The sequence below is a fragment of the Acanthopagrus latus genome, chromosome 17 (assembly GCF_904848185.1).
Source record: "Acanthopagrus latus isolate v.2019 chromosome 17, fAcaLat1.1, whole genome shotgun sequence".
Classification (NCBI taxonomy): domain Eukaryota; kingdom Metazoa; phylum Chordata; class Actinopteri; order Spariformes; family Sparidae; genus Acanthopagrus; species Acanthopagrus latus.
Window position 1 is genome coordinate 15,331,288 of NC_051055.1, and position 479,769 is coordinate 15,811,056.

The 479,769-nt window shown below is 42.2% G+C and overlaps 29 protein-coding genes and 1 long non-coding RNA gene across 90 annotated transcripts; 17 read left to right on the forward strand and 13 right to left on the reverse strand.

The window, feature by feature from the left end:
* Positions 1-60,425: 60,425 nt before the first annotated feature.
* Positions 60,426-103,033, forward strand: nphs1 (NPHS1 adhesion molecule, nephrin). Of its 8 annotated transcripts, none has more exons than XM_037075357.1 (30): positions 60,426-60,547; positions 64,502-64,595; positions 69,809-70,003; positions 73,443-73,565; positions 79,839-79,961; positions 80,692-80,773; positions 82,673-82,776; positions 84,605-84,726; positions 84,915-85,086; positions 86,307-86,464; positions 87,471-87,612; positions 87,975-88,099; positions 88,182-88,350; positions 88,771-88,900; positions 89,070-89,242; positions 89,982-90,122; positions 90,692-90,832; positions 93,209-93,330; positions 93,895-94,054; positions 94,178-94,334; positions 94,712-94,863; positions 98,269-98,380; positions 98,791-98,972; positions 99,130-99,177; positions 99,500-99,622; positions 100,214-100,262; positions 100,576-100,708; positions 102,068-102,149; positions 102,401-102,546; positions 102,628-103,033. In XM_037075357.1, the coding sequence occupies exons 2-30, from the start codon at positions 64,532-64,534 to the stop codon at positions 102,718-102,720; spliced, it is 3,723 nt and encodes a 1,240-aa protein (XP_036931252.1). In that variant the 5' UTR covers positions 60,426-60,547; positions 64,502-64,531; the 3' UTR covers positions 102,721-103,033. The 8 variants fall into 8 exon arrangements, with proteins under 8 accessions (XP_036931252.1, XP_036931258.1, XP_036931256.1 ...); XM_037075363.1 differs by having other exon boundaries at positions 60,428-60,547; positions 102,631-103,033; XM_037075361.1 differs by lacking the exons at positions 60,426-60,547; positions 64,502-64,595 and adding an exon at positions 67,687-67,827.
* Positions 103,034-108,452: 5,419 nt separating this feature from the next.
* fxyd5 (FXYD domain containing ion transport regulator 5) lies at positions 108,453-115,569 on the forward strand. 2 transcript variants are annotated; one of them, XM_037075601.1, is made up of 10 exons: positions 108,453-108,668; positions 110,054-110,099; positions 112,054-112,119; positions 112,220-112,360; positions 112,453-112,503; positions 113,143-113,217; positions 113,635-113,667; positions 113,756-113,830; positions 114,731-114,776; positions 115,239-115,569. In XM_037075601.1, the coding sequence occupies exons 1-10, from the start codon at positions 108,618-108,620 to the stop codon at positions 115,264-115,266; spliced, it is 612 nt and encodes a 203-aa protein (XP_036931496.1). In that variant the 5' UTR covers positions 108,453-108,617; the 3' UTR covers positions 115,267-115,569. The 2 variants fall into 2 exon arrangements, with proteins under 2 accessions (XP_036931496.1, XP_036931497.1); XM_037075602.1 differs by having other exon boundaries at positions 108,463-108,668; positions 113,143-113,193.
* A 1,139-nt stretch (positions 115,570-116,708) lies between these two features.
* On the reverse strand, positions 116,709-131,189 carry si:dkey-262k9.2. Of its 8 annotated transcripts, XM_037075941.1 has the most exons (10): positions 129,315-129,455; positions 128,974-129,222; positions 127,140-127,197; positions 124,558-124,618; positions 124,031-124,066; positions 123,065-123,097; positions 120,662-120,736; positions 120,484-120,552; positions 120,250-120,292; positions 117,973-118,952 (listed from the first exon to the last, which is right to left on the reverse strand). In XM_037075941.1, the coding sequence occupies exons 4-10, from the start codon at positions 124,607-124,609 to the stop codon at positions 118,910-118,912; spliced, it is 351 nt and encodes a 116-aa protein (XP_036931836.1). In that variant the 5' UTR covers positions 124,610-124,618; positions 127,140-127,197; positions 128,974-129,222; positions 129,315-129,455; the 3' UTR covers positions 117,973-118,909. The 8 variants fall into 8 exon arrangements, with proteins under 8 accessions (XP_036931841.1, XP_036931837.1, XP_036931842.1 ...); XM_037075946.1 differs by lacking the exons at positions 128,974-129,222; positions 129,315-129,455 and adding an exon at positions 131,087-131,102 and having other exon boundaries at positions 116,709-118,952; XM_037075942.1 differs by lacking the exons at positions 128,974-129,222; positions 129,315-129,455 and adding an exon at positions 128,854-128,948 and having other exon boundaries at positions 116,709-118,952.
* On the forward strand, positions 129,588-169,291 carry LOC119005699 (IgGFc-binding protein). The gene is made up of 48 exons (XM_037073561.1): positions 129,588-129,726; positions 131,528-132,667; positions 132,761-133,089; positions 133,194-133,776; positions 134,729-135,324; positions 135,411-135,957; positions 136,052-136,602; positions 136,697-137,249; positions 137,458-137,654; positions 138,394-138,532; positions 139,078-139,385; positions 139,498-140,074; positions 140,692-141,275; positions 141,428-141,995; positions 142,416-142,981; positions 143,134-143,695; positions 143,811-144,010; positions 144,205-144,340; positions 144,460-144,779; positions 144,871-145,438; positions 145,534-146,126; positions 146,207-146,774; positions 147,428-147,978; positions 148,054-148,603; positions 148,678-148,877; positions 149,318-149,695; positions 149,779-150,050; positions 154,304-155,538; positions 155,617-155,969; positions 156,595-157,174; positions 157,921-158,519; positions 158,624-159,200; positions 159,336-159,601; positions 159,751-160,089; positions 160,228-160,801; positions 161,541-161,740; positions 161,947-162,088; positions 162,196-162,524; positions 162,612-163,191; positions 163,295-163,893; positions 164,289-164,856; positions 164,961-165,559; positions 165,661-166,228; positions 166,337-166,536; positions 167,148-167,528; positions 167,645-167,931; positions 168,818-168,868; positions 168,984-169,291. The coding sequence occupies exons 1-47, from the start codon at positions 129,684-129,686 to the stop codon at positions 168,825-168,827; spliced, it is 21,165 nt and encodes a 7,054-aa protein (XP_036929456.1). The 5' UTR covers positions 129,588-129,683; the 3' UTR covers positions 168,828-168,868; positions 168,984-169,291.
* Positions 169,292-171,207: 1,916 nt separating this feature from the next.
* LOC119006799 (FXYD domain-containing ion transport regulator 6-like) lies at positions 171,208-181,522 on the forward strand. Of its 8 annotated transcripts, none has more exons than XM_037075880.1 (10): positions 171,208-171,616; positions 174,099-174,155; positions 174,289-174,315; positions 176,549-176,572; positions 176,797-176,823; positions 178,229-178,303; positions 180,527-180,563; positions 181,029-181,063; positions 181,148-181,184; positions 181,270-181,522. In XM_037075880.1, the coding sequence occupies exons 1-9, from the start codon at positions 171,610-171,612 to the stop codon at positions 181,150-181,152; spliced, it is 294 nt and encodes a 97-aa protein (XP_036931775.1). In that variant the 5' UTR covers positions 171,208-171,609; the 3' UTR covers positions 181,153-181,184; positions 181,270-181,522. The 8 variants fall into 8 exon arrangements, with proteins under 8 accessions (XP_036931775.1, XP_036931777.1, XP_036931776.1 ...); XM_037075881.1 differs by having other exon boundaries at positions 171,224-171,616; positions 176,800-176,823; XM_037075876.1 differs by lacking the exon at positions 171,208-171,616 and adding an exon at positions 171,792-172,744.
* A 4,044-nt stretch (positions 181,523-185,566) lies between these two features.
* Positions 185,567-194,682, reverse strand: LOC119005334 (NF-kappa-B inhibitor delta). 3 transcript variants are annotated; one of them, XM_037072870.1, is made up of 12 exons: positions 194,520-194,682; positions 191,777-191,913; positions 191,636-191,666; positions 190,689-190,876; positions 190,415-190,599; positions 189,976-190,081; positions 189,735-189,881; positions 189,586-189,634; positions 188,204-188,361; positions 187,768-187,884; positions 187,454-187,618; positions 185,567-187,353 (listed from the first exon to the last, which is right to left on the reverse strand). In XM_037072870.1, exons 1-12 carry the CDS (start codon positions 194,533-194,535, stop codon positions 187,282-187,284), a joined length of 1,371 nt encoding a protein of 456 aa, XP_036928765.1. In that variant the 5' UTR covers positions 194,536-194,682; the 3' UTR covers positions 185,567-187,281. The 3 variants fall into 3 exon arrangements, with proteins under 3 accessions (XP_036928765.1, XP_036928766.1, XP_036928764.1); XM_037072871.1 differs by having other exon boundaries at positions 190,415-190,596; positions 191,636-191,669; XM_037072869.1 differs by having other exon boundaries at positions 191,636-191,669.
* Positions 194,683-201,388: 6,706 nt separating this feature from the next.
* hcst (hematopoietic cell signal transducer) lies at positions 201,389-204,916 on the forward strand. The gene is made up of 6 exons (XM_037072848.1): positions 201,389-201,803; positions 201,909-202,177; positions 202,678-202,756; positions 202,958-202,978; positions 203,209-203,343; positions 203,584-204,916. The coding sequence occupies exons 3-6, from the start codon at positions 202,711-202,713 to the stop codon at positions 203,625-203,627; spliced, it is 246 nt and encodes an 81-aa protein (XP_036928743.1). The 5' UTR covers positions 201,389-201,803; positions 201,909-202,177; positions 202,678-202,710; the 3' UTR covers positions 203,628-204,916.
* Positions 204,917-207,348: 2,432 nt separating this feature from the next.
* Positions 207,349-208,741, forward strand: LOC119006419 (transmembrane immune signaling adaptor TYROBP). The gene is made up of 5 exons (XM_037075124.1): positions 207,349-207,568; positions 207,678-207,698; positions 207,799-207,936; positions 208,048-208,121; positions 208,230-208,741. The coding sequence occupies exons 1-5, from the start codon at positions 207,532-207,534 to the stop codon at positions 208,284-208,286; spliced, it is 327 nt and encodes a 108-aa protein (XP_036931019.1). The 5' UTR covers positions 207,349-207,531; the 3' UTR covers positions 208,287-208,741.
* Positions 208,742-209,100: 359 nt separating this feature from the next.
* LOC119006418 lies at positions 209,101-213,131 on the reverse strand. 8 transcript variants are annotated; one of them, XM_037075116.1, is made up of 11 exons: positions 213,009-213,131; positions 211,453-211,585; positions 211,310-211,368; positions 211,156-211,188; positions 210,978-211,025; positions 210,670-210,717; positions 210,459-210,509; positions 209,890-210,282; positions 209,728-209,801; positions 209,552-209,623; positions 209,101-209,312 (listed from the first exon to the last, which is right to left on the reverse strand). In XM_037075116.1, the coding sequence occupies exons 2-11, from the start codon at positions 211,458-211,460 to the stop codon at positions 209,268-209,270; spliced, it is 831 nt and encodes a 276-aa protein (XP_036931011.1). In that variant the 5' UTR covers positions 211,461-211,585; positions 213,009-213,131; the 3' UTR covers positions 209,101-209,267. The 8 variants fall into 8 exon arrangements, with proteins under 8 accessions (XP_036931011.1, XP_036931012.1, XP_036931013.1 ...); XM_037075117.1 differs by having other exon boundaries at positions 211,453-211,557; positions 213,009-213,098; XM_037075118.1 differs by lacking the exons at positions 211,453-211,585; positions 213,009-213,131 and adding an exon at positions 212,809-212,964.
* Positions 212,252-218,773, forward strand: LOC119006417 (casein kinase II subunit alpha-like). The gene is made up of 15 exons (XM_037075115.1): positions 212,252-212,302; positions 213,033-213,124; positions 213,988-214,063; positions 214,258-214,386; positions 214,477-214,588; positions 214,669-214,770; positions 214,877-214,927; positions 215,025-215,084; positions 215,213-215,296; positions 215,394-215,504; positions 215,617-215,718; positions 216,525-216,625; positions 216,716-216,864; positions 217,012-217,101; positions 217,922-218,773. Exons 4-15 carry the CDS (start codon positions 214,286-214,288, stop codon positions 218,035-218,037), a joined length of 1,179 nt encoding a protein of 392 aa, XP_036931010.1. The 5' UTR covers positions 212,252-212,302; positions 213,033-213,124; positions 213,988-214,063; positions 214,258-214,285; the 3' UTR covers positions 218,038-218,773.
* Positions 218,774-220,396: 1,623 nt separating this feature from the next.
* On the forward strand, positions 220,397-225,949 carry LOC119005311 (serum paraoxonase/arylesterase 2-like). The gene is made up of 9 exons (XM_037072826.1): positions 220,397-220,561; positions 220,714-220,784; positions 220,883-220,938; positions 221,501-221,663; positions 223,329-223,455; positions 223,601-223,804; positions 223,889-223,970; positions 225,010-225,138; positions 225,256-225,949. Exons 1-9 carry the CDS (start codon positions 220,485-220,487, stop codon positions 225,415-225,417), a joined length of 1,071 nt encoding a protein of 356 aa, XP_036928721.1. The 5' UTR covers positions 220,397-220,484; the 3' UTR covers positions 225,418-225,949.
* A 713-nt stretch (positions 225,950-226,662) lies between these two features.
* On the forward strand, positions 226,663-231,726 carry LOC119006773 (serum paraoxonase/arylesterase 2-like). Its single transcript, XM_037075833.1, has 9 exons — positions 226,663-226,779; positions 227,035-227,102; positions 227,348-227,403; positions 227,557-227,722; positions 229,466-229,589; positions 229,682-229,882; positions 229,981-230,062; positions 231,256-231,384; positions 231,464-231,726. The coding sequence occupies exons 1-9, from the start codon at positions 226,697-226,699 to the stop codon at positions 231,623-231,625; spliced, it is 1,071 nt and encodes a 356-aa protein (XP_036931728.1). The 5' UTR covers positions 226,663-226,696; the 3' UTR covers positions 231,626-231,726.
* Positions 231,727-231,867: 141 nt separating this feature from the next.
* Positions 231,868-235,488, reverse strand: kcnk5b (potassium channel, subfamily K, member 5b). Its single transcript, XM_037075831.1, has 5 exons — positions 235,156-235,488; positions 234,385-234,496; positions 233,073-233,239; positions 232,782-232,950; positions 231,868-232,638 (listed from the first exon to the last, which is right to left on the reverse strand). The coding sequence occupies exons 1-5, from the start codon at positions 235,339-235,341 to the stop codon at positions 231,944-231,946; spliced, it is 1,329 nt and encodes a 442-aa protein (XP_036931726.1). The 5' UTR covers positions 235,342-235,488; the 3' UTR covers positions 231,868-231,943.
* A 7,269-nt stretch (positions 235,489-242,757) lies between these two features.
* Positions 242,758-252,744, forward strand: LOC119005700 (cilia- and flagella-associated protein 251-like). Its single transcript, XM_037073562.1, has 3 exons — positions 242,758-242,892; positions 251,216-252,129; positions 252,697-252,744. The coding sequence occupies exons 1-3, from the start codon at positions 242,865-242,867 to the stop codon at positions 252,742-252,744; spliced, it is 990 nt and encodes a 329-aa protein (XP_036929457.1). The 5' UTR covers positions 242,758-242,864.
* LOC119006009 (titin-like) lies at positions 252,294-275,412 on the forward strand. 12 transcript variants are annotated; one of them, XM_037074284.1, is made up of 33 exons: positions 252,294-252,537; positions 253,226-253,534; positions 253,623-253,727; positions 253,854-253,972; positions 254,232-254,450; positions 254,658-254,745; positions 255,092-255,244; positions 255,920-256,017; positions 256,396-256,568; positions 256,669-256,785; positions 257,522-257,773; positions 258,033-258,182; positions 258,283-259,161; positions 259,901-260,131; positions 260,253-260,477; positions 260,615-260,848; positions 260,932-261,195; positions 261,291-261,521; positions 261,616-261,849; positions 262,260-262,493; positions 262,663-262,842; positions 262,951-263,157; positions 263,319-263,504; positions 264,098-264,309; positions 264,586-264,654; positions 264,781-264,825; positions 265,486-265,548; positions 266,931-267,110; positions 271,275-271,664; positions 272,231-272,353; positions 272,571-272,681; positions 272,768-272,848; positions 273,674-275,412. In XM_037074284.1, the coding sequence occupies exons 2-33, from the start codon at positions 253,481-253,483 to the stop codon at positions 273,701-273,703; spliced, it is 5,937 nt and encodes a 1,978-aa protein (XP_036930179.1). In that variant the 5' UTR covers positions 252,294-252,537; positions 253,226-253,480; the 3' UTR covers positions 273,704-275,412. The 12 variants fall into 12 exon arrangements, with proteins under 12 accessions (XP_036930179.1, XP_036930186.1, XP_036930177.1 ...); XM_037074291.1 differs by lacking the exons at positions 252,294-252,537; positions 271,275-271,664 and having other exon boundaries at positions 253,328-253,534; XM_037074282.1 differs by lacking the exons at positions 252,294-252,537; positions 265,486-265,548 and having other exon boundaries at positions 253,328-253,534.
* Positions 275,413-275,634: 222 nt separating this feature from the next.
* LOC119006014 (casein kinase II subunit beta) lies at positions 275,635-279,335 on the reverse strand. Of its 2 annotated transcripts, none has more exons than XM_037074304.1 (7): positions 279,227-279,335; positions 278,753-278,828; positions 277,317-277,419; positions 277,115-277,230; positions 276,959-277,034; positions 276,662-276,851; positions 275,635-276,305 (listed from the first exon to the last, which is right to left on the reverse strand). In XM_037074304.1, exons 2-7 carry the CDS (start codon positions 278,822-278,824, stop codon positions 276,215-276,217), a joined length of 648 nt encoding a protein of 215 aa, XP_036930199.1. In that variant the 5' UTR covers positions 278,825-278,828; positions 279,227-279,335; the 3' UTR covers positions 275,635-276,214. The 2 variants fall into 2 exon arrangements, with proteins under 2 accessions (XP_036930199.1, XP_036930200.1); XM_037074305.1 differs by having other exon boundaries at positions 278,753-278,847; positions 279,227-279,263.
* A 110-nt stretch (positions 279,336-279,445) lies between these two features.
* On the reverse strand, positions 279,446-282,269 carry LOC119006015 (allograft inflammatory factor 1-like). 4 transcript variants are annotated; one of them, XM_037074307.1, is made up of 8 exons: positions 282,252-282,269; positions 281,862-281,924; positions 281,045-281,132; positions 280,891-280,952; positions 280,672-280,738; positions 280,533-280,574; positions 280,236-280,401; positions 279,446-279,891 (listed from the first exon to the last, which is right to left on the reverse strand). In XM_037074307.1, the coding sequence occupies exons 1-8, from the start codon at positions 282,252-282,254 to the stop codon at positions 279,804-279,806; spliced, it is 579 nt and encodes a 192-aa protein (XP_036930202.1). In that variant the 5' UTR covers positions 282,255-282,269; the 3' UTR covers positions 279,446-279,803. The 4 variants fall into 4 exon arrangements, with proteins under 4 accessions (XP_036930202.1, XP_036930201.1, XP_036930203.1 ...); XM_037074306.1 differs by lacking the exon at positions 282,252-282,269 and adding an exon at positions 282,083-282,145; XM_037074308.1 differs by lacking the exons at positions 281,862-281,924; positions 282,252-282,269 and adding an exon at positions 281,267-281,416.
* Positions 282,270-282,417: 148 nt separating this feature from the next.
* On the forward strand, positions 282,418-284,912 carry LOC119006013. Of its 2 annotated transcripts, XM_037074303.1 has the most exons (8): positions 282,418-282,795; positions 283,103-283,423; positions 283,502-283,777; positions 283,867-283,902; positions 283,995-284,174; positions 284,264-284,311; positions 284,423-284,485; positions 284,579-284,912. In XM_037074303.1, the coding sequence occupies exons 1-8, from the start codon at positions 282,729-282,731 to the stop codon at positions 284,587-284,589; spliced, it is 1,002 nt and encodes a 333-aa protein (XP_036930198.1). In that variant the 5' UTR covers positions 282,418-282,728; the 3' UTR covers positions 284,590-284,912. The 2 variants fall into 2 exon arrangements, with proteins under 2 accessions (XP_036930198.1, XP_036930197.1); XM_037074302.1 differs by having other exon boundaries at positions 284,423-284,912.
* A 5-nt stretch (positions 284,913-284,917) lies between these two features.
* On the reverse strand, positions 284,918-287,965 carry LOC119006012. The gene is made up of 8 exons (XM_037074300.1): positions 287,832-287,965; positions 287,040-287,321; positions 286,672-286,953; positions 286,317-286,592; positions 285,957-286,217; positions 285,750-285,854; positions 285,241-285,266; positions 284,918-285,125 (listed from the first exon to the last, which is right to left on the reverse strand). The coding sequence occupies exons 1-8, from the start codon at positions 287,902-287,904 to the stop codon at positions 285,018-285,020; spliced, it is 1,413 nt and encodes a 470-aa protein (XP_036930195.1). The 5' UTR covers positions 287,905-287,965; the 3' UTR covers positions 284,918-285,017.
* LOC119006010 (steroid 21-hydroxylase) lies at positions 287,672-292,241 on the reverse strand. 5 transcript variants are annotated; one of them, XM_037074298.1, is made up of 12 exons: positions 292,010-292,241; positions 291,690-291,878; positions 291,479-291,568; positions 291,233-291,387; positions 291,008-291,103; positions 290,684-290,794; positions 290,498-290,584; positions 289,982-290,065; positions 289,721-289,834; positions 289,459-289,625; positions 289,020-289,123; positions 287,672-288,918 (listed from the first exon to the last, which is right to left on the reverse strand). In XM_037074298.1, exons 1-12 carry the CDS (start codon positions 292,128-292,130, stop codon positions 288,665-288,667), a joined length of 1,572 nt encoding a protein of 523 aa, XP_036930193.1. In that variant the 5' UTR covers positions 292,131-292,241; the 3' UTR covers positions 287,672-288,664. The 5 variants fall into 5 exon arrangements, with proteins under 5 accessions (XP_036930193.1, XP_036930192.1, XP_036930190.1 ...); XM_037074297.1 differs by having other exon boundaries at positions 291,690-291,881; XM_037074295.1 differs by having other exon boundaries at positions 291,690-291,881; positions 291,998-292,241.
* Positions 292,242-292,460: 219 nt separating this feature from the next.
* On the reverse strand, positions 292,461-300,795 carry tnxba (tenascin XBa). Its single transcript, XM_037072985.1, has 15 exons — positions 300,657-300,795; positions 298,156-299,179; positions 297,930-298,061; positions 296,378-297,613; positions 296,138-296,260; positions 295,601-295,744; positions 295,381-295,500; positions 295,146-295,301; positions 294,933-295,045; positions 294,704-294,836; positions 294,463-294,614; positions 294,273-294,369; positions 294,016-294,177; positions 293,115-293,278; positions 292,461-293,017 (listed from the first exon to the last, which is right to left on the reverse strand). Exons 2-15 carry the CDS (start codon positions 299,045-299,047, stop codon positions 292,919-292,921), a joined length of 3,723 nt encoding a protein of 1,240 aa, XP_036928880.1. The 5' UTR covers positions 299,048-299,179; positions 300,657-300,795; the 3' UTR covers positions 292,461-292,918.
* Positions 300,796-305,463: 4,668 nt separating this feature from the next.
* On the reverse strand, positions 305,464-319,280 carry c4b (complement 4B (Chido blood group)). Of its 2 annotated transcripts, XM_037075255.1 has the most exons (41): positions 319,120-319,279; positions 318,628-318,808; positions 318,344-318,527; positions 318,150-318,220; positions 317,958-318,046; positions 317,794-317,876; positions 317,603-317,690; positions 316,805-316,925; positions 316,543-316,684; positions 315,953-316,065; positions 315,707-315,862; positions 315,459-315,626; positions 315,175-315,366; positions 314,694-314,837; positions 314,467-314,590; positions 313,745-313,816; positions 313,439-313,651; positions 313,215-313,329; positions 312,943-313,013; positions 312,708-312,847; positions 312,391-312,606; positions 311,969-312,020; positions 311,764-311,853; positions 311,473-311,679; positions 310,824-310,899; positions 310,480-310,672; positions 310,257-310,352; positions 309,912-310,074; positions 309,429-309,622; positions 309,160-309,318; positions 309,002-309,061; positions 308,839-308,929; positions 308,582-308,753; positions 308,399-308,489; positions 307,455-307,529; positions 307,265-307,367; positions 307,074-307,163; positions 306,698-306,790; positions 306,463-306,546; positions 306,210-306,342; positions 305,464-305,938 (listed from the first exon to the last, which is right to left on the reverse strand). In XM_037075255.1, the coding sequence occupies exons 1-41, from the start codon at positions 319,191-319,193 to the stop codon at positions 305,797-305,799; spliced, it is 5,121 nt and encodes a 1,706-aa protein (XP_036931150.1). In that variant the 5' UTR covers positions 319,194-319,279; the 3' UTR covers positions 305,464-305,796. The 2 variants fall into 2 exon arrangements, with proteins under 2 accessions (XP_036931150.1, XP_036931152.1); XM_037075257.1 differs by lacking the exons at positions 305,464-305,938; positions 306,210-306,342; positions 306,463-306,546; ... (2 more) ...; positions 307,265-307,367; positions 307,455-307,529 and adding an exon at positions 307,555-308,161 and having other exon boundaries at positions 308,332-308,489; positions 319,120-319,280.
* Positions 319,281-323,041: 3,761 nt separating this feature from the next.
* LOC119005416 (macrophage mannose receptor 1) lies at positions 323,042-327,277 on the reverse strand. The gene is made up of 5 exons (XM_037072994.1): positions 326,924-327,277; positions 326,346-326,705; positions 325,816-326,136; positions 325,229-325,720; positions 323,042-325,136 (listed from the first exon to the last, which is right to left on the reverse strand). Exons 1-5 carry the CDS (start codon positions 326,961-326,963, stop codon positions 324,775-324,777), a joined length of 1,575 nt encoding a protein of 524 aa, XP_036928889.1. The 5' UTR covers positions 326,964-327,277; the 3' UTR covers positions 323,042-324,774.
* Positions 327,278-329,156: 1,879 nt separating this feature from the next.
* rxrbb (retinoid x receptor, beta b) lies at positions 329,157-337,780 on the forward strand. Of its 4 annotated transcripts, none has more exons than XM_037075454.1 (12): positions 329,157-329,336; positions 330,638-330,831; positions 331,408-331,561; positions 331,788-331,967; positions 332,378-332,431; positions 334,077-334,237; positions 334,402-334,531; positions 335,288-335,414; positions 335,519-335,560; positions 335,648-335,739; positions 335,861-335,966; positions 336,088-337,780. In XM_037075454.1, exons 2-12 carry the CDS (start codon positions 330,691-330,693, stop codon positions 336,233-336,235), a joined length of 1,335 nt encoding a protein of 444 aa, XP_036931349.1. In that variant the 5' UTR covers positions 329,157-329,336; positions 330,638-330,690; the 3' UTR covers positions 336,236-337,780. The 4 variants fall into 4 exon arrangements, with proteins under 4 accessions (XP_036931349.1, XP_036931347.1, XP_036931350.1 ...); XM_037075452.1 differs by having other exon boundaries at positions 329,159-329,345; XM_037075453.1 differs by lacking the exon at positions 329,157-329,336 and adding an exon at positions 329,393-329,584.
* Positions 337,781-337,891: 111 nt separating this feature from the next.
* fhod3b (formin homology 2 domain containing 3b) lies at positions 337,892-432,372 on the reverse strand. 3 transcript variants are annotated; one of them, XM_037075444.1, is made up of 27 exons: positions 431,762-432,372; positions 424,578-424,684; positions 417,437-417,501; positions 375,420-375,487; positions 373,893-373,998; positions 359,554-359,648; positions 358,547-358,658; positions 357,293-357,387; positions 356,624-356,767; positions 356,244-356,491; positions 353,353-353,418; positions 352,046-352,156; positions 351,743-351,877; positions 351,306-351,356; positions 350,277-350,467; positions 349,006-349,539; positions 347,984-348,918; positions 346,967-347,125; positions 346,079-346,261; positions 344,929-345,048; positions 343,924-344,085; positions 343,401-343,591; positions 343,035-343,227; positions 342,174-342,197; positions 341,399-341,585; positions 340,623-340,784; positions 337,892-340,485 (listed from the first exon to the last, which is right to left on the reverse strand). In XM_037075444.1, the coding sequence occupies exons 1-27, from the start codon at positions 432,350-432,352 to the stop codon at positions 340,403-340,405; spliced, it is 5,118 nt and encodes a 1,705-aa protein (XP_036931339.1). In that variant the 5' UTR covers positions 432,353-432,372; the 3' UTR covers positions 337,892-340,402. The 3 variants fall into 3 exon arrangements, with proteins under 3 accessions (XP_036931339.1, XP_036931341.1, XP_036931340.1); XM_037075446.1 differs by lacking the exon at positions 353,353-353,418; XM_037075445.1 differs by lacking the exon at positions 342,174-342,197.
* A 1,100-nt stretch (positions 432,373-433,472) lies between these two features.
* Positions 433,473-438,554, forward strand: slc6a19b (solute carrier family 6 member 19b). Its single transcript, XM_037075447.1, has 12 exons — positions 433,473-433,763; positions 434,461-434,601; positions 434,681-434,818; positions 434,914-435,095; positions 435,179-435,289; positions 435,575-435,687; positions 435,775-435,903; positions 435,996-436,152; positions 436,250-436,454; positions 436,541-436,700; positions 437,058-437,220; positions 437,304-438,554. Exons 1-12 carry the CDS (start codon positions 433,565-433,567, stop codon positions 437,502-437,504), a joined length of 1,899 nt encoding a protein of 632 aa, XP_036931342.1. The 5' UTR covers positions 433,473-433,564; the 3' UTR covers positions 437,505-438,554.
* An 86-nt stretch (positions 438,555-438,640) lies between these two features.
* Positions 438,641-444,285, forward strand: LOC119006583 (sodium-dependent neutral amino acid transporter B(0)AT3-like). The gene is made up of 12 exons (XM_037075457.1): positions 438,641-439,043; positions 440,291-440,431; positions 440,608-440,745; positions 440,859-441,040; positions 442,008-442,118; positions 442,215-442,327; positions 442,429-442,557; positions 442,887-443,043; positions 443,139-443,343; positions 443,577-443,736; positions 443,819-443,981; positions 444,091-444,285. The coding sequence occupies exons 1-12, from the start codon at positions 438,734-438,736 to the stop codon at positions 444,268-444,270; spliced, it is 1,989 nt and encodes a 662-aa protein (XP_036931352.1). The 5' UTR covers positions 438,641-438,733; the 3' UTR covers positions 444,271-444,285.
* On the reverse strand, positions 441,015-447,563 carry LOC119006584. Its single transcript, XR_005070842.1, has 5 exons — positions 447,273-447,563; positions 443,817-443,940; positions 443,593-443,721; positions 443,133-443,325; positions 441,015-441,029 (listed from the first exon to the last, which is right to left on the reverse strand). It is a non-coding gene; the product is annotated as an uncharacterized LOC119006584 (long non-coding RNA).
* On the forward strand, positions 446,178-450,658 carry si:ch211-254p10.2 (solute carrier family 40 member 1). The gene is given in 8 exon segments (XM_037075456.1): positions 446,178-446,280; positions 446,370-446,437; positions 446,600-446,759; positions 447,078-447,193; positions 447,404-447,530; positions 447,722-448,008; positions 448,706-449,366; positions 449,992-450,658. Coding segments are annotated over 8 exon segments (1,782 nt in total). The 3' UTR covers positions 450,252-450,658.
* Positions 450,659-453,211: 2,553 nt separating this feature from the next.
* Positions 453,212-479,010, forward strand: LOC119006580 (rap guanine nucleotide exchange factor 5-like). Of its 4 annotated transcripts, none has more exons than XM_037075450.1 (19): positions 453,212-453,310; positions 457,449-457,574; positions 461,957-462,090; positions 462,764-462,864; positions 467,664-467,742; positions 468,169-468,313; positions 468,402-468,499; positions 470,894-470,924; positions 471,125-471,203; positions 472,851-473,000; positions 474,046-474,143; positions 474,291-474,413; positions 474,727-474,905; positions 475,125-475,215; positions 475,298-475,348; positions 475,652-475,739; positions 475,895-475,959; positions 476,053-476,107; positions 476,885-479,010. In XM_037075450.1, the coding sequence occupies exons 2-19, from the start codon at positions 457,458-457,460 to the stop codon at positions 477,001-477,003; spliced, it is 1,803 nt and encodes a 600-aa protein (XP_036931345.1). In that variant the 5' UTR covers positions 453,212-453,310; positions 457,449-457,457; the 3' UTR covers positions 477,004-479,010. The 4 variants fall into 4 exon arrangements, with proteins under 4 accessions (XP_036931345.1, XP_036931344.1, XP_036931346.1 ...); XM_037075449.1 differs by lacking the exon at positions 453,212-453,310 and adding an exon at positions 453,816-453,923; XM_037075451.1 differs by lacking the exon at positions 453,212-453,310 and adding an exon at positions 454,032-454,206.
* Positions 479,011-479,769: the final 759 nt, after the last annotated feature.

The following is a 479,769-nucleotide window of genomic DNA, read 5'->3' on the forward strand; positions in this document are numbered from 1 at the left end:
TGCTTTTTCTTTTTTTCCTTTTGTCTGGCTGGAAAGCGGATCCAACATTCCAAGTGGAGAAGAAATGTATTCATACTGACAAAAACCGTGTGTTTAGTTTGAATGAATATTAAACTGAAAAAAAAATCAACCTCATTACCCGCCACGGGGAAAAAAAAGAAGACATTTCTCTCTCAAAAGTAAGTAGAACATGAGCTCTGAGTTGAGGAATGTGAGTTTTGTTTTGTCTCTAAACCTTCCCGTGCGGTGGGAAAACTCTGCATGGTTTGCAATGAAAACACATATCGGCCACACATTGTAAAAAAACAAACATTTTATATAAGCTTATGAAATGGTCATGTTTTGTCATTCAAACACACACTAATCATCCCATCCCCAATAATTGAATCTGTATCATAATTAATAAGCTTCATCTTGGGATTTGAAATACAGCCGAGCGGATTGATGAATATTAACATCCTGCTCTCTGTAATGTAGTGGATGGCCGTGTTGCAGTGTTTGGGCTCCTCGAGGGGTCCAAGGTTTATGCTGCTATCCATATGAGAAACATTACACCAGCTTTTACTGTAATTGTGATATTGAATGTTGAGCTGATCTGTGTCAACCATAACTCTGAATGCCGCTACAAGCTCATAACTCATGAGGACATATACCTTTGCTAGGCAGTGGTATCCATCTGCCCGCCTCGCGAGCAATCCAAAACTGTCTCCTCCACCCCACCCCCCACCGTTCCAATAATATGACGTCAGTCCACTGCACCGGTTTGAAAATTTTGCAATTAAGCATTTTCTTTATGTGTGATTGACGAGCAGGAGGAGGGCCATTAAAGCTCAACATGGACCCGGGGCTCACTCTGCAGTCTATAGGACTATTTCCAGCCTCGTATCAAATCCATGTCCTCTGCCCCAATATCAGAATATGACTCTGGCCACCCATGGATTTTGTTTTTGTCTGTAATGAAAGTCTCTCTGGGGATGTGGTTGAGAGATTCTTTTCCTCAGGGGTCAAGGAGAGGTTGAGGCTTCTGGTTCAAGCTGCGCTCGGAAAAGGGTGTGGATTACAGGAATGTGACTGTTGAACCCAGTTTCTGCAGATACATACAGGAAAGATCCGCGGTCTGACATTACAGGAGCCGTGACTGCGGGGACTTGAAGGTATAGAGTCACATGGAGATAAAGTCATCACGGCAGAAAGGAGGCAAAGCCGTGCACTTTGTAGTAGCGATGATGTATACATATATATAGAGGTTGATAATTATCTACAACACCAATACCGTTATTAAAGAGCGAAAACATTCTGCTGTTAAAGATGGAGGGAAAATGTGTCAGATTAACAATAAACTTAATTGTCAAAAATTACATCAGTGCACTGAACTAAATACTCCCCTGGGAGTTTAAGAAGTATATGCTCTATAAAAACAATTAAAAATGTATATCAGCACATACCGATGCCGTCAAAAATATATCTTTAATGGCTTTATAGCCGATAAATAGGGCAGTTATTACAAAGTCAGTTTATTATTAATAAGTTAACTAGTGCTGCATCTACACACTCGGATACAGTAAATGGTAGTAGGCACCTTTAAAGCCTGCAAAGCAGATGACCATAGTTTGACTAGCCATGTTGTCATTTGTGAAAACCAAAGTCGGCTATTTTTTTTTTCACGGCAAGACGGATCATTTCCAGCCGCTTCAGTGGTGACTAAACCAAAACAGGTGGGCTGTTTGAAGCCAGACCATCATGTTTTTCTAACCCTAACCAAGCGATTAACCTACACCAAAGGAGACCATTAGGACAGCATAATTCAGGACAACATGAATCAGCAACACGAAAAAATGTTCAGTTTTAATGTATCTGAGGTTTTGAAGAAACACACTCAGTCGACATTTATTCTGCCGATGGCTGCACATGTGTAGAGCCACCAGTGTTGACTCGAGATGCAAACATGTCGCTGCCAGTGTGGACATTTGTTTTTCTTTCTTTGAAAAAAGAAAAACACAAACACTTCTTATTAGGGTTGTGAAATATGAAGTTATCCTTCCATCCGATTTCTCTGGAAATTACGAAAATATCAAATTATTGGTAATCTTTTTAAGTATCGGCCAGGAGAGGAAGGTAATTATCTGTTATCAGTATCAGCTGAAAAAAACCCTTATCGTGCATTCCTGTTCTGTAGCTCTGATGCATCTTTAGTAGTATAATCAAATTTTAAACTGACAGGGTTTGAGCCCCGACGAAGATGACGTTTTTCATCATCTAATAAATGCACCAGAGCTAAAAAAGCAACTCCTGTTTTTGCAAGCCAGCACTTCATCAACCTGGTGGTGCGTTTCACCCGCCTCTTCAATAACGTGATTACAACATCCCCCAAAAATTTAAGCTCAGATTGACTGGGTCCTTGGCCAGCCTAGTCGTGTCTTCGCTGATAAGTACAGCAGTAAGCTGTCTAAAATATTCATGCGCTGATGCAGAGTTGTTGTCCCTTGATGGGCCTCACCATGTGCAACATCTGTTCCTGATGTCATGCGCGTTCCTGTGTGCCAGAAATGCCCTGATGGCGTCCGTGGCATCTCTGCTGCACTAAGCCATGTCCAGACGCACAGCGCTTCCGCTCAGCTACGATAAATATCTGAGACAACCGTGGCAGTCCAGTCGCCTGGACAGAACTATTGAACACTTGTGCTAATCCATACACATAGATTAGACAGTGCAGTCTCACACTGAGATCAGCAATACTGCCACTCATTGATGAATGTGTCATCTGATTGTTGGCTCTATCATGATTGTTTTGTGAGTATAACACTGAATAACTCCTCGGTGCAGCAAACTCTAATGTGTTGTGATACAAAATACTACGTGCCAACCCACTTAACTGCCAACGCACTAATGCAGTCGGCTCAATAACAATTTGATGAATATAATTAGCCCATATTCCAGCATTGTACTCTAATTAATGCAGCAGTCAGAGTCTCCTCAAACCATTAAAAATGTAAGTTAAAGGTAAGCAGCCATATTGTTTTGACCCATCCACAGTTGACACTGACCTCACATGTCTATGATGAGGGGGACAGAGACGGCAGATAGTCAAGTTGAATCCTGTCCTGGGTGCCGTGTCCATACCAGATCACAACTTCAGTCACAGCTTCCTTCAACACTGGGCTCGCCTCGCTGTCTGCTGACAATCACGTGAATAGGCCACGACTGGCTGCTTGTTTTGTGCCATGATCCCTTGCTGCTCATGCTGCTGAAAAAAAATAAATAACCCAGCTCTGCACTGCTATAAATAATGGATGACTCGTCCACTGTCACTTTTCATAGCATGTCAAGCCACGGCCTGGCCATTATTAGGGTCTGTCCTCTTCCCCTTTCTGCCTCTGACTCCAGTTTTGTTATTGTTCTGGTCGACTTGCCTACACACCTCTTCAGTGGGTTGGCTGTCAGTCTTTCTCTGGGTTAGTGCAGTTGATCGTTGCCACAGAGAAGAAGGAGACGCTTTGGGGGCTTGAAACAAGATGGTTGATACGGCGAGTCGCCGCTGGAATGGCAACGGCAGGAAATCTGCCTTGACCTGGAACAGGTAGCTAAGCACTTTCAGCTAAGATGTCATCCGTCTGCTTGCGTTAGATAACCTGTGCTTAAAGTGCTGCCGGGGAAGTGGTTAGGGATTGACCTCATCATCTTGACACAGACTTGCTGTCGCCCTCAGACCCAGTGAAAAACTAACAGCATTGCTTTAAACATGAAAACAGGTCTACACCCCCGGCGCAAGAGACAAGACCGCTTACTTAAACAGACACACAATATGCCCCGGTCCACCCGACCAGCAGGAGAAATCGTGGATTATTTACATATGCAGCTGTGTTGAAGAAAAATGAATGAGGAACATCTGGCTGGAGACGGGATGTGAGAGAGAGATGTGACCGGCCCTTGTTACACAAACACATGGGTGTGCTGAGGAATCAGAGGAGGATGTTGTTTTAGGCGCGGACGCCGAGAGAGTAGGAACTGTTTTCACCCCCCTTATCGGTTTCAGCTCTCTGTTCAAAATGTGCCTCGGTGCCACCAGGCCAGGCCCGAGGCGAGTGTTGTCCACCAGCAGCTCTCGGCTCCCGCAGACTGAGCCAGTCTCTCCATCTGCAGAGTAATAGCATCAAATCAAGGCCCGCAGCAAACAAACTCTGACAGATACTCTCATTTGGGATTCACTTTGGGACAGCTGTGGTGCCATCCAAAAGGGGGGACGGAGAGGGGGAAGCCAGCAGTCAGTAATGTATGCAGAGTGTCTGCGCGTCCTGGATGACAGCAACACGAGCGCTTGTCACAGGAGACATCAGTTCTACTTAGTCACAGCGCTGCGGGGCAATCCATATGACTGCAGTGCTGTGCGAACTCTATTAATAGTTATCTACCTTTCAGGAGTTATTATGCTGAGTAGGGGATGACAGAGGAATATAATGGATGAAGTCCCAAATGAGGGAAGCAAACAGGGTCTGTGGAGCATCTTTTGTGCCACTTGGCCCGTTGCACCTCAAGAACCCTCCTCCAATCTTCTCCCTCGCCCTACTCGTGTTAGCCTGTGTGGCTGGGCAGCCCGGTGCCAGGCCCACGGTTTATGTGAGAGGCATAATAAGGATTAGTTATGGGGCAGGAAGGGGGGGGTAGAGGTGGGGTGCGGAGAGCAGGCAAACGAGATAGATGGCCAAGGGAGGAAAAAGGAGGGTGGGAAAGATAGCCGCAGACTTGTTTAAAAACCAAGGTCCTGAGTTGGCCACGGTTAATTTTTCATCACACTCACTAAATTAAAAATGTGAACGGTCGTCACTTATTTGTCAAATTGTCTTAGCTCAAAAGGCAGATGTCACATTGGGTTTGCAAAAGGTCAGGGCGGAGCCAACCGGAGGGGAGGAAGAGAGTGGATCAAAGACTGCTGATCCCACCGAAATGCGGCGCAAAACTACCCTGTTTAAGGGGCATTTACTCCAAATGGAGTTCCTGGACTGTTACACTAAGTGGAGATGACATGATTTCAAATGGAACATCTGGAAAGGCTTTGGTGCGCTTATTCAACATACCTTCACGGCCCGACATAAATATAGCAAATATCTAAACAAAATATACCACAGCGGACTTATATCCCCTACTTAAGTCTAAAAAGCCTGTAAGTTAATACCCATATGCTCTGAATCAATACCACATTCCTTTCAGTGTAAGCACAAATATGTATCTTACTTTTCCTGCGATTATCATAACCACTCACATTCGCTTTAATCATCTCATGGTGCTCCTCCATACGCATGAATATTTAGACATGCTGTAATGTAAAGTGAATCCATTAGATTTCTGGAGATTATTTTACTGACTCTCGCTGTCCGTCATCCCTCGACTCCCTGTCTTCTTGTTCTTTTGCCGCTCTTTCGGAAGGAAAAAAGCAGCGAGTCTGAAGGAAAAAAAAAAAAACATGCAAACACACAGCTCGAATAATCAACCTCCCCCGGCGATGCTTAGCGTGCCTCATTTCCAAGATTTCCAAGATTAGAAAAGAAGGAGAGGGGGAAAAAATGATAGACTGGTGTTGCTCCTACCTCTTCAAAATTGCAAATGTGTAGATCTATGGATGAGTGCTTAGCCCACAGCTGCCAGCCAAAGGAGAGGGAGACACAAAGGTCCCTTGTGTTCAGGGCTAAAGACTGGCCAAGAAAGAGAGCTAAAGATCTACTAGTGTACCTCAGCTGTCTCAAGGGTCAATAGATCCTTTCCATCCCGCTAAATGAGCCTACAGCCCCCGCTGTTCGCCCATAGACAGGTCAGAATTGCTAAAATCAATGTTATGAAAGACAACACCGTGTCAAAAGAAAATTCAATTCCCGTTTCATCTCTTTGAAAACGCCTATCATAACCTCAAGTGTTCGCCAACACATACCAGCTCATGTTTTGTTGTCTCGAATATGAACACAGGCAGGGCGAGGAGAGAACCAGATCCTCGCCATTGAAAACACCAGCCTTTGTTTTGTTTTAACACATCTGGAAAGCTGGTTCCTTTCGCCCCATTCCCTCATCTCTCCTCGGTCAGGCTCAGGACACGCATCTGTTACCGGGGACATCTTGGAAGATCTAGGCAGCCTCACAGACTGAGTTTGAGGATGAGGAAAAGGGTGTGTTGATTCAAAAAAGGAGGTGTGATTTCCCACACAGGCTTCCTGTTAGTCTCCTGACCTCACCTAGAGGAGGAGAGAACAAATTATGATTTTCAGTGGAGAGCGTGTTTAGGAAAACTCTAAAACACCCGTTTGTTTTTGTTCTTACAGAAATGACAAATATTGTTTTTGCAACACTGAAATCATTCAGTTTATTTTCTATCATGTAACACTGAATTATCGTTATGTGCATATACTAATCTGGTTGCAGGCTGCTCAAAATTTTTTTTGGGGAAAAAAAAGTAAAATGTAATAATATTGGTCATATTTCATTTGCATCCGCTCCTGGGCGCTGCGGATGATGAACTCATTTTCCTGCGAGACCTGATTTAAAGCAGTTAGTCTGTGTATTGTTTGGGTTACACTGCTCTCTTATCAGCTTTATTATTAGCCAGCCACTCGCTCTCTGCAGTTGCCTTCCTTCCAGTATTTCCTGATTGCATTTTTCATCCCTGTCTCGACTGCGTCCCCGCTTCTTGTGTGCTGTGTACTTTCCCTGGCAGTTCCTGTAAAAGGCCACGTCCTCGCTACGATCAGAACTGTTTTTAGAAAATAGGATCTGAGAGGAAGTTCATCATGCCCTTGCCGCGCTGAAGCAACAAGCGCCGTACGTCCGTCGAGACACGCCCCAATTACCTCTGAGACTTGATTATATTTCACGCCGGACATTGTAAGCCAAGGTTGTGCCCCGGTGTCTGTCAAAAGCACAGCCAGCAACACATGGCTTACATGACTCGTCGATCTGCGCTCCCAACCCGTTATACCTGTTAGAAAATGAAAGTGGTCAGCAGAATTGAGACTTATGTAAATATTAGTGTTATTATTTCATGGGCTTGGCACAGACTTTCATCCCAAGTGACTCACAAATTCTGGAACCCATTTGCAAAGCTGAGCTTTGCACCAGCGAAATGCAGGTAAAGTACATTGCTCAAGGGTACAACCGTTCCACATAATACGTGTTGTATTAAAACAGGTTGTGCTCAAATTAAGCGGACCCATGAATTGAAATCAGAAAGGGGCCCCTTTTGAGGGGAAAATAGATTAGTTTTGCTGATAGATGATCACTTGAAAGCTCTGTGATGTGAATAAGTAAATTTTGACCAGTTGCAGTAAAGCTGATTTATATCAGTTAAGATGCTGTCCTGAGGGCCGCTGCAGAGGGGTGGGGGATATGGCAATTTACCCAAGAATACATCAAAGCCCTCTAAAGTGGCTTAATGCTACAGATATGCTCTTTCATTGTTTACATTGTATAACCTCATTTGGTTTGCTGAGAGCAATTCTTAAACAGAGTTTTAGCTTTACATTCCTGAGACCATTAACGTCACGTCGGTCACATAAAATGTTGTATGCTTCTCCCGACGCAAGTCTGGTGCAGCACTGACCTTTTAATAAGCGTATAGTTAACAGAGATCCCTGTGGTACTATTCATTACTGTTGTAACACTAGCACAAGTACCTTTGCGGAAACTAGAAATTGTGGTTCCCCTCAACCAAAACCTGCTCATTATTGTCCATGTGAACAGCTTGTCTGATTCATTAAGTGTTTCCCGCACTATGTGCTCGGGAGACACACAGAAAGCAAAGAAAGCGGCCGCTGTAGGAGGGAGGGAGGGAGGGAGTGAGGATGATGGTAGGTTGTGGTTTGGCCGGAGCGTGCTCGAAGTGAAATATGATTGATTAGTGCATTCTTGGGCTGACATGCCCCCACTGCAGCTGAAATCTGTTAACTCAATGTGCACGGACTGGGCCGAATGAAGAGTCAAACCTGTTGTGACTGCCACATGGCAAATATTATGGTTGGCTGGCCAGGCCACAGCTCAAGTAGAATGGTATAAACAAACAGTCTACTGGGGGATTCAGGGCGTGTGTGACACCGCATGTCCATGTTTGGCAGAGTATGCATATATGTGTTTGTATTATGGATGCATGCGCGAAACGTTGGGCTGTATTTTTTCCTCGGTTGACGTGGAACATAATAAAACATGACAAAGGATGAGTGTCCTTTAACGTCTGTTTGCACGTTTCAAACAAACATGGCACCGTGCTAAACCCGGACCAGAGGCAGACACAGCTACGTCCCATGGATTACCGAAGGACGTGCACATGGGGAACGTAATGGTACGTGGGATGTATCGCATTCGGAGCCGCCAGCTCGAGTCGTCTTTGTCGGATCACTTTAACAAATAGGTTCTTTTCTCCCCTCTTCATTAATCCTGGATGGGTTAATGTGGATTTAACACAACTCCGGCAAAGGTCAGATTAAATCAATTCTTGGTAAAGCCAGAGCTTGGTCGTGGCGAGGCTGGGAAAATACAATAAGAAGCAGTGTGATGAGCGGGGTGTGAGCCTGTCTGTCAGCAGCCATTAACGGTCACATCAAAGCCTCAATGAAATCAGAGCCTTGCTGAGAGCTGTCATTATAGGGCTGTTTGAGAGTCTGCGGGGCCAGCTTCCAGATCTCCCTCGGTCCTACGCTGCCCTGTGGGGACCGGCGCCTCTTCGGCAGCAAATACATCGCCCAGCACTCACTCGACCGGGCCCGGTTTCACACCGCTTTCTGCCGCTAATTAGTGAACAGTGAGGTGAGGAAGGGAGAGGTTTTGAATTCACGATGGTATCAAAGAGGTTATTAAAATCGCTGCTCCACAGGTGCCTTTATCTCTATAATGAAACCGGCATTAACACGTTTCCTCTCCCCAGCAGGAGGCTGTAATGATTTCCCCGCACAAAAAGACAAGTAAAATATACCTTCGCAATAAAGGTGTTAGTCAAACTTTGCTTTATATATATATATATATATATATATATATATATATATATATATATATATCTATATATATATATATATACGTATACGTATACATATACATATATATATATATATATATATATATATATATATATATATATATATCTCGAAACAGATGATTTGCTGCTATTCACATCTTTCCAAAACCCCGGCTGAAAGGCCTTGAAATGTTAATTCATAAATACAGGCTTACATAATTCACCACAGGAGAGTCAGGTGTCACACAGCTTCTCATGCTGATTCCAGGAGAGTTCCTGTCCACACCGTACGGCCACACGCGCAGGAGGAAATATAGCCGTGCCCGGGCAGTCTGTCTAAACATCTGTGTCTGCGCCTTTATGGGTGGCCTGTGCAGCGAGGACGATCATTGTAATCTTGACCATAGTAGGGGAAATAGGAGCTCGCCAGGAGTTGTGTGGCTGTCACAGGAGTCCATGCTTGACAGACTCGCACTTGAAAAAGTCCCCATGCTCTGAGCGACTGTCCTCTCTCTCCTGTCTACCCCTTATCTGCTCCCCTCAGCCCCAGCCTCGCACACACACACACACACGCACGCACACGCACACACACACACACACACACATGCACGCACACACACACACACACTGCATTTCTTTGCCCATCACACAATAGTGTGCGGCAACAACTGTCTCCCTCGGCCACCTCTGTTCCCTGCCCACTCAGGGAGGATGACATGTGTTTGATGGCCAAAATCACTGCACTGTCTACCTTCTCTGTCTGCTCAGCGGCAGGCACACCACAGCCCGAGGGCGGCGGCGGCGGCGGTGGTGGGGGAGGAAGGGAGGGACGTGAGTGAGTGGCATGTTTGTACTGCTCAGCGCCTTCAGAAGAGATTTAATGTCGCTGATATGTTGTTTTGTTTGTTGCTTTGTGTGTCGCTCTTAATTAGCTGCGCGGACAGTAAGAATGTGCCCCATCAAAGCCACTGCAGCTAATCAGGAGAGCTGAGGAGCCCGAGATGAAGAGCAGAATGACGCTGACCTCAAAATGTCAGCTGGTGTTGCATTTCTTATTGTTTACTCTCACTACTCCACGCACTGGTGTGCATGATCACGCTAAAGGCTGCTTTGCGTATCTGAACTCTGCTTTTTGTCCATAGTTATCTCCGATAAGACTAAGTTGGGATTGGGAGGAAACTAAAAGGGCTAAAAACAAAACAAAACAAAACAAAACAAAAAAAAATCAGCCTTGTGGCTTTTTGTTGAAAGGATTGAAGCTCATTATGGGGAAACAGCCTGAACCTTGGCCACCCACGCCATTCATTTGGGGAGCCATGAGGCTCATTATCCTTTTGAAGAGAATACAGGTCAGGGCACCGCAACCTGCCCTCTGCAATCGCCACAGCAACAAGACCCGCAGAACTCAGAGGTGACGACTGACAGCACATTATGGTCTTTTGCTGTTACTCTATTTGCTAGTCAGCCAACAAGGAAGAGGAGATGAAGAGGAAGTGATGAGAGGAGGCGACAGCCGCCAGTCACTATGAACTTGGGTGATTGATGGCGGTAATGCAGTCTGTTTAGGGACATCCGCATCGCTGCTTCTGTTGTTCTTAAAGTTATGTCCTTGCAGGTCCTGACAGCTACATGGACAAGGGTAAGGAATTTAATTCACTGAAAGTTTGGGTTGATAAATGACAATCTGCTCAACTTTTACCAGACGATCAAATTTTAATTAATATTTATACCTCATCCATCTGCCTACATTAATACCTCTTTTTACACTGGGCAGACTACACTAACACCCACTGACATCTGGCTTTTGTTAGGGCTGGGTAATATATATGATATATATCGTTAATGTCATATGAGAATATGATATAATACTGTTTCCAGATTTTGGATATAACACGAGTGCTGTCTTTTCCTGGTTTTAAAGGCTGCAATACTGTAACATGATAAGTGTGTGTGTGTGTGTGTGCTTACCAGACTGTTCAACATGTTATAATACTTGACTTTACCCCCACCCAGTTTTTTTAGTTTTTTGTAAAGCTAACAATAGTCATCCTGATAATTTTGTTGCAGCATTGTTATGAAGAAGGGCCTATTTGGTCAAAAATGTTGTGATGTAGCTCAGCAGGTAGAGCAAGTCGACTAGTGATCAAGAGGTCACTAGTTCAAATCCCGGCTCTGGGCAAGGCTGAGCTGCATGTCGAAGTGTCTTTGAGCAAGATACTGAACCCCACATTGCTCATCAGTGAGGGCCCTGCGATGAGCTGGCAACTTGTCCAGGTAGTACCCTGCCCTCGCCCTGAGACAAGGCTGGGATTGGCTCCAGCAGCAACACCCCGTGAGGGATAAGTGGTTATGGACAATGACATGACATGACATGTTGTGATGTTTGATTTTGTTGCCCAGTCCCAAAAATAAAGTGCTTATGCGGAAATTTCAAACTACCAAGGTAAATGGTTTTCATCCATCTCTCACATTGTTCAGGTGGTGTTGAGTCTGAGAGAAAGACCGACATAAAGAAACACAGTCACTGGCTTCCATGTTGCTGTTCACTGGTTTCCGGTGACATCGAAGACAAGCTCGTCTACTGGCAAAGTGAAATGCCTATTTTTAATCTACCCAAGTTAATAAAACCTGCATATGGCTGCTAATTCAGGTGTGAAAATGTATAAGTAGTGATTATGTGGGCGAGCCTCAACCTGACAGCAGGCACACCTGAGCTGATAAAACAACCGGTCGTCTGAAAGGAGCACACAAAGGGAGCTGCTCTCATTGTTTGTTTGGTCGACAGCAGACATTTTTCCTGTTGATTGTGCCCTGGATGTGTTATTTATTTCAAATCCAGTGGAACAACAACAATGTGAAAGTTAAATCAATGTGAAAGAAAATAAAAAGCCGGGATAGCTCTTTGGTCCTTATATGTTAACTGGTATGCCAATACAGAGATTTCTTAACACCCCCACAAGAAGTGCTGCTGGAAATTCTCCCTATTTACATGATCCTTCCAATCAGACAGCCCATGCACTGGGTATGAATCAAAGAGCCTGAGCAGAGTAGCTTACAAGAGGCACATAAAGGACCCAAACCCAGACTCCTGACTACTTCAGGGTTTTTGCCTCTATGGAGCTCTACTTTGCGAGCATGTTTATGACTGTAATGGGTATGAGAGGTCTGCTAATGCTCCCGAGAGTCTCACCCACACACTGAAGAACTTAATATTATGGCCATACAGATGATGAAAAGAAATAATGTAATGGACGCGCTGCACAGTCTTTATAATCTACCTGCCAAAGCACATCCCAAGTCCGGCCCTTGCAATCATCCATCCCTCTCCTCCACCTCCACGTGAACCTCACATGCACGTGTCACCACGAGGAAAGCGGCCGCGCTCGCATGCTCGCTGCTCACCTCACGTCCACCATCTCCTCAGTGAACTGACAGCCGAATGTTGCCAACTTTGCCAATTACTCATGTTCAGTGCGCCCAACAGCACAAAGCTCTTAAATGGCCTTCTGGTCCTCGTGCTTTTTTTCTGATATGCTAATACGCAGCTCTCATGAACACCACTAGACAGCAAATTTGCTATCTTTTAATTTTTTTTTAAAAAAATTTTTCTTTCATACAATTAACATTGACGCTGCATTATATGTGCTTGAACGACTTCATTTGCAAAGAGTTACCCATCCGTGAATCTTACCGTATTCAACAAAACAGAGGAAAACACATGAAAAGATGAAAAATGAGCACCATATTTTCCCGTTACTCTGGCAACACAGCTTTTTTATATTTCACCTGTCTCGTGTCCTTGGGTTAAACAAATCAGTAGCAGAGTTCTGCCACGGGCACCAGCTGTTTTTATCTGCTTGTTGCTATTGGAAATGATGGCACTTAGACTCAAGGGCCCTTTCTTAGCCTTGATAGAGCTAGCTATCTAGTCTGAGCCTCTTGGCTCTTTTCTATACCCCTGCTAACAGTATGGCCACAATCTGCCCTTATCACTAACCCCACCATGGTCCCCTCTCTGAGTCTGGCTCAAGGGAAAAAAGGGGGAGGGAAATGGTGTTTTGGATCATGTTTATGATTCCCGCTCTTGCTGCCCTTTCCTGCTCCCACCCTCCTGCTCCCTGAGTCCCATGGCTGACTGATAATGGAACAAAGCTGCTGTCCACTCATCTGTGTGTGTGTCACATGTCCTGCTCGAAGCCCCCCTCAGTTATGGTGAATCATCTGCGACAGAGTAACTGGAGCACACGGTCACTCTGCCCGCTGGCTCTGCCTTGCCAGTGCCAGTGCTGAATCCATCGCCTGCCCAGGGAGAGTGAGGAGAGGGCAGGCAAGACTTTGCAGAGATCTCCCCTCCCTCTCCCCTCCAGCTCGCAGAGACCAAGCCTGCATGGGTGGCCCTGTCTGAGACGGTTTGCTCTTAATTGAGTTGCTCACTCAGCCACTGGCCCTGGGGGACACCTCTGTGTCACTTCCTATGATTAACCTAAATTTCATCCATCGTCCACGACTGCTGCCAGATCTGGCGAGGCCAAGAAGTATGTGTTGAGACATCCACAGTAAAAGAGCAAGGGGAGGAAGAGGGAAGGGGTGAGCACAGGGCCAAGGTAAGATTTGATGATGGTGGCAGAATAAATCCACCCATTAATGCGCACATCTATACATAAAACAGGGAAGTGGGGATGAGGATAATTAGGATACCTGGTAAAAGGTCCAACTTCCCTGCCTCAGCAAAAGCTATACTGCACTGATGTGGCACAGTCTGCATCGAGCTGGTCAAGTGGATTTAAAAATGGCCTCTCTTGTCATACCGAGTTCCATTAAACAGCATTGGTGCCGACCAATTTGGGCTTTTTAGCTCTGGCCTGGCTCCAGGGGATAGGATGGTAATGTATGGGGCTTTCTGTGAGTTTGTCTTAGGCTAGGTTGCTCATTTCCCCGAGTAAGAAGCAGGAGATCAAAGCCAGTGAGTGAAGAGCCATTCTGTCCGGTCCTACGCCGGGCCAATCAGACCTCTCATTTATTGGCACTCTAAGAAGCGGGATAAATCACGTCAACCAGCATCGACCAGAGCCTTAGTCATGAACAGTAGCTCACAACAACGCATGGATTTGCTGCTGTCTTTGATAAATGCAAACTTATTTAACAGCCTTGATGGGCGACCATCGGCGCGTAACCATTGTTTTCCCTTTTCTGGGTTTTCACAGCTTTTTTTCTTGTGCTCGCCCTCGCTTGTTTTCTTTCTCACTTGCTTCCTTTTTCATGCCCGTTTTGTTTTCCAAACACTTGTGTGCGTCGGCAGCCCTCTCTCTGCCAAGGCACTCATGGAGAAGTGATAGGCATGGGGAGTCTGTGGGCCAGCAACCATGAAATAAATATGGATGGTCATGAGTGAGATGAGCGAGGATCATCTGTTTTGCCATCTGCTTGTGCGAGAGCGTGGATGTAATGACTGTAGTCCTGCCTAGCCCAGTGAGCCCTCCGTTGTGGGGAAGGCGCCTGACAGAAACGCACTTACTGAGCCCACAAAACACACGCACACACACACACACACACACACACACACACACACACACACACACACACACACACACACACACACCATGCATGTACATGTACACATTCATTCATCCATGCACACACACACAATTGCGCAAAGACACACCACCACTTATACTGTACCAAGTCAGTTGTTCCGCCTAAAGGCTACAGTGCACAGCAGTGCCCGCACACATAGACACAACAGCACAGCAGTGGCTTCCCCGGCTAGGCTCCGTGTACAAAGCCCGGGCTGCGGTGTGTGTTCGACTGCCCTGCCTATTCCGCGAGCATCTGGCCCACCGTGGCCATTAGAAATGACAGGTTGACAATTGCCAGGCCGGATTGGTGTTGGTGATTGTTCAGCTGGCAGCGCCCTGCCATGTGACAGTCTGTTAGTGTCTGTGCGCGAGGAACAACATGGGAGTTGTGTTCGCAGCACTCTGGGCATCGAGGGGAATAAAAAGCTGCGCCGATCCATCGTCACCAGCAACTCCCCCACCAACCCTGCGCTCTGTCCCCGAAGCAGACAATCCTCTTTTTTCCTTGGATGGCTTCGTCGCTGAGGGCTGGTAATAGTATGAGTGTATGTTTATAGAGAAAAAAAAAAAAAAAAAACAGAAAGGGAAAAAAAAAACAGGCTGCTGAATTATACATATTCCTTATGGAGGGTGACACAGTAGGAGCTCTCAGAATCAATCTTGACGCTTGGATGGAATCATAGAGCGCAGAGAAAATGGCAAACATTGCTGTGGCTCAATGGCCTGATGCTCTCATAAATATGTTTTTATGGTCCTGAATGAGTTGGGGCACAGAGATGTTTGGCGCTCATAAAGGTGCGTGCGTGTGTTAGAGTGTACAGTATGATGCTGCATACCTCCGGTTATAAAACATCGTAATTCAATTAGCTTATACTATATGAGAATCAATAGCGGGTCAATCGTAGTTTAGCGCGTTACACGTCACAAGGCAGGAGTTGGGTGTAAGAAACGGGCTTGATTGCTGACATTGTCGTGTTTCTCAGTCTGTCTCGCGGTGGATTGCTGTAGCTTTATGCCGTATTGACCATTTCCACAACAAAGTTACAAATGCATCCAATCCAACACAACACTCTCAAATCAAATTCCGTCTCATTTACTGGATCCTCTGTGGAGAAATTGAGCATTCTGCTGCCTCTGATTTTTCATCCATCCTTTGGGTTAAGCGTTGTCTTGGGAACTCGGAGAAACCAGGCGGCTGGGGGTGGAGTGGGGTGAGGGAGACTGTTAAGAGGCTCTTGAACTATAGTCTACTGTCAGTGGAGAGTGCTGAATGAGAAAACTGTCCAAGAGGAGAAAAGAGAAGCAGAAGAAGCAACAGATTCATGGCTAGGATGATTTGTTTTGCTTGTCTACACCCCCTCGAGGCTGCCAGCCTCCACCATCAATGAAATACACTTGAGCAGAACTGAGCATCGCTCCATGCCATGTACAAAGTCATGGGACGGGAGAGTTAAAGCTGCTTAACCACCAGTCATGTAGCCTTTCTGCTCTCTGTGTTGTTTACAGTCTCTGTTTCCAAGTTCCCCGTTTCTTTTTGTCTGATTAGGAATTTAACAATGTTCTTTTTGGTAGAGAAAAAAAAAACAAAAAAACTGTGTAGAGAGAAACAACGATGCAGCCATCCCTATTCAGCTGTGATGTTTTTCTCCCTCATTCAGTTTGAAGCTTCACCAACTGGCGCAGTCTACTGCTTTTTTCATGTTGCCCTGGCATTTAAGCTACAGCGAAAGCACTCTTTGAAATCTGTGGCTCAAAAAAAAAAAAAAAAAAAAAAAAGTTATATCCGTCCTCAATGATGTGTGGCGGCCACAGAACACACCACTATGTTTTGAACCTGTGTAATTTGGTGATTAATGTTGACCCTGTCTGCCCTATTCCTTATTTATCTCCAGCTTTATTGAACCATAGGGAATCGCAACGACTGCAGAAACTCAGCCAGTGGTGCATGAGTGCGATGCAAAGAGAGTCCCACGCCTCTTCCTCGGTCGTTCTTTTATGCCCTTTAACTCTCTGATGATTCACCTGCCAATAATCAAAACGTGCCTCTCTTTCATGTCTCGCATGCACCAATAACGCTTAATAACAAGTCGCGGATTTAAATAGCGCAGGCCAAACCCTGGCACCGGCTCTATCCCTCGCTCTACATAGAGCTAGAAATAGCCAAGATCTGGTCCAAAACGTCACAGGGAAATTGGGATTAAGTTCAGCTTGATGTCGCCCGTCTCTCCGCTGCCCAGATTTCCACTCGCACTTTTTTTTTTTTTTTCCCAGCAGCAACTCTCACATCTTTGTGGGTCACATCACAGAATTCCTGTCATGAAGGGCGACGGGTTTTAACGTCAGGGACTGTGATATCTCCTCCCTGAACCCTTCCCCTCTCCCTCTTTCCTTCCACCGATAACAGCTAATCCTTGCCTCACATTAAACTGTGACCAAGATCAATTAAAACCCAGCCTCACCCCGATAGCAATCTCCCTCCACAGCAGCCAACGCTGGGAGAAGTTTGTGTGTGAGTACACATGTGAATGTGTGCGTGTGTGTGCGCGCGCGTGTGTGTGTTTGTGCAGTGGTAGAGAACTATAACAGAGAGCCATCTCCATCCTCTTCAGCGGGTTGCAGTCGGTTGCCAAGCCGCAGGGAGAGCCTGCCATTGATTTTCATCGCCTCTTAACAGAGATGAAAGACAATAAAAAACAATAACAGTGATGATCACAACACTGCTGCCCATGTATGCATATAATGATTATCCATATCTTAATTAGTATTCTTTCCTTTGTTGTAATTATTTTTACTTGGCGCTGGCCTTATCGTTGTTATGAATTCTGCAATGAAAATGAATAATAGTTTGGTGTGTACCTACGTGTGTTTGTGCGTGCTAATACGAAGCTCCTGAATGTGGGTTTGCACCCTACAGCACCATTGTTCCTCCTCCTCTCATTCCTCATTTTTTTGGATCAGTCTGATGGAGATCTCTCTCGCACAAAGAGGATTCTCCCCGCCTATCGTTTTTATTTAGAAAGTTGAGTGTAAGTGGGCAGTATTTTCTGATGCCGACGCTGTGCCAGTTTCATGGAGCGTAGTTGTTTCCAGAGCCACTGGCATCATAGTGAGACTGGTTGGCAGAAATGGAAGGCTTGGTCCTGGGGTGCCAAATGTGCTTTGGCATGTGAGATGGAGGGCCGGGTAGCGGGAAGTTGGGGACGCCATGAAGGTAGAGGATTGGGAGGGGATGGCAGCGCGAACGGCAGGACAGGGCGGGTACAGAGGCGGAGCGGAGTCTCAAGCGTGCAGAGTGGCTGCCAAGCCGACTGTCATGTTAGCCACTGGGATTGGCTGCTGTGGGCCTCAGGTTGTTTTGGTGTGTACATCAAAAGGACAGGCTGTGAACATGAAAACACAACTCATTTTTCCCCTCCATCTATCCCATCTCTCGCCTCTCCTACACCACTTTTTTTTTCTCTTCCTCTTAGGCTCTCTTTTTCGTCTGCTTCCCACGAGAGGCACATCCAAGGTGCTGCAGAATCTTTGAGCTCAGGAGGAGAGACAGCATGCCTGCAGGGTTGCCACGACAAAGTGCAGGAAAGACCCGGGAGAGGAGAGGAAAGGGATAGAAGTGCAGAGGAGAGGTGGCCGGCAGTCTGAGACACAAGCCTAACTATTGTGTTATCAGAGATGACAGGGGAAATGTGTCCGTCGTATTTTTCCACAGAGCAGATGACCCAGGAAAAGCTGAACACAAGCTTCTCACTGCATCACAAACCGCAAGAAAAGTACCATCTGCTGCCACTTTCACCCTCCTTGAATTGAGTCTGTGTTTCATCTTTTGCACTGCTGTCAGCACTGTTTCAATTACATCCCGCAGCTTATGTCTATAGTCGATTACACCAGCTTGGTGCTCATGTGTAAGGCTTGACTCTGTTTGTAGGCTATGCAGGGCTTTCTTCTTTTATTGTCTCGTCCAAAGACAATGGTGTTCTTGGCCTGCGAGCAATTTCCACCCCTGCGCTCCACAGCGCGAGAATTACGTTGTGAATGATCCAAATTCAGAACAAAGAGATCCAATTTTGATTCCTTAATGTTGTTGTTTGTGTTTTCTCCTCTTTTCTGTACCACACTTTTTATTTTTAGTTGGTGGGTTTTTTTTTCTCTTCTCCTAGATTGGCTCTGCTTAGTTGTGACCTAGTTTATTAAAAGGGGGGGGAGTTTGGCCAAGCCATGGGAATCAGGGGCAGATTAACTTTCTGTTAGTTCTCGCTTGCACAGCTCCATATGTCAGAGCTGCTGCTGTGCAAAAAAAAAAATAAAAAAAATGTCACTAGAAGAGCAAAATAACTTGTAGGGGTGAAATGCCCGCTCCGACTGAGAAGCTGCACCCCTAGCAGGGGCTACCTAAAGGCTGAAATCGTCCTCAGAGCAGAACAGCTATACAGAGCCATTTAGAGTTCGGCATACAATTCTAACTCTTGACAGAGCCACCACAACACCAGATGATGTGTTTATCAGGCAGTGTTGTGCTCCTCTGTCGAGTGAAGCAACCACGTCTGCAGCCCGTCACTCACTTATCGACGGAGAGCGACAAATGCAGCGAGGAGAAGCTGGAAGTGGCTTTTGCCAGATAACAAAATCGGAATTTGTCTAGCATTACCGCAAAAGAGGAAATTACTTAGCCTCTCTTCAACCTGCCGCATGTCGTCTAGCACCGGAAAACGTGTGCGGGGCTGGGAACACAAAGCATCACCTTGTGAGGGTCAATCGCAATTCTTTCTGTCTGCACACATCCCTGTAGCCCTGATGTGTACTGTAATTGCATTTCTGAGGAGGTGCACGCCACATAGTGTAGGTAGCCCAGCACCTTCGGCGCAGGAAACGTTCAGTCTTAGGCTCAGAAGTGAGTGAATGGCAGGAGGAAGTGGAAATGGGTTGCACTGCTTTATTAAATTTCCCTTGTGGAAGTCTTTCAGGAGTCTGCAGTAATCTCCAGTTTCCAATCGCAGCAACCATCAAAGTGTGTGCCAACAAACACAACATCACAAGTGGAAGACGATGCAAGTGATTCATTCACTGTTGGATCAGAAAATACACATTAGGAGTCTACAGCTCATCGTTGTTTTTGAGTGATGGGCTGAAAACATATTATGCCCGTCTTGAGTCATCTGTCATCTGCCCTATATCTCCATTGTTCATCTGTCCTTGTGTTTTTGCCCGATTTAATGTAAACACGTCCATGTTATTCGCAGCCTCGCTTGTAATTAAGCATATTCAGGAGTGATAACCTCATTGAATCTCAAAGCGTTTACGGGGTTATCCAACTGAAGTCGGCTTACAAAAGAAATCAGGGATCAGGAGTAAATGACAAGAGGATAAAGGGATAGGAGATAGGAGAGCGTTGGGGAAGGGCGTTCTGTTTCTTGTCTTACTTTACTGCAGTCGGTGGGCGGAGGCTAGTGATTACTGAGAGGGCAATGCGCTACAAAAGATCTTGAGGGTGTTGGTTTGAGTTCTTTCCTTCCTTTTTATCGCTGTAAACGCTGCCTTTCAATGACTGTATCACTTGCTCATATTTATTGGAGAGCAGCACTGCGGCATCTTGATCCGGGCCCGTCTACACGAAGAGGCAAATCCTTACAAACACACAACTGGACCCAGAGGCGGATCAGAGCCGACCCCCACAAGTGTGACAACTACAACTGCAAAAAGTTCTGTGCTTGCTAATATAAAGATATTATATCGCTGACATGATATGAGACTATGTATCATCTTTGATTTTGGATATCCTTAAAACCTAAAAATGCATAAATCGTGTTTTTCCCTGGTTTTAAAGGCTGCATTGCAGTAAAATGATGTCCTTTTCTGAACTTACCAGACTGTTCCACTCGTTCTAATACTTCCTTATCTTTGTCTTCATCCACATTAAATCCACATTACTGATGATTATCTATCAAAACCGTCATTGTGTTAATATTTTGTGCAAGAACAGTTCAGTCTCCCAGTCGTTGCATTAATTAAATGCTTTTGAGGAGATTTAAAAATATTGAGAGAGAAATATATTGTAAATTGAGATATAGCCTAAAATTATCACAATATCATTGTTGTAATTGTCATCACTGTTGTAATCCCATTACATTTGCTTGTAACGCAATAATGTTTTTTTTTTTTTAAATTAATATTCCTAAATTCATTCACATTACAGTTACGGATCAAATGATTATATCGTTACTTGCGTTAATTTCTTCAATTATCTGCACAATGGGCGGATGGAACAAACTCATCAACATGCCTTTTCATGCATGCTTGCACAACAATTGCCTGCCGCTCTGCTGATATCCATCAACACACAGCCGGCGCACATGGAGAGGCTCTTCAGCCGGGCCAGTCTTGTGTTGACACAGGGGAGGAGCAGGTGATTTGAGAGACTCGTGATCAAGAGGTATGACCACTGCTTTATTTCTAATCAACAAACACATCCAATAAGATGGACTGGTCAATTGTATCTACTGTAAAGCCATGGTTTGATGAACGAGCAGCTCAGGTGAGCTTGTTTGAGCGTGTTTGGCCCATAAATGCCGCTGGAGAGCGTAAATGAAAGGTATTGTTTGTTCTCAATGGGATAAGGCTAATATATGGCTAAATGTAAGGTTTACATTCTCTTACTAATATTTCTTTCAAGTATGACTGTATAATCTACTAGTATTAAGTAATTTTCCACTTTAATTAGTGAGTTTTTTCCTTGTTCCTTGGCCCCTAAGAATGCAAAAAATGGATCAATAATTAATTGTTTGCATTCTGGCAGTGTATTACTGTGTTGCAGCCCCAAAAACCACCAATTTCTATTTATTCAAATCTATGAAAACCTTTAAGAGTTTACTGATCTTTAGACTGAACCAACTAATTTCAAGAATTCTTGTCAAGTATAGCTTATTTTGCTGCATGGACAGATAATTACATCACCGTCAACACATTTTCCTCTTTCTTGTGTTACTTCTTTTGTGTTTCTGCTCCCCTTCGCAGTGACATTGGTTGAAATGAACTAGCGTTCGACCCCGGTGTCAACCTTTTCATACAGCTCGCCAATGCACTCTCAAGGCCACTCGGCTGATACCAAAGTGGTAATAGCAGGACAACAAGATGATGTACACAACAATTTATTCCCACACTCTCGCGCTAACGCTCATGTCAAACAGCCACAATAACAAGCCCAGGCAGCACAACAAAAGCAATCCATTGGATGTGTAAGAGAACGGACAACTAAACCCAACTTCCACTAATAAGTCGATGGCAGTGTGGCGTTAAATTCAAAGAAGATCCAAATCAGTCTTCCCGATTATGCAAACATGTCACATTTGCATGGTGACACAGGATGCATAAGTGGTCAGGTTGTGGATGGATAAGACACTCGGGATGGACAAAATGTTCCCGAGTCAAGCTGACCAAATGGAACCTTTTTTTTTTGAGCAAATGCTACAAATGTGATGTCGAGTGAGCGATTTAATGACAGCAGAAACAAATTGCACACTCACAGTCGGAACCCACGGAAAAGCACACAAGCACTAATCAAGACCAGCGAGTCCTGCAGGCAGATCACTCAACTATATTTGTGCCTCTCATTACCTGCCCCGCTTCATGCGAGGGCAGTTGGATGGAGCTGCTCGCTGCCTCTGCAGAGCATCTCCGCAGGGCCCCCTCACGGTGGTCCCCCCCCCCCACGTCCCCCCTCCCCACCGCCGAAAAACTACCCATGGCTACTTTTAAACTTGTATCGGATGATTAGACTTGGGTTGCATCCCAGAACACCGCTCAGCCCCAGCAGGGATTCAGCAGGGAGCATCGCAGCCAATGCATAATTTCTCAAGATGGGGGGACTCACACTGAGCCAGTGAGTCCCAATCCTGCAACGGCAGACATGTGAAAAGCTTATTGAAGAACTAAATAAGACAGTACTGAGCAGCTGAGAGAGCGAGAGAGAGAGAGAGAGAAAAAAAAAAAAAAAACAAGATTGCACCTCTGTGACACAGTCAGATGAAGTGGCCAGTTTAGTAAAAATTCCAAGTTAACGCTCATTACTGTATAAAAAGGAGCTGGATATTTCCTTTTTTCCCCCCATGAGATTAGAGCTCACCCTTCTACCTCCGTCTCCTGTTTCACCCGTTTTCAACATCCTCCAGTCTTTTCCTTCATCTCCCTCCTTCTCCATAAAGGGATGCGATCTGCAATTCTCTCCTCTCCAACTTATCCACAGCTTAATTAAAGGTTTTACGGCTTTCCCAAGTTTCATTTTGTATTCCTCTTCAGTTATCTTATCTAAATGCCATAATGGAAGGCAATTTTCCGAATCTGCCGAGGAAAAAAAAAAAAAAAAACTGCATTTCTGGAACAACAACAGCAACGGCATAATGTTATGAAGATATTTGTGGGCCTCTCTATCTGCCAAATGAGGAGATTTCAGTCTCTTTCATCCAGTTCTAATCAACGCTGAGCATGTGGGAAACTAATGGTGTTTTTCTGTTAGCAAAACAGCGCCCGCTTCACCTCTGAGTGGGACAGTATACAGGATTGAGCAGATTATAGACCGTGCTGTACATAACAACGGGTCAAACGTACAAAATGTGCATCTTTTATTTTTAATGGCTTATGAATATTTAACTGGCGGGGTCACACGGCAAAAAAAAAAAAAAAAAAAAAAAAAAATCCACAGTGGAAATCAATAATTTGTTTTTTTTAAATGGAAACCTGGGCAAAGCGTTTAGTCTCACCAAAATACTATGAATTACCCTGAGCTTAAACTCTTGAGCACTCTGCCAGGGAGAAAGAGCTGCGATTCCTAACAGCACGTTATGCACCTGTGCGTGTGTGTACGGCTGCATATGAGCAGTCTTGATCTTTTTTGCTGTGAACCCTTTCTTGTGCCCACTGTTGACTGTACTTTCTGGGGTGTTTGTGTGTCCAGTGTGCAAGTTGATTCCAGAGGGATTTATGTGTACAGCATGTGTTTCTGCGACTATAAAGGCATCTTTCATTCTGTCATGCTCATAAATTTAATTTCTAAGTCAAGAAACATGAAACAGGAATTAAAAAAGCAGACTTCTACAGTGGCTGGATGCGCGCCAGCGTACTTTCAGCCAATTTTTTTTTTTTTTTTTTTTCCTCCTCAGCTTTTTTTTTTCCTTTATCCAACAGTAAAACGTTTTAACTGGGGGTGATTGTGCAGACCTATCTGCCAAGGGTTTTAGGGAGAGCAATGGTGTTACCATGGTGCTCCCACCCCCCCCTCGCTGCTGTAAACAGGAGCCAGTGATTCCCCATTGGGATGATTTTGCATGCAGGTTGGAGAGAGAAAGCTGCTGGCCCCCCAAATGCATTCCATCACCATCACCCTCAGGGTCCACTGCTGGAGCGTTATTCCGACACATAGCGGAGAGCAGGGTCGGGGAGGTTTGGGGGCATAGTCCAGGATGGGGGTGTTACAAAGGGAGAAAGAAGGTTTTCAGAAGACTGTGCTCAGGTGGATGAGAGGAAGGAATGTAGATGGAGAGGATGGCGAGGAAGGGAGAACTGAGAGACCTGTCTGTGCATATGGAAATAGTAAGAGTAAAGAGAGAAAAAAAGGGTGGGATGGGATTAAATGCTTTGAAGGTATAGCTTTCTGAATTTACATACCAGCTAAATGTTACCCAGGATGATTGCTCTACTGTATCCTTGAGGGGGGAAAAAAAAACTCTTTTGCACAAGACTTCAAAAAAATCAGCCCAAGACAACTATAAGCAGCACAATCTGACATCAATAGTTTCTGCTGGAAAATGTTATCTGAACCGTCCTCGGCGGTCTCAGCGAGGCCCCATACGGAGCCCTGGGTTAGTGATAGGGGCCATACTGATGAGCAGTCCTGATGCAGTGCGAGTGTGAGGCAAGCTGCTGTAGCTCAGAAGCTGGTGTCTTATCTCCAGCTTGATTTTTTTTTTTTTTTTTTTTATTTACTTTTTGGAGTCCAATCCTTTTATCTGTGATCTAACCTGCAATGACGAGATAAAGCTGTGCTGACTTTTCCATAAATGCACTTATCAGAGCTGTACAAGCTCTCCAATGCCAATGAGATGGGCAGGATGATCACTTAGCATTCAGGATGCACGCCTTCACCTGCGCTGCCCACGGACACACAAGCGAGCACACGCACACACCTACAGTAACATGCGCGAAAAAGCACAGAGGCGCACACACAAACACACTTTCCACTTGTGTTGCGGTGTGTCTACAGGCTATTCACGGTAATAGCTTGGGCTTTCAGCCCTAAGTGTGTGTGTGTGTTTTTTTTTTTCTGTTCCAATCATACAATAGTGCCTGCTGAGCTGGCAAGTAAGAATATCAAACAGCAAATGAAATTCCTGTGAGCCGTCTGCACCTACACCAACTTGTAGCATGAATTTTTCATCATTTGGTGTGGTAATATTACCTCATTAGAGTACTCAGGCAGCCATTCAGTAAGCGTGGTCATTCTCCCTGCCAAGACGGGATCAGTGCTCGTATCAAAACAGCTCAATTCATTCACACCCCTCGCACACACAGATATGCGCGCATGCACGCTGATAGCATCTCGCTGTACATGCACTGACACGTAATGAGGTTGTGTGACACTGGAGATGGACATGGAGGAGTCATATCTTGGGTATACAGCGCTTTGTCTCATGCAATCAAATGTGTACAATGAATACATAATGCCCACACAAACATACTTTCTCTGCTCACACACGGGCTTTCCATCTATTCCTATCTTCTTGCCTGCTTCACCCCATCTCTAACACTCATCTTTATACTCCTACTGGGATCAAAAGGTATCAGACACAAAGCAAGCTGGGTGAGGGGTGTGTGTGTGTGTGTGTGTGTGTGTGTGGGGAGGGGGCTGACGAAGAATTACCAGCACAATTGCAATTTCTACACAAATATTCCAAGCAGGTCTTAGAAAGTCACTCAGATCTGGTGCATTCATTACTTCGCCGGCTTCCCAGCCTTCTGCTCACCTGCAGCCGACAGCTGCTAGCTCTTTCAGAGGGGTTGAGCCGGGTCTCCTGGCGGAGTCAGGAGAAAACACCATTTTCACCTGGCTGCTATTTATCTGTGGGATGAAAACATCACAGCATCAAGCAGGAGTTCGACACACGTGGAAAGGAAGGGCTAGTCGGTTATTTATTCATTTCTCCAGCTCGGAAAATATTTACATGTCTTTGCCGCTGTGTTTGCTGCAGGAGTGTGTTGATGTTTATGCCTCTCTGGTCATCATTCAGCCTTGGTTTTAAAAAAAAATGATTATTACTATTTCAACTGCAGGAGGCCAAAACGTGAATGGAGCAGGCAGAACACATGTTTCAGAAAATATGCTTGATAAGGGGGAAAAGAAAAAAAAAAAACGCACCCTGAAACTTGACTTGGAGGGCTTAATTAAATGATTGAAAACACCCCGGAGAAAGAACGACTGAGGTTAGTAAAAGATAAGAAATGGTCGTCTGACAGTGAGACTCGGTGGGGAATCATGGAGCAGCTGCATCTTTTTTTTTTTTTTTTTAGTGCTGAGCTAAAAAGAAGAGGATTTGGTGGCATGTCGGGGAAAAAAAAGCTTGCTCTAATGGACACTGGGTGAGACGGGCAGCGGGGATTAAGTGGCATCATAGATGTTTGTGTGTGTGTTTGTGTGTGTGTGTGTGTGTGTGTGTGTGTGTGTGTCTCTGTGTGTGTGTGTTGGGAGGATGCACATATCCACACGTGAAAACCAATTTCCAGACTATATTGAATAGCCGTGCTCTGTTCACCTTCAAACAGAGCCACAAAATTTACTTGATTAATTGATCAGCTGATTGGAAAATGATTCATTGACGAGTATTTTGAATCTCAATTTCGTTGTTCGAATTGTTTTATTAAGCAAAACTTCTCAAATGTTAGTGATTCCTGCTCGTCCTCGTCATTTCGGATGGTAAATGAGTCTGTGTTTTAGACTGTTAGTTGGACAAAAGAAGCAATTTGAAGATGTCACTTTTTCATAATTTTTCATAATTTCTTGACATTTTAATGACTCATCAATTAATCATGAAAATAGTCGGAGGATTTGTCCATAATGAAAATAATCATTAGTTGCAGCTCTTCCTTTAATTGCAGTAAATTAGGGGTGTAAGGATGGATGAATTCCAATGTCACGGTGCTTGTAATTGGTATATAACACATTTTATGGAGAAGTCAATTGAGAAATAGCTAGTGGATAAAAATAACCAAGCAGGGATGTCTGCTCTGTGCTACTCAAGCACAGTCAGCGACAAATCAAAGCACCTTATTGCAGTGAGGCACGGGGAATGTCATGTCACGACTATCCCAGACAGAATAACTGGGATTTATGACATAATCCTGATTATCAAATCTTAAATCTTCAAATGTCAACAAAACCTACATAAATCACTTGACCTAACGTTTCAACTGGAGGCGTTGAATACATTTCCACATATCTGAGTTAGAGTGTTCTGTGGGGGAATACCATGGACAAGCTGTGCCAGCAGCCATGGTGACAGTGTTGGGATTCACAGAAAATAATCCAGAGATCTACATAGGACTGGACGTTTCAAGTCATTCATGTGGGAATATATTGCAAGCTGCGACAATATATATTTTATTGTCCCATTACTAATGACATTAAATATATATCATATATATATATAAAAAAAACAATATTACCACCATAACAATTCTGAATGCCCCACTGATGTTAAAATGGCAGACTAATACCATCTAACAGTATACTTTACGGTCATTAGGGGAGGGTGAGCTAACCTCCTTCTTTGATTGTGATTGATCTTGAAGGGGGTCCACAATCTAATTTTCCAACAAATCATTGGAGATTTAATGTCCTCTTACTTCTGTTTCCAAAGCTCATATAACCTCATTGACTGCGCCATATGAACAAATCAATAGAGTGATGTGGCTGACGAGACGTCTTCTGCCGGTTGGACGGATTAATTCACGTGGCTCTTCCCTGGGTGACATCATGTAAATAATGCAGCGTGAGTTAGCGAGAAACGAATGTGGAGCGTGTGCCAAACAAGAAACATTTGAATGCAGCATTGTGTTTTTAAGGTTCAAATGAAGACACTCATAAGCTGTTTCAGGTCTAGATATAATATACAGGGGATTTCAACATTGAGGGGAAGATGGCAATTTAGATTGTGGATCATAATCACAATTCAAAAAGCCATTTTTCAATTTTTTTTTTGAGGGGGGGGGGCCAAGATAGCCCACCCCTTACACCAACTGTCTGTATCAGCAGTGCAATTTTTTTTTCCAGGGCAAACAAGTAAGGATTTGGCAAAGAAGTCTGCGCCAATCTGTTCCTGTGATATAACTATATATTTATATATATGTTTCAACAGGTCTTAATCCACATTACACAGATTTAACATGAGATACACAGGGATTTGAGAAGATCAGCATCTGCTCTGAGACAGAGAAGGAAAAAAAAAATCTTTCTCTTTCCCCTCTTTTTGTCATCCTGGCATCCAGTGTGCCTGTGTGCGTGTGTGTGTGTAGGGCTGAAAGGTTTTTTTTTTTTTTCTTTTTTACTTTCTCATAATCTCTTTTTTGCATGTTCATGTCAAATATATTGTGGTAACAAGTCCCACATCTTCTTGCTCTCATAAGCCCCAAATCCTTTATCACTGTTGTTGTCATGTATGCTTAGCGCACTGATGTTTTCTTGCCCAGCCCCCCCAGCCCACATAATGTTTGCTGCTGTAATCATCTTATTTACAGGTTATGGTCCCATAAAAACTGCCTCTGATGATCTCAGTCACGAGAATTCATCATGATGAGGCATGACGTTCGTGATGGAATCAGGAATCGCTCCCTGACTAACCCGTCTGTGGCAGAGCTCCACCGGCTGCCTCTGCGTCTGGTGGAGCTGGGCTGCTTTGTGCCGTCTCCCGGCTTCCCCGGACCTTCATCGCGCCCAGCCCTACAGCACGGCTTCTGTTTTGCCTCGTGCTAAGAACCAAATCTGGCACAAGGCCGCTTAACAACAAGAGGCTTCCGCGCTGTATCGCCTTACGTCAAGCAAGACAATTAGCCTGGAATCCGAGCATATAAAGATCCTGTAAGACTTGGCCCTTTTTATCTTCACCAAATCCGATTCAAACTGATGAGAGCATCTTCAATTACAATGGTCGTTCAGCTTTCTGAAAAGGCATTTTCTTTCCCCTCGCAGCAACCTTCTGAGAGTTCCATTTTGCAGAGATTTTAAGTTTGGAGTCTTGAAATGAAATCAGAGGAGGGAGAGAAAGAAAAACGACCGGCTGTATAATGAAGCCTTCCTGCAAATCCAGCGATGATTAATATCTGACGGAGAATAGCATTTGATACGGCGCTACATGCTTCGCGCCTATGAGGAGTGATAATTTCTTGCTGCCACAACATATGAAACATCACTGTCTCCCCACGGCCGGAGAACAAGATCTACAGTAAGTCACAAAAGGAAATAAGGGGATTTGTTTGAGAAAGGAATTGTGTTCAGCTGCAAACCACGGCTGCCCGCGTCTTGGCCTCCGTCAACCTTATTGCTTTGGTCCTGTTTCCCAGCCCCTCTCCCTGCTCCAATATGATAAGATTTACTGGCATGTCCAAATGGGTAATCTTGTTTATTCACTGTAGCTGTTTGGATCCCAACATCACCGGGAGAATTAAAGCCGCTGAATCTCAGCAGGAGGTCAAGCGGGGAAAAAAAAAAGAAAAAGAAAAAGGGAAATGTAGTTTTCTATCTCTATTCTGCCTCTGTACTGCTGTTCATTAGTGCTCTTAACAGCTGATATTGTTTTCACAGCAGCTTACCTTTATATACTCTCCTCTGTTGTTGATCTCACTTTGTATATATATATATATATATATATATATATATATATATATATATATATATATATATATATATATATATATATATATATATATATATGGCCTTAGCTCTCCCTCCTGTGTGTGTGGATTTTCACATATACGAGAAAGAGAAAAAAGTGCCGTACACTGGTTGTTGCTGGTCCGACGGCCACCTATCAGATGCAACTCTTACCTCATGAATCTGATCCGATATCTAACTGCCAAATTGGCACTAAATTACCTAATTGATCGGTTGGAGAAGCCCGGCAGTACTCGGGCCAGAGGGGCCAGCAGAGCCGACAGCCTGCAGGTTAAACAGTGAGGTGTAGTCTGTCATATGAGCATGCCCTCTCTCTCTGCAAGAGATCTTCAATTACAAGAGGCTTGTACTGCATTCGCATCCCTCCCATCAAGCTTTCACCTCTATTCAGTAAGCACAGGCCGTTGCCACTTGGTCTTATGACAGAGATCTGCAGACACTGAGAGCTGATCTCATGCTTTTTTCCTTCTTCTTCTTCTTCTTCTTCTTTTTTTATACCACAAATCCTATTTCCAGGTCTTTCTGTATTAAAGTCTGGGTTACTTTATGGACACTGTCCTGCCCTCACCCCGAGACCTTAGAAGGTAAAGATCGACCCACGTCTTAGTCCATCGCCAGCCAGAGTGTTGGGAAATAGGTTGAGCTTAATCTCTGATACAATTTCCCCATCCATCCATGAGAGCAGCATGAAAACAATCCCGGCTGAGCAGATGTAATCTCGGGATTCAGATAGCAGCAATATGTAGCGACCACAACGCTGGCATGAACACAGCGCCGACATGGCAGTGCACACGTCACACCCGCACAAACAGAGTGCGGCTTGTGTCCTCTTGGGGGCCGACAATCTCTCCATCAGTGAAGCGGTTGACTCCCCAAATCAATTCAGTGCCGAGGAAGAAACGAACCGCATGGACAAGACATCTTAGGTGACAGAGAGCCTTTATTTGCTCTCTTTCTCACTTTCACTTCCTAATAGATAAGACATCAAGATACCCACAGGGGGATTGTTTGTGGTGTGTGTGTGTGTGTGTGTGTGTGTGTGTGTGTGTGTGTGTGTGTGTGTGTGTGTGTGTGTCTGTGGGTGAATGGGTGGAGATGGAGGGGTGGGGGTGGGGAGCGAGATGCAGGTTGTATGCGATTGCATCAGCCTTAGTGCTGAATGTGGATTCCTGGATTTCACTCACGTATAGTGGGGCCATTGAAAGGAAACAGGTGGCAGAGTACGTCGGGGGTGAGGGAGGGAGGGAGGGAGAGATGGGGGGGGGGGGGGCTATTGTAATTAATGCTGCAGATGCTGCTTTCTGCAGCGCATCTGGGCAGTGCTCTCATTTACAGAAATCTCCTCCAAATTCTCTGCAAATCCCCCGCAGGCCTTCAGAATCCCTTTTAAATCTCCCTGCAACTTCTTCTTCAGTTTCCCCTTGTCTCTTGACCATCACCTCCTCCTTGCTCTTGAAACTGCTGCGTCTGATACAGCATCATTACCCTCTCCCCTCTCTTTTAGCTGTCTTCCTATATTTTTCTGCTGCCTTCAATTCCTCCCCTCTAACCTCCATTTCCTCCTCCTCCTCCTCCTCCTCCTCCCCCCTGCTCCTCAGCCCCTCCTGCACCCACACACCTTTGCATAGTACCGCGGACCAATGGCATGTGTTTGTGCGGTCACAGTGGTAGGAAGCCCAGTCTCCTCTGATTACAGTGTGCTCAGGATTAGAGGGAATATGCTCTAACATATTCAGTCTGGTATTATGCTGATATCCCCTGACACTGCTTCACAGGAACACCACAGCCGGGCCAGGACGCTGCCTCGCCGCAAACGACATGCAGAGCACCAGGTGGAATCAAAAACGGGCCAAATGGGACGACAGGGGGTTGAGTTCTGATGCAGAGGAAGGAAAAGGAATGCACCAAGTTTGTGCGGATTAAAGTGAAAGTGCTGGAAGCTTTTAAATAAAACATAGGGCAATTTAGAGGGCCAGAGAAATAATGGAAATGATATACTGTATGCAATATCATCTGCTCTTTTCCACTCCACTGTCATTTTGCAAAATTGCAACATGCGATACTTTCAGGAGAAAAAAAAAAAGTAGACACATTTTGATTTGCATTCGTTCACACATCAAGGGCACATTAAAATAAGGGCAAAGAATTCAACAATCTTCTGAATTTTCTCCCCTCTTATCTCCCTCAGCTCGGCAAGCGCTGTGCCAACGGAGCACTGTGTAAAAAAAAAGAAAAAAAAAAGGCATCTTTGCATAAAATAGCAAGCGAGCAAAATCTAAAACAGTTGGTGAGGAACTCTAAATAATCACGGTGCTTTTGGAGATGAATGCATTAGCATAACTTAGTCCCAGCGAAGTAATCACTCGTCTCAGGGTGAGAAGATCCCCTCCAGGCTCATCTCACTCCTGCTGCTTGTATCCCCCTGAGTTCAGCCTCGGCAGAATGACTGACCCCCTGAGACTGAGGGGTAGATAGGACACGTGGCGGAGAGGAACAAGTTCGAGACCCCCATTGGTTTATAGCAAAGCGCCTTCGGCGAGTGATAAGATCATACACAAAGAAAGATAAATGTGCTACAAAGCATCGTTTGGACCGTCTTTATCCCCACATCACTGTGGGAGTGACCACATGTGCTGAAGACAGAGAGTGCACAAATGAAGCTATGACCGAGTCAGCGTGCGATCGTCACAGGGAGTCGAAGTGTAGTAGCGAAGAGTAGCATCCAGATAAAACAGGAAGAAAATACTTCATATCTAAATCAAAGGCCTATCAGTTTATGAATTTTGCAACTTCTGAAAGATCTTACTTGTGGTATGACTGTGCATTTTAACAGTAGGGGGTTAATATGAATTGTTTTGATGTCCGCTGCTTTGTCTTCCATGTCAGGAAAATAAAAGCCTGTAAAAAGTTTTTTACAGGTAATTAAAGGTTGAGGCGCAGTGACACATAACGGTGGGGTTGCAGCGGTATGGGATTTTCATACGATATCCATCTTAGAAAATATCAAAGTGTCACGGTATCAAAATATGTCCTGACAGACTTGAAACATATTCATATAAACCTGATGAAACTTTTTAAAAAATAACACTATTGCAGAACTGCATGCAAGTAGAACTCTATACCTTGATTATGCAAATGTACATGGTGTGATTATCATCCGTTTTCATTCCATAGTACACAGTACATTGTAACAGGTGTATCTCCGCAACCTTAAAAGACACATCTGAAGTAAACCCATATTGAGGACAAATGCATAATTCTGCGGTAATGCAATGTTATGTTTGTTTAATCTAAAGCAAAAATGGTTTCTTTTCCATAAAAAGAAATGCTAATGCTAATCAGGGATGACACTAAACATACTGTTTGGTTAAAGTTATTATCATTATTTTGATGTACACATTTAAAGTGCATTCTGGCATAAATTGCATTGAAATTTCACATCTTCCTAGTCAAACGTTGCTCTATATAAAATGAGCATCCTTTACCAAAGCTCATAAGCATTGTAGTCATTTTAGCTAACATCCCTCCTCTCTACATACAGCAACATGTTATTCAGGTCTACACTGTGTTATTGGTGTATTTTAAAAATCTTTATATTGAAGTGATATCCAAGATAGTGATTTAAGCTGAGCTAGGCTCAGTAGTAAAAAATGTTGTCATTGGTGCTGTAGTTTTTAAGTAAGAAATTTCACATTTAGGGTTAGGGTTAGGGTTAACCCTAACCCTTTTGCAATGATTCCTGAAATGTGGTTATCTAACAGGCTATTTTACAATAAACTGCATTGTCTATAATGACATCAGTACACTGACACGATACATTTAACAGGAAATGCAATACAATTAACCAAAAAAATCTGACGTTCTAATATAGAGAAGTGTACTTTTACCCACTATGTTTGATTGATTCACATTCACAACCAAAGGTAACAATGCACACATCAAACGCATGACCCTGCAGAGCCTACAATATTCTGTTAGCAGCACAGCTCACAAATCACACACAGTCAACCTGTCAGTGAACGACCGATACATGCAAAAACTGAGGAAATTCCAAATTATTCAAATCAGTGTGTATACTGTGTGACTGTGTGACTGCATTCTGTCAGTGTGGATAGCAGCTCTCACAGCCTCGGAGCTCGGGCAAACAAGCCACAGTATGTAATATAACCTCCATAACCTCAACAAGACAGCGAGGGGTTACATGCACACAGGCAGCAGTGTAGACACATTTAACCAGCAGAGGGGAAAGCATCCAAGACATAAACAGACACAGACAGTCAAGACAGAGATTTGACTCACGTTATTTAACGTCTGAATCCATTATCCTTTCTTTCACGGGGGTGAAGCCTCCCGTGCCTGACCAACTGCACTCGCTGCTCGGGCGCTCATCCTCGTTTTGGGTTGTTTCTTCATCTATCAGCAGCTGCTAGCTACAACTACAACCGCACGTTAGCTGATGACATTAGCATTTCTGGAAAACGTGCCAACCTTATGCTTGTTGGGGTAACACTAAAGTGTGACTGGCTTTATAGTGTATTTCAGACGTTCAAGCATTTTCACTCAACCGCCAACTACACCGGTTCGCTTCTTTTCCCACTGCCACTGTCCGCCATTTTTCCTTTGGTTAAGCTTGCATGTTGGCAAGAACTAAGTTTTGCAACAAGAAATAAAACTCCTGTACTAACATCCTATCTGTGAGTAACCTTAGTGCAGATCACATAACAGAAGTTCCCATCCAGTGCTGTGCTCATGTGTATTGCGCTGTACTCTTGATATAACTCTTTTAAATGTAGGGTTAATTATGTGTGAAAGGAAAAGGTTAATTGCACTGGCGTTTAATTGTGACTACATATGATAAACTGTGCTGAACAAGACAAAAACCATTTGATGCTTTGCTATTTTTATAATGAGCACAAGCATAATTTTACCTTTAGTCCCTATGGAGCGGCAGATTAGGTATTCTAGTGACAGTGAACAATATATCTGATGTTGCCATTCATTTAAAAGCATAATATAGAAGAATTCTGTGACTAGACCTTTGTTATATATTAGTTATAGTTATATATTACATCTTTTGTTTTGTTTTGATACAAAGCCCCCGAACGGCAAGAGTAACAAATTGTACTGTAGGTTTAAATTCCACCACGTTGCCAGTACGACTGAACCCACACTGAATCGACATCCAATCAGCAGCTCTCAACTTTTCAGCCCGCTGTTTTGGTTTTCTCGTCACTGCATAGCCACGAAAAGTTTACTCAGGCAGATGGAAGGCCAGCTGCCAAGATGTATTTCTCATGAGACTGTAGACCGAACCAAAGTAAAATGCCAGGCCAGTATTCAGTCATGTGTTGCATTCAGTGGGTACAGTGGATATCAAGGATCATGGCCAAGAGTGTTTTCCAGTTTCCAGTGTCCTTCAGTCTTCTGGCTGTTAAAAATCACTATAAGCATTTTTTTTTTTTTATCTCCAAGAATGGATAAAGGGGACCTCCAATTCAAAATGTCTGGTATTTTGTGTGTTTTTTAATGTGACTGTTCTCACTTTGCAACAAAGCCAAAAGCGACCAAAAAAAAAATAAAAAAAACGCCAACACAGCTGCTCATGATAACCCACAGACCTTGTTATTGACAGTTTTGTCCGACTGCACGGAGATGAACAGTTGGTAGAAAGTAGTTCTCAAACTGTTCACGATAAGGGCTCCTGCATTATCATGGCCGTGGCGTTTTTATTTTTAAGAAATTATGCCGTCGAGCTTTTCAAATTTCCTTCATGCTTTGAGCACCACAGACTAAATGCCACTGAGCGCACTGTGCTGGGGCGATCTACGGGAAACACTCTGAGAAGAGGAAAGGTTTTGTTCTAACGCTGGTTGAACTGAGTCTCCATGCCTCCGTGCTCATGCGGGTAATGCTAACAAAGAGCATCCCCCATTGAAGTTGCCTTTATTTAGATTCCAGAGAATCAGAAGGAGGCTAAAAGTGAACATTTCCACTGGAGCCCCGGTCTCAGGGAATACAAAGCTCATTCACCACTGACAGAGGGGCCTTGTGTATTTCAGTGTCAGAGAGAAAAAGTGTGCATTAGCATATTCTTGCCGAAGTTCCCTAAGGTGGCACATATGGATGCAAAAATGCCGCCGCCGCCATCAGTGGCACGGCGAATGTTGCATGACATGCATTGTGAGCATTTCTTCTTCTGTCTCTGCCTCGTGTGGGTTGTATGCTAACTGGTCCATTAGGAAAGAAAGGAAACGCTACGTGTTTACTGTAACCGTGGCGGTGTGTTGCGCTCAAGCTTATCTTTCATACCCACATCACATCAGTCATTTCCCTCTTACCTCTGTTTCCTTGCTTGTAGTAGCCGATACGGCCGCCTGTTGTCTCCCTGAATCGGGAGGAGACTGTGTTTGAACGGCTGTTGATGAAGCGAAAAATGTGATTCTGACTTGCTGTGGTTTTTCAAGCAACACAGGCTTTTTTCAGCGCGGAGATCTTGACCTGTTGATGACGGCAGGGATAGCCACAGGAGCCCATAGCGACATGGCTGTGCAAGCACCCAAGCGTGCACGCATTCACAGGAGAATATATGCGTTATATAGGAATCTGCTCAATAGCTTTTCATCCTGGGTCATTAAATGTGAAACAAAAGCTGTTGAGCTGTGGTCACTTGACTCTCGTGCAAAATTCCCCAGTTCTGACTGCAGAACTTGTTGGCATTGCTGGTAGTTGGCCTCTCAGCCGGAAGATCACAGTTCTGTATGTATGTTTGTGTGTGCCCACGTCGGTGTGCCGCTTGTGTGTGTGCGCGCAAGTTTGGCAGTGGGCAAGATGAGGATGGAAATATGTGTTGGCTTACTGACACGCTGGCAAGGACTAATTGGGAGCAAATGAAAAAGGAGGCCAGGAATAGAAGTTGGGGATGAACGGACACTGAGAAGAAGATAAAAGGTTTTTTTCTATAAAGGCGCGGACGGCCAATTCTCCGCGCGCGTGTGTCAGCCCTCTGATGTTACAGGTGTTATCGTTTAATCCGTCCGCTTGCTGCAGCCGCCAGTTGCCGACGCGTCGCCCTGTTTCTCCTCTCGCTCTGTGTGTGTGTATGTGTGTGTACGCCTGTTTCTCTCCTCCTCTATCGTCTCTGTTTCCTCCAGCCTGAGTAAATGTCAGAGCAAGCTGCTGCTCTTCCCAGACCACGCCGTGGGAGACAGACCAACCTCATCGCCGTGGCAACCCTCTGTTCTGGCTCAAAGAAAGAGGCAAGGGCGGAGAAGAAAGGAACTTTTATGCCTCTGAACCCCCACCAGTTTCCTCATCCCGCCACCTCCCCCCCTCGTCCTTGTGCATTGTAGCCCGGCCCTGAACCATGTGGCCAAGCTCCCAGGCTTTACTGTGACTAGAGAGGAGGAAGAGAGGACGGCTGAAATTACTAAGGAGGTGACAAGGGATTTCTAAAAAGTCAGTAGAAGAAAATGAAAATAAGACGCCGTGGAAATATTAGCGGGAACTCTCTGGGACGTTGCTCTCTAATAGATATGCTGTGAACTCATTGAGCAAAAGAAACAAAAAACACGCTCTTCAATTCTGAGAGGAAAAATCCTGCCAAAGATGTTTTTTTTTTTCTTCATAAGAGGTAAAGAAAACTTCAGTAGAATTACCAGCAAGGCAAGGAAATGGCAATATTAGATTTCCCATAATACTTCCTTGGCTGGGAGCCATTATATTTGGTTTCAATTTATACCAGCAGGAGGCTGGCTGATACCTTTCTTCTCTGGTAATGGCTTTCTTCTCTGAGCTGACTTGTCACCTCTAACAAGAAGTGAACCTTCAGGGATTTCAGCGGTCATAAGGAGTAGTCGTAGGAGCCTGGCGAAAGACTGTCACTCATACCTGGCGTAAGACTACTTTTTTTCTGACAGCACAAGTGGTCGTGGCACTAAGTTGAGCTGGTAAAATGACAGCATTTAGTTATTACCTTCCCGGGGGGGAAGAGGTAGGAGACTGTTGGAGAGACAAAAAACTGAGAGAGGGAGAGGGCTGGAGGTACAGTGGTGGCGGTCAGAAGTGAGGAACCATCTGGTTGTAGGTGAGGGACCACATTTAACACTGGCAGAAGCCCAATATCTGTCTCTGGTGTATCCAGGTTTCTGCCTGTAAATTTGCCCATTTCCCCTTCTGTAAATCTGTCCATTTTGCCTTTCCATTTTTTCCTCTAAATCTGTTTGCACCCCTTTATTCATTTTTTTTTTTTTTATTCCTTGAGGTATCAACAGCCAAGCGCCCCCCCCAACACACACACACACACACACGCACACACCAACATACACACACACACACACACACACACACCATTTCCTTTAACTTGTTTGTCTGCTGCATCTTGTCTGCTCTAATAATGTAGATTTATTTCTCTGTGTGCCACCGTCTTATCAGTTCCTCTCTCTCTCTCTCTCTCTCTCTCTCTCTCTCTCTCTCTCTCATTTCCTAGCATTAGAAGCAGCAGGAAAGTCGTGCTCACCTCTGTCCTGTTGTGAGACCCATTTCATTTCACCCACGCCAACTTCATTGAAGGCTGTTAGAGGCTGTATGAGGAATTGTTCTCCTTCACCTCTGCCGTCCGCCACAGCTAGGATCATTCACATTGTGTCAGTGTGTGTGCTTATAATAATGTCACGGGTGCAGATCCGCAACTGTCACAATACGCGCTCACTGCACAGGCTTGGATGAATGCAAAGTATATGCATGTAAACGTGAATATTCATGTGTGTGATTTTGTGCAGAGAGGGGCAGCCCGGTCGGCAGAATAAGATGTTAGTGTTGTAGGTTCTGCAAACCACAGATTTGTTAAATCTGAACATTTCATACATAAATTATCAAGATTTCTAAGTTGTGTCATATCACAATGAGATCATATGTGTTTCAACATCCGCAAGTGTGGATGTTTTCAAAGGAGATGTTACTGGCAACAAAACAAGATATTTTACTGAGACGTGACTCGTGGCCACAGAGCCAGGTGAGCAAAAACATGATCTTTTCCTAAAAGTGGGTTATAGGTGCCTAAACCTAACCTAACTAGACCATGGGCCCAAATGTGAAGTTGCAACATAAAGGATGGTAAAGTTTCAAAGGGGCATTGTATAGAAATATTTGATGAAAATGTTAAAAAATGAACTTAAATTATCAGTAGAATGTTGTAGAGCTATCTACTAAAGTTAGCATGCTAACCAGTTAGCGCTCGTCCCGGTCCAACGGTATTTTGCTAGAGGTGTAAACACGAACACTGCCCTGGTCTCCAAACACTCCATCCAAGTGTCCTAGTGCATGCTTTCTGAGCATACTAGCTAACGGCAGCAGTTAGCAGGTGATCTAGTGATATGCTGCCTCTTATTTGGTTTGACTGTGATGTTTATGGCCAATTCTTACATATTGCACCTTTAATATATCTGTAGTTTGCAGACACATCAATTGCCAACATTTACTCTGGTGATTGGAGGATTGTTTTGCATATATATATATATATATATATATATATATATATATATATATATATATATATATATATATATATATATATATATATAATTTTTTATTTATTTATTTTTTTTTAAATCAGTGATTGCACATATGTGTTTACATATTCCCTTGTTAGAAATTGTGCATGCTCATGGATCAGGAGAAGGAACAAGCTTGCCATGGGAGCTGTGGCAGGTGTGTCTGACTGAACGCCTCTTCTGGGGTATCTTGATCACATGAATTTTTATTTTTTTTGAAGGTGAGTGTGCAGGCATGCTTTTTTTTTTTTTTGCGAGCGTGTGCGCCGTGTGTGTCTGCATGGACTGCGTGTGTGCATAATCGTGTTTTCTGCTCGGCTGGCTGTGCCGGTGTGCGCCCGTGTTCAGGTTGCACATGACCCTGGCTCTGCTGGGAGGTCCGTGTCTTTCATGTCCCCTGTTCAGTTCTCCCTCAAATCTGGGTCAAAGGATAAAAGAATAACCCCTATCTGCTGTGACACACACACACACACACACAGACACACACCGGTCTCTTTTTGAAAAATGACTTCCTGGAGATTTGAGTGGTAACAAGGTGGCACCGCGGAGGACGCTGAGGCGGACAACTTTTTAAAATTCACCTTATGTAGCAGCAGACGCGCTGTCCTAAATCTAGATGGTGTCACCTCTCTCTATTAGCAACAGTTACTCAGTGCACCAGTTACCCATCTCCCTTCCTCTGTCTCCCTCGGTTTGTTTCAGTACGTCTCAGGGTTGACCTTGCCTCGACAAGATGAGAATGCTGGGTTTGCAAGTTGGCAGCAAGTCGATTAGGAATGCGTTGTGGCTGAGTGTCTCCTGGCATCTCCCCGCCTGTCTCGCCCTTCCTCTCTCACAGCTTGTCTTGCTCTTCCTCGTGTAGACTTTCCTTCCCTCCCTCACTAAGCCTCTCCAACAATGGTGATGCTCTGGACCGGCTTGAACCCTCGGCGGAGGAAGAAGCCATGCTGGGGCATTTGTGTGTGTCAATGTGTGTTCAGGCATTCATCGCGGATGTGTGTGTGGCAGTTCGCGAAGATAGTCCTTGGCAAAGAACAGAGTGAGCATCCTCGGTCCCCTTGCGTTTCTGAGCAGTGGCTGTCATTGAGGTCTTTTCTTTCTCTTGTAAAAAAAAAAAAGAATAAATAAATAAATAAATAAAAAGACTGAGGGGAAGCAGGGAATTGTTCCTGCGCTGGGATGCCCAGCCCCTCTCATAACTTCAGCCCTGTGGGCCTCAGGCTTGGAGCGGGGCAATGTGTTCGGAGGATGTTAAGACCTACTGCCTGTCATAGATAAAGGCTGCAGACCTCCTACTAGCAGTGGGACACGACCATCTGGGAGGACCACTCGCAGTGCCTTATATCCGTGCAACCCCCTCCTGTGCACACCCACATTCACACATACGGGGCATCCTTAGAAGTTCATGCTGGGCAAGGGAGGACCCTGACAGATTGATGGAGAGGTCCCCGTGGCACACTTTTTTGTCTCTAGCAACTTCTTAAAAAATGATTCAACACAGGCCCTCCCTATCACTCCCAACAGTCCCAGTGCATTATTTCTCCCCTACCTCCATGTCTCCATCCTGCACAGCAAGAGCAGCACATTGTTCCTGGACCCTGTTGATGGAAAAGGAATGTCACTTATTTGTCATTGTGTGAACAGTCATCAGCGCCTGACAGGGGACAGTAATGACAGAGAGATGTTTTTTCTCAGTCAGCCAGCACATTACAGTGGACAGAAGGAAGTGTGGGCGACTGCATGCCTCTTACTGGTTGATCTGTGAATGCACATAAACACAGTAGTCCACAGTTGTCTTGTGGTCCATGTAAGCAACACCTCCACACGCATGTTGTTTTGTTGTGCAGATATTTTAATTTCCAGATGAAAACTCCCCAGTGCACACTATCAAAAAAAAAACATAATTGTGTATTGACAATTCTAAGGAGAAAATTCCTTTTTTTTCACAAGGACATACCTCTTGCATCTCCACAGTATTGCTCAAAACCACCCAAATTCAAATAAAATGCAATTATTAAATCTACATTTTCCAGTTATCAACCAGCTGCATAATAAACTTGACATTGATAAGCTCTTTGCTAACTTGCCCACCTTGAATATTGCAATGTCTGAAGAAGAAATACCTTTGTTCTCAGTTATTTATGTTTCTAATGCACAGTATACCATTTGCTGTACTGTACTGTACTGGACTGTACTGTGCTGTAGGGTTGATCCATTCTATTATTTTTACTTAACAAATAGCCTCCATTTTTACTTTCTACCTCCTGTCTTTGTGCTTCTGTGTACACCTGTGCTCCATTTATTCATCAGCCCTTGTATATTTAAGTCCGTGTTTTTCCTTTGCCTGCCTTTTGTTGTGTACAATTTGGAGTATTATTATTTATTATTGTTCTGGTTAAAACCACCTCTCTGTCTGTGTTTGAGTCCTTCAATCACAAACATGGTTTAGTTAATGACAGTATATACTTTTTAAAAACACCGGAATTGGACTGATATTCGGAATAGGCCAATGTGCATGTTCAGGGATTGGAATCGATATTGAGAAGGAGAAGAAGGTATTGAAACAACAACAAGGCTAGTTTAAACTTTGAGTGTGCAGGTGAAAGAGAATTTCCTAGATTCTTAAAAAAATGTCCAACAGAATCGTGTATATGTTCCGTTTAATTATTTAGGCCATTGTTGAACACGCAGACAAAGAAATGCATGGGTTTACTTAGTTGACTTTAACTTTCAGTGTGAATTTTTCCATGTGCTTGTTGTAAATCTGTCGACGGTGCCAAGTGTAGTGTCAGAGAGCAGCATATGCACTTTAAAGGCCTGAACGACAGTGCACAGGCTAGTGTAACAGGTGTGGGGGGGAGGCAGTGGACAGCAGTATAAATCTGTTCCCCATTTGGTTTCTCCTCTCCAGGTGCTGATCTCCTCCTATCTTTACCAGCAGAGCCACGAGAAGTGAGAACACGGAGCTATCCAGGGAAATTACCCTGTCGACAGACGGCACATTGAGACTTCGTTAGCACAACCAGCCAACCTAGTGCCTCTCCAGCCTGATCGAACGAGGCAACTCTCCATGACAGAGTAAACAAAGCAGAATCACGGGCATGATGAGGAAAAGAAGGGCTTTTTCACGTGATTCAATTGCTGCAAATCCCTCAACACCCGTGTGGTTTGGTGTATCCATGTGTACTAGCACATGTGAGTGTGCGTGGGTGTAAATGTCTGAGTGTGTTTCTCTTTGTTTTAATTATACATGTAGATGTTTATTCAGTGAGTGTGTGTGTGTGTGTGTGTGTGTGTGTGTGTGTGTTTAGAGAGCTATTTTACTGTATATGGAAATGTCCTGATGCACCTGTATACAGTGTGTCCACGTGGAAATATAGACCTATCATACAATATATATATCTGTGTTTGGGTGTTTGTGTTAATGCAAATGTTTGTGTGTGTTTGTATGTGTGTGCCCCGCTTTCTCTCTGTCTGTGTGTGTGTGTGTGTGTGTGTGTGTGTGTGTGTGTGCGCGTTTTTTTTTATTCGTTGTGCGCTTCAGGCAGCGAAGAATGTCTGTGTTGAGGAGAGAGAAGACGAAGCAGAGGAGAGGTAAGTCAGAGACTGCAAGTAAACAACCTGCAGTAGCTACAGCAAGTGTCAGTCTTCCTGCCTCTCTTCCACTGCTTCCGCGCCTACCTTCTTTACTTTTCACTCCTGCGCTTAAACAAACATACGCAGCGATTGTGCTGCCAAGTAACTGAAGAACTCGTTCTGCAAACTTCCGGGGCCGTGCATCCTGGCTCAGCTTTTTTGTGCCCAAATTGATAATTGAATCGACTATCGCCATGTAATCAATTAGGGTGTTCATCCCCGGCTCTGAATCAAACAGTTAATTGGCTTGTGCCACGGAGAGGCTGAGACGGAAAGCAGACTGGTGCAGGAGGGACTGTTGGATTACTACAGATGGGCTTTCAGACCTATTTGCATTGTGTCTGCCTTTAAGTCCTTGATTGCCTTTCTGGTTCAGAAATTGCCTGGGTGCGAGCAGCACGCGGGTTGGGATTGGACCTTGGTGACAAATTCTGCCTGTTTTAGTGAAGAGGGCAGGAATACATATAGACACACACAGCGGGCTATCTCTCTGCTTTGATCGCAATCTTTCAGACAGATGCATGCAGGTTTCTCTTCCATTAAACACCCTTTGTTACTTCTTACCCAATGTCCGGAAAAATTCTTTGCCACCTGCAGTCAGCGCTGCTTTGTCTGTGCACACAGAGAGCAAAGCATTTCCAGTCCAAACAACCTCGCAGTATTGATCCAGCCCAACACCTTATTCCATTTTGTCCTCTAAAACATGCCTTTTCACTCGGTTGACTTCTATTCAAAGCTATCCAGTGAGACCTGTGTCAATGGGGAAGCTTGACTTCATTCCATAGCTCAGGAAGCCCCCTGGGGGCTAAGCATAGGCTGCTAGACCATGACAGGCAGGGGGCTAATAGGCCGGATAGGATTGGATAAAAGAAATGGGGGGGTTGTAGCAAAAAAAGTTTTAAGACCAGGACAGAGCCATCTGCTTTTGTGGTGATGAGCATCAAAGCCTGAAGGAGCCCTGTTGGGTCTCTCTTTCAGATGGCCGTCCTACATATGGGCTTCATATTTCACCAGGACAGACAGTCAGCAAAGGCCCATTGGGCCACAGCCGAGGCCGCTATTCTGTCTCCCTGCGTGGTTTCCAGCCTTTGAGAAGAGCAGCAAGATTGCTTTTATTTCTCCCGAGAAATGTGGCTAATAAATGACCAGGCTTGACCCAGAGGATTTGGGCCTGCACCCCCACCTTACTCGGTGAAGGTACGGAAAGAAGAGGGGCTCTGTGGGTATGTTACTGTTGAGAAAAACGTTAGAGAAATGGGTCAGTGCATGGCTGCAACGACATGCTCCCAGGGTGATTAATTATTGAAGTGACTAATACTACATTTGCCTGGCAGCACCGGGGGCTTCAGTCCACATTGGTGGCACCATAACAATAATCAGCCCTGCTGAATCTTTTATATCTATCTGCCCCTGTTCACTTCTCCCTGTCTTTTCGACTTCCCCTTAATTTCCACTCTGTTTGTTATTTTGCCCTTACAGATTTCTGTTTTTCGCCTCTGTGTTTCCCACTTGATGAACACAAGCTCCATCTAATTATGCCTTTTCACTCATTCTCCATATCTCCGTCTCTCCCTTCCTCTGCCTTCCTCGGCCCCTTGCCTCTTGTTTCCCCTCAGCAGCATTGCCTCTATCTATAAATGTACTCCTTGATGAGAAATGCGAAGGCCAGACACATATAATATCAGTGCTGATGGGAGCCAGCCACTCTTGTCTAACTCTGCTTCTCCTTCGCCTTTTGCTAGACTTTGCCTGCCTCAAGGTAGCATATGGCATTCTCTCAGACTGCTGGACTCGTTGGCCTCCCACACAACAGTGTGCATCCATCTCTCCCTCACTCACAGCTCCTTTATGGGCTCTCCAACAGTTATTTTCTCCCATACCCCCTCTCCCCTGATACTGTGCAGAGCCCCATCCCTCCGCATTCTATTTCACACAGCCACACTTCAGTGACGTTCACTGCAGAGATGGCTCAGGTCTGGCAGTTGGTGAGAGGAGGGCGGTCGAGTCTGGAAGGCACAGTCATTAGTTAAATATTAGCCAGACTGTGCTCTATTCCCCCAACATCCAAGGGAGGGGTGCAAGAGTCATACCCTTCCAAAAACAATGGGCCATAAGGGGATGGCTTTGTGCCCTCATGCTCAGATGTATGTGAACACACTCACACTCACACACACACACACACACACACAAACATTCCTCTCATCCAGACTGGTACAGATGGTGCTCTCTTTGTTATATCTTGTACATAAGGTACAGTACACCCCCTGAGAGATGGGTTAACCTTACCGAGGTACAATCAGAAGGTGTAAGCAACAATGAAGGTGAGGTCACAAACAACAAAAGGCTCACAAGGCGCACAATTACACAGTTGTACAAAAAGAGAACATGATGTCTGGATGTGTGCGGTGCCTGCTGATGTAAAAATTCCAAGCCGAGAGTAAAATGTTCGCTCCCACGGTAAACTTGAAGAGGTGGTTACACACGGTGAGCATCGCGTAAGCACGTATTTACACACATTTTTTTTTTTGGTATTATAGCCAGGGGAAAGTGAAGCAGAATGCAATAACTGTCACTTCCTGCCGGTAACAGTCTGAAATGCTGATGAATGCATGCAGGTAGATGTTGTTTGCTCGGGTTTTTCTGGCATCAAGCTGCAGCGTTGTTACAGTACATACAGCTGGGCAGCTGTTTTATGTTTGCGATTTGATGTTTTCTGTGTAGGCCATAAGGAACGGCATCATCCTCGAAATGATCGCTCTGAATGGAAGAAGTTGTAAAGATGAAGAGGGCTTTTGTGTATAGTTTGTTTTTGCCTCCGGATGAAGACAAATACTTCGGTGATTATAATGAGAACACTGTGGATTACATATCGGCCAGAGTTGGAGGTCTGTCTAGGAGTCATGCTTTGTGTTTCACTGCGTGCGCGTCTCTCCAAGGCGTGGTGTGTGGGAGCCACAGGGCACATGCACAGGATTCATGCTGTTTGTGTGTTGAAGGGTGTGTGGAACTCGTGCTGAGAGACTCAGAGATCATCTCTGCTCTGCCCAGGAAGCCTCTGGTCAGACAACAGCTATCTCAGCACACTTGCACACTCCTCATTTCTTTCTGCGCTCCTCTTCCTACTATCTTATCCTCTCCTCGCTCAACTCTTCTCCATTGTTCTCGCTTCAAATGTGAAGACAATATTCTACATGATAGAAGCACCTTCATTATGTAACGTTAGTAAAGCACAATCTAACATGATAATAAAAATGATACCATTTTCGCAAAACTTTCCAGAAGTGAAAGTAACTGCTGTCTGCCGTGAGTTATAAAACCCCATTCCAATAGGATTAACATCTCAGCTGCTTCTTTATTTATATGCTGTAACCTCCATATAATGTCCTCCCAGTGGTGCTCCACTTTTCAGGTAACTAAAAGCAGACGGCGCTGAAATTGGAAACAGTCTAATTCATAACTCAGTTGTCCAAAGTCAAAGCTTTCTGTCTGACTGCACCTAAGTAGTCACCTCATGTTTCTTTGGGGTTTTTTTTTAATTGTCTCTGTGATGAGACAGAGGCGGTTGCCACCTGGATTTGATGGTTTTCAGAACCAAATTGAGCAGCACATACGCTTCTGAAGCCACCCTCCTCGTACTGAGTGGAACCTGTCACTGCATATGCTGACATGTTCTCATACCTTAAAGACATCAAACACATCTAGAGCAAGATATTGTGTTGTTGTGGGTTATGTACAGTATGTAGGATCCAGTTTGGCAGTTAGTTGTAGCTAATGCTAACACAAACGCTGCTAATTCTAATGCCATTAACACCAATGACGCTAACACTAGCCTATTTTAATGTTGCTAATGCTAGCTGCTAGCTAACGTTAGGACAGTACAGTATGCTGGCCACATCCTGTAGCGATCAGCCATTTTTGTGCATTTCTTTTCCACAAACTGGTGACCACGAAGACTCTTGATGCTGATACCACATGATACCAACGCTGTTACTCTATTGGCTGACAAACCTTGTTGGCGCTTCATCAGAATTCTTACACAGAGAAAAACATGATTGGTCAGTTTCAATGATGGTCCTGGGGCAATTATCATTAATTATGATGCTGCAGGAACAACACCAACACAGCAAAACCAAATAGCGCAAGTTGTCACATAAGTAAAAATAACTCACCTTTGACTCTTGCTTTCGCCTGTGACGCAAGCCGTGAAATCCTTAGTGAAGTCATGTGTTCATTTAACTCATGGCTCCATCTGCAGACTTTGTCACACTTAATCTACGTGGCTTTACTTCCTCCTTTCCTCCTGTCATAATTACTGCGACTACTAGAGGTCGCTGCCTAACAGAAAACGCGGTCATGGGTCGTGTTAAGTTGCTTGCAGAGATGACCGACACAGCCATTTTTGTGGTGAGAACGGGGTGGTGGATACACCCATATGTTTTCTGGCTCTGCTCTTTATCGTTCCCTGGAATCCCCAGCAGAGTCAACTGGGCAGGCACAGGTGTGAGCAATTAGTGGGATTCAGTAATGTACTCGCCTGCTTTCAGCTCTTCGCTCTCCTGAGTCCCAGACGGGGTCCATTGGGCAGGCAACAGTGCAATTAGTTCAATTTGGTAGCGTCGATTCATCCAGCAGCAGCCCCCAATGCACATTTTCACTACAATAAAACACAGCCCTATGAAATAGGCCTAATCCTCATTCTGGCACTGAAGTTCTGCATAGCGTTGAGTGATTCCACAGTGTCAGCCTAAATATGCTCTCAGAATGCAGCCATGAATTTTTGTTTGAAGACATTTTTAGTTGCTACTAATTAAAGTTAGAGTTCTCTGATACATTTCATCTGCAGAGTGCAAAACAACCTAATGTGGGAGGCCCAATTTCTTGTTCTTTATTACCGAAATCATGACTGATTAATTTACTATGAACAAATCAATGAGCTCACACCTACTCTATAGTCAGAAAAGCCGTCTGTGGCTGTGGGAGTTGGGATTTTTCATTTCAGGGAGACAACTGCTTTTCAAGTCGTCAATATATGCATTTAAAGAAACAGTATGACATTTTGGAAACTTATTTTCCCTCCCGCCAAGAGGCAGATTAGAAGATCGATACCACTTTCATGTCTGTCTGTTAAATATGAAGCACAGGATCTTAACAGGAAAGGGGAGGAAATGTGCAGTCTGTACAAATGTTACAAAAATCTGTATTTTCCAAAACTCACTAGATAACTCACTAACACATTACTGCTCAACACCTTGAGGAATGACATTCTGTGGTTTAAAAGGTCCAAAATGATTTCTTCCCAGGTGGGTTCCAGTTGTCTTGTGACATTGCAGTGATAACAAGACTTGTTTTTACACCCGAGTTTTTGTACAAATCAAACCACCAAGATGTCAAGTGTCAATTACTGAGCTTGTGCTTGAAGGTGGATTTTGTCCCCTTTGGACAGAGCCAAGCTGGCTGTCTGTTTGTCTTTGTGTCCATCGATCTAGCTGTAATAGCGCACACTGCTTAAGAGCAATGAATGGACTCGCATGGCTCGCTTATAGACTTCACTGCAAAACATTTAATTCTGTTTTTATATATATATTTCATTGTAGGAATCTAATATCCTTTGTAGCAGTTAATTTTGCAGCAGTATGAATCCCAGAGTTCCCACATTTTCGCATCAATACTCCATTATTACTCCGCCTCCATTATGACATGACGTATGTTGAAATATCTGGCGTGTCTGTTTGCGAGTCCTACAATAACCTAAGCCCGGCTGTGAAGATTTAAGCAAATAGCATTTGAGCCAAACAGACGGCACAGATACATAGCGCACTTACCCCATTCACAGTAATTGAGGTGCAATCCCTCCTCCATATGGCATATATTTGCCATGCGCACATGCACACCCAGTAGCACCTCCATACACTCATGTTCATAACCCTTTAATCAATTAGTCTTTGGATTGCACGGGAATGTCAGCTGGTAGCAGTCATGAACCCCCTTCAGTTCCCCTCTGTCACACACACACACACACACTGGCAGATCACACTAAATCACCAATCCTGCTCCCATCATCCTCAGACACCATGTCTCCTGGATAATATGTAAGAAATATTTATATTGCTGACAGAAACTGGGGGAAATAAGGATATTGTGCGGATTAAGCAGAGTAATGCACATCGTCGATATTGTTTGTTGGGACGGCATGTTCAAATCCTCACATTCTTTTGCCATGTTTGGTGTTTAAACATGCATATACCTTCTCTTCAGGTTACATCTGTCTGTAAATGGACCCTGACCGCCCACCCACCCAGCACCCCCTCCTCCTCGCCACCTTGGGAGATCAGGAATGCATAACCCGTAATGTTCTTACTGTTTGCAGTGTTTATGCAGCCGGCACACTCATTTAAATAACCGTGATTACTTTATTTCAGTACGTGTGCATATGTGTGTGTTTGCGTGTGTTTGCGTGTGTGTGTGTATTACTGGGGGCATGTGTTTGTGTGTGGGAGAGAGGAGACAGAGAAGGAGACAGGTTACTCTTCCTTGGCACTTATAAATTCTGTCGATTATGACAGCATGTGCAGCCTTGGTTATTTGTTATTGTAGAGTAAAGTGTATGTTTATTTTAATAAGGCTTATAATGAATGGCACTATTAGAGTGCTGGATTCAGGAATGTGCACAGGCGGAACAGCACTGATTGGCCATTGAGGTTTTCCAGCCTGTTTTCTTAAAGGAGGGGGGGGGGGGAGTGCTGCACTGGGGGAGTGGTGGACGGGTCTCAGGACTGATTCACATTATAATTAAAAAAGTCCAACCATCCATGTGCAGTTTGTTTCTTTATCTGCCCGGCGCTGGAAGGGAACCATTGCATGTCCGTGCTTGTTATTCTGACTTCATAGCACCGAGCTTCAGCAGTTCACAGCGGCGAAGCAAATAAGCAAAACAACAAAAACATTAATCAAAAGTTATTCAGTCTGGAAAACTGTTTATCTTTGGTCCATTTTCAGCCTCGACGGAATTCACACTCCTCCGTCTCAGACCTGTCATGATGTGCAGTCAGAAATGGGATATGAGGACTTTTAATGGAATTATATGTTATTTATCTCACTTGCACCTCCTACGGATATTCAGTGTACTTTTAACAGATCGGACTCAAACGTTGTTTGCAAACACTGGTGATGCAGCTTTAATCAGCTCGTTCTCCTTTTGTCTTTGCTGGTTTTTCTCACAGTTTTGCAATTAAGCAAGAATTTCTTTTGAAGTCGATTGCCCCCTTCTCTCTCATTGCTTTTGTCTGTAGTTATTCAAATGAGAGCACGGCGACCCGGCATACCACCCTGTACCATGCCCGCTGAGTTTATACCACTGCTATAGAGCATAAACAAAGACTGTTTAATTAGGTGCCTTGCACTTTATTAGTCCTTAACTCATACTTAACACGCATGCACACACACACATACGCGCACGCTAACACACACACACGCGCGCCAGCATCCCTCTCGAATACACACAGCACTGCCTGTGTTATAGTCTTAACTTATTGAATAATGAGGCTCCTGCTCGGCTCCAACAAAGAATAGTTAAACTGCAACGAGGTCCAACTTGTGTGTGTGCATGCACTCGTGTTTGTGTGTGTCTGTGTATCTTCTTGGATGCTGACAAGGGGGAAGAGCTTGTTAAGAAAAATGTTTTCTTGGCCAGGAAGGAGCAGCTTTTTGCTAACTGGCCTTTTTTGTCAGGATAACAAAGAGAAGCGGAAATATGCGACATTTAAAAATCTTAAACTGCTGAAACATATGCAGGCCCATGTGCTGATGTCTTTTGTCTTAACTGCTTGCTTTTCTCTAACTTAACTTCCTCCTTTGTCTCCCTTTGACAGCCTCAGCCCAGTGGACTCTTTAGGTCGGTCACCATGGAGACCCACCCTCAAGTGGCATGGGAGTGGTGCGGGTCAGGGGAGGTCAAGCCGAGGGACTGTTTTGGCAAACGGAGCACGCTTCATTAGGCCTTTTGGCTTGGGGTTCATTAAAACTGCAGGAGAGGACATTCCAGGAGACTCTATTAACCAAGCAGTCTTGTGATATGCTGTCAGGCCAACAGATTTCAAACATCTTGTGTTAAACCGCCATGCCCCGCCCCAACCGCCTCCCCCCACAGCACCCTCCCCTCAGACACAAAGGCGCAAGCACACACGCACACACAAAACATGCCTGCACACGCACAAAAACAAGTGTGGCCTTCACAAACACGTGCACGCTCCCACGACTCCCCACGTCTTGCGGTGCTGCTGCCACGCTCTACCCCTCACCCGGCCTTCACAATAGTCTCCATCTGTTGGCCCGTTCAACTTTCCCTGGCGGTCCTCTGGGGGTTGTGAGTCTGCAGGTGGAGGACATCGCAGTCACCCCGCCACTGCTCCTGTGACACCTCCAGACCAACATAGATACTCAGAAAGAGGGCAGGAAATTGTGTGCCACAATGTTTCGGGGGAGTAAACTTGAAAGGAGGAACGTTTTACGAGAGATGAAGTATTGCAGACGTAAGGGTGGATGAAGTTTGGATGATTAGGGCCAAAATGACAGAATGGGAGGAAAAGGAATGAAAAGAAAAGCATATGCTCTGCAACCCAGTAGCAGTCCATATATTTAATCTTATTGTGCAAGAGGACCACGGGCCAGATAATGCGGCCAAAACGACTGAGAGAATCCCATCAGATCGAGCCGCGTGATATAAGCAAATCAAAACACTTTGGTTAGATCAAAAATGCGAGCTCTGCCACTTCAGAGAGAGCCTGTCAGATCAGTGCTTTTTGCTGTCCGCTGCATAAGCAGGTATAACTGGATTATCCTTGTGTTTCGGTTGGCAAGCCTTATCATGTAGGCTCTACGGTTGGCCAGTTCAAACTGGGCAGATTACAGTTTGCAGAGAAGAGGTTTAGCCTCGTTTGGAGCTCTGATATGTTAATTAAAGTGGATTTTGTGAAAATGGGACGGGCAGCATGGCAACTCCACCTCAACAAAGCCATAAGCCCATCTGTTGGCAGAGGTGCATTTAGGCCTGATTGTGTGTTTTTTTTCATGTCTGTGTGCTCTTGTGCTTCTATCCCTGTGAGAACCAGTGTGAGCCTTCAGAATGAGGACGTATTTGTGAGGTGAGGTCATTTTGGCCTGCGATTGGTTTTTGCAAGGGGCCAGTTTGAAAGGGTGTAAGGATCCACACAATTCTCTGCTCTGTTGGAACTGTCATGATAGCTTTTTAAGACATATAACAAAAAGAGGGATGGAAATAGATGTGTTCTGTAAAAAGCATGTAATGTGTCTGATGTTACCAACACTCCCTGACTGTGTATCTGCACTGCATGGTGCTTTGGTCATCTTATGTTACGAATTGGCTCCGTGCAGCAGGTATGTGTTCAGGTCAATATGCACTGGCCTATTGAATTTTCTGCCTTGTCGCTGTGAGCCAGCACAGCTAAAATAAAAGTTGGTCAGTTTTTTTTTTTTTTTTTTTTTGACGACAAAGTCGATAAAATATGGGGCACACTTGCAGGCGCTCTTTCTCTTGCAGCTGCAGGGATTTGGAAGGACCATTTCTTACATAGTTGGTGATATGTGGTTTACTAGTGTTATTTAAAGGCTGTATTAAATCTTACTGATGTGGATTCAAAGTCAACATCCTTGTAATGAGGAGTAAGAGCCAGAACGCCATGTACAGTGGAGCTGTCTCAAACACTCTCTACCACTCATTTATTGTGTTGCAGAGAGTTGTACTAACGTTAGCATTACTAGCTAACCCTCGTCCACCCTACGCCCAGCAACACCGGGGTGGTTTTTGTTGCCACGTTTGGCTCCTTGCACCCAGACGCTGACCCCATAGGCTTTATTTTCAGTGGCGGCCAATTTTCCCCTGCTCAGAGTGGGAGGCTCAAAAGCTGGCATAGTGTTAAGCTACTGTGTTCCAGGTTGCAAGTCATAAACATGGGGCAAAATGACAAATTGTTATGATTTAACCAGTTACTGATTGATCAGCAACTACAAGACAGATGGATGGGGAAAATCTGTAGGGATATATTGATACCCATAAGTTAATGTTGGCATTATCCCCTCTTCCTATCTAACGTTGTGTTTGATTACGCCAAGTTCCAGGTTGCAGTAAATGTCCGAAATGTGCATTGAAATTTTAGAATTTAGATATTTCAGATGTTTTCGCCTTTCCTAGCATTCAAAGAGCAATGTTAGCATGGAAGTGGTTGAATGCTAACATTAGCTGTTGTCTAAGAAGCTAATGGTTATGTGGATTTTCGCTGAAATACGGCCCGACCTCCCCATGTGTTTTCTCTAGCCAGCATCTTTCCAGTTGAAATGATAACAATTTGTCAAATTCCTTACTTTTTTAGGTACCTGGCAACCTAGAACACGCAGTTTGACATTTGAGCTTCCCACCTTGAGCATGATGTCAGTGGGAAATGGCCACTATGTGAATATGGTCTATTGACTGATGTTCGACCCATTCTGGTGTTATGCTGCCCACTGTTTGTTTTGAGTGCAATTTCAACGAAGGGGGCATTCTTACATATTGCACCTTTAAAGAAATAAATCAAGTTCTTGCATTTTCCCACAGTCTGCTACCTACGCCTCACATTGCAAAAAAAAGTATTTCTTTACAAAAAACAAACATGGCCACTCTTTGCGATTAAAGCAGCAAATTTAGTCTCGATTCAGCCACCACAGCGATGCATTTAAAAAAAATTACCAGACCATCTGCTAGACTATGACTAACCTCCAGACGACAAATCTGAATTGTAGCTCTCATTTCAAGACATATTGTCCATTCAATACATTATGCGTGCTGAACCGAGAAGCCCCTCTTAGCAGAAGCTTTGCCGTGGGTGCCCTCACTCTGTAATCACAAAAAAACTGTAAACTGAATTTGAATCACCGAATCACTCCTTTGAAAACTGCACCTTTGGACCTTCAGTCATAAAGGGGAGGGAAAAAAAATCTTATCCTCCTGAGGTAAAAATGTGCCAAACCCTCGCCTCTGTGGTAATGCTAGTGCTGCGAGGGAGCTGTGGGGAGGTGGTATTACTGCTGACCTCGGCTCACTATAGTTAGAGCCACAGTGGTGAGAGTTATGGTTAATGGCTGGTGGAGGAATGAATCCAGTCAATGGGGGTTCTTTCACAGAAGATATAAAAGTAGAAATATGTGCACAGAGGCGCATACACATTTGTTTGTGTGTGCATGTGCAGTGTATGTGGGTGGACAGCGGAACATAAATAATAGAACACAAGGGTTTTGTTATTAAAGTGGCCTTTCATTGTTTAATAGCTTTTGTTAAAGGCTTGCTTTGGATCCATTCAATATTGTTTCTTTCCATGCCTTGTTTTTGCCCTCATTTTTAGCTCGCCCAGATTTAGCTCAGTTTCATCCTCTAATCCTTCTGTTTTGTTAGTGACACTGGGAGAACAGCCTGGGCTGTGTGGCTCAGCCCGCCTGTCAAAGCCTATAACATCTCTCGCCAGGATCAGGTTATTGCCTGAGCTCTGTGTATCTTTATATTGAATTGCTTGTGATAGGAGGCTCTGGTGTTGTGTGTGTGTGTGTTTGTCCGCGTGTGCCTCCATGCACATATGTTTGTGTGTGTGTTTACTGTGCATGGATGAGGTGCCTCTGAATAAGTGAATGGGACACACCAGAGTGGATACAACAATTGTCTTTTCTGACCTCAAATTTCAATATTGTCCCCTTATGCCTCCTCGCCCGCTCCTTCCCCAACCCGTTACTGTGTTCCCCGCTTTGCTCTCCATTCGTCCATCACCGCGGCGGGATGATAGATGGGGCGGTGGAGACTGCGAACGTTAAAGTTTGTGGGCCGTGGACGGACAGCTCGGCATGAATATCAGTGGCACGGAGTAAGCGCTGGGAATTGGATGAGCAAGAGCGAGGGAGGTGTCAGCACTTTCCCTCCCATGCATTTTCACTCCACCGGATTGAGTCTTATTATCTGACCCGGCTCCTCTTCCCTCCCTAACCTAATAATATTGTTTCAGCGATCCTGTCCGGCCCTCTGACCTCCTGAGTTCACGCAGGAATCTATTGGATGAAGAGTTCCCCTTTGCCAGAGATGCCTTGTTTTTTGTTTTGTTTTGTTTTTTTTTTAGCATTTGCTACTCCCTTGGCCCTGGTTTGATCACGTTGATCAATGGCAACTTAGTGATTTATTCAACTAGTCCTCATTCCTAAATGACTGAATTGGTTGATGATTGCTATTAACTCCCAAATCTGCACATATTACCACTGGACAGTACTAGTGATAGGCGAACTGGGCCCTAGTTGTCACTTGAATAACGTTGTGAAAGGTATGGTTAGGATTAGACACTAAAACCCTTTGGTAAGGTTTAAGTAAAGATCATAGTATGGGTCACAATGAGTACACTTACTTCAGTTACATTACGTACCTGACGTTAGTTAAAGGGGCTCTGTGGAACTTGGAATGCGGGAAGTTGCTGTCAGTTAGAAGATCAATCCCTCACAAAGAGATCCACAGTCCAGCACCATTAAACAACTCAAATGAAAAGTCTATAGGCTTGTATAGGCAATCGAGGGAGACAGGGAAGGGCACATCGGCCAATAAAAAAGTGATTAATAGATGTAAATTGCTCCAAATTGTGACATAGAGCACCTTTAACTACACTACACGATCTAAAATTAGTCAGCCTCGACTTTTGATTTCACACGGGACACCTGATGCGCCAAAACACTTTTGAAAACGGCAGGCACTTTCAAAAAAATACTTGGCAGGTGATTGAACCATCTGTCATGGGCTAACCTCGACCAGTCGGATCAACAATAGGGCAGCGCTAGGCAGCGAAGCCAGTTAGTCGAAAAGCAATAACACCTTTTTCCACCAAGAAAAGCTTTCATGGGCATGCCTTTCCCTTCTTTGGGTGAACTATACTCTCCAGCTCTGATATAACTGATGCTACAGCTGCTACGTCTCGAGGAGCTGCTATTCCTTTTTCCACGCAGCGCCTTCTCTCATTGGACGTCCATTATGTATAGCAAGCCTGTAGCTGCCAATGGTTCCTCATAGGGAGCTGATTGGTCAAACCACTGTATTGAAACCCGGCAGGATGGATTTGGGACCTCGAGTGTGTTAAAACCTTCCATCCATCCCAGCTTCCCCATAAGCAGACTTTGTTGCTCTTTGTACGGCATCACCTGACTTCCTCCTTAGCTCCCAAGGTTGCACTGAGCTACGACGCACAGATGATGAAAAAAAAGGGCACTTTTCATTCGAGGGCGGGCTGGTTTTATTTTTACAGTCTATCTAAACGTTACTGCAATTGAATTAGCATCATGCAGCCATCGTTTATATCCCTGTATCTAATGCTGTTTATTTGTCTGATTAAGATTTTTATCAAATATAGCCCCTCTCACACACGCTCAGTAAGCCCCCTCATGTTGTACTCCACCTAGACAAGGATCTGCACAGAACCTCATCAGCGAAATCTCATTTGATTGGCCGACAGTGTTTGTTTGTTATTAACAGCCGAATCAGAGTCGCAATATCAGTGAATTAACATGGTTATGTAGGAGCTTGTTAGGCGGCTGAGGTAAATGGGGGAGATTTGGGAAATAATCCCTCCCCAATCTGGGCACCACAGCTGGTTGTCTCAAGCCTCTCCATCCATCCCGACACACACGCACGTCGGAACACACGCGCGCGCACACACGGCCAGCTCTGAACTCCACGTCGCTGCCAAAATGCAAAGGGACACAGGGATGGGGATTGAGGGGGAACGGCAAAAGAGTGTGTCGGTGTGTTTAATTGGGTTTTTCCAAAATCCGTCTTAACCCCGATACATGTCCTTCCACATGCTCCGGCATCGCTTGGTCTACAGGTCACCTAAGGCACCGGCGACTCGAGAATCCCTTCTTGCAAACTTGCCAGCAGAAGCGGGACAAAGTTCGTGTCCCTATTCAGACTTCACCACAACAACAGACTTTTGAAGAAAGTGCCGCTGCAGGGGATTAAGCAACTATCTATGCTGTCAGACTTTTTGAAAGTCCTCTTATCTCTGTTTGTGACCGTTGTTTTAGTGATGCCTGTAATTGTCATTTCTGGTTTCTGGTGATGCATGCTCCCAGTCTGCGGCTGCCTGTTAAATCTCCTTCCCTCCGTGTTCAACTGGGAGCCAGATTGGCTGGAGCAAAAAAAAAAAAAAAAAAAAAAAAAAAAAAAACATGTTGACCTTGTCTACAGATTTAGAACACAGAAGCATCACTGATATGGCAGCTGTACTCTGGCAGGCAACAGAAGCCAGGGCTCCAATCAGATCATCAGGTCAGATGGCTGTAGTTAATGCCGAGGCTCAGGGTGTGGATGTAATACGCTCCGGCTCGATGCACAAAGACAATTTTCGCAGGCCTTTGTCAGAGCCCTCACGAGTCTTGAAGGGTTACTAAGGCCCCTTTTTTTTCATTAAATTAACCACTCCCTAAGAACTGTGGGTACTGAAGTTAAATCCTTCTCTTGGTGTGGATCGCATGTCAGGCGTTGAGCATCTCTGCCTCTCTGGACTGTAAGCTACTGGCTCCAAGCTGTCATATTCTCATTCTATAATTAAGCTTTTTTTTTTCCTTTTGTTTTGACAAGTGACGGAATCCGAGCTGCCACATTGCTCATGGCAATCCAAATGATTTAAATGCACAGTATGTAATTTCTGCTGCGAGGGGTCGCTCCATCCAAACAAAACACAAGTCGTAAGTAGTGTGGGACCATGGCAGTTGTAGTCTTTATTGTTAAAGGAGACCTATTATGCTTATGTTTGTTTCTTTTTTGTTTCCGTCATTGTGCTATATAGGTTCTTGTGCATGTTAAAGATCTTGAAAGTAAAAAAAAAGCTCAATGCTTGTGCCTCTCTCCCACAGAAAACGCTTCCCCTGAAGAAACACCTCGTCAGTAACATCAGGACATCGCACTTCATCACCATGTCACTCATTTGCACAATTTACACCAAATTCAAGGTAGATGTGTGGTTGACTAGAAGCTGAAAAAAACGACAGATGCGGTGAGCGCCGCTGGCTCGGGCAGGCGTGAGCTGAACAGGCAGATTGAGCATGTAAACCTATTCTCCTAATTGCCAAAAATAAAATGATGTACCTGAAAATAAGCATAATGCATCTTCTTTAAAGAACCACCATTGCTGATGAAAATGTATCTACATGGCTCAGGCAGAAATATTATTGTATGGGTTAATGTAATAAAGTTGTGTTCATGTCATGTTGAGTCACTTCTGGATCCTGGCTTCCCTCCTCACTCTGTGATGTATCATCGGATGCTTTCCCGTAACTTAGTGCGACCAAATGGAACACACCGTAAACTTCATCTGGAATGAAGACTGTTAAGAAAACATCTGGGATAATAAGTACACAACTCACAGGTCCAGACATTCTAAAGGGTGCAATATGTAAGAGCTGGTCACCTTTCAAATTCATACAGGAAACAACTATGGGGCAGAGTTACTACTAACTGCTGTGCAGCTAGCGGTCCACACTTTGAAGTGTTGGGGTTGCTAACTTCAGTGGATATCTCTGCAATACAATACACAGACATCACAATATCAAAACTGTTATTTCTACACATTCTGCTGATCATTTTAAATAATTTGGACTCTTTTTTTATGTTTTCAACAACAAAAAAAACACATATTGCAGAAAGGTTACATATTGTATCTTGAAAATAAGCCCACTACTCCTTGCACCTTCGGCACAAATACTGCACACCCCCACAGGCATGCACAGGAATTCAAACACGCACAAAAAAAAACATCCCAGGCAGTCTCACTCCTACTCCACATATCTGAATCAATCTCCTGGACGTGACCCTATCTTTCCCTCTTCCACATATTGTGTTGCTTTCCACCGGAGTGCTTATTGCTTTCTTTGATTAATCTTCCTCCTCGCTCTCCCTGCCACACTGGTCTGAGTCAGTAGACTTCCTGTTGGTTTTCAAAACACCTCTTCATGTCAGCCTTCCTTCCTCCCATCTCCCCCCTTTCCCCTGATCCTCCCTCGTCTTCTATTCATCACTCCGCAGCCCATTTTACAGTACCTCTCTGTCTCCTTCCTCCATCCGTTTCTCTCGCTCCATTACCTCACCCGTCCGTGTCCCCTTCATCTCACCCTCTGCCTGTCCAGCCTCCTGACATGAATTCTTTTTACCCTCTTACTGTATTTCCCCTCCTCTTCCCTGCATTTCTCCCACTTGCCATTCATCTTCAGGTCCTCTGTCCATCTCCCTCCCTCCCTCACCACCTCTCTGTCAGGCCCCAGCTCGCTCCCTCCTCTTCCTTCGTCTGGCAGTGGAGCGGCTCCACTCTTGCTGACAGTGCTATTTGTGTGAACTGAGTGCTGAGCTTCACAGCCCCCTCGCCTCCCATTGCCCCCCCCCCCCATCCCTCCCTCTCCCCTCTGCAACAGCCTCTCCTCCTCATCCTCCACCCTCCCTCCCTCCCTCCTCATGCCTCCCACCTACATACCCCTCCAGGCAGGGGAATTAACCTTCCAGCCCCGGGCTGCTGGGCTTAATGACTGTCTGTGGGGCTACACAACCCAGCTGCTAACATCTGGGCCACACACACACACACCCACACCCACACACACACACACACACACACATACACACACTGGACAGTAGCACTGTGCAGCAAGCACAACATCAGGTTATAGTCCTGTGCCATTATAGGAGTGTGCGTCATTATCGTTCATCCTTTATTGCCTGCCAAACAAATGTGGGAGTTTCTTCTACAGACACTGGCTTGTCTTTCATTACTGCATGGCTGACCCGTGGTGGAACAACAGACGCAGCAGCATAACTGCTTTTGAATTGAGCAAACAGCCTGTCCATATAGTCAACGCGGAGCCAGAGCACAAGTGCGGACCATCAGCAGATCAAATGAAAAATACATGCACGTGGAAAATAAACATGACCTTTAAGTTGTCTTGCTAGAGGAGCTTTCAGTATGTTCCACTGAGCAAATGGTGGTATTCTCCAGCCACCATTCAGTTGGAAGTATATAATTGACTAAAGGGAGACGTGTAGGGGAGGGTGAGGCAATATTTTGAAAAAAAAAAAGAAAAAAAAAAAGAAATCAAATATTCCTCCGTTGAAAGTGAATTCTTTGGCCTGTCTCTGTCTCCATCTCTGCAGCCGAGCACATCACCCCAGGAGTATTCAGTGTGGGAAATACAGTTGTGTGGATACTCCCGATGCCATTCATTATGTATGAGCGTAAATGTTACAAACTAGCAGCTGTGAAGACGTCCGTGTCGCGCCTGTATCTTTGAGGGGCTGCGCTGCTCCTTCCAACCCGGCACAGTGACATGCTAAATAATGGGATCCATGAATACTTCCCAGGAAGGAGGAAGGACGGCAGGGTAGAACGAAAACTACAGCCTTGTTCCTTTATCAGGCAACTTTATTAAGCTGTTTGAGGTAATTCAATCAATCCTGCTCAAACTGAAACAAGAGGTTCAACACTTGGACGCTGCTGTGTGGCTGTCAGACTATCAAAAACATTCTGGGATTCCTTTGAATTGCCATGGTGCTGTCATCGCTTTCTGGCGTTTATTTCCTGTTCAGGTGACCCCCTTGTCACCACCCATCACCGACGCTTTTCATATGCACACCTCCCTCCGTTCTTCAGTCTTCCGCCGCTTCCTCTCCCCCTCTCTTCATCTGTTTGCCTCTGTCTTAGACTAAGGAGTGAGAGAAGGGGGAGTCCCATTGGCATTCTTTAACATCTCCGCTGCTCACTTGTGTTCAGAGAGCCATCTGTAGATCAGGAAGACGCTCCCGAGCCTTGGCGTCACTCAACAGGTAAGCACAGCTCTCCTTCTCTCATGCAAATCCACACACCTATTCAAAGATTTGCGGTACCCCTCTCCCCACCCCCCCCTCTCTCTGTCTGCCTGCTTCACTCTCTTTCTCTCTGTGCACCCTAGGCAGGCAGATGCGCTTGAGTTGGTGGAGGTTGAAAGAAGGTTTTGCCTCTCTGTCTCTCAACTTTTTCCTGAGGAGAGCAGGTGTTTGAGTGTGTGTGTGTGTGTGTGTGTGTGTGTGTGTGTGTGTGTGTGTGTGTGTGTGTGTGTGTGTGTAGCGAAGTCAGAGTAATCCAGTAAAACTCGAAAACACTGCTAGCTGAAGGGGAAGCCGAGCACGCAAACACGCACCTCGGGTTCCTCCGAGTGCCTCGAATCTGCACCGGACATTGTCAAGCTGCCGAAACGCAAGAGCAGGTTGATGGTGAATGATTTAGCCTGTCTATCCTTGAAGCTGAGGTCTGGTCCCATCTCCCATCGTCCGGGGGTCTCAATCACACTGCTCAAAGAATGCCACGTTTTAATGCACAATCCATTGGATTTTCGGATGTGATTAGATTCTCGCTGATAATCTAATCTGCATCTGTTAGAAAACCCTCTTTATCAGCGCTTCAGTGTTAAGGCAGTAATGGCTTCACAACGCGGCTTCTCTAAGCTACAGTAATTAGACCCACAGGCAACTGGTGAGATCGGTGAGGAGTTAGGTCGGTATTAAGATGTAGGACCACGTCTGAACTGGGCGGCTGTGCGGAGGTTGAAACTTCATTTTCTGCACATTGACTGATTTCATGGGGTTTCACGTTAAATTGGCCCAGGATCGAGTGTATTGAGTCGTTTGATGATGTTATGAAAGACGCCATTAAAAAAAGAAAATCTACCTGTCGGGGTCACGCTGAATGGTTCAGCTACCTCTAATGCCCTTGCGGGGAGAGTGGCGGCCTTGTCTCTGAAAGCGAATCAAATTTCAAATCAAACGTCCCTAATTTGCATTTGTAAGAAGCTGGGGAGGAACAAGGGCGAAGAAAAGAGAGAAAAACCTGTGGCACCGAGTGCCGCTGTGAAATATGGGGGTTTTCTTATATTTGAGGACAAATTAAATTGCCATTCAGTCTGGCATTTATCTAATTTTACATTTCGAACGGCTGCTAAATGGCACATCACATTTATGCTGCAAATGCTGCGACATATCAGGTTCTTCATTCAAGGAAAAATAAACGTGTTTCAGCAACATTCTTGCGACTGTCTGTATTTTTTAAAGCATTTGGGGTTGTTGTTTGCTTAACTAATGGGAATGTGGGGAGGTCAGGCAGGTTGTGTATGCCTTCAGCGAGAGAATGAAAATGGTGACTCATGAGCCTTTCCGTACCGGGTGACCCCCCCCCCCCCCCCCTTTTTTTTTTTTTGCAGGGGATACCTGCTGTTTGAGCTCTAAATCCCCAAGGTACAAATTAAATGTGGTCTTTTTTTTTTTTTCATTGTACTAGACAAATGAAAGAAATCCAGCTCTTCTTCTTTCCAGTGGATGGATGACTGTAAATTCCAAAGCCTCTGAGACAAAAGTGTCATCATTATGCAGACTATAATGATTGTGGCTGTGTTTACCAACATGAAGCATTAATGGAGACAAAGAGAAGATGGGCACTTTTAACCTCAGAAAAAGATTTTCTATTCATTGAAGAGGGGAAGTAATTGCCCTTGTGTGTTCAAAGAGTATACTGGGGGCTCTGAAATACACAAATGTTTTGCGAGCGAAAAAAAAAAATAATTGAGTGTGAGTTAATTCTTATCAAAGCCTGTTGGAGTGCAACTAATCGACTGAGGGGAGATGCGTCAAAGAGCTGTTGCCTTCAATTCATTTTGTCTATTCAGATGAGAAAATATTTAGTTTTCAATTAAGTAAATCACTATTATTTGTTCCACTCCTGCAGCAGATAAATTGAAGTGATTACAAACTGACTTAAAATCCACAGAGGGCTCTTCCAGGTCAAAAAGAGTATTGGATGCAGTGGCTGCAGACCCACAGCACGGCCTGCTGATTAAATTCTAAACTGAAACCTTCACAGCAACAGAATGGCGAGACCCTCTGTTGCTCACACTTTTATACACACATGTACACATCAAAAAATGACCTGAGAAATACTAATACTGTATTAGCTGCATGACTTTGTTGATCTACCTTCCATAATGTGAAGCTCTCATTTACATCAGGAAACAAGCAAACATTTACAATACAATACTGCTAGGGTATGGTAAGGTGAGGCAACTAAAACACTCAAGGTTACAAGACATCCACATATTGTACAATGTCTGACACTGACTCAAGAGCTTCTGCCTTGACACTAATTGTAAACATAGGTTGCTGATAGCTTTTGTTATTACAATGTGCAATGCTGTCATTCGAGAGGGGCTGTCCTCTATTCACTCCAAGATCCATATTTCATATCCTGCTTTTTCATGAAGCAAATGGTTTCCATTCATTTAAAGCTGCAGTGTAAGACATTGTAAGAATTGGCCATTGAGTTCATACTCAAAACTAGAAGGGGCCAGCATCTCACCAGAGTCACCGCTAAATGACGGTTAACTATAGCTGTCATCTGCTAGTTGGCTGGGAGCAGCTGGGGAGTGTTGATGGTGACGGACCGGCTATAGCTGGTTAGAGCGCTATATTCTGTAGATGGCTTTCCAACAGTATGGGGAGGGCATAACATCAAAACTAGTACTTCTTTACATTCTGTTGAGCATTTTAGTTAAATTTTAAACGAAAATCTGTTACCTTCGAGCCAACGACTTCACACACTGCTGATTAAGCCCATCACCACTGGATAAATCTCTGTATTTCGTAGCAGGTGTAAAATGTTAGAACCAGCATGGCCAGCATATCACCTAACTGGTAAATGTAGTGGCCATTTGCTAGTTAGCTCAGTTAGCTGCACAGCGAGCGATCCTCAAAGTAAAGGTACATCTATAATATCAATGTTAGCAAGACATGTGGATTATATGGGAAAGTATTAATTATCAGGGCTTAAAGATGTCAGGTGTACAGATCAATTATAGTGCCAACTGTTATTAGATGATGGACCACATTAGATGGTAAATTAATAATTAGTAGGGGTTTGTTTTATGTCAACTGGTGCAGAGCTGAAGTGGGCAGTGATCCCAGAGAGAGATGGATAACAAGCAGATACCTGTGGTTCCATAAGCACAGCAGCCGCATTTGTGTAATCGCTCCCACTACCAGAGGGGGGTGACAAAAGCTCTGCAGTGCGGGTCTAAAAATCGATGTTTAAGTTTTGTCTTTTTGACCTTTTTTCGGGACACTCGGGAGCTCATACCTGCTCTGTTCATCACTTCCTTGGCTGATCCTGAATAACTGTGGTAGGAGAAGCAGAAAAGAGGCCATGCAGATGTCTTCATAACAACTTACCACAAATTCAAATGTACAGTCCCGAGGGCATTGTGCAGCCCTTGTGACTCATCAGGAGACTAAAACCAACCAAACCGCCCAAACACAGAAAGCTCTTCAACATTCACTGCCCATCTAAAACACAGATTATGCACGTGAGACTGATTTCATATGTATCACTCTGATTGTGATTTGACGGTTATAAATACTTGTAAGGTGCCTCGCAGCTGTTTGATTGATCAATCGATGGATTCATGTAAAACGTCTGCTGTACGCAAGAGCTTGTGACTTCAGCCGAAGCGAACAGTAAATCGTACCACAAACACAAGCTATACTATGTTGTCAGAAAGTCGAACCTTGAAAATAACCACGGAAATGTAAACATGAAAAGACTTGTTTTAATTTAGTAGCTTCGCTGCTGGACATAATAGAAAAATGCTTCCCAGAAGAACACACCTACTATATTCACCTTGTGGTTGTCACATAGTTTATGTTTGTGTTTATTTCATACAGTGTCTTTTTTTTTTTCTTTCTCCATCGTCATTCCAGGATTGTCGAAGGTCAGGTGTCAGTGGTGAAATGGACTTGTTGTCAGCATGGATTGCGTCTACTTCAGCTCTACCCTTTCTCTGTCTCATCTGGGGTAAGGGAATCAAATGTCACCACGGTGCTATCATTACAGTAACCGTGGCCTTTTCAAGTCCCATATGTGTTCAGGCCTTTCAGCAGCGGGGACCTTGACTTTACTAAAGCCTTAATTGAATAACGCCACACAGGTTTAGAGTGATGAATGCACAGTAAATGTTGAACAGTTAACCTGCTCAATCTCATACTATGAAAATCCTGTTTAAGACACTAGCTGTTCCCGCAGTATCAGGCTTAACTTGGCATCTGTTAACCTTTCTCCTTTCACTTTTTCCTTAGTAACATCTGAGCAAGTCACAGAACAGCTAGCAAATAGTCACCTGGAGAGAGCCATAACCTCACTTTCAATGGTCGTTGCAAAATAGAAACTGCATGTATAGAATCACCCATCGAAACTGATAGATACTGCTTAAAAAGTTTGGTGACTTTGGTCACCAGCTCGCTCACTTAGTAGAGCTGTCCTATGAAATACAGGTACATTAGCCACAAAAATCATTTGGGCGAATTTGCCCCAAAAAGGTTAAAACATTTTCCCCCACATGTTAGCCTATATTTCTGCTATGATTTCAGATCTTTTTCCAGAGTGGTGTGACCAACCACAACAGGTTTATATATGCAATGCGTAAGAATCAACCCCCTGTTAAATTCATACTCCCAGCTGCTGTACTAACTGTATTCTGTGTAAACATCCATGACTGTAAATACGGTTAGCTTGCTGGCTTTGTTAGCTGTGCAGCAAGCTAGACTGCAAAGGGAGTTTTGGTGTTTACACAGCTTTGATATAAAGATTGGGGGCAGTTATTTCTTCGCATTCTGTTGATCATTTTCAGGAAAGTTTGAGTGCTTTCAACTAAAATCCCAGTTTCCCAGTTAGGCTGTTATAAAGCAGATGATTTCGCTATATCTGGAATTATGGACTTTTCTATTCAAAATTCTTTAAGACGTTTGTCTCCTCTTTAATTGCCTCTCTGACAGGACCAACTACTAACATTATTATTGTTACCTGCCTCTTAGTCAATAGGATATCAGCAGATACATTTTTTTCACTCAACCAGCAGCATTTCACATACCATTCTCCCTATTAACAACCTCATACAATATAAAGGAACATTTTACTAACCAGTGTATTCATGGAAACAGGGACCTCAGTCGAAAGCTGCTCAAATCGTAGCATGACCATCAGGTTATTCGATGTGACTGTGTTGGCTTTTCTACCAGCAGTTGTTGTATTGCCTGGCTTAGCTCAAGGTAAATCTATCCAATATGAGCCGCCTGGTGGTGTGCATGTTTACCTTGACGGATTTAATACACTTGGTATGTTCTTTCCATTTTCACCCCTGACACCGAATAGTCTCTACAGAAATAAATAACGCCAACATAATTTCACTTCTCCGATCGGTATTATGTGCACAGCCTCACTAGTCTCCATGGTGATTACCACAATTACTTCCAGTTCATGGAGCTCATGAAACATAACCTTAAGTCAGTAGACAATATAGAGGACAACATGATGTTAATGACTTATACTGCTACCCTAATGACAGGAGGGGAAGATTCAGTTCTGAACAAACAACAGACAGATAAACACGTTTTTGATAATATTTGAATACGAGGTGCTTTCTGTGGTGTGAGATGGCAAAAATGAATGCAGAAATAAGGGCTGGGAAGTGTGCATGTATAATTGCAGACATCCACTCTTGAATAAGGAATGCAGATCAATATTTGATGGCAGACACTCTGACAGGTTACAGCAGGAAAGCACAGGTGTAATTAATAACATTAATTAATGATAGCTGCATTCTGTTTAGGCGTTTGCAGTTCCAGCGCATGCAGGGAATCTGCACGCTTGCGTCCTGGAATGGCTCGCCAAGGCACTGGACCGGAAGTGAGCAGTCATTCATGTTATTGCTTGTTTACATGTGTGAAACATTGGGTCAAAGTGTTTATCATTAAAATACGCCCGCTTCCCCCTCCCTTTACAACTGTATGGGTCAAATACTTGTAATGTGACAGGGGACACTTGCAGCAACAAAGTCACAGAGAATTATCACCTCCCTTGGCTTTACTTGCCCAAAAAAAGGCTAATTATAATAATACATTTCTTAAGATTAAACAAAAAGACATCAAAAAAACTCATATAACGCTTTATTTCAAATGGCTGTTTGGTTCAAAGACATCATCACTGGCAGCAGCAAAAAAGTCTATTGATGATGTATTAACTTCTTTTATTATGTTTGCGAGACAACCATTGAAATGTTTATCTGTGACATAAAATGTAAGCCAAATGTATCTGTAGCACAAACAGAAAGGAGTGATATAGTTAACTATACCAATTAAAAGGGTTACGTAACGTTCACATCTGAAAGGATGCTGTTGTCACCCTTTTTTTGGTAAAAAAAACAAAAAAACAAACAAACAAAAAAAACAACTTAATTGAATTTGTAAAAGCTAACGTTGATTCCAAACAGATGCCAGTGTCTTGACTTTTGGCTCACACAAGTAAAAATGCGAAGCTAACGTCATCAGCCTAGTTATCTCCAACATCAACAGCTAGCTATTTCTTCAAAGACGTCGGTGATGTTTTGTTGTCCATGGAAGGTTCAACTTCTTCACTGCAGGCTGCAGATGCAGATGACTACAGATGAGCTAATGTTAGCTGTGGCTGCTGCCAGGGACTTAGCTTCCAGGCTATCAAACACACTGGGCCTACACTCTTCAGCTTTTGGATACTGTACATTTTGGGACCAGGTGTTAAAGTGAAACTCTCCCCAAAAAGCAACTAAGGCTTTTGAATTTAAGTCAAACCTTCATATAAAAATATAATTACGACGAAAGAGGAACCTTTAAGATTTACCATAGTTTTGGTTTTGGGCAAGCTAATTTCCAATGGGGTGCAGGGGCAATTTTATGCTAGCATCAAAATCGCTATTTTTAAAACACTAAGAAGGCTCGACACAACATGAAACTTTGCTCGTATGATCAACAGAGTTTCTACACATGAACACGTACATTGAGAACATTGTTTGTGTACACAGAGTTTACTATAAAAGAAGGTTTCTGAAGGACTCATGGATGCTGTTGCACCTCAGGCATACCACCATCATGGCAGACATAAGGTGCCGATCAGGAGAGTAATGGACCGCTCCTCAAGCCTGCCTGTTAGATCGCACTCAGGGATCGACACTTTTTGTCTGCCATGACAATGGCGCATCGGAGATGCAGCTACTAATGTGAGCTGTCCAAAAACTTTATTTTTAGTAAACTCTGTGTACACACTGTTCTCAATGCTCGTCTTCATGCATAGAGACCCTGATGACACTACGTGCATGGTTTCATGTTGTGTTGAGCCTTCTTAGTGTTTTAAAAATAGTGATTTTGATGCTAGCGCAAAAGTGCCTGGAGCACTCCCATTGAAAATGAGTTTGCCCAGAAACGAAATTCCGGTAAATCTTAAAAGTGCCCCTTTCGTCGTAATTATGCTTTTACACGAGGGTTTGACATATATTCAATCACAAATAAAGCCTCAGTTGTTTTTTGGCGAGAGTTTCACTTTAAGATGTTAACCTTGTCATTTCGCTGAACAAATATTGCGTTGACCACACTGCAGCACCTTGTCGTTGTTAGTCCATCTGCAATGGCAAGTGTTGACCAGTGTTGTCTGCTTCAAATTCTGAAAAGTTTTGAAAAGTCCATGCTTGCGACCGCTTTCAACCTGCGGTTGCCCCCCGACTCACTGTGGCGTCACAGTGCGCTAGCTTGACTGTAGCAAATTAAAAAGCCACTGCCGCGCTAAACCAAACGCTGTCTGCACGTAGTCTAACGCTTTGGCTTAGTTTTCCACAAACCGTTATCTTAAATTTTTAACAAATTCGTGTCAAGTCAGCTGCTGTCCTGCTGTCAGACACCAGGTCTCTCCAGCCCTTTTCTCATTAAGTTGCTCTCTCACCCTGCAGCGCGCTAACGTACCAAAATGTGACACAGGTTGATTCAACGTGAGTCTGTCGTGCCGACATAATACGGTCAGTACCCTACCCGCTTGCTAATGTTAGCCAGCACTATCTACTGCTGAGCTATTTCATCCTGGGAGATTGTGTTGTTTTCCTCATTCAAAGGTTACGCACTCACTTCAGCACATGCAAAGCCGCGTCTTATCTCTACATTTCGGTATGGTATTTAGTATCTCTGTATATCTGAATAATACAGTGATGCTATATCTGCAGCCACTGTAGATCACTGTTGAGTATTCATTTATGTAAACTGTATGCTAATGTGCCTCTGTGTTTGGTTGTTTGTATGCATCCTGTGTAATGGCCAATCTTGCCCTTCATATTTGACGTGAGGTGACTGGTTCAGCCTTGATCTGAGAGCTCTGCCTCTCACTCATGTTGTCAGACGCAACAGAGCATGCACTTCACAAACAACTTGGTCATTGCTTCAATGAAGGTCAAGATTCAAACAGCCATGGCGGAATCGGGCTGGCTTCTCTGTGGGGCATTGTTTAAATGAGATTCACACCTTGAGATTAGGCATTAATTGGGGTACGCAGTTGCATCTGACTCGAACTTGAACTGAATTTATTCATAAACCTCCATGTTTGATAATCATATAATCCTAGCCCGGGTGTTAGTAGCCCGTGGGTGGTCTGAATTAAGGTTACCTTTCCTGACTCAAGTGCACTGCGCCACAGAATGTCACCCAAGAGCCGGGTTGAAGGATGGCCAACCCCACCTATGCCAAACAAGGGGGATTAAAGTGATAATCATTACTCTTCCCAGGAGGAATTAGCTGGTGGGACATCGACATTGAAGAAAAACCGCAGGTGAACGAGGTCCCTGATACCCCATGCTTTCCTCCTCCTCCCAATACCCTATCTGCATGGCCGAGGGGGGATTTAATTCGCAGTAATTACTTTATTGACTCATTTTCAGGGCCGTATCACTGCAGTTTCCCATCAATAAAACATATGCCAGGATGAATAATGTGGCCAGACACTGCAGGGCGCCTTCTCAGACAAAAGACCACAAGACTGCATCCCTGTGGTGTATGTTTATGTCATGCTCCCTGTGCTCCTTTTATTTCCTCCATCGCACTCCTCAGACCCACACAGCCCTTGTTCTTCTCCTCCCCTCTACATTAAATCCCATCACATCCCCTTCCTGGCTCCACCATTCCACTCTGAGTCCTCTCCTCCTTCTCCTTTTATGTCTCCAGGCACGCATGCCCAGCAGGCGTTCAGGACTGAGCCCAGGAACCTCACTGTGGGGATGGGAGCCACAGCTGTGTTGAGGTGTGAGGTGCTGCGGGCCTCGGGGACTGTGCAGTGGGTGAAAGATGGCCTCCTCCTGGGACCTGAGAGAAGCCTGCCAGGCTTTGAACGCTACAGCATGATTGGAAACCCCAAGAGAGGTAAACAGGGACACTCTGGGAATAAGGTCTCCAGCCTATTGGGCTCTGATGGACCTATTCGTGCTACATAGATGAACTTGTTTGATAAAAGCGTCGCTAAAAGACACCGTGATTTATTCTCACGCATCGCCTACGGTTGAATGAGGCTTTCAGTTTGACAGTTTGGCAGAAAATATATTAAAAAAAAAAAAAATCTGGTGGAAACGATCAACTCAACTCAACAGGAGATGCAGTTGAGCAGAGAGAGATTTTTTTTTTTTTTTTAAACTGCCTTCAAGGTAAGATGAACAACTATGATGTGGAAAGGATAAATTAAAAACTTTTCCTGTGAAATGCAGGTCATATTGTATTTAATTATGGAGTGCTGCTGTCAGTGGTGTTGGCTACTCTAAAAGTAAATGAGATTATGTTGTTGCTATAGCTTCGAAAGTGTCGTAATAAAGCAACACCGACATTACAAGAACCTTATGGCACAGTAGCTCTCGATGCAGGGAGCATCTGGGACCGGGGAGGTGATGTGATCGTTAACAGCCTCTCACTCGTCCCCCTCACTGTCACTCACATGTAAAGGCAGGAAAAAAAATAAATAAATGAAAGCAACAGAGTGTCAGCAAATCAGTGGAATGTGGCAGGGAATAAAGTGTGTTGCAGAATCTGCACCACAGTCTATAAAAAGTAATAGCCAATTAGAAGACAATCCCTTGTAAGAGAAGAGCATCTGTTCCTGATCAGCCCGCAACTCGACAAGCCGCACTTCACCGTTTCGCAGTGTGGGAGACCGCCAGCGACACATAAACACTGAGACATGCATAGATGCCCGCGCGCACATCGTCCATGCTAATAATGCAGAGAGTTTACATGAAAAGCAAAAGCGCAAATCACTGAAAAAGTTGTTTGTCAGTTGATTGGTTGTCAGCGAGCAAATTATGAGAAGTGTAACACAAGTTGAGGCATCTTTTTACACCAGCTACTACTAAATAAGAAAACCTACTTCCGAAACCTAAGGAAAACAAACACACACAAGCTGTCAAACACTCCAACATACACTCATGAATAAAATGGCCATCAGCGCAGGTACACTTTATCAGGAAAAGCAACTGCAGACTGATGTATGCAATCACTTTACGCTGCACGGAAAAAGCAAAATCATTTATGATGACACTTGACTGCACTTGATACACCACCAGTTCCCACTGATTGTCACCATCAGTGATGTTTATTGACGCTTAAGAAAGCCGGAAATCACACACCCACAGGAGAGCACCAGCATTGATTTCAGCATGCACTTGCAGCAGATGCAGCACCCTCAGTTTACCCCCCAAACCAGTGCGATAATGTAAATGTGTATGGACGTGAGCCCAGATCTGGGATTTCATGCGTTTGTGCGCAACAATGTGCATTGTAAAGACAAACACACAGCAGAGCAGATAAAACAGCTTGTTCAAGGCAGCAAAGCATTAAATGAGAATTTATTTTCAGTGATTGGTCCACAAGGTGCAATTTGATTGTAGCACATGGCATGCAGCCAGTCAATCAGGCAAAATTCAATTATGAATGAACACTCATGCTCACATGACATCACATACACAGCTTTATACAAGTTTTGCATCTTTTTTTTCCTAAATTGATAACTATTATCAGCATCAAACTTTTATACATTTGTGAACGAAAGTCACGCATGAATGTCAACTTGACCGCTTGCCGATGTTTCTTGTTTGTGGCATGTTGGCGACAGTAGAACGTCTTTGCAAATTAATGCTGTCTACAGGCTAAATGAAAGTTGTAGGCTATCAAGAAAAAGATGTGATAATAGACCCTTCAGCTGGTTAGCACCTGTCATAATGTATGGATGCTTTGGCTCTTGATTGAGAAACAGTTCAGCCTTCATTTTTATATCAAATCAGTTTGTACAAGGTGTAATAGATTGGCACTAGCAAACTGGATGATGTAAAAAACTGGAACTTTCTGGACTAAACTGGTGGAATGCTGTTATATGCTGTTATATAAAAATAAATGTTAGCTAAGTATGTCCCTTCAAAGCCACAGATAAGTTAATTCTGTATTTCTGTCTTGTCGCAGTGCCGTGCTTATTCTTTGCTAAGGTTTAGATACAAAGACCACATGGTGAGGGTCAGGAAAACATCAGGGTTTGGCTTAAAATACCTGTTTTTGTGGCACGTCTTGGAGCGAATTGGAGGCTTGGTAGTATCTGTGGTTTGCCGAAACTTTGACTGCTAAATTGGGCCAATTGGGCTGTTCTTCTTCCCCATCCCTTTGCTATGGGACTGGCCTTTTCCAATTACATAACAGTATGTGTTTCCAGCTTTAGGGCCTATACACAAATGCAGATTTGCAGAGGAGAGAACACACTATATATAATATGCGCTGCAGGCATAATGGCGATGCAGATATACTGTATCCCAAAAATTCTGAAGGCCCTAGCTGAAATAAATACAGGGTAATGGACAAATAAGCAAATCTCGTAGCAGCCATCCGACATCGCCCCTACCATAAATACACTCTTTCTGCAACTTGATTGCACTATTTGTGAGTAATTTCAGGAAAGAGGAATATGATTAATAACTTCAATGTCTCTCCCTCCCTGCACTCAATGATAACTTAGATGTGAAAATTGCTTCTGGTTGGTGTTAATTATCTTGCCAGCTTACTTGACACATGCATTTTTAGGCCTGGGCGGTTGTCAGACCAAGATACTATTTTGCACATGTTAGTAGGCTCCGAGCCAGAGAATCAGGAGCTGGAAAACCAACACTGAACATCATCTAATCCCCACAGGTTATGGCAATGCATCAAACAAATCAAGCCCTGTTGGCGTACCAGACTATCAGAAGGGAGACAGAGAGAGGAGGATTCTGCCTGGCATCAATTAATAGACAGTTTACTCAGTCAGCGTTGTGAATCCGAGATTGGATTTCATTTACCATACTGGAAATTCATTCTGAAACAAAATGCCTCTGCTATGAGTATAGACAACCGCTTGCATGTCAATGGAAATGCCTGCAGCAGGAGGTTCTCGGCGAGTGAGATGTTTCCATTTTACAGAAATACGAAAATAGTCTATTTATAATCAAATCAAACAGCCATACGTCAGCAGTGGAGAATATTACCGCGCTGAATTGAAATGCCAGGCTGTCATTGTACAAATTGCTTTTATTGTTAATTTTCCCATTTCCCAAGTTGGAAATTGCCTATAATTCAGACACTCTGAAATCAACACAGAAGTAACAGGGCCTGCAGGAGGTACTTATCGATATACACGCCACAACTCTGAACAGCGAGTGTTGTATTCAGCGGGGTGTGAACAAGTAAACTAAATGAATCCCTCCTCTTTCTAATTATATACATGTATTTAGTGAGCACATCCTTATCGCGACATAATGTGTCACAGACGTAATTAATCTCTGCTTCTCTATTCCAGGGCAGTATCATCTTCAGATTGCAAAAGCCCAACTGGAGGATGACGCCCCGTACGAGTGTCAGGCGGGTCGCTCTGAGGACAGCGAAGCAATCATTTCCAGCACAGCCTGGGTCAGCGTGCAAAGTGAGCTTTGTGTCTCATAAACGTGTATTTTTTTTTTTTTTTCTTTTGGGTCGGAGAGTAACAAAACAGTGTGGCACAGTGAGCATCCTCAGTACTCCAGTAACACACACAACCTCTTGACCGGTAATCAGCATATAAAGAGCTGTTAAATATTCATTTCTATTGATAAAGACTTTCAATTTGCTTAACATAAGGCAGTCGCACACTTGAGCACAGGGACTAAAATTGAAAGTGTCCTTGGCACTGTAGAGCTCAGCGGTTTCCTTCAAGCGCAAATCACATTTGAAGCATGCATGAACCATGAAGAAAGTCACAATTTTCCCAACTTTTTCGGACCGTATTTATTCCTTTAACAAGCACTGTGTCATCCCCCACCATGTTCCAGTAGGTCTGTGGCTCTAACCAGCAGCTGCACAATATAAAGCATCGGCAGAGCCTGGATTCCCCCGGCAGCCTCGGGGTGATCCATGTCTCTGCCTCGCACAGGAATAAATTATAACAGGAGTGATTGAAAAGTTCCTACTCAGACATGTGCTGGAAAAGATGTAATTGTGCGACTACATTGGACCACCTGTTGTTGCTCTATAACAACCGGTATCTCACTCTCCCTTGCCCTTCTTGCTTGTGGGAGCAAGCCCATATGTGGCAAGGAAAGGACTCTAAAAGAACCTTTCTTCTCCAGGCGCACTTCATTTACTTACATCCCCCTCCCCATTCTCGCCGCTGCACATTTTCTCCCTCTCTCCCTCGCTTTCAGGCTTTTCTCTTTGGTGACCATGGAGAGGGTTTTTTTTTTTTTTTTTTTTTTTTACGAGGGGAGGGAGTGTTGCCGGGGCAATTCTAGCCGCCTCACTCTCCTCTGGGAAGAAAGCAGGTTTTTCTGACATCAATGGGTCGGTGGGAGGGACGGCGGGTGGTGTGGGGTAGGAAGAGGCATAGACCGCAGACGTCTCCTTTGAATGGTTGCGTTCTGCTCTACACTGCAGCATACTCATGTCCTACAGCAGGCCTACACCTGCAGCCGCAGCAGGCTTGACTCCCACATTTATCACATCTGAGAAAGGCGATTGCGTGTGCGCCCACATGCACAAAGTCGACACAAATTGCTTTCGGCTTTGTCGAGAAAGGTCAAAATGTGTGGGAATTATGTTCGTGTTGCATCAGGCAGTTGCTGGTAGTCTTATTTACCATGACTGTAACCTACTGCTGCCCTGTGATCCTCACATCTGAATCCTCCCCGCGTGTCTCAGCTGGTGTTTTTGTCCGGCGTTTGGGGAACACTATCCAGCTGTTGACCGATTGAGATGGACATTTGCAGCTGTGCAGTTGCAAAGGGCAAAGAGTGCGGCGACTGACTTAAAAAGCACTCCGCAGCCTTGGTCCTAAAGGGTCATTTGTTCCACACCACCAACTCAACTGATTCAAAATACGTGACTAATCTGGGGCTTTATAATGAGCTGATGAATTCAATCTCCTGTTAGTGCTGAACTGGGACTGGAAACTGTGCATCCTTTTGAAGAGCACTGTCTCTGATGAGTTCCCCACGGACTTCTCCATCACTGAACTACAGCTCCCAAGGCCCCACACCCCTGGCCAGTCAGCCGTGGCCATATCCCATCAAGCCCTGCATCAAATCAAAACACTATAAACTCTTTACGAGGGAGATACAGTGGAAGGGGGGGAGAGATGGGAGGGATGTGAAAACAAAACAGCGATTGCTGGTCAAATAATTGGATTCTTGGGTCAGAGGGAGTGCTATCATGACTGGCTAATTCAAGATGGATCACCACAGGCAGTGAGTAGCGGAGATGGGGGGAAAAAATGTCAATAAGCCCCATCCACGGGCTTACAAAGAGATGTTTTCAAGACATTTCCATTGGTGCAACATAACTCCTGTGTGTTTTTGCCTTCCTGCGGAGCTTAGATAGGGGATTACTGCAATAGGCAGATCAAGTGGCAGTGAGTAATCCATGACAATAACAACCTCTACCCCCTCCCCTGAAACCCCCTCCTCTGCTAAAACTTACCCCGCACTGTGCCCGTCACATACCTGACACATCCTGTGTCTCGGTTTATACCATTAGCCTTAGCATTTAATCCTATTAATGAACAACTCTCTCCCCTCGCCGCGTTGCACGCCGGTACAGATGCCTCCTGCAAACGTTCAAAACAGTCATTTGATGTGTTCTGGTTTTAGACTGTGTTACTCATTCAGTTGCCATAGCTGGGTCTTAGAGAGATATGTGTGTGTGAGAGAGTGTGCCCATGTGTGTAAGCTTATTATCAGTGTTGGTTGGAGGTTAGAGGACATTTTGGGAACCAGGGCTATGGTGAGGTTTTTCTGCGGTAGCTAATGAGTTTAGCACTTGAAGAGTATATAATGAGCCTTCATTTTATGATTCCCTGTTATGAATAATGGAACAACTTATAAATGGGGGCACAAGCAACGTTGAACATGGTGACTTTATTCATCTTCGTTTGCGGGAAAGTTCTGACAGTTGCCCAAGATATAACCCCCATCAGAGGACGGTGTGTTGTACTGTACGCTGGTGTGCACATCACAGTGCCGGACTGGTGTTACAGTGTCAGGGTCTGTACAATTACCAAATGAGGCTCTGCTAAATGGTAAATGAGACACTAAAGGGACAACTGAGATGTTCTGTTTCTCTGCTGTACTTACATATTTACCTTCCAGTCAGTTCGGGCCTCGCATGTGTGTGAAATATTTTCCTGATAATGGAGACGCAGAAGTGGAGAGGGAGACGGAGCTGAAAAAGAGTGCTGTTTTAGAGGCTTTTCATTGCCAGAGATCACACACCTGAGACCCACAACGTGTGTGTGAATGTGTTTTCATGCACACGCGAGTATAAAAATACATCCACGTGCATGTGCGTGGATGTGGATTCAGCCAATCGTTGTCTTCCACAGATAAAAACCGATGAGTTGTGTCTGTCTGGTGTTGAGAAGTCTGATCTTCCACTCTCCATTATTTCCTTAATTCAGCATAATAAGCTTTTAAGAGACTGTTTTATCCTCTGGGCCTCCTCCAATGTTTGCCGGAGAATCAGTATCACATGTTACCACGCGCACGCACTGGCGCCTGTTTTTGAGAGCGAAGTGAGATGAATGTAGCCTCAGCCCGCGCTCGCTCGCCTGTGTCGCCGTGTTATTTTGTGCGTGCAAATCTGCATGCGCTGTAGACTCTGCAGAGTTCATCTTTGGGTGTTTGTGTGCAATGGGGAGAGCGAAGGGAGCGCGTGTGCGTCTGTATGTGAATGAGAGAGAAAGATAGGTGGAAAGAGCTGCTTATGCATATTGATGTGTGTCTGCTAATCTGCTTCTTATCTGCCTTATCCATCCATCCGTCTGTATTTGTCTAATGAATCGAATTTTGCGGCTCACTGTTCCTCGTCTGAGCGTCGGGAGCGAGTCTTTGCATGCCTATCTATTTTTATGTTCATATACAGGTATGTACCTTAATAAGAGAGATGGGGCTTGAAAGCAGAGAGACAGAGAAAGAGAGAGAGAGGGGAAATAAAAAAAAATAAAAGAAAATGCTGACAGCAGAGTAGACAAAGAAGGGGCACAAGGAGTTAATTAAGAGAACAGCTTGTTTGTCTGTCTGTGCTTTGCTCTGAGTGCATGTCTGGTAAATTGAATAGGATGTGTGTGTTTTGTTGTCGTCCGCATGTTCCTCCACATTTGTACAAATGTTCATCCTGACTGGGCTGATTGGGTCACGTGGTTTGCAGATGTGATGGATGACAAGCTGTAATTCCCAGTCCAAGCTGGAAGACACCTTCAGGCCCCCCCCCCCCCCACGCTTCTGCAGTTTAACTGCAGTGGTCAAGAAGGATAGTGTGGGGAAAAGAGGGGGGTGGGAGAGGGGCCCGGGCTGCTGGAAAGGGATGATGGAGTGGATGAGAGATAAGAGGAACAGGCCAGCATGTGCGAGCGAGGGGGGAAAAATTAGATACCTGCCTGCCTCATTTGCGAACATATCATTATTCTTATTTTAGGATTTGTTAGGCTGCCAGCCTCTCCTCGAGCACAACAAGTGGCGCGCCTATGTGAATCGTGTGGGCCTGAGTAGATTGAGAGTGCAGGGGCTGTCAATAGATGCATGGCCCAGTCATCTTCTCTGGGAAGGGGGGGGGGGGGATAAAAAACAAACAAATGCATCTCATTATTGCAGCGCGCGCCTCTGCAGTGCTCTGGGTAACCCATCACAGTCCACACAGATTCAATTGCTTCTTTTAAATCAGTTTGAAGCTGCAGCCACATCTCATCTGTCTCAATAGCAGACTGGAGCCAGTGGGCGACTCTGCACACAGCAACAGCTCCTCCTAGTGGCCAGGCGCAGATTGCAACGTGCCAAAGGAGATGGAGAGGAGCTGAATGGGCTGGCTGGCGAGGCTGCTTGAGGTCCACCGTTTTTTTGTTTTTTTTTATTACCCACACATTAACTGTGGGTTTATCTCAGATATTCAACAGCAGCCAACTACCTGCCCCCGCAGCCCGCCGCACACTCACTTTTCATTCTTGCCGTGTCTCTTTACGTCTCCTCCAGAGGCTTTCATGTCTCCCTCACACACACGTATCAATCCTGTACTAGCAGACTCCCCGTTCTGTTTCTGAACTCAGGCAGCCTTTTGCACTTGATCTTTGATGAAAGGAAAACAACCTTAAACATGGATTCTAATTCTATGGGCTCATCTACTCTCTTAAAGCTGGCACAATGAGCGTTCAGGTTTCTGTGGCGCGTGCATGACTGATAAACTGATAGTCTAGCCTAAGAACGGCTCACAGATCTGCAGCAATCTCTTTGATGATTAGTTGGTGACAGATTTACTCAATTTCCTGCCAAACAATTTTCGGTCCCTTGTGTTAAAAGCTGTTTTTTGTTTTTGTTTTTTTTTTCCTTTCCTGGAATTTCCTATTTATGGTCAGATAAAAGGATTGTAGAGTAGAACAGTGGAGAAGTGAAGCCTGCTTTGATCAGTCCAGAAAGCACATATTTAGCTTGGGGGTGATCTGAGAAGAGAAGTGTTTGGTGTTTGCTGTGATAGATTAGCGCTGGATCGGTTTCATCACTATTTCATCTCTTGATTCTCCTCGTGTAGACAATTTGTATTCTAACTCAACAGAACATCAAACCTTGCTGTAGTAAATCACTCAAAAGCTGACAGCGTGACTTTCCAGTCACTCCCAAATGTTACCAGCCCTTATTATCATATCATTGCATAAGCTAATATCCATCTGCGATAGCGCCTGCTTCCAATAACCCAAAATTGCTCTGATGGATATTACAGTTGGGAGATAAACAGCACTGGGTCACAGTGTATTACATGTAATCAGGGTTATGTAAGCAGATTACAAAAAGTAACTGTAATCAGACCAGAGAACATTTGGAAAAAATGCCTAATTAGATTGTAGTTAATATAATATAGTAGCATCTCACATCTTGAAGAATACACACAGTACACCTGTAGATTGTGCCGGTACTGTTTCTGAGTACTCTAACCAATAACTGCAGCTAACGTTAGCTGCTAGTTAGTTCAGTTAGCTGTGTAGCTAGTTTCCAGTTAAGAGGTAATCCCAAACTAGATGACTAGATTGCTCTTTATGGTAATTGAATGGATTATGCTCAGGGTTGGGAGGGTTAGTTTAGAAATGTATGCCAATACAGTTACTAATTACCTTTTAAAAAGTGCAGTAAGTAATCCAAGTACCACAAAGTGAATACTTTCCATTACTTCTGGATTAGCCCACACATATGCAAATGTAGAATAGAGAAAAGAAATATCAATAAGATGACTCTTGTTCTATACATTATATGTGTATTTGGTTTGACTCTAGACCAGAGTGATGTGGTGTGAGACGTCTGTCATGTGTATTCTGTTGCTCCCAGAGTCTGATTATGTTACTAACTACAAAAAGCTATGTCATTTGTATTAATTTCAAAACAAATCCTGGCTGTGGCCCCAGGAGCTAGAGCGGTCATCTTCCAGCCGCAAGGTCGCTGGTTTGATCCCCGGCCCCTGTAGTCTACACGTCGAAGGGTCTTTAGGCAAAATGCTTGTCCCCAGTTTGCTCCCAGTAGCTGTTCTATCATTGTGTGCTTGCATATGAATTGGTTATCCGATAAGCAGATGGCGAATGTGGCTAAAGCGCTGTGAGGGGATGCAAAGTCTAGAAAAGCACTATATAAATACAGCCCATCTACCATTTTACCATAAATGTGAACCCTGAGCTGTTGTTCCTCTCGTTCAGTCCCTCCTTCCAAGCCATACTTCGAGGTGGACATGGCAACACCTTGGGTGGCGGGGAAGAAATACACCGTCACCTGCGTCGCCCCTGATGCAAAGCCTGTGGCGGAAATCACACTTTTCAAAGGTGAGTCACCCGTTCAGCCGCACCGAGTGTGACAGAGATGGTCAGCCAGACGGGCGAGAACCGAGGGGCAGCAGCCTTTTCCGTTGTTTTATATTCTCGGATCTCCACAGGTCGCAAGCTGAATGCATAAACATAAGAGGCGCCGCAGATGGTAACACTCAAGTTCCGTAAAGACTTCTTCGAACAGCAGAGTTGAAAGGAGCAGACTCTGTGTGGGAGGAAATAGCCTGAGCATTTGAATTTCCAATTTCTTTACAATTACATGTACAGTGAGCGTATGACAAGTTCCCAGTTGTTTACACAGACAACTGCAGTTTTTTCTCATTTTCTCTTTTTGCTTGTTGTTCCCCCGTCACACCTATTATACTGTATATTGCTCAGACAGAGAGGGAGAGATTGTGCTGTCGGTTTCTCTCGGTGCAAGTTTGTCCACAGCATTGTACAGCGGGTCTGAGATACATGTTGCTACATGCTGTCTTTCTTGTTGAATTATACATCTCGGTTGTGTTCGGTACAATGTAATGTTGTTGTTTACATGTTGTTACACAGCACGGATTTGATTTAATTTCAAAGACAGGTTTAGACACACAGATGCTCCACCTCTAACATATTATCCCAGTATTTACCATTCCATAACGCCGATGTTTTACGTCTCACGTGAACAAGTTTACACACATTGCATTTCTCCCGTCTTGTGTGCCTTGCCCCCCCCCCCCATTGTGTCTTTCAGATGGAGTCGAGCTGACAGGTGCAGAGTCTTTCACCACGTCTGGCTCAAAGGATAAGCTCCTGAACACGCGTGCTGAAGTAACGTATGTGTTCGCCTGCCTGCCAGACTCATTCTCCTCACCAGCCTGCTCAATCTCCCCGAGCCTGTCTTTGTTTCTTGTTTCCCTTGTTTTCACCCCGCTTCTTATTTTCCCCCTTCTGTCTTAGCGAGTACAATGAATTTCTGCACACGGCGAACTGTTACTTGGCACTGTGCGATTGAATTAGCTTCTGTCAAATGCACAAAATTACATTCCCGGCAGCGAGACAGATCCGATCCTCGCCGGTTCGCCAGGTGCCTATACATTAAACAGGGCCATAGATTGCTTTAATCCTGCTTGTCTCCTCTGTGTCAGAGATAATAACCTCTTGTCATATCCCGAGATAACATTGGTACTGAGGAGCTGCAACGTTGTTCAGCTCTATTGCGGAACAGCCAAGGCCTTAAGCAATATTGATGCTCCTTCCTCATATTCACACTGAGCGCACGCAGCAGTGGGCCATGTGTGATTGTTACGCTTGACATTGTACTGTAATTTGATATCGAAGACGTACACTGAAAGAGCAAACTAGGCTCAGAATAAATGCACTGCAGTTTGGGGACAAGTGGCTCGTTCAATGTACATCACAGAGTGCATTTTGGAATTTTACTGTCACGTGGCTCGGGCAGGTGTCAAGAGTGACTAAGGGAATTTCCTTCCAGTCTACTACTTGAGGACAAATGTAAGGGCCTTGTACTTTACTTGAGTCATTTCATCTTTTGCTAGATTATACCTCGACCCCGCTACATTTCACAGAAATATATTGCACTTTTGACTCCGCTAGACTTATCTAAATTCTTTTACGTATAAATTGAGAAAATTAAGGGAGAAAATCGCAAGATAGGATGTTGACATGCCACACATGGTCTAAGATTAAAGCCGGGGATCGCAACCTTTTGGGGAAATATGAGTCTAGTTGCGGCTCCTCGTCACACTTCATATGTCTTTGAGTTATTAGTAATTGTAAACCTTTGGGCTTCCACTTTGAAGTCTTGAGTCTGGCAATGCAGCTGTCGCTGTCATAGGTTTTTGTACACAAAAGTGGCAATATTTGGACAAGAGGTTACAGATTGTGTATCACTGAGAATGTGAGGACACACCATAGTAGCAATATGTCAATCCAAAGGTTGCTGCACCCTAAAGCATACCCTGCTCTATTGTTGATTTTGCTCTAAATGGACCAAAACGATCATGCTGTGTGGAAGAAGCTTTGAAACAAGCAATTGAGACTATAAACTCATTAAGAAACAGTTCAATTAGACTTCTCTTTAGAAATCAGTGGAGTTGCACCCTGCTGGTCGTTAGAAGGACTGCAGGCACTTATTTTTGCACTGGCTTCAACAAATTGTATACAGTTACTGGTCTTTGGCACGTCTATGAAGGAACTCTCAACTCCTCAGGTAGTTTAAATATCTGTTCATTATCCAATATTTAACGAAACTCAAGCAAAAAAACACAATCTTTTACATTACTGAGGTAGGAGTAAAGGCACGATACGTAAGAATTGGCCACCTTGACTTCAGACTCCACTCAGATAGGGGCAGCACATCACCAGAGTAATGCCTAACTGCTGCTAACTGTATTAAATTTAAAGACCTGTAACTGAAGCTCCTGTTATCATGTTAGCCCAGTGAGCAGTGCAGTTAGCTGGACTACCTGGGGAGCGCTGGTGTTCACACGGCTGGCACAGGAGCTCTGGATCGCTGGGTGAAATAGGTTTCAGGACCCCAGCCAGCTGGTTAGCATGCTAACTACCTAAAATCCTTACATATTGCTGTTTCTACTGGTAGCCAGACATTGTCATGTTGTGACATTTTGAGCTTTAGCACTTTGTATGATTCTGTATAAACTGTCTTTTACCCCTCTCTTTTCCTCTTCTTTCCTTTGTGTTCCCTCTCAAAGGGTCACTGCTCTGAGCTCTGACAACGGGAGGCAGCTGGCATGTCACGCCAACAACCCCGCCCCTTTCCGGCCTGTGGAGACCACAGTGACCATGAGCGTGTACTGTGAGTGTCTCGACCTGTCTGTAAAGTGACAGTCAACACCCCATCTGTTTAACAAAAACACACTGGCACACAAACACACTCAGCCGCACAGGAACCCAACCTCGGGGAGGCCCAAGGGTATCCGGACTCGTGCACTCAGTCTGCGTTAGTGGTCCGAGGAGAAACATCGAACCTGAAGGCAAACTCACACCTACTTGAAGACAACATGAGTGTGACTGCCTCCAGTTCCCACAGCTTTCCCCTGGTGGACCGAGATTGATATGGCCAAAACAGGAGGCCCCGGCTGTTTTCTTACTGTGATAGTGTCCGCAGTGTAAATTCATTGCACCAACGCTGCAATTAATTCTGAATTAGTTTAGTTGCCATTTATTTTGTTCAGCGATCATAACCTTTTTTTTTTTTTTTTTAACACCCTAAGTCTCATTTCCCCAATGTTAACCAAAACACATAACCCAATTATTTTACCAACTGAGATGGATTACATCAGCGAGGCTTCGACTTCTGAATTTTTTAACAGTATTATAATAACTAATATGCCAAGCTAAGGCTACCGCCGCTAATAATGATGAATCCTGCAAAACTAACCCGGCAACTTTTGTGCTCATCAGCTCAAATTAAATTTAGACTCCGCTGAGGCAGGAGGGGAGGCACTTGCTGTTGCCTTCTTGCTTTCATGTTATTATGACAAACCGCGTGACATTATATAATAAAACGGTTACAGCGGCGCACAAAGGTGAGCTGACACACTTGCTTTTCCGTGCCAGTTTGCTTCGTCTATTTCCCCCCTTATTTGGCGAGGTAACAATGAAAGCTGCTGCCGCTGAATCCACAAACAGTCTGACACCGCAGCTACTGTTTACTACAGTAGGTTTAGTATTTTCTACTCTGTTGATCAGCTGAAGTAATTGATTGTTTAGGCCTGAGAGTCTACCCACCCGCTTCTCCGGGGCTAAATCATGCTGTTGATTAAAGTGGAGCGTGGCTTGCTGACACCTTCCGCAGCCTCCACTTTCAGCTGCCGTATTATCCACGGGCTGACTAGACACCTTAATGTTGCCTCTATCTATACTCCTCCACATTAGAGGGCCGCCGCCGCTGTTTTAACAATCACCAAATAACCGTGAGCACTCCTTCCTTTCCTCCTTCCACCCCCCCCTCCCCTCTCTCCCTGGCATTAAACAACACCGGGCTCTGCGCTAAGTGCTAATGTTGCAGAACTTGGGACCACCGCTGCAGTCTTGCTCAGCACGCCAGCCCATCAAAGCCAGCGCGGTGGCCATTTTCAGCCGGGCAGATTGTTAGCAAGGTAGCAATTTGTCACACCGGCCCAGGGTCTGCAGACGGCTCTCTGAAACTGATTGCTGCAATAACAAAGGCCCGTCCTCCCCTATTTACTGCGTATATTTTATTCAAGGAGGCTGTAATTTATTCATATTTCACGTTGCCTTATTACTGTTTGAACATCTGTTATTTTGCTTTATGGACTGGATCCAGCTCACTGCTCGCTTAATACTTAATGCTTTCATCAGATCTGGACCTCTTATCCCACAGTCATGTTCAATGTGCCCAATTTATTGGCCTTGTCGCTACAAATAGGCATGCTCCCCACTCAATTGCAGAGAACGTTCTCATTGCAGGCGCAGTCTCTTCTTTTTTTTTTTTATGTTGTCCCATTGATGATCACTCCATCCTGCTGTTCCCCCGAATGACTACATCCCATCTCCTCCCATCTCACCTTTTTCTCTTTAGGTTTCTGTCCTCCTCTTTGCTATTCCCATTTGTCAAGTCCATTTTTTTGGATTGTTTTCTGTCTCTCATTTCACGGCAGTCCCGCCTCAGCCTCCAGTTATTGTGGGTCTGGAGAGAGAGGAAGTCAGAGCAGGGAGAGTGCTCGTGTTGGAGTGCGTGTCTCATGGTGGAAACCCCCTAGCCACTCTCCACTGGACCAAGGTAAATCTTCGGCACCATCTGTTGAGGAGGCTTTGTCGCATGCTGTCACACCGACGAAGAGAGCTATTTCAGCTGAAGAACTTGCGGTGGAAGCGTCCCATTGTTAGTCGCTTCTGTGCTTCCCCATATGGGGGCCTTGCAACCCTCACAGACATGTTTCTTTTTCCATGTGTGCGTCTGCGTGTCAGAATGGCGAGATTCTGTCCATGATTTGGGAGGAGGACATCGTGGTGCAGAAGTCCAGCAGCGCCCTCCGCCTGAAGATCACCCCGGAGGACAACCAGGCAGTGCTGTGCTGCGAGTGCGTCAATCTGGTGACCCGATCCCCTCTGTCTGTGAGCCGCAAAATCACCGTGCTCTGTGAGTGAAAATAATGCGTCATGTCGTGCACGGCGCTGAAACACACACACACACACACATTTACACACACACAAAGCCCTGGCAGGACTCGGAGCGATGGATTATTAAGGATATGGACATGAGGCAGAGGAATATAATAAGAGTCTTACCTCCAAAAACCAATTCTTTTGCTGTCCCAGCATAAATTCTAATGCTAATATCATTAATGAAACTAATGGTTATTATGGCTGCGGCCCATATTTCCCACTGCCTCCAGATTAGTATCAGAGCGTGCTCTTTCATTGCCGCCACACTAATTCAGCTGAATTGCTTCAATGCGCAGTCCTGAGGCAGTGAAGCCCACACTTTGTGCGACAGTCGACGCCCATGGTTAATAGATTATACTTTTCTCTCTGAATATAAAATGTTTGTTTCAGCAACAATAAAACAAATACAGAATTAATATTCAGCAGCCCTGGTGCGTTGAGCCTAACAATAGCCTGATTTCCACTACAGAGCCAGACAATGTAAGTCAGAGCTTTAAATGCAGCGCGATTGATGCACCTATTTTATGTAAATATGCTCTGAATTAACAGGAATCTCTTGTTCATGCTATGTAAAGGGGGCTGAAGGTACTCCAGTGCTTTCCTCACCGAGGCCCTTGTGCCATGCCTCCCAGTCATCCATTCAGGGATTTTGAAAATGAGCCGCTGACTGCCTGACTACGCTCCAGGCACTGGCAGAGGCTGGAGGGCACAGAATACGTCTCACTGGTGTAGTATGAATATGCCTCTTTTACCTCGCGGCACCTGCGTAATTTCAACCGTCTTTGTGTGTGGCGCGCTCAAATGCATCCCATCCCGCCGCCTCATGTGGGATAACATTTACATACGTGACCCCATCCTTCCTTGTGTCTGCCTGCTCAGTCCCCAGCCTTTGTATTCCCCTGAAGGCTTCATGCAGCTGCATCACTTTGCCTGCAGCTATTGTACCCCGTCTCCCCCTGTGGTTAAAACGAAGCAGACTTTAGAAACCACACTGAAAACCTCCTGAGAAAACAAGTTGCCACTCAAAGTGATTTTCCCTCTCACCCCTGATACAGCTCAATGTTTCACATCCGAAAATAGCTGCGCTGCCACTGTGATCAGAATAGGTAGCTGTTGAATGTGCTACTCAAGGAGCAATGTTTTGGTTTTTTTATCTGACATGTCTTTGCTTGCGTGTGTGTGCGTGCACATCAGTTGAGCCCGCGGAGGTGAAGCTGGTGGGTGAGCTCGCGGCCGTCGAGGGGGAGGACTTGATTCTGAGCTGCTACGCCACCTCCAGTAATCCCCCCGTCCAGATCCGCTGGTGGCTGGGCTACAAGGAGCTCAACGCGTCCGCTGTCACCATGGAAGAGGTGAGACGAAGAGCCGAAACCTATCTACAGTATCTGAGCAGGAGAAGCAAGGGACGGCGCACACAATGAGTTATAATCGGGGTTCATGCTGGCCAGTAAAGAGGATGCTGGAAAAGGGCATGTTTTTGTTTCTCTCTCTTTTTTTTTTTTTTTTTTTTTGGTGAACACAGGGCAAAAAGCATAACAGAGTGCAAAAGCTTTGCCCTTCACTCAAGCTTGCCGTTACTGCACCAACAAAAAAAAACTTTTGAAAATGCCTCCCATTGAATTGAAAGAATCCCCAGTGCAAAATGTGACCCCGTGCGAACTCTCTCAGATGAAAGAAAAACAGTATGACCATGAGCAGAGTCTGAATAGGCCCCGCTGCAAGCCCTCGCAAATGAATCAGCAGCCGATTCCAAAAGGAGTATTCTGCAGCGCCTCTCCTCTTTTGTGTATGTTAATAAGATCAAAGTGAATAAAAGCTGACACAGAAGATGAGCGTTATTAAACAAGCTCTTTATTCATCTGGCAGCAGCATTTCCATTTGATCTTACACAAGGCACTCAGCGTGCCGTGTGTGAGCTTTAATGCATCTGAAACAGTGTGAGGTTAATGAAGACTGACGCTCCTGTCCAGTGTCTTTGTTAGTCTTTCTGACTGTGGCTTTTACAGTAATCACCGCAATAATGGCTCTAATAACCAGATGTGCTGCATAGGCATGGCCGCTATCAGGCAGGTGCAAAATGACGCTTCGCTCAATTTATAACAGCGTGCAAAGCAGAGAGAGTCAGATGAATATGCTTATTTATCACGGACCGTGCACAACATCAGTTATTACAGCGGCTAATTTGCCATCTGTATTCGCCAACACAAACCATTGTGGGTTGTTTTTCTCTCTGATTTTTTTTCTTTTCTTTTTTTCCCCAAAGACTCAGAGTGCCAGAGACCAATACTGTCTGTCTGTCCTGTCCCCCCCAACCCAGCCCCATCCCACTGAAATGCCACGTGTGCCTTCTGTCTGCAGGGAGACAATGGTGGGATGACAACCATGTCCAACATGACCCACAGGGTCTCCCGGGAGGAGGACGGGCTGGAACTCACCTGTGAGGCTTTCAACAAGGGCACACACTTCTCTAAGACGCAGGTCGAAAAAATCAGCATCTACTGTGAGTGAACTGTGAGATTTATTTTTTTTTACCAAACACATTTTCATCTTAGTTCTTGAGAGGTCAATGGGAGTCAGACTCTGAAAGACAAGAAATGCAAAAAAAAAAAAAGGCACGATCGCTCTTTACATCAAATCATCGACACAGAATGAGTGACTATTCACTCAGCTGGAGGACTTTCTTTCTGTGCAGATTTTCAATTTGAAGATATTCCTTGGCTCTGGTATTGGCTTCAGCTTCTTTTCAGAGTCTCTAGATAGAGCTTTGAAAACAGTTTGCTAAATGTGAATCAGCAAAAATCAGGTAAAATACCGGAAAAAGATCTCCCAAATTTCAAACTCTTGTTCATCCTTTTACAACAGACCCCCCTCAAAAGATATGGCTCGATGCTCCTCCTCAAGATGACCCCCTTCCCTCAGGGACCATGGTCCGCCTCATCTGCTTCTCCACTGGGGGGAATCCCACAGGGACTCTGACCTGGTTCAAGGTGAGTGTGTGCACTGTGTGAACGTGTGTGTTCAAGCTGTCTAGAGTGCTTCTCCCTGTAATGTCCTTCCTTCCCGTTTTAGAACGGAAGGGTCGTGCCCAGTGCTCTGAAGCAGACGTCCTTTGATCGGGGTGTGGCTCGCGAACTGGTCCTGGTCCTGACAGCGAGCGACAACCTGGCCACCTACCGCTGTGACGCCAAAAACGAGGCAAAGAAGACCATCTCTGCCCACACGAAGCTCACGGTTCACTGTGAGTTAGACTGGAGCTCTGACTTGTAAACACAGACAGCTGAAACAACAAATCATCGCTGTTGAGTCTCGTTTCTAAGATCGACAAATACCAGCACTTTGGGTTAATGGCTCAGGTCCGACACCAGAGATCCGGTTTGGTATTTGATTTTGGATGGTATTTGATGATCTGGGCATATGACCCCCACTCTCTCAGTGGCAACGGATAAGTGGCTTTAATTTGTTTATACGTAGCGGACCCTGCCACCATCTTTACCTTCAAACAGGGTTCTGGGGACCTTAATTTCCTCTGAGAACAGCTTGTTTATACAGTTATGGAAAAAAAAATACATCTCAGTTTAATAATATTGTAAACTTCATAACACACTTTGAACATTGTCTTATTTTTCTTTATCTTTTTGCTCACTCCATAATTCTCCAGTTCCAGCTGTAAGTGTCACGATCACAACCAAACAGAAGGAGCTACGTCGGGGCCAGACACTAACTCTGGAGTGTGAGTCTGGAAGCAGTAACCCCAAGGCTAGCATCTCCTGGAGCTTGGGCGTGCTCAGGTCAGTGGTTGGACAGGGTCAGATAACGTGACAGAAAAATGATGTGGCTAATTCAGAATCTGGATGAGAAGTGTGTTTGTCCTGTTACACTTGGCACCATGCATGATTGCCTTGTGAACTTCAACTCCCCTGTTGACTGTGGATGGGGGGTGGGTGGTGTCTGTCCCAGGTTCCAGGGAGCAGAGCAGCCACCCAAGACGGCTCAGTTTGGTGGCGTGTCGGTGCGGAGCTCTCTGACCCTGAACCTGACTTCACAGCATCACAACCAGAGGGTCATTTGCCAGGCCTTCAGCCCAGCGCTAGCAGAGGGCACCAACACATTTTTCAAACTAAATGTGTTTTGTAAGTAGAGGGGGCGAATCGTTTCTTGGTTTGTTTCCTTTTTGCTTCCTGGCGAGTGACCAAGAGATGTGGTTTGCATAAAATTTAAACGATGCATAATGATGATCCATGATGGCGCGGGTGTAAGCTGCTTTGCTGGGCTACTTTTTTTTTTTTGCACAGAAAATGTCAGCGAACACTATGTGTATGTGTGTGTTTTTTTTGTTTTGTTTTTTTTTTTCTTTTTTTGTTTGCTGGAAAAACCTTTGTTGTGATTTGTGGGTCTGTTGAGCTCTGCGGCAGCGTGTCCTAATTGTGCATTTGCTTTGCTGCATGGCCATGTTTGTCTTTGATGCCATTTCACCGGCAGCAGCCAGCCACTGCTTCAAAGCTTGGTGCTGTGTATGAGCATGAAGGAATGTCACTGTGTGTTTGCGCAGAGCTGCAGTTGGACAACAGTCCTGTCACTCGGCGTTTTAATGCCTGTCCCTCTCCCTCCTTCGGTGCCTTACTCCCCCGTCGTCTAAGTATGTGAAGTTGGTTGGATCTGGAATTATTGGTGGGATGTCGGCTTTCTACCGGTTTGACTCTCATTAGTGTCTCTTAATGCTTTCATGCTCAACGTGTTTTGCGGGTCTTTGTGCTCTTTTCTTGTCGTCATTTTGTGGGCATGAATTTGTATTCATGCTTCCGCTTGTGTGTTTTTTTGGGCTAACTCCAGCTTATTTCTTTTTTTCTTTTCTGTATTCGCGTGCGTCAGACCCACCAGAGTTCAGTCCGGAGCAGCCATCGGAGGTCCAGGTGCTGGAGGATGAAATGGCAACCATCCCGCTGCTGGTCTCAGCTAACCCGGAGGAGGTCTCCTGCATCTGGCTGCACCGCAGGGAGAAGGTGGTCAAAGGTGATCCCGGGCTGTGTGATGGCTCTATAAACCAGGTCCTAGTTGAGCTGAGCCAGCAAGTAAGCACTCAGCTCTGCCATTCAGGGCCTGAATAAAACATGGCAGGTTAGCCAGCATGGGACCCTGCCAAATGTGATTCTCATTATGGCTCTAATGTATGCAGCCTAAATGAGGATTGCTGTCTCACTGAATACAACACAACGTTTCTAAACCTGGCTTCTCCTCGTGGCCGGTGTCATCGGGGGCCCTGCTGCACCCACTCCCTTTTCTCTGTTAACTCTCTTAGCTCCATCATACACAGCCCCCGCCACAAAATGACTGCATCCCGAATGTGGAAACCCAGCTATTACTATGTTTTGATTGCTGTGGTACAGAAGGTGTCTCTCACACGGCCCATTGTTGGCTTGATGTGGGAATCCAGCCAGGCCAATCAATAATGCAGGATTAGATGTCACTTAGAGACCAGTGGCCAGAGGACATGTGGTTGATGAGCGTGTAATGAATACTTAATTTACCATTGGTTTGCGTGTGTGTGTGTGTATGTGTGTGTTTTTCATGCCTTTTTGAAGAGGGGGATCTGAGGTACCACTGGCCAGACGACAACTCACTGGAGATCAGGAATGTGACAAGGAAAGATGCCGGCGTTTACACAGTCAAGTGCACAAATGACGAGGGTGTCGACCAGACCTCCATCACGCTGGACGTTCAGTGTAAGAACACACACACATCACTGAGGGCCCCGTGTACCCTGCCCTCGCCCAGAGACAGCTGGGATTGGCTCCCGCACCACGCCAGTGTTTATAAAGCATAATAAACACTAATGTAACATACAACAATATTGTTAAATAAGAGTAATGTAGCTTATTTAACTGTTTTTTTAATGAATCTGCCAATAACACACGGATATCAATACTTAAATCACCCAATTACTACTTACAGTAACCTATTATGATGCATTCTAATAGTGATCAATAGTGATGTATTACAACTATGAGAATGATCCTTGAATAAATAGTAACCAACAAGCTATAGATGCATTAGACTGCATTATAAGTATGATGCATAGTGTAAAAACGGGCTTCATCCAATAAATAAAATGTAATATATAGTTTGATATACATATGTAATATATATGGAAGGAGCTGATTTATATGTGACAGTATATGCAAATATGATGTAATTTTACCTGATGAATATATGACAATACATAATCAATGTGGATTGTGTTATATATAACAGTATATAAAAAAACTACATTAATTTGGTATAATTGTATATACTGTATAGTGAATATATACTTTGATATATTCAATAATACATAGCAATGACATTAATAATATACATTTCAATGTATATGAGGATGACACTACTTTCAAACATAAACCTGTTTATTTATGGGTAAAGATATTGTTGTATCATTGTTAAGTTGACACAAGTAATGAAGAAAAACACCAAGAATGTTAATATACTTGATCTACATATATGGAAAATCTGTTTCTGTTGGATGTTTATAACTGTTTAAAAAGGGTTTAATTGAGGTACCACAGAACATCTACCAGAGGGGAAATGGACAAAACACAAAAAGGAGTGAAAGTAATAATAATGATGATAATGAGTTTTATTCATACAGCTGTTTTCATAAACACATTAGAAAAGTGCCTCAAATGGTTGAACCAGGATTTAAAACATTCAAGGACTGCAACGAGGTAGATAATAAGTGTAAATGAAATTGAGCAAATCACCCAACAATAACATGAAAACACCAACAACAATATTATTAAAACAGATCGGACAGGTTGGAAAATAAACCATTGTGCTAGCATTGATAAAAAGCTTCTTAAAGAAATATGAGAAGGGATTTCTGCAGCCTCACATCCTGAAAGGGAAGCAAAGGGAGAGAGAATATTGAAACTTTTTTTACATTTTTTTTTTTACCTTCCTGCAACCCATTGATAATTAATCAAAAGTAATTAAAAGTCTTTTTCAGGTTCTATCATGTCATATTTGCAAGTACACCTGAGGGCGGTGAGGGTCACGAATCAACCACATCATTTATCTCTGTTGTAGCATTCTTTTTCGTTACGATGTGGAGAGTGGGCAGGATTTTTTCCTTCACGATATGCAGTGGATTTGTATTTGTATGCCACAAAGAGCATATTTGGAGCTGTAAAGCATCAGAACCGTCAGTGAATCCACGCACCCTGACACGCCCCAGACAGCAGCATTGACTTTCAGCTCCTGTCCAGCAAACATGCCTCATTAATTAGGCCTCCATGCAAGGCCGTGCACCTCCACTGCTGCCCCGGGCCCAGCCTCAAGCTCTAGGCCCTCTGCCCCGATACTGATGATTTAATAATGGAAGTGTTGAAAATGTAGGTCTGCCCGTTTCGCCAAAGCCCATGGTACATGCCTAATGGATTCCGCCATCCTGATCTGACTGGGCCTGACAGTTGTAGATATTCATTATGTATGGGGGATTGTAGTAGCTTTTATGGGTGGCGGTGTAGCCCACTTAACAACGTCGGTCTTGGTTAGCAGGCCAACACGGGTGGATCCCACCAACCCAGAGGTCCGTGTCTCTCTAGTGTTTCCCTCCACTGTTCTTCAAGTGTGAACACAGGTTTAGACAAGTAGGCACTAATGGTCTTATTGTTGCGAGTACATGGCACTCATGGGAAGGATAAAAAGCTTGTGAAGTTGGAGGAGGAGGAGAAGAAGAAGAAGAACAAGAACAAGAAGAGCACCACAGAAGGGAGAAGACAGGGGAGGGGGGAAGCGGTCAGTCTGTCATAGTCCGTATGTCGCGGGGCGATGTGCTCTCGGCGGAGGGCCTTGTGGGTCACAGGGCTGTTTCTCGGCTTGGGCGCAGAAGCATCTGCGATCCTCCAACGTATAGAGAGGTTAATGGCGCCACATCTGAAACACAGAGAGCCAGTTAAGACGGGGTCATGAGCAACTTCAAAGAGTGTGAGAGTAATTATAGCGACGCGGCGTTGCTGTTAAATGGCTCGGCAAATGATTCGTCCCAGGTCGGCCTGTTAACCTCTGCACCTGCCTCAGCCTTGTCCCCGCTCTCTTCCTCCCAGATGCTCCCAGTGTCAAGGCAGAGAAAGACCCCGTGGTGGTGGAGCTGGGGGGAACTGCAGACCTGATATGTGTGGCGGATGCCAACCCCGTTACTGACGGCATGTTCTCCTGGAGCTTTCTGGTAAGAGAGGGGAACACAGCCATCCTCTGAATTACATTAGCCGTATCTGGCTTCCGTTCTATTATTTTGTCCTTTTGTACTGTTTATCACCGGCCTTTCTAAATGCACAGATGCACCATATTTCACCGGCTCTAACTATCCTTCCACCCCACCTCTTCCTACTCCACACTCAGCCCAAATCCAGAAAAATAGCTTTCATTACTGCTGCGTGACTAAAGGGCACATTCGTCAATGTGGCGTGGTCTCTGTATCTACTGATGCCTTCTCCGGTCTAACCCACCCCCCGGCAGTGCTGCGTGTCCCGCTTTCAACCTGCACAGCCCCTCCCTTTTTTTTTTTTTTTCTCTTTCCCCGTGGCTCTCCAACCCTTGGCATTATCTTTCTCTGTCCTCGGAGCTCGTTCCCCCGACGCCCTCCTCATCCCCACCTCGAGCCCTGATGGTTTCCCGCTCGACTCTCCGTACCTGTCTTGCGCTCCCTCCCCTCGCCCGGGAGGAGGGGAGTGTGTGTGTTGAGGGATCGGTGCTGTCTGCGGCTGATTCCCGCTCACTCTGTCTTCCACAGGGAGAAGGGGAGGTGGAGATGGGAGAGGTGACTCAGGAAGACGAATCTGGCCTCCTGACCATCCATGATGTGACTCGGGCTCATGCTGGCCTTTACCAGTGCACGGCCGATAATGGCATAGCGCCTGCCGCCGCCGTGGGCGTGCAGCTGGTGGTGCAGTGTGAGTTTAGTAGTATTTAGTTGACAAAACACACATCAAGGTTTATTAGTTGGATCACGCACGTGTCAGTTGCATCTGGTGTCTGTGTGATTAAACATTCCATGCTCACGTTGTCTTGCGTAGTCAAGCCGGAGCTTCGGAAAGGAGCCCAGTGGAGGAAGGTGGCGAGCAGAGGGGACGGCACCACCACAGCCGAGGTGGTGTGTCAGGCAGAAGGCATTCCTCGCGTCGACTTCTCTTGGGAGAAAAACGGTGTTCGCATGGACTTTGCAAACCCCAGGTCAGCGAGGAGGCATCCTTCTTTTTTCTCTCCACCATTAACTTCAGTGCTTCTGTCAGCATTTGGTTACATATTGATGAATCCTTACAATTAGATTCATTTTTACCCCAATATAATATATTCCTTAGCTAGTTCTTGCCATTTCACCACTAAATCCAGATTTAGTGCATTTCATACTCTGCCTTTCACTATGCAAATACCTGTTTAATGCTTCTTTGATGTGTGAAATTGGGTGACTTAGTGCAATCTGCAGGACATCACAATCCCTGCTGTCTGCCTGCTCAGGATTTATCTCCCTTTCTGTGTGTGTGCGGGTGTGTGTGTGTGTGTGTGTGTGTGTGTGTGTGTGTGTGTGTTTGTGTGCGTGCATGCTGCAGGTACGAGGAGCGGACCGTGAGGGAGGGCTCCTTCCACACCAGTACAGTCCGGGTAGTCAATGTGAGCGCAGCTCTGGACTACGCCGTGTTCAGCTGCACCGCTCGCAACTCACTCGGAGAAGACAAGCTAGACATCCAGCTCGTCAGCACAAGTACTGTATACATGTGTGGGTTTCTGTGTGCAGGGGGGTTTCTGTGTCCACCTGGGTTGAGGTTCTCTCCACAACATCCTCGGTCGATGCGAGAACCATGTGTCCAAAAGGTCAACTTTTCATGAGCCCTGTCTTAGGGTTGTAGCGATGCATTTTTCAGATAAACCAGTTGGTCTTTCAACAGCTCCGGTTGACTTCAGATGTAGGAGGGTTTTCTTGTTTCATAAAGGACCGTTCTTAAGTTTAGTTCCCTATTCACCAAATTCAGATGTATGTGGTTTGTCCTTGGGCTGCAACAATATGTAAAAAACATCTCAAGATTCTTTTCAAATTGTATCAAATGACTCTTTTGTGCGAAAGGTTCACAAATAGGGATGTTTTTAACGACTTATTTCCCTGACTTTAAGATTTAAGAAAACTAATTTATCAATCTCAAGTCAAGACAACAAGCAAACCTGAGGTGCACCGTGCGGTTATGTAAAGTCAATTCAGAAACTCAGAAAGGTCATATTTATATTATTCCAAAGGTGAAAATACCAAAAATATTCTTTTTTTTTCCAAAATGAATAAACAAGCACTTCTATAGGGGGGAAAAGGTCCCCAGAACACTGTTTGAAGCTTGAAATGTGTAAAAGAGTATGGAATAGTGTTGCCTTTAAGGTCACTTTGTTCATTCAGTTTATTCATACATTTAATTGTTTATTTAGTTTGTTTAGGCATGATAGTCTAATTAAGAATGTAGCCCTGTTAGTACACAGTGCACTTTCAATCGATCGATCAATTTCCCTCGTCTTGTCCTGTCAGCAAACCAAATATATGGTCATCTGGTCTATAATGAAAAGGTACTAGTTCAACCAAGAATTTTCAGTGTCTCTCTTCTTTTGCTATGTGCATTTGTTTACCAATGGAAGCGTTATTGATCGCGGGGTCCTCAGCTTTTAGTTTGACTGACGAGACATTACATTTCACTTTCAATTATGTCAATACGCAGTTGATTTATCTGTAGATTGATGAACAAATGAACAATACATTCAACAGAGTAGTATTTCTGGAGTAACGCTGAAGTAATAAAAAAGTAACGCTGAGCCATGAAGAATTAACATCCAACTCTGCATTTCCACAAAGCTTTAGTCGCTTTTGGCCGCACTTTGCACTTTCTTAGAGGGTTGCCTGGGGAGTATGTAGTTAAGTCTTATCATTCTCACCAAAAAACCCTCCAAAAATCTGCAGACTGCCAGCAGCTGTTTCCACCAAAGAAGCATCGTGTACATACCTGCGCACCATGAAATGTGAGCGAGCCTAGCGAAAGCAGTGGATTATGTAGACAGTCAAGCATCTAGCGATAAAAAGACCCAGATTTAGCTGACTAAACCAGAGCCACAAGAAGGAATGCATAATGGATATTTACTGGCTCTGGTAATCATTTGCGAAAGCAACAAGATAAACCTGTAGTATTATACGTATATACATGCGTTGTTATCAGCTCTTTTAGCGCCTCTCTGCCCCCTAGTGGTCTAAAATCACCCAATGCAGCTTTAAATGGCGAATGATCAAAGTCGGTGGTTAGGGCACACAACATGTAGGGATTATGCATATCACGTACTTGGCAGCAGCACACACGTTTTTTTCCTTTGGTTCTAATTTGGCAGCAACTCTAAAATAATTGTGTCTGCGCTGCTTTGTCCGAGGTTTATCAGCCTTTTCCAGCACCATTACAATAGTGTGGGAGGGCCGTTGAACATGCAGAATTGTGTAAACTGGAGAGAGTTGTTGCTCCTGAGTGTCAACCCTTTAAGGAACTCATTCCGTTGCTCTATCTCCACCTTATCGTTTAGCCCGTAGCACTACTTCACTTCTCCCTCAGATAATGCTGCAACGATACGCTTTGCTCTCCCGGCGTGCTTAGACCTCTCTGCCTTCGAGCTGCCGCTGCATCCTCGCACCGGCTGCCACTATCAGCCCAGTTGTGCTCTCAGCAAAGGCCCACAGCCATCATTGGACACATTTAATGTTTACTATAAAAACCATAAAATACAATCCAATATTGGCCCTGTTTTTTCCCCAGTCGCTTTTTTTTTTAGAGCTGTGAATATTCATAATTAATCTGACGCAGTGATAATAAATTTTATATGCTTCCTTATCATTTGAGAGCCCAAGAGGAAGAGGGAGTTTTTTTTCCTCCTCCTTAGCGCAGTGCTTTTTGGATCTGAAGGAGACGAGATCCAAATAAGGCTGACCCCTTCGCCCTGGAATCTTATGAGTGGAGCTGATAGTGGGAATTATTTACTCTGCAAACTGGGCCGCAGCCCGGAGGTAGAGACGAGCAGAGCATCCCCGTCTTATGTTGCTGCTCAACTATCTCTCTCCTCCTCCTCTCCTTGAGTATCTCTCCCGCTGCCCCCAAAACCACCCTTCTTTTTTCCATGCATGCTCAAAATGCAAAATAATCCACTTTCCCCTTCGCTACCCTGACTGAAGCTGCGCCTCGTGTCAGACCCAAGGCCCCGGTTAGCCTCCTTTGATCTCTGTCCACAGTATCGATAATAATCAAGAGGCTTCATCCTTCATTGCGTGACTTAAATTGGACAAATCAGCCACTTTGTTTTGAAAGGGATCTGCCGGAGCCCTGCCCGTGTTTCCTGGCCATTCGTACAACAAAGCACAACCTTAAGACAGAGCAGATGAGGGGTGATGCGCTGAAAGAAAGAAAATGCAAAGCTGCCGCTGTCATAAAGATGTTCTGTGTGGATACAGGTGGAATACACTTTGATTAGGACTAGATCAGCTGTTAAAAAAAACAAGGAAATCAGGAGGAAGATGGCTGAAAAGTTTGACTGCAGTGATCACCTTTCCCTCCTGACTTCATTTCATTCGCTTGTTTTCATTAGCCATGAATTCTTCATCATTTAATCTTCCTTACATTAAATAGTGTAGTGTTTAAAAAATATGTGATGAGTGAGGCAGCTAATAACAAACACCAACAAATCAACCATGTATCTCTGATATAAACAGGTATTTCTGGCCCCTGTGCTGTGCACGCCTGATGAGAATAATTGTGTTTACAAACACACAGTTGTGTGACTAATGGGAAATGTGAGGATACCTGAACTCATTCTATTTCTACACAGAAGAGCATCCGCTCTGCACTCACTTTTAGTAAACTCATTTTGTCTATTTATAACCGCTCCAAAGCAGCGAGGGAGGCCGGAGGGGAGGTGCGATCCTATAGGCCAGCAGGGCCTTGTGTGTTATTTCTGCAGATATAATCACTTGACTATCTCCATCTCTCAGCGCCTAAAGCCTTTTCAAATATCCACCTGTCGAGTGAAGGTGTTCTGCTCTTTGTCAGTACTCTCTCAAATTCGAGAGCATTTTTCCACATTCCTCCTTTTCTTTTGCCCTCAGATCATCCAGATCCTCCCACGTCGTTTCGGCAAGTCGACGCAACCCACGACTCGGTTACTCTGGAGTGGATCCCTGGCTTCAATGGCGGTTTGCGGCAGAGATTTCGTATCAGGTAAGATGTTGGTTTAAAGGCAGAATGGGTGGAATTTATCAGGTGTAGTATGCAAAGGCATTATTCACAGTTAGCTGCCTCTTGGATTGTGCTTCATATGATCTAAGTCCTGATGAAGGGGATGGATCCAGACATTTTTTGTCACTTACTTTACAATTGCAAGGCAGACCTTTTGCCTGGTATCTTTGAAATACCAGTATGTTGTTATTTAGTTAGTTGTTTTTTTCAGTATATGGCAACAATGGAAGAGACAGCAAACCTGCAACCAGCCCCAATGTCCAGCTGAGAGTAGTAGCGTAGTGTAACTTTCTTTCTCTTCATATTAACCAGGTATTCTTCCTTGATGTCTTTAAGAATGACCCCCTTTCATAATCAATGACCCGTACTTGACAGTAACCTTTGGCCAACAGATACCGTTGGGATCAGTTGGCCAGTTTCCTCTACATGGACGTCTTTCCTCCCAGAGCGACAACCTTCACTGTCACCGGCCTGCAGCCCACCACCACCTACAACTTCTCTGTCAATGCCCTCAACGCGATGGGAGAGAGTGATTATGCTGACAACAATGCAGTACTGACCATCACCACCAAGGGTCAGTTTGGAGTAAACCCTGCTTGACACTGAGGGGAACTCCAACACACAACCATCTGATGACCTGTGACAGATGTGTCATTTTATTTTGTTCACAGTTGCGTGCGAGTTTTGTGCGAGGCGTGCACGCTGTTGTAATTGTCTTTCTCCCTCTACAGAGACATCTGCACTAGAAGTCCCAACAGATGATGACTCAGATTCACAGAGTGAGTCTTTTATCACAACTCCCTGCAAAAGCTCTTCAGGGCAGCTGGAAATTGCTGTTTGCACAGCAGCTAGCTTCATTTGGCTAAATCATGTTAATGTATGCACCTCCAAGGCTGTTAATGTTTGCTCTACGAGAGTAGCGGTTGTCATGGCACCCAACCATACTTTTTCCCCTCTGCTGGTCTTTAATCAATAAAGACAATTGAGAGAGCGGCTGGGTCTGTCTCAGTCAGTTTTTATCTTTCCGCATTTCCATTTTACTTCCTCTTTAACTTTCATTGTTATGCATTGAGCTAATGTTTCTAATGTGCTGTGAACTAGTTACCAGTGGGCTGCCGGCCTACTTGACGGTCGTGTTCACGGTGGTGTTTGGAGTCGTGCTGCTGTTGAATTCACTGGGCTGCTACTTGGGAGTGCGGTGGAAGAAGAGGCGAGGCCCGACAGGTAAACCGTGATGTTCTTTTCATCGCGAAAAGTCTTTCCTTCCATCACTTCCTGTCATTACAGCGCCCCGATTCCTCAATAAAACTCAAAAAGAGACGACTGCGAAACCGTGATGCAACTGTCAGCTCAGCCTCTCGCTCTCCTCTCATCTCTCCGTCTCTTCCTTTTCTATCCGTCTATCCTGCCTCCTACTCTTCTGCTCATCCTCCAAGCCTCTACCTCTTGCCACATTCATCCATCCAGCTGTCACTTCTGCATCTCTCGTCCATATCTTTTATCTCATTTGCTAGCTTTATGCCCTTCTCCAATCTCTCCTTCTGTCTCTTTCTATTTGTTCTTCAGTCCAACTGTCAGGCTCTCCCCTCTCCATCTTTTATTTTTCATTCCTCACCTCGCTCTGCCCTCTGTTTTTTGGGTTTTTTTTTTTTTTAAACATAGATTTTCGCAGCTTTCGCGTCTTTCATTCACTCTCGCTCTCCGGCCCTGTTATTGCTCCGATCTATTTCGGCGCTTATGAGATGATGCTCCCCTCTTCAAGTTCTAATTTCCTAACACTAAGCCTCTTTCCTCCTGTTCCTGTTCCCCCTGCAGGGGGTAGAGGAGGCAGCGTGTTGGACGGAAAGAAGAATAAGGAGGAGCGGTGAGTTAAGGCCCTGCAGTCGAAGTAATAAAGAGACACACATCCAATCCTCTCTAAGCACATCTAAGACCTGATCCACTGGCTGACCCAGCTACTATAACAGCCACAAAGACAAAAAAAAACAAAAACATCCTCTGTCAATATCCATTTATATTATCATCATGACACTTGCACCACCATCCTGTACTGGGTGATACATGATGAAGAGGAAGCTGGCATGTGTGTTGAGTGTTTTGCAACTGCATTAGCGTAATGGGGATTAATAGTATTTGGGAAATGAATCACAAAAGTTAAAGTGATTTTCTCCTCGCAGGTCCAGTCAGTCAACCGCCAGCAACTCCAATAAGTATGAGAGCCGAGAAAAGATCAACGTGGCAGCCCAGCGAACCCTCCTCATCGACTCCGGATCCGAAACGGACAGCAATGTCTACGAGAGCTACGGGGCGGTAAGAGAGGAGAGGAGGAAGAAAAGGGAAGAGCGGGATGAGAAAGACAGAGAAAAAGAGGCAATTGAGAGGATATGCAGGGACGGAGAAGGCTGAGTGAACAGATGGGGGGAGGAAAGAGGTTAGGCGAGGGGGTGGTGAAGGAGAGGAAGTGGAGAATTCAGCCATAACAAGGAAAATGGATAGATAAACTAATGAAACCTTTAGCTGTGCATAGAGATGGAACACAGATCAATACCTCACAATTAGCATTCAAAATACGCATCGATCGCCGAGGAATTATCATTTTGTACTTTAGAGGGGCCGGTGAGGATCTGAACTGTAAAGAAAACTGTTGAGCGAGGTAGAAGAAAACAGTTAGTCGCGTGCTGTCAGAAGGGGGTATAATGAAGGCTCCCATCCCCACAGAGGCAGGCTCTATCGCTCCCCTAATTTAAAACAGCACATACCTGTAAGGGTTGGTTCAGCCAAATTACCAAAAATAATCTATTTTCTCATTTACCTGTCGTTGGATCAAGCCGCAAGCGCTGATAGTCACAGTTTTAATGCTGCATTCACACGGTAAAAGCAAGAGGAAAACAAACAAGTCCAACCGAAAGGGGAAAAAAAAAGGCAGGAGGGCAAAAACGAAACACGCAAGACAGTTTTGCCATGGTGATTTTTGTATTGTTTGTATTGCGGATGCATGGACGGCTCAACCCTGACAACACAACACCTCCAGCTAGGGCTCAATAGAGGTGATAATAAAATCATTAGGTGTCTGTGGGGTTTCTTTTCTTATAATGCATGTAGTTATAAAATGCATCTTCCTCTTAAAAATTAGCATTAATTCCCACTGAAACATTAGGTCAGTCATTCATTTCCAATAATGAATGTTTTGCGACTTGTTGTCCAGATCACCCGTTTTCTTTATCGTGTCATCCGGCTACCAGTTCTATCGAGGGGGACCAATACAGTGGAGATGGTCCTCACCGTAATGACAAACGCAATATCTCATTCTAAACAATGTCCTTATTGCTCTGGACTTCCCACAGACTTCACCGTCCACCATCTTCGTAAAAACGTCTTCCTCTGTCTTCTTCAGTGGTTCAAAAATAAAACAAGTCTATCACCCTCTGTACTTGTACTGGCAAGGAGGCAGAAATCCTTAAAATCTTGGAGATCGATGTATCAAGAAAGAACAAAAAAAAAACCCCTGCAAATCCGCACGGTTGAATTCTGCTAAAGGTCGGCAAGGGAATCGTTTGACCTTAATTTGCTGTAACCCCCTCTGCAAGTGTGTAAAAAGATGTGGAAAAGTATTTTACATGTCGGAGCAAAGGCGATCTGATGCTATCTCATCTGTTTCACTCATTCCAGGAACGTTCCCATCATTATTATTACCCAGCTGGTGACTACATGCCGCCTCTCCGTCCACACCCTGAGGAAATACGCAGGCTGGGTGAGACAAAAGAGTAAACAAGACAACAGCAAATACATCGGATCCAAATGATGCAGCCTGTGCCAATCAGGAACTACTAAATCTGTCCTTGTGCTAACCGGAAAACTGAGCGTTTCTCTGATTAATCTCTTAGTTGGCAGTTTTCCCAGTTTTTTTAGCATTTTAATTCCAAAGATTCTTAATGTATTTATCCACATTTGTGTTTTGTGCATTTCCACGTGCTCTGAAAGATGTCACTCGCCTCTCCGCAGACTCTCAGAGCCATCTGTATGAAGACGTAAGACACAGCGGCCTGTACCAGGACATCCTGGCTTCCTCTCTCACTTCCCGTCCGCCCTTGTTTGACCACAGATTGCCTCATCAGTGGAATGAGTGGAGATCACCGACTCACCCTCAGGTCCGTAAACAAACCCCAAACCCATGATGAGGGCCCCTGTTTGATACATTATTCACACTTCACATGCACTCTGTCTCTCAGCAGGGCGCCGAGAGAGCGAGGGAGTTCATGGATGTTCAACAGCCGCAGAGAGATTCCGATCTTCCCTTTGAACTACGAGGCGAATTAGTCTAGAAAGATCAGTTCAGAGCAAACAAATACACTATGACAAGGCTCGGGATGCAGTTGTATGGCAGATATTAGATAGAGAGTGTTTTCTTCCTATTTTTTTCTTTTTGGATGATGTCTAACAAGTCGCTTTGAAAAGAACTTGACAGTAGGATGGAGAATGCTTTCAAATGTCATATAATGCAAGTGTTTTGGAGTTTTGCTGTGTCTGTTGTCATCACTGAACAATTTCCTCTGAGGTCTGAGTTGAATTATGCTAAGGCACCGTATACTAAAGCTGAACAAAACCAATAAATGACCTTGGAAAAAAAAAAAAAGACTTCAGTCTCCACTGAGTGCTTTCATTTCTTATTTTATTCTATTTTACACTGGTTAGAAATGTCTGACAAGCTGAATGTCACTCCTTCCCTTATTATGATTTTGCATCTAGTGTGTGCTGCTGTGCCATTCTTTGTCCCATTTGGCTGTAATAGTTTCACAAAAAAACAAGACAGTCACTGAATGCGGAGGTGCTGAGTGCTGGATATTTCATCAGGCACTTGAAAACGCACCCTGATAGGTGAGCCACTTGGAAATGTGAAAGCTACGTTAGCATCTACGGACCGTTAGCAGACTTGTCTAGCTCAGCATTAGCTGTCTAAACAAAAGAAATTCGAAATGCAACCTCTGATGCTGGTGGTGATGGGGACATATTGGTTCATATGATTTTTTAAATTCTTTTAATCATTAATCATTTTTTATTGTATGTAATGTAATGAAGGGATCCTACGCGGTGAGAGTAGATAACTATTGCGATTTCATGGTGCAAGCCTCTTTTTTTTAAAAGCACATTTTTAACAAATTATGCTTTTAAAAGCTGACAAGGACAAAACTGGTATATCCATAATGTGGTGAGGACATGTGCCCTGCCTCCCCAGTACCCTGCTATGAGAGTCATCTGGAAATGTGAAAGTTAACATTAGCACCAATGGATGGTTAGCCACCGTGTTTAGTTTAATTAGTTTACTTTGGTTTGGTCACAGTTAAACTGGATTTGAGAGGCTAGCGCTACGTGTTAATTTACCTTAGATTATAAACTGGCATTAGCTGGCGACCCAGTGTTAATTAGACAGTATGGCTGAGTATGGCTGTACTCAGTTATTTAAAAACAGGTAACAGTTATTAGCGCATGGCTAATAATGTTAGCAATAAGTTCCTGTTCTGCTGAGGACTTCAGTAGTCAGTATGCACTGTACACTGCATTCAAATAGCCTGTTTACAGAGATCACATACCCAACAGCTAATCAATGCTGATACTATGCTGAATAAAGGAGTGATTATACAGTACATGTCTTGAAGTCCTGAGATATTTCTTTAAGCTGTTCTAAGCAGACCTGATGGCATGCAGCAGACGGTAGAGCGCCCAAAACAAACAGACTTGACTTGGACTTGCAAAAAAGACTTGTGATGATGGCGACAGACAGCTTCTAATCTGCAGAGTGCTTCAGCAGCAGCAGCAGCCACCCATTCACATTCTCCTCCCTCTGTGATGTCACTCGACCCCCCCTCCTCTCTTGACCTCGCATTGTTCTTTCACCTTTCGCCTCTTTCTTGGAGCCAAGTCACGGTCACTACCCAGATTCCCCCCCCAACCACCCCCTCCACTCCCTCATCCTCCAGCCAGCTTTGGCCTGCAGGTCGAAATGAATCAGTTGGACACAAAAAAGGTCTGACAACGCTGTGGTTGGCACTGGGGCAGAGGCAGCACTGACTCTCAGTGCCTTCCATGCAGACGACATCCCTTTTGACCCATCTGACGTCCACACGTTCCAACATGTATCCAGGTAGGGACCCGACAACAGTGGCCTGCTCCCCTCCTTGTCTGATACAAAGAGTTACAGGCCTCACCGTTTGTCCGTCTGGAATCTCTACAATGGGATGGGACTGAGCGGTATTTAGCATGGTTATGTCTTCAGGAGGTAAAGCCATATCTAGGGCCGGACTCTAATCCTGTTTTCTCTCGGATTGAAGTTGAGCTCACAGCATCAGTGAGAGAGGAAAAGCATGCAGGGCATTTGTCTCACTGAGGGTGGACAGTCACAGAGAGATAGGGACAGGGAGGGAGGGTTAGGCTAAGCTGCTAGTGGGGCCAGTGTTACCAAAAGCCCCTCTCTTTTTCTTTGGTTTTCACTATTGTTCAATTTGTAGTTCAGGAAAAAACAGATCACTGTGTCGCTGTGTACCTTCGCTCTAAAAATCTGTGTGATGATTACAGTCTTTATTTACAGAAACAAAAAATGATACAAATGGGACATATACTATAATGGTTTCTAACTATGGTAAAAAAAAAAAAAAAAATTAAAAAAATAAAAACTCTTTGTGATTGGTTTGCTTCCTCCACTCTTCAAGTGCTTAACCCTGCAATTTAACTGTGTGAAAAGTAGGAATTCACTTTCTGATAAAAAAAAGCATATTTTTAGAGGAGCTCTCAAAAGATCGTACTGACTCATTCTAATTTCCTCTGGCAGGTCATTCCACAGCCTCGAGGCCTTGACTGTCTGACCCATAGCCCTTGTTCGTGCACATTTTTTAAAGCAACAAAAGACGCATTTGGGTTGGTGTCCGACCCAAGCTGCCAGCCGAAAGTGTCTGCGTTTGATGATCTCGGGATCTTTTCTCCAGGAAGTTACATTTTTGTTGCTTGTCGTTAAAGGCATGCAGAACACCGGCAAAAAATAGATGCTGTCCTCCTGTATTATAGTAACAGGGCTTGTGAGCGCTTTGTATTTCTGTAACTTCATCTTTTTAATGTCTACTGTGCGGGGATCAGATACTTCCTCACAGTTTCCACAGCTCTTTTCAGGTTCCTGCTGCCTCGTAGTATGTGCCAACAGTAACGGTGACTGAGCTCCTCTTATTATATCCGTGCAGAGCCGTTATGCGTGTGAACCCTGTTCCTGCTCTCAGCTTCTGCTTTTCCCTCAAGGACGATTCGTCACATCAGTCTCATGAGCACACACATGCGCGCGCTTAACGCGGACAGCTCAGCGCAGACGACACATGCAGTCCAGTGAGACACACCAAAAAAAAAAAAAACAGCAACAACAACAAAAAACAGTCTAATCTTCATTCGCCTCAGTAGAAATGTTCCCTTCTTGATGAAGATGTTGTGGTAGCTGCTTAATGAGTTCCTCAGCTGGACCAAAGTCCTCTTTATTGTGCTGTTACTGAATAAATATGTGACTCGTTTTCAAAGCCCTAAATTATCTGCCCTGAAAATATTGACTCACTTAGGCTCCGTGAGGGGTGGTGTTTAAATAGTGGCGAGGCTGTTATTGCCCGCGCATTTGTCCAAAAGTACAGAATCCTGTGTCCTCAATGGGGGCCCTGACTGCCTGCAGATAAATCTCAATGTTTCACCGGGCTGCGTTCCCTCAATTAGGCTCGCTGTTCTCCATCACGAGCTGTCAAGGTATGTTTGTCTCATTACCGAACAATTGTTTAAGTTCCCGTCAAGCCGACTGCAGGGTTCACACCACAGCCCGCCTTTTGATGCATCATTTCGGCTCAGGCAGAAGTAATCTGCTAAACTGAAAGCTTGACAGCTCAATGCTGTACGTCAGCCTCCATTTTTTTTTTTTTTTTTTTTTCCCTCACTTGCCTCGTGAACATTTTGATGTGTTGTGTTCGGATGATTCTCAAGGGAGCTCCGAACATGCAGGCCGCATGAGTGCACAATTAAGTCAAAAGAGAAACAAATAAGAGGCTTTAATTACCTCAGCTCAGAGAGCGTTTTCACACGTTTTTTTTTTTTTCATCCCTCTCCTGAATGTTTTATGGGTTTTTTTTCGAAAAACAAATAAGAGATTGAATAATGCTCCTTTATCACTTTAACAGGTTGTGCTGCCAGTGGGGAGCTAATTCAAATTTAACTCAAATATCTGCAAAACCCTGTCATTGCTCTCATTTGCTCAGATTTTTCAATTTGAACTACATAGAAATCAAATCAAACGCAACCACAGGTTTTACAAATTAGAACATGATTTTGCTGGCAGTTATTATGACTCACTTTGCGGCTGCGTCTCCTGTTGTCAGTAATGAGTTTGTTGTTTTTCCGTCCATCGCGGATGAAAGAATACAACTCAATAAACACAACAGCAGTCCATGAAAGATGACTACAAAGTGAAAACGCGATTAATTGTTCATTTTGACGGGGGCTGATCTGAAAGCATATTGAAATAAGCGGAGCGCATGATCCTCGTCAATAATAGATGATTTTGATGACAGGCAATAGTGTGTGTGTGTGTGCCATGCCACGACCGCATGGAAAGAGTCAAAATGAGAGTACAGCACAGAAAAATTGTATAGAATAGAATAGTGTTTCAGAGAGAATGCATCATTAAAACACTCCACACTTACAGTCAGATAGATACAGATAGTACGTGACACCAACAGCGTTATACTTCTAGTTGACAAACCTTGTCAAAAGCTGGAGCCAGTCGTCAGAATTCTTACACAGACAGAAGCAAAACAGTTGTTTTGGGACCGGACAAATATATTTTAAGATTATTCATTCATAATTTTAACAGTGTTTTTAAGAAAAAGAGATACTTTAACTCTGCACCTTCCCACAAGCTCTGTGGATTAATTGATTATTATTATTTTATTTATTATATCCACCAATAGAGCCTCTTAAATACTAATCCCTGGACATTTAAAAGGGGAAATGTTATTAACAAACCCATGCATTTCATGATGTTTACAAGCAGACTGTGGTTGGTCACGTGTATTTTCAGAGTACATCTCATAATATGAAATCGACATCATTTTTTAAATTTAGAATCTGAAAACTTGAGAAGAGCAGAAGATTCTACCAAGGAAGGTCGCGATTCGAACTGAATGAGGAACAGCCATTACAAAAGTGTTCACAATATTTCAGTGAAACCATAAAAATGTGATGGAGGACAAGTCAATCCAGTCGCACTCAGGACAAAGCCTGTCCTCTGCTAGTGCGGATGAATTGCGGCCTTTGTCTGCCGTAACAGTCTAGGTTTGTGCGTCTCAGCTGGGTAATGCTGTTAGGTCAGAAAACACATGCTTCAATCCTGCAGCCTTGAAGCAGTTGTTGAAAAAGCTGAGAAAAAAAAAGAAAAAAACAAACAAACAAGGATTTAATATGTTGGGTATGTCAGTGCATAGCTGGGATCCAATGTGATAAACAACACCATGGTCATATGTCATCGAGGTAAGTACGGTTGCTTGGTAGCAAAACAGGGACTTTTTTCAAATGCACTCAAATAACCGAACTGCTTAGTCAGATGCTTACTGAGATGATTGGTATTTAAGTAAACACCATACAGTTTGTCAATGTTTTCAATGTCAGTGTGCTCAAAGGGAGGACATTTCTAAAAGGCTCTTCATTAATAAAAAAGGAAACCATATAATTATAAAAGCCTGAACCATGTTCTTTCTGAACGACTGCAAACACAGCAACAACTTCTCCAAAACAATGGCGCCGTTCATTTCTAGGTAGGGACACAGACACAAATGACAGATTGACCTGTTGAGAGAGAGACGACTGTATCAACATGTAGGGAAACAGCGAGCTACAGAGGATGACAGACGGGTAAACACAGTGAGAGACTGTTTACCGCGGGGGGAATACAGAAATAAAGTAGGGAGACAAGCCACCACGCTGAGAGACGGCTGAACTGCAGGCGGAGTGAGTGAGAGTGAAAAAACTGGAAGCCACAGAGCACGGAGGAGGAGGCCATGTCATGAGAGCAAGTGGGTGAAGCGAGAGGCTGAGGCAGTTCAGGCAATTGGATGAGGAAGTGGTGCTGGTGCGCACACATGGGTGTGGTTGGTTAGCAGTTAGCCCATCAGCCACTCAGAAGTGACATACAGAGGAAAAAGCATCGTGGATGGCGAGGCTGAATCCGTGGAGCCGGGCACCTGGCAGGATGGACGCGAAGGTAAGCATAATAGCCCGGATGGATGACTAAATATCAGAGAGCTTAGGGGTGGTTTTTTTTTGTTTTTTTTGTCGAAGCCGACTGTTGGGAGATTGATGGAGGATGACAGACAAACGGATGAACAGACAGACGGAGAGTGAGTGAGAGCGCTGGATGTGACAAACGGGCGGGCAGGTCAGGCTAGGGGAAGGGGAAAGACGCCTGTACAGCCCAGGGGAAACAGGCCTCATCTTGACATATGCTCTGGAGTGAAATGAAGATTGGCACGACCTGCTAATCTGAGCTGTCACAGCCCATGACGGCCACAGACGCTCACCTGTCACACTGTTCCAAGCCCGGAGGACGAGCTGCCACTGGGATAGGTCAAAGATCGAGATTCATTTTCTGCTGGGGGTGGATCCAGACTGAGCCACCGGCCTAGCTCTCCATCTGTCACTCTACCTGTCTCCGCACCTGCCTGGCAGTTGTTCTTTGTATTGCTATAAAATCACACAATATTGGACAGGTTTTTATGCCTACTTCTGTTTTTCTATAGTGTTTTTTTTGTTTGTTTTTGTTTTTGTTTCAAGCTAGGGGCAATATGTTGTGAGGGGGAGGAGAGAGCATGTTTTCCCACTGATTCAGAGGCTGTTTCTCACCAGTACAGGATTTCCATTATGTTAAAAAGACTTGTTTTGACACGTCGTCCAATGCCATATTTTTAATTGGTGACAGCAGCAAACCGGAAAAAATACGAAGTTTGATCAACAGCGCCATAAAAGTTGAACGCAGGCACGTGTGGGAGGGCTGCGCGCACAATGTGCGGCCTCGATCACTCATTTTTGACAAATGAAAAAAAAGAAAAGTGGTTCTGATGTGTGTATCTTATAAAGTTTGACATTCAAAGTAAGAGTCTGTTTTGTGTCACGCTGCGTACGGAGTGTGGGTGATGCTGTCTGTTTGCTTTAGCAGGAAGGGAGAAATGGCCATGTGGTATTAAACCTCAGTGAGTGCAACTTCCTGTCTGGTAGATTTGTACAAAATGTTCCTGAGCGAGTGCTGCAATGATCTCAGCATAGCCTCAGCTCATACTCATGCCCTGGTTGAACATTTGTAACACCATAATAACCATGGCTAAAGAGACACTGTATAAATTAACTGGCAGACATTTTGTCTGGATATCCGGTATCTGCTCCTATCCTCTGTAACCGATGCACCAGAGTGTTTCCATTTGTATGATCTGTCTTCGTTTATTGAGTCAGCTGTAATATGTGACAGGCTCTGGATTGGATCTTCTGGGTCGTTTCAATCCCAGGTTGTGTTTAAATCCAGTCTGTAGAAAGATACTAGTTTGGATGCAGATTATTATTTCACCTCTTCTCCCCATGAAATGTGTTTTCTTTCAGATCTGTTTGGTTTCCCTGACCTTTGTCCTGTCTGTCATGCTACAAGGTGAGTGCAAAACAGTCTAGCTGGTCATGAATCAGATCACTTAGAACTGAATTGATTTTTAAAGCTGATCTGCGCAGCCTTTGCTGATCAGCAGCTACTTTGGTCACAGATCACAATAACTGGAAAGTGGTATGCAAAAATGTAAGTGCCAACATGTAGCTTTAGACTGTAGTGGCACAGGAGGCTTAAGTCAGTAAGAGCAATGGTTAGGTTTAAGGCAGGTCTGTTATATATAGTCAGTATGTATATATATATATATATATATATATATATATATATATATATATATATATATATATATATATATATATATATATATATATATATATATATATGTGTGTGTGTGGATCTCAGTGGGCTTTATAATCTGTACTGTGAACAACGTCCTGATGTGTTTCAACATATGACCCATTACTTTCGAAAGTATTGTGTCACTTTTAGCTTGATCTTGGAAACTACCATCTTAAAGGGGTACATCCCTGATTTAGTGTAGCTCACCTCCATTAAAGGTGCAATGTGTAAAAAACAAAACAAAGTGTGAATAAACGTCAGACATCCACAGTGTATTGTGTGGCAGAGATGTCCACTAGAGTTAGCATGCTAACCAGCAAGCCCTGGCCTGCTCTGTCATGTAATACCATTTCATACCAACAACACTGGGATGTTTTTCTTACCGGGTTTGGTTCCTGGTATCTGGAGGGGGTCACCCATCTGCAACCTTAGTCAGGCTCCTCAAAGTGGGTGTTAACGGATGCCATTGTCCAGACAGCCCATTATTTGGCATGTTTGATGTATTCTTCCCTCACCTGTATTCTATACAGAAACAACCCTGATGAACTGACTCATCTTAACTCTACTCTGTGGGGTTCCTGGGCTGTCAGAACAGGGCCAGCTGGTTAACATGCTAACTTCAATACTCCACAAAATGTCTAAGCAACGCATGCACAATGCATGCGTTGCTTAGACAAACATGCCAAATTTTTCTTGTAAGTGGTACATTCAAAGGGCAAAGATATTTGATTTTTAGTCTTGAGTATGGTCTATAGACCCTACCGGCCTGGTAAATGCCCATATGATGGCAACATGAAGAACAGAAGACATGTACTAATGTCTTGACATTTGGTATGAGTAAACTGATCCTTATGTGTAGAAGAGGTGGAATTCCCCCTTATACTGAGGAATTTACATAAAGGCTTGTCAAAAATATGATACTATGATGTTCTTTTCTATGATAATGTAATGACTTGTTGGAATAGTGAGTATACACCACGAGAACATCAAGAGGACATTTTCTAACACCTCTCACTTAACAGCAACATATTTCAGGGAAGACCGAAGGTTCGACAGTCTAGATAAGGGATACACTCACAATGAACATCTAAGAACTCAAGCTATGAATATTTGATGCTAATACAGTCAAAATGAAGGTTTTCATCCACACTTAATATACCTGACATATCAGAACTTAGCGGCAGCAATAAATCGTTACATGATTAGTTAAGTCCCATCATACGGGTTCATTAAAGTGGCGGGGATCAGAGCATCAGCCCAAGAAAGTAGAGGTTTTGTAGAGCCCCGACACTAATTGGAAGGTGCCGAGTGAGTAAACAGACAACGGCCTCACTGTCCCGCAGTCGCACGCACAACAATCCAGCTCTGTTGTAGCCAGAGGTTTTTTTTTTTGTGAGAGCCACTTCTTTGTAGCTGTGCCGCACTGGCCCACTCACAGGACTATTACTGTGACATACTCTCCATGCATCTGCAGGCCTCTCTCCCCCTGCAAGGCCAGACACATTCTCGAAGTCGGGCCTCTGCCAGGAACACATCACAGCATTGTTTGAGAGAGTCGCTGGAATAAACAGCACTGTCCTTTGTTCCTCCTGTACAGTGTACTGAAGGGAGGCCTCGCTGTAAGCCCTCATCTGACTTTTGTGTTTTCTTCCCCCCCCCGCAGTGTCAAGGGCTCAGACTCCCACACTTGCAAACCCAGCAACAGGGCCCACTTCTGCAACTCCCACTGGTACGATACCCAGGGCTGTGCTTATTTAAGTTTTTACAATCACTGTACATGATGATAAATGTTAGATCTGTCTATCTCGGTTTGTGTCTTGATGCAACAGGAAGGACAGTTGCAGGCAGAGTCACCAGAGATGCTGACTCCTCCCCTGAAATTTCCCGCGTTGAGCTAACCACAGCCAAGCAGAACGGCACCGTCAAACCAGGCAGTGTCATCACCACACCATCAGCAGTGACTTCAGAAGGTAGTCTGGTGGCGTCCCTCAAAGCGTTAACTCTGACAGATATAATGTCAGTTTAGCCTGATGCATTTCTTTCTATGTTTATGCGCCCGTAGCTCCCAAAGAAGCAACAACAAAGATGGAGACAAAGCTCACACCTACAACAGGTAACACTCTTCACCGCTTCACCCCTCCCTCATGTGTTTAAACACCCCAGTTGGTGGAGCCATTGAGTTTGGATGGCAGACACACCGTGAGCACTCCACTACACTGTAACATCCAATCACACCACTGGCAGCAGGGGCTTACAGTCGACATTCTCATCAAGAATGCAGCGAGCTTTAAAACTAATAATGAGGTAATTAGAAAATGTTAAACTCCCTGTCCTTGTTGAGATATACAGAGGAGTATTCCTGCTGCCTTTTACAGCAGCGAGGGAAAGAGGGAGAGCCAGAATGAGTGAGAGCGACAGAGAGAGCTTTAAAAAGTGTCAGCCTGAATTTCCTCTGAGAGTCGTTCCGCTGAAATATTCAGAAATTCAATTAAAAATGGAGTTAAACATAGGAATGCACCTGGAATTTTACGAGACATTATTATGTATGGACTCGTATGGCACAGATAAGGAGTCAGTATGTCCCAGAAAAAAATATGCTCCCCTATATTGAATTATGCTTTTGCATTAAAAAAAACCTGTGTCTCATACATTTTAAACATGAATATTAAATACAGAGGGAAAGCGGGATCCAGAAAACATTTCTTTAAAAAGTCATGGAATCTAATGTTTTTTTACTTGTCTATTTCTTCAGCATCCACTGTGACATCCTCCCCATCCACAACTACGAAAACCGCCCAAGAAGGTACAGGTTCCAATTTTGCCCGGGGTAACAAAAAATTTTACTACTCCGTACTTACCTTAAATGCCACAGGCGATGCGGTTTTATTGTTATCTCATGGCAGACTGACAGTATCAAAATTCCCTGTCTTCCAAACAAAACCCACAGTGGATGGGCAGAATAGAGCGCCTCACTTCCTGCATTGCCAACAGATTAGTGCTTGATTGTACCTTATGCAAGAAGAGATAAGATATTTGTGTCCTCATGCTGTGCTGGCTTACCACAGATAGGGTTTTGATACACCATCAACAGCATGTCAGCGGGGCCAGTGGATCTGTTCTGCTATCTCTGACTGTTGTTCCCCAGTGATCCTCGCTCTTTTTTTCCTCCTGCTGAGGCTTCCTGTGTTCAGCAGTCAAACAAACTTAATTCAACACTTTTCTTCTCTACTTTTACTCCTTATAGATGTGGGAAGGGGAGACGACGCATTCACCTATGGTAAGAAGCTGCACTTGACCCGTGTTTGTTGTGTTGTTACCTGTCGTGGCTGTGGCGGAGCGTTTGATGTCGTGTTTCGTATGTTCAGATTACAAGTCCCTGCGCCAAGCCGGACTGTCCATTGCAGCAGTTCTTTTCATCCTGGGCATCATGGTCATCGGATGTAAGTATGACTCTGAAAGCTGCTTTGGTCCTGTGCAACCTCTGATCAAATGTGCAACATGTAAGAATTCAGTTCACACAAATTATTAACAAATGTGAAGAAACAACAGTGTGTTTGTACTGTGTTGCAGAGACATTTGCTGAAGTTAGCATGCTAACCAGTCAGCAGTATAAACACCAACACTCCCCTGGTGCTCTGAGCTCCCAGTCAAAACACGTCGGCTGATAGGACCACGGCTAACTGAGCTAACAGCCAGTGACTGTCGCCTTCCAGTGTGTTAGGGCATTTTATCTTTTCCTGGCAATGTTGATGAAACACACTGTTTTCCATTTATTTTTGATAAACAACCAGCTGTTGCCAATATGGAATAATGTCGTATGACTATAGTAGAATCCGGGAGTCATACGACATCTTCCAAGCTTGGATGTAGCGTGGCTTCTTTAAAAAAAATATAGGTCCGTGCGTGGTATGTCTGTGGTCGATGGTGGAGCGGCGGTGCTCTGAGCAGACCGGCGTTAGCGAGCAGATCAGAGGGAAAGTTCTGCAGCGATGTTTTTCGGGTGGCAGGAAATATACAATTATAGGCAACAGCTTGGCCATAAATAAACACTGCAGATACTCAACAGACGATAAGAACTTCTGTTTGAATGACAGCTATCACTCTCCCTGCTAATATTCACGTTGCTTGTCCGTGCTAATATCATTGCTATCGCTAATCCATGTCAGTTTATGTTGACCTGACTGGAAGGGGGTTTTAACAATTTCTCTGATGATATACGGTCCCCACTTTGTTTTTGTTTTTTTTGTTTGGGGTATGAATTAGACAGGTAGCCAATTCTTACATACTGCCACTTTACCTCCAACTGCCCTTCTCACTCCTTCGCCCATCTCTGTGTGTAGGTGGCAGAGTCTGCCGGCTGCCCAAGTGTCACAAGAAGTCATCTCGGTGAGTATTCACAGCCTTTTATCCCAATAATGCCAGCGCATGTTCATATTTTTTACTGTGCTCGAGAGGTGCATGATTAGCACAACCGCTGATTGATTTAAGGCAATGCAAGCTGACAGACAAAAGTGATGTAAATTAGGGGCTCATGTGCATGAAGGGTAGCCGTGCTTACATCATGCTGTTGGGAAACTGCAGCTGAACGAGTCAAGTAATTTACATCACAGGCTACTGGATGATAGATGGCAAACAATCACTCACTTCAGGCGTATAATAGCTGAACAGACTGCTGACTAAAACCTCTGTGATGACTAATAGATCAAAAAGATTATGATTAAGCTATTTGTTGGGTGAAACCATAACAGACCAACCTTTTTTTTATGTTTCTTATCTGGTTTGTTTATGTTTAATAAATATAATTGGTAGCGTTTGATTCTTTAAATGTTCTGCATGTTGGTTTTCCAGGTCATATCACGTAGTCCCGACATCATGAGAAGAGAGAACAGAGGGTGTACACTGATAAAACTACAGAGCTGCAAGAAACCAACCAGGAGTCGATCAAGGGAAAAACACTCGCCCATCACCTGGCAGTCTGTGTTTGTACATGTGGACTGACTGACTGTATGCTGCTTAGTAACAGTGTCAAAACAAGAATCATGCTGACAAGTGAAAATCATCGGCTTAATCTCTGTCAAATGTTGTTTCTATACTTGGAAAAACCCGCACTAAAAAAGTTAAACGATTATTTATCCTGGCAAATAATAAAGAGATGACTCATGTTTTAATCACACCTTCAGCCACGGAGTGTGTTTCTTTCTAATCACCTTTATATCTTATAACTGATTACACAGCCAGTGTCTCAAAGCCGGGATTATTATTAAAGTTTATGAAGAGTAACCTCATGATAGGTTATATTTAATAGGTTTTTAATATATCACACAACACCTGTGTCTGCCTTGGCCTAAAAAAGAAGCTGGGTCACTTCCTCTTCCTGATACGATGCACGCTGCATGCTCTTTACTCTTTCAATCTCAACAAAAACGTGATGTTTAGTGAGGGGTGTCTAAGCCTCTTAGTGGCTCTATGCGTGTAAATGAGTAAAGCCCTAGATTAAACAAGATCCACTGGCACTTTATCTTTGCATCCATATGGCGCCAAAATGATACAGACAACAGACTTGTAGAAAGCAAGCAAATTTTCCAAACAGATTTAATGCTCAAAATCAATAAAATCCAGAGTTCGGCATACCTACATAATATACAGGAGTATTCACTGTTCTAATTGGTATTAGAACAAAAAGAAGGCGACAGCAGCTGTGCAGGGGGATGCAGTTTGAGATATACACTCATCTACAGCAATTGTTTTCTTCTGCGATACAAGGTTGTGTTTTGTACTGAATTATTGTATGATGAAAAACTGTAAATGTCCTTGGCACAAATAATACATACAGTACAATACATACAAGTTCATATGAACACAAGTACTTTTCTGCAAAATGACTCTAAAATACAAATATATATCTATATAGATGAGTTTCTTTTGGCAAAAAAGTGATCCCACCCACCACATTTTGTTTCTACACACATTTTATAAAATAAACAGTGGAGAGAAGACATCACCCTTCAAACGCAACAATTATATAAAAAGACCATTTAGCTAAGTACAGTATTTTTTAATCAATCAAGAGACAACGCAAATGCATTGTTCACTATTTTTTATTTATATATATTTATATTTTATATATATATATATATATATATATATATATATATATATATATATATATATATATATATATATATATATATATATATATATATATATATATATATATATATATATATATATATATATATATATATATATATATAATATAAATAAAATTAAAAAAAAATGCGAGAGGTCAGCCAATAGCGCAATGCACTGCAACTTAAGGGCAACTCCACCAATTTTACACATTAAAGTGACTTTCCAAGTTTTGTTGAGTACTGTGTGGAAAATGTTGTTCTCTGGAGCCACAACTACTCTTTTTGCATAAGAAGTGGCATGCCGTAAGACGTTAACACAATTAAATGTGGACCTTTAACTTACTTAAAAAAATAGAACAGATAACCCACAAGCAAACTGAGCAAATCAATCAATTTGACAGCACATGTGCAGCATTTTAGGAAAGGAAATGCTGCAAAGTCAGAAAATACAACCAAGTATGGAGACATAAACTCATCCATTTCTGCTTGTGGTTGGGCTTGAAAAACAAATATAGAGAATGGACAGAAATACTGCCATTATATTATATAAAAAAAAATACTAAAAAAAAATACATACATCACGTTGAGGAGGAAACAAAGAGGCTACAATTTCTTACATTTACATCAGTAGTGTCACCACAGAGGAGGAATAACAGAGTTTGCTCACATACATGGAGCAGGCTGGACCCAAAAGACTACGTCTATTTGCTTTCTACATTTTGGAAAAAGCATTCAAAGAGAACTCTGTTGCCGATGTTACTGTGCTGTTGTTTGACTGTATAACAGAAATAGTGGATATGAGTAAATGTGAATATGTAACTACAAAGATGTAAAAAACTGAAATGTTTTGTGCTGCAATTGCTGTCCAATTGTCCTCCCATTGAAATGCTGACACATATTGAAGGCTTATTGGGCAACGCTACGCTTTGAGAAGTAACACACTTTACACACAGTGCAGTAAAACAAAAGGCAAAAGACAAACAATCACATCTGCCAATTTGTTTGTGTCAAGTATATCAGGATGCATCACCATTACAGCAAAGACCTGTAACCGCTGTACACCCTGATGAAGACGTGACTGCACAATTGTTTTTGCTCTCAAATCTGGCTGGATCAGAGCCAAGGCCAGCCCACAGTGCCAAGATTAGCTGCAAGATTTAGTGGAAGAGCACAGTGTTTAACCCCATCGAGTCTTTCCCAGTGTTGCCGACTCCACTACAAATGCTCCTCATGAGGCCACAGATGAAATACTGTCATGTCAAACAGGAGCTTGTCCCTTTTCCCCTTCAACCTTTTCCACAGAAAGTTCTCTTCTCCATATTAGAACAAATAAGGCAGTCAATGCCCTGGGTTCTTTGATAGAAAGCTTTCTTTCAGAGAGCATGATTGATTTCCATTTAAATGAAAACAGAGAAGCCATCATGCCCCGTATGAATGAAACAAAAGCATTGTTGGTATTTTCCCAATCATTCCCAACACTTTATTTGATTCAAGAGATTTTATCCCTCCCTCACACCCAGCTCCCCTCTGCCAGCGTGTGAGGCATTAATCTAACTCTCTACAGCATTCAGAGAGCTATTTACAATCTGCAAGACTGAAGTGAAAGCCTTTCAAAACGAAAAAGAGAGGGGGAAAAGAAAACATCATCACTCACGGCAGTCGATTAATTTGATGCCTTGCAAGAAGATGTTCAGACCAGCTATTTTGACACATTTCTTTTCCTTATTTTTTTTGCCAAGGTTGGGGGGGGGGGGGGTGTATCTTTTTATCTTCTTATTGCACTGCCTCCTGTCACTGCTAATGGGCCAGGAACAGAATATGTCAGACAAGTGAATAGGAGAATGAAGTGAGCACTGGGCTTGCTTAGTGTGGATTGGCGCGGTTTGTCTCGCTCATCGACCTTTTTCCACACAGCAACATCTGTTTCACGTGTACCAAATCAAACACAAATACAGATTTCATTGTATAGCTTCTGGGAATAATTTCTTGTTTCAGGTAGTAAAATTAAAAAAAAAAAGGGGGGGGGCACTCTGGCTGTGACTAAATTATCCCTTTTAACAAAATAAGCTTTAAGCCATATTCACTGGCTTTGATTTGGATTCCTCAAATAGAATCCAATTAGAAGGTTTGAATGTGTTCCAAGTGTCCCCGGCTAAATTGTGTGTATGTGGATTAGAAACGACTGGGACAAAGACAAAAGTATAAAACAGTAAAATCACTTATTGCATATGTATTGATAAAAGTTTGCGTAAGAGTGAGCAATGAACTGCATAGTGAGAAGCAAGCTGTTGTGCAAAGAACTGTCCTGAGTCAAAGAGTAGGAGGTGACATAGCCCGGTGCATTGCTCCTCTCATCTGTGTGTTTGAGGACTGCTACTCCACCTGGAACTACACCGCTTTCTGGTCCTGCTCTGTGGGCACTGAGTAGACCCTGACGAGAGAGAGACAGGCCACAGGAAGTGAATACAGGGAATTTGTGGGGGGGTGAAGGGTGAAACAGGGCAACAGCAAAAGTATGTCATCTTTAAGATATTTTTAGGTTAACAGAAAGACAGAAGGAACATCTCTGCATGTCGGAATTCAGGAAACGGCACGTCTGCCTCATGCTGCAGGGCTCTGACAGGTGCACGGTGACTGCATCACCTCAAAACACAGCTCATCCCCAGGTGGGACTTATAAACCTGGCAAGGCACTGTTGATCCAACAAGCCAGAGGTTGCTGTGTGATTAAGCCTCTTTTCAGCAGAGCGATCAGTCAGCACCAAACACTGCCAGAGCTGACTGCAGCCCCAAGAGGCAGCCAGTAATCCTGCGCAGGAATTTAACCCTTGCAGACAGTCTTGGGTGTCAACTCCACAACAAGACTTCTCCTGCTGCTTGGAGATCTCTTGAGACTCATTTGAACTCCATAACCTTTCTGACCATAAAAACTGCAGGTCATTTATTGCTGCACCCCAGAACAAAAGAAACCTGATTACTCTGCAGAAAGCTGTCCCGCAGCTAACTGCAGTTAAATACGCATGGAAGCAAGTATGGAAGGGAGACAAGAAGTGAAAAGAGAACCTCACTCTGTATAACTGGTTTAGGCTGTTCTGCTGTCAGATTGCTGTTGGCAGATTGTTGTCATGACGCCTGAATCATGTTTACAGTATTGTTTTATTTCTGAGTAGTTGACTCAGACCTCAGTTCATGTGGTAATCTTTGGAACAGGTTAGGTCCTGTCCCATTCAGTTATATAGACCCGGTGGCACTGTCTTAAGGCTATTGTTGGATGACTATGATGGAAAGGGTTAGAGGTAGGGAGTGTTCAGTGGTGGCCTCAGGCCGTGATACTAATTGCTGTACAAGTCCAGACAGGCTCAAATGGGTGGATGCGGGTTCTTTTTGCCAACTGTATGTTTTTCTCTGGTTTTGATGCTGACGAGTTGGATGAAGTCAGGGAAACTGGCAAGGCGGCAGAAAGGCTGTTACCCGCCAGACTGGTTCTGTCACCTGCAGGCTGACTTAGCATAAAGTGGAACATGCAACTCTCAGTAACACACTGATAAACTACATATCGAGGCTGTATAGATGAAAGATTGTGTGTTTGTCTTGTTGTGCGTGAAAATAAAGGACATAAAAAAACAAGACTTCAAATCTGGCTAGAACTGAACAAAAGGATATAAAGATATTGATTACAAATGTTTACAATCAAATATCAACTTCAACGGTGGAGGAATTTGACCTTACCCGTGCTGCGGTTTGTGCATGTGGCGTCTTACTAACATTATGGCTGCAGGAAAAAAAAAAGAGAAAACGGAAAAAGGTCAGAACATAGAAGAGAAAAGTTCACATTTTCTTAAGCAATAATAGCTTTACAAGGTACACGGGGACTACGGTGTTTCTGGCCTGAAAGCAATTTGTCAATTATGGGAATTAAATGGGCACTCACTACATTATGTCCAAACAAAGTACAGTACTTACTGACTATTGCTGCAACAGAAAGAGTCAGCGCGGTGGCGGCTACAATGATGACAATCATGGTGAATTGATCTAGAGAAGAAACATAAAACGATTGGCTCCAAGTGTATGAATGAAGCAGCAAAGCTAGCAAATGATGTCATGAATCCTGTATCATTTTTGACATTTGTTTTTCTCTCACCTGAGTCTTGGTCTTCACCTGTAGCTTTAGCTGTATCTGAGTCATTGGCTGGTCCGCTACGAGTCCTTGGCATCACTTTAAAATGGCAAAGAGAACAAGACAACTATTATTCTATATCCAGATGCACTATATTCATTATTCAACCCCCATATGACATCTGCACTGCAGTACTTCTACTGCATGCAAAAAAGTCTCATCAAGTTACTGAAATAGCACCACTACTGATGCCTAAACAAATCTTTGAGAGTTTGAAAAGAGGATCTGGAAAATACTACAAGTTATGAACTATGGTCATCTGTTGTGTTTCCGAGAGTTAGATGAAAAGATTGATACCACTCTCATGTCCAAATGGTAAATGAAAAGCTACAACCAGCAGTGTAGCTTAGCTAAAGTGTAAACACTAGGAACAGAGGGTGACAGCAACACACTGGTTCTGTCTAAAGGTAACAAATGTCACTGATCAACTCAGCTCAGATCAGATCAGCTCATTAATCAACACAGGCCCGTTTGTTTAATCCGTACAAAAAACAAAGTTAGGCAAACCAAGAACAGTCCACCACATAAAACACAACTTGTGCTTTCTCACTAAACAAAGATGCTAAACTAGCTGGATTCACAACATTGTTGGTGGATATAGTCTGAAAGCACCTAGTATACAAAACTAATTTCTGTTTTATCTGGTCAATTTCCTTAACACCCATATTTATTATTTGTATTTGAAATCTGTGTATAAAAATTTGCTGTTAATTTTGCACTCTCTCATGTAAATACGTCTATTCTATTCTATTTCTTCCCTTTTATTTATATTGTTTATTTATGCTATTGGTTTTTGTTCTGTAATATTCTGTCACTGCTGGGACAAACACATTTCCCCGTCTGTGGGACATTAAAAGATTTCTGGTTCTGATTCAATGGATGGCTTAATACTTAATTTATTGTAATTTAGTCTTAAAGAGCATTGATTCCCAAAGTGTGGGCGAAGTTAGGTGATGGTACTGAAGGTGGTTACGTTTGAAATGACTATAGAATATTCATGATTTAATGTTTTCATTTGAAAAAGTAATTCTGATAACACAATTGAGTTAAATTACTTGTTATTCAGTATTTATGAGATCCATTTTTATCTGGGGTTGTGTTAAAGTCTGTTTCCAATTGATGTGTTTGCCATCTACTGAAAGTAAAGAAACACAAGTCTAAGGGTAACATAATTTGGCCAGGGAACAGGTTTCAACACAACAACCATTGGAACGTATCTTGTAACTGCATGTGTTTACAAACTGATGTGTGTATAGTGGTTATTTATATTAATCATTAAAATTACACTGCATTATAGCCTTTGGCTCACATTCTCATAGAATTGTCTCATTTGTTTGAAGAACATTTTTCAATTTCAAATTAGGCTGATCATTATAAAGTCTGCAAATATTTGGGGTTTTCTTTGAAATTTTATGATATATTGGGGAAAAAGATCTCCATGGCCTCATCTCTTTAATGCCTTTGCATTTATTGGCTTTGTCTTACCTGCTCTCTAGCTTGCTAAATTGTTAGCCTTAGTTGCTTCTAACGCATCGTTGCATAGCAGTGGTGTCAAAGCAACCACTTGAATACCAAGCACATCATGTACACAACTCCAGTGTTATAAGCACATGCTCAAGTGTTCCATCTGAATGAAGCAATATTTAACCACAGCATGAGTGTAGTATCAATCTTCTCAGCAAGAAAGTCAACAAGAATATTTAGTGTTGGACTATTACTACTCTACTAACAAAAAACATTAAATTAAGTATTGTGTATGTATGAGTTTGTGTCTACAGAGGAGAGAGTGTTGAGGCTTCACAGCAATTGCAGCTCTTTGCAGAAACACTGCTCCTCCAAGAGTGGACTGGCTATAGCACTTCTCTAAACAGATCTGTAATTCTATCAAATGTCCATCAAAGCGAAGATGAGGAGTGACGGAATGAGAATGCCAATGTTGATTAGCTGGCCTGCAGGATGGTGGACAAGACGACGTGTTCATTGGCCTTTCGGCAGAATCTGCAGGGCCCCTCCAGGGAGCTAATTGATTCCATTCAGGGTTTAATGGTTGGAAGGAGGGAAAGCCAAGAGGGGCCAGAGCCCTTCACACATCTCTCTGGCCTGGAGAAACATACACACTATGCTGACTTACTGGCAATAATTACACAGGCCATAGCCTTCACATACTCTCCTCTGGACAGCTGCCATTACAGTGTTTGTGGGTGTGATGCATGGAAAAACTAAAAAAATCATACTGCCCACCAATCCACACGTCAAAAGGATCAAATAATAATAATAATAATAATAATAATAATAATAATAATAATAATAATAATAATAATAATAATAATAATAATAATAAATCACAGGAACAGATCTTTAACTCACATGCATCTGCATTTAAATCTTCATCGTCCAGCTCTGTGAAATAAGAAGACATCAGATGCTTGTGAGGGCATTTGTAATCACTTTCAAATAATAACAGAGTACTTCTACTGTACAGAAGTCAAAGTATTGACAATGCCTCTAATCCTTCAGTAACACAATTGAACTGAGTCAGTTTAGGACCAAATGTGTGGGAAAAAAGCTGAACAAAAATCAATTTTGTACACAGAAAAACAAAACAAACAATCTAAGATTGAAGGAAATAACGTTAACACCAAGCAAGAAACCAAAACCGTAAACATGTGACCAAAACTGTGGTTAGATAACAAAACTCTAAAATCAGGAAGGAAAACCATTAAGTAAGAACCAAGTAAGATTTAGTGTGACATGCTTACATGTCACACTAAAGCATTTAGCTCTGGTGTGCACTTGAGTAAAGCCCATTGAAATTCGGACAAATAATGAAGTAAGAAGAAATATAATACATATGACATTCAATAATATATTGCAACTCTTTCCTTTACATTCAGGAGTTAAGAACACCTACAAAAAGGTATGTTTTTTCCTTGTCTAGCAGACAAGATCGTATTGGGTTCTTTTTGACATGAAATCCTTCAGTTCATGTCAAACAAACATGTCTGGTGTGATCCTTGACGTCTGTTAATTACTTTATGTATGGCCTAAAGGACCCACTACTCTCACCTTAAGTCAAAACAAGGATGAAATATCGTCACTGACGACAGGACGAGAAACATGTGGGAACTAGAAAAAGAACAGGGTGTGACAATTCCTTTCCAATGTATTAACAAAAAACATTCTGTCGTTTTTGATTGTTGTGATCTCTGATTTACATACTTAATGATCAAAATTAAATCAATTTGTCTTTAAGTGACTTAATATGAAAACCAGTTACAGTATACTACAATTACAACTGTGCCCATCTATAAAATTTGATTTTTCTGTATTTACCTCCTTCAGCTGATCCTTCACTTTCTTCTGAAACAGCTGCAAAAAAAAAAAAAAGAAAGAAAGAAAGAAACAGGCACAGCATTAGAATACATTCACAGCACCCATGATACAGTTTTTGCAGGTTAGCCTGCTCCAGGGTGCTGTTAAATTCAGATACATGGACTGTACAGCACAAAGGTATTTGCTACAGTGAGTTTAATGTTATACTTGTATCACATAAAGTTGGTGAAGTCTGTTATATTCTGGCATCTTTTATACTGCAAAAGAACATCACTGCTGCTAATTTAACTGCCTTTGTCTTTAGTGTTGTTCTTCTGTATACAAAACACTGCGCTTCACAGCTGCAACTTTTTTTTTTTTTTGAGGTGGTTGTATAATTCAAAAGCATGTGCATACATTAATCTCCACAGATGGTGCGTATACGTAGGTAGGTAGGTAGGTAGGTGAGGAAAACATGCCGGTGCTGGGATGCACAGTGCCTGATTAGATGTTTATCACCTGAAAGCGTCACAGAGATGAGAACATACCAGTAGCGGCTGGCAGCAGCAGCAGCAGACACAGGAACAGCAATCGCATCATCTTCAAATGCTGCGGGGGGAAAAGAAAAGTTAAAAATATCTGCTATTAATATTCAGCCATTGATGTGTGTGAAATCTTGGTGTTTTGGTTTAGAAATGGGGTGTGATGGAAAGCAGCGATGCTGTCTATTATTGGGGCTTGGTTGGCACTTTTAGTTCCAAGATCACACACACTGCTAGTCAGTGGAAAACTCCAAATTCCAACCCAACAAGTCCTTGTGCCGTTTTAACTGGTTTTAAAAGCATGCATGCAGATCGAGATTGTAATCTGAGGTGGGTGGCAGTAAAAAGGTCATTGCGAGACAACCTTATTTCCCATAGTGCTCAGCGGAAAACTGTTCTGAGAGCTGGCAACAAGTGTCTATTCAACATTTTCCCATCCTTATGCAAAGGCCAGGTGCTATGCCAGGTGTTGAGCAACAAAACAAGTGCCAATGAGAAATGCAATCAAATATTTTTCTTTGTTTATTGTGTCCTGCTGGTAAATATTCATGTCATAAGAGCTTGATTTCACGTTAACTAAACTTTATCTTATCAGTGACACATTTACAATGGTTTGGATTTCTTTTTGGTGTGTGTTGTTCTTAAGTAGAAACCTCAACTTCCTTATGGCACAGCGCCTGAAACAAACCCTACCTCTGTTCCCCATCACCAACACGTAGATGTGAAACACAGATGTTGTAAGCCCGCCAAACAAAGCCCCAGCTGTATCCAACACAATATGAATGGGGATATTTTTAAATGGGAAAACTTTGCGAGAACTCTCTTCCGGTCTAGGTCCCGGACGAAGCCTCATTGGCCAGATTTAGCCATTGATGCTGGCTTTGGATCAGCAATTTTTGATACAGAGGGAACTCTCCCACTGACCTTTGTGCCAGTGTTACACTGTAGCTCCCTTTCATTGTTAGCCATGCCCATTGTGTCCTGGTTTCCTCCATAGTTAATGATGATGTGGAAAGAACTGAGGTGACCTGCATTGTTAAAGGGTAACTTCAGAATTTTAAACCTGGACCCTATTTTCCCATGTTTGCGCGGTGACAAGAATTGATTATGAACAAACATGAGTGAAATAACTGTGATTATGTACCATTATTGTAGATTAGGGTTCAACCAATACTGATAGCAATTATTAGAAATCAAGGAGACTGAAAACTGATATTTAGGACTGATTTTCCATGTTACTAGTTACTGTGCAGATTCTGGTTATTTTATTGTTCATAGGCTATTAATTGTGACATGTCACCAATCAGATATTGTAGTGGGTGGGACTTTGGTGCAGTACCCTCTGTGGTACTGATAATCGGTCTTAATTAAATGAATATTCAATTATTCTGCTCTATATTTATTTACCAAAACCCAGACATCACTACAGCCTCACTCAATACTGAACTAACTTCAAATACAGTTGCTACAATTATTCACTAAGATGAAAAAACATGGGGAAAAAGAGGTCAAGGTTTAAAAATAAGGGTTTTTACCTTTAAAGGTTGTGATAAAGAAACAAGACTCCGACCTCTTAACACCCACACACAGCAGTTACCAACTTACTGTATCCTACTCATTACTACAATTTAAGGAAGTGGTTCATGCTCTCTGTAATGTGTGAGTCAAATGACCACATTTGGTCAATGGAGGTTAAAAAAAGAAAGGAAGCGGACTGGAGATGGAAGACCAGCAAACATCAGTTCATTCGTTCACTGTCTGACAGATTTGTGAAAGACCCAGGCATTAAGGATCTGGCTAAAAATCTCTAATCTCATCTATAAATGTTGCCATGTTGGTTGATGTCTTGAAACCTTCATGTGAGACAAATGTCCACCCTGTAGGGCTGCAAAGGAACGAGCGCGGCCCAGTCCACAACAAGATTATCGTCATGCTAAATTAGCAGAACAGCATTAAGAACTATTTTGGTTGACTATATTGGAAAAAGATGTTAATCACACAACTGAGGCTGATTGCAGAGAGAGTGTAGTGTGGGCTGTTCTGGCCTCTTGAATAGCTGCAGTAAATCTCCAAACGCAAACAACCTAAGAAGCTGCAAATAAAATCCCCTTCTGTATCCAATTTGCTTTTCAGAGTCGCTTTGGGTGAAATAATAAGCTGATCCAATTTGGAAATATTTATCAACCCAGTCCACTGCCTCTGTATCAAAATGGCTCCTGACGCCTGTATTATTTTTCAAATTGGGTAATATATTCTTGTACATTTGAATGCCGATTGAATTTGCTCTTTAATACCAGACCCAATTTGCAACATATAATAACCACTGGCTTGCTCATAAAGTAGACATGCCAGAGCTGCCTTCTGGCTAGAGATGCAAAGATCATAGAGGATAAATGGGCAGAAATCTACAAATCATAAAAAAGCAGTGTAGTTCTGCAAGAAAAGCAAACATTGGGCTGTTGCTGGAGGGTGAATAGGTCTTGTTTGTGTTCCATTTTCCCCAATGTAGTTTTCCACTGACAGGATTAACCCTGAATCTCAGACCTGTCCAGCCAGGCCGGCACATAGAATACCTAAATCTGGTTTACCAGGTTTTAATTTTGAATGATGAACACTTTCAACTCCTCCCAACCCAGCCGGTGCAATCTATATCAACAAAAAACAGACACAAGCAGAAGGGTTACTTCATGTACATAAACAGAACAACACGCTAGAGACTCAGACTCCCTTTCTTATCTGCTCACACCGATAACAGCCCCTCTGCTTAACCACTGTGCATCACTGACACGACTTTGACACCAGCGATAGCAATCACTAAAGTGCAAAGATATGAGTTGCTCTGGCCGAGACAGTTTACAGGGAAACAAATGAAAAGAAAAAAATTGAGAGAAGATGGCAAATAAAAAAAATTCTTGATTATTGACGATGTGTCAAAGCTAAGAAACAGCCTTGCTCTAAGAAAGAAAAAGCCCTACAACAAGGAAGACCGAGCAAGAAAGGGAAAGAAGCACTCAGATCATTTGTTATACATTGCCATTCAATTTTGTTAAAAAAGTGGTCTTTTACACTGGTTCAGTGAGAAGAGAAAATATTCTTATTGAAATGTTTGCTCAGTTCTGCCATCTCTACAGGAGCTGTTTACCTAAGTCAGGTCGATGCAAATTCCTCTTTTTTCCCCCTTAACATAACATACCGTGCTGTGCCAGTGGACTGCAAAACAGCAAAACAAGGTAAACTATTGATGAAATAAAAATAAAGGTAAATCCAAAACTCCGCTGAGAGATCCACTGTTGATACACACTGTGCAGTCACACCCAATTTTGCTTTTTTTTTTTTTTTCCCCCCCAAATTGATGACACGTTGAGCATCAGGCCAACAGTTATAAATGGCCGAGGATATGAACGTGTGTCTTTATGACGACCATCATGGAGACATACATTCTGTATTTGCTTGCCCCTCTACTATAAACTATAAATCCTGCGTGCGCACGCACACACACACAAACACACACACACACAGACACACACACACACAGACACACACACACACACACACACACAACAGAACACATAAAAGCCAGACATGATTCTTGAATAAATGTTGGCAGATTCAACCTCAACCATGACAAAAACAGCAACAAACAGAGTTCAGGACATGCAGGACTCTGGGCACATACACCTCGGGTTCACTTTTTTTTTTTTTTTTTTTAATCAGATGGAGACAAAGCTGTTGTTCTTTGTTTTGTTAACAATACTATCACAAGACCTGTCCAAGCCACACTGGAACGCAGCCTCATCGCTCCCTTCTGAAGGGAACAAGCAGAGACATGGTGATGTAAAAAGGGTTCAACAGAGACCTGGTGCCCCATGCTTCACCTCTGACACTCCCTGAGCAAGCTGTGCGATTAACAACACTCAAAAACACCTTGTTAATTGTTTGCAGGCTGATATTCGGGTCAGAAAAGGCACGTTGTGAGCAGACTGAATGGAATGACACAGAGAGGAAGTGAGATAAGTGCTGCTGCTGCTTCTTTTCTTTTTTTTCTTCTTTTTTTTTTTCAAATGAACCCCCTCAACTTCTGTCACCTGGAAGTCTCCACTTTTAAATGGTTGAAATCAAATTATTGTCACATAAATTTAAAGTTTTGAGACAACGCATAAGAATGAACTTGTGAGAGAATGTATGAGGCAGCACAGTGGAAAAAATGTGTCCATTACCTGTGTTACCATCACACTACAAGTACTGACAGCGTTAAAAAATAAATAAATAAATTAAATAAATAAATAACGACATGTAACCTACCAACACAGTAGAAAGACAGCTCTGTAGCAAAGTGTGTATTCCGTTTGTGGGAGTTAAAGTTTTAAAACCATGTCCTCGTGTCTCTGCCTTCGTCTGTGGACTGAAAGTTGACGTACTCACCACAGCTCTAAGTCTCAGTTCAACATTCACAGGAGCCGACGCGCTAACAGGAAAAACTGCTGCCTGGCAACTTCTGGGCAAACTCGTATTCTCACGTACAAAGGGGGGGATTCACAGCCACCTCATTTTTGAAGTTGCGCTGCCCCTCGCCTCCTCCTCGCAGTCAGGTTTTTTTTAATTTTTTTTTTTTTTTTTTTGCTTCTTCGGGAAACACCCGCCCGAGTGCTTTCTCAAACTGTTTCCTGAAAGCTGCAAAGTGAAGATGCTGCAGTGAACTCGAGCTTAGCTCATCAGTAACAACTAGAATGTTAAGCAGCCGGGTGGAAAATTAGGTAACTCACCTCGATTTCCGGTTAAATGTAGGTGATTTTTCTTGTTTATTTTCTTTTTTTTTTTTTTTTTTTTTTTTTTTTTTAAGTTGCTCAATAAAAGGAAGTGCCATGAGCGCTCAGATCTGAAATCCCCGCTGATAACGTGATAATGCTCAACAGCTGGCAGGTGCAGCCTAATTAGTCGACTAGTGATGACGTTGCAGGTGCTGATTAAGGTCTCATAAAGCACAGGTGTTTATTTCTTTGGCAGCCTGTTGCCAGCTTGTGGCTTATTTTAGATACTTGGTATCTCCACAGGCATGCAAGCATTTTACAATATTGTCCTTTTGATACAAGTGTTCCATTCATGTAAAGTGTTTTTCTTGTCTCTGCGCCGAAATGCAGTTTGTGCTGCTGCTCCAGATGTTTCTCTTGGGATTCGGTGAGTGGCTGCATTGTGACAAGTACCCAGAAGTTACACTTTAGGGCTGACCGATACAGCTTTTGTTTTTTGTTTTTTTGGTTGTGTTTTTTTTTTTTCAGGGTCGATACAGATTTCTTGAACTGATATTTGGGAACTGATACTTGCAGTGCATAAATAGTTTTCATTTATTTGCATATATGAAAACATTTGTCTAGATATTTCGAATGACCAGTGATGGAGTGAACCTAAGTAACGCTGACTTAAGAACTGTGTTACAGTTTGCAGCATTTTCAAATGAGTTTATTTTATCGTCAATGTGACAAAATGCTGAATGTCGGCCCAGATTTTCGGCCCTGATCCCTAATCATCTTCATATATTACTCTGGTTAAAGTGAAGTCAATCTTACAAATTGTGGCACCTTGAGTAGAAGGCTTAAAGTAGGTGTATCTGATGCATATTGTACTTGAGTATCAAAAGTACAGATAAAAGTAAATTATATATACAGTAGGCCACATTAACATCTGCGTATACACTGTAAACCATGAGTCGACCAGGACACTGGAAAACCTAGCACTTCTATCTGATTGTCAGTGAAAAGAATAAATAAAGTGCATTACCTTGACTCTGATGCAGCTTGTAATCTATAAAGTAACTATAATTTAATAGTACTAGATTTTCTTTGAATGTAGTGAAGTAGCAACAAATGGAAATGGTCAAGTACAAGTACCTCCAGATGGTGCTTGATTTCATTACATGACTAATATGTGACATGGTGTCTGTTTTCGGGTGCCACGCTGCAGTTTAACAAGTTCCAAAGGTCATGTGCACAACATCACAATATAAACCAACTAGTTTCCCAGTTTCTGCACTCGGCTACATCCATTGTTACCTGTAATCACCCTTACGCTCAATATTTGCAGCAGTCTTGCACTGGGTTATTCCTCTTTCACCTGCAACACTCAAGTCTCAACAGTTCTGCTGTATACCCTGAGAAGTTGTATTTGTCTAGTTTTGAGTGATGAATGGGGTGTGGTTATGTCCCAGCCCGCGTAACAACAAAAGATACTAATCTGTGCACAGTTGGAGGGAATTATGGTCAGGTAATTGCTTTGTTGAGAAATCTTTAGCTGTCTTTTCTCTGCTCTGGGAGGTGAATAGACATCAATAAATCACACCACCCCAACTTTCATTTTGGCTTTTTCTTTTGCTATACATTAAAGAATATCAACCCTTTTGCTTTCTATTACCTTCTGTATTGACTCTCAACACGCAATATAAGCCTGTGCTAAAAATTAACCAGCATGAAGGAAATGATACAGTATTAAGTAACCACATACTAATTTAAAGGTTAAAGTATTGTCTGAAAGGTGAACTCACGTTTTTTTAAAAAAAGCTGTTGTTCAGAGTTGCCTCACCACACTGCTGGTATGTTGTTGCTCCAGCGTCAAGATCCTTGTTATCATGGAGCGAGGGTGCATGCTAACTCAGGTGTACTCACACAAGAACCAGGAACTATGCTCCTTATTGGCTGCTGAGCTTGCTGAAACCTGACACCACCACTCATATCTGTTACACAAGCAGCCTGCTGTGCACACTGTGAAACTTGCTCAATGTTCACAGTGAATAGATGTAATCGCCTCCTTGCCAGGGTGTTGTTTGCCGTCATAAAATCAACTGCTGTCAAAGTAGTCCATCTTTGTTTTGTAAATCATGTTATTGTTCGCCCCAGATGCACATTTCCTGTGGGAGAGAATTGAAATGTTTTTATATTGAATAATAAGTGTAACTCAATTTTTGTATTCTGTCTCTCCTCTGCAGGCCTGTCTGGGGCCAGGCCTGGGAGGAAGTTTCTGATGATGTTTCCCCCTTATAATGATCCAACAGCGAATGTTGGCCATCAAGTAACCATCACAGCTACTGGTGTTTGGACCTCAGTCACTGTGCAGGTTCTGGAAAGCAGCTTCATGAGACACATTTTCCTCGCTGCTAACGAGTCAAAGACGGTTCACCTGCCTGTGTCTGTGAGAATGACCAGCAGTAACTCCTCCTTCCTCCTCAGTGTGAGGTCTCTACTGCCTATTACGGCCCTTGCCTCAGTCTGTACCAGTATAGGTTGTGACCACAGCCTCCTTCATGATGTGTCCTCCTGGGGTACCCACTACTATCCTGTTACTCCTCACTTCCCTAACGAAAGTGTAGTCAGTCAGATGGTGATCACGAGTTCAGACCACAACACATCAGTGGATATCTTCCTCTCAGGTGACATGCTCTTTAAAGGCAATGTGTACCTCAGAGGTAGTTTCCTGAAGATGCATATTGGGGTGCTGCAGAGTGTTTACCTCCAAAGCAACTCCAGCCTCTCTGGCTCGGAGGTAACCTCCCTAGAAGCTGTCGGCGTCATGGTTGGTTTTACTTGCTCCAAACACACAACTGGGCACTGCTTGTATGGATTTGCTCAGCTGAAACCAGCCTCTGACTGGGGTTTTGATTACATTATCCCTCCCTTGGCAAACACAAGAATGAGTTCCAGTTTCCTATTGGCAATGACTGCTATTCAATCTGAAGTGGACATCACGACCAGCACCGGGCGAAGGAACGTGTCTCTTCTCGGTGGCATAATGAAGGTCATCCCACTTGAGACCTCAGATAAAATCCATATTACCAGTGACAGTCCTCTTCAGCTCGTTTATTTTGGACATGACAATGCACCCGGTCCTTCAGCACTAACAGTGCTGTTATCTGTTGATGATATCTGTCAGACTTTACCTATGCTTTATTCAGTTGATATGAGTGAGCAGCAGGATGACAGCAGTCAGACAGTGTCTGGTGTTGAATTCTCCCAGAACTTTACTCAGCTGCCTGATGATGCGGAGCCCAGCTCTCCTTACACAGACACAGATGTGGGATACTATCTGAGCACCATGAACAGACAAACAAATCCAGCAGTATGTGAGAAAGGTATGTACTGTGGCTTCCTGAATGACATTTTGACTGTTACATTTGTGTAACATTTACATTCAGATGAATAATTGACTTCCCTTTCGGTTTCAGCTTCTTGTGTAGACTTGCAGTGTGGTCACAAACAGAAATGTTCCATCAAAGATGGGAAACCACTCTGTTTTCTGAAAACTAAAATATGCTCTGCGTGGGGCGATTCTTATTACCGCACATTTGATGGAAGAGATTTTGTGCTACAGGGAAACTGTAACTACACTTTAGTTCAAACTACCTGTCCAGGCTTAAATGCATTGGTTCCACTGCAGATTAATATAGAAAGAGCATATTTGAACAGTGCCAGCATCTCCACCATCCACATGGTGCAGATAAGCATCCAGGGCTTCAATATCTCCATACTGAAAGGAGACAAAAATCATGTTAGGGTGAGTGTACTGAACTTACTTGCATTAAATATACTTTTTAATTTTCACTAACCCTTTTTTTTTTTTTTGTAGACTCATGTCTGTTCTTGCATTTAAACTTGTAGATTAATGGACAGAAGAGGAACCTGCCCCTTACCCTGGGAAACGGGTCTCTGAACCTTTATCCAAGTGGCTCCAGCGTTGTCTTAGACACCGACATCGGCCTGGCTCTGCAGTACGACTGGAAGCACCATCTCCAGGTTGAAGCTGGCCCAGAGCTGCATGGAGTCCTGTGCGGTTTGTGTGGAAATGCTAATCACAGCTCTTCAAATGGTGTAATTACATCTAATGGCGCTGATGAGACCCAGACTGTGGATTTTACCCTCCCATGGGTAGTGAACACTGACGTAAGCTCCTGTATTGAGGATTGTGCCGGTGATGGTGTCTCGTGCCCAGTGTGCACCCAAAGCCAACCTGGCATTAAAGGCAGCTCTTTCATGAATGGGTGCACTCTACTGCAGAGGAGTGTTGGACCTTTTGCTGATTGTCACTCATACATTGATCCTGAGCCATTTGTTCGTAGTTGTGAAAACAACCTATGTGTGAACGAAGCTGCATCTACTGTGTGCAAGATATTGACGGCCTATGCCACGATGTGCCAGAAGGTCGGGGCAAGACTGAAAAACTGGAGAACCATCGCAAAGTGCAGTGAGTTTTACATTTATCTAATTATTTTAATGGGAGACACTACGGGTGAATCGGGTACAATTTCATTCATTTTATTTCATTATGTTGACATATTAAAGTCAAAGGAAAACAGACGGGAACATAACTGCAAAGTTGGTATGTAATGTTAGTGAAGTGGAGAAGTGAAGGGGGGGAAATTCATTTTGAGAAAATGGCCTTTAAAGAGACCTATCATGCTTTTTTTTTTTTTTTCCTCCCCCCACCTTCTGCATTTTAATAAATGTTCCTGTGCATCATGAGAAAAATCTTTAAAGGTCAAAGTCTGCACCAACAGAAACTCGTCTCTACTACAGAAAACACTGCTCCTGAAACTCCCCTTCAGTAGTTCTTCTCTAGTTCTGTGTCTCTGTGACATCACATTACATGACTGTATCAGATATTTGCATAATTTATGCATAGCAGCTAGTTTGGCACATAAGATTTGATTTAGCATAGGTGCTGCATTGTTGTTGGCAGTGCTGGGTCAGGCGTGTGGGGAAATGGGGGGCTGTTTCTCAAAGAGCATTTCAGAAAGGGGGAATACAGTGCTGCAGCCCTTGACAGTATGAGGAAACTGATGGGTTGTGTGTGTGTGTGTGTGTGTGTGTGTTTGTTTTTTTTCTTAGCCCTAATCTAGTAGTAACCCAAAATAAGAGTATCAACCTGAAAATGAGCAAAATATGTCTCCTTTTTTAAAATACACATTTCACTCTGGGGGGGTGGACCCACAAACATCTGGCTGCAAGATTGAGGAAATAACTAGGTCTCACTTTTTGGCTAATTCCATCATTCGCTACTTTATTAAACTGTCTAATTTAGGATGTTAAGACTTTAGTCTAAAAGATGTGTTGATGTAAAATAATTCAATCTCATTGGCCAGCATTAAAAAAAGTTCATCTGTAGTGTGATGAAGATTTTGTTCCTCCTTTCACAGCTATGGCATGTCCAATGAACAGCCGCTATGAGATCTGTGGCTCTGCCTGCCCTGCCACCTGCGGTAATCCGGAGTCCCATCATAATTGCTCCCAGCCCTGTGTGGAATCATGCCAATGCAACAGAGGGTATCTGCTGAGTGATGGCAAGTGTGTCCCACATAGCAAGTGCGGTTGTCTCCACCAAGGTTCCTACTATCTCCCCAAGGAGAATTTCTGGGTCGACGAACAGTGCCAGAAAGAATGTGTCTGCCTGCCTAACTCCAAGGCGGTCATGTGTGGTCAGTCTCATTGCCAGGATGGTAAAGTGTGCAAGCTGCTGAATGGAGTCCTCGGCTGCCACTTGGATGGGCCTGGGCTGTGCATAGCCAAAGGAGATCCTCATTATACCACCTTTGATGGGCGTAACTTTGATGTCTATGGCAATTGTACCTACCTACTCACTTCTTACTGTCCCAGCTGGGGGGACCTAGAAGACTTCAGTGTGGAGGTTCAGAACCAGATAAGAGATGCTGCAAATGTTTCCTTCCGGCGTGTTAAAATTGTGGTTTCTGGTTATGCCATAGAGATTGCAAGTGATTGGAGTAACAAGGTTATGGTAGGTTCATTTATTTCCAGTAGTTAATCTAGAGATGCTAATGTGTGCTCAACTTCGATGTTGAATTCTCTCTCCTCTCGTTTCAGGTTAATGGCATGCTAATGCATCTGCCATCTGTGCTGAGCAGAGGCAAAGTGAAGCTCTACATGGCTGGACTCTCAAAGTGTGTAGAGACCGACTTTGGCCTTGTTGTGACGCACCGCTCTGATGTTCTGACTGTTCAAATGCCTCGGATCTTCTCTGGTCATCTCTGTGGCTTGTGCGGGAACTTCAATGCTAATCCAGAAGATGATTTGATAATCGACGATGAATCTGATCTCTCTCTGGCTGTTAGACACTGGCAAACCAGCAGTAAACAAGAATGTGTGGATGTGCCTTTGCACACGTCAGGTTGCCATCCCCAAGATATTGCTCTTTATCAGGGGGGGGATTTCTGTGGACGGCTACTGGATAGAGAGGGAGCGCTCCAGAGCTGCCACAAAACGGTTGATCCACAAGATTTCTATGACAACTGTGTTCATGACCTCTGTTACAGTAACCAGACGACCCTGTGTCTGGTTCTGTCCAGCTATGTCGCTGTATGTCAAGAAATGGGAGTTAAAGTGGATGAATGGAGAGCTTCTGACTTTTGTGGTAAGTAATCACAAAAAATGTCATTTGTTTTATGCTAAATGTGTACAGAATAGGAATATTTAAAAAATGTATTTATATTTTTTTTTCTCCGTAGAGCTCTCCTGTCCACAGAACAGTGAATACCACCTGTGCTCCAGCCACATGTCTGACTGTGTAGAAAAAACAAGTCCTCTGGCAGTGAAATGCAAAGAAGGCTGTTTCTGCAAACCTGGGTTTTTTCACAGTGATGGGGAGTGTGTACCAAACTCTGAGTGTGGCTGCATTTACAATGGTATTTACCATAAAATACATGAGAACTTCTACCCCGATGAGAATTGTCAACTGTTCTGTGCCTGTGTAGGCCACAACAGAGTAGAGTGTACAAACCACACATGTCCAGATGGAACAAAATGTGCCATCCAGGATGGTCAGAGGGCATGTCATGCACCACAACCTGCTAGATGCACAGTCATGGGTGGCAGACACTTCAGGAGCTATGACGGACACAACTTTGACCTTAATATGGGAAACTGCCGTTATGTTCTATCTCAGAGTTGTGACGAGGAAGAGACTGACCTCACTGTTATTATTCAGCAAGGACGACTGCATTTCAGAATCCATGGCGTGAACATGTCACTGGAGATGGAGCATTTGGGGAAAGTAAAGGTAAGGACTTGCACATTTACAAACACAGCAGCACAACATATTTACAACTGTTTAGTGTGCCTTGATTTTTACCTTAAGATTTGTATTTTCACAGATTGATGGTGTTTTATGGGGTCTTCCTGTCCAGCTGGATCACATAGCAATACTTAATTCTGGCTCGTTGACCCGTATGGTTGTTGTTGACACCGGGGTTGTTGTCACATATGGTGGGCCTCATCTGATCCAAATCGTGATCCCTGCCTCCCATAGAAAAGTGTGCGGCTTGTGTGCAAACATCAGTTCTGTTCGTACGTACGACCGCACAAATGGCAGTCTCCCAAATAACATTTCCATCTCTGCATCTTCCTGGTCACTTTCACCACCTGGAACGAACTGCTCTGAAGAATGCGATCACTGTTCAGCGTGCAACTCTACCATGGCAGCTGAATTTGCATCAGATAACCTCTGTGGCAGTCTGCCCAATCCTGCAGGATCCTTTAGTGGATGCCACTCCACTGTGGACCCAGAGCCTTTCTTTCAGAACTGTGTGAATGATTTGTGCATGTCTAATGGGAAAGAAGACTTGTTTTGCAGTAGTTTGACAGAGTACACTTTTGCATGTCAGGAGGCAGGAGCTGAAGTCAGACCATGGAGGGGTGAGCGGTGCTGTGAGTATCATAAATCCTGATTCTAACAGACATGTTTGCTTCATTAGTCTTTTGTGGTGTGCCATGTAAATCATACAGGTCTGCACACATGCCTCTATTGTACTCATAGAACTCTGGCAAGCTCTCTACAGTGAACTTGCCAGATTGATGTAAGGCTACTTGGACTCTGGTACAGCACATGAACCCTTTCTTTTTCTCCCTCCCACAGCGCTCTCATGCCCCGAAAATTCTCACTACAATATATGCGTCAGTGCGTGCCCGGAGTCCTGTGGTATTTTATCCGATATCCCCTGCCCGTGGGCGTGTTATGAAGGATGTCAGTGTGACTCTGGTTACATGCAGCGTGGAAATGGCTGTGTCAAAGCTGAGCAATGTGGCTGCTTCTACCATGGGCACTACTATGAGGTGAGCAGCTACATATTATTAAGTTTAACCGCTAGCAAGATATTACATTTTTTGCCAATATCCAACATTTTCCAGCAAATTTTGTCCAATAAATGCACTTTTTTATGTTTCACCTAATTGCATCAAGTCTTTCCTGAAGGGAAATGAACATTAAGCCTACACTTATTGTGATGGCAACCTGCTGATACAGACATTTACTGCTTTTCAAAATGTACACATGTACTGGACAGAATATAACTATTTAGTCAGCATTTTGTCAGTTTATCTGCCTTTTCATGACCACTAAAATGTTCCATCTGGTGCCAATATTTTAAGGCCTTTTGTTGTTCATCATTATCAACTAGCATATAAGGTTTCCTTGTATGATGCCATTTAATGTGAGATTTTTCTTAATCCACTGAAACTGTACATTTAGCATCTTATCTGCTCTGATAAATCACTCTGGTCTGGACTCCGATTAACCTGTTTGGTTCAATAAGGGTGTGTGCTGTTATGACGAATTAACATGTGATCCCACTGCAGGTTCAGTTATAAACATGTTGCCACAGTTGAGCTCTACAAGTGACATGCACTTAATTTAATGACTCATGAATGTCTTTGCCAAACATGCATATGCCTCACCTGTACATGTTGCATGAGTAACCACAAAATCCTAGGCCTTTTGTGTTTTTGCTGTTTGTTTGCTGGTCTGAGCAGTTAGGTGACGCACACAAACAGTGACTCACTGTTCTCTCTGTAGATCGGGGAGATATCGTGGGCTGAGGGATGCTCCGAGCGCTGTAACTGCTCTGCCACTGCCACCATGTGCTGTAAGCCAGCCTCTTGCCCCGAGGGAGAGGGCTGCACCCTTAACGATACCTGGGGCTGTACAAGGAAAAGTAAGCCCAGCTGGTTCTGCTGGGTTGGGTGACATTTCCTAACAGGCTAACTGTCGTCCATTCAGCCACACCATGCAACACTCACTAGTCAAATTTTGTCACTTTGTTTTTCTGTCTGGGCTGTTTTGCAACCTCACACATGCCACAAAGCTGGTTTGTTTTTTTTTTTTGTTTTTTTTTTCTCAGTCCTAAAATTCTGTGCAAGTCTTTCCCCTTTGAATAGTCCATTAAGTCTCCTGTTTGCCTCTGGGTTTGAGCGTGATTGTGCTGCTTGTCAGTCATCAGTAATAATGCACCACTTATGATTTTTCTTGTCCTTGTGGGGCCATACAATAATACACAAATAATTAAATGTGTATTAATGTTTGATGCCATCAAAACAGTGCGTCTTTGATTACTGAACACTTGCACTTAAAACCCCAAAGCAGCTGATTTGTTCATTAACTTTATTCATTAATTACTCACAGCAGTTTTTATTTTAAAGGCTGATCTCTATCTTTCTCTAAACTGCCATTAATCTGATACTTTTTTCCCTTATTTTACAGCTCCTAATGATTCTAGAATCTGTGAACTTGGAGAGACATGTGGTGTCCAGAGCCAACCTAGGCAAACCCAATGCTTGGTACTGGGAGGCGCCCATTTCTACACATTTGATGGGAAGGTGTTTGAATTTCAAGGAAACTGTACCTACACTCTGATCCAAATATTTAATGAGACCAGCGAGAATGTGAAATTTTGGGTTGGGGCACAGAAAGACAGAACCCCAAACAAGGCTTCCTCTCTTCAAGCTATTCATGTCAAAGTGGCTTATGACAGTATTAATATCTACAGAGGGGAAAAAGGCTATGTTTGGGTAAGCTTAAATTTGGAGGTGCCAATAGTCACATCAACATCTTAGCCAATCAATCAATGCCACTCAACCTTAACTGATTTATAAAGACAGACAAAATGTTCTCTCTCGACAGGTAAATGGCGAGAAAAGGTTTCTACCTGTGACTCTACAGTTTGGACTCGTGAAGATTCATCAGGCTGGCATGTTTGTCATTGTGGAGACAAGTCTAGGCATCCAAATCAAGTATGACAAATCTCATATTGCCACGATCAGTCTCCCTATTAACACAGAAGTCCAGGGTTTGTGTGGGAATAATAATGGCATCGAAGAAGATGACCTCAGGACCCCTCAGGGTGAGGCTGTCGATGCTACCACCTTTGGTTGGAGCTGGAGAGTTCCTGACCCAGAAGCTCTGTGCACTGCAGACTGTGGGGATGCATGCCCACACTGCTCCACTGAACAGCTACAGGAGAAAAACGTGGCCCATCTCTGGATCTCCCTGCATGAGTACATTTGGTTGCCACAAAATCCATTCTACTTGTGCCGTGAGGTTGTTAGCTACACTGAAATCTCCACAGCTGTGAGCATATTTGACCTGTGCTCCAGTAATGACACTCAGAAGACCATCTGCCTGATCTTGGAGGCCTACGCTGCCGCCTGCCAAAATGCCCAGATTCAGATCGGAGAGTGGAGGAACATCACCTCCTGCCGTAAGCCGATTTGGGCTATCAGTTGAATACTTTTATAAATTAAAATGTCTCTTACAAATTATTAATTGAGTGTACTGTTGCATTGCTTTACATTGTTTGGTGATTTCACACAACTACACTGAAACATTCATAAAACAATCTTAAATGTATTGGTGAAGTTACCCTTTTAAGAGTGTTTACAGGTCTTGGGGAGTATTACTGCATCTTAGAATCAGTCAATTGATCTTATATTGAACTACTACTCTAACACTGTTGGACTCATAACCGTTTCAGGACAAATCTGATACAGCAGAACCAGAGATATCAGCTTTATCTCATGAATTCTCCTACCTTCCAAAACCTTGTCTCTTTATTACCCCCAATGCAACTTAACCTCTGAGTGACTTCACTGGAGGCAGTTTATCAGATTACATGCAGCCTCCTCTGAAGCAACAAAAGGCTTTTATACAACTTTTTTCGAATATGCAGTAGTACCAATGACCTGTAAACACACTTTGATGTGTAAAATTGGTGGATTTACCCTTTTTAAAGGGCCCAAAAGCTGCTTCTATTAAGGCATGTGTATGGTCTTCCTCCATATTATTGATCATTCTCCTTCTCTCCCTCTCTTCTATAAGCCACGTCCTGCCCACCGAATAGTCATTATAAGTCCTGTGGCACAGCTTGCCCCGCCACCTGTCAGGACCCATTCGGTTCAAGGCCGTGCACACTGGCGTGTGTGGAGACTTGCCAGTGTGACCCAGGATTGATCCTGGATGGCGACACCTGTGTCCCCTCATCCCAGTGTGGCTGCACTCACAATGGTTACAGTTACCACAGCAACCAGACCTTCTGGGCTGATGAGGGATGCACCGAACGCTGCGCTTGTGACCCCAACACCCACCAGATGCAGTGCCATTCCGATTCTTGTGGACCAGATGAACACTGCGGTCTTCAGGATGGTGTCAGAAGCTGTGTGCCGCACCGCTGGCAGACATGCATGCACACGGGTCATCACGTAGTCACCTTTGACCAGCATGACTATGATTTGCATGGCACCTGTCAGTACCAGTTAATGGGCATGTGTGAACAGCGGCAAGGCCTCGATGGCATTGAGGTTTATATACAAACAGATGGACACCTGGAGTCAGCGCTTCATGTCCTGGTCAACGTGAGTGGTGTGCTTGTAAAGTTAAACAGCAAAAACACTGAGAATATAGAGGTTGGTATCCTATTGTCTTTCAATTTTGTAAAAAAAAAAAAAAAAAAAAAAAAAGTTATTAAATGATTAAACTCGATATCACAAAGAGTACCTTTCATAAACTGTGTTGCCCTTTGCTGAATTTTAAAATGCAATTTTGGCACCCCCTACAGGTGGAAGGTGTCAAGAGGAGCATGCCCTATCACTTTGGCCCTGCTGCACTGGCTTTCTCTCTGGGGCTGCACACTTACATCTACACAAACAGGGGATTTGAATTTAGTCTCAGTAGAGAGGGAATCGTTGCCATTAATCTCTCCAGTAAATATGCTAATGCTACTTGTGGCTTGTGTGGCAACTTCAACTCTGATCCTGCTGATGACCTCACAGCAAATGGCACACAGGAGCATCTGAGCCCTGAGCAGTTTGGAAACGCTTGGAGAAGTGGGCAGAACCCCTGGTGTGTGGAGGGCTGTCTAGGAGGAAGTTGTCCAAAATGTTCATCTGAGCGTCTGGCCCGATTCTCTGACCCGGAGGCTTGCGGGAAGATTCTGGAAGTTAATGGACCATTCAGACACTGTCATGGCAAAGTGGACCCCTCCAGCTTTTACAAGCGCTGCGTCAGTGACCTGTGTCTTCACGGAGGGCTCCAGCCTGCACTGTGTCACTCCCTGGCAGTGTATACGGCCGTCTGCCTTACCCACGAGGCTCTAGTTTATGCCTGGAGGAGCCCTGGATTCTGCTGTGAGTGTGCTCCCAGTGATTTGAATTAATATCCTTTTACGGTGTGTTACTATGCTGTTTGGAATTCAGCATCATTGCACACCAAATGAAATATGGCGAGTTTGCAGATGCCATTTCATGTTTTAGATTGTTTGCTGTTATTGATCACATAACATAAGGAAACGAGAGTGGAGAATACATTCTTTAAGTACCTACAGGCCTATACCTGATTTGTAAAGTGAATTGTGCATTCATTGCAAGTAAGAACATTCAGTGTATATTGGATACAGTGTGCTGTGACTCATTGGTATTGAGGCCACAACCTCTTAGGTGCCATCGGACCACTAGATGGTACTAATGCATCACTGGTCAACCCTAACCATTACAACATTTTGCTGTCTTCCCTCCCTAAGTGACTGATGTCTCTCTGTATCTCTACAGCCCTGTCATGTCCCTCCAGTACCAGTTACAACATGAGTTCTGCTTCTGTTCATCTCTGCCTCGGCTGGCAGAATAACACCCTAGAGGTGCCTCAAAACACCGGAGAGAACTGCCTCTGTGAAGCAGGTTTAGTTCACAGTGGCAGCCTCTGTGTCTCTCCAGAAAACTGTGGCTGCTTTCACCGTGGAGAATACCTCGGGGCAGGACAGGAGGTGTCTACATGCGAAAAAAGCTGTTTATGCAATGCTGGTGGGCACATGGCTTGCCGTAATGTCTCCTGTAGAGAGGATGAGGAGTGTAAGCTTATTAGAGGTGTTCAAGGTTGCCACCCCAAACCCAAAGTTGCACACTGCTCTGTTGATGGATCCCGCTACACCACGTTTGATGGACAGGCATTTGAATTTCACGGTTCATGTAACTACACCTTGGTGCAGATGTGCTCTCCAAAGAAACTGGAGCCTGTTTTCATAGCTGCACAGGGCAACCGTGCTGAGGGTCGACAGATCTACATGCAAGTCAATAAAATGCATTTAAAAATATCAGCAGCTATGCCTGGAAAAATTCAGGTAATTCATGTAATGATTTCACATCCCATCAACATGATTTATTGTTCATCTCTTAGCAATTGCTTTAGCTGTGAAGTAGTTTTCACAGCATACAAAAACTGTATTGTATAATCTTTTGTTTATTTTTATCTTTTGTGAATTATTTCACCCAGGTAAATGGAGTCTATGAGAACCTGCCATTCTCACAGAACAACATCACCGTTCATCAGAAAAATGGCTGGATCAATATCAAGACTTCACAGTCAGTTGAACTCAAATCAGACCTACAAAACCACATTTGGGTCATCATCCCTGACCTCTACCACCAGGCAACCTGTGGCCTATGCGGGAACTACAATGACAATCCTTCAGATGACCTGCAGCTGCCCAGTGGGACAGTCATCTCTGATCCTGACATCTTTGGGACATCATGGAAGTTGTCTGATACTGAATTGTCCTGCAATGACACATGTGGCAGTTCCTGTGAACTCTGCCGGTCCCCTCTGCCACAGTACACCGCTGAGCTGTACTGTGGCCTTCTCACCCATCCCACGGGACCATTTTCCTCTTGTCACCTTTTAGTGTCCCCACAGAAATACCACTCTGTCTGCATGAAAGACCTTTGTATTGCAGATGGACAGCACTGGGCCCTGTGTGATGTACTGTGGGCCTATGAGGCAGCATGTAAGCAGGCAGTAGGGATTGTTGACCACTGGAGTAACATCATAGGCTGTGGTAAGTCTAGCAGTTTAGTATATTATTTGAGTTAAATGTCATCACATTTTCAAATGATTAAATGCCGTAAATTATTATCCTCTTGATGACCGACTATATTGTATTTATTTTACAGTTTATCAGTGTCCTCAATTCAGCCACTACAGCCAGTGCGCCAATGCTTGCTCTTCACTGTGTCCTGAGATAAGCCAGATAGTGCAGTGCCCCAGGGACTGTGAGGATGGTTGCCAGTGTGATGCTAAACACCTTTATGATGGCCATGCCTGTGTAGCAGCAGAGCAGTGTGGCTGCGAACAGGACGGGAGGAGGTTTGAGGTCGGAATTGAACACTGTTTTGTGTGCAGCCTAATTAGGAAAGTGTTTATTAAGATATTGCAAACAGAAATTGTCTAATTCAATTTAAAGTGCAGGAAAATTAAGACGGACTTAACTACTTGAGTGAGCACATTTTGGTTCTGTTTAATTTTTTTTTTTTTTTTTTTATTGATTTCTTTTATGTTTATTTGCAGGTCTCTGAGAGCAGACTGCTGCAAAACTGTACCATTAACTGCACCTGTGGGCCTCCTCTCATCTGTGAGCAGCACTCATGTCCTGCACTGCACAGTTGTATAGTTTCAGATGGAATCATGGTTTGCCACAAGGATGGTGAGCAAAAAGAAGAATGTGTTGATTTCCTTGCTGGTGCATGCCTCATTTTTCATATTGTCAAACTATAATGACTGTCTTTGAAAATAATGTATTTTCCTTTAATTGCCAAAACCCAGATCCCTGTCAGGGAATATGTGATGAAACGGAGAAATGTTACCAGAGAGATGGTGTGCCTGTATGCGAAAGCCGTCAGGGTCTGTGTTGGGCCTGGGGAGGCAAGCATTACCACACATTCGATGGATTCAACTTTAACTTCAAGGGTACATGTACCTATCTAATGGCAGCCAGCAAAGGGGCAGCATGTGGTCTGACACCCTTTAGTCTCTCCATAAAGAATGGCTGCAACAAGAGCAGGGCTATAGCCTGCACAAAAGCAGTCACTTTGCAAGCTTATGGGTTCATCATCAGGCTCGGGAGTGAAAATGGCAGCATACTTGTGAGTAGTAGTTGTTGTTGTTGTTGTTGTTAAGAAAAGCAAAACCTGAGCATATTTGTCATTCAGAAACTGTCTCCCTTTTTGGTTTCAGGTTAATGGTCAAGTGGCTAATATTCCTGTTAATCTGTTGCGGGGTAAGATCAAGGTCTCTCACAAGGGAGGCAAAACTCTACTGAAAACTGAGTTTGGTTTACATGTAGTCTTTAATGGGAACTCTGCTGTTCTTGTCAAACTGGACCCACACTACAAGGGCAAAGTCTATGGGCTGTGTGGCAATTTCAATGGTGAACCTAAAGATGAGTATCCAGAAGCTATGCCTGGTTCTCCTCCCATTAACACAAGTGTGGAGTTCGCTCTGGCCTACCAGCTCTTTGATGGCGAGAACTGTTTCACTGAGGATAAACTGGAGGAAGCAAACTTGCCTGCAGATGATGTTTCTGGGGTGGCCTCCAGTCATAAGAAGCGGTGTGCAGTGTTCAGTGATCAGAGCGGTCCGACGGCACACTGTCATAATCGAGTCGACCCTGGTTCCTTCTATAGAAGTTGCTTAGTCGACCACATGCTTGATGGAAGCTCAAACAATGCTCTTCACCAAGCCATACATTCATATTCTGTAGTCTGTGAAGAATCTGATGTTACCCATGGTGAAGTGATGTTTGGTAAGTATGTTGCGGCGGGCAATATAATGCAGTTGAATTTTCTGCTGTCTATCGTGATAGAATCTTTATAATAACACTTCAGGAAATCATTTCAGATGCACACTGTCCACCAAACAGCCACTACAAGACCTGTGGCTCAGCCTGTCCTCCATCCTGTGAATTTAATTCCACCAACTGTTATAAGGCCTGTGTGCAGGGCTGCTTCTGTAACCCTGGATTCATCAGGAGTCCCACTGGCTGTGTGCGTCCACATCAGTGCGGCTGCAGAGACTCCAGAGGCAAATATCACAGCCTCAATGCCACTTTCTGGGAGCCAGAAGACTGTGGTCAGCTCTGTGGCTGTGGACCAGTTACTGGAGAGGTCCACTGCCGCCCAGCACGGTGCCCCAGAGGAATGGTCTGCAAGCAGCTGCATCACAGGAGGGTGTGTCAGCCTGAAAACCCCCTGAACTGTACCATCGTTACTGGGCTGCATTTTACCACCTTTGATGGTCATCATTTTGACTTTAGAGCCAGTTGTGCATATTCACTGGTTCAAACAAAGTCCAACCTAACTGGGCAAACACCATTTAGTGTCACTATCTCTGATGCAAGTTGCCGCAAAAGGCTATTTCATAGTCTTAACTTAACACTCTCAATCTATGGTTTGGAGGTGGCGGTGAGAAAAGACGACCCAGGAAAGGTCTTGGTGAGTATTTTAAATAGACAATCTTTAAATGAACCACTGTCTATGCATTTCTCACGTGTTCTGCTTCTTTTCATTTTCAGTTTGATGGACTGTATAAGCCCTTACCTTACTCCCACCAGACAGGCCATGTTAACGCCCACCGTACACCTTCATCACTCGTCATTCACACCGATGTGGGATTACAGCTAATCATCTACAACATCGGCACTCTAATGGTAATCCTCCCCAGCAGTTACGGCTCTTCTGTCTCTGGTCTCTGTGGGAACGCAAACTCTGACCCTGCTGATGACCAAATGATGCCCGATGGAGAGCTCGCCCAAAATAGACTAGAGTTTGCCCACAGCTGGAGGTCTCAAAGAGCTGAGGCCTGTAGGTCTAACTGTTCTTCCAGACTGAAGCGTTGTCCGGCTGAGGCACAGGAGCTTTTTGAAGGCAGTGATTTTTGTGGGGTGCTGCTAAATGAACTGGGGCCATTTGCAGACTGCGCCTCAGTGTTGAGTCCCAAGCATCACTTCCACAGCTGTGTAGCAGATTCCTGCTCTTCTAACGGACACTACTCAGCCCTCTGCAGTTCCATCGCATCTTATGCAGCTGCCTGCCAAGCTGCTGGGCTGCCTGTCAGGCAGTGGAGGAGTGACACTTTCTGTGGTGAGTATACTTCTGTCTGATTCTTTCCATTAAATTTGACTTACCTATGTACCTAGAACTGCCTTTATTATAAAAAGACATGGCTGATTATGGTGTTCAGCTTCACACTCAAAGCCAATTTGATACTGTCTGTCTGGTTCAGGGCTGTCTCACTGTGAAATGGGCAAATAACTGAGGGCTCACTTGCACACTTTAGGCTTCTGTGAGCTTTGTATTCATGGCAGCACTTGCGCCACCTTACTATGAGGGTAAATACCCACAAATGTCACCAATCCATAACTCTTTAACAATAACAATTGCATGCAAACCAAAAGTGAATAAAGTTTTTAATGTGTTAAATTGGTGGATCTGAATAGACAGCAATGCTACTTTGTCTATAAATGGAAGGTAAACTATATAATTACCTCCTTTTAAATGGCCTCAGAAGTTACTTGGTTCTCACAAGGTCTTGTTCAACCACATTTAACATTTCAAGCCTTTACAGTGTCTTTAACACCATGGTGGGGACATTTGGATGGGCTTTTTTGTGCAAATATCGTAGAAGAAAACTCTGATGGATGAAAGTCTATTGATGGCTTTAACTTGAATGTCATTCAGAATTGTCTTGTGATTCTGTTAAGTTGAAGTTGACTTATTTCCCCCCACACCTGCAGGTATGTCATGCCCAAAGAATAGCCACTATGAGCTGTGTGGCCCTCGATGTCCTGTTGTGTGCCTTGGACTGTCCTCTCCAGAAAACTGTAGCGGCGGCTGTGAGGAGGGCTGCCAGTGTGACCCTGGCTACGTCCTGAGCGATGGCCAGTGTGTGCTGGTTTCTGACTGTGGCTGCATGCATGAGGGACACTATCACCCTGCTGGCCACTTCTACCCTGAGAAAAGCTGCCAAAAGTGTAGCTGTGAAGGAGGAGAAGTGACCTGCAGCCAGGTAGAAAACTGTTCTCTCAAAGACAGCCTTCCCTTGAAGTATGGGGTTTGCCAAGTGTTTGCTGGCTATGGCTACATCACTTTTGATGGTACTGTTCTGCCTCACCACGGAGCTTGTACTTATGTAGTGTCAGCCCTCTCCTCTAAAGCTGGTCATGACTACACTCTGCTACTTAGCTTCACAGAGGAGAGAAAAGGCATTTTCAGAATCAGCAGACTGGTGTTCCGTTTGCTGTCATTTGAGGTGTCCGTGGACCCCGAAACTCTGTGGAAAATACAAGTAAGTTGTGTAATAACTTGTTAAACATGAGTTTCGTAAAATCTTTGCAGGCTTAACTTGTCTATGTGTTTTCAGGTAAACGGTGAAGAATACAGCGTACCTTTCGACAAGGGAGAACTGAAAGCATACCAAGTTGGAAACAGCCTGGTTATCGTCACACTATCTGGGGTGGGAATTGATTTTTCTTCGACCCAGTACCTCAGGTTAACTGTACCGCAGGTGTATGACAGCACAGCTTCAGGCATCTGTGGGAACTTCAATGGGGACAAGTATGATGACTTGAAGCTGAGAACTGGTAATCTTACCAAAAGCTTTGCGGAGCTCCTGCACAGCTGGGCCGAGGCTCCCGGACAGCTCTGCACTGACACTTGTGGGAGAGAGTGTGATGAGTGCAACCTGTCGGCACATGACAGCCTGGTCTGTGATATCGTGCTGATGAGTAGTACTGAATTCAACCGTTGCTGGAATAGTGATGTGGATCGCGATATTTACCATCGTATGTGCATCAGGGCAGTTTGTTCTGGGGCAGGGGACATGGCAGCATGTCTCGCACTGGAGGCATATTCTGCAGCCTGCCAGGCTAAGGGAATATCAGTCGGACCATGGAGAGAGAACACTCCTTGTGGTAAGTGAATAATTATGATCTTTTTAAATAAGACTAATGATCCACTCTTAACAATTTGCATTTACTGCCACCAGCTTTCCAGTGTCCTGAACGCAGCAGCCTGGAGGATTATGTTGACTCCAGCTCCAACTCGTGCCCCGCTCTGCTCCAGCCTGGTTACTCGGAAAGTGGCTTTTCAGAAGGCTGCCAGTGCCATTATGGGAATGTGTTTGATGGGGGCGAGTGTGTATCTTACAGTCAGTGTGGGTGTGTTCTTCATGGTCGATATATCAAGGTAAATATACACGTAAAATACAAACCGCGAAGGCGTACATTCTCTAGGGAATGTTTGATCTGTCATGGTGGAGATATCAAGAGTCTTGCAGAGAAAATGATTCCACCCGTTAAAGATACTTTTAAAAGTGCAAGTCTGATTTATTCACTAATCGTGTGTGCTGCTGAATAGTTTAAAGACAAATCATGTGTACAAAAATATTTAGTTAATGTGTAAGATAGCTGTCAAATACAGTATTTCCCATTTTTAAAATGTAGTGGAGTTGAAAGTCGCATAATAGCGACAGCCAAGTTCAAATAGCTCAAACTGAATTTTATTCTTAAAACAATTATAAAGTTGGCATTTTGCACGATTTGTAGCCCCCCACAGTTTGAGTGTAACACCACTGCGTATAAATACAAAATTACCTTTTTGTTTTTTCTCTCTTCTCCACTTCTCAGATGGATGGGCAACTGTACACTGATGACTGCACCCAGAGGTGCTGGTGCCACCCTCTGAGTGGGGTGATATGTGAAGAGGCAGGTTGCAGGCCGGGGCAGCAGTGTGCTCTCAGAAATGGTTTCTGGGGCTGTCATGACGGAGCTGAAGCTTGTGAGCTCTGGGGCAGCCTCCAAGTCTCCTCACTCGGTGGGCAGCAGCTGGTCTTGGAACCTCAGTTATCTTATAGTCTGATGTCACTCTGTGACGAGGCCAGTGTGCACTGGTTCAACGTGATCTCTTACCATGGACCGTGTGAGGGCAGCTCTTCCAGGCTTGTTACTGTGTTTCATATCCTCCTGCATGGATCATCATTTGTTATATGGGATGGCACAGTGAAGGTATGACTCCACTAAGGATTTTACAGAAATGTACCAAAGGTTGTCACAACTAACTCACTGCCCCACCACCCCCCTCTCCACAGATGAATGGAAAATTTGTGTCCCTCCCTCTCACTTTACCGTCATCGGTGTCCCTGACATCTGGAGTGAACCAGGATAAGTCAGAGGTCACCGTGATCCTGAGGAGAGATGCTGGGATGGAGTCAGAGCTGGAGATTGAAATTGGTGTTACCATGTTAACAGTCAAGGTCACTTCCTGGTACTCTGGGAAATTGTGTGGCCTTTGTGGAGACCTGAATGACCTCCACCCTCACAGTTCACTGAGGTCAGTGGTTCTCCCCGACTTCCTTGGCTGGTAAGTGATATTCTGTGCTTTGGCAAATGAGTTTATGTTTTACAAATTAATTTCAATAATGAACATATTCTCTTTTCACAGTGGCTTCACTGGATGATGACTGGTGGTTTTAATGTACTTGTAGTGTGTTGTTTTTAAATATAAAAACAATTCAAACAAATTTGTTTAGTGTGTCATTTAAACATGGATGGCATGACCTTGTGTTAGATTTTACATAATGCTGGAGGTGCTCTTATCAGGTGAGTCCATACACCTTTTTTAAATAAGGTCATCTCTGGATAGTGTTGATAAGGTCTTAAAGAAAAACAATGAGGGCACACCTTTATCTACATCCACAATGTGTGTACAGAAACTAAATGAGACTTAATGTTGCCCTGCCCAAGAGCTTATGACCCACTGATCTCCAAATAAATATTGAGTTTTTGTTATCATTTTAAGGAGATTCTAATGCAAACTTGAGGGCTAAGTTGTATTGACTTTCTGTCACACTGCGTGTGGTTACTCTTGGTTGACACCCAAAACCAACAGAAACCATCTGTTTAACCCAGCAGCTGCCATCTACAGAAATGTTGGTGTAATAACATTTCATTGATCTGTTCCATGGGATTATCCACCCATTTAGCAAGGGTGACATATTTGTACATCTGACACATTTTGTTTACAAGAAGGACCTTCTGTAAAGAGCGAAGTGTACTTTTTCGCAGTTCTTGTCATTTGTGCATTAAGTGGGGCTTACATGCTAACACTGATGCATAACGGGTGGTGTGACTTCTGTTTAAACAGTCTTCCTCTGTCTAGAAGGAGTATACAGTACATTAAAAATACAGTCTCAGCCAGATCCTGTGAGTCTCCTCCCAAGCTCTACATTCTTGACCAAATATAGTCATATCAGGTGGCGACGGCCACAATGCCAAAACTAGAGGGTTCAAAATTGTAGTCCTCAAACCAGCATGTGATGACACAGTGGGTTTACGCTAGTGGGCTCCCAGGGTTCTGTGTTGGGACCATTGTTTATTTTGAACATAAATAACAAGTGAGGTTTACAAAACATGGCCAAGGTCTGTAACCTACCGTTTCCTTTTTTAAAACATTAACATACTGTTGGAAACAATGAATCCTGGGCAATATTTTCGAGCAGCTTGTCGTTGCACTTAAGAATATTGCATTAAACTGTGAGTAGTGTTGCATTCTGGGTTTGATGTTTTGAATCGGGCCTGGAAAACACAGAACCGTACTGTATTTCTGGAGGAGACGCACTGAAAATGAACTCTGGAGGTTCTTTTCGAGGTTTATTCATCTGAATCCTGCACACCAGCAGCAAATATTACAGCAGACTTGAATAGATTTTAACTGTCTGGCAATGTTTGGTTACTACTATCATTTTTAAACAAGCTGTCACTCATCAGTAATGTAAATAAGCTAATGTTGATGTTACAGCACATCAAGGTAAATAAAGATGTATCATTTTTGCAGTGTGGGTAAAATCAATTCCTGAAGAGATGGCAAGTTGTAAAACAATTTGTATATTTTCTAATTATCTACTTTTCCATTGAATGTTTTTCTCTCTGCATTTTAGTTAACAAAATGTACTATGTGTTGTGTTGAAACAGAAAAAATATAATTGCAAACCATCTGCCAGTTTACTGTAAAATCATGAAAATAAAATGAAATCAATGAACTGGAATTTAGTGTAACAGCAATCTACTGTAAATGCAGTTTACATTGGGAGAACAGTAAAATAATGGCAATGCTGCTCCAAGTTCTTTACTGTTAACGCATGCCGTAAATATTCTACAGTGCAGCATTGATTAACTTTACATGAATGTTAAATATTTTGAAAGGTTATACAATAGGATTATTGAGGAAGTGGCATCATACATGTTGGGATTGGAGTTGGAGGTTCCTAGAAGCAATAAGTGTTTAGAGAACAAAGTATCTTGAGATCAGTTCAGCTGTGTTCAGAAAGTTTAATGTAGCGCACACCAACATGTAATGGGGAAGAAAAATGGACGAGGAAGAAGCACATGGAAACAAGGAGGTATAAAATGTCAGTCGGTTGCAAGACAGATGGGATGAGCTGGAAGATAAAATGAGCAGTGTCGAAGTGAGTCGAGGTCAGATAGAGAGTAGTTCAGGGTGTGGTGATGATGATTAAAGAAACATCTCTCAATAGTCTTTTTTTTTGTTTGATTTGATTAAATATTCATGTTTAACACAAACTTAATAAAGTATATAGTCTGTGCTGTGAGATATGAATATGATAAATATTCTATTTTTTCTTTTTTGTATTTCTCAAAACCCAGCTTGATTATGAAACTAGACTCTGCTTAAAGACTCTTGGGTAACTTTGAAGATAAGTTTTGATAGTGGTCTTATCACATTCTTGCCTTTCCCATTCTAAAGATTATTTTATTTGGTTACACCAGAATATACAATATAGTGTTGTACAGTAATCAAATTGACCTATATCTGTGGTGTTTCACATCAAGTGGCACTGGAATGTCTTCAGATAAAAGTACAAAACTGGGTCATGTTGCATCGACATGAATTAAAACTCTAATAATAGCAAGATTAATGTATTAATGACATTTTCTAAATGCGCCCTTTTTCAGTATTTGTGAGATTTTCCACACAATAAAAGGAGTTTCTGAAGAATACTTGTTTGGGGGTTCATTAATACATATTTTCTCTCAAATAAAAAATTAAGTAACAATACCGAATTTTCATCCTCTGTACCAGTACAAGTTGTTTTGGCATTCATGCAGGGATTCTCATCAGAGTCCGGGATGTGGATTTCACTGGGTGTGGTGTCTTTGAGGAAACCAATGAATGATCCATCACACACATTTGGTTGGTATTGGATTTCACACCTATGTCAACATACAGCAGGACCTGCAAGTCATTGCCAAGTTCTGCCTTAATTTGTTTTAGAGGAAGGGTATTGTTGTTTTAACGTGGCGCCCGCTGGGCTGTAGGATTTATGATTGGTTGTTTTTTCTGTTTAGTGGAGAATATAAAAGGATGGCACTGTAAAACATTCATCACACTTTAAGCTTGTGAGAAGGTAAGCACTTTTCATTCTGGGATTACGTATGTTAGCTGTCTGGTCAAATTAATGCATTTATATTAATTTCAAAAGTTGCTGGTACCAAAAAAACGATTTTTGTCTTTCAGCCATGGGGACCCTGTTACTGCTTTGTGCTGTGGGGGCTTTATTGAGCTGTAAGTGTATTTTGAATACTAGTAATTTTCATCTCAATGTGATACAACTGTGTTTTTGGTCTTTATATTTATTCTTTTTTATCACATTTTTAACCCGTGTTAAACTGAACAAATACATTTAGAAAAATCCTTTTCTTTAACACCTCATGCCCACAGTTAACAAACACTACTAAATGTAGATGTGCTCAATTAATCAATCACACAGCATTCCTCAAACCTTGGCTCAGAATTCCGCAGCAGGACTTGAAGCCAAGCAATCGCTCAATTTTTGAGCAATTTATCCAGGTTGTCAATCCCATCAGTAGAGAGGATTGTTGTGCGGCTGCAGCCCAGGTGCCGGTTTGAATGAGGCAGACTGTTAAACAGGTGAAGAATTTGAGAGTGCAGCACATAAAGGATAGCCATCTAAATTGAAATTTGCTTTTGTTGGGAATAGCATTTACCTTCAGCTGCTATTGAGTTGGAGCTATTATAGTGAATGGGTGAAACAGGAGTGTAATCTAAATCCCCCAGGCCCTGACTGAGCCCAGAAAATGTTCTTTTCACAGCAAAGGCACAGATATTGATAATATTTCCATTATGCAATTATATTGTCTGCGCAAGTGACTTATTGAGTGCTGCCGAGAAGCAGTCAAGTGACTATTCCTCAGACTAAATCTCTCACAATGGTTATCAAGGAAAAAAAGCAATCCATCCATTATAGACCAGCATTTATCCCTGCTTTTTAACTTTGAAATGAAGGTATTTTTCAGTCGCTCTCTCTTTGGTGTCATATTGTTTCTTTGTGCTGTGTATGCGATCCAAGACGTCTCAAGCCAAATTCTGTGTTACCAGTCTGTGAGTCTTTTGATTGCCTTGGCACAAACAGCCTAATTCATTTCCCAATGCTTTCCTTGACATGTTTTCTTCCTACACGAGATTTGTGAAGACAGTGTTGTACCTGACTACTTCATTTTAGAAGGCTTCTTTTAACATGCATTTTTCCTGTCTGTTTACTTGCCTCCTTCCCCCCGTCTGTCAGGTCCTTCTAGTGCTTTATGGGCAGGGAGGGAGTTCGCCCTGTCATTCATGCAGAACTATGTCCCGCACTACGACGGTCCTCACTTTCAGCTGTACATCACTGCTGTTCAGGCCAATGCTAAAGTGACGGTGCAAGTGCCTCCCTTGAAGTTCAAGCAAGAGAAGACTCTAAATGCTGGAGAGACGGTCACCATCAGTCTCCCCACGAGTGTCGAGATGTATGGAAGCCAGAGGTCTCCCAACACGGTGCGCATTGAAGCCTCAGCAGATGTGACTGTGACCTCTTTCAACAGCAAACGGTACACAGCAGACACCTCCGTAGTGTATCCCACCACTGAATGGGGCACAGAGTATTTCATCTTTACACCTCCTGGATCCCCGTATGGTACCTATAAAGAGTTCTCTGTGACGAATGGAAAAGAGAGCAACAAGGTGGAGATTTCCCCTCAAGCCAAAATCTGGTTCCAGCGCCGTAGCTATGACCGCGGCAGCCGATTGGTAATAGATCTCCAGCCATATGAGAGTGTCCAGCTCCAGAGCCCTTATGAAATTTCTGGCACCAGAGTTGCCTCCCAGCACCCTGTTGCTGTTGTCACCGGTCACACTTGCACCTGGCGCTTCTCCAAATGTAATCATGTATATGAGCAACTACTGCCCGTGAAGAGTTGGGGATCCAACTTCATCGTGCCTCCCTTGAGCTTCCAGACCAAATTCGACAGTGTCTACCTCCTGGCCTCGCAGCCCACCAAAGTCACTCTCAGTAATGGAGACCGTAAAGATGTCTTGAGTTTGAACAGGGGAAAGATTCTGGAGCTCCAATACCACAAAACTCAAACATTAACCATTCAGGCTGACCATGGAATCCAGGTCCTCATGTTCTTTAATGGTGTAGCACTGGGCGGGCATGATAAATACTATGACCCTTTCTTAACAACCATCCTGCCCACACAGCGTTTCTGCTCCTCCTACTCAATAGAGGCTCTGGATGGCTTCGATAACCAAGCCCTGATTGTAGCACAAACCGGTGCGACGGCAGAGCTGCGTTTAGATGGCGCAAACCTGCCCAGGGAGGTCCAGTGGAAAAAGGTCCAAGACACAGATTTCTCGTGGGCGCAGATGTCCTACAAGAAAACCCCTGGAAAAAATAGACACACCCTGTCCAGCTCCGGTTCCCCTTTCGCTCTCTATGCTGTGGGAGTCGGCGAGATGAATGGCTATGGTTCCCTAGGACAATGCATACAGCCAGGTGAGGTGCACATATGATATCTCTTTGAGACTAGACTAATGATGTGGGCATTAATGTATTCTCTTCATGGTTCTCCAGGAGGTGGCTCTTTGTCCTGCAGCAGTATCACCTGCAGTGCCACCGAGGTGTGTGAGATGAAGGGTGGGTATCCCTCCTGTGTCCCCAAACCGGTGAAAAGCAAATCTGGTACGTGCTGGGCCATGGGAGATCCCCACTACCGCACCTTTGACGGGAGACACTATGACTTCATGGGTACTTGCACATACGTCATCGCTAAAAACTGTGGGAAGGATGATCATCTCCCAGCCTTCGAGGTCCTCGCTCAGAATGAGAACAGGGGAAGCCTCAGGGTGTCCTATGTTGCCCTGGTCTCAGTGAAGGTCTATGGCGTCACCATTGTTGTAGCTCGGTCTGAGACAGGTCGCGTGAGGGTAAGCCTTCATATTTCTGTTAATAATAAGTACTTGAGTATTTCCATGCTCTGCTATTCTGGGGGCAAATATTGTACTTTCTACTTCACTACATTTTTTTTTGTTAACCATAGTTACTAGTTACTCAGCAGATTGCACACATAGGATGTTAAGCTGATTGGTGACATGCAAATAAATGTATAAACAACATTTAGCTTATCTTCTGAAACTTAAGTTTACTGATTTCCAGAAGGGTTAGGGAAGGGTTTTTTGATGTTTGAGTACATCTATTAACTAATATTATAACGCAATATATTTACTTTTACTCAAGTATAACATTGAGTTACTTTAATAATGCTGGTAAGATAACAAATATCCATATTTTAAAATCAACCTGACTTCATTTTATTATGGAAATTAATTTTGGTGGTGTGATACATTTAAATGTATATATTCAAATTTAGGATTTCAAGATATATATGGGGATAATTGATTATCATGATCTATAGGTTGCAACTAACGGTTATCTTATTGACATTAGAAGCATTGATTATTGCAATGGCTTAAGGAAAATGTGCTTGTGTCCTTCCCTAATTTAAAACCATAAAAAGATTAAATGAAATATTGTCTATTCTCTTTTGTCCAGGTTGACAATAATCTGTGGAGTTTGCCAATAACCTTGAAGAACAACAAACTGGTTATGTTCCAGAGCGGTCGTTCTGTGGTCATTGAGACTGATTTTGGTCTGACTGTCCAGTATGACTGGGAACACAAACTTGTGGTCAAACTGTCTGGCAGTTACGCTGGTAAGACTTGTGGTCTCTGTGGCAACTTCAATGGCAACCCCAAGGATGATTTCACTACACCCTCCGGCACCCAGGCAGGTGGAGCGGTGGCCTTCGGGAGCAGCTGGAAGGTGCCAGGGCTGGTGAAAGATGCCCTGTGCAGAGATAACTGTGTGGGTGGATGTGAGCGCTGTGAAAACAACTTGATGAAAAAATGGGAGGGTGTTGAGTTTTGCGGGCTCATCACACTCATAGAAAATGGGCCATTCAGCAAATGTCATGGCGTCATTGACCCACAACCATACCTGCAGAACTGTAAATATGATGTATGCATGGGAGGTGGCCTTCGACATTTCCTCTGCAGGGCACTGGAGACCTACACTGAGGCCTGCCAGGAAGCTGGGATCCAGGTCCAAGATTGGAGGAAGATGGCACAGTGCCGTAAGTAATGTTTAACTACTAAATTAGAATCATACTCATCAGCTATGTGTACAAATAAAACTGTTTTTACTTGTTTTTTCATTGCTTTCAGTGTACTGACACACAGAACAATTAATTGGAAGACAGAAGTAGACATACAGCTCAACTGAACAAATATTATAAAAATTACTATATATGCTTTTGTAAAAACAAGAAGCAGGTGCTCATACTATCTGTATAAATATGTATACAAAGCAACAATAATCAACAACATACAGTGTTCTGTATCCTGTAAAGAAATACAAATTCTGCAAACAACAGTGGTGGAATGTAACTTAATACATATACTCAACTGCTGTACTTTAATACAATTTTGAGCTGCTTTCATCCTATTTTTTTGTACTCTTCACTCCATAACATTTATTTAATGCTTTAGGTATGAGTTGCTTTGCAGAATTAGCTTAAAATGAAATAAAAATTGATTTATAGAAAAATGATTTTTGATTAAGCATCAGGATGTTCGGTTATTAAAATGAGCTCCACCTTAAACCAGCTGCAACATTTAAGTAATAAACACATAAAGGTCTCGGTCATTATACTCTAAAACAGAATGTTATTCAGGAATTGGACAATTAGCACGATTACTTGTAGTAAGTAATAGCACAGTGTGTATTTGAAATTGTAAATATAGTATATAATATCAATCTCAATTAATAGTCAAATGAATATACATTCTCACTCTGTTCTCATCTTTCATCTCCCTAAAGCTGCTAAATGTCCAGCCAACAGCCACTATGAACTCTGTGGAAATGCCTGTCCTGCCACTTGTTCTGACCCCAAAGCTCCTTCCAAATGCACTCGCCCCTGTGTGGAGACCTGCACCTGTAACGCCGGCTTTGTTTTGAGCGGAAGCGAGTGTGTGCCCGAAGCTCGGTGCGGTTGTACCTACGAGGGTCGATACGTCCCTGCTTGGGAGTCGTTCTGGGCCGACGAGAAGTGCAAGCGACGGTGTGAATGTGTTGGTGGAAGCAGACAAGTGCAGTGCAAGGATAAAAGCTGCGGGGCAGGGCAGGGGTGCAAGGTTGTTGACGGAAGAATAAAATGTGAAGCATACTCCCGCAGCACCTGCCAGGCCACGGGCGACCCGCATTACATGACCTTTGACAAGAGGAAGTTTGACTTCCAGGGCACATGTGTGTACCAACTGGTTGCACTCTGCTCCAAAAACCCGGAGTTGGTTCCGTTTGAAGTGCTAGTGCAGAATGATCGCAGGGGCAGCAGGGTGGTGTCATACACCAAGTTAGTGGAGATCAAGATCTACTCTCTCAGCATTGTTATTACAAGGACCCACAAGGGCTTGATTTTGGTAAGAACAACGCACATCATGTTCAGTATCTGAAAAGTTGAATTTTCCCTGTGACTTTAATATTCAATCTCTGTATATAAATACAATTGTGTGCTCTTCTCCAGGTGAACAATGAGCTGGTCAACCTGCCTGCTACCCTGGATGGAGGGAAGGCAGGAGAGGTATCTGTGTTTAAGAGTGGCTGGTTCGCGGTGGTCACCACAACCTTCGGCCTCAGAGTCTCCTTTAACTGGAAGTATGCTGTGTTTGTAACGCTGCCAAGCAACTACCAGGGGGCCGTTTGCGGCCTGTGTGGCAACTACAATGGCAATGCCAAGGATGACCTGATTCCAAAGAACGGAGACAAACCAGTCTCACCAGTAGATTTTGGTACCAGCTGGCGAGTGGCTGAAATCCCAGGCTGTGTGGAAGGCTGTAAAGGGGTGTGTCCTGATTGTGACATCACAGAGAAGGTTCGATACGAAAAGTCAGATTTCTGTGGTATGATGAAAGACCCCAAAGGGCCGTTCCGTGACTGCCACGCTAAGGTGGACCCAGCTAGCTTCTTTGATGACTGCGTGTATGATGTATGTCTATATAAGGGCAGAAAGGATGTGCTTTGTGAGGCTATTACATCATACACATCTGCCTGCCAGGAAGCAGGGGCCAAGGTGTACAGCTGGAGGACAAGTCAGTTCTGTGGTGAGAAATTGTATTACTTTCATAGAATAACTTGCATAAAAAGCTAAATGAGCATTATTTGCTCTAGTAGGCGATTTTGATTATGTACACAAAAAAAAAACATTCACATTGTCTTTTGGTGTCCCTTGTGTACAGCGAAGAAATGCGGAGTGCATAGCCACTATGAGATTTGTGAAACTGGTTGTCCTGCCACATGCAAGAGTCTATCCTCTTCTAAGAATTGCAATACTTTATGCGAGGAGTCCTGTGCCTGCGACGAGGGGTACATCCTCAGTGGAGATAGCTGTGTGCCCTTCTCTCAATGCGGCTGCCTCTACAAAGACCGCTACTACCGCATTGGCCAAGTGTTTTACCCCAATGGACAGTGCCAGGAAGAATGCAAGTGCACAAAAGACGGAGAGGTAATGGATGCTAAAGGAGATGATTTGAATGACTAATAATTTGATAATGATGAAATTTTAGTTTAGTTTTTTTTAAGATTTGATTTAGATTTAGATTTTTTGTTTAGATTGCTATAATACTTGTCTTGTTCTTTAACTGTCTCTCTCAGGTCGAGTGCAAGAAGTTCAAATGCGGCCCAAATGAGAAGTGTCAAATACAGGATGGCGTCCAAAAATGCCAGCCTGTTGGTAAGGGCATATGCCACGCCTCAGGTGACCCCCATTACCTCTCTTTTGATGGCCGAACATTTGATTTCCAGGGCACCTGCACCTATACACTCTCCAAGAGCTGCGGGCTGGAAGGCACCCACCTGGTGGCCTTTGCTGTTCAGGTGGAGAATGTGCAGTGGAATCAGATGAGGAGAAAAGTGGTGTCTGTTACCAAGCTGGTTGCCGTGGAGGTCTACGGCTTCACCCTCATCATGAGGAACAATATGCGTGGAGTCCTGGTGAGCAAGACTTTTGGTGCTAATTTGAAACAATACAGTAAAATATATTCAGTGCATCATGGTGGTCGATGGTGGAAATGGCTGACAGATGTAAAAACTAGCATGACAGATTCTAATCAGTAACTCTTACTCTTTTAGGTAAATGGAGTGTTTAACTACCTTCCTGTGAATCTCAATGATGGAGCAGTGCAGGTCTTTCAAGAAGGCATTCGTTATGTTATTGCAACAAATTTCGGCCTGATTGTCACTTATGACCTGGTCTATCATGTGACAGTCACAGTACCTGGTAATTACCGTGGTAAGGTCTGTGGCCTGTGTGGCAACTTCAACGGAGACCAAAAAGATGACTTCCAATTGCCCAGCCGTCAGCTCACCAAAAATGTGAATGCATTTGGAAAATCATGGAAGGTCACCATCCCCAATGTGGTGTGTGGAAATGGCTGCGAAGGGAATAACTGTCCTAACTGTGACCCAGCTCGCAAGGCTATCTTTTCAAGGTCCACTTACTGTGGTATTCTAACAGCACCCAAAGGTCCTTTTGCAGCCTGCCACAGTAAACTGAACCCACAGCCATACTTTGACGACTGCGTGTTTGATGTATGTGCTTCCAATGGTGATGGAAAGGTGCTGTGCAACAGCGTAGCAGCCTATGCCTTCAACTGTCACATGGCAGGAGTAGACGTCAAAAACTGGAGGACGCCTTCATTCTGTCGTAAGTGACTTACAGAAATTTACTGATTGTTTTTCCTTCAAATCAACATCTTACTCTCATCTGTCATATTGTATTGAAGATGCCATATCATGCTCAGTTTCAAATTCATAGTTTATTTTGGGCAACTACTTAACATGCTTTGATGTTCGAAAAATAAATAATTTTTCTCATACAGTCCATTACTGCAGCACCTCTATTCACCCTCTCACTTAATGCTCCACGTTTGTCTCTCAAGCAGCGCTGTAACATTCTCTTTAACATTTTAAATAGATGGGGACTTGTTTTAAAATGTAAAAACAAAAAAACAAACGCATAATAAAAAAAAAAAATCCAGCATAATCCAAGTCTTTTGAAATTGTTTTGAAAAGACATTTTTTTATGAGCTAGTGCACCCAAGTCAAACAAGGTGTACGCTTTTAGCTTAGCAGCAACATTGAAGATTTGCTTAAAATTATTTTGTGGACTATGAAGCTTCACCTGACTTTTCATCGGCAGGAGAGTGACCAGATAATGAATATTCACTTCTGGGTGAGCTGTTTATTTGTAGTCTAAATGTAGTCTGCTCTGATTAGTCAGTTCTCCCAGGCCTGAGCAGACACCACCCACTGTGTTTCTGTGTCAGCTTGGCCAGCCGGGGTGTGGTGGAGGACGGTGACTGTATAGTTGTGATATAACAATTCATTGAAAATAAGTACCAGGTTTGATACATGTTTTCCCTGTTTTGTCTAATTTATTTCAGCCATGAAATGCCCAGCCAACAGTCACTATGAGGTGTGTGCAGACGCCTGCTCTGCATCCTGCGAGGGCCTCACAGAGATCGTCAAGTGCTCCGAGGGCTGCACAGAGGGCTGTGAGTGTAACGCTGGCTTCTTGTTCAATGGTCAGACATGTGTTCCAGAGGCTCAGTGCGGCTGCTACGACAACGGAAGAACGTACAAGGTACTATTTAACACTTCTGTCAGTGCAAAGCCATACCATGCACAATAATGTACAAATGATAACTTATTAGTGTCACTTCAGCAAATACGCATAGCAGCATTAAGCTTTATTTTGATTAAATGGAATAAGAATGAAATAAGGTTTAACTTGCATGTTCACTGTGCATTATCTTGCCCCTTTATAATAAACCTGCCTGCTCTCCCCAGCCTGGTGAAGTTACGTATGATAAAGACTGTGACACAAAGTGCACCTGTAATCCAGTAAAAGGCCTTGTGTGTGAAAAGTATTCCTGCCCTAAAAGCACTAAATGCATGGTCAAGAAAGGAATCAGGGCATGCTACAACACAGGCAAGACACAAATATTGCATATTTGTTTTAACAAATATTAACAATTCTTACTCTTATTTATGGAATATTCTTCCTATTGATTTCCCTCCCTTGTTTATCTTGTGTAGATCCCTGCAAAGATGCCAACTGTCGGGTCAAGGAGAAGTGCCGTGTCGAGAAGGGTGAAGCTGTGTGCGTCCCTGAGTACACAGGCGTCTGCTGGGCCTGGGGTGATCCCCACTACCACACATTTGATGGTTATAACTATGACTTCCAGGGCACCTGCAAGTATGTTATCTCCAAGACCTGCGGGAATGTGGATGGACTAGTGCCGTTCTCAGTCACTGAGAGGAACGATAACCGTGGAAACACAGCGGTTTCTTACGTCAGGGAGGTAGATGTGTCTGTGTATGGGTACAGTATCATCATCCGCAAGAACCAAGTCGGTCGGGTCACGGTAAGAGTTTCTTGTCTGATGTGTTTGATTTGTAGTGCTTCAGTGAGTACATTATTTACATTGTTCTGACTGTTCTATTCCCTTAAGGTGGACGGGGAGCAGTTGAATCTTCCTGTGTCCCTGGGTGAGGGTGAGGTGTCAGTGGTTCAGCGTGGTCACTCTGCAGTGGTGGAGACAAGCTTTGGCCTGGTCATCTCCTACGATTGGAACTGGAACCTGGTCATCAGGCTGCCTAGTAGTTACTATGGCAGCGTCTGTGGTCTGTGCGGCAACTTCAACGGTAACAGTCGCGATGAGCTCCAGAATCCAGCCGGCAAAGCTGTCTCCTCAGTGATCGAATGGGGCAAGAGCTGGCAAACACCTGAGCAGGACAAGAACCATCCATGTTGGGACACGTGTACGAAAAACTGTCCAAACTGTGACGATAGCCAGTTGAAGCTCTATAAGACTGAGGCTTTCTGTGGCGCCCTCACAGCCAAGACCAAAGGCGTATTCCAGAAATGTCATGCAAAATTGGACCCTGAGGCCTTCATGAACAGCTGTGTGTATGATGTGTGTATGAATAAGGGAGACAAAAAGATGCTGTGCCAGGCTTTGGCCTCCTACAGTCAGCAATGTCGTGATGAGGGAGTAATAATCACGGGCTGGAGGAAGAAGTTTGGCTGCCGTGAGTATTTATGAGAAGCTCATTTGCTCATTTTGATCAAAGATTTCAATCAAATATTGATGTTCTTTTTTGGTTAATTCCTTTAAATCCAATTCCTATCCAGCGATGAATTGTCAGCGTCACAGCCACTATGAAGACTGTGCAAGCCCATGCCAGGCATCCTGCCCATTCCCAGAGGAGAAGCAGGCCTGTAAAGGTGCCTGTGTGGAGACCTGTGTGTGTGATAAGGGTTACATACTCAGCGCTGGTGTCTGCATCCCTGCTAAAACGTGTGGCTGCTCCTATGATGGCCGCTACTACAAGCCAGGCCAGCGCTTTTGGGCTGATGAGGCTTGTGGACGCCTATGTGAGTGTGATACGACCCTGGGCATGGTGACCTGCCGTGAGGCGTCCTGCTCTTCCAAGGAGAGGTGCACCGTGGTGGATGGAGAGCGTGCCTGCCGACCCATTAGTCACGCCACGTGCTCAGCCTCAGGTGACCCGCACTACCGGACTTTTGATGGCCGTAGGTTTGACTTCCAGGGCACGTGTGTGTATCAGCTGGTGGGAATTTGCTCTAAGCAGCCCGGGCTTGTGCCTTTCAAGGTGACTGTGCAGAACGACCACCGGGGAAGCAAGGCTGTGTCCTACACAAGGACTGTCAAGTTCTCCATATATGACATCACCCTCACCATCAGCAGAGAATACCCCTACAGGGTCCTGGTAAGTATGGATGCGGAAGTATGGATAATGTGAATCACACGGGTGATTGGATGAAAGATGCAATAAGTAATCTGGCACTTTTCCTGTGTATTTTTTGGGGATAACAGAAATGGGACACAGCCTGTAGTTACAGTATTAAAAATAAAAAACAAGACAAATACTCTGGGCCTCGTTCAAATGAGTAGATCATAATGCCTTCTGTCATTGTGCTAATTCTGACATCCCTCATGCTCTTCTGCATATATATTTAATTGCATATTCAAATTTTGATCCATGCAGACTTAATTAAACTAAGATTTAACTGCACATTAGAACGGATTAGCAAGGACGGCAGAATTATTAAATCTATAATCTCCTAAAAATATTCCTCCCTCCCCTCATTTTCTGCTCTTCAGCTCAATGGGCAGCTTGCTTCACTACCGCTGGATTACAATAATGAGCTGGTAGTGTCTCTCAGTGGCTGGACAGCTGTAGTGGAGACAGCTGCTGGTATCACCGTGACCTTTGACTGGCGGAGCACAGTGAGTGTTACTCTGCCCAGCAACTACCAGGACGCAGTCTGCGGCCTGTGTGGCAACTACAACGGAAAAGCTCAGGATGACCTGACCATGCGGAACGGCCAGACCGCCAGTGATGGAGCCAAGCTCGGCGAGAGCTGGCAGGTGGCCCTCGTACCAGGCTGTTCATCAGTCTGCCAGGGGGCATGGTGCCAGGCCTGTTCAGACTCCCAGAGGAAAGCGTACGCAGCCCAGAAGCACTGTGGTATTATCGCTGACAAGGCAGGGCCTTTCAGAGATTGTTTCAAGCATGTGGACCCTGCTCCTTACCTGGAGAACTGTGTGTATGATGCCTGTCATTACCATGGCCACCATGGATCAGTCTGTGATGCTGTGGGAGTCTATGCCTCAGCCTGTCAGAGCGCAGGAGTCACCATCTACTCCTGGAGAAGAGCTGACTTCTGTCGTGAGTTCGAGATTGTGTTTTGACTCGCTTTTGTTCTCTTCAAATATGATTTTGAATACATTTTCACCTTGTTTCTCTCTCCCTCTTCTCATCACTTCCCACAGCAATGGATTGTCCAGCTAACAGTCATTATACCCTGTGTGCTACGGGTTGCCCAGCCACCTGTGCCAGTTTAACCTCCCTTGCCACCTGCCACAGGGCGTGTACAGAAGGCTGTGAGTGTGACGAGGGCTATCTGCTGAGCGGGGATACCTGCACGCCTGTGAGAAACTGCGGCTGCTCCTACAATGGCCGCTACTACAGGAGAGGAGAGCGCTTCTACCCTGAAACCGAGTGTCAGGAGGAATGCGTCTGCGGAGAGAATGGCGCGGTGTCTTGCCAGAAGGCCAAGTGCCGTAAAGGAGAGACATGCAAGCTCGTAAATGGAGTGAAAGGCTGCCACCCTGAGGGGCAGGCCAAGTGTGTGGCTTCCGGTGACCCTCATTACACTTCCTTTGATGGACGGAGGTTTGATTTCCAGGGTACCTGTGTCTATGTATTGGCCAAAGTTTGTGATGATGACAAAGGCTATCTGACTCCATTCACTGTAACTCAGGGGAATGAGAAGTACGGAAACGGAAAAGTGGCTGTTACCAAGTCGGTTGCAGTGGAAGTCTATGGATATGTCATTTACATCCAGCAGAGAGTGCCGTGGAAAGTTATTGTGAGTTTAACAACATTCAAAGCAAATGTGAGGTTTCATTTGTGCATGTTTTATTATTTATTTCCTCACAATGATTCTGTTCTCCTTCCTCCTCTTTGTAGGTAGATGATGAACTGCTAAACCTTCCTCTCTCCATGGACAATGGCCGCCTGAGAGTCACCCAAGAAGGTCGCAATATCATGGTCCGGACAGACTTTGGACTGATAGTCCTATATGACACCGTCTATTATGTTGAGGTGATTGTGCCTTCAACATACCAGGGTAAAATGTGTGGTCTTTGCGGCGACTATGACAAGAAGAACAGCGATGACTTCAGACTTCCAAGTGGCAAAATAACAAAAAATGTCGACGACTTTGGGAAGGCGTGGGTGGTGGACTTGCCAGGGCACGTGTGTGGGGGCTGCGGAGGCCAGTGTCCGGCATGCGAGCCGGCCAAGGCTACCTTGTACGGAAAACCAGACTCCTGTGGCATCATGAGCGCACCAAATGGGCCATTCAAAGCCTGCCATAAAACAATTGACCCAGCAGCATATGTCTCTGATTGTGTGTTTGATGTTTGTGCGGCGGGAGGCAAGAAAGACACTCTGTGCGACAGTGTCCAGGCCTACGCTTTGGCGTGCCAGAACTCAGGAGTGAAGCTGGAGCCATGGAGGAGCAAATCCTTCTGCCGTGAGTTCCACATAACAGTATTTTAGCTAAGAGTGTTTAATTTATTTGTATTTTTTTAACGTTTCAGGTGCAGATAAAAAGTCTAGCAAATGTCTCCCTCTCTTTTAGCTGCTTCCTGTCCCCCAAACAGTCACTACGAGGTGTGTGCCAAAACCTGTGATGAAACATGCGCCAGCTTCAGTTACCCAAGTACATGTTCCGAAAGCTGTTTTGAAGGATGCCAATGTGATGCCGGCTTTGTTTCTGACGGCATCCAATGCGTGCGCTTGGAAAACTGTGGGTGTGTGCACGCTGGCAGATATCTAACGGTAAAACTGTACACAGATTTATTTATTTTTTTTACTTTGTTCTCATTCATTGTTACTGTGCTACAACTGAAAAGGGAATCATGAGACAATTGTTAGCATACGTAAAATGCATACAGATGTTAAAGATTCTATTAACTAACCTAAATAAGGAAATTATCTAAAATAAAAAATATTTTATTGTAATATTTTTTCCTATTACCTGTAGTGCTTTTTGCCATCGAAGATATCTGCTTTCTCTACGTCACAACTAGATAGCACTCAGCTAAGTGTCTTTTTCCAGAAATCATGACCCATTTACTCGAAATAATTCACAGACCTTATTATGAGCCATTTCTTCTTCTTCTTTCTGGTGACAGCACAGCATGATTTTCTAGGAAAGAGAGATTGCTGTTGAGTTTATTTAAATTTGTTTGCTTTGTTTAGTTTCTGGCACTTTGAGTGCCATCTAGTTTCATCATACTGGAGAAAGGACAGACATCTCGATGGCCAATATTACCAAAACTCCACAACTCACACCAAAACAATCTATTGCCCAACAGTAAAAAGAAATATATGCATTTTTGATTTTGGGGGTTACTGTAACAATTCACTTTTAAAATGTATGTTTCCAGGTGGGCCAGAAAATGGTGGACAAAGACTGCAAGTCTAAGTGTGAGTGCCAGGCCTCTGGGCTGGTGAAGTGTGAAAAGCTGTCCTGTGCCAGTGGAGAGGTTTGTAGTGTGAGAGACGGGGTCAGGGGCTGCCACGTCAAACAGGGCAAATGCAGTGTCAGCCACGTCGGCCACCTCACCTCCTTTGATGGCATGTCTGGAGCGATAGGGGCTAAAGGGGCATTTGAAGTGGCGTCTCTGTGTGACGAGGCGGCTAAGCTGTGGTTCCGTGTGGTTGTGGATGTCAGGATCTGCAGTAAAGGTGCATCTCCTGCTGTTGCAACCGTGTACGTGTACTTCAAGGAAACCAGCATCGCGGTGAACAGCCAACACGCAACCTGGGTGAGACAAGTTGGAAGCGAACTCTAACCATGAAAGTGATCGTCTTGATGAATTTCTTTTTTTAACTCAATTGATTTGTTTTTACTCTGTTCTCTCCCTGTCTTCACGTCCTCCAGGTGAATGGCAGGAAAATGTCTCTTCCCATCAAAGTGGCGAGTGACGTATCTGTCCAAATCTCTGAGAGGTCTGTGATCATCGAGAGGACGTCTGCTGTGCGGGTCACCTACTCAATTTCACAGGAGGTCACCGTCATTATTGACAGTAGCCTGTCTGGTAAAATGTGTGGTGCCTGTGGCAACTACAATAACAACTCCAAAGATGATATGAAGACTGCCGATGGGAAAATCACCACTGATGTGTCTGTGATTGTTGGCTCCTGGAGCGCCGGGGACTTTTCTAGGTGGTGAGTATTTGAAAGGCACAGTGCAACATTCCCCTCCGTGTAAATGCGACAGACGAAGAAACATATTTATTGCTGCGGTAATGATAATCTTCCTCACCACATGCTCTCATCACATTGTTCCCGAACTCCCGATGTTAACTTTAATTGTTTTAATAACATAACAACTTTGCCTCCTCACCCGAGCTTTTAACCTTCAATTCCAGTCAGAGTGGAAGTTTTAAGCTTGAACTCTCCCTCGCCCTTTATTATGCAAACTGCAAACTTAATTTGACCACTGAAATAATCAAGTACAGATCAGCGAGAGATGGGACGGTGTTACAACCATTCAACCGCTTATTCTCTTAACAGCAAGAACTAAACAAGGACTCCACAGAGCCCTTTTAAAGGAATGAGAGTGTGGTTTTTAATTGCATTTGGTCCAATTTAATTAAGAAATGCCAGAGAATCCCCTATGGTAATTACTGATTAAAAAGCAGGTGAGGCTGACAGGCATGGCCATCAAAAGCTACCAAGCTTGCAATCCAATCACTGCTTGTCATCCAAGGACACTTAAGACTCATCTGGGTGCAATATTAATTTGAGCCCTCATCTTTAGTTCTGTGTTCAGCCTTAAGTCAGTCCCTTTGAGAATTGAGTTTGTGAATCCCCCTTCCTCTCTTCATTCAACGTTGTTGTCTTTTCGCAGGCCTTTTTCTCATTGCCACACTCTAAAATAAACCCAAGAAAAATACCCCTAAGAATCAGAGCTGCTCCCACTGAGTGTTTGCATATGCCTTTTAAAAATACAATTTTCAGAAGTGTTGCTTGTAATCTCTGTTGTGCCTGAGCGAACATGACTTTACTTTGCTCCAGTGCCCTTTGACTGCAATTTTCCTTTCCATTTCAGTGGCCTGTAGAGATGTTGGTCCTGCGGCAACAGAAAGCATCTGGTGCAAAGGTAAAAACTGAAGTTGTTTCCTCTTAAAAAAAAACAACTATGAAATGACACTTCCTCATGAATTAAACAGCTATACAATGCTCTCACATCTGTGTTCTTTAACCCCATTAAACAGGATGAAGATGAATGTGAAGTTATTCTTGTTTACAGCCAGTCTTGCTCATCACACTTCAGTACTTCCTCTTGATTCATGTAATGGTTGAGGTTGTTTACAGGCAGTCTGCGCCTCTATTGTTTGCCTTGGAGTGATAGAAAAATGTGGCTCTGTCTTGACCAACATCTCCACCTAGTGGAGGAGGAAACTATAGCAACTGCAGCCTCAAGCAACTTTTTACACTGTATCTGTCCTATTATACTTGCCTTGTTTGTAAAAATGTGTGTTTTACAAAACTGCTCTTTGCTGTTCTGACTAATAAATACTTGTTCATCATATCTGTGTGACTGTTATTTGTACTTCCACAAGAATCTGTAGAGCACAGTCTAAAACACACTACAAGGAGTATTTTACTGGTTATGCAACAGTCTAAATGTAATACTGAAACCTCTATATGACCTATATAGGCAAACAAGCAGACAGTCAGCAGGAATATTGGCAATTTCTATTATATTCTTTCCTCATTCCTGTCACCGGGTCAGATTCTGATGTTAACTGGGCTCCATAAGTCATATAATTAAAACTATTTTTGCTGCTGGGGATTAATTGAAGAAGCTGCTCTAGTCTGGTGGTATGACACTAAAATAAAGTGTCATACCTGAAACTTTTGTTTCACCATCTTCATATTACAGTTATTTCATAGCTGAACAATAGATACACTGATAGATGCAAACAGATAACAGCTTTGTTAAGCCAGAAAAAGACAAAGTTACCCCCGTCCTCACATTTCCGTGTGATATTACTGTTGGCACTGCTGTCATAAACACAGTGTAAACTACCACTAGCAGCCTTGCTAATGTCCAAAGTAGAAAATAAATTGACCATATTCGCACAGCAGCCAATTGGCTCTAATATTAAGCTCAGGGTGGAAAGTTAAACTGTGGTACTGCTGTGTTCAGGATTAAGCTGTGTAAACATAAGATTCATACAGAATCTGACAAATCATTGACTGAAAATACAACAGAAAGTGAAAATCCGGAGAGGCATTGGGCCATTTTGCAAAGGTAAAACCACGCACTTAATGACTCATTAGCTTCTGTCATACAACAGCACTCAACCACGTGTTAACTTTACTGTATGATAGTGTAACACGACACAATAGGAAAGGCATAAATCAGTTCAGAAATATCAACACTTGTCTCGGACACTTTTTTAAAGTGTGGAACGTTAGCTAGTACCTCAAAATATAGCCCAGAGTTGTTGCTACTGTGCACAATGGCCAACATGTGAACAGGATCAAATGGTGGGCAGATTTTGTTTCTAGCTGATCCAGCGGAAAGAATGCTGGTTTAGAACCGTCTCAAGTCGCGGTGGTAAGCGGGGTATAGCTCTTCCTGTTTCAGTGGCCCAGTGACAGGCTGTATAATACAGTGAAAGCGAGTTTTATGGGGAACCATTCTACAAACTGACGTCATTTTTCTACAATCATCACGCTTTGCAACAGTATTTGCTTCAAAGGGAAGCAGCAGCCAATAAAAAGCCGAAATAAAACCCGAAATAAAACGTTAGCCTATTAACAGACTACACTGCGGTCGCAAACATTGCGGCTTAAACATCGCCACCACTCACAAAATGTGCACTCTAGACAGATTTGAGGTCTGCAGTGGGAACACTTCCACTTCTATCCACAGGGGCCACCAGAATCAACACTAAATGAAAGTTTCTTGTAGCTGCTTTAAAAAAGAAAATGTCTTAAGTCTCCTGCATTTAAGAAATCCTGTGTGCACTTCATCGGCACTACAGGTCCTTTGTGCAGTAGCAGTGAAATAACAAAATTCCACAAATGTCTACAGCTAACTAACAACAACAGTAGATGAGATAACACCCTGGATATCACAGTGTGAGACGTGTATTGAGACAAAACCTGCTGCCGTCGAAGCCAAGTCCGCTCAGCTCTTCTGTATTTTCCCCCCCCCAAGCGAAGAGGGAGCTCCTGGCAGTCTGGTGAGGAAGAGACCTCGGGGAAGACAGTTTTCATGTGGCTGAGAGAAAACTTGTCTCGCTGACAGACTGCAGTGGCCGTGAAAGTGCATCAGTGTTTATACTTTCACTTCACTGCACTCACTCTGTCAGTAAATCACAGCACAGCACAACAGGCCCCTCTGTCTGTCTGCCTGTGACTCTTATATATCTGGCTGTGTTGGGGAGATGAGCCTGATTTACAGGTCATTAAGGAAATCACGTTTTATTAGCAGCGCAGGCACCAAAACCAGATGGGAACAGTCTCCCCCCTGTGCTGCGGCTGCCTCTCTGTTGTTTACCTCTGAGCAGGGCAGCACAGGATCGTTTTTTGGGACTTGCACCCCGCCCCCCTCTCTCTCCCTCTCTCATTCCTGAGCAGAGACCAAGGAAGAACAGATCTTTACTTGCTACAGCCGAGTGCTGAAGAGTCTCCTGTGAATGCAACGTGTGTTCCTGAGTTTTTTTGGCTTCTTCATGAACAGAAACTTTAGCGTTACATATTTTCTCGGCTGAAGTGAGAAAGGAAAAGTAAGGGAACTTTCTTCAAAGTTGAAGTAAAGTTCGGCTCAGAGGCAGGGCAGAGACAAAAATCCTCACTCAGACTTAAGAGTGTAACAGGAGGCTGATGCACGGTAAGTCCATTTAAACGTCCGCATTTATTTTTTTTCTTTGTGAAGTGAATGCATGTGCGTAAATGACGTGTGCCCCAACGCTGAGGCCGGAAACCTGCACGTCGCGACTGCAAAAAGCCAAAACACGCACAGTTTGTGCGTATGCGCGCCGTTTTCCCGTGTCTTGTCGATGAACCAGCGCGTTCACAAGACTTCCTCCAACCGCCCCCCAAAAAACTTACAACGCCTCAGTGAACATGTTCGGCCTAATGACCTGCGAGAACTTTTTACGCACACGACTTTTTTGTCGCGTAATTTGCCTGATTGCGTTTTTTCATTTCCAGTGTCGTGCCAGATATGTTTGTTTCTTTGCGTTGTGTGTTTGTTGCGGTCATTTGAAGGAGGCTTTTTGCACCGTGGTGCTGATGTGTGAATGCGCTCTTGCGTGGGCTCACCTGTAAGGGTTCACGTAAGCCATCCTGGTTTTGTTGTAGATTACAAAGTGTTCATGTTACTCCCACTTTATTTATAATCCACTGTAATTAATTTGTGTGGCGTGTTGTTGTACGGGTGTCGTTTCTGCCCCCCCACCATTATATTCCTCTGCACCACTCAGACGGCTAACAAACAAGATTATTGGATTGGTTCTTGTCGGAATAACTCCCCATGTATTTGTTTGATTAAAGCTGATTGGCAGGCCTTTGTTGTTAATCCTGCTTGGGGGGGTTGAACTGTTCATTTCTCCCCACTGCAGCTCCCATATTCACACCCCTCGCTTTAGTCATGCATGAATCCCCAGCAGTACTCCAGGCCAAGGAGGGGAACCAACTAACGTAGGCTTTGATCCTTGCAATGCAAAACATTTTTTTGTTTTTAATTCAGTGGCTTAGATTTCCAGTGTGGAACTGTGCCTACCTGCATCACATTTTTGTTGTCACGTCTTTTTGGATTTTCATATTTTATATCACGCGGCCGTGAAGCCAGCAGCCCTTGCACCCATGCACCGTGCCCCCATTGGTCCTCCTGCAGCTCCCTTGAGCCCAATCACGAGTCTGGTAGTGGAACCTTAGCCTGTAAATATGTGTGTGTAAAGAGACCCTCAGAGAATGTCCCGGACTACATTTGAACGGGAAAAACAGCCCCAAGGAGGTTCGTGCTCCAAGACTAGACAACCCAGCAAAACAAATCCAAAACCCACTGACCAAATATCACATGCAACTCAACACCAGACTTGCCTTGCACCCCTCTACTGCCAAGCGCCTTTTACTGAGCCTGAAATAGACCCTCTTCACTTACCAAGAGTCAGGAGGCCATGTTATTAAAGACGCATATTTAGAGAGCGCAAGTGATCCATCTACCAAGTGTATAGTGAAGAAGGAGCTTTGTGTGGTGTGGTCTCGTTAAAGGGACACTCTGCTGAAGTTCAGTACGCTCATTACTAGCGTGTTGTGAAAACAGTACTTTATCCTCCGTGGCTCCTGAGGGAGCTTACTGAAGACTGAACAGTAATGAAACTCTTTATCCTGTTGCATTATTGGGTTTTAGTGTTTTTTGGAGCATGGCCTGCACACAGGGCTAAAAAAAAGAAAAAACAAAAAAAGGATATCTTGAGCCTCTGCCGCTTCGCTTTGGACTGTTCCTTTTGCCCATTTAATAATATCATATTGAATAAAGCCTGTTCTCCCATTCCTGAGCCACGACTGCTCTGGGAAACAACAACTCGCCCTTAGTAACCTGAGCTGGCTGTTTGGTGGGCTCTGACAGGTATTAGTGGATTTTTGAACACAGGCTTTTCGCTGTTCGCAAAGGCAGTTTCGCTCGTTATTCCAGTAGGGAGGTGAGAAACACGGATGCCGGTATCAGAAATGCATCTCATGCTGCCTAAAAAGCTGTATTGGGTATCTGTGATTATGCAAATCTATGCACCGACCCAACGTCACATGATTTACTGGCCCCAGAATAGATTTTTTTTTTTTTTACTTCACTTACCCAATATCTATAAACAGCAAGTGACTTGTGTAGGTTCAAACAACAAGTCTGCAAACGTTTCATTCATAATTGACTGTCAAGCTAGATGATGATGAAAGAAAGTTGCACGTCGTTGTACACAATGGTTGCATTCATTTCACATTGGTACAAGGTTAGTTCAGAGCTGTTGCATAAGAATAGCACTGTGTGTACGCAGGATAATTGAAAGCGCTCTAATCAGATCAAACAAGTTTGTTGGGAAGGAAACATGGTATCAGAACATCTCTGTATTTTACTTTGGTTATTTTGAGTGCGGAGGGAGTCAGTGAGTCTCGTTAAGTTAATCTGTAAATCACGTAAAAAGAGCCTCGACTTCCTGTCAGTGCAGGTCGTAAAACAGCAGTGACCCCAACATGTGAGGACAGAACCTTGCCTCTGCATCTTATCAAGACATTTATTACTTCTCTTTATTGTTATGTACTTTAGAAAATAAAATTTAAAAAAAGCCTCATTGCCGTCTGTTTCTTATCAACAGGTACAATGGATCTCGTGGTGTTGGTGGCGTTGAGCTCGTGGCTGGCTCCTGCACTCGGTGAGCATTATTCTTTCTTTGAAACCGACCTGTGCGCCTTCACTTGCTCCCCTCCCCTCCACTTTTTTTTTTTTCTGCTGCTTTGGTTGTGTTTTAAGTTCCCCCATGTTAAAACAAGCTGTCTGTACAACAGGATCAGCGTTTGGCAGGGAAGTGTTTGGTAAGTTTTCCCTGCATACGAGTGGCCACTGGCAGCGCATGGCCATCCGACGCCTGGCTTCCGTTGCTTACTTACGTGGTATGGCTGCTCGCCATGTGCTGGTCGAATGTGTCCAAAGGGCCTTTGTCTCGTTGTTGGCGTTAAAAGTGATATTGTTTCCAGTGTGGTTTCACTTTATGTATTTTCCATTTTAAATCATCTCATGGCCGTGTGTTGCCGTGACGAAAGGCCGTGTCGGAGTAGTGTAAATGTTTCTGTAGACCGCAGTTCAAGTGATCATTTATTCAGACCACTGCCAAGTTTTCCGGTGTTAATGCGGGGGCCCGGGCTCGGCTTGGTTTTGTCTGTGTGCCCTGCATGTCATCAGCCGGGCTTGATGTGAGGCTGATTTGCACTACACTGAGGGGGTTTGTTATCTCCTCTGACACTTGGGTCTGTCGGAGTCAGACCTTGTTTTCAAAGGCTTGTCAACCCCAATCTGGAGAAATGTGTTTTTCGGGACTAACATTAGTATTTACCGCCTGATAATGAGTTCAAAGTTAACTCGAGCACTGCGGTAAATGGGATTTAAATGTAAAAAAAAAAAAAAGCAATAGGGCTTTGGCTGCATCGTAGTCATTTGTAACAGTTAATGTCAGATTGTATTGGATCACGTACAGCGGCATGATTCTTTCAAATTTAGCATCTAGCCTGTCTCGATGAGCTGCTGGAGGAGTCAGACTTGCACTTTTTTCCACTTGATCGAACAGATTATCATCTATCCGTATTCAACATCAGACTTCAAATTGTATTCATAAGCACAACAAGCAGGGCTGACATTTCCAAACCCTCTCTTCACACTCTGTTGAATATTTTAATGAGAGCTGTAAGAAATAACACAATAACGATGTGGAATGTGGTCTGGCACGAGAAGAGAAGTATTCGTGAAAGCCTCCAGTGTGCTGCTCCGAGGTCACTCAGTCCTAACATGGCGTATAAACAATGCGTTTTCATCGCTAGACCAAGTGAAGTGAAGTTGTCTCACTAATTATTCTCATTATTTCTTAATCATTTCTTGATGTCACTGAACACAAGACAAATGTTGCAGTATTCAGCTTGGGTACAGAGTGCTTTCTAGCTCTAACATTTAAAAGACTGGAGAATGAACCCAGCAGACATGTTTTTCCACATGAGAGAGGCGACGTGATGGAGCAGATGGGGGCTGCGCTTTCCCACATCCCGAACAGCACACAAGATAACACAGGGAGAAAGCAATGAATGCACAGAAGTTAGGCAAAGGTGTGGAGAGTAGCACCATTCCTCTATCTGGAGAAAGTGACTATTCTGGAAAACGTGGTCTTAAAAGGAGACATATTAAGCTCATTTTCAGGTTCATCGTTTTATTTTGGGTTGGCAGTAGATTAGGCTTAGATGTTTTATTCTGCAAGAGCTTTTGCACTGTCCTCCCCCTTCTTTCTGAAGTGCTCTGTTTTAGATCCTCTCCATTTTGGGCTGCCCCTCCAAATATCGATCATCAATCAATTCTCCTGTGCCAAACAAGCCACTAGGCATAAATTATGCAAATACGTGATGTAATGATGTGGCGCATTGGTTTTCTGTGGGAGATTGAAGCTTCGCTTGGTGCTTTGACCTTTTAACTTCCAAGAGTTTGCACATGAATAAGAACCCATATAAAACACTTTAGGTACAGGTCTGTTTTGAGACATAGCAAGTTGTTCTTTATCCTACAGGTTGGGATCTTTTTTAAGATGTTTTTGCAGAACTTATTAACTGTGACTTTCTTAGCAGTAAAGATAATAGAACACTTTTACATCAGAGCTGCGACAATTAGATTAGTCTGTCATAAAAAATCACAAGTTATCAGTCAATGTCAAATATTTCTGGCTCCAGCTTCTGAAACATATGATTGTATTGCTCTTCTTTGTCAGTTATGAGAGTAAATGTAGAAGTTTGGGGTTTTGGACTGTTTGTTGGACAAAATAAGTGATTTGAAGATGTCACTTTGGGATTTTTCTTCTTCTTCATTTTATGGACTAAACAATTGTGAAATTAATTGGCAGATTAATTAATAATAATAAAAAAAAGTGTGGGTTTGATACTTTGATACTTACCTTTTTGGTCTCTCTCTCTCTTGAGTTTGCCAGTTCCACCATATTTTCCATTTGCTGACAAGCTCTTGCACCACCATGTGAATGCCTCATGAAGACTAACGACTTTGCTTCCCTTTTCACAGCTTCAGCGGCAGATAAGGACAAAGGTGGGTATTATTTGAGCAGAAGCTTAGAAAAGTCAAATTAAGATAAGCTGCACACTCGCTTTCAGCAGGCATGTAAATTGGCGCTGGCCTCAAACTGGCTAATGACTAGATGAATGACTGAGGCCTTAAAACTGCTGAATAGCTGTCACATCACGAGTACTCTCTGAAGTGTGTCAGTGTGTAAATCTGCTTCTCATTTATTTCCTCTCTCTGTTCTCTCCCAGCAGACTATGACAGCGCTTTTCAGTATGGTGAGTGTTGAGCAGATGAGCGTGGTCTTTCAAATGACACCGACACAGGAAACATCTGGGAGGTCGAGGCCAAGTTGGCATTTTCCACTTGTTTTTCCAGAAGCGACGGAAAAGTTTCACCTCGAAAGGCCAAGCTGCTGGATTAGTCTCACATATTTCTAATCCCATCCCCTGTGCTGTAGACCCGATTTTAAGTTTAGCCAAAGCAACAAAGTGCAAAGAAATACTCAAACGCTAATATTTTATGAATACCTGCCATCAATTCAGCACTCTTTATTTTTCACTTCATTCGGGCAGCGGGCCATTTTTGGTCACGTACCTTCCTAGTCTGTGGGAAGATTGCAGAAGCAGTGGCTCCCAACACGTGGGTCGGGATTCCTCAGGGGTTTCAAGATATTAACAGGGTTAAGAAAGAAAAATCTAAATTTCCTGTTTTGGGTACTGTCATCTCCTCGAGCCTCTAGAATCCTCAAACAACCTGATAGTGGAAATTTACTCATTAGTCAAAAGTTCTTTAAAGTGCTAAGTCAAAAAGGTTGAGAAATACTACACTGAAGAATTGATGAAGCCGTCTTTGATGAAGCAACTTTGAGACGGTATACCACATATAAAAAAACAAAACATTTTGTGTGTAGTGTTAGTGTGTATAGCCATCGTGTTAGCCAACAAACTTCATCAGTCTGAATTTTAAACTTGAGATATGTAACAGAGGGAGGATATGTTACAGTTTGACAATGAACTTCATTCTCTAAAATGGCATCAGTGCACTGAAACAGCAAATGTTGAAAAACATCCAGTCACGTTAACACTGCAAAAACTCAAAATCTTAGCAAGTATATATATCTGAATTTTAGTCAAACCAGCTCATCACACTTGATATAATACTGGGTCACCTGGAAAGTAGCATTCCATTAAGACAAATGGGACTTGTTTTTAGTTAATTCTCAAAACATTCCTGGATCCGTCCCTTTATCCCAATCATCACCAAAGGTGAATGGGGTCTGTTCTGGGCCATGGTCCATCCTCCCTCCAAGTTTCGTGAAACAGTAGTTTTCTTGTAATACAGGTGAAACGTACTGACTCACCCAGAGGCTTTTGCAACATTACAAGGTTCCTCCTGCAGACTTTGTATTCAGTTTCATTGGAACAGACAACATCAGAGTTCAAGCTCACCATAGTTTATGGGTGATTGCAGCTCACAGGAATTTGTGGTGTCCCAACATGGCCATTAGGGGTCTGCAGAGCTTTTCTGCAATGCCGCTCCTCAATTAAAATGTAGCTAAACGCCTCATAAAAGGCTTTTGAAATTGTGGTGTTTTGTAACTCAGAAACATTCACATCTGACTGTTCATCTCTGCAAGAACTACAACGTGTTGTCTTTGTTGTTGTTGTTGTTTCATTTCAGATTATGAATCTCTGAGAATTGGTGGCCTGGTCTTCGCAGTGGTACTGTTCCTCATGGGTATCGCCCTCATTGTCAGTAAGTGTTTGACTGCCTTAAACTACTGCCTGGTCGGTGTACCCACACTGTGATCCCTGTGTGTGTGAGTTAACCTCATACTTTGCTGGAGAACAAGTAGGCCACTGTCCCTTTCTCAGACGTCTGGAAAGGGAGGCACACAGACACTTCTTGCACAATCTCAGCGCTCAGCTCTCTCAGTATCAACGTATCACAGCTATTTGCCCTTTATACCTCACCCCTTTCCTCGCTCAGTGTCCTTCCAAGGTTCCTCCTCCTACCTGCCAGCACATGCTGTTACTGCTGGTGCTATCCCTGAAACAAAAACCAAGCAATAAATTATTCACGGGGACCCACACACTCTGCCACGCCATCTCTCTGCTTCTGTTCGTCAAGATTCCTCACTGCTCTCGATGAAGAAATGAGTGTGAGGCTTCGTTTCTGAAGGACGCACGGTATACAGATGGTTAATGGTTATTAAACTAAACACCAGTGGATAAATGTATTGAATTTATAAATGGTCTCTGAGAGGCACAATCTGATATCCAAATGTAAGCAGATCGCCACACTGACAAAGCTGAAAAGAATAGAGCTGCTGTCGCCACTAGATTGATTGAAGGATCATTAAAGGAGAACTCATTTGCTTTTTCAGTTTTTTTCCTTTCCTTCAGTATGTTGTGTGGGTTCTTGTGCATGTAAAATGTCTTCAAAGTTTGAAAAGCCCATAGTCTATGCCAATGGGATCTCCCCATTCCCACAGAAAACACTGCTCTTTAAGCGCCTTGTCAGCCATTCCGCCTGCAAATCACTGACTTCCTGACATCATATTACATAACTGCGTCACACATTTGCATCATCTTTCCCTATATTCACTGGAGAAACTAAGTAAAGTGGAAGCTGGAAAAACGACAGCTGACTGGAGACATGGTGAGCAGCGCTGGCTCAGGCATGTGTTAGCTGACCAATCAGAGCAGAGTGTGTTTATCTTAAAGAGACAGGAGCCAAAACAGAGCGTCTCCAACTACATTCCAGTAGAATCCCAAAATAAGATTATAAAAATGAAAATGAGCATTATATGTCCCCTTTGAATACATAGATTTAACAGTAAGATAAGAGTAACTCATGTTTTTTTGCTGTTTACACATTTGAATATTAAACATTTAACAAAATTCAATTCTCTGAATTTTGATTAACGTTTTTATTTCTAACTCATTTACTCTGAAGTTACATGTGTGATTAGACTTTAATGTGATGTGACCTTAAATGGTACATCAAGTGGAACATCTGTTTGACCAAGAAAAAGTTCTTGTTTCGATAACCGCTTGTGAAAAGTCAAATGCTCCCAGGGGCCAGAGGCGAGTCACAACGGAACAGAAACTTTCGGAAATGTTATTTTTAGGTGTTTTAAACATTTGGATTTTAAAAAAAAAAAAAAAAGAAAGAAAGAAAGAAAAACTAAACAGGACATTGTTGATCGCAACAGACACCTTTTGGCGCCTCCTAGTGTCAAAGTGAGCAAATAAAGGGTGAGTGTTGCCTTTCAAGATGCTCACAGCTTTATTATTAGTCTGGGGAGTATGTAGGTCATTGGCCCAGGTTTTTTGTTGAGCACACCAAATAGTCTAGCACGTATACTATAACCACTCAAGCTTGTCACGTAAAGAGCTGGTCTGTGGGACAGACAGGCTGCTATAAACAGCTATACTATAAGTTACATACTTTAGTTAAAGGTCCAATGCAGCCACGACTATTTGTAAAGACAACAACTAAACCATTCATCACGTTAAGACTGCATCATCTGTCGATAGTGTCTGGAGGCAAACTGAAGTGCATCTTAATCACATAACCCTTTTGTAGACTTGCACATAATATCAATGCTACTAGTTGGAAGTTATTCAACAGACTGGCTCCTGTATAGTTTGGCAGCAGGATTTTTGCCGTGATTTAGGTACATTGATGTATTCTTGAGCTCAGGCCAGTAAGCTGCAAGCTTATATGGCCTCCCAAGGCGTGTAGCCCAGATGGGCTCATTGGCACAAGCTCAAGAGTATTGCTGCACCTATCAAGGCCTGGAACAACCTCTTCCTCTATTCATACACTGGGTGGGGGAGGGTGCTTAGGGGTACACCGCTGACTGTGAAAGTTTAAGACTTTATTTTAAGATATATGAATACATATATGATTTTACATTTGCCCTTATAGACGTGCATAGTTATTTCTTCATGTCTTTTTCTCTCAAAATAGCCCGGAAGTGTTCCTGTTCGAAGAGTGACCAGTCAAGGTAAATTAAGTTAACAAACCAGATCATTATTTGTTAGAAAAAGAAAAAGTAAAGCACGTAAAGGTCCAGTGTGTAGGATTTAGTAACAGCTAGTGGCAAGGTTGATGATTTTAACCGGCTGAATACCCTTTCATCTTTACACTTGCAAAAGAAATGTGAGCCAGTATTGGGTTCGTCCACTCTGGGCTACTATAGAAAAGAGATGGTGCAATATGGCAGTCTCCATGGAAAACTGTAGATTTAAAAAAAGCCAAAATTGAAAATAAGTGACAAAACACGACAATTCATAGTGCTGGGTGAATATACACCAATGAAAGCATGATTTCTGCCAATAGATCCCCCCTAAACTATACACACTACACCTTTAAGTTTTCTGGAAATTAGATTTAAGCCCTAAAAACATTCAGTTGCACAAACCCCTTCATTCAAGCATTTTCATTATATTACTGTTAATTTTCCTTTTAGGACCAGGGGTCCTGATGTGGAATCTGTTCCACGGGGTGAGCATTTGTCTTTTCTTCTGCAATGATAACTAGGATTGTTTGTTTCTTCTGTGTAACAGTCATGTAAAACTCTTTCTACAGCTTAATAGAGACTGAGGCTAAGTGCAGTGGAGATCCGGTAAGAGTCACACCAACCTGTGAATCTTTCTTTTGTAAAACGAAGCTGTAAGAGATGAAACTTACCGCCCTCCTCTTCTTCACAGTGTTCCTGACTCTTGCCATTAGGTGGCAGCAAATACTTTTGATCACAGCTGAGGACTCTCTTTCCATGAACACATGATTTCCTTAGATTTCATAATGTAACTGTGCTCCTTTTTTCACTTTTTTTTAAAGAATGTTTTTATCATCGATGACTGTTACTAGATGATGGGCCGACTTTATATTGTGGTGATTAGCGTTTGTATTTTTGTGACTTTCAGACTGATGAAAAATAATAAAACACACGTTTGAACCAGATCTTTCTCATGCATCTTTCTTTTCTCTACCGTTGTAGTAATCCAATGAACCCCTCCACCCCCACCCCACCACCCCCACCCCTTATTCTGCTGCACTCCTGCTTGTGCTGACGCTGCAGTCAGTTCAGTTACACATGCAGTAGTAACTACCAGCAGCAGCGAGCATGTGAATGATTTATGTGCTGCATCGTGCACAGCTCTTGGAGAACGCTGTCTTTAAAGAAATATAGTTAATTTAACCTATCTCTGTGTTCACTGCTGGTCATTAGCAGGTTCTCTACCACAGTGAGTCTGGCAGCCCTCCGCTGATGGAAAAGCTGCATGTGTAGGCTGTATTTTCTCCCTGGAGTTGCAGGAGCGGGCTGACTGCACTGCACAAAAGACTGCATGCGGGACCAGAAAATGGTGCATTTTGAGTTTGCAGGCTCACTTTTGTATTTTTTTTTAGATAGAACGTGTTCAGCATAAAAAGTAATACACTCAAAGACCAAATCCTTCAATATATATTTGAAGATATCTTCTTGATAAACCCTCCAACTCTCACTTGCGCACCGACTTACATTGACTTATCTGCTTTGATCAGCTGTTTATACCAGTGTTGGTGACCCGCTATGCCCCTGTAGTCCACACCCTGGCAGCTCCTTTGTCGTTGCTCGGAGAGTACCCCACTGCTGTGAATGCAGTGTTTGGCTGTTGCCAGCAGAGGGTCCCTGCTGAGTTCACAGAGAGGCTTCTGAAGCAGTTCCTCCTCCTGTCCTGTTCAGCTGGATCCAACCTCAAACTGCAACCCAGCAACCTGCTAAGTAACTGGGAGACGGAGCACTTCTGCATCTCTGCAGTGCAGCCATGGCCACCACAGGTTTGATTGTTTGTTTGTTTTTTCTTCTTTTATAGGATAACTAGAGGTGTGACATATATTTGTAAGAACTCCCTACAGATTGTCTGAGTTAAGAAAATGTTTGGTGTGGTTCTTTTGTGTGTGATTAATCTTGAGTTAGTTATGTAGATACCCTGTCTTTGTGTCGGTAATTTGCCTGCTGCATTGTTGCTACATAGCCAATTTACTCCTGATGCATAAAAAGGAAGTTCTTTAGCAAACTCCCCAGTGGTGTTAACAAATAAACAGCATTAAAGATGGTTTTGCATTTTTTTATTTTTTTTATTTTTTTTTTCAATTTGACCGGTTTGTATGGCAGAGAGAAAACCGTAAGAAATACAAGCTGCCAGGTCAGCCACTTGGGAGTGAGGGTTCAGCACCATGCAAGCCGCATTATTGACTCTCCGATATCCTAACCATCAGCAAAGGCTGAAGCCTGAAACACACTTATTTCCAAAAGATATCACTTCAGGAATCTTGATTAAAAGTGCTGCATTAACAACTGCTGCCTTTTAATCTCTAAATCATCTTTCAAACACTTTATATGACCCAAGCTCTGTTTTCGATGATCCCCCTGTGTCTTGCTGCTGGCTCGTAACCCACTTTTTCACTGGTGCATCTTATTCTGCTGAGCAAAGATGCTGCATTGAGCTCCTCTCAGTGGTAAAAAAAAAAAAAAAAAAAAGTCCTGAGGAGTTGTGGAGCCAAGGATGCAGAGCTGAAGAGCTGCAAAACCTTGCCGTGCTGCACACAGTCTAAAGTCCATATTCATTCAGCATATTAACTGACCAGCCTCTCTCTTTGCAGAAAGTATGTTTCCAGACCGAAGTGACTTTGATTATGGTAAGACTTAACACCAGCTACCCATCACAAAAACCCAAAGCGCAATGTTTAACATATCAACTTTTTCACTACAGTATAAGTCGCTCTTCATCACTCAAGTGGGCTTGTCCCGTACGGTTCTGTCCTTTGTAGATTATGAGACACTGCGAACCACAGGGGTTATCCTCGCTGTTATAATGTTTGTCTCTGGCATTTTAATAGCCTTGAGTAAGTTCCTCGTACACAACATTTCAATACAGCGGCTTTATCACATTTACATAAGCACCTTTACCATGTTACTAATCTGTCATTCCTCATACAGGTAAAAAATTCACAAAATGTGTAAAATCCTCATCCAAGTAAGAGTTGCTGTGCAAGGCTTAGCAGTGGATGATCCGCCTGTGCATGCTGTATGACTTTGACTTGAAGGGGATACCCGACCAGTGTGGAAAAAAGAAAAAAAAATCTTTTCCAGTATTGTTCTTTGACTGAAAAACTGAGTTTCCCACATCTTTTTCCTCTCCCTGCCTTGGATGCCTCTTGTCTAAAACACCCCCCCACCCCACCCCCACCCCTTCCCTGTTCTGCATAAACAAACCCCAAAAAACACACTTCCAACACATTAAAGAGTTTACGCCGAACCCTTGTGTGACAAATCACACGTGGGCGGCGCTTTCATGTCCTCTTTATCTCGATGCTTGCTCTTGATTTTTAAAAATGTGTCACCCTCCTCATGTGTTGGTAGTGAGTGGGCAGTATGTATTCTCAGTCGATCGCATGCCGCTTGTATGGCAAGACACGAAGAAAGACGAGAGCTGCTGTTTGAACGGGACAAAAGGCTGCATTTTGGTCTGAAAACGTTTTAACTCAGAACCCTGTGGCTTCAACTGCTTTTGGATCCTGATAATGGATCCACTTGATCAAATCCAACTCCAAGTTGAAGTTGTGGCCACAGTTTTCAAGCCTTATTTCATAATTAGTTAAATGCGATGAATTAAAAATAATAATGATTATGATTTTCTCCCTTATTTCTGTTTGCAGTTCCAGCTCCTCTGGTACCCAAATTCCAAAGACAGAGGGTAAGTCGATCAGTCAGTTGATCCATGACGATAGTTTTTTTCTCCGCTGTTCTCCCTGATTTTCTCACTTTTTCTTCTGCAGTGCCTCCTCAAACTGTATAGAAAACAGCAGATATACTGGAAAAAGAGGAGGTCGTCACAGGAGCCAAGCCAGCGAAAACACACCATGGCCATTCCTCTCATGGCTGATGTACCTCTGCCAGCTGGATGATCAAGAAACTCACCCGGTTTCAATGAGTCTCCTATCGAATTCTGTAAAAAGTCTTTAGTGAGCAACATATCTATCTCTAGATTGCTCAGTATAGTAGAGTGTTGGGACTAAAAGCTTGTCTAAAACAAACAAAAAAAGAAAGAAAAATACTCCCAACCATGAGACATGATAAGGTTGTTCAATCAAATAAAATGCAACAACTGTTGTCTCTCTTCCACACATTTTACTCTAAATTAAGGGCATGATTAATATTTATAGAACAAAAAGCTCTCCAGTTGAAACAAAGAACAGCATGCATCGATCAGTTGTAACATTTTACCTTTATTTCTCTTGATTTCTGTTCATATTTAGCTAATTGAGACTTTAAAGAAAGAAATAGCATGACATCAAAATGAAGACACCAATAAATAGAACAGATACATGTAACAAAACAAAATATCTCAATGAAAATTGACGCACAATGTAAGGTATTTTATTTTGAAAATTATTTTAACAAATACAATATGGATGTGATGTGTATTAAAGCGTTGGTGTGGGGGTTTTATCCGCAGTCTTTTCTTTTGTTTTAATTGTCTTTAAGAAAAAACAAAGTAATTGTCTGTAAAACAATGAGACCACTGTTTCAAATAAAGGTCTTGTACACAACACAAATTCATCAGTGTTGTTAGTAACCCTGTAAAAGCCTGATTTAATAATGATGTGGCTTTAAAATGATCCTAAAGTGACGTACATGTAAAAATGAGAACATATTACCATCATGTTGTTCATGAAGACATTGATCTTTCCTTTGTGCCAGTGTCAGGAATTTAAAATGTCTAATGTATAAGGTGACACACACGTGAAAGGCTTACTTAGCACCCAGACCTCATTTCACCTGTGACTAAGGGTCACTGTCACGGCAGTAAATGTCGGCGAAAGTTGTGTATGTAAGAATAAAGAGTTAAAAGTGACTGACGTAGCTTTCTAGTGGGATGTTGTATTTTCCATCCGGGTAATATCTGAAGCCAGATCTAAGTGGGACTCTTCAAAAAATCTGATGGAACTTTTTAAACACAGTGTTGTTGTACTTTTATTCATGACTCATGACTAAAATGTACAGTTAGTCAGACGATTTGTCACCGCACTTACTCATGTAATGTCTCTGTGATAAGAACATTCGTCGTCGCAATCGGTTTCAAATACATAGCAGTTTTACACAGTAAAGTTTCCTTTTCTCAATAGAAAATACCTGATGATACACACAAAAGTATGATGCATACAGAAAGAAAGTTAAATTACAGGACTGATTATTCTCACTTTGAACACACACATTCTTAACATAAGCACACATGCTGACTGAAATCATAACCGTCACTCGGTGTATCAATATGATAACTTATCGTGTTGGGGGCTTTCAACGAGAGGGTCGGAGGGGTTTCAGGGACATTGTCCTGGAGGTGATACTTAACGATTTCATAGAAATCAACATTAACCCGGGAGCGTAGCCTCTGAGGAAAATGAATACGACTCCGCCTTCCACAGCACAGTCTATACACTGAAAACAAGAACTAGCCAGAAACAATTAGCCTAAAACACTGACTCTCAGTGAACTTAAAGGTGCAATATGAAAGAATTTTTTTGTTGAAAAACATTCAAAAATTACCAGAAATTATCGAGAGAATGTGAAAAACCAGCAGTTTTGACACAATGGTGTCTGCTAAAATAAACATGCGAACCAGCTAGTCACAGCCTGTACTGGTCTACAGCTCCTGTGCTAGTGATGTAAGCACAAACATTTCCCCAGTGCTCAGAGCTCCCAGTCTTGACCGCTAGCTGCACAGCTAACTGAGCTGACAAGCTAACGGTAGTTACAGTTAGCGGGAGTTAGCGGTTATTCTAGTGATATGCTGCCCACCCCATGAGTATGAAGGCAACAGGCCTCCTATTCTTAAATAATGCACCATTAAGTATACATTTCTATCACATAGGTTCAATGTGAAATGTTCCATTTAATGCCAAGTTTTTCTATCATGTTGAGTCAATGTGAATAAATGCAAATAACTAGATTATTTGACTGTGAGATTTGAGATTATGACAGGAGACAGAAAGAAGACTTTTCTGTACAATTCTTGAACACTAAACATTTTAAAATCACTTTTAGAAGTAGAAGAAGAAGTAGAAGTAGAAGAAAAAACACCCAACATTTATGTATAAGACTGCATTAATTTATATTAATTAGACTAAGTTATTTAATTTTTTCACATTGGCTCAACATTATAGAAAGAACTGAAATAAACGGGATGATACATATGTATGAAATTAAAGTAAAAGTCGATGTTGTAGGCAAACTATTTCTTGAGCGTTACTATAACACTTCACTCTGTGCGTAGAAGAATGTTTTTCATTTCTTTTCATTTTAAAATGCTAAATATATATATTTTTGGGCCAGAATAAATACTTAAATTGAAGTGTCTCTAACAGTCAGAATTTAAATAAAACAACAACAGGAGCAGTTTGTTAAAACGGCTCCATGGAGGAGTGAAATGTTTCACCCTCTGCATGGAAAAATAAATAAAGCACTATCTTTTTACAGACACTAAATCAGAGGTAATTTAAGGTTCATCATCCATAGTTCAATGCAAACTGTATAGAGAGATTAATATGATCAACGAGTTTGTTAATAAAATATAGGCCAGAGACTCCCAAAACAACATAACAATAAATCCCCTTGTCAACAGAGGCAACATGTTAAAGACTCATTCCCTCTAAATGGGGATTACAAGTGGTTCAAATCATTCCTGGTCCTGTAAGGACACGTTACGTCGACGGGAGGAAGCACTCCGTTTCTTCAGCATGAGCTTGAGCTGGAAATGAAAAGATAAATTAGGATGATTACCAATTACCCTTGACAACAACTGAGACGAGGCGTCTCTGGCTGGCTGTTAAAATGATGGGGCGGCTCACCTGCTCTCCCTGGAGGCCGCTCTGCAGCAGGTGAGCTGGCTGGTCGTTCTCCAGGTTGCGGATGCTGGGATCAGCTCCCCGGCTCAGCAGCAGCCGCAGGATTTCTGCCTGGTGGGGGTTACCATGGAGACCAGCTGCCATGTGTAAAGCTGTGTGGCCGTGAGCCTATAGAGAACAATTGCAGCATGACTCAGAGGGCTTACAGTCAGGTGTTTGTACAGTATGGCAGATGTTTGTACATTCACATAGTCACCCGAAAACACACAAGCATATTTAAGATCCAGTTCTGAGTGTCACGTCCGTGTGGGACTCACTTTCAAGTTGACAAAGTCTTTCATGTTTTGCAGGGGAATCCTGAGCAGATATCGCACCAGATCAACATTCCCCTCCTTGACAGCCAAGTGCAGCACGGTCTTGTTACTTTTGATTTCCTGGAATTGGAGGATTGGAAGTGATGGAAAGAACAGAATGAAACCACAAGACAAAACCACAAGTCAGACTGAAAAGTTTAGTGTCAAACACAAAAGAGCAACTAGGGAGGGGGAAACTAAGATGAACTGATGACATCATCATAGTTAGATAAACCACTTCCCCTATGAACTATAACTATGACTGAAATGTCAGCGTTTAGAACGCTAGACTTTGATGTTACTGTACCTGATTGCTGACCCACTGGTTACTGATCTGTTCATTTATTTGTGTTTTAACTGCTCATATGACATTCAGAAACTGGGGGAAACCGTCCTTTACCTGGCTGAGCAGGAACGCCCCGTAATTGAGAAGCGTCTGCACGCAGGAGAGCTTCTCCGCAGCCTTGTTCTGAAGATTAACATCAACCAGCCCACTGCTGGAGAGAGCCTTCATGGTTAAACTGTGAGAAATGGCCGCACAGTGGAGGGGAGTCATACCTGAGTTTAAGAAGGAGACACATGTCGCATTTTAATCAAAGGCATAGTGAGTCATTTCTGACACTTGGGGTGTCACAATCAAAAGAAAACAAAAAAAGGCGTGAGTTCCACAGGATCATGGGGGTCTTCACTGCTGAGCAACCAGCACTGCTGACGAAAATCTATTATGTTCACGGACGAGTTTTAAAGTTGCATCAACATTAAGTTAAGTCACATTTGCCAACTTCCGTCATCAGTCTTTCACTCGCTCCTTGAAGTTACAGTGACAGGCGACTGACTTAAACGTACTAGTATCTTGTGTAAAATCACGGATTTCTCTGAGTTTGAGTGAGCATCTGCGTCCTGGTTGTTGGTTCAACTAAAGCAAATCAGTGCATGAGGAGAGAAACGAGATCCCCTTCAGCCTTTCGTTGTAGAGTCATGATTTCAACCATCTAGCAGGGGTGGGAAAAAATATTGATACAGCAATATATCGTAATACTTCCTCATGAGATGTGATTATTGATAATATATCAGATATAATATTTTAATTAAGACAGGTGACACACTATAATGATGGCACACGTTAACATGGAAAAGATGCGGTCAGTGTGTATGATAAAGAGGCACTGAGACCTTCAGTTCTTGCACTTTTTGTACATTGTTTCATCTGAGTTGGAATCAAAGTCTGTGAAACTGCAGTGAATAAATACATAATTCCTGCACTTTGCCCTTTTTACCAGTATTTTGCATTCTTCAGTTGGACAGATATCATGATGTGTCGATAGATGATTGTCTTGCAAAGTATTGATCATTGCAGAATTTCTGTATCGTGATGTTATCGTGTTCGCAGTGAATCGTGAGTTACCCCTGGCATTTAGTGCATTTTTTTCCTAAATTTTAACCTACACATCTCTGCTAACGCCATGTGCAACTTAAATCAGACATATTCTAAATCAGAAGTTGCCATATGGTGAGAGCGGTGTGAAAAACATTACTTTGTCATATGAACGGTTCTGTCCCACTTTGAATGGTAGATACAGAGGCCATAGTTGGCTGTAGTCTTTGTAACTTTCTGTCCGACACACGGGCAACATGAGCCCCATGTCAGTTTTTGTGCGTCTGAGGCTGTAATGTTTTTGAACTGGTGGTGCTGAAAACGTGATCCAAATTCTAATACATGGCGAGCTTCCCTGTTTATTAGTTATTTACACTGTACTAACAACTGGTAAAACCTTAAATTACCTTCAAAATTGCGGGCCTCCAGGTTGACAGCTGGCCTAGACAGAATTGCCTGCAAAAAAAAAAAAAAAAACAATCTTAGGGTCTGTTCTGTATAACTTTTCTGACCTGCTGTGATAGTTGGGCTGTTTTGTGTTTGGGTAATTATTCACCTGCAGGACGACAGGTAAGCCATAGTGAGCAGCCAGGTGCAGAGCGGTTTGCCCTTTGACATCACAGGCGTTGATGTCCGCTCCTAATGACAACAGGTCTTGCACGATCTCTGGCTGGTTCGCTGTCACTGCCACCAGTAAAGCAGTCTGCACGAGCACACGTGATTTAAATTTAGAAATGATGACCCCGTGTTATGTTTGCGATGTAAAGAAGTAGAGAACTTTGCACACTTTGTCATACCTTTCCCTTGTGTTCTTTGGCATCCAGCCTGCCTATGTCCCGCAGCCTCTCTGCAGCAACAAAGGCACACTCCCTGAGCCCCTTGGCAACGTAGATGTGCAGGATGCTAGCAGAACAACAGCACATGATAAATTAGCTTCAAGCGAGGCTGGAAAATCGTTGTAATCCCCACAACCAACTTCTCACTATCCCTTTTCACAGTTGCATTTGCCTTTCCACTTTCTCTGAGTTTCTAATCACTCAGCATTAGCTGACTCACTGACATATTTGGGTTCACTACATCTTTTTTAAGGATTGTCAAACCGCACACAAGGCTCTCACTGTTAGCTTGGGACCAAAAACGAAACTCCTATTGAGGGAAATATCCTTAAACAACACAGTATAGTCAGGTTTTAGGCCAACCAGGAAAGGAAATGTGCCAACGTTTGACCCCACTCACGTGTCTCCATCTTCATCCTGCCTGGTGGCTCGGCTGTAGTCCATCCCGCTCAGCAGCATCCTGGCCTCTTCCAGCTTGGTGGCATCCATCGATGAACCAAAGCCCAGCTGTGTGGTCTGACTGGGACCCAGAAGAGACCATGAAGAAGCCATACTGGGATCTGCGACAGGCATAGGGCACTCCTGCTAAAAGGAATGCAGGGCGTGATTTAAGACTCAAAGGTATGATTGCGCACTTAAAGATGCAGCTTGTTAGTTGAGGGGTTTTAACTTACGTAAGTCTGAGGCATTGCGTCTCCAAAGACCTGCTGTGGCTGCGTGCCATATTCGGATGTCATGGGGAGGCTGTAGGCCGGCATGTAGCTGGATCCTGGATGGCTGTTGTAGTAACTGAGTGCAGACTCTGGTGCTGGAGGCCACTGTTCATAGCTCACTGCCATGTCTGAGTAGCTGCTTGATGCACCTAGAATGGAGAGGATGGACTGTTAAAGATTTGACCACCTGTTGAACATTGCTCCAGAAAATACAGGCGGTAGCATATCATCAACTGCTGCTAACGATGCTCTTTGCTAAGGCTATCTTTGGCTGTTGCTACTAGCTGCCGTTAGCTAGTAAGCTTAGTTAATAGGTGGTCCTAACCCTAACCCTGGCTGAACACAGGGGAAGTGTTGGTGTTTACACTGTGGTTAACAGCTCTCAGCAGCTTCATAGTGAAGACAGCCAGACACTACACTGGTCCTGAATACCCCTCAAGACTGGCTCAGGTCAGACCTGTAGTTAGCTACATTTGAGCTAAAGATAGAAACTTGAATTCAGAAGGTATACAGTTGTATTTTTTTGTTTAATGAGGAAAAATAGGTGTTATATAGTTCCTTTTCTGACATTTTGTGAGTCTATTATGTTTATTTATTAGGTTAAGAAACAGACAGACATTGTGAAAGGAAGCCATGTAGCTGCTAGCAGACATACAGACATAGGGACTGTCGCCTCTTGTTGTACAAAATGATATTATGATACAGGACAGCCCGCGGCTAGCTCGTTAGCACGCTAACTTCGGTAGAAATCTTTGCAACTTAATACATAGAAGTCTGTGACAATAATGTTATTTCTTCTAATTCAGTTTATAATGTTAGTTCCTTTCTTTATGAATGTTTTAAACTAAAATGATGGCCATATCTGTCACCTTGAAGCGTTGCGTGTGCGGTAGTTGTCCTAATCTTACCTGTACAGGTAAATTGTTCTGATGCAGACAACTGCTGGGAGAAAGGGGCAAAAAAATGGAGAAACCATAAACAATCATGTCTGTGTAAAAATATAGTATCATATTAAGTGAGGTGCTGAGTCAGTTGTTGCGCTGCCGTACTGTCACGGTAGTTGTAGGAACAGGACTGGTGCTGGCCGTAGTGCAGGAGGGGGGGACAGAGGACGTCTCACGCCTTCTCTTCTCCTCCAAGAGCTTCTTCACTGTGGGCAGAGTGCAACACGGCTTCTCTTTTGGCGCTGAAAAAGGAAAAGGAATGACGACTTGGTCATAAATTGTGTCCGCAACTGATGGATATTTAAGTTTGGATGTGAAACAGAAAAAACTTTTTTTCATTTAATCTATTTTCAATTGTTGATTCATTCTTTTGGCTATATATAATGTCAGAAAAAAGAGAAATCACAATTCCCCAGAGCCCAGAGGGATGTCCTCATATGTGTTGTTTCTGAGCAATCGTCAAAACCCCCTTAATAAAATCAGACCAAAGACGGAAGTTGTCATATTGGAGAAGCGGCGCCAAAACAAAGTTTGGTGGTTTTACCAAAAACGATTCATCAGAATTATTTGTTTCTTGTTGTCCTTTCAGATTCATTTCTGGGAATAACATGTAGGTGGGTTTATCTGTTAAGTGAGCTTTCTCTTTTTGTACATATGAATCACAAATTATGTCAAATAGAAAGTTGATGAAAATGTAGAGTATGAATAAGCTTGACTTTATTAAAGCTGTAAATTGTCAATAAACCATATACTACAAATGTGGGTTGACAAATGTGAGACTGTAGAAGAAAGATGGAAATCATGCTGCAAGCTTAGATTGTTGATTTTAAGTCATCCAGGTCTGAATAATAACATCAAAAAGTTACGACTTGGATGTTACTGCCTGCTCAGTTTCTCCATGGTGGCAACTTTCTGCTCACCTTTAGACATCAGTATCAAATCCATTATATAATGACTGTGGTTCCCCCCACACACACACTATCATTTCCATTAAACAGGTAAAGGCAATAAAAAAATAGGAAAGAACATTGCAAAACAGAATTCTGATGTTTCCAGCTAAAATGATGTGACAACCATACAGGTTGTTTCCTCAAAAAACTTCAGCCCCATGTGCAAGAGATAAAGTGAAATTTCCACCGTGTCTGTGGAACCGGGGCGCAAAGATAAACCTCCTCCATTAGGAACACAGATCGTGCGGCCATGCAAAAAAGCAGACAGATTCATCAGAAAATCTAAGCATGGGATTACCACTGCTCATTTTCTATGACATCTTCCTGTCTCGCTCCATTACGCTGAGCAGAAACGCAAACCGCGTCTTCCTGCCTTTGGTGTGTTAGGCACGTCACCACAACACGTGTGGCTGCCTTGTGCTCTCTGTTGCACCTACATGTCTGGGAGGCGCAGAAGAAGAAGAAGAAGAAGTAAAAGAGGAGTGACGTCTCTCTTGTCTTTTCTGTCTTTTTTGAGCCTATGAATGTTGACTGCTCGGGCTCACGCTCAGCTCTGTTCAACAGAGCAAATACAGGTTGCCAAAAAGAAAAAAGAAAGGGCTATTAATGCAAATCAGGCTGCGAGAGAGAAATGCGAGAGAGTTCATGGACCTGCCAGTTCAGACTTTTGTGGGGTAGCTGTAGCGTCGCTCAGCAATCTCACTTCCAGGTGAAAACCTGTCCTAAACAATGAGCTCCTGTGCCGCGCTGTGTGCCACAAGCCCCCACCGAATGGTAAAGATCACTTTATCAGAAAGAATGACATCAGTCTGTCAGTACATTTCAGTGACACCGAGTTTCATTTTCAAGTTCAGGAGGTGCTACTACAGGTTACTCAATGCAATGAGGTAATGCCACAACATGTACCTTCACAATCGATATTCAACAGTTGAAGTGACCAGATGAGAGGATTTGCGCGACACTTTGCCCCAGCAGCATCAGCTGAGAGAAACTAGAAGTGAGCTTGTCGAGAGTGAGGGGACGTCTTTGGACACACATATACACTTGAGGTTTACGCCAATCGCCCCCATCTCCTCGGGCTACTCTGTGCTACATTCAAATTGGAGTTGTGGAAACCCCTGGACATTGAGTCATGTGCGTGGGAGGTTGGGGATTCCGACGACCTTTCACTTTTGGCTGTGAGAGAGGGAGAAGCAGTGCAGAGCCAGTTTCCTCATTTTGAAGCTCAACAACACGACGTGATAAACTGTGAAATCATTCAGCCCTGTGTAAAAATAAGGCATGATCGAAAGAAAGCGCTGTCTTCACGTCACACGGCTTGCCTGTCTGGCGCCCGCAGAAAAGGGGAACTGAAAGACAACCGAACAGGGGTGGAGGTGCATCAGGGTTTCCCCAAGCGCCTTGACTCTTGGATTCGCCCGAATTCAAGTTTAATTCAGCGAAAAGTGAAAGAAAGCCTCACTTAACTGTAGCTGATAGGTATTTTATCTAAAATCACTCTTGAACTACGGGCTGGAAAACACAGTATAACTACGAAACACACATGGAGTTCACAGAGGCTCATTTCAGTCTGATTTATTATCTAAAATCCCAAATAAAGTTGCAACAAAACCTTTTCAAAAGTGTTTAAGATGGAGGGATTGGTATGTAATGAGTCATTCGAGTGTATGGAACCGCTACTTTTAACTCATGGATGACTGTTTAAAGAAATCACAGTGTGCTGTCAGTAACTAAAGTTAGGCTCAACCTAAAAACTTCAAGTTTAAGTTGTCATCGCCACTGTCCAAGCCCTTCCACATTTAGGCTGTGAGGCTGCACTCAGCGTGAAAATACAACACCCGAGCAGTGACGCATTGTACTCTGCCCCTCACAAACAAATCAAAAGCACAAATACTCACATTTATCAAAGTGCATGTCAGAAGCGGTGTTGCCTTGGAATCTTCAACAGGTCGTCCTCTTGGTCTCCACTCTGAACCTAAAAACGTGATAAGAAGTGATTTAAAGAGCAGTGTGAGAGCCGATCTGTGACGCGCTGGTTGCCTCAAGTGTGACTGGCTTGTTGTCTTATCGCTGCTGCTGCTTGTACACACAGAGCACGTTGTTCCCCATCACCGCCCACAGCTGTGGTCCCCGCCCTCCGGCAGCAGAGTGGGGAAGCCAGACATTCACCGTTATGTCAGACCGCCATAAATCATTAGAGTTGAGAAGAGTGCGAGAAAGTGGGATAAGCAGTTGTTGGGTGTGCGAACGGCAACTACTACAAGAACACAAAGGAACACAGGGACACAGTATAATGAAGGGAAATTGTTGATGAAGTATTTAATCCTATGATGAAAGTAGAAAAACTTTAATGTGAAAATAATCCAAATCCAATTCAAAGTGTTGCTTAAGAAAAAGCACAGTGTTATCAACAAAAAAGTACCTAGAGAATGGCTCGTAACTGCTCATTATTATGAGTGGTTCAAAGTTGAACTTGGCAAAAAACTCAACTACTGTACTGAAGTGCAATTTTGAGGAACAAAACTAACAGAGAGCCTGTAAAGTCAAGAGAAGAGTATCCTGTATCTTGCTGTGTACAGATTGTTATCCAGATTATTATAAGGTTCTGAAAAAAGACATTAACACCCTGAGAGGAGCCAAGTGCTTTTACTCTTGATACCTTAAGTATATTTTCCTGGTGATGCTTCTCTTGCTTTACTCAACTTGAATTCCAAACACATTTCTGTTACTTGTAATAGAGTATTTTCATACTGTGGTACTGTTTCTTTTACAGCTATTCCTATAGAATTGGATATTTCACTAACATATCAACTTGTAAGTGACATTTCAGTGTTGTTGTTTAATATTTAATGTTGCAGCTGGTACAGATGAAGTTACTCTAACTGATGTTAACTAATCAATCGTTTGGTACTTTAATCTACATCGATCAGTCATTTTGATCATGTTTATCTGAAGAATATTAATAAGTAAGAAAACAGCAGTTGTAAAATCAATGTTGTGATATTAAAAGTACACTATTTACCTCTAAAACCTCATGACTTAAATGTCATCATAGAAGTTTTCAGATAGAGTACATCAGAACTGTACGCCACTTGAATAAATGTACTTCACCACTCAATCAAAAAGGATTTCCCTTTAGTGCAACATTACAAACTTTAACTACATAAACTATAACCATCGTATTGACATTAAATAAACAAATCTCTTTCCTCAATATTGCTCTGTGTCTCAATCTCAAACAACATCATTCAACAACAGAATACTTAACGCAATGCTTAGATAAATTAAAGTGATATAGTAAAACTACATCTTTGGAAAGCTACATTTTTTGCCAACAAACTAATCACATGTCAAAAACATATAGTTTCCCCAATGTTAACATATTATCAATGAAATATTTCTGTTAGTCCACATATCAGTGTGTCACCCACGGTGGAAGGCACGTTCCGCTCTTGTGTTTCAAATTTTCACATTTGTCTGTGTTTGTTTGGCTCTCAGCTTTGTGTTGATAATTTGTGCCAGTATTTTCTTTTATAGTAACATGGTCTAGACGTGATCTGACAGGAATGTCTGTGTCACCTGAAAAAACACCAATATCAAAACATCATATTGGAACAAAGTGATGACTCTCTCTTAACCAAATGACTAAACTTTTTACTACCCAGTTGCACCACAAATACCAACTAAGGGCCAAGCAACATAACAGAACAAAGAGATGTAAAATGTGAACAAATATAACAGTATACAACAAAGCGAGAAATGATCTAAGTGACACAACAAGTGAGATCAATTTTGAAATAAAGGGCAGTCCAGACTAAAGGATTAAAAAGGTAGATAAGGAAAACTGGATAATCAAATGAAGAAATCAGATAAAATAGTATATGAAAGGTGAACTTGTGTGTTCTAAGGTTTAGCTTTCTATTTTGGTTATGAAAACCTTGTCAGTCTCTGTTTCAAAGGTGGAAACAAAGGCAGTTAAAGCTGATTTCCTAAGAAGAGACGAATGGCCCTGAGACCAGAGGGCTGTAAAGGAAACAGACTTAAAAAGCGTGCGTGATGATTCATGGGTTGGGTTTGTAACGTCTCAATCAACAACAAAATCTTAAGATCCTAACTCGTCTTCTGGTCATCTTATTCTTGATTATTATTCATATTATCATTGTAGTTTAAAAAAGATACAATATCCTCTTGTCACATGAAATGTCACATGTGAAAGTTGCTTCTCATGTTTTCACCTATGAATGAAACATTTCTACATGTGAAATTTTCACTTTCACACATGAGGCTCTTTTTTTCACGCGCAGATTAGAACCTCCTGATGTGACAAACGAAGCATGGAACATGAAACCAAATGAAATTTGCTTATTCGCATGTTGATTTTTTTTTTTTTTAACAAGTGAAAATAGAGTAATGAAAAAAATGATTATTTTTCACAACTGAACGGAAATCCACATTTTCTCATGTGAATTGCAAATGTTCTTATGCAATCGCCTTTTTATTTACATGCGGCTAAGAATTTCCACTTGTGGGAACAATAAAAAAACAGGAAGTAGGAACAAAAAAAGCAATAATAAAAGAATAGGATGGTGACATGTAGATAATACAGGGCAAATCTGCTTTAAGTTGAATGAATAATGTATATAATGGTGACTCTATCAGAGACTGTTACAAGGTTTGTGTTCACATCTGGAATTTTTTGCCCTCAGTTAGGTCTGCATTACATTTATTGAGATTGGACCTCCTTGTTGGCTGAAAGGCAGTTTCAGTCAAAACAAAAAAGTGGTCGTGGGGAAACAACAGGGACTTAATGAATAACAAAAGTGTGTGAAACGTGTAGGTTACATTGTTCAATTTCAGAAGCATCAGTCTGCAGTGACGTATGTCGTCAGTAAAAGTCTCACAGCTCCATCTGCTGTTTCATCCAGAGGCAGAGAAACCAGAACCCAGAACGCTGACATAAAATTGAAACTGATGACTAAACATTTAGATCAAGTCGATCACTTGAGAATTTTCGAGCTGACTCAAAATGCTTGTATTAAAATGTGTTTCACTAAAAAGCATCGGTCCATGAATGTGGTTGTGAGTGAGGGAAGTCGCAAGAGTTAAGAGTTATGCTGTTCATTCCTGCCCCATCAGACCTGATCCAGATGAATGGACCACTATCAGGGGTCACTATCGACGACACACTGATTATTTGAATCAGGTGTGGCTCATGTTATTGGCTAAATGTACGTTAAGTATAACAAGTAAAGGTTTTCAAAGACACTTTAAATAAGTAATATCCATCCATCCATCCATCTTCTTCCGCTTTATCCGGTACCGGGTCGCGGGGGCAGCTGTCTGAGAAGGGACACCCAGACTTCCCTCACCCCGGACACTTCCTCCAGCTCTTCTGGGAGGATCCCAAGGCGTTCCCAGGCCAGCTGGGCGACATAGTCGCTCCAGCATGTCCTGGGTCTTCCCCGGGGTCTCCTCCCAGCGGGACATGCCAGGAACACCTCCCGAGGAAGGCGTCCCGGGGGCATCCGAAACAGATGCCCCAGCCACCCCAACTGGCTCCTCTCGATGTGGAGGAGCAACGGCTCTACTCCGAGCTCCTCCCGGGTGACAGAGCTCCTCACCATATCTCTAAGGGAGCGCCCTGCCACCCTGCGGAGGAAACGCATTTCAGCCGCTTGTATCCGGGATCTTATTCTTTCGGTCATGACCCAAAGTTCATGACCATAGGTGAGGGTAGGAACGTAGATTGACCGGTAAATCGAGAGCTTCGCCTTTCGACTCAGCTCTCTCTTCACCACGTCAGACCGGTATAAAGACCGCATTACTGCAGCTGCCGCACCGATCCGCCTGTCAATCTCACGCTCCATCCTTCCCTCACTCGTGAACAAGACCCCAAGATACTTAAACTCCTCCACCTGAGGCAGTAGCTCTCCCCCAACCCGGAGGGGACAAGCCACCTTTTTCCGGTCAAGAACCATGGCCTCGGATTTGGAGGTGCTGATTCTCATCCCAGCCGCTTCACACTCGGCTGCAAACCGCCCCAGGACATGCTGGAGGTCCCGGCCCGAAGGAGCCAACAAGACCACATCATCCGCAAAAAGCAGAGATGAGATCCTGTGGCTCCCGAACCAGATCCCCTCCGGCCCGTGGCTGCGCCTAGAAATTCTGTCCATGAAAATAATGAACAGAACCGGTGACAAAGGGCAGCCCTGCCGGAGTCCAACAAGCACCGGGAACAGGTCCGACTTACTGCCGGCAATGCGAACCAAGCTCCTGCTCCGCTCGTACAGGGACCGTACGGCCCTTAACAGAGGGCCCCCGACCCCGTACTCTCGGAGCACCTCCCACAGAATGCCACGAGGGACACGGTCGAATGCCTTCTCCAAGTCCACAAAACACATGTGGACTGGTTGGGCAAACTCCCATGAACCCTCGAGCACCCTGCGGAGGGTATGGAGCTGGTCCAGTGTTCTGCGGCCCGGACGAAAACCGCATTGTTCCTCCTGGATCCGAGGTTCGACTATCGGCCGAATTCTCCTCTCCAGTACACTGGAATAGACTTTCCCAGGGAGGCTGAGGAGTGTGATCCCCCGATAGTTGGAACACACCCTCCGGACCCCCTTTTTAAATAGGGGGACCACCACCCTGGTCTGCCAGTCCAGAGGCACTGTCCCCGACTGCCATGCAATGTCGCAGAGACGTGTCAACCAAGACAGCCCTACAACATCCAGAGACTTGAGGTACTCAGGGCAGATCTCATCCACCCCCGGTGCTTTGCCACTGAGGAGCTTCCCAACTACCTCAGTGACTTCAGCTTGGGTGATGAATGAGTCAACCTCTGAGTCCTCAGCCCCTGCTTCCTCTATGGAAGACATGTCAGTGGGATTGAGGAGATCCTCGAAGTATTCCTTCCACCGCCCGACAATATCCCCAGGAATAAGTAATAATACAGTGAAATATATTTCAAGGCAATTTAATGGAAGTTGTTTTTAAATGTTAAGTACTTTATACCATGGGCTCCAGTGAACCTTTGGCGGCCACGTGAGGCTCAGTCACCTAAAAGAGATTACCTCAAATTAGGGACAGATGTTGCAGTCTTTAACTTTGAAAGTGTTTGAGGCTTTTGTTTTGTTTGTGTGTGTGTTTGTTTGAATTAAATGTTGTTGTTGTTGTTGTTGTTGTTGTTGTTGTTTTTATTTAATTCAAACAATTGGATTTGTCTATTTTGCTTGGTAAATACTCCCTGGAAAAGTGTGCAGCTGAAAGAGCTGTTTACAGATGAAGTCATTCAAATAAAGAAATAAAAGTGATTCATTTTTAACCAATTTAAAAAGTAACCAGAGCAGCAAGGTATGTCCAATGAATTGCTTTTAGAGTGAATGGAGTTTGAATTTTTTGCTATTTCAAATAGCCTCCCCACATTTGTCGTAATCTATTGTAATGTGTGAAAGTTTGGGTAAAAAGTTTTTATGGAGCTCTCTGATTCACTAATGGTACTTTTCTTCCAATCAGACAACACAGTTGAAATGTGTACTGTAGGTGCCATGCTAGAACTGGACAATGACAACCAGGGATACTAAAACTGCTGGAGCGGAGCGATTCAGTGTCATCAGCTGGGGAGACTGCAAAAAATGAAAATGGTGGGGAAAAAAACAAAACATCTAAATGCTACATCTCTGAAAGGCAGGGGCCTGGTTTGTTCCTTAACCGGCTGGTCAACAAGCTGGAGGCCGTCTTGGTCCAGTTAAGCTGGTCTCCTTTCCCAAAGTACAGCCAAATTTATGGACTTAGGGACAGCAGACATAGTTAGGAAATATATATTAATGAGTTGTGTTTATGACTTCTAAATTAATCAAAATCAAATGAAACAGAAATGAAATCCTCAAAATCCTACCTCTTTCTGATCATCTGATTATTTGACATTTTGTACAATTTAAAAAAGAAAAAAACAGAAGAAGCAACAAAGACACAAAAGAACATGAAATAATAAGGCACCTCAGTGTGGTGATCGGGATGTAAATAGGACAGAACTGCTGTATTGTTCATATATTTATGTACAGATGTTTGTGTTTCTACTCTGTATTGTATGTAAAGATTTGGACAATGTTTGAGATTCTGGGAACTCTTCATTGATCTATACGACTTGTTTGTATTACCTGGCTTATAATGGAAATCAGAAATTTGGTGAGCATTATTTTAGACAATACTGGGTGTTAATGCCTTTTTGTTAAAGGTGCACTGTGTAGTTTTTGTTTCATTTTTATGTCTGAACAAACTAAATAAACAAACTCTCATTGTTTTTATGACAGAATAAAGTGAATAAACAAATGGACCTTAAAAGGACAACACAGTTTCATATGGTTTTACTTACTTATGTGGCAGACCCTGCCACCTTTCTATCTTCGAACAGTGTCCTGTGGACCGTAATTTTCCTCTGAGAGCAGCTTGTTAATTCAGTCATGAAAATATAGTTTGTATTATTACCAAATCAACATTGACAATATTAGAATTCTAAGTTTGAATTTTTTTCCAAAATGACATAGTGCTGCTTTAAGGCAATTCCAGTCCAAACAAAAGAGCATTACTGAAAAAAAAAAAAGAAAAACAAAAGAGAGAGACAGGTATATAACAATGAACAGACGTGTGTGAAACCTGTAGGTCACATTTTCACTTTCAAAGGCATCAATCTTTTGTGATGCAGGCCGTCAATAGAAGTCTCACAGCTCCATCTGCTGTTAGAACAAGTCCAAATCAATCTAATTCAGAGGCAGAGGTGAAACTGACGACTAACCACACTACACCCATGATAACGTTCAAGCTTGCGAATTGAGAGGTTGACGGGGCTGGGCCGAAATCTGTCAAACTGATGGCGTGAATCCGTCGTTTGAGTGGAGTCAGGGGAGTCGACTGTGAGAGTGCGAACACTGGGGTGGCATCGAAACAGCCCACACGCTTCCCTCCATGCTGTCGACATGATCTCTGGCCAGATGATCTCTGAAGCAGTCAGCGTCTCATTAAACAGGCCCTGAGGATGATTCAGCGCATGTTCTCCAGTCAGCTGCAACTAGAAAATCTTCTGGCAGGAGTGATTCGGTTACCTCGTGTAGAAACAAACATTTTGTGTACCTAGATGTGCTGGTATTCTAAAGTGTAAAAGATGCAGCTGTCCTGGACTTTTCACTGTATGGTTCGGTGTAGCACTTGAATGCAGCATTTGTTCATCGTCTTGAGTTGTGTTTTCTATCTGTGATTGTGTTTTCTTTTTATTTATTTTTTTTACAAGACAGAGTGCAACGTTGAAGACAAACTTCTCAGGAACATGCAAGTGTTACTTTTCTTAGTAATCTGTGCCATCTGTCAGGTTAAACCATCAGTAATTAGTCCAATAACAGCTGCTGTTATTAAACTGCATTGAGCTTGCAGGCAGAGTTTCGGCCCAGCGGGGGAAGGAAGAAGAAGAACGCGTGACGTCAGCTCTCAAAAGTGAAAACTGATGGGAAACTAGGGTCACATCATCTTTTGGATTCTGGACAGCAGATCAGCCCGGGCGCAGCAGGTATGAGGATCCTGACTCACACCGACTTTCTCTTCCTCATCCCACTTTTTAACCATTTGTTTACCTTCTGTCAAGTCACAGCTAAATAGTTTTATATGCAGTTTTAGACTGAAGACGAACAAGCAGCATGTGTGGGAGGAAGGTTGTTTTCACGGCGATCACAGAGCTTGCCTCATAAAATCAAACAACGGAGCTTGATCTTGATCTAATTTGATGATTTGATCGAGATTCTTTGTCAAGTTGTTTGTGATTGTCTTCGTCTTTTCATCTAATACCAAAGCATTTGCAACATGTGTGACACAGTGTGATAAAATGAACTCAGTGCTGCAGATAAAAAAGGGTCAAACCTCCTGTTTCAAACAGTTTAGGTGATATACTTTGATGGTGGACTCAATAACAATGAATATTTGAAGGATATAGAATTAGAACACAGTGTGTGAGTGTTTATTGAATGCATCTACACAGTTTGTTTTCAAAGTCTGCCTCTTTTTGTCTTTCAGAAAAAGAACATAGCTGAAGTGACAAACTTGGCAATGGCACACAACAGTGTTTTTATCATTGTCCTGTTGTTTCTCTGCAGTAAGTTTGTGTTTGTTTGTTTTTACAGCTTTCCTCTCCTTCCTGTTCACAAAACTCATACATGAAGGTGGTCTTACACAGGAACATGAAACCACAAACGTTTTGCTAGACGGAAATTTAACTGACAAATGTGTTGCTGCTGCTGCTGCATGGCACGAGGTGCAAAAAATGCTAATGTTTGTCTTCTTTTCTCTCTGTAAGACCTGGCTGTGGCCCTCACAGGTATGTTCAACAAAACAAAGACACACACACACACACAACTTTGGACTTCAATTTTTACAAATTAAACATTAAATAGAATGTTAATTCATAGTAATTGAATAGATTTGGTTTAGAAAAATCACGATGCAGAGCTAGCCAACGACAACTGATGAATCATTTTTTTCCAGTCGCTCTAAACTCACATCCTCCATCCCACTCGTTTTTTCCGTTTGTCTGCTTGTGTCCTCCAGACAGCACCGTGTCGTGCTACAGGATCGAGCCGGGGACGATGGCAGGCATCGTCTGCGCAGATGTGCTGCTGACCCTCATCATTGTCATCGTCACCTACCGATGTGCCAGGGTTCGGCGTCAGAAGATAGACAATGGTGAGGCAAGGAAGCTGAAATGAGGCATTTTCAGAACAGCCCGTGGCTTTTCGTGTTGTTGTTGTTTGCTTATAACACACAGCTTATATATTTTTTAAAGCTTTTCTCTCTCTTGTTGACGTTTTTGTTTAAAATCATTCAAATATCACACCTATTCTATCACAATATTCTCCCTGCTTGATCACATTCTTTGTGCATTTGGTAATTTTCCTGTTTTCCTCTCTTCTCTTCTCTTCACAGCTAACAAAGTGTATATGAATGTCCGGGCCAACTGCAAGACCTAATCTAAAGACAGTTTGGTACATGTTGAAGTTATGTTAAATTTAAGTTTCCATTTTTTAATTTTATTTTCTTTTACTTTTTTTTTTTTTACATATATCACAATATGTTAACTCAAGCGTAGAAGTAAGAGTCACTGGCATATATAACATTTCTGCTGACTGGAGATACTCACTGATTTTTTTGTATTAGAGCACTTAAATTTTGACACAAATAGCAATTTTCCAGATCTCACCAAATACATCACAGAATTCATTTATCAGGGCAGTTACAAACAAGGAGCTGTACTGTTACAACCTGCAACCTGCAAGTGTCCTGATTTAGAAATGTAATGATAGCACTTTAGCATACATACACATAAAAAAAACAATGCATACACTAGTAACCAAATCCAGCTGAGGTACCTGTCAAATGATCTGGAAGTTCCTACCATGTGTCCTCAGTGTCACATTGTAGAGTGACAGAGAACTAACTGTCTCTTCCTGCCTCACCTCATCTGATGCAGATTGTAGCTGTATTGTATGTTTTCCACCCTCCCGCTTGGCTTGCCGAAAAAAGGAATACGATAGACATAATATGTTTAGCTGTCTTCATGCTGTTAGTCGGAACACTTTTTTTTAAAAATGTGTTACACCATCCCCAGCCATGTTTATCTAGCTGTAGCAGCTTATGCAGCATGGTGGTGGAGATCAGCATAGAAATGCCTGATATTTTACATTCAGATTTAAAGAGTTTCTCTTGTATTGCAATTAAGGAGGTGGTCCAAAAATGTACTGTCTCATTGGAAAATGTGTGTTTTGGTTGTAAAATCTGTGTATTAATCACACAGCTGTTGAATTTCACAATCCCGGCCAGGGAGGAGGTGGTCATATATGGAATCACATACTGGAATGACATACTCACAGGTCATCCATTCAATGTGACTGTGGCGCTGTTATGACCATTCCTCATCTCCACTGCAATAAGCACAGTCACAACTATTTATTCAAAGGGAATTGACTTTTACTTATTGTATTTGAAGCACTGGATTCACAACTGTTTAAAAGCAGAAGAACAATTTCTAAAAAGCCTTTTACAATTAGTCGCAAAGTGAGCTTGTGCTTTTCAGTAAATAAGAGGTGTGTCAGACTGGTCAAAAACTGTTAATCAAGTACAACAATTGCACTGTGACACCACCACACAGCGCCCTCTGCAGTCGGAAAATGTCTAAAAACAGTATTTTTTCTCAAGCCCTGAAGATTTTATGTAAGTGTCCTTTATTCATAATGAATAAAATAAATAAATTAGAAACTGACTCAGTAATTTTACTATGTGTGTTTCACTGTCAATGTACAAAGAGATTTGTTGATATAATAGATATTTTCAGCACATTAAATGAAATAAGTTGGTCAGTGGGTTTTTTTTTTTTTTTGTGTATTGGTGTGTGGCTGGCTGGTCGCTTTGCTTGCTTGCTGGTTAGCTTCAGGAGTTCTTCTTATCCATCTGATCATCCTGTACACAGAGACAACTGAGACCTGTGACGATCAAAGCAGACCTGATCAGACTCGGGGCAGTTTGTGTTGAGGTGACTGTGGTTAAAACGCTGTCTGCCATTTTAGTCAAACACACAACATGTTGACAAAGACAGCTCAGCGTCTCGGTGATATCTGTCTGATCTACCTACTCTATACGTGCTGGGTTATTTTATCACTAACCGGAGGTAGGCTGTCTATGCAGGGAACGCACTCTTGAATAGATAACACCTAGAGGATTTTGTTCGACGCCAGTGAGGAGATAAAAATTAAGATTTGTATCAAAACTGTCTCTTGTTGCTTGTTGCTAGGAGGGTGTGTACAAGGAATTTCCCCTCAAGTCTCCGTTTGCAAAAAAATTCAGTGTTTTCTTTTTGTCCTGTCAAAAAGCCAATCTAATCTGTTGAGCCTCTCAAGGTTGAGTTCTGGGACGCTTTCATTGTTTATCACTGTCTTTCACTGTTTTGTGGATGACACCAGCACTTTTGAATTTATCTTCCTGTGAAAACCCACAATCACATCGCACCTGTTTGTTTTTGTTTTTTTAATTATAGTAAACACATTTTACTCAGCTAAAGACTCTGTCCATATAATTGCTCCTTGGTTAATGTTCAACTAACTCCTCACAGATAAATTATCAAGCATCAATAAGAGATATGACTGGGTTGCCAGGTTGTGAAAAATTTGGACGGTGAGTTTATTTTCAGGTCATTTGAAACAGGTCGTGAGTTTCTCATCAAATAGTTAAAGGTAGGATATGTGATTCTGGGGAAAGATAATTGATTGTTTAGTTTCATTCCCAGGTCGTCAAACTCTTACACTTTGGGTTGGTATCCGGCCTGAAATTCTGACCCAAAGCATCAGTATTTCAATTATCTTTTGCCAGAATTTCCTTCTGCTACCTTTAAGTCATTAATAAAGTTTTTGTACAATATAACATCATGGTTTTAATCATAATCATTAATAAGTTGGTAAATAAGATGGATTTTGATCCAGTTCTTTCCTGAAAGGTCAAAGGTCAAGCGACCTACCAGAGGAAGAGTCCTGATGAACGAACAAGCTTAAAAATAAATTTGAATGGCGCTCAGTAGTGCACATACCTCTGCCAAAGTCCACCAGTGGCCTTTATCCACATCAAATCAGAATCTGGAATTCCTTTATTAGTCCCACAAACAGAGAAATTTGTGCGTCACAGCAGCCAAAAGACAGCTCAGTATCACAATAAACAATAAAAACAGTTAAAAATAAACAATATAATAAAAAGGTAAAAAGAAGAGCTAGAACAGAAAAAGAAATAGAATCGTATATATACACAACATGTGCAAACATAAACAGTGTAATTATAAACAAGCTGACTCGTAGTTACCATCCACCTCAATATGCTTTTTTTCATCAAGATCAGTGCATAATTCCCTGAGAGAAGTTGAAAAACACCCTATCTCACAATGTTAAAGAAAATTAGGAGAAATTTGCGGAGACACATCCTCCATCCAAGTTTCACAAATAGTCCTGCTACGGAAAGGATTTTTCAAAGTTGTTTCCATCTGATGCACACAGTATCAGAACATCACCATGCTTTTTTAACTGAGGCGTCTACATTAGCTTCTGTAGCAGCTTGTTTGAGAAGTGCTTTTAATAATGATGAACTTTATCCATGTGCCCCTGCGTTATTGATAAACCTTTTTATACTTTTTGTTGTTGTTGCCTGTGCATGTGTACGTCACGTGTGCACGCTGTATTTTTGTATACTCGCCATTAGAAATATTTTGTCATTAGTATTAAAACATGAAACAATGAGGAACGATGAAGGCGTGCTTTCATTTCGCTGACACAACAGCATCGTTACAGATAAACCTGTGGTTTTAATGATGGCTCTCACTCTAAAGCAGAGACTGTGGCCTCCCACCTACACTAAACCACAGGTCATGAGGAAGCTCTCTATTTGAAGATACAATCGCATGTATTTCAGCAGAAACTGCAGGTGTAAAAGGAGCTGACCTTATTACAGCTTCTCATGTTGGCTATCAACATACAAGCCAGAGGGCCTGAATCCCTTATGGTCACATGTGACTGGATTTTTGTTTATGACTAGCACACGCTCACATGAATGTGATGTTACGAGGAGCGGGGACAGAAACACCAGCTTCCTCTTCTCTCAGCGGACTCCCTCCTCTTCCTCTTAACGCTGTCACATGCTGACAGCCCCCACACAGCTGCCAGTATCGCCCTCGGACACTACTTCCTCTGTGAACCCTCCCATCGCAGACATCCAGCATTTTGTTTATGGGTGCGACAAAACAGCCATTTGAAAGAGAGCAGAAGGACAGGTGGCCCTCGACCTCTCCTTCTGAATTCCTCCTTTACCAACAAAAAAAAAAAAACCACACACATCAAGAAGATGTCTGACGCTCTCTGTATTGTGGGTTCGTTGTTTGGTGAGTGGCGTCTCCTGTGTGTGTTTTGACAGTGAGCAACTGTAGCTGTGATGGGGTTTTTTTTTGTTTTGTTTTTTGTCTGATGTTTTACAAACTCTTCGTCTTTCAGGGTCTGCAGAAGAACAGCAAGGTAAGTAACTCTCCTTAACATGTTGCTGCCTTGGGATGCTGGAATTGTGATGGTGTGTGGGTTTTGATTTTGTTGTCACAACCTCGCCTCTGTGTCACAGATTTTGGCTCCTGTTACGTAATAAACATTGGAACAGTAATAGGCATCATTGCCTCTGATATTGTCTTGACCATCTTCATCGCTATTTCTGTGTTCTGCTTTGCGACTCACCACAAGAGACGGAGGGACACTCATGATGGTGAGCACTGACTTTATGTGTACAGCTGCCTATTTGTGAGAGTGTTGTTGCTCATGTATCAGGTTGATGTTAACACTTTTTTAAATGTATTTATGTATCTATTTTCCACAGGTAGGCCTAGCAGAAATCTACCACCCTCAGTATCAAAGAAAATGGCAACAGAGGTCACAGAATCACCCTATCAGGTGAGCACAATCTAAGCCCTTAAAGACAAAAAATAAGGACATTTACCAGGTTGTATTAACAAATCATCTGTTTTTTGCTTGAATTGCCATTCGACTTTTTTTTTGTAGGAGTTACATGGAGTCCAGTCAGATGTGTACAGCGAGCTTCAGCACTTTAGGAAATGAAACAACAGAAAAATCGCAACAACATCTGTATTTTTTTTTTTTCTCAGGCTACACAAACTCTTCTACACACATCTTGTTAGGCCACTGGCTGCATTTTAGGTAACTACATACTGTACATGTATTCTGCATGTAACTGATTTATATTGTATTCACTGAGTACTGTGTTGTGCTGAACGTGATGTTCGCTGTGTTACATTCTTAGTTCTAAAATCATAAGCTGTCTTAAATATGTATTTATATGGAACTAATTGTAAATCATAGACCAAGGAAATGAAATGATGCATTCTTTACAGTCTCTCTCTTTTTGTATTTATATTTCAGGAGAGAATTAAGACAAATTATACAAATTTTCAATTTTTTTTTAGCTTTCAGTATACAGGGCCTTCAAATGTTGAGATAAAAGTAACACATTTCAGCCTTCAGATAGACCTCAAATAAATTCTTCTCGGAATCATTATCATTTGTGAGACCACAATCTTCTTACCAAATATTAAACTGTACTCTGTTTAAAGGTGCAATATGTAAGATTGTAACTGCTCTTCTTTCTGTTGAATATGAATAAAACATGTTTTTCAATGATTAAACAAGTAAATTAGGCTCGTCTTAGTTAAAGCTAAAGAGGAAAAACTTGATTTCAGATGCTGCACGGTGAATAACAAGGAGAAAACAGGCTAAGAATAATTCCTTGCCGACATTTTTGTGAGCTTATTTTGTCACTTATTAGAGTAAAAAAGCCAAAGGGGATTGTTGAATGTACTGAACTCGCCACTCTCACACATCGACCAGCTAAAAAAAAAAAACTACAACTGTCTGATCCAATATTGTTGAAACCTCTTTATTTCTTAAATGTTTTCATACGGTCACATAACAAAAACAAAAAAAAAAAAACAGAGAAAAAAAAATCCATATAAACGTCTAATTTTGGATGAAAAAGTCCCAGGAGCGACTGTATTTGGACGCAGCCTGTGTGCATCATATGACTCAACAGATGGCGGCCTCTGACTCATTATGAGGAAGGAATAGAATCTGAAAAAAAAAAGAAAAAAAAAAGATTGGAAAAAAAATAATTCTTATCAACATTACATTCATACCGGATGATTAATAAAGACGGATCTAGGAAACATCTCATCCTCTAATTAGATGAGGATGGAACGAAACAGAATTAAATCAACATCATGCGGTAAATATAACATGTCATGAGCTGCTGGTGGACAGATATATAAGCAGTAAAGCGTGCGTCTGATTCAAATGCAGAGGAAACAGACCTCTGTACGATCGTCAGGAGGCTCTGTTCTTGCTTGGAGCAGACGAGCTGCTGGGCCTGTGCTCTGCAGGTGCTGAAATTAGAAAGAGAAGCTACAAGTGAGGAAAGCCGTCGCTGTATTCATTTGTATACAATATCGTCACAGCATTAAGTAGTGTGGGGAGAAACAGTTCTTACCGACTGGATTTGTTTCAGAGCTGACAAATTCTCTGGTTTCTTTGGGAATATAAACATCAGTTTTTCAGCCCATGATCGCTCACAACATAATCCTTGGAACAATTTTGTTTTATGTCATCTTACCATCGTAGTCTATATCTCCGTTGTTGTACACTACAGGAGCTCTGTGGTTGTCATCCTCCACGCTGTCCTGATCCGCCAGTTCTTTGTTTCGGCCTGGAGCCAGCACACCCTTTAGTCCATCAGCTCTTCCTGGTGTTGCCTTTCTCTTGAGATTGGAGCTCAGACTGGCATTGTCAGTCACTTGATCTCTGCTTAAACGGACGAGTTGAGCATCCACCGTCACTCCCTCCTTGCCGTTCAGATCGGCCGGCTCTCTGCTCGCTTGGAGTTCCCCGGGTGGACCGTCATGCTCTCTGCTCCCCTGTTCCTGAACCAACCTGCTGCTCATGTTCATCGGTCCCACATTTCCGTTGTGTTCTACTGTTTTCCTCTGTGATGGGATCTTTACTTTCTCCACAGCTTGAGGAATCCTGATCTCGTGGCTGTCAGGGTCTTTGAATCAACGTTATTACAGCTTCTTCATCAATATACTGTCTGCACTTTTACTGACATTGGGATGTTATAGACTTCTGCTTTTGTCAGATATATCAGACCTAAAAATATATTCTTTTATCTGTATGAAATTAGATATTTTTTTCCACATTTGACATGAAATAAAGCTCACATACCTTTGAATCTGTTGGTGTCAAAGCTCTCTGTAGATTTCACGTCTGACACATCTGTAAGTGAGACAAAACACTACCGATGACAAGCACCATCAATGCAAAGCTGTTTGTATTCTAATGTGTTGCATGTGTACTATGACTATTTAGTAACAATGAAATAAGAGCTAGTGTGCATTTATTTCTTTTAATGGGGAAAAAAAAACCAGAAAAGTACCTTCAGACTCTGGCTCCTTCACAGGTTTACTCGGAGGCTTTTCGTATGCTGCAGATATGAGTAAATATATGGTGATAATCACTGGGGTGCTCATATATATTTGCTTGGTACAACCTGACGTGCAGGCTAAATGATAGAGAAACAAAATGTGCATCTGGTCTGTTTTTGTCTCTGGTCAGAATCTGATCTTTAACTTCCTGGGGAACAAAAACTACTCTGAGGATCCGGTCAGGTGAGCTGCCTTCCTGTTTCAAAACCAAACACATCTCAGGACATTCAGTGGTGACTGTAGATTTTGTGTTACAGACCTGTTACAGGCGCAGGTATGTTCTTTGCAGTTGTTGCACTCAGTGCATCTGTAACAACATAATGAAAAGGTCACGCGAATAAATTCACCGTGATTTAAATTTCAGATCGGTTTCAGATGGCTATTTTTGCATTAATAAAACATACAGTGACTTTTAAAAAGGACCCCGGTGAACTCACCACTTAGGAAGCTTAACACATGTTCTCTTCGGGCTTGAGACGATAGAAAGGAAGATAAACACTATCCACACTGCCATATTAAATACATCTTAAACATGCATCACAACAGTTGAGTAAAGTCAAAATAAAATTAGATTATTTCGTATAAATTTACCTCTGATTGGGGTGGTTACCACCACAGTTGCGAACAAAAGAGGCAGACAACACGCAAGGCTGAAGCAAATAAAACAACAACAGCAGTGTCAACGGCAGATGTTTGAAAAGACAATTACTATAAGACAAAACAGAAAGACTTACAGCTTCATCGCTGACTTTTGGTCCCCGGCCGTGTCCACTGTTCATCAGCAAAAGTGCTGTGATGCTTTCATGTGTATACTGCTGCTTTATATCCTGATTTTCCACCTTTAATAGCTCCAGTTAATTATAGATTCTGGATCAGATTGTTGTTGCAGTCAATGACTACCTCTGTGTGTTTAAGGGGGCATGACTAGCAACAACTAGGCTACAGGAAACATTTACAAGGGCCCATTCATCATATCAATTCAAGATGAAAACGGAAGCTCCCAACACTCAAACTCACATGAAGGGTGAGTCTTCCTCTCTGTTATCTATTGATTACAGGTGGTTGGCCACTTCTGGGAAAATGCCCCCTGGCTCGTCCCATCCTTTGAAATGATGCCACAGACCTTGTATTGTTTTCTGTAACTATTGTCCATTTACTGTGTCGCCCCTGTACTTTGTCGCAAACAAAGAGCTTTTAAAAAAACAGGCCCTACTGAGCACAATCTGGAAAAGTCTCTCTGTAGAGATACCCTGAAAAATGGAGGGCACAAGGTTGTGGGCAGTATTAAATCAGGGCCTGTTTTGGTCAAACATGCTGCTAGTGGAAACAAGCATGGACATTACGCTGAATTTACACCGACTGTGGCTCACAAATACTTTATGTAACTATCAAAAAATGACTGAATACAGACGCGGACTGACTGCAGATAAAAGTTTGTGCTTGTATCAGACCTGTTGGTGGCAGAGGGAGCTACAGTCCCCCCATGAAACAGAAAAAAGGAGAGCGCCCTCTGTGGGAGAGGCTATTCGCACTAAGCTCTTGATCCCAAGCATCGCCATATTGACGTCCCAACAACGCTGAGAGGTAATCGTGTTATTTAACCGCAAATCGTCGTAGGTTTGGGGCCACTGTTTAGTGTTTTATATGTGGGGGAAAGCTGGGAACAAGTCACACGGCCGCGGTGCCGTCCTGCTGTTCGATCACAGTGTTTGTAGGGTGTTTTTTCAAGGCGTTGTCAGTCAGTATGCCTCGCCAGCCTAGCCAGCAGGCTATTCACTCCCCTAGCCTGCTAGCTTAGCACTTTTTAGCTTTAGGAAATCTCTTTTTCGAAGCTAGTTGTTCGCCCTTTCACTAAAAACGACCGCCGGGATGTTTTCCCGGCTGTTTTGACGCGGGCTGTTCATTTCTCGCTGTGAAAATCTCACAATGTGGCCGAGAGCTAGTTGTGACTTTCCAACCGGCTTTTCCCTCTGCTGTTGACGAGCTAATGCTAACTAGCCAGCTGCCCGGTTCGCCTGGTGGCTAGCTGCTGTTAGCTTGACTGCACTTGTGCAGGCCTTGGGCCACAGAGGGTTTGTGCGTACACTCACCTTTTCATTAAAGTACTAAGCGGGCAAACCGGCTGTAACTAAACGAGTGGTCTGTACCGCAGAGCCCTTTTGTCGATTAGATGCTTCTCATAAACCCATTAATTTATCGTAGCCTCGTAGCTGAACTGGCTTGGCATACGTTAGCTCACATAGTTTGCTCGTGTTTGCTTAATTGACAGCATTGATTTTAATCAACCTACTTTCTGTCTTTTTTTTTCCAACAGGAGATACTGCCTTGGTGTAGCCCCCAGTGATGACTGTATTGAACCCTGTACCTCCTGATTAGACTGGTTGGATGCCCCCATTTAACCCTCAGGTTTGTATGTTTTACATGCCTCTACATTTAGACACATTCAACACCGATGATTTAATTTAGATTTGTGCTATCTCTCTGTGAAGCAACATGCTGCCATTTTAGTTTGTCGGATTTTTTTTCTTACATTCCTCTAGCGCAGTAAAAACATCTACACTCTCATGTGAGTTTCTCTCATTTAGATCAACAGTGAAATAAAAGTTAATCTGAAAACCTCTTAATCTTTGAACGTTTCTCAGTCCTACATATGGTGTTGAGTTTATACGGATGTTTGGACCACAGTAGCGATGGGATGATAAAAGAGTGCAAATTGTGATTAAAACAGAGATTGGTTAATGTGAATGTTCATTATTGAGATTATCTTGAGTGTCCTCACATGAGTGACTTAAAAAGACTGCCTGGCTCACTGGTACAGTCCTGTATTGATTTCCTGATTTATTTTGAATTGCCAAAGTTTGTCACCCCAGCTGAGGACATGCCTCGTACAGTGCATCCCCCCCACAAAACAAGTTAAATCCAAGTTTGTGAACAACAGGGAGATGAGGGTACCACTATTTATTTGTCCTTTATTAGTGGAGGGGGGACTTTATGATTCATGGGCACTTAATCAAGATTTTCAAAAATAGTTTTTCATAAAAAAATATCTGCAATCCTGTCTCTGACACAATAAAAACGTGTATTTTTACAAACAAAATATTACGTTTAAGTGATTGCTGTAGTTTTAAGGAAATTTTGATGAGTTTCAGGATGATATCATTAATCATAATTACGTTGGACAGGGTCATGGTGACATTAAATGATCACGTTGTCCCATGCCTAGACTGTAACAAACCACGTGTCTGTTTTATATCTCTGTGTCCATGTAGCTTTCTGACCATAAAGACATCTCAACTGCTCCTGTTCCGATTCATCGATCACATCATCCTGGAGGGAACCTCCCAGGTAATGTGCTGTAATTAGATAACGTCATATCACCAATTTCAGTTTTCTGTTATTCTTGAGTGCAGATAATTGTACATTAGTACACAGTTCTTGTGAATTGTTCTTGTTCTTGTGACTGTTTTCTCAGTTGTAATTTTTGCTGGCATTTAAAGTAATTCATCATTTTTTTTTTTCAAATGTTTGTTTTGTTGTAGGAGATTTAGAGAAGATCCTGTGTAGAATATGTCTGGCCCTGTCCCAAGCCGCTCTCGAGTTTACCCCGATGTAAACACACAGAGGCCTCGGGAATATTGGGACTACGAGTCCCATGTTGTTGAATGGGGGTAAGTGATTGCATCAGTTTCATTTGTCTCATTCGGCTTTGTTAATACTATGTCAGCATTGTTCAATGTGGTATTTTTCCTCGTTTTCAGGAACCAGGATGACTATCAGCTAGTCAGAAAACTAGGCAGAGGCAAATATAGTGAAGTGTTTGAAGCCATAAACATCACAAACAATGAAAAAGTGGTCGTCAAAATACTGAAGGTATGTGGATAATCAGTTGATTGTCCTGATTATTTGATTTGATTTGCAAATGTACTTCACAAGACCGCTTCTGTTCACAGCCTGTGAAGAAAAAGAAAATCAAGAGAGAAATAAAGATCCTGGAAAACCTGAGGGGTGGCCCAAATATCATCTCACTGTTAGATATCGTCAAGGATCCTGTGGTAATTATAATCCTCCTTTTCACATTGTAAAAATATAGCACTTAATTACGCGTAAGGTTTAATTCATAATCACACATTTGTTCTTGTTCTTGTTCTTTTGTTTTAGTCCCGAACCCCTGCTCTGGTCTTCGAACATGTGAACAACACAGACTTCAAGGTAAATATTGGCACTTTTGACTTGTAATTTTACATTTGTTAGCACTGAATTTTTTTTTTCCACACATAGTTCAACATCTATATTTATTTTCTTACAGCAATTGTATCAAACCCTATCTGACTTTGACATACGGTTCTACATGTACGAAATCTTAAAGGTAAGAAATTGCTCTTGACACAGTCTCTTTGTTACACTCCATTTTGTGGTCTGCACTGGTTGTTTATTTTCTAGAAACATATAAAGCCTTAAACCTAGTAACATATTTTTTTCCTTTTAACCTTATAGGCTCTGGATTATTGCCACAGTATGGGCATTATGCACAGAGATGTCAAGCCACACAACGTAATGATCGATCATGAACACAGAAAGGTATTGTCTCACATGCCAACAACTCTCCTCAGGCAACACTAACACATTACAATTTTTGAAAATAGACTCACTTTTTTTTTTTTTTTCCAACTTCCAGCTCCGCCTAATCGATTGGGGTTTGGCAGAATTCTACCACCCAAACCAGGAATACAACGTGAGAGTGGCATCCAGGTACTTCAAAGGACCTGAACTGCTGGTAGACTACCAGGTAAAGCTCCTGTACACCACTTGGTCAAAGTGATGCTTTGGATTTCTAATATTAAAGAAGAAAGAATTTGTTTGTACTGTTCAAGCCTTCTCACCCCCTCTGTGATTTGCAGATGTATGACTACAGCTTGGACATGTGGAGTTTGGGCTGCATGCTCGCCAGCATGATCTTCAGAAAGGAACCGTTCTTTCACGGTCATGACAACTATGATCAGGTAGGAAAAATCAGCTCTTTGTTGCATTATTTTGGTGTCTGTGGTCATAAAACTGTGGCTTTAAGCAAGCAGTGTGTGGTATTATATTTTTGTTCAACCTTGGGTAATGCATATTATTTACGTAGTCAAACCACTTTCTTCTTACACTGAATAGTTGGCCACATCACAGGAGACTTCCCCGTATTTTGCTTTCTTAATGTAAAACGAAAGGCGGTATAAGACAAATGTAGGTGTGTACCAACAGATACTGGTCATGGCACATTTTACCCCCTTGGACGGTGTTATTTGTGTTGTAGGTTTACCCTACCTACATTAAGGCATTAAACAGAACATTCCCACTTTCTTTCGAGACACTCCTGGCTTCATACTGTGCGAGATTGAGTTCTAAATATTTATTTCAGTAGTTTTATTCTCAACATAAAACTACTGAAATAAATATGTCTTGCCTGTTAATAGAAGAGAAGTTTGCTGTCATTAAAATGTCATCATTTAATCATAACATTTATGCTTCAGATGACTGTAGACGTCCAATGGTTCACTTAGGTGTGATGATTGAAAAAAAATCTTCCAAAACCGTATAGGTATTTTAGTGAAACATGCACATTGTTGTGGTTTAACAACATTTATTCATCTATTATTAAGTTACTACATTTACCTATTTTATTGGGAGTGTATACCCTCCGTACAAACCCACTACCTGCCTAACAAAAACACTATGGGCTGTAATAGAATCCAGACCCCTCAATACCTTTTCATAATTCAATGAATACAAGTTAAAGTTTTTGTCTTTTTTTTCTATCTTGCAGCTTGTGCGAATTGCAAAAGTACTGGGCACTGAGGACCTGTACGACTACATTGACAAGTACAACATTGAGTTGGATCCACGGTTCAATGACATTCTCGGACGGTAAAGCATTGTAGCTGTTTGAATGTTTGGACCTATAGGTTGGCTAATGAATACCTCACACTGACACCCAGTTCCCTGTTTGTTCTCCAGACACTCCCGCAAAAGGTGGGAGAGGTTTGTGCACAGCGAGAACCAGCACCTGGTCAGCACAGAGGCGCTAGACTTCCTGGACAAACTGCTGCGCTATGACCATCAAGCTCGCCTCACAGCCAGAGAGGCCATGGATCATCCCTACTTCTGTAAGTTTCTTTTTGTGCACATTGTGTTTATATCCCTGCTGGCTTCTCTAATTGTTTAAAATCCATGTTTTGTATACTAGGTACGGTAGTTTGATTGTGTTTAAATATATCTTTAGTTTTTTTGCTCAAACCCACTTTTGTTCACAGATCCCATCGTTAAAGATCAGGGAAGAGGGGCCACTCCTGGAGGGATGGCTGCCAGCTCCACACCAGTCAGCTCCTCAAGTATGATGGCCGGTAAGTAATCCTTAATTTAAAGGACCAGTTTACATTTGAAATGCTCCCCTCGTCATTCAAGAAAGTTAGATCTCTAATTTGTAGCCAAACAAAAGTTAGATTGTGAAAGGTTACATCTAAGGTTATAGTTACATCCATAAATCTGTGTTTCCATGAAAGGGACCAGAGTCTAAATTAGGTCCAGGGTCATTATTTTACTCTCCAAAAAGTCTCTACTCTAGTACTTTCCCAAATTTGGGGGGAAGAGCCTGCAGCACTGAACATTTCTGATTGGTTAAATACTTGCAGCATTTTACTTCAGCCATAATTTTTAACAATCTGCAGTCGCAATCTTTTCTTTGTTTTAAATTCCTTATACCATGACGCATCAACATGCAGTTACCGAAAAAAGCTCATGACAGATGGCCAACGTTCATCGTTGTATAGTCCCATGCAAAAAATAGTTAAAATGGTCATTGGCTTTTCATACATCAGTGAACCAATTTGCCTGATCTTCAGGGGTTTAGACCATGGTGGAAACACAAACCACAGCGGGCTGAAGCAAATTTGTTGTTGCTTAGAACATTACTTCCTGGGAGTAAAAGGTTAGGCTAGTTTCACTGAATAAAGCTGCCTAATCTTACTATTTTTGTGGGGCCTCAAATGAGACAAAACTTTCTTGGCAGCCATATTCACATGATCCTGTTACAACAAGGATCATCTGAAAATGAAACATATCTCACAATACGAATGTATCTTTGGTTGCCATTGAAGTTACAGCTCCAGTTTGAGATTGTGATGACGTATAAATATGACTAATGAGCCTCCACTTGTCTCCTAGGCATCACCTCAATGTCCTCCTCGCAGCCACTGGCTAACATTGCTGGATCACCCGTCATCTCTGCTCCCAACACTCTGGCCACACAAGTCCCTGCAGCCACCGGGGCTCAACCCTGAAGCCACTTCCTCACCTGTGTTTATGTGTGCTCATGGCCATGTCCTGCCTAGCTCTCCTAGCCAGGGCCATGGCTCCCCTTTTTATGTTGGAAAATAACAAAGAAGATTTAAAAAATTGCTTTTCACATTCAGTTATATCTTGACACCTGGACTTGACAGAAATGTATTGTTGCACCTGTCAGGCTTATTAGAATTAATTTGGGTGTGTTATTTGACAATGCCATTGTCTAGAAATTCTAATAAGATGTAGACATGAAGAGAATGGATAATAAAATTTATTTTGTATGTTCCAAATATACAGTCTTGCTTGAAACTGTTTGATGGGGATCCTGCTGTATTACACTGTGAACCTTTACACGACTTCACAAAACAGAGTCAGGAACCTGGTGTGCCCCACCTAACAGTGCTCGCTGGTTGCACACGACATGTAATGTGCAGGAGTTGTTGGTGTTTTGAAGTTGTTAGATGCTATAATTCTTTAATTGGACTTTTTGTAGATATTCTACAGTTACTGTCAGGTTGCATGCACCCAATGCTGAGTATCACAGGGTCAATAGTTTGCCAATCTTATGTTACTTTCACTTCTATATGTGTATGTATGTGTTCATGTTTGTTTTTTATGAAGTCTCTTACACATGATTTTGATTACATAGACAATTTTGTAACTTTTTTGTTTTATGTTGGGAGGAGTCATCACCTACAAAAACAACTTCAAAAATAAACAATTTAAACAGGGTTTTGAGGGCGCTACATGTTCTTGAGTATGCCGTCCGTTGACTGGTTGCATCGGCACTATGCGAGTGGATTCAAAGCAGGGCAGCGTAGTCCGTGTATCCCACAAGGCAGCCATCCTCTGGTAATTAATTTTAGCACCAAATAAGTTATGTAACAAAGAAGAATCCCCAGTTGTGTTTTAGCGCTTTGTACATAAATTCACTCTCTCATTCTGCTTCCAACAAAGTGAGTGTGCAGTGCTTATATCCTTAATCTCTCTGTCTCTACGTAGTCTTTTACTTTGCAGAGGCAAATGATGAAAGCTGAATGTGTAAAGCAGTGGACCACATTTAGAGCACAGCTGTCTGTCCTTGCCAAAAAAAAGGGGGGAGGGCGGGAGGGAGAGTACATGAACACCTCAGACCACATTAGACTCCAACTAGTTACAGTAAGGTGGAAGATAAGTCTACATGACTCATTCATGTTCCCCACTGATAGGAAAAAATGCAGACCAGGCAGCGACAAAACTAAACTGGCTGCCCCCGTGACACCTACACACTTACTTACATGAGTCCTGCTATTACACATGCTGTCAGACTTATAGTCAAAAGGTCATTTATAGTTCAACTCCAATTTCCATCCACAGTATCTGTTGGACACTTATTGCACTGCAGCTACATAGACTGAAGCTGTGATTAACCCTCACCACACTTCTAGGACTGATCCAACAGACTCAACTGGCTGCACAGCTTCTTATGCAAACTGCATCTTTAGAACAGCTTTAAAGAGGCCTTTTCCAATCGTGCTGTATTTAGGAGCTTCTTGTATGTGGGAAATTACACAATAAAAAATAAATAAATAAAAAGGAATGAGCTGAAAGTGAGTTCGGTAAGCCAACTGTTGACAATAAACATTAAATGTCCTGTATTTTATCCTGTGAATCAGGCAACAGGGCAAAGAGAGGAACTGCATCAATCAGGTCTCATGTCGTCGTGTATGCTACAAGATGTGAGTAATTTAAGATGGAAATGTTGCAATGCAAAAAATACAAGTTCATAAAAATTATAAACTGTACGTGTATCACACCGTTCAAATAAGGTCACAGAAACAGGTAGTTCACAAAAGAAAACCTACAATTTAAGATAGAAAATAACAGATCAATGTTATTAACAATACCATTAAATTAAGGAATAGCCATAAGGTAAAATTAAATAAGATAGGAGCATACCTCAGTTTGCCTGCATGAGATCCTCAAATTAACCCAAAAATGAAAATCCAGTCAGTATCAACTCAGGTTAGTCTACAGGACGTTTATGTAGCAAACACATAGGCTAACTGAAGTGGATGGGAACTTGTAAAACATCCATGAGATCACAGATTAAATTCAATGTCGATGTTATTCTCACGCTTGCCCTCTGAGAGAAGATTTCAGCGTCAAAAAGGGCGTAATATGTCTTTTCAGATCAAGTTGGGATCTCGAATTTCCGGAGATGTTGATTATGCTGGGTTTATGTTTACGTTTTAAAACAAGCCCCCATCTACTTGTTGAGGATCACACTGCAGCGCTGCGTTGCTGTGTTTTGGGTGAACTTCCCCTTTAAGCGCGGACTCGTTCTCACATTTCCGACCGTCTGGAACGCAGCATTACTCGCGCCTGCAGAGGCACGCCTCGGCTGCGGGACCGGTCGGTGATTTAAAAGCTGGCCGTGAAGTTTGCCCGTCCTGACTCCAAAATGGGAAAGTTGGTCTGCATCTCGATTGTGGTCGCTGCCTTAGCGGCTCTGTTCGGAGAGAGGGTCGTCAACCTGAGGTAAAGCACGAACCCGTCCATGTTCGGACAGTGGTTCTGTTGTTTTCGCTGCGTTCTTGAGTTTTTTTTTGGGTTTTTTTGTTTTTTTCTCTGCAAAGTTTGTGTCGTGGTCACCTGCCCTCATTTGACTCCTGTGATCCAAAACATTGCAGGAAACGGACCCTCGCTACAAGAGAGCTTGTCCAGAATCACCTCCCCAACTGTGTCGAGCTCAAAAATCTGGGTAAAGCAAAAAAAAATTAACGTCAGAGGAAACTTCTGCTAAAAAAAAAAAAAAAACACGATGTGAGCACTAACATGAAGCCGTACAACTGCTTTCAGATTATGGCTCAGAAGATATAACCATCCTTGGAAACGGGCTCGCCTTTATCAGCACTGTAAGTACTGAAGTCCAGGCTCCCTGTTTCATGTGTGACAAGTGAAGGCCTCAGCTAAAGTTGTTGGAAAAAGGAAAACCTCTTATTTTCTTTATCAGGGCTGCAACCAATGATTATTTTTCATGATTGATTGTTCAGAAAGTTATGTAATCAATATCCCTCCCAGTCTCTCAGGTCACATCTTTAAATGTCCTCTAACTTTACAATGAGTTTAAAAAAAAAAAAAGAACAGATGGAAATGTGAGAGGCTAAAAAGCTAATTTTAGGGGATGTTTTTGACAGAAAATGATTAATGGATTATCTAAATGGTCCATGGTTTTTTTTGCCATTGATCAATTTTGACTGACTGTGCACAAATGTAGTCAGCATAGCATCAAGTCAATGTTGGTCTAACCCCTCTGATGTCATGAAATCCTTCATGACCCCTATTAAAACTGCACATATTTGCCCAACATCTCCTTAACTGCATAAAAACAAAACTCAATGTTCTTCCAACTCAATGTGAGCTAATGCCTGATCGTTTCCTTCAGTGATGTAATGATATCATTTGTAATATGTAAAGGGTCTGAAGTATCCTGGACTCCCATCCCAAGATGTGACTGCAAAGCTCTTTGTGGTCGATATGAAAGATTCACGGAAGAAGCCGGTGGAGCTGCGCATGCCAAGAAACTTCGACCTGGAGTCCTTTAACCCTCACGGCATCAGCTTGTTCACTGATCCGCGTGGTAAAAAGAACTTTAACTCACATTCGTCACACACAAGTCTTGACAAGACCATACCCAAAAGGCAAAAATCCCTTTTTCCCCTGCGGCTTTCTACGGCTTTTTTAGTTTGACCTAGATTTTGTGGCATTTTGTATGTATCAGCAACTTTGCATGCTACGTTAACAGCACAATTGCATAATGACAAAATGTTCAGCTCGGCTGACTGTCACCAAAGACTGTTACTACTTAAGTCGTTGTTAATCAGAATCAGAAATCCTTTAATGTCCCGCAGAAGGGGAAATTTGTTTGTTGCAGCAGCGTCAGAGTGTTACAAGAACAGAGCAATAGCAAAATAGACAAATAGACAATACAAGTAAAAAGGAAAGAAAATAGAATTGACATATATATATATATATATATATATATATATATATATATATATATATATATATATATATATATATATATATATATATATATATATATATATATATATATATATATATATATATATATATATATATATATATATATATATATATATATATATATATATATATATATATATATACATATTTACATGATATAGTGCAAGAATGAACAGCAAATACTTATACAGATTTAAAGATAGATAGATAGATAGATAGATAGATAGATAGATATAGATACGGGTGTTGAAATGAGTTTATACAGTCTTATTGCACAGTTCAGAGTACAGGGTGAGGTCTTTATGTAGCAGTGCTGGGTGTCCTTCACACACTTCGGGTGTATCAGTCTGTTGCTGAAGGAGCTGCCCAGTGCTGTGACAGTGTCCTGCAGGGGGTGGGACTCCTGCACGAGCAGCGATGACAGCTTGTCCATCATCCTGCTCTCTCCCACCACCTGCACTGGGTCAAGAGGGCATCCCAGGATGGAGCCGGCCTTCTTGATAAGTTTATCAAGTGTCCTCCTGTCTGCTGCTGAGATGCTGTTGCTCCAGCAGACTACTCCATAGAAAATGGCTGAAGCCACCACAGAGTCATAGAAAGAGGCCAGGAGTGCCCCCTGCACTCCAAAGGACCTGAGCTTCCTCAGCAGATACAGTCTGCTTTGACCTTTCTTGTATGTAGCTGCAGTGTGATCAGTCCAGTCTAGTTTATTGTTCAGGTGAACTCCCAGGTACTTGTAAGATGTCACCATCTCAATGTCCGTTCCCAGGATGTTCAAATGTGTGCAGGGTTGTCTGTACCTGCAGAAATCCACCACCAGCTCTTTGGTCTTCCCGGCGCTGAGCTGGATGTGGTTCCGCTGGCACCAGTCCACAAAGTCCTGAATAAGTTCTCTGTAGGCTCTGTCGTCCCCGTCCCTGATGAGGCCGACGATAGCAGAGTCGTCAGAGAATCTGGGCTTGTGTGTGCGTGTAGCGAATGTGGACAAACCTGTTGTGATCACCTACTCTGATAATCTCAGTGGGTCCAATGTGAGCTCCACTGGAGCAGCAAAGCTTGTCATGGTACCTGGAGCGTGTCAGTATATTTCATATTATATTATAACACACACAATCAGTAGCTGCGTGTGGGGACTGGCGCTTTAGTTACTGTTTAATTACTGTGAAAGCCTTGCTAAACCTTTTTTTTTTCTGTGACACGCACCCTTTTGAGTGTGTCTGACAGTACTTTTTACAATGCTTTTGATGCTCCTCACCAGACGATGCAGTGTACCTCTTTGTTGTCAATCACCCGCAACAAAAAAGCCAAGTGGAGCTGTTCAAATTTGCCGAGGAGGACTTCTCCCTGTTGCATCTGAAAACCATCACGCATGAACTCCTCCACAGGTACGGTGTGGGGACATATTTAAACTGTACCTACCATGAACTATAGCACCATGCTGTGACATATTCGCACCAAAACACTTCTATATGGAGATTTGATAATGAGTGTCTATTTTTTTTTTTGTTTTTTTCTGATCAATGTCTCCAGTATGAACGATATTGTTGCAGTGGGAGCGGACGCCTTCTACGCAACCAACGATCACTACTTTTCCCATAGCCTCCTTAAATTTTTTGTGGAGACTTTTCTGGTGCAGCCGTGGTCTAACGTCGTGTACTACAGTCCTGAGGGAGTGAAAGTTGTCTCTGAGGGATATTACTTCCCAAATGGCATCAACCTCTCACCAGACAAAAAGTAAGGCTGGAGTGATGTGCAGGGTCAGTCGTGCTTCAGATTCTGTCTGAATGTCCTCATTTTTATGCTCTTTCTCATTCGCAGGCATGTATACGTGGTGGATCTGTTGGACCACAATGTGCATGTGCTGGAGCGGAAAGAAGACAATGGATTGGTCTCTGTGAAGGTAAATAAATAAAAACTTTCAGCTATATGAGCGTGCAGTCATTTCTCACAGCGCATTAAAAATCTTTTTTTTTTTTATCTAATGAATTTGTTTGTTTCATCAGCTTTAATAAGTAAACATTTTATACTGATATTATACTGTGTTAGGATATCAGTCAAGTGATCTGATATTGGCACGATAGCATGGCCGATGAATACAAAATAGAATGTCAGATAAATTGATTTCAGTTGCAGTTAACTTTACTGGATGCAACGCGTGGGAGCAATTAACTCTGACATCTGAGTCCTGTAAAAACAATAGCACCGTATCATCATATCCTGAAATTATTACCCAGCTCCCCACTGAGCAGAAACATCCAAAAGTCAGTTCAGCGTGTTTGATGACGCTGACTGATGTTCAGTTGATGGCCAGAATGAAGAACTTCTTGTACATTTATGATGGCCACCCTGTAACTTTTTCTGCATGGAATACAATTTTGCCGTCATAAAATCTTTCGTTGTTGAAAAGATGTCACAAATCCTGGCTTGCCACTCAGCATCTTTTCCACTCAATGTTGTGCCAGATGTTGAATTGACATATTTGGGTTAGGTTTTTGCTCTGTTGGTCTAGTTTCAGACCCACAAAACACTCAGTTTTAGTTGCCTTTTTGAGGATTTCTGGTTTGTCATACCCTTGTTAGTTGTTACAGGTTTTACATTAATATGCAATGATGACGGAACTTTGATTATATTAAATGCCGTTGGTAAAGGTTATTCCTATAAACTCAAATGTTGCATGTATTTTATTTCAAAATTTGTACTCATTAAGACAAATGAGATCATGCACTAATGGCAAATACTCTTCATGTCATGTGATTCAAGGGCTACAAAAGCAGAACACACTGCTATAAATCTGATTGTGCTAGAATTGATCGTGCCTTTCCTGTCTCTCCAGCTGTCATTGTGTCAAGAAAGCAGATTGGCAAAACACTTATTTTTTTAGGTAATCAAGACGAGATGAGTGTTGATGACTTCTAACCTTGTGTATGATACCTCCCCAGTCCGTGCCTGTGGGTTCGCTCTGTGACAATGTTGAAGTTGACCCTGAAACTGGCGACCTGTGGCTGGGCTGTCATCCTAATGCATGGAAAGCCTTCATGCAAGACCCCAACGACCCACCTGGTTCAGAGGTTTGCCTTTTTAGGTTTTTTTTTTTTTTGTAATGTTGTCAGACAAAAGCAAAACATTTTTTCTTTTGCTGCATCCACTGTTCAAATTATGCACCATCATGATTGTGTTACCTTCAGGTCATCCGCATCCAGAACATTCATTCTGATGAGCCAGCGGTGACTCAAGTGTACGCGGATGACGGCCAAGTGATCTCCGGCTCCTCCGTAGCAACTACTTACGAAGGGAAGTTGCTCATCGGCACGGTGTTCCACAAAGCCCTGTGCTGTGATTTGAAGTAGGCAGTGCCTCTTTGGCATACGGTTTAAATGAGAAGACTTGTAAACAAATACATCAGAACTTCAGTTGAAGAGAAGGAAATCAAGACTCACCTCTTTGCAAGGCTTTAAACCAGACGGTGCAGTGATGAATTTGGTTGGTGATGGAATGGATCTAACAGCTCTTAAGAAAAATGCTTTACCTTGTTGTAGTAGACAGGAGCTGGTGATAGACCCAACCGGTATAAGAATGCCTGAAGATCCGCCAGGAGGAGCTGGAGGAAGACAGGTGGAGGAGGTTTACTAGATTTTATAGCATGTTTGAAAATGGTGTCAAACATGGAAGTTATTGAGCTAAAGATACTTGAACTTCTATGAAAGAAGTAGTTTTGAAACAATATTTTATATTAAACATGTACAAAACATTAAAAAAAAAAGTGTGTGTGTGTGCGAGAAAGGAATAGTTTCACATGTTTACTTGCTACTGTTGATCTAAAGTTCTCACATCTTGTTTTATGTATTGAATTGTGAATAAAACAGTTTAAGAAAGGCATGATTCAGTTGTGGTTTGTCTTGTGATTCAGTAGAAGTTGTGCAGTGAGTCCACAGACGGGGAGACGACACAAAGTATTTGACTGTTGGCAGTTAAAGTGATGCTTTACAAATGAGTTTCAAAGTACAGGTAAAGTAGATTACACTGCATAGTATTCATTAGATCTGATAGTCAGCATTTTTAGGATGATATGATTTATTTGATCTGATTGTTAATAAATTAATTTAAAAATGCACTAATTTGGCTCCGATGCAGCCTGCAATCTGCAAAGTAACTAACAGATGAAATTATCAAATAAATGTAGTGGAGCAAAAGTACAGTATTAGCCTCTAAGAGGCAGTGAAGTGGAAGTATAGCTCAAAATGGTACTGGAGTACAGTACCCAAGTAAATGTACTTAGTCACTTCCATCACGGGATACCACTTCACAATAAGGGTCCATACTTACCTTTACAAATGCATAAGTCATGATGACTGAGAATGTATGCAGAGGTCCTGTTAATCACCAATAACAAGGTCACTGTGACTTTATGTTATTAGTTCACATTTAATAGATCATCCATTAAGGAACAGTGATTCAAAGTTACTTCATGCATTAATCGCATTGAATTAAAAAGAGTCATGCATTAGTTAAGTGTATGATTTGTTCCCTAATTGTAATGAGTTAGCGGTCCACACACTAGCTCCATCTCTGGCGCAGTTTTGTAAAAACACTCATGAAGTGTCCCAGTGCAACCTTTGACTTAGAAACATGGCTGCCATGAAGAAAGTGCTGGTTGCTGCTGCTGTCGCTGCCTTGGCAGCTTTCATTGGACACAGGTTTCTTAAACTGAAGTAAGTGTTTATTATCTTCAGAAGTAAAGGAAGGAACAACTTGTGGTGGTGTTGCAGAAGTTAAACTGTTTCTCGGTGTTGGCAGTTGTTTCTTACCACAGTTCAAAGATCTAGTACTGTATAGATTTGCAGGCAGGGACTTGCTGATCATGGTCTAAGCTCTGCTAATGGCATGGTTAAGAAATGTGTCACAGTAGACTGTTTGTGCATTTGTTTTCCTATGAAAGGCTTTTTTATATTTAATTTCCTCTGCAGGGCATTAAGTCTTGCGTCCAGAGAAGTGCCTGTGAAACACCTCAATTGTCAGTATTTAAAGAATATTGGTAAGTAGGCATTCTTGGATTTATTTTCGTGTCAGTGTCCTAAGTTTGTTGTTTACGTTGTCAAAATGTTGTGTAATCTTAACATGTGTCTGGACTATTTAAATGAGAAATGCGTTCACACATGAAGAGTCTGAAGTCCAGTGTACCGGCAGTAAGTCAAGTGTGTGTGGTGTAATATATTAGGGTGGTTAAGGATAAAGAACTGGAAAGTATAACTAATTGTATTACTTGTTTTTCTTCTCCAGACTGTGGAGCAGAGGATATCACAATACTAAGAGACGGACTGGCCTTTATAAGCACAGTATGTTATAAAATCTTAGGATAGCTGCATTAATCATAGCTACTCCGTCATTACACTATGCTGTATTAACTATTTAAAACGAGCAAGGAAGTGTTATTGTGATCTGATCTGCGCCAACTGATCTGTAACATGTCGTGTTTTTTTTCCACCCAGGGGTTGAAGTATCCTGGACTACATTCGTTCTGTGATGCACCAGGGAAAATCTACATTCTGGACCTCCTGCACCCGAGGCCAAATCCTGTGGAGCTGCAAATCAAGGGAGACCTGGACCTCAGCACCTTCAACCCTCATGGCATCAGTGTATACACTGATGAAGCAGGTGATGTACAAATCAAGTGCAGCATCACCGCTATAAAAAGACGAAAAGAAAGAAATGTCCTGTGGATAAAATGTTTACCCCTTAATGAGTTAGATCATTTTTCAAACTTTCTGTGTGAAAACCACAGGGCTAGACAAAATCTCAAGGCACACCTGGTGTTCAAAAGCTGTGCAAAATAGCCTGGCGCGTGTTACACTTCTTATCTAATGGCTCTGTACATATTTGTTTAATGTCAGATTGCCAGAGAACTATATCACTCATAAATTATTCAGCAGCTCAATTAAAGCAGCAATACACACCAGATGGGTCAACAAATGAAATAAAATTAGTTGAAGAGCTCCACACAACCCACCGTCACAGTGGCTGTCAATCAGGGACTCTAATGATTCCCACCACCCGACAACTGCATGAACAGCAAAATACTTGGGTTCCCTGTGAGGAGAATGAGTATAGAATTTGCCTCTGTATTAGGAAATGACGGCGTACCCAGCACTGATACAGTAAATTAAAAACAAATTCTTTAGGCCTACTTGTTGTATAGTTGTATGTAGCAATGATAATGTATGGCTGCACCAAAATCCCATGGCAAATCATGTAAGACAAGTCAATAAGATGAAGAGGAATCAATTATTGTAACATCGTTAACATAAAAAAGTCAGACACCAGTGAATTTACATGAGTTTAATCCCGTAAACACTGCCTATTATTGAAAATTGCTTATTCATAAAAAAGTATTTACATATATGTTATACAATATATTACATTAACATATTTTGTTTTTTCAATTCAGCTGCTACATGTCACGTGACAAGCAACATGTTGTATGACTGGTCTGCAGTGAAAATATTCATTATACTCGTCTAAATCACCCAAAATGTATTGTTGCACTTGGTAAAGGTTGTCAATAATTTACATTAAACCAACAGTACAGTATATCTTCTGTCCTGTTCTGCTGGAAAAAAAAGCAGTGGAAAAATGTCCTGCTTCTGGGGAGCCAGGAACAGAATTGGAAATCAGTCGTTATCACCGCAGATTCTCTTGGCAAAGGACCTGTTGACTCATGCGACGAAGCCCGGCAGATATAGAGAAGGCCTCTGCGGCTCATTTATGCTACAGCAGATTGTTGAGCAAACCTCATATGCTCACATTTGACTAAATTAATGGTAATCCAATTTTTATTGGTGGTGTAACTCTTTGAATTGAAAAAGTTATGAATTAGTAAAGAAGTAAGCGCACTGTGAAAACTTGTTTTGAAAAAGTGTATGAAAATTGACAACAAAACTACAAGATAAATGTGTGTGGAAGTTAGATTTTTGCTTTGCTCTGCAGTAATTACCTCTTCACACAGTAGGTTTTCTTCACACATAGTTTTAAATTTACACAGATTTATATTGGTTTTAACTGAAGCAGCCACAGGAAAAGGTAATTTCCTGTTACCTGTATTATTAGGGCCCCAGGCACACTCATCTGATATCAAAGAGAAGCTGATTGTTGCATATATTCGTGTCATCCGTGTCTCAGCCAAATAGCAGCACTAAAACACACTTATCACAGTGACCAAGAGTGTCGCTAAATCAGCCAGTATTAAGGTTTTAAAGATTCACAGTAAAGTAAAACATACGATTGCAGTGGTATGACGGTGAGAGCTGAATATGGGTCAGTGTGGATGAAGACATGAAAACACTGTATATTCTAAAGGCGAAAGAGGGGAATAACTCACAACACGCTGCTGTTTGTTTGCAGACGACTCCGTGTACCTGTTTGTTGTCAATCACCCACACTACAAAAGCCAAGTAGAGATCTTTCATTTTGTTCAGGACGACACGCTCGTGCACCTCAAAACCATCACCCACCCCCTCCTCCACAGGTACGTGCCATATGACAAACCTCTCACAGTTTCACATATTACATATCTGATGATCTCTGCGCGCTTCATATCTTGTCCTCCACGTCTTTCAGTGTAAATGACATCGTCGCGGTCGGAGCAGAGAGCTTCTACGCCACAAACGATCGCTCATATCCCACTGAGGCGATTAACTCTCTGGGCATCTTCCTGGGCTTCGCCTGGTGTGAGGTGGTGTTCTACAGTCCGGCGGAAGTGAGGGTGGCAGCCGATGGCTTCATGTCCTCAAACGGCATCAACATATCGCCTGACAAACGGTTATTCTCAGTTCATTTCGCTGCACGTGCATCTTTTTTTAATTTAATCTCTTCCATATAGTGCTAAAGTAATAGCACACAAATGCTCTTTTTTACAGGTATATCTATGTTGCAGACATCCTCGACCATGAGATAGATGTTTTTGAGAGACAAGAAGGGGAGCGATTAGCATATGTCAAGGTAATGCAGTGTTTTCTCATTTTCCACCCCAAGCAAAAGAAAACTGAAGGTAGTTTGACAATTTGGGAAATGTAGTTTTTAAACCATTGCTTATGACAAAAATATTTACATGCAAATAGTTTAAATCCACAAGATATCAGAGCTTTTCATGCTGCATTTTCTTAACCCAGGCCTATCCTTTGTCTAAGCAGATGACCGCCACTATTGCTTGCATACTGGGATGACGCATGAATAACCTGTTCCCTCACTATACAGTGTCAGCAGTAGTGGTTGTGGTCCACACACTAGCTCCATCTCTGGTGCAGCTTTGTAAAAACACTCCTAAAGTGTCCCAGTGCTACCTTTGACGTAGAAACGTGGCTGCCATGACGAGCGTGCTGGCTGCTGCTGCTGAATAGCCCCGTTTCACACTGGCTCCATTCAGCCCCATGTTTGGTCAATTTTAACCCGACAAGCTCTGGACTAAATCTGCTCTGGAGCAGAGCCAGCCCTCAAATAAAGTCAGGGTTAACCCACTTTGGAATGTGCCAGGATTTTGCGAGTGTGAACGCTTACATAGCCTGGAGCTAAAAACTCTGTTAGCTTAGTGCTGAGAGGGTGTGAGGAGTGCTTTAGTCCTGGGCTAACTGCAGTGTGAAAACCAGTGGACAGGGCAGGGCCAGCTGTTTCCCTCTGTTCCCAGTTTTTGTGCTAAGCTACGCTAAGTTGCTGCTTGCTGTGACTCCATACATAACCTACAGATATGTAGAGCTTCAACGATTAAATGATTAGTTGTCAACAATTAAATGAACTATTTTATATAAAATTGTTTAAGAAAAATTCAAATTCTCTGAGTTCAGCTATTCAAATATGAATAATTTCTGGTTCTGTTACTCCTCTTTGTACTGTGGGTAAAACAAGACATTTGAGGATGTGATCTTTTGAAAAACACTGAATATAGTGAGATTTTTAAACATTACATGCTATGTGGTTGACTCAAAATATCCCACGATGTATTGTGAAAAGTAGTGTACAACCAATAGTCACTAACTAAACATTATATACCATCATGCATTGCACTGGAGTGGAAAAAAAAATCAATGTCAGCGGTGTCCAAAAGTGGAACTCCCAAAGTAGTAAAAGAGCGTGTAACTTCAGACACAATATGTAAACACACTGGACTCTTATTGACTGTATGTAATGTTTCCAACCAGTCGGTAGCTGTTGGGTCACTCTGTGACAACATCGAGGTGGACCAGAGGACGGGGGACGTGTGGCTGGGCTGTCATCCAAATGCCATGAAGTTGTTCAAGTATAACCCTGAAGATCCACCTGGCTCTGAGGTTAGTGTGTTTCATGAAATGATACGTCAACACTGTTACTTCGATTTTTTCCTGATATCTTTATTCGTGTTTCCTCCAGGTCATCCTGATCAAGAACATTCACTCAGAGCAGCCGGTGGTGAGCCAGGAGTACACCGATAATGGCCACGAGATCATGGGCTCCAGCGTAGCAGCTCCCTACGAAGGAAAGCTGCTCATTGGCACCGTTTTCCACAAAGCCCTGCACTGTGACCTGAGATAATCTGTGTTGTCTGTGATCACTACTGATTAAGAATGGAAATTATGTAACAAAAGATTTGAATGGATGTGGGACCAAAACATAAAACACTTTGATTCACCGCTGATGAGTGATGATGATTTGTGGTGATATTTTGCCTGCTGCATGCTGTACACTGGCTCACTATGTCCAGATTACCAGTGAAATTTGATCAGAATAATGTCACTACAAAGCAGGAAGCTGTCTAACAGTGCAGCCGTAGTTTGTATTGAGTCAATTAGTGGCATTTTCACAAAATTCTGATAACTGATACATTTCAATTGCAATTTAAGAGAATATCTTTTAGCCTTTTTCACCTTTATCTTCTTCTACTTTGGATATTGTAAACCTACTCTCCCCATCTTTAGGATGCTGTATACTTTCCTCCTCTGTAGCATCTTTGGCAGGTACAGTGAAGACGATACCGCCAATTTCTGAATTAGATGCACATCTGTCCTTATTCTCCTCATTATCCGTCCCCGATTCTGTTTTAAGCTCAGGGTCCTTGTTGCTTTCTTGTGTTAGAGAATTTCTCTCTTTTGGTTCACCTTTGTCTTCGACAGCCTTATTATGCACGAACACCTCACTGATGCTAACTAAGCGTCTGCGCTTGGGCGAGTGCTGTAGGGTCCGGATGTTGGTGGCCAAGATGTCGCTGCAGCTCTGCGAGCGATTTATGTTCTCTGCAGGCTTTCTTTTGAGCGCCGTGGCTCCGATCGCCTTGATGATCGTGCTGTAGTCTTCATCCTGCGGGAAGTTAAAGATGTCAATGACGGTCGGCTTGGCATCTGGGATGAGCTTGTCCTCTTCGGCCTGCAACTCCTCATCATGATGGTGTCTGTGCCTGTGCTGTCGTCTTTTCTTTAGCACCTTGTGGGCTTCTACCACCATGTTTACGTTCCAGCTGAAGAAGAGAGACAGCCAGGCCAGGCCCATGTAGATCCATAACTCAGCAAATACTTTGTACAGCGTTGGGTAATCCTTTTCTGGATTCACACCTGAAATGAGAGTCGATGTGAAGACATGACTTTTATAAAAAAAAAAAAAAAAAAAAGGCGAAACGAGACAAAAAGTTTAGACTCATAAAAAGACCTCACTGAATCATTAAATGAGTGACATCCTGCAGTAAATTAAAACGTACCTGCCACATAATCTCCAAAGCCAACCGTTGTGATTGTGATGAAAGAGTAGTAGAGGCCTTCCAGGTAGGTCCAGTCCTCTAGGGTCATGAAAACAACTGGGGGGATCAACAGGTGCACAAACAGCCCCCATAGCAGGAACAAGACTGTACAGATTAACTGGACCTTTTTCTGACAAGAGGGGAGAAAAGAAAAAAAACAACATATTTATCAAACATTGCGCAATGGAGCTGCTTTTTGAGACAGTATTGAGACAACAACAGACTAGCTCCAGCTTTCGATTAGATTCTTACCACTGAAACACCTTTGCGGATCAGAACCTGGGACAGACGTTTGGCCCGGTCTCCAAAGAATGAACCTAGCGTGCTTAGCCACACCAGACACAGGGGGATCCCACACAGACCGTACAGGATGCAGAACACGCGGCCACCTTTAGTCTTCGGAGCAACATTACCAAAACCTGTAAATCAGAAGTAGAAGACATTAACACAAAAACAGTGAGAGAAATAACACATGTTCGTATAGGTTTATATAAAGTAACCACTGGCTGCATGGTTCATAAGTCATTTATGAATTCTTTGTGACGCAGCAAGGAGAACATTTGGGATGCCAGGTTGAACAAACGGCTACTGGGTTGGGCCGGATCTCGGCAGAGGCATTCTAGGCAAATGCCAAAGACCTTACTATCCAGACAGAGGAAAGTGAGTGTTTAACATACATTTAAAAACCATGAAAAACAAACAAACAAACAAACAAACAAACATCTAAAAGAATCTTCAGTCTAAAACATGATTTCACATATATTAATTCATTCATTTTTAAACACACACGTTAGTTACACTTTTCTTAGTACAAGTACACAACAAACTAATTGTGTATGAATACCAAAATATAAATAGATACGTTAAAATATGTTGAGTGTAATAATAATCATGCGGCATTTAAGGAACTCAAAACAACTATCAGGATGTGTGCATTCTGGGGCCTGAGAAATACTATCTGCCCAGAGTAATCTGTCTATTTAATTGGGCCCCGCCACTGGGTACCATCCTCTAGTGTGTATTAAATGCTTTGTCTTTATTAACTTGCTAGTTATTAATTTTTGCAGGAAGACCTCCCCAGAGTTTAGTCACTGGAAGTCCTCCACATCACAGCTGCACACTTGTGGTGGAAAAAATATTCAGCTCTCTGCAGTTGTAAACGTTTTGAATATTAAATGTATATCTAATCAGGTTTGTGGGTTTCTCATTTAAAAAAAAAAAAAAAAAGTCTTCGGGGTTATCATAAGAGCTGAGACTGCTGTTCTTGTTCTTTCTGACTAACGGATAAAGCGTTTATTAATCTGATTACAAACACATAAAAAGTAGGCTACGTAAATAATGTTGGTCTTCTTCAGTTGCTTATTTTGTGATCCAAATAATAATAATAATAATAATAATAATAATAATAATAATAATAATAAAGAAATAACCATGTGAGTCGTGTTGTTTCAGTGTTACATGTTAAACTAAAAGTAAATAAATGAATGTAATGGGTAATGTTGGGGTAATGGGAATGTAAGTGGGATCAGGCCTTGTTGCCAGTGACTGCATACGTCATACAAACCTATAGTGGTGACAATGGTGGAGGCGAAGATGACGGAGTTGGGCCAGTCCCAGGACTCACGGTATTTCTCCCCGGTGATGGTCACACCTTGGCCGGCAGCCTCTGACACGATCTGTGTGAGTAACAACAGTAAAAAAAAAATTTAAAAAAATTCCCTTTCACAAACTCCCGTAACTTCTACTACGACTACTACACATTAACTGCACCGATAAACAAGCGCATTGATTGATCTTTTATTTCTTTATGAGGTCTAAAGACAAAACGGAACACCTGAACCAGGCCTCATCTGACTGAAGCATGGGCACACCTTGGGCAAACATTCAAATATTTGTGGCTTCGGGAGACGCGCAGCGACAGGTCCAGCGCAGCGCGTTCCCCTAAATCATGACTGCTTTTCTTTATCTACAGCGTGGAGATACGACCAGAAACAAAACTTTCAGTCGTTGTGTTTTCACATGATTGCTGTTTTCTTTTAGTCTGCCCATGAGCAGGAAAAACTGGTTCTGAGTGAGAGCGTACCGACGTTCAAACCACGAGCTTCTCTTTTACTGTTTACTGTGATGGCTCTTTTTAAATCTACAAGAGACACACGATCTAATATCACCCAGCAGGACAACATCTGTGAACTGTCTGACTTTATTACTTTGATCTAATAACTTTATTATTAGAGAGCTGATAAAGGCATCCACAGTCCTTTGGTCAAATCACTCACAGAAATGTAAGATAATGGACAGTTTAAGACTTTCCAAACTATTAAAAACAATTCCATACCTCAAGGATCTCCTTCAGACCCGCCTCAGTTAAGCAGGGATACTTCTCCAAAATGTTCTTCTTGTCGACATTGTATTTGTCTCTGGCTGATATCCAGTTCGGCTCCTCGAGGATCTGGAATATGGCGGCTCCGATCGACAGGTAGAAAATAATACATGAAGTTAAAAACGGACCCTTGTCAGCCATACTAAAGTCATAACTTCAGTCTTGCGGCAACAAGTACGCTCTCATTGTTCCTATGCGGGTCCTGTCGTCACCCAGCCAGCTCCACTGTCTTCCTGGTCAAACATAATGGTGTTGTGTTTCACTGCTCCAAGTGACTGATACAAATTCTGCACTCTGATAGCAGATCACTTCCTCAGGTGGTGTAAATCCATGTGTGTATCAACCATATATATTAATAACACTCTTATAATCTTATTGATATCAACACATTAGGAAAAAAAAGACAGAAACACCCCCTATTTCACAAAACTGTAGCAAATTACTTTCAAGGTTTCACTTTTTTGTACAAAATATACATTTACAGTACAATACAAATCTATCCTTTCTCTCCAGACTTAGGAGCAATGCGAGGTGCAATAATAAAAACATTCAACAGAGGGGGTAACATAGGCCGAAAACAGGATTTCACACACTTTTGTGAAGTATGCATTGGGATAAAATGGTGTGTGTGCGTGTGTGTGCGCTGGTGGTGACAGTTGCTCTTATCTCCAAGTGCGAGCATCCAGAAGGCTGCAGCTGAGTGTGTAAACTGGGTGGATCGTGGCTGCTCAGCATGATAATGGTCGAGAGGTGTGACAATATACTTCACAGGAAATTTCAAATGTAAGTATACTGGTGCTGCAGTCTATCGATCGATCTATTTATCTATCTATGAAATGAATAAGCACATTAGTATTTCCTGGGCTAAAAGGGGCACTCTACCAATTTTACCCCTGGGTTTTAGGTAACACCGAGACAGATGTTCCAGCTGCAGCAGCTGTCAGACTGAAGTGCACTACATCTCTTGGGAACACACTGCTTTTTAAGGAGATATCATAGGTCCTCAGATGGAGGCATAGCTGGGATTTATGTGTGGGCAGTGGCGGACTAAGGATGTTTGACGGGCAGGGGTAAAAATAAAAGGGGAGGGGGCACCAGCTGTATGTGGTGGGGCACCAATGAGCAGAAAGTCGTGATGCGTTTGTAGTGAAAAGGAAGTCCACCCTTGAAGGCACTTTATCATGTTTTACGTACCATCGGAGCACCTGAGAGGGCACTTTAACTGTGTTCTTACAAACATGATCATACCATTGACTGAATGAAATATAGATGGAGCGTCCAGGTCTGAAACTGAAGCTGATGCCAACATTCCAGAACGAGGATACTCCACTGGCTGCAAATACAAGTACAATTTTATGTAATCTTAGGAAAAAGTGACCCTACTTTTAACATGATTCACGATCTCAGCAAACTGTGTCTTAATGAGTGTATGGTCTCAATTCTGGTTTACGGTATCTTCAGGTTCTCGCCTCTGTGTCCAAAAAGCTAAGATACTGAGTCTTTAATACCAAAGTCAAGGCCTCAAAACCAGTGGGAGGTGCATTCACATCTCAAACTCACATTCGTGATGAGGGCCTGTTTTGCTAGATGAATGTGACAGCAGACCTCTAATATCAAACTACACATACATAATTGTTTTGCACGATGACAGTCAAAAATCCAAGTGAAGAAACAATAAATGACACACATTTCTGAGTGGAGGGTCCTTTATGGATACACCACTTTATTTCAGAGACCCACAGAAAGCAATAACCTAAGTATTTAACAAGAAATTATTAGTCACTCACTCCTTGCTTACATGACATCAACCACGACCACGATGAAGGTGATCATCAGTCACTTACAAAGTATCTCCTGCTCCTGTTTTGTTGTAGAAAATTATGTGTTGCAAGCTGCTTCCTATCGCCACACATGCACAGACACAACAGTGCCCTCGTGTGGAGGAACCAGTAATGTGTATATGCAGAAATTGCTTCACACAACAGAGGAGGTTCTGTAACTATGCTGGTATCAATCTGCTTGTGACCAGTCAGTAAGACTTGCACAAAAGCAAAAGCTTAATCTTTTACCACACATTCCTCTCTGATATCCAGGCCCGGCGAGTGAAATCACTAAAGTAAACACATGACCACATAGCAGCAGAGCTGCAAGTGCTTTGCACTGAGCTGACATTTTCATTACCCTCAGTGCAGACATGAACACTTTTGTCTTAGAAGGATAAAATTGTGTTAAAAGATACGTTTGCTCAAAAATCTGTCATTATCTACCCTCCCTCATGTGGCTGGAAAGTTAAGTGAAGTTTTGTAGTCTACAAAATATTTCTGGAGATTCCCTGCAAAACAGAGTTGCTGCATTTTCCTAAACAACTCTAGTAGATAGGGACTTGTTTAAAACTTAAAAAAAAAAAAAAATTACACCATTTTTCAAGCTGAAATCCTCACTGTAGCTGTTAAGCTGAAATCAATAATATCTTTTCACTTGGGATTCCCGGGGCTCCAGGACACTTGGATTACACCGGACAAACTGTATGGAGCCATTTATGTTTTTTTATTGGCTGATTTGTTTTTCAGCTTTAAAACAAATCCCCATCTACTTCAGTAGTTGAGAGGAATGCTGCAATGCTGTTTTGCCGTTAAACTCCAGACACCTTTTAATGAATAGGAAACCTTCCATTATTAGGATGAGTAGATAATTACTGAATTTTCATTTTAGGTCAAACTTGTCCTTTAAAAGCGGCACAGTGCAGTTTGTGGGATAAAATATTAATCAGTATAGAAAGATCTTCATTGATTGATTTTTTAATGCCATGTCCTGATATGAGTGCCAGCAGGCCACTGTAGGTGCAACTACATACATCATCGCTGTTAGCGGTATTGTAGTTACCAAGGTTAGCAAGTTAACAACAACTCGTATGTGCTAGTGAACAAAGTGCATGTTCGACTTCCAGTAATGACTCGCGGCTTCTTTTCTATTTAAACGGAATCTCATTCTCCCCTGTCGAGGAGTGTAACTCAAATTCTTTGCCTGAAAAATGAACATTTTGTTGCATGAATATAAATAATCACAAATCTCAAATCATTTGTCTTTAAATGTTGTTTCTGTTTGAAATCCATCGATCCAGTCCTTATATACCCTTGTTAGCGGATGCATAAACACAGCATTAACATATATCCCAAAACTTCATATTATTAACTTATCAGGTAACCGTTTCACATCTAAAAAAAAAAATAAATAAAAATAACTACTGATAGCATTCATATTGAATGTGTAATGTCATACTACTTTATATGCTAACTTGCTAACCTAGGTAACAGTGTGTGTTAGCAGCATGCGACTATGGTGACTTGTAGGCACTCATGTCACAACATGCCTGAACAAATGCTCTGCTTTCTAGCTTCAAACAATGTTCTGGGGACCTTGTTTTCCTCTGAGAACAGCTTGTTTATTCCGTCATTGTAGTATTTTCTTATTATTATTATTTTCTCATTAACATTGTAAATATCAAAATTCTGAGTTTAATTTGCTTCTCCAAAACGACATAGTGCCCCTTTAAGTGTGCTGAGTCAGTCTGAATTACCTCACCCAACGCTGACAAGCACTGCAGGAAATCGTCTGCACCTGACTCACCTGTGCGACTAAACAAAGGTGGCTCGCTGTGTGTACATATATGTAACGCTGCAATCTCGCTTCCTTTTTTTTTGTTTTTTTTTTTTTTACTATACAAATAACAAGTCAGGAGTCATCTATGAGGTTAACGCTCCCACCTCTGATCTCCACCCATCATCACTACTTAGTGCTTCGTCATTGCTGCGACACCGCCTCTCCGCGGGGACCTGATCGGGAAAGTCTCCAACCTGCTCTGAAGGGAAACACCGGAATCATGGCATCAAAATAAAGGTGCGGGAAAACGCGCAGAGGACACATCCATCTGCTCAGGTAGGTCTCGCCCACTGACACTGTCACTGTGTTGACATCGCACACCTTTTTTCCCCCGTTCTACTTCTTCTTCTTCTTCTTCTTCTTCTTCTTCTCCACTTCCCGTCTCCTCGCGGCGGCGGAGGCGGTTCGCTTGGAGTTCACTGCACCGTATTTAGATGGATTAACTTACGGCAAATACGACGAGGTCAGGCATGTTTGTGCTGTTAGCCGACAGAGAAAACAAGACGCAGGAGTCACAAAAAAACCTACTGGAGTACACGGTGAAGGTGGTAAGAAATGTCTGCCAGAGGCTGCTTTCACCTGCCTAGAGTGTCAAAGCCCTAAATACTTTGTATACCACAGATACCTAATGTTAGCTTAAATTATGACAAACAAGATAAGTCAGACAAGCTAATGCCGCTTGAAGTACCGGTATGTATATTTTATGGCTAGGTCTGTTTTATTATTCTGCAAATGCAAAACCTATGTTATTGTGTGTGTGTGTTGTTTTTTTTTTTTAAAAAACTTAAACAACTTATTTGGGCCAGATATACCCTTGTGATATAGTTTCCCTCTCTTTTTTCTGTTCTCAGAAGATGCTAACTAAATGCTAAATTGTTCCCCCCACAGGGCTGGTCATGATATAATTCAGGGCACAAAAGTCGTGTTATAGATTAGTAGTTATTTATGTGCTGTAGAGTCATTTATTTTGTAAAATAGAGATTTTGTCTCTTACTTGACAATGTGTGCTGTCATCCTTTTAATTCAATTCATATAAACTCTCTATTATGTGTCTTTTTCACTTAGATAAAATAAGTATTTACTGACCTGACACTGTGTTTCCCTCCCTCTCTCTCCCTGTCTCTGACCTGGTAACCCTGTCTGGGATTATCCATTTAATCTTCTCTGTGGATGTGATGTGAGTATCAATTACCATTTGAGTTATTATAAAAAAAGTGTATGAGAAAGGCATTATGATCCGATAGAGGCATTGCATGTTTGAATGATATTGAGGGCACTACATTAATGTTTTAATGCAGCACATACAAAGTGACAATTATATCACCTTAACAAATATACATGTAGAAATATGGCCCCTTTAATGCAGCACAATATGGCTTCAAGGTTATTCAGAGTGTGATTAAGCTCTCAGCTGCAGACAAGTATTTCATTTATATTTATGCAACCATTAAATTAAGTCATCACTCATCAGTCTTTATAGAGACTATTAAATATTAACTCTTTATTACTTATATTTAAAATGCCATTCCCACTGGGATCTGAGTGCAGACTTTGTACACATTGTATGTATTCGTGGTTGTTGTGTCTGGTTGGACTACTTTTCTACCATGATTTTTCCTGCATTTGTGTGAAAAGTGACCATTTCCTTATGTCCCAGGATGAAAAGGTTGTTTTGTTTTATTTCATGATGAAGTTATACAAAAAATAGATGATACCCTTTTAAACGTTCAGCATCAAACAGGTGTAAAGATTTTGGTAAACATTTTCAAGTAATCCCAGTGAGAGCTTTCGTAGCTGGAATTATAGCATTATGTTGGCCTGCTGGTGTCCACATCGGACCAGTTTTGGGAGGGGTAGTGTGACCATGTCGCCCTGACGCATCTGGACGCAAACACGTTTTTATCTCTAATGAACACATGCTCCCAGGGTGCCTTACAGCTCTATGTTAAGGTAGATTAGTGTTGGTAGGGATTCCCTCTCTCTCACAAAACATAATTAATGTTGAACCAGTGATTTGATCTTTCACTGTGGAGTGTTTTCTTTTTTTTATGTAACACTCACACTTATTTTTACCCAGATTGCTGTGTATGTTTGGGAAATGTAAGTGTGAAAATGGAGAATTATGAATTCAGTCAACCGTTTGTGCGGTTATGGTTGCAGACACTCTCTCCTCTGCCAGACACTTTATATTTAAGTCATATTTATTTACCAAAGAAGAAAAAAGAGACACAGGAAACAAAGTCAACAATGGTTGTTTTTTCATGTGAACATTTTCTATAGATTCAAAGATAATATCGACATTGGACATTTTTTAGGCCTTGATAATCATGTAGAGTGAATTTGATAACATGAAAACACTATTTCAGTGTATGTTGAAAATTCTTGTGAAAATTACATTTTGTCAGTTCTTACTGCAGACCTATAACACTGATTGTTCAGTCTTGTCAACAAAATGCATGTGCATGGTTGATTCATTTGCCATCCATCCACCAGGTGGCAGTGTAATTTAAGAAAACATGGCCATGTGCGGGAGCATTAGACGATCAAACACGAAGTAGCATGTACTTAGGTGGCCTGGAATGTCCACCACAATCTCTTCAGAGTACTGTGAGCTCCAGGGCTTGGTACAGTGTTTTTTAAAGGAGATCTCAGACGACATCCAAGTGCATGCGTATTAATATGGCATTTCATTTCCAGTGTGACTCATCACTTTGCATTGTCTCTGGATGCAGATGATTGTGGCAGATTTCCTAGCTGCAGCAAATTCATTTTCATTTTCAATTCATTTGGGAAACTTGTCTTTCCTGTTGTCTGCTTTATATTAAAGTACTCAATGTACAGTGTAATATCCTGAATCTTCCCCTCTAAGAGACATCACATAGTTTGATTTGAATTCTCTTAGGCATGTGTGAAAGTGCAGATTCAAACTGGGCCTAAAACAAGATGGATGGGCAACATGTCTGCTGGCAGAAAGGGGCCAGAAACATGGAACATTCCTGGTTCATTAATTCTTCATAACTTAATGGTGTGCTATGAATATTGATGCGCTGTTACCATCTATCCCATCAGTGCTCTTGAGAGCTCAGATCCTGTGCACAAATAAAACCCCTGCAAACCATGCCTCCATCACATACGCACAAAATTCATATTTAAATCATTTTCAAAGCTGCACAAGTTGTTTTACATAAGATGGAAGGCAGCGCAGCGTGCGATGTGAACCCAGATGCAGTATTGAAAGTCGGAGGGGGATGAATTGGGTGGAAGTGGTAAGGGACGTTATGTAATCACTGAGTGATGGAGCCAGAGAGGGATAAAGATGTTCCAAACAAACATAACCCCCATGCACTCAGCTGGAATAATGCACTGCGCCATCGCATGTGCGTGTTTGCCTGTGCTTTTGAACAAGCGAGGTAGAGTGATGGAGGAAAACAGAAAGTGTGCGTCAGTGTGTTGGGTGTGTCTTCTGTGCGAGTGGCTCGTCTCACTCAAGAGTCTGTGGTTCCAGTCTGTCACTGTCTCAAGGGACTGTGGGTCTGTGAGTGCTGCTCCTCTTCTCCTCCCCTCTCTTTTCTGCCTCTCCTCCCTCTCCTGGGTCCAGCTAAACACCTGCTCCATGCAGGAGGCACACAGCAGTGCAGGGGTTCCTAAGCAACTGAAGGCAACGCGATGAGTTCATGTTCCCTTTGTTTCCCCCTCCGTCAACCTACAGAGGTTATCTCTCCGGCTTTTCATTCCAAACAGTTATGAACTATATCCATAAGTACTTTTCTGCATGTACCAGGCTGGGGTTCATCAGAATTTTCCTGTTAATGCTTAATGTTACAGTAAATGTTAAACACCACCAGTGGGTGTGCTGTTGTGCTGCTTATGCGTCATTACTTTGCTCAGTGATCAAAGTCTAAATAAGAAAGCACGATTATCAACTGTTACTGTTCTAGAGAGACTCCTCTTTTTTAGAGTGTGATATTTGGTGTTGCTTCTTGATACCTGTTTTGGACTTAAGGATGAGATTTACAGACCGCCTTTGTACTGGTAAGACATTTTATTCCAAGCAGAATTAATTGCCCAGAAATGACATGTGTCACCGCTGTACATGCTGCATGAACTTGTCAGTGTGAGACAAAGGTGAGGGTCCCTTTACCCCATGTGGCTGTCAGAATAATGAACCCCTTTACCCCCTTCCTCCCTCCTTTCAGCCTATGAGCCGTATGGCCCTAATGGGGTCAGGCAGATGGGTGGGGACCATGCCTGGGTCCATTAAGACAGCTTGATCGGGCGCACATGTGTGTGCTGGTTTGTTTTTGAATGTTTAGATAAGATGTTTGAGGGTGGGTCTGTTGCTGGACATCAAAGTCCCGGTCGATACTACGATTCTCCTCTGAATTTGAAACCCTGCCTTTCTTAATATCTGACCAATTGGCTCAAGGTTGTCATGCAGTGCAGATGAATGCACCATGCTGTGCCTGAATAGACTGGGCAAGCCTCTGTGGAGCATTGCTGTGGCCTCTGTGCCTCCCTCCTGTTCCTGGACATTGCACTGTGTTAATGATTGCACTCTTTGGCCCGCCTCACTCCATGCCTGTTGGGGATTGCTCTAAGGCGACTTAATGTAGTATTGTACCAACAAAGGGATGAGTTGTGAATTAAAACTTGACAACGTAAATACCGTCATGGACAGGCACACATACGTCCATATTCTGTCTATTAGTATATTTTATTATTTATAGTAGTGTTTTCTAGGGTTCGATTGCTGCAGCGAATATTTATAACATAAAGAAACATCCACTTGAGTTTAAATATACATACTTAAAAGGTGTGTGTGGAGCAAATTAATTCGGCATTTTGTTAAAGTTGCATCCACCTCCTCCACCTTTTGCATGCGGTCGCGAGGCGTGCGGCTCGCTCGGCGCTCAGTTGGTCATCTCCAGTCCCAGCCTCGGTGAGACTCCACCCCTTTACGAGCATCGGACACCTTCAGCTGCACAACAAAGCATGTGTCGCTCCGCAGCATTGTTTCTCCTCTGAACGTGCGGAATATAGGATTGTGTCGGATTTTGCGCCGATTGCTCTCCCATTGATGCTAATCCCAGAGTAGGTAAGCCAAGTTTGATATGTGCGTCGGCCGGGCGGTGGGGATGAGTTGGTGTTTATTTGTTTTGTTGTACATTCGGCGCCATTTTCATACACAGATTTGTTTAAATACCCCGGCACGCTGGCCCGATACAGCCTCTGACTTCCGTGCAGGCTTAGCCTGAAAAAAGTTGCCAATTTAACCCGGTTTAAAATATGTTATCATGCAAATTTTGAGCGATTATTTCTTGAAGCAAATTAAAGTTGCACTGCATAAATGTTTCTTGATTAAAATAGCCCAGTAGCAGTCCTACAACATCCCCATAAATCAGAAGCGCTCAGTATCAGTGGAGGCAGCGATGCGTTTTCACACATCCATGTGTTGTTTTGGGGGGAAAAAAATAAATAAATAAAAATGAATGGGCATGTAAGTTATCATTGTGTTCACAGAGGGCACACTGTTTTAACATTTTAAGAAACGTACAGTTTGGAAAAAATGTTTACACAATTAGGTATATTATAAAGTTATGTAATGGTTGATTAATATCAGATATGTAAGGATGAATGATCACTATATGGGGGAAAACACTGAATGCATTTTCTAAATAAATTTTCTGTTTTCATTTCCCTTCATTCTTTCTCTTTAACAACGGCTCATTGTCACATTAAGTACACAGATGTCTGATGATCAGTGTCACTGGTTACAGTAATCCTAAATTAAGATTAACAACTGACGGAAAGGCGACAGGATTGCCCTATTTTGTCTTCAAAATAATTCACATTTTAAGTAGTTATCATATCAGATAATGCACTTCTGTGTCTTCATGTCAGGAATGGGTGTTCTTGTTCTTGAATTCTTCTCTGTGAGGTGTGTTACAGCTATTTTCAAGAATCTGTCAGATGTTGTTGTTTTTTCATGCCGCTTCAGTGATGGCATCGCTCTTGGATTAAATTTTCTGTTTGAGATGACTTGCTTTTACCCCCAGTATGAGTAAATGGGTTAAAAATATCCATCTTTGCTGGAGGGCGGCATGTGTGTGTGTGTGTGTGTGTGTGTGTGTGTGTGCGCGCGTGCATGCCTGTACTACCCATTGCGCACTTAAGAGAAGAAACTCATCCAATAAGCCTCATCTCCATTGATGATACCACTGGATATATATAGTCAGATAATCTTTTATGAAGCGCTGCAGATATGACGTAGGGAGGATGAGGGAGAGGTAGCATTAGTGGAGTAGTACTGGTGTTGCTTGTATGACAAACCCATGTAAACACAGAGGTTAAAAAATGACAGAGATAAGACCCCGGTGCCTGGGGTCTCCTGTAATGCTGAATCAGCAGTGTTGTGAACACCGAGCTGCTGAAGTGATGCTAAAGGATGTTTTTGGCTCTGCTATGTGAGAGTGAGGTCACTGAGGTCCCAGAAGAGCTTGCTGGTGTTAATCCTCTTTTGGGAGTTATGATGCATTTGTGCAGTTAGACTACTACTCTGTTGTGTGAGCATTACTAAAGAGGGAAGCGGCTCCACATACTACAGGGTTGTTTGAGCTTGTCTTCATGAATGAGGCATTCTGCTGATGAGACTAGTATAAAAATCTATTAAGATCATCAAACTTTACATAATCTTCACAAAATATGTAACTGTAGAATCACTTTATATATTACTTTAAATATAGTAAATAGAGTTCACATAGAGTATAGCGTTGCAGTACTCCAAAACCTTTTTGAAATTACTTTTACTATCTGAATGCAAATCTGTGTCTCACATAAAAAAAGAGCACTTCTATCATCATGTGCTCTAATGTACGTATATACTGTTCTGTCAATGTGGTTCGACTAAGGTGATGTTGGAGATGGATTCAAAATTGCTCTCAGGGCCGCAGTAAATCAATCACGCTACTTCATTCTTTTCCCATGTTGGTTCATGTTACAGCATCTGGCTCACAGACCATCTGTGTATTGATTAGTTTAGAACTGGGTTTGGGGTAGGATTACACAGAGGACTAGCCTGAAGTAACCCTTTGTAGCAAAAAGGCTTTTTGTTGGGCATCACCTGGTACTCAAAGGATACATGTTGTCGCACTGTCCATAAATGCAGAGCTTTATTTATAGTTTGATCATATTGTTTAAGGGTTTACATATCATTCCATAATCTTACGTGCATTCAGTATTATGTTGCACCAAACTATCACTTAATGAAAAGATCATGTGTACACTATAAGACATTCAGTGCCCATTTTGTGTGTATGCACTATGCTGCTGGGCAGGCTTGTTTGTTTTAACTGATCATACGAACAGTTTAGCTAGGCACGTGTTAGCATGTATGTTGGCATGTGTTTATCTGTGTTTACTCAGAGAGGTTAATAGGAGCCACCATGTGGCCATAGGACGGATATCTTGGCTTTCAGTTCATTTCTGTTGATTGTCTGCCAGGTAGGCGGGGCTCCACATAAAATCATGAATCAGCACAGCTGATTGCAACTACAGCCAGCTTTTCTCTCTCTCCCACACACCAAGAAACACACACAGATTCATGCACTTGCATAGAGGCAGACTGAAAGACAGAGAGAGAGAGACAGAGAATCAGAGTGGAGGGAGACAGTGAGATAGATAGTGTGGGCAGGTAGATGGATAGAGATAATCTCACTTGGTCACTTGGGGGCTGATTAACTCTAAACTCCCTCTAATTCCTTAAGCCTACTCGCAGTACCCAGGAAACATGCTTTCTTTTTGTCCTACCATTCATCTAGGGTAACAATATTGTGGAATTCATGTTATTTGTCAGTCATTGTCCAGTGTTGAGAAGGAAGGTTCAGTGAATTCACTCAAAGCAAATAAAATCTCTCTCTGATGTCTGATAAACTAGTCTGAGCATCTGCAGCTCTGCACACATGTATGCTCATGTGCATATGGGTGTTGTGTGCAGCGTGCTGTGAACAGAAATAGATATGAGCTTGTCTGTAAAGGCTAACTAATGAGTCCCTGCATCCTGAGTACATGTAGCTATTTATATACTATACCTCCTCCTCCTTCTTCTCTGCAAGCCCTTCCCCATTCACTGCTCTTGTCTCATCTTGTCACACCGATATACACCCACGAACACACGCAAAGCAGCGGCGCTACATCATCACTGGCAAATGAAATGAAGGCTTTGCTATCTGAACAAATTCCTGAATATAACAGCAGTTAAGTCATCATGTCAGCATCAATTCAAAATGAGAACCGTTAATATACTGGATCTCACACTGTTGGTGATCCTTATATTTAACCAACAGTATGTAACTATTTTATCTATAAAAATCAGCCATTATTTTGATGCTGATTTGTAATAAGGAGAATAATGCTTTACAATACTACGTCACACGCCACCGGCTATTGTTCTTCAACTTAACACTCGCATTGGTCCCAAATGCTCATGCAGGTCCAGTGAAAATATGACAGCTGAAATGGCTTGGATGAAAGTGATGTGGGGCACTGAAATGAATGAATTTACTGTTTATCAGAACACAGATACAGCAAGAATTGGGCTTGAGAAATGACTGACACAGGTGCGGGGTGTTTCTTGGGGTCAGGCCTCACTGATAACAGCTGAAAAACACAGCTACAAAACTTGATTCACTGATTTTTGTGAAACTGGATATATAATGGGGAAAATGACTCAGCGATTTATGGAGTTTTCTGATGGACACATAGCTTTACTGCTACTAACTGTAGCTGCCGCCTGCTAGTTCAGCAGCTAGGTCCTTTTAGCTGACTCTGCCTGGACTGGAACCTTTGCTTACACCTCTAGCAGAGGACCTTTGGAACACAGGGAGGAGAACGTCCTCAGGCTCAGGTCAGGATGACCCATGGGAGACAATCCGCTAATAGAACAACTAACTGCATGGCTAACTGAGCTAACGGCAGCTACAGGTACCAGCAGATAGCAGTTACTTTAGGAATGTGTAAAGCTATCAGTCCATCAGGAAACACCATAAACCACAGGCAGATGAGGCAGAGCAGCCAAAGGACATTAGAAGGAAAACCAGAAATGGTTTTCTTTATAAAATATCAAGATCAGAGTTTTTGTTGGAGCTGCTTTCAGTCACATTAGTACGACAATGGTGTATACTTCCATTCCTGACTAAACTGGAGAGGTGCCAAGCTGCAAGAAACATTAATTCTTGCATCTATAGATTTCTGCAAAACATTCATGCAAGTCATTTAAACTCATCATCATCATCATAGTGTAGCAGTATCGAAGATGTGATTCACCATGCCATCCCAAGAATCTTTGTCCCTTATTGACTTTCGGAGTTTTCAATTGCACACTCTCTGTCTCTCCCAATAAAATCAATGTAATTGAGTGGTCTTTATTCCCCTATTAGGACACAGAATATTTGAACTCCTAAAGTCAGGTAAAATGTGACATTTCCTTTACGTGAAATACGCTGAGCATTTAATCAAATTTCAAATGGTCTCCCTGCAGGAACATCAAATTCAAAAATAAGAGTCACTGAAACTCTAAATCAAATGATTAGTCAACTCTAGCCCTGGCGTTTGCACCTGATCCAGCAGCTCTATTTGAGCTCAATCTTGCTGGAGGGTGGCCTACTTCATCTATAATTTAGCTCATTAGAGACAGTAATTATGTAGGATTTAGGGCAGGGTTTCTTTTAACAGTACAGCAATATTTCATCTAATTACCTCCATCCCCAAAAAACATATTATGTGAGATTGATGCTGTATTGAGAGCTCCTATGGTGTGGCTGTCACTATCTCAATCAGTCATGATGCAGGTTAGGTCCTGCTCAGCTGGCTGATAGCAGAGATGTTAGATAGGACGCACAAAATGGAGGAGGCAGCAGACACAAGCTCAGCTGGTCCATTAGGAGCATGTCTGTTTCCTGACAATCACAATTGAGATGACGGAGCATTAAAAGACCCAGAGGAGCCCGTGAGCATTGATGCATACCGGTGTGTGTGTGTGTGTGTGTGTGTGTGTGTGTGTGTGTGTGTGTGTGTGTGTGTGTGTGTGTGTGTGTGTGTGTGTGTGTGTGCGCGCGTGTGTTTGGTGACCTAGGGAATAGGCCTATGGGGGGTCCTGCGGGGGGAAGGGTAGGCAGGATTAGTTATAGTGTGCGGTGCAGTTATTGGTCACTGGACACAAACAATGGGAGGGCTAAAGAGGATTTGGTCTGTGTGTGTACCCCCTCCTCCTCCTCCTCCTCCCCTCCTGCTGTCCTGTAGTGCCAGTGAGAAGTGCATGGTATAGAGAGCCAGGCTGCACCCTTTGGGGCGGCCCTGTACATCTGGAAGATTGGCCTGTCTGCTTGTCTAGCATCACCCCTCCCCCACACCATACAAGGCAGGGTGGGACTTGAACTACATATGGAAGAGACAAACACAGCCACATTAAGTCACCAATTAGACAGTGCATACTCCAGACAGGATGCAAACCAGTCTCATCAAAGACAAAAATTGATTGTGATGTTGTGATGTCTGATAAATCTCGCTCAGGAGAGGTGTAGCTTGATTACATAATACCTGCCGTGTATTTCAGTCAGTTGTGTGATTTGATCAGCTGGTTAGAGGTTTCTAAATATACCAGATCTGTCCTCGTGCTGCCACACCAGTGAATCAAAGTCGTGTGGGTTAGATTCCACGGGCCTTTTTGTAAGTTTGAAGCACATTGTCGTACAGTAAGTCAGATAAGCGAGGACGTTTACACTGTTGGGTATTGGCAGCAGTCTGAAGTCAGTTTGAAAAGGACAGAAGGCAACATTTGCTGCTACATATAGTAAAGTTCTGTTTTGAAATAGACCATGTGGATAAAAGCTTCACTGTATAGGTAATGTAGCCCGATCATCATACTTATTATTACGGAAGAGTTTTAGATTCAATAACAATGTATTGCTGATATTGATTTTTCATTAGCAATCTCTAAAATTGGGTTTTTAAATTATCGTGACCACAGTAATTGCTCTGCAAATTCTTGTGTGTATTGGTCTGCATGTCTATGTGCTGATACTTATATCTGTGTTAAGCTAATATCAGCCAATATCTTGGCCTATCCTAATACAAGAATAACAAATAATCAGACATGTGCATTTTTAGCCAATTAAGCAATTTGAATACATGAGAAATTAAGATTCTGAATTACAATGCAATTCAATGCAAAAATCTATATCTATATTTTCCGTGAAGTAGTCTTTCTCATTGGTTTGCAGTAATGCCCCCACAGTGACCTAATCCATTAATCAATGCTAACAATTTATTGACCATTGTGTCATTTCATGGTGTACATCATCATGATACCTAGTGCTGGTACCTTACATGACCTGTGCAGAATGGGGTTGTGTGCGATGAAGAGCCGCGCTTGTTTGGCGATGATCCAGGCGGTGCTAATACACAGCCTTGGTGCAGAAAGCCTCCTTTGTGTCAGTGAGATTTAATGAGTCTGCGATAGGCCGCGTTGCGAGCTCACCATCAGAAACTCCAAGTAGACACAGACACACTCTTCAACAAGGAAGCCTATTGTGTGATGAAGTGATGTTTGTGTATGTGTATGTAAGTATGTGTGTTTGACTTGGTGTCTATAATGTGTGGGTGGCAGCTGGCTTTGTGTTTTTATGGAATAAGTCTCATTGATGCCACTCAGAGTGGGCAACTAAAAATAAGTTAAAGCAGCAATTTCAATGACTTATTGTAGAAAAAATGCCTGTAGTAAATTGATCTTGCTTGGATCGTCAGTTTAAGCGATTCAGTATTAAGTGAGAATAATGAAGAATGCATACAGATTGACCTATTTGCATGATAAAAAAAGATAATAATGGCTGTTATTCTCATCATTATGTATTGAGAAAATTCAAAACAATTGGGCCTATTGTTATTGAAGATTTAACAAAAAATACAAAATACAAAAGATACATCTAATAATTCTTAATATTAATGAATTTTAAATGACCAGTTTTGTAATAACTGGATTAATTATTTGAACTTTAATTTGTGAAAGTGTTGTTTTTCTCTGATCAACTGTTAAAAGCTAAGAGATATTCTCTTGCACATAACACAGAAATAATTCAGGAATCTAGAATCTGAGAACCGTAGTACAAGTTACTTACTGGAACAGCATAGTATAGTCCATATGTTACATTTGCTTGCCATTGTGTTCTACACACAGGCTAATAGTCTACTGCTCCTAATCTCGTTTGTTGTGTTCCAAGTATAGCTGTGCTGTGCAATGTCACACTCTGTACAGCACCGTGACCTTTCTCCATCTCTGACTCCCTTCTGTTCTCCTTCCCAGTGGCTACCATGACAACAGAGGCGAGTGCAGTAAGCGAGGCGGACACTGAGGGCAAGCAGAAGGCCAGTAGCGCCAAGCCCGAACCTGAGCCAGAGAACAAGCAGAAGCCAGAGGCGGCCGCGGCCGAGCCGGAGGGGGAGAAGTCGAGCAAGAAGGCCCAGGAGCAGGCCTCTGAGCCTGGGCCTGCTGATGTAGCTACCTCCCCTGAGGAGGACCAGCTAAAGCCTCGCACCCGGACCTCTGCTGGTAAAGGCCTGTCTCGCCTCTTCTCCTCTTTCCTTAAACGGCGCTCACAGTGCTCTGAGGGAGAGGGGTTTGAGGTAGAGAAAGCCAGAGAGGAAAAGGCAGACAAGGAGGAAAAAGCTGACAAGCCAGAGGAGGAAAAGGAGGAGGAGGAGGTGAAAGGTGAAGAGAAGGAGGCTAAAGTAGAGGAGGCAACATCTGAGGCAAAAGAGGTTAAAAAGAAAGAGGTAAAAGAAGAAGAGAAAGAGGAGAAAAAGAAAGAGGAAGAAAAGGTTGAGAAGAGGGGAAGTAAAAAGAAAAAGAAAGAAGCCAAGAAGAAAGGAGAGAAAAAGGATGAGGACAAGGTGAAACAGGAAGAGGAAAACTTGAAAAAGAAAGAGGAACAAAAAGAGGAGGAGAAGGCAGAGCAGACTGTAGAAAAGGGGGTGGAAAAATCAGAGACAAAAGAAGAAGAAAAGAAGACAACTGCTGAAGTTAAAGAGAAGGGGGCAGAATCCGGGAAGAAAGAGAGTAAAGACGAGGAAAACATTGACAAGAGGGTTGCAAAGAAAAAAGAGAAGGAGGAAAAGGTAAAGAAGAAGGAAGAAGAAAAAGCAAAGAGGAAAGCTGAGGAAGAAGAGAGGGTAAAGAAGAGGGAGGAAGAGAAAGCAAAAAAGAAAGAGGAAGAAAAGGTGAAAGAGGCCGAAAAAGCAAAGAAGAAAGAAGAGGAGAAGACAAAAAAGAAGGAAGAGGAGAAATCAAAGGAGACAAAGAAGAAAGAAGAGGAGAAATCAAAGGAGACAAAAAAGAAAGAAGAAGAGAAAACAAAGGAGATACAGAAGGAAGAGGAGAAGGCAAAGGAAGAGGTGAAGAAGAAAGAGAAGGAAAAAGAGGAGGAAAAGACAGAGGACAAGCAAAAAAAGGAAGAGGAAAAGGGGAAGAAAAAAGAGAAGGGGAAGAACAAAGGAAAGAAGGAGGTGAAAGGTTCAAGTGAGGAGCAGGTGAAAGCACCTATTGCTGCTCCAGAGCCGGAGCTTAAAACTGAACCTGACGTTGAACAGGCTCCTGATCAGCACTCAATAAGCAGCGCAGAGACGCAGGTGAGTCTGACACTAACAGCAACCAATTAGCTTAGCTTAGCATAGAGACTGGAAAACAGCCTGGCAATGTGAGGAAAATCCACCCACTAATAAGAGTTGAACCTCCTTTGGTAAATCTGTGAAAAAACTGAAGACTAACTTTTTTTTATCTTTGGACAGAGCCACACTAGCTCTTTCCACCTGCTCTCAGTTGCTGTGCTGGGCTAAGCTAAGCGACTTCATATTCAATGGACAGAGAATTATATCCATTTTCTCATCTAACTCTGGGCAAGAAAGTGAATAAGTGCATAGAGCTTTCCCTTTAATCATGAGGGTTCAAAGCAGGACAGATATCTTGACAAAAATCTGCAGAGAAAGGTCATCAACTGAGTCCTCCTGTATAGAAATGCAGATTTGACTGTAGTAGAGGAACACGTTTTTTTTTTCTTTTTTTTTTTTTTCTTCTAATGAATATTTTATGATGTGGACAGCTTGCTCAGCGAAAGGAGCTATGTTGCTTGGAGCTGAAAGCTTGGTCTGATGATCCATGCTGGTCTTAACTAGAGCAAGCATCAACAGCAGTATATGCCGTTTACTGGGTTTTACTAATAATAGTGCAGTCATCATGTGAAAACAAAGTACATTGTGTCCTCCCTATTCTTTTTTTATCTGTATCTGACATCCTTTCTGAATGTCTTGACTCTGCCAGCCACCACAAGAAGAACATAAAGAAGAAGCTGAGATAAAGAAGGAGCCTGAAGTAGAGGAAGAAGCGAAGAAGGAGGACACAGAAACAAAAGAGGAAGAACCGGCAAAACAGGAGAAAGAAGGCAAAGTAGAGGAAAAGGGAAAGGAGGAGGCAAAGAAGGAGAAGCCTGCAAAAGAAAAGAAGACCGAGAAGAAGACCGAGAAGAAGACAGAGAAGAAGACAGAGGAGGCTAAAGGCTCCAAACGTCAGAAAACCATGCAATGCAAAGTCACCTTACTGGATGACACTCAGTTTGAGTGTGAACTTGATGTAAGAGACCACCCAAATTATAGTACTGACTACCATCCCTGTTAAAGACACATTAATGAATATTCCTTTGTCTTTCTTTCTCATGTAGAAACATGCTAAAGGCCAAGAGCTTATAACAAAGGTGTGTGACCATGTCAACCTGATGGAGAAAGACTACTTTGGCCTTGCTCACTGGGACACACCGACCGACAAGGTAGTTTGTTTTTGTCTGCATCTTTTATTTCTGGTTCTCTGCAAATGCATAGCCAATATTTTAGATGACACTGGCCAGAAATTGGTTGTGAGCAGTTGGTCATTTCTTTCCCTTTATTGTCCACAGACATGGCTGGAAGCCACCAAAGAGATCCGGAAACAGGTTTCAGGTGCTGTGTACGAGTTTGCATTCAGTGTGAAGTTCTACCCACCTGATCCGGCACAGCTCACTGAAGACCTCACCAGGTGAAAATTGCTAGTTTTAAAGAAGTAGTTTTGACGTTTGGAATTCACTGTTTCGCATAGCATGTTATATTGTGAGCTTTAGAGGTGCTGGCAGGCAAATTCCCCCTACCTCCAGTCTTTCTGCTGAGTTAAGCTGTGTGATCTCAATTTTCTCATCTAACTCTCGAAAAATGCTACTACAGTAAAATCTCTTTAAAAAACATTCTCAAGTTTTTGTCACCTGATGTGAACTTATTTTTCCCTCTCGCATCTTCTTCAGATACTACCTGTGTCTTCAGCTGAGGAAAGACATAATGCGTGGTGTTCTACCCTGTTCCTTTGTCACACTGTCCCTGCTGGGCTCCTATGTAGCCCAGTCAGAGCTTGGGGAGTATGACCCAGAGGTCCATGGAACAGATTATGTTAAAGACCTGACCCTGGCCCCCGGACAGAGCAAAGAGTTGGAGGAAAAAGTAATGGATCTGCATCGCACATACAGGTAAGTACAGGGGATGGGCATCAACTGGAACAACATAATGAAGGCTTTCTTTAGTCAGCAATTATGCAACATATAACTAAAATGTGTGTAATCACAAGTCAGCAGACAGGAATCTTTAGTGTTTCTATAACTATTTAAATAGATGATTTTAAGAGTCCTTCAAATGATAACGCATCATTAAAAAGAAACTTTTCTGTGTTTTTCCAGGTCAATGAGTCCAGCCCAAGCAGACATGTTGTTTCTGGAAAACGCCAAGAAACTCGCCATGTATGGAGTTGACCTGCACCAAGCCAAGGTAGGGGTTTGTTTTAATAATGTTGCCTGTTTAGATGAATGTTGTGTGGCTTACCTGGTGGTTTTTCATGGAAATTCTGCACCAATTTCCTTTAATTTTTAAAATGCCTGTCATTGTTTGGCAAAGGCCTGCATGTATTGCATCAGTAGCATCCAGATTTTAATTACAAAATTGATGTCAGCCCCCCTCCCTTCAGAAAAAAGGAGAGATTAATAACATTTCAAACTCCATGACCTCAAAACCCAAGTCCTCATAGTGTGAGAAAGTCTGCCCCCCAGTGACTGTTTATCGTAATTGCAATGATACAATATCATAGCCCTTGTTCACCCCATTCTTGTGTGTGCAGGATCTTGATGGTGTCGACATCACACTGGGGGTTTGCTCCAGTGGTCTGATGGTTTACAAAGACAAGCTAAGGATCAACCGTTTCCCTTGGCCCAAAGTGCTCAAGATCTCTTACAAACGCAGCAGCTTCTTCATCAAAATCAGGGCATCAGAGGTAAATCGGAATTTACACTTTTACATCATGCATTTTTTTTGTTTTTTTAAATTAGGATTTCAAATTATACCTCTCTTATCTATTAACTTGTTACTCTGTTAACTTCTGTTTATTACCTATAGATAACTACTACATTTACACATGGACTCATGTCACTGGAGCCATTCCTTGAATTAATTTTATGTTTCTGTACTGAATTTACCACAGCATTATTACACTTATCATATCACTGTGGGATTATGACAATCCCATTGTTGTTTTTCATGGGGTTTTTTTTGTTTTTTTTTTTAACCGGTTGGGATTGTTTCTGTTGTGGATGTTTTTTGTCTATACACATAGACTTAAAGCGACTCAACAATCAACTGGATTAATCAGTTGAAATTACATTAGTTTAAACAAAATTACACAGATCGCAATTCAGGTTTTGGTTCTAGACAAATCTCTATCTTTCATCTTTATATGTGGAATTCAAATACATTTCATTAAATGCATTTTTACACATTTAATTTAAGACATTATTTTTTAGAAGTGACAGGGTTTAGAGTTTGTTAAGTCAACCCAGCTCAGGGAAGTATTTGAGGTTTTGTGTGGCATGGCGGAATAAAGTCATCAACATAACGCCATATGTTCAACTTTTACATTTTTTGACTTCTGACTTTCTTTCTTCACTTGCAGCAAGAGCAGTATGAAAGCACAATTGGCTTTAAACTGCCCCACTACAAAGCCTCGAAGAAGCTGTGGAAAGTTTGCGTTGAACACCATACCTTCTTCAGGTGAGACCAGGTCGCTCGCGACTTACTCTGAACAACACTTTCCTGCCTGGCAACAGAGGTCATCCTCAGGTTCTGACTATCCCCTGGATAATTGGCTAACTGGTCTCTGCAGCTTAATCCTGATATTGGCTCGCTGACAGTTTAACCACAGAAGGAAAGCTACACATGCAAGCCGTGGTCCTGACCTTAAATTAGACCTCAAAGATTTTGTCTACTTAATAAGATGAAGGTCAAAGTTGTTGCTAACCTTGTTGCATAACAGTGACACTTTGAAGATACACCACAATTTATGTTTGAGCTCCTGCTGCGGGTTCTGTCATTTTAATGAATTACATTTTGGGAAGATGAAAATTAAACAAATGCTTTTTTCCCTCTCAGGGTTCCAACAGTAGAGCCCCCCACATCACGTCGCTTCCTTGTCTTGGGCTCCAAGTTCCGGTACAGCGGGCGCACACAGGCCCAGACCCGCCAGGCAAGCTCCATGATTGACCGCCCAGCCCCTCGTTTCACACGTTCTGCAAGCAAGAGGTTGTCCCGTAACCTAGATGGAGGTATGTTGAAGTGTGTGATATGCTGTTGGAATCGCACATGAATCTCGCATTAGAAACACAGGTTCCATAAGCTGCTCTCTGACTTGTTTCGCTCTTATAGCTGGAGATGAAACTCTCCAGTTCCTACAACGACTCTCCACATCAACCAGGTCTGAGGTTGATGACTGGTCACTGATGCTGACATCTGACAAACCCCAGCCATCTCATGAATTTCCAGGTACCAGGAGCTGTGTGGAGATGCACCGGCACTTTTTTGGCATATTTGCAGCATTCGTTATATTCTTGCTCGCAAACAGCCACTTCACATCATTTAACATATTCATTGTGGCTCATTTGCTTTAATGGCGGTAAACCTTTAAAAAGGATGCTTGTCAGCTGTGGCACAAATGGTTAACTTGTCAGAACGCTGACCTTCTTTGATATGTGGGTAATGTCACCCACTTTGCTTTCCCTGGAATGATCCCAGGGTACCATTGGTCACTGAAAGTAAGGAGTTTCCTCACAAAGTTAACCACGCACAGGCATTTCCAGTCGTGAGGCTGCTGTTCCTTGTTTGTTGGCATTTTCAGAAGTTGACGCTTGAAGTATGCTGCACATTGGCTTTCATTTGCTTCTCGCTTGCACCTCTATGTCTAAAATCTTAACAGACTGAGTTTCTTGTTGCTGTTCCAGTGGCTGTCATTGAACCAGGATAAAGCTGGTACTTGAACATCAAAAAAGATTAGACAGTTTTGACCTTTTTATCCATTTTTGTTTGTGTGAAGCATGTGAGCCATGTTTCATTCAGCTTTGTACTAACCTCGGCTTACTGGACTCCCAATGGTCTGCTACAAATGCCTGGCATCTGGCTTTGTTAAAAAACACAGTTGAAGTACTGTGAAGCATTCACAGTGGCTGTCATCTCTCCAGCACAGCCATTACATAACCACCATCGCCTCATCATTTCTTTACAGCCAGAGTGAAGTCTGAGCAGCCTTCGGTTCAGTCCGGGGAGGCCAGTCAGTCTGTTCGCACAGTAACAGTGACCTGGCAGGACACCGAGACTATGCAGACTAGCTCTCAAACCATCACCCAGACAGCCAGTCAGCCGTGGCAGGAGCTGGCATCTGATCAGCAGAGGAGAAAGGCAGACGAGTGGTCTGCACTGCTCCTTCGTTACCCTCCTTTTCCATTTGTCCCACCGTCTGATTATGTGAAACAGACAGGTATTTTTTGGTTGTAATCTGAACCCAGAATGTGTAAATCTGCTACTTTGATTTGGATTTTGAAGAAAATGCATCTAAATTTGATTTCATTCCAGCATATTTACACTTAATTAATAAATCACTACTTTATACATTGCATTATCTTTGAAGGCTTCTGTAGAAACCAAGCATGTGGTGCTATTCTGCTGCATGTTTTCGAGCATGTGCAGATTGAGGCTCTTGTGTGATTGCTCATCTGGTATGAAATTGTTCATTTTAGATTCTCTGATGTTGCCAGCTAAGCTCAGGTTGGCAGAAACGAGCTCTATGGACAGACTATTGCAACCACCATTGAAACAGCAAGATGATTGGTACCTTTACTTTGACCGAATCTTCAGCCAATCCTCATTTGAGCGTACTGACAAACCTTGTGAGTTTCCCTGTGTTGAAAATATGACCTGCATTTTGAATGCTGTTGTACAAGAAAATTTCATGGTTTATTGTTTAACGCTCCCCTTTACTCCTCCCAGTCTCTTCTGTAGCTCAGTTCCAGCTCCAGCAGGAGGATAAGCAGGGCATGTATGTGGCAGAGCAGGAACTGACCGATGAGCAGGTCATTGAGAGGCTGAAGGAAAATGTGACCTTGATAGATCAGCTGACAGAGATGCATATTTTGGAAAGGAGGTTGAAGGAAGTGAGGTTTTTAGAGGAAAGGCTCCAAGAAATGGATGAGATGGCAGAGATAATTGAGGAAGTAATAGAGGAGGAATTGGGTAAGAAGGAGGTAGATAAGTTGAGAGACGAAGAGAGAGATTTGGAGCTGGAAGAACAAATACAAGCTAGAGGAATAGCTAAAGCAGTGGTGAAGAAGTCAGTGAAAAGAATACAGGAGGATGAAGTGGATGAACTTGAAGAGGAGATAAAGCGAGTGTTTTTAAAAGGCTTGATACCTGAAGAGGAAGAGGCTGAGGTGAAGCAGGAGAGTCTAGAAGAGGTAAAAGATGAGAGCCTGTTAGATGATAGTTTGACAGAGAGACTACGACAGATTGAAAAAGAATGGCAGAACGAGGTGGAAGAGAAGTCTGGCTCTTCAGATATCGTCACTACTACCACTTCTGTAGTGGCATACCATAAGGTGGAACATAGGACTAAGAAGAGGGTGACTATTGTAGATGAGAGAGGGCCAAGGCGGGAGGAAACTGAAGAAGTGCGGGTACAGACTGGTGTCATGTCAGAGGAAAGCTTAGAAAAAGAAGACAAATGGCGTAAGACAGAAATACTAGAGGAGATAACTGAGACAGAAGTCTCAGAGAGGCTTCAGCCTGAGGTTAAAACTAAGGTGGCAGATAATGATGTCTGGTTCATACTTCTTGACCGCCTTCCATACAAAGCTGTTTTCATACCACCAGGTACAGTATTTCAGTTTCTACTAAAGCCTCTAATATCACTGATACTATTATCACTACAATTGCCTACACTAATATTTTTTATGCACAGTTTACATAAAAAAATTAACAGTTACACTTAACGTCTCCATTACCTTTCTATTGAATGTAAAGAGGGTTCTGCTTTGAAACTTTAACAGGCTGGCTTCTAACTCGTTTTTATGGCTTTTTCCATTATCTTATGAACATAAATTAACCTTTTTGAAATGGCTGTCTGTGCTGGGTATAGTTTGGGTTTTATTCAGGTGGACTCAGTGTAGTGAAAGTAAGGACCATATGGCTTATATAAAGAATGCATTCGATGTAGATGTCCTAATGGTGCAAAAGGGGTAAGAAATTGGATATTACAAGATGGGAACAACCTTAGCCTTCATTTTCTGGTGAATCCAGGAGAAGTTAGTACATTTAAAGGATGGTATTTCAGATCCCATATTGTAGACAGAATGATCAGTATGTACAGTGTGCATGTATACAGAGCTGAATCAGCTTAAAACACACTGACCTACACAGTACATTCCTCTCCAAATACTGTGCTTATGGTCCTAATATACTAATATTGACATATTAACCAATTTTTCGTGCTTTTGCTGAAATTGCACTTGTCAGCAGCTACAATGAGATGTGTGGAATGCTTGATTGTGGCTTTGCAGTCTTGGAATTTGTCTATTGCAAGTGAGAGTAACCCCTTTACTGTCATCATTAGTTACCACTGTGGAAACTGCTCAGGTGATAGAAGGCGAGTATTTCACCTCAACAACTGAGATCACAACAGCTGATGAGGAAACAGAGGTGATAGTGGAAGAGAGAAAAATAACAGAGGAGGAGGTATGGCGTATACCAGAGATCCCACCACCAGAGGCTGCAACAGAAAGAGATGATGACTGGTTTGTGCTGCTGGATGTTGTTTCCAGAGAAACACCTTATGTACCACCAGGTACTCTTCAAACCTCCTGTACTACTTTTCAGCTCTCGTGCTTTACTCTGTGCTTTCTCACTATATGTAGTAAGTGTACTGCTTGTTCTAAAAGACTTTCTTCTGACTTTGCTCACATCAGTTACACTGAAGGAAAGAGACGCACTGGATACAAAAAGTTTTGTCTCTGTGGTTCAAACTGCACCTGATGAGGAGATTAGAGAAGTAGTAGCTGAAGAAAGGAAGATTATACAGGAGGCACCAAGACTTCTACAAGAAATCCCACAGCAGCCAGTGACAGACAGGGATGATGACTGGTTTGTGTTGCTGGACGTTGTTCCCAGAGAAACATCATATGTACCACCAGGTATTGCTAAAATCCCTCCACTGCTTCACAGCTTCATCAAAGCAAGCAATTATCCTGAGCTTTGCAGATGCTCTTATCCTAAAATCCTCTGTTCTGTCCATAGTGTCTGAGGATTATTTTTATCCCTTTTGTCTTAGTTGCTGTTGCACAGCGTGTTGAAGTGTCTCCAGAAGAACGCGTCTCCTTGGTTGAAACGACAACTATTGAGAGGATAGAAAAAAGAGTGGAAGTTGTGGTAGCAACAACTGAAAAAGAAAAAGATTTGAGTGAAAAGCAAGAAGTTGTTCTGCCACAGGCTGTGAGAGAGATAGAAGATGACTGGTTTGTGCTGCTGGACGTTGCCGCTAGAGAATCATCATTTGTACCACCAGGTATTGTCAGGTTTCCCTACAGTCTTTACAAGCTTATTTTGCAATTTTTGATGTCTCACAATACTTTATTCTGTTTGTCATAGTTACCACGGGTGATTATGCTCAGGTCTATCGTGAAGAACGAATTGCTACTGTCGTGGAAACGACTCCTACTACTACTGCAACGGAAGCAATAACAGTAGAGTCCAGGAAGGAGGTTGTAGTTGAAGAGATTGTGGTGCGGAAGGTGGACAAGAAGTTCCCCACACTTATTATTTCAGAGCAAAAAGTATCCCTAAGAGAAAGAGATGATGACTGGTTTGTGCTGCTGGATGTTGTCCGTAGAGAACCATCATTTGTGCCACCAGGTATTGACAACTGCCAATTGTGGTTACAAGCTCATTTTGTACTTTTTGGTTGAAATGTCTTTCATACAATATTTATTCACTCTGTCTGTTATTAGTTACCGTGGCCAAGTACTCTCAGGTTTATCCTGAGGAAAGAATTTCTACTGTCATGGAAACTATAACTGTTGAGTCCAGGAAGGAGTTTGTAGTTGAAGAGACTGTGGTGCCGAAGTTTCCCAAGCAAATTATTCCAGAGCAAAAAATATCCCAGCCAGTCAGTGAAAGAGAAGATGACTGGTTTGTGCTGCTGGATGTTGCCGCTAGAGAGACATCATTTGTGCCACCAGGTATTGTCGACATTTCTTCCAGTCTTATAAGCCTATTTTGTAATTTCTGTGGGCTGAAATGGCTTTCTTACTTGTTCATTTTGTTTGTCGTTAGCAACCATGCTTGCACAGGTCTATCGAGAAGAAAGAATTTCTACTGTGGTGGAAACAAAAACAGTAGAGCCCAGGAAGGAGGTTGTAGTTGAAAAGATTGTGGTGCAGATGGAGGACACAAATCTTCCCAAGCAAATTATTCAACAAGCAATATCCCAGCCAATTAGACAAATAGATGATGACTGGTTTATCCTGTTGGATGTTGTTTCCAGAGAAGCTGCCTACGTCCCTCCAGGTAACCACAGCCTTCAATTGTCTTTATTTTTAAGCGTTTTATCCATCAAAAAAAAGTCTGGGTGTCACAGAAACCATACAACGATTATTTACGTTATTAAAGCCAGATTCCTCTCTTCTGGCTGAAGCTTGAGTACAAGTTCTTATGGTTTTCAGTTTCTCCAGCAGTGCCAAGACACATTTATCTGAGTGTTCAACCTAAAATTGAAGAGATACCATAGAGCAGAGGCTGCAGCAGGTTGATCTTGACCAGCTTAGACTGCAGCCTACCCAGCCACTGCCTGATAAATGATTACACCCTGTCAGAATTCACTCTGAAACATGTACTTTATTTGCCTGCAGATTCTAAACATTTGTTCGAATATGTTTGTGTCACTCAGCTTCTTTGACTCCGTTGTCTGTTTGTGCCAGTTACTCCTGTTAAGATTATTCCTGATATGAGGAAGTCATTTGAGATTGAGGTGAAAACCACAGAGACGACAACATTGAAGAAGACCATGATTATTGTGGACAGCAGGCAAGATGAGACACGTCCATCTGAAATTAGACCAAGCCAAATTGCACCTCCGTCAGAGAGGGAAGGAGGAGATGATTGGTTCCTCCTGTTTGACATCATCCGTGAAAAGCCCCTTGTCGTACCACCAGGTACCTTTCATTGCCAAAGGATCTGCATATGCATTGCTATAAAAATCAGGCAATTAACTGAGCTGCATCTGATGTGTTTTCATTTGCATCAAACCTCAAAGAGCTCTAGCAAATATAAAATATTAAATGAGTTTGTATCATATTTATTTACATTTACTTTGTATATTAGTTGCTGTGGTTGAGCGTGTTGTGGATGTGGTGGCAGCCAAAACCGTACCTGTACCAAAACCAGCATTCATCATGGAAGACCTGAGGCCAACTGTGAAGTTGGTGGAGACTAAACCCCCACAACCGAGACAGGTGGATGATGACTGGTTTGTGCTGCTAGATGTTGCAACAAAAGCACCAGGTATTCAGCTGTATTAATAACACGGTGTTGGTTACATAATTAGCTTTTTTCAGTGTATGCATAGGTGGAATTCTGAATTGAGCGGGTTTTGTGTATTTCTTGCATTAGTTGCTGTGGACGAACTTGTCCGCATGCGCCCTGAAGTAAGACCAGCTAAAGAGATTGCAACCATAGAGCAGAGGGCACTGCAGAGCATTACCATAGTGGAAGAGAGGCAGCGTCAGGAGAAGGTGGTACAGCAGAAACCACGTCCAGCAGTGAGAGAGGTGGAGGATGATTGGTTTATTCTTCTGGATTTGGCCACTAAAAAATCAGGTATAACTGAAATGATTTAGTCCAGCCATCCCATACATATGACCATTTCTATTTGATTATAGAGCACAGTTACTCTTTGACATTTGATCCACTGTTTCACAAGTGTCATAATATTTTGTACTTAATTTCCGCAATAACACCTGGTTGTTCATTTGTATTAGTCGCCGCACCTGAGCGTATCCAGTTCCCAGCAGAGAGGAGAGCTCCAACTGCTGTGGCCAAAACAAGGATCACAATTTCTGAGACGAGACCACAGTTTGAGAAACGGATCCTGGAGGAAAGACGTCCGCTCACACATGTCAATGATGATTGGTTTGTTCTACTAGATGTTGGCGCAAAAGAGTCAGGTATTTTTTTTTGCCCATTTGGTTTTATTTCTTTGCAGATGCCTCAAACGGCTCATACCTAGTCAAGCTTCCTTCGCTCCATGAAATGCTTATTAACATATACAGGATACAGCGACTTCTCTTCACAAGGGAAAGTGTCGACAGATGCCAATGCACATTCACCATCATTCAACGAGCTTTGACCGATCGAAGATGTAACGCTTTCTTCATGTCAGCTTCTCACCAGTTCAACCATCTCCTTGCAGCCTAACATCATCTTCCTTTGCATCTAACATTGGATTTAAACGACAACTAATCCACGCTTTTGCTCTCATTTCACTTTGTGGATATTCGCTTCTTGCCCGCCTCAGATTCATGTCCATTTTTAAAGGAGACTGTGCGGATCAGGTACAGTATACTCCTGCAGAGTGTGTGCTTATTTGGTCACAACAAGGCTGGAGAACGTAAGTATGATGTTAAAGCTCGCATAGAACCACTTCATCGTATTACTGTATTCTTGTTTGTATCTGTTTTAGCATATCCATATACGATCCTATCCTTGTATAAAATATAGTTCTTTTTTTTAACATCAGTTTTGTCTCTATTTTGTCTAGTGGTAATCACAGAGAGTGGGAGAGGCACCCGTCCCGTCAGTGCTCCAGTCTTCTCACAGGCTGCTCTAGCAGAGGCAGGGATCCCCATGGCTCCTCTGGATCAGCCCCAGACCTCTACTCCAATCAAGACCAGCCGCAAGGAGGAAAGAAGGCTGGAGGTGACTGTTGAAGCTGTGGAGCCCTCAAAAATCGAGGCTGTGACTGAGAGCAAGGTATCACATTTCTCTATTCTCTGTTTTACATACATGCTTGTGCCTTACAGGCTAGCTGGTGCCAGTTAGATATCAACACCATATTTGTAATGTGTCCTCATAGTGATTGCCTGGGTGTTTTGATTGTAGATAATGTTAAATAGAATATATGAAGAACTCTTTTTTTAAAAAAATATATAATTGCTTCATAGTCTTTAATAATAAGAGATGCTAAAGTAACAAGCAGAGATTGTTCTCTGTGTCTGAGTGTGAACTGTGTCTCTCTTGCTGCTGTAGCCAGCAGTGTGGAGGGACCAGAGAGAAGTACACTCTTCACTGATAACCACCATCAATGGGGACATTCAGGTTAGTGTCAGAGTGTCAGGCGCTCTTGCATGTCAGCCCCTCAGAAGACTTTATGGCTGAGATGTGAGTGTTAAAGCCATCAGGCAGGGGATGCTAACATGTGTTCCTCTCTCCTCCCCGGGGTAGCACGTGTCTGAGGCGATGAGCGTGGAGGTGGTGCGAATGCGAAAGGTCAGATTCTTAGCCACGTCTCCGTAGCCATTTTCCACCTCCATTCTGCTGATATCGAGCTCTCTCTCATCCAAAAGACTAATTTCACCCTCTTCTCATGTTGTGCTTCCATACGGCTAGGTCTTAGATGAAATCCACATCAGGTTCGATGCACATACAGTGTATTGTAAGAGGTAGAGAAATGCAAGAATAGATGGAATATGTGAACAGATTATAGAAGAACATACAGAAGAGACCGTGCTTGCCTCAGAGTACATAAAAGTTAACAAGACATTCTTTTCTTCTCATTGCTTGCTGTTGTTGTAAACCGGAATGCACACATGCATGATATAGATGTATAGATTAAAGTTTACTAAAAAGCGGCATGATAACTGCTGTTTATCACATCTCTGTCACTCTAGCATTCTTTATTTTCTCATAATAAACATAGAAAAATTAAGTCAGTTCTCTCAAGCCTTACGTTCTTTGCTTTTTTAGTACACACAGTTTTGTATCAGTTATATATTGCATGCCGACTCCTCACAGTTTTCTTCGTCTGTTGTATTAACATGGTAGTGAATTTTGTAGTATGCATGTCCAAAGTGTGGCAGTTTAATAGCCAACTCACAGAGAAACTGAAACAAACCCACGCTCTTTTTTTGTTCTTTTCATTTTTCACAGAAAAGAGCTAAGAAAATTGAGGGTGACTCAATTTATATCAGACATAGCCTTTTAATGTTGGAGGTTTGTATCCCTTCCGGAGATGTCAGTCTCTGTGTGTATTTTCTTGCTCTTTCGCACAAAGAGGCTGCTGTTTAATATCACGCTTGCATGTGCCATGATTCACACTTCTATTTTTAATCAGCACCAATGATTGGCTTTAGATTACATGATGGTTATGTGTTTGTGTGGCAATGTAACTCTAATGCAGTTGTTTCAGGAGAGTGCTGTTGAGCTTACAACAAATAGGTATTGGGTTATGGTCAGAATATTCACACTTGCAACCTTACAACCTTTGTTCAGGATGCTACACTCCATAGCATCATTAAGCTGTCTCTAACAATCACCCCTGTGGCTGATGACCTAGCGTTTAAGCAGGGACAGAAAGAGATTTTCTTCAAGCCAGGATTCACAAGCAGCTCCATTTTTGTTAGAAATACATATTTTTTCCAGATCATCAGTATTCTCCTGTTCCTGCTTCTGCTCATTCTACTGCCATCTCATTTTCTAACATGCCAGTAATGCATTGCACTCCCTCAGAAATTATGTGAATTAAAGTTTTTGACCATCTAAATGAAAATCTAAATAATTTGTGTTTGTGAAAGGAATGGCGTTTGGAGAAACACTTACCATTAAGTTGCTCTTTAGCACCACAACACTTTGACTAGATCATCATCTTCTGTATGTTTGGTGTCATTAGTTCCCAATAAAGATCAACTTGGTGCTAAATGTTGTCAAATTTCTGCTGGCTTTATTTGACAACTTGATGTCATGTCTGCTGTCATCACCTCTCCTGCTCTTTGATTTGCAGCCTGTGTTCACGACGTGTGTCACTGCCAGCCTAAAGCTATGAAATGAACCCTTAATGCTGTGCTGTTTAGCTTATAGCTCCTACCTGTTCACCTGTTCAAATGATAATCAACTTTGATAAATCACAGCACCGACTCCTGTGAATCTCTTGAATCTTTTCCCTATTGAACCAAAATCTGGGCTCACGAACCAGCTTTTGATTCTGAAAAGGAGTCGCTGATAATCTATCAAAATCCACATATTATGATCGTCTAGATCAATGTCCTCTCTAATTTATGTTCCTGTAGAATCAACAAAATTAACCATGCTTCTGCTTGTTCATATAATCTGCAATTAATCAAAAAATTGCACAAAAGATACAAAATCTGACATTGTTTTCTTTATTCTCTCCCATTTGTTAATCTCTCCCAACTATGAACATATCCTTCTCCTTTCCTTTCCCTCCCCATCAAACTTTCACCATCGCCACTTCTTACTTTTCCTCCCCTTATTATTTTTTTGATCCACATGGTCCTGTGAAAATTCCTGCCACCCCCTTTACTGCATCCTCCCTCCTCGCCGCTCCGTTTTTCCCCTCTTGACTTGCCTCCTCTTAGGATTTCGACAAGCCTAACGAGGATGTGCTCAAGCATCACGCCAGCATCAGTGAGCTTAAGAGGAACTTCATGAGTGCCGTCCCGGAGCAGAGGCCCAGTGAGTGGGACAAGCGCCTGTCCACGCACTCTCCATTCCGCACCCTGGGGATCAATGGTCAGCCTCTTCCCAGTGCAGATGGGGTAAGTCTCCCACAGAACGTACCCTTCATCCAAATCCTTTTTTAGTTGATTTAAGTCTGTCAGTTCAGGAATTGGAGCAAAACATAATCTGTGTTTCTCATTAAAACTGAATTAGAAAAATCTGTCATGAAGACTTAATTCCTGAATTAACTTTGTTAAAATTGTATTTATGCATAGGTAAATTATGTCATCGCAATTGTTTTCCGTGGCTCTGCTCTGATATTATTGTACTTGATTGAAAAAAAATGACTGCACTCGTGTGGGCAGTGTGCATGGATTTGTAATGGAACTGAAGAACCTGAAATTCTTGCAAACATCTTGTGTAACTTTGAATATTCATAAAATGAAAGAAACTGACAGAAGCGGGGATCAGGCTCTTCCCTGGTTCTCTTACAGTTTAATGGATTGTGTATGCATGTACAGACTTATTCAAGGCAATGGCATGTGCTGTGCAACTCATGCATGCGTATGAAGATTGCAGCTGGACTTGTTGAATAAGGTCTGTACGTTTGGTCTCTGATGTGAAGCGAGGCATCTTTGAGACAGGTCGTCCACTCCCTGAGAACTCACTTTGGTTTATCTGATCTGCGTTGGATGCCTCTGAACGCTTACATGTTCGTGTTGCATGACTGACTGACCGGACGTTGAAAGCTTCCTGCATGACTGAGAGATGGCCCTTTTATGAATTTCTGCACGTCATGACACTGCGCTAAATTCACCTTTTTGCCCTCTCCTCTTCCCCTCCTTTCATTGATTAGCTTTCTTTCTTCTTTTAATACACTTTGCTTTTATCCTTTTCGGTTGCTTGTTTTCATGAAGACACCTCATTCACAGTTGTATGAGCAACCGATTTATCACTGTAGTAGATAATAATGTACCAGTTGTCACTGGGTCACATAAAACTAAAATGCATATCTCATTGGTATTGATATGAAAACATTACTTGAAAGCTATTCATAGCCATAGAAACATGCCCCCACTCTGTCTGAGCTGCTGTCACATAGTGTAAACAATAGAGGCTCATTCTGATGCCTTTTGATGAGTTATTAACTCAAGTGCAGCCTAAGAGAGATGAATGCCGCCAGTGCATCATGTTGTCAGTATGCATTAGAGTTGCTCTGAAATCAAAGTGAAGCAAAAGTGACAGCTTCAAGTCTGTAGTGGGAAGATGAATCAGATCGCACACATACAATTTTAAAAAGCCGTATGTCAACAATACGACACTGGTCAAATGTTGTCTGTCTAGCTGTGAAAAGATACTGTTTAGGCCAAGTTTTGTGCGCCAGCTTGTCATTCAGCCTAAAGGTCCAGTGCGTAGGATTTAAGGGGGACTTAGGTGAGTCTGTTGTCAGAAATGGAATATAATATTTATAGATATATTTACATTAGTGTGAATTAGATTTAGATGCCACTAAATCCTACACACTGGACCTTTAACCTTCAGTTGTGTAGTGACAAAGAATTACAGCCTCTCCCTTGAAAAAAGTTGAGATCAGTGTTAACTGCAAAAATAGAAAATGTTCCTGCTAGGGCCAATGGACTAAAATGGCACAACTAATTTAAAATGAGCAGCAGTTAGTTGTCGGAATACCAGGTATGGCCTATAATCTGCTGATATTGTCCTGCTATCACATCTAACTAGCTATATCAAATTCCATTTACCACTCAAACACATCACTGTAGTGGGTAGTAAACAGAGCATCAAGCTAAAGGGCTAAGATCAGTCTTAGCTTACTAAGATAGTTCTGCCTCAAAGATTCAGAGAATTCATCTCTTTTTTTAAAGAAGATGTTACAAGTGTGGGTGACTTTCGTGTCTTTTAAAAACAAAATGGATTGTTGTACATGGAAACATTTAACAATGCATGTTAAAATGCATGCGCAAGTAACATTTCCATGCTCTGGACAACAGGAAATGCTACCAGAATCACATTTCTTTACACCGATCAGCCACAACATTAATAGGTGAATGAACAGTGAAGCGAAGAGCATTGATCATCTTGTTAAAATGCACTGTTTTGCTGAGGAAGCTTTTGTCCTGACATTCATGTGAATGCCATTTGACCGGCACCACCAGCCCAAAAACCATTGCAGACCAAGTACATGCCCTCATGGCACTCCCCAATGGCAGCACACCCCCCAGCTAGACAATGCACCCTTCCGCATCCTAACTGTTTAGGAATGGCCTGGAGATTATGAGCTCACAGCATCAACCTGGCCTCTAAAGCCCCCAAACCCAATCTGAAGAAGTCCAATCCTTAGAAGACCCACTGTAGACACTGGGACTAGTTCTGCAGAATACCTGAATCATAATCATAATCATCCATAATTGTTTCCCTAGTAACTTCTCTGGGAAACTAATGGATAGGGGTGTCTTGTTATGTCTCGCACTACGGTAATGCTGGTGTATACTTTAAATCCTGTGGGAATGTGTGGAGCAGACTTGTTCTGGCATGTCTCATGGATGCTTGATTGGATTGGGATCTTGGGAATTTGGATGGCAGGTCGAAACTTTGGCTCTGTCATGATCCTCTGACCATTTCTGAGCAGTTTTCATGGTGCAGACGGTGCCATTGAATGGGGGGGTGTACTTCTTGGTCTCCAATGGGGTTTGGGAGGGTGGTGCCTGTCAAGTGGCATCCACATGAAAGGCTGGACTTAAGGATTGGCAGCAGTGCATTGCATTCTAATGAGATGAATAATGGTATTTACTTCTCCTGTCAGTGGTCATTGTTTCAGTGTTATGGCGGATTGGTGTGTATTTTCAGTAATTTATTACAAGTTCAGTTTCCCTTTTCGGCCATTGCAAACATTTCAAGATTCCTCCCTCTCATGTCTCTTCCCCTCCTCCTTCCCCCACCCTCAGTTTGTCATCCGCCTCCCACGCGGCCCCCTGCTGAACTTCTACTCCAAACGCAGCTGAGGGGCCGTCTCGACCCTGCGGAAACCCCACACAGGTGTGAGTGTGACCCCGTGGAGACCGCACCTAGTCCATCTACTGTAGCCATCAGCCTCTAGCTTTTTCTCTTCTCCTCCTCTCCTTCCTTCGCCTCCTCTTCAACATCACTGTAGCATTCTTCATCTCTCATCATCCTCTGCTCCACTTGAGAAGCTGCCCTTTTTTTTCTGGCCTCTGTGGAAACAAGACTTCCGTTCCTTCCACTTTCCACTGCAGCACATTTGACCTGGTTTCTCAAGCCAGAAACAGACCTGTTCTCCAAAGACTGATTAAGACTGGAAATGACAATCAACCCGCTGCTCTTTTGCATTTTATCTGATGTCTTTTGGACTTTTAAATCACGCAATCAACCATCATTAACAAGCAACTGACTTTTTGTCTGGAGGTTTTTCATGTCTGACCTTGTCACTTTGAGCCTGATTTTATACACAATTTGAGGTACATTTATATCGTCGGTTGTCTAAGGATATTGTCTTCGGATAAGCTGATCACTGTGATGCGATTTTCAAAAATAGAAACCTTTTTCCTGAAGCCACTTGACTAAGCACTAGAAAATGACAGTCTTGTTACCAGGAAACATTAATAAACTTTGCCACAATAGTATTTCCTGTGATGAGAGACCTCGAGGCAGCTTAAATGTAATTCTTGTTAAACTCTTTGTCCCTCACCAGTATTTTGCAAGGCAGTATGTAGCAACTGCAATAGATTCCTTGTTGCATGACTTTTTGACAATCAGTTTTAACCAAAGAATAAAAGACATTCCATACACAGTTCATATGAACGTTTGTTCCTTTCAAGGACCCTGGGTTTTATCATTTAAGTTTCCATTTCATTTTTTGAGTTGATGACTATCAAAAGTAGTGTGAGTGGCACTTAATTTTGATTTAAATATTTCACTTTTGGATGAAATAAACAATATGGAGCAACACATGTATTGAGTATCCATCTTATTTGGTAACCTGCCATAGCATGTGTTAGGAGGGTAAATTGTGGACGTGAAATACTTGGTCTCCAATAAAGTTTTGTTAATCTGTGGTGTTGCATGAAGCCTCAGATAAACCAAAGGTTTGTCATCATCTTCCTGCAGAGCTGCAGTACCTCATAAAATGGATACTGTACTCAATGTTTTAACATGCATGCATTATAATCTTAGGAAATACTTAATCTGCCCACGATCACTTAGTGTATATGTTGTGTCTTTTTTAGACTGTGTGCATTAGTCCCCTTTGCAATGGTTCAGAGACAAAGACTGCACATCGGGAAACCAGCAGCAGTTTGGGCTTTTCAGGCAAACCGAGGCCCACTGTGAGCCACAAGTGTGAGCCTGATAGCATCGAAGCCTGTGGTGGTCCAGTTGAGGAAGAGTCATTTGATCAGGAAGAGGTTGTAGTTTTTGAGACCTCCCTGGTGCCCATCGTTGAGGTGGAGATGGCACAGCTGCCTCCCTCCCCGGACCCCTGCTGTCGAGCTTTAGATGAGACCCTGGAGGAAGAAGGATCGTATCCCGAAGTGTCCGATCGCTCGGGGATGATCGTTGGATCTTCTTCAGCTTCCTATTTCAGGAGCGATGGTCCACAGGTCATACGCTGCTTCCAGGTAGCCTCCTCACCCCCTCAGGGTGACGCACATTCTGTCTCTGCTTGGCCTCTGTGTGATTTCGAAGCTGCTGCACTTGCTCACTCCTTTGCAGCACAATTGCAAATCAAAACGTGTGAATCTGCAGCGATAGCCTCTCAAGCGGGTGTAATTTTTGCACATATTTAATTGTAACTACAGTTGCTGCAGAGGTGTTTCAGATTGGTGTGCTAAGTTCTCAACTATGGTGATGGGTAGTTGACACTAGCACGTTCTTCTCTGCCACAAACTGTTGTGTTTAACACATTGATTCCTTCTTTCAAACCCACTTGCGGATTGATATTTTCAGTTTCCTCATTTATTTTGTAGCAGCTGGTGGTGGGAATGGAAGTAACAAGGTGATTGTGTTCTTTGCAAAAATCCTAATTGAAGCAAATTTGGTGAGAAGAAAGGGCTGTTGCAGTAAAAATCAGACCACGCAGGCTGCGGCTTAAAGGGGAAATGCATGGTGTGAAGCAAACTGGTTGCTGTGGGGCGCAAAGTGTCTGGTTAAACAGCCACTCATGGGGCTATACTCCCGTCCACAGCCCCCTCTGGTGCAGACCCAGACAGTCACCATCACAGCTGTCTCCAACTCCTTATCCAGTGGCATCTCCACCACAGAGGTCCCTGTCGTCCCAACCAAGACCTTCATCTATGAGTCTTCAAAGGTATGGAGCTCCAGGACCTGCTCAGTCCAGACCTGTGTCAGCTATAGGCAGTCAGTTTGCATGCAGGGGAGATATCAGCTCTGTAGAAGAAGCAGGTCGGGGGTGACCAGGCCAGGGGCTCCACAGTCAGCATGAGGCATCACTGAGCTCAGAATCCCGATATAAAAAAGAATAATTATTCACTCTACCCTTTTTTTTTTTTTGGTCTTTTTCTCAGGTGACAGACGATGGGACAGATGACAAAGATAGCACATCTGTGTCCCAGACTATTAGCTCGGAGACGAGCAGTGGCACCACAGTCACCACCACCACTACTCACATCTCAAAGGTCAGCAGTACTATCCTGCTCTCTGTATTAAACACTTAGTTTCATTTAATCTGCTTCACAGTTTTTATTTTTCTGCCCTCTACCAGGTAGTGAAAAGCGGATCTTCGGAGACTCGTGTAGAGAAGAGAATCGTCATAACTGCAGACTCTGATGTTGACCAAGATAAGGTACAAATCCTCTGCCCCATGACACAAAACGGTTATGGAGTAGAGTAAGATGAGAAGATTGATAACACTCTCATACATGTCCTGTAGATATAATGCTACAGTTAGGGCAGGTTAGCTTGGCGTAGCTCAGTATAAAGAGTGGAAACAGGGAGGAACAGCTGCCTGGTTGTATCCACACTTTGAAAAGACATTTACCCACCAGCAAGTCATTAACTTTTAATTGTTACGTTGCTGTGTCTTTTGTGTTTTATCAAAAAACAATGACATGCTGTGGTTTTATGGGAGGTTGTATGCCATACCGTTTCTTGGCCGGGACCAGTGACTTCCTGTAGCCACAATAACTTTAACATAAAGATAAAGATATAATATGGAACACACACTAGATGTTTGGAATATAGTTTATTGAATTGTACATTATCCCAAATGTTTCTAGCAATGTTCCAACCCGGAGAAATCTGTAATTGTCTGCACTTGCAGGGACTTTCAGGGAGAAATAAAATTTAAACCATTAGGACGTCCATGAAAATTTACTGTATGCCAGAGTTAAATCACATACATTTTCAATTGGCAGAGGTAGATGGACAATGAAGGCAACAACTCCAACAATCCCATGCTATTTCACCACGACATCAAACTTGTGGCAGAAATTCCATATTGGGCATTTGAAGGTTTCATAGTTAAAGGACAGACGTGAGAGTGGTATTGATCTCAAATGTGGTGTTTCCCAAAATGTCTAACTATTCCATTTAAATACCATCTATCTAGTGAAGGGTTTGGTCGGGTCAATTAAAACTAACACAAGTGCACCTATTGTCTGTGTTTCAGGGGAAAGATGGCGGAGCATCAGCATTGTAACTGAATCACCACCTGCTTTTAATTGACTCTCCACCTTTCATCCCTGTTGTCCGAGTGCAGCACTCAGCACGCAGTGACCAGCTCTATATGCGCACACACACATCCGAAAAGAAATATCCCATAAATGAAGCATTACCATGTAGATGAATTTTAGTAGATCCTCTTTGTTTTTCTTTCTTTTTTCAGTTGAGCTGTTCATTGCTTTCTCATCCAGGTGTTAAAAAAGCTTAGTAATACAATTTTGTTGGTTTTAAAAACAGCAGTTTCAGTTGAGTGGTCTCAGTTATGTTTGCTTTGAAATGCTTTTATTTTCCTAGTGGTTTTTACATCGTTGATTTTATACAAATGCACTGTTTCCATCCTAGTTTAGACACCATGATCAGCATTTATTCCTTTGGTGCTGCTAGGGGAACGTTAAGACTACATTCAAGGGAACTTTTTTGTTGTTGTTGTTGTTGTTTACTTGTCTATTTAATTCAGGAGCTACATGTTTTTTTTTAATGAAATGACATACCTCGCATTGATATGTGAACAAAGATATTCTGTGCTCAAATTCGGACAGTTGTTTGGTTTTGTTCACTGCTCAGGTACAAAAAAACAAAAACAAACAAAAAACGCATCAAATCTTTTCTTCCCTAACCAGCCAAGAACCAGTAGCCTACACATTATTGTAAAGTTTGAATTGAAAAATTGATCTATTTTGAAATATTTCGCTATTTTATAGGATTAATGCTTTTATAGTATTTGTACAAATTTGAGGTTTTTAAGTTATTCACATCCATCTGCTCATCAAATTGAAGGTTGCCGTTGTGCTGTTTACTGAAATTGTAGGTCTCTATTTAAGACCTGCTTACCCATCTTGCCTGACACCCTGAATCATTCTTATTCGTTTCCTCTTGTAGGCCACCAAGTTTATCAGACCTTTTCACATTTCCACATGACAATAGAGTGCTTCCCTTGGTTTTTGTTCAGTAGCATAGTAGTCATAATTGCTTTGAATATATTTGGTTGATAAGAAAAGTTTTACAAGCTTTGGTCTGTTTATCTCAGGTTTTGATATTCTTTAAGACCACAGACCTCCACATGATTGTATGAGGAATGTCCATATATGTATATCCATCCCTACTTTAAATGTACATTTATGTTCAGCCAAGTGAGGTCAATAAATACAAAGTTTGTCTGTCACAGTAACCACATGTGTGAAGGCAGCTGTCCCAGTATATGTGGCTTTTCTCTCATAGGAGCACAAGTTGTCTTTTTATACATGTTCTACTACTATACAGTAATTTATTTGTAAAGTAGAACCGTCTTGTGTGAGTTGATGTACTGTGATGTTTCAACACAAGCTGGTTTCCAGGCTTCCACTAGAGATGTCACAATGTGAAATATTGCATTCGTTATCAACCAAGTTTGTAAAGCCTTTTTACCACATAGTCTACGTAGATTGCTCTCTGTACTTTTCCATAGAAGAGAAAAATGCTTAAAATATACAAAATCCCTTTTTAGATAGCATGTTTGTTAGCAAAGTTTTTTAACCCAGAAAAGAAGCCATTCGTATTGTAGCTACATGGGAAAACAACAGAAACCTCTCCTGGAAGAAAAATGTAGAATTTCACATGAAGAAAATAGTTTTTAGACAATGGAAAATATTGTTGCTTTGTGTATGATCCCTGTCTTTTTATGAAAAAATAAAAACATGCATTATTTCGCATTTTGTCGGGTTGTTTGTGTGAGGCATACGACTTTAATCCTGGTAAGAAATAAATATTTAATGTCATTCACTTGTTCCACAGTAGTTGCTGCTGCTTGTTCAATCAACAATGTCACGTCTGTCCAGATTGTAATAATGATGTAAACATGATGAAACTACAAATACAGGACTATCAGGAAAATACTGTCACAGAAAAAAAATCAATGAAATCAAACATAGGTCCATTTTTGACACAAGATCGTCCTTTCTACCTTTAATTTGGTATCGTTGTTTCTTGGAAATAGCACCTGACCTCATTTACATGTATTGCTATTTTCAAATAAAATCCTTCGTGTTAACAGAATCAAATCTTATGCAGATTTCCAACATCTATTCTGCAGAGGAAGTTCATGTTTGATGCAATTAAATGACTGACTGTATCGCAGATAAGGCAAACCTGTCATGGGCTGGTGGCAAGATTTCCTGGTACATTCAATCCTCTGCAATTGAGCCACAAAGCACTCTGTAGCCTTCATTATCAGAGTTAAAGCCACTTTTCTCTCTCAGAAATGTGAAAGATGAATTAACATCAATTATTAAGAATCAGGCATCTGACCCTCTGGAATAATTACATGTTGTATGTGGGAAAACTAACCTGGTCATCTGTAACTGTTTCACTAAAGACATGAAATGTCTGAATCTATCAACACAGGTGAGTTTGGGGAACTGTACAGGAATTCACTGGGATTATCTAATCCATATCTTCAAACATATAGTAAACAAAAGTCTTTTGAGTCCACTGGGTTCATCAAAGCGGAGTTCTAGCGAATTGTCTTGACTGGGCTCTTGAAACTTGAAGCAGCCTGAAGTTGGAGTTGATAAGCCATTGGGTGGATTTTGAAACCATATAGCCTGAAAAAACAAAAAGAAAAATACAATCAATTCCTGAACAGAGAGATTTACCTTTTAAATCATCTGGGGTCAAGTCCTGCTGCTGCTTTTGTATAAAACTAATTAGTACTAGTGCCACTACCACAACCAAGTTTCAGGACTGATACAGCAAAAAATGAAAAACACACTTTAATTAGGATACAAAGATGACAAATCTGACCTGGTACTCAATGTTAATTTGAAACAAGACAGACTTCAATATCCAGCCCTAATAAAGTCTGAAGGCTAAATTATTTTTTTGGCGGCAAAGTATTTAAAACACACCAATAAAGGTGTGTTAACGCTAACAATAAATAACAGCATCAGGTCAAACACACCTTGGCACAAACTGGTTGGCTGGTCGCTTCGGGCGATACTCTGGGTGCACCATGAACAGCATGTGGGGGAACCCCGTCCCAAAATAGGCTCCATCTGTGTGGTGGTGTCTGGAGGACTTGGGGGTGTAAACATCCATGCACTTTGGGCAATAAAGCTTCACCATTGCTTCTCCGGGGATGTCTGACAGACCTACATCAGACAAGAGATCAGTGATTGTTGAATGTGTCATCATGGCCATGGACAAAGGTTAATGGTGCAGCAGAGGTCTTGTGTAGGTAAAGAAAAGTCAGACTTACCGATAGGAAGCATTGGCTGATTCTCACAATAGACTCTGGGGCAATAACCAAAATCCCCTTGTTGATACTTTTCCAACTACGGAGAGCAACAAATTTAGAAATCAGTGTCACAGAGCGCGTCAGAATTTATGCTACAGTTCTTAAGTAACATCTTACCATCTGTGCAATGCCTCTGTTTGTCAGGATGTAACGTGCATGTATGAGCCCGTAGAGCATCTCTGCTGCCTGCTCTATCAGGTCACTCTGATTGGGGTTGTCTTCAAGTTCCTCATCTGTCAAAAATAACAGGATTTAGGCAGTTCAAGCGTTGACTCTGCTTTATGTAATTTCACACAGGAACTGCTACCGATATTCTCACCTGGCTCCAGGTCAAGAATCATGTCCAGGGCCTGGCGATAGTGAGGTACCTGCTCGTTCAAACCCGTCAGGTTGAACTTGTCCTGAATGTAGTCTTCATCGACCTGCAACACACGAGTGAAGACGATGAATAGCTTTTAATGGCATTAATTACAGTTACAGCACATTGCTTCAGCGCACCGATGTGGAAGCATTACGCAAGAGCTTAACAGGATTACTGGGATGGTGCCAAAGGAGAAAACAAGGAGTTAAAATTAGAATTGGATTGCGTGAGTGCTAACGTGTCAGACAAACCTTTTTTTTTTTTTAATTTGAAGTGTTTTTTTCTCTCACATGTCTCACGAAGGAGCTCTTTGAGTGAGAAGGCCTCGTGTGCTCCAGTGGAAAAGATTAGTAGCAAACAGCAGAGGGAAGTTCTTGGCCTTAAACTTCAGTGTTCATGTGAGACGACCAAATGGCACACATCATTACAAACTGGAAAAAAAACATCCCTTCTGTTGAACTAATCAACAGGTATTTTAAGGCCGATGAAAACATATGTAGTACTGTTACACTTTGCAAGTCTATTTATTTGTCATTTCATCCATAAATATGCAGCAGAGATGAAACACTGCTTTTGCTGAACTGCTAAACACAGCTCTCCGTTTTAGGTGATTACACACCAATGAAAACACGATTATGAATATCATTTTTAATTTCTGCCGATTGGTCCCTCTAAATCCAGCACACCGGACCTTTAAAGTCAATTTCCAAAATTGGAATTCAAATGAAGCACATTTGGCAGTCTGCATTGATAAACATGCATAAATTAGGGCTGCACAGACAATCAAAATATTGAAAAAGCAATATGGCTAAGTGCAATATCCAAATTACAGGAGCTACATTTTGTTGATTGAGGTTAAATGTGTGACAAAGCAGCTTTATAGTGAAGCACTGTACAGCTGCAGAGACGCTCTGGTCCACACATCTTCTCACCAGATGTAAGAACACGTGTCATATGACAAATGTCACATCATCATGGTATTAATTAAAATTGTGAAAAACTATAATTCTCAATACACATGAATCATAGTGCAATCACAATATCTGTCAAAAATAAATGCAATGGGTTTTCTGCTACTATACTATATAATGTAGCCCTAACATACAGTGAATGTATGGATAGGTTTGAGTTGACTGAAATGTCTGTAATGTGTTCAGCAATCTGATGTGATGTTCATGCTTTGGTATGGTGTAAAGAAAACAATCAGTAAAAGCCACACGCCTCCATTATGATTAAATGCCCTCCAAAACGGGAAGAAATATATTTTAATGTGATTGTATTTTTTGCATTTTGTGTACCTGTGAATTCTGATTACCTCCGTATTTTGTTCGATGCACATTTAAATCTGGGTCCTAATCTACAATCCAAGTTTAAGAATAATACTGGATACTGACCTCACAGAAAAACTCATTCCCTCTCAGTCCACAAAACCAGGATATCCAGGACACCTCCTCTGAGCTGCTCATCCTCCTGTCAAACCAAAACACAGCTGCAGTGGCTTCATCGCCGGTTGGCTAACAGCTAAAAGCCGACTAATTCTAGAGATTAAACTTTACAAACATCAGAGTTAACATTTAATTGTAACATAGGCACAAAAAAGTGAAAGTAATACTTCGGGGGCCTTGACCAAAAATGCAATTGTACTGTAAATAATGTTCGATTTTCAATGAGTTTGCTTCCCTGAGCTGCTAGCCTAGCCGTTAGCTCTTGATTACACGGTAGCTCGCTTGCAAGCATTCGTTAGCATTAGCACGTATAATGCAGATAGCGAGGAAATTAAACATTGCAACTGCAGTATGTATTTTGAGGCAATGCCGCTGTCCCCCGAAAGCACATAAGTTTTGACAGAAAGCCATTTTTTTTCTCACCTTTTTCTATATTGGTGGACACATCAATTTGCAAGCTTAGCTAGTTTGGTCCTCGCTTCCGGGATGGATGACGAATCCCTTTTCCGGTCACTCACAGTTTTCAAAATAAAGTTCCTCATGACGCATGTTCTCAGAGGCCTCCACAGCGAAAGTTAACTAACATGTATACAGTGTGGTTGATTTAGCCCTTTTGAGACAGAACAGGAACAAAAACAAATGTTTTTTCTATTCACTTTTTAATGAATTTCCAACACAACTGTGGTAGCATGTCATTGTCATTGCGTAAGCGTAAAAATGTTGGTTATCTCACATAAAAACCAAGTGATATCACAACAGTTTTGTCTAATGACCACTCCTGTGTAGATTCAAACATCAATAGGTTGTTTTTGTGTTGCAGTAATGCAACATCATACAGAGGATATAGGCGGACAATCTGTGATGTAGCCGCAGTCACACAAAAAGTTCCTCAGAATTGCACATTGTTTCATTTGTTTGATGTAGTTTCGTAATGACATTAATCTTCTTAAGCAAAAAAGTCTATTACAGTCATGTCCTGCTGTGACGGCGGGCCTCTTCCTCAGGGCAAGTCTGAAAAGGTTTTGCGAGGAGGTGGTGCAGCTTCTTTGGACTCCTGCTCCTTCCCCATGCCTTCAAACATCAAGATCCTGAAATGATAATAAAAATAATTTTTAAAAAATGAAAAAAATGACATGTAGGCTGCTGTACATGACAGTACCATAAACTTGCAAACCTTATACAGTAAAGAGTAGGGGGTTTTTTGTTTTGTTTTTTAAATTTTCATCATAGTTTGTTTCACTTTCTTTTAATCACCAGCTACCTGAGACCACTTACATATGTAGTTTTAAGGTTATACTTTATGTATTAAGAGACACAAGTTGATTTCTGGATTTTCGGCGACATCACCAGTCATTTTCCTTGAACCCCATTTCTCCTGTGGGCCACACAGCAACTCTCCAGCCATTCCCTGAATTACCCAGTATTCACTCACAGTTTTAGAATGGCATTCCTTTTTCCCAGCATCATTTTCAGGAAGTCATGGTAGCCGAAGGTTTCTTTCGATGTTCCTCCACAGACCTCTGACATCATCTTTTTCAGCTCCAAGTGAGTCTTGGCCAATCCCAGTTTTTCCAGCATCCGTTTCAAACCCATGATATCTAGAGAATTGAAAGTACCGAGAAAGCAAGTGAGTAAGCGGTGGTTATCCATACTCTGCAGAAAAAACAAACAAAAACATTGCTGTGAATTAAATGTAGCTGAAGATATTTTAGGGGCAGAGCAATTCTACCTATTTCTCCTTTGTCGTTATGATCAAACTCCATGTATTTCTCTGTAATACAAGCAAATATAATGTCATTTCAAATCATATGCCTTTGCACTAAATGAACTTCCTAAAGCAAAAAAACAAACAAAAACAAAACACTCACTTTTAAACATCTCAAGCTTTGAGCTGAGGTCTTCCTCTTCTGCATACTGGGGATCTGAGAGATAAGCCTGCAGGGAAGTGATGATTAGATAATATAAATAGATCTGAAATGTTATTATTGGTCTCCCACAGGTGTCGAGCTGTTGTGTCCAGCCCGTGTGTGTAGAAGAAATGATTAACAAAAAACATTTACACCGATGGTAACCTGGTATCAACTCACCTCATTGATAGAGTTCAATTTTTCTTCCTGTTGAGTCTTGAGAAGACCAAACGCTTTACCTCCTGTGACAAACAGCCAACACACAGATGTTGTACAAATCATAAATACAAATACAATATTCTATTGACAAAGCAGGAAATAAAGGCAAACTAACCTTGAGCACCGCTGTCCATTTCTGAGCACAGAGCTGAGAGCTGCCTCTGAAAGCAACACTGAGAGTGTGACGAGCACCGATGGTGTTTCTGTTAATCGAGCCACAAGAGGAAGTGAAGTTCCAGTTAGCATTGGTGAGGTTCCTCTGTAGAATATAAAGCTGCCGCAAAACAGAGGTCAAGTGGGGGCTGCACATAGTAACATTGCACACAGTCTGACTTACACCACAGTGGGAAACAAAGCGTCCTGTCTTACTTAACAATAGAACTTCACACACATCGTGGCCAGGATGAGCTCACTCAGACGTGCAGGTTTTAATGCAGTCGATTAACAGAGTGAAGTAACCTCCTTTGGTTTGAAACTATTTTGGCTTTTTATTTAAGGAAGGAAGAGCGACGCAGCAAGGAGAACTGTGACTTTCAGAAGGCAAGGCACATTACTCTGCCGAGACAATCTGCTTATAAGGCATGTTTGGGTAAAAACCCTGTATATTTTTGGAAACTTATTATTCAGCAAACTTTCACTGAGAGCGATGTGTCCGCTTTTGACAGGAAATCCTCAAAGTAGCGCAGCTACAGAAAATGACACTGAGAAGCTGCCCCAGTGCAGCCACACAGAGGGCTGCCAGCCACAGTGCAAAGTAGTTGGGGGGTTAATTGCCTGGCTCAAGGGCACCTCACTAGTGGTAATGAGGGAGGAGCAAGTGCTGCTCTTTCACTTTTCCCACCTCATTCCATAACAGTTTGTATTTTGTGCAATTTGGTGTCGCCTATTGTTTCGGAGTCCCGAATTTCTGTGTCAATGTCCTCTCTTTTCACCTCAGTCATGGAGTCCATGGAGGGCTGCTGGACTTCTGGATAACCTCCTCCTCCTCTTCCCAGCTGTCAAAGCATCAACAGAGTCAGTGAACATCTAACTCACAGCTGCACTATGTAGCAGTTACAGGTTGCATTCAGGAAACTCCCTGAAAATCACAAGGTTGAGGCTGAGCAGCCCCAGAGAGCGCTGCCGTGAATTGTAAAACGCTTTGTGATCCTACCCTGTCAGTGAAGTTACATAGTGCAGAAACAAGTGACGGAGCCACCATTCACCCTGTTAACAAGACACCACCAAATACCACCAAAATGATTCTGAAGCTTTTACTCTAAGTAGTAATTGTGTGTGATTTGGTAAAGGAGGTCAAGCGAGTAAGTTTGGGGGGGTTATACCATTTCTTCCACATTCCTGGAGTCAGAAACTAAGAAATACCTCAGGGCAGATGTTTCCTCTCTTTTTTCTTTTTTTTTTTTTTTGTATTTGGTGTCATCTAAAATTATGTCACACAGCCCGATCAGTTTATTTTGGCTCAACTGTTGAGTGAAGAGTTCCTCCAAGCTCTGTGTGAGGGGAGGCCCACGGTGTCAGACCTGGAAATCCCCCCTGTGATCATCAACTTAGTGCTCTTCTAGCCATCTGTCTGTTTCATGTAATGTCGTGTTCCTGCCACAAGGTGTCTCTGTTAGACACATAATGTGGCCAGTATAAAAACCAGAAAGGATCCACTGATGTTTGTCAGTCCCACAGGTAGTTTAGTGTTGACGGATGCGCGTGACTCAAAGAGAACCAAGAATAGGTGGAGACAAAGAGAGAAAAAGTCACACAGTCAGTAATCTTTTGTCTCACCACTCGGTTGCATTACACTGAAAATGGCAGCTTTTTATCCGCGAGGTCTCCTGTTATTAGTTCAGTTAATGGTCATGTCAGAATGCAGAGGTGAGTGGGCCACTCAATACTTTCTTCACCAGATTCAATCAGTGAATATTGTGATGCATTTTCTTTTCTTTTCTTTTCTTTTTTGTGGCCAGGCAAAATAAATGTGACTGTATTGTCTAACCTAAAAACATTGCGTACACACACTTCCTATCTAATGTTTTTCAAAGGTCTGCAATTTATTGTGAAAATGATTTGCCTTGCAGCTCTGGCAGTGGATACATTAGTGTGCAAGATCACAAAAAAAGTCCTACACACAAGTTGTACTCTGCTTCTTATTCTTAAACTTTGTTTCTCTTCCATTTTAAAGAAGTCTCCTCAGTGGTTGCTTATCAAGAAGAAGATGTCGCTCTACCTTGTTCTAATTCTTCTGTACTGGATCCAAAGAGCTGCTACAGAGTCAGATTGACAAAGTATGCCACACACAACAGTCAGATGAGGGTTATCCTTGCCAGGCCTAAAACCCTCAAGAGCCCCGATGCTGAACGTGTTAGATGGGAAGCTGATGCAGACGGACAGATGCGTCTTTTGCTGACAAAAGTACAGAGATCTGACGAGGGACTGTACGGCTGTGAGATCTGGCTGGCCTGGGATCTTGTCCATGCCAAAAACATATCTTTAAAAGTTAAAGGTGAGATTACACATTTTACTCTCCTTATTATTTGCCTTATTTTTTATGTCATGCTCACATGAATCTCCCTTCATTCAGAGTGCAAAACCCTTAAAGCAGTGAAAGCAGCACCTGGGCCACGCGTCAACCTACGCTGCCCAGTGAACATTACATCGGGACAACAAGGAGCCCGAAATGTCTCCTGGGTGATGCTGAAAGGAGCCAGTCCAGTCTCCATCAAGTCTGAAGGAGTTGAAATTAACGGGACATCGTTAGCTATCCAGTCTGTGGATTACAGTGACAGCGGCTGGTACAGATGTATGTATATGGTGGGACAAACTCAGCGCTGCTTTGACGTTAATCTACTGGTTCAAGGTAAGATTTATGGCACATTTTAACATATCATCACTGACAACAAATGACACCATACATGACTCCTGTGTCACTTTTCTATTCCCCTCAAGAGGTGGAACACGCAGTTGTGGCCACAACAGTTCCAGGTACTGCAACAGAAACTTCAGTTTCGTCAGTGAACCTCTGTGAAATATTTTTGTTGTGATTGCTCAGATTTATTCCTTCCTGTCTCCCTCAGCGTTGACCGCCAATCAGACGATGTCTAAAGTCTGGATGGAGGGGAAAAGTGCGGCATTCACTGCAGGTGTGGCTTCAGTCATGATTGCGGTGGCCATAACTGCAGCACTGACAGGACTGTTCATTTACCACAGACGCAACACCCAGACAGCTGCGCAGCCAGCCCCGACTCTGTCAGCAGGTTTGATTTGACTAAAAGCTTTGATTTTATCGTCATTTTGATAGCAGTGAAGTGTTATCATGGCATCTTGTTCTCTTGTTGTTCATCAGGTCCTCACACAGAGTGTCTCGATGGTTATGAGAGTGTTGATTTTGAGGGTGAGCTCAGTGTTTTTCTTTCACTACCTCCTTTACCCCAACCTAGTGTGACCTCTTCTGCTTTCTCTATCAAGTCTCACAATCCACAACTTTTTACCTTTTGCCTCACAGATCCTGCGAGCCAAGAAGCCGACAGTCTGTACGATGAATTCGATGACGAGAACCTGTGTACTTGTAAGCAGTTGCACAGCTATGAAATCTGAAGTTCATCTTAAGTTCTCATCATATTAGAATAGCCAAGTGACAGTTTTCTCTTCTTCATTGCAGTCAATAATTAGTCATTTACTGTCTGCTGAAGAGGAAGAGGGATTCGTGGATTGCTGGCTCACACTTACGCAGTATTAAAAGACATGTAACGTGTTTTTGTTGTGAGGATACGCAGCTGTGACCTGTATTGAGCATTGTGGAACATTTGACAGAAGTGTAACATGGAAATTCTGCCCACTGCTTTTTGTCTTAGACTGTTGAAAAGGCTTTGCCCTGTTTGTGTTTGTAGATTTGACCATCTGTATTGCATTAAGGACATAGAGACATGAAATCAGTTCATTTTATCCAATTTGAATGTATATATCTGTGGAGGGATAAACACTGGTCTACTTTACTGTCTTTTACAAGCAGATTAATTGCTTTATTTTATTTTATTTTTTACTGCAAATGACTTATCAAGATTTAAATCAATAGGGGAAAAACACTCCTTTATTTAGTTCTAGTTAACAGCCTGTAATAAATCGTAGAAACTGTCAGTGGTGGTGACTCGCCCTTGCTGGTGTTGCTCCTCATTGTTTTTATCATCGATCAGGTCGTAAACATGAGTCTGTGAAGGGGAGGTGTTGTATCAGGATATATCAGCTTGACAACAAAACCAAAAAGCAAAGATTTTAACAGGTATTTTCTTGCACAATTCTTGTGTTTTTAGCATCTCGTCTTACCATTCCAATATTCGACCGGTCATTTCCTGCAGCAGAAAGTCAGGAAAACATTAGTCAGTCAGGCATTATCACATCTTCATCACAACTCTAAAAACTTTCTTCTTATACGAGAAGAATAAAAAGTTGCATTTGTAAGCAATAATATTTCCAGGGGGTGGTGGCGTGACATTTCATTGACTATTGTTGACCGCCGTTGACTATTAAGGCGACGTTTCAACATTTGCAAACGCAAAAACCGCAAAACAGGAGGTTTTTCACAAGACGGTGGGACAGTTTGCTGTCGAAATCCGGGTGTTTTGAATGTGTCAATTAACAGCACTGTTTGTGGCAAGGGCAACCCTAACCAAGTGGTTTTGTGAATCAACCTAACCGGACCACAAGCACAGCAACGTAATACTGAAAACTGCTCAGACACGAAACATAAAGTTGGAACATCTAAAACGTAAAGTGTCGCCATATCCGTGGTTTGCAGAAATGCACATTGCCAACATTAAGTCCAGATTCTTTACCTGCATCCTTGTTGTGTTTTCTCTTCATGTACACCCAGAGTCCTCCAGCAGTGATACATATAAGGAGCCCCAGTGGGAGGGCTAACCACGCAGGTGTTTGCAGAGCTGTAGACATTAAAACGACTGTCATTCTAAATCAGAGACAAGTGTGTTCATGTTCGGGTTTTATTCAGGGGGAAAGGCATCAATAGCATGATGCGTACTTACGGTTGACGGTGTGCCACTTCTTTGATGCCACCACAGCGCCCTCTCTACGCACCGTGCAGGTCAGTTCACCTGATGCCGTTGACAGAACCGGGACAAATATCCTTTTTATGAGAGTGTTATTCTCGTGCAGCAACCCGCTCTGCCAGCTGGGCTGGCCAGCTTCAGACCAAGTTAAATTGAAGTCATTTTTGCATTCTTTTGAGCAGGTGAGCACACAAGTCAGCGTGAGGTTATCTCCTCCTGGACCACGGTCTGAAGTGACTGCAGGGACAAACATGAGAGGAGATGTTCTTACTTGCAGTGGAGCAGTGATTAGGGCAGGTTTTATGGCCTGTCTTTGGCACACTCTTTCACACTCACCATCGAGGGTGTACAGCCAGATTTTGTTCAACACTTTATGCCGATCGGCGGACTCTGAACACCGGTATTCCCCAGCGTGCAGAGCGCTAACTTTGCTGATCACCAGCGATGAGTCTGTATTCACATGACACCGGCCCTTACAGGGTGAGTTATCATCCGTCAGCAGCCTTTCCCCCACAGCCCACGCCACGCTGCCACCCACCCCGAGAGAGGAAGTGCTGCTACAAGAGAGTGACACTGACTCACCGGCTGCAGTGAACACTTCCTCTATACCATCTAGGGGAAAGGGACCATGCGTTACCCTCTGTACATCTTAAAGCACATCTTTCATCTGGAGTGAGGTTGAGTTTGGTACCTTTGACGGCTGTTGTGTAGCTGGCGGTGGCCTTGAGCGTGTCATCCTGAAACAGCTGGCATTTCCATTTTCTGTGATGGTCTGTCGGTTTTTTAGTGAAGGTCAGTTTAGAGAAGCAATCACTGGGAGTTTGAGGGTGAAATCTCCCTCCAGTTAATGGTGTGCCGTCTTCAGCAATCCACTTGATATGTACTCCCTTGGTGTTACAAGGCACAAGTCCTACATATGTACTGAGGAAACACTCGAGCTCAATGTTGTTTACTGCAGTCAAGTTCTCATTAACTGGTGAATGAGGAAAAAAAAATTAAATCATCCGATACTGTCATCAACTTATTTCGGATATGAATTGAAGTACCGGGACAACTCACCTTTAAGAATCCAAAGCGAAACACTGGAACTGAATGCTCCGTTGTCACAAGAGTAAAGTCGGGCGTCATCGAGCACCAGCTGACTGATCTCCAGAGAGCAGTCCTTCAGGAGACGAAGCCGGAGGTCGTTTGGAGCCGTCACTCTTCCGGCCTTCACCACCCGAGGATCCGATTTAACCTCTCCAGAGACGCTCCAGTTAATAGAGGAGCAGGACGGAGTATGGGAGTGTATGTCACATGGCAAAGTGACACGACCTCCTAATGTAGAAAACGTTAAATGATCTGTCGGAGGAGACAAAGAGGAATTGCTTTTCTGAAGGTGTGGGAAGTTGGCCTCAACCCTCCATCATGGACTGATTCTATTTGTCACACAGCTGATGCTCATGTATTATTAAAGTTAAAGCCCCAGTGTTTGACGAATATGTCTTTTAAAAGTATTGTTTGTACTGTCTAACAGCAACTAACATTTGCTAGTGCCAGTTTCGTCAACGTGAAGATTTGCTGTTTCATGATAGTAAATAAGTATCTGGGTTTTGGAAGTTGTAATGAGCGTTTTTCAAGGTTATTCGATATTTTACAGAGTAAACAACCAATCGGATGATAATGAAAATAATCAGCAGATTAACACATAATCACTGGTTGCAGCTTCATTTTAATTGTGAACATTTCAAATATTTTACAAGATCCTATGAAATACATCAACACAGAGATGATAATAGTTATTAAATCATATCCTGAATCAACTGTGCAGCAGATCAACAATAGAAACGTTTTATTTTTTTCCATAATTACCAGATGGCTGAAGTCCAGCTGCTGCGTGTGTCAAAGAAAGAAGAAAAAGCCTCAACAGTGAAAATGAAGCCATCCTCCTCTCAGTTTTTCTTGCTTATTTCTAAATCCTCTGACAGCAGAAGCTTATTTCAAAACAGATTTTAAGGAAGTGAACTCACAGTTTTCTTTAAGACCAGCCCATGAGAGGAACTCATATTCATCTTCCTTCTGCTTCATGAAACATTTCATCTGTCTGTCACATGTGTGAATAATAAAACCATATAGTAGTGCCTGTTATTACTGTTATCTATCAGCCAGGTGCCTATAGATGTTGTGAATACAAACTCCTCTATAAGATGTTCCTCCGACCCAGTGATGACGAGGAGGAGGTCTGCTGAACATTTTCCACAGGAGGGAAGGTATTTAAATGTTCAGCAGCATGTTCAGCAGTTGTCCCCCGGCTGGTGCTGCCAGACTTTATCACACACATTGCTTGCCCTTGTACAGGTCCTGGTATATGATCAGCTTCAGTTTTACAGTGAGTTGCATATTCCCCAGATTTTGATTTGTATGCAGCTCCCCCTGAACAGTGTTCACTCCGTTCTTTTTACCTTCTGGAGAAAATCCTCTTCAGCTGGTGATGCTGATGTCTGGCCTCTTCCTCGACGAGGAGGTCATGGTCATGATCACATACATTTTAATCAGTATATCAAACATTAGATGCAATGAGACAGAAGCATTGATGAACACACATGTGAAGGATCTGGATTTACTTCAGCAGGTAAAAAACAAACAAATAACTTTTTTTTTTTAAACAATCACCCGAGTTTGAAATAGGCAGCACACCCTCTAGTTCAGGGAGTAGGCACTGCTCTTGGTCGTGCTGTAACTGTGTAGGACTTGACCTTGAGCACAACACTAGCAACTCCTCTCAGGTCGGGCAGAGAGGCCTCCCGCTCAGGGAGGATGAACTGGAAATCTCTCAGCAAGTAGCCCGTGAACAGAAAGAGCTCCATTCTGGCAACCGACTCCCCCAGGCAGAGGCGGGCCCCTCCTCCGAAAGGCATCAGGGCACGTGTGGAGCCTCCTCCTCCCTCCAGAAAGCGCTCTGAAAGGCAAAGAGAGAGAAAGAGAGAGGAGTTATTCTATTTGAGAAGTGCTGAGCCGAGCGAAAGGAGTGCTCTTCACGTCACGGTGAGAGAGCAGTACCTGGCTTGAAGCTGTATGGGTCGGGCCACACCGCAGGATCGTGGTGAGCTCCGAACAGATTGGGAATGATGACCGTGTTCTTCGGGATGAAATAACCAGCAATACTAAACAAGTGACAATGTAAAGTTAGAGGAGCGTATACAGCAGGTGATACAGTTTGGAAAAAAGCAGAACAAGAAAAACATACTTCCTTACAACTGGTGTTTGTGTTCACCTGCTCGCTGACAGAGAGCTCATTCAATACCTCTGAAGCAATTCTTGCTTTATTGCTATGTTCAGTGTGGGTATTTGTATCAAAGCGAAGAACATCATGACTGAGATGTTGTAGGAATATGAGGCTGTGGCGGTTTCACAATATCTGATCTTATAGATCTTATGTCTGCTGAGTTGTCACTGATCTTCTTCTGGCATCATCGCTGCATGTTGCCGTTCAGCTGACCTGCTGTCTCTGATGGCTCTGTGCGGCACCGCCAGCGGGGCGACCGGCCTCAGCCTGAGCACCTCGTGGACGAGAGCGCACAACACGGGAAGCCTGTGTCTGTCACTGTACTTGGGGTATCGTCCCTCCAGCACTGTACACATCTCCTCATACACCTTGGTCTGCACCTGGAGATTAAAGTAGAGGGGAGAGACTCTCTGAGATAGACTCCAGGATGTTTAAATGCGGTGTTGTGTGTAAAAAAACACGAAACAAAAGGTGCCTCTGGTCTGTGCAGGAGGAAGGCCACAGTCCAGCTGAGCCAGGCTGCTGTGGTCTCCGTTCCCCCGATGAGCAGGTCCACGGTGGCCATGTGAACATGAACATCTGTGAGGAGCTGGAGACACGAAGACAGATGTAGTAGTAGATTTATTAGTTTATTTCTTTATGTTTTAGGAAAACATCTGTTGAAATGAAGAGGTGGATGCTGCCAATACAGTGCTTGAACAGATCGTCCTCAGAAGTCACTGCTCTATGCACTCACCACTCCCTGCTCTGTGTTGTGCTGTTTTTCAACGCCCTGGAGGAGGGATCCTGTGATGGCATCCTCATTTTTTCTCTCTTGTGACTTCACAGAAAAACAAAAACAACAGCTGATAAAAAATGAACACAGACTTTAGAGGGTAACACGTCTGAGTTATTATCCTGGCTGCTATGATAACAATTATAATCTGCGTGTGTAGAGCACTTTTCAAAATGCGGGCTACAAAGTCAGTCAAATAAGGTCAGGTTTTGAAAGAAATAAACGAAAACAAGGAAATAAAACATTGTTTTACAAAACATGTATTAAAACTAAAGCAGATCATGGCTGATTGGTCCAGAGCCTCCAGACAATTAGAACTGATTGCATACAAGTGTTATCTAATCACCAAGCCACACAAAGCGATCCCTCATTTCTAAAACTTGTCATTGACCCGATAAAACCTCTCTGGTGGTTGTTTTTCAAAATTTAAATGTTTTTTTCATTTCTGCCCTTTGCCCGTCATTCTTTCTTACCAACCTTGTAATCGTTGAGATGTTTTCTTATAATTTCATCTCTCCTGGCCACCTCTTTCAGGAGACGGGCAAACACGGGATTGGGTAATTTCTTTGAGAGAACAAATTACATAATGTGTGACATCCCAGTCAGAAGATGTTTGCAAGTCTTTCCTGTGATCTACAGCCAGGATAATGAATATTTACTGACTCTGAGCACCGGGAAGGAGTCCAGGGCAGAAATCCAGGAGGAGCCCCACAGAGCCACAATCTCATTCAGACAGCTGTGCAGCTGCTGCAGCTCCAAAGAACTCTTATCATACTAGAAAACACAGACATGTATATTTGAACACAACCATCCAGTGAAATACACTGTTTGGTAACAGAACATTATGAATGAATTCATCTAATGGAGAGGACAAAATAAACAGCCAACCAAACACAGGCCTGCCACATCCACAACTGTTCACTGATGAGAAACAGATCTTGTAATACTCGGAGGGACAAAGTGAGCTATGAGAGGACAGATACTCACTTCTTTTCCAAAAGCCAAAGTAGTGATGACATTACTGGCTGCCACTGTGAAATCCTCCGAGAGATCTACAGCGTTGCCTTCATACTCCATCAAAACCTAAACACCCAACAAACATTGCCTTTTGGAAACTCCCCAACATTTTGCTTTGGTATTTTGTTTTATTTTTTAGATGAATCCCCATATTGTGCACTGGTGCATAATTTGGTACTCTTGAGTGTTTCGTACCTTCCTCAGATGCAGGGCCTGTCTCTCGATCACATCATGCAGCGACTGCTGGCAGCAGCGCTGCAGAGCGCCGTGGACGAGACGGCGATGAGCCCTCCACTCCTCGTTGTAATCTCCCAGAGAGATGGTGTGCCCTCCTCCAGACACAATGTCCGCTGATACATGATACATGAGAGGTCGTAAGGAGAAACAATAGCACAATAATCATGCATGCTATCATAGAAAAAAATAGTTTGAGTTGTCTACCTGTGTATGAAACAGGTCTTCCGGCAAAGTCTGACCATTTTTTCACCAGTGCTTCTCTGATGACGTCACTGCTGTTGAGTACAACCATGGCTGAAAAAAACACAGGGATGTTGGTGTGGTGGCCATCTGAAGACAATTATCGACCAAAACCGTTCTTTAAAAAGCTTGTTTTTATTGGAGAATATGAAGTGACAAAATCATGCATGATTACTTGTGTTTCCACATTTGAGGCGGTAGATGTGTCCGTACCGCTGTGCCAGACTGGTCAGGTGAATTGGCAGGTGATCGTGTGTCATCTCCATCATGTTGCCTATGGGGGGGAAGCTGGGAGGACCAGGGAGGGAAGGAGAGGAGGAGCCGGGAAGGAACTGATGGAGACACTGCAGCAGTCCAGAATCAGCTACTGGGGCAAAGGAGTAAAGAAGGACAGTTATAGATCATTAAAAAAAATCATAAAAATGATCGTACGACCGGTGTGATACATAGAAACATAGAATCAGCAAAATAGACGACAACAACCTGTAGACTCACTGCCCTTGTGGTCTCCATTTACAGATGCTCCTCTCTGACCAGAACTGCAAATCAGTAGAATCAACAGCAGCAAAACCAGGAACACAGCCACAACACTGATCACTGATATTTCTATCACCATCCTGCCTCCTCGCGCTGGCGTCCAACTTCAGAAAGCTGGGTCAGCACACCACTGGCCACATTTATACCACCAGTCGTCCCAGCAGTCTCTCAGCCTGTCGGTGCTTTGACTAAATCCAAGGACGTCTAAAGTGTCTATTTAGGGTCACTGTATCTGATAATAAGATGAATGCAACACGTAACAAGAGTCAGCCTGATAAAACATTGTCAGGACTCGCTGAAGGGCATAACAACATGTCACAGTTGACATTACAGTCCGTCACTCTGGAGATTGTTTACCTGGTAGAGCTGGAAATGAAGAAACTGCTTTCGCATCGATGGATTTGGGTGTTTTAATTCATGTGTACAAAACAAGCACACGCAAAAAATGACACTTCAGACCCACATCAGCCACATTTATTCCAATGGAGTGAGACAGTGCATATTTAATTACAGTAGTAGTGGGGTGGCATACCATGGTGGTGCACAGGAAGGTGTGTGAGTCAAAACATAAACCGTGTTGAAATGGACGGGTCAGGCAGAACATTATACAAAAAAAAAAAAAAAAAAAAAAAAAAAGATGCAATAAAACATTACTCCACTCCTTTGGTATATTTCCAGAAAACAAAACATGTATAAAATCTTGCACATGAAATCAAATGCACTGATAGCAGTGATTACTGCTATCAAAACCACTGTATAGTGACATGCAGCAGCTGTGAGATCCACCGTCTCGTGGATTTCTGCTGTGATTCTCTGTCAGATGTAGGGCTTTTCAGGTTGGAGAACCCCGTGAGGACCGATGCATATTTAACCATGAGTTGCAGGAGAGAACCTGGACGGTCTGAACTTCATCTCAGTGAAGGGAATGGAGGCGTCTTTTCCTTTCCAGTCTATCCAGACAATTCCCTGTATCACAACAGACACAGAAAGTGAATTTTATTTGGTCAGTGCATCATATCATACAAGCTGAAATGTGTTTAAAGTTCATTAGTGAGAATTGTACCTGATTATTACTGTTGATGCCATAAAGACCATTGAGGTTGGTCTTGTAGCAGTTCTTGTACCACCAGCCTCCCATGTAGGCCCGGGCACAGTGGATCCCCAGAGGGTCAGGGTCCTTGTCCTTGGCTGAGAATGGACGGCCATTGTGGTACCTCATAGAGTCACCTGACAGAGAAATACATTGAGGTATGAGTCGCCATGTTTCGCTATATAATACAGTCAGTGTGTGATGTGTTCATTTTTAAGTGGGATGGTTTGTGTTAGACTCAAGGGGTGTATGTTAGCAGCATCTGTGCTGCTGAACATATACGATCACTGAAATGTTACAGGAGTATTACAGGATTACTGTGATCCTCTCGCTCCTCCTAACTCTTTTTTTTTTTTAGTAATTTCCTGTTTTATTTTGTAGTTATATCCCCATATATCTTATTGTGACATTCCCCTTCCTGTATTTGTCTCTTTCCTTTCCAGCCCTTCTTCTTCCAGCCCTGTACACCCGAGTTTCATCCTGGTTTTTAGTTTTAGACTTTGGGCTTTTAAATTTTCAGCAGCCTGTTTTGTCAGGGTTGTTGCCGGCCCTTTCACTTGCCCTTTGATTTGACTTTTGGCTTTTTTGTTTCTTAACCTGACTATTGTTGTGTCTGCATCTGCAACTTATATTGCAAGACGTTACACTCATCACTTTGATTATGAAGGTGACACTTCTCTATACAGTATACAGGCTACAGCAGTACAGAATTTAGTATCTTAAGTGTATAATTTTGAGGGGGTGCCCAATGTGGGGCCCATGACCCAAATCTGACCCCCCAGATATTTCAAGTTAAAAAAAAGGATACATTTCTTGAAAACTGTTATTTTGTAATGCGCATGTTCAGGAAAATTCATCCTTTATACAGTTTTACCTGCAGTTCCAGTGTAACCAGACACTGTGAGAGTGTAGTGACTCTCCGCTGCGTCAATGGAGAAGTTGGCGTAGTGGGCGTAAGCAGTTTCATTTCCAGCTTGCATATCCACTCTCAGACTCACAGGGCCAACGCTGGTCAGGTTGTGGAGAAGCTCATTTCCTGTGGCAGAAAGGAAGCGTGAGTGGTTTAGGCTGATTCGTTCAAGAAAACATTCTGTTGCACGTGTGATGAAGAAGAAGTTGCTTCAACCGTACCGAGCCAGAACTCCTCGCTGAGGTTTCCAAAGCCAACGCTGTATTCACTCCATGTTCTGTGGAAATCCGTCTTTCCGTTCATCCTCCTCTGGAACACCTAAAAACACACATCAGATTATTATTTATAATCTAACTACCATTTCTTCAGTCCAAAGTTTGGTTGAGAATACAGCAGTTTTTTTTGTCTCACTGTCCAGCCGCCGCCATCGGTCTCCATGTCACAGTAGACTCTGACTGCTCGTCCCTCTTTCCCTTGCGGGTAGATGTCCACCTCTCCTGACTGCAGAGCTCCATTCAGCAGCTCCTGAGAGCACTCAGTAGGGAAGGGGAAGCGCAGTTTGCCTGAGGAATGAAAAAAACTAATTACTTAATTGCGTCAAAGCATTGCCAGAGGAGATAAATCCGCAGGGATTGCATCATTTATTCAATACCTGTGATGAATTCCGTGGTGATAACAGATGTGTAGCGTCCATCTCTCTCGCCTTGTACCAGAACAATGTAACGTGACATTGGGAACAGGTCCGTCAGCTTATACTCTGAGACGGAGCCATCCAGGATCACCTCCTAATGTGAGAACAGCAATGCACGGAAAGTTGATCTCTGATGCAGATGCGCTCTTTCTTGATACTGCGTGTGCTGATAGTGAGAGAATATCATCACCTTCGTCTCCTCTCCTGCCACCTGGTAGATCAGTCTGTAGCTGTGATAAACAACAGTTGAAGATCTCCATGCTATCACTGCAGAGCGAGCACCCACCTCGTCGGCTTTAACGACTAGGGGAAACAGAAATTCACAAGCATTTAGTTCACACCACCCTGTAGACTCGGGCACACAAACAAACCTGATCTCCCTTTGATTCGACTCGCTACTCACCATTAGCTGTGGTAAATGTAGTTGAGATGGCCATACTCTGGAGACTGTCCTTCTGACTCAGCACTTTAACAGTGTACAAGGTGCCTCTCTGCAGGCCTCTCAGCTGGTGCTCCACTGAGTTCCCAGACAGCATCACTGTCACTGTCACATTAGGAGCTGTGGAGGAGAGTAAACAACCGTTAGCTCAGTTATTAGCGCTTTGTCATTAACCGCTGGGTAACGTCACTACACTTACTCTTTGAGGACTCATAGCTGATGATGAAGCGGTCAACTTTCCCCAGACTGGGAGTCCATTGCAGCACAGCTCTGGTATCTGTCACATTGACAACTTGCAGGTGTGTTGGAGGGGCGGGCACTGCAGTCAAGACACAAAACATAGTGTGTCTGTTGCTGTTTTCACATGTAAAGACTAAAAAAAGTTGCTGTACACAAAAATGATTTCTCTGACTGTGTACCTGTGGTGATAAGGGATGTGAGGGCGTCGCTCTGGGCCCTGCCCTGTGTAGCAGTCACACTGATGATGTAGGAGGATCCAGCTGACAACTTGGACAGAACCACATGAGATTGCTGCCAGTCCACAGTCACAAAGCGGTTCTCCCCTAGAAGGATGACACATCACAAATATCAAACTGGAGCTAGGAAAGAAATAAAATGTTTCTTCTTTTAATGAAGAAAAAATAGATACATTTCTGTGTCTGAAAGCCCCCCCCCAAAAAAAGCCCAGTCTGCTCTGATTGGCTAGCTCTCCCAGGCCTGAGCAGGCACTGCCAACCATTTTTTTTCTACATCAGCTCGGCAACTTTAAAGCCTGGCTGCTTGTTTAAAGGCACAGTTTCTGAATACAGGCTGTGTGGACTTCATCAACGGTTGAGTGTTTTGATACTTAGCAGAGGTCATGAAGCATCTATCCTTGCTTTATAATGAGCAAAGACATTGTATCTCACTTTTATAATATGGGACCTTAAGGCAAGAAAACTGTCACCTGCCCTGACCTGTAACAATGTTGGTGTACGTGACCCTGAAGCCAGAGAATGTTGTCTTTGGTTTGGACCAGGAAACGGTGAGAGAAGACTCTGTTACATTGCTGAAAACCATCTCCGTGGCTGGCTCAGGACCTGGTGAGACAAAACAAGGGTGTTTTTTTATTCAGAAACACAAACTGTTCTGATCATTTCCATGGTAGAAGTGGAGATATTATGCAGAAATTGCGAATCTATCACAGATTTGATTACCTGTAACTGCCGTCACTCTGTGGATCTTCGATCTTCTGTCAGCTGCAGAGCCATATACATGCAGGAGGTAGCCAGTGTTTGCCCGAAGGTTACTGAACTCCACAGAACGTACACTTCCAGGGACCACCATGGAGATCCTCTTGGTTTCAGCTTTGCTTTTAGATCCAGCTTTGCCAGCAGCAGCAGATGTGTTGGTGCTCTCACTCTGTACCTGGACTTCAGTTACGTTCTTTGCTGTGGAGGTCTTGTCTCCTTCTAGAGCTTCCTCTTCAAACTCCTCGTGGTCGTCATCATCACCCTCTGCCTTTGGCTCTCTTCTGATCACGGTGAAGTTCTTGAACATCCCTTGTGGTGATGACCATGTGACAGTGAAGCTGTAGGAGGAGATGTTTACAACCTTTACAGAACCTAACCCTGATCCTCCCGTCTTCTTTGCACTCATAGAGCCATGGGTGGTTGTTTTGTCCTGCAGAACTCGAGCCTCACCTGAAGTTCCTGCAAAAGTTGTGTTCACTAAATACTGACTCTTCTGTGTAACTTTCTCTCTTCCAGTGTTGCCAGCTTCAGTGATTCTGTTGTCAACAGATTGCACGGTTGTAGTCTCTGCTTTGACCTTCTTGACTCTCTTGTGTCCAGATGATTGAGTACCATTCTTCTCAGCCAGGGTGGACTGCTCCAAGCTCTCCTTCCCTGCTCTGGTTTTGTTTGTTCCCATGACCTTGGTCAGAACGGTCACAATCTTAGCCGTGCCGTTCTTTACGTTACTCTGTGTTACATTGGTGTGAGGTTGGTCTTTAAGGTGGTCAGATTTAGGATATGTTTTACCGGCAGTTCCCTCCTTCACCAGCTTGAGGTCGGTTTTTTGGACAACCTTTTTAGAGGTCAGTACCATTGTTTTTCCGTTGCGTGCCTCTTCCTGCTTTCTTCCATCGTGTTTCAACAGAACCTGAGCAACAGTTGGGCGACTGGCCTTTGTGGCACTTGAAGAGTCTTTAGTAGTTGTTTTTTTAACAGAAGATTCTTGTTTTGATTGAGTTTTAGCAAGACCGGCTTTAGCATTGGTGACCACTTTGGATTTAATGTCTGCCTCTTTGGCTTCAGACCCCTTTGTTTGCTCCTTCTTCTGGAAGAGTGTGTGCTCTGCTTTGGTGGTTTTCTCCTGCATGATTTCCTTGTCTTTGTTCACCTGCAGTGTCACTGTTTCAACTGTTAACTTGACCTTTCCTTTGGCAGCTTCTGAAATGGCAGAGCAGAGGTTACAACTAGTCAAAGTCTGAGTAAAAACTTTCTTTTTGACAATTTTAGATGTGTCTGTAATGCACTGGTGGACTAATGGGATTTGATCACCCCTACTGACCCCCAAGATTGCCCTTCCAGGTGACAAAAGTGCCCTGTCTTCACTATGAAGATATCACAGCTTTCTGCACACTGGTGCCCAACCCGCATACATGTAGTGCCCATTTCTTCTTATTGCCCCTACACCTCAAACATCCCAAGTCCACCACTGCTCTAAAGCTACCACATCCATACAACAGTGTAGACTCTCACTTACTTTTATGACACTCAGCTCCTTGTGCACACTTACTGCAGTCTGGACCCATGAATCCCTGTTGGCACACACATTTCCCCTTCTGACATTCCCCGTTGCCACTACATTCATTTGGACAGCTTGCAGAACATGGACCTGGGCAACAACAAAAATAACCAACGTGATTAAATCCACATTTGTAATGACTGGTGTCAAATGGGATGATCTGGTGGGCACGACAGAATCCTACATTTGTCCTTTAAGGAGGTCATCTCTCTCTCCAGTCGGGCCACGCGTTCTTTCAGCGCCGTCATCTCAGACTCACATCCCCCCGCGCAGCCACCGGGCAACAAGCTGATCTTGTGCGTCATCACCAGAGGAGCGCCAGGCTTCAGCTTCAGCTCCTGCTCCTTAGTGTTGCTCGAGTCGCAGCCGTCGCTGATGACCACCTTGAGTGGTTGCGTTGGGGCGGGCTTATCTTTGCTAATGGTGGTCTGGTTGCCTTTGGAGTTCTTCAAATCAGCGGTGGAGGGAGATTTAGATACAACAGTCTGATTGACAGAGGCTGTGGGCTTGTTTTTGGTGGTTTTAGTGCCACTGACAGGGGCAGACTTTAAGGATGTTGTCTGAACATTTTGAACTGCAGGCTTGTCTTTGGGTCTGGTTGAAGGAGATTTAATTGAGACTGTCTGATTGGCTGCAGGTTGGAGTTTGTCTTTGGTGGTTTTGGCACCACTTGCTGAAGCAGACTTTGTGGATGCTGACTGAGTTCCTGTGAGGGCAGGCTTGTCTTTGGTCAAAGGGGATCTAGCTAAAACAGTTTGATCAGATGAGGCTGTGTGCTTGTCTTTGTTGGTGATGGTGCCACTGGCGGCTGCAGCATTGGTTTGAATTACTGCTGGGGCGGGCTTGTTTTTGGCTGTTGCTGGAGTGGATAAAACCGTCTGATTGACTGTGTTTGGCTTTAGGGTTGGGCGAGCGGTCTGTTTGGCGAGAGCAACAGTGGTTTTTGGTTTTGACGGGGTGAAAACGGCATTGGGTTTGGTCATGTCGCTTCCTGGCGAGTCTCTCCTCTCATTGGTCGGGGATTGAAAGGAGGGAAATGGGGTGAGAAGGAGGAGAAGTCCTAGAGTAAACAGCATTTTGAGCCAGGAGCAGTAGCCAGCGATGGTAATGCCTTTGGTGGATCTGTATGTATGTTACTGTAAGAATTATGAACTCCTTCCTCTGTATTTCTTCTGACCACTTGCAAAGAGGATTGTGCCAGGTCTCTCCTAGAAGTGAAAAAAATGAAAGAGCTGAGTTATGACTGAGTTTAGTGCATGAAATCTTATGCCAATTCATTTAAGAACCGTTTTTTATTCTCTTTGCTGGGCATACACGCTCTTTTCCAGCCAGCTTCAAATTCACAGAGTTCCCATTCAGTCATTGATGCTCCCTTGTAAAACACACTGGCTAAAAAGAGGTTTCTCTTGAAGCAAATTCAGGTTTCGTGCCTTGCTCAAAAGTGACCTGACATAAACAGCTAAAGCAAGGGACCACATTACTCAGTTTTTTCTTAATTTGGGTGACCATTCACTTGTAGCATTTGTTCATTTTTGAAGCTACACATTCTCCAACAGTATATGCTGTGATCTGATATTTGAGAAGATTCAGTGAGGGAATCATTCCCAATGGATGGAAGCATGAGAGCATATCAAAACATTTTTAAGGTGCTCCCTAGGTTTTTGCATGTTACAACAGATGCCTGTATCTTTTATGTGGCGATGTTTTGTGAACTTTCTTCAACCAATTTTTCCAGGAAGAAAAAAAAAATGGAAACAGATTAAACATCATGTGTAGAAACAATATCCCTCACCTGAGAGCTGAACAAAAAGTTCATGGAAAATGACATTATAAAACTTTATTTTTAATGAGCATAGTGGTACAAAAAAAATTATATGTTGAAGAATGGCAGCAGTGTTCCAATCAGCCATAATAGTTTATTCAACGGCTTGCCAACCCAGGTCTAATCTAAATTAGTTGATTTTGAACAGGAAGGAAGAAAGTGACCTGAGCGGGAAGAGAGTCTACTGCAGAGACCAGAGGTAACAGAGCGTCACTGTATAGAACTGTGGGACACTGTACGTCTTTCACTATACAGAAGGTTACATAATCCTCCGGCACCCACAGCTCATAAAACCGCTAAAAGAAATACGTCCAGCCTTGGCTTTAAATCTGTAGAAAATCAAATAAACCATGGCGCATGTAAACACATTAAGATGCCTTGCTACACAGCAAGCCAATTTCCCAGTGTTACTGTGGGGTGCATAGATTGACTAATTGGCTGCAGAATTGATTCGATCAACACGTTTTACTTCTTTTGCGGCAAAATAAAGTTTGTGGAAATACGAACTGCCATGCTTGGATAGGAGGAAACTTAATTAAAGCTTAGACAAGGTATGTTATAAAATGTATAACCAGGCTACAATATGTGTACAAACAAAAAAAAAATACATATAATGTTCACCTCTTGTTGCAGAGAGCAGTGTCACTGTCTAAGCTCTCATTAGCAATAAAAATACATACATTATACAGCAATATGACCCTTTTCTCATAAATGTATTTATCCAAACTCCTGTGAATATGTTCAGCTTTGCACCATGAAGGCATTATGATGTGAAAGTATATGAACAGACATCTAAGTGGAGTGTATTCATCCAGATGACTGCAGTTACCACTTTGATAGTTACATTATGAAAATTAACTTACCTGAAAAATGATCGAGTTGTTGGCTTTATCTCTGTCTTTGTGTCGCTCCCTCCATCTGAAAAGCTCACACGGACTTGCTGGATGTTATCTGGGTGGGAAGAGGTGAGAGAAAGGACCACCACTAGAAAGGAGGAGAGTGATAAAGTCTGCTCCTACTTAAGGACCCCCCCGCCCCCCACTTTTTCTCCACGCCTAGTGGTCCCACTCAACCACGATGGAAAATATTTGTATTGGACTTACAGAAAGAGTGGCATTTTTACACAGATTTGTGTATCGTACATGATCTATAAATATGACTGCTGTCTTATATTTTGTTTTCTTCCTTTTTGTTTTAGTTTTGTTTTGTGATGTTTCTATAGTCAGTGATTTTTGGTTTGAATATGAAAGATGTATTGACTTTTTGTGTGCAATCTAATAGCTAACGTGATGTGAAATAGCAGTTTAAAGCAGGATGTGCATCTGACATTTTTTTTGTGTTCTTCGTGTACTGTAACACAAAATTAGGCTGCATGATTCAGCTTTGCATGACTGACGGCAGTAATTTCAGTGTCTGCTGTATGTAACTGGACTTATACCAGACTTTGCTAACACCTAGACACAGCTCTGATTGAATAAAAGCCCCCCGGTCTGAGAATCATGATTCAGCTGGAATACATAGCATAACACTGCAGGTATTCAGTGCTGACTCTGGGGGACAGGAACCTCTCGCCATATGAATTGGCTGTTTGTTGGAAGTAATGAGATGTAACTACGTGGGAGTTATGTAAGTGACCAAATATCCACCAGATTTAAGGAATGCTCTGTGAAGGCTCTGAATCTCTGACCAAATGACCACCCACCATCCCACCTTTTGTAAACCACATGAAGACAAGTATATCAAGAGCTGAGAGCAAACAGGGCGTAAGTGACATTTTCCTAATTTTACATGAGAGCAAAAGCAAAATTTTGCATATCATTGGAGCTTTGTTTATACAAAGATAATGTAAGCTACATGGACATTAGTTAAGAGTGGGTTATTTTATGAAAACGTTTTCTGGATTTGTATGAGCAAGTGTGAGCCGTTCCTGGGAACTGCAGCAAGCTGTGATTTCAGTACAGCTGCAACAGTTAGTCAGTTATTCGATTGGTTGTTCAGAGGAAAATCAATGACCAACTATTTCAATAATAGAGATGTCCAACATTCGCTGGTCCCAGCTTATGAAATGCCAGGATTTGCTGCTTTTCCTTTCCTTTCCCATTTATGATGGTAAATGAAGAGTCTTTTGGGTTTTGGACTGTTGGTTGGACAAACAAAGCAATTTGCAGATGTCAAAATTCTTTTGTTTTTTCACATAGACATTACAGGATTAAGTGAGTAATCCTGAAAGTATATGGCAGATGATCGATGATGAAATGTGATGACCCTGCATACTGAGACAGATTTACTGCAGAAGCTACAAGGATTTGATGGTCACTCAGCCTGATTTGTAGGTGTGTATTTATTCATATCAAACATGTCTAATACAATAACAATAAACTTTTGCTATTAAATAATGCCATTACTGAAGCACTTAAAACCATTTTGCATGACAGTTGTGAAACTCTGACCAATGCTGAAGAAACAGCTCTCTCATATTCGGTTACATACATTGATTCTATATATGTTACCGTATGTGTATGTAAGAGCCCACACAGTAAAAACATACATATACCTGAAGATATTTTAGTTGCAAATGCATTTAGCTAACATGTTTTTCTTGGCAAGTACAACATGTTCTGATACTGAAAGACTGCCAGTATACAGTTCATAACAGATGTGTTGCAATGTATTACATGAAAACTAAGTAAATATTTTAGTTTTAATTCCAGGTCTGTACACCTCTCATTATGTCTGATTTACGCCTGGGTCTATGTCAAAGCTGGGTCAGAGGTAGATTAATCAGTTTGTGGACATAACAAGAGGACAAAGATGGCAGAGAGAGACGAGACACACTGGAGGCATAAATTGATGTACATCTCTCAACACCAAGGTCTTGATCTCAAGACCAGTCTTGACCAACTTTTGATCATTTTATCAAGACATTACTCATGTTACACATACATACGTATACAGCAATAAAACAGGTGAATGAAGAGGAATGTGGATCTTTCAGAATGACTTTAGGAGTGCCAACAGTTTGCATGTTCCACAATTTATTTTGAGTATGTCCTTGACTCGACTTTGGCCTGGTCTTGGTCTCTACTTGGTTTCAACCCCTCCACGCCTTGGTCCTGTTTCAGTCTTGATACCATCTGGTCTTGGTTGTGACTTGGCCTCGTTTTAGGTGGTCTTGGCGATAACAAGTTGACATTATAACTTGTCATAGAGGTAAAAGCACAAGTGTTGCTACCAATGACGGCAATGGCAAAATGGTGCCCTTGTTGTGTTCCTGTAAGCTATGATGACAATGAGCCAGCAAATATAATACATTCTTGGAATCAATCTCATTATTGCTGTGGAATGTTTTTCTCCTCTAGTTCCATTCTGATATAACGCTGTGCCCTGATCATAGCACTCTTATCTGACCTTGACTCATTTTGATACAGGCTGTTTCCATTGTCTGCTCATCCCCTTTGTTTTGTAACCAACATTTTATAGCTACCTCCTTGTTTCCATCCGTTCCCTCTTATCAAGCTTTGTGTAAGTTTTTGTTCCTGATTGTACCCATTTATGTGCACCATTACCCTTGGGACCATTGCTGAACTAAACTCTGTTTTGTGCCAATTTGTTCCCTGAGCACTGATTGCTTTCAGAAACCTAACTCCATGAAGCGAATCGATCGTGTTATTTTCCTACTGTGAAATGTCAAAGTGTCTTCTGTAAGAATGGCCTATCCTTCCAACAGACTGAGGCATCTTTATATTGACATGAAAAACAAAGAGTAATTGTCACTGAAGCATGGACTCCCGGGTGGGTGGTCCCACTCCATCGGTGCCTCCATCTGCTGGCGGCCTCCAAGAACAGCTCCGCCTTCATTACACTCCCTTCTGCACCTTAGACCACCCTCAAACCGCTGACCTTGTGTTGGCCTTTGGGAAAATGGCTTGAGAGACACACCTTCAGCAACTACGGCTACTGCACACCTAACAAAATACACCTGGTCACACATTTCACAATTCCCCAGCCGCTTTCACAGTTGATGCTGAGGAGGTAAGCGTGTACATGTGGAATATTTACAGTAAATCTCTTGTGGCAATCCGCAGATCTGTAAGAAAAAATAGATATATCATTCACTCGCCACCGTCAATCAGTCTTTGTGGAGAGAATATTTGCATTTTATTGTGTTGCACAGCCTGAGTTATAACTTATTCTCATACTGTGGCTCCTAATTGATTGAAATCATAAGCAGAAGTTGACACTGCTTGGTCATGACGAGCCATTGATTACCTCGAGATGGCTTCAGTAAAAAGAGGACCACTTTTTCAAATATGCTGTTGCTGTTGGCTGCTGACGGTGCACTCAAGTAATCCCAAGATGAAAATGTGATGCTGAAGTCTGCGTATTTATTTACTTTTTATTGATTCAGATTTAATGAAATGTCTAATGGCAGAGGCTGAAACAGAGCAGGCATTGATCCTGCTGTGATTGAAGTGATGGTCAGTACTCCCATGTTGCTTATATTGGACCTGGCCTCAGAGATTAGAATAATATAAGCACATAAGCCCTTGCTTGTTCCTTGCCTCTCCACCCATGCCCCCGCTGCCTCCTACTCCTGCTGCACTGCTCCCTCCCACTGCCCCTCGTTTTCTCCCATTAACTCTCTCTGCATCACTTACAACCCAACACATTCTTGAATCCTATAATTACACTGAGGATCTTCTGCAGCATGGTTGCAAGTTGAGCACATTTGAGAAGAGGACTATTAGCTCTCTTTTGCCAATAAAGAGCTAGTATATTTTATGAGGCAATGATTGACCCAAATCCTGTCACTGTGTAACTCCACCAAGGGCAAGTGAGCCAGTCTCATGTGCAGACTTTATGTGTACGCACTGTGCGAACCCTCACCTTGCAGATGTTAAGTAAGGAGGGGGGTAACTTTGAGGGGGGTTGAGTACAGAGACCCCTCTCAAATCCTTGACTGCCAGTAAAAGAGAAAAAAAAAACAGACAAAAAATAAATATATTCAACAGGAAAGCTAAATCAGACCAGTACACCACCAAGTGAATCACACTATTTGGACAAACATGAAAGTACAAATGTTTATTTGTTGATGCACTCACACTTGCTCTGTTGCTGTGATGAGTTTCGTCTTAAACTAGAATGACACTCAGTAGAGAACACAAAATCAAAAAATCAAAAATCACAAAATCAAATAAAATATATTCAAATCTGTTAGATCTGGATTTTTATTTGGATCTGCATCAACTTGCAATCAACCATCAACCAACCAACCAACTCTAAACTTACTAACCAATTATCAACCAACCAACCAATCATCAACCAAATGACAAGCCAACCAACCAACTAAACAACAAACTAACCATCAAACAACCACCTACATATCAATCAACCAACCAACCAAGCAATAAACCAACCATCAACCAACCAGCCAAGCCAACCAACCAACCAATTGTCAGCCAACCAACCATCAAAAAAACACCTAAATATCAATCAACCAACCAAACGTCCACCAACCAGCCAACCAATCAAATATCATTCCACCAACCAACCAACCAATGTTCACAGGTGGAAACATAACCTTCTTGGCGGAGGTATTACAGTAATTATATCAATGTATGTATGCATGTAGTCAGTGCACTAAACAAGTATATACACATACCAACACCATTTTTGTCAATACAGTTGTTTTTTTATTTGTTTGTTTGTCATTTTTTACACTGAGAGCTAAGGTGATTTTGAGCTATACACTGTTATTAATAAGCACATTGTAAGTGGTAACATTTCAGATGATACCGTGGTGGATTCAGTCCCCGACTTTCTGTCCAACAAATAATAATGTCTCTTATGTTATACTTTCATGACACTGCTTATAAACAGCAAAAACAAAAAAAATTGGTTTCAACACTGTTAGATGACTGTGCCTCTCAAACTACAATAACTGAGCTTCACTAAAAATGAAGATGGAAAAGTTGATGAAACAGATTTGTTCGTCAGTCTGTTTCACTGTTTGCAGCCATCAACCTTGTACTCATCTGTAAACTTTGTAAACTTTGCACAGGCATTTCTATATGTAGATCTCTGACATTGTTCTTCCGAAGGCTTTCTTTCAACCCAAGTGTTTGAATCCAACAGATACTGCATCCTAAAGAGGGAGAGTGAACAGAAAAATGTCAATGTCCCAAAATGTCATTTTAATACTGTTATTGCTTTGCACTTGCTTAGGCAATTAATAAGTCTTTTTTTTAATTTGGCATTATTATACATTATGTTTAAGCATAATAATGTTTCAAAACTGTATCTCTATTCTTCTCTGCAGCTAAATACTGACAAAACCATCTCAACGTCAAAGGAAAGTTGTTGCTCTATAGCCTCCTCTGTTATTTGCTTCAATTAGTATTACTGACTACACTTACATTCCATTTGAATCAGTTGTAGAGCCATCTTTGCCCATGACAAGGTACTGTATTCCCAAGTCCAAGTGTCCTTTACAATGACGCCTCTTGGCGAACACTCGAACAGAATTCTCACTCACAAGGTTGTCTCCGTCTGGTAGAAAAGAGGATTGTCGTTAGTATATAAGAAAAGCCTTGAAAGCACAAACATTATGGTACAAAATGATTTAAAGGTCTTTGTTATAGCACCTGCTTGTGGTTACACTTAACTTACTGGATCTGAGGACGTCTTTTATATTCACTTTGTACAGCTCAAAGTTACTCTTCATAGAGACCTCGACGGGCTCAACAATGTATGCTGAAATAAAATAAGAATCATTTATCAACAATTCATCTGAAGCGTTCTACTGCATGGTTTTGGTAAACCATGAGAATATAAAAGAATAGATTCTTTGTATTTAGGTGAACATTAGAAACTTTACACCTAATGTCCTGTGTGCAGTACTGACCGTAATCAACTGTAGGAGAGAAGCAAGCATGTTGTAGGCGATGTTTCACTCTTCCACTTAATTCGAAAGTATTTTGCATTTTATGACAGGGTCCTAAAGAAAACATAAAAATAACACAATGTTATTTAATGAACACAAGCCTGATGGGTACAGCATAATTAGGCTGAATCCACATGTCCACCCTTTGACCTGAAGACTCATGGATTCATAAGATCTTAAGAACAGGATGAATTGTGGTTTTCGACATCAATCAGCACACACAGAGTTCCTGTAAAAACACACCCAAATATGTCTGCAGGTGCATGAAGTTTGGACATTTTGATTCAGCCTTGTTTCAGGTGGGTTATCAGTTTAGGTCTTAAGAGTAATGGCCTACTTTCTGCACATTGGCACACATCCCCTGAACACAGTTTGGAGATCATCTTGCTTCTTTGTGGGGCGGAGTAGAACACAGTGCACTTAACGTCTACCGAGAAAGCACAAATAATTCATAAATTCTGGGTAAATTAAACAAATGTCCACTCTTTCTGGGCAAAAAATGCAAAAAATATCTAATAAAAAGTTTACTTGGTTCATAATAATCATAGAACACAGCTGGAGCAGGCTGTAGGAGGCCTATTGGTACGGTCTGTTTGGCATCAAAAGTAACACATTCCTCTGCGTCAAAGAGCTAGAAAGAGAGAAGAAATCTTTTAGTATTGACATGGACATGTGAAATCATGTAATTTTGGTGTATGTAAATACATGTCCACCTGACCTCATTGAAGTACAACACCACTCTTCCATAGGACTCCTCATAATGAGAAATATATCGTTCAGGCTCCGCTTTTAGCTACAAAGAGACAAGAATTGATATTTTTGATACTTTAGCAGAAGAAAAGACAGTTCTTAAGAAAATGTTTTTTATTCTTAAGGGATAATGTTATGATATAGATCTATGTTATCATCCTTGCATGGTGATGACTCTAATATTACAACACCCACGAGCTTCTGCCATTGGTGCTAAAGAGAACAGGAAATCAGAACAATAATGAAATCAAATATTTCATTGTGGTAGCTAGGAGAAACACATGTGGCCATTTCTCAAACTTTCATCTTTAAAGGAAAATTTGGAAGTTTTGGGATGCCTTTGTTCACTTTTTTTTTTTTTTTTGCCAAGAGTTGAATGTATACAGTATAGCCTGAATAGGAAGGCTAACTTAGCTTTGAATAAACACAGGAAACAGGAAGAATCAGCTAGCCTGGCTCCATCAACAGGTAACTAAATCTTCTATACGTCTATGATCACCTCCAATGGTGAAGATTAAAGATAATGTGTCATTATATTATTATAATATTATCAGTAATAATAATGTCTTGTTTAAACTGAACAAAAAAGGAACTATAAAAACAATAGACTGCCTTTTTCCAGGGGGTTATGTGTTGGACACTTTCTCGGTCAGGACCAGTAACTTCCTGGAGTCTCTGTTGTCTTCAGGTAATAAGTCCTAGTTCACTTTTCACTTCATGTTTCCATGTACAAAGGCTGGTACTTTGGACTCTCTAATTCTTTGCACTGATACAACTGAGAGAGTTTCATGTCCACCTGTCCAATCACCTAAGCTTGTCTATTGAGAAAAAGAAAGTGACATGACACGAGGCGCCCTCCCACTCTGTGCAGAGGATGACAATGACGAAGAGGAGGAAGAGAGAGCATCTTACCGTGTCCAGGTGCAGAGTTTCAGCCTGAAATCCACTCAAAAGTGTGATGTCAGCAATCGCCATTCCTGTGAGATTTCTGTTTAGGCTATGACTGCACACGAGAAAAGAATTAGAAACAGAGGCAGAGAAAGACACCATATCAGTGTCTCATGAGCAAATGTGATCCATATCTTATAAACTAACCTGACACAGACATTGTAGGTAACAGTCGATTCTGAATCTAAGTTGTAATCAACATCCCTCCTGTTACGGGTGCGAGCATCCAACCACTCAATCGTTGATCGAGGCACTCGTGACTCAGGTTCCTCGTTGGTACCAAAGTCATCATAGTAGTCATAATTTTCTATGACCTTAGCTAGGGAGACAGAAGTTACTGTAACTGTGTAGCTTTAACAAGCGATACATGTGTTTGTGATGTGTTATCAGTGACAAAAGCTCACCAGTGTACTTCACCTTCCCCTCCACTGTAACGCTGATAGACACTTGGTTACAATCATCCTTGGGTTCCAGTAGTTGGTAAGATTTTAAAATCTGCCAAAAAGATGATGATTTACAGTAAATTGCGACTTTCTTTCAGCCTATACAGGTACTGATCAAACTTACTTTTAGCTTGACATCGCCACTTCCAGTCAATTGCGCATGAATGTTGTTCCCTGCAAGTTTCTGGGACAAAATAAGTGAGGAAAAATAAGTAATCCAAGATTGAGATTAAATATTTATGCGTGTATTCAAGTGCAATGCTGATAATATTCAAATTGTACCTTAAGGTCAGTTTCCACTCTGTCCTTCTTTGTTTCCAGGACGAGCTTTACAATGTCTCTCTTCCCTGGGACTCTAAAGTCTGCTATTAGATTTGCTTCCGGGCTGGTGGACCTCCTAATCTCATACTCTGCAAGGGCTTCCAGTGCCAAAATGGTGTCCTGCGCATGGTAATTTAACATTAATAACACGTTTAACATTGGTGCACAGCTATGGCTAAAGACAGGGATTTGTTGAGGTCGAACCATTCTCAAATCAGCATCTCAATCACCTGTGATGATAGGTAGCCTCCAAAATAGTTTTCCTGGGTAGTTAACCAGCAGGCTGTTTTGTCTGCCCACTGGGTTTTCCCCAGTTCCACTGCAGTGAGGAGGGCATAGGCTGTGGTCTGTAGAGTGATGCCATCAGAGGTCTTCAGCTTCTGTGGGTTAGGTCTAGTTGTCCACAGATAACAGCCATTCATCCCTAAAATTAAGAAATAGACAAAAAGTACGTACTGTTTACGTCATGATATAACTTTAATATTTAATATTAAGTACTGCTTCATGTCAGTATTGGATTTTTAAGTGATTATTGCACCACTGTAAGCACTACCTAGCTTTTTTAGGCACATTTCTGTCGCATTATTTTATCCGTAATCAGTAACTCAGTTTGTGATGCTAAACTGACACTTTCATTGTATAAATGGACACAAAAAATGAAATCACCTATTTTACCAATATTGCACACACTTATTTGCCTTGACTGGACATACCTTCAGCAGCCAGTGCTTGAAGTTGTCCCCAGGTTGATGAATGATCTGTTCCCGCTGGCAGGCTAACTGAAAGGCAATAGGCTGTAATGGCAACAGCATAAGGATGCTGAAGCTCCTTAAGGTTTGACACGAGGTATGATGTTGTTAATGAAATGCTTGATTCCTGGTGAAGAAGAAAAAAAGTAGCACAATGGCAGTTATTTAACTTTTAGCACCAGATCGTCTTTGCAAATTACTGTATGCATTGATTAATCTTTAAACATTAAACATTTCATCCCCTGGGCAACACATAAGTTTGTAAAATGTGTCATGGCTATCCACTCAAAATGTTTAATATCATCTCACCGCATTACGTCTATCTTCGGTTTGCAGGAATTGAAGGGACCGGTGAAGTGCAAGAGTCACAAAAGCTGCCATGGATGCTTTTTGATCTTTGTCGTTCTGTATTAATGACAGAGAGACATTATTGTAATCAAATCACTGCTTCTGAGTGTTCAACCTTAAGCACACTGATAGTGTCCTTATATACAGTACATATAGGGATGTTTTGACATGCAGTAAAGGTTACCAGAACTCCTCTGTGTAACATTCGTTGTGTTTCTCTGTATGTCCCATCACTCTCCTGCACTGAAAGCAAGAAACGGACAGAGTGCCGGATCTCATCTTCAGGCACAATCCTCGCATTCCTGTCCTGCTGTCCAGAAACCACTGCCTGACGCTCCGCTACCATCGACAGCACTTTCACTACGAGGGCAGTCAGCCTAAAGAGAAGACAAAGATGAACTGGAGGGTGGATGGAAAAAAAATCATTTACAATTTGAGATGCTGGAAATAAGGAAAGTTGCATTAGTTTGCAATATATTGGAAGTAACTACTGAGCATCAAATATCAGCAAGGCAACACAAAACTCACCAATTACTGGGTATCACTGAAGCATATGGTGGATAAGATCCATCGCTTTTCTTGAATGTTAAAATCCTCATAGCACCTGGAATAGAAAGTACTGTAAAGTTACTGTGTTAAAAACAAAATGTCTGCAGCCTTGTTTGTGACCTGTAGAGGGCGCAACATTCTTGATAACATACAACACCGACAAGACACAATATAGTAGCCTAGGAGTCACTTTTGATTCCCAGTTAAATTTGCCCCATTTAAAACATGTTAAATTAGTCACTGCAACGTTTCTCAAGTGCTACTTCCTGTTAGGAAACACTGAATAGTGTTGCCTCTTACATCTAGAGCAAATCATCCATTCTTTGGTTTCTAGCACAGCAAATTAACTCGCCCACCATTTTGTGCGATTAGTCAGTAAACAAATATTGACAAGCATCATTTATCTATTCTTAAAAAATGTCCTTGTTGGAGCTTTATCTGTAGCTATTCCTTTGAACAATTGTTTCAAGATTTCTGATTTGCGGTTTATCAAATGTAGTGCTGCTATGATCAGAGGTTTTCTCAGGATTTAAGCGTGGCTCTTTTTTTACTCTAAATTTATGTGCTTCGTCACGGGAAAAAAGGCGGGTTCATTAGACATGCAATGAACTGCTGGATGTGTTCCTACCATGCTCAACTTTATCAAGAGCTTCATCTCTGGTACCAGCAGGCAGGTCGAACCACTGCTCACTCAGGTCGAGGTAACGGAGGGCTGAAGCTGTAGGGGCCAGTTTTGTCATTGTCTGTTCCACACATCCTGTGGGCAAAACGATCAGGCGCGCAATCTTCTCAGGAGAAAGAAGGTTCTTTGCATGTGAAGGGCCAAAGCCATCCCCTGTCAGATGAGAACACTAAAAGAGTAAGACAGCGTCATTTACCATCGTCTGTGAAACGTATGTCTGCTTCTAACAGCACATACCTTCTGCTGAAATGAAAATATTGGAGCTGGAGCCTGGGACTGTGTCATCTGGTAGAGATCCATCAATAATGAACGTACTAGTGCCCCTCCCTATCAAGACAAAGGGGAAGTAAACTTATTAAAGCAAAGTGGATTAAAAATATTCTGAAGAAAAACAATGTAATTGTTAAGCAAGAACCATTCAGAAATAACTGGCACAACTCACCATCCAATTTAAACACCTTGGTCTCCTGCATTGTCTTTTCAAGTCCTTCTGTCTACAACATGAAAAAATAGTGCCAACTTACTTTGTGTCTCTCGCCTTACACATGGAAATGTGCAAGTGAAAGAAGCAAGTTGACTTTAGTTAATATTAGCAGTACACAAGTAAGAACATTAGCTGCTATTTGAATGCGTACTCAACTAAATACGTACCCAAATAGCTAAAAAAATATTCAAATTAAAGTGTCAGGAGTTATGAGTAAGTGCCTGTATGTCACATATGGAGGATCAACAAAGGCAAGCAATTTTCTACTGCAGTTAAGATCCATATTTGTATGCATCATATATGTTGCCATATTTATTTAATCAGGTAGGTGGGCCTCTATTATCATGTTTTCTTACAGAGTTAATGCCCTTTTAACTCACCAACACATTCAAAGGCTTCTCAATTGCATCTATTCCACGTCCCTCCTCCATATCATAAAGACGTATTTTGATGGGTATTGAGCCGGTGACCATGGGGACAGCAGAGAAGGAGACAAACTGGGAAGACTGTGGCTCCACTGTGATGTTAACAAAAGATGAAGTTGTGGCTGAGCCAGGGGAGCAAAGCCCCTCCGTTTGTTCCATGTGAACCGCCACCTATAAAAATACAGGATTCCACAGAGAAAGATAACATTAAGAACTGAATTTAAATCTGCACAATATTTGGTTGTTGTTTTATGTTCAAATTAGGTCGATACCTGCAGTTGATCAGCACCATAGTTGTAGATAACAGGTGAAATGGATAGCTGCTCATATTTCCTCACTGAGTACGGCAGTGTCAGGGACACAAATACATCCTGAAATGCTCTGATCTCAGACGGCTCAACTACACAGAAACCTGAATGAAACATAAATCAAGTGAAAATGAATTGACGAGAATCTTTCATGTCAAATTCACAAGACGCACTTTGTGAAGTGGGAAGCTGCTATTACCTGTGGCTGGAGACAAAGTGATGACCTGAATCTCCCATGTGGTGATGGAATCAGGTAGAGTCAAATCATAACTAGGAGTTTTAGAATAATAAATCGTTGTAAAATGCATTCATACGCTTACACTCAAGAGCAGAAAAAAACAGAAATTCTAACAGGATCAGTAACACATGCAAAAGATACAAACAGCAATATGGGGTAGCAAAAATTTTAAAGATGTGACTAGCCACTATATTCCATAAAAGCAGTTTATAAAGTTACTGTCCATCTCTTACTTCTTTTGGCCATTTACTTCAAATTCTGTGAAGGCAAAGCTTGGGGGGAAAAACCGTCGAATGTACTGAGCAGCTGTGTCCATGAAGAACTGTTCAATGTCAGCTGTGCTTTCAGCTAAAAAAGACCAAACGAGAATTTTGAGATTAAACTTTGTGATATTGCAAAAATGACTTAATGGTATTCAAGTGAATGTGTTTATGTCCACAGGACAATTTGATCTCACTCCTTGCAAGTCCTTTCTGGGCATCCTCTTGCATCTTTTTCTTTCTCAGTCGCTCTCCTTTACGGCAGCATTCTAAAAACACATCTACACATTGACGATTTGGTTCCACCAGAGAGACTCTGCGCATTCTCTCCTCACAAGTTCGTTTCATGGGGATGAGAGAAAACCCGTGTGCACAACATTCTTGCAACTTCTCATCGGTAAAATTTGATTCTGAAAGTAGCATTAAAAAGAAACAGAAACCGTATGTTAAGACACAAGCAATTTACATTATCTCAGAGTTGTGATGTCTGAATGTTGTCTTACTTAAAGTCATCATTTCCTGTTGAAGGTCTATAGAGCGTCTCTGTCGTGTAGATTGGGAGTCACAGTCAAGACCTGGAAAAGAAGTCAAACTGTATTTAAGCTTGGGTTGAAGATGTGGAGAGCTTGGATTATTGCCGGTATTGTGAAAAGGGTATTTCAGCATTGGCTAGTCGTTGCAGCTAATTTCTCATCTCTGCCATGTTCTCCTGGGCTAATTTAACTGTATCTTCAAATGTAATCTGTTCTCCAGCTCAGTCACTGGAATAAAATGTTGGCATTATACGTTTTGTCAACATTTCTACAATATGTATCATATTACATACATTGACATACATTTTTTTAATGTTTATGGCACTTTTTCCAGCGATTTTTGTGGCAAAACAAAAGTTGGTGACAAATAGGTGACATGGCTGCCAAGCGACAGAATACTGGTTGAGATCACTTTGAGACCACCTTTCAGTGCCCGTTTAAAACAACACCAGGTCATTTTGGCGACCTTCTGAAAATTTTGCACCTGTGTTCGTGGCAACAAAACACAAAGTTTAATATATCTGTGGTGTGTACAATGCCAACATTTTTTCTGTTAATTGGGTTGCAATTGAGCTCGCATTAAGTCTTATCCGTCTTTATTACAACTAGAGAGATAAACATACTGTATTAAAATCTAAACTGGATGAATGATCAAGGACTTAATTGGAGTAAATAAAATGTTTTGTTCATACTCTTTTTCCAGTCTGACTTGGATTTAGTTACAAAAGACAGGCCAGCATTTGCTAATACAGATCTGGGGTCAGATCCTCCACTGTATGAGCAACCAAGGTCATATGACTGCATGGAGGAGAACACCTAAGAAAGTGGAAACATTAGATTGGATTTAATGTTTTAGCATATAGTGTTGTATTAAATAACATCAGTGTGTTGTAAAAGACAGTATGTGTCAGTATGTTACCTGTTTGCCGGTAAGTTTATTATCAGCATGGAGAGCGTAGATGGCCTTATCCACAGCCAGCAAAGCCACTTTGGCTCTCTGACCATTTAAATCAAAATGTAGCACAGACCTTTCTTTAGGTTTGGACGACCCTTTTTGTTGTACCTAAATTAAAGTTAAAATATAACCGATCATTTTAAATCTCATGGTCAAGTCAATCAGTCACTTAAAACAAAACAAAACATTTTAATATCAACACAGTAGTATACATTGATCTGATATAGTTTGTGCTGAAAATAATAAAAGGCATTTAACATAATTAGACTGACCACAGCTTTGCCACCGTAACTGAGTTACTTCAAGTCTTTACATTATTTTACAAAATGATACAATAATTGTCCTGCTTGTATAGAATAAACCTATTCAAACACAGAAACAGAGCTCTGTTTGTTTACTGTCTCCCTCTGCTAAGGCTGCCCTCTTATCTGTTCTATTTACTCACCTTGACGTTTATCTTACATTCATCCCTGACATCGACCCACACCGAGTCTGTAATGATGTTACCCCGCTGGTCATAGTAGTAGCCAATCAGACGGAAGGATGGCACCATATCAGAAGTTATCTGCAGGTTGTCTCTGACTGAGGTGCCCAGCCTGTGAGAACCCGTTTTTATTAGGGCCCCACGGCTTAAGACCTACAACACAGTCAATTAAAAACCTTGAGATATGAAAAACAGTGTTTCTTTATCAAATCAAACCAAGTTGCAATCACTTTGTTATGTCTCACCATGTAGTATATAAACCCATTTTGCTGGCCACCGATGGTGTTGTAATCTACAGATAGTAAGTCGCCCACAGAGTAGATCTTGTTGGTAAAACTCAGGTAAAGGTAGCTGTTACTTGGAGATGATGCACGCTGAAGCACTTTCCTCTCTGTACAATCACCTGCCGACACCTAATGAAGTCAGAGTGTTACTGTGAGTGTAAGTTCAACTGAAGTGGTAAATGCAGTGGTTTGTCAATGTGAATACAGACCTCAACAGTGATCGGATCATCAGTGCGAATATTAAACACAGTAAACACTGCCCCCTCCTGGTCAGTGGTGCCTTGCCAAGATCTCTCTGCAGATGATACACTAATCTCTACTAGCACACCAGCTGCCGGGGAGCCATCTGGGTGACGCACAAGCGCCTACAGTAACAAACAAAAACATTTTTAAAAAAACAAAATCATCTCCTTCATTTGCATAGCTGTGCATCCGTTTGTTTGTTTCATGCTCACCACCACATCGAGTGGATAACCAGGAAGGAAATGTGAGCGAGTTCGAGAGAGATCTATGGTGTGTTTGTGGGAGAAGATAGGAAGGTAAACTTCTGCCTCTTGCACTTCACCACCTAAAAATGAAAAGAAAAAGATGGTATTTAGATATTTAGATGGTATTAAAAATATAACTGCTTGTATTACTATTAAAATAATGGTAGCAGTAGTTGTAGTAGCAGTAATACAATTTCTGTTATTGCTATTTTAGAAATATCATAATTCTGGTAGTCTGCCACTAAAATTCAATATTAAGTTTGAACAAAATGTGTCTTTCTGGGACTCTAAAAGTGCTACAGTGTCACTAACATATTCCTATTTCATTAGGGTTACATTCAATATTCATCCAGAGTCATTGCAGTATCCTGCAGCGTAAACAGAGATTAGCTGTCTGGCTGAACATGTTGCACACGACACATGCAGGACACACAACACCAAATATTTTACACATGGCAAGCAGTATATTCCCCCATTACACTAAATTAGCTTTTAATCGTTCATCCTTTTGGGAGGTTGCTGAACAGTGGTGTGTGGTGTGACAGAGTGTTCTTTACTTAGTATGTTGGTGACAAATACTCCCAGGTAGACTTGTGATCCACTTTGCTCGAGGTCAGAGAGGGTTTGGTTCCTCTGTTCCTGGAGTTGTAGATCTAGGTCAGCTATCATAAGAGAAGCTGCTGCAGCTCCATTCTCGACCTGCAAGAAATGGTGTAAGTTGTTGACTTCAAGTCGCCTACTATAACACTGCCAGAGTGTCTGATTTCAAAGTTGACATGAGCTGCATTATAAATTTGGGATAAATGTCTGTTTCCTCACTGAACCAGTCAACTCCAGCCTCCTGATGTAAACAGGCTTCATTTCTTGACCAGGGGCCCGTTTGTCTAGCACTCCAAACTGGCAATGGTAAGCCCCTTTAACATCCTCACCATATGAATATCTAAGGGAAACAAAAAAATGTTGTAAAACTATGACTATTTAAATAGTAAGTAACGGTGATTGTTTTGGATGAGAGGACACATTAGCCTACCTTTTTTTAAATATCTGAACTAGTAAGCTTTCCTTCTTATCAAAACTGCATCAATCAACATATGCGATATTTTTATTAAATCAAAGTAGAAGGATACTTTGAAATGGGTCACTATGATACACAACTGCGCAAATCTGCAGCTCCACACTTTTAATCTATTTGTATCCTATCTTTGGCTTTTATGCCTGTTGATTATTGTTAGCATCTAGCAAGCTGTTAGCCTTAACAAAGTACACGTTCGCATCAGCTTACAGTTAAAGCATCAGTTAAACAACTGGTGGACAAATTATAGTGTTAGCTTACACCTGAGCCAAAAGATCAATGAAAAATGGGCGTGCGTTCATCAGGCATCCGGAAAGGATTTGGAAGATATGTTGGCAAACACTGACCTTTAGGCTCCAAGCTAACATTAAGCTAACTTTTTAGCCTCAACCTCGGTGGCAACATGGCTTCACAAGGTTATAATTTGTTGTTGTGTATTTCAACTTATTTTTGAGTTCTCCTAGCATATGGCCAAAGTCAATTAATGCCGTTTTAACAAAAAAAACTTGGCAGGAAAGTAAGTTTTAATGGACATTAACACTTACTTGGCTGAGATGGTGAAGTCAAACTGTCCATCACTTGATAAAATAAAGTTCTGCCTCGTTATGATGTTCACCTCAAAACTGGGTAAAACTAGAGTGTGTAATGATTAAAAAAAAAAGGTTTTTAGAGGGAAATATTATCTGATTTTTATTTATTCATTTATTTTTTAAAAGGAGTAAAATGCTTAGCTTACCAAATTTCTGAACTTTGAACTCTCGGGAACCAGCATATGTTTTATCGTCTTCATACTGAGCTGTAATCTTCCATGTGCCCAACCTTGATAAACAAAACACACACGTGTTAGTGTGTCAAAGTTGTGTGTGCTGTTAAGTTTATTGCACATCTGCTTTAACATACTTAGCGACATCAGGTATGGGGAATATGCCTTGGAGTATTCCTCCCTTTGCGGTCTTGAGGGACTTCATTATCCTGTTTCCAGCAGCATTCTGTCATGAAATGATAAAAGTATGAATCATGAAAATCAAATAACTGTAAAAATATGTCTCATATAAGTCACATTTTATTCCTGAAGAGACTGTGTCCACTTACAAACACTGATATCTGGAAAACTCCTTCTTTAGGCCGGTACATGTGGTCGAGGGTGAATATCCTGTACCTCACTGGGAGAGAGATAATCAACATGAAATGGCTTCACAAACAAACAGTGTTGTAATATCTGTAGAGTGGAGAATTACTTCACATTGTTTTAAACATGTCTTTACATTTAGTAGTGTTCTTCCTACCTTGCTGTGTGGGGTTGTAGATTGGCTGATGAGTCTGAATGAAGATATTGCCCATGCGTTTGGATACCAGAACCCTTGTTGTGTGTTTGTTGGGACTGAAGCAGTTGTTCTCTGTCACTAGGTTAAGGTAGAATTTATGTCCAGGTAAAGGTGGAGGCAATCCTGAAATCCTGTCCTTTTCTATCTGAAACGATGCAAGTTAGCAGTTTGGGTTAATGACATCTCAGTTTTGTCTCAGCTGTTGTTGTCTTTAGTATGAGTGAGGATGAGTGAGGTTCTCATACCATTAGCTCAACTGTTTGGATCTCCCCTTCTGCTGTGCACTCAACAGTTTTCTCTTCGGACACAACTGTACCCTGAATCTCATGCTTCAGGTAGAGTTTCACACGACAGGGTTTTCCCATCTGGACAAACACTTTCTCATTAACACCCACGTGAAACACTCCGGGTGCTGAGATGAAGAATCTGTGCCAAAGATGACAAATGGCACTGACTTTATGCTTCATTGCTATATTTTGCTTTTATTAACTAGTACATACAAATAGATAAACATCTGCAATGCTGCATGTTCTGTCTTATGCATTACATCATGACAAAATGACACAATCGTCATTTGACACACGTTCAACAGAGAACATGCATAAATTATTTTATGTGTGACAATAACAATTCTGAGAGGACAGAATGCATATTTCAACACTCCTGCATGAAACATGGTAAATGTCGGCATTACATTAGTTTATGATTTAGAATCATGCAGCTATTTTTGTATTTACCTATCATTGCCTGATGAACACTCTGGTTCCACAGTCAAGATCAGGAACAGCACGGAAAAGATTTGGCACCTCATTGTGTAGCTCCAATGTCTTCGCCTGCACTGACGCAGGCTTTTGATTATCTGAGGTTTTATAAGTCGTCCAGCCCCGTATTTCTCAATCCTTGGATCTCAGTGCCCTCCCTCTGTTTTCTTCCTCTAAGATAATCTTAAAAAGAGGTATCAGAGTGGTGTGCGCAAAAACTGAGAAAATCCTCATACCGTCAGATATAACATGTACTGATGTGTACAGATGTGCGGCAGACTCTTTGGTTAATTAGTGTGTACATTTCTACAAAATGAAAAGACTGAGATATAAACAGATTTATCTAAAAGGATAATCATATGGATACAGATCAGATCACATTGATCTGATATACATTTCAGACTGCAACATGTTTGATTTTTATTTTATAAAATCCATTTTATATGACTACTTGGCATGCTGCATGGAAAGTGTTTGTTAAGTTTCACAATGTGTAACCAGTCCCTCATTGGTCAGTGCAGTCAGCCAGATTTCCCCCAAATCATGTGATTTACAAGAAATCAGGTTTAGGCTTTAGAGTAAGTGCTGTTGACTCTACAACACATAGTCCAGGATTGATTTGCACAATAGAGGTCAAATATATCTGCAAACTTCCTAATCACAACAATCCCTTCAGTTTAGCTAAATAGATTTTTAATACATGGTACTGATAGTTATTAAAGCTTCTTAATTACCACATAGTAAATGTTCTGTGCAGGTTGCTTGTAACTTTACAATCCTTATATTTATCAGTGAACTGATTTTATGCAGAATTATATTTTATAAGCTGCCTGACTGTGAAATGATCTGGAAGAATGGAACAGCTGTAAAAAGAAAAACAGAGCTAGAAAGCAGATAACAAAGACACACAGAGGCAAGGTCATGAACTTTATTACTTTCTGCATGAACAACTTGGTGATGCAACAGACAGAGCTACAAAAAACATCTTTCTTTCGAGAGTCATTTCAACATTTGATACACCAAACAGACAGAGAATTACAACTTATCTAATTGTATGCTCATATCTTTTGGGTAAGTTTAAACACCCATTAACATCCATGTCAGGATGGATAAAGTTTGGAAGATTTTATTAACCTTTTTTTTTTTCTTTTTTCAAAGCAAAGTGCTCCAGACTGAAGGGAACTGATCTCCAAATATTTTTTTTGTCCTACATTTTCAAGCTTTCAGTGAACTTAGTAGGGTCCAGTATGTTTGAGTCGGGAAATTAAGCTTATATTTTGTCATTACACAATCAATAGTACATATCATTTTCAACTCATTTAAAACACGTCATTAAAAAAACAGTTTTGGATTGCATTTTTTAAGTACATCACAGTTTCATCAGCTTGAAGTTTAAGCTTGCATTCAAAGAACTGAAAGTGTTGCCTCTGTAAAGTTACAACCAAGCTAACATAGACACATAAGTAACACACATAATAGAAATCGGTATGTCCTAGAGTCTAGGTTGATACTGTCAGCGTCTAGGACCTAGACCCTGACAGTATCAACTAAATACACCTGATCTCTGTCACCCTCCATTTCACCTTGCCAACCACAAGCCATGTGGCCCTGTGCCATATCAACTCCTCATCCATTGATAATCTGATTCTCACCACATAGTGAGAGATACTAATTGTACTCGAACATCTATCTATCCGGCACACTACACGAACAACTTCTACACGTTTCTTCAAGATAATATTATATTCACACACACCTGAAACAACTTAAACAACTTCAGCTATTCAGATCTACAGTTTAAAAATGTTGTCAGTCCCCAGCCTTAGAACCAGTAGTAAGCCTACAAGAGAGAACTGAGGGGAAATCAAACTCATAGTCCAGGGTCTCGGAGCTTAATGTGAATTAGAAATATTGATTATGAATGAATTGAGAAGCCTACATTGTTTTTCAATTCAATTGTTTTTCCCATGTTGATCTTATATTGTATTATCACAGCAAGAAGTACGAGGAAGTAAAAGAAAGTCGGGGGCATGATGTCCATCCACAACTCCTGGAAATGGAGTAAGTAACACAAGAATTGCGTTTGGACAATCAGCACCAGAATCCCTGTCAGTCTTGGGATGAATAGCCCTGGGAGCAAATCCTGCAGAGGATGGAAGATTTGAAAAAAAAAGTTTTTGCAAGTGCAGACTCATGAAATGTACTGCAATTTTGCAAATATGTATGTAAAAACAGTTGCTGTTTGTTAAAAGACTGAAAAATGAATGAACTGTCAGGAGGAAGCAGGCTTCACACTCAAAAATGTTATCTAAAAGTAAAAGATTACGGTACATTTAATCCACATTTAAAAGGTTTCTACCAATGAATGCTTTAAAAATATATATGTATATATGTGCATATTGCTCATCTAACAGTTCCTTGTATCTATATATTATCTATAAACTACTTATGAGTGAGTCAACCTGTAGTGAAAAGTGAAAAAATAAAAACTATTTTTTATACTTACAGCATGCACCCTCAACAGCAATGTGATAATAGTCCCAGAGAATCAACTATTAATCATGTGTCCCTAAGCAAATGAAAGATTAAAACTTCTTATCATTCTTATCAACTCATCTTTCTAACGTTTTGCAGATATTGTAAAGTTCACTCTCCTCTACGTCCGTCCTCAACCACTGCTCGATCAGTTTGCCTGTCCGTGTCCCCCTCTCTATCTCTTCCCCTCTATCCATCTCATTTCACGCAGGAGTGGGGTTACCTAAGCGACACAGCCTCAATGGAGAAAATCTCTTTTTCTACAATTAACTGTGAAAGTGACAGAAGGAAAAGAAGGGAGGGATCTGGAGAGGGGCGCAGACCCTGAGAAGAAAGGGAGCGAGGGAAGGGCACAAGTGCGCATGACAGGTCGAGAGATGTGAAGTTAAAAACTAATATTTGCACTCATTTTTAAAGTTCAACCTCAGGAATTTCAGAATAGATCCTAAATGTTGGAAAATAAATAATAATCAAATGCATTCGCATTTATAGAAAAGATAATTTGGTTGATTGTCTGGACCCACAGTAAGCAGCAGGTGTTTGCTGCATTTAACTGTTTTATTTTGCCAATATATTCTGTATTATATTGACTGAGGCTGATAATTCATATAATAAAGTAACATGTGAAATAATTGATATATTGTATGTCCTATGGTATGAAGATTTTTGACATCCACTCTCTATATATACACATTTTAGTTTTTGTAGCACCTCATACTTGAATTGGGATTAGGTTGCATTACACTGATCCCAGTGAAAGTGAATTATGCCTATCACCATAATCTCTAAAAATGCAGAGGGAGTGACCACTGGGTTTCCATGGAGGGATGTACACAAAAGGGTGTGGCGTGGGAATGTCCTCTGGGGTCAGGAGTGAGGGTGAAAGGGTCAGAGGTCAGAGCCAGCTGGACAGCACACAAGAGGAGATGAGGGTGAGAAAAGGAGGTGGGGGGGCCGTCCAGAGAACGACTGACTGGGCCCAATGGGACATTAACATTGAACTGATGGAAGGCTCGCTGACCAATGCCTTTTCACGGAGAAACTAAGCTATGACACACTCATGTGTAATGGTCCGTGGTAATTGACAAGTGACAAGACCCTCATTGTGGATGCAAAAAGCAGTTATCAGAATGCAGTGGTGGATTACAAGCTATACGTGCTGGTATTCAGTTGTTAGATGGGTTTATTTAACTCAGTGATGCAAACATACACATATATTGTTGAAACTGTTATTATTATTATTATTGTTAGTATCATTAAAACTTGATACTTATTAAATAGTATCAAGTTCTAATGATACAAACAATAATAAATATTAAATTGATTTCTTTCCAAAAAGAGGCCAACGGGAATATATCAGGACATATATAGATATAATTTTATTATCAGTTTGTGGTGCAAGGACTCACTTCTGTATGTATACAATATCAGTAACAGCAGTTATAATGACTTACAGTATTAAGTGCAGATTATTTTCCCAATTCTTCACACAACCACTTTTTTGTTCTGCAAGTAACATCGACTTTAAAATCAACCATCTGACAATTGAAGCCTGTTCAAACATATCTGGAGTCGGGCTGCTATGTATCCTAAAAAATCAGATTCCCAATATTTCTTCAGATATGATCCACTCATGATTATTGGGAATCGTTTTTTTTTTTTATTTATTTGTTTTTTATTTTTTATTTTTACTAAGGTAATTATATTGGTTGGAGTCTGTACAAAAAAATGTTTTCCTTCATCTGGAGAACAAGACTTCTCAGCCAGGGAGTCTCTGCAGCTCTACAGTAGTGATGGGATTTAACTAAGTACATTTACTCAATTACTATACTTAATGTGTTGAGGTGCTTTACATGAGTATTTCCACTTTCTGCTACTTCATACTTCCACTCCACTACATTTATGTGATCATTTTAGTTACTCTAGATTCAAACAACCAAAAAAACCCTGATACTGATAATCACACGAATGCTGAATATAAGATCTACCAAGCAGCCGAACCATAAGTATAAGCAGTTAACCCACAGTATACATTATATACATACATGTAAATATTCAGTAACCTTCTTTTTGTGGCTATGATACAGAGCTTAGATACATACATACATGTAAATCTAAATACAAATTACCTTTATCTGTACTTCTGATGCTTAAGTACATTTAATGTTGGAAACTTCAAGACTTTTACTCAAGTATGCCCTCAATAACAACACTGTAAGGACTTCATTAAAAACGCTTTGCTTCAAATTCAACCCCTATCAAAAAATTCATGCCACTTGGATATTGCACTTATAATACAATAATGCCATTTGAGTAAAATGTCCATTTTTTGTTGTTGTTGTTGTTGTTGATTTGTATTTTGAAACACAAAAACATATGCAGCTATAATGTTATTCTGATCATATTTCAGTCAACTGTGCAGCCTCAATCTGGAGTCCCTGGTTTCAAAAATGGAAGCAAGTTAATGTCTAGTGAAAATAAACATTTTAAAGTGCATGTTGCATTTATGATCAATGGAAGACAATTTTCCATGAATATGTATCATTTCCAGTTCCCATGGTTAAAGATGCTCCGTGCACCTCAAGGGTGCAGACAGGAAGGTGAGCGTCTGTGCGCTCTGACTTCCATGTCACTGCTAGTGAAGGTCAGGTCAGTGAGGGCAGCAGGCAGTCTGGATCGGGGGCCATACTCTGGTGGTCTAAAAAAGACAATCTTGGGGCCCAACCCATGGGGTCAACATGCAAATAGTAACCCCTGAGTGAAAGGCATAGAACGGATCAATGTTCTCACATTACTCTTGCTGCCCATGACTGTGAATGTGCACGCCTACACGCACCGCATGAGGGTTTTTTCTTCATATAATGAAATTCACTCTTACACAATAGAGGAGGCAGCTGTATTTCAACAAAGGTAGAAAGATGACGTCACAAGTGAGTGTTAAAATCAGCCATGATATCTCGGGTGAAGCCTGATGTTATAGTGATCAAAAGTAATCAATCTCTGCAAAAAAATATCATCCTGAAACAGTAAAGCTTGTATAAACCAGCACACATTTCAAAACTCTCTGTCATCTGAAGTGTCACAAGCCCTCAACTCTCATCGAGCACATGAAAAACAGATGAAATTCAGCTTTTCTGTCTCAGGCAAGCCGACCCACTGCTGCCCCCCTGTGGCCTCAATGGCACCTGTGGAGCCACAGTCATATTTCCCTTCAGGTCCTTGTCCTGGTGCCCAGTTCAGGTAACAGTTAGTACCTGAATTGATCCAGAACCAAAAGTTAAAGCTACAGGTGTAGCGTAGACCGAGCCACACATAGGGAGATGTGGCGTTCCTTGCCTTTTCAGCCACCCTCGCCTGACCATCTCTGGTGGTGATGTGGACGAGGTCGATATGGTGCTTCCTACAGTAACTCATAGCTTCAATCCATGTCATGTTTTTCTTGATTAGTATCAGGTTTCCTTGCAGGACAAAAACAGAGAAATGTGTCTTAATTCCACAATGCAGATTTATGCAAAATGAACACAAAGGCACATGATCGTTTTAGACGTACCAGGAGTCAAACTCGGACTGCTGTCTGTAGGCTGCAGAGTTGTGTTCTGTGTGGTGTTCAGAGTTGTTAGCGCGGAGGCACCATCTGTAGTTAGTTGTGCGGCCGTCGTCGGAGTTAGCTGTGTTGTTACGTTTGATATTTTTGTCGTTGCATTGTTAAGCTCAGTGCTCGATGTATTGGAAAGTGTGGTGTTCAGGGTTGTTGATGCAGAGTCACCATCTGTAGTTACTTGCACAGCAGTCGCCGGAGTTAGCTGAGTCGTTGTCACATTTGACATTCCTGTGGTTGCATTGTTAAGCTCCACGCTTGCTGTATTGGAAACTGTGGTGTTCAGCAATGTCAGCTCGCTGGCAGTTGTTGCATCGGTGGTGGTAACATTAGTAGCATTTGAAGGAGATGATGCGCTCGAAGGAGTTGGCATATTTGTTGTCAGTTGCTCTGTCGTAGGCTGAGCACTCGACTGACTGGTGGTTGTCAGGATTGATTTCACTGCTGTAAGAGTGAGTGATGAATGAGTAAGGACTGACAGTATTTCGTTAAGGTTAAAAAATATAAATGTGACAAATTCTAAAAGATCGGCAACTCACCCCCGCGACAAACAAAATTGCGATTGCTGGTACATCTCAGGTTGTTCCACTCCCCCCCATCTTTGAATATGGCAGCGGTGCAGTGCTGACGGTCAAGGTAGCTTGGCTGAGCGGGTTTCCAAAAACGGAATGATGAGTTGCTCCCGTCAGACCACTTCCAGGTATCCTTGAAGAGGCCAATCCACACCTCTTGTGACCCAGACACATTATGCACTGCCTCATTCTGCGCCGAGGAGAGTATGCTGACGAGATCAGACGATAAGCCCCGGCAGTGATTCTGAGCGTCCCTCCATGATTTGGTCTCAGCGACAAAAACGTTGCCTGCAAGTTCAAAGGTTTCATATTTAAAACACATGGAACATAGTGAGGATCTGCATTCAAATGTGCAACAAGCAGTTCTGGAGGAAGATGTTTGATTGGGTGGGTGTTTAGCCCAACCCACCAACAATCATCTCTGTTACACATTGCACCTTTAAACGCAATTTGTGTGTTTTAAAAAACACTGACTTTAACATCGCCATTTCACTAACCCTGACAAACGAAACGTCTCCTCACTGCACATTCGCTTTCAAACCACCTTCCATTTTCATCCATTGCCGCACATGCATCTTCATTCGTGTTTAGTGGTTGACCTGCTTTCCAGTTTAAAAAATCCACCCCTTTGTCAGGCCATGTCCAGTGCCACATCCACACATCTGCAGCCTCCAGTCCTATCCAGGCTCTGGGAGATTCATCTCCAACCAAAGTGATCAAATTATTCATATCTGTTGCGTTGTGGATTGTGGCTAAATCACTGTACATCTCTCTGCAGAAGGTCTTTGCTTTCTCATAAGTCGCTGAAGTTCTAATGAGGTGAAAATCTGAAGACCCCAGAGTGAAGGAGCAAAATCCTGTGAAGTGACAGGCAGAGTGAAAGGCAGTGTGTTACAGCAGTTAGAATACCAATAACAAGCCAAAATCATTCTTATAACTTTTCCATGCCATTATTTTATATTTCAGAATGTTGCCTAACTTAATGATTAAAAACATGTGTGCCCTCACTAAGCGCCAACTACATTAACACATTCATATCAAACATCAAAAGATTAATACGAGAAAACGTCCAAACCTGAGATAAAAAGCAGCAACAGTGTTCGAGTCCTTTCCATCCTGACAAATCTGATTTTAGTTATAGTTGCGCCACAAAGCAAAAATCAAGCCAAAAAAATAAACTAATAATTGTATTCAAGTTGACTGTTTGCTGGTCCCAACACGAGGTGATAGCAGCTATGCACAGCACGGTGTATGCAGCAAGAATGCCACTTGGCCTGTCAATGGAGAGCTCTGCAGTCAAAGCAGTTTTTCAGGTTTCTTCAGGTGTCTGTGGGTTCATGGCGCTGTGGTTGGTGGGAGGAAATGTCACGTGAACTAGAGCCTGACTGATACTAGATTTTTTAAAGAAGATATTGATATCAATATGAGGGAGTACAACAGATTGTGATATCAGTGCAAACTTCACTGGGAATTGAATAGTAGTAAATTAACCCAAGCATCTCTTTCTGCAATATAATCTGTAATAATTAGTAATAAGTAATTGGACAATGTAAATACTGATACATCTGCAATAGGCCAATATGAGAGTTTATGAGACAGTTTCTTGCAGTTTTGTAGCCTATATTAAACTTCCAGAAGTAAAAGGTTAAAGCTAGGCTACAAACGAACTACAATGCAGTTGCGTGACTTTAACCCAAAAAAACCCACTGACTTCCAGAATTTTGTACAGTGACCAACAGTGGACATCTCTGTGAATCTTCTGACACATAAAAGATCCTCTGTCAATATTCACCAAAGATCCTTGTCATCAGCGACATGGCTGGTAGAGAATGAAGACGGGCAAGTTATTGCGGCAGCTGTAAAAAATTTAAACCACTCTCCCACGTCTCCTTTCTCCTGGCCTACATTCAAAAGAAATGTTGGCAAGGAATTATGGGGCATCTTACCAGTGTTGTTAAAAGTACTCAAAAGTCATATTTGAGTAAACTTTGGCAAAAGTGAAAGTGATCCATACAAATAGTACTTGAGCAAAAGTCTTGAAGTATTGATATTAACACACTCAAGTATCATAAAATACAAGTAAAAGTAAATCATACATATATTTACATGCACAGTATGTATATACTGGGAGTCAGTTAATTATCTGCTTTGATATTTAGCATTTTTCTAATTATTTTAATCAGATCGGTGTTGTTTCCTTTGTCTGATTGCTAAAAATCAACCAAATGAAATAACAACGTTGGCTCTGATGCAGCTTGTGTTCCTGTCTGGCTTCTCCTGAGTGCTCATGATGAGTATACCCACTGATGTTTATGGGAAAATGGAATTATTAAACTATGAAAATGAGTCATTCAATTATTAAGTGTTGAATAAAAGTACTGTGATACTGGGATCTGTTGGATCCTATATACTATCATAATGTTCCCTGAATCTAAATGAACCTGGGTTTTTTTTCATGGAGAATCTTCTAATAGAAACTGGCTTTAACTTTTGTAACACATCGAACAATTCAAACACTCTAACTGTGTGAAAAGGGGGAAAAATGCTACTTAATAGAACTCACTTCAGAATCCCAGAATTAAAAAAAACTAAAAAAAAAAAAAAAAAACTAAAAAAAACTGCTGCAATTAATTAACAACCCTGTTCCAAAATTGAAACTCACTCCTCGCCCTTGAAGACGGGGGAGTTTTTAAAATGAGCTCAACGGATTACAAAAACAGAACACTGTGTTCTATATTTTAGATAGTGAAAGATGATACTTTGCAACATCACTGGAGCATTAAGACGTTGTGCAATACCACCCCTCCTGTCAAAGGCAAAAGCATTCCTCCACTTCTCGTAGGTGTGGCTGACCAAGAGTTTGCTCGGATTCAGTCTCTTGTGCCACATTTAGGCTGGCCAGAAAACCCACACAGCTTTTCTGTTTGAAATGACTGCAATTTACCGTCCTATACTTTTATCACCAATACCTCATCATCATAACAACAGTAATCACTTCCCTTGCCATTTATCTAGCTATTGAATGCACCAGTGATGCACCTTATTATAATAATGTCTGGTGCAGTGAACAGATGGTGTGTGTGTGTGTGCATGTGAATGAGGGAGAGAGAACACTTTTTTTTCTTTTTTTTTTTTGGAAGGTCATTTACTCAATTTCAGCACAATATGTATTATAAGACTATAACAAACCATTTAGCTTAATCAGCTTTTTCATGCACAGGTTCAAATGCACTGAAACATATGGAACAATAAACCAGAATCACCCTAATTAAATTATAAATCATGCTGCAGGAGTGTCATATGACAGTACTGTTATGGGTGGTCCCATGAGACATTTTGGCTCAAAGGATACTGGCACTGAGCCACCATGGCCTGTAAACAACAACAGCGTCAAGTTGAAGTAAACTGGATCTGAGAGTCGGCCTGCTGTCTGGCGCCTGTCTCACTGCACCTACTATAGCGAAGTGGTTTTCAACAATGCGTCGAAGGTGTGTCTGGTGAGTAAATCCAACCTTCAAACGACCATGAGCTATTTTGTCAACAACCGCTTCTCCAGACTATCACCCTGCGCCGTGCAGTAGGCTAATGCTAGTAGTATTGGCTAACTTGGCCGTATTTGCAGCTAAGAGGCTAATCATAGCTAGCTAGACAACATTACGCCAGCCGTGCGGATTTATTGACGTGGTTCGATGATCGTCGAGTCGTCAAGCTCCTAATTTTCTTCATGACTAACAGGGTATGTTTGTATCGTGGTTTTATGAAATGCATTGGAGTGAAATATTAGCCAGACGTGTGGCAGCCATAGCTAAAGTTAGCTTTAGCTCTTCGGAGCGTTTATGGATTTGCAGCTAGCTAGCAAGCTCACGGTAAAAACAGACGGAGGGCATTATTTGTGTCATTTTCAGAAGTGCATTTTATTAGCGGTAATATTTATTCATGAAACAGTAATGGAGACAGGCGCTTCTGTTTATGCTCGGTGTTTTACATTTATTAAACGCTGTTCTCCACGGTAACGTCAATGCGTCTTGTTAGCAACATTTAGCAAACGTGTAACGTTTTTGCGATGCCAACAGGGGCCAACTATCGTTAACAAACACTGATTAATGCAAGCAAATGTTCACGTACATACAGGTTTTACCAGTTTGAACAAAGTTTAGCACGCAAAACACATTAAACAGTGTTGGTCTCAATGCGTTTTTCCTTTTACTTTTATCAGTTTTACAAGGGCGGTGCATTTACAGCAATTTGGACCTTAAGATCCAGTTTAGCTTTCAAGCTCCGTCGTTTCAATCACACCCGTCCATCTAATCACTCTGTTTCACAATTTATACGTGTCAGGTTAATTTTACTGAGTGGTTAAGTTGCTGATCCGTTTAGCTGTTGGAAAATTAGACAGGCAACGTCAATGTGTCGTGCAACTTTTTTTTTTCGTGTCCTGCAACTAAAGCTACATATTTTCTCCATGTTTGTGTAAAACACCTGAAAACAGTGAAACAAGTACATTTTGATAAGTCAAATGTCTTGTGTTGTCTGACCAACGACCCCAATCCCAAATATATTCCTTATTTTAATTACAGAGAATAAAGTACCTATAACCAAACCGAAAATGACTTTTAAGGATTGATTTTTTTTTTTTTTTAATTATTTTAATCAAAATGAAAAAATGAAAACCCTAATGATTACCCTGTCAGGTTGTGCAGCTGTTATGGCAAAAGACAGATGTTTGTTTCAAGCAAGTTCAATCCAAACACTTTGTAATACTAATGACATCTATTTGTGTTGCCCTCAGATTGATATCCTTCAGACGGGACGTCTTCTTCTCCACTGGGTAGCTACCTAGCCATGTCCTCACAGCAGCCCAACAGTTCAGCCTCTAATAGCCCCACCAACATCTTGGGTTCGCCTTTCTCTGTTATCAGCTCATCACTTAACTCCCCAGTGGTCTCACCTTCTTTGGGATTTGGACCCATCAGCAACAGTCAGGTAACTGACCCACCTTTAGAGTCGATGAACTGATTTGGTGCTCTTCATTTTTGTATATAGGAGATTAGTCCGCTGTAGTTGGTAGGTTACTGGTGTGATGCAAGGGAGATGCTTAAAAAGGCTAGTTTTCAGTACACTGCTTATTCTGCTAGTTATTTTACAACATGTACAAGGGCTGCATGATTAATTGCACTATTATTGAGTTTGCAGTGTGGCCAAGTGCAATATCCAGATTACCAGAAGCTGCACTTAAGATGAAAATGTTTGAAAAAAATAGCATCATAACGAGGTACTGTAATGTTGCAGAGATGTCCCCGCCCTTAGATTCCTGTATTCCTATCTATAAAAATAAGCATGATATGACTTATTTTACACCATCGTGCAGCCTGGTGTACAGCGACTGGTCAAAAGTGGAGAAAGCCCATTTGTTTAATGCATGCTGCCAGAAGCTTTTGTGTGCACGCTGGACACACACTGATGCCAAGTCATTGTCATCAGAAATTGGGTTGGGTGATGTTGTTATTCAACGCTATACATTATTAATCACATTTTGTTTTTTGGTTGTACTGCATCCAGATCTCTTCTTCAGCACCCATATCAGGGATGCACTCAATCAGCAGCTCAGAAGACGTCAAGCCTCCATTTGGCCTGAGGCCCATGCAATCTCACAGCCCTGGACTAATGTTGTCTCAGAAACGCATGTGTGTCATCTGTGGAGACCGCTCTTCTGGTGAGTGGGTGCACTAAGAGCAGGATTAGCAGCAGTGAAACAACAGCCAGATACTGTTTATTTCATGGTAATTCCAGTGTGGATACTCCCTCACTGTTGAATGTTTTTAGCTTGAGATGAATCTCAATCAGCATTGCTAGTTGAAATAAAAATGTGTGCCTTCATGTTGCTGTTTGTTTTTTGATCTGTTAACCTTTTTTTTTTTTTAAACTTGTATCATATACAGGCAAGCACTATGGAGTGTACAGCTGTGAGGGCTGTAAAGGTTTCTTCAAACGAACTGTGCGCAAAGACCTGAGCTACACCTGCAGGGATAACAAAGAATGCCTGGTAGACAAACGCCAGCGCAATCGCTGCCAGTACTGCCGCTACCAGAAGTGCCTGGCCATGGGCATGAAGAGGGAAGGTATGCAAGGACATGGGCTTGTATGAGATCTTCATTTTAAGAGCCTTTTTGGATAATGAAGGTTTTACGAACACGTTTTGTTGCGAGTTGTCTTACATGCAACTATACAAATGTCTCATACATTCGAGTTTTCTGCAAGGTAGCATTAAATGTCTAATATTTAGAATGATGTAAACATTGGCAGTCAGTTAGATTTCTTAAAATAAGTCATTGTACCAAAGAAACCCCAATTAAAATGATTAAGTAATATTGGATTAGCTCAGTATTTAGGGGGTAGGTGAGGACAGCTGCTAGATTAGATAAGCTAAAGGGTAGAGATGGGTGTATTGGGGCTGGTTTATATAACTAACCCCTCTCCATCTCTCCTCTTCATTTTCTCCTATTCTGCCCCTTTCTCCATCTTTCAATAGTGGTCAAACATGTAAAGTGGAATAAAGAAGATGGAAAGGATGAGGGATGGATGAGTATGTCAATGAAATCTTAAAGATACTGTATTTTGATGTTACCTAGAGAATTAGCTTGTTGTGTTAGATGTGCAAAACTGTTGACTGCGGGATTTATGTGTGAAAACGTACCTAGAAATGAGGAATCGTCATGATAGACTTCATAAAGTAAGCGTTTGGCAGCTGTAAGTTTGTCAAATGTGTGGATTTGTGTTGAGGCAGCAATGAGTATTATGCAGCACAATAAGTCACGGTGTTCATAGGCCACAATGTCAGTTATAAGGATCCTAAATACACCCAGCATACAGTATGTATCCCGAGTGGTGTTGCCTCTTTACTAGTGTCAGTGAGTCGGGCAGATTATATGTGACAGTGTCAGTATTTTCGGAGAGATTTACATAGCTGTTTTTTTCCTGATTTGATTGAAGGAGGTCAGATTCAGGCGGTCAGATGGTCATAATTTTTTTTTTAATCAGAAAACGGCTTCTTTTCTTTCACCTGATTAAGATCACAGTCTCCTTTTGGGTTGTAGACAACCTTAACTCACTTATATAACTGCCGTTAACTTTTAACAACCTTTTGCGCACTAGTCTCTAGGCTCCTCGGTTGTGTTAGGGATCTTTGTGCTGCTTAGGACGGCACCACTCTGGAGTCAGGCTGCCATTTCAGTAGGGGAGGGAAATAAAATAGATTTCAAGGCCCTGTCCACACGCACACAGGTATTTCTAAGATTTGTCAACATCTAGATAGGCAGAAACAGATTTTTAGAAATGATGACACAGACAGCTACCTTTTTACTGGTGTTTGTAGCTTCTTTGACAAATGTGAACTCGGTATATATGTTATAATATTGTAGTATTTGACTTTGTACATTGATGGAATGGCTGTTATGTTAATGTGTAACTTTATTTCTTTCAAAGACACGAATGGACATTGCTATGCAAGAATGGTCGAGAGAGGCAAAAAACGAGTGCTTATAATGTTTTGCTGGCAAAGAAGCATTGTCAAGGAAGAGTCTGTTATTGTCTTAAAAAAATGTTTTCCATAAATACCCATGTACGTGTGGACTGGGCCTAAGATGCATTGTGATTTTGTCTTTTAACTATTTAGTATTTAATTGTTAAACATTCAACTAATGCATGTGAGCTAACTCAAGGGCATGTTAATAACAAACTCATGCATGTAAATTGAGCCTGACAGTTACTGTACTTCTGTTGATAATGGAAGTAAATTCATCAGAGTTGTGTCATGATGGATAAGAATTATCATACAGTAGGAAAAATATGGAATTCAACAATCATTGTGTATGTAGATGCATTGAGAAACATAATCAGCAGTGATGATCAGTTCTGAGCACCTCTTGAGAAACGTGCTCTATGGATCGTCAGCCCAACATTTCAGTGTAGGTAGTCCACTAAATGCTATGCTTTTTGCCATCACTGACATGATTACCTGTTTTAAGATAGCCTCAAATTAAAACAGGACTTACTCAATGCAACATAAACCCTAAAGCGATGCAGAGCATTTTGCATAATAGCACTCTAACCCATACATTCACCAGTTGTCTTTTTTCTTTCCCCCAAAGTCTTTTCATTCTTCAATATTTACCATCACCTCATTCCTTTTCTCCCCCCACCACTGTCTCTTCGTGTTTTGTCTGACACAGCGGTCCAGGAGGAACGCCAGAGGAACCGAGAGCGTGAAGGAGAGCTGGAGTTCAGTGTCGGAGTGAACGAGGAGATGCCTGTGGAGAAGATTTTAGAGGCAGAGACTGCTGTGGAGCAGAAGACTGAGCTCCACTCGGATGGTGGTTCTGCTGGCAACTCTGTGAGTCATTATAACACGTCAATAGACTTTTATAAGTGTTTTCACAGGAGCATGATGGATTTAGAATAACTTCTGTAATAACTTTTAACCCCAGGATTATTGTTGCTGGAATAATTTGCCTTGGATGGATGACTAAGTAAACGTATTGTATTGTTTGGTTTCAGCCCCATGATGCCGTCACCAACATCTGTCAGACTGCAGACAAACAGCTGTTTGCACTGGTGGAGTGGGCTAAGAGAATCCCTCATTTCTCTGAACTGCCCCTTGATGACCAGGTCATCCTTCTTCGCGCAGGTATGATTAAGTACCTTCGGAATCAAAGATCAGATCCACACTTTGTCTTTGCAAATTTATCAGATGTAGGTTACAAATGTTGCAGTATTGTGTACATTTCTCAAAAAGTGACAAGGCCAAGGCTTGCTTATTCTCTTTTCCTAATTCAGTGTAAAGTGGGGTTAAACGGTGACACAGCTATCTAATGTTGTGCTGTGCAGAGCTTTCTGCTATTGTTTGCACATGTGAATAGATAAACTCCAAAATGAACAAGAGTTAAATGTTGAAACATTAGGAAATGTTAAGCTGAAACATATTTGCCAGCAGACTCCAAGAAAGGTTGCAATTGTACCTTTGCTGACCATTGCATCAAAACCAGCATCTGTGAAAACTCCAAATAATGATAATGTAGTAGATTGCATGAATGTTAGTACGTGTTCATTGAGTCAATGAAAGATAAAGACAATTGTATATTGATACACAATAGAATATATTTCATTATGGCAGTCAGGAAGTCTATGATACAGTTTTTTGTTCAGTTGATTTTGAAACATAAACGTATTCATCTATAATAGGAGGAGTGCAGAAGCTGTTAATAATCTTCACTCAGTTTTGGATGGCATGTGAGCAGAGTCACCTGATGTTGAACATGTTGGATTGTCTGTGGTTAGGGCCTGTTATGTGTTCATTCCTCTTTAAAACAGCTCTTAGCAGTGGTTGTAATTTCACATTTCACTTACCGTACTAACATTTGTTTAATTGTTTGTCATTTGTCAGGCTGGAATGAGCTCCTCATTGCCTCATTCTCCCATCGCTCCATTGCTTTGAAGGATGGAGTCCTCCTGGCCTCCGAGCTGCAGCGCGACAGTGCACACAGTGCCGGAGTCGGAGCTATTTTTGACAGGTATAACTATGGAGACCATAAAATACCTGACACCCATGATGCCTTGATAGAATGTTTTTAAAGGTTTGTAGTGTCTGGATATTAACTGGTTTTATTTAACGCAGGGAAAGTGTGCAGAGTGCAGAGGTCGGTGCCATATTTGACAGGTAATTTTACTGTTTTGTAATATAAAATTTGTACAATTTTCTTGTTCTACTCTTTGTATTTTTAAACTCCAATCTGTCATCATTTAGGGTCCTCACTGAGCTTGTCAATAAAATGAGAGATATGCAAATGGACAAAACAGAGCTGGGCTGCCTCCGAGCCATCGTCCTCTTCAACCCAGGTACCTGGCCAATGCTGAAATCTTCATAAGAGATATGAATTCATTCATCATTCACCCTAACCCCTAGGAAGGATGCATCTTTGAGTGTCTTTACCCTGATGAAAATATGTTTTTCTTGTAGATGCTAAAGGGCTCTCCAACACCAGTGAGGTGGAGCTGCTTAGAGAAAAGGTCTATGCATCATTGGAAGCCTACTGCAAACAGAGATACCCAGAGCAGCAGGGAAGGTAAAGATCCTCAGCTCAACCTCAGCTTCTATGACAAGCTCAGCATAGTCTTGCTTTTGTTCTTAACTTGACCTCAAATATCAAGGTTAAACATCATTGTTCATCTTCTATTCTCCATCAGGTTTGCTAAGCTTCTCCTCAGACTGCCAGCACTGCGATCCATCGGCTTGAAGTGCTTGGAGCATCTCTTCTTCTTCAAGTTGATTGGTGACACACCTATTGACACTTTCCTCATGGAAATGCTTGAAGCTCCCCATCAGTTGTCTTAGATAGGAAAATGCGTACTGTGGTTAGGTTTAGATAGCTGAAGTCTGGGAAGCTGGAGTGGGACTGGAGTGGCACTTTAAGTTCTTTGAAGATTTGTCAATTTGTCTCACTGCTGTCTGTGTTACACTATTTCAGTGCAGCACAGATTTGCTCTTTAGACCAAACCCAAGGCTTGGCATGATCTAAAAGCTGGTGCTATATGTTCAATTAACTTCATGAGTAACTATGGTTTAAAAAAAAAAAAAAAAAGGTATTTTTAAAAATGTAAACATATACATATTTCCCTCACAGGAGCTATAATTTGGGTATACATTTTTATATAAGCTTTTTAGACATGTCAAACACCAAGCTTCGGTTGTTTCTCCAACCGAACTTATCCCCAAATCCTGTTTTTAAAAGAACGTCAACCTGAATCATGAGTATTCGTTAAAGGACAGTCTTCTTTTTATAATTTCAAATTCAAGCCAGATCTGAAAGTTTATTATCGTACCAAACCACCACCAGGAACTGTGTCCAAAAACAGCTCTGAGTTTACTTGTATCCATTGCAGAAGATTAAATCTTAACCCCGAGATAGGAGGCGAGTCAAGTCCGACTCGTCTGTGTTGATTGAGGATCAGCTTTATGTGTCTGGTAATATACAGCTAGTGTTGTTTACTTCTTTGCCATTTTATAAATCTAATCACTTTGTGGTTAACGATTAAACTGCACTGCACACTTGCTATGTACTATTTCTAAAAACATACTTTCAATTAACGCCTGGCCTGTAAACAGTCAGACGTTTGTCTTTTGGTGCTATTTCAGAGATAATTTGACATTATCGGTGCAGATGCACACCAACGACACATCTAAGAATATGCAAAACTGAAAATCCCTTTGTTAATCTTTGTTAAAAATGTAGCAATATATATTAAATAATCAAAAAAGTAAACTGCATAAGAGCTTTCTGCCTGTCAGTCATTCAGGGGTTTTACAAAGTAAATCATGTCTGGTGGAAAGGGAATACTCCATTTTGTAATTTATCTATACAATTCTGAGGTACTGTGCAAAAGTAATTGTTCAGGGAAAGTGTACATTGATAAATTTGAATTATGATCAGGAGATACAAATTATATCATTCTTAATATGTGCCCTTGTTTTTAGTTTTCAGCTAGTGTAAAGCAGAACATGTCTTGGGTTGCACTGGATTTGCTGAGACTGTTTTAGCTGACTTTTGTTTCTTGTGCTTTTTTTTCTTTTTCTTTCTTTGATGCTCAGTTGTATTTTCCTACCTTCCACTGCCCCCCCCCACTTCTCTTTTTTAGGTAGCTGTCTTGTTCATTGTAATGTCTGCAATTTATTAAAAGCAAACCATAATCACATTTAGATCCATAACACCTGTGGACACATAGGAATTTTGAACAAGACCAAATGAGGTCTGAGTGATGGCCATGCGTAAAACACCGGATGAGCTGTATTGGCAAGCTTGTCATCGACCTCTATATGCTCTTGAACATAGTGACTTGAAGCATGGGTTGTGTGGACTGAAAATAAAGAGGCTTAAGTTTTCTTGTTTGCTTTTTCTTCGCCTAAGTGTTACATGTGACATATTTTTTTCCCCTAGGGGAAAAACTCAACACAATTGAAAGATGATTTAAAAACAAAATAAACTGTCAAAAGATGTTTTAATGAGCCATTTTATTGTAGTTGTTACATACTTTTTGCTGTGGGCAAAGACGCAATAGAAGCCTTGTTTGTATAGCACTTGTGTCCAAGTTCCACAGTGATGTTATGGCACAGGCAGCAAATGTGTGTGTGTGGTGAGCTAATGTTAAATTAAAAGGAAAAACAAAAAAAACATTGAGTGCAATGAAATCAGAGGCTTCTAAGGGATTCCACAGGATTAGCTGGTGAATTTCATTGCTGTGTTTCACCACATTTGTTTGCTGTGAAGTAAAAAGGGTTAATAACACGCACGCAGACCCTACAGCTCTGAGAAACCAAAGTGAACCTCCCCTTTGTCTCAAGCAGAAGTGACGACTTTTAAACCATGCATGGCTTGGTTTGCTTAAATTATATTTAGAATAATACTGCTTTTAGTCTATAATACACTATTCTACACATGGAGCCAAAAAAAAACCCAGAAACAACACAAGAACACAAAGACATTGTCATGACATGTACATCATTTTACAGCATTCCCCCACTCTTCTACTTTACACATCTACTCTGTCTGGTTTTTGACACAAATCAGTACAATCTGGGAAACACAAAGAGCTCCTCATCCTCCTCCTGCTGTAACTACTAAGTTGCATGCTACACATTGAGTCTAAGGTGCTGAATAGATTTCAGTAAAGTCTAAACAAAAAAACATGTACTGCTGGTGTGGTTTTATGTAGCTTTATCATGATGTTGCACTAGATTCTTGTTTCTCTCAATGGCTATGTTTCCGTCACAGTGAACGTTTGCAAGTTTTACCCTCTCCGTGATATAAACTGAAGTTATGTGTGTTAGAAATTTTAGCCGAGGCCATTCCAAATGATTTAATAGCAAATGAGCTCATCGTTAGTTCAAAAACAGACCTACATAATTAAAGTCTTAACACCGTGCTCCCTTCTTTTCACATGTTTTAAAATAGATAAATAATGGAGATTTTATGTGCGTCCCTATTACTAATTATCATGAAACCCCTGATGTTCACATTCATAGTTAGAGAGTGAAGGAATACAAAGCGAGATCTCCAGTGATGCCAGCTGAGCTATACATTTAACATGGCCTCATCTATTTTTAACTCCTTGTATCTAAATCTGGACTTGAGCGGGACAATGTGTGTCCGTGTTCTACAGTAAGGCAACAGGATCCAGCTAATGTGCATAACCAATCCCTAAGTTGTCATAAATACTTTTAAAGCTATTTTCATAACGAGATGTAGCACGGACAAGGAAGGGGAAAAAAAAAGAAAAAACAGAACAGAAACTTCGCTAGAACAAGTTTAAAAACACTGGTTAAACATAAATCACAGCTCGTGAGTGATGCACATTGCAATATTATCCCCTCTCTCCCCTCACAGGCTGCACATCTGTAGTAACATTTTCTTGATTATATGTCCCTGAAAACGTCTTAATAAATAACTGTCTTTGAAAGGCACTCTGAAATGTGCAGCTCATAGTTTTTTCTAGAAAATAATAACCACATAACTCTACGAAGGTTGCGCACCTGTAACGCAGCGCCCGCTTTCTTCTAAACCCGACTTGCGAGGGTGGGTCGCGTGATGCAATTTGCCTACGTGTGTTTTAAAGCTGAAAAATGTTTGCATGGTGTCTGAAACTAGTGGCGTCATCGGTCTCACCCCACAGTACGTGAACTTTAGATTGCGATGGTTACTACAAAAATGTTTCTCAGATAAATTCCAGTCAACTAACAAAGCTTGAGATGCACATCTGCCTCGTGTCTGTCCACTCTGATTAGACGTTAAAAACTGTGCTACTGTTGATTTGCTGGTTCATCCATTGAGTGTATTTTCAGATTCAGATGTCAGAGTGGTTCATCAGTGTCAAGGATTTCACATTCCATTGATACCCAACTTTTACATCCAGTGCAATTGTTCCTTATTTGAGCACCTTCTTGAGCAAAATGAAAAGAAACACAAAACTACCACAGTAGTATATAACAGAATAACCTTCTGCACAAAGCCATCTATTCAATAGATAAAATTTTTTTCTTTCGATTCAATTTACCGCTAAAGCTTCAGGGCTGACACTAAACCCGTGGTGAGTTTAGTGTCTGTACCACACTTCTAGCCCTTTGGATTCAGTCAAGGCCACGGGGGCTGGAGAACACACACGGCCAACTCTTCTCATGCCCTCAGCTTTATAAAACACACTTTTACGCGGGTGTTTCTGTGCTATGTCGCGTCCGTAGGATGATTGTGATTAAGCCTTGTGAGTGCAGGTCATCGACGTTATCCAGCGACAGCAAAGCTTAGTGGTTTGAACGCAGCGCTCAAGTTCAAGATTAAAATCTGCTTTCTTTTTGTCCACTCTCTTCAGGAAGCACTCGTATCAAGCATGAAGATGAGGTCAACTCATCAAAGCTGAGGGGAAGGGGGGGTTTTAGAGCCAAGCTTAGAGTGGAGTGGGTTGCCAGGTTGGAGGGGCAGTGAAAGGGCTTCCAGACGTCCTCGTGTCCGGCTCACACCTGCATCTCTGAGCCGCTGGACAAGCCGAGAGCGTTTGCCTCCTCTGTCGTCAAACCGTTCTTCAGTGTCCTCCTCACTGTGCAGACGAGAAGAGGAGAAAGTGGAGCGGAGAGGGAGTGAAAACTGTGATCAGAGCTTTCAGAGTATTTTGTCACAGTGTTGGCTGATTGTTTTGCGCGTGATAATAAATGTGAGACGGTCGACGCGACTCACATGATTTTCGATTGGCTCGGGATCGTCTCCTCTCCCGTGGTTGCGTCCGCTGGCTGGGCCCCTGAGTGGCTGACCTAACGATCCTCTCCATGATCTCATCAGCTGTGTCATCTGTGCAGTTCACTGGGTCGTCATTGGCAGAACACCACGGGGGAACACGCCCTAACACAAACAAGGTCAGAGTGGATAAGAAAACAACAGAGATGTTGGAGGGCAGGTTGAAGAAATCAAGACTAAAGCTGCATTCCCAATTATGTCATTTTTCTTTTTACTTACAGTACATGCCACATTTGTGTGTAGTGATAAAATGTCCTTTACTCTATAATAGCTAGATATGGATGACCATGCCCACGTGCCCAGTGGCAGACAAAATTGTATATTGAGAACAGAAACTGAAGCAGTAAACATTTAAGCAGGTATAATGTCGTGCTTAACATTTGCTAACTAGCACTAAAAACAAAGGAACTCTTGTGCCACAAGAGTTGATGTCAGGAGATCACCAGAGGCCTGCAGGATTCATCATCTGGCAATCATGAATGTCTGAGCAAAATTTCACAGCAGTCCATCGTATACCTGTCGTGATATTTCAGTCTGGCGGTCAAAGCCTAGCTCAAAAGCTTCAGGTAAAATAAAATGTTCCTGCTGTGCTTCCTGGAGCATTTATGGCCACAGACGAGTGCAAATCTCGGACTGGATGTAGTGGACTGGATGGGTGGTGATATTAATATAAAAGCTATGGAGGGGCTGTAACAGTGTAACGTGTTTATGGGGCTGACCTCGGGTGCTGCTGGCTCTGGTGCGTGTGCGGAGGCCGGGCACCGTGGACGCCCCGCTCTCTCCGCCCTGCAGGCTGCTCTTCAGCACGGCCTTCATGTTCTCATGTTCAGCTGCATCTTCAGCATACTGGATACCCTGAGGCTGGCTCTCCTGTGCTTCTGACGGGGCACCGCCAAATTTACCGCTCTAGGGGAGGGGGGAGGACAAGGGATTACAATATCTGACATTTTACTAGCAGGAGACGGTGGAAGTCGGCACCATGCTCTGGTATTTTTAGAATAAGGAAAAAGGAAAAGCTTCAAATGTCAAACTTGTCATACAGGTTAATCTTCACCAGTGACACAGAACGTTCAGGCCTAAATAAGAACAATCAGTCATTGCAGAAACTTGGAAGTTCCACATTTAAAGTGCTGTTTATTCTGTGACACAAAGGAAAATCCTCATGACAGCAATGCAAGGGTTCAGCTCCCAGTCCCTCTGAGGTCCATTCATTTCTACCAGGAAGCAGCCGCAGCAACTCCCCCTAGTGAGAGTCACTCAACACTCCAGCTGACATCATGCGAGCGCCTTCGTTCTTTCACCTTGTCATCGCTGTCAAAGCTTCCTCATTCGTGTGAGGTCATGCACAGAAACCTGTCAATCTTGCTAATGACTTGTCCTTTGTTAATCATCGTAAACACACCAGTTATTGTTCAGACTTGGAAAAAAACACCGTCTGGTTGGATATTAGTCACAACACAAAGGTCCCATGCGATTGTTTTCACACACAGTTACCTCACTGTCATCGTCATCCTCACTCTACAGAGATGAAGGGAGTGGAAGGGGAAAAAAAAACGTGTTGTAAATACAGTATATATTAGTGTGAACGCATGGTTAAGGACATATATCTGTGGCCTAAATCTCACTTATAAGCAAATTATATCCTGTTTGACTGTACCACCAGTGCAACGCTGGCCTTTTCCCTCTGCCTTCGGCCTCAATGCGAGACTTAGCTTAGCGGTTACAGAGTCATTTTGCGTGAACAGATGAGACTTTTAATTAATTTTCTCTAACTCTCAACAAGAAAGTGAATCTGTAACATAAAAAACACATTGCAGATATGTACAAGCTCTGGAGCAGAGGGGCATGCTGCACTGAACATCTTTGTTAAGAGTGTGGTTAAGGTGTGGGCCTCGTTATTTCTCCTTCAGGGACATCCAAAGGTTTGAATTTTCACACAGTGATTGAATTAGGGTCCCTTTGAAGAGAGAGGGGCCCCTGCCAAGGCTCGCTGTGGAGTCCGCTCTGAGCAGCCGACTCCTCAGGGTTTAAGGGATTTTAATCATGCAGGGAGGTGTTTGCTCTGGCCTTTCTTAGCCTGCTGCAGCTACAGAACGGGATACACTGAAAACAACTCACTGATTGTTGTTACAGTAACCTACACATGTGAATACCGAGGAACTGTGCTGATGTCATCACAAATGCATGCCGTGTCTGTCAGAAACGTCCACGTTTGGCTCTTTAACCAGATTAAAGATATAACCAGAGTCGAGGGATCGCTCATATTGTTCATAAGTACAAACCAAACAGAGATGAGGATCAGGAAATGGAGAAAGTGTTCCGTGTGACTCGCTACTCGTGGTGAAGAGCACTTACATCTGTTATCATTTTTCCCCTGGTCTTGTTCCTCTCTCGGTGGTTGGCCCTCTTCTGTTTCTGTTGCAGCACGCGCTCTCTCGTTGTGCGATACTCCAGGGCAAATTCGCTCAGGATCTTGCTAAAGCGATGAATGCTGACCTCACGTACCGCGTATACCGGATGGCCGAGGAACAGAAGAAAGGCATGAAACCTGCAGATGTATAAAGAAACGGCACATCACTGTACAGCAGTCCTTTGGCAGAAACGAGGTTTAAACGTGCAAAAACAAAACATTACAGATGTGTAATGCCACTGACACAAGTAGAAGAAACAGTCCAGTCCAAGAATTGTTAAACCTGATCACCTTGTTTGATCCAAACATACCTGTTGATTATCCTTCGATGTACTATCTTCAGAATGATGATCCTCTCGGCACAGTCTTTGAGGAAGTCGGACATTTTTTGTTTCAACGCCGGTTTCATCTCATGTTTCGCGATGACCTTGAGGTGATCCCATGATGCTTTGCACCTTCGCTCCATCTGGGCCAGATTGTCTTGGAGCTGATCAAAGTCCACCTGACAACAGTACCACAGGAAGAGCTCACCACAGACCGCTGAGGACTCTTTTCAATGGATATTAAAAAATGTATTTGATAAGTTGATCAAAAGAAAGTCAGTCAATTAAGTCATTTTTCAAGCAAAAATGTCAAACAGTTGCTGGTTCTCGCCTCTTAAATGCGAGGACTTCCTGCTTTTCTTTGTCATTTATGATACTAAATGAATAATCTCTGGGTTTTGTACTGTTGGTTCAACAATTTTATAGACTAAATGATTAATCAATACATTCTAAAAAAAAAATAAGTCTCACTGTTGATCAAGTGTTGAATGAGCGTTTTTAAAAAGTAAACCTTGGTCAGGCGGGTGACGGCTCCTATCTCAGAGTAGAGGTCAGTGCTGTCTGGGAACTTCTCCACCACGATGGAGCAGACGTGGTGCAGCAGCGACTGCTTGTGAACCGTGTCCTTCACCTCCGGGACTTTCTCTAAGTAGCTGAGCTCAAAGCCTTTAGCCTGGAGATGAATGCACACACAGCAACAGAGTCAGAATGTGGGACGGAAACAACTGTCTGAAATTAAAAATCAAAAAGCCTGAGCTCGGGGTCCAAATTGCACCGAGTTTCCTTTTTGGCACGGTCGGAGAAAAGGGGCTCAGTGGAGTGCTTGGAATAGATATGTAGATTCATTACGCTGGTGATTATCAGAAACCACAATCTACTTCAGACCCCGACCGATTGTTCCGCTCGCCACAGCAGCTAAAGAAAAAAAAAGCCAGAACGTATCATGAAAGACATAATCCCAACAGGATCTACCTTGTTCTTCTGCCAGTTTTAAATGGCTTACTGCAAAAAAATAAAGGCGGCCATTATTTACGGGAACTACTTGTTTTGATGTTGATGACTTATGTTTTCCTTCTGCAGTTTTTGGGCCCTCATATCCCAGAGGTACACATACACACAGATGGCAAGGCCACAGAAAGTCACAAACCGAGACACAGATGCAAGTTCACTTACAAGCGGCCAGACAAACTGAAGCTTTTTTCGAGAAAACACACAATCACACAAACGCCCTCCCCGCTTCCTCTCAGACAGACAGAGCCAGGTTCAGCGGAGGCCTCGACAAGCGTTTTTACTGTAGAAGGACAGTGTCTGGTGCAGAGAGTCAGGCAGCACATTCTTCTACACATAGAGTCCACTGTTATCCTTGCCAAATAAATATGTTGGCAGGGGGAGACGGAGGAGGAGGAGGAGGAGGAGGAGCGTGGGAGGAAATGGAGGAAGTGAGTTAAAGACAGAGGGGCAGAGAAAGTGAAAAAGCAGGAGCCTCTGAGCCATATATGTCTTGAAGTCTACTCACGTTGGTGCTGTTGAGGAAGTTGCCTATTGCGAGCAACGTGGTCAAGATGTAGCGGAGTGTCTTGTTTTTCTCTAACTGGTCCATCCCTTCCTTCAAGTCCTGCAGAGGCTCGGCCACCTCCTGAAAGAGGATGAAAATGAAGCATCATTCTCATTCTGCTCTGGCGATCCCTTGATAATGTACAAAACATTTTTAAAAGGAGAACTTTTACACATTAAAGTCTTTTTACAGGTCTTTGGAAGATATGACTGACTGCATATGTAACAGGTGGTATAAAGCCTTGTAGCTCCAGTGGGTCGTCGATGTGTGAAGCTTGGTAAATGTCCTTAAGTGACCAAACTGCTGTAGCCTCTAGATCTCATTAGAGTGAGATGCTGAGACAGAGACAGGTTCGTTTCTCCCCAAAATGCCCATTTAGTGTCAGAATGTTAAGAATATTTACTTCGGTGACTACGAGGCAAAATAATCGGTCACAATGTCTGCTCATGTTCACTTCTCCCATCAAAAGGAAAAGACCCGGGACCTGTCACCACGAGACCCAGACACAGGAAATGATTCTTCAGTGCGCTGTCTTGTTTCTGAACTGTCTTCGGCATAACGTGCCAAAGTCTCTGACTAAGCTGCTGTCGCTCGAGTTGCAATGCGGTTAAGTGAGCGCCAGGTTTCGACAAGGAAGAAGAATGTGTGAGCTGAAAAGAAAAAGATGTCACCAGTCCTGTTGAAACTGTAGTGTAGTTGTTTCGGCTTATAGTTCAAATACAGTTCACATTTGGGGGAAAAAGTGTTTATTCACCAAGAGTGAAATGAGAAGATTGATACTGCTCTCTTTGATAAGTATGAGGCTAAAGCCAGCAATCGCTTATTGTCGCTTAGCACAAAGACAGAAAGACAGCTAGTCTGCCAGTATCTACAGTTACTGTGGCCCACAATCCCCCATTTTAGCGAGATCTTGATGTGTCCGTGAGTTAGTTTTGTTACCTTGTTGTTACCAGGCTGGGTACTCCCTCTTATTCCAGTCTAAGCTAAGTGGCTGTAGGTTCAATAACCATTCATAAAGACAATGTACTATTCCATTAAATGTTGTGAGAAGGCCTGTAGAGATATATCTGCATGTGATTAAAGTGGACAAAACTGGAAACGTTGTCTTGACCTTCTCAACAAGCTCATAGTCCATCTTGAATGCCCACAGCTGCAGGCGAGCAGACAGCTCTGTGATGGACGAGAGGGTGAGAAGGAACTGCTCAGCGCTGCCCAGGGGGATATCAGGGTTGACCAGCTGAGCCTCCTGGATCCTCTGCTTCTCCTCCTCTGTGGGGATCATAGTCAGGATTTTCTAGGAGAGGGAGGAGGGAACGAGAGCAGGGAAGGGAAAGGAAGAGGCTTATTGGATCATCCATCAAGTCTGTCCGAGTCGTGCCTGAGTGAAATTTTTTACATAATATGTCAGGGAGTAAATCACAGGTAGGGAGAGGAAACAAAATGATTCTGACAGTTCTAGCTCTGTTCATCTGAGATGTTTCCAAAATTTCCCACAGACATGTGGGACACCTGAACTTTCAACCTCGCTTTTGTTGTCTGGCTGAAAATATCTCCAGAGACAAAAGGTGGAGAGGAATACTCCTCGCTGCTGACAGTGAAGCTGAGGCGAACGCTCTGAAAACTGCAGGTTATATAATACTAAAGGGATACAACATTAATCATTATCTGCTGATGTGAAGTCCTTCAAAGGTCCAAGGTATGGTTTTTAAAATGAGCTGAAACTATGCACGTGGAGCTAACCTTTAATCATCGCCTTGATTAATTACAGGAGAGCACCTCAACATTGTGGGTCATCTAAACGAGTTAAATCTTGTTTTTTGGGGAGATCCATCAGTGTATTTTGGGGTGCTGAGTAAACATCATTCAAGAAATCCATGTTTATTTTGGACGCATCGAGTTCAAATGGGTTTTATTTGATGGACCTTTTTACTTTTAATACACAGAGCAAGTTTAGATACAGTTTGTGTCTTAAGGCAGAATTTCTTAAAAAAGTGCTTACCTCGATGCCTTCCTTGTTCAGTGCGTACTCATCAAAGTTGAGGATGGCGGTCTTGATGGTGCGGGGCGGAGGTAAGACAGTCAAGCCGATGTTTATAGCGTTGCTGCGTTTTGAATCCAGGACTATGATTTCTTGTCGTTTGCCATCGACAGCCGCCTTCTGTGAGAGATGCCAAGAAATCGATGTTTGAGCGCTGATATTAGATCATATATCCTGAGTAGTGGAAGCAGTACCTGGAGCTCCCACTATCATGCTCATTTTCAGGTTCAAACTTAAGATGTTGACCAGAACACTTTGTTTTAGTTTCTGTGAGCATTACTCTGTGGATTGAGCTTTTTGATACTTTTGCAGTTTTTATATAACATTTCAGACCTGCTATATCAATTAAACCAATTTAACCTGCTTTTTTAAAAAAAAAATTAAAATATGGGACATTTAATTAAAAGATGCACTAATCAACATTTGTATAGAAACACCTGACCTATGCACCTTTATCACAAAAAGAAGAGCATGTTTGATGCTATTCTCCTGTCTGATTTTCCCCTGGTGAACATATCAATATGCAACACTGAGATGTCATCTGAGAAAATGTCACCTCAGGGTGGTGCTACAGGAGGGGTCATTAAAATAAAAAACGGGAGCATGAATAAAACTACAGATTAATGAATGGACAGAGATACTGTTCATCATTTTCAGTATGTAGTGAGTAACTCATTCCTTTGAAGTGGGCCTGTGCAGAGTGGTGGCCTCTTCCCACTCACTACTAAGAAACAGGTTTTTAAATTCTTACTCCATCCTGTGCAAAATCATTGAGGTGAGACACTCAGGGTGACAGTAGTCGGGTCAGATTTAATACTAAACACACAAATTATCTTTTTTGTGACATGTTGCCAGATAGCAGGAAATCCTCAGCCATGGGAGAGAAAGCGAGGCGAATCAGGACTGCAAAACAAACTCCAAAAGTAAATAGTATTACTGCATGGTTCTACTGTAACAGCAATAAAAACACTAAGTTACCTTTGTGACAGGCAGCTCCTTGGATTTGGACTCGAACAGCTGCTCCATCTTGGATGTGTCCAGTTTAATCGGCTCCAGTTTGGACCAGAGGGACTCCTTACAGAATTTATGGCTCTTACACTGCCAGTCCGTGGGACGCACCTCATTCCAGAACAGACGGATGGTCTTCTTCTTCTTCTGGAAGAGAGGCGCCTCCCCACGACTCAGCTGAGGGGACGGCGGAGGGATGGGGGGCATGAACGGTGGAGGCGGGGGCATCATTTTGCCAAGCAGGGGCGGAGGAGGAGGGCACCCGAACAGGGGCGGAGGTGGTGGCAGGGCAGTGCTGCATGGCGGAGGAGGAGGTGGTGGAATCAGGTCACTTGACCCCATCATACTGTCCATATCTAAAATGTCCATGTCGTCCTCGTCCTTCAGGTCTGTGAAGTCCATCTCTTTGATCCGCAGCTCCCTGGGCGCGGCCATCAGCTGATCCCAGATATGGTCCGACTCTTTCTTAGGCGGCGACGACGATGTGCCAGCGGTTGATGATTTGTCGCTCTGCTGCTGCTGCTGCTGCTGCTGCTCTTTTAAGGCCTCTATCTCAGCTGGAGACGTCAGGCCTTTGACCAAGTCCCCAAACTTCTCTGCCACGGCTCGTACACTGCCCTGGTTGTCGAGATGTCCCACCTCCATTTTTTTCACATTTTCTTCCCTGGCCTGTCTGTGGGCCTCCAGTGTGGAGATCCTGCTGGCCAAGCTCGCCACGGAGGAGTCACCGACCTCCGCGTCCTTCTCACATTTGCACGTTTCTTTCTCCGTTTCTGCTACATTCCCTTCATCGCCGCTGGTTGGCTTCTGAGAGTAGAGCATGTCCAGCATGAAGCGCTTGCTGTTGAGTATTTTGTTGCACTGGTCATTCACATCTGTGTCTTTAATGCACGGGGTCCACTGGCCTGTTGACACGCAAACGATTTAGATATCACAAGGAACGTACCAAGTTGATTAGCAAAATAAGTGAGTAAAATTAGCATCAGTCATACCTGCTTCGATGTCGTTGGTGACTTTCTCCTCCCGCTCCTCCCTCTCCAGAGTGCTACTCGTGGAGGAGATGCTGGATGCGGAGCAGTTGTCCTTTTCATTCACTTCCTCGTTCTGTCTCTCCTTCTCACTCAGCAGTACACTGTCTTCTACATCCCTTTCCATCGGCTGCTCCTCCTCTAACTCGACATTCACCTCCGCATCGGGCTCTCCCACCTCTGACACGTCTCCTACCTTCACTTCTTCTACCTGCTCCTCTACCACTGCCTCATCCGTGCACTGCCTCTGCTCCTCAAGCTCTCTCTTCTCCTCTTTCTCCATAGCCGACTGTTCGTCTGACACCGGCTCCGCCACCACATTCTCCTCAGACTGAGCCTCAACAACGTCCTCTGTCTCTGCAGGCGGCTCTATTTGAGTCTGCTGCTCGTCTGGCTCGGAAGGAGGCGTGGGGGAAGGTTCTGATACTGTTAATTCTGGCGCTGGACTTTTGGTCCTGGTCTGTGGGTCAAGGTTTGGCTCTGGGATGTCAACTGTTCCTGGAACATTGGAAGATGAAAGCAAAACATTGCGAAGAAAAAAATGTTACTTTAAGTACTTCAGTTATGTGTCTATATATTATCTGATAGACTTCAGAAACATTCTTTGTTTATAATTAAAACAGCTTGAAATTGCTTCCTGACAGACCATAATTGCGCTGAGAGACTGTCTAAACTCAATGTACATTTCCAGACTATAGAAGTAACTCACAAAGCAATGATAATATTCTGTTACCACGGCCCTGAACATAACTGTAAAAAACAATGTGAGGGGCTGAGTGTTACTTTTTGTTTTATCTTACTTTTAGTAGTTGCCAAAGACATCTATCTATCAGATATCTGCCAAAAGATAAGATTAGAGCGACGCTATTTAATCAGAATGTCATTCAAGCCATTTCAAAAGTAGGACAATGCGATGATTATGCATGCGCCTCTTTGGACACACTCAAAATGTTTTCTTTCCTACAATATCCCTGTTTCACTTACTGATTTTGACACTTATTCCTTGAGTCAAGCAGTTATTTTCAATAACTCCTTTCAACAGAAGAGCAGCCGAATCTAATTTCAGTCCAGTAATCACCCATGAAATGTTAATGCTAAGCCCAGTGTGTGTGTGTGACAGGTGGACTGTCAGCCGGTATTGTCTCTGCCAGCTCTCTAAGCCGATGTTACACTCCATTCATGCTTATATCACTCTCAAACTAATGGTGAATAAATGGTTGGCAAACACAGTTTACCTGACGTCTGCTGTGCAGCGGCGGCGGCGTCTTCCTGTGAGATAATGGATGAAGGTGTGGTGCAGCGGGATGCTGTGCGGCTGGCAGGGTTGGAACTCAAACACAAAGTGATCTCTGTTCGTCCTCTCGCCGGCACTCTGGGACGCTCTCGCTCGAACTCCTCAGCAGCGAGCCTCTCCACAGCCTTGTACCTGCAGAGACAGAACGCAGCTTTGAGACATCTGCAAGCTGCGGTTTGGGTGCATCCTGATCTGCTACTACGTACATCACTGTTTAAGCTCCAGGTATTAGGGGCTCCAATATTTAGCAGTTTACTTATTACTGCATTTTGATACGATTGCCAATAAAATGAATTAATTTAATTAACTTGGCTCTGACGTAGAATGCAATCAGCGAAGCACCTACAAAGACTATATTATAAAAGTAATGTGTGGGAATAAAAAGTACAATATTTGCCTCCAGGATGAAGTGCTGTGAACATATAAATTAGCAGAAAATGGAAATACTCAAGTAAAGTTCCTAAAAATTGCACCTCGGTACTTGAGTAAACATCTTTAGTTACCTCTGTTTAATTCCTGGGTAATTATTAGAAAATTAAAAATTATGGCAAATTACATACTTCTTTTGATAAAGTGTGGTTTAGCATTCCTGATCTCAGTTCACAAGTTCTTTAAAACTCAGAGATGCATGCTATAGTTCACAGGGGTGGAAAAACTGAGGGCATGAGAGCGATAGAGCTATAATTTATGTTGAGTACACACACACTTTCACAGAGACACGGTCAGAGGGAGATAACCAGAGCACATCTGTGCCGAAACACAATTACACACTTGTCCTGTTAACTTTGGAACGTCTTAATGGTGAGCAGGCCTAAAGGGGCTCCGACACCTATAATTCAGCCCGAGGCCGCGTGCATCTGACTTTACATCTGCTACCTATTCTAACGCAGATTTTTGTTAGTTGTTTGATCTTTCTTCACAACTGCAGCATTATTGTGGATCCATGTGAATTCAAATGAAGTAAACTCACCTTTCCTCTCTGGCTTGTCGTGCTTCTTCCCTCTTGTCTACAGAATCTCGACTGAGACAAGAAGACAGAAACAGAGTGACAAAGAGGTAATTTAGGACCTGTAGTCATAAGTATGCATGGATTCATCTGATGGTTGCTTAACAGAAAATGCAATGAAATGTGCAAATAAAGCAAACAGAGCATCATTAGAAGCTAGGACCAAACAATTACACAGAACGTATACTGTCACAGATCTAATGATCCTCATAAAGAAAGTCAGCTCAACTATTATCAGACTCATGGGAGATTTTTGAATATCTCTCAAGTCAAGACAGGAGCAACTTGTGAGCAACCTCTAAAAATGACCTGTAAAGCTGCCTTCTGGACGGAGCAAAGAATATATTCTCTCTGACATGAAGTCTTGCAGCGTTTTGTCTGATTGGTAAGACGAGACTCACTTAAAGCGGTTCCTCTCTTCTCTTTCGATTCTCTGCAGACGTTCTTCTCTTTCCAGGCGCCTCCTCTCTCTCTCTGCAGCCAGAGACTCCTGATGCTGTCTGTAGGATGAAGTCAGCAAGCCTCCCAACGCAGGTCTACACGCCAAAGAGGAAGAGCAAATGTGATAACATTATCAGGATGTATAAACTGAGGAATTTGTACATTTGTTCAAACAGGCGCTTCGCAGAGGGGATGAGTTATAGTTCATCCACCGTATCCACACAAAGTTCTGCATGAGCTGTGGAAAGCGCTGCGGTGCCGACCTGTCAACCAGTTTGGAGTCTGGTGCGGAGGTTGCTGAACTAGTGAAGCGATGGACGGGTGATGTAGGGGCCTGGTGCCTGCCAGGGTACGGCGTGCCATTGGCACTGATTCTGTGAAAAGAAGAGAAAAATAAGTGCTTTGTTCTCTCTGGAGACATATTTCCACTGACAGACAGGGAAGAAGGATGAACATCACTTCAAGAATCTGTGAAGCGATGCGAGGTGAATTCCAATGTCATACTGTTGGACAGTTGATACTGAGATATTACTGTGCTGAGTAAAAGAACAGTACACTTAAGCACTTCTTATTAGGCATCTGAACATGGCATGCCATCAAACTCTGAAGGGTGCCTGCAGGTGCATTGCTCATGTCGGAACACGGATACAGTCTTTCATTAACTGACCTCTTCACCAGGCCGGCTCTCTTCTCTCAGAGGCTTTGCAACTGCTGTGTTAAACCTGACAGCAAGTCATGCACAGCTTGTCCGAGAACAGTTGCACAACACCTCGCCGTGTCAATAAAACTAGTTAACAAAGATGATGTAATCAGTCGCTGGGAACATGGTGGCGTTCAGCTGTGAGTGCTGTGCTCGTGTTCAACAACATAACTCTGCCTGCCTGAAACTATTAATGTGTAGTCCAAAAAAACACTGATCAAACAGCTCTGATTCCAAAAGACTTCAGACTTATTTACAAGTCAGAGGTGGGAAATAAAGTATTTCTCCTTCAGGTATCTGTACTTGAGGGAAAATATGGATTATTTACCAACCCCAAAATGTTGGTATTTGAATTCCTGGGATTGGAATGAGACTCAACAATCAGCTGTCTTTTTCTGAAACAGCTTGGACAAATCCTGCCCAACTTAAGCAGTCTTTGAATTGCAATGATATGATTGTGACTAGTTTTATACTTTGAGTTTATTTAAGAGCCTGCACTTTCTTACTTTCTCATGAGTAGAGAAGTTGTATCAGTATTTTTACTTTAACCAGTAGAAGTCTATATTCACGCAAGTATCTGAACTTCTACTTGAGTGAAGACTGAGTGTACTTTCACCACCTCTGTTGCAAATGAACTGTGTTGATGGACAATGGTTCTATCAAGTGTCCCCCCACCCAATTGCTTTTACCAAATTGTTGTTTCCCTGTAATATATTGTTTTTGTACTGTTTTCAGCGTAGTATGTATAAAAAAAGGGAATTACCACATTCTGTTTTATGATTTTTTTTTACACAGCGTCCAAACTCATTAATTAAAAGGGTTTGTGCATCTCATCCCCGCACACTCTTGTTACACTTGACCTGGCCTTACCTTTCAGCCCAGCAGGGCTTTCTAGCAGAGTAAGATGTAGGAGAGTTGTTTATGTCTGTCTGAAGACTGAAGATGGAAGTGAGAAGAAAAGAGATTAAGAGACAGGTAGGTCACTCCAAAGATTAAATAACCAAACGTTAGTCACACAAACAAGAAAGTGAGGCAGCAGTCGGAGGTAGGAGGGCTGCAAGCACACAAAAACAGAGCCGACAGGGACGAGACAATGTCTAAGCCTATCTTACTGATTCAGCTATAAAACCACTGTAAACTGAAAAAAAATAAAACTGTTATAAAGTCTCTCTAAAGCAGGGAATCATTAAGCTTAGATGGAATCAAGAGAACAGATCTCTCAACTAAGGGGCAGTGACCGTGACTCATGCCAATACTTTGAATTCCTTAAAGCTTTGAATCCATTTACTGACTTGTCTTCGGTTAACTGTGGTGGAGCGCCACAATGGAAGACAGATGACTAGTCAACGTTCTGCAAAATTAAGTTTTCTAGCAACCGAGAAAAAGAAGTAATTATAAAGTGTCCTTTTACTGGTGCATCTTTAGAGAACAACATAAACCGCATCTGATGGGGCAACACAGGCAGCTATGATCAGGACAACATTTTTATGGACGAAGAAGGCAGAGTGGAACTAAACTACAGGTAAGCTCATTGGACACAATTAAGAAGAACGATTTGAAGAAAATTTAAAGATGTTTTACATTTTAGAGGAAACTATATCTGCTTTCACTGTTATGATGCTTGTAGGTGTCGTTGCTGAGAGTACAGTGAGCTACAAAGACAAAGACACCAGTGATGGGGAGGACGTTGTGTTTACACGATGTGAGGCGTAACAAGGGTTGATGAACTGAAGCTCCTGTCCTTCTACCTGTGGGGCCTTTTTTCTCTCCTGGCCCTTCTCACTCTCCCTCACCTGGCTCTGGATCAAATAATTGGACAGAGGGGAGGGAATTGGGGTTGAGGCTGGGGTGGACTGACACTGAGGGCGTGCAAAGCCTGGCACTCGACTCAGAACAATGGGGGAAGACACAGTCGGGTGGGCCGGGGAGGAACGCACCAAGGACTAAGGGTCCTCTTTTTAGGTGCGACGGACACAGGAGAAGACGACCTGGCCTTGACGCCGACATATTTTCTCTGCCCTTCGGGGTCACTGGCTTTAGGGAGGATGTTGGCCATACACTTTAAGTTCAGACACATGCTAGGGGTGTCTGCTACAGCTGGAGCCACACTAGGATGACAAAATACAAGAGAGTCCAACGGGAATGAGGAAAATTACCAATCTACATGAGGAAAACAATGGGGAAACTGCTCGGGAAACCCTAAATGGCCTAAAAATACCTTTGAGCGCCCTGACTAGAGGACTCAGTGACTGGATGACTTTCATCATCTGCCTCTTCCTCGTCCTCATCCTCCTCCTCCTCCTCTTCCTCCTCCTGCTCATCCTCCTCTCCCTCCTCCTCCTCCTCCTCTTCTTCCTCTTCCTCTTCTCTGTGGTGAGAGGAGGGGTCGAGGGGATTGAGAGAGAAAAGGGAGGATGTAGGCAGGCGAGAGGGAAGACACATTGGACAAAGACGGTATGAAAACACAGCGTGCGACAAGCCAGTAGAGAGACAACATACAGAAATGCCAAACACTAGAAACAAGCTGGCAGAAGAAGAATAAATGTAGAGACAAGAGTTAGTAGGTTTTGACGACAAAATGTAAGAAATGGGTAAGCACAGGCAACAGAAACAGCTGTATATCTATGGCAACGTTAATACGTTAATACATAATTAACAAAAAAATTGATGAGAACAAGATTCACTTCAATAACAAGCGTTAGGAGATGTCTTGTGTGTTTGAACTGATGGTCTGGAATACATCGTCACACATGAGTCTGTGGCAGTGGGCTATTTGGATCCCTCCTGGTTGTCTGGGTTTCATTAAACAATATGGAAAACGGTGGACTTCAAAGGCGGCTTGGATTTCCTGTGCTGAACTGGAAGAGGCTAGTCTGGTATCATATGACCTGCTGGACTGAATTTAGGTACACCTAAAAACCTGAGCGCTACCAGGAATATGGGTGCATGTGCTACTTAGGATAAGCTTGTTATTAATCAGAGGAGATTGAATCACGTTGAACCAGCAGAGACGGTAAACAGTAGTGATCTAAAAAAGACAAAAACTGAGGCATCAAATCAAGCCCAGTTTTTGCCTTCTGCTGTATGACCTATAATACAAAATGGAATAATTGTCAGAAAGTTTTTCTGGCACGTTTATAGGGAACAGCCCGAGCTACCGTGCAATTAAATACGATGGCAAATTTGCCTTTTGCTGGAATCAGTTGTGGTTTCTCTTGAGTTTCTCCTCTTGAGTTTGTCACAAAGGTTTGTCGTATATAACACAGATGGCACTGCAGAGTTTAGCAGTGAAAGAAGCATGGGACGGAGCGCAGATAGCTCATATCATGTGTTTACAGAAGCTTCCTATTTCCATCGGCGGCAGGAGAATGTCTTTGACAGTGGGAAAATTAATTTAAATGTCACTTTCCAGCACCAGTCTCCTTTTTGCCTTTCTTTAAATTACTATATAATTAAATTTTCTGCTTTGACTCGAGACAGAATGGACTGATCTCCCCAAGACTGAAATACGATACAACACTTGCAGTCAAGCTGTTTCCTGTGAATCAGACAAATGCTCCACGGACTCGAGAATAATTGTGATTCCATTTCAGTTGGAGCTATCTCTCAGGGTTTAAAATATATACAAGATCAAAACAAACCCTCCTGGCTGAACCTTTTAAAACCAGGATCAGACCAAGTTCAGGCTAAAATCGGAGCAAAGATAAAGTTTCTTCTTTTGATTGTCTTCCACTTTTCCGTTACTCGTCCCTCTGCCTCACCTTTCACTGATGTCTTCAACGCGTTGGCCACCAAAGGGCAGGAAGCTGTTTGTGTATGTGTGAGGGCTGCTGGGTGATGCTGGGGCTGACGCGTGGCCTCTGCTGTTCTGGAGTGAATGTCTGCGGCTGCGTCTCCTCTCCAAGCCACGCCTCTCATTGGTGCCGCCGACACTGGCCCTTCGGCGGTCCTTGCGGGCACTCGGCGGCAGCTGCGTTTCATCATCTCCGTCCTCGTGGCGGAGAGTCATCTAGATTGAAGGCATCACAGAGAAAAACTGAATAAATAACATGTTAATGTGTTCAATTTTGGAAACAATGTCCCATTAACACGACATAACGACTAGTTGTTATATTTGTGGTGCTGACGTGTAGTTCCTGACCTCATACATGTTGAACTGCTCTACGAGGTCGAGGTCCGTGCCCTTCCTGCTCAGGTGTCTCTGGGCCATGGCCTCAATGCCCTGCTCCTCCAGACAGTCTACCATGTCATAGTACGAGTCCTGGTCTGGGAGGCCTGCCAGAGTCTGAAACACATTCAATCAAAAAGCACGATAAGAGTTCGACCTTGTCACTGCTATACTTTAAGTTGACTGTGAGACGAAAGACAATAAACAAGTCCAGTAAAGAGAGAAAGAAAGGGAGTAAAATTGTAAAGTTGTTTTCTGTAAACCTTGCATTGAACTGTAATCTGTAACCAGATATACTCTCTAAATAAACTTTAACCTGTACTATTTAATGCACCTGTCTGTATTTTGACTACAGTGTAATTAGATGAAATGTTCTGTGTGCACAGTAAAAAAACAGGACAAGTTCATTATATAAATGATACTGTACAGACTCTTTTGTTGTAGCTGCTGTAAACTACAGCGGTGGTTCAGATTGCACTGGCGTCCTTTAGACAGCTTGACAGTCCTCACATTAACACACTTTTTCCTTATCCAGGTAAAAACCTGATTACATTTTAACACAATGTTTAAATGAGATTTGACAGACAGATGGAAGAAAATCCTATAAAGCAGCAGTGCAGATGAGAGGTTAATAAAATTGACCTTATTGATGAGTGTCATCGCATACACCAGCAGTTCTGTATCCACTCCATCCTTCTCGTCCAGGATCTCCATAACGTTCGACCATAACTTTGTGCCTGCAGCGGCGAAGGACATGCAAACACATTGCGTATCATGAGACAACTGCAAAAACACAGACACAAACACATCTACCTCTATTTTTTAACACAGATACAATTAATAATTAAATCTTAACCATCTGCTCATTTTAAGGCATAAAAAAGCTGATGCAACCTTGCAGCTCCACCAGGGTGAAGGAATTAAAAAAAAAACAACAAATCAAATTGCTTTGTCATCTCATGGCTCCAGCAGGAGAAATGCAGTCATAGCAGTCTTCCTCTAGAAAAGCAGTGGTGGAAAAAAATGGAGCAGGGGCGACCTGATCACCAATGAGACAGAAGCAGCCCTGTGTCTGAGCCACAAGGCTGAAGTCCATCTCCTTCTCATCAGGAGACTGAGGATCAGGTTTAGTCTTCTTATGCAACAGCAAGAGTGATGGGATGAGACATAACTGAGACAGAGGGATACCTGAGCCCTGCACGCTGACGCTCAGCCCCCTGTTGTACACTGCAGTACACTGTGGAGCCTTTTAGAGCGGCAGGTAACTGAACCCCCGCGGCAGACAGGAGTTACAGTCTCACTCAATAAGCCTGGTAGCATGCACGGCCAGGGAGCTGCTCGGGACAACCGATCTGACTACTGTGTAACGGGAGGCTGTGGTCCGCGGTCAGCTGAGCGGCACTAAAGCCACCGTGGACGGCTCGATTTGCGGAACTGAAGGAAAAATTGACCCAAATGGGAAATACAATAGAATCATAAATGCTATATAAGCCGCAACGAATGGTCAATTTATCAATTAGTCGCTTGAAAAAAAGGTTAGTTGCCAACTGTTTTGATTACTGATGATTAACTTAAGTCATTTAAATCATTTTTCAAGCAAAAATGTCAAATATCTGCTGGTTTCAGCTTCTCAAATGTGAGGATTTACTGCTTTTCATTTTCCTTTAGAACAGAAATGAAGAGTCTTTGAGTTTTGGACTATTCATTGGACAAAAGAAGCCAGCTGAAAACAAGGAACTTTTTTTTCTATTTACATTTTATGGACTGAAATAAATCGTCTTAGTAATTTTGTGGTGACAACAGACTGAAAACAGTCACTGTCCTGACAGTGCATTACACGTACCATTTCTTTCTCCCTGCTATCTAACCTGCTGTCTGGTTAGCCTGGGCTCTTACCTCTTTTAGCATCCACCACATTCACGGCCTTTATGAGCAGGGCGGCATTAGACTCTGTGTACTCCACAAACACCAGCAGCAGCTTCAGGGCTGTCTTCACCACCAGACGGAACTAAACAAGTAGAAAAACACAGTTAACACAGAAATAACAATGTGGCACAGGCCCCTCAATCCCAGCACAATCCATTAATTTTAACTTTAAACTTCATGTCTCCGTTCAGACACGTGGATCATCATGACACAAATTACTATATGTGCCAGCCACTTGAACTTCCAACTATCAAATGGCATCAGGTTGTTGTATAAAAGCTTTTCCTGTCTGAGCCGTCTTGAGTGGTTTGATAAGAACCTTGTGCAATAAATAGATACTAAACAGCTCATGGGAACATACTGTTCTGTCCTCAAACAGTGTGACAACAATGAGAATAAAATAACACTAGGTTAAAACAAACAGCGAAAAGTGTCTTAAAATATTGAAGCAGCTGACTAAGAGTCAATATTTGCACCCCACAAAAATGTGAAAATGCGAGCGACAACTAACTGAGAGGGGAGTGATCAGCCTGATATACAGCAAACCTGTCAAAGTTAATTTGCTCAGGAGTGAATATCTAGATTATGTCAGTAGTGACAAAACCATAAGACTTAATTAAACACTTTTGAACAGCTGCCACATCAGCACTAAGACCGGACAAGTAACCCCAATGATCATAGTCAAAACAACTACCGGTGATGGAAATTTGCCACATGAAATGCCTGGGAAGACAGGATTTTGATTAAGAAAAAAAAAAGTATTTAGTGAGTATATGAAGTGCCCCCATCTGCCTTAACATTTTCTTTACATGACATAATCTGGCCACTAGAGGGCCGAGGTGACCACAGTGACAGGGGTGTTTTCAAGCATCTGATTAGTTCACCTCTGACAGAGCACAGATGGGGGTCGTCGTGTCGATTTTACAGTACATCTACTGTGCAGGCTGTGGTGAAAATTTAACGTTGGCAATCTTTACCTTGGACCCGACCAGGGTGTAAAGCCACTGGACAGTTTCATTGTGAGATATGAGGCCGTTCATCCCGTCCACGTACAGCATTATCTGACCGAGGGCTGGAGAGACGCAGAGGGAGAAGGAGACAAAGCAAAAGATGTGGTTTGAATAATCATCTGCCAGTTTAGCTGTGTTTTCTTCTCCTTGTCTTGGCTCTAAATGTCTGTTTTAAACACTGATCATGAATCTCAATGAAAAGCAGGTGAAACTTGCAATGTCTTCCCTAGTTGTCTTTTTAAAGACCTATAAAATGCCCCTTTGTCTGCATTTGTGTAATTGACAATTCATAATTCAAATATGACATTTTTCGAACAGATCACTAAGGTAATACTCCTAGTGTACGCAAACATATTGACTCCTATTAGTCTGTAAACAGGACCTTGTTATAGGTATTCAAATAATTACACCTGTGTCAATTATATATGCGGGTAAAAATACACACACACACACACAATCATTTGTTTTGTTAGTGAAAGGTGTTAATGACATTCCGCGACCCATCATGATTATATATATATATATATATATATATATATATATATATATATATATAAATTAGAAAATTAATTATATATATATATAAAAATTAGAAAATTTATATATATATATATTAATTTTCTAATTTTTATATATATATATATTAATTTTCTAAAAAGAAAAACAGCTCTCGTCCACTCGCTCCTCGAGTCAGTGGACACAACTGCAGGGAAAAATACTTGAGCAGAGTGTCTCAGTGGATGCTGACATGGCTTCCATCTGTAACAGGATACATAAATAAGAGCATAATAAGAGCCAAGGGATCTCAATGGGGGGGGGGGGGAGTAAAAGTGTGGGGCTTCTGTTAAAGAAGGAGATGGGGGGGAGGGAGACAAATGCCGCTGGTCAGCAGTGGAACAGACAAAAGCACCCTTTAAATGTGTTAGTTAGTTTCAGTGGTTGTCCAATGCATTCACACAGAGGACGGCAGCAACAGGATGAGCTCAGCTTGAACCCACAGCAACTTCAGGTGATCCATTAGCTGACACAGGAAAAAAAAAGCTGAAGCATAAACATGTGATCACATCGAAAGTGGAACATTTTTGGAAGGATTGTTTGACTTTTTCTTGGCAGAGGCTGTGGTCGTGTGTGTGTGTGTGTGTGTGTGTGTGTGTGTGTGTGTGTGTGTGTGTGTGTGTGTGGGGGGGGGGGGGGGGGGGGGGAATACAATACCTTGTGAGACTTTTGGGAAAAAAAGTCATGAAATTCCTGTCTTTTTTAAACATGACAAAAGGTGCACTTGCACTGATCCGAGTTCAGAGATGAATGACCAGCTGGAGAAACTAGCAAAAGCTGACATACCAGCTGGTTTGAATTGTTAAAAATCTAGTAAGAAACAACACAAAAAGAAGGCGGAGTTCAATCTCTAACCAACAACTAGATACAAGCCTTAAACAGACCTATCGAGAGCTCCATAAAACATCTTCTTCTAACATGTTTTGATGAGAGGCTGCAGCCTCTGTCATATATTTTCCGCCCCTCTTCTCTGGAGGGGCATGAAAATTGTGAATATGCTGTAGATAAGCCAAAATTCCCAGGTGCAGCTGCTGTGTGTGCATGGTGCGTGAGAGTGTGTGGGCGGACGCATGAGTGCATGAGTGCACGTGTGTGTGTGTGTGTGTGTGTGTGTCTGCAGGAGCAGCAGCAGCAGCGGCAGTTCATCTTTTATCAATGAGGGTTAATTACTCACAACATGTCAGGCAAGAGAATTCCTGACAGTCCTCTCCTGCTGCGAGCTCAGAGCAGTGTGTCACAGCAGTTGGCGGTGGTGCGGACAATATGGCGAATCAAAGCGGACCACATCAGAGCGTGTTTATGAAAACATGATTAACCCTCTCAGTCAGCGCGAGGCCAGAGTGTCACCCTCTCCTGCAGCCCCCCACCACACACACACTTTGTATGGGAGACCACTGCTGACAGATGAGTGACAGCAGTAATGACATGACACACAGCTGGTCGACTGAGTCCGGCGTGGATTCCTAAACCATGTACACAAAATATCTCAGTAGCGTGTAAAAAGTGGCCGAAATTAGTTTTCACAGCAGTTCTTCGTAGGAGGCAAGGTCATTAAAAGTATTAATACTTAATACTTTTTTGATGTAATCTCTATGAATTAGTCGCTTGTCCCTGAAAATACTGAAGCTTAAAAAAATAATAAATTACCATCACATTTTCAGCCAAAGACTCTACCAGCACTGTGTGCAGTTTGTTTGTAAAATAAATGAAATGATTCTATTTTGTGTGTCTTAGATTTTTACACCTTAAAGCAACACTATGTGGAAATTGGCTTTTTGTGTGATGTGGCGCCCCCCACTGTTTATAAGTGCAACACCACTGTGGTAAATACAAATCCCTGGTCTGTTACAATTCAGATGTAATGTGGGTGCTAATCAAAACTCATTACGTCATATATGTTAAAAACTTGTATTTTGAAGTAAACACATATGTAACGCTGTGATCCTGCCCTCTCAGGTCACGGAGTGCAGAAACAAGTGACAGGGGGCAGAGTGGCTGAGACAGAGACACCATTCTATTACAAGACACTGTATCATCAAAATAAATTTAAGACTGTAATCATAAGGTGAAAAAGTTACAGAATATTGCTTTAATACCCAGACTCAAACAGCTATAACTTTTACTGGATGACTAATGGGCCGCACACGTTTGGTCGGCAATGTCCGCCCACACACTCTCACGCACCATGGGTATCATCACCGCACAGACTTTTATCTCCTGTGTGCACCTGTGCAAAGTATCTGTTAAGGCTTTGAGGAATGTCCATTGAAAGCAGGGGGTGAGAAAAGATAGGTGGCCTTAACGAGGCTTTTAAAAGTGTCATTACATAACGTGAAGGTCCAGCTGCTGACAGATGAGATCTTACCGACTGTTCACTAAAGTCAACTGAGAAATTGAACCACTTTTAGATCATTTTGGTGTGTTGTCATAAGGCATTATTTGCAGAGGGAATTTGCTCTTTTTTTACTAGAGCGCGTAGCCAACTAAAATACAATCAGAATGAAATGTCGTATGTGAATTTAATTTAGCGTGCAGTCAAGATACAGAAATGATATAATACTCAAACACACCAGAAACCACACAGTCATTACCTTTTTCTCTCACATTCATTAAAACTGCTGCTTCGTGGAATTATTCAATGCCAGCTGCCATTTTTGCACAATTCCAACTTTGAGTACCAGAAACCACACGGACTGCAGTTACCCTGTGAGCAGTTAGGTAAAATGATACTGTAACTGTTTTACTTTTTTTTTTTCCTTAAATGACCTCACATTATGGGAAACTGCAACCTTTAGAGTCTCGTCAGAAACTGTTTAGGGGAAACATCTGATTATTCTCAGAGCAATCACCTTTGTGGAACCGATTTCAACACACTTATGATTAAACTAGTCATGAAACTTCTCCGGAAAATGAGAAGTAGCCTGTGCAGTTATGGCTCAGGCTTAATCATCAAATCATTGCACTGCGGCGGCCTTTCCCAGTCTTGCACCTTTGTGGGTAGCTGAGACTGTGTTGTCCACAACCTGGGATTTGCTTTTTAAACTACCCGACAGACAGTCATCGATAACTTTGGAAGTGGGTTAATAAAAAGAGCATGTGAGTGCGGAATCTGTGCGAGACACCCTCCACTTCAAGCGCTGATCTGGGGCCAAAAATGTGGGCCTCTATTCGAGTAATCATGAGCAGCTCCCCAGTACCTCACACAAAGTACAACAATAACACTGCAAAGTCTCTTTGCATGTATGTCACGTAATGAGATGCTGGCAGACAATGAGCTTCCTCCAAAACACGGTGATTAGAATATAAATGTAAGCCATTATGGTAGAGGATAGCCATGGAGGAAAGATTTAGAAACTTGGAAGTGTTCAATGAGCAGTCTGGCGTCTGTGCAGCACTCTCACACTCCATTTCTTTCAATACTTAACATACGTTTGCCTTTCAGAGTAAATAGAACATTTGAATGGTACTGAGCGGCAGAGGGGAGTCACAGGCCCACCATGCGGATGAGACGGACCCTATTCCTGTGTCTGAACCAAGAACTCTGAGAGAAGCAAAAACTTCAGCATCTGAGGTTTGCTGGAAGTGTTTCTTCTGGGCCTCTCCCTCTCATAAACCACAGCAATTATCTTCCACAGCCCCAGGAATGTGCAGGAAGGGCTGCTCCCTGACCACTGCCGAGGTGAGAAGCACGCTGAGGTCCGGGTGGCAGCACCAACACGAGCCAGCTGATTCATAAGGAGACATTAAAACAACAACAAAAAAAACCCTTATCTATGAAGATGCAAGAACTCATCTCAATAGATTTCCCTCAACAAAACATTTCACTCCCCTTCCTCTCACCACTCTGCCCCCTTCGGTTTCATTTACAATTTGGAATTTATCAAAACTGGGTCAGCCAAACTGTCTGTCAGTGCGCAGCATTTATTTTACCAGGACTTTGGGAGAGGGGCCAAATCTCCATCCCATACCGAGCAACTTAGAGCCTCTTATCTTGTTATGCTCTGCATTAGCTGGGAGCTGCACTCAGGTCTGAAGTGTGCCTCCCTGTACCCACATAAGCAGGACGCGCTTTACTGCTGAAATGTATTTTCATGTAGATTCCTGGTCTACTAGGTCACTGTAATTAAAGTAAATTATTTGAATTTCAGGAGTGGAGTGTCCAACTGTAATATGGGATCATATGAACAGAGACACAGACAGCACTGACCTCTGAATTCATTATTTCTCAAGTCCACATTACAGCTAGTTATTATCACTAGTGAGTCGGCATTTACACCTTAACTGAAATTTTACTCATGAAAACTCATGAAAATGTAAGTTTACAATTAAAGAGCTCATGTTATACCCATCTTCAGGTTCATTCTTTTATTTAGTAGAAAATGTTTACATGCTTTAATGTTCATAAAACACATTATTCTTCTCACAAGATCCATTGCTGTAACACTTTTATTCACTCTCTGTCCGCATGCTCTGTTTCAGTGCCTGTCTCTTTAAAGCCCCCCCTCCCGAAATTACAAACTTTGATTGGTCAGCTCTGGCAGCCCTGAGCACATACCAACAACAGTGTATCAGTTCTGCTGGTGTTATTGCTACCACAGCTGTGCTGGGGGCACAGTGACTGTGCAGTTGTGACATCACAACCTTACATTTGCACCGGCTGCTGCTTTAAAGACAGTTTTTGAATACAGGCTGTTTAGAGCGTTTTGATACCATCTCCGCATTTATACAGCACAAAGACAATCTCACTTTCTACAATATCTGACTTTTAAGTATAAATAGCTTTTCTGGCCACATTGGGGCAGCTGAATGAGCTGTAAAGACAGTGTTGGTATAAGATGTCTAGGATTGACATGTCAGCAAGTGCCTACCTATACATCCAACAGACACGGAGCAACATTAGCATTCATTCTGAGTTGTTTCCAACCATCTGACTGACCTAAATTAATACAAATCCTTAATGTCCTTTGTAGCTTTTAGTCCCCACAAACTTCTAGGTAAAATATCAGGCATGTCCCCCCCAGTAGTGGGCACTTAGTGTATAGTGCATTTGCCTGAACTTAAACAAGGTTGATGAGAGTTATGAGACTGAACCAAACCAAACCAAACCAGAGCATACAACCAAAACAAGGAGCTAAAAGACTCTTTAAAGCTCCACCACTTTGACTTAACACAAGTTGTAAACTTATAATAGCAAAATATCAATTAGCACAGCTTCATAAGATACCGTCCATCCTGATCATTTTCTGCAGAATTGAGAAACCAAATAAAGGGATAAGATTTACCTTTGGTGCTGACATCTTGCATCATCTTTTTAGAGTCTAGTATAAAAACTAAAGTGTATAGCTCAGGCCGATAATACAGCTATCACTGTATATGAACATGTTCACGGGTTACGTTCTATTTGTTATTCAGCCAATCACCCAGACCATTAGAGCCAGACAAAGTGCCTTTGCCAGACCAATTTCAGTCCCTGCACTGAATGCCAAACGTACATTGTGCCCCATACAGTAAAACAACAGGGGGGGTGCCTCCATTTTCAGTCGAGGATACATGTCTGCCAGTATCTGACACAAAACAAATTCCCGAAGGACAAACAAACAAACCTAATGGAACAATAACACGAAGTAAGGCAGCTGAGCCTCTCCAGTATTTGGCTGAGTGAGCTCTACAGGCACTGCGGACCTGATGAACTACTGCAGTGCTGAGCAGCAGCAGGCCATAGTGACTACAACACTGTAAAGACAAAAAAAGGAAAAAGGCTGAAGGAAGTGTTTATCTGGTACAGAAATATTAGAAAATCATTTTAGCACAATGAACAACTGGGGTTAGCCCAGCAGATGAGCTTTTCCCATCCCATTCAAGCGGGGGAGACTTTGGGAGAAAAGCTACTGCATGACATCTACACACTTGTAGAGCGAGCTGAAAGATGAGCTGCGGTAAATTCTTACTGCTCTTGGGAGAGTAGCGGTGTGATTTGCTCTGGTCCTGGCCAGCCATATGCTGAATGCAGTCCCAAAACACAGTCAGCTCGCAGGAATCAGCCGTAAAACCCAAGTTGAATGCCGAGGATTTCAGTCCATCTTGCCTGAGTGCTACATTACTGCAAATGATTTATTTTATTTTCCAAATTATAGTTTATGTATCTTAGACAGCAAGGTCAGAGATGATAAAATAAGAGCTGGAGAAATGAACCAAATCAAACATTCGGATAATATAATTGGCTTGTGTACGGAATTCTGTTACAGTAAAACAGCGCTGCAGTGCCGGGTTGTAATCCCACTGCCAGCGGGTTCGCTAAGGCTGAAAACTTCTACAGATGAGGGGAGAAAAAAAAAAAGAGGGGAGGCGGAATATAGGTCAGGCAGGTGGGGTTGAATTGGGTTCAGATGTAAGCACTCTGCTCATGTGAGGGGGATCTGAAAGGGTCTGTGGGGGTCTGCTGGGTCTGACGCAGGGGGGAGGACAGGGTGGGACACATCCGGTGGGAACAAGTTTAACCAAAAACATGACAACGGGCGATGTTTTTACTGTTAGGCTTATGGTTTTTCTGTTCTTTTCATTGCTTGAAACTTTAGATTTTTGACCTGTAGGTAAACAGTGTTAACATGACAGGTGGCTTTATACTTTTGTTGTTTTTTTTTTTACAAAGAGTTCACAGCAGAGTATGTTTTCGTGCAAAAACTGAAAGCTGGTGATTTAATTTAATAGCGAGAGGCCGCGCTGGAGGCAAGAGAGAAAAAGTTGCCAGCGGAGCAACGAGAGTTGAGAGGTTGTAGGCTGAAACCACGTGTAGCGCTCATTTCCTAAATTGATTTTGACTTTCTTCTTCTCAGACAAGCAAAGATGCTATATTAAAAAAATAATATCATAGCAATGAAAATTATTTGGGGGATTTCGTTGTCGGATGTAGGTGTTTGGTACAGGGGTTAACTAGGACCTTTATAGTTAATTAACCTGTCGAGTGACCTTTTATCATAACCTGTACATTTGACGACAGGTGTGAAGAATAAGTGTTTAAAGCCCAAGTAATGAGTGTTTTCACTGATTGAAAAGGTTTGCACAATGCAGGAGCAGTAGCTGGCTCTGAAAGCTGCAGGAGAGTGTGTGGAAAACATGCACGTCTCGTTCCCATGAGATCTCATTACAAACCAGGAGGTCAAGTTTCTGTTGGTACGACGCGGGCATTCCTGGAGATCTCCTTCTCGCTCCAAACACAACGCTTGTCCACCAATGAGTGTCAGCAGTTCCCTGTGTTTTCCCTCTTAAATTCCCTTGATCCTGGAGGATTTAACAGGGCAGCCTCTCCTGCGCATCATTCCTGCCTGATCACCAACAACAAGGATGTGATGGTACCGACCCGCGTTGATGCATTCGCACAAAGCATCTCGGCTGAGCCCAGACAGAACGGAAATGTTTATTCAGACGATGGGCTATAGTAAAGGTCTCCCCCCTCTAGAACAGACGAACTATAACACAGCCAGACAACACAATACACACTGTTTCCAACGAGGGCTTCCAACAACACTGTTAACCTAACTGCGCCTGGGTTTTCACTTAATGCTCAGCAAAGTGGTCCAGCCAGCAAAGAAGGGAATTCAGTTACGCTCTGTTAAACATTAAAGGGCTTAGGTCAGAGTATTACACAAAAACAATAATGCCGATTCCAAATTCAGAGAAATAAAAATGTCACTCTAGTACATACTGGTGTGTTGAAAACACTTTACTAATTTAACAAATTATCTGTTGATAATGTTCACATAAATGCTGGTTCTAAAGATACATACTATGTTACGGGTTTGAACTATGAAGCTATAGTTCGTCCCTAAATCAAAAATACATATTTTTGCTGTTTATCCATTGTAGATTGTTATTTGTGAGTCTCTGAGTGTTGAAGATATCGGCCTTCTGGATGTCTGCCTTCTCACTTGTCTCTACAGCACTGTGTCAGCGCGAGACAAAGGTCTGGCTGCACCAATTATCCTTCTGGTATCGGGGACAAGAAAACGCTCTGGCTTGTTTGCATGTTTTTGAACAATTCACAATCACCTTATAGTGTCGGGGGAAGCTTAATTTGCATGGGGGGAGGTGAGCTTGGCTCTAAACTGGCTAAAACTCCCCCAAGAAAGGCGAGCAGCTGCTCATTTGTTTATGTTTGTGCCATTAGCGAACACTGTAGAGTTAGAGTAACTTGCAAGTTTCAGGGCGCAGGTTGCCAATTTTGAGGTTGTCATTCATTGGGGTTTTTGAAAACAGTACACGCAGATAGCAAACGGAATCAGGGAACAGGCTCCGAAGGACATAACTAAAAGTCTACATTCGGTAAGTCAGATTATAGCGGAACTAAATGGCAGTTGGCTAAAATACATATTTCTGATTTGGGAATGAACCGTCCCTTTAATTGTTCCTATGGTGTCAGTTTTTTTACGCTGTGTGCTATGGAGGTCTAAAAGTTTTTGCAGATTTTCCATCCGACCACTGATTGAACTCCTGGTGCCACAAAGGAAGAGGGAATAAGTTCACTTGGCAGCTTTTGTTTGTTGACAATGAAAAGGCTCCTGGCACAGACGTGTCACTGTATGTTCTGCCCTGCTGACCTGTTGCATATAAAATGTTAACGCCACCACACCGAGAAACGCTATAGAGACCGGCAACAACTTCAACAAAAGGGTCTTGTGTTTCAGGTGCACTTGTAGCCTTGTGTAAAAGACTGCTGCCCACTAAAGTTACCGCTGTGTGTGACACTAAAGGCTGCACTGAGCGCTGTATTGGGAGCAGTGTTCCAGGGCCCAGACAGTTTAAGAGGCAATGAAACACTTGACTAGAGCACATCTCCCTTTTCCCAGCGAGGCCCTCTGTGTAGCCCCCCACCTGGCAACCAAGAAGTCAAGGTGCTTTAACTTATGGCATCATAACCGCCGTGTCATTAAAAGCAGAAGATCTGAAAGTGGTAGCAGATAGAGAGATAGCGAGAGAGAAGAAGAAAGGATGAGATATAAGCACAAAATGAAATATGGCCATGATTTATTTGAGGCAGTAATACTTTTAGACCGTTCGCAGCGCAACTCCCATTTCTGTGGTAGCTACAAATTCACAAATATAAGTTATAGCGTGTTACCGTGTATATACAATATAATACAGCGTGAAATGATACATGGCTTTCCAGGTGTAAAGGTAATATGTGTAATGTTTAAGGAATGTAACCAAGACTGCTTTGAAAGGCGTTTCTTTAAATTCCTATAGATCCAAAACGTAAGCTTCACTTCCAATTTGATCCCACTTAGAGGAAGAGATGTCGAGTGTTTGGTATACAACAGTGTGCAGACAGAAATGGCACGGACCTCTAAGAAGTGCACACAGAGAAAGTGTTGCTAAAAACATAGCTTACTGCGAGGAATGTCAACAGTGAACATTTCAAAGCAGGGAATAATTGCTTCAAGTCGGCAGTAATTGGTTCGTCTTTAATCCGCCCTCGATCTGCCGCTCCCAGTTCACAGTTACCAATTAAACACAGTTGTTACTTTCGTTAGCGCTCTTTCTGTAAATACCACAAGTGGAACGATGATCCTGGAAAAACCTTGTTATTTGTTCTTCCACCGTCTCTCCCGGCTTTGCTCACGATAATAAGTGCCATAGGGATCTTTTTCTTACCACAGTAAAAAAGTTTGAGCTTAGTGCAGGAACTTTCTTGACCTTTCGCACGAGCTGCTACCGACCGGCTGTGCTGTCAACAGGGATGTGTTACTATGACAACTAATTATGTTCACCGCATCTTAAAGAATAGAATAGAAAGTCTTGTGGTACCACACGCAACAAAAGCACATGCCGTGAGTAAATAGTCTTCAAAACCGGGATGACATAACTCTAAACACTATCTACACAATCTGCATTAGCGATGATGATGAGCAGTATCATCAGAAAACCCTTCTGACATGTCTGACATGTTCTGTCTCACAACATTGAATGTGGTTTTTATAACAGATGTATTAACTAGATTGCATTTTATTGTAGAGTTCTCTAGTTAAATCATTTTTTCTCTCACCTGGCTGTGAGTTGACAGCCATGCTAGCAGCTCTGTGAGGCTGCAGCAGCAGTGCTTTGAGCTGAATGCTAATATCAGCAGGTATATTTACATGTTACAAATCTTTAGTAGTTCACCATGTTACCATAGTGACATTTGCTAACTAGCACTAAACACAAATTACATCTAAGAATGATGGGAATGTACCTTTTTTATAAAGGTCATATAAAAAAGTATTGGATATACAGAAATCAGACCTGGCAACGGTTTAAGATAAAAAGATCATGAGATCAAAATTTTCAAAATATCATCATTTGGGAGCCACGAATGTCGTTACCAATATCATGGCAAACCATACAATAGTTGGTAAGATGGTTCAATAAAAATGTGAACCTCAAGGTGGCACTGGAGGAAAAGCCAGTGGAACAACAAAGTCATCAGAAAACATCATCTGGGAAACATGAATGTCTGGAGAAAATTTGCCTTTTCATCAAGTAGATGTTAGAAGATATTTCACTGAATAAGTGAATAAATATTTGACTGCTGGTAGCGCAAAATGTCAGTGGATCACTAATGGCATTATAATTTTATCTCAAGGGAGTCTGAATATCAGAAACAAATTCCATGGAAACCCATCCAATTCTTGATGAGATTTATTTATTTATTTTTTTTAAACTCCACAAATGTGAACCTGCTGCAGATGCTAGAGGACAAGTCAGGGGATCATTTAAGTCAGCAGGAATAATACTCTCGGGACCATAAATGTCGGTGCAGAATAGTAATAGTTGTTGAGATATGTCATCCAAGATTAGTGGAAACGAATGACCTACTGGCAGATTAATCTCTAAAGCTGCTAGCAAAGCTACAAAGAGAATTTCCCCCTTATTTCTGATTAAATATTTTGACTCAAAATAAAAGGGTTGCATCTGTTTTCCACACCTGAGTAGTACAATGACAGACTGAGAGAAGCTTGAAATGCTGAGATAAATGGCAATAAATAGATGTTGACAGAGTAATAACATTTCAGGACCCCCAGAAGACCTCTGCAGTTTGACAAACAACATTCTTAACTACAAAAACATACAGTAAGAAACCTTTGCTCAGCTTTTCACGTCATCGGCCAAAGACTTATGATTCCAAGAACTATTTCAGAAAGATTATATATGAGCATCATGCTCTCTGTTGACTGAATCATAAACTCTGTTTTCATCCAATTTCTGAAGCAAACAACGTGCAAGTGCTTTATTCGCAGTGAAGAATGAATATCCCTGAAGAGGCCTTCATGAGCTCTTTGGCTCCTGTGTGTTTGCAGCCTTTTACCAGGGCAGACTGCACGGCTTACAAGAGTACCAGATGGCATAGGCACCTCTGAAAAAAATGACCTCACACCCTTTCCCCATTGATGGATTGATAAAGGCATACAAGCTTTCCCCCTGGGCCAAAAAACGCAAGCCTCCAAGGAGCTAAGTCCAGGTCTGGAAGCCCTCTGAGCCAGGTGTGAGGGGCCCAGAGCGGGGCCTGACCCCAGCCAGGCAGACCAACAAAATCCCCACATCACTGAGGGAGCACTAACTGGCCACAGACACCTCCAGGGCTTTGGGAAGACGGAATGAAAAAGTAAGGAAAAAGGAAAAAAAGCGCGATGGTGTAGACTGCTAAGAGAGCTGCAGGAACTACCATTTACAATGACGGCAATGTTCCAGAGAGCTGAGGCTGGGAACCTGTTCTTGTAAACTGCACGCAGACTGGTGTGCACGTGTGCCGTTTTCATCTCCAAAAGACCCATAAGATTGATTTTTATTCATGAAAGAGAGCAAAATTGTTTTGTAGGGAGGTTTTTAATGCACACCAGACAGATGGATTCAAGGCTGCATTCCTACTTCTTCTTTTTCTTTTATTTTACTGGCCTCAACTTTAAAGACATTACAGCAAAAAACAAAAAACAAAAAAAACACCCACATTAGATGTGATCAGTGTTTGATACCAAAGCTATTGCTGTTGCTGGTTCTCTCTCTCTCTCTCTCTCTCTCTCTCTCTCTCTCTCCCCCTCTCTGCATGTGTGAAAATTTCGAGCAGCTAATTTACTCCTCTCCTGGGAATCCTTATGACATCGCTCCTCTTGGAAGTGATCAACAGTAAAGCAGCCAGATATGTATACATTTCTGACCTGTGCATCTGCGCTCCAGCACATGCTCGACTTGTGTTCCCCCCAACACATGGCTCACGAGGGAGGGCGATCCCGCTACAACCCACATTTCCTCAGCTGGTCAGGAGAAATTAGGTCAGGAGTTGAAACAGGTTAAAGGGGCTTTTGGGAGAGTGGTAGTTTGGTTTGGTGATGTCAGGACACATGAGGGGAAAGTGTGTCTCGGTCTGACCGAGATGGAGCAATAAATTAGCACATGAAAGAATAAACAGAGCACCGCAGAAACGGCACTGACACAGATGTTTTATCAGAACTGCGCTGGGAGGTGAAAGGGAAAAAAAAAACAAAAAAAATACGGACAGCACAATAAGTAGGAGTGAAAAGATATGAGAAGTGGTCTCATCATTCACAGCACAATGACACTAACAACTCTTACATGTGGTCAACTCTGAAGTTTCCAAAAGCCTGTCGTTCTCATCCTCTGCCTTGTATTGGCCTTGTGATTTATCCATCTGAGTCAGAGACCGGGCCAAGTTCACATGAAGAATTCAACTTTAAAGATCAGAGCCCACAGAGTTAGTCCAGGCAGGGGTCGCGTTCATGTTTATAACATGCCCAGGGGGGGCTAACATCAATACTTTGTCACAGACATCCGCCCCTTTGCACTTTGATTTTTTTCAATACCAGAAAAGGTCAACAATGAGTAGGCTGGGAAATTAGCTAGCAAGCCTTTAGGAGCACGCAACCATCTAATTGAATAAACACGAGGGGGGTGAACATCTGATTGAAATGTGCAGACAAATTATGAGGGTCAAGTACACTGCGACTCCTTTTAGCGAGGATAATGAAGAAATAACAAAAGGGGTGTCTGGACCATGCACCGGCAGTCTTACATGGGACTTTTTACGACAAAAGTTGGAAAAGCTGATGCGTCTTTTTGTTCGGTACATATAAAAACAACTAACTAATAAAGCCCTGACGTACTGTCTCGGGATAATTAACACAAGTGCAGTGCATTTTCGCAAACACACGAGGAAAAATAAAAATGGGAGAAAGAAAAAAAAAGGAGGAGGGGAAATTAGTTTTATGATCTGCAATATCCTGCCAGGACTTTTATTGGCCACTTAAGCATGTGTGACCTGCCCCCTCACAGCAGGCTGTTAAATGGTAGTGACCTTGTAGCGGGAGCGTTATGAACCCCTTGGTCCTGTAGTATCCCCGAACACGCTGCCCCCCGCCCCTCCCCGAACCTGAAGGCCGATGATCTTTCACCTCGCCATCATGGGGCAGATAAATTAACCAGCTGCTCAACTTGGCCTGATTTCCACATTATCTGTGGCACACATTGGACTCTGTTTATAAGCCGTAAGTGTGTGAGTGTGAGAGGGTCAGCAGGCAAAGTCATTAATTTACATGCCGTATGTAAACACATGTGGTCCTGGATAGGTTTATGGAAGGAAAAAGTGTGACAGGATTGATGAATAACATCCTCGATTAGGCCGTGTTGTAAATCGAGGTGTGAGAAAGCGGAGAGGAGGAAAAAGTATGCTGCGAGTTCAGAGGTGAAAAGTTGTGGGGCAGACGTACCCCTGAGGATGTAATTCTGGTAGTTCTGGTCGGCTTCAGCTCCGACTTTGATCAAACAGGTGAGTCCTTCTTCCACCACAAACTCATGCACCAGGTCCTTGTCATCCTGGAAAGAGGTGAAGGGGAAAGAGTCATCATAAAAACAAAATTGTATATTGTTGGCTTTCCACTACATAACTGTCCTCAGAGTTAATAATAATAACCTTCAAGGTGAGGTGGATCTGGGGACATTATCCTAATTGGATCTTACAGAGATCCTGAGAACATGCCATGGAAGCGACTTATCAATCACAAAGTAGCCATGCCCTTAAGCATAACCTGCATTATGGTCTATTTCACTCTTAATTTGGACCCTAATTTACTAATTGAACATCATGCTGTCCTGAGGAAAACCGAAAACCCGCAACTGAGACCATAAATTCAGTTGGAAACTGTTTACTGAGGTGGTAAATTAAGGGATCAAGTAAGTAAGTAATCAAGTAAGGTCACTTTCTCATAGGCTTGCTTACAATAGGACTTCTTTTTGAAACCAGTGGAGTCAATCTTATGCACTGAGTTGACAAATTACGTCACAATTTGAACTTAATAACGACTTGGAAATGCAGATTTGAACCTTCTTGTTGCTTTAACAAACACTGCTAAACAACACCTTTCAGGGTTTTCTTAAGGAGTCAGAAACAACAATTAGCTGCGGAGAAAGCAGCACTCAGACAGTACTGCAGTATTTATGTGATGCATTTGCCACAAAGCCTGAACACATCTCTCAATTTAGCCTCCTCATCTGTATAAATGTATCTATTATCTATGTTTTTTTCACATCAACTTGCACGTCCATGCTGCAAGTGCAGTAAGCAATACATTCTGCTTGCAGCTTGTTCAAATGGATTCCTGCTTCTTTGGCCTCCACACGACACCCACCTGCACCTCTCACACCTGTCGATAACCCTGTAATGTAAGACTCACAGATGCACTCTACGCTCACGCAGTGTAGAAAGGTAGCACATTGTACTCCACGTTGTAGTGGGCATTTTATTACACAACAAGAAACAACAAAATTCTCTACAGAGCAAACCCCACAAAGCCACTCATAGCGTTAAATGTGAACCATTCTAATCTATTCTGGGACCGCATCAACGTCTGTTGCTCTCTTTTCCGTCTTACTCTGGGTTAACCCTCCCCCTCTATGGCCGACTGCCCACCAGGCCAGCCCAGCCCCAGTGTGTGAAGTATGACCAGACCTGAACGCTACACAGCTGCCACGAAGGCAGACTCTCAGCAGCGCAACCCTGCCTCAACAAAACAATGCCGTGTCCAAGTGAGTCAGAGTGTGCATGTGGGCACTGATGCATGTGTGCACACTGCACACAGACCTTGCACGTTAATGTGCGGACATGCATGGGAACATTTAAAGCCGGACAGACGATACTTCACATGCTGACAAAACGCTGCTGCTATTTAATAATATTTTTGGAAGATGCCTGATAACATTTGAGCTGGAGTTTGTTAAAAAAAAGAAGAAACAATTACCTGAAAAATCTGCTTGAGGGAAAAGAGGGCTCTCCGTAGCTCTCGCCCAGTTGAGTTGTAGAGTTTTTCTGTGTGGAGAGAGAAAAGGGAGGGAATGGAAAAACATCAGCTGAAGCTCACACATGTGGCATCTTTCTATGATGTTGTCATACAGAAAGTTAATAAAACAAACAGCCGAGAGGGTCAGAGTCTCTCGCAAACTTAAGTGCCTTTCAACAAGCTTTTTGGGCATCGAATTATCGTTTCCACGACGGAATGCACACGTTCAAAATCACTTCCCGGTGTCCATGTCATTGGCAGCCACTATCTCAAGCAGCAAAATGTGCAAAATATCCTGCAAGTGGACCAGTGAGAGAAAAGGAACAGTAGGAGCAACTCAGAGCACATCTGTGGAGAGTTAGTGAACAGTGGATGTTTCCTGCTGACAAAGCCATATCTGTAGCTCACCATAATACAAAGTCAAGGAAACTTGAGCCAATAGCCACCACAATAGCTAGGACACAAAACAGCTCATTAATGAGCTATGGGAACACCACAGAGTACCAAAAGAAAGATATGACGGATGGCAGATGCTTGTGATGGAGGCAAACATACCCTGCAACTACTCTTGCAATCCTTCATCCCGCATGAGGTCTGCCAGGGAGTGGCAGCACTGAGCTCAGGCCCTGTAGCTCACTCATCAGTGCTGAGTGAACTCTCTCTGACTCAGCAAAACCTGCCTCTGACTGCTGCAGATACACAGCACCGTCCAGTGTGGTGCAGTACAGTCAAATACTGGATACGATTCTCTCCCACCATTTTTCTTTTCCATTCACCCCCTCGATGTTGTATTTGTTGCACAAAAAAAAGTCTCTTTTGTCTGCCCCTTTGAAAGGTACTTTCTTCTTTTTAAATCTTGATGATGTGTTTTAGTCGGCAAGATCTGACAAGAGGCTGGCACGTACGCAAACAAGCATGAACACAGTGAGGCGGTTTGTTTCTCTCTCTCTCGCTCACACACACCCACACACACACTAACACACATCCACACCCTACAAAAAGCAATTTGCACTCTTGCCTCTTGTCTGTTTGTTGCACCGCTGCAGCTGGTGCAGCTGCAGGAGGATGATTTATCACTGCTGGTGCACCAGTGTGTTTTTAAGTTAAAACCTGAATACCCAAACATGTAATTGAGAGAGGCAAATAAGCAGACACAACATTTTGCAGCCTTTTCACACACACGCACACACACACACACACACACACACACACACACATACGCATAGACATACACACACACACACACACACACACACACACACACACACACACACACACACACACACACACACTTACGCATAGACATACACACACACACACACACACACACACACACACACACAATGAGTTCTGTCCATGAGCTCCACATCTTTGCAAACAATCACCACTAATCCCTTTCAAAAGTGTGAGAAACACACACTGATGAGTGCATACGCGTAGGCTCCAGAGTGACAGGCCTCTGTTCATTGTTGTCTCTTCAGCTGATGGACTGAGACGGAGAAAGAGAGAGAGAAAGAGTGTGTGTTGCCCAGTGGTAGAAGAAGTATTCAGATCGTTTACTTAAGAAGAAGTACTAAAATAACACTGTGAAAATACTCCACTACAAGTACATGTCTAGCAATCAAAATCTTACTCAAGTGAAAGTATAGAGAATATAAAATATAACTAAAACTAAGAGTGAAGTACTGATAGTGTTTTTTAATTTACAGTGCTGGTGCAATGTAGCAGAGGGGACGTATGGAGTTGCATACAATCTCAAATACATGTACCTCAGATTTGTACTTCAGTACTGTGCTTGGGAAAATGTACTTAGTTACAATCCATTACTGGTGCTGTCAATTCTCTGGGCACTTGTAGACTTTTAAAACACACATAAAACTTAACATACACACTGTGACAGCTAGTAGACCGAGGCCTACAGACACAGCTATCATGCATAATCCAACCTGTCTGCGAAGAGCACAAAAACAAAAACAATTTCAGGGAGAACATGTCAACAAGCAAATTATTTTAAACCTTAATAAATAGCAATTATCCTCAGTCTACCTTAATGGTAAATATGAGTCAAACTTTGGTTTGGATTCCTGTAATGCATTGTGTCCCAGGGCATGCCACTGCAAGGTAAGGTTGACCACACACTTCATGTTATTTATGTAATCTGCGCTAGTTCAGACAGACAAGACACTGGAGATGCATGTGTAATGCAGACAGCCTGGGACTGGGCCATATGTGGTTAAAATACTCCCATTTGATGAGGCTGCACGCTGAAATCGAACACCTCACAATCCAGTTCCAGCAGGGCTCCTTATCTTAAGAAGATGCCTCGTTTCTAATTTATGACTCCAGTGGTATTTGGTATGAGTGGAGCAGTGTTTGAGATGTTTTGCACATTCAGTGCCGTACATGGCTCAGATAAATGATGAGCAGATGAGTGTTGGTCTTTTACGGTAGAGACACTGGCAACAACATCCACAAAGAATAAATCTCTGCGCGTCCGGAGGTATTAAGAGGGGAAGCTGTGCGATGTTGGTGATTTGTGTCTTTATAAACAACAGGAAGGAGCTGTGACCAGGCATTTTTTTCGGTTTAGGCCCCCCTGGCTGCGGAACTCCCAGCCAGAGCGTCTCAGGGTTGCCAAGTCGGCATCATCTTTTAAATCTCCTCTCAAAACTGACATGTGTTTGTGTACTTTTAGCTTTCTTTTTTTTTATTTGGTACTTTTATTGACCTCTGGTTCTATTTTCATCATTGTTACATACGTACATGAATAATAATCATTAATTATTAGTACTTTTATATATTACTTAAATAACACCATATACATAAGCTTTCAGTGCTTATATGCACAAGTAGGATTACTATGTTCTATCATTTTCAATGTATCTGAACATTTTTTTTTTAGATGGTATGAACTGAAGCCTAAGGGATGAGATCTGTGGTTAAGGCTTTTCATCATCTGCACCCCCCTCCACTGCAGGTCAAGGTAGGGCCACATCCATTGCCCTGTACCTCGGGAAGATGACTCAGAGTTTAGATTAGCGATCTCTAAACAGAGAAACTCTCTGATCACTGGAGCGGAAACACAGAGGGAGATGCTCTGGGTTACTCATCACACCTTCCCTGTACAAAGCAAACATGATTTGTGGCCCCTACTTAAACCCAAGTCTTGAACCCGTGTGCTCTTTTTCTTCTCAAAGCCTTAACTGCACTTCCACACGGATTGTGTGTTAATCAGTCGACAGATTAATTACCCCAGTGCTGCTGAGCAACCGGTGAAGATTCTGCCTGGATCACAGCACAGCACAACGACTGTGATGCATCAGCACCTGGGCCGTTACCGGGCAAGAATAAATCCCAGGAGCATGTTCGGGTGTGTGTGTGTGTGTGTGTGTGTGTGTGTGTGTGTGTGTGTGTGTGTGTGCGTGTTCCCAAATGAGGCATTTGCCTTGGTGTTTTGGTGCAGAACAATGAACAGGTATAAAAAAAAAAATCTAAAGAAAAATTAAAAGCAAGCAAGAATCTTAAATAGAAAACCGAAAACTGACAATAAAATATAAAATGAAGGAGCTGTCACTGGCATACACACAAATGTTTGTGCTCCTTTACTATGGAGCTGCAGTGATTGATCAATTAGCTGTAAACGTCCCCATTTCTGATGTTTCATTGAGCAAACAACTAATATATCAATTGAGAAATTAGTTGACGGCTTAACTCACAACGAAAATAGTAGCTAGTTGCAGCCCTACTCTACTTAATCCCCTGAAGTTTGGACCAGTTACTCCTGTCTGACACTAATGAAGCCCATCTGCAGGAGCAGACAGTTCCTCCCCTGTCCCTGTCTGCAGTCCACATACACCGATGCACCTCAAGAGGCCCATCTCTAATGAGAAATAGCTCAGTGGAGATTAGTTCCATACCGTTTGGCACAGATATGCAACCAAATGTTTGGGCCTTCAGCATGCCCCTATTTAGAACAGAACCCAGGCACTCAGTTATTCAGTGGAAATGTTCGGGAACCCTAAATCTCACAGTCACACTCACCTGAAACCCTGAAACCACCTGAAACCTCAATCTCAATAGCTCTCTACAATTTTCATGCATTTGTTATTGGGCCAAGGAGATCCTAGGGCTACAAGAACAAAGGAAGATGTGATTGGTTATAACACACTGTTTGGGCACCTCAAGACATTCCGGGCGCTTGAGATGCCTCTTTGAGTTCTGACTAAAGCCCAGCCAAAATACAGCTACAGTAAGAACAAACAAATTGCAGCAGCCAAGTACTTCTCCACATCCTTCAGTTTGATATAATATACCTCCATGGTTAAAGAGCTATCTTACCATGTTGCCAATTACTCTTCATACCACAAAACAAGACAGCATTAAAATTAAAACAACGCCGGAGTGCAACTGAGGACAAGCAGCCCATTTTCTTCCCATCATCTTTACACTCCCCTCAGGCTTTTACTGACAAGGACCTGACAGTGGAATGACTCAACAGAGTGAAAGTGGGTTTTTTGATGCCTCATATTGATGCACCAAAGGAAGCAGCTGTTTTCTCCCCCTTAAAACGCAATCCGCAGTCACGTTTGCTCAGCTGGAATGGCTACAGGGATGTAATGGTCTGGTAATTATAACAATCATAAAAGTAGTAGCGGAATTTCTATAATCATCAGGAATGTGCCAAACTGTGGGGCCTGATACCTTCAGACAGAGCAGGACTGCATGGATGGTTGTGCTACTGCTGAGGGGGGCAGCTTTTAGAAGCAAATCTGTCTTGTGTGGCTCTTGACACCTTCCGATTCTCTGTGTCCGTGCCAGCACATTCCAGCGATGCTATTAAGTGTGAGTCATGGGTCACTTCTTATTTATCTCCACGTGCCAATGTCAACCCAAGATCAGTCCCCACCTCCTCCCTATCGGACAGCTCACAAATGATCAAAATCTGTTGGCCAATAAAGCCATTAACCTTGCTCATTTTCCATCTGCAAACATATCTGACACGCCCAGTTTCTCCTCTGTTTACATGCCTTTATTTCCATAAAAAGTGCCATAAAATGAACAGGATGACTACCACTACTCGTACTTTGCCAAACAGGCAGAACACATAAACCACATGTAAAGCACAGCCAGGGAAGCCACAAGGACCCCACCATGCGGGACAAGCCTGCATACACTAAACTCTGTTCGCTTTCAGGAGTTGAGCTGTCAGACAAGAAGCCTCGGAGGGGGATCCTTAGCACTGTATCCATGATTGTATATACAAAATGTCTTGGCAATCAAATCAACGGCTTTCATGTGGCATGTGGAGAAAAAATACATTACCATGTACAGACCACTGAACATGTGCTCCTTGGCTGAGAGGAAACAGCAAAAAAATGAGTCAATGAAAAAAAAAAAAGGAAAAGTTGACAAATTGTTACATCTTCAGCTGCACTAAGCCTATCATTACCCATTAAGCCAACCCTGTATGTGCTGTATTGCTATTTTGGTTACGACTAGCACCCTAACATAAGTTAAAAAAATTAAAGACAGAAAAAAACAAAAAAAGCATTAAGCGTTTTAGAGGTATGTTTGGTTGAGGTAATGGTGAGAAAAGTTAACCTTTGGTATGATATCCAAACATCCTCCCCTCTCACCCTGTCACACCCCAAGAGGGAGAAGGTCAGCATAGAATGGGGAGTGATGGAGACAGAAGGATTGGACTAGTGGGGTAAGCACTGTCAGCTTAAATCAACTGCCCTATAGCCAAGAGTACATGGTGGTGTGTCGGCGTAGCAGTGCAACATTATCTCATGAGGTGGCGTATAAATAGCACGCCATTTTCAGAGTCAGATGACCTTATTCGTAGCAGCCAGGTGACCTTCGGTCATCGTGGTAACAATGGTAACAATAATTTAGTGGTTAATGTTGTGACAGTCGCTGTTTGCTTAAGTTTGGATAACAAAACTACTTCGGTTCAGGAAACAATCATAGTTTGAATTAAAATAACTTGTCCTGTGTTTGCTTGATGTATCCATCCACACTGGCCTCCTCCATATGCAGACTATCTTGCTACAATGTCACCTGACATTTTTTCCCCCGACATTTGTGCCTAAAATGACAAGTGAAAAGCTTTAAGGGGGAAGGAGTTATATGACATGGGAAAAAAATTGAGTTGTCTTAAGACATTTGGCGTGTTGTTCACAAACCATTTGCTGAGACCAGGCTGCTCAAGTTGTTGCCTGAACTGCCTTGCAGGCATCACTCCATACTGCTTTGATTAGTGATTAGCGGTCAGGCAGATCACTCATTTTATTTGGTTAAGACTGAAAAGCATCAGTTCACATGGGTGAATTCTAGCAGATTGGAACTTATTAGTTGTTTGCCTTTACATTAAGTAAATGCCAGGAAAGGTTCTATATATATATATGCAGCCTTGCAGGAATAAAAGGTCAGTTTTTGCTTGTCAAAGCTGGACCATCAGAGTGGACCTCAGTCCCAGGCCAGTGCCCTGCCCATGTCTGCATTTAGCCCTGTCTCACAGGGTCCGGAGTCAGCTCCACTGGTCAGTACAGGCCACAGACTCTGTGAGAGGTGACGGCGGTCAGACTGTGCTCAGGCAAACTGTAGCCATCTGGGAGACCACAGTCTTGTATGAGCCAGCATCGCCACATCACTGCCTGCCATATGTAAGGATAAAGCGACCCATCTTTCATTTTTGTCCCCTGGAATTTTCATGAGAAACCCTTGAGTTTACAGTATGTGTAATGGCCCTCTGCAGTCACGAAACACAGCAGCACAACAACATCAACATAACTTCCTTCTCATTTTTTCCCTTTTCTTCCTTCCCACTCTGTGAGGGAAACCTCCTGGTCCAACATTTATGAAGAGAAAGCACAAGTAATTAAGGTAGAAGACCTCCCAACATGTGCATGGGCTTGTAACATGCTACTTTGTGGACCGGGGTTTCTTCTGCTCTTTTTATCCCTTTTTCTCTGAACAAAAACACAAGGTGAATAATGGGTCGATAAAAGAAGATTATAGCACTCAGGTGGAAAACATTAGGCGGGAATGCAGGTAAAAATGAGATCACTTTCAGCGTGTTTGGGTTTGGAGAGCAACCAATGAGTGGATCAAGACGATTATATGGGCAATCTGTGTGCATATGTGTGTGCGAGTGCATATGAACATACACTGCACATATGCAAGTGTACACACTCACACAGGCGGTTTACAAAGTGCACAGAGGAATAATGACATTAATTAATTTGTTCCTGTTGCCTGGAGTTTATTCAAATGCTTTGGAAGCTGTGATGGAAGACATGTGGAGATGATGGTTTAGATTAGGGAAAACTCAGTCGGGCCACACAGACTAAAGAAGCCTCTGTCATTGGGAGTGGGCCTCACAGGGAGGCCTGGATGGACCCACGGGGCGACAAAGTCTCTGGCCAGACACACAACTGAGGCATGGGAGATCAAAATCAAATAACTAATAAATCTGGGCTTAATCTAGTGATGGGAAAAGAGTTAACATACAGTGCAAGACTATAAGTCAAATGTGTGCTGCCTTTGTCTGTTATTTTCTGTCACTGATATAAATGTTCTTATATGAGGAGCTTTCACAGAAAAGTCTTGCAAGATTCACAATAAATACGTCTGGACACATGTTCCGTCAGTGTTAGGGGTATGCAAATAAACCACGGTAATACATTTTGATTTGATTTCCTTCAAGGATGTTGTACCTGGACTTCCTCCTCACATCGTGAGGGAAAGCACGGTGTCTAAAATCTCACGGGAGCAGAGAGGAGATCAGGTTTCTGGGCTGTGACACTCTATCCTGGCAGAGACATTTGATACCGAGGCATACCACAGTTTAGTTCCAATAAACACAAAACCCGGCCCGCAGAGCTCAACGGCACTCGTTCTCCCTGGACGGAGATGGGGAAATTGGATTGTTGTATTTATTGATGTGTTTACAATAGACTTTCAGTAAAAGTTTATGCTTTCATCAGGCACAATAATCCCTCTGGCAGGCAGCAGTTGCATTTGTCTTGTAGGTTGGAGCAGTTAAAGCAACATCATGCAAGAATTGTTATTTTGCTCGACTCGGCAGCCCTACTTCGATGTGCAAGTCACTTTTAAGAACAAAACACACCTTGACCCAACCCTCATGGACAGCTGTACACGTCCATCTGTTATGTTCTTTTTGGTGCGAGATGACATCAGAAGCCCAAGAACCGTGTCGTCTTGTACATCTTTTCATTACTCTTGAGAGGTCGAACACGTCCTGCAGAGCACTTAAAGGGCATCGCGGGCTAATTATATTCTGGTCCCTTCAATAAACTGTACGTTAACCAGCCGCCAAGATGCTATCTGACACTGTCAAAGAGAAACAGTCGAGGAAAGCGAGGGTGGAATCTGCAGAATTCCAGGCGAGGAGACGGACATGACAGCAAGGCCAATGTGAGGACAGACAAATCTTTCATTAGAGCCCGTCTGTCTAATGAGTCATTCCTTAGCTACCAGGTGGGGTGACCCTCACTACACACCACCCCCTCTCCCAGTTAATACCCCCCCTTTTCTTCTCTCTCTGCTTTTTTTTTTTTGTAGCCCACTGCCCCCTTTCACCTGCTCCGCGGGGTTTCCCCAACACTCGCCACCACTGACACAGATAGGTAGTGGAGCGGAGCGCAGAGTAAAGGCATGTAACTCATTCAGCAGACCAGACAAAAGCCTGACACAGATATAAACTGGGGGATCAACAATTGAAGTGGGTCTGCTTGGGGGTTCGTGCCGTAACACAGTTAAAGCAAGTCACCATGAAGTTATGGGGACTGCTGACAGGGGTGAAGCTGGTCATTAGATGTGTTTCTGTGACTCTGTTGGTGAATGCTCCTCTAATAATCTCTGTATATAAAGCTGGAAAGAGGTTGGGTCAAGGCCTTTTTTTCCCATGTGTTGCTTGGCAGCTGCTTCGGCCAAGCAGCTTTTCTGACTGCAGTAAAAATCAGCCATGTGCATAAAGATGCAGGACCAGATGCTTAAAGGGCAGAATCTAACATCTCAGTCCATACAGTATGTTCCCCTACTATCACATCATGCGCCCACATATGGGTAGTCCTTTTTTCATATTCTAGGATTTTTATCTTTTTCCCCATAAAAGACCATTTCACCGAGCCAAGTGCTTTTCTCTATTTAGACTTTATGATCCTTAAAATCAAAAACGTTTCATTTCATGTACTTGCAATTAAATGAGAATGTTAAAAGTGTTCTTTTTCCTCCAAAGGCAGGGGTGGAAAATATTCTCGACAATGACCTCAGTGACTCTCTCCCCTAACCCACTTCATTCCCCTCGTCCTCGCTCACTTCTCTTGGCTGTCTCTCTGCCTCTGCCTTGCTCTTACTCTCCTGCTTTTATTCTTGACAACCTGACACGTGGGGAAGTGCACCAGTGCAAACTCTGTCCAATAAACACAGTTGTGCTGAGACCACATCTATTTCAGACTCTGCTCTAGGAATAGGAAGCTGACCGATGTGGAAGCACACACATCTGTGACAGCGAGCACACCGTCTCATTTCCATACTGGCCACACTGAGACTGTACCCTTAATGGAAACAAAATGGAAAAACGGTCTCCCATCTCACACAGCCTTTCTGTCAAGACACCTGGTTTGTGCATAAGTGGGACCCATTGCGGTCTCCCTCCAATTTCTTCTTATTTCTGCCAGGGGAAAATGTGTTTCCTCCTGTCTCCGCAGTGGGGAAGATGAAGACCTTTGACACCTGTCTGTCAGTGGCTTAAGTAAGGACACAATCTAGTTAACCTGACATCCAATCTAATAAGAGCAGCCCCCTGTCATCAGTGTTGCTCACAACCCATAATGACCTGAGGTAATTACTTCCACCAGTCACAGAGAGATGGATACTCAAAAACACATTTGAGAGGGAAGAGTTAAAAAAAAAAAAATCAATAACAATAGGTCACTGTCAAATCTAAACTATTTATCTCTAAATTTAGCAAATTGAATGGTTTAAATCAGTGCTCCCCATGGGTCGTTTGGTACCAGGCCGCTGAGAAAGAATAAATAAGATATTTTATTTCCATTATCTTGATGATCACACTCTGGAAGTTCTTTTATTTTGAAAAACGGATTATCTTTTAATAACATCTGTCTGTTCCTCTTGACGCGCTTGACACGTACCTGTTTCAGTCACATGCCCAAAAAATAAGCCCTTAAGCTAGCTGAAATGAGTGGAAAACAAACGTCTTGGGAGAGCTACTTTGCAAAAGAAAAAAGAGAAGGGCCGAAGAGCCTTCGACTGCCTAGAAAAAGGAAGCTACATGTAGGGAGATGGACAACTGTCTTCAAGTTGGCTGATAAATAAATAGATAGATAGATAGATAGATAGATAGATAGATAGATAGATAGATAGATAGATAGATAGATAGATAGATAGATAGATAGATAGATAGATAGATAGATAGATTCTGTAAGAACAAGGCTCTGAGTTTGTATGAGGAAAACCCATAGAAGTGTGGACACAGAGAAAACTACAAGCTCCTTCTCTCTCACATACATATCTTAAAACGCTACTCAATTCTTGGCCGCCAGAAGTTTGTACCACTATCTTTGATCCACAATCAGACCACATCAAATATATGACCTACAGTACAATCTTCAAAAAAGCAGGCGCATTACTTCGTTTTTTATAGTTCGTGTAATCTTCAAAGTCTTCATACTGACATTATTTAAAATTAATTGACAGTGGACGACCAAATAGAAATGAGCCTTATCAAAAGGCTGTCCATCTTTAAAAGATGAGGTGGGCCATAGGATTTTTCTCTGTGGTGATCTGTGATGATAAACATCAGTAACCATGACTTGCCTGCGCTTGCATGATTGCCCTGTCATGTGAAACTGTTGCACCTTGGCACCGGCTTTGTTTTGCCAAGCTGGGTGTGATGTGTGAAGTGACTGCTGACAGGTGGCAGAGCCTGGGAAAAGGGGTCAAGTCAGCACTATTATTGACATCCAAAGAGCCAAGATAAAATAGACTTGTATGAAAAGCACGCTGTGATAAGAGAGTCGTGATATTTGTGCTTATAGTTAATCATGTAATTACAATCTAATCCAAGAATATATACAACAGAATATTTCTCATGGACCAGATGAGAAAGTTTCATCCTGAATTGTTAATTACCTCTGTTGTTGAGGAGGTGTTTTGTTTGGACAGTGACTGCATTATTCTGAGGTGTCATTGAAATGAATATAATCCATGCTTGGCACAGCACTGAAAGACCTGTTTTGTCCTCTGGGGCTGACCTATTTGCCCAACTGGAACAAATTCACAATCAACATGACTGACTGGCTTTCTTTTCAAAATCCTACTCAACAATGCCAAATGACTGATGCGTTTGCTGTTTTATTCCTGATGGATGGTAACAGAAGTTTCTCAGTCATGTTAGCGCTAGCTGATAAGGATTTAATATTTGCTTGGCGAGTCAAATGAGGAAAGTCAACGACCACGTTTTGGCAAAATAAATATGTTTTTTTCTGTGTTTTTTTTCATGTGGACCTCGACTGAACTCTTGTACAAACGCATGGTGCATATTAGATGAGAAGTGTTGCTCAACATTCAGTTCAAATCCTGGGATTAAGAAGTGATTCATAAAGAAGTTTACAGCTACATTTTGATACCTTAATACAAAGCACTAACGCCACCTGAGGCACCTAATAGCTGCTAAAACACAAGAGAACACAAGGCATGTTTTCTATTTATTATACAGTGCTTGGAAGAATCTTGCAATATTTCAAATATTCAGGCATGCATAAGCACCACCTATGGGGGTGACACAGGGTTTTATGCCCCCCCCCCCCCCAAAAGTTAAAGACAGCTTTTATGCAGTGGCCAGGGATAAACTTAGCTTACTGTGGCCTATGTTATTTCAAAGCTAGATTTGAACTACATGATGAAGCATGGTGGGTGATTTTGTTGCTCTGATCCTATCTGTTACTGTACTGAATCTTCCCCCAACAGTGCTGGGGTCACCTGTGTGGTGATGTCAAGTGTCTTTGTTGTGGGAAGCGAGAGACTGAGCGTGTGACAGAAGTACCAGCACTTTGTCGTAGCCATAGAAAAGTGCTGTTACAGGCAATTAAATCACTTTAGTCAGCCATAAAGTGTGTGAATAAACTCAGGATGTGTTTACTGCCACAGAAGAGAAATAAAAAGTCTGCATGTTCCTGAAATGTCATTATCGTTATTGTTGTTGTTATTCCTATTTTTTATTCGGCATCCATTCATACACATTCATTCACTGATGGCAGAAGCTTGCCTTCTGCTCATCAATAAATATTCATACGCATATCAATGGAAGAGCCATTGGGTACAATTTGGGGTTTAATACCTTGCCCAGGAACACTAGACTGCAGAGGCCAGGGAATCAAACCACCTACTTTAAGATTTTGGGATTACTGCCTAATCTACTGAGTCACAGCCACCTAACAGAGTTGGTCCAGACTGAGAAAATCTAGTTACCAGCTACAAGTAAGGCACACGTAGGCCTACATTCAAATAGCCTAAAACCAGGGACTGTGGTTCAGGGCCGTGGAGCTAGAAATGGTAACATATGCAAACACGGAATTCACCGTGGTTAAAGTAATAAACACATTACGCAACAGCAACAACTTTTATGTACTCACAAAGTGGATCAGATGATTGACCGTGGAATGCTTTGTTTTCTTGGGGATTTTGTTCTGCGGTGCCCAAAACTTAGCTGAAGCATGCCGTGCAGAAACTCTCCCCTGACATGACGTCATCTAACATTACTTATGTTTTGTGCCCCCTAATGATTAACCCAAGTTGGTGCCAATGAAGGATGTCATTCTCCCTGTAACCTTGGTGGGGAGGGTGAACTGCCATTTTTCTCCAGAGGCATGTAACCTCATAGCACTCCTGACATATTTGGACAGGTCTGAATAAATACAGTAAAACATTACCCTGGGATCACTGTACCACACTGAACCCGTCACGGAGAGGACATTCAGCCGCAGCTCAAATCCATCAAACTCTTACACACTCTCACACAGCAGACATTAATCCATATCATGAGGAAAGGAGATACAGAGCAAACCCCACAAATTAGAGACAGAATGCCATAATGCCCCTTTGATAGATACGAGTGCCCCAGGTGTTCTCATGTTACCAGGAAAAATCAACACGAGATGGGCCGGTATATTACACTCGGCTCCTTGTCTACATTTATCAGCAGTGAGCTTGGCCTCTTCCTCATCATTCGTATGCCGCATGATTCTGCTGCAGTATCCGAAAAGCGTTGCCCCAACCCACAATAGTTTTATGACATTCAAAAAAACCCCAAAAACTGTCAGATTATCAGATTCAGTCACATTTCTTGTGATATTTCTTCCAGTTTCCCTCTGTGACAGTAAAGTGAATATGTGAAGGTCGTGGACAAAACAAGACATCTGATGATGTCATCTTAGGCTTTGAAACAGTTGTCAACATTCTCCACCATTTTCTGACAGTTTATAGACCAAACAACTAATCTATCAATTAAAGAAAATAATCACCACATTAATCAGTGGTGACAATAATTTGTTGGTTGCAGCCCTGAATTAAACCATGCCAGCATTTTTGGCTTATGAAAAAAACTTTAGAGCAAATGTCTAGTTTCTGCCATTAACTTATGTGTGACTCTCATTATATTCGGACATATTTTCTACAAAAAGCAAGTCTCTTTCTTTTGGTCCTAAAAGGAAAACCTGAACCGAAAAACAACAGCAAAACCATCTGTTATTGCAGATGACAGCTTCATTTGAAACAAGAGACAGAGGGTTATGGTGCTTTATTAGTTTCTTATTTTGACAACCTAACTGATGTCTTCCAGGAACGACTATTTTCAAAGAAATACTCACGCTTGGAAAATTAAACAAGCCCCATATCTTCTATACAAAACAATGGAGAAAATTACTGCCTCAATGAAAAGTGAGATGGGAGACCGTCTGCTTTAGCAGAAACTGCTGCCCACTTTGAAGAGACATACCTGGCTTTCAGCAAACATGCCCTAGCAATATAAATCAAACGAAGAGATTTTTGAAAACCACCATTAGGAGCCAGTCATGCATCCCTTTAGCATGACAGTGTCGAGGTGGAGAGGGATTGGCTGGCACACCTAAGGCACCCTCAATTTCTGATAGGATAAAAGGGCGTTTTGGCTCACAGCACTACAGAGGATCAGCCGTCTTTTGGCAAGAAAGAATGTTAAGTGTTCTCTTGCCTTATTTAGAAAAAGCCAGCCGTCATATCACAGAGTGTGCAATGGAAAAAAGGAAGAGACAGAGCCAATATTATGATCCTAAGCTATTTAAAACCATGTCAATAATACATACCTTAAAGTAATGAAAAGGTATTTGTGGTATGAGAATGACATGTGCCCAGCACAACACTCACATTAGTGAGGGAGGAACCACATGCCATGGGATAAGAGTCTCCATAACATTTTTTGTAGGGGAGAGATTGGGGTGGATATATGGCACCTCTTGTTATTCCAATGAGTGGGAGAGTTATTCAAAGACTAATTCCAGATTAATGTAATCTGCTACTAAGTGCATGAATCTGACAGTGTCAGACATGACAAGACGCAGGATGAGTGGTTTCGCTTGGCCACTAATGGTACATTAGATTAGATTCCAACAGTAATGGCTAAAAAAGCTTCGCTCACACTACTGACATGCTGTGATAAACACTTTTTATTATCTTATTCCTGTGTTTTGCCTCCATTATTTCTCTCTGCAGGATTTCAATGTGTGCTTGAGAGAGAGCACTTTTCATGTGAAGGCTGGGTGTTTGTGTGTCTCCTGACTGTCATAACAAGAAAAAGTCTTGACAAAAAAAATAAGAAATATTCATTAAAACCTCAACAGAAATGAAAACAAAATCCTTGTTCAAAAATATCAGCAACTTTGTTATACCTTGGTTTGAGTTCATGACTGATCTTTGCTCAGTAGATGTCTTTACCATCCTTACCCCTAGAGGTCTCTGTCTGTTATTCTGCCATGCTCTGCTGTGTTTGCATGAGAAGTAGAGTTAACAGGTTTAACTATCCCAACAAGACGGGAGGCCGGTGTAATAAAGCCGCAGAAAAAAAAAGAAAAGAAAAAGAGAAAAGGGCTCTGTGCGCAGCAGGGGGTGAGATTTACGCATGACTGCATCTACATCAATGGAGACACAAATGTGAAAAAAACGCACTTGCATAACTTTGGTCAGTGTGGTGACATTGTGGTGTTGGTATTTCACCCCCTTCCCTCCCAAAAAAATACGCCCCAAATCATTAAGTGGCTTACACTGGCTAATAAGATTCAGCCTATCAGTATCTGTATCTGCACAAAATACGTTATGCCGCAGAATGAACCTCATTTTTCTTAATACACAATCTTATGCTCTTTAAATCATGATAAGTTCCAGTAATGTTTACTTTTTGGAAACTCACTGTTACTGTCACAACTTGCAGATAACCAACAGCAACAGACGGATTTCGCTGCCAGTTCCAGGTTTAAGACACTATTGGAAATATTGTGATAACCTCCAATTTTCGCAAATTGGCTGCACTGTGCAGCAAAAAAAAATTCACTGAACAACGGTTGTTTAATAAAGAATAACTTGGCTCAGACAACCAACAAAAGCCACCTGGTTTGGACTCTCTTAAGGGGTGCATGGTCACACATAACTTTGCAGAATGGTTTGCATGAGGCTGCGGGTGTACTGCAGGGTGTATCCCTGATGCCTTTCAAAACAGACGATTTCATAGTTGCGGAAAAGTACTTTCCCCCCCCCCCCTTCGCCCCAATGGGCTTGTTGTATAGAGACCATGATGGATTGTAAATCTTACATCTCACCTCATTTGTCTTTCATCTTGATTGACCATCTACTCGTAAAATCAGCCAGATTTTACGAGCAGAATCTTGAAAATGATATTTATGACTTCACGCAAACCACAATCATACACGCCTGTTCATTTACCCTCCTGGAAGGCAAAGAACAAAAAAGGTAATAATGCTGAGTTTTGGAGTTTCTGAGTCTGCGTGAGACACGATTCCAACAGGCAACAGCCCTGCATGATCACACTGTAACAAGTTCAGACACCTTAGCTTAACACATTCATGTGGTTTGATGTTTTCACCCCTCTTCACACCCCTACTACTCCCACTCTGTGTTGACCCTGTGCCAGTCTCACCAAAACCTTTTCAAGTGCACCTGGTTGTGGTTAGGCTCAATCACAGCACAAAGCTCCCGAGCGCTGCTGCAGAAGACAGGAAGAACTTGACAACAAAGGTGCTCTCATCGACACATCTACATTTGATTGCATTTCATTTCAGAGCTAGATGCCCGTAAGTGGATGCACTAGACATTACATGCTTTCCCTTTATGAGGTTGCTTTGTGTGTACATGTGCAGTTCAGAAGAAAAAAAAAAGTTTAATAGGCCTGGATGTGTCCAAGCCTGAGAGTGTCATGTACTGTAGGAATGCAGATCCATTCTTTTTTATTTTACAGGACGTCTGTTGGAAATAATCCTGGAAATAGGTCTGACCCACATTCAGAGGGTAGTATTTTTGGCCAACGATGAACAAGAGTGGGTCATTATAGAGAAAGGGAAATTTTGCCACACCTGCTGAGAGTTTAAATACTTTAGGTGGGAGTCAAAATGGGATTGTGTGCATGTGTGTGTGCAGCATTGGGGATGCAGTTTCACATTTACCAGCTGTTGCATCAAAGGCCTAATGGATGGTGTAATTTCACAGATTTTGATCAAATTTCACCATTGAGGAGATTTAAAAAGAGTTTCATTGCAAGATCCAGGAACCTCCCTCACCATGTAAGACTGGTATCGGGAGGTACAATAGATACTGGAGTGAAAACAACTTCTTGATCCCAGTGTTTAATCTGTACAAATGTGTTCATGTTCTCTAAAACTCCTCGCTGCTCTAAAGGCTGTGTGAATGGACTTCGCTTGGCTCTGATCTGGTTCAGATAAATGTGGAACTTTGGAAATGCAGGACCAAGCCAGCTGGATTCCATAAAGGCTTCAAAGCGGCCTTTGCACTCTCTGTAAAAGCCATTGGATTTAACCAGCGGACAACGTAACCGTAACCTCTATATATTCTAAATATTACATGATTAGAAAGAGGGGAGGTTAGATAAGCAGGAGCAGAATATACCACACAATTACAGACTTACAAACACAAGCTGTGTTTGGACTGAGAACAATGGCGGCTTGTAAATGATGCTATGATTTGCATACTATCCAAGTATGAAGAGGAAGAAAGAACACATTTTGCTCAATGACAAAAACAAATATTGAAACGTTCCTAATGGAATCCAGAGGGGGAAACAGACGTGTTTGTTTACAAAGTCAGGGTAATGGCTTTGCTATTTCATTTGGTCTCCTTCAAAGTGGACTTGTTGATATGTTTGATCATGGGGTGGAGAGATTTTCTAGATTTTCCATGATTGGATGGAAAGACGGTTTGATGGCTGCACTATGATACACCACATTACTACCAGCATACACAAGTTGCAAACAAGCTGATTTTAAAAATTAAAGCATCAAATACTTGACAAACTTTTCGAAATGTGCCGTTTGTGCTGCACCTCCCATAAATCATTTTGTAATCAAACAGTGTAGCCGTGCAGGGTTGCAGCATCTTGGTTGTGATTTCTGCAGCAGAAGGTCCTGGCCCTTCGCTGGTCATGTGAACTACTCAGTGTTTTCTTCTTTTTATCTAACACAAAGTTTTGGCTTTGAGTAGAAAAACTTCATCAGACAATGGTTGAAACCAATCATATAACATGAGTAGGGCATGGAATTTAGCAAAGAGTGGGGTTTCATTCTGAAATGACTACTGCCATAAAACATGCAACTGAAAAATAGAGAATATTTAAAAAATAGTTCATGACAAAAGCAATCAGTATACCCAATTAGAAGCGCTTGTCTGATGGTCAAATATCTTATGAAAACCTGGTAATGGCGCTACATGATATTCTGATATAACTCGATCATTGTGCAAATTCATCTTTCCAGGCTTCCAGCTATGCATTCATGCCCAGAGACTGGTGGCTCCTTAAGAGGTGTGCATAGATGTTGTGATTCGCTGAATCAAAAGCAAAAAATGGCACTGAAGGCTTTTCACAATGGAAAAGATGTTTTTACTCTTCTCTCGCAGGAATTTGACTTACCAACTGGCTCCGCTGGTAGCACTTTCCTACTAAGTCATGTGGCTCATGATCTGATTGGTTGAAGTAAGCCTGTGATAAATGGTTCAAGACAGATACTTGAAATGCCTGCCCTTTCTAATTGAGACTTTCTGGATAGTTCTGCATAACAAACCATCCGACCTATCAGATTAGAGGCTAGATAAATGGTTACGATTCTAATGTATGTACCATGGGAAAAACTTTGAATAAATAACAAATATCAAGTCAAATCCTCATTATCAAAACTCAGTAGTCTTAACCACTGAAATGGATTGACTTTTGTAGAATCTGAAGTCTGAATCAATCTGAAATACATTATTTAGTCTGATGAGATAAAATTAGGCACCATCTCTTAATTATGTGTTTTTTTTTTGTTTTTGTTTTTTTTTACATATACTGTGTCAAACATTGTCAAATGTAAAAAAAAAAATTATATGTGAATAAACAAGAAGGAATTATCTCAGCTATTAACTGTGAACTGAATGTGACACTAATATATTATCAATTAGCATGAGTAATAATAATAGGCATCTGGTAGTGATTCAAATAAGCTCAGCACATAGATAAGAGCTGGCAATGTTTTCCCACTGGAGCAGCAGGTCCATGCCACTGGCTTTTCCGCTTCAAAAAGTGACCTTTGACTCCCTCGTATCAACAGCTCCTACAGCCAGGCTGCCTCATCAAGCGCTAACTGTCCTTTAAGAAAATACACCATGTTTGAGGATCCACAGGGGGAACCCCCCCCCCCCCGCCACCCCCAACCCGCTGCAGCAGTAAGTCATTTGTTACCAATCATGTCAGCGAGCTCTAGGCCCCCCACATCTTATTCTCAACACTTTAAAAGATTGATTGAAATAGCTTTGATTGAGAGAGCCAAGGCAGTTCCCCGGGAGAAATCTCACCAAATGTCTAATCCAGAGTTTGTCAGAATTGCAGCTCTGCAGTTTTAGTTTTAGTGAGATGATCTAATCTAATAGTGGCACAGACTGTTCTGCTTCCACCTAAAGTGCAAGATCACGTCAACCTCTGATTTAGAAAACAATTCAGGTGTTAAGAATAGCTGTATTTAAAAAGGTCACAGACTTAAAATCGGATCTGAAACTGAAGAGGGGTCAGGAGCATTCCTCACACTGCTGGGTTCAAATGTGAGAGACTCATTCTTGACGGCTTGCTTGTATGTGTCCCCTCTTAGCAAGAAGATTGTAGACTATGCACTGTATTAAAACTTTACGTCTTACATATAGTGCGTTAAAAACCTGACCATATCGCCATGGTTAACCCTTGACCTGGGTAATTAGTTGTTTTACCCTTTCATCCTGATGTTAACACAGTTACTCGAAGCCACAAAATGTCTCTACTTCTTAAGACTCTGCCTGAAACAAGCTTTTACATAAATATAAAGAAAACTGTCTCCCCTGCTGTCCATGTCAAAACGTGTATAATTGCAGCAGAGTGAACACTTTGTGTTTGCATTGCGGGAGAGCAAGTCTGTACTTAGCATGTTGTTTTTAGCTAGTCTTAATGTCTTCCATGTCTGGGGCCATTTGTCTCTGGGCTGACTGGGCCACATCAGTGGGGAGCGAGGAGGAGAAAAGTGAAGTCTGCATGTGTGTGATGTGTGTGACAGCTGCAGGCCTGGTTCACAGGGCCGCCGCGGCCCGCTCTGTCACACCAGCCAACAAACCCTCAACTGTAATTAGTAGATCCACGGTGAGATTTTTGCTTTAGCCGGTCTGTGTTTGCTCCTTAGACCTCGTCTATGTTTTCAGCTACCATAAATATGGACAAACGCATGCTGCTGTATTGTGTTGTTGAGTTATGAAATATGAAAAAAAAATGAGAAATGAGGTATAGTTGGTCTTTGTGGTGACAGGACAGGCTGTAAATGCTCACTGGAGTTTGATGCGATCCATGTCGGTGTGTTTGACGGAGAGGTCAGACTGAGTTCTCCACTGTTTTTCCTCAACACCGAGCAGAGAGCTGGTGCAGGTAAATGTCTGATCTCCAGAACCTTAAATCTTCTTTTGTCTGCTTCCTTCTGTTCTGTTCACTCATACTAGGGGGCAGATCTGCAAACCTCTCATTCAATGTATGGTTTCCTCTCTATGTGTGTTAGGTGTTTTTAAAGTCTTCTGTCCAGTTCTCTTGGACAGTTGGGCTGTGTATTGGCATGAGATACCTTTGAGATACTGACCAATGTAGCCAGGAGCCAGAACGAAGTAGTATGGAAAAGTTCCCAAGTCAAAAGCTATCTGCTTTTGATCCTTTCTGTACCCTGATCTAGAGACTATTTGTACTGTGAAGCTTGCATTTATCCCCACAAACGTTCATCAGTTTAATGTGACATGTGATTGGCCCGTGAGCTCAGCAGCTACAACCCATAGTCTGTGGTGTGGTGATGTCCCACAAAGCATATTTAACATTTTGGGCAGTTTAGCATGCTGAGATGCCACCAAATATGTTCAAATATGGCCATATGGATAAAAATAAATGAATAAAATGCAGATGGATTATTTCAGGCAATGTGATTAAAAATGAAAAAGCACCACATCCAGCATGGAGAAAACTTCAGGATGGACAGCTACTGTCATTTTCACAAGGTCAGTGGTTTCTTCAACACCAATGTCATCTTCATCTCAAGAGGACATGCAGCAACTATTGATAACATCAGGTAAGATAAATGGTTTCTCTGAAAATTATTCATCTTTTGATGTGTTTTAAGCTGAGCTGCAGGGGAGAACAACATTTGCTAAATACTACCGATGTCAACATCCAAGTGTTGATAACTCCTGGGAATGTTGTGTTATCTTGAAAGCTCTGATATCGTATATGCCACTGGAACAAAGCAAGGTAGGTCTGACAAACATGAACATTAATACCTAACATCAGTCAAAGTCCATTGTTAATGGATCTAAACCTCAAATGCTGTTTTGCAATTTGTTTTTGTGCCAATGTAAGTACTGCAAACATACAGTCTGGCTTTATACAATACAGATGGAAGTCACCATCTTCAGGTGTTTTTATATCATAACTACTTGAATCTTTTCAACCATACAAATCCACTTGAAATACATTTATTGTGGCTAAACTCCTGGTCCACTGCACCAGTCCCAGCAAAAAGTCGAAAATAACAAATACAAAGACATCCTGCCACCATTATACGAACAAAAATGCGAGGGACGTGACGAGTCCAGTCAATTTGTTCGTCCTGTCACATTGATGTGAATGCCCAGCACGGCAAAACACCAGAAAATTACAGAATGACAGGCAAAATATGAATATAATCATTAAAGGGCAAACATATATATTTGTTTGACAAGATTATACTGTTTATAAGAATATCCAACCAAGATCAAGAGAAGATGACAGCCTCTTGTAGCCTTCAATGCATGGCAACACACCAAATATGTCCACCCCAGCAATTTATAACCACAAGAGAATAACAAACAAACATTAAAATGGGTTAAAAAAAACACTAACATCATATTCATTACATCTTACTGACATTCCCAAAACCTCAAACAACAGCAATAAAGACCCAGGGAGCTCAGCAAACGGACATGTGAATACAATTGTTAAAGTGGTGCTGGTTGCCAAAACTGGCCTTTGTACCAAACAATTTCTTTGCTGCAGAGAGGCAGAGCTGTCACTCCCATTTTCTTGCTCGCAGTTACTTGCTTGCTTTTCAGATTTCTATTTTTCTGAGAGGAGACAATCGTTTGCTTGTTTTGTTCCAATTCAAGACATTTTTAGCATTTAAGGGGTTAGATACATTTGAAATCTGCAACACTGGGCGTGGAGCCTGAGTTTGTCTCCCATCGTTCTCCCTCGTGGACACCATTTACTTTTCCAAACAGCTGTACAAGTTCATATGACTAAAGCAAGATAAAGGTCTCTTATAATACTGTGAACCATGGGACATTATCATCTGATCCTGCTGACCCATATTTTTGTGTTGTTGCATTGTTTTGTCCCCAGAGTGAAACATGCAGGGGTGGGGGAATCACTCTCCGTCTGTTCATTTGCTCACATCCAGATCTGTCCATCAAAAGCAAAGCCTCAGACACCACACACTGCATTCTGAAGGGTGGATTTCTCATCACTGTACTGCAACAGTACAAGGTGAATTAAGGTCAAATGGGGGTGGCCAAACTCAGCCCTGGGTGACAACATGTTCACTTTTTCCTTTTGTGTTTCTGTTGTAGTCAAGGTGACAAACTGATAACGGTGGTAGACAAAAATGAGATCACGACACAGAAAGGATGTTACCTTTGAAGTAACAACGCAACAGTTATAAAAGGAGCTACAAAGGGTTGACACGTGTTGAATGGCAATTACAGGTGTGTGTTAGCAAGAAGTTTGACAGTCTCCTCTCTGACGGGAGTTTTCACAAGCATGTGTTAACAGCCTCAGGTATAGATGAAACTTTAACAGGATGGTTTCTTAATCTATGGTCTAAAATTTGGCATTTCCCAAACAAAAGACTTTGCAAAGATGACATTTACAGCTGTACTGCCATTTGGAAATCACCCACTGTAGGCCTGAGTCCAAGGTTAACATGCAGCGACATATACTCTGGCACCCCACAAAACTGGAAAAAGTAATATGGTGTGATAAGTTGTTTTCACCCTATTCCTACATGTCGTAGATCTGTAGCCATCACATGCCAGGCATTAGGTCTGAAGTTAGTGGTGTAACTGCCAAGAAATATGAAGCAATTTTCACAGGACCAGGTGCAGCTTTTGATGCATTGTTCCCTCAGTATGCTAAGAGATGGCAGAGCCCCCGTACACACAGCCAAACAAATACAAGAGTGGTATTACCAACACCAGGTTGAGTTCCGACACCTTCACGGTCAAATCTGCTCAAACACATGGCTCAGTACTTGTATTACAGCATTCCTTTAGGAAATGAAGATGTGAGAAAGGCTGAAAATGGCCCCATGTGTAGGTCATCGATATTAGTGCATGTTTTTTTTTGTTCTCTCTCTATAGTACCAATGTAGAGAACGATTAAAACATTCCAGTGTTGAAAGAAACACGTGTTTTCCTCCACTTTCTTATTGTTTAGCCCAAAAATGCCATCTGGTTAGACTCTTTGGGAAGATTATTACATACATTACTTGTACACAGCTGCCATGTGTAGACATTATGCAAAATTAAAGACAGGTCTCAACAGCTTTTCTCCGCTCTCCTCTTCGCTGGGCTTTACTGGGAATGATCAAAATTCCTTGGACATCCCGTAAAGACTTGAATCTGATTTCCCCTCATGTCACAATTTAATGAGAGGTGGAATACCCTAGCATGCCCAGGCACTGAAAAAAACCCCACTTCACTCAAGGCATGAACAGTGTTCGTAACAAACTTTTTCGTACACCTCGACATCCTGGCCACTGTGACAGTGTAGGGCAGATGTTGTGTTATATAATACTGAAAGTGGGATTTTGTTCCACTGAAACAGAAGGGGTAACGTTTCATAAAAAGGTGCTTGCATTAAGGGCTAGTTTAGAGGCAATAAGACCCATAAAGTTCTTACAATGCTGAGTGCACAACAAAAAATGTATTCACCTATATATGATTTGGTTGCACTTTAGATATGGCACCTGGCATAACAAAGTATGTATTTTAATGGGTTAGGATACAAAGTAGTTATAGTTACTCCAGATGATGTGCCGACCAATCATTGCCATCATTTTGCTGCTGTTTACAAATACCCCAACGAAAATTCAAAAGATGCACACCATGTTTATGTATCTTTGTAAATGAATTACTGTATTCATATACTTTGATTTATGTAGCATGAAGGAGTTGATGAGCCTCAATTTTGTTTTGCAACCCTGTGTATCGTGACAATTAAATTATCTTGTACCTTGTAATATTATCATAAACAATCATAAGAAACTTTTAGGTATCAATATCTTACAACCTGACAATAAACACGTTTATTTTGTCTATCTATTATTAACACTAATATAGGATTATTAATATTAATAAGTAATTTAAAAGGACCAGTAGGCTTTATTACCTATTCAACTAGGCTTATTACAAGGACTTTAGTATAAAGTGTTACCTAAATACACTGGGATACGTACCTCTCCAGACTATTATTGGTTGAATTACTCACTAAACATAGAACATGCCACTAAACTAATCAGCTGGAGCATAGCTGATACAGCTGGGGTATGCTGTATGTATGTGAGAGGAAAGTGAGACCTGTCTACACCCATAATATATGTGGGTTAGATCAAAAAATAAATTAGCACCGTTGCAAGCACTCCTGATGAGTCACCAGCTGAGAAGTGAAAACAGAGGGGGGTCACGTTAAATATACACACAGGCACATGTAAAACCCCAGATAAAAATATTGCATTAGACATATGTGGCACATGGCATGTGGTGAAGTCTTTTAACAACAATCTCCCCTGCTGATGCTCAGCTCTTCTCTAAAAAGGAAAAAACAAATGACAAAGCCCCTCTCTGTTGATATTCAGGTCACTCTTTCATTCCCACTCTTTATCTTACAGAGAATATCTACTGTATCATGAGCACAGCTGATGTGATATTTTAGTCACGCAAGTGGATCAAGTGACAGAGGGTGCTTGGTCTGGTGATGATAAGTCACATTTAATTGCTCACGTCTAGCATTTCAAATAATTCCTCTCAAAAAAGAGGAAACATTGCTGCGCTAGCCTGATCTGAAAATAGTTTAATGGGTATTTATATATTTTTTAAATACTAAAGGTAGATATACAGAGTATTAAGTTTGCCTCTTTGATACTTTATCACGTGTTAAAAATGATAGAACCTCAGTTGATTGCAGATATTAACTTACAAATGTGTTGGTATGTAGTCTACGACTTGTTTCTGTACCACCACCATGTGCAGGTTGTTAATTTAAAAATAACACTCTTAACACACTTTTGTGTGCCTCGGACATTTTTTTTTCTTTGGCGAAGCTATTTTGTAATTGGCATTTGTCCTAATTCTTTATTGACTACGTGAAACATCTTAAACTCTTGAAGACTCAAATGTCAGTTTAAAAATATCCGATATATTCGCTGTTTGTGAGCCAAAGGGACATACTTGGTGTCCAACTTAGTATTCTTTAACATCTTGTTGCCAGATAAAGATGTATATCTATACAGATCTGCGCATGTCACATGATAAGTTATGCAACATCTTAAATTTACTGTAAGGCAATATATGATAATACGGTTAATAATAAGATTATGTTAAGACCACATTAAAAATATTCAGGTATGTAGTGCCTGGAGTAGAAACTGATACCAGACACTTGAGAGTTAAACATAGAAAACTGCATATTACACAGCGTACTCGGGTTTATGTGATTACAGTTTACCTTCATGTGGTTCCAAATGGGATGCCAGCTATATTCAAAAGTATGAAATTGTATAATAATAATCAAATAAACTCTTGCATCTTTAAACAAAACAGTAGATCTGATGAGAAACTGTCCCTGCCTGAAAGCCTTGTGAATGTTCCATTTTTCCAGAGCCTTCTGCTTGCCAACTCAGGAAATGGCCATGCTGTTTTGATGAGACAAACATCCATAGAAATTCAGCATTTCTGCAGGGTGCTAATTTGTCATGCCCCGCCACAACATGCACAATGTATAGGAGGCCATCCAATCTCCTGCTGCCTTTTGGGGGTCATTATGAAGGGAAAAATCACAGCAATATAGACAGGCAGAATGAGATGGATTCCTGCATTAAGTGGATGAGGCCCTCCTCACTACAGGACTTGGGTTACATTACAGCCTACTACACATATGGAGCTCTCTGTCCCACATTCCCTCGATTTTTTTTCATGACAAAAAAAAGCCTGATCTGTGTTAGCTGAAATGTCCAATCTTGGACCGTCTCATGTAGAGCTCTCTGTGTCAAGAGTGCTGGTCATTTCCCTTCTGTGGTCTTTGTTGTTCCACAAAATGTTCAATAAACCGCTGTGCTGATCAGTTTTCTTCAGGCTCAGTTAAATAACCAGGGAGGCCGGAAATGTTTCCTGTCTGTTACAACAGCATAGACAGTCAGCCCTTTGATACTTACCATCTACTGTTGTGCTATTTTGCTACTGCTTTCTGCAACTCATCTGCATGCGGGTGCAGCACAATGTCTGCATCTTTCCTTAGTAATAGTGAGCCCGGGATGTCTAGCTGACACTGGACTCCATGCTGCTGGGTTTCTGTGGACTCGACACTTTCCAAAGATAACACGGGCCAAAGATTTCCACTCACGGGCAGGCTGAGGCCCTGCTGAGGCAGGCTGCCTGATGGGGAACAGACGAAAAAGAGCTGGCTCAAGACATCTACTGAGACCCATAGCACTGTGCTGTGTGATATGCCTTCAGGGTCTATAGTGAGTTACTATAGATGAGAGTAACAGGGACCAACCACGTGTGAAGAAGATAAAGAAGCAGACACAGGATGCTCAGCCAGCTTGACAACATGATAACAAAGGTGAGAAATAATAAGGATGTCTTCAAATACAAACAAGGCAAACAAATCAAGTGCATTCCCTCGACTTGCTATAACTTTTCACTAATAGCTCCTGTTGCCCCGCTCCCCGTTTCATGTAGAGGTACACATTTGTGATATATTGTCCCTTTTCTATTATTCAGAGGTAAATTGAGATTTCCAAGAAAAGGCTTGTCCCTCTGAGAGGGCCTGGAAAGCCCGGCCTGGCGGTGCGCACAGTCATTCACCACATGACGTCTTAGCAGGGGAACATTCCTGCGTGTCTTTTTCTCTCCCTCTAAAACCATCTTTCTCCATTTAGAAACGGGGGGCACAGAAAGTGGTTTAGCGCAAAAATATGGGGCAGTGGATTAATGCAAAATTAAGCCATAAAAAACCTGACATATGTGAAATGTCCCAGACTGGGAATGAAATATCATTTCTCCCTATTCAGGAACTTTCCACAGGAAGAAATACATGAGACTGAATTCCACTTAACCTCTTTCTTCTGTGTGCCAATGAAAAAAAAAAAAAAAGAAAAAAAAAAAAGAAAAAGAATGGTTGAAAGTTTCATGGTTGCCAAACATTACCATTACCTAACAGAATCCCTCTGAGGGGAGCAGGTATCTACAGTATGTCTGAAAGGTAATGTCAACACAACTCATGCCAAAAGGGCCCTTTAAAATATTTTATTTCCAACTATACCCTCTTAAAGGCCGCATAGGAAATGATGAAATGATGTTATGGCTTCAGCATTCAATGCGGCTTACAGGAGCTCGGATTGTGTCTCTTCTCCATAAATCATTTAATGGTGACAGGAGGTGGTCCTCCAGTCACTCAGCCCGCCCCCGCCGGCTGACCTCAGGGGTGACAGCTTCCCTCGAGCGTCAACCCAAACAAAAAGGGGTGCAGCCAGCTCCCATAGCCGAAGCTATAGAGGTCACACAGGCCTGTGCCAAGGCAGCTCTTTCATCCTATAGCATTTACAGGATCAGCATCTTGAACACAGGCATCAAAGACAGACAGACGGGGTGAGGGAGTGTGTATGTGTGTGAGAGAAACAGAAATGACCCCTACAGCCCTTAGTATGTGTGCATCATCTACAGGAGGGTGTGGGATAATCCTGGGGAGCTGTGTAGTGGGGGTCTCCAGGTGGCCCAGAGGGTTAGACAGGGTTAACCCCAGTTGACCCTGGCTCTCTGCTGTCAGAAGTAGGAGATCCTACCCTTAGCTTCTCAAGGAAACAAGAACAATGTGGCACGTCCTTCATGTAGACAGTCGCTGGAGAGAGCTGGAATGGGATAAATCCCTTTCATGTGTTTTGTCCTTTTGCAAATGAGCATCAGGAAAACATCAAATCATTGATCAAAACTAATGGCCACGCATCAAGAGCTATTTGATCAAAACTGTCTGTAAACAACACCCATTTGTTCATACTTTCCAAGTATCAAATGTCATAACCATTTTTTTCCAATCAAGTTTAAAGAAGACACCAGTTGCATTTGTTCCAATAAAGTGAAATGTGAGCGTCTGTCTCTAGGCAAGCCACGACAGAATCACGCGCCTGGCTGGCAGGTTAAGCTTGAACGCTTCCTCTGACTGCTGAGACACAAAGGTCTCGGATGGCAGCACACATGGCAGGGTGGGGGTCTCCTTTAGCATCATATTAGGTAGTCTAGAAGTTCCTGCAGGCTGCAACAGCTGACTGTCAGGAGTCAGGGTTCACAGTCTAATTTTACATCTATGCTGTGAAACTATGTTGCGCTCAGACGTACAGGTGAGGACTAAAGATGTCTCTGACATTAAGGAGTGTGGATTCTGTCTGAAGATGCTGCGAGGTTACATTTGTTCCCAGGAGGATTAGGTATGGTGCAACTGTGGTCGAAACACATTTACAGACTGATACGTTTTTTTCTCCTCTGTAGCGTATTGTATATTTTAGAATTATGCAGTATCACTGGTGGCACAAGGTTTAGTGCATATACAGTTCACATATACTCATTGCTGCATGAGAGTTTGTCTGCTTTACTTAACGTCAGCACTCAGGATTTTGGCCATTGGGAGAAACTGTGGGATTGGGAGTTAAATTCTGCCTTGCATCGTCAGCATTTTCATTAATCACTCATACGGCTGGAATCGAGCAGATCGAATTTTGATCAATGTGTTTGTGAGAGCAGTCTGACCTCCCTCCTGTGACCTGGTCTCACAGGGATAAAGTGTTGCAGACAGCAGTTGTCAGGAAGCAGGTGTGTGCACAGACTTCCATGTGTAGACCTTTGGCAAATGCTGAAAAATTGATTTAGCAAATTATCGTCTAGAGACAGGACATCACCCGCCGAAAGCTAGCTAAAGGTGATAATGATGTTTTAACGATCCATCAGTTTTTATGTGTTGTGACTAAATAATAATCAACAGTTAAAGATGAATAACTTAGGTTAACCTTGTGTGTGGGACCACGGTAACAAGTGCCATAAATGTGTAAATCCAAAGCTGTCTGGCTGTCTAAATAACAACGTCTTGCAACAGATAAGCACCTCACTCTGAACATCCACTCTGATCCCCTCGTGATCCCCAAATCAGTTCTGGAGTAAACTCTTAACCCAGCAGTCTGATGTTTCTAGAGCAGAGAAATCACAGACGAACAGGAGAAACCATACTCTTCTTCTTCCTCCATGAGTCACTTCCAACACAGCTGCTCCTCTTGCCTGCCACAATAAGCTGTGCTCAGCTGCAGGAGCGGAAAGTTAGGAGGGCGTCTGGGGCTAATATGTGGTTCACGATGACACACAAGATTGCATTCCTTGCAAGAAGTAGCCAAACTAAATTATAATGATTGTGTTCTTGAAGTGTACTAAAAATGACTGTGCCACATAAAGCCATCAGTAGTTTATTGGAGTGTGTCGATTAATGGATTCTGCACTTCCTGCCTCTCCAGATAAAACTGACTTAAAGCCTATATCATAAACACTCTAAGTATGAGAGGGTGCATTGCTCTTTTTTAAATTTTCTTGGTATGTATTGATTGTGTTTTAATTTATTGGAAAATATCCACAGTGTGGTGGTTAAACCTCTGCCAGGGCCTGCTAGTATGCCATCAAATCAATAAAAAAGTGATTACTCATCTAGGATGCCTTTATCATTATGGATCCAGAATCAAGATTGATTGTTGCCAGCAGACACTCTGGATTTTATAATGTCTTCTGTATTTTGTCCAGCTCCATACTTGGAATACCAACATTCCTTTTATTTCCCTGGTCCAGTCTACAGGTTTTATGTTTTATATTAGCTGTGAATTGGTGTTAAATCTTGTTCCTTGGCCATCTATCATCATCACTAAGTTTGTGACCACTGTTCCTCTTTACTCATGCAGTTTCTTAACATTGAGACCAGGAATTAAAACATGACTATTTCAATTAATTTTACAGGATTTTTTTCAACCTGGCATTGAGTCGGAGGCACAGTATCTGTATCAGAGTATCTTTTAAAGATTGCAGACATGGAAATTTGCTGCAAGGAAGATTATTTTGCTCTTTTGGATGAAGCACATTATTCCAAATAACACTTTGTGACACAATCCTCTAATGGAATGTATTCCCAAGTAAACTTTACTTCTCAGTGGACATCATATATCAAGTTTTGGACCCTTACTTAGAAACTATTGGACCTCTGTGGTCTTTTTCCATTCCACAAGAGTTTCTACACTGGTCTAGCCTGTCTTTGCACTTTTTCTATAAGAAACTTTATTTTTCTGTTACCTTGCTAATTGTTTTAATAACTATTCATTGTTGCCTTTTATTTTATCGGGATCTGAGAGGGTTGGGTGATGGATATAATGCCCATTTTTCTTATGATTTGAAACTATATTGTCTTATTCTTACCTACTAATTTTGCCCAGTCCTGTCAAAGCTGTTTAATTACATAAACAAATGTTGCATTTGCAATTTAAAGTAAATTCAAGATACTTGTTAAATATATTTTTCATGTGCAATGTACTATCCATGCTTTCATAAACGTACAGGGGGTGTCTGGTGCAACATGATGCTACTTCTGTGAAGCCTTGGTGTAAATTCTGTTGACAGTATCAAGGAAGTTGTTGATTGAGGCTGTAGTGTGGTGTGGTGGTACATTGGATTGAATCAGATTTTAAGGTATTCCCGTTCACGCCCCAACCCCCACCACTGAAATTATAAACAAAAAAGTGAGCTAACATAATGCAAGAGAGGATAATGCAATTCATTTGATTGAACAGATGTTTGGATATTGTGTCAGTCCACCCCCTGCATTTAGTATCTGTGTGAACAGAAAAATTCTGAATGAAACCCTATACAGCCTCTCTTAGCTTTGTGTTGAACCTCACTAATACAAAAGGCATTCATCAGAGAACAAGCAGAGAGAACAGCCACTGATGTCATTGAGTTTTGAGGTCCAGACAGACACTGGGAGAGATTCAAACATTTTTCACATTTCTAAACACAGAGATTAAAGGCTTATATTCAGGCTTTTATCTTATAAACAAGAGGCCTTAGGAAAACATTTTAGCGCTTTGTGTGCTCAATGATCCTTAAGTGACCACGGAGAAAACCACCATGCAACACATATGAATAGATCAGAATGGATCACAACAGAGTCTGACATATTCACTGAAAGATGAGACTTAACTTTACACAGCTTTAACCACAACAATGATGCAAACATGGCTCGCTTTCCTCTCAACTTTGGGAAACATCACTTATGGTTTACACCAATAGAGATTTTCACTCCTCTTTACAACTCAGACTAAGCAAAAGCAGACAATGTTTCTTTTACTCCCACCAGGGACTAAGATTGGGTAAGCTGTTTGCTCAAATGTAATTAGTGCTGAATTTATTATTTTTTCCCCACAGTATCTGACAATTTATTGTTGAATTTAAGAACATTTTCCACTTCCTCAGCTGCATCAGTGCCATAAGTGATGAAAGATCCTTTGATTCACATGCTCATATGATTTGCATGAGTGTTCTGCAGATGTAAGACATCTCAGTGCCATGTGCAACACGCATTACAAGCGGACACAGTGAATCCTCTTGTAACCAGATAGAGCCATCCAAACTGCCCAACATGCCTCAACCGATTAAGAAGGCTCTTGGCTGACGTTCACACAAACCATAGGGGCCTCTTCTGTTTTTTTTTTTTTTTTTCCTCCATCTACTGTATGGCTCCTTTCCTCTGCTTTGAAGAAAGCAACAAAGGTTGCCCAATCTTCTCCTGCTCTGAGTGGTCCCCTTCAAAGCCATGGGTGGGCTGCAAGAGGAGATTCTCCTAGTGCTTGAGCTTTTTATGTCAACTGGGCTCTACAATCGCCCGGCAATGTCTGGAATGGAGGTGAGAGGACTGAGTAATTTCAGCTTCAGTTGGGGCCTCAATCATCAGGCAATTGAAAACAATATGGGCACTTTGTTCATTCTGATTGCTTAAAGTTACTTCAGTTTGTTGAACATGGTTTAACTGCCTGACTATACTCTTTAGATAATAATATCAATAATAATAAGAGATAACAGATATCAATCTGTAAAATATGTAGTTCTTAACTACTTGTTCTGGTTTAATCAGTCTCAAATTGTGTTGTGAATATCATCACATGCTGCTGTTATTTCTGAATCCCTCCCTCGCCTCAATATTCATTCTAAAGTGAAGAGAAAATGACTTGTGAGGTTAACAGTGAAAAGGATATTATGTTTCATTAACTGCCCTGCAATATAAATATGACTTATCCCACTTCTGCCATGGACTTCAGCTTACATCAGCTCTAAAAATAACAGTGGAGTGTTGTTTCTTGGCCTTGAACATACTTGAAGCTGATAAAGACAAACAGATACCCTAGATGGCCTGGCTAATATTTACAGTGGATCACAATATCCATTATGATCCCACAGCTGTGTATCATGCCTCCCACTCTGAAAGGTTACACTGTTGTGAACCTGAATACGAGTGGACAGCTCTGAAATCATTAACACATCACCACAAAACGCCACACACTTTCTACCTTTGCCAAATGGCTCACGATGAACATGCCTGACGTGTCTGTTGGCCCCCAGCCAGTAACCACAACGTGAAACATGGGAAGCCACAGGTGTTCCAGTGCTACAGCACATAGTGGAGTCACAGAGAGATAAAAAGAGGACATAGTTAATATGTCAGACTCCATACATAGAAACAGCTATTGTCTACCTGATAAAATAGAAATGAAATCTGCATGGTCTCACATTGTATGTGCAAAAGGCTTGAGAGGGATGGGAAATCAGAGGGAGGAAGATACAAAGCAGAATTAGGTGGAAGACTACTGTCTTTCATTAAGGGGCCAAAACATAATATCACAATCTATTTAATAGTAATCACGATCCACAATCTAGATTACAATCTTTTTCCTCAACTTCAAAATGCCATTGATACTTGAACATTTCTGATTTTAACCAGTTTTAGATACATGTTAGATACGTTAAAGATAAATATATACATAAAAACATCTATATATAGATTTTGCTACATGATGAAATTCATCCAATTAGCATTATCATCTATTTGAAACAGAAGTATAAGGACATTAACTAATGCATTCTCTATGCCTTCCCCAAAAGTTGTTTCTGCCCTTCCTTACAGTCAATCAAGAAAAAGGCACCCACTTTCATTTAGTAAAAGACATAACAGAGCAAGTAGAGCATGACAGCTACACACAAAACATGACTAAGATTTTGAACTGAGGAAGATAAAGGAATCAAATGGTTTGTGCAGAAATGTAAACGTAGCACATTCTTTAATCACAATTGTGCCAGTCTTTCCACACAGGTGTTTTCTTTCATGACATTTTTGAGTACGAGAGTCCAGTGTCCAATTTGGACAGCATGCAAAAAAAATGGAACAAGAATGACTGTCACGTCCCTCCAAAATCAGGCCTAAAAAGGTCATGTCAATCTTTATTTTTCCAGCTGATGTCAGCTTAAAGACTAAATCAATCTCTGCACATGAATGTGACAAAAATCCAATAAATCCTCCTTCAAAGTAAAACAGCAATGGTAAATGATTCAAGGCTATCCAGCTGTGGCAACACTACTTGATCCAAGGTGAGAGAAGAAATAACATCGCTGTTCCACAGACTGCTGGGTGAGTGACAGTTACTGTAACGACAAACAGAGAAAATATTAAGTGTTTTGGTTCTCTGAAGCATTTCTCATATTCTCCTGATAGATGCAGTCAGGGAAAGAGACATTTCCTTACAAAGAGACTGACATCAAAGCTGAGGGAAAGAAAAGGAGCCAGCATGACATGTGAGGGAGGATGTGAGATCAATTCCATGGCACACTGGGATTTGGCTGAAGGCCAGAAGGATACTGAGTTATAGGTCAGGTTTCTTTTTTCTAGTCAATGCTGGCACTCAAACTCTTTCTGCCCGTATATCATGACCACAACTACAAACTTAAATATGACAAATATGATAAATCAAGCAATGTCTGAAACTCTGCAAAAACTTAAGATATAGCTGAGGAGGTGGCACATTTAGACATAGTGTACACAGGGTCATTTAGTAGATAACATGGCAAAAAACACACACAAAAAACAAAAGAAAAGTGTAGCGGTTGAACTGTTTGAGTGATTGTCTGCCAACCTAAACATAATTAGGCTAATTACAAGAGGAAAACAATGTTTGCTCAAAATTCAAAAGTGAATATTTTGATATCGCTCACCATTTACATCATTGCTCCTCTTCTTCAATTTATGTGATTCGAATCGAATGTTAAACAAGCTTTTGAAAACATGGACTTGGGCTCTGGAAAATGAGATGGTATTAGGGTTAGGATGTCTACTGAACTGGCATACAGTACATAAGACAGTAGAACATGGTGGTGTACGATGATATCCTTGTTGGGGTCCACCACTAACCCCAGTCCAACCCTAATGGGCATTTTTCAGCTTCTACTGAAATTTTAAAGCGAACACAATTGATGATTACTAAACAAAACAATCATCAGATTGAGTGTTAAAAATCAAAGTAATTGTTAATGGCAGCCCTGAACTGATTCAATTAAACACACGATGGCATTTAAACAATGTCAAGTATGCGTTTACTCAGTCTGCGCATCCTCTCTCTGCTCTGGATAAAGAGAGAGGGCAAACACTGGCTGTGCTGAGGCACCTCAAACCTCAGTTCTAAACCATCCCAGACCCTTGTGTAAATATACAATAAACAATTCTCCGCAGACATCAAATAACTGTTGGTTTGGGCAAAAACAAACTCAGATTCCTTCCAAATTCTCCTTCCTGCGAGCAGTCAGCTGTTTAAAGTCTGTGGCTACTGAGGTTACACACCTGTCCACTTCAACAAGGACAGCTCCAGTCTCACAGCAGTGGTAAACCCCAGAGCGGTCTGGTTCACATGGCACCCATTCTTAGTGGTCCGACTCACATGTTGTGATGTGCCACTTTGAAAATTTCAAAAAATGTAAGTTATAACAATTTTTAAGCAAACATCTGATTTTCTGACATGAGGTTGGCTGGCTGTCAGAAGTGAGGGTTGGGGAATATAAGGGACAGAATATCATCATGTCCTACATTGAAGGTCAATAATAGGACTGTAGCTAGTTTTGGCCCCCGTTCAGGCTGCACGCTCACCCTTCTCCCACCGTCCTGTAAACACGGTGAGGAAAAAATACTCCCCTCTTGGATGAAAACGTAGACAGCTCTCCTATTTTTTGGATGGGTGAGAGGCAGCGCTGAGGGGCCTTACAACTGGAACCAGATGGCTTCTCAATGTGTGCATGCCTTTGCTAAGTGCGTGCATGTGAACGTGAGCATATGCGTGTGCTTATAGTGGTCTATAACCTCGTTCAGTATTTAAAGCGGATCCACCAAAGAGCAAACAATTAGCCTCTAATCCTTCCCAAAAAATGGAAAATGTTGCATTTTAGTTGCGAGGGACAAAATGAGAGGAAACATTGTCCTGCACCGATGCCCGTAAATGAAGCACTAACCTAAGCTATGTTGTTATCTCTCTGTTCAGGGCTTTTGGGATCATGGCCAAACAGAGGGTATATAAAAACGGAGCGAGGGAAAGCGTGAGGTGAGTGATACCATCAAACCTTCCACCAATCGAGTTTTGCTATCAGCTGCGATTTGAAAAGAAAGACCCACTCCACTCGCCTCTCTTCCTGAGATGTTTGCAGCCTCAGATTTCTCCTTTTTGGCATAGTGTTGTTTTGGTTGGCCTCCTGGGGTGACTCTAAGTCCGTGATCCCATTTTGGGGTCTGTTTGCAGGAAGTCAAAGGGATGAGAGACCAAGCCATCTGATCTGCCTCTGTCTCTCATGGGTGCCACGTGATACGCACGTTTTTAATTATTCCTCGCTTGCTTGGCACTCGCCGGTCACATTGGACTGATTGCTTAAAGTGACCCTGAAGTGCTGTGCTGTACTGAGGATCCTTAATATTACCATTTTACGTCAAATTAGTGTGTACATACAGATTTTTTAAGAGGCTGTAAACCCACTAAGAATTGGCAACCAGCTCCTCTCCCGTTGCCAGTAGAAGAGTTTGCCGTTTTGTGTTTTTATTAGCCGTGACAGCCAGTCTGTGTGTGTGTGTGTTATCAAGGTAAAATGTGGTCACCTTTTGTAGCAAGAACTACCACAGAAGCAGTTTTGAGTACTTTTCCAGGTGTTTATATGTCTGTCTGTCTATGGAACGATTTTATCAGCATGATGCCATCACAATTGCGCAAGATGCAGTCATGAAGCTTTAAAGGACTGTTGTGGTTGAAATGAAGGCATAGTTTGAGGAGGGGTGGTTCCAACCATGAGCACTGAGCACCCATGTTATAATATAGAGATGACAGCTGACATATTATGGGTCAGAGCGTGAACATGTTGAGGGGTGTCATTGCTGGTGTGATCCCATCGAAAGATTTTCTGGGGTGTCACGCTCGATGTCACGCATGCTGTCAGGAAAACAGAAAAGAGCGCAAAGCAGCAAGGAGGCTCGTGACAAAGTGAAGGCGGTTAGTTGTTATATCTTCTACTCCAGTTCTTTCTTTCGAACTTAATAAACAATACTCAAGCAATGGTTGAATGCAGAGAGATGGAAAACACAATTGTTTTGTTGTTTGTCTTTGTTAAGCATCTTTGAGTATTCAGAAAAGCGTTACACTAAAACGATTTGCGCGCCAAACTGGAACTTTAACGCGGGCCATAGCATTGCCCTGGATGTCCATCTGGGTGTCATGTGTCCATCACTGAAGATCGGAGCTGGAGTTGATAAATACTTGTGACACTGTGGAGTCCTTTGAGCTTTGATTGAATACTGATTGTACACTTTCCCAATGAAGACAAAAGCCAGATGTTAGTGGGTGTGAGTGGATTTTTCTTTCAACCAGTGAGAAATTACTACATGCGGTCCCATTGTAAAGGTTCAATTTGACGGAGCAACTAGATAAGATGTCAGATAAATGTATTAATGGATATTCCGATTTTCCCAGAAAGAATTTGACCTGATGCAGTGAACAGGATATAAGCCTAACATTGGTTACAATTAACTACTGCTCTGTCAAAAAATATATAAGACATTTCAAGTTGCTCTTCTTTTTAACAGGCAGGTTAACTACTGGACTTGTTTTTTATGTGTGTTCACGAAACTGCAAATAGCTTAGTGCAGATTTGGCAGAGTGTGTGGAAAAGACAGGCACTGTGGTTGGGAGCACCACCATAACCCGCAGGTGATCTTATCGTCTTAAGTCAGTGTGTTGACATCCCACACACACACGCAGTAGACACACACACACACACACACACACACACACACACACACACACACACACACACACACACACACACACACACACACACACACACAGGATAATACATCAATTAGAAAAACAAACACAGAAAAGGCCCACACATAACAGTGTATATTTTCCATGCAAGTGTATTGTCAGCTGCCAGGAACTCATCTTCCAACACGATTTTTCGAGAGGCATAATCGTAGTGAATTTACTGCTCATCTTCTTCCATCTCAGCAGCCACAGAGTTTCCAGTTGTCAACCTGATGATCAAAACTACCAATTTGACAAAATTACAGTGTCAAAAAAGAAACGCAAGTCAACGGCGGTCACGATGAATCATGCACTGGGCCTGGATTATAAGAGGTTGTAAAACACAAGGCAGATAATCCGCTAAGAATGTGTCACCTCTGATTACAGCTGTCACTCCTCAGCTGAGATCAGTGTGTTGACAGATGAACCTGCTCTTAAAGGGGAATACCAGCACACTGCAGCATTCAAATGCATGATTTTTACATTTGAGAATAATAACTAGTTGCTATAAACAAAATGTTTGTGCCACCCGCACATCTGTGGCGTGTGATTGATGTACAGCAGGCTCCATAAAAAAATCATTTCCAACGAGCATGACTGTGACGGAGTTCAAGATGATTTTCTGGGGATCAAGGAGAACTTTCTGGATTGCAGTTGAATAGATTTACCACATCAAATCTCAGCCCAGCATCGCATAAATGTAATTAATTGCCAGAGGAGCAGCTTCTGACTCTACATCTGCAAAAGCTTGTTTGAGGCCTTTACTTTAGAAGAGCTGCTGATGATCACAAAACACATGTGACATTTGTTCATTCTTAACTTTGTATCCCCATTTAAAAACTCTGCTGCCCACAGTCAAGTCTCTCTCTCCGCCTCCATCCCCGTCTTCAAATTCTCTGTACCATCACATCATCACAACGAGTCTCAGAAACTAAATGACACATAAGAAGAGGCCTTTGTAGACAACACTAAAATAAGCACAAAACTACTTTAATCAGGCCCTCACTACCACATCTAGTCTGCCGACAACAATAACAGCTCAACAGTTTCAACAGTTTGTGGCCAAATGCTAACACGCAGAGTCGGACAAGCTGAGTTTGTTTTCTAAATCGCAGGCTGCTGTGCTGGTCAAACAAATACGGACAAAGATCAAACCATCCCCACTACTGGATACCTAACAAAAACTCCTCTTCTTTTCTATCAAGGACAGAAGTGGGAGTTATACTGTATAACAGCTGTAATGATAAGTTGAAATAAAGAAAATGAGTTGCCAACTCTTTGGATAATTGCTTAATTGTTAAAGTCAATTCTTCTTTGTTATCAATTATAGTCAATGCAGAATTTGGGGTTTTAGACAAAGGAAGCAATGTGTAAATGTCACTTTGGGATAGGTGAACATGTGATGAGCATTTTTTCATGATTCTTTGACTTTTTGTTTTTCCATCCTAGTTCTGTGGGCTCCCTGCCTCACCTTTTAGATGTTTACCTTCTTCAACACACCTGATTCAAAGAAATGGGTCGTTGTCTGAGCTCATCGTTTAAATCGGGTGTGCTGGAGTAGCGAAACATCCATGCCATGCGGGGGAAGGGGGCCACCAGGACCGGGACTGCAAAATGCTGTGATAGACTAAGCAATTTATCTACTAATTGTGAAAATAATTGGCAGATTAATTGATAATGAAAATAAGAGTTAGTTGCAGCCCGGTACTGTATGACAATCAAACAGACAAATATCCAGCAAGCTTATATTGGTTGTTACAGTGCAGTATCTATTACATCTATATCAACCCTATCTATTCATCTGACAGCATTGAATTTGGCCTTTAAGTTCCAAGAGGGGTTCCGCTGGAAACCACTCTAGACAAAAGTGTCACCTGAACACTTTATATGCTAATCTGAGTGGCTAGAAAATAGGTCAGGCTAAAGAGGCTACACCCAAAACACCCACGGATAAACCTTTGTGTGTTGCCTGATAGGCACTTCTAGTATACAAAGAGCCTGGACAGCTTCGCTGCATGATTGCAACAAATCACTGAGCCAGAGCTGGAGCAGTAAAAAGTTGTTTAATAGACCATTACCTCTTTGGGTGAGCACTAAACTTGGATGCATGGATTTCCGCCTGGTCCATGCAGAGCCTTATGTGTATGTGTGAGCTAATGACTGTGATTAGAGGAGCCTGGATTAAGTCTCGCTGTGGTTCACGACAAATAAACACACATACACACAAATTGAAAGCTCGCCCTGTGATGTGTGTATTTGGAGAAAGCCAGAAAACAGAAAAAACATAAAGATAGTTATTTACTACTTACTTAAAATACATGCAATGGGTTTCCCACTAAATAGTGTTTAACAGCACAGATTACATACGTGACTGTAACCAGCTCATCAGTCATGCTGATGGAGGGGGCCTCGGGAATAAACAAAATGTCTCAACACTGTGGGCTAATTTATTTTAAGTGAGGATGCATTCAAATTAATTTATTTTACACTACACATATCTAAAAAGCAATGGTAATGTTTGATGCAAGTATTTTTTGATATAAAGCCAAAACAAGAGTGGTGATATTAGTTCAGGCCTGTCAACTTGCACAAAAGGAGCATCTCTAAAGGATTTCCAGAGATTCAGAAAATCACTGTGTTAAAGCCACTCTGATGCCTCTGTACATTTTGTGCTGGCTATTCTCCAAAGGCAGTTCATCATAACAGCGTGAAGCTTTTCTATTTTCATTGCATAACATCTCTCTTTGCACAAAGAAAATACAATAAGGGGGCTCCTCTTTGGGTACATTCTATGAAATGACAGCAGGGAAATGCTCAATCCCTTAATACAGAGCAAGTACACATTCTAAAGAATACCATGCCATTTGTCTCTGGAAGACTAAAGAATTATCTCCTGTGTGGAGCAGGAAAATCACCCAGTAATTCAGCACTTGTGGGGCTACGAGGTAAGCCCTCTAGTCAGATAAAATTAGGCTCAAATGTCTGGACAAGTTACAGTAACAGTGACCACCTCGCCTGGGGGAAATAAATCAGCTCGCCACACGGGCAGCCACTAAGGGAGACCAGAGAAGGGCAACAGGTGGCTGTCAACTTAGAGAGAAAGAGGGTCATCATCCACTTAGAGAGGAGCGGCAAGTCTGTCTGCCACTCCCCAGGCTCCACTAAGCTAAGCCAAGCACCAGCAGGAGGAGGAGCGAATAAGGTAAAACCAGTTCAGCGCAGTGTGTGGACAAATGTTCACAACTAAAGCCGTGTTCAGCATGTGACCTCTGACATCAGGTTGAACAGAGGATGTCTGGCAGCATCTCCTAATAATACTATCAACAATAATGATTTGGCAATGTTTGAAAAGCCAGTTTACATAAGATACCATAGGATTACTGTAGAGTTCCAGTCAGGTGCACCTAAGAGAAATCCTATTTGTAATTAACATGTGCAAACTAGACCTCATTAGTAACAAGCAAATGCTGTCTGTGCCCAATGGTTTAGTGAGCTAACCTTTGCATAACACATCATGCATCAGCAGGTAGAATAAATAACCAGGGCCGACTATCAAGAGATAGTTCTCAGAGCTTAGTGACTTCACTAAAATGAAAGATTTCTGGGTCTGTGGTTTACCTCTACTGCACAAGAGAACAGAACGACCAAATTCTGACAACTTACAGCCTAATAGCTTTTCCAGGCATCGGGTTATTTTTACACTTGATGAGGCACCGTGTGTCTTTGTGCGAGTCTGTGTGCTCCTCCACATTCTGCTATTGACAACCGCAGTGATCTTCGCTCACAAAGTCACTGGCAAATTACTTAACTGCCGGCTTGTGTACTCATTTCTCGCATTATACATGAGTTAAACGAGGTAGCAAAACAATTAACACCTATTAAAACAGTCAGAGAGACGCAGGAAAAGTACGCCTCAAATGGGAATTTCAGCCAAACCCTACATTGTAGTTAGCATCCTCAGATTAATCAGAAGCCAACCTCTGATAAGCTCATCGTATGAGTGTGTGTTTGCACGCGTGCCACGTGCATGCATGTTTGCATATGTTTTCACTCAGCTCTTTGTGCTAGTTTCCCTCACATTACTCAAAGACACCAGGAGGCCCAATAAAACAAAGTGACAGAACACAGTAACTCCAGAAACATAAAATGTTCTCAGCCTTTCCACCGTGCCAGTGTTCTGCTTTTCACAGTGCCGCTGAAATGCTATTATTTCTCGCTCAAATTAAGATCCTAGGCTGTTTCCCAAAAACTGCCACTGTGCAAGTTCAACAAGGACCTCAATAAAATAATCCACTGCTAATGGAGGTAATTAAAGTTCGTACCTCACTGGCGATATAGACTGAGGAAGGCAGGCTGACCAACACAAAGTGAGAGGTGACAAATGTAGATGTTTAGATTACTGCACAGTTTATTACTCACCGATGCAGGCATGGACTCTGACGGACAGCTGCGTCCGAAGAATGATGCCGTGTTTCTTGCCTCTCCTGTGAAGCGAAAAAGACAAATAGAGAGAAAAAGAAATGTTAGTTGGACAGTAAGCCATGCATGATTATTTAAATTTGTGTGTATGTGTGTGTGTGTGTGTGTGCGCATGTGCTTTTGACAGTGTGTATATGGGGTAGGGTTTACACACAACTGTATCAAGATAAAGAAACAAAACGTCTGTCTGAATCTGCGGCAGCCATCAATATGCCGGGGCCAGGCAAGCGCTGACAAGAAAATATATCTGAAGCGCCACTGTGCAAAATCTTCAAGCTGAAAACTTTCTTAACAAATGATACCGTTCAGTCTTATCCAAATCTTTCAATATTTGCAGCGTGAACACAACAGGGGAGAGAGGAAAGGACTCTGAAGGTAAAAATGAAGGATAGGAGTAGCTCAGAGGTCAACTCCACCCCCTGTGTTAATGGAGATATGCCAAGACCCTATCACTATCCTGTCAACTGATTACAATGTCTGAATGACAATCCAAAACAAAGACAACAACAATGCGCCCCATTTCTATTCAATTGTGAAAGCGAATGTGAGAGCGGTGTAGTTTGTCATCACACAAAGGATAATCTGACTACTTAGAGGCCCACTCCCTTACTTACGTACAGAGTTTGACCAAAAATGCGCCTTTTAAAGCTATAAGGCAGGCATTCATTATTGTTTTTCTTCTTATAGTGTCAAAACCAACAACGTGTCAGTCTATCTATCTATTCAGTATTTCCCAGCTTCTCTACCCTGTCTGTGGCAGTCAGCCTCAAGCTCAATTCTCACAACTGAGGATTTAAATCGTCAAAGGATCAACTAATTTCCTTTTACAGTTGTTGGCCTGTAGGCTTAACCAATGTTATTCTGACGGGATTTAACACTGAACTTCAGCTGTGGATTTAATACAAACTTGCTGCATTGTTCTTACAGTTGAATGTTTGAGCTTCACTGTGTAGAATGATGCAAAGTAGTAGAGTTTGACTGTAAAAGGCTGTTTTCACATTCACTGCTAAAAGTGTCAAATTTTCTCTGTGCTCATTGGAAATCCGATTTATAGAGGCGGCTTACGAGCATTATTTGCGACATCATAGATAGTCTGAGAGCCAATTCTTGTCCAACATTTAGCGTACACAGGTAAGATGTGGAAACTTGAGGCCTTCAGTGCACATGCAGATTGTGCCTTTAACCTCCCAACTGGGCTGAAGAGGCATACAAACAAACCCATTAGACACAACTGTAGACAAGAGCACAGCAGGTAGAGTTGCTCAACAACCCCCCCCCCCCCTCGGTCGGCTCTCTGACAAATGGGCTTTTATGCCGCCTGCACAAAGGCTTTGTGATTGTTCGGATTGGCACAGCACCAACAGCAGACTGTTGCTGTTTGTGACAATCAGGCAGCAGTGGGTCTGACAGAGAGAGAAAAAGTCCATCAGCACAGAAGGCAGATCATATTGCTCCACACATTCAGACAAACAGACACTGACATGCACACAGCCAGATTACATGGCAACGGACGTCTACATATGCTCACTGTTATCAAATATAATATCCAGCAACAAGCAGAGGCGACGCAGGAGCAACATCTGTCAACATGGACCTTAACTGGCGAGATGAGACGGCAAACAGGAACGTAATCCTCTGCGATGCTGTTGAGGCAAACGAGTAACCAGAGCCGTTTTGTCACGAACGTCTGCTTTCTCTCCGCCTGGCTGCAACAGTATCCCTGTGCTTAACCAAGACCTGAAGCTACACAGGCCAACGTGCTCATTATCAAATTAAACAAATGTGCATGGAATATAAGTGAGGTTTTCAGACCCCCCCCCCACCACCAATTAAACATGAAAATTGTGGACACTCCCACAGACAGTGCTGCAGGCCTGTAAAGGGTGGAGCCAAAAGTTATAGAAATAATCATAACTATAAAGACTGTGAGCCAAACAACAAATTGGCTACAAGTTGGGATATAATACCTTCTGAATTCCCTGGTCCTCTTTGGTCAAACGTTTTAACGTGCCAGGATGTTCTGGTTTCTTCCAGTGGTGGTACTGTATAATCAACTGAAGCCAAGCTCCTATTAACTCTGATTCATCATGTGCAACATCATGCTCCCGAAAAACCTTTGTTGCTTCCATTTGAATAACCATGTCTATTTCTAATAATCTCATGAAATGAATAAATGTGACCGCTGCCCAAAACAAATACTTTTTACTTACATTTTACTTCCTGACCATTACCCAAGGCACTGGTCAAAATAAGATGACTTTATAAAAGATAAACTGGAAACATATGTCTATTTTATTCTTTCTGTACTTGAAAAGAAGCAGCACACTGTATATCTTTCACTTAATAGCATAAATCTGATATTCATCATCATCACTTTGAATATTTAATGTTATAAAACAGAATGCAGCTGCAGAAACGCGACAACTAAATCTTCCAAGTTGATACCTCACACTGTTTTCTTCTCATTTTTCCTTCATTCTCTTATGAGGCAGCAACAATTAGTCAATTTATCAATTTTTAAGCAAATCTGTCAAACATTTGTGCTGGTTCCAGCTCTGCAAATGTAGGATTTTCTTCTTTTCTTTGTCATTTTTGACAGCACAGGTTGAGTTTGGGGGTTTTAGACTGTTGGTTGGACAAAAGATGTCATTTAAAGACATCATATTGGGCTCTGGGAAATTGTGATAAGCATTTTTCACAACTTTTTGACATTTTACAGACTAAATGATTAATTATGAATATAATGGGCAGATTAATCTTTAGTTACAGCCCCATTCTCTCCTCACTGCTCTGTTGTAGAGCACCCTCATAAAGCGCGGTCTTAATCCTAATACCCAGAGCAGCAGCAACTGGACCAATGGATGCCTGCCAGCTCCATGCTCTCTGGCTTTATCTAGGGGAGCATTACTGGCACTGTTTATGAAACAGCACAAAATGTGTACCCGCAGAAAGTGAACACACATACTTGGGATACAGTAAAGCCAGCGCTTCTCCTCGAAGACCAATTAATACCAGACAAGAAGGCCCCACAGAGCTCTACTGAGTCAGCACTTCTTGGTGAACACCCCCTGCATCTACAGAGGTCTACGGAGGGACCCGCAGTGCCTGAGTAGATGGGGGGGGGGAACGAGCTAAGAGACCATCTACAAGGCTCATTTCTGTCAGAGGGGCTGCTTCACTGAGCATCGACCAGGTCTCTTATACACACATAACCACATGCACACACTGAACAATCACCAAGCTGTTCTATTCTGTTAATAATACCAATAAACCTCTCTGCAAACACAGAAGGGACAACCGGTGTTGTATTTCCCTCCTTGAAGTTTAAGCTGCACCGTGTTTGACAATTCCTCTGGTTCTTTTCAAATATGCCTTTTCTCCTCAAATGAAAATCTTCTGTGTGCTTGCGAGCGTCTGCGAAACAATGTCCAAGTGGGTGAGAAAAAAATGAAAATAATGAAAGCAGAGCTGTCCTGAGAGAGATGAAAGGATACGATGAGAAACTCTGAAAAAAGCTGAGGCCTGGAGAACAAGAGCAGTTGGATTTCGTTGCCTGGTTTCTAACTGGATGTCCAACACATCAAGATCACTCAATAAAGCCAAGAAAGGCACATTCAGCACAAAAGTTGTTGGCTTTCAGATGTGCTTAATATGCAGCAGGGCAGTGAAATGCTAAAAAGTTTCTGTGCTGTATCTCAGCTGCACAGTTCACATGCTGAATCAATGCAGTCAATAACAGCGCTTCATGTCATCTTCTAAAGACGAGCCAGGGAACATGGCCTTGAAGACTTTCAACTTAACTAATCATCTGCCCATCAATGTCACATGTTTGTAAGACTGCCCACCAATAGTCAACTAAACCGTTAGTCAATAGGAAGTGTCTTAGCTGACCAAGTCTTTATTAGTCGCAGAAAAGACCCCCCCACACACACACACACAAAAAAAACCTCACAGTCCATTAGGATGCTACACCTTGTCGTTAGGGCCTGAACAAAAGTAACATGGGAACCTCCTGTAACATGGACTAGAACTGTAGCCAGGCAAGCAGCCAACAGAAATGGGCTCAACCGCAGTTTGATTACGGGGAATATAGTATTAACTGTTATCAGGATGATTTAACATCTCGGCAGCTCCAACGAGGACTTTGACAACGGGGACAAGGGAGACAGGTTGAGGCAGAAAGGCCTGAAGCTGCAGAGGAGCGAGTTAGTAGCAAGTTCATTTGCGGTATACAAATTCCAAAAGTCTGCGAGTACTTGCTTTTGTTTCCCGTGCGACACTGTGTTTAAATACATCAGCAAAATCTCCAGTCTCCTTGCTGGTTGTTCGACACATTCAGAATCAAAGAATAAGACAACTAGTTGACTAATAACGTGAACAAACTACTACCGGTACTAGTCGACCGGGGAAATCTTTAGTGGGGGGCAGCTCTAAATATAAGTCCACACAAGAGTTCAATGCATTTTTTTCTATTAAAATGCTACAACGAGCCCACTCTTCAATCCACGTAATCCACAAAAATATCCAAAGGCTATAAATGTCTGTGAGCACATGTCAGGCCATCTGATCCGAACTGTGTCCCCCATCCTCACCTCAGCTCAAGGCTACAAATGCAGGAAATTGTGTGTAAGGGGGTCAATCAATCTATCACAGCTACAAACCTAAATGCCTACCTAAAACTGTACAGATATGTCTCAGCACATGTCTGGGCTATATGGTCACTTTATAACTTGAAGTGAGACTGTATTAGAGATGGGTCAGGGGATTTATGAGTCACAATCTCCTATAGCTGAGCTTCAAACACGGTGTGGAAGTGATTATGGCCCTTAAGCTCCCATGACATGGATATCTCCTGGCTCTGGAGCACTCTGTCAGAGGATCATACTTTAATCTGTTTGTAAAGACACTAGGTATGACACAGGCGCCTCAGGAATGTAACCTGTCATTAATATCAATTACAGATGGATCCAATGGCCGATGATCAGGGGAGTTCAGGAACTCAGGCAGTGTATGAATATAGTCAGTCTCATTCCAAAAGGTAGGTGGCTGGGTTTCAAGCAAAAAAACATAATGAAAGCACAACTGTGCTTGTTAGCTGGAGTTAGTGGTGTTACTTTGACATCAACTTGTAAAAGTAGGAAAAAAACAAAAAAAACTGGGAAACCCAAATTCTTGCATAGTTACAGATTGCTGTCAACAGATCTTGTGCATTAAGAGGAGGGTGAACAAATGGAACAGGTAAAGGTGAAATGCCTCGTCAGACCTTTTATTAGCTCAGTAATCATCAAATCAACAACACTGAGCAGTGGGGGATGTAATCACGGGCACATCAGCGCCATAAAGAGCCAGCGAGCAGAACTGCCCTATTTTTACGAAATAATTGGCTAACCACCTTCAACCCCCAGCCTCCTCAGACAACACTGTGTGGGTTTAATGACACACATCCATACCAGCCCCTGCCAGCTGGCATTACGCGGGCCCTGGCAGACTCGGCCTTCGACGAGAGAAGAAGTGGACCACTTTAACCTCACAGCTCTCAATAGCCTCCCATAAGCTCCTAACGATTTCAGATGAAACTGGGAAAGGACAGCCCGCTCGACGTCCAATAGAAACACAGCGCTAGAGAGCAGCTTATGAATTCCAAGTTAGACAAATAAATCCATACATGTTTGTGGTCCAGCCGACCAGGAACTCTCATGCCAACCTTCGGTTTGTGATCATCTAAAGTGGGCGGCATTTGATGATATATCAACATACTCCACAGTACATGAAAAACCATATGGAGTCAATAAAGTAACTGGCCAAAGAACTTGTTTGAGACAGAAATGAAACTAACACAATTTTAAACCCCTTCTTCATCCAGGTCTCAGAGTTGTGTCAAGACGAAACCTCACTGAACAGTTCGGCTACTAAATTAGAAGCCGAGGGTTGTGCGATGGCGGGTGCACAATTGTAGTTTTGCCACCTCTAATGAGAGCACTGAGGTAACATTCAATAGAGATGAGGGTGATTACACATTACTACACCTCATAAGTGGTTTAGATGACATCACTGCCGCTTCTCAGCCAGGTATTTTAAGGGACATGAATGGATGCATGCCATGGAAACTCTGAGACATTTAGTCTGTCACCAAGGAGGGCAGTAATACCACCACTGAACTGATAAAACATATAACTTTCATACTGTACCCAAAAAATTATCTGCTAACAAAATTACATATCCTGAACCAGTGAGATTGTTGAGATATTTAGCCACTTATTCACAGAGGCATTAATACTGATATTCAATTTAAACGCATTTTTCCTCTAGAATCCCAAAGTGCTGAAAGACGTCTGAAACTGAGAGTCCCTCCGGTGGTGGTGAAGCGCCGTCCCCTCAGCTCTTCGACAGACCCAACCCCCTCCTGCGAGCAGCTTTTTTTGAGCAGGGGAGCTCCATCAGCTGAGGTCCGGAAAAAGGGATTATTTCACTAATTCATCCTGGAACGAAATGGGTATCATTATGATTCAAATCACTATAATAGAATCAAATTAGGCAAGCAGGATATTGATACGTTCCCCCATGACCAGGGATTTAAAAACTGCATCTTTTCCCTCTTATCTCGCCTGAATTTGTATGTGTCTCTCTCTTGAAACACACTAATCGCACTGTACTGATTACGTCTCACTGAAATATGTTGAGGGTTTTTAAAAGACAGATTGTTGTAATCAAAATGTCAGTTACTCTCGAATGAGACATTTTTATTTCTGGTTCGTAGCAGCTAATTTGACCACAACAATCTATTCCTGGACAATCAAAGCCTGGCAAGCAACATACATTATCAACCTGCTAGGCAGTGCCAGTCACTCTTGTGTTTTCAATCTGCTCTGGCACAAATCCCAGCTGCACCTTTTGAAGTGCAAAGAATATATGACCAATGTTTTATGGAGGCACCTAAATGTATTTCCATGTTTAAGTGCAGTGCACAGAATGTTTTTCATTTCAGCATGTTCCCTGTGTGCCAGTGTTTGCTTCTGAAGTTCGGTGATAATGCAGGAAAAGCTATGAGCAAAGATGGGCACAAAAGTGATTGTCATCTTACCCTCCTTCCTCCTGAAATCCCTCCAGTTCATCTTTCTGTTCTGCCAGGGTGGACTCCAGGTCCAGGTAGCTTCCATTGTGGGACAGCTGAAGGGCACAGTCATCAGCCTAGACAGAGAAGACGACACAGTAAAGCACTGATTTGTCATCAGTCCTTTCAAGATCATGCCATTAACACTTGACATTTGTAAAGAATGATACTGGGAACCAAATGCCTTCTGTATCAAATACAGCTCCTATCTGATGTGATCCGAACACACATATCGTCTGAAAAAGCTATAGACCAGGTTGACTTGAAGATTTCAACATTTTTTGTACAAAAATGACCATGTAGATCTGCAGGATATGAGGACTTGCAATAAATGAACAAATATGGAAGTGTGCATACACAGCTTCTGCTATAATAGATATCAGATACACTGCTAACATAGACCCCAAATATTGAACAGCCTATGCCCATTGAATAAAGAAATGAACCTAATTATTTCAAACACGCTTTTAATGTACAAACTGCATCTGTATACCATGTTAGCTAACCCTGCAATCGCCACCAAATTGACACCAATTAATCGGAGGCTAGTTAACGGCTAGCTGGGGCTTCATCTTTAAATGCATGGCCCATGGATCCACAGCTCCATCTCATAGATCGTATGTTTGGTAATGCCAAGTGGTAATGCATGGCGCATCCAAATACAATTATTTTTCTCATTCATTCATTTCAGGCTGTCTTTTATATTGTGTTGCGAAGAGTTATCAGCAAGGATGACATCAAAATTAGGCAAAGTCAACCCTCGCAAACAGGGAAAACCATTTGGTAGTTTAATTTTGACTGAAAATGGCACAGAGCTCCCGAGAGGTCGGTTCGCTGCATCTGTGAAAATGAAGAATGACTGTGTTGAATATCTACGCTTCAAGCAAAGTCCATAAGCACAGGATTATTAATCACGATGTGGTAAGACTTTTATTATTCAAATCACACCGTGCAACAACAATATTGCTCAAGTTTGCCGTGTGAGAAAAAAATGATCAGTTATGGCTCTTTACAGTGGACCTCAGACAGTTATTTTATCAGCTCCTGTCAGCGCTCTACAGTGGCAGACAGGGCAAGGTTGGAGAGAAGGCTTTGCGGATTTGGAGCAGTTTGGCAGTCTGGTGCCTTTTATCTCTCTGCACGCCCCTGTCTGATAAACTATCGTCATCTCGAGATGATTTTGCAGGGGAGGTATGATTTGTCTGGTCTTGACTGGCTGTCATCAGATGACTGCGGTCGCGGAGATGAAGAATGAGTGTGTCTGTTCTCTTGGCTGGTTGACCTCCAAATTGGAGATATTAACCTATTTATATTGGGAGCCTGTCAGCTCCACAGGACAGCGGCTCCGACAGTGAAGCAGACAACAGGAAAACAAACACCATTACAGGAGGGCAAACGTGTGGCTTAAGTGAAGAGAGTGGTGCTGCTCTGCTCCATCAACAGTCAGGGTGTCTAAAACAACAACAACACACCGTACACCCAACAAATACAGTGAGCTCAGTGTATCTGTCTTCTCTTGTTTGCCTACACTGAGCACTTTGTAAAGTAGAAAACGCTATGATACACTCGCATACCTTACTATTTATACATCTTAAGCAAGCAACCAGCAAGACTTGTGTCCTCTTAAAAGAAGAGAAACACATGTAAACATGTATGTAACATGCAGAACCATGTGTTTTTTATATCAGACCGGTTATTGCCAGTTCAATTTCCTCTGACATATGACAGTAACTTAATTGAACGTGAAGGAAAAAGGCTGGGAAAGACATTACAGCTATGATGGCTTAGATCTCTCAGGCCACTCTGTTTGTATTACTGCACTACAGCACTCAGGGACTGTGTCATATTTGAGAACTGAAACAAAAAAAAAATGTGGTTGGTTAGGGTAGCTGGCACTCTTTCTTGTACCCTCTTTCTCTCTCTCTGTCTGTGACTCTGAGCTGCCTTGTTTGCTTTCCATGCATGGTAAACCAAAAGATTATTGGTAATATAATAGTCGTAAAGAAATTACAGGGCCGCACATCTTCATTTTGACAAAAGAGATGAGGCAAAGCGCAGGGACGAAAAACATACGCTGAAAGGTTTAGTCGATCTGGATATCCTATTGTTTTAAGACAGCAACAAGTCTTGGTGAGATTGCTGTTGGTGTACAGGGAGGTGTAGAGAGGGGGGGGCAGGTAGACAGTGAAAAGAGAAACAAACAAAGCTTTACTGTACACATGCAGAGGAGGGAAGAAAGCGCTTCCCTAGATTATAAGACAGATCTGGACAGACCGGAAATCCAGGAATAAGGGCCAAAGTAAGGCCCTCTATTTTTATGCCTATGGACTGACGTGCCTTTAAAAATAATGGGTGTGACAGTAATACGAAACGTAGCATGACGGAGAAGACACTAAATCATATAAGATGACCAGTGGCTGGGCCCTTCATAATCGGCGAGATACTGAAGCAAACCAAGGAAAACTTGAATGTCTATACCCACCAGGCATCTCCCTAATGTCTGCATCACAAAATATTCACTGTGGCACTTAGAGTAAAGAGTGGTTATCATAAATAATGGATTTTGATCTGTTTTCATGTGGTCATACATGTATCTTTGGTGTTGATCGATAATATTGGCAATGTACCTGACCTGCCAATGATCTCTTGTCAATTAAATAATCTAAAAGTGTCTTCATTCAAATAAAAAACAGATAGTGTTGCTGCGTCACCAACCAGAAAATGTAAATATACCTCAAGATAGTTTGCACACATAAAAGCCATCATGAACTGGATGTAAATGCTGTCAATTTATGATTGAAAATCAGATTTACTATTACAGTTCAGTGTGTTTTTTTGGGGGTATTTTCATTTTACATTTTGCAGTTCCTAAATTATACTTTAAGTATTGCTGAAGTTTGTGAGTGGGATAAAAGAGAAGGAAAAACTGTTTGTTCTCTTTCAGCTTTACGCTCTGTATCACGACCTGAAATAGACAAAACATTGGTCTGAATTCGCAGCAGAAACCAGTAATTAGCCAACTGTGGGACTGAGAAATGCATTTCCCCACACAAGGTTTTGACTCGCAGACCAAAAGCGAAAAAGCAGAAAAGTCCAAGTGAGCTCCTCAAGTCTGCTATTAATCAGTCCTCATTTGTATCCATCTACTCAAACATATATATTCACACATAACTGGTGTCACTTTAGGTTCTCATTATATAATCAACCCGGATTACTGTTTACTGGCCTTGCTGAGTATAACCATGCTAGGTTGATGCACTTAAATGGCCCTTAATCCAGGAACAGTGCACCCAGATTATCAACAGCAGAGACTTCCTTAGCCGTCCCCCGCCCAGGACTTGAACCCACGGTGGCCCTGCGATGGCCAAGTCCAGAGAGGCAACCACAAGTGCTCTGCTCACACACTGAGGTCTGGCCTCTCCCTTTAACCTCCATTCTGTGGTCCACTGACCAGGGAGGCAGTTAAGGCAGGCAGAAAGGACTAAAAATAAACACCATGCAATTTCCAATTAAAAACTGCTATCTCACTCCAGATGTCTTTGTATTCCACGGAGGAAAGTCTTCTGGAATGAGATGAGCATATACTCGGCACATTCGGAAATCAACAGCTGAAGAAAAACATTCAGGTGTCGTCTTTTACATAGTTCTGTGCAAACGCTGACCTCGTGTTAGCACGTCTGACACATTTCTGTCTGTAAACTCCACGTACTCTAAATCAAACAAGAGGAATTACAGTAAGCCACTTTAAAGAATTAAGGTTTGTTTGATAAAGGTGAGGATGGTATTTGTGGTCTCCCTCCAAAGGCAAGTGATTTAAAAGGCATTAAAACACACTTGATGGATGAAGGAGAAACCACAATAGTAATCTCAAGTTTCTGTCAGACATTCATAAGGATGAGTCCGTCCACGGATGCTGCATTCTTCTGAGAGGAGCTAAGACAACTTTTTCAAAATGCAGAGAGCGGCAAAACCTCAACTCTGCATAACAATGTGTAAAAGAATTCAAAGGAGCTTTGACAGGCATGGAGGAGGAACCTGTATTTTACAGCATTTAACATAACTTCTCATTATGGGACTCTGTAATTTCTTTGGGGGAATAAAATGCAGGAAAACAACCGGCCCAAAAATTGAAATTCGTAAAGTGAGAGTCCATTCTCCAAGGCTCAGCCACATTTTCCCTCCCTTGAATTCTGCTTTGCAATCAGATGCCAGGCCTCGAGGCCACCAGGCCACAAACTACAAAACACTGACAGAGAAGGAGGCATGTGAAGGACTGTTGATCTATTGATTTGTGTTACCCGCAGGTTTCGCTTTGCCATCTGACAAGGACAGTTTATTATTCATAAAAATCAAAAGGCTGAGTCAGGTGATGACCAGTCTTACATAAAGCAACATTGTAAAACATTTTTACCGTAAAGTAACAGTTCCAAAATCATTCTGATGCTACAGTGTCTTGTAATCAGGTGAATGTGTCTCTGTCATGATCACTTCTGCACTAGATAACTTCAGTGAGAGGGTGAGATCACGGCATCACATATTTGTTTACTTAACACTGTTATGATGTAATGAGTTTTGTTTGTAGCTAGCACCTACATTACCTCTGACAAATTGTTACAGACCTGGGGATGGCATTCACAACACTGGCGTGGCACTCTAAAACTGTTGGGGAACCAAATTGCATAAAATGCCAATTTCCACATAATGCTGCTTTAACACCCACAGAAAAGCTTGTTTACAGATGAGATGCTACGGCGATAAACATGGTTTCGATGAATATTGGTCTCTTAAACTTTAGAGTTCAGCCTTCAGAATATCCGGTGCCTCTGCCCTGACAATACGTTACACGCTGCATGACACATGGCAGCATGCTTTTTCCAGCTTCCAAGTGTGTCTGCTGTCCCGATGAAGCTGTTGTTGCCACACAAGAAGCCCTTGTGGTTTGAATCCTCATTGCTTTAAGACATAAATCCTGGTCATAATGGCTTTTGATGTTGGAACCTCACTAAACAGTTACTCCTAACTGAGGTTTGACTCTGTACAGCAGCGTGCCCAAGGTGCCATCCCATGTGCGACTCGGCCCAACAAACAACAACCACACAAACACATGCACAGATCTCCACACTTGAGACTGCGGACTGAAACTGACAGGAACAGCCCAGAGACAGCATATGCAAGCTGTTTTGACTCCCTCGGCACCATGTGTTAGCAGCGTTCTATTTATACCAGGTTGCAGCGCACCGGAGAGACAGCTCAAAGACAACAGGTTTGTTGTCAAAGGTATTTACAGGGTCACACCAAAGTCGCATCTCCTCAGTTGAGCTTGTGAATCTGGGAACTCACTGCTTAAATATGGTGGCATCCACCTGATTGTTATTCTTTCTTTTTTTTTTTTTTTATGAAAAGCACAAGGGCTGCTCCTTCAAGTTACTGCTAACCACCAATGTGACCAATTCTCACAAACCAGGCGCTGCCGGGCCTACCGCTGGTACTCCCTTCTCTGTCTAGTTTGCGGTCCAGCCGGCCTGCTGCTAAACTGAGACCAGTCGACTGTGCAAAGTACATCAGCTCTTTGTTTGTGTTTTTAATTCCGCCCGCTTCCCTCTCCACTCTCAAGCGATGGAAAGCGTTCCCATCCCATCCTGCTGGTCAGACTGAGTGGGCTGCCAAATGAGAGCCAGGCTTGTGGTGATCCACAGCATCCTGAGGCTTCCGTGACTTATCTTACCAGCTCTACGCAAACAAGATGGAGCACCACTGATCTGACAGAATGAAAAAAGACCCTAATTAACTTCCTATTTACACGACTTCCCAACCAGACTGAGATGAATGCTCAATAAAAGACTCGACCTCAGATGCTATTCTTTTGAATTTAAAGGTCAGTAGATGAGGCTTTTTTTTTTATGGGTTTTGATACCATAATCTAATCAGAGGGCAGAAACAGGCATTTATCAAGAGATGTACCTCTCACAGCCCTCTCAAAGATAAAATAGAAAATGGGCATACATTATTTGTCATTTTACTTCTAAGGGAAACTTAAACAAGACAATTACACCATACTAAAATTGAACATTCAGGGCTTTTTGCGCTGCTTTAAACTAGCTGTGAAGTTGCTGATTTTGGGAAGGAAAACTCTGGCAACCAAAAAAATGAGCAGTGTTTCACCTCCTCAAACAGTTAGGGAAGAAATGAAAACCAACATGATGCAGCTGACCAAACATAGCAATGTAGAGGTACAACACAATGCATAATATGCAGAGAGAGAGAGAGAGAGAGAGAGAGAGAGAGAGAGAGAGAGAGAGAGAGAGAGAAAAGAAAAAAAAAAAACAGTAAAATGTCAATTTAGAAAATGATGAAAAAATATGTTATGTCTGGATACAAATGCCTCCAGAAGTTGTTGGGCTGAGATCAGATGGTTGGAAAATCAAATCCCCGGATCTAGGACAATCCGGGTGGGGAATTACCCTCTCCCATCCCTCAACAACTGACCAACTGGCCATTTGACCCCACCTAATCTAATTGAGGGTTTGTAGTGACAATAGCAAAAGTGGTTTCCTACATGGACGTCAAGCCTGCCAATGAATGATACCACAAAAGGAAAGTAGACTCCTTTTCCATGAAACCCTTACATTTCGTACTGCATGGTCAATGCCTTACTGAAGGTTGAGGGAAGATTAAATAGCTCAACACAGACAGATAATCATTAATAAAATCTTGGGTAGACCACCATTGCATTGAATTTTCATCATCTGTGTCTTTTCTCTTGCACAAAATAACTGTCCCACAGCTGATAGATCTCCCCACGTCCAGATAGTGAATAGAAAGAGGCAGGTTGAACTGAAGGGGATTACTGTTGTGAGGTAAACATTAACAGATGCCCGCCTCCCCTCACCCAAATAATGGTTGTCTGATCCACTCCAACATCACCTAAAGCCACCAAATACTCCATGAAGTCATGTTATAAGCCTATCTTACTGACACAGTGTGCATGATACAACTGTTTTGGGATGCATGCGTGTTGATGCCTCATCAGAATCACAGATCAGCAAACTGCTTCAGGTCACTGGCACAATCAACGAACCATTAGGTTAAAAAATAAATAAACAAAAAGCTAATCACGAGATAAAAACAAATAAATAAATAAATCCACTGCATACCTTCTGTGGGGCTTTCAGCAGCCTGTGGACTCCAGCAATCTGATTGATGAGAGGAATATCTTCCCTGAAAGTGTACAGAGGTGGTCTGGTGGGCTCGGGGAAATTGGTGCTGTTGAATGGATCAGTATCATCTAAGAACTGTACCCTGCATACAAACGTAGCCATGATGTATCCATGCAAGGCGATTTGAGAGAATGGAATAGGTGGATGCGACAGCACAGCCTCTGACAGACAGGCAGCCCCCCCGGGCAGCGAACTACCGGCAGGTCTCCTGCAGTAGCACAATCCTGCACCCTCTGTTATCCTTGGACCTTCTCCATTCGCTTCACGCAGCGCAGAGGAGTCGGGACAGTGCGCACAACAGTCCAGAAGTAAAGATCCAGGGTGCCTCGCTGAGAGATGGGGTTCGTCAGAGCGCGGCGGCGGTATCCAAGGGCATTGCGGCCGTTTGAGGTGATGAGGCAGACTGCGGACGGGACTGCTACACTTGGCGCCTGGTCTGTGTGAGCGATGGGAAGCGGCTCCCTCCTCAAGCGCAAACTCTGCCAGGGGGATGCAGCAGCCAGACCTCAGCCGGCCGACACAGCTCATATTACAGGCGCAATGGTGGCCTCCAGCGGCGGACACGAGAAGTGCGCAAAAAAAAAAAAAAAAAAAAAAATTAGCACTGCACCGATGCCGGCAGTGACTCAGTCATTCAATGCGCAAATACCAGTCAATGTTGTTTGAAACTCCAGCGAGATAAGATTATAGATAGCGCCATAAAAGCACTATAAAACATAGTCAGAGTATGAATTGTTAAGTATACCTGATGTATGACAGATAAGCAGTGCTGATGAAGGCCACGAGATGAGCCAAGTGAGTTAAGAAATGTTCTTGCCAAATGACTATTTCTAAAGGTCAGAAGCACGTCGTCATTACATTTATTTTTGTAAACCCACCTGTGAATGATAAGTTGAACATTTTTATCAAAAACATTGTAAGGATTTGCTGACATTAACTCTCTTCTGTCTGAAAAATGATGAAAATGAATGCAATTACACACTGTCAGGCGCTTGATGTATCTGTTTTAACTCCCTAGATAGACCTTTAATTAAAATCTAATGTATAATAGTGACTACAATATCAGCCATAACATAACAGTCTTAAATGTCCATATTTCTAAAACAGCCTGGGGTCAAACTGAGCCCAAATAACACTGATGCATAAAAAATGTGTACACTGAAAGCATTTGTTAATTTTATCTTTTCACAGCTGAGTAAAAATAATTACACATGAAGGTAAAAACTGATGTCAGTTATTTATGAAGAGACTTCAAATACTGAATGGAGTTAAATGAATCCCAAAATAACAGAAGGGTTAATATATCCCTTCAGTTAATCATTGATAAACTCATTATACACTTATATTGATGCACATTTTTCAACGCTATTATTTTACCAGAATTATACTTGACACCCAGCCCTAACCTACACATTGTAACACTTCCTGTATGTGACACATTGGCTTGTTAAGGTGTTTGCCTATAGCAAATCCTATTAAAAAAAAAAAAAATGCTCTTCTTCTCCAATAAAACTCAGAACACTTGAGCATTGACCCTTCCCCATCAGATAGGACACTAGTTAACCATCATGTGTGTTCTGCTTAGGCTTCAAACACTGCACACCTCAGCCACAACCTAGTCAATCTATTACAGAGGGTCATTATATAATGTAGGAACTAACGGCATCAGCCACAATTTAGATTCCAACACCGTACAGTGCACTTACTGTATCTCCGCAACACTATAGTGTTTGACAGATAATGAAGTTAAAACTCCCCAACCCAGGCCTGGAGGACAGGATATTGTCCCATCAGCAGCTGGACAAGGTGGAAGAGGAAGAGGCTGGAGACAGACCAAAATGGGACAACAAGGCCCAGTACATGCTGACTTGTGTCGGATTCTGTGTGGGACTTGGAAACGTCTGGAGGTTTCCCTATCTGTGTCAGAGTCACGGAGGAGGCAAGAGATGTTCTTTGGTTTACTACTCTAATGTTGTATTTGGCTTTGTAAAAGTATTGTTTGAGCAAAAGAAAAATAATTCATATCTTATTATATCCTATTTAGTGACACTGGAAGAGAACAGGAGTATCATGGATGTCTTCGTTTACAGGCATCAAAAAATGATAAGCTCTCTAAAGCATTTGTCCAGCTGTCACTACCATCACAGGATGCATCTGTGTGTTTGTTAAAACAAACACGGGAGGTGAAGTGTGGTCAAATGTATCAATACATTGAAGCATATCCATTCTGGATATTTGAAATGGTTTAAGTACAATTTTTCTGCAGTATCGACACTCCAGTACTAGCCATGATTTTTTGCTCTCCTCTCAGAATCATTGGCCTGTAACTGATCTATTGAGATAAGAAATTCTATATGATCCAATGGAAAAAAAAAAAAAAAAACCCTTGTAAAATGCTAACTGCAAAGGCTTGAACGGATTCTACGTTGCATTATAAACCTAACAGTAATCACTGTCCGACTTTATCTCTGCACGTGCTCACGTGTATCTTAAATGATTAACCTCAAGATGTTTTCGTCCTCAATTGTGCTACGCTCATGGATTTGTCTTGTATTTCTTGAACAGACATATTCAATAATCATTCAATCATTGACAGATTTACTGTCACCATTAACAGTTCCTCTGTTTTCCTCCAGGTGCATTTATGATACCATTTCTGATCCTGCTGGTTTTTGAAGGAATCCCACTTCTGCACCTTGAGTTTGCCATTGGTCAGCGTCTAAGAAGAGGCAGTTTGGGAGTGTGGGCTACAGTCCATCCTTATTTGACAGGAATTGGTAAGAAACATTTTGCATGATGTTTGTCAAAACCAGTGGAAATGTGCCTTTAAAGCCCCTTTTAAACATTCACTGGCAGGTGTTGCATCCATGTGTGTATCTCTGACAATCAGTCTCTATTACAACACCATCATCGCCTGGATTATGTGGTACCTCTTCAACTCCTTTCAAGAGACTCTGCCTTGGAGTCAGTGTCCCATGAATGCCAATTTAACAGGTAATGCTCTACTAGTAGTGTAGATCTACAGAATGGGAATGTTACAAACTCTTGTTTTTGACTTAGCACCAAATGCTGTTGTTAAATTTTGCCAGGCGTCATCTCAGAGTGTGAGAGGAGTTCCCCTGTGGATTATTTCTGGTACAGGGAGACCCTGAACACAACTCCAACAATCGAAGAGGATGGTGGTCTGCAGTGGTGGATGCTACTGTGCCACATTTGTGCGTGGTCTTTTCTCTACATCTGCATCATCCGCGGCATTGAGACCACTGGAAAAGTACAGCACATTGCCTATTACAAAAGATTTTTAAATTCTGCTAAACAGTTATTACATATATGAATACTTTTTTTTTTCCTGAGGCTGTGTATGTGACTTCAACCCTTCCCTACGTGGTGCTGACAGTATTTCTGATACGAGGACTGACCCTGAAGGGCTCTTTTAGCGGAGTAAAGTTTCTCTTCACACCAGATGTAAGTTGCACTTTTTAAATTCCTTTTACGAATCACACTTGTCTAAGTGACAAATCTGAATGTAGGGAACACCTGATTATAAAAATATGTTTAAACGAGAACTGACAAGTATAGGGATGATATTTTATACTGACCCTATCGAAAATGTCACATGTGAACTGACAGATTCAAACACAATTAGCTTTTTTCACATGAGGATTAATTATTGAATATGGAGGTACCATATAGCCAGGGCAGAGTTCACTAATAATCACCTGATCCACACATTTCTACTAATTCTTCCAGTTATCAGAGCTGGCAAAGCCAACAACATGGCTCGATGCAGGTGCTCAAGTTTTCTATTCCTTCTCTCTGGCTTTTGGTGGTCTTATTTCCTTCTCCAGCTACAACTCAGTGCAGTAAGTCTGGTTGTTTTGTTTTCCCTGAGTCTTTTAACGTCGTAGCAATTCCACTGTTAATGAGGTCATATTGTGCTCTTCCTTTAGTAACAACTGTGAACAAGATGCAGTGATCATCTCAATCATCAACGGCTTCACCTCCGTCTATGCTGCAACTGTCATTTACACTATTATTGGCTTCAGAGCAACAGAGAGATTTGACAACTGTCTTTCTGGGTACATTGTGTCTGTTTCTGTCACATCATTTTTCTTCTTCAGCAGTACATCAATTGTGAAAGTATTTTTAACTAACAATTGTTGTGTTTTAGAAACATCGTAGCGTTACTAAATGCATTTGAGCTTGCTGAGAGCGACATCACTGACAGCAACTACGATCAGGTTGTTCAGCATCTTAACGAAACATACCCTGATGTTATTCAAGGGTTGGATCTAAAGACTTGCAACCTAGATACTTTTCTCAGTGAGGTAAGCTTTTCGCCAAGTTTGTGCCTGATGAGAAATGTTTATGATATAACAGATCGTACCCTGCTTTGTTGTAACACTGTGTTGTGTTTGGACTTAGGGAGTGGAGGGGACTGGTTTAGCCTTCATAGTGTTCACTGAAGCGATCACCAAGATGCCCATCTCACCGTTGTGGTCTGTCCTTTTCTTCATAATGCTCTTCTGTCTTGGCCTGTCTTCTATGTTTGGTAACATTGAGGGAATTATAGTGCCACTGCAAGACCTCAAAGTTTTCCCCAAAACATGGCCAAAAGAGGCGACCACTGGTAATTTCCACATCTATTCTCTCATTTTTTTCTCTCAATTTCTAGGATTTCTAGAATATTTCAATCAATTCTTGACTCTCTTTCAGCTATAACATGCTCGATCTGCTGTGCAGTGGGTCTGATATTTCTCCAAGGCTCTGGGAATTATTGGCTCTCACTCTTTGACACCTATGGAGGATCCATCCCTCTGCTCGTTGTTGCATTCTGTGAGATGGTATCAGTGGTCTACATATATGGGATAGACAGGTGATATTAACATACATATCATTTAAATCTTTTAAAATCATGGCCGATGGCTCCACTGGAGCAGCTGGGGTTAAGGGCCTTGCTCAAGGGCACCTCAGTGGTGGTAATGAGCGGGAAAGCGCCACCATTTAACCTTTAGGCCACCACTGCCACTGCCAATGTAGAACACATAAACAACCTCCTAGAAGGGGCTTCCCAATGGCAGTGTGCATTGCACTTGCCAATTAAGTGATGAGAGGAACAAAATGTATATCATGGTATCAAATAATTACTAATAATAGTAGTAGAGCTTATATGCTTGTCTGTTGTTTATTTGTCTACACACTCTTAAAAATGCAGTATGTGTGTCACTCCTAGGTTCAATGATGACATAAAGTTCATGATTGGACACAAACCGAACTTCTTCTGGCAGGCAACATGGAGAGTCATCAGCCCACTCATTATGCTTTTCATCTTGGTCTTTTACATTATTACTAAAGTTTCTGAAAAGCTCCTTTACAAAGCCTGGGATCCTGAATCGGTAACTATTAATTCATTTTGAGACTAGAATTTTGTGGATGGTAGATAACTCAAACTATAGCATTTATTTTCTTGTATTTTCAGGAGAAATTCCCTACACTGGTGGAGAAGACATACCCAGTCTGGATCTATGTGATCATTTTTATATTGGCAGGGATACCCTGTATCGCTATACCTTTTATTGCTGTCTGGAAATGTTTAAAGGCAAAGAGGAATGAAGTACAACTTCATAATAAGTCTGATGAAATTCAAATGAACATGGAGACTGCAAAATCCCCAGCTTAACATTCTAGTGAAATGATCAATTTGCTCTTTTTTACTTTTCAAAATATTCAAATTAATTGATGATTAATTACACTGGGACAATAGGAAGGCAGCAAAACAGTTGCATAACAATGTAAGGCATCACTTTAAGAAAACGTGTCATAAAAAGAGCTTGGAGGATTGCAGCTAATATGGGTAAAAACACGATTTACAATGGCATCAAACAATATCATGGAGGGATAACACCTCACTTGCATTTAATACTATAATCATCATAAAGGCAAGATTCTTTATAGCTATTACCATGGGTGGCACCATGTTGCAGGGTCAATGTCTTCATTATATTATAGCCATCAATAGTTTACTTCTAGGAACATGCTATGCACCATTAGGCACAATATCGGAACTAAAACAATGAAGCCGTTGCAATGCGCTCTGCATTGTTATTCGGAAGGTGTACTGTACTAAAAATAAATCGACAAGTTGAAATCTAGCAAACATATGATGTTAGTGTAAGCCCATAGTAGATTTCTGTCCCATTGCCATGTTGAGTGCTGCTATATAGTTTACATTTGATTAAACGATTAAGGTTTTGAGACTTTGAGGAGCTGCTGCTCTAGAAGGAAGCTGAGATGTAATGAAGGTACACCTATCTGTCCAGCTGGGGTCACTATTGTGATGTGTTAACAGCTTGGAGTGCATGACAGGTGCATCAAATACTGATTCAATCAGCTGTATTGTTATATTTAAGTTTCTAAATTAGTCTGTAATTCGTAAAGGGAACTTGGCATGTTTCATGACTCTGTTCTGTTTTCAGGTTCCCAGTTAAGCAGAAATGATAAGATTCATGATATAATATTATTCTGTATAAATTTAATGGTAGGATGGAATTTTAAATAATGTTTCAGTGACTAAATCTGATTCAGACTTCTATTAAAAGTAAATCTTTTTTTTTTTTTCTTCTCCAGTGTAAGTGTTGTTTGTTAATTACTGCTAACTCAGACTGTGGGCAAATGACACTTATGTAAACTGTTTCATGTGACAAAATTAAAAGGCATGTGTACTATCACAGATTTTTTACTCCTTGGTTTCTTATTTACTCTGCATTGCCTAACAATCAACTGCTATCACCTCTGTTTTCAACATCGTATCATGCTGCTTTATACAAGAGAGTTTTTTATTAAACAAACACCATAGTGTTCCCACAGCCTCAAGAGCTAACAAGAAAACTGTGTCTGATAAAGTGACTGATGTCGCCCATTTGTGCTCTGATACAAAACCTGTGCAAAGTCACCAGGGCTTCCTGTTCTTCTCAGACAAAGCAAAGGACAAGTAGGACAAAAAAAGATTTGTGCTGGCCTCATACAGTACATAGAAACAAAAAAGTGATGGATAAAGAAACTGAAAGTGCTGAGCCTAGTCAGGATAATGGACTTAAAGAGATCACAGCAAGACCAGAATGGGACAATAAAGTGCAATATTTGCTAACCTGCATAGGTTTTGCTGTGGGACTCGGTAATGTGTGGAGATTTCCATATTTGTGTCAAGTCTATGGTGGAGGTAAGAGCCTTTCACTTACATTGTGCTGTTAACTATTAGTACAAAAAAAGGTTAAGTTGGACAGTCCAGCAAGAATCTGGCTTTTCATTAGCTTTTCCCCAACAAGAAAGTATTCACAATAAATTATTGAAAGTCTCCCCTCTAAAAAGCTACAAAGTTGCTCTTACTGGCTGTTATTCAAAAGTGTATAATTCATTTTTCAAATATTGCCTTTAATGCCTTAAGGTAAGGTAGGCAACTTAACACCAATATACATATCAAAGAGAATTTGCATTATCAACAACTAATATGTCCACACTACACCAACAAACATATGCTAACATTAACATGCATATAGTCATACCATGTTGTTTTTTACATTGTTGTTTTTTCTTAAGCCTTTATTCTTACTTTTTCTATCTTGCCAAGTGTATCTCCTGGCTGAGAAATAGATCAAAATATTACTTGATGTTTCATGCTATAATTATCTTATTTTCCGAATATACACAATTGACAATTCCAATTTCCAACAACAATAAAAAAAAAAAAAACATGTCAATTATCTTGATTAATACGTAAACAGTATGAAATTAGAAATAAATTATAACTGCAAATCACTGTAATCACTGTTAAATAAAGAGACAAACTGACTCTCAAATTATATTCTTAGTTTTCTGTCCCTTTCATTCTTAAAAAAAAAAAACAAGCAACTTGAATATTTTAAGTCTGTTCATTTCCAGCGAGGGTCAATCTAGATGAATGTCTGACCAGAGGGATTTTAATATGTTACTTCGAATTGATGATTGATTTAGAATGATTTAATGACATATAATACTGCAGTGATAATGCCTCTGAAGCATGTTTTTTGTAAAACGTAATTCCTTACATTTCCTTCATAGCTGTGGTTGATAATCCCTACTTGGATAGTTAACTGTTACACAATGGATACTTTATTGATCCATGAAAAAAGGACAAAATTAATTTACTCAATACAGTGGTGTACAAAATATACAGTAGATTAGACAAAGTACACTATGTTGGGTGTTCAGATCTACTGCTTGCCCTGAGTGAGTGCGATAAAGCTCTGACTGTTGATAAGAAAATGTCCAGTAAATGGGAACTGAATGACATTCAGCCATTAAGGAAATGCGACTGTTTTTTCTACGATGAAGTCGGTTTCTTACAGGAAATGATGATGTTCTGATTTTTGTTCAACTATTAAATTCATACTGGTCAATATTGTCACTTAAAATTTGCTTTATTTCAAGGGGCTTTCCTGATTCCTTATATCATTGCCTTGGTGTTTGAGGGACTTCCTCTGCTGCATATGGAACTGGCCATCGGACAACGGCTCCGCATGGGAAGTGTTGGCGTGTGGAGTTCGATCTCCCCATATCTGGGAGGTTTAGGTGAGAATGCCTAGCACTAATGAACCAATTCTAGACAACACTCAAGAAAGCAAACAAAAAGGAATGTGCTATACAACACAAAGCTATGTAAAACTTCTGTATGATTACTGTGAGGTCACTCCCATCCATAACATACATATATTTCTTGGTGAATTAATGAAAATGTGTACACACAGGTGTGGCTTCCATGGCTGTATCCTTCCTAGTTGGTCTGTTCTACAACATGATCTTGGCCTGGATCCTCTGGTATTTCTTCCACTCCTTTCAAAGTCCGCTGCCCTGGAGTGACTGCCCATTGAACTTGAACCATACTTGTAATTTTTACATTACAATAATGTACATCAGCAATACAGGCTAAATAATAAATCAAATAGTAGATGGAAATTCCCATTAATTAATCATAATATGAATAATGTTTTTGACACAGGCTATGTAAGTGAATGTGAAAAAAGCACACCGGTGAACTATTTTTGGTATCGTGACACATTGAACATAACCCCAAACATCGAGACCAGTGGATCCTTGCAGTGGTGGCTCGTGCTGTGTCTTGCATCTGCTTGGTGCATCGTGTACATATGCTTCATACGTGGAATTGAGACTATTGGAAAGGTAATATTTCACTTATTTGATGTAATTCAACAAATAATTTATATTGGTATATGTTTGTGCCATGAGAGTAACAGTTAGAGATTCCCATGATATAAAAGACATATGAATATGAAATTCACCATGCAAATGTTATAAAGCTACCTTTAACAGCCAGTAAAACTGACGTTCATCAAAATCACGTTTTTTCACATCCCCGTAGAGGCTGAATTAGAGGTAACAAAGGTGATGGATGGAGGATTGTTGTTCATTATTCAAACAACTGAAAGTAACTACAGAGTTGTAGAATTAGTAGAGTTGTAAAAGGGTTTTCTAACCTTGAGGCTCCAAACAACACACTTACAATATGACCTGCACTTTGATAAGGCAATCTCACTGATGTTATGTAATTTCTACAACAGATCTGCAAATAAATACAGAAGCTGTTAGCAATCAACAAGATTTTGGTATCGGAAACAGTCTGGTTTCAGCTTTAAGTCAGTGTAGTACTAACCTTATTCACATGGGCTTTGGATGCATGCAGCATAAATAGTCTGTGTGATAAGCAAAAGTGGCGTGCAATCCTGGAGCCCATTTGTTATCGTCAAATAACAATTTAACTTTTTATGAGCTTTGTTTTTTCAGTGTATCTGCCTTCACATGCAGAAATCTGTTTATACAGACTAAATGAAAACTTTTCTCCAACTCTGCTGTCATGTCTCAAGTTGCTCATTTGACTGTTAACGCTGACCAGAGCCATGAGAGGAAGTCTTGGCTCATTCATCCATTGTCTGTTACTGGTTACAGTGGCAGCCCTAAAACATTGGCCATTGCCCCAGGGTCCTAATCCGTTGAAAGACGATAGCTGATGGTTTCACATATTGGGTGTTATGAAATTAAATGGGAGTGCATGCCAAAGATTAGAGAGAAAATTCTAAAATGTTTTATGTTCATAGGCAATATTTAATCAACATCTAAACTTTTTCAACAGGCCATTTATGTGACTGTTACCTTTCCATATATTGTTTTGACCATCTTCTTGGTAAGGTCCTTGACTCTGTCTGGGGCTACTGATGGCTTAATATATCTCTTCACACCAAATGTGAGTTTGTCATTTGTTTCTTATCAAAATAAGACAAGACTTACTTCTTTCTGAAATCTGATATCTCTAAATGACAAATTAATGTGTTCACCTCAGTGGGAAACGCTAAAAAATCCTACAGTCTGGTTGGATGCTGCAACTCAGATTTTTTTCTCCTTGTCTTTGGCCTTTGGGGGACTCATTGCTTTTTCCAGTTACAATGCTCAGAAGTAAGAAAAGATTTAACTTATTTCTATTAATGAAAGAGTGCAAATTTCTATGAAAGTTTAAGAAAATAAAAGAAAACTGAGACAACACCTTGTACTTGCAGGAACAATTGTGAGAGAGACGCCCTAATTGTTGGATGTGTGAACAGTTTCACGTCAATATATGCATCGATTCCTATTTTTGCCATACTTGGATTTAAAGCAAATGAAAACTATGATGCCTGCAAAAATTGGTAGGTATCATTGAGGTAATTACGGTGTGCCATAAAGGAAATCCAGTTTGATAATTATACAGTTTTATTATTAGATGTGTAACTGATAATTATGTAATTACAAGTTGTCAGACCTCTGAGCAATGCGACTGCTGTGACTATACTATATATGCCACTTCAGTAATGGGCAAATACGTTTTAAAACACAATGTTTTTACCTAAATAGATTAATGAATTATTCATATGCCTGAACATTCTTTTCTATTTCCCTAATACTGAATAAACACATTTTTATAATCAGTAAAGTTTGTAGTAGTAGTGTTAACTGCTTGATTCCTTGTTGATTTTAGGAACATACTTAGATTGACCAATGCATTTAATATTGGGGATGAAAACATAACTCTTGAAAACTACAATGACTGGTTAAACTATCTCAACACAACTGATCCCTCAGAGGTCCAAAGCCTCGATCTCAAGACCTGTGATCTACAGACTTTCCTGGACCAGGTAGTAGCATCTGTTACTACTAAAAGTATTTCTGATTTTCTCAAAGTGTTGTGAGGACGTTGTGTGTGGCCTGATGCAAAACATTCTACCTGTAGAGTGCCACTGGAACCGGACTGGCCTTCATTTTGTTTACTGAGGCAGTGATAAACATGCCAGGCTCCCAGGTGTGGGCGGTGCTCTTCTTTGTCATGCTCTTCAGCCTGGGCCTGTCATCCATGTTTGGAAATCTAGAGGGGGTCTTAACTCCACTGTTGGACCTGCACATGGTTCCGTCCTGGATGCCTAAGGAAATGTTCACAGGTAAACTAAGTTTTCTATTTTAATATTACTCTAAAGCTGACAATATATAGTGCAAAATACTTTATGTAAATGAGTTATTATGAAACTCTTAAACTAAAGTCATGATCAAACAATCAAACATTAAGACCAAAAAGGCCAGAAAACTAAGAATATAATTTGAGAGTCAGTTTGTCCCTTTATTTAACAGTGATCACAGTCAACATCTCCTACATTTTCCTTTTTTTTGCCTATAGGTTTAATTTGCCTCACCTCCTTCACTGTTGCCCTCATCTTTACTTTGGGTTCTGGAAACTACTGGCTAGAGATTTTCAACAGCTATGTGGGATCCATGCCTCTGCTCATCATAGCATTCTTTGAGATCATCAGTGTGGTATACATCTATGGAATAAACAGGTAATTACAGGTAACTGTAATTCATGAAATTATTATTCTTGTAATATTACAACATATCTAAAGTGTTTCCATTTGCCCACAGGTTTAATGATGACATTGAATGGATGACAGGTCGGAGGCCAAACATCTACTGGCAGGTCACATGGCGCTTCATCAGTCCTCTAATGCTTCTGGTGGTTTTTGTGGCATATGTCATAGTTGAGGCTGAAACACAACCAACATATAATGCTTGGAACCCAGATTATGTAAGAAACGTCTTACAGTCGCTCTAGAACATTACATTGTAGAATCTATTGAATGTGGCACAAAATAAAACAAAAAAGACACTGACTTTCCACTCCATTACCCTTACAGGTGAATTTCCCCCTTGCTGATGTGCAGTACTATCCTGGTTGGGTTTTTGCCATATGTGTGCTTTTATCTGTCCTTCCAGTTGTCTCCATACCTCTTGTGGCTCTCTACAAATTCACGGGCTTCCTCAAGAACTACATCATGTACAGGCACAACCAAAACCCATATGCAGATGAACTGTAACTGAAAATCTTTCAACATTTTATCTGCTTGGTGGTCAGGAATACTTGTGTAAACATATTTTACTGATTATCATCATCATTTTGTTTTCTATCTTTTGTATTGTATTGCATGCTTCTAACTACATTAAAGCTCCAATGACATTTTCATTTGTTTAGCATACTGGCAATAGCAGCGGTAATTTCTGTATATTCGCTAAAATTAAACACATTAATTTTGTCTTAATTTAGACTAATGTATTCATGTTGTTCAAGGAAATTCAGCTGTCACTAGATCAAATAAATTCAGGACAATATCGCTGAGATAAACATTAACAGGAGAATCCTAGAGGCTAGAAGTGAATATCAGTTTTGTGTTAATATCTGATTAAAAGGAAGATGACAGTTCATTTCCCGTGTTGGTGTTTTGAATGGGGACAAACAGAGTGTGATGAATAACTTTTCTGAATGGTTCGTGATAAGCACATTATTAATGCTTTTAAAAAAATACAGTGGTTAATAATACAACTGCGGAGAAGCAATGCCAAGGATACAGGATGACATTTGTTGCAATGTTTATATGTTGCTTCATTATTGTTGCCATAACTTCCTTAAAATAATACTATTAAAATAATGCATCTTCTTGTAAATCACATTCCTGTCTGCGTTTTCTTATATGATACAAATCTGCTCTATACTCTGGGTCTCGTGAAAGGCACTATATTAATCCAATCTACTATTATTATTATTATCATCATTATTATCATTATTATTATCATTATCATTATCATTATCATTATTATTATTATTATTATTATCATTATTAATGTTACTGCCCTATTTTACCTGCACGCGTAAAGAGTGATGCAGTGTTGCATGAGTCCTTTATGTAACTTTTTTTGCATGTCAACAGTGCATGTGGGTGTATGCGAGTAGCAGGACTCGACGGTGCATGCATGTGCTCACTGACCATGCGCATATGTGTGTGTGCATGCGTGTGTATTTTGAGTCATACGAGTTACACGGTTGTCCTTTTTGTGGTGTGGGTGGACAGTGATATTGTCTCCCCGGAGTCACGTGCTTTGGAATATGCTGGCTGCCTTTGTTGCCTCTCTGCCTGTTCTGCTTTTCTGGCACTTTCATACAATGGTGCACTTGAACACTGTGATGTTATTAAGCCTTTCAAACTACTACAGCTTGAATTCCAGCTCTTAGGAAAGACTAGCATCCCAATGTAGGATACATGGCACAAGATACATCATCGAGGAAGAACAGAGAGGACTGAGTGTAACATCAGATCAAAGGTGATTGGCCTTGCACTGACTTTAATGAGAGTGTTTTAATTATCGTCAGTTTAAGACTGCATTTATAGAGCTATGCTAGTTGTCAAGCTAATGCTATTTTCACTATTGCAGTGTCTGAATAACTTACGAAATAGTTTTTTTCTGCTTCACAATCTGACAGCCATTGCCTTTTGTATCTTTGAAAAACACAAAATTGATTTTGACTGAAACTCTGTGACTTAGATATGAAGTTGGTTACTTAATAATGATACAGTGTTGCATACACAAAGCAGTATGGCAATCAGCTGAGTTCAAAAGGACATGGCCAAGTTCTGTTGCATGAAGTGGCTGGTTTGGAAAAATAATTTGTGATTTCAATTAATCATTATAATATTGCCACATGTTCATTATTGGTACTGTATACAGATGCTTACCTTTGTATTAGTAAGTAAATAAGCAGTAATCTTATCGGCCTAAGTGGTGTGAAACAATCTTGTCAACATCAAAAACAAAGTAAACTAAGTTTCTTTCCAAACTTCTAAGTGATGCTGTGACAGTAGTACAGTAATAAAAGACTGTACTATCATCAATGGGACAAGGGTGCGACAAGTTCAACAGTTTTTTAACCAATGTGGTCCTACTCTAGACAATGTCCCAGCGAGCAGATGCCTCCCAGTGTGGCGGGGTTGTGGTCGAGTTTGAGTCTGACGATGTCAGGGATGCAAGATCTAAAAAAGCTAGGAGTATACCAGGTAAACTCAACTTTAAATCCAACTACAATTTGTGGAATATGTTTGTAGCATATATCATGTAATAATATTTTTATGCATTTCCTTCTAAGGTTCAGCTCTTATCTACCTCAAGGGTCCCAAGTTTCTCATCTATGTCAGTGGAGCATTGTCAATGTGGGTAAGAATCATTTCCTGAGGAAACAGATTCCTGGAGAAATATATAAGACATCGAAACTTAAATAACTGCAAGGTAGTCTACCAACTGTAAACTGTGTGACAGTATACAGACAGCACCATGCAAAACAACACCTAACATGTCCTCTTATGTTGTGTTAAACAGGGTGACCGCATGTGGCACTTTGCAATCTCTGTGTTCCTGATTGAGCTGTACGGCCGTAACCTGCTGTTGACTGCTGTGTTTGGATTGGTAGTGGCTGGGTCAGTGCTCCTACTTGGGGCTTTGATTGGAGACTGGGTAGATCGCAATCCCAGGAATAAAGGTATGAAGAACATTTTTGAAACCATTTGAAAATTTTAGCCTGCAGTATGCCATAGAACAGTGATATAGATCAGTGGATCTCAATCTTGGGCCCAGATGTCAGCTGGCTTCCTGTGTCAGCAGGTGGTAAATTGCATTTCCCTCATGTCTGAAGTGCAAATCATTCACTGACTTGATAGCTAGCAGGGCCAGCAGGACTCAAGGCACAAGGTTGGCAGCCACTGACTCATATCTGCAAAGGCAAATATTATGTTCTTTATCAGAATATACAATCTATGTTCTGAGAGTCTAAAACTGTTTTTTGTCCCTCTGTTTTTAGTTGCACATGCATCTCTTTTCATTCAGAACATCTCAGTGACAGTATGTAGCATTGTGCTCATGTTGGTGTTCTTATATAAGCAAAGGATTGAACAGATCTGGGATGGATGGCTTACTGTGAGTAGACACTACATATTTGACTAATAATTACATTTCATAACTTGCTACGATATTGGTATACAAAGATATCACTCACCATCATTATTGCATAGAGGAGTTATTGCTGCTGTTGTTCCCTCTGTCCTCTGTCACTGTTGTCTCTGCTTCTGAGTTTGTGGCTACTCTGTGCTGTCATAGTAACATGTTGCATCGCAAAACTTACACAAGGTGGTTTGTTATACGGTGGTGATCATCCTGGCAGATGTGGCAAACCTTGCAAGCACCGCACTGACCATTGCCATTCAGAGGGACTGGATTGTGGTTATCACAGGCTACAACCGAGGTCACCTAGCTGGTGAGGGGATCCATTCTTTGTTAATGCACAAATTAAATGGTATGAAATATCTATGATGGGCTTGTATCTGTGGGCGTGCATGATACATATATATGTTTTACAGGCATAATCAGATATTGGCCATTTCTGCTCTTGCTGAAAGTCCTCTAGTGGAAGCGCATTAACGTCTGTGTCTTTGATCCTAACAAAAGGAATGAATGCGACCATGAGGCGGATAGATCAGGTGACTAACATCCTGGCCCCACTAGCAGTGGGACAGGTCATGACCCTGGCCTCCAATGTAGTTGGCTGTGGCTTCATCCTGGGCTGGAACCTTGTCTCTCTTATTGTGGAGTTCTTCTTTCTGTCGCGGGTGTATCGCATTGTCCCTGCTCTTTCAATTAAACCACCAGTGGAGGAAGAGGATCAAGAGTATCTGGAGGGCAGAAGGTTACAAGGTAAGGACCGATCAGTGCTTTAAAGATTTCTAAGCTCTGCTGTATTCCTAGATTTTCATATTCACAGGCTTTGTGAATGACTAAAAATGTGCATAAAAGCCGGTCAGCAGTCCTACACATACCAAGAGAAATGTAGATATAAAAATGAAAAGGATGCTCTACAACTGGCTTCAGTACATTGGGCATCTAGTTCATAATATACAGTAGCACTTTATATTAAGGTATACATAAATGTTTGTAAATAGGTAGTAAGGCCCGCATAATTCTTTACACAATGCTTACTGATATAATTAGGGCTAAATTACACATTTAATGAGATTAGATTATGAGATATTTATGAGCAGATAGTTGTTAACAGACTGCTTAATAACATTAATAAAAACCTTATGAGTTTGCTAGTAAGCCAGTATCTAGGGTGTCTAAGGTGGGCTTCATGAATGTTGTGAGTTATTCAACTCTATATTATACAATGGTGGACTCATTAAAAGGTATCACAGAACGAAAATGTGAAGCGTACATTACTTGAAGATGCAATCCTCACTTTGTGCAGAGCAGCCAACTGCAACAGCCTGCATTCAACATGCAGCCCAAGTAGATTAGTGTAGAGGGTCTGTATTTTACAGATTTTAACAAGACATGGAGAAGAAACACCAAGTAAGGATAGGGCCTTTAAATCTGAAGTAACGAAGTGATGGATGACACTCCTCTTTCTCATCAGCTGAAGGTAACGTTGCACAGCCTCTGCCTCTGACAGAAGGTAACTGCAACACAAGCCTGAACCTCAAAGAAATCACCAACCTGCCGCTGTGTTTCCGGAGGTTTCGCTGGCTGGTGAGCACCTGTAAGGACGGCTGGAGAGCCTACTATCGCCAGCCTGTCTTCCTGGCAGGAATGGGTCTGGCTTTCCTCTACACCACAGTCCTAGGCTTCGACTGCATCACAACAGGCTATGCCTATACTCAGGGCATAAGCGGATCTCTCCTTAGTCTACTGATGGGTGTATCAGCTATAACAGGGCTGATGGGAACCGTGATGTTCACCAGACTAAGGAAGACCTATGGCCTGGTTAATACAGGCATAATCTCAAGCTGCCTCCACCTGGGCTGCTTGCTGCTGTGCGTGTGTTCTGTGTTCGCCCCTGGCAGCCCTATGGATCTTAGCTTGCTGATGCCTGATGTTACCTCCAACTCCTCCACTGAGCTTGGAGGGCTGGCAAGCCAAAGGCAAAAACACACTTATCCTCTGAGGGGAGGCACCAATCAGCCACTGCTACCTGATCGCTCCTCCATCCACTGGACCAACAACACTGTGCTTTTTGACAATGTGCCCTCCGGTACAGCACCAGAATCTTACATCTCCATTATCCTGCTGTTCTTGGGTGTTATCACAGCGCGTATTGGTGAGTAGAAAGACATCCAAAGCTGACTTGTTTCAATAGACACCAAAACTTAAATGATAAAACTATAATCAAATACAATATGTGAGAGTATTGTCAACTGTAGAACCTGACCTATATTGTCATGGCACATATATCAGCCAATGTTAGATGATCATGAATATATTGCTACCTATGTTGGGTAATGAGTGACAGGAAATAGCAGCACAAAAATGCCAAAGACATCTAAATTAATTAAGAAAATGTACGGTTGCATGGTCAATCTACCAGTGTGCACTGTGCACAAAAAAAAAAAAAAAACGTGTTTCACTCAGTGCATATATTGCTGGACACTGCAGTATCTGTATTTGAATGTATTTGCATTATTACTTTTTATTGATAGTCATCAGCAGAACTGCAAAGTGCATTTATAGTTTGCATTAGGAGTATTTAATAGTTATACATCAGCAGTCTTTAGAAAAATGTTGATGTCAATATCAGCCAAAAAAATTATAGTATAGTCTCTTGTTAAGTACCCTTGTAAAACAATTATTGTGAGAAGAGCTCAATAAATTTCAAGCTGTTGTGAAGAAAAAGCCAATTTAACTGCCAGGTCAACCTTTAAACCCCAGTTACATCTGTGTTTTAGGTCTATGGTCCTTCGACCTGACAGTGACCCAGCTCCTGCAGGAGAACATCTGCGAGTCTGAGCGGGGCGTGGTGAACGGGGTGCAGAGCTCAATGAATTACCTGATGGATCTGCTTCACTTCATCATGGTGATATCCGCGCCACAGCCACAGCACTTTGGCATCCTAGTTATCATTTCTGTATTATTTATCACCACTGGGCACACCATGTACTTCCTGTATGCACACAAAGCCAAGAGAAAACGCAGCCTCGACACATAAGGAGCAGACATTGCCCACACATCCAGGCATGAGATGCTAAACCAGCACTGATTCCACTCTGCACCTGTGAAATGAATGTCTCCCTCCTGTTCCTTCAGCAATCGTATTGCAACACTCCACTCCCTACTTAGCCATTCATTTCAGCACAACACAGCGAGTGCCTGTCCCACCTAGGTTGCTTTCTTCCTGCAGGGCCATGTGCCATAGCAGCAAACAAGAACTCAGGTGAAATAGAGTGGGAGACACGCTCTCCCGTCGTGTACATAAGTTGAGGTGGCTACAATAAATGCAGCAATGGCACCTCCAGGGGAATTGTCCTACTCTACCATACTACAGGACATGAGGCACCAGCACATGCCTTTGCAAACCCTGTAGGATTACTGCAAGACTTTCATCAAACAAGCCTGTTAACCTACATAGCTTTTTTGGATGGGAGGGTGGATGGATGAAGAGATTTTTCTAACCTTCACTCAGTAAAGAACTGGTGTAGAGAGAAAAATTTAACAGTGATACATGAAAATACAAACAAGACGAGACAGTACTTCTACAAGTGGCATCGATGTTACTGATCCGTCCACTTGGAAATACTCCAGGATGTCCAAAAAGGAACATAAAGGGAACTTGATGTGAGATTGTTTGAGTAAAAAAAAATCAGAAAGGCAGCCCCCCTTTTAATGGACAGAAGTGAAAGTATTTCCTTCCCCTGGTTTGTTTCTCTGTGGATGAATCAAGCAAACATTTGCCTTTCTTTTTATGCATGTAAAACTGGGTTATGGATTACAACAAAAACGTTATCACATCACGCCATGTACTTTAGTCAAACTTTATACAAACTATTTTATTCTAACTGCTTGTGTACTTAGATAAATTAAAATAGTTTCCAAACTTTCTTTCCTTCCCATATAAAGAGTGACATTAATAGTTTTATAGAAATCCTAAAGGAAAGCAATCTTCATTTTGTGACATGTTTGAAATCAGTGATAGCTATATGTTGATAGCAAATGTCGATCACTGCCAATGGCAGTGTTGTATTACACTTTGCTTCATTCTCTTGTAGTTCTGATGAACTAAACATTACCTTACCTCAGCTAAGAACACGAACACTGTTGGGAATATGACTTGGGAATTACTCTCAGCTACTGTATGTTTTCATATCTCCTTTCATGTACGGTGGAAAAGACATCAAAGTTTAACCTTCTGTCATACAACCAGCAACACTCAATATATTTGTATAATTTTCCTGTGAAATTTCTGTATTGCATGTGGTCCTTATTTTTCAGACTGATAATTATGATAATAAAGATGACTGAAGATGATCTCTGGCGTGTTGAACCCTGAGCAGAATAATCAATAAATAAATAAGGATAAACTAAACTGCTACACAGGTCACACGAGATGAATTTCTGCAAGGCTATGTCATCTGAGTACACTGCGAAATACCAGTCCTGACATTGTAAATCCTTGTAGCCTCATCCAAAAGGCTGATACCTAAATAAAGACGCCAATTGAACCTTCACAAGTTAATGTTAGTACTGGAATCATTCCAATAAAATGTACAGCCATGTGGTTTTGTTACTGTCGGTCCCTTGTAGAGTCCGTTTATACATTTACAGAATTCTTACCCCCCAAGGTGCCATTAGAAATTTTGCTGACAACTTCCTTTTAATAACCCCTGAATGTGCAGTCTAGCTACTAGATTGCCTGTACAACCTGGGATACTGCACCAGAGATGGAGTTAATTCATCAGCCATCAGAATAAAGCTGTATGCAGAAATACGCATAGTGTAAAGGGGCGCCTGCAAGAAGAGGAAAATTGGATATAAAACATTTACACATTATGTCTGTGTTGAGAACATAAACATGTCAAAGGCAGGGAACATACAGTCACCACATGCAAATGTAATGGCTTTCTGTGGCCAGTAGAGGTCAATGTTATACTAAATGGCCATACCCAAGCCAGTATAGAGCAGCTTCAGGCCTTTATGAATAATTACCATAGAAATGAGATGCAATACACACACAGCATCCTTACACTGCGTCCTAATCCTCTTTCTATAAATTGTCAGAACCATGTGAGAGTGATTACGACTCTACTATCATCCAGAGGAGGACATATGAGGACATATGAGGGTGACAGAATAATGGAAACATAAGAGGGGAAAGTATCCAGAAATTAAGGACATAGAAATCCAGTCTGATATTCTCATCTGCTACGTCTGATATCACCACGGTATATAAGCTCATTTTAAAATCATATTATCAGTATCCAGACACACCAGTAGTAACACAACACAAGTATACTGTATACAGGAAGCCACTAAATGATTGGTGCTAAGAAAGTCAGAAGGTGTTGTTATATATTGCTTTGGGCCACAAGCACAAACCAGTAATAGCCACACTGCACATCTGGGGTGCTTCAGATTTGTGTTTTTTCCATTTGATGATGAATCTGACCATCACTAGAAATCCTTTTCCCAATGCAGGCATCCCTAACTCAATAAACTAAATGAAGGATGTAATATTTCCATCACAATCATGGGCAGACAGTGTGTAGTTACCTTGGTAATGCCTACAGCAGGCTGGTAAAGGCGACCGGCCAGGAAGAGCTGTTGTTGGAGTGGGAGGTTGTTTTACTGGAAGCTGTACTTACAGCAACACTGTGGACCTGATAAAAATCAAGCTTGAAAATGAATAGATTTACAGGTTGGCTGTCATTTTTTTTTTTTTTTTTTTGCCCTTAGTGTAGTGCAGCACTTGAGAACCACATTGAGCCAGATGAATAAAAAGCTTGCAGAATGTTACATGAATTGCTGCTGGTGACGACTTTTACTGCCTTTTTAATGAATTATGGAGGTCGCAGAAATACATTTTGAGCAAAACCACAGTGGAAATGAAATAAAATTACACTGAATAATGTACCTGGCATTACAGGAATTTAAAGAGAAAAAAAAATAGGGAATTGAAAAGGGCCACATGTGCTATCTCGGGCATTAGAATACTTCAGAAAAGAAACCTAACCTGATGAAGCCCCACAGCATTTTAGTGAATTAAGTTCACAGGTAATACTAAGCCTGAATTTAATGCAGCAAGGTGCCTGCTGTGTCAAACTCAGGAGACAAGCAGCCTTTTCACACTAATGTGACCTGTCTGTGTTTGTAGCAGTGGTGTACCTTCCACAGTTGTCATTTGTTTGTTTTTAGCTGCGTAGTTATCCGGCTAACAGTCGTTTCTCACGTAAGGCTAGCTAAAAGATAAACGTTATTAGCTAACTAGCTCGCTAACTACATTCAACTAATGTCCTCAAGAGACAAACTTTGAAAATAAAAGTTGTCTGATATGACTTACCAATCTTTTGAACGCATTTGCAGATTCCTCAAATATTATCCGTGTGTTCACTGCCGGAAAAAAAAACAGCATAGACCAGCATGTTGTGTTTTGAGTGCTGGCATGCTGGCTGACCAGCTACATCCTGCTGGTCCACCAGCTAAACTAGCACCAAACCAGCACTAACCAGCATAGACCAGCATGATTTCCATGCTGGTCTATCCTGGTTTTCACAGCAGGGTTGCCTGAACAGTAGGTTTTTAATATATTAAAAAAAAGAAAAGAAAGGCAATCCTCTCTTCTGTGAAACAAAGATGGTAACCAGAAGTGACAGCTGTTGTAATGGAGGTAAAATAAACTGACAGTAGCTGCATTAACTTACAGTTTACATTAATATGGACACACACTCTTATCTAATCTATAATGTATTCTCTTTTACAACTTGCCACACCATTCAGTTACTTTTCATATTTTTCTAGCATTTTAAGGACAAAATAAGAGGCATCACAGATTTTAACAGCTCAAACAAGTCCTTAGGCAAACATGTGAGCACAATTGTCAGTCCAGAACTTAAGTTAAAGAGGAAAATTGGAGCATTTACTTGGAACTTGGTCCCAGCAGCCTGATACATGTGAGTACCCTCTTTTAGCTTGGTGTTGGTCTGTACCAGCTCCTGAGGAAAATATCAGACTGTTGAGCGGCTAAACGCTGCACTACATATTCACCAGCTATCTGCTAAATGTGTCAGTCCCTGTGGTGCAGAGCAGGCAGTGTTCACTTGGTTTCCATAGAAAACAGAATATTTACCAAAATGTAGAAGTTGCAGGCCGAGCAAATGATCCATGAGCTGAAATTGGCTATAGGTTCTGTAAAGATAAGGGGGAGCTGCAGATTTGAGTGATAATTTGTAGGTTTAACAGTTTGAATGCCAGCTTTGTATATGTTTGCAATATGAGTTTCACAATACAATAGGTTTTGCACTAGCAGATGGTTTATTGTGTTTTTAAATAACGGGTAGAATCCAGTATTTTTTAATAATACATTAGAATGCAGTACTGTAGATGGGTATGGTATGTGGTATGTGGTATGAGAAAACCACTAGTACAAAGTTGAGCTCATTACTCTGAGAAAAATAGGTTTCTCTTACACAGAGGTTCAGGAGACCCTATGCTGTTGCTGTGGTCCTTAAATTCTCCCTTGAAAAGATGTGTGGTTCTTACAAATTATCCTAATTTCCTGTGTATGTATTTGTGCTTGAAAGAAAAAGAAATGTATTAATGGAGAAAGTATAGATTAGGCCTACATCCATCTCTCGTTCATACACTACGTGTTGATGTCATTGATTCTGTTGCTCGGTAGCTTCTTTTTTATGAGAGCTTTATGCAGCTGCGGGAATTTCTGTACTTGACTGGATGTTATTTTGTAAAGGGGGCACTGTAACAAGCTCAGTAGAGTTTCATCACTTCTTCCGTCCTTTGCAGTGCCGCAGGCCTCTGGTAACAGTGTACATCCCATGGTTGTCATGGTAGTCCCTGGTTAAAGACAGCAGTGTTGGAGCAAGCTCGCTAACAAGTCTGACTTTAGGCATTCTCACTTTGCAACTCATTTACTTGAGAAACTAGGTCAGTGGCACATTAAAGCTTGAGTTGTCCTCCTGGCTTTGTCTCACAGGAATGTTCACTGAAGGAGCAGGAAGGAAGAGAGGGCTGTTTTTAGATAGTTCGACCACAACGTCCTTAGTTTCCTTCCTGTAGTGAGATGGTATAGAATAACATACGGCTAAAAGACAATAACATACAGCGCAACGGCTAGGTATCTGAAAATATGAAAATCAAGGATGTGGTCAGTGATAACTATTTAACTGAACTTGTGCTGACAAGAGCTTGAACACCTCTTTTAAATATATGTATATGGGGCAATGGGCATCTTCCAAATGAGTTACTTAAAGAGAACAAAAGAGGATAATGGAATGATGAGTCTTAACCTCATATGAAACATAAAACACCAAGAGATGGGAACCTTTTGCTTATTGTGCAGTTTGCTGTATCAGCAGTTTGCAGCAGCAGCACAATTGAATGGCTATGCAAGGACCCAGTCAAGCATCACACTGCTGACAGAAGGGAAAAAGATATAACGTTAATAGATTAAGTGTTCATACGTAGAATTAATGTCCTTGCTTTACCTTGGTCAGTACATCCAGGACCACATTGGTCCCTAAATTTGCTAAGGAACTGACAAGAAGTCTCATTTAATCAAACCATGTCTGACAGGTCGGTGATGTTTAATAAAAACAGACACTTAGATACAACAGTATGTGACCACTGCAGCAATGGCTCTCAAAGTCAGGGGATGCATAAAGCCACTGCATCGTGGTGCAGATGACCAGAGTAGAAACAAATTAATATATGAAATAAACATGACATATAAAAGGTAAATCAAAGGGCTTGCTGATACTATTGTGTCATACTATATATATATATATATATATATATATATATATATATATATATATATATATATATATATATATATATATATGGGGTGGGGGTTCTTAAAAGTTTTGATAACCACTGCCCTATAGCCTCACAGAATACACAGGGAGTCTTAATTTTACAATTATTAAATGCAGACACAATACAACTTGTCAATTATACAGTCAGTTGATCAGCTAAAAATACATCTGCAACAATCTCAACAATTGATTAATCATGTTTCAAGCAAAAACATCAAAATGGAAACTCTTTTATTCCGATGTTACATTTAACTCCTTTTCTGTGTGTTGTTATTTTGTAGATATGGTCAAGGAATAAAAGCAGTGCGATGTTACTACCTTGGACATTGAATGGACATTGCCACAATTTTTTATAACAAAATGATAAATAGACCTGATTCTTCAAATTGTTTATAAAATGTCGGAAGAAAAAATGTAAAATGCCTATCATTTCCCACCGTGAGCTGATGTCCTCAGATTTATTGTCTTATCTTCGGGCCAAAACAGAGAGAAGACATAGATATTCAATTTACGTCACTAGATGGTTACCATAATTGACTGATATTCACGTAATGATCCACATACTGTAGCATTTTTGCATGTGTATCTCCATGAACTGGTCCATCTGATCGTTGTGTGATAACTATGTGGTTAGTTATATTGGAACTGTTACTGTGACATTGTTATCCTTTCTTTGTAGGAGCTGCTTTTAGGTGACATTTAATTACTGTACTGCATTCATTTAGGCTGAAAACAAAAGAGATAAGTTTCATTTTAGTGCCTGTGCATGAATGACCTTAAACCTTCTCACACACATGTACGTAATATGTCTCCACCCTAACAAGTGTTTGACCTTCCAGTGTAATGTTCCCCACCCATTCCTGAATCTAGATGTGCTCCCGCTTTCGGGAGATTTTGAAACTTCCTTTTTGGGTCTGTCTGGCTCACCAGATGTTTCCTGAACCCACCGTGTTCCTAACTCACTCCCCTCCCCGGTGGTGAAAGGCAAAGGGAAGGACGCAGAGAGGGAATCTGTTGTTCAGTCTCAGTGGCCAAGCAGAGAGAGATACCTGGAGTCCAACTGATGAAATCTAGTCTGCGTGCGCCTCTCTGCTACAGAGCTGATCAAGGCTTCAGCATCTGGGATTTACTCTGCTGCAGTGACAGAGGACTCTATAACTCATCTGAACAGAACAGAAACACACTTTACAAACTCTCATTTTTGAGCTCCGCACCTCCTCTTATACTTTTATCAAGAGCAGCGTGAGCTCGCAGGCAGGCATACCGCTGTTTTGCCTGGTGGACTGCCAGTAGTTTGTGAGACGGCGATGTCGTGGGACTGTGGCCTGAAGTACATGTTCTCTGTGTCCCCTGTGCTGCAGCAGGGGAGCATGTGCATCCTGCATGACAAGGAGGACCTGTCCCGACTGGAGATGGTCCAGAGACTGGCCAAGGATGGCTGCCGCTTCCTGCAGAACCACAGCAAGGGCCCAGAGAGGACGAGCGAGGTGAGATACAGCACTGCTGCAGTCACTACTGCATTTTTAAAACACAATATTTTATGAAACTTTCATGTTTTTATATGCAGTTTTAGAACAGAGTAATGTTGGAGTACATTAGATATTAGATTTAATAATGTGCTGTTTTATGCTGCTGTTTTTAAAGCATAGTACCAAAGCATCATTTCTCACACTCCCTGTGGTGTTTCATCCATCAAACTGATGTTAATTTGCTGTCTGTTTTTATTGGCCTCCGTACATTCGATAATGTGTCAGCTTTCTCTGAAGATAGATGATGTCATTTAGATTTTGTTGAGACAACAGAAAGCTTTCTTGAGTCAAATATGCCAAAATAGAAGAATTAGAATTCTTTAAAATATGTATAAGAATTAGACTGATGTTTAGATGATTTCACAACAGCATCCTCAGGTGCTACCATCTGTCATTACTAAAAACTTAACTGCACGCACTGCATGTTCGGCTCAACCAGCACACTTTCAAAAAAAAAACATTACATCATCTGCCAGTTGGCTGCATAGGAGTTGCCTGATTGGCTGACCTCGTGGTGAGCTCAGTGTCTCTTTTCCTGTCAGCTGTATCTGTGCCCCGAACTGAAGAACAATGGCAGGAAAAGTTGACGCAAGTGGCCGGACCACCATGCCAAGACATTGTATGGGTTTCGGGTGGATTGAAGTGCGTCAGGTCTCTGACCTTTTCCGAAACACAAGGCTAGATCTCTTTATCAGTGTTATTCAATAAAATGACCTTTTCGACTGCAGTAGGCAATGTATGATCATATGTTAGCATCGCACAGTACAGCTATCTGATTTACCTTTGTTGGTTAAGTAACATGCATTGTGCCACATTTCTCATACTGTGAATTTAAAATAGTGTGAGGACACCAACAGCACGTGTTTGTATGTATGACAGTTATGTAATCCCAACAGTAATGGCCAGATATGATGACCTTTAATACTTGACATTATCATGAAATATTAAGATTATGTGAGATTACCTAGCAGTGTTTCTAGATTATAGGATGGTTTAATGTAATCCAATGATGCTACAATGCACATACTGTATTCCATGTGACTCATATAAATGGCTAAGCCCAGACATCAAAGAGCTTTGAAATCCCATCTGGTGCAAACAGGGATGCTTTATATACAGTAGTTTTCATGTCTGTGAAAATGTGTTTGAGATTCTGATGCAGGAAGATCATGAATGTTACGCAATCTCCTTATATTTGAAGCCATGTATGTTTCTAGGTCTTTTCCTTTGGTAGTTCAGTTCATTCATAATTAATTTAGCTGTGAAAACAGTCAGATTTTAAATGTAGTAGTTTTCAGTTTTGACTTTGAAAATCACTTGTTCTTTTGTCTTTTAACCTCATCGATGTTTTCAATTATTCAGAGGGTATCATAGAATTGTGCATGATTATCTGGGCATCTGATCAGAACATAGAGCTGCTGCTCTCTGCCAGACATCAAGCATAAGAAAGCTCACTGTATGTACAAATACTTACATATAAATACATAACATATGTACATACTGTTGTTTAAAGTATCTTTTTAGGAAAAATTTGAGGTAATTACTGTTGGAGATAATGAAGTTACTTTGCATCAAAGGCTTATTTGAAAGCAACGGTGATGTATGAATCCTTGGTCTTATTCATATATCGACACTATTCTCTGGGAGCAGTTTAGTCCAAACCTGCACTCTGTCAGGACTTGACACCTTCCAGCTCCCTTCAAGTGTTCCATACCGTGCGTGCCAGACCTGCCGCAGCAGCCAAAGACACGCAGACAGAAAGTGTCCCTCCAGCCAGCGGAGTGCTTCTGGAACCCTGAAAGACACAGTAAACCGTTTGGCGGGACATGACTTTGTGCAGAGGCCTGATAAGTAGTGTTTACTCTTCTGCTGACGGTGTCCATGATGGGAGGACTTCGGGGCTTTTTGTGAGTTGAGGTCACCTCCAGCCAAGGGTAGAAGCTATGCAGTCTCATTACAAGCATCCACTCTTAGAGGCATGATCATGTTTTTGTACTGGGGCACTGGTAACCACAAAACCCAGTAGCTTGCCCGAAGCAGCAGAGGCTGGATCAATAATTCATTGTGAGGAAAGGTTTGTTTTGTTGTGTGACCTGTTCGCAGTACACTGAGACACTCTGTTAATTATAGTCAAGAATCTGGGCTGCTTTGCTGTCACGCTTAGTGGGACAAAAAAACAGCATACTCTGACAAAGCTAAGAGAACACAGTGTACGTCACATAAAGTTAGAACCATAAATGTCTTTTTCACAAGAAACAGGAAGCTAATCAGCCCAGCCTTCCCGATATGGGAATTTACAATGCTTTTCGTCACACCCCCTGACCTTATGTTAAACTGTGGGTCCCATGACAGGATAATACAGTCTGCTATTGAACAGGACACACCTTGAAAAACATTAAACCATTTTTTACATGTACTGTATGTGTCTGCATGTGTTTGTATAAGATAAAGAAAGAAATGAATTCACAAGTTAACAGTCATCCAAACTGCACTTTGAGACATGAATCACAGCACTGAAGGAACTGCCAGCTAAGATTGCCAATAACGGTCCTTTCTGAGGATTTAAAAACATCTCTGCTATTTATAGATGTGACTGGTCCACCCAGTGTCTTTGTTGTATTAGATATCTTGTGTTTGCATGTTGTGTTGATGCATTCGTATGTATATGTGCTGTACTGTATATTTACAGCATTTATTTGTTTATGTATGTGTGGCCACGGATCTCAGATAAGTGTTAATGTAACAGGAAGTCATGCTTAACTGAGGGGCTCTGGATGCTTCTCGGTAAAAAGGCAATTAGGGCAGAAAACTGCAACCACTTCCAGCCTGTCTGCCTGGCTAATTGCATGCACAGAGGCTTGCGTTGCATTGACTGATGGCTAAGGAGAAGTGGGGGTGGTGAAGGGGGGGCTGGCTGATGCAGGATGCGTGCAGTATACAGTGGACACCTCATTAAGACCAATATCTCTGATCCAGACCCTCCATTGTCAAGCAGCTACCAGCTATCTTTGTACTTCAGAGATGCTGCAACAAACCATTTTTCTTTGAAATGAAGAGTTAAGAAAGTGCAATTTAGTTTTCATTGAAAATATCACTGAATTTCCAGGCTCACCAGTGATGTACAGCATCATATCCATCAAACTATTGTATGCATTAAGCTAGAAAACTGACCTTTTTACAATGCTGGAACAAACATCACCTATCATCTCTACATAGCTATCTTTTTGTTTTAAGTTGTTTTTTATCATCTGACTAGAAAATCGGTCAATAAACCTATTAGTTGAAAAGTGATTTGACAACAATTTTGATAATCAATCATTAAGACTCGAATGCATTTTGGTCTGTAAGTAATGACACAATTAACGATTGAAATTTTAAACCAAGTAAACATTTGCCTTTTATGGCCTCTCTCCATTTTATAGCAGTTTTAAATGCTGGTCAGACAAAATAAGCAATTAGAAGATGTCAGCATGCGCTCTGGGGCATTTTTTTGTTATTTTATCATATTATGTTTTTGTACTAAACACCTGATTAATTGAAAAGCAAATTGTGTGTTTAAAAGATATAGAACAGAACAAAGAACAATCTAAACCTAGAGGAATAGAAATCAATCGACTTTTCACTGAACTTTAGGGAGGCATCAAATGATTTATTTTTATTATTGATTAATCCATCAATTATTTTCACAGTAATATAAAAAAAAAATAATAAATGCTCATCGCAATTTCCCAAAGCCCAAAGTGCCATGTTCAAATAGCTACTTTTGTCCAACCAACAGTCCAAAACCCAAAGACTCTTCATGCTATCATTAATAACAAAGAAAACCGCGAATATTACATTTTTTTTTATTAAATCACTGCAGATCCTATAACATTGTGTGACTGCCTGACTAAGAGAGTGACTGACTGAAACGGAGTGTGGAAGACAGTACGCAACACAAGGATGAATATATCATTCATAAAACCTCATGGTGGTCACAAGGCAAGAACCTTCTATGTGAGTTTAAGCTCAACTCTGAACCACTAAACCATTGTTGCTGTGCAGAGTTTAACCATACGCTAGCTTGAACACACACTGCCCATAATTTAATAGGCTCTCGGTATGAATCAGTAATTAAAATGTGTGCAAGTCTTTTATGTTAATCCCTGAATGGGCTCCACCGATAAGGACTGAATAATGATATGTGGAAATTCTCTTTCATTTACAGTGCAGGCTCTGACAGAGTATTATGATGGAAATCAGCAGTGATTTGTGTGAGTGGGAGAAAATTCAGGGGAATCTCCTTGGTGATAACATACCTCCCTCCCTCCTTCCCGCTCTCTCTCTCTCTCCCGCCCCAGAGTGACGAGGCAGTCCGTGTGTGCCTGAGGGAGAGGGGCCACGATGTGCTGGTCCTACAGAGAATGTCGTCAGAGCAGCCGGCCCCCTCTGCATCGGCGAGGGGAGGAGGGAGAGAGGAGGCAAGGAACAGGAGGTAAGCCTCTGCCCTCCCCTCCTTCCTAGATTCCCTCCCTCACTCACTCACTATCTGTTTCTTTCTCTCAGCACTCTCCCTCTCATCATTCTCCCTTCTCTGTCTCTCTGGATAACACTCCCTACACATAAATGACTACATTAAATACATAGAAGTGAGCAGCATGGGACTGTGAGGCAGAGCTCTGCAGCTGGCAGGCTTCCCATTCAAGTCGTTCAAGAGCTTTGTCAGCCGTGACATATAAGGATACCTCAGTCTGCTTGAGGGATAGGGACAGCGGTGGACTCCGTGCTGTAGCAGCTGCAGGTGGATGGATGGATGGGTAAAGGGGGCATGCAGCAGTAACCACGGCAACATTGCCGGCGTGAGGGCACAGGGACTCTGCAAGGATGGGATCTCGGCCACAGCCGCCGAACCTGCGGCAGGAGGAGGGCAGGCTGCTGCACGCTGCCCTGGTGGAGCAGGAGGAGGACGAGGAGGACGAGGAGGGCTCTGAGGAGAGCAGCAGCGACAGCACCAGCCGGGCAGAGCCTGTGACCATGCCCACCTTTGACGTCCCCTACTTCCGCTACATAGATGATGAGGGGACGGAGGGAGAGGATGAATGGAGCAGCAGCCGCTCTCTTTCCTCTATAGAGGAGGACTCGTCCACTGACTCTGTTGTGTCTGACAGGTACGTGGTGGTGTCAGGGACCCCGGAGAAAATCCTGGAGCACTTGCTGAATGACCTGACGCTGGACGACGAGCAGGGGACAACACAGGGCAAAGAGTCAGGTTAGTGTTCACACTGTATTGTCCTGAAACTCCTTTCTCATCCCATTTGACCTTACTGTGTTTTGTCAGTGTATGAAAAGACATTTTTGTTTGTATTTTAGAAAGCAAAAATGAAAAAAAAAAACAATAAATTGGAGACTAGTTAGTTGGTGTGTGGACAACTAGACAATTTCATGACTGTAGCTTTGTTAAAGTATTGTGCTTACCAACTGTAGGTCCACTGATATTTGTATTTTTGGGTAGAAAGAAGGGAGAAATAATTGCCTGTACTTTCCATTTCACTCCCTCCCCACCCTCACTCTCTCTCGCAGAGGAGCTGGGACAGAAGCCCCCTCTGGGCATTATTACTGCACTAATCATGTGCTATCATTCCCAGAATGGCACAGAGTTTGAGGCTGTTCATTTAAAAGCCTCGGAAAGCGATAAACGTTGCTCATGTCTTCTGAGCGATGTCGTAACAGGCTGTGTGACATGCAGTCCAGCATCACAGCGACGACAAATCAACACATTTCCTCTCATCCCAGCAGGTACATGACAATGTGACACTGTTGCCAAGGTAGAAGAGAAGCTGTTGATTCAACTGGAAAGACAGTACGATGCGCGATGATAGTTGAGAGCAGTGGCACAGTCAGGCAGATAGAGGAATGATACCAGAGAGAAAGGAGAAACAATTTATATGGGGAGGAAAAGGGAAGGAAAAGGGATGCAGATTGCGTCCTTGGAGATGGAGGTGGTCATCGGAATATATAGAGGCAGGCTAACCCCATACCAGATCATTACTCATTCTGATGAGGAGGAGAATGAAATTGATCTAAATGTCCTCTCAGGAGACCTGCCTGCAGTTGCTTGGTGGTGCATTTTACATGCAGAGAGATGTTTTATGTTGAATCGCATATTTTATTGCTCGACAAGTAAAGTTAAACCCGAAGGTAAGATAGCAGACAGGTGGGTAGAACATTCCTTCAATCCGCCAGTTTCATGTATTCACAATAAACCCATCTGTTCTTTGCCTTTTAGTTAATATGCAGTGTGCTGCATTGGTGATGTATAAGAATAAGCTTCACGTGTGCAGGTACAATGGATTTGACTCCAGTTTTACATTGTTCATACAGATGGAAACGAAGACAACAAAAACGGAATAGTTTAGAATAGTTTTTAAGAAAAAAGAATGGAAAATCGTTAGGACTGCAGTGTACATAGCATGTGAGAGAACGGTAGGACTATATACGATATAATATATGTCAAATTTACCCAGGTTGATGGCCAAAACCATCAAAGTATGCAGGATAAAAGTCTATACAATCTACTGTACAAGTAGTGCAAAGAAAAAATACTGGATAGGTAAATTGAAGCCTCCACAGGGAGCTGGTGACCAGAGCATGAAGCTGCTGACTGATATCTCAGGGTCAAAGAGCCAGAGACCTGCAGAGGAGAAGGAATTAACTGAATCCTGAACAGCAATTGATCTGTACTCAGTCATGTTTCATAGTGTGTCTCTTGTTGGCCTTGGTTCTCTCTGGGCGAATACTGAGGCTCTATATGCTCTAGTGCTATAGTTAAAGTGTTCCTCTGGAAGCTAAGCTCCCCAGACGCATGGCAGCGTGAGCTCCTTGATTTCATCAAAAAGAGATTTATTTGAACATCCACCAAGCTGCCGTGTTCAGGCTGTCTCTCAAGCATGGCTCAGAGAGCTTCTGCAGCAACATGACCGATGACTGCAGCAGGTTATTGATGTTGTGTTTATGACTAACATGCAGTATAGCACATTAGAAAAGCCAGTTTTATCTCATCATGGTTGCACTTGCCTCCATCCAGTCTCCAACATAAAGAATTCAGCGGAGCTTTCTGCAAGAGATGGCACTTTTCTGGAAGCACCACAGGCATGTTTAAGGAGAAGCAAACGTGAACCTCTGCAGCAGAGATCTATGATGTGCTAGTGTTTCCTTCTGTGGGCTAGCATTGTGGGTAGCATTCACAAGTGTTCAGTTTTGCCTCCTTTCCTGTGCCCAATCTCTGAGTGCATCTATTGATTCCAGCTCTGAACAGATTCACAACACACACTGCCAGCTCTGACAAACATTTAATGGAACATTTTGTGTTCTCTTGCTGAGAGGATGTTCCAGCTATTTAACTGACGCACCATGTGGAGAGATGTGGATGCTTATTTATAATGGAAAAAAACATCACATCATGAGAGCAGATACTGAATTTTAAATTTCTCAGTGCAGACTGAGATCATGATAATTGGCTTTACACCAAGAATGACATCTTCTGGTGGTTACTGAGCCAATAACTGACACATAAACTACTTCATTTCAAAGGCCGCATTGATTATTTTTTATTTCTAGTTCTTATACAAATGCAAACGGGATGGCCAGGTTAATTGACAGGTTGATTGATTTCACAGAGGATTGACAAGCTCAATCAATGTGTCAATTCTTTTTTTTTTTTTTTCCAAGATACTTTATTAATCCCAGGGTGTTTGGTTTTGGATTGTGACCCACCATCGAGTTTCAGTTTCCCTTTAAGCCCTCCAGGAGAAAGAGTTTAGACACCCCTCTCCTACATGTATGTCTGTGTTCCAGGCCAACAACTGATGAAAGCTGAAAATCTTTAAGGTCCAGTGTTTGGTTTTCATACGGGTACATTTACCTGAAACTAAGAATCATATTGGTTACTTTAGAATCAGCCTTTTATATCGAGATAGGGAGCGGGTCCTCTTCCATTGCTTCCACCATGTTGCTACAGTAGCCCATAATGACTAAACCAGACACTGGCCTTTTGTGTTTTTCATGTTTATCTTGGGGCCGATGTGGGGGAGGGTATGAGAAGGGTTGTTGCAATCTCCAAACAACACTGCGAGATGCCGCTAAATCCACCACACTGGACATTGGTGTGATGTCAAGGCGTTGTAAATAAGCCCAACAGACTGTTAAACTTTGTCTATACAGCTCATCCCTGCATAAATGCTCCTGGGTCAGTGAAACCAACATATCTCCAGCTAAATTGTTTGGGGTTCAATCGTCTCTGCAGGACACTACCTGCATTTTCTGCTGCGTTAGCAAGAAAAACTTGGGAATATGACTCCAGGTTGTAAGATTAAATATTTATTCTGTTTTCCGACTTCAGAAAACTTTTGCAGCGTACAGCCTGGGGAGTAGTATGTTCGCTGTTACTCATGAGAAAGTGTTTCAGTTAAGAGAGCTTGGAGAAAACACACAGCAGCAGTGTGAGTGAGCAGTGCATGGTGAGTGTGTGTGCTTGTGGATGAGAGAGGTATGGTACAGTATGTGGGAGGGTGGCTGAGATTCAGTGCGTTGTTTTCTGGCTTTGTGCTGCTGTATTTTTTTTTTTTTATGGGAGCTACATGTGTACGAGTGTGTAACCTCTCATAAGCAGCGAGCGATGCACCCACAGCTGCTCTGCACGGATTAACATAATGATGTCAGGGAGTCCCATGGACCAGAACGCACACAAAGGCCCAGGGAAGCCAGTGTGAAATTAAAAGGGAGAATTTACAATTCTGGGTGTGAGGCACACTTACAGAGGGGTTGAGTGGAGGTTGGCCCTAATAGGATTTGTAAAGCTTTTCGCCTGTGTCCGGGCATCATGTCAGGGAGTTGCTGTCCTTCTCTTCCTTTTCATGCCTTCGAATTGTATTTTGACTGGTTTTTAGTGTCAATTTCTGAAATGCACTTTTACTGTACAGCTTGAGATGATGTCCCACAAATAATAACTAACAGTTTATTAAAGATTCTGGGATTATTATACTTCGTAGTAGAGAATCATCAATTATCAATTCATCTGTTAGGTATTTTCACCATTAATCAATGAATCGTTCGAAGGGATGTCTTCAGATTGTTGCTTTAGTCCAACCAGCAGTCTAAAATCCAAAGACTCTTCTTTACGATCATAACTCGAAAAGAAAGAAAGCAAATAATCACATTTTGGAAGCTGGACCCAACAAATGTTTGTCTTTGTTTGTCAAGATATGAGAGTAAGTGTTGTGATGATGTAGACTGTAAGACCGTTTCTTGTTACAGGAATAATTTGACCAGCTTTGATTTAATCCATTTACCCATGTGTAACCTTGGGAAGAAATCATAAGAGTGTACAGTGGCACAAAATGCTGCTTGTAAACACATTAGGATGATAGCGAAGCAATATCAGATTGCTTTTCACAGTCACAGTGAAAACACAGACTTCATCAGAGGTCAGAGAGAGTCAGCTGACACATTAAACATTATTGGCTTATCTTTACTGATACAGCCTGCAGTGGCCAATGTGTGAGATTGAAGATAGCGTCAGTAAAGGCTTGTTTGAACTTGTGGGAGCAAAATGCAGCCGGAGAATCCTCAGGAGTGATTATCTGAGACTGACCATGAGGGATAAGGTGCCACTGAAAGGTCTCTCACATTATGCTCCCTTCTGAAATGTCTCCGCTTAGTGCTGCTAACTAATATATGACAGCAAAGAATGAGCTCTCCTTCTGGTATTAGAAAGATGGAAGAGGAAGCCAAGCCCCCGAGCTGTTGTACAAGTATCACCACTATATGTGCAGCTCAGCAAACATTAATCACACAGTTGTCAACATTACTGCTCTACAGCATCCTGTAAACCTGTTGAGGATTTATATGTTGGTCTGCACAGAATTTAAACTTGTTTGTCTCAGTCAGTCAGATATCTTGAATATTTTATCAATCCATGCTATTTAGAGAAGTTGAGCTATTTCAAAAGTTTCAAATACTACAAAATGTCAACTTTTCTCCATGGTTAATACTATGTGTTTTTCTTTCCAGACACACTCCTGGATGATTTTCTGTTGACCTACCCAGTGTTCATGTCCACCAGTGATCTATGCCAGGCTCTTCTAGGACAATATCCTTGAACACATGAGCATTATTCCACATGTGCAACCCCACTTCCCAAAAGGATGGGAAGCTATGTAAAGCATAAATAAGAAACACAATTCAGAAAAAGCATGTACTTACAAAAATGAAGTTGATGAAGTAAAACATTCAATATGTTGTCTTTGTTTTCAATTGAGTGTATGTCAAAAAAAGATTGACGTTTGTCCCAACTTTTTTGGAGGACAGGCGCAGCTGTTTTGTACAAAAACATGACGGCATTATTGACTCAAAGCTGCTCCACTTTTTCTTACTGCCAATGCTTGAGTCAACATCACACACACACACACATACACACACACACACCTGCTGTATTTGTGCTTCACTGCATACTGCATTCGATAGCAGCAAATAGATGTCTCTCTTTATCTGTGCTGAAGCCTTAACCGAGTCCCACCTATTGCACCAAGCGATACCGAGGCAAAGAGGACAGGAAGGAGGCTCTGGAGAGGAAACGTAAAGTCCTGCACCTAGTGTCACAGTGGGTGGCTCTCTGCAGAGATTTCCTGAAGGAAGACGAGCATGTCAAACTGTTCATGAAGGTGGGAAACGTAATGTTCCGTGAAAATTGACACTGAGGTGTGAGCTGGAGTTAATATGGGAGATATGAACATTGACCTTTCCTTTCAGACTTTGTGTCGTTACGTGTTGGATGATCTCTATGAGTACCCGGGCCTGGAGAAGGATGTGAGGGAACTGCAGAGACTGTACCAGCTGCATCGCAGACAGTGAGTGACCGTGTGATAACTTATAAGACACAGCTTGATTTAATACATACATACAAAAATGAATTTATTGATATCAAGTCCGGGTCTTTACAGCAGCAAGCATGACTGTGAAAAGAAGCAGAGACACAGGCTGGTCTCTCCGTACAAAGAAAGAGCTTATTCTCTTCTTGCTTCTCATCAATGAATCCATTCAGAGATTAAAGAGTAATTGCAGTGTTTTGGGGCGTTATGCAATGGAAGTTGAAGGTCACAGAGCTCTAATCTTGAATCGAAATAGAGGGAAGTACAGGAATTTTGAGAATTAATGACATTTTGTCCGAAATTTCTGTCACTTGCCATGAGAGAGAAAGGAACGCTCCAGCCCTTGTTTACTGGGCACAGTTTCAAGCCTGGTGGCTATTAATAGTGTCAAACTCACAATTTCACATTCTTATAAATATAACATGGTGATACCAACCATCTGACTTTTTGAGAAATGAAGTTGTTATGTAAGTAAGACCATACTCCATATAGAATTAGAAAAGAAACAGCAGGATTGCTCTGATCTACAGAATGTGTATCAGCCATAATGTGACATCCACAATAACATTACCATCCACATTTCTGCTATCAGTTACATGTATTCTGTCACGATGGGCTGATATTTCAGTTTACAACAGTCTCCGGCACCAGTGGGGGGAAAAAAAAACATTGGCATGTGATTGGTGTTCAGCATCACAAGACGAACTGAGTTGAGGAATTATATCAGGGGAAGAACAAATTGGATTGATGCAACCCCAACATATGAACTGCATGAATACGTATAGTATATCCAGACATAATAATATCTGAATACGTAGCTACAAAGTGCTTTACGATATAAACATATCATATTGAATCTTGAATCTTGAATCATTAGTAGGGCCATGCCAGTAGATCTCAAGCAGCTATCGAGCTAATGAAAAGTTAGCAAAACACAGATATAGGCAGAAGCCAGACCATTGAAGGCTTTAACAACAAGTGGTAAAATCTTAAAATCTCCTCTCAAACTCACAGGTAACCAGTGAAGGATTGGTGTGATGCGGTCACTTCTCTGAGTGCATGTTAAAAGACTGGCAGCAACACTTTGTATCAGTAATAGTCTTTATATGTTACGTCCCCTTATTCCAGAATGAAGTGCAGTAGCAGTCGTAGTCGAGTCTGGAGGCGATAAAAGCATGAAGGACGTTTTCTAAGTCTACAGAGGAAAGTGATCCCAATCCATTAAGTCCTGTATGTGTCCATAATGAATATACATTACACCTTCCATCAAACTTTTATATTGATCTGTTGCTTAGTTGCACTTTCCTGGTTTAATAAAAAATTATCATTACGTTGCTCTATGACATTACAGTGTAAACAACCCCCCAGTCACCAGACACGTTGCCACACCCGTGCCCCCCCTCTTCCCCTCCCTCAGCCCCAGCCTCCAATCAGATCCCCTCCCTGGGGACGTCCCAACCTGCTGCCCATTAGCAACCACTGCAGATAATTCAACCTGACTCTGCTGCCACTGTCTGGGCCTGCTTCATTCTTGTTTATATCCACAACACCCACTCCTTTATAGCAGCAGACTGTGCATGGGTGTAACTAACTGACATACTCTACTATTTATGAGCTTTTGACTATCAGGCTCACGCTGGGGGAGGACAAGGTTGACTGCTTTGTGGCAATCTACTACTGAGTGAAAAGCTAGGGGGTATTTTTTTGGAGAGAGAAGACTAATTTTGTCCTGTGCTCCTATCAACTTCCATCTGGCTTTTGTAGAAAAGAAAGTGCAGGAATCGAACACCACTTATTCTCTGACCCTCTTTCGTCATTACAATTTACCGATCTCGTTGACATCCACGGTGACTATGTTTTTTGAGGAGGAAGAGAGTAAATTAGATCAGGGGGCCTGCTTTGACGTGACAGCAGGAATCAGGTTTTTCATTAGCACAGGGACTGCTGCTGGCCGGCGAGAGGAGATCCCTAAGGGCAGGCTTTGTGCCAACATGCCTATTGTGATGCAGAGCCCAGTAAAAGCTGAGGGATGATAATGGACACGGGGCTATCCATCATGCTAGCCGGGCCTAACTGATGAGAATTGGGTGATTAAATGAAGGGATTGCATTGGAAGGTCTAAAAATCTACAAAGCACTCCAATCTCGGCTTGACACTGATCTTAAATAATGGACTGGATGCAGCAGAGGAGTATATATGTATATTCACTTTACCTTGATTATAGACTGTGTTGATACTGTGAAGTTGTTTCTCTACTTGACCTAGTTGCAGCCTCAGGAAAATCAGCAGATCAGGGTTTTTTAGAACAAATTATTTTTGCATGTGAAGCCACATGATGGTACGCATGACTGATTTACTTCTTCTTTTTTCCAGTACGACTGATGAATATTCCCCTCAAAGAAAGGTGAGTGAAAAGATCTTTTTACGACTCTAAAGACAGGAAGAATTTTGTAAAACAGAGCTTGCTGCCCATTTCGTCAAACTGCTTCTGAGCTATTGTCCGCACATTTCCTGCCAACGGCATTGTTCTGTATTTCTACCAAAATGCCCGCTGTTCTCGGGCCGTATGAATGTGTCAAACTCCACGCGTTTCCCGTCTTTCAGAGCAAAGCACTTTTCCACCAATTGAGCCTGAAAGAGAACGGGCTCCAGTCCAGATGCACACAGAGGGAGACCAAGGAAGGTAAGTCGTAAAACATGACGTTCTTCACACATTCCTCCGATCATACGTTCTTTCCAAAGTAGTCGAAAGGAGACATTCAGTCTGAAGAGTAGAACAATGGGAATCTTTCCAAGGAATTATTGAGAATGTTTGGGAATGCACATTCCCGAGTTATGACTTAAGAATTCCTTTTGTCTTATAAGGATCAGTTTCTTTTAAACGGCAGGTTCATGATGACCTTCAGTTCCATCTAGGTCTCGTGAGTCTAGATCAAGGGTGTGAAAGTCAATTTCATCCCAGGCCTCTTGAGCAGTATGTTTGCCCTCAAAGGGCCAGTTGTAATGTAAGACCATAACAATCAATCTAGTTGTTATCATATTACATAATTAATAAACTCTGGAATAGAGTTTCTTGGCGGGCCGACACTGTTGAAAGCCTGTTTCTGGCACGCTTGATCACATACCTTCAGCACACAGTGCTTCATAAATGCACCTTCTAAAATATACACCACAATAAAGCTGGTTTCCACTACTGCACTTTTTTTCTGCAGTTACTTCTGTTGAGAAAACAGGCTACCTTTAATTGTTGACCTTTTTGCTGCTTTTCTTGGTGGTCAAGGTAAGCATACTTGACTGTGTTAGGTGTCAAAGCATCGCCATAAACGAGTTCCCTTTGACAGACATACTGGCTTCCTCTCTACCTCTCACTTAGTCGACTTTGGTTTGTGGCAACTTTTCATTTCTTAGACATATTGCTAGGCTGCTGGGATTAACTCTGCTAGGGGGCCTTTGCTTGAAACAGCTGTGTGACATTGAGACACCATCTAGCATATACTGGAATCTTATCAGCTAGACACTGTCAAGCATGATGAGGTGACCGGCCGGATTCAGCCGGCATAGTTTTGATTTTATCTGCAGAGGTTTTGAGAATTCTGCTTCTGTATAATCCAGTCAGTCAGTCACTTTAAATAGCTTTCGTTTGAACTACTTTCAAAGAAGTTGTCCCGACTGACCCTGTTCCTCCATCGGGAGAAATCTATTGAGTACACTTGGTCTATTCAAGTAATGCCACACTACTTGGTCCTCTGCAGTGGATCACTGAGTGGTTACACTGGAACAGTTCAGGGTCAGTTGCTCTGCTCAAGGTTATTTATCAATAATGGGGCAGCCCTGTTACATCCTTCACTTTCAGCTGTTTCACACACAGCAGCAGGTGACTTAATTAATTGGTTTCTTTCTGGTTGAATGTTTGTAGGATAGATAGTTAACCTGCCATAGTCTGCGCCAAGAGAAGAGAACCTGCTTAATCTCTGCCCTCCAGTGCACACAGTGGTTGATTATCGCTCCTCGAGAACACGCCCAGAACAATTTAAATCAACTTTCACAGCCTAGCGAGCAACTACCAAAGACCCCCAAGAGCCCTACAAGCTCCAGGGAAATGTTTGCAATTTGATTATTGAAGATTGCAAGATGTAAATGATCACTCAAGGCCATTCTTGCATTATTATGTGGTCTTGAGGTCTTTTGAAAAGCTTTGTCATTTAGAAAACTTGATTCCATTCAGTTTCCCTCCAGCACCTGACGTCTTGTTTGTCTCTGGTTTTATAATAAAGCTATCATGTATAGTCTGCTAAGTGCTCTCACTGAAACAATATTGTCTCCGTTACAGTGTTGTGTCACGTGTATATTACCATGGACTCGTACCTGAGCATGAGGGCACATGCTGGGATGGTAGCCCAGGAGCTGCTGCAGGCAGTGGCAGACAGGATGGACGTTCCTCAGGGGGACTTGGTGCTCGTGGCTGTCACATACCCTGGAGGTAAATACTATTTTAACTCCAGCCTGACCAATGATGATGTTTATGGGGTGGACGCCTGTTCCAAAAGCTTTTCCATAGCGGCACACTGAGTGATACTGGTAAATTTGATAGATCATTATAGGCTGCCCAGTGTATCAGTTGGGCTAAAATTCTAATCAGCTGTCTAATTGGTGTCATGGTTTTTGTTGTCAATTTACATGGATGTTTCCTGTTTTATTTTGTAGGGTTCATCCTAATGAGTCATGGTGTGATCTACGCTTCCTGTCTTGGTGTTTTTTCCCAGCCTTTTTTGATCGCCCTGTCAATTCTACCTGTCCCTTAATAGTCTTTCCTTCCTTGTGTATTTATTAATAATTGAGTTTCCCTCTCTCTTTGTCAGTTCCTACGGTTGGGTTTTTACAAAAAGGACAAGACACCAAGACAGGTGGTTGCAAAAACAAAAGGCGAGCTTTAATAATGTAAGCCGCAGTCCAAAAATATTCAAGGCAGGCAACAAAACCAGCAAAATCAGGCAGGGGCAAATTAAAAAAACTAAAGTCGTACACAACTAAATGAAGCACAGACCAGGATTGACGAGGCTCTGGAACACAAGCAGGATTGTAAGCCAAAAGATTATGGCCAAAAAACAAATTATTTTCCGTACAACACTATAATTAAACATCAGTGTGGGATTCAGTATAACAGGTCAGATGAGGAGATTCTGAAGTGGTATCCCATTGGTGATAACAATAAAACTATAAGATACTGAAAGTCAATATTTACCATGAAAACTTTCAGCGTTTTAATTTCCCACAATACTGCCTTTTTGAAGTTTCGTCCTATATTAATACTAGATGTAGAACTGACCTAAAAATCTCCCCAGTACCGGCAGATAAAAGGGAGAAGCATTTTCGTCCAGTAATATAAATTCAGTATCTTTTATCTGAACTGACTTGCGACCTCACACAGCGAGTCTTATCTCTCGCTGCTGACAGGTGCTTACAAGCCGCGTGACAGATTTTTAATGGTATTCTGCTGTTTGTCATATGTTTGCTCCCCCCTGCAGGTCGGCTCCTCCTGCAGCCTCAGGACAAAGTCTTCTCCGATTCCTTACGGCCGGTGGGGAGGCTGCATGTCTGCAGGAAGGACCTGGGAGAAGTCCTGGTAAGAATGTCACTGCAGCCTGAACAGCCTTGGCATATACTGCAGTGTCAAAATAGTGTATATTCACACATCAGCCCGAGATAAATGAAGTGATAATTCACTAATCACTGATCTAGTCTTTGTTTTATGTTTATTTCTCCTCTTCAGAACCCGTTCACAGACAATTCTGAGCTGCAACAGAGGACGGCTCGCATGCTCAGTTTAAACACATGGGACGTGGCTGTGGCTCTCACCAACTTCGACTGGACCATCTTTGACTCAGTACACGAGGTTTGTCCCACAATTTGGATGCTTGTGCTCAGCTGTTGCCTCAATGAAGATGAAAGCCTGAATGAAATGACAGCTTTGGAAGACATCACACTAGGGCTATCACAGTATCAGACTATCAAACAAGTGTAGGAAAAAAACTGAAAGAAATTATTCTAGAGGCGATGTATTATATACACCATATTATCACATGTATAGTATTAACACAATATTCAGTATTCATCAATCAATCAATATTTAATTTTAAATGCTACCCTTGTCCTCAACACACCCCACGCTCTTCTGAACTCATGAGTACATGTTGTTCTCTTTACAGCAAGAACTCGTCTATTTCACCTTCAGCCGCCACGGTAGCGCCGGCCACACTGTGGCGTTGGAGCTGCTGCTGCAGCGCTGCAATGAAGTCCAGCTATGGGTGATGACTGAGGTGCTGCTGTGCCCGACGCTCTGCAAAAGGGTCCAGCTCATCAAGAAGTTCATCAAGATCGCTGCCCAGTTAGTAGCTCCACTCAGACATGTATTGTTTGTGATCATATACACACTGCTGGCCAACACTACAGCATCTCAGCTCTGGATGTTTAGGGGTGGAGGTGTTTAGATTTGCATGGCGAGCTGCCCCCTCCAGTGGCAGATTGATAAACCGCGTCTGCTTTTGTGCTGGTGAGCTGTGTCCCTGGAAGTAACTGAATTGTGTGCTCCATTGCTCTTTTATAGCTGTAAAGCTCAGAGGAACCTCAACTGTTTCTTCGCCATCATCATGGGCCTGAACACTGCAGCTGTTAGCCGCCTCAGTCAGACATGGGAGGTAAGGATGTCCTACTTTTCTTACTGTTCTAGATAAAGTGCATGGTGTCTGAATAACATGAACTCTGTTTTCATCCCTGCAGAAAATTCCTGGGAAATTCAAAAAGCTGTTCTCAGAGCTGGAGACAGTTACAGTAAGTCCAATTCATGGTAGTCAGTGTACATAAAACACCATATATATGTTTGTGTGTTTTTTGAAATGAAAACGATGCATTTAATCGCCTCCAACAGCAAACACAAACCTGTAGTTCTGTGTGTTTGAGGTGAAGCAAACAGATGTTTTTAATTTCCGAACATCGGGTGAACATCAGGTGTTTTAGATTATCATCAGTCCCTAATGTCACCACAACTCAGCTCTAACAAAGCATGCATGCACAGGCACACACAGTCAACCCCCAAGAGGATTACGCTCATTCGTTTCGAAAACGTCTTCACAGGATCCGTCGCTGAACCATAAGGCCTACAGGGACTCCTTCAAGAAGATGAAGGCGCCAAAGATCCCCTTTCTTCCTCTGCTACTGAAAGGTGCGCTCATTATTCTGTCACTTCAGTGCGCCACAAATAGTCTAAAGAGGAGAGTGCTGTGAAAAATATTCTGTGAGGCAGCTTTGAGATGTAGAAACAAGCAGGCATCAGATACCTGTTGGTAAATCCTAACAAAGTCCCTGTCTCTGGTCTAGATGTTACGTTCATTCACGAAGGAAACAAGACGTTTCATGACAACCTGGTCAATTTTGAAAAGCTGGTGAGTTCATAAGCCTTTTCTATAAAAACACACAGCTGTGATGAGTTTAAAAATGTCATGTTTAATGGATCCTCTTCCCATCTTAATTCACAGCAAATGATAGCAGACACAGTGCGGCTCATCCGGCAGTGTCAGAAAGATCACATGGGTCAGTATTCAGATGACTCATTCTTGATTTCATTGCGCAGAAAGAGTTTGATCAGTTTCATCAAATCAGTGATGCAATTGCCTTTTAAAAGCTTTAACCTCATCTGTGTGCTAAATCAGTTGACTTTGAAATACACAAACTCCATACAGCAGAATATTTTAAAGTGGGAGGCGGAGTGAATGCAAAAAAAAAAAAAAAGTTAACAAAAGGAATCACAGATCATATCCAATAGCTTACATGTGTGGTTAAAGAGATAATTCAAAGATACAGCAGATACAGTAGTGTTGGGGAATTGTACCATTTTTCCTAGACTCAAAAACTAAGAAATGCTGTAGGACAGACCTTTTTTGTATTTGGTATAGTTTGATTTATGTCAAACAGCATATTAAGCTGTAGTGGCTCCATTGCTGAGTCAAATAGTATAATCATAATCAAGTAGGCCTCCAAGCATTGTGCAAAATAAATGAGAAGTAAACAAATAAGGATGCCATTGCGCTTTCCAGTCTTTTTTTGAGGGGGGACAGACTGTCTCAAACTGCAAAAAAAGGGTTGCAGGGTTATTAAAACATATATTTGTAATCAAAGTCAGCTTTGATGTCTGTCAAACATAATATTTTCAATCATCTAAGGGTCATTGTAACTGGTTATAGTCATAATAGTGTAAAACCGTGATCTTTTCTGAGACAGTTATCATTCCATGATAATCTCATAACGTTGTAACCCTAGTACAGATGGAGAAGTTGTCCTTGGAAGTAAAAGCACTTTCTTTTCTTCCAGGAAACGGCATCGCCCAGAAGAGCAGCTCAGAAGTACGAGCCTACATCGATTACCTTCATATCATCGACAATCAGCAGACTCTGTTTGAACTGTCACACAGACTGGAGCCTCGAGCTTAAGAGGACGGCTCGTACTGCACTCCCCCACCATGTCAGCCAAACCGTCGGACTGCCAAGGAACAATCTATCTCTCAGGACTCGGTCGGCAATCAGAGGACGCTGCGTGATCCTGGCCGACCACAGGAGGGAGCAGTTCAATCAGGAAAACTCTCAAAGGAGACAGGAATAAGCAGCAAAGGGCACATTTAGGTAAATGCATAAATATCTGCAGAGATCCACGACACCTGAAAGCAGAGCAATTTCATTCAACATCTGAACTTGAGTGCCAACAGATCTACTCCAACTTAGGCTGGCTGCTGCCAAGAAATATAAAAAAAAAACAGCAGCAGGTTTGAGCTGAAGACATGCATCAGTATGAGCAGACCTGCAGGCCTAAACCTGCTGCTGCTGCTGCTGCTATTACATTACTTCCCTACAGATGGCAGATGTTGAAGGGTGTAGAGCTGTTCTGAAAATGACCCAACAGCTCCCCTCAGTGGAGAACAAGAGTTGCAGGTGAATTGCTTCCCATCTTAATAAAAGGCTACAGAAAAACAAATTTGTCAACAAAACAGTTTAGAATATGGAAGTTCATCCTCGACCTTGAATCACATAAAGTGACTGAGGTCATAAGATGCAGATTAGTTCATGATAGACACGTTTTGTATGTTCACACACATGTTTATAGATCTGGCATCAGATTTAACCAAAGACCTATTTCAGTCCCAAACTGTACACACACACTGCAGTTTTCTCACCAAGATACAGATGTGTTCTCTGCCAGATGTGGGACATGCAGTCACTGATAAATCAGTACAGTGCATGCACAACAATCTGAATCAAGATGACAGAAGTAGTGAAGATGATTATTACGTTTTCAACATATATTATTTTTATTATCTATTTTTTACATTGCAGTATTCAATGTTCTATTGTTTAACCATTAAGATGAGGCTTTAAACAATTCAGATGGCACGAGAGCAGGAAACAGCAAAAGAATACGCCGTGTTTTTTGATGTGTGTGAACAATAATGTGTGTTGTTTGTCCCATCTAAATAAATGCTAATTGCTCAACTTTTAACAAAAGCATTGGTGTGAGGATCTCCATCCAGCCGAGCTGTGGACAATCAGTAAAATTGAGCAGCAGCAGACCCGTCCTGATACATCTGTGTGTTAGTCTTTAAAGTTCAGGTAGAGGATCAGCCATCCATTGTTTCTGTGTAATTTGTTGAGGCTTGGAGATTTTGCCATTGGCTACATGGTACTCAGAGTATCAGAAATAAGGATTTAAAAAAAACACGTGATGGGGAAAAAACAGTTACATGAAGACTATTAATAATCTTTCTTCTGAACGGTTTCGCTGAGGACTGCTTTACCTCTAAATCAAATGTTACTCCGCTCCAGTACCGAGCCTCAGCTGAGCTCTTTCATCCTCAGCTAATGTGTGAAAACATAATGTAGAAAATTAACTGTCCCTATAAGTTAAGGGCGACAGCAAAGTCAAGTACCACAGCACCTTCTGGACAAAAACAAGTTGAGAAAGAGGGAGAAAAATAGAAGCCATTTGCTTATGTACAGTGTGTAGTGACACTACTGTATACAGCTGTATCGTCGGTAGTCATAGAAGTATTTATTCTCTAAATTGGTCGACTGAATACTCTCTTCTGTCCTGACATTAGGCCACTTTAAGTAGGTGTGATCTGTTGTAGATGGAAGTTTGCATTCTGTTCTTGAGATTGTTTTTGTATATTTTAGATTTTTAAGACTACGGTGAGCACAGAGAAAACACACTTCAGCAGTATATCTTATTTTGAATTTAATTTGTATCATCAACAATGTACAGTTGATTGTGTTTATACTGTATATACATGTTGAGATTCTGGATGAGGATATTTATTTATTTCTGAATTATTTATTTGTTCAAAAGACATCCAGTTTGAGCTCATGTTTTGGTTGGTCTGCATGATATGGCAAACCATGGATTGACCACCACTGGCAACTGTGCATGCAATAAAATATTTTCGATCATCATGACTCATTACTGACAGAAGAAAAATCTTTCACACAGCAGTAGAAGATCTGATTTTTTTTTTTGTTTGTTTTCACATGGTATCAAAGTATCATTTACTTTTGCCAGCCATAGTACATATTAACGTCATTTAGGAGAATGATTATATTGCCCGTTGCTAAAACATTTACAAAAGTGTCAATCAGAACATTGTACAAGGAAAAGTGGGCAGAGGAATGCATTAAATGATCTCATTCAAGGTCTAATTAAACCTCAGACAGTCTCTGGTGAAGTGAAGCATCACTGCCTCTGTGAGGCTGCAGAACTGTACTGTACAGTTGTCCTGTGGCCGAGACCTCAGAGGGGCCCAAACGCACCAGCTCACTGCATGGCAATTAGTCTGTGGTTCTTTAGTTAACTGTAGATGTATGTTAATAATAATGTAAATAATATAATGTATGTATATGTATAATGTAAATAATGAATAGAGAAGGGATGGATGGTCATCACGGGCCTGTATCTCTCTCATGCTATGGAGCCCTCTAGTGGGTTGATCAGGTCCTAGTAGAAACACAGTATCTTTTAAAGTGTCCACCGATTTAAGTCCTAGAGTGGTTTATATCAATTTCTACTAGGAAGAAGTCTTACATTTCACATGATGACAACCAGCTTCTGCACATGATTTAAAAATAGTAAAATTTTGGGCTCTCCATTAAATGTTTGTACTTTAAAGCCACAAGAACACATTGTGTTTCTCTAGTGAGGCGGAGGTGTGACCC

Coding starts and splice junctions, on each gene's coding strand:
- nphs1 (XM_037075355.1), top strand. CDS start 69,569: ATGAATAATGTGGCCAGACACTGCAGGGCGCCTTCTCAGACAAAAGAC. Junction 84,727..84,914: donor CCACTCTCCACTGGACCAAG/GTAAATCTTCGG, acceptor TCTGCGTGTCAG/AATGGCGAGATTCTGTCCAT. Junction 89,243..89,981: donor TTTCAAACTAAATGTGTTTT/GTAAGTAGAGGG, acceptor CGCGTGCGTCAG/ACCCACCAGAGTTCAGTCCG.
- fxyd5 (XM_037075601.1), top strand. CDS start 108,618: ATGGCGAGGCTGAATCCGTGGAGCCGGGCACCTGGCAGGATGGACGCG. Junction 112,361..112,452: donor ATCAGCAGTGACTTCAGAAG/GTAGTCTGGTGG, acceptor ATGCGCCCGTAG/CTCCCAAAGAAGCAACAACA. Junction 113,218..113,634: donor AGGTTCCAATTTTGCCCGGG/GTAACAAAAAAT, acceptor TACTCCTTATAG/ATGTGGGAAGGGGAGACGAC.
- si:dkey-262k9.2 (XM_037075947.1), bottom strand. CDS start 124,609: ATGATGCGATTGCTGTTCCTGTGTCTGCTGCTGCTGCTGCCAGCCGCT. Junction 124,067..124,557: donor GCTGCTGCCAGCCGCTACTG/GTATGTTCTCAT, acceptor TTTTTTTTGCAG/CTGTTTCAGAAGAAAGTGAA. Junction 118,953..120,249: donor ATGCACAAACCGCAGCACGG/GTAAGGTCAAAT, acceptor CTCTCTCGTCAG/GGTCTACTCAGTGCCCACAG.
- LOC119005699 (XM_037073561.1), top strand. CDS start 129,684: ATGCAGTTTGTGCTGCTGCTCCAGATGTTTCTCTTGGGATTCG. Junction 137,250..137,457: donor ATGGAGGGGTGAGCGGTGCT/GTGAGTATCATA, acceptor TCCCTCCCACAG/CGCTCTCATGCCCCGAAAAT. Junction 148,878..149,317: donor TTCATGGTCGATATATCAAG/GTAAATATACAC, acceptor TCCACTTCTCAG/ATGGATGGGCAACTGTACAC.
- LOC119006799 (XM_037075876.1), top strand. CDS start 172,702: ATGTCCCGGACTACATTTGAACGGGAAAAACAGCCCCAAGGAG. Junction 172,745..174,098: donor GGAAAAACAGCCCCAAGGAG/GTTCGTGCTCCA, acceptor TCTTATCAACAG/GTACAATGGATCTCGTGGTG. Junction 180,564..181,028: donor TCGAAGAGTGACCAGTCAAG/GTAAATTAAGTT, acceptor TTTTCCTTTTAG/GACCAGGGGTCCTGATGTGG.
- LOC119005334 (XM_037072869.1), bottom strand. Junction 188,362..189,585: donor GGAGGCCCGCAATTTTGAAG/GTAATTTAAGGT, acceptor TCTTAAACTCAG/GTATGACTCCCCTCCACTGT. Junction 187,354..187,453: donor GCGGCCTCCAGGGAGAGCAG/GTGAGCCGCCCC, acceptor TTTCATTTCCAG/CTCAAGCTCATGCTGAAGAA.
- hcst (XM_037072848.1), top strand. CDS start 202,711: ATGGCACACAACAGTGTTTTTATCATTGTCCTGTTGTTTCTCTGCA. Junction 202,757..202,957: donor TGTCCTGTTGTTTCTCTGCA/GTAAGTTTGTGT, acceptor TCTCTCTGTAAG/ACCTGGCTGTGGCCCTCACA. Junction 203,344..203,583: donor GCGTCAGAAGATAGACAATG/GTGAGGCAAGGA, acceptor TTCTCTTCACAG/CTAACAAAGTGTATATGAAT.
- LOC119006419 (XM_037075124.1), top strand. CDS start 207,532: ATGTCTGACGCTCTCTGTATTGTGGGTTCGTTGTTTG. Junction 207,569..207,677: donor TATTGTGGGTTCGTTGTTTG/GTGAGTGGCGTC, acceptor TTCGTCTTTCAG/GGTCTGCAGAAGAACAGCAA. Junction 207,699..207,798: donor GTCTGCAGAAGAACAGCAAG/GTAAGTAACTCT, acceptor TCTGTGTCACAG/ATTTTGGCTCCTGTTACGTA.
- LOC119006418 (XM_037075116.1), bottom strand. Junction 211,026..211,155: donor TGTGTTAAGCTTCCTAAGTG/GTGAGTTCACCG, acceptor ATGTTGTTACAG/ATGCACTGAGTGCAACAACT. Junction 209,802..209,889: donor GGAGGATGACAACCACAGAG/CTCCTGTAGTGT, acceptor GTTGTGAGCGAT/CATGGGCTGAAAAACTGATG.
- LOC119006417 (XM_037075115.1), top strand. CDS start 214,286: ATGTCTGGCCCTGTCCCAAGCCGCTCTCGAGTTTACCCCGATGTAAAC. Junction 214,387..214,476: donor TCCCATGTTGTTGAATGGGG/GTAAGTGATTGC, acceptor CCTCGTTTTCAG/GAACCAGGATGACTATCAGC. Junction 215,719..216,524: donor GTCATGACAACTATGATCAG/GTAGGAAAAATC, acceptor TCTATCTTGCAG/CTTGTGCGAATTGCAAAAGT.
- LOC119005311 (XM_037072826.1), top strand. CDS start 220,485: ATGGGAAAGTTGGTCTGCATCTCGATTGTGGTCGCTGCCTTAGCGGCT. Junction 223,805..223,888: donor AACCTCTCACCAGACAAAAA/GTAAGGCTGGAG, acceptor TCTCATTCGCAG/GCATGTATACGTGGTGGATC. Junction 225,139..225,255: donor ACGACCCACCTGGTTCAGAG/GTTTGCCTTTTT, acceptor TGTTACCTTCAG/GTCATCCGCATCCAGAACAT.
- LOC119006773 (XM_037075833.1), top strand. CDS start 226,697: ATGGCTGCCATGAAGAAAGTGCTGGTTGCTGCTGCTGTCGCTGCCTTG. Junction 229,590..229,681: donor ACCCACCCCCTCCTCCACAG/GTACGTGCCATA, acceptor CACGTCTTTCAG/TGTAAATGACATCGTCGCGG. Junction 231,385..231,463: donor AAGATCCACCTGGCTCTGAG/GTTAGTGTGTTT, acceptor TGTTTCCTCCAG/GTCATCCTGATCAAGAACAT.
- kcnk5b (XM_037075831.1), bottom strand. CDS start 235,341: ATGGCTGACAAGGGTCCGTTTTTAACTTCATGTATTATTTTCTACCTG. Junction 234,497..235,155: donor GTCTGAAGGAGATCCTTGAG/GTATGGAATTGT, acceptor TTACTCACACAG/ATCGTGTCAGAGGCTGCCGG. Junction 233,240..234,384: donor CACCATTGTCACCACTATAG/GTTTGTATGACG, acceptor TCTGATTTACAG/GTTTTGGTAATGTTGCTCCG.
- LOC119005700 (XM_037073562.1), top strand. CDS start 242,865: ATGAGATTTACAGACCGCCTTTGTACTG. Junction 242,893..251,215: donor TACAGACCGCCTTTGTACTG/GTAAGACATTTT, acceptor TCTCCTTCCCAG/TGGCTACCATGACAACAGAG. Junction 252,130..252,696: donor AAAAGAAAGAGGAAGAAAAG/GTGAAAGAGGCC, acceptor ATCTTTGGACAG/AGCCACACTAGCTCTTTCCA.
- LOC119006009 (XM_037074284.1), top strand. CDS start 253,481: ATGCAATGCAAAGTCACCTTACTGGATGACACTCAGTTTGAGTGTGAA. Junction 254,451..254,657: donor GATCTGCATCGCACATACAG/GTAAGTACAGGG, acceptor GTGTTTTTCCAG/GTCAATGAGTCCAGCCCAAG. Junction 262,843..262,950: donor TGTTGCAACAAAAGCACCAG/GTATTCAGCTGT, acceptor TTCTTGCATTAG/TTGCTGTGGACGAACTTGTC.
- LOC119006014 (XM_037074304.1), bottom strand. CDS start 278,824: ATGAGCAGCTCAGAGGAGGTGTCCTGGATATCCTGGTTTTGTGGACTG. Junction 277,035..277,114: donor ACAGAGGCATTGCACAGATG/GTAAGATGTTAC, acceptor TGCTCTCCGTAG/TTGGAAAAGTATCAACAAGG. Junction 276,306..276,661: donor GCCAACCAGTTTGTGCCAAG/GTGTGTTTGACC, acceptor TTGTTTTTTCAG/GCTATATGGTTTCAAAATCC.
- LOC119006015 (XM_037074306.1), bottom strand. CDS start 282,130: ATGGTGGCTCCGTCACTTGTTTCTGCACTATGTAACTTCACTGACAGG. Junction 281,133..281,861: donor CCATGGACTCCATGACTGAG/GTGAAAAGAGAG, acceptor CTCGATTAACAG/AAACACCATCGGTGCTCGTC. Junction 280,575..280,671: donor AAAGCTTGAGATGTTTAAAA/GTGAGTGTTTTG, acceptor CTTGTATTACAG/AGAAATACATGGAGTTTGAT.
- LOC119006013 (XM_037074302.1), top strand. CDS start 282,729: ATGGCAGCTTTTTATCCGCGAGGTCTCCTGTTATTAGTTCAGTTAATG. Junction 283,424..283,501: donor CATATCTTTAAAAGTTAAAG/GTGAGATTACAC, acceptor CCCTTCATTCAG/AGTGCAAAACCCTTAAAGCA. Junction 284,312..284,422: donor TGAGAGTGTTGATTTTGAGG/GTGAGCTCAGTG, acceptor TTTGCCTCACAG/ATCCTGCGAGCCAAGAAGCC.
- LOC119006012 (XM_037074300.1), bottom strand. CDS start 287,904: ATGGCTTCATTTTCACTGTTGAGGCTTTTTCTTCTTTCTTTGACACAC. Junction 286,218..286,316: donor CTGGCTGTACACCCTCGATG/GTGAGTGTGAAA, acceptor TTGTCCCTGCAG/TCACTTCAGACCGTGGTCCA. Junction 285,855..285,956: donor GAAGTGGCACACCGTCAACC/GTAAGTACGCAT, acceptor TAATGTCTACAG/CTCTGCAAACACCTGCGTGG.
- LOC119006010 (XM_037074295.1), bottom strand. CDS start 292,130: ATGGTGATAGAAATATCAGTGATCAGTGTTGTGGCTGTGTTCCTGGTT. Junction 289,835..289,981: donor ACAACACAGAGCAGGGAGTG/GTGAGTGCATAG, acceptor TCGTGTCTCCAG/CTCCTCACAGATGTTCATGT. Junction 289,626..289,720: donor TCCTCCTGCACAGACCAGAG/GCACCTTTTGTT, acceptor TTTAATCTCCAG/GTGCAGACCAAGGTGTATGA.
- tnxba (XM_037072985.1), bottom strand. CDS start 299,047: ATGCTGTTTACTCTAGGACTTCTCCTCCTTCTCACCCCATTTCCCTCC. Junction 298,062..298,155: donor GACCTCCTTAAAGGACAAAT/GTAGGATTCTGT, acceptor GTTGTTGCCCAG/GTCCATGTTCTGCAAGCTGT. Junction 295,745..296,137: donor GTACACCAACATTGTTACAG/GTCAGGGCAGGT, acceptor TCATCCTTCTAG/GGGAGAACCGCTTTGTGACT.
- c4b (XM_037075255.1), bottom strand. CDS start 319,193: ATGAGGTGCCAAATCTTTTCCGTGCTGTTCCTGATCTTGACTGTGGAA. Junction 313,330..313,438: donor CCAGAAAGGACTTGCAAGGA/GTGAGATCAAAT, acceptor GGTCTTTTTTAG/CTGAAAGCACAGCTGACATT. Junction 309,623..309,911: donor TCAAGCACTGGCTGCTGAAG/GTATGTCCAGTC, acceptor TCTTAATTTTAG/GGATGAATGGCTGTTATCTG.
- LOC119005416 (XM_037072994.1), bottom strand. CDS start 326,963: ATGGAAAGGACTCGAACACTGTTGCTGCTTTTTATCTCAG. Junction 326,137..326,345: donor GAGACGTTTCGTTTGTCAGG/GTTAGTGAAATG, acceptor TTGAACTTGCAG/GCAACGTTTTTGTCGCTGAG. Junction 325,137..325,228: donor CAGTCCGAGTTTGACTCCTG/GTACGTCTAAAA, acceptor TTGTCCTGCAAG/GAAACCTGATACTAATCAAG.
- rxrbb (XM_037075454.1), top strand. CDS start 330,691: ATGTCCTCACAGCAGCCCAACAGTTCAGCCTCTAATAGCCCCACCAAC. Junction 331,562..331,787: donor CTGTGGAGACCGCTCTTCTG/GTGAGTGGGTGC, acceptor TATCATATACAG/GCAAGCACTATGGAGTGTAC. Junction 334,238..334,401: donor GTGGTTCTGCTGGCAACTCT/GTGAGTCATTAT, acceptor GTTTGGTTTCAG/CCCCATGATGCCGTCACCAA.
- fhod3b (XM_037075444.1), bottom strand. CDS start 432,352: ATGAGCTGTGTCGGCCGGCTGAGGTCTGGCTGCTGCATCCCCCTGGCA. Junction 424,685..431,761: donor TGCTGAAAGCCCCACAGAAG/GTATGCAGTGGA, acceptor TTCTCTGTCTAG/GCTGATGACTGTGCCCTTCA. Junction 341,586..342,173: donor AGGATGACGATGACAGTGAG/GTAACTGTGTGT, acceptor CCCCTCCCCTAG/AGCGGTAAATTTGGCGGTGC.
- slc6a19b (XM_037075447.1), top strand. CDS start 433,565: ATGAAGTTAAAACTCCCCAACCCAGGCCTGGAGGACAGGATATTGTCC. Junction 434,819..434,913: donor CATGAATGCCAATTTAACAG/GTAATGCTCTAC, acceptor AAATTTTGCCAG/GCGTCATCTCAGAGTGTGAG. Junction 435,290..435,574: donor AGTTTCTCTTCACACCAGAT/GTAAGTTGCACT, acceptor TAATTCTTCCAG/TTATCAGAGCTGGCAAAGCC.
- LOC119006583 (XM_037075457.1), top strand. CDS start 438,734: ATGTCGCCCATTTGTGCTCTGATACAAAACCTGTGCAAAGTCACCAGG. Junction 439,044..440,290: donor GTGTCAAGTCTATGGTGGAG/GTAAGAGCCTTT, acceptor CTTTATTTCAAG/GGGCTTTCCTGATTCCTTAT. Junction 442,119..442,214: donor TATATCTCTTCACACCAAAT/GTGAGTTTGTCA, acceptor TGTTCACCTCAG/TGGGAAACGCTAAAAAATCC.
- LOC119006580 (XM_037075448.1), top strand. CDS start 457,395: ATGTCGTGGGACTGTGGCCTGAAGTACATGTTCTCTGTGTCCCCTGTG. Junction 473,001..474,045: donor GGCTGTCACATACCCTGGAG/GTAAATACTATT, acceptor TCCCCCCTGCAG/GTCGGCTCCTCCTGCAGCCT. Junction 475,349..475,651: donor CAGAGCTGGAGACAGTTACA/GTAAGTCCAATT, acceptor ACGTCTTCACAG/GATCCGTCGCTGAACCATAA.